The following is a 568,759-nucleotide window of genomic DNA, read 5'->3' on the forward strand; positions in this document are numbered from 1 at the left end:
GTCCGTCTTGGAGTGGCTCATTAGCATAGAAACAGCGGTAAACTCGTGGCTAGCTTACCGAGCTAACAGCGTGTAAAATAACCGCTAAGTTGTCAAGACAATGCTCCTACGCGTAGCACAGCGGCGAGAACAGGCCGAGTCTGAGCACCGCCACGGGCTAAGTCCTCCGCGAATTACTTCCTTCGTCGCTGCATTGTCCGTCGAGTAGGCGAAACGTCTCCGAACTTCCGCTTGCCTCGGCTCCCCGTCCTCCTCGTCTCGCCTTTCGGTGTTTCGGGCCTGCAGTTACAAACTGGTTAACAGAACTCAGGGAAAGGAACAGGAAAGTTTCAATAAACGAGGGACGCGTAGGCTAATTAAGTTTTACTGTTTTGTGGGTCGTAAGCCAACAGTTGTTTGTAGCTATGCTGCTGGAACACCCTTTGGTGAGATTCGAGAGATCGAGAGATAAGGAAACGGTGGTGTATGGGGAGTATAGATTTGTTCAGGTGTGTTTGGAACGTTAGTTTGATGGGAAATTGTGGTAAGGTATTTCTCTTCTTTTTTTTTTTCATTTGTTACGTTGCTCGATTTTATGTGTCCAGGTTTTAGTGCATTTCTGATGCATTTGGTGTTAGGTAGTTGGAGGAAACAAATGTTATTCACATCCTATAGATTTCTAATATTCTGATTCACCCTTAAGTATACCTATCAAGGTGTCATTGAAAGTACAAAGTTTGAAGTAGAGAGTTCCAGGAATTGGAATCTTAAAATTTAATTTAAGAACTTAAAAATTTGAAATTTTGAATATTTAAAAATTTGAAGATTTGAATATTTAAAAGTTTGAATATTTGAATATTTAAAGATTTGAATATTTAAAAATGTAAGACTTTGAATGTTTGTAGATTTCAAACGTTTTAAATTTGTAAATTCACAATTTCTCTAATTATCCTCATTCATTATGCTAATAGTTACTCAAATCATAAATGCAGCCGCACTTAACATCATTCAGTATATTTTTCTTCCTTGCGCAGTGTGCGCAACGGTAATTCGCGTAAAACAAATTGAGTCTCTTGAGAAGCCACAAAGCTAATTCTACGCACTATCCATTCCATCGCGTGCAGCTCAGTTTTTCGTATCCTGAAGTTGATGGCACAATCAAGAAAATTGGGAAGCGTTCCCGTCACTCGCGAGCCAGTTTTCTGGTGGTCTTCAGATACGGCGCAGCCTGACGTCGTTATCGAACGTTCGTGCGTTCATGGTTTGCTGACCGCGCGATAGCGAATTGAATCGCGGCGCAACAGCCTCGCCGGGCAATTTCATATAATATAAATCACCGTAATGGCGGCGAATTAGCGTGATGTCAGGAAGTAACTATACTTCATTATGTGCTACGGCGCTCGTGAAAAACATTTCGCATCGCCGCGATTTTGTTGCTAAATACAAGCGATCTTATCGCCCTGGCATATTTATATACGCACACTCTGCTCGCTGCTAATTCGTTGTTTCATTTTCTTGCTCGTTCCGCCGTTCCTCCGCGGCCCGCCCCATGAATATGGATCGCGGATGAGTTATGAAAAGAAGAGAGAAAAAAAAACACAATGCGTTCGCGAGCAAGCCCGTTACGCGCGCGGATTGTCGTGTTCTCAGTTTAACCAGGCCAAAGGATTTCTATACCGCGAATCGTGGCCAATTACAGCTTATTTTTTCCTGAAAAAAAAAAAAAAATTGAACACTCAGCCAATTACGATCGCTGAAACTTTCCATTGCAAGTGGCAAAGCAGCGATGCGCTCATCGCCTTGCCTTGCCTCAATGTTGCATCGCGTGATCGAGAGTCACGGGAACGATCTCGTCAACTAGTTCTTTCCCGATCGACAGTCGTCGACGCCTTCTTCCCGCTCTGTCAACCGTGACAATGGGAATATTTCGTCGAACAGCCACGCGACGATTCCTCGAAGCGATTACGTTTCTGGCGGATATACCTCGTCGCTGAGGTACGATCGGAACGATTGCCAGCGTGTTGCGAGGACAGAACATTCCTCCAAGGACTGGCTTAATGATAACCTAAAGCTCGGCGCGATAGGATCTAGCAGGAAGCGACCGCGAGCGCGTCTCGCCGACCACCGAAAGGAGTGAGAGTACTGAAACGCAACAAAGTTTTCTGCCAGGTAGAAATCGCGTGATACCGAAAGGAAGGAGGTCGACGAATCGCGATCAAACGTGGGCTCTTAATTGCTAAGGGTGTACATTCTCAGCGATTTCGTTCCTTCCTTCGACAGCGTTCCTCGAAAGGAAACTCTTTACAAGGAATCGAAAACTTCGGGTCCCCTTTTCTTCGAAGAGAAACCAGATCCAGGAGGAGAGAAAGTTTCGCACTGTAACTTCGCTCGATTTACGCTCGATCGTGTTGAAAATAAATTTTCCCTAGAGCCTCTCAGTGGAAGCTCATCACCCAATTAAGTGTACAAGGCGTTCGATAACACGGCTGTCAGAAACTTCAAAAGGGAATTCTATGTGCTAAAATAAGACGAAAATGAAGATAGACAAAATTGTATTTGGATCTCCATTTCAAATTTGAAAGTAAAATATTTCAAATTCACTTAAAATGTGTCTGATTTGGGACTCATTCCACTTCCAGCGTGCATTAGTCAGACACGGCAAAGTCAGTAGAATAAGTCTCTAGTCAGACACATTTCACGCGTATTATGGACATTTCCTCAGCAATTTGTAACTTTAAAATGATGCCTGAAACACGAGTTTGTCTATCTTCATTTTCGTCTTATTCTAACATGTAGAGTCACAATTTAAAATTTCTGTCAGCTCTTGTCGAACACCTTGTATACGACGCTGCCTGGAAATCGCCTAAGGAAACTGTACTTACTTAGAGACGTACACTTTTTCCCTCGTCCCCGAAGATGGAAGCGTGTCTTCAGACACCTCACAATAAGGTCCCCTTCTTCAGCTTGTTCCGCCAGCTCTTTCTAATCTCCGGCCGGTTTCCTTTTTTCTCGTTTGCGAAACGCAATTAAACCAATTACCGCGACCAGAGCGGAGAAATGAACGCGGCGCGGGAGTTACGTAAAGTAATTGGACGCCTGCACGGTGCGCTCGTGCTCGTGTGTGCGCGCGCGCTCGCGGATTTCCTAAAACGATAATTAACGAGTTATTAAGCGTCGGCTATCCCGCTGGCTTCGACGCTGCTCGTCATTATCCGCGTTTCACACGACCGGCGAGTGAAATCGACGATGATTCGGAGATAGAGGGAAGAGAGTCTGGGGCTGCTTACACGCGCGAACACGCGTCCTCCGCGATCCCATCCGCCTGTAAAAATGCACGTTTTAGGAGCGAGGAGTCAGGAGTCAGGACGATGCACAGTGTTCTGAAATTTTCACCATTTTTATCAGCTTATTTTGTATGTCTTTCAGTTGAGAAATTTTTGAAGATCCTTATTTTGAAATATTACATATCTGTGGACATTTTTAAAATTGAAGTGCTTGTATAATTTTTGTAGAGAAATATGTAATCTATACCATCTTCAAAAATGCCATTTAGACACCCACGTTTTCTTTGCGGTACTTAAATGATAATATTAACACTGAATTATTTTTCCTGAATGATTTGTATACTTTCAAGCTAAAATACCTACAGATTTTTTGTTGCCAGACAGGCATTCAAGAACACTGTGCGAATCCTGTGGACAGGCATTAAGTATACAGGATGCAATTACACAGGGCTTTAAGTGTTATCGTTAAGAGAAAAATGCGCTGCCGCAAATTGCTAGGTTGTTGGTCGGTGCACCGTGCTTGCTTCGATGTATCATGCAAATACAAGAGTTTCATGCTTGTACGTTTAGAATTCATTAGGCTTAATTGTTCCCGATTGAGACGCTGCCACGTTTCCATCGTGTCGAATTAATCACCGGACGTGTCGCGCTCTGTTTTATTTCGGAATTCAATCTACGGTCAGGCAGCTGCTCGTGAATATGCATTCTATGGTATTACGAAATGCGTTGGTATTGTAATATATTAATGAATATTATAGAATTCATTTCGTAGCTCACGGCTGCTGGCAACGTTTAACGCAAACAGTTTAGGATTGTTTTCAACGCCGCGAACAGAGCTAATTACCGACGCAACGTTGAATGGGTTTTCCACTGAATACCGTTGCCTGTTAGTGCCTCTAAAAGACGAGTTGAGAACCGTGAAAATAATTAACGTTACAGGGCTCACTGCTCATCAATGATGACTGTCGGATAAGACGTACTTGTTAAATTACATACGTTCGCCGAACCACCGTGTGAGGCTACGGTACGTGAAAGCGGCCATTATCTAGTTTTACTTTTGCGCAACCGCGTTACACCTTGCCAAAACGTCGTCTCGCGTTTTGAAATCTCGGTTAGTCTTGCATTGTTGCCTCTTCCTGCGTGAAAAAAATTTATTGGCGAGATTTCGCAACGAAATTAACGATATAGGAGTCAATTATTTTTGAGAATTACTGTTAAGGGAAGTGGATCGTTTGGAGGACTTGTAAGTACCTCGTTAACAGGTCCACGGTTCCATAACCCACATGCTGGTCAGGTATATTTTGACCAATTATTTTTGACGACTTTTCCAATTACTTTAGACAAAGATAACCAAATGTCTATTAGACAAAGAGTACCAAATTTGGATTTCATGGACTCCAAAGATCCCTCTGCCATTTTTCCAACATTATTGAGAATACTCGTTCTCCAGATACTTGCTTCAATTTTCTGAAATTTCTGCAATTACCATATCTTAAAAATCTGTACCTACACATTTGCATCACGAGTGGCCCTTCCCTGGCAGTTAATCAAGGACCTATTACACTAAAATTCAGTACCGCGATTTCCTGACCCAGCAGCGATTCCTATCGTCGAATAGGGGCCCCGTAGTTCGCGAAGGAAACTCGAAGGAGGTTCACGGGTGCCTGTAGGAGACGAGACCATCCCGTTCGCGAGGAGGATGCTGGAGAACCGCGTGATTGCACGTCTTCCCTGGACCATGATGGCCGCTCTGAGCACGGCTATTGGTCGATGGGTAATCACACGGTCTCCCTTCCCTCCGTCTGCTGCTCAAAGATACCCGGAGCCACCGGAGAGGGCCCCGATGCTGTCATTACACGATCATTTTTTGTTTCAACGGCATTTAATTTGAATCGTTCCCCCCTCCCCTGGCCTCCCTACCCTCGGTGATCGCCGTTCCCTCGCGCAGAAAGCTCGGTTACTTTATCTCTCCTCGGAGCGTTCCTCGTATCGCTCTCCCTCGATCCTCTCATTCTGCCCCTCGAAGATCGCCGTTGCTTTATCCGACTGACCACGATCCATCCTCCCTGGACGACATGTTATTACGGATGGACCCAGTAATGGATGTTCCACCGATCCACAGACGCGTGGATAATAATTTCGCTCGTTTTATGAGCGAGTAATTAGAAACATCGGCTCATCGGGGACCCTCGTGCCTGGGGACAGAGTTTCGCTCCAAGTCGCGACTTAATCGGTCCCCTTGTCGCACCGAGGTCCCAGTTGTTCTACACGGGGCAGCTTCGACGGCCAAGTGCCATTCTCGTCTGGTACTACACTCGAGAACTCGATCGACCATTCTGTTTCGGTTGTTGCGTCGCGTCAATTAAGCCATGGAAACCGTGTGATTCCCTCGGCTGGCCCGATCTCTGGACAGAGTCGCTTGGCGCCAGGTAGAGTCCTGGAATCGTCCCACGCAAGGGACACGGACCGTCTGGACGAGAACAGGTACACGAGGAGCTAATTTCGTGGTGCAACGGTGGCCACGGTTCCACTTCTAGCCACCACCCTTCTCGCCCCTCGACTGGGACCCTGGGACCCTGGCTCTACGCGTCTACTCGAGTGAATGAAAGACTTCCCGGGGGCACGAGCTTCGATCGACGGTGGAGAAGGACGGGAACATGGCCAACAAACTATGGCCCATTCAGGGAAGAAGGAAAAAAAGACGGAGGACTGAAAGGACCGGTCGAAATCTCTGAATGAATGTAATCTCGTGGCTCCAGGCGAAGGAAGAGGGAAACGAGACTCCTAGAGCAGAGTCTCTCAAACCTTTTGTCCTCTTGGCACCAGAAACTACGAAACTATGGATCTTACGATTAGAGAATGCTATCGTTGTCTGAGTTCAGTTCAGACGATATTTGAATGCAGTCCTGACGCTGTTGCAATTTTCTGTGACTCGAATTGGAATTGGAGGTTAGTTTTCTGAGTTTAGGCGAATGGTATAGGACTTTGAGAAACCCTGAACCAAAAGGAGAAACGATAGGAATAGAAAAGATCGCGCGGATATGTTTCTTCCGATACACCCCGATGCAAGGGGTCGAGGATGTTCATCTACGCGGCATTCCACTGCGAAATTACAAGAAATGAAATGACACACCAGGGATTATCTCTCGAAAACGACTTATTAAGGCCTCGAAGCTGGACGATCGCACACGACCAGGCAGTATCGGTGTGGAGTCGCTTACAATTATGATCGAGCCTCATCGCATCTCCACTCCCTCTTTCTGTTGCCTCGCTGTCGTCGAGGAGCGTTCCCCAGGAAATCTGCGAGCCGAGGAGCCCCGATGATATGTAATTTCGATAATCAATCGCATGAACGTCGTTTAATTTTTATAATAACCTACGCCGCCTCTATATCTCGCATGAGAACCGAACAGCGCCCAGCCTGGACGCTATAAAACGAAACAAAGTGCTTAGGAGTCTTGGAGGGCGAGAGGGGACTTCGAAATTGGTATCAATTGAGTTTCTTCATTTCTGCGAAGTGTTCTTGGGAGATACGAAGAAGGGAATGGATAATAACGCAGTGGAAGTGCACTGTAGATTAAATAGTAAAACTTAGTTTATTATCTGAGTGAATATCTTATCCACTGTCCCTGATCTCCAGAGCATAGCTAGAGAAAATGGTCCATTGACTCCGAAAACGACTGTCAGTTACGTCACCCTCATGATATATAATTTGTCTGAGAAATTAGTGTTTAGGGCTCCTTTTAACGACAGACGTGCCCTGTGTCTTAAGAACAGGCACATGGATCCCACGAGCAGCGCCCATCCTGTCGGCTATCTAAACACGGAAATAATGACCATGGCTTATCGCAACCATGAAGAAGGTACAACTTCTAATTATGTCCGTAGCCCTTCTGCCAGTCGCTCACAGTCTTCCCTCCTTCCTCTGCCATTTATCCTGGGTGGAAATCACGCAATGCGTCGTACGCGCGAATCGATGTTTCCCTGTGCAATTCCAATGATTGCTCTGAACTTCACACCGCGCTGCTTGTTCTTATTACATCGCCATTAGTTTCCTCGAAGAGGAGCAACCGTAACGCACCTTGATTAATAACGTCCGATTTAGCGTAATTAACCTGACGATCCTCTGTCTTGTATCTATCCGGCGGTTTGCAACAGAAACGTCCCCCTTATCGCCGCGATCAACGTCGAACCGCCTCGGGAAACGTTTTGCCTTTGAATCCGCATACGTAACGCAGCCAGCACACCGACCAACCGCTCTGATCTGATATCGCATGCAATCTATATATGTACATAAATATACCGAGTGTCGGCGAACTGGTGGCACAACTAACTGTAGGCAATTTTATGTAACAATATCGTGGTCGAATTGTGGAAGAGTTGTTTCTAACTTTGGACTCGCGTTCTGGGGAAACTAGGTGGCCGAATGTAGTCACGCTTTCGGGTTTTGAAAGCTTTCATTTTTCAGGCTTTTGAAATTTCAAACATTTGGATATTCAAATATTCGAATTTTTGAATATTCAAATTTTCAAATATTTGAATTTTTGAATATTCAAATTTTCAAATATTTGAATTTTTGAACATTCAAATTTTCAAATATTTGAATTTTCAAACTTTCAAGTTTCCATATTTTTTGTAACAGAGCTCTAATGAAAAATCCTCATAGAAGATATTAAGTATTCATAAAAGAATCCAGCAACAGCGATACTACATAATAATACCTAATTCTAGTAGGATTCTGATTACATATCGCATCAAAAGTATTTCTCAGAACTGCAGGCCTAGGCGACATCACCCTACTCTCCACTTTAATTTATAATTGCCCACTTTCTACACTCCATCCATAACGTTTGCGCACGGAATCGCGGGATAATCATCGCGGAGTAATGTTCATTAAGGGTGCTCGCGTTTTGTAACTGGTGGCACTGCGTTACCGTGAAAAGGGGCTTACCTGGCGTTACATAGTTGTGGTAATTGCGATACATATTACGGTCCACGGAGCGAGCTAATTCGATCCGCGAACGAAGGAACGCCGCGGCGCGGAAGCCGACGATTTCTCGCGAATCCTCTCGCCTGGTGAACTTATATTTTCATTTTCCCGTCGGTCGCGCGATTGCCCAGCGCGTGACACCGCGGTACGATTCTTTTGTTGTCGAACAGGGGCAGAGAGGAGTCGGCGGGAAAAATGGAAAAGAGAGCGGAGAGAAAAATACGTTGTACCGTGCCGCACGAAACGACGCTGCGTGAGCGACCACGCGCGTGTTGGACATTCACATACGCTTAGCGAAACAATTAGACGATTTTATCGCGGCGAACCACCGGTGCACTATGTCCCCTTGGCCAGAGCCCCCAAGCGAACCGGAAGCTGCGAACCGCCGGCAGGAGGAGCAGGAGGCGCTGCTGCCTCTCCCCCTCGCAACCCTTCCTTCCCCTACTGCCCGTGTACGCGCACGCTTCCGGTGACGCTCATTAACGCCCGCCACGGATTTGTTATTCGTAATTGCGTGCGGTTAATTCGATTTTCGCCGATTTATCTGCTCCCTTTTGTTTTCTAATTCCTGCGCTGCTCCTTTTTCCCCTCGTTTTTTAATCACCCTGTATCTACGCGATCTGGGTCGATTCCTGTTTGTTTTATTCGCTCAGGGAGCGTAGAAGGAACGTAGTGTGTCGGATAGACCTTCCATTTTTTTTTGTTTTTTTTTTATCGTCCACTACCAAATCAGAGAAAGTGATTGTGACAAAGGGATCCCATTAGAAGGTCCCTTTCACAGGCAACCTGCACCTGTTAGGAACGATCGAGCTGGTGAAACTCGGTCGTAAAAGTGCTCGTAGGTGTTTCGTCACCGAAATTGCTGTTGTTTCCGAGACATCTCGAGGCGAGGAAAATCGAGGACGATCGGATAATTCTGTAAGAGTCCCGGGACGGGGCCATCCGGTTAGTCCGATGGGCGGTCACTTAAGGGGCTTTTCATGCCGGTAATCGAGAAAATTGGTAAAGTGCTGCGCGCACTGAAATCCGCGGTAATCACCGACCGAGCCTGACAGCGGCCCCGTTAATTTATCGACGAAAATCACAGGCTCGCCAGACCGCAAATGGTTTTTTAAGAGCGCCATTTCGTCACCGAGAGTTTTCCATTCGACACGTGCGTTTTGCTCAATAATCATCTGCTAATGGATTTCCTCGTTTTTCGTTCACTCTGCTCGTTGAAATTCAGGGGATTTGATCGGTCATGAATTCCAGTTTCCACTAAAACCATTCATTTTTTGATGCTAACTAGGAATTACAAGGCGGGTCAAAATTTGGGCTCATTTAAATCCTTCGAATGACCGAGGTTGTTAGAGTTATCATTTCTATGTTAAATCGTAAATCGTCTCTTGCGTAAGATCTTTTAATTTCTCTGTAAATTGAGCCGGATATGACGTCGTCGCTGCAAAAAGAAAACGTGGACTCGATCCGAATCCATTAAAAAGAGATTTCGAGAGAGAGCCTGCCCAGAGGGCAAACTGGAAGGATCCACGTGAATGGAGCCGCTTGTAATTGGATCTAGTCCCAGGCAGCTTCTATATAACTACAAAGATTTTCACTAATTCCATCCAATTTTCGGGGACATTGTTTTTTTTTCTTCACCCTCTATGAGCAGCACCGCCCGCGGCTCCTTTCACGGTCGCTTGAACAGTAAATTTCGAGATGCCGCGGAGTCACCCACACACGGACGAGCAGTTGGACTTTTTTCGATCGCCACGCTATCCGCAGGAAAGGACGCTTTTCGGTAGCGCCAATTTGTTCACGATCCCCACTCGACTTGGGGAGAGGTAGAAGGAACCTGGCGCCCCTGTGGTGCTCGACCAGTGTGTAAACGAAGCCGCTGAATGGCTGCTCCCACCTTATAAATTCCACGAAGAAGATTCGGGAAACCTAGGAGGACCAGATGGTCGAATAACTTCAGCAAAAGAGTCTCCTCGTTACCGTGGATCGCTGGTTTCCCAGAAAATTTTGATTAGCGCGCTCTAATTGGACCCTCGCTGTTTTTACCTCGCTAATTCTACTGGTGAACTTAGGATCAGGAAAAAGTGGTCACAGTAAACGATTTCGGTGATGGTACATACAAGGAAAGCACCTCAACTTGTCGAGTCTAATTTTAATATGCTTGCTGATGCTATGTGTAAAACACTAGACGTAGTTATTAAATAGTTAGAAGATATGGGCAATGAAGGCTAATTAAAAATAGTACCTACAGGTTTACTACCCCCTGCTCCACAATCACTAAGAGTTTTAAAATCAGTCAGACTTTAGTCATCACTTGTGTCCATAATTACCCCTTCCCAAGTCCACCGCCCATCCAAAGCCTCGTCGCCCCGCGGAAGCTGATTTAAATGTCAGTGAAGGAACTCTGTCGATTAGTCGAAAGTAGAATCGACCTTTGCAGTATGCGGTTTCGCAGTTCCATCAGCGGGCTCGTTCATCCGCGTGACCAGGGTCGGCCATGTTCATCGGGCTGCGTTAATCGACGCTCGGAAAATTAGATTAACGCATTTGGCCGGCATGGCGCGCATACCGACGCGGAATATAACACTGACTAACGACTTTCGCCGGTGCGTTAAGCGCTCCCATTGTTCTGCCGCGGAAGTTCGCCGGTGAGCCGGAAACACTCCACTCGGCCGCAGTCATTTTCGCTGTCGTGAATGACAGAGCGTGTTCGTTAACACCAATTACCATGCGCGCGCGCGGCCGCGCTTCTATTATATTGAATTATCGGAAAAGCTCCGTCGGAAAGTGAATCTGCGAAATTTCAATCGAACGCTTTACACGATTCCACACGCTCCTACGAATCTATTCATGAAAATTCAAGCGAGCCTTGGGAGCTCGTGAACTCTATGCCTGAGAGCCAACGTGAACCAAGTCCTTTTTTCTTATTTTTTAGGAGAGCAGACAAAGAAATAGGATTATATATTTCTTAATATAGTGTTTGAAGTAGATTTCTATTATTATATTTAGATACAATGAGGAGAAAGTAGTGTTGGATTGCCAAGGGTAGTGTTTGAATTTATATGTAGACTTTGTAATTTTATAAGTATTTATTGAATTATATAAATATATACGTATGTACATAAAAGTGTCGATTTACACTGACTGGAGACAGTGTCTAACACTCCCAGGGGAAAAGCCTACGCTTTCCACCCTTTAGTCCCCAAGAGGGTTGATAGTGACAGAGTCCCAAACATAAAATTAATTTCACAGTTTCTTAAACCTAGCCAAGTCTCCAACAGCAATAAGATTCTATAAAAATCTCAATTTTGAAAAAAGTGGAGTTGGATTAGTCTGGCTCTGAGGTACAGAACCATTTCCACTTCCTGATTCCTGAGCTTTCATCGATTCCCCTCGAGTAATCCCGAGACGCTGTGGACAGCGATTCTTTAATATCGATCGGCTCCCAGAGTTCATTAGCGTTTCCGAGAGTCGCCGGGGAATCCTTTTAACTTTTACCGTCGTTAGTGCGCAGCGATCACGCATCGTTGGAACACCAATGAAAGGCATTAGACCGATGGAAAGGCAGCAGGATCGAGGAAGTTGCGGTTACGGGCTGTGGTGCCGTGTTTTCGCGGCCGAACGGCCACGCGAGCAACGAATAATGAAAAAAATATGGGGGAGACTGGCCGACCTGACGGCGATGACAGACAACGGGGGAAGAGGGAGCGAGACAGAGCCGGATGGAAGGAGACAGTCGGGGCGAGCGGTCGGCATGACAGAAGTCAAGCATCCCGAATGAATCGTCAGTTTCGAGCGGGCCTTTTCGACGGCGCGGGTTCGCGCGCACGAACGCAATCGCGAACTTTGGAAATATTGAATAAGGCCACCATATGCCACTCGCTCACGGTTTTATCCTCTTTCCTGCAGGAGCCCACCTGAAGCCTAATTGTTGGCTAATTATCCGGCGGCAGCCATCTTGCGGTTTGTACGCGTTGCCCAGTCAATTATTACGGGGCAAGCGAGCGTGGCTATTCCCTCAGCCTTTTCATTCAATGCCCACTCGAAAGTTTAGGTGCCGCTCGCCTAAGCGCCTGTTAGTGGTCACTCGCTCATCCTTGATTACGATTACTCGAGCTGGTCTTTGCTTTCAGTCGGTGACTCGTGCAGCATGCTCTTTTTATGAACAGCTTGCTGTAATAAGGTAAATGTCCTGGTACCTAAGTGCTTCAGATATCAAATGTCGCAGTGAGCAGCTTAAAAGTGCAAGAACTGATACTTGAATTGTGACGTCTCGCTGTCAGTAGTTTAATATTCTTTCTAATTTACGATATCCACTATTTTTAATTATGTTCCAGTCCAAATTTAAATAAAATAAAATTAACGTTACTGTTCGAGTAGCAGCAGGTGGATGACATTTATCTTTCCTTGATGGAGTGGGAAACTGATCAGTTTAACTGGAAATCCTCTAATTGGTGTTGGCAGCACTTACGATGCTAACAGCATTTCAAATAAATGGTACCAACACTCAAAGAGTGTATTTAAAGTAGAGTATCCCCCAGTAATCAGTACTACAGTTTATTCATTTCACTTTTGACGAGTGTCAAGTGCAATTCTCTTCCACTAAGAGAGAGAGCGAACATATAATAACCCTTGAACACAAGGAGAATTTACTGTATCTTCCTGACTCCGCTAAACAGCTCATCCACCGTAGCTCTCGGTTCCACGAAAAGTCTTAAAAGTACGTCGAACGACGCGACCCAATGGAGGATAATCGTCCAGGTCTCGATTCCGCAACGACCATCCTTCCCCGGAGGTAAATGTTGCGAGCGTTGCGATCGAACACGACTAATATTTCATCGAACGTTTTCCAAGGGGGGATTTTATCGTCGTGGTCGGCGAAAACGTACGAGCGGTGTTTAATAAAAATGACGATAATATGAGCATCTCGTGTCGCGGTAATGAGACCCATGGATCGGCTATCTTCCCTGGCCCGTGTCCCCGATAACCGGGCTGCATCAATCATCCCCCACTCTGTGCGCCTCTTCGTCCTCCACGCTGCCCTCAGCCTGGCGAGCATCCGCCCTCGCCATCACCCGGTAATAAAGACGAAACTTTACGGTGTCCCGGCGCAGAGTTGTCCCGCTTGCTGTCCAGCCTGGCCCGAAAAGAAGCCCAACTGAACACGCTCGACTGGCTGACGGATCGTCCTCGACAGGATTTTACGAATGCAGACGCGAACACGAGCCGCGGTGGGTCGGTAGCGCCGCGGCAGGTTGATAGGATCGAGTTTTATTGGCGACAGTGAAAGGGCTGAATGGCTATGGCTGGCGTGCTCGCTAGGGGGATTGTCGAGAAATTTGGAGCACCTCTAGGCCAGGGTTTCTCAATGAGGGGCTATAGTGCAATATTATGGAGAAAGGCTGTACATGTGGAAAAATGTGAAATTGAGTTTTCTGCATTTTTGGATAGCTTTGAGCATATGGCGACTTGTTTTACATAGCGCAAAATAGGAGTAGAATATTTTTTAATAGAGACTGCTTTTCTTTATAGTTGAGCAGTATGTGGGCTTTTGGGAGTCCTGAATTTTTGGAGCCATGTAGAGTTACCACATAAATTCTCTTCTTGGATATAGTGGGGGAAATTGAGAGATGGGGGAAGAAACAACCTGTTCTATTGGCATAGGTCTAGGTCTTAGATTCGAGCGAGATCTCAGCAATACAATATAATAGAACACCTGTTATTTCTTCCTCTACCTCCCAGTTTCCTCCAGGATACCCAAGGAGAGAATTTTTGCCACAACTTTGGGGGCCATGTGACGGAAAGGAAGATAGGAAAAGAGAAAGGAAAGAGGGGAGGGAGCCACAGAGGTGGCCATAAGCTAAAAAAGTGGTTGAGAAGCTCTGGTCTATCGGATGAATATTTGTCTGCTGTCTCTGATCCAATGCAGCGTGCAGAAAGTAGCGACGAAACAATATTGCGAGACAGGTTCGATTGTGTAAAGGTAATTGCTTCGTCAAGTATGGAGCTTAAACGTGGAGCGTATGGAATTTCCTATCGTCCTCGAGGCGATCGTCGCGCATCGACAAGGCTTCGATGAAAATGAGTAAAGCGAACGAAGGTAAATCGCCAATGATTACGTTGTCAACGATAACGACACGACTCGGCGACACATAATAACGGTAATGAGAGAAAGAGACAGGACAGTTATATTCGATTACTGAGAGGTTCGAGAGACGAGAAGACGTGTTTTCTCGCGATACGTTTACTTATGTAACGCGATGGAAGAGCGATTCATTGCGAGTAGTTGAATCCACTCAGCGTGCTCAACTTTGACCACAATGATATTGGCAGTTTCAGATGAAATCTGGCTTCAAGTTTTCAGACATCCAAATATCTTAATTTTTCAATTTTTAAATATTTGAATATTCGAACGTTCACAAATTCAAATATTTAAATCTTTAAATATTCAAATTTTCGAATTTTTAAGTATTTGAATGTTCCAAACGTACAAAATTGCAATTCTTTAAATTTTTAAGCTTTCAAATTTTTCAAATTTTGGGTCTCCTAAACATCTTCCGCGCTTTCTGAGACCCGCGCAACTGAACAAGTGCTCTTATTTCCACCGTCTCGCGTCACGCATTTGCCTCGCGATTTTTTGTAACATTAGACCCGACATAGCTCAGATCTAGCATAGCATAGCCTCAACATAACTCAGATCTACCGTAGCATAGACTTCTCGCAACCTGGATCTGTTGTAGCCTCAGGCTAGGCATCGGTTTAGAGTACCATGAATCTATCCTGATTGAAACCGTCCCAGGCTCGTGATAGATTTCCATTAATACATAAACTTAAGCTGCAGTGGTATCAGCCATTACCACTCAGACCAACAGGATTGGTCAGACTAGATTGATCGCATCTGATCAGTTCTACGTGACTACAAATTAACGATACATCTCTAACGCCGAGAAGGAACGCTGACTATTCAAGTATAAACCATAACTCAGGGCTTGCATAACCCTCGCCGAATATAGCACAGCCTAACAGTGTCCAGGATCTAGAGCAAGCAGCATAGTTTAGATCCAAGATAGTCCCTGTCCAGCTGTACCGCCGACACGTGCTCTCGCCTCCCACTAATCCGTGTTTACCACAGCGTCGGTAAATTATAAGGCAATTTATGGAGTGTCTCGTCGTTTTTATTCGCCCGGGGCTGACGAAATCCACGGGCGCGCGAGACGGAGCGAATTTGTAAGACGCTCGAAGGCGGTGACATAAATCGCCGCTGAGGCCTCCGAGAGCAGCCTCTGATATAAATGGGAATGATTTAGTCTAGCAGCCTCGCCAGCGGATATCTTAATTTCGTGTACATTTACCTGGCCGAAGAAAGGGCGATTTGAGGTGGAAAGCACGCGTATACTACTTTATCTGGTCGCTTGGTCTTGTAGCTAATTTATAAGGCGAGTTAACGGGCCGATAGGAGGACCTGTCCACAAATTAAACGTCTCCATCCACCGATATCCCTGGGAGTCCCTGGTCACAGAAAATTCTTAAACGACTTCGTATTCTCTCCCTTCTTTCTCTGTCCTCTGTCTTTCCTCCCTTTCCCTATTTTCGAGGCAGGTAGAACCGAAGGGAAAATCTCTGTTTCGCTTTCACTTTTCACGTTAAAGGGCTTTCGAGAGCTACTCCCACTTGTTCTGTGTTCCTCGGAGTGGGGCAGAGGATAAAGAAACAACTCGGAACGTAGGAATCTGATAATAAGTTTCTGTACTCGGCGGCTATCTGAGCGGACACTCCTCCAGCCGTTTCTCTGGCGCGCGTGTCGCGCGAAACGCATTATCACCGCGACAGACTTTCGTAATCTCCGCGCGCAGCGTTTATACTTTATAACGGCTCGTCCATCGCATCGTTTACTGGCATGACAAATGGTAATCGCGCTTTGTTCGTTCCTCGTCGCTTTATCTGTACCTCCCTCCCCCCCACGACCAGGGCTCACTTATCGTCCCGCTGTAATATTATTCCTCTGCCTCCTACGATTGTCTTTTGCACGTCGCGACGCCATCAGGGTCTTTTCGGACAAATTATTTCTCCTGGACTGTCGAGGTCGTTGCTGAAACGCGGTAAATCGGTTTCAAGTGTAGCAAGAGTGTTCTGTAGAAAATTATACGAGTGAGCTTTGGGTACAATAGAATGTTACTGTTCGATTATTGCTGATAGAATTAATGCCTCTGCCCTCTTTCTCTAGGCTACGTCCTTTCTAATCCCCTGGGTCTATAGTTTTGCAACTCACAGTACATACATTAATTTTATTCAATTTTAGGTGTGCCTCATTAAAAATACAAACTCAGTTTCTGGGTCTCCATAATTAGAATATAGTCTTAGATTGCTAGCTTACTGGGACATTTATCTTGCTGTAACCACGAATCATCATGGATCAAAGACAGGAAGGATTGAATATTGTTACCATTTGCCTTCAGAAGCGTTTCCGACGCTTCTGTCTTTTAACTCGAGTCTAGAATGGAATTCGAAAAATAAGAAGCTAGGGAGGATCAATGGACCCGATCTTCTCGAGTGGTTCTCTCTGATCCAATGTCCACTGCTAGAAGAATCGAATATTTACGCGTGGCTTATCACCACGTATCTCACCCGTCGCCATCTCGCCGCGTTGTTATTGCGAAATCCTGTTGCACGGGAGCGGTCGAGTGGCCTTTCGGAATCAGAAAATCACGTAAGTGACGACTGGTTCGTTTTCAGTGGAAACTGTGGGGCTCGGGGTAGGGGGCTGGTAATTCGTGTCGACGGGGCCGTAAATCGACCAATAAGAAGATAAGAGCGACTCTCGGTAAATCAGTAGATGAAACGGAGTTACAGTCCCCACGAGTTTTCAGACGGGACATAATAATCCACGACGTGAGTGTGCGCGCGAGGGGCTTCGAAAGTGGAATCGTGAAATTCAGATTTTCTATCGATGCGTTCTGTCTGCTCGAAAATTCCTTTATCGATTCACGGATAATTGCCGTGAAACAAGGCTTGAAAGCGTGCCGTGTAAATCGATCCTTTCGCACTCTGGAACGGTCCTCCTCTTCTTATTCCTCGCTGTTTTGTTTCCGAGGGACCAACGAGCACGAGCTCCGAGGTTAAAACGTTCTATCTTCGGGAGGAAGGGACACGATTAGTATGAGGCGGTCGCCTTATCTTAACAGGGGACGGGTATTCGCCCGCGCCTGGCCCTCCTCGCCTTAATCTCGCCTAATCATGGCTCTATTTAGATCCATGGAGAACCAAAGGACTCCTTTAAGAGGATATCCGTGTTTAACTTGCCCGCGCTCGCTTTACGACTCTTTAATCGTTCGAAATTTGTTGCTGACCACTAAAAACGTCTTCCTGTGTCACCTTCCTTGGCCACTTCCTCAAACCTCACAGCATCCCTGGAATAGCCTCAGAGAGAACGTTTATCCTCCCCTTATCGATAGGCTAAGAAAAGAGCAGGCGAAATATTTATGATAACGGAGAACCTTGATTGTCAAATTTCGACTTAAAGTGACATTTTTGTGTCTTATACTCTAAAATCCATTTAGGATTCTAAGGTAGAGGCAAGTATTTTTTTGTATTCTAGTTTCCTTTTGTTCTGAAAATTTTATTTTCCCGGGTATGTTAAAATCGAGCTTGTTTTTTATTTTCAAGTGAGGAGGATCGATGGAGAATAATTTTGCAAAATAAGGCAATTTGGTATTCGAGGAATCAATTCCTCTTCCATAGGTTCCTATTCTAATATAACGCCTTGGAGTCGATTAATAAACGTCCACGGGATCTTCCGTTAAATTGGACTGTAATTATTCCCAATAACTCGCGCGTTTATTGGTTGATCGCGAATCCAATTACGGCACCGTTCCGCAACGCTCCCAATGAAGTTTTGTCAATTTTCAACGGGCGATCACCCCTATAAAATTAATGGTATTCGCGAGTGCAGCACGGGTTTCCGATGGCTGTTTCACCCTCGTTGGCTCGCGGCCTGATTGCCCCGTCATTTCGTTTCGATCCGTCGATCGGATTCCAAGCGAACCTATCCACGGACCCATTGAACGACTGATTACGATCGTTTCGCAGTTACCGCGGGGTAATAAAAATCATGCTCTTCTTGACTATCAATTCAACAGAAATTGCTGCGCTCCCGCCGCCGCCGCCGCCGTCGCCGCTCTGTCCAGCGGATAATGTACTTGCATCATTAACGTCACTACCGATACTTCATGATCGTTACGAACAGACCAATTACTCATACCATTCGCTGGTGGCTCCGTGCATCCTTGACAATCATCTCGATCAGGCTCTGTTCGCAACTTCGTCGAGGCCTCGATGGAATTCTCCTTCCTGCGCGTTGATTACTTTTATCGGTGGACTCTGATAGCGTGGCGATGGCCTTGCAAGGTGGATATAGTTGGATACAAATGTACAGGGTGGTTATTAACCCTTTACACTCGGTTGTCCCGTCTGAGGGGACAAAGTGAATGGAAAATGTGGAAATGTGGAAAGTAGTTATACTCCACTTTTGTTCAAAATTATTTATTTCTACTTTGAACACTCTGAAGTAAATTTTACTTAGGATTTTCATCTTGATATAATCTTGTTTCCGAATTACAGTTTATTTTTGTGGTCTGAAAGGTATGCCTCACCCCACGAATTGACCATCAGCGTATAGTCTTACATCTACTTCGAGTTGCGCTAAGGAACATCTGTATCTCGATTCAGGCAGCAATTGAATTTTCCCCGAACAGATTAGATCTACCGCAAGCTTTTGATTCTCATTAACGTCGAAGGGTACACATCTCGAAATTGGCAGGATCGCAAGGTGATCCAAGGGGCGAGCATTTGGCTAAGCGAACAGCAGAGAAACGAGCGATCGCGTCGAAGGCCCCAAGTCTCCGTTATCTCCGTGAAAAATTAATACCGACGTTGATCCTGCGGCGCAGATATCGCACGATCCAACCCTTAACCACAGCCACTGATCGCCCTATCATTTCGATCGAAGGGAGAGAAGCCTGTTCGCGGTCGCTGCGCGAAATCGTAATTGCGACGATTGCACCATCATTAGCACGACCGCCAAAGAACCGAGCCTAGGGACTAACAGAGAGGGAATCGGAGAACGAAACGAGTGGAGGAACAGTAAAGGGAAGGCTGGAAGAATTAATAATGATAATAGAGGAGGGAATGGGGCAGGGTGGAAGAGGTGAGAAATAGTAAATAAGTTGAAATAGCTGCAAAATATTTCAAGCGGTTTATTAACCTTTATTATAACTAAGATGAAATCACTCAAAGCTTAAATACAGAGTTTCAGGAACTGGGAATTGGAAACAGGTGTATTTCAAATGTTTGGAAATTAAAATCTGGCGTGTTTGAAAATCTAGAAATTTCAAATATTCAAATTTTCAAAATTTCAAATTTTCAAATTTTCAAATTTTCAAATTTTCAAAATGATCTTATATTCTAAATAACAAAAAATACACATGATATATCTATATACACTGTGTGCTACACCATATCGTAAGAATATTTAGCCATTAAAGGGGGCAAGTAGGAAATGGGAAGTCCGTAAGGGATGACTCGGTGACTCGGTCAGCATTAAAATTAATAACATTCAGCCATTGGTTATCGTTGTTATTACCGGGACAGGTGGCGTGGCGAGGTACCGTGTGCTTTCGTAGTTACGGTGGTTTGATTTCGCGTGACTGGCCGATATTGAACTGGACACTCGTACAAATACGACGTACATCGGGCACCAGGCTCTGGCGCAGTTTCTATGCATGGTCTAGAGCCGAGATTGTCTGGATATCCGAATACTAATTCGATTGGATGCTCGTCGAATCGGTTGCCCGGAGATTGCCCGACGGATATTGGAATCTGCGTGCATCTACGTTATCTGAATCGCGGGCCATCGCCTCACACTGGCACGGGAACGATCGTGATGCAACAGAGACCTCCCTGATTCGAAAAATTTCGCGAGATCTAGGATCAGGGTAGTTCGAATGGATTTTTCGCGATTTTCGCTGACCTTATTTCGCTCACAGCTAATTATCTACCACTGAATCGTGGGACCTTAAATTGCACATATTCTCTATAATATTCACATACAGAGAATTCCAGATTGAGTTTACGTGTTTAAATTATACGTGATATTTTTTAATTTGAATTTAAATTAGGGAAATTGAATATAACGAAGTTGAAATAAGGCAGAAAGAAATAGTTTTCATGATTAAGTAGGGCTCTGAATGCATGTGAATGAATCAGTGAGTCACTGCAGGTATGGTTTCTTTGCAGGTTGAGAATGGTCAAGTGATTTCACAGAATTTCATGGTCGAAGATTTAACGTCGTGGAATTGCCTGATCGAGCAGGTGAACCACATCTGGTGTACATTGCGACAATGGTAAGGCATTTTCTGATAATATCGCTTGATTGTATTTAAATTGCTCGATCGCTTTGGCTATTAGACGAAAGTTCAGTAGAATCGACCTGCACTGGTAAAATTGCTGGCTTATTTTTAGAATACAATTTCCAGCAACTTTGCTCGAACGAATTTACTGAAGTTACACTTCCCAGAGTCTCTGTTCAAATTTTGCAAAGTCTAAGTAATCGATCCAAGATATCCACAAAATAATTCAACGTATCAGAGAGAATCCTTCCGCGTTCTCCGGAATAATTTTATCGAGGATAGAATAACGGCGAAATGAAGTACAATAGGAAGAATTCAAGGTGAAAATCTCGAGACAGTCAGGCAGTAATTTTCCTCACTTAATTCGTTTCTTCGAAGCAGTTCTCATCCTCACGGAATTATTCCCTGTAATACTTCCTATTACAGGTATTAAAATCCCCATCGATCGTTTCACGTCTGTGAGGACAAATAGCACAGAACTTCCTCTGAAACAGTACTCCAGGCTCCCCTCAAGGAACACAGATAATAGCTTAGAAAGTAGCGAAGCTCTGACGGAAAGTTGGCGTCATTCGCGAGTCTCTCGCGGCGTTTGAATACAAAACAGCTGTCGCGAAAAAGCCGAATTGGCTGTCGCCGAAAGCGCGTCGCTTTGAATCGTAATTCCTCTTCTGAGGCTGGGGCGATATTAAAATCGCGGCTACAAGCAATCAAGCCCGCTTCGCCGTCTTTGAAGATTGCGAGACAGCTAATATTGAACCGCTTTGAACGAGGGAAGCTTCGCCACATGAATTTCAATTGCAGAAACTAGGCATCTCTGTATCGCTAATCTGCTCTCCAAATTCGTGGTACTCTTAAGCATTGTCTACAATGATGCAACGAGCAATATTTTCTCTCTTCTTGTTACTTACACCGTATAACTAAACAAACTGTGAGTTTTTGAACAGAAGGTGATAAAATGTTACTCTCTGTTGCCTCAGTACAGACGTAGCTCTAGAGCTAAAGTTTCCAAGCTGAAAAGTTCCGAGTCCCACTTGAACAAAAGACATTTTCGTGCACAAATCCAATCTCCCAACCAATTTGCCGCCACAAACACCTCTAATTCGAGATATCGCTTCGAGATCCTTTCTGGCGCTTAAATTTACATTAGTCCCGAATATCGCGTGCTGTCTGACCAATAATCGAGTCATTACCGATCCTGGACACCCGTACTCTCATCTACGAAGCATGGTGGCAGCGAGACGCACGATCATTTCGCAGGTTGTAACAATGGAGTTAGCGTGCCCAGTAGCTCCAGACGACAGATACAGTCTGCAGAAAACTAACAAGAACCGTAGCCTATCATAACAGCCTTTCATCGATGCCCTCGGGATCCATCGCGAGTCTTCGTGACCGTGAAATTCGAGTCGCCAGAATTTGCCGAGTGTGAAACTATTTGCTTTCGAGAAGAAAGGGCAGACGAAATCTTCGAACAATTTCGTCCGCGCGAGGTCGCGTGACGCTTTAGGAGAACGCGTGAACGATAGGCGAAGAAAATTGCTGAAGATCGATCCGTGAAATGCTTTCAACTTTGTAACTTTTTTCTGCCCTTCTGCAAACAATGAACACTTGAAATTTCGGAGATCTAAAAGAAACCATCACAGTTCCTCTATTTTGGCCCCTCTCATCGAAGCAGCCCAGGTTTGTTTTCAAACCTAGACTCCACTTGTGCCATCTAATATTTTTCGTTTCCTTTCAGCAGAAAGGCAGCAGTCCACTATTTTTAGCAAATTACCGCGACTTGGCCTAGCCACGAAGAATCCTTTGAAAGCGGCAAGATGCTCGCGATTGCGTGAGGCATTCAAGCAGTTGCACTGAAAATCGGTCTGTGGTTTCGTCCCGTCATGTGCCTCGGAAGTCGCTTTTGTTTCTTCTTTCTGTCGGGCCTGCGATTGTTTCCCTTTTCCTATTCAATCTTCTGATCAAGGAAATCACAGGACCCGGCGACGCTGACGCCTGAAGCGGGACAGGAGCGTCGGGCAGGACAGCAGCTGGCTGAGGGAACGAGATCACGAAATCCTGCGGCCGTGCAGTGCACGCGCGTGCAGGCCCACTATAATACGTATAATGTGTTAGGAAACATATGGAGAAGCGGAGCATGCGGTTCCTTCGCTCCTCGCGCAACGCAACCTCGCGGTTTCTCGATTTTACAGCGAGATTAGCGCAGCTCGTCCTTCCGCTCGTAATTTGGCTCAATTCTTTATTAAGCTGAGTTTGTGGGCACGGAGGAAGGAACAGGTACCAGGCTTCTGAGTGTCTGACAAAATGTATTCATTGTATGCTTTTGAAGATCGTGTATTGACAGTAATCTCCCCGAAGCAGGTGAATAGTATTCATTCTCTGGACCATGTGGGGTTATTTTTACTTTCAATACTATAGAGGTATAAATATAATCACCACTTGGAGCGGCTAGGTCTTAACTTAACTGATTCAAAGAAACACCTCTTTTTCGTGCCTATAATTTGAAAGGAATACTGCAACTTTTGGAACTGCTGGGGGCAATTTAACTCCACGTGGTTCTTGAAGAGTTAGGAAGGGAGTACTTAGGATATATAGATCTGTGAATCAGTATACAGGAGAGCATTCGAGTACACAGTGCTTCCTCATCATAATTAGGCTTCATATCCAGTATCTAAAAATTTCTAAAGTCGAGGTCCTTGGTAACCCACTGTTTTCTTCCAAAGACACTGTCCTCTGAAGTGGCCCTGCATTCACACTACATTTTCCTATCCCAAATAAATTTCGATTTACTCTCCACACTCTCCGTCCCAGTGGTAATTCTTGCCCGACCCAGAGGAATGATCGACGAATTCGGTGGGTTCCCCAGCGATCTGGCAGCGACGTGCCTCAAAAAGCACGCTCGCCGATGATCCGTTTGAAGCTCTCGGCGCGGTCCAGGACACGCGCGCGGCCGTCAGAGGTGGGCCAGCCTCGTCTTCTTCGACAAACGAGAATAAAATATACATGAATCTCTTTTTCCGAAATATTCAAATCTCCCGTCCTCAGATCAAATAACTGGCAGGGTATCGGGTCGCTGTGTTGGCCCCGAGGTGGTCTCAGGCCATGAATATCATGACTGACCAAACTCTGTTCCCATACTAGTCACGTTCTGACGATTCCCGTAAGGTGTGGTCCGCAGAGTCGGTTTCCGGAAATCAGGCTATCGGGTTTCGCGCCTGCGATCAGCTCTTCGACTAGATAGCCTGGTTTCCGTTTGGGAACCGCACGTCGTGATACATTTGAAGCAGTCTTCGCGACGCTGTGACATGCCTCGATTAGGATTAATTGACGCTCTGCTGGCTTTTACGCTTAGGGTAGTTTAGTTTCGCTCTGGGTTAAGCTTGGATTGCTTCACTGTTTATATCGATCTATCGGAGGTGTCTCTAGCTCTGTGTTATAAGGCAAAAGAATCTTTCTGTTCGTTCATTCAAGAAAGAAGATTTTTCTTAATTTATTCAATTGTCTGCACTATTTGCATTGCAGAGTTAAGAAACGAGGGTGTTATAGATCTCAAGTCCATAATGCAGAATTAAGATTCAAAACTTGGCGCATCAATATCTCTAAAAACAGAAATATACGAGCCAAGTCGTTTTGTCTTATAATCGCAGAACTATTCGTGCTTGATACAGGAGTCTTTACAGGACTCGGATGAAAAATAAAAGGAAGCGAGGGAAGGGGAAACTAAAACATAACTGTGCCTCTGAGTGTTCGTTTATTGCCCCCTCAAAAAAGCCTCTATCATTCTGGAAGAATAATCTGGCAATAACTGTCACAATCGAAGTTTTCTGCAAAGTCGTTAACTTCCTTCGAGTTAATGCTGGGTGACCTCCGACCTACAGCAGACAGATTACATAAATGCACCTTAAGAATTACCACTTTCAGGAGAGAATTACCCCCTCTGGAGAAGAATTCCAGGTTTAGAAATGGCACAAAATCACAGACACGAATCTATCGATTATTTAAGGGTAACTACCCCTTTTGGAGGAAACCACGATCGACTGCAGCTCGTTTGCCTCGCGCCCCACTTCCGGCGTGGCGAGTCAGGCTGACTGACGTTGATTGTCCCTGTTCCTTATTTCGCTAATGGGTACTTGTTGCCACGTATTGTCGTCGAATTCATTTTCTGTCGTTTATCGTCGACAATGGCAAAAGGCGATCGAGTGGAAGGTCATTTTTCACGGCCGCGAGGAGCGGGCCGATCGGCGACCGACGCAAAACGCCTTTCATCGGTATCGTTCTGTCCGCCGCGGAAAATGATTGATTTCCTTCGCGCGACACGAGATAACGCAACTTATGCAAAACGCTGGCGGTCGAGCGATCGACTGGGCGGAAGTTGTTCGGTCGCCATTATCTTCGCTCCCTTTCTTGTCTCTCGCCGACAGAGGAACGATTAGTCACGAGTTCAACGCATTCGCGTCACCGTCACATGGAAATTTCTGATAAACTCGCGGGAAACGGCGTAAAAACTGCCTTCGCTCGCGACGTCTTATTTTTCTAGAATAAAACGAGAGGATAGCTACGCGAAAAGTTCCAATTCATGACCAGCGTGAAAAATTCAAGGCAAAAAATTTAGGACGTTTGTAAAACCAACCCCCAGTCGAGCTGCTTTGTGCCCTGCTCCTCCTCGTCTCATCGTGTTCGCACTTAACGGATAAGAGCTTCGAATCGCCTCGTAAACCATCCGGCAGTTAACACTCGACGCTCGAATGGTAACGTTGCTACTTGACTACTGTGCACCCTTTCGTCCTCGTTCTCCCCGTCTCTTCTGTTCCTCCGACTACCCCTTGGTCTACCCCCGATTGCTTCACGCATTTCATCCCCTTGGATACGCAGAATACTGCGTCGTATCAACGAACTCAGTATTAGAAACATTTCTGCTGCAAATGTACTCCCTTTAGAATTGTCTCCTCAGAACCTGGCTCTTCCTCATTTATAATAAATAACTATAATTATAACATCTAACTCTGTAGCTACTTCTTCGGCTCCAGAAGACTCTTCTGGACAGAGTAGAAGAAAGACAATTGTGACGCCACTTTTACACACGTAATACGAGGGTGCAGTTCGTAACCTCGAAGGTAATTCCCTTGCAGCTAGTTTTTTGCACGGGAAACCCTTTCCCCGAGGAACTCGCGGGACAATATCCTTCGGACGATAAAAGACGCGTACATTCGCCTCGCATAAACAGTGAGCATCGTCGCCGTAGGACAAGTAAAAGAGTCTGTTCTAACGACACGAGGTGCCACAGGGCACAATAGTCACGGCCGACGACAAATCCGAATTATTCGCTCCTCGACGCGCGATGAAACCGGATGATACAGATCCAACGACCTGGCTGCCAGACCGACTCCGTTGTTCCTCCCTCTCTGGAGCACTGTAATTTCCCCGCGAGACCTCCGACACTGCGCAACCCCTGTAATATCGGTGGGACAGGTTAATGATAGCCGCGGCAAAATCGCTAATAAGCAATGCGCGGAGACTTTCGTTGGTTTACCGTTTTCTGACTAGCTCTAACATTTTGACATTTTTATCGCTGCGGTGATTTGCACCTTACACGTTCGTTATGCAAATGATAGGGATCCTGCTGATTCGGTGTGTGAGAAATTGCCAATTGCTGGTATCGTTACCTTCCCTTAGATTCGTCGAGTGATTCTAGGTATCAAATACCAAGACTAGGAGTACTACAGTAGTTACATCTAAAGAGTAGTTCATACTTCCGTCCTCGCCATTTTGTATGTGATCGAAATTTCTGTAAGTACTTAAAATCGCGGTATCTATATTTGTATTTTATATATTTTGGGAGATACACATTTCGTGGACTCTTAGATTCTTCCAATTATTATTATGATATAATGTTAGTTACAAACCTCGTCTCAGACAAGTATATAAGGCTCACAAGTAAATATTTCTTTTCTAATTATTATTTTCGTCCAGTTTCTAATGATTCCTAAAGAAGCAATATTTATTCTATTGTACTTTTCTCGTACACTTGCCGTCACTTTTTTGAAGTTTCTTATTCAAATATAAGGTTTATAAACACTGATGAGGGTAACATTTAACAACAGTTAGCATAAATAAAAAAGTGTAGACATTTCATGAACTTCCATTAACACGAAAGTGTTCAAATACAGTAGTGTACGTACATATTTAGTAAAACACTGTAATAATACCAAACGCGAACAATTTCTTCCCAACACACAATTTACGTTCCGCAGATAAATACGTTTCGATCAGTATGTACTTTCCAATTTAATGACTCGGCGTCAGAGTATCGATGGCAACGTGATCGCGACCGCGGCCGATCCTATTCAACCGCGCATCCAATATTCGACAGCGAGCGGTGAGGTGTTGCGGTAATACACGATCGAGGAATGCCATTTGCCAGTCCCTGATTTATGCATTACAGAATACACAGACACACCGCGTCGTCCCGTGGGGATTCGACGACGAGCGGTGGAGCGCGCAACGTGAGTGTTATTCAAAGTGTTGCTCATTTGGACACGTGGACAGGGCCCGCAGTAAATCGAGGTTTGACCGTACCCAACGACACGTGACGACACGTGCGTTCGCGCTGCGCATTTCGTGGCCCACGCGATCGGTGATCCTGCTTCGTTAAGAGTCCAGGATGTTGGAGGGTGTCGGGTGTGTACGAAGAAACAGGAGTCATTAGCTTCGAAATAGACAGAGGAAATATGTTGGAAATTTGGGGAATTGGTGACTTCTAGGATGGGTCTACTGTGGGATTAAATTAATATAGATACAGATTCAATCTCTTTATTCATTCAAGCACACGATCCAACAAGTTCACAATCAGTCGATCACTAATTAGCGAATTATGTAGTAACTCGGTAGATCATTTAGTATCTCAGTGGATCGTTTCTGCGCAGATTCTATCCCCAGGCAGTGTTAATGGGAATGCCTGCAGGCGAACTCGATCCACGCACGAATCGGTGCGGAATAGGAAATGATCGAGTTTACTGTGGAACGCGGAAGCGAGGGCCGTGGACGTTCCATGGATTTTCTCGTGGCAATGCAACTCGATTCCTCCTCGTCGCTTGGCCGAATCGTCGGCAGGAATCACGTCCATGGTTGTCCGTTACTAAAACTGTTATTCCATCGTCTCGCGTTTCCGCGGGGGCAATCGCTCATAGGAAAATCAAGTAGAAACGTTGCAAAATGTAGAAAGTTATAGGATTCTCTCAGCCGCAACACTGTGCTCAATCCCAGGCCTCAGAGAATGGTAGAACCTTGATTAACTGGCTGAGAGTGCTGAAACTTGAAGTGGACTGTCGATGACTAATTTTAACCCTTTGAGTGCCCCCTAACCACAGTTATAGTGAAAATTCTCAAGTCAATGTTTACCTAGTTTTCATGCATCAAGAGAAAATTCTGTACTCGCTAAACAAGGTTGCTATTGGCGAATTAAACTTTTTCTATACGTCGACAGTTAATGCAAATAGTTTAAAAAAAGTTAATAGCTAGAATTGTGTCCGATAGATTAGTATCTTGACGCCAAAACCCAAAATATACGATTATTAATTACGTGACACAAGAGTCAGAGGTCTTTAATCAAGGTTCCACAGTATTTAATCACAGAGAACCAGCTCCATTTCTCCTCGACTTCTACCGCCCCTCTAATGGAGTCGAACGATCCCTCGAAGTTTCGATATCGCCTCCCGTTTAATCGAATTTGACGTAGCCGCGTTCTCATAGCCACAATGCGGCTCGCCCCGCAGAAGTTCCAATCGGCGGTCTCATTGTCGCTGCCTCGCTGCAAGTTCCCTCCGACAAAAGGCGCACTCGAGTTGCGCCACCAAATCGCTCGCTACCAGTTGCATGTTCGAGGGCCGTCGAGCTGGCCAGGGGGCCACTCGAGCTACGCGGAATGAAAATCTTTCTCGATAGTGTATTTAACGGTCGAGCACAGGCTCGGGACCTATGCGTGGCCACATACTGGGTGGCTGAGAAGTGTCGAGGAACGAGCAGCGAGTGTCGACTCGGGGCAACGATCTAGCTAGGGAAGCCTGTTATCGAAATGACTGCAGCAGTCCGCAGAAAATCAGGCGCTTAGGTTACGAGAGTTCCTCGAAGTCGCATGAGGAATGGGAATAAGGGTCGCGGAAGGAAACAATCGTACGCAATGAAACGTCCCCGTCGCATGTGCCTAATGATTACGTAGGATGCGATACGCTATGCTAATCCCTCGACAGTTAATTTTTTATTCCTCCTTTTCGCCATCGTATCTTCGGACGCACGTAGATGCACCCCGTTCGATCGAGAGCACAACCCCCCCGTGCACCCTGCGACGCCCTGCGACGCCCAGCACAGGGTGTAGATTTTTTCCACGTTGACCATTTATGGGTGGCGTGCCACTTGACAGGACGCACGGCGTCACGGGGTAATCAAAGTGCCATTATCCATGGGAAATTGTAACCCCCCAATCTCTCCAGCCCTCTCCACTTCCTTGCTACGTATTCATACGAGCTATCGCGACGCGTCTTCTCTTTCTGTTCAGCCCCCAGTCGGTCCTCGTCCCACCACAGGCTCGATACGCGGCGCATCGGCGGGGTGGTCGTTACGTAAACCCCTGCCACCCTCCCTCTTGTAACGCGCGTTACAAGGGAAGGGTCGACGAGTGGCGCGGTGTCAAAGCGGAGTCAACCGCTGAAAAATGGCCGCGACTTGTCACCAAGGATTCGACGCGATCGTAATTCTTATCGCGCGGCTTCCCGACGTAATTGTTTTCGCGACTGACACGTTGACGACTAGCGCGCTTCATGCTGGAGAATAGGATCTTTTCAAATCGGTCGCCGGTGTCCGAAAGGGTGACTATTCCAGCTGATATTTACGGGTTTTACCAGGGGGTCTCGTGTGGTGTGCGACGCGAGAGGTAGGAAATTTACATATTTTTGCATTTTTAAACTCTTACACTTTCAAGCAATCGAATTTTTAAATATTTAAATATGCAAAGTTTGAAGCAACTGAAGTTTTCAGTATTTCAATTTTCAAGTATTCAAGCTTCTAGATACTCAAATTATAAAATTTATATATGTATATTTCTCGATACTATAATAAAACATTCTTATCCAAAGGGGATTAGGACATTCATAGACAGACACTAAGAATAGCCCAAGAGAAGCAGTCATAGAATGATTCATTTTATTCCACGTTCTTCAGCAAGAAAATTTTCTATTATTTATATATCTATAGATCTATAATTTATAGATTATATGAATAATTTCCATTATTTATATAAACCAGTAAACAATATTAAGTATCCAAATCTTACAATCCCGCTAGCAGAACCATCGTCAAACTCAACATCTCCCCGCTACATTTAACAACAAAATAGCCCTCAGTCATAAATGGAAAAAAGCACAGAGTCAGGTGTCGAAAAAATGTTCGCCAGTCTAGGAAGAATCCCCGAGCGAAGCGGATGGTGTAGCCAGTCGGTGACGTAGGAGAGAGAGGTTATAGTCGGGTTCAGGGGCTGTACCGTGGGCACGAATCCCAGCCCATGCATAGCAATCGAGCGGCAACCTAACAACGGTTAACCGCAGCCAGTCGACCCGCTGCTAATCAGAAAATCACGGTACTGCGGAAACCCCCAGCGGAGGGGTTGCTGGAGAGAGCCTGCGAACCGGTTCGGCCTCTCATAACGCGCCTCCACCCCCTCAGCTCTCTCTTTCTGGTCCAATCCAGCCTGCCTGTATACCTTCGCGCGCGTAAAAGAGAAAATCGCGCTACGACTCGCCTGGGGATTGCTGTCACCGCGCTAATTACGGGGTTAAATATCAGGGGGTTAAAAGCGAGCCAATGAAGCGGGCATCGATTATCGGAGTCTCATTCTGCGGGCAGGTTTGTGACGTAATCGGCTGGACAGATAAACTTAAGGGTAGATTGCCTCGCAGAGCTGGAGAAGATGAAAAGGGTTCCAGGGAAAATTGCGTATCAAGGAGATGTTGGTATAATTGGGCAGACAGTGAGGTAGAAGTAGGCTTGATTATTATCTTGGGTAGGTATTCGCACGACAGTTTGGATACTGGTTACATGGGTGTTGAAAAATGATTTGTAGTAGTGTATAGAAAGTTTATAGCTTCCCAATAGTTCGTTATTTTTATAAACTATATTTCAAGTTTGAAAATTTGAATATTTGAAAATATAGATGTTTTGAAATTTAGATATTTGAAAATTTGAATATTTGAAAGTTTATATATTTGAATATTTTAACATTTGTATATTTCAAAGCCTCTAAATCTTAAAATTAAAGGTTTCTCAATTCAAAATTAAAACTCTAGGGTTCTTCTGAAAGTCTAAAGAAGACTGAGAAAAGGTTCCACATCCCTTCAACTCTAAACCTTCAGAGTGCCCTATCGATGATTCCTCGTCGCAACACTTGGACGAGCAAATGAACGAGTCCCATTTGCGCTACACTTGCGCGTTTCCACTGCGGTTAGGTGGCACTTATTTCCATCTCGCTTGACATCGACGTCAACCTAGACGAGAAAAGGCTACGGTAACTCTGGGGTCTCGGGTCGCACGTTCACAGTTTCGCTTCAGAAATCCTTTTCCCCTGGGTCACAATAGCGCGGCCAGTGTTTCGGAAGTCAAGTCCTTAAAATTTTCTTGGCGAGCGCACCCTTTCTTCGCGCTGGCTGCCAAGTGAACGGCTGAAACGCGGTCCCACGAAGCGACGAGAAATCGACACTCGCATCGGCTACGTTTCGAGGGTGCGATCCCCTCGACTTCTCGAGAGGAGCAGCTTTCGAGTCGAGTGCTACCTTCGAGAGGCCCTCCACGGAGTTATACGCCTGCGAGAAAGGTCACTCGATACTATGACCGATATTGTTGGTCGAGAAGAGGTCGGTATCGATCATCGACCATTCGAGCTTCCATATATGTCTACTATTTTAAGTATTTTATTCAACTGTATTTTTTTATTTAGGTATTTAAGCTACAGAATGTCTGAGTTTTATTTTATTTAACAATTGAGAGGATCTAGTCCTCTTCTGCATTCCTACTTACTCATCATTTGCCCACCCAGAAGTGGATACAAAAAATCAGGTACGTAGTAGAAGTATTTGAACTTCAATCAAGAATTCAACGCGATGCAAATGGGTCCATCGCAGTAGAAAAAGTTAAGGGCAAGCTCGAAAGAGCTTTCCACCGCAGTGGAACGGTTAGACGAGCATCGAGGACAGAAGAGAAGCAGAAATATCGAACCGCTCGGCAAAGGAGGACGTTTGTCCGCGCTTACCTCCTCTTTTAAGGTTCTTGTAGCGTCCTGGAAGTACGAAATCTAATTTAACCGCCCGTCCGATTGCGCCGCTTTTCCCTGCCTTGAAATTCCCTTCCGTGGGTCGTCCCATGAAAACCGGACGCCGCTAAGAACTTGCACGATCCGGGAAATCCGCCGAATCGCCTGGGAGAGCCGAGCAGAGTGCCTCATTATTTCCACAAAAGCGGAAAGCAGCGACGATTTGAACCGCGTTAGAAAAGTTGCTTCACGAGAAATAAGGTCTCTTGATCTTTGCTTCGAATCAGTCTTTTCCTTCACTTACTCATTTCCAAACAATGTAATCTTCATCAAACTATAGTCTGTCTTCTGAATCGAGAGAGTAAATGACAGCTCAGAAACCGCGAGGCTGATTAATATGGCTGTAGCTACTTGCTGCGAATCGATTGTTAGTTATTGATTTCATTTTGCAGCAAATAGCTGCAGCTGTATTAATCAGAGGTTTTCTGAACTGTGATCTACTCTTTGGACTCAGTGGGCAGTCTGTATTTGTATCTTTTAATTAGAGAAATTATGTAAGGATTAGAGATTATTGTCGATGGAAGATCCGTGTCGTTTGTCTGTTTTTGCTGATCTGAATGAAAATTCAGGCGACGGGGTAAAAATGTGGTCGGTGTGCATGAGGGAGGAAAAAAGGGAAAGCAGCAGGCGTATACCAAGGAAAGTTTTCGCCAAACCGGATACAAGGAAGTTCCACCGTATTTGCGCATCCGGTGCCATAAATCTCGGACTCTTCCCGCCTTCTCGTGTCCGCTGGCCAAGTCACCGAGCCCTCACTCTGCTCCGAGGAATAAATTTGCGATTTCGCTTTTTCCACCTCGCCGTCCGCATCGATTGGTCGATCTTCCCTGTGTCGAGCGCGAGAAACTCGGGGAAGAGAGTGAACCTCGAAAATCTGTTCATAAATCTATTCTGCTTTATTATGGGGTCGGTGGTTCATTTCTGGTATCTTGACTAGTGTCCCTTGTGTGATTAGTTTAATTACCTACAGTGTGAAATATTAGCATGAATTAGTTCAATGAGAGAGACTTTAGGAAGATTTTTGATTTTTCAGTATTTTAGATTCTTTTCATGGATCCCTGTGTTTTGAAAAAAATTGTGTTTCTTTACTCAGGATCTTTTGCTAACAAAGACTCTTTTCTTTTCAGATTCCTCACAAAAGCCAGCAGTCAAGGAGAAGTATTTATGGATTATTGATGACAGGACCGCTTCCAGGATGTAAGAGGATCGCATAATAACATAATTAACGGCGCGTTGACAAATTGAATCGGTTCCGAGTGCAGTCCTTTCAGCGCGCCCTGTGTCCCGACACTCCCCATAAATATTGCATGCCCTGACGTCCCCGTATCCGTGGAAAATCAGCGAACGTTCTACGATCATCCCCCTCCTGTACGCGACACATCCCCGAAAAATTTTCGCGCGGAAAGCATGGAAAACCGATAATCTTCCATCGATCAGTATCAAGCTGGAAAGAAAGGTTTCTCAAAAATGGAAATCCCAAAGGGGGGATGTGAATTATCGGCGACTTAACATGCTTCTAATGGCGGTATGATACGCGTAAAGGGGTGCGTCTAAAGTCGATGAATAGATCCACAGTATTTATTAAAATAAAGTCACAAAGCCGATTTGACTGTTCGATACGCGTGAGCCATTGCCTGTTCAAAATTCCTACTTTCCCCCATAGATCTATTTGGTGGGTAAAATAATTAATATCAATTAAATCAACCCCTGACTGATTGGTAAAAATTATCCCTTCAAGGGATAATTCCAGAGACTGTATACAGTAGTGGTAATTGAAAATTGCTCCGCCTTACAGATATGATTCTAATAATTTGATTCCCTTTTTTATTTGAAATTTGGTTAGTATTTGTACAACTTAAATGCAGTAATCCTCAAGGGAGTTATCATCTAAAACAAAAGTGGATAGAGAAAAGAAAGTAAAAAAGAGAATATAGTGTTCCTCTGCATCTGAAGTTTTCTGCTGTGTTACGCCCACTACTGTATCTCGAAATAATTACATATTTGAAAATAATCGAGTGCTCATTGGCGTCCGTAAAATTCAAAGAGGTCGAGGATCGACGGCGACGAGCAGCGAGCGTGAGGCTAGGTAAGCGCCCCTAGGAGAAGCCATTAACCGTGGAACGACGCGAAAGCAAGGAGGATATTAGAGAGGCGATCGCGGCGCGATCCGGCGATTGGCTCCGATGCAATTTCACACGGTACGCTGGCGGCACGTCGGGCGAAGGTGTTAAATTCACTGGATGTACGTCGGACGAGCCATTCTGGGGTAGCCGACAAATCCGATCGTATTTTCATCGACGCCAAATTGGCAATATCCTCGCCGGTGACGATTCCTGAATTATGCATCAGCCTCGGGGACAGTCGCTTCGAAGTTTATCCATCCCGCTCGTTTCCATCCGCAGCCTCGACCCGTTCGACTCTCTTCCACGCGGGGAGTTTTCTGCCCTCGCAGCTTCCACCCCCGCGGCCCACCCCCTGCAGCCCCGACGCCACCCTCTCGCTCGTTCGCTCCTCTCGTCCTCCGTCGCCGCTCGCGCTCCCTTCCTTCGGACCCTTTCTCCAATGGAAACGTCACTTATTGGTCGAACGAAAGGGAGGAAAAAGAGAGGATACCCTCGGATCCGACCAATCACGGTGAACGTCCGTGATAATACTCGCGATATCTCCCGCGGTACAGACTGCAGCAAAAGCAGCGCGACGAGACTCGCGAGCAATCGAGAGGATCCCTGTTTCGATCGACAGGTGAATTAGTTTTTCTCAAGATTTCTGTATTTTTAGTTTCTTTAATTTCGATTATTGGCCAATGGCCTGTGATTTCGGGGGATGTTTGAGTCTTGGTTGGAAGCAGAATAATGTGATTTTGGCTAGTAACTGAAATGATTAGCAAGAAGAGGGTGGTTTTATGTTGGAAGGAGGGGTAATAAGACTGGTAGTCGATTAGACGTAGCCGCAGCCAATGCGAGTCGGGTAACGAAGCGTCGCGAATGAAGGAAAAAGAGAAATCCGTGGAGGCTAATCGAATCGAGCGTTTGGAAACGGCCCTTAAGCCTTTAAGAGAGGGGACAGACAATGGAAGGTAAAAGTAAAGCGTCGTTCTTGGAACGGAGGGCTGCTCACCCCAATAATAAAATGATAAGAACCCTCGTCCTTTCCCCTATCCCACTTGTCCCCCGTCCAAGCGGCGTTTCCTCCAGCCGGAGCTCGCTCGTATATAAATGTCGATATTATTGTAACGAAGCGCCTTTGATAGCGATTTCTCCTTCCGCGCGCTCTATTACTCAGGGCAGGGCCCACGCGGTCGGGACAGTCGCAAATTCGTTGAATCAACTTCCGAATTTATAGTTTCCGGGCGAGCAACGCGTGCCAAAAACAGATCTGACGCGACGCTTTTAGACTCCTCTCGTTTCCCCGAGCGAGCTGGCTCAAAGTACGCGAAGGACTTTCTAATTTATTCGCGAGCTCGATCCCATCGCTAGATGGGAGATGCTCGAGCGCGAAACTAGGAGGACGAAGCAGCCATTAGGTGAACGCGAGATCCAGAAACGGCGGAACCGATCTCCGGCAGAGGAGATCGATTTCCTGTTTACGACCTGCCTTCCCTTCCGCTTCTGGAACTCTGTAGAGATTGTCCTGTGCTTTCTAGCGATGGACGCGAGCCTTCGTTGAATCGATCGAACGTACAAATTATTACATTATATGAATTAAATTATAAGCATTAACGTTTTTAATATTCTTAGATAAAATTTCAAGTTTTAATTTTAAGATTTAGAGACTTTGAAATATTCAAATTTTCAATTATTCAAATATTCAAATTTTCAAATATTCAAATTTTCAAATATTCAAATATTCAAATTTTCAAATATTTAAATATTCAAATTCTCAAATATTTAAATTAGGACTATTCTCATGTCCTTATGGGTCTTAGGTTCTACCAAGGTTCGAAGAAAAAATCATGAACACAGTGCATCCAAAAAGTTCGTAGCTGGCAATCTCCAAATATCATTACCAAGCGAATATTTCTTCCAAAATTTCTATTTCAAAAAGTGCAACGAACTTTCCTTCTGCCCATCGAAAGAGTTTCTAAGCACAATGATGTTTATTCACGTGATACTTTGACACATTTCCAACACTGCTATATCATTTTGTCAGCGGAATGTTCGCCTTGCGATTGAAACACGATGAATTTTGAAACTGTAACAAATTTGTCGATCTGCTGTGTTCTCCTCGTGGCACCGTCGTCCCTGCGTACCCCTAGCTTCGAGAGCAATGGCAGTTCTCGTGCCTCGACCTTTGCGAAGTCTATTAGAATTTAGACTTGGACCTTACTTAGAAAAATGAATCAAATGTGCATCGAGTGTCGCGTGGCCGACGAGCGAGCTTCGTCGTCTCGAAAACGGCGCTGGTTTCTCCTGGCTTCGTTCAAGTCGGGAGCAACGAAGAATTTTGAGATCGCTGCCACATCCTGCTACGGTTTTTCACCTTCCTCACGATTGTCGACTGTACGTGACCAGACTCGACGCGAATTTAAGACGAAAGCGCGACGTCAGCCACGCGACAAAGAACACACACGAGCAGTCGACTCGTTCATCCTACGCCTCATCTTTTGATGGAACGAGCTGTCGAAGGTGAGGATAAAAGCATTCGTTTGTAAAAGTTGCTCGGATGATCGTCGATCTGAGAGCAGACGAACGAGTCGGCCGGAAATCGTTGACGATCATCGATCTGGGAGACCGAATATCATTATAGACTCCGCAAGACACTGCTACCCTCTCTGCTTCTTGTGATCCAGTTGCTGACCCTTTTTCCTCGCTTGTCCTAAAAGATTGGAGTAGCTGTAGACTAAACTACCCTCTGTCTTGATCACGTATGAGTCGCTCATTTGCCAAATCGATTAACCCTACGAAAGAAACATATTTGTGCCAGTAATTATGAAAGTATCAATTAAATGTCTTGATGTTAAAATTTTGAAAAATTAGTTATTAGTAGGGTTAGTCACTTTGGCCCGTGAGTGACTCGTATAGACTCAGCAAAAGAAAGAAATTTCAGGAGAACTCACCTTCACGGTTTCTTCTTCCTCTTTTCCTTCCTCATCTTCTTAATCTCGCACTTCTTCTCCTTCTTGCAAATTAACTTCTCTGGTGGACAGTATAGTGTCTCCTTACAGCAGACATATTTCTCCTTCACAGGACACGGAGGCAGCGTGCTCTTCTGCACCTCCTCCTTCTTAATTTCGTAACAAGGACAAGGACCAGGGTGTAGTTTCGGAGGTGGAGGACAAGGACACAGTATAACAGGGTCAGTCGGTGGTTTCGGCAAAGGTGGAGGAATGCAGATATCTTTCTTAGGCTTGATCCGAATTTCCACGCAATCATCTTCGTGCCTAGGCACCTCTGGACAAGGTGTAGGAGACACAAACTTCGGCGGAGGACACGTGCCCGACCCATAGACCATCTTCGGCGGAGGAACAGTGACATGCTGCTCGCACTTGCCCCTGGGTATGCAACTCTCAAGACAGTCCTTCTTCTTCTTCTTCTTCTTCTTCCTCTTATCCACCTTGGGCTCGCTGCACACTCGCTTCTTGTCACCACAGTCGCGTTCCCTCGTGCAGGACTTCACGACACACTTGTCGTCCTTCTTCTGACAGATCTCGGTCATCTTCTTACAATTATTACTCTTCTTAGAAGACCTACCCATGGCCAAAGCCGACACATGCAACATTCTGAACCGATCGTTCCTCAGAGACAGGAATCTAGGACGAGCATGATACGTGGACATCCTTCTCTTCTTGTTCCCACAGTTCTTAGGGCAAGAAGGTACATCGTCTGGACACTTAGCTTGCTGTGGAGGCTGGGTCGGGCAAGGCTTGGGACACGGGCAGGGTGGAGGTGGCGTTGGACAGGGACAAGGGCAGCAAGGAGGAGGCGGGGGACAGGGTGGTGGCTGGGGGCACTCTGGACAGGGTGGACAGGGTGGGCACACCCTCGGTGGAGGTGGCGGAGGGCAAGGCAGAGGCTTGGGGCACGGGATCGGCGGCGGACAAGGTGGACAGGGTGGCGGGGGTGGACAGCAGGGTGGTGGGCACGGGAGTGGACAGGGACAGGGCTCGCAAGGTGGCGGTGGCGGGCACTCCTTTTGCGGAGGACACTCTGGACATTTGGGGGCTCTTGGACACTGGGGCAGAGGCGGTGGCGGTGGCGGTGGGCAGGGCGGAGGGCACCTGGGCCGTCTGGGCAACTTGGGCAGCGGAGGAGGAGGCGGTGGCGCTGGTATCTTGGGACACTTGGGCAGTTTCGGTAGCTTGGGAGGCGGAGGACACTTGCGGTAGCAGATCTTGGGTGGCGGAGGCTTCTCTGGCGGCTTGGGGCAGGGAGTAGGGCAGGGTGGGGGGCACGGTGGCTGAGGCTGGTTGGGGCACTTAGGGTTCGCTGGTCGTCGACGGCAGCAGGGTGGACTAGGTGGGATGCACTTCTCGAGAGGCGGACAGGGCTTCTTCCTCTCGTAAGGCTGTCTACAGGACTTCCTCGGAGGCAGACGCTTATCGCAAGGTTCTGGCGCGAGTTTTGAGCCAGGATCGCTGAACGGTGGCCTCTTCGTCCTCTTGTCCCCCATCAATATCGAGTCTCTGCGGAAGAACCTCCTCTGCTCTTGCCATAGGTATCCAGTGAAATCCTTCGGTAGGTCTATGTTCCCTCGGCGAGGAAGCCCCGTGCTAAAGTTCCTCGCGCAGACGAGCCCCCCGTTAGGTGTCCTCGAGATAGACGTCCATAGGATGGCCGAGCTGTTTCCCAAAGAGTATTGGCTCCTCGCTCGAAGGCTGTTCCTCAGTGTCGCGGTGGAGAGTTTTAGAAGGTGACCCAAAGGCACTGTTCTGACGTCCCAGACTGTCCGATCGTACTTGGCCTACGACGCAGACAACAGAGAGGATTTGATCGATAGAAGAGTCTGACCGTTTTTGTCGACTGCTGACTGCGTGTCCGCCGCTATCTCCACGTACCCTCTGTCTCTCAGTGACCTGACACACCTAACATTTTTTGATTTTGCACGGTTTCTTGGGTGGACACTTTACGCAGAACGGCTTCTTCTCTGGCTTCGGTTTCGAGGGGTAGCCCGGTGGACCCAAGGGCGTACAGGGGCCCTTTGGCGGATGACAGGGGCTCTTCTCTGGCCAGCCAGGCGGATCCTCGCCGCAGTCGGGATCGCCCAGACGTACCTCCCCTCTTCTCACCGCCTGGACATCAGATCGCGCTGCTTTATTGTTCGTTCTCATTCTCTCGACATCTCCGTCCTCCGTTTGCCTTGCCTCTGGCCCCCACCTCCCTCCTGCACCGACACTACCACGAAAAATGGATCGTCCTCTTTCGACAGCGCTATCCAGAGGGCGACCATCTCTACCCGACGGGTGGACGCGATCGCAAGGCGAACAGTTCGCGACGAAAACGACGTCGTGAGAGCTTTTCGGAGCAAAGTACAACGGAACACTAGGACACCTGGCTGACATCAGCTGGACGTTCCTTCAATGATTTCCCACTGGCTAGCAGGCCCTCCAGGCGCGTGCTGCTCGACCAGGTGGGACTGGGGTCGACTTGGGTCAGCGGGTCGGGGACATTCGAGAATAACGCGGTCGGGACGAAGTTGTCCAGGTCCTCTTCGCGAGCGGTTCTCGTCGGCTGTCCGTCTCTCTGCATCTGGCCGTAGTCCAGCCCGATCTCGTCCTCGAAGTCCTCGCCTTGGGGAAAGTAGTCGTCGTTGCGCTGTCTGTCGTGTTCGAGTAGGACCGAGTCCCGACGCGACTCGGGATGGCTCTTCGGCACGAAGCTGGAGGTCGGATCGACCGAGGCGATCGTGGGTCCATCCGAGATCATCGACAAAGGGCCCCTGTTCCTGCGGTCCTTAGCGCGCGCGACCCGTCCCCTGATATCGTGCGCAGCTGTGTTCGTCCTCTGCGGGGAGAGAGGATGATCCGACATTTTCGATTGATTTTGCTTTTTTATATTTGTTTTTTTTTTTTTAATATTTTTGGTTGTTCGATTCGATCGTATTTCATGGATTTTAATTTGAGGTGATGAGGAAGAGGCAGAAGGGAGGTGGAGCCATAGCGACGAGTCTCGTGATTACGAATCATTAAAGCTCTATCGTGGCCGCCAGTTAAATGCGTCCTCGTGGGTTTTTTTTGGTCATCGTTTAGAGTACGCGGGTTTCGATAGAGGGATCGGTTTTGTGGGAGACTGAAATCTAAGGACGGTTTTTGGAACTTACTTCGACCATGGCGCTGCTGTGCTGGTGCTGGTGCCCCGGCGTAGCCTGCAGCTGCAATTCAAATTAAAAGACACGAAGTTTTACTGGCAGCAAGGATCTTAAGTAACAATGCATTATGACGCTCATGGGTTCGACCGAGTACGGTAAACTTATGTATAACATTTTTATTTCACACCACAGATGTCTGTCACGCTACACAGAATTTTCAGCGGGGTACTTTGCCATCGATCGATACAGGTTTACAGAAAAGTGAGCAAAAGACGACGACATGGAATTAGTCTAAGCATTGCATCGAGGGTATTCTGACTGACAAGCTCTGGAAAAATATTTCAGAATATTTCAAACGAATCCTGGCGATAGAGACACAGTATCTCAAGTCTCTTTCCCCTTTTCTTTGCTCTTGTCTTTTCCAGACATATCCGAGCAGTCGGGTGCCCGAAACACAGGAGGGCATGACTTCTTATTTTTGTCCCCCTTTTTCTTCTTCTCAGGCTCCTTCATCTTCTCTTTCTTCACTTCACCATCCTTCTTCTCGCTATCACAGCTCTTCTTCTCGCAACCCTTTTGCTTCTCACAACTCTTGGTCTGCTTCTCGCAGCTCTTCTTCTCGCCACCGCAGGAGTCAGGCTTCTTCTTCTTCTTTTTCTTTTTATCCTTCTTGCACCTCACCCCATAGACATCGTCTCGCCACAGTTTGTCGCAGGGATCGTGTTTCGAGTCCTCGAAGACACACTGCTTGCACGGTTTCCCATAAATGTCTGGCCTTCGAAGCTTCTTGCAAGGATCCTCAGCTTGCTTGCAGGACTTTCCATAAATGGCCTCACAGCGTAGTTTTTTACAAGGGTCCTCCTTGCAAGCGAACTTTTCATCTGGTTCGTACTTCTTGCAAGGAGCACCATAGTACTTCTCTGATCTGATGTGTCTGCAGGGATCCTTGTCACCGTCACAAGTGGGTGTACAGGAATCCTCATTCGAGCAGCTTCTGCTCTTCTTGCAAGTGTCCTCGCTGGTCTGGGCGCAGCTTTTCTGGCAAGGATCCTTCGGTGGAGAACAGCTTCTCTGTTTGCAGGTGTCCTTTGGTGGAGTACAACTTTTAGTAGGTTTGCAAGTGTCTTTAGGTGGAGTGCAGCTTCTGGTGCGCTTACAGGGGTCTTTCTTCGGAGAGCAGCTTCTAGCAGGTTTGCAGGAGTCCTCTGACTTACAAGGATCTGGACTCTTTTTCTGACAGCCTCCAAAAAGGTTGCAAGGATCTTTATGCTTGGAGGCTCTGTTGCTACACCCGTCAGAACCGCAACTGGTGCTCCGTTTGCACTTGTCCTCGTTTGCATTGCAGCTCGTGCTTCTTTTGCATGGGTCCTTTTTGCATACCTCCTTCTTGCACGTGTCCTCCTTTCGCGTGCAGCTCGTGCTTCTCTGGCACGTGTCTTTTCTCTGTGAAGTAGAGCTCGCGGTTTTTTTGCACGCGTCTTTCTTTTGTGAAGTGCAGCTCGTGCTTCTTTTGCATATGTCTTCCTTCTTCGGTGAGGTGCAGCTGGTGCTTTTTTTGCACGGGTCTTGCTTCTGTGCGGTGCAGCTCCTGGTCTGCTTGCATGGATTCTTCGGAGGCTGTTTGCAAGGATCGGCCTTCTGGGAAGTGCAGCTTCTGCTTGGTTTACAGGTGTCCCTCTTCTTGCACATGTCCTCTCTCTTCTGCGAGCAAGTTCTCTTGGCTTTGCAAGTGTCCCTCTTCGGAGGCTCCTTGCAAGTGTCCCTCTTTGGAGGCTCCTTGCAAGTATCCCTCTTTGGAGGCTCTTTGCAAGGCTTCTGCGGAGGCTCCTTGCAAGTATCTCTTTTTGGAGGTTCCTTGCAAGTATCCCTCTTCGGAGGCTCCTTGCAAGTATCTCTCTTTGGAGGCTCCTTGCAAGTATCCCTCTTTGGAGGCTCCTTGCAAGTATCCCTCTTTGGAGGCTCCTTGCAAGTATCCCTCTTTGGAGGCTCCTTGCAAGGCTTCTGCGGAGGCTCTTTGCAAGTACCCCTTCTCGGAGGTTCCTTGCAAGAATCCCTCTTTGGAGGCTCCTTACAAGGCTTCTGCGGTGGCTCTTTGCACGGCTCCCTCTTCTTCTGCGAGCAGCTTCTAGTCTCCTTGCACGCAGCCTTCTTCGAGCAAGTCTTACTGTCCGCGCTTCTCCTGCACTCAGGGCTCTTCTTCTTGCAGCTCTGCCTCTTCTTACACATCTCCTCCTTATCCTTATCCTTCTTTCCTCCAAACGTCTTCACGAGCTTGTCCTTAAAACTCGACTTAGAGTCCCCAGATTTGCAGGAGAAGAGCACAGTATTTGCTGCGAGGCAATCCATCGCTGGAACAACTTCCTCAGCAAACAGCCAGTCAAGATTATAAGAAGTCACACTGGACACAGAGTGCACCTTCTTCCTATTGACCATCAGGTTCTCCAAGAACAGCGCAATCCTAGAGGACATCCTACGCACTGGCTGTTGAGGTTCGTCAATAATACTGAGTGCATCGTAGTCTGAGTCCTCATTGCTCGATGTCAGTGTCTTCTCTTCTGTATGTCGAGTTTCAATCACTTCACTTAATTTGTTTCGCTCTTGCGCCGCTGCCTCGAGGGAAGTTGACGTTAAATCGCTCATGGAAGTGGAGACGTGTAGTCGATCTCCTTGAGAAACACTGATAGAATTTTGATTATCGATCCCTTTTAACATCCTCGGACTGTTTAGTCCAAGTTTATAATTCCTGTATTTGCATCCATCGTCGCTGTTCTGATTATCGAACAGCTTCGAGAAGAACCACGTGACGGAGGTCCTCTTCTGTTGAACCAGCCCATACAGTGTCTTCGGCTTCTTATCCGACAGAGCAGCAGGGATCGTCCAGTTCTTCGCCTTCCTCAGGGCAGTCTTCTCAATCTTCATACGCAGTTCTTCAACAATCTTCGATTCCTTTATCTTCTTCCCGCGTAGCTTTCTCCTCTCGATCGTCTGTAGATCGCTAGCCTCGCTAGAGAATCTTTTCTCAGCATCGAGGGACGAGTTGCAGACTGTAACTGTCTTCTCAGAGTCTTTCTTTCTCCAGTGACCTTTTTTGTACGATTGTTCTACGATCTCGCTTGCGTTCTTCAGGGCCTTAGACGCCTGGATTTCGCAGGGGTCTCTGCCGATAGCTAGCTCGCCATAGGGCGTCGCGAGGCTCGAGAAGCGTCGTCGCGACGCGTCGCTGACGCCCCTGCAGGTGACGTCGTTGACGAGGAGCGTCGCGAAATTCGGCAACTGCCTATAGATTTCGGAAACGATCCGACCGCTGTGCTGGAACTTATCGGGCCCCATTTCACCGAGAACTCGAGGACCTCTAGGCTCGTTGTCCCCCTGAGGACAGACGGAGAGACGATTTCAAGGTGAGCGATACTTTGCCCCTTTGCTTTTTCCCTTTCAGATTCCTCGGCACGGAGGAGGGGATAGAAGATGGTAATTGTACTGTTGTAATAATGTGTGCTATGAGAAATAATTTGTCAAAAAAAATTAATTAAACAAGACTGAGTCTACATTTTCCCTCTTTTAGAAAAAGACAAAAATCTGATGGGTTATTCCTATCATAAGCTCTTTAATTGAATTCTAGCATGGGCCCTTCATACACCCAACAGTACAACTGAAGAAAGAAAGCTGCTTTAATGAATCGTTCGTTAATCGAACCTCGACATTCGTCGTATTATCTTAGCGTGTTGCCCACCACCCATCCATCGTCTCTCGTCTACCATTCTCGAGGGGGAACGAAGGATATTACGAAAGGACAAGCGCGACACGATCGCACGTGATCGGAATAGGCCGCGACCTCGAGTCAAGCCACGACCCAAGGGCCAACCTATTCCCTCAAGCCCTGGGCTTCCTTCGACGAGTTAGAGTCGTGCAGAGGAATCGTGTTTCGTCGGCGGTTCGTCTAGCCACCGAGACGCTTTGGCGAGGCTTGCGTCCTCTTTTTAGGACGAATTCGAGTATCCATGGTGAGAGTCTGAGGAACTCTCAGCAACTGTCTTTTGTTCTTAACTCTTTGCCTATCCCGACGCTTTGGAGAACTCAGAATTAAAATTCTTCGTTAAATTCTATCGCCTTGAGAATCATGGTTTCTTTCAAGTGGATTGCGGTTAAGGTAGGAATAGCAAAGGACTGAATTTTGCAGCAGGGAGTTATGTATTTCTCTGAGCTTTGAAAGAAGGTGAAACGCTGTTTCTTAGTATTGGTCACGCAGAGTTCCCTCGATACGATAATTGTAAAAGCTTCGTTGCAATGTCAGATCGATCGAATCGATGATAAAGTAATTCTAAAGGAACCAAGACATCCTCTTTACCGTCGAAGCGACGCTGAGAATTTGCTATTGCACAAATTCTCAGCGACGAGTCGCCAACTTCCGATAACTCATCCCTATCCTCCTCCTCATCCTACCATCGCCTGAGGTAAGTCAACGAAACGCGACACGATGACTTTAGACCGCTCCGACTCGCGTAAGATCGATATTTGGACGCTCAAATTCTTTCTACTTTACGCGGTGATATTTTAAAAAAGCATTGACATCACGGTTCAGCGGTGTTAAAAATTTGAGCCTCTTACCTGTGACATTTTGTTTGAGTTTGATGACTGGTCCCAGATGGACTCTTCGGCGATCGGCAGACGCTGTATATTGTCGACGATCTCTTCGTTTTTGTACTGCGAAATAAAAAATATATTAGTCGAAATTAGAAACTTTTTATCATTTATTATTGTTAGTTTCCCTAGTTTGATTCTTGGCTTAAGAACTTTTAGAAGGTAAGTGAAAATATAAATGTTCTATTATGCACTCCGCGTGAAGGGCTGATGTATCATTAAATCCACGAGGATTTAACGCGCTAGATGAAAGAAGACAAGGTAAATTAATCGAGAATCGAGACAAATGTAATTAATATTCGAGGTACAAAAAATATAGAAGAATTTAGTGTACTAGATTAATTGTAAATTAAAGACAGAAATTAAGAGATATTTAGAATGTTAACATACCTGCTCAAGATTTGTTCCACGAGCAGAAAAGTCACCGACAGACTCCTGCAAAGCTTCGCCCTGCTTGTCCAATCGCGATTTCTCCAACATCGTCAGCATTCGCGAGTTCTAGTCGCACGAATAATCATTAATAACCAAATCTAGGACCTATTTCTATCGACTATCTATCAACATTCACCACAAGAGTCTCACCCAGAAAATTCTCAAATCTCAAAGCCCTATAATGGAAGCAAGAATTAAATATCTTACGAGAGGGTTGAGTGGTTCCCCGTTACAGAAGCTGTGGTATCTCACAGGGGTTGAAAAGAGTCGCTTATTGGACGCAGCCACGTCGTACAAGGCGAGGACGTCGAGTTTGGAGCTTTGCTTCAGCATCTGAGACAACGATCGACCAATTTCCCCCGCGCCTCCGACCATCGCCGCCTGCAGGGGCAATCAGTTCAAATAGGAGATTACTACAAGTCGCCATTGCACGGAAGTCAAAGGTCGACGCATATTCGGTGGAATCGGGGAAACCTTGATGTTCTCTTCGCCAGCGTGGTATCTCCGCTGACCGATGCTTTTCACAAATGATTTTGCGGCCCGGGAAAACATTGTTAGTCCTGTTGGTGTATTACTGGGAATTTTTGTAACGCCTTCATTGGGCGTCCGACATGTCCAAACTGCGACGACCAACGAGCTTGGTTACCAGGTGACACGATCGGATGGGATGCGATTGTTTTGTGAAAAAGACATCGAGGCGTGCCATGAAAGGGGGAAAAAGAAGATCGGGGATGGGTTCGTTGCTCTGATCTCTATACGTTCAGGTATATCTAGGTATAGAGATCAGTGGTTTATTGTGATAGGTTTGCAAGTATGTGAGAAATCGATTTTTATGTTTTTATGTATTGGATATAAGGTCTGATTATCCTCAAGAAGATTTGAGTTAGATGATTCATCATTTGAATGCTACGCGGGCTTTAGGAAGTCATGACGATGTGGCCATCTCTCAGAGAAGTAGAAGCACCGATTCGAATGGCGTAGGTCGGTAAATGAGTACGTGTAGCAGAGAAGAAGATTAAATAATACTTTAGAGAATAAATCGCTCTTGTCGGAGGTGGTAATATTGAGTAATTAGTTCTTTTTGTAATGTACTTCTACCTTACAGTAAAGCCTAGCAATGTCCCTTTTGAAATATACAGGATCAGGGAAAATCGTTCATTTATTCATTTATGTGCGAATTGAGGGTACGGGACTATTTTAGGGGACTCTAGAATATGTTTTGTAACAATATTGAGGCTCTGATTACATTTATTTATTGTAAAAAAGGCATTTAAAAATTTTGATCAATTTATGGACACTGAAACACTATCACCGCCTAGCGGCGATGCTCGAACTAACGTTTTTCATTCGAACTACATAGGGATTGAAAAACTCGTTTATTTATTAATTTATTTGCAATTCAAGAGTATGGAGGTATGAGAGGGGTTCTATAACATATTATGCAGCAATACTGTGTACCAAATTTGTTTATTTATTGTTGAAAAACCCTTTAAATACACGTTTCACAAATACCAATGAATGTGGTTTATTTATTAGTTTATTGGCAATTCAAGCATCTAGAACATTTATTTAGGCCTAATAGTTTCTCATATAACAATTTTGAACGGAATTGTTACGTTATTATTGCAAAAAAACGATTTTTAAAGTCGCCCTGCTTCTACATTTTTGACCGTGGAGCACCACGCTAGTGGCGCCATCTAGAATCGACCAAAAAATTGAGTTTACCCCCGCGCGTCCCTCGCCCTACTTCTGAAACATCAAACCGGGGGGACTTTAAAAAATCGCGTTTTTTGCAATAATAACGCAATAATTCCGTTCAAAATCATTGTATAATTAATTATTGGACTCTTATAAATGTTTTGTAAGCGTTTTGAGTGCCTACGTTGTCAATAAAGGCATAAAAAAGCAGTTTTTCGGGACCCCCTACCAATGTGTCAATGTTGTCTGAGTGTTTGCTTGCCTTTATAACAATAAATAATTGATTCTACTGTTAAATAACGTCACAAGGGTAATTGAGGAGCATTTTTAATAGTTCTAAAATGCAGAAATTGCATAAAATAAGTGATTTTTAGCACTGAAGGGAAAACTAACCTGTAAGATACGTTTATTACATATTTCTCGATTATTCGCTTTTTTATTTATATATTTAGCAAGATTTTGACTGTCTGTAAACAATTCTGAACAATTTTGTGCAGGAATATAGCTATTTTATTGTTTTTTAATCATTTAAAAAATTTTCTTCTTTTGGGGCGCCAGCACCTCTATATACGGGCCTCAGTGTAATAATGTGGTGGCGCCATCTAGATTCGGCCAAAAAATTGAGTTTACCCCCGCGCGTCCCTCGCCCTACTTCTGAAACGTCAAACCGGGGGGACTTTAAAAAATCGCGTTTTTTGCAATAATAACGCAATAATTCAATTCAAAATCATTGCATAATTAATTGTTAGACTCTTATAAATGTTTTATAAGCGTTTTGAGTGCCTAAGTTGCAAATAAAGGTATAAAAAAACAGTTTTTCAAGCTCCCGTACATATGTCAGTAGGTTATATAAGTGTTTACGTGCTATTATATTAATAAATAAACTCACAATGCACACAGAAGACTCATAGGAGTCTAATAATTAATTGTACAATGATTTTGAGTGCAATCGTTGCGTTATTATTGCAAAAAAAGCAATTTTGTACAGTCGTCCCGGTTTGACGTTTCGTACCGTCGGCGAGGGACGCGCGGGGCAAATTGAATTTTTTGGCCGATTCTAGATGGCGCCACCACATTATTACACTGAGGCCCGTATCAAGAGGTGCTGGCGCCCCACAAAAAATAAATATTTTAAAACGATTAAAAAACAATAAATTAACTGTATTCCTACACAAAATTGTTCAGAATTGTTTACAGACAGACAAAATCTTGCTAAATATATAAATAAATAAGCGAATAGTGGAGAAATCTGTAATAAACATATCTTACAGGTTATTTTTTACTTGAGTGTTAAAGTTCACTTCATTTATGCAATTTCTGCACTTTAGAACTATTAAAAATGCTCCTCAATTACCCTTAAGACGTTATTTAACAGTAGAATCAATTATTTATTGTTATAAAGGCAAGCAAACACTCAGATAACATTGACACATTGGTAAGGGGTCTTGAAAAACTGCTTTTTTATGCCTTTATTGACAACGTAGGCACTCAAAACGCTTAGAAAACATTTATAAGAGTCCAATAATTAATTATACAATGATTTTAAACGGAATTATTGCGTTATAATTGCAAAAAACGCGATTTTTTAAAGTCCCCCCGGTTTGATGTTTCAGAAGTATGGCGAGGGACGCGCGGGGGTAAACTCAATTTTTTGGCCCATTCTAGATGGCGCCACTTGCACCTCCATAAAGACACAACTTTAGTTCTAGGTTTCATCGCTAGATGTCTATAGCAGTTCCATGTGCGCTTCCAGGTGCTTATTTAAAATTGTAATTTTTAAAACAATGGACATAGCTTTCTAAAAAAGGGTATATATTGACATTTCTACTAAATCTCTAAAGAATCAAGGGCCAAAGAACTTATGAAAACAATATTCCTCTTAAAAAGCGTTTATTAAAGTTATTTTATACACTTAAAAGTATTATCATCGCACACTTTATTAAAACAGAACACAAAAACTTCTCCCTTTCTTTCAGTATCCTTCATCCGACCAGGTGATAGTGTAATCAGGATATTTCTTCTTCAGCAAGTTCACAGACACCTCGTGGTCCGCTTTCCCGAACCCCTGAAACCAAAAAATCCAACAATAAAACAAAAACCTCTTGCACAAATCGCAAACGCGTGCGTTATAAATTTTTTAATTGCATCCTTTGTTCTCGTTCATATAACACGCCAGAGAACGATCGGTTTTTAAATTAATCTCGTAATCCTGGCGCGTGGGCGGGGACGAAAAAGAAACCACCGCGAGCTATGTTAAAATTGCCTCAGTGAGCGCGCGTGCGAGTCGTAAAAAAAGCAGTTTTTAAATTTTATTCACGACCCATCCCGCTAGTGATATCGTACTTAAAAAACGTCTATTTTCGTGATTAAACCCACTAAGCTCTCTCGACGACCAGACCACGCCTAGACCTATCCCGAGAATTTAATTATTAATCGAACACATCTCGAAACGCTTCGCAATTCCATCAAGAGGGAATTATGATCAATGAACAGATTAAATTAGCTTAAAATGCTAATTGTTCGAAGCTCGAGCCCCGCCAGCGATCGTAGGCCGAGTTTACCCTTATAAATTTCATTCCACCCCATCTGACCTCTCACACTTCGCCCTCCCCAATTTTCATTTAATTCCAGCCCAACTTTTACTCTCGACTTAATGGCGAGTCAATGTTTAAGCAACGTCTCCAGGCAATTATCGCCACTGTGCAGCTGGCCGAAATTCGCTGACTAAACTTTAATCCCTCAGCGCCGCAGAAGTTAACGAACGCCCGACGGGGTGGCTTTCAATCAGTCGATTGCTCTTCCAGGGAGACCTTGAACCAGAGATCTAAGCCTTCTGCGATAACCGAGCGCCACGAAATTACTTTCTTCGGGACGTAAAAACAGAATAACATAGTTACATGGCCTCGATTCCCTCGGACGTTTTACACGGCTCCAGTTTCCATCGCGATTGATTCGCGTCGGTCGCTTCGCAGTGATCGACTCGTAAATACGGAGACCAGGGCGAAACGAAATCTACGCTGCATTTCCGCTGCGGGGAAGCTCGAGAGGAGCGGATTTACGACGTTTACGACGCGTCCTCTCCAATCGTTTCCAGTATCCCACGATCTGCTCGAGGATCCCTGGGACGTGGGACTTGTGAAAAGAGGAGCGATAAATTTTCAAATTCGTCGAACGAATTGCGTGCGGTCAGTCGAGCAGAAAGGACTCAGCGGTGTTCCTCGATGGTTTCGATCGTCGAGCTGGCGTAAATGAATCGCGAGAGGAGATCGTTAATCGGTTAGATGGTAGATTGAGGGACGGACGATTGCTAGGAAGTTTGTTGGATCGTATTAATTCGGTAACTTGCCTGAGAGTATCCGTACACTTTGATGGTCTTCTCGTCGGGATCGTGCTCGATTCGCCCTCCGCCTAGGCACTCTGCTCGCAGGCCGCTCAGCGATTTCAATTCTGATTCGGCCTCGTTGAATATGTCCGCTGAAACAGGTGAGGATTTGCTTTTAACGCATACGTAAATATGTAAATTCACAGGAAAAAATACAGTGAACGAAGTGTTGCACTTTCAAACGAAAAATACTTAATTTTATTAAAAAAATAAGACACATTTTCGCTGTAATAGTGCTAGAACTCGTTATACATGAATATAAAAAGTTGAGAGAATAATTAGCAGCCTTACTCTATCTTTGCGAAATTTTCAGTTATCTTCAAGTAGCACTAACCTGACAGTGTCTACAGGGAACCTCTAACTAACATGGTCGCCTCTTACGCCAAGATTAAAATAAGGTTGCATAGTACTCAGTGTACACCGGTTAGGTTCACAGGCGATTCTCTGTAAACATGTAGTGTGTACAGGTTCTGATGGCCCATGAGGGGACGGGTTGCTAGTTGGAAATTACCAGAAATCGATGAGAAAGGGGCATCTCTCTCAGTGGGTACTAAAAGCACGGTCGGGTAAATCGCTAAGTGCAAAACACGGTAGAGGTACAAGGCCGAGTGGCTTCCGGTTGCTAGGTGAAAGAGCTCGACCCTGCACGAGCTAGCTTCCTGTACCGGAAGCTCTGACTCGAATCACGTATCTTTAGACAGAAAAGCTAATCTACATATTTGCATATGCTATTTACGAAAATTCTATCTAAAAATGATAAACCTCCTATTCTCTTCAACACACTCATACGAAAATCCTCTTAAAATTCCAAGAAGACCATTTCGTTGACCCTAAGCTCTATCAGAAGATCCCAAACAAAGGAGTCAACTTGAATGAAAGTCCATTTTACAATACTTCCACTCGACACAATTGCAAATGGTGAAAAAGTACTGATACATTTAGAAGAGACGTTCGCCAGACAACGAAACCATTTGAGACCAATTTGACGATGGGATCCCCGCAGGAAGAGCCACAACCACCGCAACGTGTTGGCCACCATCGCAGATCTGATTTATGTGCGCGAGTCGCGGTCGATTTTATTGGCAAGATTTCCCAGATTCGTTCCGCGAGATTTACGACGTTGATGCACGCTACTGACCGCGACACGAGAATACACTGCTCTCTCGCCGGTTGTTAAACAGTTTAAACGGATCGACGAAAGCCAGAAGAAGATCGAAGAGCTGTGGAATCACAGATCCTCCGAGTCCCAGCGAGCAGAGACCCTCCCACCAACTGGAACGTCGAATAAAGCGTAAAATCGAATCACCTGATTGCATTTCGTCGAAGCTAAGGTAATTGCGAGCAACTTTCGCGCAACTCTGCGATTGGGAAACTTTTCCCCAGCCACTGACATCGACTATTTCCAAGGGTTGTTAAAACAGATCGACACCTCGGTGTTTTGCAAGGGATCGTGGCGAGGACCGAGATGCTCCTGAAGTTTGTCAGAAACGTTCTCTGCTGCAAATCGGCCAGAGTTTTAGAGGATCGACGAACGCGACGAAAACATGCTTCAATTATCGAAGCCACGCGGGAATGGTCGAGGGAAGTTAATTAGGGCGATATAATCATTGTCCTCAAGTTCATTATCCCAAATGGGCGATTGCAGATTATGAAGAGAAGGGTATCCTCGAACCTAGCCTCTACTGAGCATTGTCAGCCAGAAATGTGAGAATTAAGGTGCACTGATCCTCGATGATGATTTAATGAGAGCCACTAATTAACCACTGCTGTGAGTCTTTGGGTATTTCTTTGCCTGAAGCAGCTCGAGTGATGAAAGTTTTAGTTCACGTAGAACTGCATCAAAATTCATAATCTCTATAAATTTTCCAATGAGGATTACCTTCCTAGAACTACAGAGTTAGAGTCTACAAGTGCTCTATTCAGGACTGTTAAGTGGGGAGTGAAAGTTAAGAGTTTAAAGTCTGAACCCAGGAGGACTCTAGTTACAGTACTTGGAAAGAACTTTGCTTAAGTATGACACTCAGTATTTTTCATGAAGAGACTTAAACATGTGAATATTTAAATCTTTGAGAAACTTGTAAATCTCTGCAAAAGAAGCCAATCTAAGCATCAGCTCACACAAAATAATATGTTCCTCTCGTGTTCATCTCATTACACCCTGCCAAACTTCTTCCCCCACATCCCTAACTTTCTTCAATACATTTCTCTTAAGTATGATCTTCGTACAGCCTTACGGCTGCTGGTTGATCGTCGAAAGGAACGAGATTAAAAAGTTCGCGCAAGCAGACCCGAGGAAAATAAGCTAGGAGCAAGCTCCCTTGGCAAAAGTTGTACTCCCAGCACCGCCAACCAGGCGACAGCGTGGGAGTAGCGAGCAGGGTGGTTTCACGGTCCCTGGATCCATCGTTCCCTGGTTACCCACCGTGATCTCTCACGATCGAGATCGACAGTGTGACATTAAATCCAGCTGTTTCGATAAACCTTAAGCAGGCGCCATAAAACATAATCTCGTCGATGGAAAAATCCCCAGAATACCTTGAACTATTTTCGATCGGAAGAAAGCCCTCCGCCTTAAGAAACGTTGAATGCACTGCGACCTAGCGTGCAGCGAGTATGTGATTTTAAAGGCATTTAGAGAAGTGAGCACGTGAAAGGATTGCCTTCGATGGGTTCTTAGAAAAGAACCTGCCATAGAAGGGCAAGGTCGATTAACGTCCACGCGATCTACCCTTTCTGAAGGAGCTCGAACGACAGAGGGGCTGTAAGTAAGATATAGAAGACTCAATGGGGCGTGGAAGCGCGGGAAATTTGTAATTTAATTCCGAATGGTATTTGCTGGTATTAAGTAACAGCTAGATTCTTCCTCGTCGAGGAGTTTCCACGAAGCTATCCAATTGGCACCGCGTTATCTCTTGAAAGGATTCCTCCGAAACTCTCTCAGCTGCGAAAATTCGGTCGTTAGCTTCAATCGGACCACATTTCTGCTTTGTCCGAAATTCGAGGAGTCAAACAGTTTAAAGGGTATTCTGGTCCGAATACACATTTTTACAGGTCTTTTTAGGAATTTTTTTTAGGAAATCAGAAGACTGTTTTGCACTAAGCTTTTGTCGATCTACTTACTGGTATATAGTGTATATAAATTATTTTTTTCACGCGAAAATTATACAAATTGTACGAGCTGTGTCTTTGTACAGCATCTCTGTCAATGTCCTTGGTGGAGCAGAATATCCCCTTAAGTTCAAGAGTGAAACCACTGGAAAACACTTTAGACGGTCGCTGGCATTGATGGCTCCGCGATAAAGTCAGAAGATGCAGTTCCTAACAAATTAAAAGGGGATTGACTATAAGTCGATCCCCAGGAACTGCTTCGGCTTACAGAAGGAAATTGGAGGATTATCCAGTTGATGGCAAGGCAAACAGCTGTAAGAAGCTACTGGAGATCAGGATTTGTGCGCAGGGCGTGTGTCAATCTCTGTTAATTCGTCACCAGTCGGATGCTGTGAGGATTAAATAAATTGCCTAAAATTGATAAGACTCGAACAAACTATTTGTGTCTTCTAAAAATTACTAGGCTCCTAGAGTAAGGTTCTTAGGACACCAAAGATCATCAAAGTTTCAAGGAAAACTCGAATACTACCCAAGGTCCTCCAGAACCCATCATCCCTACAGCCAAATAAGAAATTACCCCATATCACACGAGCTTCATAAAAAATACGAAACACCTTCCCCAAGCACTAAAGCACAGGAACTTTGAAATAATTTTAAATTAAGCGTCGCTGCTTGGATGGAGATCTCCTCCAACGTCAAGTTAGGCGGTGAATTTATGCAGGAAAATCTGGTTACACGCAAGCACAGCTAGAAGACGCATTACAGCGACATTTACAAAGCCAGAGACGACGCTTGGCACAGGTTCGTCTTTCATCACGAGGAGCAAAATTCTTTTAGGATAGAACGTAAATAACAGGTATCTCGTAACCAAAAGAATGTGCGTCACGATTGGACGTGGTTCCCCCGTGCGGAAACGTATTTTCAGCGGGGACGGGGACAAAAATGGAATAAGAATCGTGTTTGCCTTGGGTAGGGTGAGTTATGAATGCTGGGAGACAACGAGGAGATGGAGTCGTCGTTCAGCTGGAGCTTGCGAGATGGAACGCCTGCAATCGACCCTCGAACCAGGGAGGCTTCGTAATGATTGGCGAAATCTCCTGCCGCAATATTTTACAACAAAATCGAACACCTGTCCTCCGCCACCCACAGCCGAAAAAAAGGATGAAAAAGGACCAGGCCGACATCGATCGCCATAGTCGCTATTGTACCCTGGCATCCCAGATAATTCCTCGTTCCTTGAGTTTCCTCTGGGTAAAGGTGAAACAAAGGTCCCTCTGCGTGTTCCTTGCTAGTCACGATAATTCAAGAGGGTGGTCAGAGTGAAATGAATTACGTGGGAGAAGGGAATCGAATTCTTCTGAGGATCTCTGCAAACGATTTGCAAAGTGAAAGGGAAATGTTAGGAGTTGGGCTAAGTAGATCGTGCCTATGTTTGCATCATTTTTCACTCCGAAGTACTCGAGCCCTGAGTGCAACGAATACGAGAAAAATTGCGCTGCATTTTCTTCTTCATTATTTTTGGTGAAATAAAAAGGAGTCAGCTTGCGAAGTACTGCGGCAACTCTGTGTGGTTGGGTTTAATCCATTTATTAAAAAACGTGAATGTATACATTCTATACATTATACACTTTGTACTTCGTGCATTCTTTTGTCAAAAGAAAAAACAGCATTTTAAAATAGTAGACGCTGTATAGGGGCCTGCTAAATAAAGAAGGTTCACGGAAAAAACGTAGAACTTAAAAAAACAGAATTCAATAATGAGAATTCACTAGAAAAAAATACTGAACGAACATACAAATGAAGTACCCCTCAAATCACAATATAGTATTAGCTACAAGTTCCATTTTCCATTTTCATATACAAACACACTTCAGAGCTGCTCCACTGTCATGCAGATGCTCAAGCTCGTTCCTCGCTTATTTTGCAATCATGAAAAGTCAATCATCTCCCTCGATGTCGAGCTCTGGCAAACTGGACCCCTGGGTCCTTGACACTTCAGCAGAAAATGCAAACCTGGGGGCGGTGTGGCAACTGGCTCAAACGATTTACGTTCTTTTATTGTCAGCCTCCTCACCAGCGACACTTTGGAGCGTCATTTGGCAAGCGAACAAATTTTCAGTGAAATTAATCTCGGAGCGCGGTTTGCTCGGAAAGTTTGACAATCACAAACAGCAGGCGTGGTGACAGCGGATTTCGAGGTCCGCGATCTTCGACCACGAGCAGTCGATAATGAAATATCAGTGGGAAACTCGCCGCGAGAAATCAATATGCCTCGAAGTTCGCCCTTCGACAAGTCTCTCTTGCCGTGGCCGAAAGTTGACGCGAAAAATTACACTGCTGACGGAAATTTTCCGCAATTCTTCTTCCTGAGGCGATTACTTATCAATAAGGTCCTCCTTCTTTCTTGGCGAGCCAATGAAAGGAAGTTTGTTAAGAAGTTCACGATATACTTACATGAAAAAGTACGTACCAATATTTAAAAAAAATTACATATCAGGTCTTGCCATCTGAGTACAGAAGCAAAAATAAAATAAAGGAAAATGAAATCAAATTAAATTTCTCCGAATCCTGCCATAGCTTCCATTTCAGTAAAAAAGTCTCTTAATTGGCAATTCGTATTCCCTCTCCTCATCGTATCATTGAAACGTGTAATCCCGCCACTATTACCATTAAGTCGAAAATGTTTTCAATTCACTTAAGCAAACGCGTGGAGGAATGATCCTGGCTCGACACGGGCAACAACAAAAGCTGACTTCGAATCGCGTCAAAGCCCCGACCTCGATAATAAATTAACATGTCCCCGTGATTGGCGCTGAACTAACATCGAATTCACGTAGGATCTTATTGATTCCGCGCGTTGAGTCTCTCGATAAACGCGCGTCAATCAAAACGTCTCCAGTGGAACAAATACGCGGTAGTGAAACGTCTGAAACGGTGGCACGTCATCCTCGACAATGTCGTTAACATAATCCCTGAATTAGTGGGTCTCCTCGAGACGTATAAAGTTACTTCCAGAATCCTGGTAACTTTCCTATCTAATTTTGAGATCGATTTGCGCAGCTAATCTTCCGCCCATCGGCACACCAACCTGCTTAGCACTTGTATGCTATCTTCCACTCCCATTATGCCGCGACCTTTGATCGCGGGGGCTCGTCTACGCTCCTTGAGCGATGAATTATGCATATTGCAGGTTGATCGAGCTTTTCACTGTCCCACGTTGGACGTTCTAAGCTCGTCTTGTAAAATCGAAAAGGGAGTGTCTATTGTTAGCTCGATACTAGAAATTAATTTGGGGAATTAGGGCTAATTCCTTTGATCTGAACTCTGGGATTCAGGGCATTTGGATATGATATTTTTCTAGAGAGAGAAAGAGATTTTGGATTAAGCACTTTTGAGATCTAGAGGAGACCTGATTAGGCGAATCTCTGAGCAAGCTTGTACTCTAAAATTTTATTCAGTAGTTAACTCATAAACCCTCGAATACTTGCTTATATCATCTCCCATTCGCTGAAACTCGCGTCAACCCTGTATTACAGGTCTCAGGTGTTCCAGGCAGCGGCAGCTTAATACGAGCCGAGCGACAAAGAAAATTCTGCGTCATCGAATTACATAGCAGCGTTGTTTTTACCTGGGAGACCATTTTTACAGTCCCTTCCGTGTGTCCAGCAGCCCTTTGACGAAGACAAAGGCAAATGAACGAAGCAGCAGCCGTACTACTATGGCATTAATTACCATCCCGACGCACTGTTTGCCTGTGCTGTCCTCCTCGCCAGAGGATTTGATAGATTACCCTTTGGAGAAGGAGCGAGGCCCTCGTCTGAACACAGATCCCCCTGGCATTTCAGCTTATCTAGAGAATCAATAATTATCTGCGACGGAGGCACCGCTGAGGAGGGCGAAATAAGGAGATTCGAGGGTCCTGGTAACCAAGAGTGTTCGCAGATCCTCGCAGACGTTCTAAATAGACCGAGATACACGACCTCGACCTCTACGAATGTTACGGGAGAGTGAAAGCAGAGATATGGTTGTGACAGAGACTGGAGGACGTGACACAGCGTCGCAATACTCGAGATTAATGAGAATCTAGATAAATTAATCCTTGCAACCGATTTTCAACGCTTAAACAATCCCCAAGTGGAGTTCTCCATAAATTACACATCCTACGAGAACAATCTGCAATGAACCATTATTTAACCAGGAACTCTGAGAGTAACAGAGTAACGTTAGCCGTAACAAGTGTCTGCAATAGAATTTGATACCCACGAACAGAGCCACCGAGCAAAAATCTCGGGGGAGAAGTCAGGGAAGTTCGTTCAGGGGTTTGGCAACAAGTCATACAGCTACTAATCATTCATTGAAAGCTTTTCAAGGGTTCTAAGGTAAATGTTCAAATAGTTAGGTGTCTCCTAGTACCTAAACACTAGCGTTCATTTTATTCCATTTTAGGCGAAAAGATTCTTTTCCTGCCTCTTCTTCTTTCTGAAAATATAAATTCTATATTCTAGATGTACAATCAAGACATTAACTCAAATTTTCTGAAGACATGGCATGTGTCGTTTCGTCTTAGAATCACAGATATGACCTCATAAACGTTCTGGCTGTTAGGGTATTTTTTTTACCCGACGAACTCGCTAACAATACGCTTGGAATCGGCCTCGCGAGCGGAAGAGTCGAGCAGCCGCCCAGACGCTTGCGTGGCGGGCTCAGTAGTCGGCGAGCCGTGGTGGACGACGGACCGTCGGGCACAGCGCCGAGCCTAACCACTTGTTCGCGACTTCAACCGCGCTCCAGACGAGACGAGACACCGTGTCGTCGCGAACGTCAACCTTTTACTTTACGAGGACTCATTTCGAGTCGTTTCGAGTCCTTTTGGACATTCTGAAGAAGTGCGCGATTTCGAATCTCCTTTTTCAAGTCACTTTCCTCAGAAATTACTTCGAATGTTCTGAAGGAAACGGTGGAGGAATCGGTAAAGAGGGAGTCGAGTCAAGGTCAGGGTCCCAGAGTTGGTCCTAGATGGGCAGACTTGTTCAGAGGGATCGAGAAGTTTGAAAGCAGTGCGCCATTGGGGACAGTGATCCAAGAGAAGTTCTCGCGAAAGGGTGACACAGGGAGGGTTGATCTAGTGTTCAGAATCGGTCCTGGGTTGTTTGTTTACGCGACAGTGTGGTGTCAGTGATCTGGCGACTCGTGGCACGGCTGGCAGAGCTTGTAAGTAAGCTGAACTGGGAGAGGTGATTTTTCATTGACATCGAGGAATGTAGGGTAGGTAATTAATTCAAGATGTGCAGCGATGCCGGGTTAACTGTCCGTCGCTGTTTTCACTATCCGTGGCTAAAAGTTTTTGGTCAAATGCAACAATATAAGGTTATTTAATAATATTGTAGCTTTTTAAAACGTAGTTTTTTAAATTAATTGTGGTTTTTGAAATGTAAAATGTTTTCGTATGAATAAAAAACATATGGGGAAATTAGAGGGATTTGGTACTATACAATTTTACATTTTTAAATAACTTCGTACCCTTGTGTTTGACCGAAAACTTTCTCCCAGATGCAATATATTTTTTAATTAACACTCTCAAGTTATTGATCAAAGTTAGGTGATAAAATATACAAGAATTCTTAAAACTAAAACCGCGTTTCGACTGGGATACAATCGCTGGAGTCAGGCAACAGTAACAACGTTTTTTATTTCTTTATCTAATAGTATAGAAAAAGACCACCAAACTATCCAAAAAGGCAGGAAACATTTTGTGTCTTGTTTTAGTGCACAATAGTAGTCAGACATTTTTAGCAAATACTGCTTTTGTCAATAGCTGGGTAGTAATCCAGATACCACTGCAATCCCCAAGACGAGATCTGACAGGTGGGCAAATTCCGAGATCGATATAAGTCGCCTACAACATTCTCTCAGGTTGCATATGCACCATATTTCGCGTGCATCGAGGGGAGATAACACCCGCCATGACTCATTATCTAATACCTTGCTCGAGGCAAGTAGTTTCCAATCTCGCGTGTGATCAGCCACTCTCGGTTTGTCCATTTGGTTACCTACTCGCAACAATACCATAACGTTTATACAAAGACTCATATTCAAAAGAAATTTCACTTCTCTTATAGTCACGAAAAAGAAAATATGAATTTTCCCCTAAATTTCTCGATCCACGACACGCTAATTCTAATGAAAAGCAAACGCTGGGGGCAAGCTTCTCATCAGTTTATTTACCGATAGTTAGTCACGTTTCCGATCGCTTAGTCCGTATAAACTGGACAGAGCATGTATGCAAAACGCTCAGGGCGAGCGGATTGGTAACAGTGGTTCAGCGACATGGCCGCCGCGGCAGGAAGCGTCTCGTACCCAGAGGAGGACTCATGAAAAATGTATGACGAGGGTGGAACGCCGTGACTTTGGGACTTTAAGACGGGCCGAAAAAAGGCGCAAAGCTACAACGTCCATTAGCGGAGAAATTCATACTTCTAGAAGCAACTTGGTGGGAGTAATTAATCCAGGGGCGATAAAGTGGGTTTGCATTGCAACAATTTGGAAGGGACGTGGCTGGGAATTAATTCGCAATTAACACTCGTTGCCTGGAATACTAAACATACTTTCGTTCTCTGAACCAAGGGTAAAAAGCAGCGATAAGAGGTTGCAGAGGAAATTCAAAGCGATAGCGCTTGGCTCCCAGTTTCTTTGAGAACAATAAGAAACTCAGATTGTCTTAATCCTTGGAGATACAGCTAGTTGCTTTAACACACGCAAAAGCCTCGCGACAGAAGGAATTTGTTTCCTTGGTAGAATGCGGGTAGGATTCATTTGTGAATTTTGCACGACTTTGTGGCTAAGGAAGCTACATCGCTACAGCTTCTCTTGCTCGTTAGCAAAGAGCAGCTCAAGTAAGGCGAAGTAAACGAAGAAAAAGCGTCGTCGATTTTATTGAAGGCTGACAATGCGGCCAGACATGTTCGAGACGAGGTTTGAAGGCTCAATGGTATTTCGTAGTAATGAATCTTTGGAAGGTATCACAATTTCTCAGACAACTGGGAATCCTAAAAGAAAGGGGATCCTGTCGAAGGTTGATATGAAAGAATTTATTTGTCTCTGAGGCCACCCTTTCGTCCATGGAAAAGACGAGAGAGTTATGAAAGGTAGTTAAATAGAGTCACTCAGAAAATGAATTTTCTCCATCTACCATGGGCCTGAGTTTTCTTTAGTCACGAATTACTGCGCCACAGTAAAAGTACGCCATGAAATGCTCTTCTTGCGGAACGAGGAGCTCGTTAAGCGGGAGCACCAATGGTCTCGAGTAAACCAGCCAGTCGTGCGAAATATGGAAACTTTTCTGTGAAGAAAAGTGAGCAGTCTTCGAAAACCTAAAGCAAGGAGGGTATCAAGAAGTTCAATATTGATGGTCGATCGTGTGAGATATCGATTCGCGGTGGACATCGAAAAATTCATCGCTTCATAACTGTGAATTAATTACTCAGGCCGAGCCACGTTCTGACGGATGTCAGTGCGTAATTAACGGATCGCGTGTGTGCGAGAACGTGTTTACCTGACAATCGGTTAATCAAGATGAGCTTTACATCGGATTACACTCGGCGGTATTACCTGTTCTTACGCAAAGGACAATGCAATAATGGCTTATAAATAGTGGCTTGTCGACGAGCTTACGCAATGATCAGCTGCATGTGACTGAGCAACAAATTGCACATATGTAGATATTTTGTCTGAAAGGTACGGGAACTCGTCCATCGAAAAGGGGAAACTCCTTGAAGAGACTTTCTTCGAGAGAAGAATTCCAGGTATGAGAGAAAACTCTCGCGGGAAACAGAATAGTTTTCACTGCAAGCAGCGTTTGATTTATCATTGAATATTCCACGCGGCGAAGTGGATTTTCTCTCCCCCATACTTCGAATACTTGTCAACTCTCTGGAAGAAAATATTTAAAAATCCCATACATCTGATGGGACTTCTAGTAACACGGTGACAGAACTGAAATAGATTTCGCGACGTAATTGCTGGCTGAGTACAGGCTTCTTGTCTCCTAGCTAATTCCTCGAGGCTGATTGATGACCTCCAGTAATGACCAAGGTTCGTCACTCCCTTAATGTCGATCTACCGTCCTCTCTTCGTTAGCGAGCAAAAATCGACGACAAAGAAACTGAATAGGGGAGATTCGAGGATTTCGTGAGAAGTGAATTAAACCTAAACTGACCACACAATCTTAATGCTCTTCTTAATAACATTTATATTTCTATCCTCTTTAGAAAAGACAATTTTTCTTTTTAAGGGAGGTCAAGGTTCAGATTTGACAATGACAAAGTTTAGACTCGAAGAAATTTTCAATGTCTCTATAAAGTAAAAAATATTTCTACAAAAATTAGGTTCTCTAAAGTCCTAGTAATAATTTTTTCATCGACCTCAGACTGCAAACCACCCACGCGACGGCTTATATCGCACTATATCGGAACGAGCAGAAGCGAACAGGTGCCAGCGACAATTAAATCGGTGAAACCCAGACGGTCGATTTTCGCGGTCGCGTGCACAGCCTGCCATCTCTCTCTCGGACGCGAAAATTCATTGCGGCGACTGTGTCTCGACAGTTTGTTTCCAATTCGTACTTCTCCTGATTGAAACGGTTGGCTCCACGACTCTGTCTTTCCATTTCTAACGCTACAATTGTTCGAGCAGCGTGTCAGCGTTCTGTTTCGACAAATTTTCGCAGCACAGCTACACCCCTTTCTCTGTTTCCACCAATTCCCATTCATGTCATTCACTCCGGTCGCGTCCAGTAATTGCTTTTCATTTTTATCGCTCCTCGCAATACTGTGACACAGGAAAACTCTGCTGTAATTGGGATTTCATAATTAGCGCGATTTTCAAAAATTCATGCCCCTTGTCGCCTAGGGTTGCTCAACCGTGCTCCACCGCTGACGCGAATTTTCCGCTGCATCCAGTAAGCACAATGCATTTCCCTCGAGCTTGCATCTTGCTATCTATAATGTATCTCAAGTGGGAGTTAGGAACGTTTCTGAAGAAGGGTGACTGATGGCAGGAAGAACGAAGTCATTGTAAATCTTACGAGCTTCCTTGAAATTTACAGGATGGGGAATCAGAAATTATCAGTAAGAAAATTAATAAATCTTCTTTTCTTGCCATCTATTCTATAATTTGCACTGTGAGAAAAAGCAGACAGACATACCTCAAAAAAGAGGTCACAAGGGGGTTAAACCCAACACCAGAAAAACATGAACGATCATGGGAACATGTAGAATCAACATCCACGAAAAACCTGGACATCTCAGGCGCGAGGATTACTCGATACGTCCAGACACGTAAAAAAGCGAGCCTCTGGGGAGACATTCAATTTCACGGGCCTTCTAGTCTGTCGGGGCGTGAGGAAATTCACAATGGATCAACCAGCGAAACTCTCTCCGAATACCACCAGTCACATGTTCTTCCCAAACTCAACGAGACGGCTAGCAAGAACCGAGTTAACAAACTGAAACGTCCCAACGCCACCACAGCCCTACGTGGAACCGATTCGCACGTTTTTCACGCTCGTCTCGTTAACATTTCGCTTCTGTTATCGCGAGAAACTTTCCTAGTCGTTCTCGATACGATTTGACTTCGCTGAACCCAGTAAATTCGAGCTTCGATCCTGTCGCAGATAAACGAGAGCTGGGTCGAGACTATCTCGAAAAATGTCTCTCTAACGTCGTGGACAGTAAAGATAGGTCATATCCAAGGAAGGATCGTCGCAGATGGAACGATTTTTTACTTTCGGTTTTTCGTCCTCTCTTAAACGAGGACACGCATAAATGCTCCTTCAATAGCTCCGAATACCCTCTCTAAAGTTTCCCTCGAAGTCTCTCGAGTGGAATTTCCAGCAGCTTGGACAGGACACGAGCGTCGGCTACACGATCTCTGAAAGATCGATATTTAAACACCAGCTCGCTGCAGCCGTGCGACAAATGCATGTCGGGATACCATCCGCGGCTTTGCTTTGTTGTAAACCGAGACGAGGTAACCGAGAGGCCTTCCTGTCCTCGCCTTTGAACGTCCCGAATAAAGGATAACGATGACGTGAGCAGCAGCGCAGCCAAAGGGTCCTCGAACATTTTTTCCTCGAACAGGATCTCGCGACTAGTTCCTAAAAGGAGAATTGGATAACTGGCGAAGCGCAAACGCGGTTCTTCGGTCTTTTGGAAAACTGATAACCTGGTTTGGAGCCAGGGGATCGTTACTTTTTCTATTTACACGGTCCACATTAGCAGAAACGGAATTCGAGATGTATCAAATAGTATCAATTTCCAATAACTTGTTCCACGGTTGGTTAAATTGATTTCGGAACTCAGCGAATTTAAAGCCTGCATCGGGCAGACGCGCTCTTGCTTCGATCAAGTGGCACAAGGGTCAATAGAGTGGTCACGTTGGAGGGCAAAGAAGAAAATGGAATGACCATCCTGAATCGAATCTCTGTTTCAGAGGGCACAAAAAGAGTTCCAAGTGTGGTAGGATATTAGACGCTTGTAAGTGGTTTGCTCAAGCTTTTCCCTGACTAAGGAGAATTTCTTACGAAAGTCCAGACCGAGGTATTGTCGAGTTATACTACTGAAATTCCAAAATCTGAGCACAAAAAAGAGATGACAGCGTTCTTGAGACTCCGATGCGCGTCCTGGGGATTCTTAAGGGCTGAGAAGGAAAGTTTGAACGAGAGACAATTTATTGGAAGAGGTTGGACTCTCGTGGGATCGAGATTATCGGACGAACCGAGAGGGATCTTATTAGCCGATGACAGGGCCACGGTAATGAGGCTTCGCTGACTTCTGGCCTTTTGTGGGTAATAAAATGTCTAGGTGAATCAGACGTTTGCGACATGCGAAGAGAACTGTGTTCTGGAGGGCAGGAGGAGAGTTTGATTTCAATCCCTTGGTGTCGAATGAAATCTAAGAACTAATAGCTTTTTTACCATTCTCTCTGTGGAGATTCAAGTACATTACTATTCATATGAAAAGCTTCCAATTGAAGTGATCATCAAGGGATTAAAAATCAATTTCATAATACTTCTCGCCCTCCGCAGTTTGAACATCGTTTGTTCTCTCTAAATAAGGTGTGTTTGCCCTTCTTAGATTACTTTCGATTCAATCGAGCCGTTCAAACAATCGATCCCTCTACAAGCCTGGCTCGTTTCTCTCCTCTGACCACTTCCCCAGGTATTTGTTTTCTGTGAAAGTAAATCACGTGGTGCACTAGTGAATCTCGGAGAAACTTATGAATGAGATCTCGTTGGGATCGCGATGGGACAAACGACTCGTGTAAAAGTGCAGTGAAACGGCGGCAGTAAGTTCGGTTCAGGACGCTTGCGTCTCGTGTCGAGTGTCGAGGGACACGTGGCAGTTTTGTGCGTTGTTCTGTACTGTTTACTGAGCCTTTGTGGCCGCGGGGGGAACCTCGACGAGGAGATGACTGAGGAAGAGAGACACGCGGATCCGGAAGTCCCGGAGGTGTCGTCGGACTCTGTGGAGCGACAGGTTCCTCTGTATCCTGTCACGGTAAGAAGTGAAGAATTTATTGAAATTGACGCACAGTACCAGTCCATTTTCAAGTAATCTCAAAGTATAATCAAATGCATAGAACCGTAGATTGAAATCAAATATCTTAGAATGTAGTTTCTAGACTTGTACTGCTCTTCAACTTACCAATTCAATTATTTCTATTCTATATTTTAAGAAGATCTGACTCTTTACCTAATTCTATTCATCGGAATACCAAATCTAAAAAATAATATTCACTTGATTTATGTGTAAACAGTTTGGGATCCTTTTAGACCCCAGAAACAAAATGTTCGCATACAATTTATGTTATAGATCTTAATAATCTGTAACACAGAACGCTTAAAAGTAGAAAAAGAACAGAAAAAAATTATACATTTGCTGTTTGATCCATATCTATCGATTAAAGCGTTATCTAGTACCACCCACTCATAGCGAACTAGCAATCTATTGTACAGAAACACCAGTCACGACGAAATTGAAGAGCATTCCACTTCTGCTCTTCAAGTGGCCAGTACAACGCGTTCCAATTTATGTGTCCTACACGCCACTCTGTCACAGGTGGAGAGCAAGAAGCACAACGACGAGTCGACGCCCGAGGAGTCAGTAAACACGACGGGGAAAAACCAGGATAGTCAAGCTCAGAGATTAAAACAAACTCAGTCGCTGCCGCAACTGCAGCCTACCGACACGCAAGCCGACAGGTGAGCACGCGATCCTCTTGCTATCCACGCCGTCTAATATTACTGACGAAGGGTCCCGTGGCTTTCGCGTAACGATTTACGATCCTGGCCGCGCCCAGTCGAATCGCGTGCGTCGTTGGAACGGCGGAATATGAGATAGCGATGTGGTAGCCGATGAAATCACGGGGAGACACGTAGACGGGGCATTCGAAACGAAAAGAAATTCTAGTCGCGTTATTAGTTGAGGGACTAACCGGAAGCTCGAGGAGCTTTATCGACGAATTACTTTTTCTCGCTGCTACTCATCACCCTTTTATTTATTGTTATTGGTAGCTGTCGAGGGAGGAAGTTTCTGGGACAGCGATAAGGTAAATGGAGGGCGAGAGTGATAAACCAAGGTGATAAGGGTTACATATACGTGGGCGAACCACGTGTCTGGGTTGGGTTTAAAGAAATACGAAAGAGGGGGATCGAGTTTTTTCACGGTTATCAAGATTCACAAGCTCGGTACATATCAAATTAATTTCTCTCTGCTACTGATAAGGAACTGCTGTTTACGTATTCATCTAGATCGCCGTTGTTCGTATGGCTATCACAGAGATATCTCTTCTAATCGAGTCAGGACTTGATATCATTGTTAGCATGCAAAGGATTACCTTCCATATCTTAGGTCAATTTTTTCCTGTACCTATTTTACAGATATTAGATTTCACACTAATTCTACGTATCGCGACACTAAATCAATTAGGTCTCCCTCGTAAGAAATACGTTCCCATTACATCCAACGTTCATGGATCCTCCCAGAGACAAAAAGCTTAGCAATTAAAGCACCGTCGAATTTTTCATTGCGCTGCGATATAAAGGTACGGTCCCGTGGAGCAGAATAAAAATGACGAGATTCAGGAAGAAATATTCCAGGGTTAAAGCCAGCGGCGACGAATCGCGTGTCGGAAGTGTTATGGGGACGGTTTCTTCAAGATTTACGGCCACGGCTGCCCACTCGATCTATCATCTCGGAGGAGGGAACAAGAGAGGGCAGAAATCACGGCGACGCTTCTGCGAGATAACGATCGCCCAGTGAGTCGGAGATCTCAGCGAAATGGACGGATGTCTTGGTAAAATTGAACGCTTGACATCGCGAATCACCTATCGCTGCATCGAAAGAGGAAACCATTGAGCTGGAACTGGAAATCAATTAACCACAGACTCACGGTTCCATTAACGCAGAGTTTCTACCGTACCTTCGCCTTTCATTGTATTCTTATTTCACCTGAAGCTCTATCTAAGGGCTCCCCCACAGACTCTTCGACGAAAAGAAACCCTGGACCATCCAAGAGAAAAAAGGAAGCTGCAGGAGTTTCAGAAATCATTCATCGTGTTCCTCAGCTCGTAGTTCCTCTGATCGTCGCAAGCTCCATGTCCCGAGCCAAGAACAAGTTCGAGGTAAAATTGGCGAGAGCGTGGAATACTCGGTAGTCGGAAAACTACCCCTTTCCTCTGCGGTCTGGGGCTCGATTACACGAACCGGAACCCTATTGCGCTGATGGGACACATCCGCCAGCTCGACGACTCTCGGAGGATCGCTGTATGAAGAAGACCCATAAAATGGCCAGCCCAAAGCAAAGGAATGGTGTGATCGATACTCTGCTACCGCGCTGGCTGTGGAATTACCTTTGCACGTCGTCAGAAGAATTTATGGGATTTAAATAGCCTCCATCGCAATATTTGCTCGGTGGTAATGAGTGGGGTAGGCCAGTGTTGGTAATACCGCGGGAAATTAAGGTACACGAGCGAGGGAAGATAGGTGAAGCGTTGCAGCATGCAAGTTATTGGACAGCAAGCTCAACGCTGGGGAGAAATCAGAGACGATTTTGTTTACCGCCCACGGATACAATCGTGGATAAATCTTCGGTCTCGTGACCATCTACCAGGCGGCTCGCTGTCTAATTACACTTGGCTAATTGATTTGCAATGCCGGCGTGCACGCCAACGCGTGCTGTTGACTACATGCCCGTAAATGCAGATCGAACGGAAGACGTCACGCTGGTGAGGGTCGATGAAACGCCCCCACGTGTGAAATTATTTGGTAGTGAAAAAGAGATCCCTTATTTATTGATTTTTCTTATGGAGTTGATTTAATTGAGAGGAGAATAAGATTCTTCAAATTGCTTAGTGATGGTATAATTACTCATATAGTTCTTCTTTAATATATAATCCAGTAGTGTGATTTATTGTTACGACGCAAGGAGGGTGAGGGCTCTGATAATCTGTTTCCATAATTGACAACAGTCTGAAATGGATGATTAAGTATTAATATAATAGTGGAGAAAAGCCACTGGGACAAACTTCGCCTTAAAGAAGCCAAATTAATTGGCTTTATTAATCACTTATCGCAAGCTCGATTAGGAAACTGGATCCATCGGTTCTGCGACGAATAAATTTCAATTGGATATAACGTGGATTTGACGAGGAAAACGATCGCCAATCAACTGGAAAAGCGCAGATAACGCGATATCAATTCGCGCGTTGAATTTATACGCTGTTATTGAAATACTTTGCTTGCAATTCGTTTATTTTTACAACAGGTGATCCATGTAATACTGACGACGAGCTTCATGTGTCAATATCCCTTTCTGAGGGCAAAAAACCAATTTTAGTAACCAAGTCTATGAAACGTTAATAATATTTAAAATTTTAAATATTCAAAATTAATATTTATAATATTTAAAATTTTGAATATTTGAAAATTTAAAAATTTTAAATATTTGAAAATTTGAAAATTTTGAATATTTGAAAATTTGAAAATTTTGAATATTTGAAAATTTACTTGCTTTGAAAAAATCAAATACTACAGTATGTTTCCTTACACACCAGACAATTTATTTTCTGCAGTACATTTGTTAACAATTCACAGTAGAAGACAGTTCCCAGCAGATGTTCGCTGTTCCCACTAGAAACCCGGGTTTTCGACGAGTACAAGACTGATTAATTACTGCGGACTAATTAATTCACGCCCAAGTAACCAGACGACGAAGAACTAGCCCCCAGCAGACAATTACGACGATAGGTAAATTGAAAGTTGGCATATACCAGCAGGAAATTGAAGCCGTGGTAGTTCGATCGAAAACGAGAGAAAGGTCGACGCGTCATCCTGACGAGATAGTGAGACCCATGGGTACACTGGCTTGATAAATATGGATGATGGAGTTTCTTCAGTGTACATCAATGCAACGACTTCGACGAGCGGAAATTATCTAGTCTACTGTGACACTGCTTCCAAAGTTGTGTCAAGGCGAGCCAGTCATTTTATATCGAGCTCTCGATCACGATCTTTTACTTGTTATCGAACAATAGAAGCAATCAAAGGCGTGAGTCTACGAACCACGATTGGGGAACGCTAAAATGAAATAGGAGGGATCTCGAGGCCAACGTGATGGGAAAATTAAAAACCTTCATAAATTCCACAGCTAGCTTGTTCGTGTAAAATTTACATTATCCTAGTCGTGAAATTCAGAATTTGAACAGGGGAAAGCAGAGGCTCGCGGTGGCTTAACACAATGCAAATTTAACGTCAATGTCACAGTGACATTTTTCACGGGGAGAAGCAAGTTCCATGAAACGCCAGCGATTCATCAACGACGAAACATTTTTGCGAGCAATCCCCTGCAGATATTTCACAAACACCACGAATTTAGTTGCATGGATCGCAATGGAGGGTGTTGCTTTTCCGCCCCGGATATCTGGCCATTTAATTTCCCTACGCGCAGGATCTCTTTTTTCGTAAATATTAATAGTGCACTAGTAATACCATATTCGTGGGAAAGCATCCCACCGCGAATCATGAGTGCAACAATTATACCCCGTAATTAATTAAAACTTGGCACTAATTGCGTGATGCATATTACATATTTCGTGGAAATATCAGCACTTGTTAACGCTGTGTCTGTTCAACGATGCGAGCACGAATAACGAGCGGTCGTGTTTCCCTGTATCGTTTCTATAATGATTAAGTGTAAATCGGCAGAGCAACAATTCCAGCACGTTTGAATATCGTCGCGTCGTTGCAATATCGTTTATACGATTCGTGTGATGGGAGTTGAGGACAAAGGGGAAACCGCGTGCAATTACAAGCGCGTTCGCGGATTTGCGCGACCATGTGTGATTCGTTGCCGTGTTCCAGAAGCCCGCCGAAAGCCCGCAACGATAACACGAGTGACATTTTCCAAACGGCGAATTTGCAGCTAGGGCATTGTGCGAGAGAAGGTGGATTTAGTTCGAGAGTGAGGCGAGCCGACGTTTCGATGGAAATGGAATCGAGGCTGTATGTATATGGCAACGTTATAAAGGATTCCTTTTGGTGGAGGGACGTCGAGACGCTGGAACGATCAGTGTCAAAACGACAGAAGGGGAAATAAAGGGCAGAGACTCGGGATTTTAATAAAATTTAATAGCAGCTCAGTCTGGTTTGATAGAAGATACAGATAAGATGAGAAAAGGTCAAGCTACTACAGTGGATCTGAATCTATGAGGGCAAAGGTAAAGCGGGAAGAGAATTGATTGGTCATGGCCGTGAACCTTAGTAGGAGTCTTATTTTAGAAATTAAATGGCTTTCAGGGAGAGACTGCTGTACCCATTATCAAATCTCAGTGAACTTTCGAACCTCGTTCGTGGTGAAGGATCTAAAGGATAGCTTTCATGAGTGGCAGGATACTTCAAAATCCGAGCTGACCTTTAGAACTGTCGGTAGACCTTTCACTCAGGCTTACGGAAGAATCGATAGCAGTTAGCCAAAGTCGAATTTGCCAGGCCAAAATGTCCACTGTTACGTTTGAGGTTTCAGAAGGCTCACTCTTTGCAGATTACACTGTGCATATCCTTGATAAAAAAAACAGGATAAAAACTCGAGTGCAAACCTCGAGTGTTACTGGCATATCTCGACCTGTCTTTTTACCATGGGGATATCTGTATATACTAAATATATACGTCCCTATGCACATTGGCTTGGCAAAGCGAGAATATTTATGGTTGTATACCCTGCACGCCCACGCTGTTCTGTGTCCTAGGAGCCTGCAACCGACACCATTTTTTAACCCCGCAACAGATGATAGCAAGTTGAGGGCTCCATTATCCTGGGACATCTCTTCCGCTATTTCCTCGGTCTCCGTTCGATGGGGAAAACCTTGTAGAAGGACAAAGCGACTTGCAGCGCTTACAATCACTTTCAGAGAGTAGTTTTACGAGTTTCCAAGGGATAGCAACAGGGTTTTTAATACAGGGTGATATGAATTGTCTATTCTTTAATATATTCTCCATAGGCAACCGCTTCAATTTCTATTTTACATTTACAATTAGATACTATTTTACATATTCACAGCGATATTGTTACCTCGAAGCTTTACTCGCTACAAGAGAATTCTAAAAACATATCAGTGCATAACACCTACGCGCTAAAGCTAATGCTAAGAGACTATACACCTGGGTCCCCTAAAAAACACCCACATCTCTCTCATACAAACATACACAGCGCTAATTTTGCAAAACACATCGCCACGCAAGTCTCCTACGAAAGCTGCAGTAAATACAACTACCAGTATCTAGCTTCACGTATCACACAGCCACAGAGCCAGAGAATGAAGTATCCACGTCGTATTTACGACATGGTATCTCAAACCCGCCAGTTCAATTTTGTTTGAGAGTGGTGCAGCACAGGAGGAACAGCAACACGATACAACAACGAGAAAGTAGGCTCATTGCTCGTCGCGAGCACCAGCAGAACCCTACCAGATCTCCCCTTCGTCGAACTGCATCTCAACTTTGAAATAGTGGAATATATTTAGCCGCGGCACTGTTCTGTAACCAAAGGGAGGCGTCGACACATTATTCTCGTAGTTGGAAGTTCGCGAGCACGAGGACTCACGTGCACAGTAAAAATTGCAGGCAACGCTGGCTCGCGAATTTCGACGCGCAATTGGCTGCATAACGCATTCGAGTGCTTACTGAACCAACAAGTTGCAAGGTTGCAAAGAGTCACCTGCATGGCGCGAATTCGCGCTTAAGTGAATTGGAACAGGCTCGAATCAAGCGAAGTCGCGAGATGGAAAGTCACCTGGTTGTCCTTGACCCAGTGGCACGTACGCTTTATGATGCCATGGGATTTAATATCGAACCCTTCTGAAAGGGCTCTCTTTCTCCTGGGGCTTCTGGTTATTGCTTTCTTGAGCCTCTCCCGAGGCTTCCTCTCCGAATTTTCCTTCAAGCAAATTACCACGCTCGCCTCGCGCGTTTATTTCCCCTATAAATTCCAGATGCTATTCGCCACGATATTTATCCGGTCGTTCTGCTCGCTCGAACGAGTGATACACGATAAACGCGTCAACCTGCTGATTCTCAATCTCGCGGCGATCCGAGTGAAACGGCTGTTTTAAGACCTGTTGAAGACGTCCGGGATGTTTTACGCTGCTCGTAAAGAATTACGCGTTTCTTAAAGCCCCGAGCAGCTAATCGCCTCCAGGGAGAAAAAGATGAGGAATCACGTGGATTCTATTTGTGGAATCTTGTGGAACTTTATGGAATGTCGTGGACACAGTATAATTTTAATACGAGTTTAATGACGCCAGGAAACATTCGAGGAATCTAATGTATTCCCCTCGCGAACCATTACGTCCCTAATGTTCTTACTTGTTGAATAAATCATGGATAGGGGAAGGAGTACCATCGGGAAATGTGGTTGACGATGAAAGGGACGTTAAAAGTTAGCAAGAGGATCTCATTTCCGGTCTCTAGGTGAACAAGTGGAGGAATGCTCTTGTGGAGGGACGAAGGGCGCTGGGGTCAAACCGACTGAGAAATCTAGGTCGACCATAGACTCTTTCCCTTCGAGCTTCTCTTGTTTGCACTGTGTTTGTATTCAGATGAATCGCCGATCATGGAATGTGTTGTAGTTTGCTCCAACATGTCTGAATAGCACCTTCTCTGCGACGTCCAGCAAGTGAGATCCAGTAGGACATTAAATGAGTCGACAGGACAAGAGAAAAAAGCGATCCATGTTTTTTTCCTCTGTCATCCACAGCCGTATATTTCTTCCTGCAAATCCAAGGCGAAATGGCCCACGAAGGCGAGATTTTATTAAAAAAGTACGCGCATTATTCGGCGCAGCACCTCTCGCTACTTTGACGCGGCGAAGGGAAGAGAATTAAAGTTTTCTTTCTTCACAAAACCTAGCTAGCAATCGGGTTGCAGGGGTGAAATCGACAGAGGCTGCTCCTCTTTACACGCTGTACCAGTTACAGCGGGATTTTATTTAAAATGTCCACCCGCTCGGCTTATATCCTTAGCCAAGCAGCTTCTGCACATTTCCTCCGTATTTTTTATTCAGTATCTGCATTTGAAAGGCTTTCACGGTTAAGCTGCCGCGAAACGAGAGTCGTGCACGCGAGCAGCGTGCACACAGGTCGAGGGAAAGCGCCATGGGGGCTGTTAATGCATAAATTATTTCGAAAAACAATATACATAGTTGGTCAATTATGAGTCCAGCGAACCGTGAAACACATTCGCGACATGGTCTATCGTTTCCATCCCCGCTGGCTTAATGGCGCTCGCGAGGGACAAGAGGGTGCATAGGGGATGAGAGTTCCTTTCCTGGTAAGAGTGAATCGAGCGTGGAGAGATTTACATTTGTGAACTTTGTGTTTGTTCCAGGAAAATTGAGGGCTCCTCTGACTATACTTCAGATTCCATCACTAATCAAAGGTAATTGAAGTTGTTATTATGAAATTGAAATGTGTAATGCGGTATTAAAATATTGAAATTTTAATACAATTCAATTTCACGAATGATTAAGTGAGAAAAAGTTCGATTTCTCCAAGACAATTGATCGTATAATTCTAAAGGCGCAGGAAGTAGAATAACTTTGTTAAGGTCAGCCACTGTTCTCACGAAGGTTACGAATCCATTTTCAGAGGAACTTTATTCCTCGATTAGCATGGTATTCGTATCGGTACTAAAATAAAAAAGTTGTAATCGAAATGTTATGAACGAAGAAATCCTTCCAGCCGGAAAGTTATACGTTTTCTTTTCGAGGGGAGATACAGGTGTCGTGACGTCCGAGGGAAGTTCCCCGAGCGATGTAGCGCGATAACGAACGTGGATACATCCATCCTCCAGAACACAAACACGCAAGGCTATTACACAAGCAAACAATCCTCGTTGCGATACTGTGTGTCGCGTCGTAAAACTTCGGTAACCCCGAGGAACGAATCCCCTTAAAAGCTCGAAGAAAACGGTTCCTAAGAAACTTCTTGAAGAAACTAATTGCGAGCTAAGCTCTGGAAAATGAGGAACACTGATGAGAATTCGCAGAGAACAGACTGGGAGAGCACCAATAGCAGATAGGGGAACAGGGAATTTACAATCGAACGAAAACTCGAGCTTTCGCTAATATTTATTTAAACTCGTATGCTCCGTCACGTGACTCTCCATAATTATGCGAAAGATAATGAGTTTTAACCTTGCCCGAGTAAATACTGTTCATCCCACACGTGTGTTCACGTCCAGGAACACGTACACGAAAACTAATGTGTTGCATCTCTTACTTTTAATTAAAAGAGACACGCTCGAAGGCAAGTCTCGAATTTAACTGATGCAATTAAAACTTGTCGAGAGGTTGAATACCTCGAATATCTTAAAACACCAGATGCCACGTGGTCCACGACATTTAATCACAACTAAAGCTGAGTAACTACTCTTCCAAAAACTAGTCTAATTTTTGCACACACGTGGCTCATTATTAACTTCTTTTAAAAGATATCGACTTTCAGTTTCTCTTCTTCCCACACCTTTTCTTTCCTCTCAACAAATTTCCTATTCCCAATTACCTATGAACATCTCCTATATCCTTCTCCCTGCATCTTCCTCCGAAGATAACTCCCACAGCTCCCCTAATTATTATGCAGCGAACAGTAGGCGTATTTTAGTGTTAATAATTCATCGGGGGCTGAGAACTCAGAGAATGCTGCGGCTTCGTCCCCATCCCCTGGGGAAGTGCATTCACGGGTACACCACTGTGCGGTTTCGGATTAGACCGTTGAATAAATATCCGGTGCCACATCAATCAGCAACGACGTGATTGTTCGCGCGGTGATCGATAGAATCGTCAACGCAACAGCCGTTGCATTCAATCGTCCAGTTACTTCGAAGCGTGGAAAAAGCCGCCTTTATCCGCGCAAATATACAGAATGAAAACATTTTCTCGAATATTAGCCGCGGCGAATCCCCTTGTAACCCAATGTTTATATTTTCACGGTGAATAACAACGAGCTGAGATAGCAGGTCATCAGAGAAGTTTATTATCGCGCCACATATTCGTTGCGTAATTGCCTCGCGTCGTCAGTAAGTGTTTGCGTCGGTGAAGAAGAATTTTCAGTGAAAGATACGCCATTGGTAGCGAAGGCAATCGGTGATGTTTGGCGAGAGCCAGCGAAAATGTTATTTCAAGAGGAGAATTTAAAGGGCAGGCAGAAGCGCCGCTGTAAAAATATTTGCGAGTGGACAGAAGGAATGAGATGTCGCCCCGTGGCGGCTGCGCAATTACACAGCCGCGAAATTTATCGATGCGCGGAGCTGGTCGTTACGATCGATCGGCATTAATAACGCGCGTGACACCGGATAAACGCGTCTGTGACCATTTGAACGCGAAATCCCGATGGAATTATTGAGTTGCATGACCTGCCGACGCGAATGAAAATTGCGAACAAATACGGTCGATCGGTAAAAATTAACATCGTAACGGGACACTTCACTTGAACGTGAAACAAACACTCGATTAATTACGATGCACGTTAAAAGAATGATGAACAGGGGGCTCGGGTGAACAGAGCGGTTAACTGTTTTGCGATTCTGATGGATGTAAAACACTGGCTTTCAAACTAACGAGAGTGGTCTCCCTGTAAGGCTGACGTAATTCTATTGAAAACATAAACCTTTTAAATTCCATTATCTAGAGAATTGAATTTGCGACGTAGCCGTGATAAAAACGCGCTCTTTCGGCCCTAGAATATACACGGAGTTCTGAAAGAAGGGGTGCTAGTCTCTCAGAAGCTATAAAGGGGAAAAGTTTGAGAACCAGTGGTACGAAATAACGAGACAAGTTTTACCAGTCGATAAACAGCGAGGCTTTTTCTTTGCGTAGCAGGGTATTCAAGAAGTCCTCCCCTAACAGCAAACTCACACTCTATTTGGCGAGCAGAGACCTCATCGTCAGCGAGTCGAAGATCGACAAGTTGCAGGGCGTGCTACTGGTTGACCCTGACTACTTGCAGGACAAGAGGGTGAGTCTCCCCCGATATCGGTCAACGTTCCAACGTCCTTACTCCATTCTCCCTCTTCTACTAACAAACTAACCCCTGTTCACGAATTAATCACTTCTCCAACAAAGTAAACTGGACTGCAGGGGTATTCGGTGCGTTCAAAACCGCTTAATTCAATTACATCAGCACAGTATGAACTCCACCTCGCCCTCGCCATCGACATATTTCCAGCGTATCTAATTAAACGAACTTTTCCAGTTATATGTTCGAATTTATAGACACAGGGGTAGGCAACTCACAGCATCAAAAACTCTTTATTTCCTCGTTTCCACAGACCATACAACGAATTTCATTATCGAATCGTAGGCTAATCGCTCGGGAGATTTAATGGGCGTGACCTTGCGAGGAGGGGGTTGTATTAACGAATGCCAGTAATTATTTGCCTCTGTGTTTACTAATTAGCCGACGGTGCGTTCCAGGTGTACGGCCAAATTACGTTGACTTTCCGCTACGGACGGGAGGATGAGGAGGTAATGGGATTGAAATTCTGCAACGAGGCGGTTATGTGTCTCGCGCAGTTATATCCGCCATTCGCTGGATCCGATCAACAGGAAACGACGCTGCTACAGGTCTGTGACTACGATTAACCACTGTATCTATCTTAATACTCGCTGTTCCGCTGGAAAACGAGCTTCGAGTTAGGAGTCCTGTGATAAAGGAAGCATCCTAACTTGTTGATTCCAGTTTTAATGTCTTTTTGGAGGGAAGTAGTATTCAGATTGCTAGATGCAGTTTTTAAATGATTCTGAAGGTATGAGGAATTAAAGTTTCGTACCTTCATGCAGTAGAACGTATCCTGGAAACTGTTTAATGACTACAGGTAGTACTTCTACAAATAGTATTAGCAGTCTGCATACTATCGCTCTGCAAAAGCAGATTAGGATTGGAGTCGACAATTTGGGATGCTTCTCCTATGGTTGGATTCTGGCTCGAGGACACGAAGGCGTGAATTCCCGAAATTTCGCGCGAAATGACGCGTGCTGGAGCGGGACGATCAATGAAAATTTAATAAAAACATCGGAACTGCAGGGGGCAGCGCTCCCATCCGATAACAGCCGGAATTGTTTTCACAACGAGACGTTAATTTCTGGAAAATTGAAAATACCATGCGTACTTCGCTGCGAGACTTCATTTCCGTGATGGCGCTCGATTGTTTGGTTATACAATAGCCCAAGTGCCGACAGAGCACAGTAGCTACAGTGAATTTCGAAATCTCTTTCGCTCTCTATTGATTCAAGCTATTCCCTTCGCCATTCCTCTGCGGTAAAGAACGAAACCATGTTTCGCGAGTTTCACGATCAATTAAAGGTTTACGCCATAGGAGGAAAATAAGAATCAGAGAAAGCGTCGGACCTTGGGATTGAAAGGTAATAATTGACGCAACTGTAAAAGCGTGCCAGCTCAGAGATTTCTCAGTCAATTAATTTAGCTGTACTCGGGGCCAGGTATTATTCGGCGTAACGACGTAGAAGCGTAAGTTCGTAATCAATTAATGGAATAAGCCACTCGGCTTAGCAATCAATTTCGTGCTCTGGTAATTAGAAACTTACGTACGCAGCGCCGATTGCAAATTGCATTAGCTGGAGCGTCCGCTTCCTCAAGCGTGTAATTCGTGGTGAAAACCCACGGTGGAGCAGCGGTCAAATTTATATAGAATATATTTTCTACAAACGATTATGAAAAAACATAGTACTGATCTATGAATATTTAAAGGTAGACACTGGATCAGATTTTATCTAGAGATTCGACAACGTTCGTCGCATATCTTCAATCTCTTCTGTATAAGAACGCAATAATAATCGAAGTGTGAACGAGACACGTGTATTTGGAAGAAAAATCATAGCGAACAAAGTGCAACGTTAATTAAATGGTACAGCTACAGTTCTTTCGTACTCGTAACCAGAGTCATCGTCACGGGACAAAAATAAGTCACTTTAGATTTGATGAATTATCGCCAGCAGTGAACAGCCTTCGTTTTTTACGACCAGTCGACTTTGTGAAGGTGTTATTGCAGAGACTAAATAAATTACCCATGGTACCTTATCAGCCCACTCGCGTTCACCCATCGCTGCGTCGATCCATTACCACCGAGGCCACAGATCAGTGGATAACTCGGGATCTATACTCTTGAATACTTGTAAAGGACGAGGCAAACGCAAGGAAATGAAAAAAGCAACAGAAGGATCTTCCCACAGTTGAAGGTAAATTTCGTCTCATTGAGCAAGAAGGAGAGAAACGATTCTCCTGGAAAACTCACGACGGCAGCTAAAAATACTGAAGCTGCCACGTGGTACGAATACAGAAGCATCCTGGAGACTCTGAAAAATATGACGTGGGAATATTTGCCAACTAAAATAAAGAACGAATTGTTCGCCCACACCTTGGATTCCATAGGGATGAATCAACGTCAACAATTTGGATATAAATTTGAAGATTCGGCAGAATTGATAACACATTTCAGTAGTGATCGGGCCTGCTGATTCGATACGATAATATTGGCAGAGGAGCTCTGGATTAACGGCGCGCGTATCAATTTCGTTTCCATACGGAACCAATAAGCTCTGCTTGTTACACTGGTCAGATAACCATGCAAGGTTTAAACGAACAAGGCGTTAAGGGCTTCGATAGATCGTTGATCCGCTCGGAAATGAACCGTTAAGCTTATGGAGTACGGGATGCAGGGTATATAGGTCGTATGCCTTGTAACTGATACGCGCGACGAACAACGTGCATTGAACCGTTCGCGAACAACCCTCTGCCTCTACAGCCTGCACTCTGTGCGATGTTTCCGAAAGATTAACTTCACGGAACTTTGAGCGGGAGACTTCGCTAAAGAAGAAGACCTTCGCGCAAAGTATTCATTTAATTTGCTAAATTTCGAAAAGTCCAATTTTAAGAGGAACTTCTTCAAAAGAAATAAGAGGCGCGGTATTGTACGATTTTCTAGAGCATATTCTAGGGTCGTTTTAATTAATAATAGTGCGTAATAATTGAGATATTCAAGCTGCCTCTGGAACCCACCCGTCTTCATTACAGAGCTCCGTAACTGAATTTACCAGAGTTTGATAACGATGGAAGAAAACACTTTGCAAATGCAAATTAAGCAACTTTTGCTCAAGCGGCAACCCTTGTCAGCCACCGAGAACTTCGTCTCGAAATTTTGAGCGGTCTTTCAGGAACACTCTGTGCGTGACACGACCCTGACGCGTTGAACAGCTCTCAGAAGCAGGGAACGAGGCTAAGAGCGGTGAACTGGAGATCAGAAGAGAGTTCATGGTTTGCTCAGCGAGCAATTAGAATTAGAATCATCGCAACTTTTCTCTCAATTCTCCGATCACGTACACCGATAATCGTGCCACGATGGACCAGCTAAGAAAACGCACTCCAGCCCATTGGTGATCAGCCAACACGTCTTTGGGACCCGAGAGAATTCGTGGCTCGTGATCGGTGTTAAACAAAACGACGGAGACTCGTAAAACGCAACCTCGACCTGGTTCCGCGGTAATTGCGAACTGGCGAACTTTATCGCCTGTATTTCCTTTACCCATGTAGCGTTCGCTCGCACAGACCAGAGGAAAGAAGATTAGACCGCCATCGTGGCCGTGCACCCATAAACAATCGAACTTCTTCCGGAGTTACTTTAATTCACAATCGTTTCAACTCCCACGGAAGCTAGTAAACAGGGAAGGATCCGTGAATGTTCCTCGTTTGGTTAGTTAACTCTTGTATACACAGTATAAATTTGTGTTCTTGTGAAATATTGCAAAACCTTTTTAAATACCAATTTTTTACATTTTTACATCGATTCATGTTAGGCTACAAAATGTATGCTTCAAATTTTAAAGAAAGCTTTGAAAAAACCTGGGAATCCAGTTGCCCCAAGCAAGAGTTAAACTATGGCTTGCCATGGAACGTAAACTGCCAGGACAGCCTTGGCTGTAACACATTCATCGCGTGGACGATCTTGGCGCGTCGCGATGGGAATTTAATAAACGCTTGCGGAGCCGAGCGTACAAAGAGGCTGCGCGGGTAATTGAAACGGATGAAGAAGTTCTGGCGAAAGTACTTTCCTTAAATCTCCCTTTGCTGGGATACGGAGGGTTGCACGCGAAAGGCACGCCCCGAGGCGGAACGTATCGGAGGCTGCGATAAGAAGGAACTCGGTGTCCGAGTGACTTAAATAAGAAGGGAAATAGAAGGGAAGGGGAGCGGTCTTATAAACTCTTTTACGTCGGTGCAGCCTCCTCGCTGGAACGCGACGCGAATGAGATCTAGGCAAAGGGAAAAACTTAATCTTTGCTTGCGTCGAATTGAGAAAAATTCGATTGGGGATAAAAAAAAAGTTGGATGTAATTCGACGAAGGGAGCGGCGTAATAAGTTCGCTGAAATCGTTCATACAGAATATAATGGAAATATAAAAGTTACGCAACGGTGGGGCTTACATAAAGATCGCGATTTAAATCAGCTTACTGCGTTTCCTCTTACAAGTTGGGATCTTCCTGGATGATAAGAGAATTTAGTCTTCTAGTTCAATAAAATGAAGCCTTCAAGGTAGAAAGGAACTGTCATGAAATGGAGCAAAGTAATAAAAATGAAGAACAAGATAATAATCTACAATTCTACCAGTAACGAGTTACACAACATTAATACAAACTGAGTTACCCGTTCCTCGAATCAAACTTCAACGAGAAACTTCCAATATCATTACAGCCATCAGAAGTTACCCTAGATATCTCACAATTTCACCAATCACGCGCAGTCTCCTAAGAGCAATCGTATAGGTTTCATCCATTCGTATCGCTCCGACTAGTAATACGTTCACAGTAACAACCCTCTGGGACCTTCAAGATTGGTTCTACATATTTCTTCCCTGTGTACTATCGGTTCGATTGATAATACATTTATAGAATCGTTCGAAAGGCCAAGAACGATTTATTCTACTAGCACGCCAAAGGGTGACGCAAACAGCCTCCCTCTGGCAAGAATCGTAAAGTCAAGGCACAGGTGGTAGTGGGTACTCCAAATTTTATACGAAACACGTTTCCCACGGACTGAACGAGATCCCAAGGCGGCAAGATCGGCCCCTGGAGACTGACGATAGGGTGGAGGTTCAACCTCGACACTGACCCTGACCTGCGAGCAGGTCGCACCACGCGAAAATTATTTATCAATCTCCTCCCTTTTCCTGGATATTCGGCAAGATTACACTCCTGGCGGGATGCATTACTTATTCCATCGATGAATTAAGCATGAACGAGAGGGGAAGGTCGGGAATCGAAGGCCGACCAAACTCGATACTCCAAATGCATCCTCTGACGACGCGTGCTGCATACCCTTTCCTTAAAAAGGGAACCCTGTTTAAACGATCAAGGAACATCAGACAATCAATAGACACAGAGACATGTCTATTCGACAGGCCTCTCAGGACTGTCCTGAAATAACATCAAACAACCCACAGCTCTTTAGGTGTTCCAATCCAAACCGATCTTACTCGAAGGTATCAAGAAAAGCGCTGCACTTGGGAAGGATCAGTTCTCTCTCAGAGTGGATGTCACAGAAGGTCGCCTTTCGTCCTCCTAGGACCCCGCAGGCGACGCGTCCTTCCATTGCAAGTCAGCCAGTGAAACAAAGTTTTCTTTGACGACACGTTTCCATCCCACGAAAATAATGCCGATGAAACCTCGTCGTCCCTCGATGCAAGGGTGTCGCGCGGATTCCTCCACGCGCCAGACACCCGATATCCACGCGGATGGATACGCGATTCCGCAGATGAAGGAGAGTGCTCATCGCGAGAAATGCGATCTCGCTGGCTGGAGTCAGAAAAAAAGCAATTTCATCCGCAATATAACTCAGCCCTGTTGTTGCTCAGAGTCGATCGATACGCGACAGGTTGACGAACCGAGGATTTCTGTTTCTGGGCGTCGATCGACTCCTCCTGGATAACGATGCTCATGCTGACGCAGGACGGTTCGATCCTGTGCAGGAGCTGACCCTGGCCTGCATCGCGGGACCGCCCAAGTGGCCTCTAGCGCTACTGCGGAATATAGTTCACCGAGAGAGGTCTTGAGGTAACGTGTCCTTCGCTCCTCCTCGACCAGAGTCCTGGATTATCTTGACGAGTAGGATAAAAGCTGACGTCTCCTTTCGAGGATGCTTCAGGAGATGAAACGGTTTGGGAGGAATAGGATTCAATGTGGGAATTTAATGCAGATGGAGCTTCTTGGAGAGACTGTGACTTCCTCTGCTGCGGCGGTGCAGTGAAATGAGACTGTGACCACCTGATGCTTCAGAGGACATTAAGGCTTAACGGCTGGGTATAATGTCTGAGTGTTCAAGTGAATTTCTTGCTTGATGGGGAGTGAATAGAGGCTTTTAGGGGATTGGTGTTCTCGTGGTGCTCGAAAGCTGAGAGCTGATTGTAGATCAAAATGAAGAATCAGAAGATTGCCTTAGTGAGATGCTTCAAGTTCATGAGAAACTGTGTCTGACTTGTCTTATTCTACTGATATCGATACGCTTGGCCTGGCTAGTGGCGGCAGTAGAATAAGTCAATTCTCAGGTCAGACACGCTTCAAGCTAAGTTTAAGTGGACCTTTAGTAACTAATAACTCCGTCATTTTTCACTTTAATCTCATTTTACTACGTAAAATCACCTCTTCAAATTTGTGACACCTGTTGCCAATCTCTCCATATAATTTTATTTAAGAACATATGGTAACTGTGGAAAACAAGATCATCGAATCTGTCTTCATATAATGAACGATATTTTCTATGTCAACACGAGTTCCAAGCACACTAACTCAGGATAAGAGAATGAGAGCACATGCTACATAAATATATATTAGAATTTCTCTTACCACAGTTACAATACATGAGTGTTCAATAATCGTGGCCAAGGACAGCGGCAACAATTTAAATAAAGAGTCACGTAACTGCGACAATGAGCAAAGAACTGATGTGGAATATACGATTAAGAGAAGCATGCACCTTTCTCTCGAGGGATCGGATGAAATGATACCAGACTGGGTATGTAAACGAGGAAAAGTTGTAGACGATGCAAATATACTCTCGCGAAAGGCTGAGGTCTCTCCCCAAGGATCCAGCCAACATATGCAGTACTTTCTTCAGTATCTCGTGAGGAAAAAGAGGCGAATGTAAAACAATTCGATCGCGCATGATTGGAATAATGAATTTACGGTTTCGCCAAGGGCGCTCGAGGAGCATATTCGCTCGCGTTGCTAATTTGATAAAGACTGCATTAAATTTTATGCTCGTGGAAGTAACTTCAATTTGCGAATCCTTTTTTCCACTATATCCCACCGAAAGCAATATTCATTTAGGAAAATAGCTTCCTAGTATACACACCTGGTCGACTTGAACCAAAAAAAGTGTATTTTAATGCTTTTTGCCACCTACGCTTGTGGAGAATATTACCTGTTTCAAGTTCAATTTTCTTCCAAATTAATTTGCGCACTTAATATCGCTTAAACAGTGTACTCAAAACCACGTTATGTCTACAGTGAAAGGTTTAAAAGTCAAATGAGGGAATGTGGTTTCCCATTGCCATGAAACATATCTCAACACCCAGGCGTTCCAACTTCAAGCCACAACTTTTCCCAATACTTCTCGCGCTTTCAGCATCGATCACAGTTTTTGCTAAGCTACTGTAAACGTTCTGCCTCGCGCAGGAGCTCGCAGGAGTTAATATTAACAATCTCCGCTACTGTGTTTGGCAATCTCTACTTTAAACAGCTACCTTTCCCTCGGATAATCGTAAATTCACAGAGAAAATTCCCCTCAACAACCCTGCCATTATTTCTACTCGACCTAGCTGATCTTCTCGAAGTCGAAGTCAAACGAAGGCTCCTTAAGGATTCGTAATATGTATGAAAGCCGATTTGCGAAGACGCACACGATTCTCTCTATAAAGGCAGATCCTTTGAAGATAGCCGCAACCAGTGACAACAATGATCCTGAATCGTCGAATGTCTTTGAAGGAGAAAATCCACAAGGGTTCGCGGAAGGGGAAATTGTCCTTCGTCCTTACTGGATTTCTCGCATCGCAGGACCACAGCTGGATGACTCATACTAGAAGAGAAGGTCGTCAGTAATTGTCGTCGCGAGGAAAATGTTTGTCTTCGATCCTGTGAAGAGAAGAACGGAAGTAAATTGGCACAGTACGAGGACTCGAGTGAAATTTCAATTACGTCGAAAGGAAATCGTCGTCTTTTCTCGATCCTTCTCTCGATTAACGTACCTCGAACATCTCCACGTCGCGTGTAAGAAGGAAATGAAAAGAAGGACGAGTTGCGGGAGCTTTCGGATTTCGGAATTATCCACTCCACGACGTAAATTGCTTCTTTGGAACGCTCTTAATGACCATTGACACGAGATACAGGGAATGTAAAGTAATTTCTTTCCCTTCATTTGAGAAGGATTAATTTCTAAGGAGAAGATGGGATGAATATCTTGAAGCAGTGAAGAGATAGTAGATGAATAGGAAGGTGGCATAACAGTATGGATTCTGAATTAAGTATGCATAAGTCAGGGTCAAAAGGTTGAACCAAGGTCAGGCTGCGATCGAGTCAAGGTTGACACGAGGTCACCCTAAGGTCAAGTCACCAGGGAGCGCCAGTTGCGAAGACAGTACTAGTTCCCTTGACGCCAATGGCTTCGCCCTGCTCAGAATTGCTCTTCATCCCCTTTCTACCCACCACTTGACCACATTTAATCCAGGCTCCACGTTTACACGATACCAGCTAATCGGATTTGGTTCTCTGATACCATGGAAATACTTAATCAAGCCATGAAAGATTAAGGTAACATCGATACAATTTGTAATCTGTGAAAACAATGACTTTCTATAAATCCTCTACTTGTAATGAAAGAATTCTCTCCTTTAATTCATTCACGAAACTATATAGGACTCCAAACAGAGCTCTGCAGCGTGTTGCCTGCACCAAAAATTCCCTGGCGAACACAAGAAGAAATCAATAACAGAGTTAATTACTCTGAAACACGTTCGAGGTTTTCACTCCAAAATAGGAAACATTTAGTATTCGATTGCTCCCCTGCAACAGAAACGACAAAAAAACTCATATCAGGGGTGGACACAAATGGAGAGTCATTATGACTAGACACCCTTTAGGTCATCCATCATCATTCGGTTCCGCCCAGGTCTCCAGATCGCCTCTCGAGCGTGACATAAAAGGCAAGGGGATTTGGATCACCCAACACTGCGTCGAAAATCCATAAATGTCAAATCTCTCTATCGGTGCTTCCTGAAATCGTAAACCCCGCGTTCGAAGTCCTCCTTCACGCGCCAAGGACCTCGTTCGCGAAGCATAACCAGCCGGAAGCAGCCCTGAACGCCTTTACAGCTTGATCGTCGGATTTTCAAGCGAGCCCAAAAGGGGAGCCGACTCAAGGGTGCGTTTACGCGATTCTCGTCGGATAGCAGGAAAATTGTGGCAGGAGAAGGGAGACGCGAGGATCGATGAGCAACGAGGCCCGAAATCTCGCGAGGCAGAAAATTGCTGTTGGGACGAGCTCGTAGTTCTCAAGGATGACGATTAATCATCCGTGGCGCGGACGACTAATCACCTAGGTCGCTAGACGCTGGAACTTAGGAGTCCCAAAATTAGAAGCTTCAGGGAACGAAAATAATACGATTCACTGTGGCTTGGGGATGGAACAGACGCGGAGAGGCGAAAGGGAAAGTGACGAATACGCGCGTCCGCGTTCATTCGCGAAAATGAAGACAGAGAAGTGGCGGAGACCAGCGAAACGAGGAATTATGAACCCAGGCGACCTCGTCGAGGCTTTGCTGTATTAAAGTCACCGAGACCTTATAAAAATCTTCTGAAGAGACAAACGCCCCCTGCCTCGACGTCTGCGCGATATTTGCCAGCGTCTTTTGTCTTCTGTGTAGAGGGTGAAGATTCTCGTAAAGACTTCTCAAATGGTGGACCATGGCGGTATCACTGCGAGGGGATCGTTGGTTTACCACAGCAATAACGTCATTCGTAACGTTTTACATTGGCTTGCAAATGTTACGATTCCACTGGTGGCTCGTTTCAAAGGAGCGATAGGGCTGAAAGGTGCTGGCTGTCTCATCAATCATGCATACGACGTTGCTGGTTTAAGGCAGACCAGGGAAAAAGAGATAGACGCGTGCTTTCTGAGGGAAAATGGATAAGCTTAGTTGAAGGGAACCTGATTTTAAAAGACGCGAGTAGGCTACCGTGAGCGAGAGCAAACTGGGAATCAATGTACGAGTAGAATTTCACCTACCAACGACAGTCAAGATCTAAGTTCACAGGAGTCCACAGAAAATAAAAATATTAGTCATTAACTAAGTGTTTTAATTTAGAGTCTACTTTTATATCCATAAAAGTTAAGTTACACAATTCTCTCGATACTTGCACACGCTTTCAAATTCACTCTCAGCGACCATCGAGGTTTCCCCAGACCGAAAATCTGTCACCACGAATTTCTAATAGAATCTATTTAGAATTCAACCTAAACGCTGAACATGAAATCGATTAACCCACTCCTGAACGCAAGGAATAAATGAACGTCCAGAAGAATACTTCGACGTGGAAGTACAAAGGCAAGACGAATAAAGCTCCTTGCCCGAGAACATCTATTGAAAGTTTTTCCACTGCGTTACGATGAAATGACGGACGTGTGTAACAATGCAACACGTCGACAATGGTCCACGCTTGCCAGCGATAAACCCTGACAACCTTTTCCCGTTGCAACCTGCGACGCGTGACACATGGAATTATTCATAACGCGTATTGCGCTCGAGGAAGTCTAACGCTTTAACGAACGTTCTACGATAGAAACGTGCTTTCGTCTGGACGAATCGATCGATCGAAGAGGAGCAGTACATTCGAGGGCGAGGGACTCGTAAGATCGAAAGGGAAACGGAAAAACAAGAGAAAGTACATCAAGTACTTACTTCCTCTGTTGAAAGGTAGTCAGACATCGTTTTCTACTGGGGAAGTAGAAGTGGAAAGTTCTTATGAGATCAACGCCAGAAACTAGAAAAGTTGACGCTAATTCTCCTGGGAAAGAATTGTAGAAAGCGAAGAATTTTAATGGAGCAAAGTTCGCAGCAATTTATCTGCAAATTCTTCGCCCACTAATTGACGCAATTTCTGAAATTAATTCGATATTTGCTAATGAAGAGATTATCCAGTGGAATCGCGATAAACTGGGACAGTAATTTAGAATCGAAAATCTTTCGACGTTATTAAATATGTGCATCTATTTTACTATTATTTGATTCTATCTTGCGCTTCTCGTTGACACCCACTAGCAAGATAATCAAGAGCAGTTTGACGTCACGGAGGACACCGATTCGCTGAAGTTAACCGTTTCGATATTCCGTTCCACAGGAGGCATTGGTGAAGAGACTGGGTCCCAATGCTCACGCATTTACAATGGAGATCACGCCACTGGCACCACCCTCGGTACAATTGGTGCCCGCAAAGGAGTACAATGGAGCGCCGATAGGCACCAGCTACGATGTCAGAGCTTACGTCGGTGAGTAAAATGAACTAAAGTCGACTCTGACGCAAAAGAGCATAGATATGCATGAAAATCGTGCCTGGGAATCGCGAGAGATCCTCAAGTAGATACAAAAGTTCGAAAATTTTTAGAAGAACTTTTAGCAAATATTCAAACCTTCAGATCCATATTCTACTTATGATTTGCCTAGACTAGGAAATGTAAGTTTCTAAAACAGTAAAGAATAGTTGTATTCATGAAAATGTGAATTTGCATAAAAATCCGCAATCCAGTTATGACTGTATCAATTGTTCCACAAATTTGCAAAGCCCTGTCAAAAAGCACTTTGGGATCTCCCTTTCTAAACTTCAGAACCAGAGTTTATCTTACACCTATCTCGACATCCCAACCACGCTACAATATGCAGTCCAAACCGCGGGGCTTTTCACTCGTGAGCAAAACTCAATTCGATTCGCGAGCAACTCAGCCGAGAGAAACTATCGCAGAGAAAATAGAGTGGACACGCGTTCCCGAGGCGACAAACGTGAAAAATCAACGCCAGGGTGTGGCTGATGGGTTTCCCGCGTTGTTTGCCTGATATATTTCGGCGTCGACTCTCGAGATTGACTTAGAGGATCGCGAGCGAAAATCGATCTCACGCTTCATTGCCTCTTCGACGTTTCCCTATAACGCGAGATCCCCAATGCCTGCGCCAGGGACGTATTACGTTACGCCGACAAATGATACGCGAATTGTATTCCACAAAAAGTCCGCGGATCGCGCGCCTAGTCGCCTCGAATTTCACATTCAAAGAGCCTTCGAGCGATATTTCTCTGGCGAGGGTGTTTTATAAATAACTGAACTGGGGCTCGATGTTGCACGCTCGTGAAATTCAGCTGAACGAGCGGACGAGAAGCTGCAGCGGAAAACGACCGTGAGAATGGGCATCCGCGTGATACAGCGGACTACAAAGCCACCCCTGCCAGCGACCACAGTCTTCAGCGTGCCAGTGTCTGCCAGTTCGTCTGTCGGCGTCAGAAGCCAGGCCTGCAGAGCAAGAGTCACGTTCGCCGAGAACGAGAGCACAGAGGAGGAGGGTAAGCTTTCCGTCAGACGTAATGCAATAGTCTCAGGGGTTGTTGAACGCCCCCCGTGCTTATTTTGCCAATCTCTTTGCCTGCTAATTGGTTCGAGTTCGGCGAAAAACACGTCAAAGTAATTGATTCATTCACGTTTTTATTATTCCCCTTTTCGCGCAGCGGGAAAAGATCGCAAGGGGTTAATCAAGTTATCGAGTTTCAAAAGCGTGTCGGTTGTTTTATGGAAGTAATTTTTTAGTGGAATAGCTTGGGACGCGATTTTTGCAAAGGCGTGTTAACGTCAGCTGCTCTGAGGGCTAAATTTTACATTGTTGATCGGCTCGATTATTCGCTGCAGGGTTGTGGAATATGTCGAATAGAGATGTCTGTTTACAGAAAACGCAGGACCACACGCTGCAGTGGAGAAGCCTTTTCTATTGAGCGACGGACGTGTGGGTTTAGAAGCACGGTTGGATCGCGCGATTTATGCTCATGGAGATACGATCACGGTCCACGTGAACGTGAACAACAATAGTAGTAAATCTGTGAGAAGGATCAAGGTAAGAAGCTCGCTTCGTCGCTTCTGCAATTTCGATTCTTCACTCCGTCGTTTAATCGATATTCCTCCTGCTTCCATTATCCTAAACGACTTCACTCAAATTGGCAATTAATAAATTAATCGGTCGCATCCAGCGTGCTCGACTCGTCAAGGTATAGAGCCTGCAGGCTTTAATACGGTCATGGTAACGAACTGCCTCCTGGGTTAATATTTAATGGAAGAAAGCCGTGAAATCGACAATCATAAATTCATCCCGCAGTTCCCAGACGCGAAGAGAATATTCTGCAATGGTTTAACCATGGAACTTATACATAAATCCTGCATCTCAGCCCTATAATAATCCTGGAATAATCAGCATGAGATTTACTACTATAGTCAAAGAATGAACTCATGTACTTAAAAAAGTTAAACGAAGTTCCTCTATACCTTTTTAGAAGCTTGCAGAATACATAAAAAGTACTGACATATTTTATCATAATTTTATTGTACAAAGAGTAATGAATGGCAAGAATTACGAAGGCTCCTATTTTCAAGAGAACCAAAAATCTTTCCAGAATTTTATCTCCCTATGAATTTCTATCATTGCAGAATTAATCGTTGCGGGAGACTTAAACGTCACGGAACAATAGACAAAGAAGCATTCGAAACGAAATGTGCAGAACGTGGAGGCTATGTCGAGGCATATCGAGCACAGACACAGACAAAGGTGTTCCTCTTTCTGAATACGTATCGTGAAATAAACATGAGCAGAATATCTCACTGATTTGGGATCCCTATCAGGGAAACTTGAAGCTTAGCGTATCAATGAGCTCGAAGGATCGTAAATAACGACGCGAATAACGTGGATACTTCGAGCGTCTGACTATGCGCCTACCTCTACTACTGCGCGCTATTTCATCGCGACAGATATTTGCAACCTAATGCCAGAAGTTTTTAACAAACGTATGTACGTCAGTTTTTCTTGAAAACTTTTTCACTCTTTTATGCGCTCTGCGGCCGAAAGTTTGAAATCACTTTGCGAGGAGAGGTAAAAACGTTCTCGTTAAATGAACGAACTTATTCAATCACGTGCAATATTCATTTCTTTAATGGAATTGAATCAAAGAATATTACGTGTATTAATTTGAAGTTGAAAGAAATGTTGCTCCTTACATGGTCAATAATTTTAGAAACAGAGGATTCAGGTTTCATCATAGGTTCCACAATTTCCAAAAACTTCGTGCTCATAAAATTTAGATATTTTAAGAACTTGGTTCTCGACACAGGTTCCCGAATAATGCATCCGAAATTTCAAATAGTCCCAGCGGCTGTTGTGTCGAATATAAAACGTGTCTGATCATGCACCCTCTGTTTTCCCTTTCCACTTACATACGCCGTCGCGAGGATCTCATTTCCAAGGGTTTAAAATTTAAAATTCCATGGAAATGAGTGGAAAACGTACTGCAATAACTGCAACGAGTCTAAGTATTCCTTCAAAGGAAAGTAATCAGATGAAACGTGAGGAATGCGAATTAGCAGAGCAACAAGAACATGTTAATTTGAAACTTTGAGTGAAGTGGTGTCTTTTAGAGACAAGATAATCACTTTCATTAGCGAGCACAGGGGAGGCAGCTCGGAGGGCATTAAGTTGGACAAAATTTCATTCTCGGAGCATGGGAGAGCGTAACTCGCGTAATCTGACTGCGAATCATGGACGACGGGCTGGAACTGTTGCTGGCTTAACTCTTGCCATCGCAAACTGTGCTTAATGGGAAGCTCGTGTGCAGCGTTTCGTAAAGAAAGTTCTGCCGACCGAGTGTATTCAGAAACGAGCGAAGGTGTCTTAAGGAGACGTAACTCCCTTAATTCGGGACGATCCACCGTGAAGAACCGTAAAACCTTGACGACTTTAGGCAGGGTCCTTGAAGCACCCTTTTGATTTTAATCCCCTTGCAGTCGTGTGAAATTTTAATGACAGCTGAAATGTTTAATTGAAACAACTTGGTAGTCGAATGGTGACGATAGCATTTCAATGAAAAAAGAGTAGAATTTTTTTCTGTTTGTGGCGCTTGAAGATTTGTAAAAAATTCAGTCCCTGCTCCAGGGAAAAAGTATTCGAAGAAGTTTATAAGACTGCTGTTGTAATATTGCCCTAGGGTGGAAGATAATAAGGGAAAGAGCGTAGGAAGTAAGTAGCCTGCTTTTCTCGACCAGCTTCAGACAATGCAACAATCGACTCTAATAGAGGAACTCTCCTCGCTTTTTCAACTGCTGCACACGATTAGTTTCAAGCGCCATTCGTGATGACAATCTCTTAGGGACAGAGAACAAACTTTATGCTTGACAGTAGTGTACCTAGAAGCATGTGGAATATTCAAGACCCTGCTGATTCAGCAACGAATTTATTCAACAGGACCTCGTGGAAGGGAGTGGCGCTAAATAAATTAATTCTCGGGGCAACAAAGTGTTACGAGCTCCTCAGAAGTAAATTATTCATTGACCATGTTGGCCAATTTTGATTAGAATCATTTTCGTGATCCTGATAACAAATTGGATAGAAATCACGTTTGAGAGACCCAAACGAAATACCTCTGCGCTCAGCAAAAAAGGAACTCAACAAAAAGAACTGGGAGTCCCGTAATTTCAGCCAAAGAGATTCTTTGAGCCAGAGAAGGGGATTGGAAAAGGGGTGGCTGGGTTTCCCAGGCGACAGAAAGATTCAAATGTACATATAAAGGGATCAGCTCGTGTCGATCGCCTTTGCGCCACACTTCATTATACAATAGTAACCATGGCAAACGTTGTTCGAAAACGTGAATGGACAGTCTAGGTAGCCTTACTGACAGCCGTACAAGTTCCAAACCCGTTTGCGCTAACTTTGCCCGCCAGTTTGGCAAACAGACTGACGGGCTAGTCAACCTCAAACGAGTTCGCGTTTGTTTCTGAAGCAAGGAACTCTGGACATCGTACATACTAAACAGCAACTGACACTCGTCTTGCCTTGATAATTACGAAACGAGTAACTCTAAAATCCCTTAGCTGCACCGAGGACTGATTTTCATGTCTATTTTGCATTGCAGGTTTTCATTGTGCAACACGTGGACGTGTGCATGTTTAGTAATGGGAAGTTCAAAAACGTGGTGGCTCTGATGTCCTCTCGAGAGGGTTGCCCCGTGGGGCCAGGAGCATCCCTGAAGAAGACCTATACTCTAAAACCTACAAAAGGCTCGACGAAGAACTGGATCGCTCTGGAGGATAGCTACACGAAAGCAGGGGCCACACTGGCCTCTACTGTTGTTTGTCCAGGCCATGGTCCGGAAGACAGAAACGTTTTCGCGATATATGTTTCATACTACGTGAAGGTAGCAACTTTGAGGAATACAGATTCGATAAGATAAATATTAGATCAATTAATGAACAGATCTATTAAAAATTACACTGCTAAAAAAAGTTATGATGCAGAAAAGTTTGGGGCAAAAATTGACCAAGTTTGACTAACGATAACTCTGCAAAAAGTCATCGTAGGATCATGATCTTTTTTTTAAATTAAAGCCTGAAATTTCTACTTTCAGGCACTGTGTCTCGATTTTAAGCTCCACTCATTCCTACTACTGGAACTCCTTAAATCTAAGGGCATATTTTTCATATTGAGAATTGCAAAGTTTGGCGAGTTGTACGGACTTCCTAGAATTTTTTTCAGAGATGCCACTTACAGTAGAAAAAAGAACGAACCTTCCCCTTTAATTTAAAAAAAAATTCAAGTCGATCCGATTTTTTTTCGCAAAGTTACAGAACTTTAAAGGAACACTTGCATTTTTGTCATACACGGCAATTATCTGCTGTACTGCAAAAATGCAAGGTCTACTTTAAAGTGCTGTAACTTTGCGAAAAAAAATCGTTGCGACTTGATCTTTTTTTTAAGTTAAAGGGGAAGGTTTAATCTATATGCTACTGTAACCGGCATCCCCGAAAAAAATTCTAGGAAGTCCGTGCACTTCGTCAAACTTTATACTTCGTCATATTGACAATGGCTAACTTTGACGGGATGCACAAACTTCACAAAATTTTTTTCGGGGATGCCGTTCATAGCAGCGTATAATACGAACCTTCCCCTTTAATTTAAAAAAAGATTCGAGTCGCTGCGATTTTTTGTCGCAAAGTTACAGGACTTGAAAGCAGACCTTGCATTTTTGCAGTACAGCAGGTAGTGGCGGTACATGACAAAAATGCAAGGGTTCCTTTAAAGTGCTGTAACTCTGCGAAAAAAAATCGCACTGACTTGATCTTTTTTTTAATTTAATTGGGAAGGTTCAATCTATATGCTACTGCAAACGGCATTCCCGAAAAAAATTTCGGCAAGTCTGTACATCCCGTCAAACTTCACAGTTTGTCATATTGAAAATTTGCCGAATTTGACGGGATGCACAGACGTGACAAAATTTTTTTCGGGAATGCCGTTTGCAGTAGCGTATAATATGAACCTTCTCCTTCAACTTAAAAAAAAGATCAAGTCAATACGATTTTTTTTCGCAAAGCTACAGCACTTTGAAATAACCCTTGCATTTTGGTCATATACCGCCACTACCTGCTGTACTGCAAAAATGCAAGGTCTACTTTAAAGTGCTGTAACTCTGCGAAAAAAAATCGTAGCGACTTGATCTTTTTTTTAACTTAAAGAGGAAGGTTGAATCTATATGTTACTGCAAATGACATCCCCGAAAAAAATTTGTGCAAGTCTGTGCATTCCGTCAAATTTTCCAATTTCTGATAGGACAAAGATGCCCTCAGATTTATGGGGTTTACAGTAGTAGGGGTGCATTAAGTTTGAAATTGAAACATGGTATCTTAAAGTAGAAATTTCAGGCTTTCTATTAAAAAAAAAATTATAATCCTACGATGATTTTTCACGGAATTATCGTCAATCAAATTTGACCAACTTTTGCCTAAAATTGTTCTATACCATAATTTTCTTGAGGAGTATATTTCATTCTTATATTATTATATTATATAACTTTGCAACCCCTTTTCGAAAACACTTCCATTTTGATTAGAATATTACGTATGGGATGACTTAATAATAGAGTTTCCTAATAGTTCAATCTCTGCTCTCCACATACTTAGGTGAAGTTACTTGTCTCCGCGATGGGTGGCGAGGTGTCCCTGAAGCTGCCGTTCACGTTAATGCACAGCAACACGGATCCAGATCTGGTGGGATTCCCCTCCCCGATCAGAGAGTCCACGAAGCATTCGGTCAAATCGAGCGAAGAAATAGCGGAGAAGCAAGAGAAACAAGAGGACAACGGGACCAGATACAAGAGTAGCAAACTGGAGCCCATTAAGGAGAAGTTAAAAGAGGCGAAGGATGTCGACGTGGATCTAATAGAACACTACGAAGAGAGTGATAGCACCTGAGGGCAGGGGCAAACGACCGAGACAACGTCGCGATCGTCAATGAGGAACAATGGGCCGAGGAACGTGAAGAACTCGAATCATAAAAACTGCAAACTGGGTTTCAATATTCAGAGAGCTTGGTGTTGTTTCAGAAGAGCCTCTTAGTAACGCGAGAGGAAAGGAAACTTGGGAAGGGAGAATACTAATGATGAAGCATTCTTTCTACTCTGGAAAGAGCTTCCTGATCACTGTGAAAAAACGAAGATGATACTGTTCGAGGCTTCCAGGTGCAAACTGTATTTTGGCAAAGTGTTCGTGGACTGCAACTTGGTTACTCTGCTTGAAAAGGACGTTGTTTGCACGTGAAAGCCTTGGACGATATCAAACTGTATTTGGGGCGTGAAAAACTTCATCAACCCTGATCAGAGGAAGGGTTCAAGCATGGGGAGCTAGCATGGGGTTTGCTATCAAAGGAACTGAAACTTTGGCTAACTTGTGTCCCTTGGACGCGACGAGTTTTTATCAAATTTTGGAAACGATGTTTTCTAGTATCGCTTTCTTTTCTCCGCGAATACTATGTTTCTATGTACTATAAGACAAAAGACGAAAGTTTGTTGAACTTTTATTCTTGCTAAGATATAATATAAGAAACGTATTAAGAAAGTGATATCACTGATAGCGTTTGGAGTCGGTTACATTTACTAAAACACGTTATTGCTCGTGCAGTTCCTATTCACGATTCTCCTAAAATGAAAGTTATACTGCCCTCCCAATTATTCGCAATCCCAACATTACATGGCACATTGTAAAGAGTACATTCATCAGAGGTAACATTTACGAGTCAATTGTAAACACTTCATTGAGAAAACTGAAGATGTTGAGTCTATTTTTTTAGGTGATAAATGTCTTGTATCATTGGGCTTGACTTTTGTTTATTTAAAGATGAATGTAACTGATGGAACATTACACAAGTCACTGTACCTTGTAGGATAAGCTAGCATCTTTTAAGACAATGAATACCTGAACTATATATCCAATTATTATTGTGTACATACATGGACATGTAAAGCTGTACAGACTGTATCTTTGCAATTGTAAATAGTAAATTATTCTAATATAACTATATGAGAATATATGTGGAACTCCTGCCTAATGTTGTAAAGCTTCTAAATGATTTACAATTGAATTAAACAGAACTTTTACTGAAGAAAGTCACATAGGTAGTAAACTTTATTTTATAACTGGAGGAAGGGTTACTCGAGTAAATGTGCACCTAGTCAAGTGATTCTACACAAAAGTGGAATGAATATTTAAAGATTTTTATTCTTGAAAGCTACTCATTTATCCTGTACATGTACATTTATCCTGTACATGAACTTGTATTTAATTTATACTGAATTAAGGAAACTTTGAATACTATGTGGGCCAAATAAATATAATGCTATGTGTATAAAATACAGAATATATTATAGTGTTAAATAGTGTCGATTGTGTCAAAGATAAATCGGAGCAAATGGTTAAGTTGCAGAAAAGTCTAAGCAAGATACAGTAAGTACAATAAAAATATATATATATTTAGAAACAGAAGGGAACATGTTCTCCTCATTGAAATATTTTATTAACATAACTTACCATGCCACTGCGATCTGGCGTAGCCTCTGACAATAGACTTCTTTTCTTTGCTAGCTTGGTCCTGGACGTTGATCAAAATGTACTTGAACCTTCCATAACCATCGATATCCACATCAGGTACTTTATCCAATAATGGTGACATTGTAACAAATCGCTTATTATTTGAGAGCACCGCTAAAAATAAATTACGAGATTAATTCAGTAACACAGTTCATTCATCATAAATCATAACCTGTTATCATTAATAGAGTAGCTTACATTGACCAAATTACATTTTAAAAAACTCGCTCAAAGAGTACTCGATAGTGGTGAATGAGTTTCCATTGAAATATTACAAGAAAGTATATAAAATAGATTGTTATTACGTAATTTTCAAGAAATACCTTTAAATATGACGTGCCGGCCACTCAGTGCTCCGATTCCAAGATTCTCGAAAAGCACAGCCATGTGTTGCAGTAAACACCAGATGTCCTTATAAAAGATGGAAAATGAAAATTTACCAAACAGGTTCAGATGCACTTAGTGTGCAATGATGCACTCAGATTTTCTGTATGAAACCTTGACAAAAACGGAGAATAGAGGTATCGAAAATTTAACTATTGCAGTATTAGATAACTGAATAATATTTGTATAACAACTTATTAATATATAAGATATATTATTCTAGGGAGGTTAATATAGAAAACCTGTGCATACAAGTGGGTACCCCTAAGTGACTTCTGCATTGTACAAAATGCAAAAATACGTGAATGATGCACGAATTGTGTTTAGCGCACTGAATGGTATATTTATTGTTTATAAACCTGCAGATCTAGCCTTTATTCAAGCAAGGTCAACTGTACTCTCCAACTTATGTGCTGGTATCAATGTGTTTCTCTCATTTATTTTAAAATACTAAAGCAATAATGTTTAATCATATATTTCATTCCTTTTAGATCTTAACAACTTACGTGTACGTCCTCCAAAGAAGCACATAAGTATAGTAGGCCCAACAAACAAACCAATGAAAGTTCTTATTCATAATAGTTATGCAGATCATACCTTGGTAGTAGGACCTCGTTATCAAATACAAGATTTTAAACTTGCTACCACAAATCTGATAGAAAGAGAAGCTTGTGGTGTAATGGTTTTTGGAATTAATGCTGGTATTAAAATAATACATAAAATGAGGATAAACAAATGTACAAGATTTTATAGAGTAAAGGGACTGTTGGGCCAGGCAACAAACAATTATTTTCATACTGGGAAAATAGTAGAAAAGTCTACATATAAACATGTAAAAAGAGGTCACATAGACAAACTATGCAGTGCAATGCAATCTTCTCATCAAAAAAAGATGTTTGAGTATGTAAGAAGTTAGCATGCAGATAAAAATGATGCGAGTGATATATGTACCTTTATATATTTGCAGATTGTGTGGAGTAGATATACAGAGTCAAGCAGCATATGAGTTAGCAGTTCAAGGTTTACTTAGACCTGTAAATTCTAAAATTCCCATGATATATACAATCAAATGTGTAGATTTTACCCCTCCAGAGTTTACATTAGGTAAATGAATTCAACTAAAATGTTCAAATTAATGTTAAACTGCAGCTTACAACTTTACTTCATGGTCTTGCAGAGATAGTCTCCATAAATGAAGATGCAATGTATTTAAAAACCATAATTCATGACCTGGGCATGCAACTCCATAGCACTGCTACTTGTACCCAAATTCAGTGTATTCAAGATGGTTTATTTAATATAACACACGCATTGTTGAAAAAGCACTGGACGTTAAAACATATTATGGAGAATATGCAGATGTGTCAAAATATTCTTAACGAAAATCCAGATATATTGTATCAGAAAAGCCCTGCATTAGTAGAACGTGATAATGATACTTTCAATGAACCTTCTAATAAAATATCAACATTTATATAATACTTTATATCATTTTTTATTAAAAAAATAAACAGTTAATTACATTAGTATTATTCTATTTAAATTGAATTTATTTATTAAATTTACTACTAATAATATTCGACATTATACGACTCATACAAAGCTTACCTAAAATTAATTACAATGAATTAATTTATTATTGTTCGTTACGCTTCACTGCGACTTCTTTTAGAACGTTGACTGCATTCTGAATCGTCGTGTCTATCTGTGGGTTTCATAGATCTACCCCTAGATTTATGTTTATTTGGCCATTGTTGCATTTTCATGCTCTTTGCTATTACGCGCTTCTGATGATCCAATTGGGGGAATAAGTCTATCAAAAAATTTTTATAAAATACAAGTTACGCTATTCGATTTAAAAAATAATCTATAATTTTATACCTTGAGATTTTTCTAAAGCTTCTTTGGCTGAGTTCATTTCCGCTTCTTGAATACTGTGGCCTGATGCCTTTGCTAGACGTTTTCCTTGGAAATACACAGCGACAGTGTACACCCTAGTATTTGTTGGTCCTTTACACTCGATTACTCTGGAAAAAATATGAGTTAATGGGAGCTTAAAAACAATACACTCAAGTTTTGAACACTTTTCAATGCTTACTTATACACAGGAATATCTGGTTCTCCACCGTCCATAGTTCTCAATGTTAAACAACATTGCTGTAGTTTGCTTTTCGGATCATTCCAATCTTGATTCATGATGAAATCTTGTAAACGAGGGAAAAAGCACACATCACAAAAGACGTGACAATATTCTAAACCTTTATCGACGTAAAGAGCTCCTAGGAAGGCTTCCAATAAATCTGCTCTGTCTTTTGTTTTTAACTCTGCTTTCGGATTTCCGTAAAGCGCGTATTGAGTCATACCCAGATCATCGCATACCACAGCTTGCGTTTTATTATTCACAAGAGAACTTCGTAGAAGCTGTAAAGTATAATAATTAATTTTTTTCCGATTTAAGGAAAAAAACACTTTTAGCAATACGTACAGATAAATGTCCTTCGTGATGTTCTGGAAAATATTTATATAAATATTCAGAAACAATGAGCTGCAGTACAGTATCACCTAGAAATTCTAAACGTTGATTAGAACCCAGTGTTAAATTTGTATATCCAATGCTACGATCGGTGAACGCTCTTGCTAGAAGACGAATGTGAGTGAACTCTATGCCAATTGATTCTTCAAACTTAGTCAATTTCTGCATAAACAACGTCAGGGTTATATTCTAGGGTATATGTAATAGAAAGTGTATATTTTATGTACACATACCTGCAATAGTTCGAAACTTGGTATCCACTGCCTATCACCTGTGGGTTCTTGCTCTTGCAAAGGGTGTTTAGGATAGTTAACCCAAACTTTTCCAAGATCTTCTTCATCTTTAAAGAGAGTTTCTCCAAAAACTCTGTCAGCAACCTCTATACCTCCATCAAGGAATAACGAACCCATTAGTGCTTCAAAACAGTTCGCCATTGCGTGTCTCAATTCTAGATCATGACAGAGATCACTTCCATGCGCGTAAAGCATGTATTCTTCTAAATTCAGTTTCTTAGCTAATACAGCTAAATGTTGATTCTGAACAATTGCAGCTCTGTAAGTAGCTAAGCCACCTTCTTCTAGATCAGGAAACATGTGAAACAGATGAATCGATGTAAGAAATTCGACTACAGCATCTCCCAAAAACTCCAATCTTTCATTATGCGCTATCGACGATTCTGTTTCAGTTCTTGCGCCAAATCTTGACATTATATTGATTAGTGTATTGATACCACGTTTGCGCGTGTTCATGTAATGAATTCGACGATCGCCATACTCGGGCTGTCTTATTCCACAATTAGTCAATGAGTTCCGTGCGTGATCTGGATTTGTGCCGAAATTTTCGCGGTAACTAGGATGCGTCAATGCTAATTGAAGAAGATACCTATTTTTGAATTCATAACCTAATGTACGTTCTAAGTTGTCTAAGGATTTGTGAAATCTCAAATGGCAAACAAGTACAGGAATTAGCATCGCGTGTTGCACTATATCGCACATTATTCCAGTTCTGTAAAATCCCTCAGAGCTAACATCCACAGTGACGTCGCGTTTCATTTTACTTTGAGTTCTCAACTCTTGCAGCTTGTTCTCTTTAGCTTCTAACTTCCTCTTATCTTCGAACGATGGTTTTGGCATGTTAGCTAAGAGATGTCGGAATTTTACATAATCTCTCCATGCTTTTTGATAACTGAAAGAACCAATAGAAAAGTAAATATTATGTTGCATTAATTATTTTATAATGAAATGAGGAATACTTACTCTGCGTTTCCTGCATAGCTTAACTGCGGCGGTCTAATTCCAAAATGTACTATTTCTGGATAAGTAATTAATCCTGGTGGTTGATCAGACTGATTCCTGTCTAGTTGATCAACGCGAACGCTGCATGGCTTTTTCGCAGGATATGTAACTATCATACCCTTTACCTCGTCGGCAAAATTTTGCCATTTATATTGTGGCATCTCCACTAACCTAGGTAGATCAGCTGGATCTATTAACAATTTACTACTTTTTATTAAATAATTTAAAACCTCGTTCATAGATAGAATCTCTTGTCCGTTGTCGGCTAAGTCACGCACGAATCTTGGCATAAAATGAAACTGTCCGCAACCAGATTTATCTTGCGCTGCATATAAATCGAAGTCTACAAGCTCCAATATTTCCCTGAATAGATAAGCTTCTGCAAAGACAAAGAGTTTGTAACAAATGTGTGACAACTGGAACAGTACAATAAGGCAAAACTTACGAAAGTAATCTAATTCTCGGATGGTAAAATTTTCCGGCAACTTTTCATCTATGTAAAGTATCGTATACTCTATATTAAATCGTATTACTTTGCATGTAGGCAATTTTACTAGTGGAAAATGAGAAAGCATAGAAAAGCCTTCAAATATAAATTCATGTTCGTCGTGTTTAATAATCGTCGGCGTTTTCGTAAGAAAATTTGTTGGTGGACTAATCGTTATTCGATAATGGTACAATTTATCTGCATTATTCGAGTTTAGGTCACATTTGTTTATTGCACCTTCGCCAGCATAAATTCCATGTCTAATACCAGATCTTCTCGACTTTGCGCTACACCTGCATAAAGGTCCATCATTCATCTAAAAGAACCAAAAATTATAAAGGATATCTATGCAGGTGTACACAGCTCAGTGCTGGTAGAACAAAATAATTACTTCTCCAGGATCATTGAACCACATTTCGGGATGCAGTCGTTGTGGATGTTGTTTCTTTGCCATTAATTCTTCCATTGTTCTATCATCCTCATCCATTGAACTATCACTATCAGAAGAAGAGCTGCTGCAAACTTCCGATTTGTGTTTGCATAAACGAGCTCTAGTTTTTCTTGGAGGTGGTTCATAAGGAGACTATACGAAAATAATATTTTTTTAGACTCACTTGAATTCACAAAAACTTTCAACTTCACTGGTTAAGACAATTATTGCATAGATAAATTTTGGGCAAAAGTGGGCTAACATTGACTAACGATAACTCCGCGAAAAATCATCGTAGGATCATGATCTTTTTTTTAAATTACAGCTTGAAGTCTTGACTAGCAGATACTATGCCCTAATTTTAACTTTACTACACCTCTACTACTGTACCGCTTTAAATCTGAAGGCATGTTTATCGTTTTGAAAATTCCAAAGTTTGACGAAATGCTGGTACTTCCTAGAATTTTTTTCGGGAATGCCGTTTGCAGTAGCATATAGATTGAACCTTCCCAATTAAGTTAAAAAAAAGATCAAGTCGCTACGATTTTTTTTCGCAGAGTTACAGCACTTTAAAGTAGACCTTGCATTTTTGCAGTACAGCAGGTAGTGGCGGTATATGACCAAAATGCAAGGGTTATTTCAAAGTGCTGTAGCTTTGCGAAAAAAAATCGCACTGACTTGATCTTTTTTTTAAGTTGAAGGAGAAGGTTCATATTATACGCTACTGCAAACGGCATTCCCGAAAAAAATTTTGTCACGTCTGTGCATCTCGTCAAATTCGGCAAATTTTCAATATGACAAACTGTGAAGTTTGACGGGATGACAGACTTGCCGAAATTTTTTTCGGGAATGCCGTTTGCAGTAGCATATAGATTGAACCTTCCCAATTAAATTAAAAAAAAAAGATCAAGTCAGTGCGATTTTTTTTCGCAGAGTTACAGCACTTTAAAGGAACCCTTGCATTTTTGTCATGTACCGCCACTACCTGCTGTACTGCAAAAATGCAAGGTCTACTTTAAAGTGCTGTAACTCTGCGAAAAAAAATCGTAGCAACCTAATTTTTTTTTTATCTTAAAGGGGAAGGTTTGGGCTTTATGTCACTGCGAGCGACACCTCTGAAAAAAATTTTAGGAAGTTCGTGCATTTCGTCAAACTTTGGAATTTTCAATTTGATAAACATGCTATAATCTTTTTAACCTGGGTACATTGCATTTGATGTAATCATACCTGCAAAGATCTTGCTGCTGCAGCTCTATCTATTAACACTTTCTTGAATAATTCACACAATTCATGCAACTTAGGTGTGCCTCTCATTAACTTTGGATTAGTATCATCTCTAGTGTAGTACAGATCTGCTGGTGCAGTACGTGTCCATACTTTTCTTGCATTTTCCATGATACCTTCAGGTCCCATTGCAGATAATTCATCCATTTTTCTTTCCATATCTTTGCTTGTTGCACAATAATCTTGCCTGAAAAAATATTAGTAGATATATGTGACAATTCTTATACTTGTACGACTTAATATTTCTTACCTATATTTTTCCAGGAGTAGTTCCCTCTCTGTTGGATCCCTCTTATTGGAGGAGCTATTACTTGGGCTAGTAGCTCTAGATGAATAAGATTCTTGAGATCTTGACCTTTTCCTACTTCTATAACCTGTATATGATCTTTGTGAATGTGAACCATATGAATTGGTTCTTCTGTGAGATGATCTTCTCCCAGAACTACTTTCAGTATGTGATCGTTCTCTAGAACTAGATCTATTTCTATGGTGTTTAGAGTATCTGTCTCTGTGAGAATCATATCTTGATCTGTGTGGTGATCTGTTGGATCTTGATCTACTTTCAGGACTTCTAGATCGTTTTCTGCTAACTGTATGACTACTAGAAGACTCCTTGTCTTTGTATCTCCATTCTGACCTTCTGCTTTTTGAAGCATCATTATACTTTTCACAAACTGATTTCTTCTCATCTTCCTGTGCTTTATTAGATTCGTACCAAGAATCTTTACTGTTTGACTTGTCCCAATCAGTTGAATAACTACTAGAATTCCATTCTGTACTAACATCAGTTTGATATATATTTCTGCCATCCCAATTTGCATTGAAATTTTCCGTTACTGGTTGAGAATAGCCAGTAAGTCCAAAATTCTGATTAGAACATTGCATCTCTGTTTGATTCTGACATGAAACATCAGAATAAGAACTTGGAATATCATTCTGATAACAGGTTTGCATAGAATGATATGGAGGTACAAAATTAGAAGCTTTGTTTTCAGGCAAATTAGAAACAGACATATTATACGATGGTGGTGGTTGTCGAAAATTTGGTGGTGGATAATTTGGAGGTGGCACATTATAGTACCCCACATTTTGTGGCTGAGAAACTCCTGAACTCCAAAAATAGGGTTGACCAATATTTGGAGGGGTGTTGTCCATTTTTTATAAAAGTCTTATCTATAACATTTATAACATTAAATAAAAAGATAGTAAATTTCTTCTCTTTATTTATTTCATGAAATCAACAACAAAACTTTGCAAAGCATATAAGGACTCTTACAATTTTTAATCTTCTGTAAGGAAATATAATTTCATTGCGATACTGAAATTAATTATACAAGTAAAACATATATAAATCTTCTGTAACATGATACTATCCAATTGTTCTTAATATTTAAATGATAATAAAAATTTACGTTTTACACCCAACACCATTCCCACCAGTGGTGTTCGTCAAGGTCTGTGACAGCCTTTGATAAGGCATTGACAAAGTATTTAATAGATTTACGATAGTGTGCTAATTTTTAAGAATATACCATGCGCGCCACTATACGCAACACGTGCATACTAAAGTTTATTTGTACAACAGAGGGCGTAAAAAAACCAATTGCGCTTTGCTTAGTCGATATTGCAAATCATATAGTACAATATCCCATAAAACATCGAGGTCTATTTAGTATGTCATCAATGATATTACATACTTCAAATTTTCGGACGCATGCGCATCTAACTATGAGAACTGCAACACCACCTTTCGGTACAAAGGAAATGCAATTCAAATTATATGACAATAGACGAATTATTACAAACGATTATAATTTATACGGTCATAAACTATTCTTACCTCATTAAATCATCAGAATTTATGAGCTTTATTATGGCATTACATAACTAATTTATATAATACTATGATATTGTATCATGAATACGTATACAATTCATTCTTCTTTTTATATATATATATATAATTTGCTTCTTAGGATCCTAGAACATTACTTTTATACGAGAAGTCAAAATATATATTTTGCAATATTCGTATGCATTCCAAACTATTTATTCCTAATGAAAATAATGCGCGTTTTTTAATAATTTTCGATTTACATCATACTGTTTGTATCATAAGAATTTCGCAGCACATGCTGGACTATTATTATAAACGTTATTATTAGTTGATAGTCACATGTTATACCGTATTGTCTCGCGCTAAACGAGACAAATATTATTTATAATTTCGGGTAGCCATGTTCGTTTCGTGTGTTCGCATTCAACATGGGCGTTTCTTTCGTCGTCTGCAAAGTGTCAAATACTTTGCCCACAACCAAAATGTCCAGGGACAGTGATACCTTCTAGCTATCCGAAAACATCGAAAGATCGTCCATGTTACGTGCCATCACCGAATGCTTTCGAGTATATGTGCAATATATCTGACCGAAAGAATTAGAATTTTAGTCGGTGATGGCTGTGACTCAGTACCAAAGGGCATCTGTTACGGGTATCTGACTCCGTTCGAGCAGTTCAATCGAAATTCAAGAAGACCAGACGCATGACCGCCGCAAAATTGTAAATAATTATCTCACTAATTGTAATCACTCGAAACTTACTGAAATCGAAAAATTTCGAACAGAAGATGAAAAGGTTATACCTCACCGCGAAACGAAAATCACGATATTAAAATATTCTAAATGATCTAGCTGTTTGACACAGCGAAGAATACGGAGCATATGAGCAATCAGTGGGTGTGCATCGTTAATGTGAAATGTATATAGTATAGTAAAAGTGTATTGACTTATTTAATATCAGAATCAGCTGATTCCTGCATTGACAGGAAGTCATCGAATACGACCGACGTTCGAGAGAAGTCTTCTTAATTCTTATCAAAAATATTGATATGTGAGAAATTTCTGTTATATCCTCGACCAAGTAATTTCGTTATTATTCGGAAGAGTGAAGCATTGAAACATGTCAGGGAATAATTCGTCTGCAGTGACTACACCAAGAGGTGGCAATTTACAAAATCGTAATTCTCAAAGATCGACGCTTTTAAAAGTAGTGATTTTGGGTGATGGTGGTGTTGGAAAGTCTTGTCTCATGAACAGATTTGTATCGAATCACTTTGATGAACACAGTTTTCACACAATTGGCGTGGAGTTCTTGAACAAAGATATTGAAATCAATGGAGAAGCATACACGCTTCAGATATGGGACACGGCTGGACAAGAGAGATTCAAGACCCTCAGAACACCATTTTATAGAGGTTCTGATATTTGTCTTTTAACATATGCAGTGGATGATAGAACAAGCTTCAAGAATTTAGCACTTTGGAGGTCTGAATTCCTTTATTATGCAGATGTTCAGGAGGGATCAACATTTCCATTTATTGTTGTTGGAAATAAAGTAAGAGGAAAGTGTGGTATATGAAAGGCATTGAAAAGCTTTGATACTGATCAAAGAGTCTGTTTATTTCAGGTGGATGTACCAGAGTCTGAGAAACAAGTCTCTACAGAAGAAGCTCAAGCTTGGTGTGCAGAGAATGGAGACCCTCCACTGGTAGAAACGTCTGCAAAAGATGCAACCAATGTTGAAGCAGCGTTTGGTGCAGCTGTAGCTGCTTGGGCACAACTCGAAGCTAGACTAGAACGTCCTTTAGTAGAAGATACAGTTGATCTTTCTAAGCAACAGTCTCCTCATCGTTCAAGTTGTTGTATGCCAGTGTCTGGTGCTGAGTAGGTTACAGATACAAGATTTCAAATATTTTTTATGTTTTCATAACATAATGCATGAAACATATTTCTCAAGATCCACGATTATGATCAGGTAATTAAAATAAGTGGTAAGAAGATAAATATAACAATACTTGTGATGCAAATTGACATTCTTTGAAATGAACAAATGAAATTTGTTTATGCTTACAAATAGTATGCTGTGTTAAAAATTGGACCTTTTCTTACAAGTGACTATTACTGTATTTAGGATATATAAGAATATTATATTATATAAGTATTTTATTCTTCTTTCTTTTGACCTACACAATAATTCTCTCTGCAAAAAAATGTGTCTAATTCTTCAAAATTAATTCACAACTATTGGTAACAAAATTACATAATGTTTGATACTTTCAAATAGTTAATTTCACGTTAATTTTACGTGAGGGTAGTAATCTCTTAGTTGTATAATTGCAATAACAACTTTGCACGTAACATGCTTTTTCTTCTAGGTCTAACAAAATAATTTGAAGAGATTTTTTGCCTGACTACAATACATTCTTCACAATGAGGTGAATTTCAATGCTAATAGTTTTTTATAGGAGTATCGGTATATTTTTATACTTGTTGCTTTTGTTTCCACTAGCTAGTATATATTTTTTATGTTGCCAATGAACATAACGTCCATGTGATACTTTTATGAATTAGGTTCATCTAATTTTATTACTTCAACGAAATTTTTTTCAGTTCCATCGAAATATTTTAAACTAATACGATAATATTGCTTATAAAAGATAATATTTTACCGTTGATATTTCCAGAATACGACTGTAAAGTATAAGGTCAAATTGAACGTCCTATTCGTATCACGCTTTGTGCAGCTCATGAGCTACAAACAGTATTTTGAGTGTTTCGTACACCATTGGCTTGTGATAAAATAATAGTAATAATCATTACCATCAACTGCTTTATAAATAAGAAATAGATATAAATTGTAATTTAGCTTTGTAATCTAAATTTGCCTTATTCCTTGCAGCACAAACTAAGGGCAGTGGTGTAATATGTATATTTATCAGAAAATTCTTTAAATTATCATGTTCATATAATACATATATGTATGTACGATTTTTGAGACGCGTGTGCAACAAAACATACTCTGCTGCTCTTGGAATGCTCTGCAGTCGATGTTTAAAGATTTTCTTACAAAACTAATAATGTTATAAACACATCAAATAAAGCTTTTTGTACAACCCTGTACGTACGTATGAAACGCATTTCTAAAGCAATGTAATTTATCTAAATGCTACTTAACACTTTAGTAATGCTTTACATACTGAAAAAACAGAGTATGTGACGTCATTGTAATTTAAAGATCTTTTCAATGGCAGGGTGCGCATTAATTATATACGTGACGTACATGTTGGTGCTTTTTGTATAGCAACATATGTGGGATATATAAATTTCTAGTATTATACTGAATAATGTGTTGGTTCAGGTGCGAATTGCATATAAAATTTAATCATATCAAGGTGATGTCTCACCAACAGCTACAATATGTATGATCAGTTTTATATTAACTAATGTTTTGTATCATTAGTTGTACATGAGTCTCATTCATGATTTTATAAAAATCACTTTTGTACAGTATACGTTGCATTTATTATAGAATATTTTATTTATTATTATCTTATATTTGTCATAATGGCAGTCGAGATTTTCATAACATATTTTAAATATTCACGTATAATTACACCTTATGAATTTTATATTATTGAAAATCAATTTTGCAATAAAAAATAAAGATATTCTGTGCTTGTTTGAAATTAGTCAAATATATTGATAAAGTGTTTTTGGTACCTCACTTTGATGTTTTATTGTATAAATGAATTTATATTTATATTACCATATATTTTATAAAAAGCAGTAGGTTCTCAATTAATTTCTACTAGTACAATTATATATAACATTACATTGTAACAGTGCACCGTAATGTATGCAATACTTGAAGCACTACTGCACACTTTTTTTTTTAAACGTTAAAAGATTGACCAAAGGATAAACATGTACAAAATATGTTTGAGAAAGATACAAAGTATATGTGTATAAGTTTGAAAAAAAAAAGTGTGCGCGTATCTTACGATGCTCTTTTCATTTGAATTTTTTAACAATATTTACAAATTAAGTACGCTATATAATCGTTTACGTGAAAGATTAATCTTCCAGTATTTTTGTATACAACTTTGTCTTTTATAGCTATTTTTTTATCCAATGATAATTAAACCATACTGTTTAAAATCAATAACTGAAAGTTGCATTCTGCATGCATAAAATAACTATATATAAGAAGAAACAAACTAGAAACGTTTCCTCCATATATTTCTGTAGATATTATAAATCTGAGAGAACTGTTCTCCCTGCTCATATCTACTGCACACAATTAATACCTGCAGAATTCCTCTTAACAGTACAAAGTTTTCGGTAATGTACATAAATGTACATTTTCATCGCAAAAAATACAATATGTTAAATACATAACAACTAATGACAATGTTCTGTGACGTCTACAATAACAGATTTTTTCCATCCAAATAAAAAGTAACCAACCGCTGCGCCAAACACTACAGCAAAACACAACCAGACATTGTAAGTCATGAAGATCAGCATGAGGAAGTATGACAGCACAATTTGCACAATGTGTAAAAACGTCTGAAACGTGTGCATCCATGACAACATCGTGGGCCTGTACAAATGTATACAAAATAGATTAATTTCATATCAAATTTAGATACCATCAATATAAAATGTCCAAAGATATCAAAATTATCAAGCCAAGCAATATCTGATGTAACTAAAGAGGAAGAGAGTTGCCGAGTAAAAAGAAATACGAAATCCCAATAAATAAGAAAGAAATATCGCACGTAGGCTAATGAATGTGCAACTAATTAAAAAAGAGGTACAATTGTCAAACATGCAATTCAAAAGAAAGCTGCAAAGAAACACAATATTAAAGATTGTTCCTCTTTTACTTACGGCTGTTTGTGAATTACTTCTCCAACCATACTAAAAAAATAAAATCGAATTGAACAACGTCTAGCAACTCTTTAGATGAATAAATCTATCGAAAATGAAATTTCAAATGATGAGTCACACATCAAGAAAAAAAGAAAGAAAACTTAGGAAACTTACTGTACAACACGATTATCCTCAGCCACAACATTCTTTTCTGCAGGCATTGTCACGCTTCTGTACTGGAGAGCATTGTACGTTTTCCAAAACAAATACTCTCGATAATACTTCAATCCTTCGTAAAGCGCAGCCATGATCATGATACCGATCATCGATCCTATCAGACTTCCCACCGACGAAATCTTCCACGATTCGAACAATACATTTTCACAGTATCCCCCGTGGAATGTCATCTGCAAACACCGTATCTTCCAGTACGTAACATCTACGACATACTACGAATGATACGTACCGACATACCGTGCATCCCCATGTCGGCGCAAACTTCTGCGCTGGCAGCCTGAACAATATGATGCATGCTGCTGTGGTCCATACTATCATGATTCATACTTCCGTGATCCATGCTACCGTGATCCATCGAACCGTGCATATTCGAGTGATCCATAGCTGCATGGGCTGCATGGGCTGCATGGGGATCGTGCATCGAGTGCATCCCAGATGCGTTCATCATGTGTGCCATATGATCGTTGGACATCTACAAAGGAGGGTTCCCTTCTTTCAAATTCATCAGGTGCTCCCGTTAGCGACTCAAAATTCGTTAAATATTGCCAAACAAAAATGCATCCATTTCATTTAGTATGTATCGCACATGACACTGCTCGACGAAACTTATTATGTAGTACTAGAAGGTACACGCGTTTTCCTATATTGTTAATTGACGGTGACATCGCGTCAGAGGTCGAACCAATACTTATCATCGAGGACAGAAGCCAAATGCTTCTCAAATTTACTCGCGCGACATTTGCATACATGTATACGGCAATACCACTACACCAAGTCTCCATCCAATCTTTACTGTTAACAGAGTAGGAAGCTAGTTATCGAGTAGGGGAGCAATCGTGTCCTAGGCGTTGAAAAATCGCGTGACGAATCTGCTCTAACGGTGAACAGGTTTTCATCATAAATTGTCCGATCGAGGAATCATGTTCTGCGTACAAAGGACACCTGTTGCTCCAACACTTGTTCGTTTTACAGTAACAACGTTTGTCTCGTACGATGCGATTGATAAACATGGAACGTTGGATCCGACGTTAAACTATAATTACACGACAATGAGGAATCATAATGTGAATTTCTGCGCTGCCAAATTCGCTTGGCGACAGGATGTAATTACGTAATTTTGCGAAGGGGTTTCGTGAAACTTCTTAGGCGAAATTTTTACCGCGATGGAAGTTTCTCTGCGAGCTGGAAATCTTGCGACGGACGATGCTCTTGCCTCTCTTAATTAACACCTTGATTTTTGTAAATCTATTCGTTCCCCTTCGGCAGTCTGCCAGGCTAGCCGTGAACGAGTTTGGAACAGTAGCAGCAGAAGAAACGAGTTCATGACTGGCGGTCAGGTGACTCGAGAACAAAGAGACAGAGCGAAAAAACGCGAGTCAGCGTACTTTCTAAAGCGGAATTTCTTTAGGATAGATCCAGCGGGCCCACTGTGCGGCTAGCATTCTTCTCTAGTGTTCATACACTACGAGACGCCTTCTGCGCGGCCAACCGAGAAGCACGCCGTGAGATCGAACTCTGTTTGCTCTTTTTCGAGCCTTCGTCACGACCAAATGAGTCTCAAAATAAGGTCTCTTCTATAGAAAGATTTTTCGATTGATACGCTGGCTTGAAAAACTATTGAAACACAGTGCCAAGTGGTCCATGTGTTTCTGTCTGAAAAACAGCATAAATGAGATTTCTTTTTCTGTTGGAGTTTCAAGCCTAGAGTTTCGATTCTTCATTACAGAACTTTTCAAGGGGACTGAGTTTTTTAAATTCAATTTCGTTCTGCTAAAAATACGAATCTTATCTTGCAAATTCCGATTCGAGTATAAATTCAAATTGTTTGGCTACATGATTTATATCGTTTTGTCTTGGAGCAAATGTTATCATTTGTGAAATCATTGTCAAATGGAGGAGGATATTCTGCAATTTTAAATTAAGCTAGAACGATTATCTGATTTCCTAAATTTCGGAGTTTCATCGAACAGCTGATCACCGTGTTCGATTTCCGTAATTACAATTCCAATGAACGTGAAAAGCAACGTCACAACGTTCTACTAAATTGCATACAAAACGGTTGAGAGCACGTGCATCGTCGATTCCATATAACGAAAGGTGATAAAACGCCGATGCGCAACGGAAACGTGACACTTTTGGAAAAGTAAACTTGCAAGGAAACGCGATATCTGTTTGCTTGAATAACAATAGTCCGTGAAAACGAACTACAATTCGTTACTCAGGGGGGGTGTTACGCTAAATGTAAAAGATAAATACTTTATCTCTTGGTAAAAGCATTTAGCGGGGTTTCGTTGCAGCGATAATAGTATTTTTTTTTTCTGAGATGCGACTTATATATCACACGACATGCATATTTCTTATTTATCACGCCATAGACGTGGGAAAATTGCCACGGATAGAGGCGATTAATAAAATTGTTCCAATCGACGTTGACAAATAAATTAAGGCGCTGGCGTCACGGAGTGGGTTCATCATTATCTATTGCTAGTCATCTTGCAGCATTATCAAGCGATTAACTTGACCCTTATCATTATGTAATAATTTCGCAGAAGTAACGCAACGAAGTGTTTATAAACAAGCTCGTCTAATCGTAATATCGTGAATCATTTTTTTTCTTTTTAGCAGCTTTCTAGTAGCAAAAACATTGTTCTTCGCTTACTTAACGTTTACCACATATCAGTTAATTACACTTGTACCTCGATAACCTTGGACACATTCAACAAACATCATTGTCACGTTTCCTCGGCCGATGACAAGAGAAGGCAAGGAAATCGTGCTCAGAGTAGACAGTAATTCTATCGATCAATCCTATGGAACGTAGGCTACATATTAAAAAATCAGGACATGTTAAATACGATGTAATGGATTATAAATAGCAACATCGATAGCTATGGAGTGATAAGAATTAGGAAGCTCATAAACAACAGGATTCCCGTGATGAAGCCCTCTCACAGTGGTTAACAAACTCACCGCATAAACCACTGGCGATTAAAATTGACACAGAGGGAGAGCGACGCTGCATAACAACAGGAAGTCTGTCTTTCGATACTGAAGGAGGAAGTGTACGAAAATATTTTGAACAATTCAGCTTTGTACGAGGAGGAAAAGAGGTAATAGTTGAAAGAAGAAGAGGTGAAAAAGAAGATTAATCGCGTGGGCGCGAGAAATGATTCAATAAGTCCCACGCCAATGCATTGCCTTCGCAGGAATCCCTATATTGGAATACCACGATTCACCTTCCGGAGAATGCGCGATATAATTCTCCCGGAAGAGGATGTTCCGATTAGCGATTTAATTCCTGCTTGTGGAAAGAAAACCATCGAAGGAGCGAAACAAAAGCTGCGCGATTAAGAACTCTTTTGTATCTTTAATCGCAGGAAATGCATCTTTTGTTACCTTATAAACGCTCTCTGGGCATCGATATATCGCTCGATGAATCGATAATCGATATCAGGTCGCTGGCTTATGCAAAATCGAATGGATCGAGAGCGGACCAATATTGGATTCAATTGAACCGATGACAGTTAATTGCGCTTAATTAGCGTGCGATACATCGACGCCAAGATTTCTGTTATACAAATTTCGAACGATAAAGAGCTCGCGATATAACGTATTTTATTACAAGAGGAAACTGTTTAAGTTTCGATTACCATTTGCTTGCAAAGAACGTTGCACGAATTCGATTGGAAACGCTCTAGTAGAGGCTTAAGGATCTCGCGAGATTGTATGTACATTCACTTTTTATCGGCTCGAATTATCTCTCCGTTATATCCGTAACATATGTCATTCCCCGTACATTTCTAATGGAAAGTAATCAAGATGATTTTATTTTGCGTCAGCCTTCTGCTTTTTATAGAAATTATTAAAATTGGCGTAAAACGTGAAAGGATCAGCGAAGGCATTAAGATAACATTCGCGTCGAAGTATGTGAAAGTTCTGTCGCGCGTAACTTTCTTGCTGCATTCTTAAATACTCCTGAATGCAGCTGTCAATGTAGGTCGATCATTCGATTTCGTGTTTGACTTACACAACGACAATGCAGCCGAATGTGCAGTACGCGAATTGTAAATGTTAGGAGCGGGATTGCAAAATGAGATGTGCCGTTGTATAATACGCGCGCGACAGCTTATACTAATTTGACGCGGTAAAAGATCATTAATTCTTTGACTTACATTCGCTGGAAGGTCGAGGTTATGTCACACGCCAAATGCTCTAATCTTGCGAGAATGCGAGAATAGGACCACGAGGAGGGAAGTTTCGCAGATTTCCCTGCACGGACAGCCGGACAACCTCTCACAGATCCATTAATATACTGCACGCAACTTTCACAGTTTCCTCCATCGCCGTGGACATAAAATAACGAAGACTCGGCGTGATATCTTTCCGCGGTTAAACACGTGACACTAGAGGAGTAATGGGATAATTTTCATTTCTGAACATCAGATGGCGTAACCTGTATGCGCAGTGCGTCGAGTATGTTGTTTCGTTTAAAATGCCTCGGAGCTGGCGAGAAAATATTTCTGAATTACATTCACATTAAGGTTAATTAATATGTAAGCCTTCTAAAGAAAGACACCAAAGACAAATGTATCAAAATCTTCCATTTATTCACACTTTCAATTATACAAATACGCGTATTACCTTTGTAAGGTCGTAATAACATTTGAATTCAGAAGGCTAAGCGCCAATTTCAAGCGCATGGTCTCTGCGTATGCGCAGTAGTTTGTGTATCTTTCGTACGCTGGTAGAGGCATTGATTCTTGCTCTTTTGTCAAATTTTGCATACAAACAATTATTTCGTGATGTCGATTATGCCATTGTGGCCAAATTTACAACCAAGGGCAACAGATCCTCTGTGGTTCAACGCTGATAGGCCTTGTGACGATGAAAGCGAGGTAGCTGCACTTGAAGCCGAGCATCAGGCATGGGTAAGTGTCGTAAACATTTTATTGACACGGTCTAACTATTGACACTAAGTGTTTTTTTGTATGATAATGAGTGTATATTGGCTTTTGCAGAGGGAACATGTTCGAGTCCAAGGATACGATCACATTCCGATTGGGAAAACAGTCAGTGATGTAAGTTAACCTCACTTTTGTTTCTGTTACGCGTACTGTATTCTGTTTATATATTTGGCAAGAGTTTACGTTCGATTCAGAAATGTTACGATATTACATCACAGTGACATGTCAACAAAAAGAATGTCGAATTGTTTTGTAAAGTGTTTCACCATTTACCATGCGTGGTGTTTATTTTCCGTGCGACTATTTTACCGACAGTCGGATTGGTCGAAGAGCGATTAAAAAAAAATGTGCTTCGTATTGCTAGCGTAGGTGAATACGATAAATTAGTTTTCTATATTATTCTGCTTTTATTCTTTTTTTGGAATAATACTGAGATGAATGTGCACAATTATTTGTAAATGTGTTTAGTTCAGAGGATCAGAAGAAGAGGAGGAGGAAGAGGAGGAAGAGGAAGGAGAAGGAGAAGAAGAGGAGGAATCAGATACCCATGAAGAGGAGGAAGAAGAATTGGACGAAATTGATATGGAAGTGAGCTATTCGCACCAACAACAGAGATCCAGTCCAACGGACACTGTGACAGATCCAGTATCCATCAGAATGGTCAGCGCTCACACTGGTCGTTACCCTTAATCTAAACTTGTAGCTCTTATTCATCTCCAGCCTCTTGTATATATTATTTCTCATGACCAAAACACTATGTGATGTACGTTTACTTATTAAGAACCAACGATGAAGTAGCATAGCAACGAATTTATATAACACTAAAGACATAAGGCACTATAGAAATAAATAAAGAAACCTAGACTTTTTTCTACATAAAGTGCTACGGTTTTACGATCCTCGAACAGCCGTCGTCTCGTGAAAACACGACGAGTTCAGCTATTCGAGCAATCCTCTCATAAGTAAGCGTCATTATTATGAATAGTCAGCGTTTTGGAATAACCGCTTGCTCGGTCAAGGACCCCTTCAAAGCGCGATCGCGTCGAACGCGCCGAGCAATGCAAATTCTGCATCGTCGAAAAATCACGTACGCGAAAAAAAAAAACCGCGCACGATCTTTCGGCAAAAATGCTCGTGACCCCACGCAAGGTCTGCTCCCATTTCAGAGCGCGACAGTTTAATAAGAAAATAAATTTCACTGTTGAACCAGCATCGTCCCCAGCACGGTCGATATCATGACGTGTCCGTATCGGGGTATAAAATTTCCTTCAAAGTACGATCCGCGGCCGGTCGAAAGCGATCGAACACAAGGGCTTGGCCCCTGTCCCTTTCTCTCCCATTGCCTCGATCTTTCTCTTTGGAGAACGGGGCAAGTCGGTACCCCGCCTCGCTCGTAAAGGGCCGTGGAACCGCATCATGCTCGACCGGGACACTCTCTGTACACTCCGTATACCTACCTATACTAGGTGTAAGTACACGCGAGAATGTATTATATACCTATATACAGCGCCGGCTCTCTCGGCGTGTAACTGAAGTAAAGCCAGGTTGGTGCCCCCGCTAGGGTGAACGAACGGGTACGCTCAGGCAAAAGCGAACCCGTGTGCCTCCTCCACCTCCTCTTTCTCTTTCTCCACCACCTCCTCCTCTAGCGACGACCTCCATCTCCTCCTCGGCTAAAGATCCTCGCCTCTGATGTCACACCGTGGAATTGCAAATTTTTTTTTCTCCCCTTTTCGAAATACGCGTTCGTCCGTTAGAGAAAGGGAGGAAAGGAGAGAGAAGAGAAAAACAGAGAGAGAGAGAGAGAGAGCGATGGGAGAAGACTCGAGTCGCGGTCGAAATTTCCATCGAACGCACGCGTTCGAGCTGGACATCCTCAGCCGCGTTTTCCGCGCGATTTTACGCGCGTCGAGCAAGCCCGAGAACCACACGGGAGTATTTAACAGCGGGCAACGGGTTAAGAGCGACTAGCAAAGATTTGCAATTTTTATTCGAGCAATTGAATCGCTTCAAGGTTAATTTAACCCGCGCTCGCGCGCAGTGCCTCGACCGAGCGTTTTCCATCTGCAGCCGCGCAGTGTTGCGAGCATAAATCTCGGGATTTATGAATCGCGTAGTTTCGTAGATGGTAATACTCGGCGGATTTATGAATTAATACCGGTCATATTAGACGCATAAATCTCGACGTTCGGGTAGATGGAATCGTCTGCTGGGATTATCCTGCCTGGTCCCCGACGCTACTGTGCGCTGCTGGATCTCGGTGATCAGTCTTTATCACCTGCGGAGAAAAGAAGAAGCGACCAGTTCTCGGCTACGTCGAGTGTTTGCGCGACATTTGACTGCGCGGTTTGATCCACCATTCCCGAGGCAGCCGAAAAGCAGCCGAGCCTTTCATTGCCAAGCACGATAACGATAAACCGACGTCTGTGGTCGTCCCCTTATCGACGCGTATCGAGCCGCGGAATCCCGCGAATCTTATCGGATTTTAATTGCTATCGAGAACAATTTCGACACGCACGATCCACTTTGCGTCCACTCCAACGCCGCGCGGACCCATTAGCCCACATGTGGCTCGAGGCACGCTCCGTCGAACCTTGAAGCGACGTCCACCTTTCCCAATTGTCACTGACATCGGCGTCCGCCTGTTGAAACCGTTCGAAATCCTCGCCGAGCTCGATTAGCGATTCGAACGGTGATTCTGCGCGTCAACCGATTTCCTGGGTAAGAACAGCGACGCTCGGCGCCCTAGGAGGCACGACGACCAGCGTCGAGTTGAGCGCACTAACCTGCCTCAAAAGACGTTCACCGACGTAACAGATAATAATTCCTCTGTTTCAGTGCGCGCTGGAGATGGCCAGCTGGAGGAAAATGAGAGTGCAGGAGGCAAAGATCGACGAGAGACTTTTCTCGCCGCTGGCGCTCGAGGGCTTCGTAATGGTGACGATGCAGAGGTCAGCGAAGAGGAATTAGGAAAACGAGGATCGGTGGCCCAATCGAAGGCTGCCAAGTGGGACTGTGTGGTGTAATACGCGCGTCGCGGAGAAAGAAAGCAGGGAAAGTATTCAAATGAAGCGTGGATGGAGGAGGGGCAGAATCGAAGGGAGCATACAGTGCGACGATGCGAGTCGCCATAAATGACGTTGTAAGTTCACTTCTCTGGGAACCTGACGATAAGACTACGAAATTAAATTTACACCTGCGCTATCGTGGATACTTTAGTAAACACTTGTTTGGTATCAGGGTGCAAATCGAGTGTCGATTGGACACCTATTCCTGGAGAAAAGAAACAAAAAAACAAAGTCTAACGTTCCAGTCTCTGGAAGAAAATTCATAAAAAGGAAATCAAAGAAGGAAGCCAACAACCTCGGCACAGGGGAACTTAATTACTGTCTCTCAAGCATGGCTCATAGGGTAAGGGTATTAATTACTGTGTGGGGGCCAAATACTGTGCTCCCCTTTATTTACACATGCAGCAAAATATAGCGCTATTAAATTGAAAATATTTATTCCACTAATTGATGCATGAACTTCTTTTTGTTTTAGTTACCAAAAAATTCCTATAAGTAGGAAAAATATTGAATCGAATGTAAATGCGTCGGGGGGGTACGAAAAACTGAAGTAATACCATTTAATTTAGCCAAAACTGGGGCAGGTAACCTTAACGGGCACAGTAATTGGTACATACACTCGAGAGTGCCCCTATATAAACTCAGAGAGCACAATATTTGCGAAAAGCGACGATGCGACGGAGCGTATTTATTGCGAGCAGACGGAGAAAGGCTGTTGCGGTAAGGGAGGAGCGAGAGAGGTGGTGATAACGGAGAAGGAATATCGAGAAAGCTTGAGGAAGGGATGGTCGAAAAGGAACGCACGGGAGAGGTGTTTGGAGCGAGCGAGAAGGAGCGGGGAGCCGAGTCGAGAGAGAGAGAGGCGGGCCGCGCAAGGGAGGGAGAAGGAGCGAGCGCGGATTCGAGCAGGAAGAGCGGCGCGCGAGAGCCAGGGGCTTCGGGTGTACTCGGCCGCTCAGTCGAACGCGCGATTACAAGCACACGAGACGCGTGGGCTCTCTCGACCGCCTGAAAGTGTTCCGTTCGTACCCGACCACGTGCCGGCGAAGCCGCCGGGAGCCTGCAGATACGCGAGGGATCGAGCACGCGCGCGCAACGGGGGTGACACCGTCCTACTCCGCTGCCCGACCTGTGGAGAAGACCCTGCCTTTTTTACAAAATCGAACTCCTCGATCACCACCCCTTGGAGTGCACCGCGGCTAGAGGAGATCGCGGGGACAAGGTGCAGTGTGTGGGTGGTTTGTCAATTGGTGACTTGAAGTGAACCGAGGATCACGGCCGAGGATCGACGATCCTGCCGACCGTCGTTGCCGAGGAGGAAGCGAGGCCGAGTCTGCTGGATCCAGATGTCACGGGCGCGTCCTCGATCGGTGAGTCAAGATCTTTCTGTTTTGGAATGAGTATCGTGAAGCTTCGCTCTTTGAGTGCCAGTGGAGTTTGAGTGTGTGGCTTCCTTTGGAGTTTTGAATTTTCTATTGGTTTTAATAGCGAATTTGAGGGTGCGTGAAATACGATATATTCTAAAGTCGACTGGCACTTGAGGGGTGTGAGCATTTGAGAGCGTTTGTCATTTTATTGACTTCCTCTGAGAGGGTTAAGATTGAGTTGCATAAACACCTAAGGGTGACTTAATGGCGTAGCTATCTTTCTTCCTGAATGAGTATCGATATTCTCTATCATTTGAAATATTCAATACACCCTTGTTCTCTCTTCTTTTTTTATTGCTCCTGGGTTTTTGCCGCGAGGTTTCGCAGTTGAGATTACTAGCGCTCGCAGGACTCTTTTTTTGAGCGAAATTGGTGAAATCGGGGCAGGGAGGGATCATTGACCGTGCAGATTAAGACTGACTAGGACAGCGTCGAAAGTTTCGGCCGAGTTTTGCAAAAAGTGTTGGTTCCTCGACAATGGCCAGCAATGACCTAGTTCCCCTTGAACTTTTCCACTATTCCTCGGCGAGGTCATCGAAACGAATTACAAGACGATTCTGCGCGTCAGTATTCTCGGGTACATTGTTTACGTTCCTAGCGAAACAGGCGTTGGGACGGACACAGTAACTCCTTTGCTGGGTAGCCAGAATAGATTCGTAGCATTGTGCGCTTGGCTTACTCGCTACCATGTCAATATTTAGCTTTCCCTCGGGATGTCTTTCAAACCGACGCTATTTACTCGAATGTAGAGGATATCCACCCTAGCGAATATTTATTATTGCTGAGCCAGTGTACCTTTGGTATCAATGAACTCTGACGTAACTTTTGTTTTCTTCTTTTGATTCCTGAATGCGAAGGGGTTCAGTAACGACGATGCTTTTAGTTGTCAATTAGGGGAGCGAAGTTTCCAGGGACCTCATACAATTTTTAAAGACCTGATCAATCATTTACGGAGGCTGGTATCTCTGTGAGAGTATAGTCACCGTGTCTTGGAATTATTTAGAATATGCGAGTCCTGCTTTCATACATTTAATGAGATAAAAACGAGCTGTCTAGTGTATACTTCTGCTTCAAAAACCTGACCCTGTGATACAAGTTCTCGTCATTTAATTGTGAACCTCTAGAACCCCTTTTCCATTCTGCGATTCGACTCTATAATTTAGAAAAATAGTGCTTTTAGTATTTCTCGGACTTTATAGATTAATAGTTAATTTTACTGATAACTCGCCACGCAATCTTCTTCCGGTGTCCATTAAAAATTTTAATGGTCGAGAGGCTCGCGTTCGTTAATTACGCTAGAGCGGGAAAGAGAGCGAGGAGGGAGGGAGAAAGTGAGGATGAAATTAAGAACGACTGGTTACAGAAAGTCAGCGTAAACGAGTCAGCGTTATGACTAGGTAGCGTCACGTTGAACGATATTTATAACGAATCGCGGAAACGATCATTCCGCGGAGAGGAGACGCGTGGACGATACGCCGCGCGAATTACGGAGAAAGTCGCGGCATACGCACGCTCACGAGTTCCTCCTCGCTCTAGGGAAAGGTGTAGCCAACGATGGAGAACGTTTAATGTTAGTAATCAAACGATACAGTAAACAGAAGCAAGTTTCGATTGATTGACTCCGAGAAAATATAACACAAAAATGGGGATTTGTAGACTAAAATTAGAATTAGTTGCTACCACCTTTCAAACTGACTTATTAAAATTCACCAAATTAGGATCACAGTCTCATTATCTCAGAGAGGTGTTTTCCCCCTGGAGGGTCCAAAAAGCAAAAAACAAGGTTCCTCATTATACCTTTCATGTCCCTACGAATCTATAGTTCCCAAAAAATCAGAATTCCCTGTACACGAAAGTCCCTTTATTAGTCAAGTAAATCCTCTGTTCCACGCGATCCTCAGTTCCAAGCACCACCACGCCGACGTCTGAAGCTTTTCTCGTTGTTCTCTCCTCTCCCGAGTAGATTCAGTTTTCCAGTGGAACGGCACGAAGCGACGAAGCAACGTGCCTTCCCTCGGACGTATTTTTGCAGGCTGTAGAATGGGGCTTGGCCAGTGGGGGTAGAAAAGAGCGGAGGATTTTTCCAGGTTGTCGGTTAAAAGGTGGCGCGATCACAGGGACGATTATTGAGCATTGTTGGGTCCAGGTTGCGATAGAAGGAGCGAGTGGGTAATGCTGTACTGTTTGCGCCGGCCCTGCGGGGTCTCTGACCGCCCGTCCGCGCCTCTCAACTCGACTTGCTTGTCCATGCTCTGCGCGGCCTACCTACGGTTCATGGCTCAAGTCACGTCTCTCTTTTCGTTTCTCCTCCGAGCCTCTCTTGGACGAATTTCGCGAAAAGCCCACTTCTCGGCTCGACAAAGGGGAGGGAACGAGACGCAGTCGTTCTCCGAGTCGACCCTCTTTCCCGACCTCTGCCTATGGTTTCTCTGGATCACGTTCTCTCACCTCTGCTAGTCGCCGACGAAGCCTCCGCTCGAACCAACAACTCGGAACCTATGCAGATATTGCAAATCGAGTGCTCTGTTATTGGTTCTCATGTTCTAAGATTTGATCGTAAAAGATAGCGATTTGGTCACTCGTGAGCAATTGCTCGGTGGATTATGGAGTTGTTAATTAGGTGTGAGGTGAGAATGTACAGTTTTAGAAAGTACCGAAAATGTGCCTTCTGTCGAAGACGCCGTCGATTCGCTCGGCGGCCTGTTTCTTTTCTAACGAGGGACTTTAATACTGGCCGACGATAATTGTCGGCGATTAATGCTCCACGATGCTTTTTCGCTGGTGTTATGCAACGCGGTTGCACCTCCTTTCGCCTACATGCTTTCTAGACACCGTTACATGAGTTTTCGAAGACAAGTAATCGAGCAAAGGCATCGTTCTTGCACGAAATTCCATGAATCTTGATAAGATACGGTCGAAACGAGAGAGAACCATTGTGGACGGTGGCCCATTCGAAGACAAGAGTTAACAGCAAAACCGTTCCGCGGGTTTACGTAACAGATTTGTTCTGCTGGCCCTCTCTTTCCTCGATCTATATCTCACGCAATCGGAAATCCGTCGAATTTTCGTGCCTCGAAGCGTGGCCTGCGATGGCTTTCGTTTCTCGATTTCGGCGGAGGATCGCGAAGGCATTGCTGACGCAACGAAGCACGTGCGCACGAGGCTTCTTTTCGCGCTTTGTTCGAGTATCACGATTTTCCTTCGCCTTCTCCTCGCTTCGTAAACAATTCCCTGTCGGCCACACGCGTCCATGATCATCGATTATCGGGACATGCCCGACCATATGGCGGACCATTCTACTTGCCCGATAACTCGCCTCACCTACTACTGACCGCGACCTGTGCACTGTGCCTTCGCCCGTGGGCGTCGACGTAGGCGCGATTTTTTGACAACTGCCCTCGACGATTATACGCCAATGGGGGCGAAAAAAGCAATTGTAATTGGGCCATCGCATGCTGGGCTGTGGCTCAGCGCTCAGAGTTGGTACAGCCTTCAACTTTGAAGCGATCAACCTTCGATATGCGCTGAGAGAATTTTTGTAAAGAATTCTCTAGGGTACAGAACTTAATATTCGATACTCCACTAATTTAAATCCTATTATATCAAGGTAGGATCACTCAGACTCTAAATTGCAAGTTTCCAAATATCAGAATTCTGAAAATTAAAGAAATATCTATATAAAAAAAACTGTGAAACTTTGGAAACTTGAGTTCAACTCGAGTTCTCGAGTGTCCCTGCCTTGAGTACAAGAAATATTTATTTCTATCAATTTACCTAGTATCCGCGTTCATTAAAACCTCGCGAATCCTATCGCCACTTAACTCGGTATTTATAGTCCCAAGGCACTCGTCTGATACAGGTGTCACGAAACAAGACTAAATAGCTACGGCCATTAAACAGGGCTATGGGGTAGCAGCGTCAACCTAACATCATATCAATATTCCTTGCAGAAATTCAAACTGTTGCTCGACGACGTCTCATATAAATATTCAACCAAACCCCCTAATTTTCGGCTCACCGATATCTCGCAGATCGTCAGAATAGTGCGAGGTTGAAATGCAAGGGTAGGAACACGAGCATAATGACTTAATCCACGAGCGGTTTCGCGCGAGGGGACGGAGAAAGGAGTAGATTTCACGAACACCCGGTATTTTGCGGTGTAACGCGCGTACATGCACCGCGGTGCAGCTCTGTGTACGTGAACGAACGCACACGCGGACGGTGCCAGTGAACCGAGCATTATAGTGCCCTGCAAGAAACGTCGGCCTGGTGCATTGACCGCGGTTGACCACACGTCATCGAATGAGTGACGTCACAGGGCTCGCTGCATGAAAGCTACGTCACGGTTGGTTGCATCCTCAAAGATGCATCCTCGAAAATGCTCCTTTTCTCTTGCAACCCCTCGCTCCCCTCGTCGCCTGCAATCCGAGTGCATTCAGCGCCGTCTAATGACTCTAGCTTCTCCACTCGCGCGGCTGACCATTTCTCTTTTGCCTGGAGTACAGTGTTACCTCTATAGGCTCCTTATTGTATCGACTGTATCTCGAAATTACTTCGAGCGTACGCGTTCCCTTTGGTTCCATGAGCTGTCAGGGTTCGATAAGGTCACGGCGAAGCACTCGTATTTGAGTAGCAATTTCTGTGTGACGCCAAGAAACTGAACATCCCTAGAACCAGAGTCAGCTTAGGATCGAATTTGCGTGTTTCGAGAAAAATTGGATCAGAGTGGATGGGGGTGGATAGTCGCCACACCTGGCTGGCCATCGTTCGCTCATTATCATGCGTTAACCGACTCCCGGAGCGGTTCATCTCGAACGGAACGCTCGAAACGGATGACTTATCGCGCGGCTCAGCCTGACTAAATCATTTTTTCCCGGGTCCCGTGTAACCTCCAATTCATCACGGTCGACCGCGGGCTATACGGTGTACGCGCATGAATAGTTAACGAACGGGCGTAGGAGGACCACGATTTTCCTCCGACGACTATGCGCCGCGATGTACCTGCGAGTATAATAGCCTCGGTTATACATAGAAAGATAGAGGAGGAGAGAGGAGCGAGAGAGAAAGGGAGGCAAGGCTCTATACCTTTCTGAAGTATATGCAAGCGCGGGCGAGTTCGTTCCCTCGAACGAGTAAATCAAGTCGCTGGTCCGCGAAGCGCCTGAATGCCTTGAGCTCGTAAGACTGGCCAAGAATGGTTCGACATTTTTGCGAGTACCCTGATCCATTCTTGCCGCGCGCATCCGCGCAATTCATCGTGATATTACCGTGCCTGCGCCGACCCGAGGAGCGTGCTTGATTCGTGCCACGCTGAAGTATCTGTAATTTATATCGCTCGGGAACACTCGATTATCGAAACTTGGGACTAGAGACGTCTCGAGAGTACAGATTTCTTTCCTCGACGTTCTACTCGCGAGAGTCTTCGCTAGAAATGTCTGGACCTGGATTTATGATTCTGTAGAGTAGGTCTACGTTCGAAATAGTATTAAATAGGAATACGTGGGGAAATGTAATGTGGACTTTTTATGATGTTGTAGAGCGAAATGTCACTCTATCTACCAAAGTCAAATGTTTAAATTACCAAAGGATAGTTTGAAAATTTGAAGCTGGGGAATATTTGAGAATTTCGAGGTTTTGAAATTAGAGAATGGTACGCCTGGACCTATTTCGCTCGACACATCATTTTATCCTCATCAAATCTACTGTTTCTTCGACCACAGGGTCACTTCGTCACTTTCCTTTGGAAAACTCTCGGATAATAAGTTCGAACCATCCGTGGCGCGATATGAAAATTTCTAATAGGTTTCTCGAGTCCTTAAACGTCACGGATTCGAAGCGATGGTCGAGTGTTTACGAGCGATACCGGGGACCATTTAAGTGACTGCATCGACCGGTGTGCAAAGAGGCAGCGGAGCTACGAGAAAGTATCCAGCAACTTTCTCCGGTGGGTTTAGTTTGCACCACGGGTCACCAGGCACGGACATTAAGAGCGAGCGAGCGAGCGAACGCGGGCCGCTGTTGTCCGCGAGCGTATTCACGAGAGAGTCTGCCGTGTTCGCCTTTTCAGCCCGTGCACGCGCGACAAAGCTTCGGCCTCCGCGATCCCCTCGAGCACGACTTTCCTGGCCGATCGATCGGGACTTGGTTCCGAGTGCACGAAAAGCGGCTATTATTAGGGAGAAAGATATACATCTAACTTGATACATGTGAATCGAATCTGGCCCCGTGAAAGCACAAAGGCAACTCGTGAATTTCAAGGACCACGGTTACAAGCCATTGAACAGGTAGCTCGTCTGCCAAGAGCGAGATTTTCAGAGTCCCTCGGCGACGATCCACGATCAAGTTAGATAATGGCTTCCGAATGCCAGCGTTTGTCTTCCGCCAGTGAAACGCTCGTCTCGAATTAAATCGACTGCGAGTTCTCCTCGTTGAGCGCTAATACGCTGCCATATCGACTCGATTAATTTAAACAGCGATCGTGGAGGGAACTCCGCGTATATGACTCAAGGCATACAAAATGATCAGAATATTGTAGAACATTGAATATTATCTCCCTACGAACTCGCTACTTTGAGTCACTTATTGGTAGAAGCTTAGAAGCTTTAAGAAAGATAAATTGAATTCGCTTTCTCAAAGACGAGGACCAACCAAAGTGGGACAGTTCAAAGGAAGTATAAGCGTACTACTCTAGAAGCTTCCCTTTTTTGTCTCTTTTCACGTAACGCGCTCGAAATTCTATTGTAACCGGTTCTGGGCGTATCGTCACGTGGACGTATCGATTCGTCTAAGGTCGCGTGCGACGGGGATCGTTACGTGGAAGGTTGAGTAACGAAAGTTCCTTTTCGTCACTCTCATTATCGGGCGCGCTGAGCTGGTATTAGGCAATCGGTATAGAGGCCAACGTTAACATTGGCCCAAATATTGGCCAGTGGCCCCGCGTGTTCACCGCGCGCCATTCGAACAGAGACCGACCACCGCGATAGTCAGCCTCCTTTCCTGACTTCAGATCTGCCAGCCAGCGCCGAAACGATGTCGTTGACTGACACTGGCCCACTATACGTGCGTTAACACTGGTCCTGGTGGATCGTGCGCTTCAGGAAGAGCTCCGAGAAGGTGAAAAGTGAGAGTACCTCCTCGTCGCACGGTGAACTACTTGATTTATTTCAGAGCCACTTAATCGTGCATTTGACGAGTCCTGATAAGATAAGATGCCCGCAAAATTGTCATGATTCTTTGTACTATCGACTTTCTCCGAGCTGGATTAAAGCGCTAATTGAGTTGCTGCTGGGGGATTCACAGAGTGCCTTGGAAGTGTAAGCATAAGGTTAATTGACGCGTTGCTGTGGTGGTGAATCGCTTTTGTAGCGATGGACATGCAACCTGTATGCGATTAAATTTTCTATTAAATGAAGGTAATATTAAAATAGTAGGTTGGGAGCTCCTTTTTTATCGTCCCTGTTTGAAATTAGGGTTATTCAATTTATCGTTCCATAGGGCCTTAATTAACCGAGCAATCTGTAAAAAGTCTTTAAGGTTATTCTCTGTAATTAGTACCTATCTATTATAACAATAATACAAATACTGAAACTACTGCGTGTAGGGAGCGATTTCCAATAATCGTACTACAAATCACCCTAAAAAAGCTTCTAACGAACTAATCATCTCGAGAGCCTATTACTATTTCATCTTCATTAGGCTCTACGCTACCTTTTTACGATTATCACTCTCCAATTAAGTCCAAAGACACTCTGCGCGCCGACTCGCAACTTCCAAGCCTCTCGGATCATCTCGCCGCCGAGACACGACGATTTCTCGTGCGCGATTAATTCATCCTACGATTTTCATCGCTCCGTCTCCCATCGGAGGAGCATTTGTCAAGCCGCCAGGTGAAAAGCGAGAGTGGTCGGCAGAGTTTCGCGCGCGAAAGCGTGCATCGGCGTCGTTCGGGAAGCCGTACGCGTACGCTGGCGTCAGGACGCCATGGCGGAGAGGATTTTTTTTTAACCTCGTTAAATTGACTACGTTCTCGCGAGCACTTATATCTGCCCTGCTAATGGGGCAACGTCCCACGCGCCAGAGTGGCGGAAGCGAGGGGCTGCACCGATGCTTTGAGGTGCATTTATTTATACCGAATCCGTAGCCTCTTTCCCGATGCACGCGCTACAGAGTCGTCGGGACCGACGACGAAGGACGGTGCCAGGAGGAGGCGTAGGCCTCTGGAGGCTACCGAATTTATGGCTCGCGTAGAGGACAAGGTAGTGGAGAAAGAGTGCCAAGCAGGCTGTGAAAGTTTATTAACGAGACACTGTAGGACCACGACTAATTGCGATTAATAAGACGACTTGTTAACGGTTAATAAGAATTTCGAGTAACTGAGCTTCTGGTTAATGAGAGGGTAGTTTGGTCTGATACTAGAAAGCTCCGCTTGTTACTCTGCGAACTGTTCCAGATAGATAAAGATCTTTCTTCAAATTTGCATGTCAAGTCCGTGGAGAACAGAAATTACATCCTTCTGCTGTCTATGGGAAGACACTGCTCTATATAATATTGGCATTTTGAATATAAAACCAACTTCTAAAGATAGATTTCTATTCCACAAACACCGTAAATCCCTCCTCGAAAATTTCCTTCACCTGCAGCTTTCCTAGACACTTTCAAAGCTCTCTAGGAAGACCAGTTTCTCTGATCTCTCGCCGAGCCAGCAATAGTTGAAGCTTTGTCCAATTTGCATTATCGTCGCGGCGGTTACGTCACCGAATAGAGTCGAAGATTGTTGGCGTTTCAAAAATAGACGGGGAGAGCGTTTCTGTTTGACGATGATGGCTTAATCTTTGAGTTCCCGCTCAGGGTCGTCCGTTCCCGGTGGACGATTACAGGCAAGGCTCCTACAGTCTCTCTTTCTCTGCCCTTCTCTCTCGCCATCGTCCAGCGAGCAGCTCTCGCGCGGGCAACGTGGGCCCAGAAAGGCCCCCGAATATTTATGTCACGGCAAAGTCGAGGTGGGCCTTGACTGCCTGCCGCGGGCGGACTTCGCTCGCGCGCTCGGATGTTAGAAATTTTTCCCTCGGATTCGTGAATCGTCGCGAAGGTCGATCCTCGACTTCCTAAATCGGATTCTGGTTCTCCTTTAACTCTGAAAAATCGAAAGGACCTTTCAAGCTCAACCTTCTCTTTCCTTTGTTTCAATTAACCGATTGTGTGAGCGTGCACGCGTCATAGGAGAAAGAATGCACGTCGATCAGACGTCCCTTTTCAATCAGAATATTTGTAACGAGAGTCTCTGCTGACTCAGCCCGGAAGCGCAAGGCGTTTTCGTCCTCGACGGGAAACCGCGGAAAACGCGCGAAAGTCGAGGACGGTTACGCGGCAGCCGGTTGGAAGAAAAGACTTGCACTTTCGTTAGAAAGTCCCTGGAATCGAGTCCGCCATCCGTGGCAACCGGTGAACGTGGATCAACGCTGCCTGTCTGACCAAACTCGGAGTCCCACTACTTGCTGGCACCCTTAGCCCTACGGGCTCGATTCCGCGTTCCCCTCTACAGGATTCCACTTCATTGACGAAAAACTGCGGCAAGCTGCCGATTAGAGGCGACAAGGAAGACTCGTGTGACCGTAGTTGTCGGAGATAACGCAGACGATCGTTCCAAAGGCTCATCGCGCGCACCTTCTAACGCTAATTACCGTAAATTACGCGGCGAAATGATAAACGCGGTGAATGCGATCCAACGCTTCGCCGCGTATCGTCGCGAGCGGTCATTAATGACCTTTTAATCTAGCACTTGCAGTCGCGTCGTGTGCGCCGCGATAACGAGGCGATCGTGTCCTTTGCATCGCGGTTCCGTCGGTCATAAATTCATAGAGGAACTTCTAGTGGGTGTTTGCGCGCGAACCTGTTTAAACGGTGGAGAAACACTAAGAGGAAGTGTGCACTGTGAAATTAACTGTACTATGAAATCATCGATAGTTTGAATTACTATGGGTGGTTGAAGCTTTTTCAGAGATTTACGTAGAAATTTTCTAAGTAAGAAAATCTTTTATCTATTCTGTACCTAAGAACCAGACTAACCCAAGTGCATTTTTTTCAAACTTAAGTTTAGAGATAATTGCATTTTTCTAGTCTCCTGGAAAATAATAAAAACGTATTTGGGTCAGTTATGTGTTTCCAGCGATATTGCATCTCAATCTGTACTATAATCCTTTAAGAGTAATCATTGTGTCTCTCCCATAAACAGTGCGCTACATTTTTTAATAGAGCTTGCAAGCCCAACGTCGTTTTTTAAATGAACTCCAACGGGGTCAGGCAATTCCACTGGCAGCAGTAACAAGGCCCGTAAACAGTAATTCGAATGCCAGCGCGTTCTTACGGAACAAACGTCGTTGGTAGAGAAGACATTGTCCCTTATTGCGCCGAGTCGCACGGTGGTTACATTCTTGTACACCCTCGCGTTCATGAAGACATACATATATTCCCGTACATATGTGCAATAGACGGAGCACTGGAGTGCCCCTTGAATATAGAACAAATTACATACGGAGCGTATATTCTCTCTGCTATGGCTCGGCTAAAGTTCTTGCGCATATACGCGCGGATGTATGTATATTCGTAGCACAGGGTACTTCGGCGTTTACAGTCGGCCGTACTATGCGGAGCCTCGTCAGAATGGAGTGTCCCGGCTGTTCGTAATTCGAACAAGGTATTCCATTCTAATTTGACCGAGGAGGCTTTCTTGAAAAGAGCTGTACCCAGAGACAGCGACATAGGAGGAAGAATTTTTGCTGTGTCACGCTTTGAGCTTGGAGCTATTTAGATAGTAGGAAGTGAAGAGAACTTATGAATCATAGAGTGAGGGAAAATTTAATTCATAACACAGACAAATCTAGGGTCTCTAGAGTCTCTCGAATCTCTAGGGTCTCTAGGGTCTCTAAGGTCTCTAAGGTCTCTAGAATCTCTGGAGTCTCTAGAACCTTTGGAGTTTCTAGAATATTTAAGGTCTCTAGAATCTGTGGGGTCTCTAGGATTTACCAAGATTTCTCTCAGTACTTTTTCCCTAGAATACCACAAATCACAGAGATCTGAAAAGTCTCCGAAGCAACAATCTCGGACAGTTGATCTCAGAAACATCGGCAGATTTTCCCATCGCGAACGACTCCTCGCTCACGGAGAGCCCCGACGCTTAGATCCAAACGAAATGGGTTTATAATCGTCTATTTCGGTCCACCCTGTAAGACGGTCCCGCGAAAAGCTTCCGCGCGTATATAATACGGACGTTACGCGAGATCTCTCCGCGAGGTGTTCTAGAGCTAGGATCGCGCGCGCGAGCACCAACACTCTCGCACACTCGAGCGACAAACTTCGAGCGTGTTACCGGCGTCGTGTGTGCGTGCGTGTGCGCGCTTGCTCTTCGACGCGAGTGTGTGCGACTCGGTGGCCGTGGCTATGGCCTTACGAGCCCCCACCACGGTTCGCTCCGAATCCGCGCAGCGTGTGTACCCCCCGTACTCTATGTACATAGATCGCTAGAGCCCGAGAGAGAGAGACGCGAGACGTCGAGGCGCGAGAGGGACGGGGACGCTGTGAGCGAAGAAGACACGGTCCGAGAGTAGGAGAGAGAGAAAACTACTCGCCAGTGTGTAGAAGTAGGGAGAGACAGGGGGTGGGACGGTGGGAGGGAAGGGGGCTGACGAGGGGGAGAAGGGAGGAGAGTGTCGCGAGCGTGTCTAACCTAGGATAGTGGCGTTTAGTGGCGGCTAGGCTAGGCAAACCGAGGCTCGCCGCTCGCGCGTTACGTTCAGTGTTCCTTCGCGCTTCGGCCACAGACTTTTGTGTTCCCTGCACGCCCCGTGTCGTTTCGTTCTCCTAACCCCCCCTTTTCTCTCGAAGGAACCCTTCCTCAAGAGACGCAGAGAAAGCACAAGGAATTCAGAATCCCAAGGGTCACGCTGTGCGTCGTAGTGCTCACTGAATTTCCCGCGGAGGGACCCACGACTGCGCGCGCATCCTGCACCGGCTCGAATTTGACTCTAGCGGTACCGCCGCGCCACCGTGTGCCGATCGGACGCTGAAAAATCTGTGCGCGGCTCCGAGGGCTTCCTCGATCGAGCTTAGAACGTACCCAGTTGTGCGCCACTGCTGTTCGAGGAACGAAAACGCGAAACTGTCTCGTCGAGGACGACACGCGAGTGAGTCGGTTTCATTGTGCACGCGTTGCGTGAATCGGGAACGAGGAGCGGGTATAGATCGCGCGCTAGAGACGGTGGACGTTACAGTTTCGTTTTTCCTCGCGGTGCATCGAAGGTGGCTGGCGATCGCGCGCGCGTGCCGAGTCGAGGAGTTTGTTTACGTTTTCGGTGACACGCCGAGGAGCACGCCGAGCTGCGAGGACGGAAACGACGGGAATTGTACACGGAACTGGCGGTGTTAGAGAGTGGAGGAAACTTTTCTGGGGAGTCTGGGAAGTGCGTGCCGAGCGCGCAGTCTGCGTTTACGTGCGTTGGACGTCTTGAGCCGGCTCAGAAAGGTAAGGGATTTATATCGGTCGAAGTTCTGGCCGATTTTCTTTGGTTACGAGGGTTGGAGGTGTTGGGAATGAGGAGGGCACGCGTCACGGGTAACCTCTGCGACGAGTGACAATTGAGAGGTTAAACGTGTCCACCTGAGAGCTTTTTTAACAACAGCTAAATATGCTTGAGAATATTTTTCAAGTCTGTGTACAGTAGCGAATCTGATTCTCAATATTTCTTCGCTATTTTCTTAAGTTGACGCGTACTCTTAAACCTGGCGGGAAAGTGTAATGTATTTGAATGTGATTGTGGACGTGGACGAGTTCATTTTGGGGGATTGGAAAATGGAGTGGTCCGTGGTCGCAAAAGTTCAATTAGGTGATCGATTAATCGTAAGATATTTTGAGTCGGATTGGAAAAGTAAAGGGGGAAGTTATCCATTGTTTGAAAGGATTCCAGACAATTCATCTTATATAATCGAAGGGAAACGCAGTGATTAGAAGGGTATGTTTGTCATCCTTGTGAGTGACAGTTCGGGCGGGCGGGAAAATTGAGCGCGTTTGAATGTGACCTGCGCGGAGGAGTTCATTTTTGAGATACAATTGAAATAATAGAGTCACTAGTATTATTCAAATATTTTAAAAGAGAATTCATAGGAAAATCGAATACAAATAAAAAATCATAGAAAAATCAGAATTTCAAGATATAGGGAATACAGTATAACGAGAGTATAATGAGAAAACACTGTAGACCATTTCCCAAAAATTGGAGGAGCAAGTGTTCAGCTAATCGCAAGCATATTGGTTAGATTAAAAATAGCGGTCGACTTGACGAGTTCGCGGATTAATAACAGGGACTCGATGAAAGCGTCCCGATCGAATGGATAGGCGGGGATTACCTAACTCAGACACTTTTCTCCGAGTAAAAGCGAATCTCAGCGACGGTGGTGGTGGCACACGCTCGTCTGGGGTGAAAATGAGCAACCGGACGGTAATCGCATACGATCTAGGAAGTGATCACGCATTATGGTTCGGTACACCGCCAGATAGATCGGTTTACATAAAAACGATTAAATTCTATGGTGCACGCCTCGGTTTTCCTACAGCCACTTTATGGACGCAATAGTAAATAGCGTTTTACGAATCGATACCTTTCTCTCTGCACCCTTCCTGTCTCTCTTTCCCGAGCCGAGTCTGGCTCGCGTTACTATTGTATCGATTATATAAAATTATCGTGACCGTCTCTGCGACGGTTCCAACGAAGACATTGCGCCGAGATACTTATCCCCGCACCACTCCAATTGTGAATTTTCGATAGAGATACAGGGTATCCTGAAATTTGATATAGCAGGCAGATTTGTTCTGTATTTTTTATTTTCAAAAATGTATACATTCTGTTTTTACTTTTTCGGTAAATTCCCGGATTTATGTTGATTGCCTCCGTGAAAGTCTCGAGTATTATTTTTTTATATCTCCCAGATTAGCCGCGATTAAAAAAGCATAGGAGCGATAGCTTCCATAAAATTGTCCGGACTTTCGAACGAGTTACCAGTAGGATCGTTCATCTCGCGACGATTTCTCTGAACAGCAATAAATGGTCGATTAGACTCGTGAACGGAAGCACGGGGACGTCTTGGCGAATCCGAGGTGATTCGCGTGTGCACGAGCGGGCCATGTAAACACAGAGGCAACCACGGAGCACGCAGATGCACTCGTGCACGATATCCACGCGCAGAAATAAGACGCAACTATATTTCGTCCAAGTATTTTCAGCCTAGGCCAACCTTCGGCCCTCGAGTAGCCATCTCCGTCTTTCTTTTTTCCCCGTCCCTCCCTCCACTGCCTCCCTCCCCCCTCGGTTGGCTTCAACTCAGAACCGACTTCCACGAGACACTCTCTCTCCCTCTAATATAGTTAAGAGGTTTATAGTAGCGTCAGCGCGCTAGCGTTTCGCGTTCCCTCTCTCCTCCGCTCTTTGATTCTGTAGCGCGCGACCGGTTACGTGGCGACCTTCGTGGCACCCAGGGCCGAGGGCCAAAACCGTCTGATCTGTGTGCGTGCGTGCGTGTGTGTGTTTAGCGTAGCGCCGCTATACGTTCAATAAATATTGAGATGCCGCCACGCTATAAGGGCCCCGTAGCCTCGCGCCCCATATAAACCAGCGTCCCTGAAGCTTGCTACCACGTGGAGCTTCGCAACACCGTTTTACCTTCTCATTCGACACTCTATTCGATCTCCCTTCATATTTCATTGTCGAAATGTTCGACTCCTGCTTATTTTTGGAAAGTTTGGCGCTAGTATACGTAGTACGTACAGTGTTTTCTGAACGTTCATGTATAAATAAATAGTGCTCCTTTTATGGTTACTTTTGAATCATTAAAGCTCCTCTAATATTCAAATTTTCAAGAATTCAATTTTTCAAGTATTCAAATACTAAAATTTCTAAGCACTTGCCGCATTTCTGACTTTTGACCTCATGCTTATCCCTAGACCTGCACTCACCAAAAGCCCTGCATTACACTTGGCGGAATCTCTTGTCACCAGAAAAGTATTTCCTCCTCAGTATTCGCCATTCTCTACTCTCACCGCGTTCAGTTTAATCTAAAGTACATTTCAGTGTACCTTGCTCCCATACACACTTGCAGTATCCTCAATTTGCCAATTCTGAAGTAAGTACCCGAGAAAGATCTTTCCCGCAGCATATCTCGCAGCGAACCTCAGAAGTACCGTTTCCTAGCTCTTCCTCCTCGGCGAGCGCTCCTCCCTGCGCCTATCGATCCCCGCTCATCGCCTTGACTTTTTGTTTTCGTGCGACATCGATTACGCGAGGTTCGATAAGATCAGGGAGGCACACGTAACGCGTCTGGCTTTCGTAGAGCAAGGCCTGCATCTGTGTTTACGTTTTCCCGCGTCCCGCGTGCGCCTGTTGCGCATATACTATCCAAAAATAATGGTCGCGTATAGCAGACCACGCTGTGTATATCGTATAGCAGAGTATCGCGTATAGGAAAGCGAAATCAGTGGTCCACTGGGCCCAGAATCTACAATTATTGCGGCACTGGTTCGTTTCACAAGCTTCTCGAAGGGCAAACTATCGAAATATAGGTCAGATTTTGTACACCTGACTCCCTGCGAAGGAACCATGATGTTCACGTACTCTGTAGCAGCGAACGTTGCGGTGGCTCTTTTTTGCCTGAAACTTAAGGACAAGGAGAAGCAATCCTTGAAGGTGGCCCGGTAAAAGTAAATGACCTTAGGCCGAGAGGCGAAGTCGACAGAAAAAAGGTGATCGTACGTGTGCGACCTATCCATCCACCTAGGTCTACGAACCCAAATTGGGCCAGAGCCTTGACTCTCTCGAGTATTGGCAAGCTGGCAGGAGGGGCCTCACCTGGATCTCTCCTTCCACGCGTCCTCCTGCCCCTCCTCTGGATTTTCGAGTATCTCTGACCGTGCTCTCGCGCTCGTTCATACGTAGCAACGACCTTCGGCCACTGCGGAGTAGACTGGACCTAACCTTTCTCGAGCAGGGCACCAGAGGCCCTGCTCGGCTGACGTAACACAGAGAACGATCGCCCTGCGTAGGTAGGTCGCCCCTAAGACCATGAAAAACGCGGTCATGGTCAAGGGTATCGAAAAGTTCCGAGGAAACGAAAATTCTTCGCGCGCTTTTGCCTGACTCATGTCCTGAGTCGCATGAGACAGGTTGGAGTAATTAACTGACTCGAGGAAGTTTAATTTATTGGAAGGGTTCCTTCATTCTGCTTTAGAGAACTGATCGTGAGAGAGATCAGTTGAAATCAGTTTCAGGTTGGAATTTTTCTAACCAGTTCAAGATTGAGATATTTTCTCAATATATTTGTATTTGATTGTGATCTTAGAAGAGGCAGGTGATTCTACATGTCACTATAGGAAGAAAACGAAGAATAATAGAATGGACTAACATTCGTCTAAAATGTGTCTGACTCGGGACTCATTCTACTGCCAGTATCCACTAGTCTGATCAGACACAGCGGAGTCAGTAGAATAAGTCCCCAGTGGGACTGACTTCACGCATATCTTAAACATTTTCTCAACAATTAACTCTAAAACAAAACCCTAAATCCACATTCGCTTATCTTCTTTCTTGTCTTATTCTTTTATGCAAAATCACCCCTCATAATTTCTGACACCTGTCGTCGAACACCCTGTACACCCATAAAACAAAGCAGGCTCATTCTTTCCCTTCCTCAAACCGACCAATTAACATCGTAGCCTCAGGCAAGTAATTAAGCGTGCCAGCAACATCTTTCGCCAGCGAGTTCGATCGCGGGCGAGCAATACGAAGCAAGAATAATGCTGAATCAAATGTTATTGTTGCGCCGATTAAACAATTATTCCCCTGCCGAGTTTAGCTCACCTTGAAACGGTTTACCTTCAAAACAGCAGCACGTACGATTAAGCGTACGCCCGTTAAACCGAGTGGCTCGCGGCACGTTATTGCAACGCGTGTGTCGCGCGAGGGGGCGTGGGATTTCGCGCACGCGGAGGGAATAAAAGTTCCTCGACGCCAGCGAACTGGGTCCGCGTGAATGGATAACGAGCGAGCGACGATAACGCGTGGCTGTGCTCACGAAAACCGCGGGAACCGTCGACCCCGGTTTTCTCGTTAGTGGAAAATCTCGATTCGGAGTCGGGCTGAGTCGTCGCGTGGCACGTGGACGACGGTCGCGACACGTGGCGTCGTTTATCTGGCAGTTTTCTATGCAACCAGCGCGACTGTGTTTGCACGGATTCGCGATAGCGCGACGACACGGCTTTATTTCCCGCCTTTCGTTATGCAACTTGTCGGTCAAAATTATCCTCGCCGCGGAGAATCTTGCCAAAAGGGTTCGGAAAACGGCGCGCGTGCCTCGCGCGGAAACATAAACACTCCATTCAATCGTCGAATCGCGATACGGACATCCGTCCCGGTTAATGGGTTCATTCATGGCCCCATAGAGCTGGCAACCGCCTGTTCTTTACTCTTTCACTGCGGATACATGTGTGTGTTTCGGTGATAGGTGAATACTGCTTTCAGGGGAAACATGTGCTTCTGAGTTATGGTTCGTAGATTAGATCTGAGAAATTTTTTATCGATGGTATATTGAATTTTAAGGTGTTTAAGCATTTCAATATTGCAGTTGAGAAATTTTCAAATATTCAAATTTTCAAAATTCAAATATTCAAATTTTCGAATATTTAAATATTCAGTACATTTGATCTTCTAGTAAAATTCACCTATAGAACCATCCTAAATTAATCACAGCACTCCGTGACCCATTGAAGCAGCTCGACAAGGAGCAGATTCTGAATAGATTCCTCCGAAACCAATGTCATCAATCTAGTAATTCAGTTCACTACTATAAAGAAAACCGCATACAGCCAAAATAATCGATCAAATCAATCCTTTTTCTTACACGTAACACCTTCCCTCCCAATCGCATTCTCCACCTCCACGAAGGTCGACCACTCGAAATCGGAGTACAAAATAAAAGCTCGCGACGAAATCATTCCAGATGATCTTCCATAAGCGTAACCGGTTTGACGGTGCAGGAAACGGACACCGCGGAAAGGCAACAAAGTTGCACGCTCGTAACGAAAAAGTAATATCACATAAGAAGCGAGCAGAGCTATTTTTACCCTCAACCGGGGCCAGGATCGTTTCATTTACGATTCCTGTTTATTTCCATTGCGAATACGCGCGACGACGTCTCTTTCGAGGTGCAGATCCTCTCGCCTCTCTCGCTACCACTTCGTCCTCGCGGATATAGCGAGAGGAAGCCGATACTCGCGCTTTAATCGACCTCTTGCAACCTACGACTTTGCAAAACGCTCCCACGATACGTTCCAGCAAAAAGAATCTTTACTGGTCTCGGCCAGGTAATTGAAATTCTTGGTCGATTCCTCTGTCCACGACGGTAACTTTGCATACACGCCTATTGGCTTTTATCGATGAAGTAAAAAGCGCTCGTTACGTTCGACTTGCAACAAAGTATCAATCTCTGCTTTCCTGTCAGAATCTGTCAAGTAATCCACTTTGCATCAGTATCCACGGCTCTGAATAATTAAAATCTTTTTCTTCTTAATGTCCTCTCGTGTACCACACATAATTGAGCGAAAAATGTAACGTCGCTGGCAATCACGATCTCGCGAAGCGACACGTAAACAGGGTAATTAGCGCGCAGAGCATCGTTCCGCGCAAGACAGAGCGCGGATAATCGTGCGGCGTTTTTTCGTCGACTGCTCAGTCGTCCCGCGGCGAGGAAGAAAAACCAGACGCGTTCGTTATTCCTACACGAGCCGTGATTTAATCGCGAGGATGGTGGCTGACGTGAACGACCTTCGCGGACGAATCGTTTCCCGAAAACTGGACAGAAGGAAGTCACGGCTGGGACTCGAGGCTGCAGGCTGCAGTCGGTCGAGAGGATCGCTCGAGAGGCGACGAGGGTGTCTCGCGTGCGTGCGATTGTCAGGTCCTCGTTCGAATGGACACGTATTTAAAACACGTGTCTTTATAGGCTGTCTGGCCGCTGAAAAGTGTCGCTCGCCTTCGAGAAGGAAGCTGTCCGACTTGCCAATAACCATTAAACGCGGTGAGACTTAATGACGTCCACGCGGCCATAAACGATATACCGACGAAAGTTACGAAGCTTTTTGCGCGACCGTTTACCGTGAGAAAGTTGCATGTGTCTTGCCGCGCTGCGATCGGAGTCGCTGCCGATGGAACGAATCGGCTATGATGTTGGGAAAAGATGAGAAAAAGCGAAGGCAGTGGGTTGGGAGCTGATTGGTATTGGGTGGTGGTGAGTCTGGGTGAGGCAAGCGGAAATTCTGAAATAGGAATTTTTGTTTATTTATTTATTTGTTGAAATTTAGCGTGATTATATCGCGAAAAAGAATTTCTGTGTTCTTAATACTTATTTCTTGGTATAGAATCAACTCTTCGAAAGAATATATCCATGACTCGCTTATTTACCCAATCGATTAACTGCACAGAAGAAAAATATTGATATAAAAAGTGAAGCACCAATCAACTGCTTTGGCACTAGAATTTCAAAAATTCAAAAAATGGAGTTAATCATTTTGACCTGTAAACGGTACATACTTTAACTCACTGGCTTTTTAACTTCGCAAACATTTTTACTACAAATGTGTATCTAACGGACCTACATGATTGCTCGAGGGAAACCTATACGATTCCTGTCTCGTGTTTCCAATCTCTCGCAATTCGTCATAAATCGTCAAAATATCCGTGGTAGTAACAGTTACCACCTCGGGCTCCCATCTCTGTGTTTTCCCCCACGAATTGAAATGTCGTGAGCCCAGCTAAGAAAGGCGATTTCGCGAAAGCGTGATTAATAAAAGGCGAGGTCTCGATCTACGTGCGTCGATTCGCGGGAATCCACGTCGGTTTAAGTACGCGTTTCACGATCCGCCTGCCCTCGAGTTCGTTTCCACGTGACGTAGAGCTGACCGGCTCCAAAAAAGCACGTCGAATCGAGGAAGGAGAGAAACGATCGGCCGACAGAGCGACAGAGATCTTTGCCTTGCCCGGGGCACAAATCAAGGCCCTTCTTCGCTCTCGAAGGCTCCACATGACTCAACCTTATTATTATTGTTAGTTTTGCACCGACACACCGAAGCGAGATCGCCTCGTGTGCGACGACGTCGCTGTGTGGCGCGCGCGAGCACGCTCGTCCACAGGCGAGCGTTGCGCGACGAGCAACGATGTGTTGGCGCGTACGAGCCTCGACTAGGAAGTGCAAATCACGAGTTAACATAGTATTCGCGGCAAACTCAACATTCCCACCTCGTCAGGGACGTTTAAGAGGTTATTTTCAACGCTTCGGCCCGCGATGAGACGCGTGCGCGCGGTTTTGCGCGCCTCCGAGTACTCGAGAGCCCACGCGGGACCGAGAGGTCTCAGCGGGAGTAATTTCGCGAGTTTCGCGAGGAAAAAGTCCACGCGATCGAAGCGTCGTTGATGTTGGCTCGCTCCACAGTCGAATCACTTTGGCGCCAAAGTTTTTCTCTTTGCGTCATCCCACGCCGACTGTCGTAATTTACCCGCTATGATCTCGGTATTTGCCGATGCGGTTTGGCAAAAGTTTGCTCAAGTATCGCAACGATGCATCTTATATTTCTTTATTATTTATTTCTCAGCGAAGGTACAATTTAGCGAGTTTCTTGAATTTTATGAAAATATCATTCAAACTCGAGGCATTTTCCCGCCTCGACTCAGGCAGTGGTAAATTGATAAAAAAAATGTATATTTCCTAAGCTGTAGTAGTAAAATATAGTCATGATCCAATCACGACAATGGTTAATCGTTTTGCCTTGTCTCGCTTCCAAGAGAGGAATCCTCCATCTGAGGAATTTGCGTAGAACATTTCCCAGAGACATCTTCACGAATCGCTAATCTCTCCAGCGAGCCTTGAAACGCACACGCTCGAATTAAAGCCGTTTAAGAACACCTTTCCACTCGAATTAACAAACTCGCCGCACCGCGATCGAGCTTTATCTCCCAGGCGGTGCATTGTTAGCTTCGAGCAGCGTAGATAAAGATCAACGGCTCGTTCGGGAGTGAAGTTTACCAGGCTGGTTCATAGTGCGCGGTGATCTCCTATTTCTCGCTCATTATCGTTTAAATTCGAGGACACCGCGATCTGGAATTTTCCGCCGCCGTCTCTCTCCTCGGTTTCGTTCGATTTCGCTCTGGCCTTGCTTTGTTTATGGACTGCAGTCGTTTTGCAACGCCAGTGGAACCCGGGAGCATCAGCGTCGCTTTTGGGTAAATATTTTGGATGCGACTGGCCAGTGAAAATATTGCAAAACGGATTGCCCCATCGTCGCTTTGACGTACTCGAAACGGAGGCGGTGTCGCATCGAAAGGAGCCGACGGTTTCGTCGTCGAAATCGAGAGTTCCCCTCGAGGAGAGCGCAGTAATCGCGACCGATTGTTCGATTCCGAAGTGGATTTATCTCGGATCAGCGTTATCATGACTCGGCTGGATTTTGCATCGGTGGCAACGTTAAACCCGATACCACACGAGCGATATCGATGTCCGCGTCTTTCTCCGCGTCTTCCATCGCGTTCGCTTATTCATAAAACTCTCGGCCCTCGTGGACCGGCCTCGAGAGTTTCTACGATCGTCATTACGCCTCCAAGGCGCTCGCCTGTCGGCCCTGGACCGTGGCGCGCGCGTACTCGCTTCGCCTATGCCTCGATCGTCTAGCCGAGCGAGACAGATTCATAGAGACAGGCAGATATAATACTATTCGCCAGGCGTGCGCGCGCGCCGCGTACACACACGCGACACTGTAGCCAAGTACATCCAATTATCGCTGGTAGACAATGAGACCCAAGGTTTCGCGTCCACGAATCCCTCGATGACCGTCGTCCGCGCGTTTTTCAGCCGCTTATCGCGATCCGAGCGTGGCTCGAGCGAGTTTCACTCGCAAGTTTCACTCTCTACGCGCGCGGAAAACCAGACATCATGGGGGGCCTGGAAATTCCATGGGCCCCTAGTATTCAGCTAATGGTACAGTTGTTTCTATGCTGTCTGTGCTTGTAAGGCAAAATTATAATTATAAAGCATAGATACTAGAGTGTCTTTCGAGACGCTCTAAAGACATACTGAATTATAACCTCTTGCATCTCCAAGATATCTCTTCGACATTTTTAAAATTATTACTACATATCTTTAAGACGTTCTCAAGATACACCTTCCACGCGCAACAAGCTCGTAACAAGTGTAGACAGCGGATCATAAACTCCCAACCCGTGTCGTCGCTGTCCAGGCGTCACGACGCCCCCGATCTCCCCTTCGAGCTGGTCGACGATGGTCCCCGTGTGATTATCGATCACGCGCGATCCCGTAAACACGCCTGTTGTTTCCTCGCCGCGTCCGGCGACGACGCGGAGAGGTTCCCGCGCTTCTCTCGGTGCCCCGGCTAAGGTTATGCCTTGCTCTAGGAGTGCATTAACCCCCGTCGGCTCGAGAGCACACCGTAGAAGAAGTGCACAAGTGGCGTGAAGGGGAGCGGAGAGGAGAGAAGCGAGCTCCCTCGTCCCCCTCCGCCGGTTGCATCGCGTCGGCTAGGTTTCTCTATCGTGCTCGAGAGAACCTAGGAGAAGCCCGATGCTCCTCGCCTTGGCGAGCACGGCTGTGAGCGCTTTTGCGAAGTCAGGGGCGGCTTGGAAGGGCCCGCGGGGGCGGAGGGGACCGAGGGGAGGCGGAAGGTGGCGGAAGGTGGCGGAAGGTGGCGGTCAGAGGGACGAGGGGTTGGGTGGGGAGTGGGAGGGGGCGGCCAGCGGGCAGACTTTCTCCGGAGAGCGAAAGTGAGAGGGCCCCCGAGAGTGATCGCCCCCTCTGCGGATCTGGGGGCCAGGGGGGACAGGGTTCTTGCTTTCACCGTGGCCCCAGCGAAGCTGATGCACTTTTCCGCGGCGTAGAAACGGTGCTGCTATCGGAGGTATCGTGCCTGGTCCGCGGAGAGAAAAATTCTGGCCTGGAGCAAGCATTTGGGGTTGGGGAGAGGGGCATCGCGTGGGACGTTGGTCGTGATCACCCCCTGAGGGATGCTGTTTCGTTGCCCTGGGCTGGGAGGAAAGTCGCTCGAAATTTAATGATTTGGTGGACTCTGGGGTCTGGGTGATTCGAGGCTGCGGCAGGTTGCGGCGATATGGCGCATTTGGTTATGGCTATGGTCACAGTGGGGACGATTTCTGATGGACTGATGTTCTGAGAATATGTATGAACTATTTGTCGTAGGAGCGAGAGAAGTTCAGATATATTTGTTGGAACGTCAGTTCGTCAGAAGGCGTATTTATTGTAACTGTAGTCTTATGCATTGGAGCCTTGGGAAAGTCCATGGTCACCGATGCTTCTTGATTGCGTGGTCATTGTTTTATTTATTGAAATAAATCATGAACATGTTTTGTGATTTACAATCATATCGTCACGAATGTCGCAACGCAGAAACGTCGGCAAATTGTATGATTATTGACACTTTAAGACAAGGAAGATTTTTGTGTATACAATATACCGATGAATTTTAATTGTTGTACAAACATCGTGGAATGCATCGATCTGGAAAGAAAACAGGTGTTGGCAAATGCAGGTCTATAGTGTAATCATTCTCAGCTCGAAAGAACACCTTGCAATCTTTTCAATCCCTTAGTCTTTTCTTCCCCTACGTAAACATATAGATAGCTAGCTGCCGACAGTGAAAAATAGAGGAAACAATTTTCTAGAATCATGTTACTTATTTGCTGCAAGAATGACGTAACTTTTAATTTTATCTTTCTTGAGGTATCAGTACGTATAGAAAGAGCGATTATTGTACCAAGTAAAGATATTTTTTATTACCACAAAAAATGGAAAATCATTACATAACATAGTACATAGCTAAATAATTTAAGAATCGAAGGGTCAGCAAATAATTTCAGCCCCAAAATCCTTAAAATCTGTGCACCTATATTCTTTCTTTGTCAATATTCTACGAAGTCTCTCCCGTCAATGGAACTATAAACTCGTATTTGCAGTCAGTGTCCTCGTGATGGTCGTTGCATCGACTATCGGGCTTCGTCTAATCCACCGAAACTTTCTTATTTCCCAGGATGCGCATTCCGCGCGAGAACGCGGAGGAAAGAGAGAGAGAGAGAGGCGATTCGCGTGCGACGAACTGCGCTGAGGAAAAAGCGCAGCCGTGTTCGTGGCAGCGACTTAGTTACAACAGCGACACCGTGCAGCTCGAACAATTACGAATTTACTTTCTTCTGTACAACTTCCTCGTCGATGGTCACGCCGCGGATTAGCCAGACCTATCAGCGCTGTGGCAACGTGCTTTTTCTCCCTGCCTCTCTTTTTCCGTCTCCCCTCTCGCTCTGTCTAGCCTCCGAATCCCCACTAGGCTCTAGCTCTGTTCGACTAGACGTCGCCGCGAAGGCCGAACGCCGATGTAGATTAACTTCTTTTTTCGAGGCAGTCCTTGCCGCTCGGCGCGAGAAAGTCATAGCCAGCGTTGCTTTTAGGAGCGCGATTCGAAAACGATTGGAAAACGATCGTGGATCAGGCAGGATGATTGTAATTAATTGTTCGAGGAGTGCACAGAAACAGTGTACGCAGAAAAATAAAAATAGCGTCTCGCCTGGAGTCCCTGCGTCGTCGTGTCGCTCGTTACGTCGCAAATGTCCATTCCTGTACGCCGCTACGACGTATTCACCGACTCAATTGATTTTGACGATTATAGCGACCTGTTCTCCCCTCAGCAGCATTTGCGGCACGTGTCTCTCCAAGGTCTCCCTCTTTCCCTCGATCTTCTTCACGACCACTTTGGCTGGGCTGGTTTCCTCCACTCTTATACTGCTCGTTGGATCACCTAATGGATCAGAAGCGTGATATATTTTTTAAAACTGAGCCTGTGGAGAGTTAATCGAATTTGAAACAAAATATCAGTGATATCTTTAAAGAACATACTCAAAAGCAAAAATTCTAAATTAGATGAAACAGAACGAGTCCAAAATTTACGCCATTTTTAAATAATCTCAAAATCTCTATCTTCAGGATAATAAAGAATTTTTAAATCAGAGTCCAAGTGTATTCAGTCACACAAAAATCAAGTGAACTAAATACATTTTGGCTATAGGGTCCAGATAGACACGTAAACTACACATTGGGATCAAATACCTCAAAATATGATTTTTGGACTTGTACTATTTTTCATCTCTTTTGCTATTGCTTCTCCTCGCGATTAACTATCATTTCTCCACGCTGAATTCGCCCCCCACATCGCTGCAAGTTCTGACGATAGGGAACCAGGGTGGGAAACATTTGACGTCACGTAGAAACCGCGAGCAAAGAGAGAAAGAGAATGGTGGATGGGTCACGAGGTAAGTCTCGAAAGGTTGTTTATGTGCTGGCACGTGTCCGGCGAGCTGTCGAGGGGAGGCAGAAGGGCGTAGGGCGATACGGTTAGGAGGGAGCAGGCAGAGCACGAGGAGTCGCCGAGGCACGTGTACTCGGGCAGACATCGATCCTGGAAGTTGCTCTTCAAGGTCGCTCGGCCTGCCACCCTCGCCGCTTCGTATCAACGACCTCTCGACCCCTCAGGATATCCTAAAGTACGTCAGTAGGCCAACTAACCCTGAACTCGGTGTACCGCGATTACTGGAGGGGGATACCCTTTTAGACTCCGAACAGCACGAACGCAGGCGCTCGAGCTAAAGATGTGACCCTCTTTCTCCTATTTTCTTCTGTCCCACGAATTAATTAATCTTCCCCCTCGGAAGGTAAAAACCGTCGAATCATTTCGCTGATTTACGAGCTCGTCAGAGTGTTGTCGAGATTGTTATCTCCTCGCGGAAGGACGCGATGGTATCGCGCTAGGCGGAGGCGATCCTCTTACAGATAAGAGAAAAAATCGATTCGACGCGGGGGGAGATCTCGAAATCGAAGGAAACGCCTCGCTTTCCTTCGCGTTCTGGACTCTCGGGGATACGAAACTGTGTCGACGCTTGTGCACACAGAGAAACGGTCCTCGAGAATTCGCTGGAAGACGGAGGTGTCGGGCGTGGCGGGAGACGTGTTCGACAAAAGATGCAGTGGACGCACGTGCGGGCGAGCGCACCACGTGAATGAATGAAAACGTGCGCGGAAGGTTGCGCGCGGGGTTGCAGCGAGCGGTGCAGAAACGAGAAGGAAGCGACGGGGAACGGAAGGAAGAGGCGCGAGAGCAGGAGGAAAACGGGAGTAGTGGGAAGAGGAGGGAGAGAGCGGTCGCGAGGGTCGGAGGAAGAGGGAAAAAAGGGAAACGAAGGAGGCGCGAGGCACGCGGGCCTTGTATCGAACGTAGCAACCACTACGTAGTCAAGGTCGGTCCTTGCCCCTAGCGTAAAGGGGCGTCCTCGGGATGTATCCCTCGCGATACAACGACCCTCGAGCCACTGTGTTTCTTCCGCCTTTCGGCGTAAACAAACGGGGATAGTGATAGGGGACCGAAGCTAGGATGGTCTAGCAACTCTGCATATTTAATATCCGGACTGCTGGCCAACTTTTTAGCCTTCCTGGACCTAGTAGCCTATGTCAACCCTTGGCAAGTGGTGTTTCATTTTTGGAGACTGATAAGTTAGGAGTATCCACTCATGATCGACACAGTAGTCAACGTGGCAGCTCATTAACAAATACACAGGTACTGTTGGAAGCTCAGAAGATGTCGGTGGACTCATTGGCTACTGTGTAGCAGTACTGACACCTTCTCAGCTCACAATTATATATACATATACATTTTAGTAAAAAGTTAATAATTAAAATTGAGATCCACCGATAGAGACACTTCATAAAATTCTTTTCCCTTCTCGAAGCGTTAGATCCTCTCCCGAGTAAATACCCCTGAGTGGGTGGAAGCGATGAATCGATAGAAACGAATCAATGGAACGTAGAGGAGTCTATTATTAGAGGCGTTGTTGAAAGATTGAGAAGTTCGATGGATGAACCGCGACGAGGCATTCCCAGGGGAACTATTCGACGATTTAACGGGGGACGATTCTGCGCGAGGTCTCGACGCGGAAAGTCATGTTACGTTGGCCGTGCGTCGATTAGCCTCGTAAACAGGGGGACGCGCGAACGCGTCCCATTGACACGGGCCAGTAGTAGGAGTCATTCATGGTCAGACGAGCGTAGGAAGGACTAAATTGGATTCGCATTGGATTCGACGGGTGCACGCGCGCGCTTACGCTTACTACGCCCATCGATACGCGCGTTGACATTCTGAACGCGCGACGCACCGCGTCCATTATGTATAATTTGAGAATTTGCATAGCGATTCGTATATCTCGCGATGGGAACGTTTCGAGGCCGCGCGAGTGCTTCTCTGTGCGTTTGTGTTTATATTCTCACTTTTCAGATATTACGACTAGTGTGTAGTTACTCAGAGTGATGAGGGAAGAAGTAATTGAAGGGGCTGCGGTAATGAGGAGGCAGCTTTAGATTTTATCATCGGCATATTTTTTTTTATGACGCGTAGCATAGTTTTTTACTGCTGCAGGAGCTTCAATTACTGCATAATTTATAGTGATAGGATTGCGTTGAGGTACTTGCACTGGCACTTTATTTCTATTTACTTACGTTCACTAGTAACATTGCATTCATTCAATGAGAAATTCTATCCCGTGAAAAAATGATTTTCAATTCATCCTCTTATTCGCGTTATAGTACTCTCCCTCTTCTAATAACGTCGTTATAATTTTTTACGAGTATTTAGGTATGTAAATTGTCATTCATACATGGTGATTGATAGTCCAATAGAAAATTTGCCATTTAAGTCGTCATTTTCAATTAAAGTAAATGAAGTACAAGTACCTCACGGCGATTAGTATTTCCAACGCAAAAACGTGCATTCATTTAGAAAGTAATTTTCACGCAAGTGGTCAATACTGTTCGAAATCCTCGAAAGTAATTAACCCTGGACGAATGAAGGATCGCTGTCGCTTCGTTCTCGGTAGAACCTACAAACATCGTATACTTGCGTAACAGAAAGAAAAAGGAAATGCTCGTCTGTTTTTCTCGGAAAAAAAGAGCGAAGAAAAACTGAGACTTTTTAGTCATTCGTCGATTTCCCATTGAACCCGCGACATTGTTTAGAATTCCCCGGCAAGACGACAGGCCTTGGATGCCTGTCAGAGGTTCAATTTTTTCAGGGCCGTATCGCGCGCGAGCGCGAGCTGTCTCGTTCGAATCATCGCGGGACGAGCCACGTTACAAATGTCGGAGGTTACAGCTTTCAGCCGCTTTTTATAGACCGTATTAACATCCCAATGATTTCTGATTCATCGCGCGTATTTCGAGCACGGCTTTAGTACGCCGCTCAAATCGACCAGAGAAAGACGTCAATGTTTCGCTTATCGCTGTTTGTCAAATATTAGCGCTAGTCACGAGTCGACAATTTAATAGTCGCGATGACTAGACATCGCTCGAATGGAAGATCGTTCACAAATCTGAGTGCTATTGACAATTAGACATTTCTTGAGATCTTTGGTACGTGTGGATCAGAATTCAATTTAGCGGGGATCGTATAGACTTTGGTTTTAGGTAAGAATGTTCTTGGAGGTAGGAGTGCAACTTTTTGGAAATTCTGTGGAGAATATGGAGATTATATATAGACTGAAATTTTCAAATATTTAAAATATATTCTATTCTAAATCCTGTCGACTTAAAGGTAGAGCAATCTGAGCATAAAAGAAACACAGAAGATACTGTACCAAGTGGCGGCGCTTTCCTCTTGACTTTACGCGTCCAAACCTCGAAGCAGTCCTCGAGCGCGAGGTTCCAGTGCTTGTCGAAGGCGGCCACGTATGCCTCCACGTGTCCCCTTATGCCGCGCGCGTTCCTGGTGTAGACCTTCGGCACAAAGGACGAGCGATTATTCCTTTTAAATCGCGGCGAGTCTCGTGTTACCCGCGTCGCGGCGTTTCAATCGTTCCAGGTAAAGCCACGTTCCCTCGAACGAGCCTCAGTGCTCTCTTTCTCTCGAAAATGAGCTCATCCCCGTCCAACCCTGTCCCGGGTCGTACGTGTCTGTACTAGCGATGAAGAGGACGCCGACGCGTACTGGTTCCTACGCGGCGTTGATCGATGACTTCGCTGGAACGGAGGCGAAGAGAAAAAGCGTGGCGAGCGGCGATTATTTGCGCGCACCGCGGCGACACATGCATAATCTGCTGGGACTAATTGCGCGGTTTTTGCCTGTAGGAAAAACGGGAGAAGGCGGCAATTACGAGAGATTACTCGTCGCCTCTGGGCTCCAGTGTTTTAGCGTGCTTTATTCAAATCCCCAGTTGCGCTGAGATATGTGCGGGTTATGGAGAGGACTCGTGGATCGTTAGGCTGATCCCCCTGGGCGAAAATTAATTCTAAATACGTCTGCGGAGCGTGGAGGAACTGAGACCGTGGAGGTCGCGAAGAAATCGCTTGGAAGAAAGTGGTAGAGGCGCGAGTCTTTCATTTTCCGGACGATAATTGCATTAATGACGGTGTCTACGAGAAAACGAGCGCTAGACCCGTTGTTTGTCGCGTAGATACGCCGCGAGACAAGATAGCTGGCTGATACGCGGAAGTGCAGGCCGTGGCAAGGCCCCCTTCAATGCCTTTCGCACTGATATATACCCGCCTTTGTCGCAATGAAAACTAATTGCGTGACTTCGACTCTGACTCGCTTCTCTCCACGGCCTCTCTCTCTCGCTCTCCTTCGAACGATCCCCACTTGCTCTCTGCCTACCATCGAACGCTCAATATCGTTGCTATGAGACTCTGCGATAGATCGATTCTACACGAAGGAATTTTGAGTACCAATTAATTCTATTTATTTCTACTCTGCTAAATATACCAGAATTCATTTCGTTTCTTTAATTAAGGTAAATGTTAAATGTCCCATAAGGAAATAATTTCAAACTGTATGTCTCGATACTTTAATCACGAGGTCCCAGAAGATGGGAACACTATTCTATGACACTAGTTTTTATTTTTAATTAGGTATACCTAATATATTTAGAAGTTGGAACATGTAGCTGTTGGGATATTTATCTTAATCAAGATCATTTATAAAGAAAAGACTAAACTTCGAATCTTCCCAAAATAGAAAAAGTTTCCAGTGTAAAGAATACTCAAAATTTTACTAAGAATTTAGAAGCTTCTCAATTGCCTTTTTCAATGGAGTCTGTGCGTCATTATTTCTGAAGACACGTGCCTCGCGCTGTGAAACGCCATTGAAAAGAGGAGGGACGTCAGAGGACTAGGCGGAATCGATTCTAGGAGTCCTTAAGATTCCTTGAAGGCATATCCTTGCTGGTCCAGCGGGACAGGATCCATCGATTAACCGCGAAGGACGACACGTCGTCGCGTTCACAGATTTGCTTAATCGTCGGTCCAAGGATCGCTGGCTTGTCACCGTGAACGAAATATCGAGCTATCGCGCCCACCAGCAGAATCGAAAATTGCTCCTTGGCCTAATCTTCAAGGCTTGCCTCGCGATTTCAAGCAGACCGGAAAATGTTGCAATCTATTCATCTACCTAATTATATTCAATCTTCAATCTATCGAAAACTCATCTTAGATAAAACCAACGTGCGCTATCGTGACCATAAGCTGATCTTTCTAATATATTTCTCGTTATAAACTCGCCAACGAAACGTGACCCTACGTCAAGGGAACAGAGCCTCGATTTTCCTATAAATGAAAGTGACGATACATCGTGACATCATTCGGTGCAAGTATGTAAAAGATGCATAAGTGATGCTGCTTTGGAAAGTTCCATAGTCGTTCGAATCTTAAACGATGAGTCATACCAGTCAGCTTTGACTGCTTCAGCATTTCTACCGACGAAGATATGAAAGCGCTACTGTCCTCGCCTAATCCTCGAACCGCAATTCTAGTCACCTCTAATCCTAGCAGATGCAAATTGAAAACCCTGCAAAGTGGCTGCATTCCATCGAGCAGCATCTCCCCTCGAGCACCGTACAAAATCGCACGAATGAAGCTCAAGGGAACCGATACGCTCTCTTCGAAGATCGTTCTGCAGAAATCCTCGGGGCACTAATGATCCTCGCAGCGTTGGTCATTGGTCATTTTTTTCGCGCGGCTAGTTACGCAAGCGTTCATTATCGAGACGTGTTACGTCGGAACGCGTCGAAATCGCGGCGATTCGCTGGACGACAGCGTCGCGGAGGAAAAGAACGGCACTTTCTTCGGGGACAATTTGAGAAGGTGGTCGAAGGCCGAGCGATCGATCGACGTCGATAGAATCTTCTTTCCGGATGCAGGAACATTCGAAGGTCGGAGATTAGGATCTCCCAGCCAAGGACAAGCTGGTGTGGTTTTCAAGAAGCACACGGAAGGTTAGGCATGTGGCTGGTCGCGTCACGCGAGTGACGACGCCGCGGATGAAAGTTAATGAAAGTAATTAATCGAGAAACACCCGTCTCTCGTTGGACGCCTTCGAAAGGAGAGGCTCAATTAGGAGCTCGATTCCGCTCGTTGAGAATGTATCGAATATAGCCTGCCACTTCCGCAGGAAGATCAATTGCATCAATTTAATGATTAGTCTTTTTTCTCTTGTTGCACGGATGCTCTCGGGAACGCGAGAAAGAGAGAGAGAGAGAGAGAAAGCTAATTAATCGAGCGGAATCGAGAGCGAAGAATGGGCTCAGCTATAGTTTCCTGTCTCGATTAGATGGATTTAGGAAGACCTGCGATTATTTTAGTTCCGATTTCTGGGACTCTCCTCGCCTCTCGTGGAAAAATCAATCGACTTCCTGCTTCCGATCGTGGAGAGATATATCCTGTTCCCTCGCGATCTCCTAATTATGGAAGTAGGAAGCGACAAGAGTCTCGATCGCGGGAAGCGGATTTTTCCTCCTTTCTCTTCGAGGGAAACGAGCCTGCACAAAGACCTTGCTCGTTGATTTATTTCCCGACTGGAAAAAATGGCTCGCGATCTTTGTCGGCCGACTGATACGATCCAGAAACGTCTTCGCGTGATTTCATCGGATCGTTCGACTGACTCACGCGCGCGATACTCTACGTTTTCCCTTGGAGGAGTGCCGTCGGATTGAAAACTCTTGATACGAGCGAACGTCCTCGCTTTCTCATTACGCAACACGGATAGATAACGACGAAGCTTTCGTTTGCGATGCAGCTGGCCGGAGTATTCGGTGAATCGAGAGCAGAAGTAAATAGGAAGCTCGGGACGCGAGCGAAATTGGAATATTAATTGATATATTAATGATACATTGAAATATTAATTAAAAAATACTCTATATAGGGCGTAACAGGTATAGGTTGAATTATTCTAAGGGTAGCTCGAATGAAACACAAGAGTCCTGTGGCATAGTGTTCAATCTGCCTCCATTTTGCAATAATAATTCTTTAGAATTAATATCTATATATATGCTAGACTAATAATCAAAGAATTTTGTAACTTTAGGACATTTTGTATTTCATTTGAGCTCCTCTGCATCCCCTTAGAATATTCCAACCCATATTTGTTACACGCTATAACAAGGGTAGTTAAAGTAGTCAGTATTTTAAATCTGTGAGATGCGTATCTAAAATATTATTTAACCGATCAGAGTTGAAGTGATTGCAAAAGTCTGTCACTGCCACTTCCAGATCCAACCTACAATACGATACTATTATAGGATACCCCTCAGCTGAGACTAATTACGCGCAATAGAAATCGAGAAGCTCCATGCGCATAGGTTTTGTCAGTTCCTGTTACTGCGATGACGCATTTGAGCCAGTGGTATAGAATACTGTTCACTGATATTTAGAAAGAGGGTGGCCCTTCCCGAAATGGACTTCTGGAAGCGCGACCTTGTCTTCTCGGACCGACCTTTAAGAGAAGGGTGAAGATCCAGGGGTGTAAGCGTCGTCAGAAGGGCCCGGCTGTCTCCATGGAGACGAGTGTTGACCCGAACAGTTAGTCGCCTTCCTTCTCCCTGCTGGCCGTACCTTTCGAGCTTTTTCAGCCCTCCACCTTCGAAGGGCTCGCGGCGCACGTGTCTCCCAGTCGCGAAAGTGTGTCAGCCGCGTGTGCGTGCGCGCACAATGCCAGGGGTCAGGCGGAAATGGGAGGCGTGGGTGTTTACGGTGCCGCTTTCGGCGCAACCCTCCAATTTCCATCCTTCTTCTGCCCAAGGTGCCTCTCTTCTTAAACCCGTGTCCTGCTTGCTGTGAAACTCTTGCTTTGCTTTCTTTTCAGTCGAGAGGGAATAGTCTGGAGTTTTTGCTGGGAAGAGACTGGGCTTTGGGATCTCTGTATCCGTGTCGAACATTCTTTTCTCTTTTGGCACAGATAGGTAGAGATACACATGTAATATGGTGTCAAGGGAATGTGGTAACACACAAATTTTTATTGGGTACAGAAATTAATTCGATGCTCCTAAAACGATCTCTATCATAAGTATAATTTGTCTCCTGTCTTTTCCCAATTTTCAAGCGTCGAGTTATAGAATATTGTTTCAGGTAGAAGTAAATACTTCTGTATATACATAAATATTAAATTCTCGAAACAAGGGAGCATCGAATTAGCCTGCCAGAATCTCGAGAAATGAAAATAGCAAAAATCGAGTCCCACCTTGACGCGAATCCTGTTCTCCATGTACCCATAGAGGACTCCAAGTGGTCCGAGGGTCTGTCGCATTTTGGTGAGGATGTTCCTTCCGTCGTTCCAGTTTCGTCGTCCATAGCTTCTCCCAGGCACGGGCTCTGCACACCATAAAAACACCGCTGACTCGAAAGTCTCTCGCTCTGCGGTATTGTCCGCTGAAGTTACAGTAAAACCGAGTCAAGGACCTGAATAGTCAAGAGCAGTGGAACGATGACTCTCATGGAGCTTTCAGACGGCGATCGTGATTCCGTGTGCGTGTTGCGTCAAAATAGAAAGTCGTCGAGCAGGGAAACTGAGGAAAAACTCTCGGACGTGTATCGATCTGGGGAATATGAGCATCGTCGATGGAGGGTTGCACTCGCCACGAGGCGAGATAGTTATCAGCGTAACGAGCGGGGACGCGTTCGGCATTATCCTGACGGATTTTTACAGGCGGTCGTAATGCCGTGCTAATAAGAATTTATGTGGCTCTCGCGGCTCGTCGTTCCGCCGACAAATCATCGTTCATCCTTGCACGGAGAGCGCGTAGGGAAGTCGATAGCATCGTGCTTCTAGCTCGCTTTTTGCTCGTTCTTGCCGCGGCCGAGCCATTACGCATACGACGACGACGACAACGGGGACGGTTGGTCTTCGTTAAGAAAAATCGAACTCGCCACGCGGTCGGGTCTGTCGAGAGTGGGATTTCGAAGGAAATCAGGGAGACTCGCTTAACGGAAATGTATAAATATATTTCCTCGATCGGGCGATCTTGGCGCTCTCGGGTGAACGATCTAGCAAGCGAGTGTTCTCTGTATCCAGACTTTAACTTACCTGCTGGGTTAAGGCTAGATCGCATCTTGTTTGTTAGTACCTTGAGTGCCATAAGATGAACTGTGAGTGATTGTGAATGGTGCTAATAAGAAATTATGGCGGTAGTTATTAGAAGAGAAGCTCTATAAAATTAATTATGAGGATGATTTTATTTGTGATTGATTTGGAGTTAGAAGCAAATTAAAATCATTTGTTATTAAAGGGAATCGATGTTCTGGTAATAGAAGTTTCAGTGAATATTGTGTGCCACTCGAAGTATTAAATAGAGTTAATTTTAAGATTGAACAAGTCTGGAGATAATTGCATCTTAGGGGCATCCTTGATTGTTCCATAGTACTAATGGTACCACATGGGTTTTGATATCATCAAATTACAGTTATGACCGTGTAATCGAAGGTAGAAACCCGTTATTGTCAGAATTTCTGTTGTCACTGAACTGCGGTTTCGATTCCCCGTGACAGAGTAACCACGCTAAGCTACACCGCCTCCCCCGCCGACGACAGTTATCGACGGCAATAAATATTTGATTACGATAAATTACGTACCGCCCCGAAGGCACGCAAACGTCCACCGGTAATTTCCTGCCTGTATACGTTTCGTTAACTATTCGTAACGGCGAAAGTATTCACCGTGCATGACTGAATCGTCTCTGTTCAAGACTACCGTCCTGTTTTCGTGTGTACAAACGTTAGGAGCAGACAAGTTTCATACGATGATATCTTTTTATACCACTAGAGTACAATAAAAGTCTTTAGTATCTACGACCATTATATGTAGAGGCAACTCTCTCATTCTAGGCACAGTGGTATACTTATTGGTAGAAATGTTTTAGACTGACTCTACGTATTTCTATAGATTCAATGATTCAAATTTACAAATTTTAAAATATTCAAAAATTCATTTTAAGTATTCAAAAATTCAAAAATTCAAAAATTCAAAAATTCAAAAATTCAAATATTCAAAAATTCAAAAATTCAAATATTCAAAAATTCAAATATTCAGGTATTCAAAATTTCAAGTATTTAAAGTTTTAAATTCCCAGTTATCCAAAGCCTTAAAATTCGTAGGTAATCTAAATAGCAGCAAATAATTACTCTGTATTCTGGTATTCCCATATATTTCAATTCTCTCCAAAGATGTGTCATTTCCATTCCCTCTCGCTTACAAAAATTCACCAAAAAAACTACTGTACAAATTCTCCCACCCAAACGTAAGTTTCACCAATGGATACATAAACAGAGTGGGGAACCAAGGCAGGTTGGTTCGTCCCTGTGCCGGCGCGGAAAGAGGAACGCCGCGGAGTTACGTAAAGGCTGGCCGGTATACGCTGCACACGAGTGCACTTATTTCGCTGGTGTGAGCGCGCACGAGCTCGCGACCCACACGTGCGCCCGTGCACGCGTGGTCGCGCGAGCGCAGGAGCGCGTAGCTCGCGCGATAGATGGGTGCCTCGCGGCTCGATCGAGCGCTCGCGAGATTCGACGCTGCCAATTGGCTTTCTCCGATAACTTTCATCCACCTTAAGCTAGGCTCTGCTCCCCTGCCGCCCGAGCGCGCGCCGCTCCGCTCGCTTCTTTTCCACCTTTCTTTATTCCTTTCCGCGTGCACCGCGCGCACTCGCTCGCGCCACTTTCACTATCGTCGCGATCCAATTCCACTCGGCGAGGCGACTAGACTCTAACTCTAACCGCGCCGCGACCATTTTTCGTCCCCGACTCGCCGAGCAGAGCGCGTTGGCCGGCGATTTCTAAAAATAAAAAGTCGAGAGGAGTCTGACGAGCGGGAGAGCCTCGAAACAAGCCCCGAGGAACGTAGCTCGTGACATCGTCGATGGATTTTCGAAGGGTACCCTGGCTTTTCCCGCCCACTAGCTCGCGCAAAGATAACCGCGGTGAAATTAGAAATTGCCTCGTTTACGGTACACGCGTGGCTAATCGTAAAGATTAGAGCCCGCTCGGTTTCTCGACGCTAACCCGCCACGGTCAAGCGAAATGCCCGAGCAATGTGCTGTTGAAGTGAGTTATTGAAATTCAGAGAAAGGTGCCTTGAATTTTTCTGAGATTCGAGGTGTTTCTTAATCCTCTGATACTTAGTGGGTCACTGAATTTATGTGTATTCAGGTTTTAATGCGGGAGGGCCTTGGCTATTCAAAGTATTGAATTTAGAGATTTAAATCTGAGGCATCCTTTTAATCCATTCGAGACGGTCCCTGTCAGATTCAGTTTTCTTGTCTTAGACACAGAACTAGCTGAGAAGCAGTGTTTCTCTGATTCTGTCTATTGAATCCTATTAAAATGCGTCAACTTTGATTAATAATGTCTCGATAATTGTGCACTAAATCGACTTCATATTTTGCATAAGGATTTCTTGTAATCCAAATTAGAAGTCCCCAAAATTTGAACATAATCTTGGACATTCGCATGTAGCTAAAGATTACCTTAAGTACCTAATAGAAATTTCGAATAATCCAAGTTCGTTTAATCAAAGCTTAGCCCTCTATCAGCATAAGAAGTAATTATAATAAATCAGCAGTAGGGATTCTTAAATCGTACGAATCAGTCGACTGAAAGTAATCAAGGCACCCCCAACCCACGTCCCAAGGAGCACCCTACTCGACACCACGGCCTCAGAATATTCAGCAAGGGTCGGCCGTTCACGATAGTCGCTTTCCACTGTCGGTTCTCGTTCTCCACGCGAGGATACAATCGCGCCGAGCAATCTCGCGCTCGAGAAAGGCCCGAGAGAAAGAGGAAGAGAAGCGACGTCCACCTCCACCGCGTGCCATCATTTTTTCCGCCTCTACAGCAGAAGCTTTTTCCGACGTTCTACGTACACCGCGGGGCTCGGCGTGATAACGCGCCGCCTCGGGAGCGCGTTCACGTGCCGCGGAGGGAACCGTTAGGCCTGCAACCGCGTCGGGAAGTCAATAGCTTAGACAACACGAGAGGCCGCCGATCCTGCCTCCTCCTCACTCCGAAAGCTCTCGAAGGCCCTGGTCCTCGAAGAATCCTCAAACTTGAAGCTTCAGGTCCCCGCGAAATCGCAAGCTCCATATCTTTCCACAGCCTCCGCAGTCTCTACACCCGAAATTCTATGAAGGTATCTCTACGTCTATTATTCGCCATGTAAATCTAGCAACTCCCAAACCTCTCTCCCAGGAATCGCGATAAAGTCTGGCCCTCGACCAGGGAGTCGAAAGCGGCGCGGCAATTATCGTATCCCCTCGCCTGCGGAGCCTCGCGGGGCCACGGAGACTCGTTCTCTCGGTGGCTCCGCGTCCGTGCAGCGTATCTCACGTGGTTCACCTGCAAAAATGTTTACCGTGCGTGCGAAGGAGCACTTGGTCCCGAGCAGGAGAGGATCCTCCTGTGCAGGTGGGTACGACGGCCCCTGGAGAATGTTCGCGGTGGCGAGCGCGCGCGCGCGAGCTCACGCTCCGCGCGGGGCAGGTGGGGCGTCGCGGTACCCCCGTCGCGGCGGAGAACGAAATATCGCGGAGTAGAAGAGGGTGGAGCGAAGGGAGCCGAGATGGGGAGTGAGCGAGAAGGGAGACGGTAGTGGAGGCAAGGAAGAGGGGGAGGAAGAGCTGAGGGAGGAGGAGAGAAGAGGGGGGAGCAGTTGAGGAGAGGAGGAGTAGGCCTGGTTGTACCCGCGGATGATCCCCAGGTTGAGTCGCGCTGGGTTCAACGTCCTGGCGGGCAGCGCACCCGAGAGCCGAGGCAGGCAGGCGAGCAGGCGGCCGAGCAGCCACCAGACCTCTCCACACACACACACAGACGCGTACACATACACAAGCTCGCGTCACACCGACGCCCGCGAACCTCTCCAACACTGGCGCACGCGACGCGTACCTACGCTCCACCGAGTTGCACGTGCGCGCACGCGCTCCCCCACACAGCCGCGGGGTTTTTTCGTTGGTGTGCACGGGATCACGCGTGCCCACCACACGCACACGCGGGCGGGAGCGAGCGAGCGCGAGGAAACGACGGGCTTGCTCGAGGTTTGCTTTACGCGAACTATCCGTAGGTACTGTTACTTTTGCGACCGGGCCCTTGCGTCCCTTCCCGCCCCCGCGCGTAGCTTTGTTCCCTAACCAGCGGCGGAGCACGCGAGAATTTCGAGCCACGATCGCCGCGGCGTTCGACGAGGAGAGCGCGGATTTTCCCCCTCGTCCCCGTGGGAAATCGCGAGCGCGTGAACCAGCCGGAGGAAAGTCCGATGAAAGAGGCTCGGTGAGATTCCTGAAAGAAAGGAGAAATCACTCTTACCCTGGAACGCGCGCGAAAAAGTAGATCGGGCGGCGAGCACCGCGGAATCACTCTCCGCGTACTGTCAATGCACCTACGTTATACGCGATTTTCTTGGTATAGGTTTGGGAGTCGGTATTTTATCGAGACGATGAGCTTATAGCGGGAGACTGTGTCTGAGATTTCGATGGGAATCTGTCTTCGATGGTACTGACACTTCGAGGAGTCAGGTATCCCAAAAACTGGATTTGTGACTCAGGTGAAGTCTGGGAGACTGAGTTCGTATCTCCGACAGAACTAGACTGTATTCTTTTACTGCAGAATGAAATTCCAATACTATAGAAAACCATAATAGAGTATCACGGATATCTCCATCAACTCTACTCAAAAAGGGATCAACTTATATAATTGACAATCCTCTCCAATGAAACTTCATGTCTCCAACTCAACTCCAAACCCAGTAAATCCACTAACGAGCCCATAACAAGGAAGTACTGTACTCTTCAAAAATTACCCTTTTCAAGTCCTCGAAGACATTCTTCCGCATTTTCAAGTAGAACACCAGATAATTTTGCAGCGACTCAAGTCGTCTGAGACACAGGGAGAGGAACACTCATCGATCTGGGCGGGTCGAAGGGATTCCCTCGTCGAAGGGCGGAAAAATAGAGCGAGCGTGAAAGAAACGGACTCTGATACGCTTTAGATTCCGGGAGGGTGAGATACGCTACCGTTTCGGCGTGCTCGATAGTCATCTGTTACGTTGGGATAGGTCGTGGCGGCGGTGTACGTGCACACGACGAACGGCCGAGGAATTGGATCGTCCAGTCTACCGGGTGTCGCGAGCAGAAGCCGCTCGAAACCGCGGCGCAACCTTTCGGCGCCTTTGAGACCGTCGCTGCGCTTCCGCGTGCGATATTGCTTGGGGGGAAAAACGTTTGGTAGGAAGGGACCTCTCAAGTGTCCACTTTGAAAGCCAGGATCGTAAGAAACTGATAATGGTAATGATGAGTATCGTGTGATGATGGGTGTTGAGGAATAGGGAAGAGAGGGGAAATTAATGAGAAGGAGAATCGCGACTATATCACGCCCACGCAAGAGAACTAGTTAGGAGCATGAAATTTCTGCTAGGAACATAGAGACATATGTTAGATAGAATTTCCCTAGAAATTTATTATTTAAAATTGGGAATAATAGTGAATAGGTACTAATAAAAGAGAGTCTATATATCTAGTAGAATTAAAATAGTGGCAATTTTCTCGCGAGGGGTGTGATACTGTGATATCACACTAGATTCCTTACACTAGCTACCAGTCGTATTAGAAAAAGTGCCTACTGTACACCTAAGAGGCTCTTGATCGCAGCGCGTGCCGCTCGAAATTGTATCGAAGCTACAGGGAGGGGACTCGAGCGAAATGGAGGGAAATTGAAAAGGAAAGCAGCTCTTCTAGAGGAGGATACGTGGCGTGTATAAATATTGCGCGACAGCGGGAGGATCGAAGGGAAAACATAGGCAAACTTGCGACATGTATTCCGTTACTCGGGTCGAACGACTGGCGACTGCTTTGCATCGCAGCAGCGAGCGAAATTGCTCGCGCCTTCTGGTCCCTCGGTGCTCAGAATCGTCCACGACGGTAGAATGCACCGCAGACGCCCAGGAGGCGCAGCGACGCCGCGAGATCGACCTAGCTGGACCGTCTCTGCTATTGCGTCGTTCTGGCGTCTCAGGGAGCGTCGTTATCAGAGGAGCTGCGCGCACGTTGGCCTAGGTCGGGGAAAACTCGCTGTCGAGCAATCGTCCAGCCCTCTTTTCCCCGCGGTGCGATAAACAGCAGAGTCGATCCGATGAATCATTTCGATCGCGCAGAAATTCACTTGAGCGTTACATCAGCGGGGCAAGATGTAACGACAATCGAGCCGCGAAAATCGCGGATCCGACCGAACGTGTTCGGCGGTCGAAGCTCTGAGAGGCTCGAGCCTCGAGTCCCGAGGTCGACGTCCGGACGCAACAAGTGCTGCTGCGACTCTCGCTGCGCCCGCGATCCTCTTATCCCGATATCGTGCCCTCGCAACAATGCCTTTTTCGCGAGCAAATCGCGACCTCGCGTCAACCTTCCCCTGAAGCCCTGGATCACCTCTGACACAGCTTTCGTGGGTGCACTGAACCAAGTCACCGACGAGACGAAAGATCTCGCGGGTCTGGGAGCCTCCAGGGTGCAACCGGAAGCCGAAGGACCTCGAGTCGAGGTTACGCGTCGCGGCGTGCAAAATTTTCGGTCTAGAAGACCGTCAGTCCGGCGCGGAGCCTCGGGTTGAGTCGAGGTCGACGCCCGGGCGCAACAAGTGCTGCATTACGTACGTATACGCCGCTACACCCCACCCCACTCACCCATACAGTCCCACGGCCAGCTCCTCTCCACCCCCTTTGCCAGAGAAGCTCTCTTTCTCTCCCTCTCCACCTCTTCCTCTTTCACTCCCTCGACCTGTCTCTCTCCCTCGACCTGTCTCTCTCCCTCTGCCGCGGCTTTCCACACGATGTCGCGAGAGAGAGAGCATCGCCGCGCGAGAGTACACGCCGCGCACGCTCGCGTGTGTGCAGCACGGTGCCGCGCGTGCACACACACGGGGCGAACGAGGGAAAGAGCGAAAGAGAGGCGACGAATGCCGACGAGAAGCTAGCCTGCGCCTCCGCTCCTCGCCGTCCCTCGACGTTTCGCGCGCGCACCAGCGTCGCCTGTAAATATAAAACTGCACTGGGTCAGGGATCCGTGATTTATCGGCTGCCTCGTGTAATTGGCTGCCGGCCAATAGATACATACCCCCAGGGTATCCGGTGGAACACGAAGGGAACTAGCTCTGTCTACCGACCTCAGCCACCGACCAACCCCCTGTCTGCCTTTTACCCCTAACTCGGGGACGCTCCCCTTGTCGCGGAGGATTGTTTTCTGCGGGATTTACAGATGCAGGGGAGGTAGTGGGGCAGTGGGGTGGAAATGGAGATCTGGGGCTGAGGGTGAGGAGAGGGTGGGAGTCTCGGGGGAAACACCTGTACAGGTTAGTGTGGTAGGTTACTTGGAGGGAGTGGATTGTGCTTTTGGGTATACTGCCCAACTATGGAGAGGAGCAGTATCTGCTTAAAATATTTTACTGCTACTTTGTACTAATGTTCAAAATTATTCGGAAATACCAAACACTCAGTTTCACATTTTTTGTAGTCACTGACTTTCGTCATAATTGAACAGTGTAATGGAGCTTTATTATGGGATTACTGAGAAATTGAGTTGGAGATTGGAGAGATCTTCTTTTAGTAAAGTAGTTCAGTTTGAAATAATCGTAAAGTACAGTGAATATAGTAAGGATGGCTCATGACAAGAAATACAATTTTGCTTTGAAGTCTCTGGGATTTTTAGTAGCCACTGAATCGCGCCAGTTTCGCTTAGAATAGGTTCCCTCTGAGTAATATCAGAGTATCTATGCAGCAAGTATCGTCCATCCAGTCGATAACGGCCGCGCCACTTTCACTGAAAATCTAAGCCGACCTCGCTTGGCACCGTGTCAGAATCACGGTTAAGCGATGCAGGCTTCGGTCAAGTTTCGACGAGGGCTAGAGCAAGCCGCACGATGAGCCATGGGGACTCTATTAACGCTCCATCGGCCGTGCCTTTTAGAGGGAAGTTAACTCTCTTTTAGAGTACCAAACCACCCATGATTTTTGTGGCCGCGTAGGACTCTGTTCAACTCTGTTCGATCTTTCAGGGACAGTCGGTCAAATTAACCCCTTAACGCTCGAGTTTTTTTTACGCTTTACTGGTGAAAGATTATGGTAGACTTCCGTGTAACGTGGTGGAGATATTTCAGAGTGCATCGACCTCGCTTATACAAGTTGTTTAACTATACTTTTTTACACGATTTTCTCTGTTCATATGAGGCATTGATACTGCTCTCATTACTTGGACAAATTGGGGAAATAGGCGATCTAAAATATAGAGTTCCTTTGTAAGAAACTGATGCTTACTAACTCAGTTTCCATTTTTCATGCAGTGTCTCACATTTAAGTAATCTTTGAATTATCTATGGATCTCCAGATACTTAGATATCCCAAAATCTCAATTATTCAAATTTCCTTGACGTTCACCTTAATCATTACCTCTCCTCCAACACTCTGCAGCGATTTATATTCAGGGATAAATTCTCAACTAAAAAACTACTGCTCCAACCTAAGATACATAAAATGAGTCAGACTGGCATCCGATGACCCTGCATAGATCCATAGCCCGTAGGCTTCCGCGGTTGCGAAAGATTTTGGTAGATCTTCCGCGAATTCCACGGCGTTTGCGCAAGTCCCGCAATAGAGGGAAGGTCTCTAAGCGTGCACACGTTAGATATCGTTCCGCGAGTGTGCAGGCACGCGATAAAAGGACGCCCGTCGCAGAAGAAGGAAACAATGAGAAGACGCCCGCCCCCTGGGGGCCTTCCACCAGTTGACGCACTTTCGCGGAGGTCAAATTCCACGCGACCACGCGCGCGAGTAAGCCGCGCGGCTGCTCGCGAAGGCACACCGACGACCTTCGTGGTATTTGTTGGAGATCGTAAATAAAGTGTGCCAATATCTAGGATATAGAGTCCAACGCCGGCGTCGTTTGTTCGCGCCTATTAGCGCGAACTGCGCGAGCAGGGGCAGGGGGAAAAAATACGGCTGAATGATTCATGCTGGAGAGAATCTCGCGAATATGGAGCGGTCTACCTCGACGGCGTTGTTCGACGTAGACTGAGCTCCTTGGAAATCGGAGAGATGAGTCTGGATTCGTTATAGGGTCACTGAGCTTGAGCTTACAGCGGAGGGCAGACTTAAGCATTAGTTTCTGTACTGAGGGATCAATTATAGAAGAAAATCTGAGTCGCAAAACCTGCAAAGTATGGTGAAAGGTGGAGCGAGCTTATAACGAGGGAACACTGTACTCCTTTTATTTAGAATTAGTATGTGTTCTAGACGGAACTTGAAGTAGAATAGAGTCACTGAATTGCATCTAATTTCGTAACACATTCAGAGAGATGGTGAAGAATTTTTGTCTTAGTTTTAGAAATTTTTCAATACTCTCTTATTTGAGATAAAAAATTCTCTAAAATGTTTAGTTCAGTCTTCCAGTGAATTCTCACGGAACTTGTCCATTCTGCTTCCGCGTACGCACACTGGCTCACGTTAGCTAACCGTAAGCGCATTGAAATTTGATACCACGTACAAGTTATCATGAATGAAACTGCGACCTCCCAATGGCGCAGGGGTTGCACTGGGTCGCCATCTCTCGTCGGCCATCGGGACCAACCGACATAACCTAACTTTTCGGCGAGCGTCCGGCCGTGACACGTGACGCGGATGAGTCAAGAGCGTCTTACCTTGGTGAGGCAAGAATCGCCTAGAACACTCCCCTTCCTTCTTGCTGGATGGCTTATTAACATTCTGAAACGACGAAAGAAACGGGAGCAGAAGATCTCGACCGCGACAACTGAAGGGTGCGCGCACGCGCTAATGAAATACGCACTTTCGATTGTCCTGACAAACCCGACATTACGGCCTCGAACTTGGAGATATTATCGTAAATCGGCGCTTTGACCAACGAGAGCTGCATTTTCGATGAGTACAACGCTTTCATCGGGTTAAACTTCTCACTCTTCGCGTCCAGACTATCCTCAGAAGTTGTGCTACTCTCGTCGTCTGCCATATCGAAACTATCTGTCCCTACTCGAGAGGCGCGACAATTCGAATTCGTTAGACCCTCCGTCATGGGCAATCGAAAAGTATCTAACCTAAGAAGACCCTCTCCAGGAAGTAGAAAAAGGTATCTAAGTACATCTGACTAAAGAATTGGTATTGTTTCGTTGTGATTGAAGTTCGCGTGCAACTTTCACTCCTATCCCAAAAGCAATTACTATACGGGATTGTGAGAAGCGCCCTCTGGATTGTTCCTTCGGTTAGTTTGTATTTGTAAAGTGGTTCGACGCAGCGCGTTGCTCTCGATCGCTCGCGATATTTGAATAGTGGAGGCTAGAGGATGTTAACCTCCTCGGAACGATAGAAACTTTCTTTCGCGGCTGAGGATTACGTAAAGACAGCGGCGCGTAGAAGCTGCATAGAAATGCAGCGGCGGCAGGAGAGCGAGGTTACGCGCACAGGAAGTGAAACAACCTACGAGCCAGAAAGAAAGTTTTCACTCGGTGTTTTCACTTTCATGGAAATGCCAGCGTTACCCGCTCCCCCGTCACATACCAGGTACAGGCTGCGCCAAATTGGTTCGTTGATTACTGGAATCGATCGTTTCGCATCGTCGACTCGAACGATTCTTTGTAAAATCATAATTAAGTCGTTTCGATTCGTTTCCCGAGCCATCGATCTATAGATGGCGCCATCGTTCGCGGAATTGTTTCGCGCAACGGGAGAAAGTAATTCTCGAACGCTATCCGCTTGGGAATCTTGCGCTGGAGTTAATATATTGTTGTTTTGTTTCAGGGAAATCGAAGTGACGCGTAACGCCGAGGAGGGAATTCTGCGTTGCAGAAAAAGAAGGAGGCGAAAAGTGGGGACGTTCCAGAGGTGGTTTTGGATGTTAGAAAGCGCGGGGGTGGCTAGAGAGGCCCCGCCGCAGGGTACGGGTCCCGATGCCGGTCCCCGTATCGCAAACCCTCACGCTAACCTCCACCCTAGTACCCAAGGAGGAGTCAAACATGCCCTTCATAGACGACGAGCTACTTTGGTGCCCTGACAATGACGGCAAGATGGTCGATTTAACACAATGTCTTCAGGTTAGTAATTACATATCCTTCTTTCCTAAAAGAAAAGATTAAATTTCACTAGGATAGTTTCTATAACGAGCTCCTTTTTATTAACAAATTCGGGAACTATGGCAGAATTTAATTTCTAATTTTTCTATTTCATTAGGAGAGCAGCACAGGGCAGTCAGTCGAATTTTCTCCAATGGAATTAAGCGCCCTAGTGGGGACACCAGCCGCGCCGAACATACCTGCGGAAGAGGGCGAGGGAATGGCCGGTGTCACAGGGGAGGAACCCTTTGACACGCTCGACACGTTCCTCCGAGAACTACAAGCCGATTTGGCTGAGGCCAGTCAGCCCACGTCCACCACCACTTCCGTGACCTCCTACAGACGGCAAAGGTACAATATCGCGGCCGCCAATCCTTTGTTAGCAGGTAAATACGCGCTGACACTCATTAGGATTTACGATGCGTGAGTAGAGATCATTTATTACCCTGCTCTGTCGACAGAAAAGTTAGCAGCTCCTTCGTCACAAACGTCGCCGACTTCCATCCCGTACGCAACGAGGGCGGAAATCAAGACGGAGAGTATTCAACCGGAAACCAGCAAAGGTAGGATGCACAGAAATATTCCAATACCAAGATACACTTATCGTACCTTGGAAAAATTAGTCTAATCTGCATTACCGACAGTATTCTTCTCCTACAATTCCTACTTTATCGATAACGGTGTAATCAATCACCTAATTTACCGACGTAACTGTTGTACCATTCGATCTCATTCAGCTTCTGTCGGTATAGTAGAAATTTCTCTCTCTGTTATCGCGAGTTCTGCGTAACCTTGCTTCGATAAGCCACAAGATGTCTCCACTCGCCCGCGAATCTCTCACGGCATTCGAGCTATGCCGATTCGCTACTCCGAAAGGGAAACCGGCCAAGGCCCCGCGAATCGCGACCAGACATCCGCGTTAGCAATAATTGCGCCTGCGTTCTTGTGCCGACGCGAAAAAAAGGCAGCGAGCGCTCGCCGACGCTTGTATGCGCGGCGTACGTGCAGGGGAGACTTGTATGTGTGCAAGCGGTGGCCCAATTCTTACAATTTACAGCCGTGTCGTAACACAGCCGTACTACGCGCGTACGCGATTTCGCGATCGCCTCGGGTTCGCCTCGAGACGCAGGAACGTGCAACGACCGTCGAGGAAGAACGTATTTACGCGACCTTAAGGCTTACGCGACGCAAATATTATGCCACCTCGCGCGCTTTATAGGTGTCGTGTTCTATAACACGAACCCCGCGCATATACCTGCTGAAGCGACGACGAAGCTCGCGTCCTCGTTCGCCTCGGCGCTCCACCACATCGCGCGACTTCCATATACGCGGGTATCGTGTGTCGAGTGGTAACGACCTTTTGTAGGCCGCCTGAGACGCTTAGCCTTTAACCCGAGCGTTTCAAACGATCTGAGGGGCGGACGAGTCTCTGTGCGTCGGTGCGCGACGATAGCCAGTAAAAATCGCGGTTAAGAAAGAGGAAACGGTCTTTAGGAAATGGCCTCGATAACGATGCTCCAGCGTAATTGTTTTTAATAACGCGGAGTCATTCGATCCGCTTCTCGCGATTTCGATATCGGAAAGAGGTCCGAGGGTACAGTCGAGACATCAACTCGAGCCACTTTTTTGCGGAGTCACATTAAGCGCGAATATTCTCGGTACGTGATTTTCGTTAAGAGTTTCGACGCGACTTCGACCGCAGAGCTCGCGATGGCCAATTACGTGCCGTTAGAACGCGAATCGGAATGGGTGCTCGCCGTTGTTCTTTTCACATTTTTAGAAAGCGGTTGGAAAGTGAGAAACCGAACTTTCTAGCATAACTATTATATACACAGATTAGAATGGTCTTCAAGGGAAATATTGGCCGAAATATGGCAATCGAGATTAGAATAGTTGAATATTAGCTGTTATTAGGGTTTCCGTTTGGCTTTGTCTACGCGATGATCGATTTATTCCACCAAAAGGTATTCGAATTTTCTCGTCGCCAGTTGTTCTGGCTTCGCGTTTAATGGCAAAGGCGATTGTAAACGAATTCTGGGTTCGCGTCCGTGAACTACTGCGTTACCCAGTGAACTCCTTAGTCACAGAAGAGAAAAGAATTCGTGCTCGCCACTCTCGCGTGCGTTTTTGCTCGCTCTGTCGAGCCTACTGTCTTGTCTCTTCGACAAGCGTCACTTTCGCCTTGCGCAGGCTGCGTGAACGACATAAAGTAGATTTCCACGTGGCGCCGAATATTTCCATGCACGATTTATTTATAGGTAATTTCGTTCCCTGGAAATATTTGGTAAAATTCGATTTTGCCTTTGGCTCGCGAAATGCAGCGTCACGTCTGTTGATTCAGGGAACGATTTTCGGTAGCGCGAAAAAAGTTGCTCGGGATAATGCACGCGCGACACGGGAACGCGTTCTTTACCCCCTGTTGCATCCAGCTGCACGACTCCGCTGCACTTGTCGCTACCCTCGTTCCCTTGACCCTCTCCAAACACATAAATTCTCTCCCCCTCTTTCTCCGTCTCTCTCCGCCCCTCGGTCTGTTTCCGTCTCTCGACACTCGGGTTAGGGCCCCACGGAAATAGATTCGAGACTCGGCGTCGACTCTGGTTCCCTCTTTCTCTCTGCTCCCCTTCTCCAGCGTGGCTGCACTGTTCCGAGGAGGAAAAACAGGTGCAGGGAATCGATACACTAGTGTGAAGCATAGCTGCGAGGCGAGGCGATACAATTCATATTTTCAGAAATTTTTAACCCTTCAAGGGTGGGGTATTTTTAGTTGCAGAGGCTCTGCGCAAGGGGAAGTGAATAATGCTGAGGAATTATTTGAGGAAGTTCTGCTAATTCTGTTTGCGATTTTTCAGGCAATCTTTGCGATATATTATTAATTCGCGTACAGTGTCTCGTCCCTAATTCTTCTTTTATCTGTCTCTGGCGTTCCATTTTTCACCCCTTCACAATTACTCGAGTCACCAACGAGTCCTGCATCTCAGTAGCTCAAGAAGGCGAGACCATTGCGCCTGCCACATAGAACGTGAAATCTATTGACCGTGTACTCGTTGATCAAAGATTACGCCCGTAATTGGCGCGTTTGATCTCGAACGCTCTCTTCGAACGGCTCGTCGAAAGGGATATCTCGTGAGTCACTATGCACGCTTTCCTAGCTTCGTCCAAGCTACATTTAACCCTCCCACAAAGAGTCCAATTCCCTCAGCAACTTTGTGACTTCATCTACCATCGACATCGTCTGCTCCAAAACATTATGCCATCATCTTAGAGCCTCGTTATCGTTCTGGAAATTTCCCACTGTCGAACTGAAAGCGTTAAACCATCTCTCCTAGTATCTAGAGAACTCGTGGGTGGAAAAGGAAGGATTTAGGAAATGGCATCGGATCAGCACGCGAGCCGACAAATTACGCGCAATCGCGTGTAACCGGTGGTCGGGTTCGAGGGATCCTCGGGTCGTTGGGTAATCGGCTTCCTCGTATTGCCACACGGTGCCACACCGAGCACCGTCTTCCGTCTCCGTTTCACCTACGTGCCCCTCTCCCTTCAGCGCGCCTTCCAGAGGCCGATAGCAGCGTTTGAAAGTGAAGTCAAGATGGCCACTTTAAAGACACCGATGCGTACGTGTACACGCGTGTCACGCACCCATACACCCACGGCTGCGCCCCCCGTATCGCGCGTTCTACCGAGCGAGTCGTGCTCGCGCGTTTTCGTTCGCGCGCGACTCGCTTCGCCCGGTGATAGTGCAGCTACGTAACGAGAGTGTTGACATTTTCTGCAATCGGGTCAGGGCCCCCTGTCGAGCACTCCAGCATTACCTATAACCCCTCCCGAGGCGATGCCAGCGCCGCCTTCGATCGTCGAGCGGGAAGAACAGGTTTCAACTGTTTTCGCGGAAATTGGTAACACTGCTCGCTGGAGGATCGAGGTGAAAAGGCGGAAAACTTGGGGGCTAGTTAACTGTGAAATGGCACACGATTTTCTGGGACTGTTACAGGACACAATGGACCTTTCAGGTTTAGTGTAATCTTCATGCATTTTGAATACGTAAAAAATTGTGGAACAATTTACTGAAATACTTTCAAGTGTGTAGTTTCACCCCTCAACCACGATATATAACATAGTTATATAGGTTCTCACTTTTTTTTACTCTTCATTTTCATTTTCAAATACGTTTTATCTCTGATGTCTGGTAGTATGGAATATACTTGAGGGTTTTTGTTTCTTGAAGGTATTCATAGTGCGAGTAGGTTGACTTTTCACACTGTAAAGGTTGAACTCGCCTTTCGATCGATTACCAAATCGATTTTAGGAGTCTCGTGAAGTCCTAGAGCGGCGACTCCGCGGTGAACGTCTGCGGGATGAGTCATGCTGGCTTTTCCTTGCGAAAGGATTAAATTGTCGCGTAAACAACAGCCAGCAACAGTGGCGAAACGAGAAGTTACTTTCATAGCATCCTTAACTGCGATTTTTCTACTTTCACGAGCGCTTCTCTCCTGGAGGCTTAGTTTCGCCCATGTAGATCAGTGTTCCACGCGAGGAAAGTAAACGTCGCTTTTCTGGAGAAGGAGGCGCGACTAGGACGCTCCCTCGATCGAATTTTCTTCTCGAAAGCGGAGGATACGGAAGCCCTTGGAGAAACTCGCGACTTCCTCTTCCGATTTCTCTGTCATAAACCTTGGAATAATATTTACTCGAGCGCTCCTCTTTTTTCTTTGCGATCTGCCCACGGTTCGTGAAACGTTCTCGCTAATTCTTTGCGCTCACGTTGAAAATTTGAACCTTCGCCGACTTCCGGGTCCCGCTGAGATACTTGGGAAACGGGTACCCAGAACCACCTGTTGGAAATCTACTGCTGCCTCTGCAAACATGTTTTCGTCAGCGGTGAACACAGTGTTCGCGGGACTAACTCGACAAACTTTGTAATTATTTATTCAGTACCTGTTGCTGCCACACTGTGCCCGAAACAGGGTCCACGTTTCAGAGCGGAGAGTTCAGAATTCAGTGAACTCTCGACGATCAGTGGAACTCCGAGCAATTATCAAACACTCCAATTTGTATATACACAAATAGAAATAACGAAATTAGAAGCTTTCAGGAGTCTAGGGAGAAATTAAATCAGCATTTTTTCTCAATTTTTTTTAATAATAGATATCTCTGAAAACAGCTGATGGAATCTTCCAATCTCCTATTTAATCCCCCCTCAGTAGAAACAGAAAATAAGGAAACTGTCTGTACGAGGTCACAGCTTGAGTTATGGGAATTTGAGAGTTAAACCCCCTTGTCAGAGATCTTCGATATCTTCTTCCCATGTGTGGCGACAAACATTCCCTCCTTCAAAGTCAAGACGAAGGGTCGCGACAGGTGTGAGGTTCCAGGATCGGTCCAGAAGGGTTGACAAAAAAATCCGAAAGAATAACACAGGGAAATAGGCGTGCGTGGACCTGCGAGGGTAGTTAAGCGCATTAACTGGAAACACGTGCATCGCTGGCCCCCCATTGCAGCGGCTCCGGTTTTTAGAAGCCGATACACGCGGTCTGTTTACACTAGGGACTTCCTCGACAGCCTCTTTGAGGGAGATATCTTTCCGGCTAAGAATCTCCCGTCGTTTAAGTCGAGATTCTTGAAATGTCTGTAGCTGGAATCCTCTTGGTGTTGATGATGAGATAGATTCACAGTATCGACGAAATTACTGGTGGAATTTTTTTCATAACGATACTTAGACTCCAATTAGATAAGTAGGAAGAATTCTTAAAAAATCTCAAAAAATAAATTTATCATTTAATGTACTTATACACAGTAGTGTATAAAAATCGTGCAACCCTTAGGAATCACCTCTAGAATAAAATTCCCCGCCCAGGGAAAACGGAGCGCAGTTATCAAGAATCAAAGAGTACCTTGTCCAAATTGCAAACAACCGCGGTTCATTGTTTGATATCGTGTTCCAGGAAGGCTTTAATCTCACCGCGGAAACCTCCAAGGTTCATTCATTGTGTCGATACAATACTTCCTTCCCCTTTTTGTTTAACAATAAAACGCGCCGCGACCGACAATGCAAGTGCCAGCGCGCTCGGTATAATTAAGCGCGAAGGACACGCGGGTCGGTAACTTAATTCCCACGGGCGGCGTGCGCGGCTTCGTGACTTCTCTCGTATACGTTTCCATGCAATTTCCCTGACAGCGTTCTCCGCCGTTTTTCGCAATGGAAATTAGTCTCGCACGGCCAAGGGACGGGGCGAAGGAAAACAGCGAGGCTCTGGCGAACTGGCCACAAATTGCATGGTAATTGTATTACTGGGAACAATCGGGGAACACCTAGGTCGGACGATTTTATGAAAATCAAAGAATTTGCAATTTTTCTACGCCTCCTTCATTCTTTCCTGCTGCCTGAATATTATCTGGTTCTCAAAGTTAATAGAGGTGGCTTAGTGATATGGGAAAAAGGTGTCTTAAGTATGACTACAGTTTAGTATTTTAATGTTGAAAGTACTGGGGTGCTATTGTTCATCCCTCAACAATCGCTTCCCTGTTTTGTTATGGACTCCCTTCTTTTCCCACATCATTTTCAAATACCATTCAGATTCACCTAAGAAAATTTTTCTAAATAATTCAGGTGTATATAAAATCGTTTAATCTAGAGTACATGAGATTTCTGATGCTGTAATTTTCATTTTCGTTTGCACAATGCTTTTCCAAAGCTAAACGCCTCGCCGCTGAGGGGTTACTATTATAAATAGAATCGATCCATTCACAGAGACCAAAGTAACTACCTCCATTTCCTAAATTTTAGTGTACTCAAAATTCGAGTGCCAAAGGATCCCATTGAAACGCTTTATTTTGTATGGAGTTGATTGCTTTGGCAAATGAGCTCAGTTGGAGTACGCTTGTCCAGTTGGTCAAGAAATCTGCTCCTCTGAAACCTGCCTATGGATCAGAACACGCGACAGAGACGCAGCATTGTTAATTATCGCGAGCGAATCGATGATCGAAAGCGTTTACGGGCAAAGAAAGACGCGTCGAGGAGATAATCCGCGTACGCGAGTAGAATAGCCGCGAAAGTAGGCCGATCGAATTCAGTAGCGGCGGAAAATATATAAACAAAAAAGGAGGGAGGCGAGCGCGTTTAAGAGGCAACGCCACGGAGGCTCGTGTAATCTTTTATCCTTGGACCTATCCCATATGCCGGCAGGTAAACAGTTTCGCAAGAGAATCACGGCCCGCGAGACCGGGAATTTCCTTATACTACGCGCCGCTGTCTCTCGACGTGTAGGAAACATGTACGCACTCGCGCACACCAGCACGCGATCGCCGCTTGAAATTGGGTTACGGTTACCCAGCATAAACGATCGATCGATCGTTCGGCTTGTCTGTCTGTCGAGACTCGGCTCCTCTATCGATCGCTATCTAGCAGTGGCAGGTGCACTCGCAAATAGCTGCGCTTCCGGTGTCATAATTGCACCCTCTACCCCCTCTGCACTTTTGCAGACCGCGGCCGAATGAAATGGCCTTATTAATGGCGAACAGTGGCTGGGCCACCAACGAAATTCAAACTTTGAAGCACGACGGGGGAAACCGCTTTATTGTGTAACCACTGCCGAGAGTTGATGGTGGAAATTTTCAGGGATCGAGGTTCTTGGTACGAGGCAACTTTTTCTTGGTGATTCGTCGTTTCAGCGAATTTGTGGGAAGGGAAAATTGGGAATTGTTGTTGGAAGATATGTAAAGTTAAGTTTGAATACTGTCTTTGAGTTCTTAGTTTTTATTTAGTATAGAAAATTTGTTACTGTATACAATATTCAGAATAAGTTACTCCATTTGGTATAATTCACAAAAATTTGGTACTTCGTTCTGTCTTCTGTCTTTGTATTTCACGTTTTTGATGATCTCAAAAGATGACGCAATTTCTTTCTATCAATCATTAATACCAGGAAATTCTTGGCACTGCCAATTTATCGAATTTTTTGTGCAAATTTCTTATGTCATGTTTTAAGACATTTTTCCCGTCTGCTTTTTTCTCGTCTGCTGCTTATGTAGAATAGTTCCACCTCTTATCACCAGTGAATCAGGTTTCCGTTGATTTGCCTATCTGTCGCGGAAGATTCGACCGCGGAGGCGATCTCGAAACGATCGTTTCGATCGAATCGACTGCGTCGAATGTAAATGTCAAAACGATTGCGACGGCGGCGGCTAGAGCGAACATATATTATCGTTGTATTTAACGTTCCGTTGCACATTTAGATTTACAGTCCCATTGGAAGAGGTATTGCGGCAAAAAATCGAGAGTTCCGTTTCCGACTGAAAAACCATCGACACTGTTGCACAGTTCTACAGGAAACAAGATCAAAAGGTCTTTGCAATCTTGCAAATTGCAGTCTTGTCGAGGCAGAATCAATAAAGGACTTTATCTCATTTAGATATAATTTCGATTTGCCTTCTATAATAAAAGCTCGTCACATTTCGGGAGACACTAGCTTAATGCAGGACTATAAGTAATAACCCATGCCCGAAATGAATAATTAAACGTATTCACTCAAAATAAAGTGAAGGAGTAGAACAAATCTACTTGTCCCTAAAATATTCTCTGCTTTTAGTTTCCATCAAATATGAATACTTTCTGTGGATGAGTGTCTTGTTAATTTACTTGGGTAGCTTCTAACAGAGCTTCGAAAATTTCTTATTAATTAGATTCCAACATAGACTTTCGTAACGTTGACCCTATCCTCCCACACGGTTGACCCCTTAATGGTCGTTCTCCCGAGGATCCTCCAAATGTCATTTGCTGCTCTACCCTACTCACTACAATTTTCTGAAAAGTCGTGTCGATAGGCCAGTACGAGGGCATCATTCCCATCGGCGAGTATCGCCGCTGAGAGGCGAGGGGGAGGGAGGGATACGTGTATGGCAACGCAACAGTTTAGAGTGAAGTGTTACGTCAGTGAAAGTGTTATGCCAATGTGGGCCGAGGCTAACCTGTGAGCCCTGTCTCCGCGTGTAAATACACGCACACGTGTGCGCAGATACGCTCGTGCTCGCGGAGAGGAGAAGCGAGCGAGCGAGCGACGAACACCGTGCTTTCTGCGTCGCGGGACGAAATTCCGTGTCGCTTAATGGTACACCCTCCTTCGTCCCCCCTTCGTCCCCCCTTCGTCCCCCCTTCGTCAAACGATCAAGAATAAATAAGAGACAGGAGAGGTGTGGATGCGTGCAGGAAGTACGCTCGCGGAAATTCTCCAGCTGAATGATCGCAGAGCTCCGTTTATCTAGCGATTCGTCCGGCGTTCGCGTACCAGATAGCCGAGGAGAGTCTTTATTGTTAGGTCGCCGCGGATGACATCTTCCTCAAAGAATGCGCCGTTCAGGATATTACGCGCGGAGAACGCAATCGACCTCCCTAAGTGGGACGCAGAGCTGGATGATCCTACGAACTTCTTTTATTATGCTAGGAGGTGCTTGAGAGCTGAGCTTTTTCGAGATGCTTGAGGTTTCAGTAATTTGGAGGGAAATAGTGAGAATTGGCTCCGAATGAAGAGTTGACGTTTCTTGGTTCTTAGTATTTCATTTTTTGAAGATATTCAAATTTTTAAATAGCAAAATATTCGATTTCTCAAATATTCAGTGTCTCAAATATTATAAGCCTCAGTTATTGCAAGTCTCAGATACTCCTATTCGATCATACGTAAGACTTTTCAGAACGACTGTTCCAATTAGCTCAAAGGGCCAACGAAAAATGTAAAGGGATGAGAAAAGTAAAAATGTTGAAAATTCCTCTCACCCAAAAGCTCAGCGTGTCTCCCTTCGTGTTAAATCGCATTGAACCTGCCTAAAATTCCGGAAGGGAAGCTTTCCTCCGTCCCATTCCAACGTCGTAATTCATGCATGCCACGGGGACACGGGTCACCGATGGATTCGAGTGTCACGCCCACGGCGAAGCGGGGCTTTCCATAAGAAGGCACGCGACCCTGAGGACCGTTTCTCGATTGCCAAACACGCTCGTCGGTCGTTCGTTCCCGGAAAAGGCGCGATCGGTCTCGTTCCGGGATGCTTTCTAATCGGGTCGAGACACGAAAGCCTCTGAATTCTTTATTGGTGTCGCGGTGCCGATAGCTGCTCGACGGACGGCCATTCATTTACGAAAGCCGAGAAAAAGGTTACGCTCCTTCGTTTCTATCTCTCTCACTCGCTCCTTTCCACCGTGATAACGTCGAGCTTGCGTAATGTCTCGTCTATAAATCAACGTCGTGACGGGCTCGCAATTCTCTGCAGATAAAAGAATCCGCTCGGCAGCCTGCGGACCAGGCATTAGAATTACAATAAAAGTGTCAGCGGCCGATTCCCGTGGCAACGAATTCGACCAACCCCTGGCCATTCCGAATTCTCGTGCCGCGAATCTTCCTCCCTTATCTCCTCTGCGTGACTTCGAGAGCTCGTTCCTCGTTTCATCGGTCTTTCCCTTGCCGATAGAACTCTGGGAATCTCGTCGCGAATAGTTCTTGTCGGCTACGAGGCTACAAAGGTCGAGGAAGGAACGAAATTGCGCCGACGATAATCGACGCGGATATTTCACATTTGGAAATAGTCTCGATTGAATCGTGTCTCCGTTCTAGGCGATTCGGCTCGTCGATTAATATTGCAGTAAAAGCATCGGAGACGAGTCCTGTGAGTATTTTGGTCCCTGTAAACTGCCGATGATTCGGGCAGAAATTATTTAACGCGTTCTTAGAATACCAGACGTCGGGGATTAGGCGACTGATCGTCATGAATAAATCACGATCGCCGACTTGCCTCGTTGGTGGCTGTGACAGGACGCAGAATTACTGTAATACTTTCGTCTGGAGAATCTTTGGCCTTCTTCGCATATTTCACTTTTAATTCAATTCTCGAACGCGGAGGGCGACACGGGATGATTCTAGTTATGGTGGCTGCTAGCTTGGATCCACATGAGAGCTTCGAAATGGGAAGTGACGATATTCAGAAGCAGTGGCTCGGTTATCTGATCGACGACTTGGATCAGAACGTGACTGATACTGAGATAGATGATTGTGACCAAGGTACTAAAGATCCAGAAGACTGAACCCTCACGGAGTTCACACAGAAATTTAAATTTTTCAAGGTGATCCAAAAGTATCCCACCATGCATATTTACATACTAAAAAAGTGGGACACTTTAAACTCCACCATGCTTCAAAGAGTGAAACACCAGTGATCGATACTTCAAAAACATCAAAATTCAGAGTTCTACCACAGCAGCAGTTGAGCAGTACGAAGACTCAGTATTCAGCCAAACCAGCAGCAGACTAATTAAATGCACAGCCTCGTCCAGATGGGTATCGCGAGTAGAAGGAAAAGCCAGTGGGATACGAGAGCAAAGGAAACCGAGGCCTAGTATCAGAGGAAGAGAGACACGGACCGGAAGTCTGCATCGTGTCACGATCGCGCGTTAACGCGCACCGTGGCGTCCCTCGTCCAGGAAGGACCTCTGCCCTCGTCATGGGACTTACACGCGCCCTTGAAGGGCCGCCACCATCGCGGCTCGCCGCGATCTAGATTCTACGCACCTTGAAATTCCACGCTGTTGCCCGTCGATAAAAGAAATTGGACTCTTCCGTTATTCGCCTGCCGCCTTCTTCCTTCGAACGATTCTTCTCTCGATGGCTTTTTCAACGCGGGAATTACCGCCGTTGCATATTCAACAGGCCCAACTCATCGGAAGATGGGATTTTAAACGGTCCTAGGAGCCTAGCCGAAGGTTCAGCAGCTTAAAACGCGAGCGCGGATTTACGTTGTGAAGCAACTTGGCCCGCAGATGCAAATTCGGAATCGAGGCGGATTGCAGGGCGATTTATTGCCTTTTGGCTGAGAGAAAATGAGGCGTTTAAGGCTTTCGTCGCGGGGATTGCTAATACCTCAGGCTTCCGGGTGTAAATGGAGCAGTTTTAGAAGCGTATACCTGGATTATGATTGCTATGGTGGAATGAGGGATTTGGGGCTGTGGTTATCTATTGGCTGACACCTTCTTTCTTATTAATCCTAGATATGTTAGAAGTAAAAAAGCTGGGCATTCTCCAGTTCACACTCGAAAAGTGTTCAATTCCAGCTGTTCTCTTTTTACAAAGGATTCTCAAAAAATTATTTATTGCTGTTTAGACCTCCAAACTTTGTGATTTTAAAAATGCCACCTTTAATCTTCCACTGTATCATGCAAAAGTGGACCTGCATTTTGTCAATTCGTAGCATCCTTTAACTCTTCAACTTTTCTACTCCCTCCTGCTAGACACACAGTCTTGAAACTCCTAACAGAGTTCCTTGCAATCTTTCTAAAACATAACACCCCCAAAGGAACAGATTCGCATTCAAGAGCCTCAAGCAATAACGAAACGCTTTGTTTTCCCTAGAAAGTCGAGTCAACTTCATCTCGAGGCTTTTCCTCGAAGCTCGACGAAGACATTGCCTCTGGATCGATCCCAGGTTCTCTTTGACTTTGATCTAACAGGCGACTTCTTTCGACAACCTTCCAGGTGCGTTTTGAGGCGGAACAGCTCCTCGAGCTTTGAAAGGCGACCAGAGCAAACATGTTGCACGAAGCAAACACGGTGTCGAGCGCGTTGAAAAGTAGGTTGAACTCGTGCAGCGTATTCGGGTTAATCAATTTTTTGCGCCGCTGGCGAGGATCGAAGTCTACGAGTAATGACTCTGCGTTATTAGTCGAGGCGAACGGAAAAAAGTGATTTATGGGGGAGAATTGTGCGACCTTATCGGTCAACGTCCCGCTATTAATTCTAAATGATAATTTATTCCCACGAATCGACCCACATTCCTCCTCGGCCCGCTCGCTCGTAAGATGACGCTACGGATCTTCGAGGCTCTGGCGAACCGGAAATCGCCCGTCACTTCGGCTCCTTGGTAGATTCTCGCTTGGAGCTCGCACCCCTTGGCCATCTGTGCTTGAACCTCCCAACGCTGACAGAAGTCTCAGAAAAAATTATCTGGAGAACTGTGTCTCTCATCCCTCTGAGAAAAGACACGAAGCTGAGTTGCGATATGGGAATAACCAATTAACACTCTTCACGCGTCGTTAGGCTTGCTTCCAAGAGTGCATCATACGAGCACTGTCTTCTACCGACAGAAATTGGGTTCAGAATGCCTTCACAGTTACTCTTCTTCTCCGATAACCGTTCCCACAGAGACAGCAGACTTTCATTTATTTTCTAAAATTCTTCAAAGTGGATGTCGACAGAGGAATAAATTTATCCCGAAGGAGTCGTGCCTCGAGACGCTACCAATTGGAGGTTCCTCTGTTTCTATGCTATATAAGAAGATATAGATAGGAAACTTCATCCTCTTCCACGATCGATCGCACCGCGACGATGTAGTACAACGTTGGAATTATTTTCAACGTCCACGTGGGATAGTCCTGCAAATTGGGTCATCAGACGTCGCTCGAATAATTGGCTCGAAGAGCTGGAGAAGAGCTCGCGTCTGACGCGAGCGATTATTTCGGGATCGTCAATAATTTTTCGTTTTCTATGTCTGCTTCGCGATTACGATCGAAGGAAGGAGTCTAGCCAGCGTATTTGCCCTGATAAGTAGTACACAAATAGCTAACACTGATGGAGCTCGTGTGATTAGGTAGGTGGGATTTCGTCGAGGCAATATCGCACAGGAGAAGGTTGAGAGAGTAAAAAAGTTGCATGTAACAGTCGTGTTGGAAAATTGGCTTGTCGCATGCGATGTGGTGCCTTGAGTCGTTTTACAAGGAGAGAACGTTACTGGTCTTCCTTCACTGCACAGTTTTTTTAGCAAAGAGAGCTATCTAGACGTGAACTACCACTGCTAAAAAACGGTCTCTTAAAATTTCCAATGTTTGAAGAGTTGAAAATTTAAACTTTAAATTCAAATATTCGAATAATTGGATATTTGAAAATTTGAAAATTCGAGATACACCATCATCTTCTGAGACCAATAAATTCTAGAAGGAGACAAATAAATCGCATGCCTCGTCAGTGAAATCGCACTTCTAAAGTCCTCCCTCACGAAGCACCTGATGACCCAAGACTCCCTCATCTCGACAGAAAGATCAGCCGCTTCTCGTTCTTATTTGGATCGCGGCAAGAACCTCATAGAAGGAGAATCGTTTCGAGGACATCGCGAAAATGGCCACCGTGCGCAGTTCGCCGTGTTTGGCGACCACTAGAGAGCCGTTGGCTCATGAAAACTGCAACAGTTTCTCCTATTCGCAAACAGGACAACATTCAGCATCGCGACACTTTGCATTCCTAAAGACTCTCGCTTTAACACATTGACAACTGTCGTAATTTGTCAAAACGGTCCCCAGAGACTGCAACATTCCCCTAGCTACAAAAATACCTCAAATAGTATCTTCTCAACTGAGAGGAAACTGCAAGTGTCTCACGATCCACCAGTTGGATCGTGGATCTCAAGGATGGAAAGCTACGGGCTGTAGAATAAAGAAGCTACAAGGAAGCTGAAATAAAAGCATAGACTACGATTTCCTCTCGGCAGACAGGGAAGGTAGTACCGCTGATAAAGGAAAGGAAAAGGGAAGGCTACGAAAGAAAGGAGGCACTTCCGGTCCGCAGGGATATCGGTTCGTGGAAAAACCGTCGCGATACGATCCAGCGTGTAGGAAGAAGTTGGCAAATTGGGTCGCGGCGGGCGCGCGTCACTGATTACACAGTTCGCCGTGGTTGCTGGTGTTGCTTCGTCTCCCTCTGTCTCGCCTCTCCTCTCGCTATGTTCATCCTTTCCTCGTAAACAGTCCGCGGTATCTTGGACTCAGTCGCTCGCGCGATCACCGAGCTCGCCTAGACCCAGATGCAGGGCCGTGACCAGGCACGAACCAGCACGCAAATACTCGGCTCACTCTAGATACGTTTATTTGATCGATCGCCCCGCCGAGAGCGTTTCGGTAGCTACCCTGGGCCACCTGCGAAATTTGATGTATCGACGCTGGCTGAGCTATCGCCTCGCATTTAGACCTCCGCGCACGCTCGAGTGTCTGCCTTGGAACCACCGCTGGGATGCTGGCTGTATCCCCATTTTCTTCTACTGAAAACTAGGGGCTTTTATTGGGAACCTTTTCGTGGATTTTTTGGGATGCTTCATTCGAGAGATATGTTCAGGGATCTGGAGATTGAGGAAGGGATTAGGTATAGCTGGTCTTCGATCCCATATCTATAAACATTCTTTATTCGAGCTGCTTTCTTTCTTGTAAAGAATTGCAAAAAGATTATTGTTAGTCATTTCCTTGTTCAAGGCTTCTAGTATCTCTAGAGTCAGATCGAAGAGTCAAGTTCTAGCATTTAATTCTAAAGTCAAATCATATCCTAGAATCAAGTCAAGTCCTAACTCAAGGACAAGACTCTAAATAATGAAATCTCTTCTGTTCCAACTTTCTTTTCTCCACAAATAGTGTATCACAATGCGTGGAATGATCACACGTGGCTCCAATAATACACCAGCGATCGTTTCTCGTGTTTGACCGCTGAGTCCATCGTCCATCCTCACACCTCTCGTTTTTCACTTTCGAGCGAGCCAGAGGTCCGAAGATGACTCACTGTGTTCGATCGGTACAGCCCTGGCTAGACGTAGCTACTAGAGAGTGAAACGGTAGTGTGAGCAGCGGGTCTCGAGCTAGGAGAGCCAGCCTCTGTTCCTCTCCCTCTCTCTGTTGCTCGGTCAGCCTCTCTCTCGCTCTCTAGGAGTCTATTAGCATCGGCCGCGCACGCCTAGAGAGGCCTTGACACAGTGCGTGTCAGGCATTGCATGCCGATAGCGGAAAGCGCAATCTGTTTATCGAGGTTTATCGGCGATTTCGCGTACGCGAGCGCCTACACGCGTATCTATGCATCCACGGCTATTAATATCGCTTCGATTGCCGATAGAACGTCGCCTGACCCAACTATTGTTCGTTCCTTGACACTCTCTCGCGTAGCCGGAAGTTTCTTTCGCTGAGCTACGGGGAAACGTGGAGGTACAAAGTTCGATTGTCTGGACGCTGACTCTGCACTGTGCTGTGAGGGTATTATCCGAATTATTGTATTATCCTAAATAGTAGATACCCTATGTGGCTAGGGTTCATTCTTTTTTATGGAGGTTTTTGAAGACAATTTTTTTTATTATAAAATGAGACAAAGTTAATAACAAATAATTCAAGATTACTAAAATTACCAGTTATAATTAGCAATAATTTAGTATTAGATTTCTTGTGAAATTTGTTCAATCTTGAATTATGTTTTTAATGGTCAAGACTTTTATATGTCCTTCTAGAGTCAGCCACAGTAGTTCAACTCAATTATATCGACGTTGCTTCAAAGCTGACTAAGATATCAAATTTTCTATTTAGACCAAAAAGTGTTGAGATATTCTAGATCAAATAAATGAACAGGTGCTGCGTATCTATGAGAGTAAATAGTCCTCTCAGTCTGTGTTCGCTTTCGAATAGATGATCAGTGCTCGTGTTCGAGTTGTCGACTAGTATCGTTCTCGTTCTCGTTTCCACCGCGGTTAGGCCGGCTGTCGCCGTGGGATCGTTGCTCTCCTAGGAAATCTGATAACGTAATGCTCGAAGGTGGCGCAACGTTTCGATACCCTGATTTTGGGTTAGGCTTCCTAGCAACTACGCTCGAACCCCGCCTTTCTATCGTTATTCCTACTCGCTACGTTGCTCAGTAGTAAGCGTGGGAGGTGTTTTCAAAGGATTTCATCTCGTAACGACACTTCAAGGCTTTCTGGACAACTTTGTTTCCATTAAACCTTCTATCAGTACCTTCGAATCCTTCGAGATTCTTCTTCACGATGTCTATGAAATATTAATTACGAATCTCATAGCGAGGTACACGAGGAGAAGAAAGTCTCAAATACTTGCTCAAAAATTCAAGCCTCCTCCCAAAAATAACGCATTCCCTAGAACGTCTCAGGAGAGTGAAAGCTCAGCTTCAGACCTCCAGCTCGTCAGAAGAGGAAACCAAAGAGCGAAGAAAATCAAGTCACAAGTGGAATTCAATATTAACGCAACTGCCACCATCAATAGAATCCCTAGTCGCTGGAAAACCCCTCCCCTTTTTCGACAGACGACTCGCTGCGTCGGCCCAGTTACCGTTAATCGGCTTTCCAATAATTAGTCCAGTAGCCATAGGAAAAAAGTTGGAACGCGAATTGGAGCAGCCACTGGTATCGCGGCTTAAGAGATTAATCTTTGACAAGGGGTATCGGTTTCCTGGATTCGTTGCAACCCTGTTAATCCATTTCGAGGTCCCACCGGAAACGAAGAAGAAAGAAGAGTCGAGAGGACGACGCTCAGGACAGTCGACGTTTAGACGTAAATGGCAAGGGGAACGAGACACGCGCGGCATTCGACGCGTTCGAGGTTTCCAAAGATCCGATTGCGTCCGTGCTCGAGGAAACGGAATTGGGGATCGGAGGGGCGCGGAGGGGACGATCCACCGACGACGATAACGACGCAGAAGTTTCTTTCGCAAAATCCCCTGGCCAGGCACTCGCGGGCTGTTACTTCATTCTGCGCATTCCGACTTGCGAAACGACGTTGCGAACTTGGGCGCCATACCACTCGAGCGTCTGAACGCGAGCCTCTGCTTCTTGCTGCCGCCAAACCTCCACCTTCCTTGCGCAGTTTTCCTCATCCTTTCCTCTTTGGACGACGCATCTACTTGGGCCTCTGCTTGCTTAAGGAGGCGACGGGAGACGTAAGCATATTCTGTGTATCTGTGCTTGGATAAAAGAGTGTTGGTCAGAGGTCAAATAAGGTCCAATTTTTATCTACTATTAGAAGTCATGAAGAGATAAAAAGAAAACTGTGTTCTTTACTGGAATATACTTTATTTGAAGAGAAACTGAGAACTCGGTTCTCCTACTGAGAATGGAAACAAAAGTTACAATCTGTCTCCTTTATACACCCTAAGCTCATCAATACCTCAGTTTCCCAAACTTACTGTCAGTATCTTTCAGTTCCACTTCTCATGCAAAAACACGAATTATACAGTCGAATAATTCTCCTCAGCGTGGTTCTACGCTATAAGCTCGTGTCTTTCACTGACTACAGTGAGTCAATACCTGCGTACCTAGGGTAAAGAAGTAACATTGATTCCCATCCAAAAAGGGGGCACAATTGGTGTAGGTATATACATCGAGGAATGCCCACGAGTGGCCTTTACCAATTAGAATTCATTGTGTAACAAATAACATAATCCCACGTCACAGGCTCCCCTCTTGTGCTCGTGAAAGCATGACGTTACGTCAGTAGCCTCCACCTTTACATTTTCAAGAAACGAACTTTGAAGGTTCCTGCCTCTGGTACTACGTCAAGATTCTGAATTGTCGTTCGATAAAAGCCTAGAACACGTCGTCGATGACGTAAAGAATCTTGAAGATTCGAGCAGACGTAACGACAATCGTGAAACAAAATGTTCATCTATTGCGTTCGTAATAGAGCCGCTGTAATAATAACTCCCGACTCGTTCAGACATGCTAATTCGCCTCGAACATCGTAACAACCACTTGCTACACCATTATCGCCCTGCATAGTGGCCGACAAAGCTCATGCAAGTTTCACCGCGTCGCGGAAGTTGTTGAAATTATTCCCATTCGTTGGAGTTCTCGCGTCCCCTATAAGTATCGCTAGTTATCCATTCAGGAGACACAAAAAAATGTACTCGAAGCAAGACAGGGGCGCAGTGAAAAGTTTCCAGCCGCCGACGCGTCTGCGATGACGAATCGTGTCGAAATTAATAACGAAAATTGCGTGTCCATCGTCCAAACGCTCAATAATGCAAGGATTCAAAGAAGAGGGTGCATGCGATCGAATCGATTTCTTTCATTAGGCTTTACTGCAAGTTTGAGTGACACGAACGTCCCTTGCTGAGAAATCACCTGTTAAGAGATCTCTGATCGCCTTCGTTCGCAACCTCTTTGAGGCATCCTCGCTAATTTCAGGCGCGAAGTAGCTGTAACCTTAACCTTATTCTCGGAATTTAATCTGTATGCAAATGCAGCTGGTTCGCTTGGAATCCCATGTGCTCTGGTAGGCCCTTGGACTACTAGAGTCGATTGAATTCAGGAGCAAAAATCCTCTAGTTGACCTAGGACCTAGATCTTATGAAGTGAATCTAAATTTACTTTTCATCTTTTCCAGATTATTGTACTTAAATAAATATAGTTTTCTCCGACTGTATAAAAATCCTGAAAGCAATAAGCGAGAAGGGGTCGAATAATCTCGTAAAAAGTTTCGATTACGCTACATGTGTCACCATGAGAAGTGGATATAGTTTCAGGGAGACATTTTCCATGGACCAACGATAGTGTCCTCGTTTCTCGAACAAGGGACAGCTTTTATCCTGCACCGATTCGTCTCGAAGCAAACGAGTCAAGCTAATGTCGCTTCGAAGACCGACCGGATGCGTGGAAGGTTTTGCAGCGTCTTTAAATACACACGTCGCTGGTTCACCTCTGGGAGAGAAACGAGAAGCGGGAACAGGAACCTGTTCGAAAGCTCCTCTCGTTTTGTTCGTTTGCTCTCATCTGTCGGCGATACTCCGATCCGCGGAATTGGAGGATTGTCCATTGAGGTAGGACAAGGTGGTAAGAGACACTCGCTCTATTGAATAGCGTTTCCACGAAATTTTCTCGTTTTTGTGCCACGAGCGAGACCTTGGCTGTGTCATTGGTGAGACATGAAAGGGCGAATCGGTTATGTGTAAGGTAGATTGGGTATCATAACTCGCTGTTTTCGTAACAATGCTTGCATTAGTGATCAGTCATGAGTTCCTCGTATTTTGATGAATAGGTGCAAAGGTGACCAGGTATCGTTACTGTTGACGCTCACCTTAAGTTACAGTCATGGGTGATATTTTTATTATGAGATTTTGTGATGTTATGAGAATCCAATTTTCAAGTTTAGCGATGAACTAAAATAGTAACTATACAAATCTTCTAATTTTTTAATCTTTAAGTTTTCAAATTTTCAAATATTCAAACATTCAAATATTCAAATATTTAAATTTTCAAACATTCTTGCTTCAGCAATTTTGCTTCAGAGTTATCAGTATTAATACTTCAGATACCATGAAAATTTCCAACTCATATCTCAGCAATAAAGCTCCCTAATATCCAACCCTATCCTCTCAAACTAACAAATTCGCTGCTTTCCTTATAAAAGCTACTACCCAAGAACCAACCGCGTATCAACCTGTCACTATTTATCAAAAGAATTCCTCGCGAAAAGGATACGTAGATTTTGAAAAATTTCGCAGTATTGTGCCCCGAATCTCTACGGCAATGGAGACTGTTCCATTGGAGAGGGCTCATATTTTGACTGTCAGCCAGTTCCATAGGTCGTTAGAGGAGAGATCGATGGACAGGACGCAGTGGGCGAGAGAACGCCAAGGGGGTTGCGTTGTGGGGTAGGGCAGGACGTGAAGCAGGGGCGGCTGGGTCGAGAGAGGTAATGGCGTAGAAAAAATTCGTGACCTACTTTCGTGGACGAAAGAAAACGTGATAGACGAGCGTGTGTACTTTCGCCACGGTAATGCGATCGAGATGCGTCGATAATGGCTACTTTCTCGTTATTTTCCTCAGAAGCGAGTCTTTCCGATGCCCATCGTAGGATCGACTGAAATTCGAAATCGATCTGTTCACGGAATTAGAGTTTATGATGGATTCAAATTCAAACATGAACTGGCTCCTTCCCTCAGACGATTCTTTGATAAGAGGGAAAGAAGACGTCGCGACGCGACGCGTTCCATGTTTTATCACGACTGGGTTTCAGAGGTTATACACCCCCCGGGCTAGCCTGATCCTCGAAGGTCGTCTGGAGCGACCTTATCGATTCACCCTCAGCGTTTCGTCTACCTTACATGCCACTGTGTCTCGGTGTACCTCGCAACACGTCGACGTCGATAAAAATTGGGAAACCTCGGGGATAATTACTTGAAACTGTGTATTAAGTTTAGCCTCCTATTTGGAACTAACTTTCTTCTATCCTCTCATCTCGATACAGGGGAAATAGAGAAAATGGGGCAAAGTGAGAGACAAAAATAACGAAATCAGGTCTATTTTTTTTATTTCAGTCTTTGCTTAAGCGAAACTTATGCAATATTCACTTTGTCCTTATTCGTTTATTTCTTCTATTTGATTTGATGAATCACTGATAGTGTGCCCTAAATTCTATTATAAAATTCCCAAAATTTCACTGCGTTCTTCCAAGCAATAGCGGTTTCTTCTTCGCTCAATTCTCCCGCGCATCGCATAATCTTTCTGCGCCTCGAAATCATCTATAAATTACCGTTGCTCGTCGAGGCATGTCCCATCAACACGCATTTGTCTATCGTTGATATCACCGTCGCAGAACAATCGCAGCGTCTTCCCTCTCCGCCCGTTCCTTAGCTTCACCCTCGGCGCTTTCAACCCCTGTGCCAACTAGCGGTGCGTCATAATCGATTACGCGAGCCTAAATAAATTTTCGAGGGAAGACACAGGGACGAGCGTGTTTTTAGGGTCAGCTTTTAACCGCGAGCCTCCCTTTTTTCGTATCGTTTTTCAATCGATCGATACATCCGTTATGAGCAGGGATCCTGAGGAGGGTGGAAGCACGAACGCGACACGCCATCCCTCAACCTCGATGTTTTCGCCAGTTTGCACGCAGTCTTTCGAAGGTCGGCGATCCAAACAAAAGGTTCACAGTCGAACCCAGGATTTTGAACTTTGAACGAGCGTCGCTGGCACGCCAGGGGGCGGGGGTGAATCGATCGCGAAGGCAGACGACCTTCGCCGATTTGCAAACACCCCTGTTGTCGTTCTTTTTCTCCCCTACTGGCAGATTATGCCGAGCCAAAATCGAGATTATCGGTGTAACGAGGATGGGAACCAATCATCCGTCGGGATTATCCTCCGACCGTGCGAAGATTGGAAAAGACACGGGAGCTATATTCTTCAGAGGGGGAAATATGCCCTCGAGGGTGGTAAAGCATAAACGTCAGGCAGAATTAAAACGAGCAGTGGCAGGCGTTTATGGATAGGTCTTGCCTCGTCTACTGGGAGTGGGAGAAATGTGCGAAAGGAGTAATAGATCTCTCGAGGACACTTGTCCTGAACAGAGGTGGCATCGATGGATTTGGACAAGGCTATCGTAGATCGAATCTGCGGTCAGCCTGTGACCTCTCTAAAAGGGAAAGGTCGACGGTTTGTCGTACCTCCATCTAATGAATTATTTTTTTCCCTTCGGTACTCTTATCATAGAGTATACTCTTATCGCTATTAAAATACTTCCTAGTGTCTAGGACTTGGCAAACTCTAACTCCCTTTCCTCAGATTATACCACAGGGTTGCACAGCCCCCCACTATTACTGCAGTTACAATGTACCCATCTCGAGTATGAGTCCCAGAAGCAAATATTTATTCCAGCATCGTTCCTCGAAGATCCAATCTTCGTCATCGCTGGACTTCCAGCGAGATCTCACGGGAGATGACCTCGTTGAAGGCTGAGAAAGAGCTCGAAGCGGTCCAGACGGCGTAACATCATTTCAGGGCGGCTCTACTTTCGCGACGGCACGAAACGCCGAGGGCGGTCGAAGAAGGGGTGCGAGAGGAAGCCGTCTAGACTTCGACCCTTCTCGTTCGCCCCCGTGGCTGTAGCTCCTTCCCCCCCGTCGGGGGAGAATTTTATCAGGGAACCGGTTCCACGCACGCGTTCTCCGCGGAGCGTCATTACGCATTAATGGACGGAAAAATTGCGCGTAATCGGCCAGCGCGAATCGTAACGGCCTTCTGCTCGTTCGAGCCTGATCGATTTTCTCCTAGAGATTTCCGTTTCCCTCCGTAAACCGTGTAACGATCGTCGCTTTTTGCCACCCCGCTGTCCTGCTACTCGTGATGAGTATTCCGTGCAGTGTATGTTTATCCTGATGTTGGACGATTGGCAGTACAGACGGATATGTACTTGGTAAGATTTACGATTTCCACCCTGCTGTTACGCGGGATTTTTCTTATATCAAGGCGAGGGATTTCAAATTTTCCCACGTACCGATCGTTGAATCTTCAAATTTTAGAATATTCCGATTTTTAAATATTCAAATTTCAAAATGTCCAGGTTCTCAAATATTTAAATTTCAAAATGTTCAAATTTTCAAATATTCAAATTTGAAAATATTCAAATTCTAAAGTATCCACATTTTCAAATATTCAAATTTTCAACTTCTCACAGTTGGCAACGCATTACTTCTCATAATCCGCAGCCACCCCTCGCTCACACGAACCCCTTCATCTATCCCTCTCAGTTTCTCAAAGCCGAACGCACGTTTTCCCCCGAAGAAAGCAAACTCCTTCGCCTTGGCGAAGGTAGAGCACATTCCCAGAACGAAGGAATTCTTCCGCGGAACCCCTCCGCCCTCAGGATTCCCGGGTCCGCGTCTGCGAAGAAATTGTGTCGGTCATTCAATAACAAAAGGACGACTCGCTCCGTCTCGCAACCCTCGAATCGTTGCGCGCTCGAGGGTGTAAAGGGGGGCGGTAGGAGGAAATGGTTGCAAGGAAACTGTCTAGACTCAGCCTGGCAGGGGGATGGCCGCCTGGATGGGGTGGTTGTGCCGTCGAAGTTACGGCTCGACGGAGAAAGTTGCGTGAATGGGTCGCGGGTGGGGAAAGTGGCGGGCGTCGGTGGTGGTGGCGACGTGAAAGCGGGCAGACGGGCAAGAGGGAGAGGGCAGGAGAAAGGGGGTGGCCCGGGAACACCAGTGAAAGTCTTGACGTTCGATAAACCGCCCCCCGAGCCGCGCCAAGGTCACGGCCGCGGCCTCCAACAGCCAGCAACCCCCGCGACGCTGTCTCCTTCCTCTCCGCCCTCTCGCCTCTACCATTACCTACCCCTTTCGCGTCCCGCCTCGACAGGGGCTCGTTCAGACGATTATTAGGACGATACGGAATCGTCGACGTCTACTGTCGCGCGAGATTGTTCGCTTTCGCGTTCGACCTCTACTCACGGGGTCAAAGGTCACGCCGAGGTGACGGATCACGAGCTGACTGTCGTTCGAGAGTATACTTTTTTTTAGGCTCGGTAATTTTGAATATTTGTGGCTTGTATTATTCTTGAGGAGAGATTTGTTAGTAGAAAATTAGAGCTATTTGATAATTTTTAGTGGAATTCTAAAAATCGTGGGGAGACTTTTGACCTCGACATTATATGTTGTATGAACTAACCAACGATTTCCTCTGTATAATTATTTTCTTGCTACCATGTTTTAAATTCTTGTTTCGTGTTTCTTCGTCGTTCAAAAGAACATTCGTTCCTCAATCGTTTGAAACCAAAAGCTTCTTTATAGCCTCGTCAGTAAGGAAGGAACGAATCTTAAGCGTGGTCTGAATGACTCAGTAAACGAAGAAATAAACTCTCGCCTGTTATCTAATTGCTGGCGTTTATCGTTAGACGAACGAATATTTAAATAGAACGGTCCGTCGCGAAAAGAGTCTCAGTTAGCAGCGAGCTCCGACTTATCTTGGGGCTGGTTGGTCCGCCTCGAGCATCCGCCGGCCCCGCTGCGCTTTCGCGTAATCTAATCGTGCAACCTTAGCCTTACTAGCCACGGGACCCGATATCCGTGGCAATTTCCCTTTGTTTTGTCGTCGAACGAGGTAATTAAGGAACTTTCCGACCGAAACGTGAATCGACGTGGATCACAGTCGCTGGGCTCACGCGATCCACTTGACCCCTCTCAATCTTTCCCATTTATAGATGACTCTAATCCCCTAGAGGGAAAGTGTCTTCAGGTTTCTTCCTTCGATCCTGCTTCCGTTTTCACAAGGCGGAACTCTGTGACACAGGAGATAGTACGAGGCGAGAAGAAATATGTGATGACGCAGCGAGATAAACACTGGAATTTACCGCGATGAAACGAGCGAGTGACAGAAAATTCTCAAAACAGTGAGGAAAATTTGAAGATAATTCTGAAAAATAATTAAAATTTACAGTAATCATACTTTTACCTGTAGAGACACTCTGCAAAGAGATGCTTATTTTCATGAAAGTATTTATTTCAATCAGACGAAGTTCCAGGGAAAAGAGAGACTAATTTACTGAGTCTGTGTATTGATTAATTATTTTAGATTATTTTCCAAGTTCTCGAGTCTCTTCGGCTGGACCCTCTAAGGGGCTCTAATGTATCACAGAAAATCTCAACGTTCAAGGTGAATTCTTCCGAGAACACCTCAGAAGAACTCTCCCCTCGGTTTCCCAATTCCACAAAGACAATTAATACTCGACGGACATGCCGCGCCTTTGTTTGCCAGGCGGTCGACGGGAAAGTCTTTTCGCAGAATCTCAACGCGTTTGCAATTGTTTGCACGGAGCGAAGAGGACAGGGTTGTTTACGCAATTAGTCGTAATCGAGCCGAATCTAGACGTAGCGTCTGGGTCGGGGTGTGTCGTAAGGGGTGACAGAGGGGTTGACGGGTGTGTGGTGCTTTGTGGTTTTGGTGGATAACCTTGACCGTGGTGGATCGATCAGTCGTTGGAACCCGGCAGTCGCCATGGCTACGGAGGGTCCTCTACCTTCGTCTCGACACGAAAATTCCAGGCGAATTCCGCCCCTCGCGAGCCTCTTTTTTTCGCCCTGAGCCACCTTGAAGAAGGCTGCTCGTCTCCCTCTCTAACCGAACTAAATCGCTAAACACTAATCGACTCGCCACTTTTGAACCCTGAACTGCGTTGTTCTTCGTGCTGGCACTCTGTTCAAAGGCGAGCCTAATTAGTGCAGTAGTCGTTCCTTCGAGACAACAGAACGAGCTTGACTCAGGGAGAGTGTTCTATAGGGTGTATCAGAAAATGTGGGACATTTTTGTGAGGTAGGTTCTACATACATACATAATAAAAAATGTTCATATAACTCCTAGTTTTTTATTTGTACACTATTTTGTGTTGCATAATATAAAGTATCGAGTACTGTACATAACACAAACTAGTTTATGACTATGACTAAAAAACCAAGTATTTTTAGATATGAGTGCACACGAAATTTTTTCACTGTCTTCGTCTCTAGAGTCTGTCTTGAAAAAATGTCCCACAGTTTCTGCCACACCGTGTATAGGCGAGTGGTTGATTAATGGATCGAAGATCGATCTCCAGCGTCGTGTAGCTGGAGAGCCATCGATCGATCAATTAAATCGCGTCGCTGTTACCGACACAGAAGATGTCGGGGACAGGTTGTTTCATGGAAAATTCAAGCATCGTGTCGCCTTTGGGAGCGATTTTCATGAACCCTCGACGCAGGAGGCGACTGGCGGATCGATGGTAGTACAGCGGCCACCGGAAGCATGGAAACGTGACGGCTGCGACCGTCGAGCAGCGTCGACGATTTCTTGCCTAACCTACCTTAACAACGCAGTAGGGTGGCGACGTGGACGAGAAAATAAGAGAGGACGGCGGGACGGCCAGCCCTCGGATAAATCATTTATTAGCGTTTAATGGCCACCGCCGGACGGCCCGATACGTATTTCAATTTAATAAGACCGCTCGACTGGCGGGGCTCGAACCGATAATTCCGTGTAATACTGCGACGTCGGCCTCGTCGTGGAGAGAATTGCTTATTACGCCGCGAATTCTTTCCCCTCTGCTCGCCCCTCGCGGGAACGTAACGAGATTGCACTATCGGCCGATCCAAGCGATAATTTCCACGGACGATGCCGCGGGTTTCTCGATTCTAATGAAAAGATTGGGGCAAAGTGGGGATCGTTAATGTTTCGCCGACTATGCTGCGGTAGATCTACTGTTTTAACACTTTGATTGCGATAGGCCATTGGGGAGATTGGTAAAACAAGTAGGTAGAGTGGGGCTTGAGTGTTTCTATCTTAGAGAGTCATTTTTGAGTCATTTTTAGAAGTGAGACTTTGTGTCTGGGGTGATTTAAGTATTATGGAAAGTGGAATGCGTGGATAGGTCCTCGGTCTGTGATAACGTCGATTTATACGGATAAATGGGTGCCATAATATATTACACTATGAACAGAATCAATATTTCGACCTCTCCAAACAGGGACACCCTTTCAGACTGTTTATAGCTTTAATTTGTTCAGTCTATTGCAACTACGTTCCACCTGTCAGACTCTTCACACCCGAAGTCCGTAGGTGGTTCCACTTGTTTGAACCAAGTCCACACGTGATACAGGATCACATGGTTGCAGCATCGCTGCATTCTCGTGTTCGTGAATTTTACACCGTACAGTGACTACCAATGTTTTATTATAAATTTCCATTCTACACATAAATAAATATTAGACAATATCCAGGGCTCACGAACCGATTTATTTCAGGCAGTCCGAAAAGTGTCTTATTATTAAGGCATTTAAAATTACTTGAATACGATATTCTCGATAAGATTGATCCCTACACCCCCACAGTTATTTTCATGACATCTTCATAATATACACAAATCTTCGCCTCTGAAAGGCATCCTCTAGGGCAGCTCACGCAATTTTCATAACAATTTTCCCATGAATGGCGAGAGTAGCTATGAAAAGAACATCCAGAGGTAAACGTTCGTTTCTGCAGCTCGCGTCGCAAACGCAGGGGTAGAGACAGGGGTGGAGGGCTAACGAAGGAGTGAAAGTGGGAGAGAAAGTGAGGGGTGGTTCGAAACGGGACGAAGAGTGAAAGCACGGGAAGGGATGGCCGTCGGAGAGGGTCGTATCCGGTTGAGAGGGGGAGGGAAAGGGTCGGTCGGAGGGTTGTATAGATAGGTTCAAGGACGACCACGCCCTGTCTGCCGTACACCACCCTCTCGGTCAGGCTCCCTCCCAGTGGGCGCTACGCAGTTCGCAAATCGCCTGGAAACAACCCCTAAATTTCAGGGACGCGTCCCCTAGCTCGGGCTCTCCTCGTTTGTTGGTTAATTCGTGCGTAAAAGTTGATCCGTCCGAGGACCGTCACGCTGCGTCCGACGATTCACCCCTCGCGACCTCTCCCATACTCTCGAAAACAGAACTATCAGGGGGATCGTGACTTTCACCCTGGACTCTTTCTCCGCGCTCCTTCGACGAGCCGCGCCTCGGCGCTACGCCGATCGACCCCGCTGGGAGCTAGGCTCTCCCTCGGCTCTCCCTCGGCTCTCCCTCGGCTCGATCGACGCAAAAATGGTCGGAAGAGCGAGCTATCGCGAAACTGGCGGCAATCGGTGTCCAAGCGCAAATGGGTCGTCGCGCCTCTTGGCAGCCGCATCAGACTTCCGCGAATCTCTCCGCACGTGCGCAGATATGCGAGTGCATCGGTGCACGTGCGACGCTCGCGACCGCGCTGCAGCGCGAATTTATTTCGAGCACGCGGATGTGATAGCTGCTGGGGAAATAATGACTCTCTGTGTGGCATAGAAATATTATTTTTGGGAGATCTGTCAGTTTTAGGCAGGACGATGTCAGATGTGGATCTCTGATTTGGGGAGATTGGTTTTCGAGGCTCTGAATATAGACTTCAGTTTTATTATTATAAAAAGAAGAGAGGGATTTGAATCTTTCATGAAAGATCTGAATTCTTGGAGATGGATTTAATCCCTCTGTCACACATCTATCGAATGTAAGGTTGTGTAGAATATTATCTGGGGTATTTAGTCCCTAATATTTCAATACTGATTTCCTTGAAATTGATTTATTATTCCCCTGTTCGTTTTACACGACTATCAGTACATATACACGCAACGCCAATTTTCGTTATGAGCTAAACTTGCGCAGAGCAGGCAAGGGATCAAAGGTCATCCACATTCCCCAGCCTCCGTCTACTTCGTGATCGGTCGAAAAAGAGTTTCCTCGTTTTAACAGCTTCCTTGCTCGCCTCCGCGACTCTGGTATCTCCGCGAATATGTAAAGTGCATCGGCGAGGGCTGACCCTCGACCTCAGATAGGTAGCAGGCCATTATCGACACTTTGAGCACTCGAAAGCTCGACGAGGGGGGCGTGGGGCGTGAGAGGGCTAGTGGAACGATTAAAAAAAAGAGTGGCGGTCCAAATAACCCAGAGAAAACACGAGCTGATAGCGACTGGATAAAGAAGCCGTTCTGCTGCCAATGGGAGCTGGATCGACTAAATAATTTCGCGCATTACTTTTAATCCCTCGTCTCTTAATAATTCCCCTGGCAACGTCTTAAATCTGTATGGCGTTCGATTTACTAGACGACGGCTAATTATGACGTTGGCAATAATTTATTGAACTGAAATTACGAGCAGCTCCTTTTATTTCTCGGTTCTATAGACTCTTCCTCCAGATTAATTATGCAGGTGCATTTAAAAGACTTGTTTATCGTGCAGACGGTTATATATTAAGGTAAATGTCCCAATACTTAAACGCTTAAGATGCGAAATGTCCCAGTAAGTAAACAACCTAAAACTGTGTGTCTCAATATTTTAATTGTGAGGTCTCAGAAATTGAGGATATTATTTTACGACGCTAATTTTGATTTTTCTCTAGGTATACTAGGTATACTGGAGAATTAATCTCCCCATTTTTCTATTATTTTCCAAGCTCCCACGAAAATTCCAGATCTCCGAAGCCCATGGCAAAGTACTCTGCGCAGCGATTCTAGAATCTCTCCAGCCTCTGCTCGTCCATCACGCTGCAAGGCGAGCGCTCGTAGCGAGCAGAGAGATCGATCCGGATCTTCGTGAATCTTTCAGCGAAATTGCCCCAGTCGGTCGTAAAGTCCGTCAGCGAGCCACGCGAGCACACGCGTGAGAGCGTTCGCGAACGCTGGGCCCGCGGAGCGCAAGATGAACGTACGTGCAGGCTGAAAGTAAGGGCCCCGATCGTCCGCGCGGAACGAGAGAAACGACTGCACGGGGCGGGACCATGACCCTCGACAATCCGCCCCTGCGCCCTCTTTACCGCCTCGCGCCTGGCCCCTTCCATGGAATTGCGTCAGATGTTGGCTGCAATTAACCAGTACCTGAGAGAGCCTCTCGTTTTTCGAGGGTTGCGTGGCTCGCGTCGATTCCGAAAACATTCACCTTGCGAGCCATTACGCAACCGCCAGATCCAGTTACCGAAGGGGGACTCTCGATTTCGTGGATCGATGGTCGTGACGGAGAGCTGAATAGCGTTTGATGCTCAACGGAGTTGACATTGTTTCAGGTCGATGGGGAATCTACCCCTAATTTCTCAGCCACGTTACAGGGCAATTAGGGGAAGCATAAAGGACGTCGGAGCAGGCTTTTGGTACGTCTTTGAGGACGTAACTATGTTAGCGGCTGTGTGTTCATACAATCTGATGCTGTACTTTAACCCTTTGAGGATGAGGCATCTTCTGTTAGGGGAAACACTCGGCAAAGGGAAATGAGAACTGTGGCACTGGGAGGCTGAGCTCTATAATGAGGGAACATTACCGGGGAAAATTATTTAGCAAAATTCTAAACAGAACCACAGTGCTTGGGATGCACAGATCATTGTTCAAGGGTTAATCACAAGCTGCCACATACTTCGATTATTATACCACTAGTATTTGACCATCGATGGAGTGAAAATTCTCCTGACCCTTCCCATGGGTCAGCTCGTTAATCATCCCCTCTGCGAATCTCAGAGCGATAGGGTCGCTCCTAAGAAAGCTGACGAACCATTTCTTTTCTTCCTCTCGATAGTCCTCATCTATTAGCAGGGGTGTGCCTCGATGAGGGCGAATAAGGACAGAGACAAAGTTCCCGCCAGGTGTCATCCAGTCGGAGCTTCGACTCTCCTCTCGGAGTTAGAGCCGTCGAAGTGGCGCTAACCGAGGTAGGAGAGGGTTGACGAGGCAGAGCGAGGGGAGGCAGAAGTGTCGACCCTGGATTAGTTTTTGTGAGGGTGGCCTCGATAGGACGTTCCTGACGAGGGTTGGCGTGCTCCCGCCAAAGGATATAGAGGGCAAACCGCGCGAGAAGGGGCTGGCGAGGGTTCGTGATGGTAAAGAGGCTGTTTGCTGGCGAAACGGATGTCTGGGTTGGGGTAGGACGCGCCCAGAAGGTCGTCCGGAGGACGAGTATGGGGGTAGGGGTAGGTCAGCACCCACCTACGCATCTCGAATCGATATCCCTTCGATCTACAGTTTAACCCCAGGCAAACACCTACGTCTTTCGTGGGTAACCGAGCCTTGGGAAAAAATCGCACCCTTCCATCCCTTCTTCACTCACTCCTTCTCTCGGCGGAGCACTTCTTGTCGTTCGATAGAGCCCCTATGGAGCGTCTTACGCTGGACTGGGGTGGGACGACCTTGGGAAAATAGGTCCCGAAAAGAAGGACTTTTTTGAGGGTGGATAGACGTCTCGCTGAAATCTTATGCAAAGAGACTCTATTTTCTGTATATAATAATTAAGGAACAGGGGGTGGTTGTATCGAGATTTGAATTTTTATTCAATGGGATATTAAAATACAGGAAAATTTCAAAAATTCAGCACTAGTGTACACTAGGAATCCACTAGTTTACTCTCTTCTCTGTTGGCTCACATTCATAAATTAATACTCCAAATTACAGCCCCTGGATTACGATATCTCTAGCAAGAAACAGTACTCAGTAAATACCAGTAATCTCCGAGTACTATCTAGTAGAATGTAGAAACTGAGCCTCAGAATAGCTATTCGAAGATCGATGAACCACCAGCATCGCCAGATTTAGCTTCCGTTTACTGGAAAAATTATACGACTGCGTGCGCCCCAAGGATAAAAGGTCTGTCCAAGCGACCCCCCCTGTTTCTGACCATGAAGTTCTCACATAACACCGTTTCATGATTTATACACGAGCAGTATCGATGCGCCGCGAGGGCCTCCAGATAACCACAATCTGTCTCGCTCTCGAGTTGTCGAAATCCATCGAAGGCTCGTCGAGGCTCGCCATTCGATCGGCTTCTAATCGTTCGTTGCACTAGCCGCGCGGTCGTAAAAGCGTCACGCGGTCATAAAAGCGTCAGCCGATCGTCTATACGCAAAACAAGCACTCTTGCGCGTCTGCATCTTGTCCCAGGTGTTCTCTGTGTGCGTGCACGTTCGTATTTTCCTTTATCTCTCAGCACCATTGCTGTTCGCTGTCCTCTCGGTTGCTTCCTCGTTCCTCCTCTCGCTGTTTCCCCGCCCGCTGCGTTTATTCTACTCTTGGCTCTTGTCCCCTGCTTCTTCCGACGAGGAGAATATTGATAAAACAAAAGGGGCGGTGAAAGTTTAAAACAATTCGAGACTTATTAATGATCCAGAGGCGTTGCTTGTGGAGATTAATTTCAGATTCGTAGTTAACCTTTAACTGCACCGTGGGGCTCGATGACCCCACTTTTTCATCGGGACATTTATTATTCACACCCTGTTAGAAGAGTCTACGTAGATTCTGGAAATTTATTCTGCCTTTAGATACACAGAAGGAAATCTAATAATTTAGTAAGGGAACTTAGCAAGAATCTATTGGAAGCATTGAAAGCATATAAAAAAAATTGATATCATCCTGAAAACTTCTCTTCGCAATCACTATATCTGGTTCGCGAATTTTTCTCGTGTCCCATCCTGAAACTAAAATCTCTATAAATACTGTGCCCCTTCCAAACCAGCTGAAGGTTAAATGTTCGATAACAGAGTCACGAGTGGTCTCACCACACGTTCAATATTTTCGTTTTCATTCTCTCTTGGGAGGGGTGGGCATCGGCAAACAGGTTACAGCGTTAATCGCGCGGTTCGAGAGCGTCGAAACGCACAGGCGCCGCGAAATGCTCGAGGAATTCTGATTGCGTAACGCCGGTGGCGGCGGATACGTTTTCGATCGCGCGCACACACGTGCGTGGTGCGCACGCGTCCAAGGGGAACCAGAGCAAGACGCACGTTCGCGAAATTCACGCTGTGTCCTGGAAATCGGGACGCCCGCGATCGAGGGCAGCAGAAGTCGACGCTGGGCCGATCAGGTCGCGCTGGGACCATAAACAGCGGCTATCAGGGAGGATAAGGACAAGGCGAATCCACAGGTGGCTGTTCGAGTCGCGAGAAAACGGATAATCGAAGAGGCGAAGCGCTTCGTCGCTCGAGAGCCGAATTTGCAACGCGATTTTGAGTTCGAAGGAAAATCGAGTCCCGCGATCGCCATGGGAAACGGATAAGTCCGCTGGATTCGCGGGAGACTGGCTTTCTAGGGGCCCCTCGCTCTGGCGACATCGAGCGATCGATCGATTGGTAGATATACCGTAACGCTTTCCTTTTCCGTAACAAATTGACGAGGAAAACTCGGGGCTCGCCTTTGGCCGAGAATAGGAACGAGATCTCTAAGGGGAGATCTGCTGTCAGCGATGGCCAGTAGAATAAGATTTTAGTCAGACACAGGAAAGTCAGGAGAATAAGCCTTAAAACAAACACAAAAAACTGTAGAAGGAACTTATACCTATACTGCGTTCACTGAGAGAACGCAGTCATTTCTCGCAGATGGCTTCCATTGCCCCGACTGACTTTTCCACTGAGATTGGTGAAGGATTCAAGAGCCTAAAAGGACACGCCTTGCTTCTTTCTACTCTGTATACCTAGTGTCCAAATGAAACAAATGTTTCTATCTATTAAGAAACAATATTTATTGAGATATCAATGTATAAGAATCCACAGCTTATTTGATTATAAAGAAACAGGAACGGTAGAACTGTTTCCTGGATTTCCTACAAAATGTTCGATGCGACCAGGTAGTTTATGACACGGGAAATCTAGGGTCGTTTATGGTATTGCAACGCAGTAAGAATTCTGACTAGTAGCAGTACGTTTTCGGTCGACAGAGACGATATTCAAGAAGATTTTTATTTGCTAACAGAGCCGCATTAATACTTTCGGAGAAAACTAAAATCTAAAAGAATATCGTTTGCTTGCTCAAAATTTCTTTCACACCGTTTATGCGCTAACACTTGAAGAAGTGACTTTCTTTAGAAATGGTAGGACCTCCAAGGGCCCAACAAGGGGTTCATGGGTAGGGATGTGCTCGGGAGTGACAGAGCCAATAACTAATGAGCATAGGCGTGAACTGCGCAAAGGGTACGAAAACTCGTCAACCGACAACTGCGTTCTCCCAGTGAACGAAGTATAGACACATGTCTGTCAGTAGAATGAGGCCTGAGCAAGACACAGACAAGTCAGTAGAATAAGCCTCGTGTCAGATACAGAAAGTTGGTGAAATAAGCTTCTAGTCAGACACATTTCCCGTGTATTTTAGGTAATTAATCACTCTGAAACGAAGCTTCAAACACAATTTTATTATTCTTAATTTCCGACCAATTTCAAGATGCCCCTTGTCGAATCCCCTGTACAAGCTTCCTTCTACCTTCCTCATAAAAAAAATCATTTTTCAGTCCCCAGTCTAAAAAATCAACTCTTCCAGAAAATCAAAATCCCATTAACCAGGTTCCCACCTGTCCCAGAAATATCCTCCACCATCAGGACAAAATCCTCAGACACCATTGTCCCCCCTAGTTACCTGCACATTAACGTCCACTATCGGTGTCCTCTTAACGAGAGCGAGATCACCGAGCGGAAGAGTCGATCGCGGATAAGGAATCGCTTTGAACGACCGTGTCTTTTCGCCTCGCTATTTTTGCGTTCCCAGAGGCGGCGCGCAGAGCCAGGGCCCCGGATGCATTCGTGAAAAGTCATGTGCCGTCGCGCGTGCACACGAGCGCTCGCCTGTCTTCGGGCCACGCACGTGCGTGTTGGTGTTCACAGGCGTGCATTCTCGGCCGCGCGCAGGTAGACGCAGCCGCGGTGCACCGTGGCGCGCGCGCGACCACGGGGCCGAGGAGCGCGCGCGCGCTCGCGGGCACGAGGGAGAGGTGCAGTTGCATCGAGTAAGCGTGGAGCAACGGTGGTGGTCGCGAGCCTGGGGTTCGGGGAGCGGGGGCAGAGTGTACGGTAGGGGGCACTAAGAGTAGGAAAATTCAGGTCGCGCCTTGACATACTTGTACTTACCACGTGCATCGGCCGACCGGCGCATGCGCCGTAAGCCTCCTGCTCGATGCACCGCGGACGCGCGCACGCCCGTTGCATCCCGCCAAAACGCTCGGCGTCACCTACCCTCGATCTCTACTCGCATCGATCTTGGCTACATTCTTGGACTTTCTCTTTTCTCTGGCTAATTTTTCACATTTTAAGGAACTTCTTTCAACAGGTGTTTAAGTATCTTTGAGCAATTTTTAGTGGTTCAGTGATTTGTATTGTCTAACGAAAGAAAATTTAGTTAGAAGTAGCTTCTTCTTAAGAAATGAGAATATAATAAATTGGAAACCATAATACTGAGACTCAGATTTAACCACATGGTCCCTTCTCAAAGTGCCTTGGTCCACTGCCTAAGTGGACCTCGCATTTATTCTCCTCTCTGCATCAGCGTTGCAAAACAAACAACCGGTCGCGTCTAAAGTGCACAATGTTGACACACTCAAGATTCGTTGCAACAATTTCGCCCGACGTCTGCACACGCTAGATAAAACGTGTGGTGTCTTATCTTCTAAAAATGTAGATGAATGAGCCAGGGCTAACGACGGTCGTGAGTACATAGGAATGAATAACAGTTTCGCGAAGGTGCATGGATTATGCAAATGAATCGTATTTCGTCACGACTCGAATCGAGATCGACAACGAACGCGGTTCGACCAGCTGTCAGCGATATTAGACGCAAAACGACACGCGTTTCGCAACCCATTTTCCCTCGAATTCGCTCGAGCGCGAGCAGCGTCGTAGCCGCTAACAATTAAATAACAATCGGGGCTGCGCGTGACATAGTTGTTGGAACAGGTAACCATATTAATTCCTTCGCTATCGGTTACGAAGCCTCGCGATTTCGGAGTCGCTTCGACCCAATTTTCCCTGACGATGCAAAAGCCTTTTAAAAAAGTCCCCGCGAGCTGGGATTCGAAAACAAACGCGATTCGCGCTGGCATTTTCTTTCGAACTTTATTTCCCTTTTTCCTCGCTGGCTTTCGCGAAAACCTCGCGCTACAAAGTGCAGCCACTTTTATCGCGCACGGTCTGTAGCATCGCCGAGGGAAAAAAAAGAGGCAGGGCGAAGCGAGCTCGAATCGGCCACCGCTTCGGATTCCGTGGAAATGGATCGCATTTCACTGACAAGGAAAATGGCGTAACACCGTTTTCATTGAAATCGAGGTTACGGTATTATACATCTGGGATGACGACTGGGTAGATCGAGCGTGCGTCCATCGATTCAGACTTCAGCCTTGATCCGTCCAGCTCTCTGTTGGATATCGTCACTGCCGAAAATTGATTTCTCTCGCTCGTTTCATTTGTTTGTTACGCGGCTCACGATATGATCGAATTGATTCAAGCACTACAGACAGTCCAGCCTGGGTTAAAACGTAGGCAACGAGTTCACTTAGGTTCGTTGTGACTTCATGCTGAGTGTAATCTACTAACGACTCACGATTATCTGGTGGCTAATGATAATCTTACCATGGAATTAAATGACTGCTAGTGTACTGGTTGGAGATAGGGAAGGAGTGCAAAGTCTTTGAAAAAATATTTCAATGGCTATTTCTAAATTTGAAAATGCAATTACTTGAAGATTTGAAAATTAGATTTCTTCAAAATTTTAATTAAATCTAAATTACGTTCTGTTTGAAACTATGTACATTAAAAGAGATGTTGAAAGTGCTATCAGATTATGCTATTAATTACAAATTAGCGGAGAAAGTAACTCAGTCTCCCTCGTTTTACTCCAAAAAGTGTCGATTTCGGTGTTACACACGCAGGTAGGAAAAGTGGCGTTCCACCAGCGACAGGATCCACTGCGCTGAGGGAAAGGCGAATCAGTTCTCTCCCGTCGGTGGAAGAAAAGGAAAGAGCCGTAAAAAAACGGCATAGTTTCACTGTCCGCTGTTGCGGTGCGCGGATTCACGCGACCTTATGCCGAGTTCTCACCGTGGAATCCCCTATTTGCGACCGAGATTTCTTTTTCTTTTCTCGCTACTCATAATCTCTTCGTCCAGCTCCCACAGCCTACACAGTTCCTCTTCCCCTGTAACAGAAACCCTCTGAAAACTGATCCTCTATAACATCGAAAAGAAAAACATCCCTCTCTACTGAAAAATCTAAAACATAAGATAAAGGCTCCGATAACTAAACACTAACGCTATTTTTGAGTTTGAGATTACGATAGTTTGAGACTATATATTTGGAATTATTTCGAATGTCTCTGCTTCTTCAAAGATGCAATGAGAGTCAAAATGATTCGAAGTGATCTGGTCCCTTCACTTGTCGCGAGACATGTCTCGAAGCAAGTCTCATAGTAAGACTCTCATTGTGTAGAGCTTGTGTAAGTGTTGGAATATACATGTTTCGGTTGTCCATCTACTGAAGCATTTGATATCTTAAGCCTCTGGATATTGGGACACTTACCTTACTCACTTTCTTCAACAAAAACTCGTCAAAGTCAGACTTCCACCGTCGCGACTATGAGGACACGAAGATAGAGGAAAAAAAGGAGCAACATTATAATTTCCAGCGTATCGACTTCTTTCGTAACCATACGAACGGCGACGATAACGCTCGGGGAAATGGTGTCACGAGAACGAGTCACGGAAATTAGCGAGCGAGCGGCTGACTCGCCGCGACGTGCTATCCAGCGAGCCTGTCGCAGCGACACGCGTGGCAAAATTAGGCGAGCACGGGACGTATTAGGGATACAGGGACGAGTGTATCGACCGGGCCGAAGGAGGAAAAGGACGACCATAGATCGAGGCTTAAAGCGAGCCGGGGCTTAAAGCGATGCAACGATGCAAAGCCGAGTAGCTGGCTTATCTAGGCCAGGGCTAGCTCGCTTCGTTCGCTCGCTCGCTCGCTCGCTCGTTCGCCACGTACATGCAGTTGCTGCACGTGCATGCATACGTGTGCCCCGAACAGACGAGGGATCACGCATATCGCCGCCCCGAAATGTCGCCAAGAGTCTCGTGCGAGCCTCTGCGACACCTACTTGCGACTATCGCCTTAACTAGACGCCCCACGACGCACCGACAGCCCCTGATCTCGATCTCACTTTCGATTCCACCTAGATCCCCGACGCATCGGGGATCACCTGCGCGCTCTTGTGCCACTTCCAGAACCCGCAAGACCATCTGATCTACTGATCGATCGATCTCGCGGTTGCCAATCGATTTTCCAATGAACACGAGGCACATTTTCTCTCTCTGGAAGCTTCTGTCTTTGTACTGTGAGGAGTATGGGAGAGAGTGTTTCGAGCTCTAGAGATATAATTACTTAGGTACTTGTCTGGAATTTGATAGAAATTAGAATTTTAGAAATTACAAAATCCTGATCATAGGATTCTTCAAACGATCTACTGTGGATGAGATCAGAAAATAAGAATATGAGTAAAGGAAAAATGAAGGGCTCTGGAGAGGTTTTTGATGAGATCCTAGGACTTGGATTACCTATAGTATTTTCATAAAATGTACGTTTCCCATAAATGTCATAAACGTCATCAGTCTATCAATATCCACTGCTTAATCACCAATTCATAGCTACCTTGTATCGCCTCCACGATTTTCCAAGGTAACTCGTTGTACTCCAATCTCTCCGATCTCTCGTAAAGCCTTTATCTCTGGTACAGCCGGTCGTTGAACGTTGTTTTATTAAATTGTTGCTCGTTGACGTGTTCGAGGACGGTGAAAAAACACGTAACGATTTATGAGCGACGATCGATGAGGACCAGTTGGAATTCGATGTCGATCGTCGCGCGAGCTTTCCTCCATGCATACATCGTTACGTAAGCTCGACTCCGCTTGTCGCAGTATTTATCTGCGAATTACCGTGCAACTTTATTGCCAGAGTTTTCCGTGGAATCGTGAATAAACATTGCTGTGGATCTGGGGGCGATAACGCCTCGTCGCGGGACGATTATACTAGGTTGACATCAACAACTCGGATGCCTCTCGATCTCCCTTCGTCCACCAGGATTAAACTATGTTACAAGGCTCTGCGAACGCGGCCTTTACGATTTCAGAACGCTCTGCGTTCCATTTGCATTTATTTGCTAATCTTTCGTTCGTCGTATACCTATACCTTATGAATTTTATTAGTTACTATTCTAGGTAAATTAGAGCTAGACTCGTTTAACAGGCAAAATCAAAGGAAGTGAAATTAGTTGTTCTATTTGAAATATATTCATCTTTCAAAAACTGAGATATATTAAATATGTTGAGGAGATAAAGATCCCAGTAATTAGCAAGTTGAAGTATTTAGTATTTCAGAGCCACTCGCGAAACGGAGGCAAATAAAAGAGATTAAAAGGACCGCTTGAACCTCCTCCTAATTCTCATTAATTCGTCGAGCGAACATTCCGCGACAGGTTACGCCAGCGAGCAAATTTAACGAGCCGGAGCCGCTCGGACGTGGAAAAAAGGAGCAGCCCGAGGAGAAGGACGAGTCTCTGTCTCGACTCCCGAGTGGGCTCGCGCGATCGACGATCGATGCATAAAGCCCAACAACAGATAGCGAGAGAGTCGGTTATCGACGCTCGCCTCGGCTCTTTAGCTACGTTTTTCCTATCGATTCTCGGCGTCGAACGCCGCTGCCCGCGGTAACTAGAACTCGAAGCAGGAAATAAAACCTGAGTCACTTTTAACCGCGTCGCATGACGCAGCGTGCATGACAGCCGCTGCGCACCGTGACACAAATGAGGCGTATTTTTGCGCGAACCAGAGGGGAACTCGGTCTCGCGCCTTTTGCCCTCCCCCCCCCACGTTCGTGCTTTTCGCGGTTCCTCCCCTTGTCACAAAGCCGCGCCGTTTCGAAATGCACGACGCGCTCGAAATCGTTCCGGGGAGATTGAAATTCGTCGGACGTCGCGCTCGCGCCGTCGGTGCACTCTGTGACGTCAGTGTTTGAGCAGGCATGCACGCGGGGGATAGTAGATGCGATTTCAAGGATGCGTCTTCGAGAGCCGCGAGAAGGCATCGACTCTCGTAGGGAGACTGGAGAGGGGAGGCCTGTGGAAAGGTTTCGAAAATTGGAAAGTCTGGTATCTCGATGGAAGCTCGTACCTATATTGCTTAAGGTTGCTCTTAATTGAGACAGTGAGTGCAAAAGTGGACTAAGAAGCTTCTTCCCGAAATGAATTAGTAGCATTAATTTATGACTAGGGAACTCGATATTTTAGATTGCCCATTTTCTCGATTTTCCCTAGTAGAGGGAGTTAGTTGGTACTCTCAATGCCTCAATTGTTTTTAACATTGTTAGGTACTCATTCTATAGAAGAATAATTCAGATGGATGGTAGATTGATCTTAGAAACAAGTTTTATCCTTTCTCTGAGCTTCTGTATTTACAATATCTGCTTCACGTAACCCCACGATTTGAATGTAAAATAACTCCTTAGCCTACTGTCTCGAAATCCGAATGGCCACGATGCTCCATCTCGAGCTCCCGAACTCAACATAATCCCCATTGTCCAAGACAAGAGGCCTCTCAGGCCTGGTTCCTCCCGAACCAGAGACCACTCCTATCGAAATCGAGAACACGTTCCCCGCGTCTCGGCCAATCCGCGTGTCCTATTCCACAGGCCTCTGGAATGCAACCGGTCTAATTGGTTCCCCTAAATCCCATCGCGTCCAACAGACGATATTCGTTACAGTTGGCCCAGTCGGGTTCAGCGTTCTTCCTGTCCAGTCGGTCTTCCTGGCCCGCGCCCTTTTTCTCGTCGGGCAGGGCATCGCCTTAAAAATAGGTCGTCCAGCGGCAGCAGGATGTGAAAAATAAGACTCGCGGAAGGTGTCGGTCTTCTTGGTAGCACCTTCTCAGAGTCCCTCGATCCCCGATTACCTCCGCCTCTCTCTCTCTCACTCCCCCCCTCCCTCCCTCTCTCTCTCTGCCCAACAGACTTCGGCCTCTCTGTCAAGCGTGTGTCGTTTGTGTGCGTGGCTCGGCTCCTTCGACTCGGCCCGCGAGAGTTGCAGTTGCAGTTGCAGCTCGGTGGGGGTACGCAGGCCTTGGGAGAGTTCGCTGCACCTCTCGAGTCCGTCCGTCTGTCCGTCCACCCTCCCTCCCCTCATCTAGCCCTCCTTTTCTTCTTCCTCCTCCTCCTCCTCCTCCTCCTCCTCCTCCTCCTCCTCCTCCTCCTCCCCCCCCCTCCCCCTCCTCCGCTGCCTCGTTCCTCGAGCTCGTTCTCTCCGATCCTCGGCCGTCGACGACTTCCCCTTTCCAAGTCGCCGGTCGAGACGTGCACATGCAACCGGCCGCTAGCTTCGCACATGCACGCACGCGACGACGACTCTACGCGAGCGTTCTCTCTCCTAGCGGACACGGTTGCGCGTGTACGTGCGACGGTCCGTTCCTCGCGCCAGCCTCACTCCCCCCCCGCCTCTACGCCCCTAACGTCCTCCCCCTGTTCCCTCCCCCTGATCCTACACCCCTCTTGGTCCCCTGCACGGCCCCGAGCTCCGAGAAAGAGATACGACACGATCTTTGGGCAAGTCGACGCGACGTGTGCCTCCGACGCGTCGGATTCCTCCGTCCAGGCTCCCAAGCACTTTTGATTATTTACGCCGCGAGAGTCCTCCCTGCCCCCTCCGCGGCCACGATCGTTTCCACGATCCTCTCGCGCACGATTTATCGCTCGCCACGGGGCGCGCGCTGCGGCTGGTCCGTCAGGTGATTCGTCCGGTTTCGAGCTGCTCGGGAGATCCGTCTTTCTTGGGCGTCGATGAGGGATAAAGGGAGGATAAAGAGAATCGCGAGATCGGGACGTCTTGAGGGTCCTTTTGTTTCTTCGGGGGGGTTTCAGAGTGGGGAATGAGGGGAGATAGGAGAAGTATGGACGTGGGTGCCTTGGACTTGGGACAAAGGGGGAGAGAGGTTGCGGAGGCCCTCGGGATTTGGGATATTCTGTAATATTCTGTAAGTACAGGGGGTCAGTTTATCTGGAAACTCTTCGAGTGTTGTCAGCGTTTATTCTAAATGCTGGTAGCATTGTAAGTCCTGCCAAAGGGTCGGCCTCAAAGGGACTGTTCCCAGTTCTCAAGCTCGCAGGTGTGGACCCGGCATTAGAATATCTAGAACTCCCGTGGCAAGTCCTTGCCTCGAACTCCTCTGAAGTCGCGAGCCCTCGGCTAATGATAGCCAGCGCCGAGGAACAATCGAAGGAAAAGCTGTCCGCGCCAGAAAACCGAGGGAAATCCGACGACGAGCACCTAGCGTGCTTTTCGTGGCACTAGGAAGAGCCTTAGCGTTGCCAGCTGGCAAACTTCGCCTTCCCTCTCTCGTCGAGCCTCCTCTTTCCTCCAGCCCGCCGATTCTCGCGATCTTCGAGCATCGATCGATAAGGCACCTCACCTCGGGCGGGCAACTCGCAGCCGTAACGCGTCTATCGCGCTAAATATAGCCGCGAATTTATAAATAGCCTCGAGGAATTCGTGGGCAGCGGCGACCGTATGGTAAATTAAACGCGATTCAACTTCCTGCCAAGAAGCAGCGGCTCTCCGCGCGAGAGCGAGAGGCTGCCGAGGCTGAACACGTTCGACCGCGTACGTGGAATCGTGCCAAGCACCGTGCGCCCCGCGATCGACATTGTAGACACAATAACGCAGCGTTTCAGCAATAATCGTCGACCTGTCGCGATGCTCCGCTGAAAACCGCGCGAAAATGCCAGTCGAACGCGCGCAGGTGCCTGTGCGCGATGCGCAGAAGAGCGTTTATTGCCGTGCAGCCAGCCGACGATCCCCGCCAAATTATTCCGCGCGTAAACGCCGCGAGAGGATGAGTTATGTTCCACTCTAGACGCGTTCTTGCTGATCGCGAAGATCCGTGAAATGGGGAAGAAGAGTTTAGAGGTGGAAGTGGTTGCCTGGGAGAGAGGTCTGAGGAGATTTGAAAAGGGTGAGAAAGCTATGAGGAAGTTTGAAGAAGTTTGAGGAAGTTTAAAGAAGTTTGAAGACGTTTGAGTAAGTTTCCAGACATTAAACGTTGAGATAATACAGTGGTTCGGGACCAGATCTGGCCAACTATCTCGGGAGGTCTGCTTCTAGGAATTCCCGAGTGTTTTCTTTCTCCGACTCGTTCGTCACAGAATGGGTAAATAGGTAGAATACTAAAGAATGAGTGCAACGAAGATATCAATATACGACACAGTGAGTAAAGAGTCTCGTTCAGGGAGGTCACGTTTATTTGCTTCTCGAGAAACTGGTGGGAATAGCGACGGCCAATTATCCCGGGAAAATTTCGGTCAACTAACCCGGTGCCACTCTATAAACCCTGAGCCTCATACTACATTAAGGAGGGAATTAAAACGAGTCTGTAATAAAAAGACACTGCAGATGTCTCTGTAGAGGCCCACGCGAGTAATTAAGACGACGTCCGCTAAAAAGTCCGCGCGGGCAACGCCCAGAGCGGTCGTCGGCGCGAGGTGCAGCCACCGACCGGCACAATAAACTAAAAAGAGCGATCGTTTAGCGAGGAGGAGGCGGACCGCGGTGTTCCGGCCGCGTGTGACCGAGCACATTGTAGACACAATAAAGGGGAACGCTTTAAACAATAACCTCGCGGCTCGTTTGGCCGGACGTGCGTCTGAAGCACGCGTGTGAGAGGGCGCGAGCGCGTAGCGCGTCAACGCTGTCCTGGTGTGTGTAGGGGTCGTTCGAATACGGGCCTTGGAAGCCGTTCGTAGCGGATCGAGGGAATCTTTCCGGTTCTCGCGGACGTGAGCCAAAGGGGGATTCTTCTTCTTCTTCGTCCTCGCCCCTTCGCGTCTCCTTTCCCTCTAAACGTTCACCAGACCCTCTGTTCACGATCCGCGCTGCTTTGCATGCTGCTCGCGGTCGGATGAAAAAATGCTTTCATCGACGGGGGAAATTGGGCCACGAGCACCGATCGTCATTTGCATCGTACATAGTAAAAGCATCGGTTATCTCGACCTCTCGATCGAGCCTCTAATTGGATTATTAGCGGGCGAGCGTTCGGTACGCGATAAAGAGAGCGCGGTGGGAGTGGGAGGTCGGCCGTGGCGCGAGAGAAAAATCCTCACGATAGGGAAATTGCCGTAATAGTCGGTGTGTTATGTGGAACGTGGCGGCGATTTCGCTCGCGAGCGGCTCCACCGACTTTTCCCTCTCTCTCTCCTCGTCTGTCTGTCGAGCGCCGCCGCGGCTTATGATTTTGCGCCCGCGAAAAGGAAAACGAGCCGACACGCACGCCACGGATCCACGCACCCTCGTGTCCTTGGAAAGTCCCGATCACGAGAGGCTCCTTCACGGTTTCTGGCACTTGGAATCAGCCTCGGCTCCCCTCGCCTCCCTCTTTACCAGCGTTCGGCATGGCAACCGCGGAACTGGCGTCTCCGCCGGTTTCCTCTCGATTCTAATCGACTCTGTGGACTCGTCGAATGGCATCGAGGATCCTGAATGACCAACGAGCCTCAGACTATTATAGGGGGACGGAGAAAGACACATCGCCGAGGGAAGAAATCATCCGCGTCGATGGGAGAAACGTCGAGGAAAAGTGCGCGTTAGTCTCGGCCTGAATCGCCCGCTAATACCTCTTCCTCGTCCCTCTCGCCGCCACGCCGCTGGCGACGGATAACAAGAAATTAAAATCACCGACTCGCGAGACTCGCCGCGACGCTTTAACGAAAGTTGCTCTGCAGTTTAGAGCCTCCTCGTTTCATTTCGCTTTCTGCGGTCTTTCGGCCGTGGGAGAGTGGAGAAGAAGCGCGCGGATGATTATCTGGGTTGAGATTGATGTTTCACCCTTTTGTTGCTGAAGGTGTCTAGCGAAGAATTCAGGAAAATTTACAGACTACTAGTTCCACTTTTATTTAATAGATAGAGGTACACGATTTTTTCACAGAGAAGCTGAAAGATAGTTAATCTGAAGAGTGTCTGAGAGACTCGAAATTTGCATTAATAACCCATACCTAGCTGCTTTTTTTCAATTTTCCATTCTCTCGACCCACCCTCTACTCACCCTCTATTACTCCATCATCACCCTCACCCTTCTAAATCTCTCAAAAAGGGACTTTAGTAGAAAGCTCTATATTTTAATCGAGAGATTCTCAAGTAGAGAGCGTTTGTACTAACAACTGACCCTCCAGTAGCAAGTGCGTTTGCCAAGAGACACGACTGAAATACGTGTCAGTAGAAACGATTCTCGATCGTCAACGAGCCGGTTAATCGAAGCGCCACACTAGATATTGTAATTGCAGGGAAACACGCTGCTGGAAAAAAGACCTAGATACACTTTCTTCGCTGTCGCTCGGACAGGAAATGTCGCGTATCTCGACTATGTAAAAACAGCATTTCTCTTTCGACGTCCTCGATGGAACTTTTCTCCGCGGTCCTCCCTCCCGCTCCACTTTTTTCTCCGTTTTCGTGTCGCTCGAAAATTTAACGGAACAGTGAGAAACGCGAGTTGTGTGATCGATGCTCCCGCGAGAACCGACAGATTTCGCTTGTAGAAAGTGGAGGAAAGAGAACGCGACACTTGCTTATGGAAAATCGCGTGGACAGACACAAAACGAGGGACGGGGACTGCTAAAATGAAAGCGAAGATATGAATTCATGTTTGCGATACATTTATGCGATGCATTTGCTGTATTAATTAGAAACTATGGGCTGGTTTGGTATGTTTCAGTGTCACGTTTCGAGAGTTCGTAAATTTAACTCTTTTTCGCCTTCACTTTACTTGAAACTTCGGGTGATGGCCTGTTTACTTGTGCCAGGGATATTGTGTCTCAGCTGATAAGTATTATCAATATTGGCAGTTATCACCCAAATACAAGTGCCTCTACATGAAAACAGTTGCATCTCCTTCGTTTACCCATCAGGAACTTTTCGACTTTAATATTATTTCGAGAAAGAAAGTGGGTGGTTTATAAATCGTAAGCATAGGCAACGTGACTCACTGACTCCATCGAAGAAAGGCGTTCAGTGATAGATTAGAAATCGCTGCTTTTCCTGGATTGGGCGTCGTCCCGTTCCGAGATCGGCGAGAGTTACAAGAGAGGTTTTCTCTGCCGAGACCAGCAGCGTCGGCCGTTTTTGCGCGAAAATAACTCGGCCCCGAGTAGAGCTTCGTTGGAACGACAAATCGAGGATCGCGACATCGGTTTCTGCGCCGCGAAACCTTTAATGCAGATGTTCCCTTGGCAGCGGGGGTAGCAGCAAACCCAAGTCAGCTAAATCACGATCCAAACCACTTTTAAACCTACTCAGCGTCAAACCCAAATTCTTCACCTTCCTCCAGGCTATAATCAAACTTCAAACTTCAGTGCCCATAAAGCAGAACTTCGAAAAATAAATTTGCATGTGGCTGGGGGCAATCGCTGAACAAACGACGATAAGAGTTCCACAGTTATCGAAGCTTTACAGCGTCGATACCAGCTGGATCGATGACTCCTGGCCCACCTGAGGTATCAAAGCCCACTAAAGAGCGACCAAGAAGCTCCCACAAGAAGAGGCTCGCGAGAGCGCACCGACGCGGAGCGGACTTGGAAATAGCCTTCTTCCTCTCGCTGATCGCGACAGGGCCCGCGGAAAGCAATGTTTTCGACCGCTTTTCGGCAACAATGGAATCGCATCCTCCAACCGCAGGAAATGCAATTAAGGCCAGGCTGTTTCCTCGTTATCGGGGAAACGCATCAGTCAAAACCTTCGCATCGCGGCCCTTGCGCGCCCTCTTCGTGGCTCGTTACGTTTCCAGGATGGAATCTCGAAATCGTCGGCTGGCCAATGCACGGGTGCACTCAGCGTGGAAAAAAAAGAAGTAGAGAGAGGGATGGAGAAGAATCGCGATTTATCGAACACCGCCCCGTAGACGAGGCGATATCGTCGTCCCGCGGTGTTTTCTTCCGAGCCGCGCATTGTGCGTGCGCGTCCTGCGCAGATAGCCGACCGATAAGCGCTCGCTGATAATCGGCCACGATTTATGTACGATTCGTATCGTTGTCGCCCGTGCTGCTACGATCGGCCACGTTACCGTCTCACGTGAGAGATTCTGTAGCCTGGTCTCGCCTAACGAGAACAAAAACGCGCTGAACGACTCGTCCGAAGTCGCGTAAAAAGTCTGCGAGCAGGGAAAGGAGAGAGGAATAGAGTTTTTCATTTATTCGTGTTAATAGGCCATTACTTTTGATACATAGAAAGGTAGACGACACTGTGATAGTAGGACAGTGGAAGAGTTGCAGATTAGCACAGATCACCGAATCTAGTGAAGCAACTATACGTCTCTCAGGTTCGTGATCGCGTCAGACGGTTACGGTACACTGGAAGTGACGCGTAGGATCCCCGAGGGGTTACGAAATCGGTCACATTCAAGGTTCGCTTTGTGTACAGCCGCTTGCAAAAACACACTTCCGACGTGTCTGGTTGCACCTGTGTTTACCGGCTGCAACAAGAGCCCCGTCGAATTGGAAGTTCCTCTCCGCCGCGACCTCGTACGCACGTTCACCTATTGTGTACCGTGCATACGCAATCGTTCCAGTCTCGTTTCGCTCGTCTTCCTACACGACCGCCCAGTCTCGCATCATTGAATTTATCCTCCCAGAAATGACAATGTCAGGGACCACTGTACAGTACTCTTAAAAAACTTGACAAGTTTTATTTAGCTTTCATTATCCTAATAATAGGTGCTCTACGTCTCCAGTGAGAAGTTCCTTGAAATGCCTCTGATGCTACCCATACCTTCAATGGCTTTGCTCTTTCAATCTGGTTAACGATTTATAATAATTATTTCTTTTGTAAAACAGACTCTTGCATTAATGATTGTAATACGATTTTATTTGCTTGCGCTACTTGCGCGACTGTCACCGTCTAAAATAAAATTGGGCAAGTCTTGCACGTAGTATGAAATAAATCAATAGAGAAACTACTGCGTTCCAGGTGACTTCTTATAGGACACGAATCTACTTATTCTATTCTACCTTTCGAAGTAAAATTGACTAATACCATAAGCATAAGTCTGTCTCCGAAATAATCGTCATCAGTAAGACCATAACTCTCCATGAAAACAATCCCACACGAACGATTTCGTCCGACCGATCGGTCGAGGCCAGCCAATCTAGGCCCCTCGCCTTAGAAAAAAGCTCGCTCTCGACAACTCGTATTTCACCGTCGACGCGCGCCAGCGACGATCGAAGGTTAATGTCACGACGGCCACGTCGGCGCCGCGTTCGTGTGTCCTATCCCAATAAACGTGGCAAAAAAAAATGCCGCGATTCAAAGCGATCCGCGAGCAAGAATAAAGAAAGCGAAAGGATCTCGGCTTCCCAGGGAACGAAGAAGGACGAACCAAGATAGTGGCGAAGAGACGGGTGAAAAAAGAAAGGGGGAGAAAAGAGAGACGAGAAGAGGGGGGAGATAGAGAGGGTAAGAGGGAAAAAGAGAGAAGATCCGAAAGCGCGTAGGAGAAAGGGAAGGCATGAGAGCGCGAGGCTCGTCGAACATTGCGGTAGGCTACGCATCCGCGCATCTCTCGCGACGGCTCGCGACTGTGTGTGGGTGCCGCGGCGCGTGTACGTGAACTGCCGGCGACTCTGATCCGAGGCGCGGCGTACGGGCCGAAAAGAACCGAAGTCGTCCGACGGCGAGGGCCGAACGCGATCGGCCGTCGGCGCACGGAGGAGAGCAGTGCGCGGTGCACGAGCGCGAGCGAGACCGAGTCGAGAGTCCGCCGCTCGGAGTCGGAGTGTGAGTCTGGAGTAGTGAGTGAACGAGTCTGGACTAGCGGGCTAGCCCGGTTCCGAGTCAGTCAGTGTGCCACCGGCGACCGTAGCCTCGCCGCGGAGAACGTGGATACGCTTCGACACTTTCTGCTCTCGCGCTTTTTCTTCTCTCCGTTCTTTCTCCCGCGTACACGCGCGACGCAGCCATCGAACGCAGCCATCGAACGCAGTGATCGTCCGCGGGATTTTGTTGCTCGGTGTCGTTCGACGCCAGCCGTCGAAACGTCCTCTCGTTAACTTGCACGCATGTACTCTTGCCCGCTGGGGGATTCGTAGATCTCGCGACAAGTGTGACCTAGGGAATCTCAGTGTTCGACTGTTTGAAAGACGACGATCGAGCCGCGTGAACGTCGCTAGTATCGAGAACTGTCCGCGAGAGAAGCTGTCCGTTTCTGCCGGCAGAGTATCCGGCCGTGCGTCACGCGTGCCACACGGGACGAAGACACCGCTGGAAGAGTTTCTACCTCCCACGAAGATAACCTCTCTTCTCTGCGTTCGTTTCTCTCTGGAGTAGATTCCCCTTTGGATCTATCGATCTGTCGGATCTGGAATTTATCGATCTTCGGAGCTGAGCTTGGAGATCGATAGGGACAAGCACGGACTCGATACATCTCGGTCGGTGACATTTATCGCGATCATCCGCGAGCACGGTCGTTCTTAGTTTGTTTTGATCGCGAACACGCGACTGTGCGGCTGTCGAGTGACGGTGAAACGGCTCGAATAGCCGAGAACAAGCCAGCGTACCTCTGAGCATACAGGATCGGCTCGACAGTGTTATGTTACATTGTTTCGACGGAGTGTTGGATCGTTGAATGATCAAGATGGCAACTGTGCTGTGGTGGTAGCCGTGGATCTGCGCGCGGGACAGTCTGCTGGCCGACGAGGAAACGCGGTGGTGGAAAACGTAGGAAACGATGCTCGAGGATCAACCGTTGGACCTGAGCGTACGGGTGGGAGATTACGCGGAATTCGGCCGCGAGGAGAATGACCAGGATCAGGAGAGGAAGGAGCCGATCGACGATTATGGGAACGCCGCGGCGGCGTTGAGGTTAAGGGGATGCTTCGTTTCGGCGACGTCCACCGAGTACTCCCACGACAGGGAGGATCGTACCTGTTCGGAGGACTCGGACGACTCGTGCTCCGACAACAATCAAAAGGATGCCACGACGAGGTCAAGGTCCAGACCACCGGGCACCAAACCCTACAAGAAGAACCTCATGCGACGATACCGTGAGTCCCATCGATACCTCAGTTTACGTGTCCACTTGAGAGTTTTCTGTATCTCTGCTGTCGAGAGTAGCCTCGAGTTCTGTGGCGACTTATAGTTTCATGTGATGGGTAGTTCTATACCCGTGGTAGCCTCTGTGAATATTTTCTCTACTGTGTAGCTTGCTAAATTTCTCACTCGAAAGTTGAACTTTCAGGTGGACACGTATCTTTAGTTTTCTTTATTTTCGCGCCGTTTCGGACGCCATTGTGCACAGAGGTGCGCGCGATGTACGGTTTTCGAGGATTAGAGTTTTATTAAGGTGTTTGCTGTGCAAAATGTGACGCGAGATAATGAATGGTTGTGCGAGATAGAAACTTTTTTGTTTGGAAGAGAAGGTGGATCGGAGTTAGGAACGATATTAGTCGGTTTATGTTTATGGTTTACTCTGAAATGCATGGCAGAATGTGTCTACATTTCCTGGTTATTATTCTGAGATCTCAGGCAAGCAAATTAGTAGGTTCAAAATAGCTAATTATGCGTGAAGAAGTCATGCATTTGAGGGTTATACAAGCTAAGGCAGAGGGCACTGAATAATTCATACTATTTAGGATCAAAACCAATTTAATTCTTCATCGTCCTACTTTTACAAACAACACAGTCTAGTTAAATAAATATTAACAGGTTCACAGTCCTATGACCCACGTACGGGTCAGGAGAATTAAAACAATGATTCCACACAATTTTTTTACATTGAACTCTTACTGAATTTCTGATCAAAAAGCGTGTAAATTTTATCCATATCACACTCTTTACTTTCTTTTAGCGTAACTCATACTAACTTCCTAAACACAAAACTAAAGCAGTACTCTTTTAATCACCTCTGAACATGTTAGCCATATAACCAAAGAGACCTAAAAAATCAGGCTTTATTACCACAAAGAATCTTTATTACATCAAACGATAAATCGTTCTTCCGTTTCGCCGAATGATAAAGCGCTCATCCTTTCGCATTCTGCGCCGTTTCCATGGCCTCCCATTTTCAATGCGCAGTTGGAGCGCCCATTTTGCGCAGGAGTTAACCAACTCCGTTCGTACACCACAGAATTGCCTCTCTAACGATCTTAATATTCCTAACGTCGATATACCCATTCCGTGGCGTTCAAACGCTTTCGTGACCCACTGTGGGCGAGTACGCGTGAACTGCGCGCAGGCAGGCACGCATACGTGAAAGAAAAAGGGAGAAGGGAAAGAGAAAAAAAGAAGAGGGAGAGTGGTACAGCGAGAGTGCGTGGCGTACATACTCGCCCAACCGAAATACGTGCCCCTGGCTCCTCCTTGATTCGGTAGCTCGCGAGACAGACAGATAAACAGACAGAGAGAGGGAGAGAGAGGTCGTACGTGCGTGAACGTATGCCACTGGGTGTGTACGCATGTGTAATTTCGGCCGATAAAAATATTACGCAAGCCAGCCCGCGAAGGTCGTTCGACGACGGGGACCTGTCGGTCGATGGTGAGCGCAGAGATATTCGGCTGTTCAAATAATTTTGCAATTTCTCCCGTTATCGGCCTCTCCTCTTCGCCACTTCCCCTGTGGTTCGCGGTGCTTCTCGAGACACGGCAGGGAGATAATACCTTGTGACCTGCCCCAACCCCAGCGAAATTAGTCTCTCGTATCGCGGCTCACGGCCATCGTCTTCCTTCAACATCTTCGCTCTTCAGCTCGCTGGAGCAGTTATTTTTTGCTACTTCTGACGGATCTTTTGAACTCTTTCTGTGAGATATTTTACATGCTCATTTGCTGACCACTTGAGTCTACTGTCTTATAATAGGTATCTCTGGTTAGATTTTTATTATATTTTTTCTTTTCTGTGGGATCTACTGAATTTTGTCATATTTTGAGTAATTTATACTTTACCCGAAGGAATCTTAGATAATTCATTGTTTTGTGGATTTTTTTACTTTGTTTCTTTTCTTTGTACTTAAATTATCCTTTTGCTCTCTTTATCTTTCATGTGCTCATATTTTATGTAATCTGCCTGTGCTAGGAATTACATTTTTCTTCTTAGTTCCCAGTGGCATCAATTTTTTAGCGAAGTCCAAAGGTCAACTCATAATCGTGTTTACCTAAACAGGAAGTCCCGATGTTTAGGAAAACATTTTTAACCCCTTCGAGGACGCGTCAGTCCGACCCCAGGGGTCCATCCCTAAGATTCTAATAGCAGAAAGAGCATAGGCGTGGCCGTGGAGGGCTAGGAGAAAGCGACCGTAGGATTTTCGCCCGAAATTTCTCTCATTTTTCATTTTAGTCACAGTGCTCGCGCGACGAATGCCAGCGACCCTCCACGCGTCCCCATAGGGCTTTTCCCAAACAATTTTTCAACTTTCACCCAGCGATTTTCCGCCACCCAAATTAACCAAGATTCGCAGAAGTCCCTCCCGTAGAAAGTAGGGAAACTCGTGGCTGGAAAGAGGCAGAATTCGAGGAGAAAACGTGGGATGCAGAACGAAAACACACAAACGCTTCCAAAGAAACAACCGATCATCGAACGACCCTTTCGTTGCACGTGTTACCTCGCAGTTAAAAAAGGAGCCTTTCCCTCGAATCCTCGGTCGTAAAAAAGCAAACGCGACCGACAGCCTCGGAACGTCAACATTTTTTGCTTCCTTTTTCTCTCTTTTTTTTTATATCGAACACCACCGACCCGAGAAGGGCTGGGCTCGTTTATTGGGGAAAAAACAAGAGTACCCATTTGGGATCGAACCCTTTCCTCGAACAGAGACGACAGTAGCCTTAGTTAAAGTGAAACGCCTACTTCTTTAATCTGCACAGAATTTTCCATCCTCTTCTCGAAGGGTGAACAGGGAGGAGAGAAGGAGGGAGAGGGGTTCATCCAAAGTTTACTTTCGGTGCTACCGTGGCCGACTCGTTGGCTTTTGCGGTCTTTCCTCTCTTTCTTTCATCACTCGAACCCGGAAAAACTTTCGAAACCTTTCTCGGAGCAGGTAGCCACCGAGCGCGATTATAAATTCACCTCTGGTGACAGCCTGTGGATTCTCAGTTGCGCTTTAAACTTAGAACCCTGAGGATTCTTTTTCTCTCGAATCTAGAGTGAGTAATTCTTCGTCTTTGAATCCAATTTCAATTGTGAATTATATTTTGGATATTGGAGCAGACAGTGAGATTTGAAACAGAGATTGACTGGAAGAAGGGAAACTAAAACTATGGTAAATAAAACACAATTGTTACTTTTCTTATTATTCATTCTTAGATGATCGTATTAGTGCTGTAACTATTATTACATTGACTAGAAATACTGCGATTTTACATTCCAACTCTCATAAAATAACAAATTCCACGATGGTACCAACCGACTGAAAGTTATTTCGAGTATCTAACTCCAACTCACACTTTTATTTTTAACTAACGTCAACTTCGACGCGTGCTAAGAAAGATCGCGAGACAAGTAGTTAATATTCACTCCGATAACAGCCCAGTCCGCGATTAGGCAGTATCGACAACGAGATCGATCGGTTCGACTCGTGCGTCTCGCAGTCCCTAGCAGATAACATTAAAGAGACGGCGATAACGGTAATAACAGCATAATAAATTAACGCGATTAGTAGTTGGCGACCGCACAGATAACTCTTACGCAACTTCTCGCGCGTTTCGCCGAAGTTCGAAGCTCGGTGTCATCGTGGGGTCGCCGAAGCGAGGATCAGAGAGCAACGGGGCCACAGGGCGTATCAATAATTCGTCAGTAGCTCCTACGGAACGGGTAGAAACGATGATGTAGGCTAGTCGGTCAGGAGGAAGATGAAGCTGATACGGTGCGTATCAGATTGCGGAAAGGTGGCCCGATAGATCGTTGGAAGATAAAAAAGAGTCCCATTGGCGTGATTGAGTCTCGTGGAAAGGTGATAAAGAGAGTCCTCCTCTTGTAAGGAGGAGGAGGAGGAGGAGGAGGAAGGAGAGGAGGATCAGCGCGTTACGATATAAAAGAGTCGAGGGAGGCACGCAACAGAAGACGCGTAATGGGCAGCGAGGTGGGTCGAGGGGAGGCTTCCCTCGGAGGGGCAGGGAGGGAGAAGGATAATTCCAGCCTTTAAATCACTCCAAGTGAATTCGAGCGGACGTTCCTCCCCGTCCTTCTATCCTTCCCTCCCCCGACCGACCTCTCCTTTCGCGAGAGTGCCTCGCCACGAGCGGAGGAAGACAGATTACTTCCGGCTGCGCTCTCTTCTCTTCTCCTCTCCTTCTTCTTCTTCGACTCCTTCCTCCAAGGAGGCAGAGGGACGAGGCTGGTCGGTCGGGTTAATCAGGAAATGAAGACCGTTCGATCGGGCCGAGGGGAAGAAAACACTGTCTGTCGATTGAGCAGCCAGCGGGCAGGGTTAATCAGGGGGTTGCGAGATCGTTCTCGGATCAACGCCGCTCGAACGGGGCAGAAGGGAAACGGACACGCCCTGTCGATCAACGAAACGCGTCTCCAGCGACTACGACAGCAGGTACCCTCTTCGGTTACTCCGTTTCACCTGTTAACTGGGTCATTTCCCCGACAGGAACGCCCCTTGAGTCTTTAACGCCGATTACGGGGAAATTAGCTCGCGTTTCCCATGGCAAGCGGGGCTGGCTTGATTGTGACCCATTTTGGAAGAAGAGACTAGTGTATCTCAGTGAGACGTGGCCCTGAAACTAAATTTAAGTCTTAGGTATTGGTAATAAGGTATTCGAGAACTCTGTGGGTCTGAGAATTAGAATTATTGGGTCTCTAGAGTTTAGATATTCGTTCCATGAGAAGTCTCTTGAAAAGCACTGCCTGGAATGCTTTCCAGGAACCTTCTCATGAGGCATGTCTTACACAGGGTGCTCCCATGTATGGAATTCTTATAAGTGCCTAGGAACATATTCAATAATTATTTCCCCATGATCTCTATATACACACTGCAGTGTGTAAAAGGTTCGACCCTCCCCAAGCATTTTTCCAAGCATTCTGTCCAACCTTTCTTCTTCTACTATCTATCACCAGCCTCATTTAACTATCAAATTCCAGCTTCAGTGACTTTGCACGAGACCCAAAGAATCTCTTGCATCATTCTACACAACTTCTCCCTAGTGATCCCCCTTAATCATTTAACGTTATAGCCCATTCGTGATGATTCCTCTCCCCCGAATAGGCTCGTTGTTTGAACGATGATAAGACGCTGATCGCAGAGTCGTCCCGCATGCTTCCGTCAGTGCAATACTGTTGCTGGGGGACTATTATTGAAACGATATATGGAAAGCGTCGGCGGGTGGCTGTATTTAAATAGACGCTTCGAGGAAGCGCCAGCTCATTGTGATTCAGGATATTGGCCCGGCGAGGAAGGAAGGACTAACTTCCTGTCTGCTTTACCCTCCTTCGTGTCTTCCACCGACACCTTTCCCTCCTTTTCTCTGGAACGTGAATCCTAGACGTTTTTTCGTACCTACGAGCTTTGTCCCTTGCTCGAACGTCTTTGACAGAGTCTCTTCTTAGGAGACTTCCTTGAAGAAAATACTCTTTTTAGTGGGAGTTTGAGGTAGATCGATCAAACGATCCTCTTGCGACTGATAAGATTCTGTTCTGCTCGAGTTCGAGAAGTTCGTCTCGAAGCTAATTGCTCCAGCTTTCACGAACTTGCAAGGAGAATTTTCTCCCTTGAGTCGCTGGTAGAAAGTTGAATCTGTGAAATGACTCTCGACTCTCGCTGTTTAGATTCAGTTTTTGTGGAGGAACACTGTAAATCCTTAGGAACATAGAATCATAGAAACAGATTGTTATCGCGATACGCGCAAGCAGCGAGGAAATAAAGCGATAAAAAACCAGCATTTGGCCGCGAGCCAGCTCGAGTCCAGCTGATCTCGAGCGATATTAGATACTCGTTGATATCGATAAAGCGAACGCTCACGTGCTCCCAGATTTCGAATCGTTTTCCATCGCGTCCTCGATACTGACCTATATTCCAGGCTTTTCGGGTAATCGTCCCAAGTTCAAGCTTCAGAAAACGGTATATTACGCTCACACAGCCGTCATTTATCAGTTAGCCTCCTCATCCCTCTATGTACTGTGTCACCCAGAGCCACCCACTTGCAAAGCGAGCACAACAATCCTAAGTATCATTACATTGCATCAGATCGTAAAAACCTCGCAATCAGAAAACAAACAAATTCGGTAATCAAGCCAGCTTAGTACCACCCACGCTGCAGCCTCGAGACACACCTCAAAATGTTCCAAAACTTCGAAACCACAAAATCTTCCAGATCTCAATTCTCGCCTATAACCATACCCTCGTCGAAATCAATTTCACTCCATTTCCCCCGCGCGGAGATCTCGATATTCGCTTTCCCCGACCTCTGTCAACCTTCGACGCCATCGAGCGGCTTTTTTATAGCCGCTGGAGGAAAGGAAGCGATCTCGTCGCGGGGTTTCCTCCTCGCCGCGACTCGCCCCTGCTCGTTCCTCCTTGGCGAGGCGTTTCTTCGTTCGTCTTTGACCAAGGGGATGATCACCCTCGGTTCAGCTCTGCTCGCCCTTTCCGCGCGCCGAGGTCCACCCTTTTATCCGTGGTCTCACGCCTCACGAATTTCCTCTCGTCCAGGCTTGCATCGATTTTCCGCGGCATTTTCCGCGCCGATCGGCCCGGAAGAGAGAGAGAGCCCCCTACGAGAATAAGAGGGGTTGGAAAGGGGGGCGAGAGGAGGGCACGGAGGGGGTGAAGGACGTGTGCCGTAGGCGGTCGCAATAGGAAAACTGGGGTAGACTGTCCTTGTGCTCTTGGGTGGTTATTGGAACGTTGGCACGGAGACGCTTACCTTCGTCTACCGGGTGTCCCAATTGCACGAACGCCTGACACTTGGCACGCGCCGCGGTTAATGAAAGTGGAGCGTGATCCTTCGTAAAAATAGACGGATGGATTTATTGGCGCGAACTGCACGCTCTTGGGGACGTTTATGATAGCGCGTGCATTGACACTTTGGAGGTCCAGGGCTCGGGAGTCGGGGATCTTTGGAGGACGGTGATTCGGCGATTTCTTCGCAGATATTCTAAACATTAATTGTTTGTAATCATTTTTGTCATGTGTGAGCTTGTTTCTGCGTGATTTATTAATGGCCTTCATGGGCGATTTTGTCTCGAGTAAATCCTCTGGAGAATTTGAACATCAGAATTTTATCAGGCTCTGTGGAGACACTCGCGAATCGCTGTGTTTGTGGAATGAAAGTGAATCTTTGAGAAAAGATAAAATTAATCAAATACTCGTACGAAAGAATGTACAGAGAATTTATATTCCGTATCCTATTAGAAATATACATAGAAGCCACCTCGACTTCGGCCGGAGTATAGGTCAGTTCGAAGGAGACGTTAACATTAGGACAGACGTCTTTGGCAAGCGTACAGATCCCCTTGATGGGGTCAGAATTAATCAAATTCCTTTCCCGCGCGAGCCAATACGGAAAAGGGACAGCTCGCGCTCGGATCTGGGGCAAAGACTCATCGGCGCGTGGTAGGAGGGGGCACTTGATGGAAGAGCCCACCGGTTCGGAATAGGTGAAGCCTCGGACCTCCCCTTTGAGCTGGTCTCGCGTTTAAACGATTCCTTCTCGAGAAGCAATTGACCTCACCTTGACACGTTACGTCTGCGGGTTTTGCCGCGAGTCCGAATTAACCTCCGCGGAGTACGTGCACTTCTACGCGTACTCTACGGTCATTTGCATCACGGGCTATCAGAGCCACGATTGCCACCTTTATCAGGTTCCTGCTGTGGGGCCTGCACGGAGGAAGATGATCGATACAGGTCTTGCGAGAGTTTCTTAAGTAGATTTAAGCAGGGTAGATTTATATAGGATCTCTTATAGACCTCTGTAAAATTAACGAAGGTAGCTCGACTACAGTAACGTTGCGACACATTGCTGTCACGTCACGTGAACTCACGTTACACACTATAGTAAATCCATAGTGTGAGCTGAGGTTTCAACCTCTTTTGCTATATGTAACGTGAGTTCGTGTGACGTGACAGTAATGTGTTCACACCCTAAGCTTTATTGAATCTACAAAGTTGACTCTTACTGATTCTATTAACTCAGACCTCTGTTAGTATGTACTCTATTATGCACTTTCATAAATTGTATGAGAGACTTCAATACTTTGAGCTTAACATTTTTCTCCATGCGACTCGGTGCGACGAACCTGCTCATGGCAACGCGACGACTCTCTCGATATCTAGAATAAATATTGTAGACGATCGATAAGGATCACGTTGTTTCTGTGGATATTGTTTCACGGTCGATCTCGAAAGATCCAGGCTGACAATTCACGGAATCGGGCCAATTAACGACGAGAAGGGACACCCTGTAGAGGGATCGATAAGCTCGCAAGGGGGGCGCGTTAATTACCACCGGCCCTGAAAGAATCGCTCGGAAGCTGAGCGATTAATTAGCCGACGTAACCGCGTTATTAACCCCACCCCTGGTTGCGGGAAATCCGAGAAACGCAATCGAACGGACAGAGAGCCAATTTAACTGTGGAAATGCCTTGAGCTTCGGGAAACCTCGATTCGTGGAACGATACAGTACTTGGTATAAGATCGGTGCTATCTTGAAACTAGGTATTTTAGTATTTTTAACGAAACAGTTCCACTTATATCCAGGAGCACTAACTCTGATAAAGTTAAGATTAAAGAACCAGTACTATAAGTATAATTTGAAGTTAGAAACTTGTCTCTCGCGATATAAACTCATCTGTAAGACTATGTATCATCTCATTCGAAGTGTTTCCTTTCTATCTCGAAACATCACTGTGCAGCAGGTATCATACCATCCCTGTCCACATATCTAATTCTTCGAGAATCTCGAATCGACTCAAATTTCCACAATTTTCAATCCCATCACAATTGAAAAGCAGAATACCTCAACACTTCCTTTCACCTTTCATCTATTCCCCCTTTAATCTTGAGGACTCCCTTATCAACCCTCTCTCGGACCTCCCATTCGAATCACCTTACACAGAAATATATTTAGGGAATATTTAGCAACCAGCGATTGAAAAGTGTAGCCATTTGAAAGGGGGCAGAATAGGCGGAATGAAACAGAACACCCGCTAGATGCTCGGCGAAGCGAAGGAAAGGAACGCTGGTCGTCGCGGCGAGGGTGGGAGGCGAGGGGCCTGGCTCGATCGCTCGCTGTAGGTACGCGCGAACGGTGCATAGAGGAAGAGCAGCGCGCTCGTTGAATGCACCAGCCCTGACCTACATAGTAAAGCGTGTTGTAGGCTAGGCGAGCCTACGCTAGAGCTACCTAGACTATTATAGCAACGAGGTGTACTCGCCCCTCCGCTCGCGTTCATCTCGCCGGCAGAAGCGGCGTGGGCAAACGCAGCCGAGGATCCTGTGCAATCGGGTTCACGGCTCTTTTTCCCTTCGAGGAAAAACTGGGGAACGTTATCGCGCATTGGTTGCCTCGATCCTCGGTACCTTTTACTGATCCCGCTGGTGGGATGGTCGTTTCATTCGCGATGATGTGTTTAATGTTATTTGCGACGAAGGTGAATGATATTGTTAATGTCGAGTGGGCGCGATGAGAAAATTTATTGGAGATTGTAGGTAATTTTACTCGTGTACAAATCTTTTTCTAGCTTTCATACTTGAGTAGGAGCTTTTTGTAATAGTTGGAGCTAAAGGGAGAATTTTTTTAATTCAGCTCTGAGGGTGAGAGGAACTTGAATTCTTAGAATTCAAGATTCGTGGTCTAAATAATAATTAATGACTAGGTAGTACCTGTTTTATTAAATAATTTAGCCACCCCTTTGTGACTCACATCTATCAATCTAGAAATTTTCTCAGAAACCTACTCTCCAGGAAACTATCACTCACAGATTTCTGTTACACAATTATATCTCTCGAAAAAACCACACGAAAAACAGTATTCCGTGAATGTGAAAAAGTAAAGTGAACGGAGTCGCGAAGCTTTCGCGGGTAAATTGAAAAAAGCCGTGCGGCGAGTGTCGAACCTCGTTCGCGTCGCGTCACGTTGCGATAAGCGTCCGCGTCGATTAGAAAAAATTGAAGCTAAGTATAATGACCGATAATTTGCGAGTTAACTGTTGGTTACGCGATCGAGGCGGCTGGTCTCGCGAGCCCGAGGCACGTACACAGGCGTAAACGCGAGCGTGTCGCCCGTCGCGGCGTTATTATATCATCTCGCGGACAACGGTGCGGCATTTAGCATTATGTAATACGGGGAACGCGAGCTTGTGTACGTGCATCGTTACCAGCCGCGGTCGATCTCGTTATACAATATAGTAGACCAGCCGCGAGGGTAATCACTATTTTCTAATCAAACGCGAGCGCGATACGCCGCTACTCGCCTCGATTCCACGTCGACGCGTTCTTCTCCGCGTTCCTGACCAGCCACGTCCTTGACACCTTTTTCCTGTTCCCTCGTTGCGTCGAGGCCGTCGACGCGAATTAACGGGCCACCCGACGACGACTGATGGACCTCGACCCGCAGCCGATTCGCCGACTGGACACTGACCTTTAATGGGAATCTGACGGGACCTCCTTTTTTTATCTCCCTCGGCGATGAATTCTCTGAGAGGCTCTTGCGACAGATGGCTCGGTTAGGAGTCTTACATTGGGGGTCTACACTGGGGACAATTTTGAAAATTTTCTGGAGAGGACCAAGGTAACTCTGTGGTACTACTTTGAGGACTCTGTGTACTCTGAGGATTGTAAAGTCTATGAGAACTCTGAGGACTGTGTTCACTTAAATTTCAAATTCAATTGAATCTCAGATTTTTATTTCACTCTGTAGTTTCCCATAATAGTTGCTCTGTATGAGCACTGATGAGACTCCTCATACTATTCCAACTGTATCCACCGTTGAATTAAAATCCTAGGAGCAAGTTTTAGCTAGCGAGATACCTTAAGGTTCCAGGAGGCCAAAGAAAAGAAAGTCCGCGAAATTCCAGCGCGACACGGGCATGTTCCTTTGAACCGCGTGTCTGTTACGCAATTAAGAAATTAGATTCTCTCGTCGTTGCGCAACTCGCCTTTAACGGTGGCCCAGCGAACGAGAGCCAACCGGATTGTTAATGGCGGCAGATATAACCAGACGGTCCTTCGTTTAAATTCTTTCGCCAGCCGGAAGAGTTTTCCCGAATAGAATTGAGCCAGGTGAAACGAGCCGCTTTCTCCGCCCGAGACTCGATTTCTAGAGAGATCTCGTGTCCGATCGCGACACAGGGGTAGATCGGCACGTCGCGTCAACCCTGTCTCAGGGTCCCGTTAGGATGAGAAGATAACGCCTAAAAGCCTGCTCGCAGCATCTGGCCCAGCATCCGAGGAAAAGTTACACGTCTCTTTTCTACCTGGATTCTGGATACGTACCGTTAGAAACGCCGCAGACCCTGCTAGGATAACCCAGTTTCATTCGTGGCCTTTTAACGGGACAGCCTTGAGCCCCATGTGCCGATCACCCCCGTGAGAAAGGAATTTTTTAGACTGAGGTAGGAGAAGCAGGGAGAGAGTTGAGGGAGTTGCTGAAGCTTGGGGATTGTGGAAAATTGAGTAAGCTGTAGCTTCTGTTTAATTACTTGAGTGAGTATTAAGAATATATAATGGAGGGAATTTGTTTTATTAATATCTTAGTAGATAGAAGTTTTGTATTTAGTTTAACAAGAAATTTTGTGTTTATTAGGTATCGTAAAAAAGGTTGATCTTTTGAGAAAAGAAGGAATAATTTAAAACTGAATGTTACAGCTCTGAAACCACCCACAATTCTCCAACAGAACTCCCCCCGTATCCCCTTCCCTCAAGGCTGAATCTAGATCCTCTATTCCACGAACCTGACACGATTACCTCCCCACCCTCGAACCCGATACACCGTCGTTACACTTTTACCGTTTTCGCCCCGACAATTCCTCCTTTTTCTTCGGAGCGGGTCAAAGGGAAGTGGGCGTGCAAGTTGAAGCACCCGCGCGTTCTCTGAGCCGATTCTCTGCGCGGGACAATGGGTGGATGAAGCGTGGCTGGTCGTCGACGACCATTCAGTCGGTCGGGGAAATGGGTCAGGGACGCTGGCGGCGCAGTCGTTTCCTCTTTCTCGAAGGAGAAATGTCACGGTGAAAACGCTTGGGAAAGAAGGTGGGCGCGCGACCAGGTCGCGAATATCCCTTGCTTCTCAAGGCTGCGCAGGGGTGGCTCTCCTAGAGTTTCTCGGTTGAATGGAACCCCTCCGACGACGGTTTCGATACGCGCGATCGTCCCTGCCTCTGTGACCCACTTTTTCCTGTTTCGACACACCGGCCTTTCGAATCGAGTAACTGGGATCGCTGAGCGATAGAGCGTTCTACCCACGCGCACCTGGACAAACTCGATTCGAAGTTCATCTCCGCGAGGAATGGGGAGCACGGTTTCGCTTTCGTTCGGCCTTTGCCCTCTACGCTTCGCCTTCTCTCGAATCTCGCGTCATTTGGGTCTCCCGATACCGCGAGTAGATAAAGAATCACTGATTCTCCTCTCTCTTTTTTTATTTTTGCTGCTGACCCTCGGCGATAGGGAGCAGTTCCGTTTGCCAGTGTAAACAGCGCTTTTTGCATCGATTACTGCCGCTATACCATCTTCGTATTTTTTTCGACGAACATTCCTTTGCTTTTAGTACGGCTGCTGTTATCTCTTGCGCCCTGTTATTAGACCGATAGCCGATTCCTGCGTTCAGTAATCTGAATACGTACTTTCGCGGTTAGTATTTTTCATATCTTGTTTCACCGTGACTTAGATTCGTTCACGTGGATCGGAGATAGGAGTCGTGGAAACTACTGTTCTGTGTATTTTTATATTCTTCACTTTATTTTTCAGTTTTTCTCTTGTAGACAGTTCTCTTAATAGGAAGTACTAGGTGCTTCAGCGTTCAAAAATTACTCCAGCGTTCTGAAACTAAACTAGTTATATCTTCAGATATTTTAAATTCAAATCTTCTCCCGCTCTTTCGTAATTCTCAGGTATTGGCTACCCAAAGAAAAATCACATATTAATTTTCTTCTAACATAAATACAGAATTTTCTAAAAAAAACAGGGCACCTCACTAATTTATATATCCAGTATCTCCAAAATTTTAGTTTGCAAATTCTTGACCAGTCTTCCCCAAACAAAATTCACCAGCCCAAATTCGCCACGCCCAGATATTCCATTTCGCAGCACTCATAAACAAAGCCCACTCGCTCGGTCATAAACGAATAAAAAAAGCCCGACGAATAAAGGCCCTGCGCAGAAGCCCGTGTCCCGCCAATTGACATCAATCTGGCCCTCAACGGGGCGGCTTTAAAGGCCAATAACGCGATCCCGCCGCCGAAAAGAAAGAAGAGGAGGGCAGGGGGGCCAAGGGGGAGGGCGTAACGAGACTTCCGTGGAATCGAACATTTCCTGTTTGGCCCGAGCCCGACGCTCCCGATCGTTTCTCCGCGCGATAACGGCCACAGGGCTCTTTACGCGAAACACCCACTCGCCACGCACACTGGCGCGCGCGCACACGGAGAAACGAGCACACGAAGCGGCAGAAGCACTCTCGGTTTCGACGGAGGAAGTGGGTCGCGCACAGACACAGCGAGGCGCGCCGCGCGGCCGTCGAGTCGTTTCCGGTATCGAAATTTCCGGCTTTGGCAATTCGCGATGCCGAGGAGGCCTTGGTTAACTGTGTCTTCGGTGCCTCGTCAGCGTTGGAACTCTGATGGTCTATTAATACCAGATGAAGCGATCGATTTTGTGGAAATAATGAAAAGCAGAAGAAATGATGGGCTATTCTTGTCGCGCGAGAAGTCACTCGAAAAGTATTGACTCTAGGGGTTTCCAAAGGACTTCTTATGAGTTACGAATAGTAGTTATGTGTAATAGTTCAATGGGTTTAGTGCCCTGGTCAAATTTTAGCTTGTCTATGAAGGGCTAGAAAATACAAGTAGTAATAGTCAGTGATATATCAGTAGTTCTTTTATATTCTTTGTAGTTTCAGCTTTCTGTTCTTGAAATGAACAAAGTGTTCCTATGTATTTAGCGTATTATTTCATAGGTGATCAGTTTTGTTTCTGAGATATAGAATTCCTGTCGCCAGGAAATCGCTGACCCTCTTATCGATCTTCGTGGGCGTTTTAAAGTCAACGATCGCGTGCCCAGTCTCCTGTCGAGCCTTGGAATCGAGACGCCGCGGAACGATAATTCCTCGACTGGCTTCGAAAAAAGGAAACGTTTAAATTCCAGTCGCGGAGACGGCGCTCACCTGCCGCTCATGAATTAAACACGATCGTCTAGGACATGAAACATTCAGAGGCGAGCGGGGCGCTTAATTACCACCAATTTGCCTCGTCCGCCATCGACACTGTCTCGAGCAGCGAAGTTTTTGATCAGCTTCGATCGAGACTCGACGATCGCGGGCGAGAAAGCGTGCTGGCACCATTCTGTGCGCACGGTATTACATAACTCGGCCAATAACGAACCGCGACGAGTCAAAGGCTGCTCGACATGGCGAAATGAGTTCGCAGGTCTGCCGAAATCGGGGACCACGGGGCCCATTAACTTTGTGCGGGAGACTTGCATTTGCACAATGCCTTCACAATTGAAAACTATCCGTCTTTGCAGGCCTAGAGCATCGGGGAAAAATATTTTAGTTTCACTTTAATATCTGAAATAAGGATAATTTTTCCTCGAATTTTCACAGTAGGTGACATATCTGTGTCATGTTTCGAAAGCTTCTATTATATGTGTAGGAAGTGTTCCAAGAGTTTCACGACTCTGCAACCGAGGGACACTTTCTCGAGCGAAGACAAGAGCAGTGATTTCCACGCCTACCATTCTCTCGTGCACGTAACCACAGGTGCGTGCAGCTGCACCTGCAACGGCCGCGAAAATGCTTCAGTCATTTCACGGCCGTAATTCCCTTCTGTCGTTCGTCGGGGAACCTTGACTCGTCCCTCTTCCACGAATTCCTCTGACAAAATTCTCTCTCGTCACGAGACATCGGACTCCAAAACTTGCAGGTGTTTTTACTTTCGCGATTCTGACGTGTCTGCTTGTTAAGTGCTCGTTCTTGGAAAAGTAAAAGAGTAGGCATGAATTGACAGGGCCTCTCTGTCGACTTCCATTCAAGCTTGGATTCAGTTATTCAGATAAACTTGAAAAAAAAAAATATTGTCTACAGTATATGGGACACATACTCTAAAAAAATTTTAATCTCAAAAATCTTATTAAACCCAAATTCTCTAGCTGATCAGCATAAATCACTAAAGCCCAAACACTTGCAAACTTCGCAACATTCTAGATTCCAAAAACTTTGAACCTTCTGTAGGGCCCTAGGAACACTGACCCAAGCTCTCAGGAGTGATGAAAATTCCCCCGCGAATCGAGAGCGTCAAATTCAGGACAGTGCCACGGTAATAACTTTCAATTTCATTCGAGCGCACGCACGCTCGATGGCGCGCAGGCGCGTGGCGAGCGGGCCCAGTGGGCCAGTCAGTCGATTCACGAAATCGCTCGCGCCGTTGCTTTCATCGGAGGACTGACACGCACACACGCTCAGATATCCGAGGCAGCCGCGTGATGTCACATAGAAAGAGAGAGTCGTTACCGTTACGCAATGCCCGCTCGGCCGGAAGGTCTGTGTGCGTGCGAGCTTGTACACGCGCGACGAGAAAGTGCGTGGCCCGGGCAAACGCTGACCTTACGTACTGCGCGTGTACGTGCGCGCCCGCGCGCACGCTGGAACCGAACGGACTCAGTGATGGGGCCTGATTCGTGAACGAACGCGGAGGGACGACGATTGCGCGCTGAGCGATGCGCTCGCTCTTTCGACAGAGCCCGAGGAAGTGAGGAAAGAGGAATATGGTACAAATGCAATCGCTCGTTTGCATATCCTGCCTTTTGGCGCCGTTTGTGCTGGGGGATTGAGTATTTGCATTTCCTTTTTATCTGTATGGGTTTGAAGCTTCAATATAGTGGTAATTATGGAGACGAAATTGCTGGCTTTCGTAGAGGAATATGGAACCCTTTTCTCTGAGCACTCGTCAGGCCCAATTTCTCAGGTTTTGTGAAAGAATGACTTCCCTCTTTTCTGAGCACTCGTTAGGCCCAATTTCTCGGACTTGGTCCCAATTTGTGACACTTGGGTAATACTCCATTTTTTTTCTTTTACTCACATATTTAGTAGTGAATTTTTGAATATTCTCTCCCCATTTATCATACCAAGAGCTCCAAGTCCATTTACTTAATAGCCGAGGCTTTGGAATACAAGTCAGTTATCCCCACCCCACTTCCTCAAGTTTCTTCCATCATTGCATCCACCTTCAGTGGTTCATTAAAGCCACAATTATCTTCCCATCGACTCCATAGGTGATTGAAGAGCCGTGGCGCGCAAAGTAAGATAAAAAAAAATATTTGATTATTGAAACTCGCGACAGGGGGGTCGTTCGGTCGATGCGGCTAGACAAGCCACCCTCCCCGCGGGCGTGGAGGGCGAGTCAAGGTCAAGCAAGGTCGAACCGCTGCGGAACCTCCGGTCGGAGACTCGATCCGCGGCTAACGAGGCGGCACGGTCGGCTACTCGCAATTAAGATGGCCGAAGATCGTGAAAAGCGATCCTCGAGACCGGCTGCGAGGCGATCGTTCGCCTCGGGGCTCGAGGGGAGGCGATTAATCGTTCGCGGCCGCGCGTCGAGGCCGCCGCGACGCCGTTTATTTCGTATTTTGCCGCGCGCTCACCTCTGGTTTAATCGTTAGCCGCGGAGCAGAGGTGTTCGTTAACGAATTAATTAAACGTCTGCATCGAACTGGCATGGATCGTTAGAGGCCAAAGCCGGGGAACTAAATTGGAGTTTCCTCCGATACTTTGTTCAGTGTTTCTAACCAAAGGATTCGCAGGGTTGCTAGAAACGCGTGCTCGTAATGGCACCGACTATATTGAGTATTTTTTTGTAGGTTCAGAGAGGTAGAGGGTGGTCCACAAAGTGTAATACAATTGAGCAACAAGACCTTTTTAAATTGGAGGCTTCATGAAAAAGGGAATCGAAAATGAAAATTAAATTTTGTAAAATAGAGCCTCCCTTTTCGGAAAATCGATATTAAAAATAGAGGTACTCTTAAATAACAATTATGTTCTTCATTTCCAGTTGACTTTTCTCACGAAAAATCACCCCTTGTTGTTATGTAGAATCTATATTTTGCAAAGCACCCTCTCTAATAAAAATTGCAGTAAAATATTGGGGTTGAAATTCTGTGCATGAATCTCGTCCGTGGTAACACGAATTTGCCCATAATTTCGCCAGAACTTCGATCCAGAGCTTCTTCTTCCCCTAAATGATTAATTTCGTCGCGATAGGGTTTCATGAAAGTTTGAGGGAAACATTTTCGCGTCGCGATCGGAGACATCCTCCCCACTGCCTCTTAAAAAGGAAACCCTCGTCGGCAAAGTAGCGGTTTCGACGTCGAAATTGTCGGCGATTCGAGTCGAATCAATGTTATTACGGTCGAGACAACGACAAGGAGAAAACGGCGGTGCATTGGTAGGCGTAACAAGCGGTTTATTTAAAAGTTCGATTCGTCGAGAGAGGAAGCGTGCAGGAATAATTCAGTCGCGCGGACCACGTCGTCCGACGAGGAACGCTGATCTGAAATGCACCCTCGTTAAGGGTGTGCTTCAGGGTTAACGGAGGTCAAACGGGATCCTTAAACTCCCTGCCAGTATGATACCATCTACGCTGACTTCCGCTCCAAGGCGCCGTTTCCGCTTCAAAGATGTGCCTCTAGATTCCAAATTCTTTGATGGGGTTGAGGAATAGAAAAGGTTCAGAAATTGTTTATTACAGACTTATTAGAAGCTTAAATTCAATGTGAGTGTAATAGGCAACGAAATGATAAAAGTAGATAAAATAATTGCAGTTATGTTGCACCGCTAGATTAAAGATGATTTCCTTGAACCACATAGGTATTACATTTTCTTTAATCTATCACTCAGTCTACTAGGAATAGAAATAGCCGAAGCGTTAATTAGTCTCGCGGAGCAGGTTAATTTTTTTGCCCGTCAACTTTCATAGAACATCAATCGAGGCGTCGTAGGAGCAGGTTCGACCGCGATCCTCTCGATCTAGTGAAAACGATCGACGCCAGAGCTCTCTCCGCATTAGAGATCGGTAAAAGCTCGTCTATCCAATTTTGCGCGTGGCTCCGCGGCCAGGGAGGGAAAAATCGAGAACGCGAGATTATAGCTGCATCGAATATCGCGTAGAACCGGATATTCGAGCTTACGTCAGAGCGAACGCCGGCGTTCCAGAAAATTACGAGCAGCAGCAGGCTCGTTTCGCTCGCCGTCCGTGACTTCTCTCATTATTCTTCCCTCCCCGACTTTTTCGCCTCTCCAGTTTTTCCCTTTGTTCCCCCTTCTTCCTTCTACCTCGTCCTTCTCCTCGGCGATGCTCGCATCTGTTCCTCCCCGAGAAGAAACCGATCGTTTGCCAGCCCCCCGCGCGTCCAGCTAAACACAGCCGTGGGCTCGATCTACGTGATCATAATTGCCGATTCAATTCACGGATCCGTCCCGTGACGTCGGATCCAGAGATATTTATCGCGGATCGGCCTCTCAAACTCGCTTGCTCTTCTTCACCCCCTGATGATCGACTTCCTTGAGAATTTTGACCTCCACTTCCTGCCAGCGAACTCTGCTCAGTCCTGAATTATAGTGCCTGCGATCATGATCTCGGCTACTTCGAGTGCGAATACTTGTATATAAAAAGGGAATTAAAAACACTCTTTTCTTACATTAGAGTCACTGTAAACTTTTGTAAATTCTACAAAAGACTTCAATGGCTTAATGTTAACACATTTTTATGTGTGGTATGTGATACAATTTCTAAGGAATTTTCCTCGACTCTTAAAGTGCTGCCATAAATACCGCAACCCCATCATATTAAGTAACAGTTAACAACCTCATACACGAATCTCTTCAACATTGTGCGGTGGCACCCGAGACTCGAGCCACATCTCGTCGTCATAAATCGAGAGAAGGAAATCGAACGTAACTCCCTCTTTCTCCCGGGTCCCATGGCACAGTTTCGTCATCGGCTTTCTCACGAGACACCAGACTCGTCTGGAGCGCAAATATCGCGGACCTCACGCGATTGCGCAACGATCGTCTCCAGTGGATCGTTTAATCGTGTGGACGCCGAAAAGTAAACGCTGGTAAAAAGCGGTCGGCACAGTTCTGGCCGAGGAGAAAGGAGCGAGAGGTACGGAGAGGAAGAGGGTTTCCATCGGAAGAAAGCGCGACTCGGCGCGGATTCGCAGCATCCGGCGGCAGCCGCGAGTCGACGATTTTCCACGGCGAGTCGATTTTTCCCCGCCGTCGCCGCGAGAAATTGCTTAATGAAGCCGCGAGGTTGGCACTGCCTGAAAGGAAGGTAGAAACGTTGCAGTGGGTCAAGGAGAGACACCGGCTTTCACTTCCTCTCCGCAGCGCCGCGCTGTGCCCCTCGAGAACACCTCCCGTGCCTACTTTTTTCCCCTTTTCTTTCGTGCTTCCTCAGCCTCCGCTACCGTTAGGAAGCCGGCCAACCGAGAGCCAAAGCGTTTTCACGACCCCTGGATGATCCAGATTCGATCTCGTTATGTGTGCCTTGAGGTGGGACTGAAATACACTGGAGAAGGTTGATACATAGGTACTGAAGGCGGTACGGAGCTTGTGGAGCGATTAGAGGAAATTGGAACTCTGTTACCGTAGATTTTTACTTGAGAATCTTTCGCGTTATCGCTGATCGAAATCTGTTTTACACTGTACCAAAATGGCATCCCGAATTTAACTAGTAACAGACTTAGGAGTGATGCTAAAATCAATCCTACTTGCTCTGCAATCCTCAAATTTAGACCACAGTAACAATATAAAAATAACTGCAGCTGTTACTTCATTAAAAATTCCTAAATACTGATTCAGCAGTTAAAGACTCTTTAAGGCTCCAGTTTCCGAATCCATCAATTCTGAAGGTATATGCGGAATAAATCAGAAGGTTTCTTTTTATTTATCATACCACTAACATCTCAATCTTTCTGTTTCAGTGGACACGAGGGAGGTGCAGCCTCACGACGCGAGCGAAAAGGAGCAACTAGGCCTCGCGAGCGTTAAGGCAGAACCAGGATCGACCGGTACGACGACGACCACCACGGGAACTCGGCTGTTGCATGGTATTCTGTCCCAGCATCCCCAGCAACATGGTTTAGGGGTGCAGAATGGATATGGCCGCCACTTGGCTGGCCACGCTCAGATGGGCCAACCGCCCTACACCACTGCCACTATCGCCACTACCAGTACGCCAGGTCAGTCATACGTTTCAGTCCTTTCCCTTGCAAACTTCCCTCTAACCCTAGAATGACCAACCTTCGACCAGAGTAAGAGGCTGACTGTGGGTCTTTTTAGGCTTATATTAATATATACTTTAAAGATTTCTCTGCCAAAATTATGTATTATGTATCTAAAGGATGGTGAGAGAATAACACGAATGCAAAATGTAGGAAAATTATTCTTTATTCGTTATCTGTACAATGTATACACAAAATACTCAGATTAGATCTGTCCCAGGGTCAGTCGTCCAAGGGTTAAACTCCTCGACACTCATAAGACTGTACACACAAAAGGTATCCTAAACGAAGCAATCTCTACCTTGCTCCAGTTATCAGTCATTCCTCTTGCAACCATAAAACTCATTATTTGCATACTGTGCAGTCATCAAAGACAATATGCACAATTGGGAAACCTGTAATTAGTAGAGGGGAGAAGCGAAGTGTCAGTACGAATTACGAAACGATCTTTCAGCGAGCAAGTCCGTATCATTTCCCCTGAAATCGGCAGCAGTAGCATTAGCAAAAGCTATATCGCCGACCGGTTGGTAAATGGTCGACAGGAAATCACTTCCGGTGTGGCTTGGCCGATCGCGCGCTGGCGAACTTTCCTCTCAGCGCGTTTTCATGGGCACGCTGTTCAGAGCGATTCAGCCGCGCTCCCATTGGACGTTTCTCGGTTGTTCGACCAGCGATTCCCCCGCCGCTGACATTAATCGCTAGAGACGACGAGGTGGCAATAAAAAGGCGAAAATTCCTGTTTAGCTGTCGCGCCGACCAGCAGTATCGATTTCTAGGCTCCCCCGTGCCGCCTCGATGAGAGATTTCACTCGACGCTGGCTCCTTTTTTTCTGGGTCGCGTAGGGAGAATCCCTGAAGCAAGATACGGGATATTCGGATGCTTCCAATCTTGAACTCCCAACAGCTCACATAGATTCGATTTTAATTGCAGATTAGACCTTTAGTTCTAGAAAATTTCTTAAGCCCAAACTCTGTGATTAAACTACGTATGAATTATAGTATAACCTCAATAATTGCAGCATTATAAATGCAGAGCTAGTAGTAACTTAGAAAGGAGATCGTATGAATCTAGAAGTGATTTCCACATTAACCAGTGCTCTACTGTACCACTTAATCCTCTATCTCAAACCAAAGTCTGCTCTATTCTTCATCAGAAAATCCCTATCCAAGTCTCCCCCAGAGTGTTCCTCCCAGACACCACAGCCCAGTATCCGCAGGAGTCGTAATACCCAAAGTGTTCGCAAACTGTCGTTGCGTAAGAGTAACACAGGGAACGAGAGAGCGATCCGGTTCAGTTCCCGAGCAAACCAGGCCCAGTCTCGTCTCGTGGTCGATTATCGAAATAATCGTTGCATAAAGCTGGCGTGCAGGATTCACGAATATCGGTAGTCTTGCACGATCTTTGCATAACGCGACGCCGAGGCACGTCAGGAACGGAGGCGTCGGTGGTGGGCCAGACCGACGTCTGAACCGCCAGGACCTTTTAGGACTGGTTCCAGACTCTGGCTTTCTCTCTGTCGCTCTTCCTCTTGGTCCACAGGATCTGCGACGAGCTGAGAGAGAGAGGGACCGTGGGAAGCACGAGCGATATGCATACCCAATGACCGGATGACCTTCGCCCGTTGCATAAAGATGCCTTTAATTGACGGCGCACGCGAAAACACGTTCGGCGGTCGGGGCTCGATAAAGCGAGGCTGGATCGCGGCTTGCTCTGGACCACCTCGGAGCTGCCTCTAATTCGATCGAGGGGCACAAAGAGCCGAGAAACCGAGCGGAAGAATCCCTATCGCGTCCTCGTGTTCCGTGAAATTCGACCGTCTTCTTGCTGCCTCGTGGGACTCCTCTCTCTCTCTTTCTCTGGGTGCTTTAAAGTTTCGCTTTTTAAAGGGGTTGTCTCGTGGATTTTAATTGGAACACGTTTCCTTTCTATGATTCGGTAGAGATTGTAAGTTGTGATTCTAGGAGTTCCTTATTCTTCAAAAATTGGAGATATGGAGTTCTCTGAACCCTTAAACTCTCCTTAAAAAGACACCAATTCCATATAGGTATGTGTATCTACGAAGCAGAGTAACATAGATAAAAAAACAAGACTACAAAAGTACAGAGAAAACACCCAAAAATACCCCCGAAGTGTCTAATTACCCCTACCCAAGGCTCGAAACTCTCCAGAGTTTATTATAGGGCAATAAAGTCATAAACACTAATCCATTAGTCGACCCCTCCTTAACGAGCCTCAAATAACAATACAGAATGACACAGAGGGTCAGTCCAAAGACAGCTATCGTCCCGAAAGTGTCAGGCTCGCTGAATCCAGACACTGCAGACGCAATTACCCAAACGAGGCTTCTCTCTTTTGTTGCACGCGACAACAGGAAGCGGATCACTGCCAGCGAGTCCCGCGGACAGCGGAGTCAGCGACGTCGAGTCCAGCACGTCCTCGGGCGGTAACGAGGACGCGAATCTCCTGCTGAAGGCCAGGCTCAACCCTAACTCGTCCCTTCAGCCGAGTCTGACGTCCCATCACTCTCATCTGTCGTCAGGTAAGCTCATTTCAACATTGTATATTCGTCGATAGTCGAGATCGTTCTCCTCTCGATTATCGCAGCTTCGATCGGCCCCAGACGATGTGCCCTAGACGGCACGCAGACGGTCTAAATGCGGAGCGTATGTAATTCGCGAGTAATCGACAGACCAATCGTCCCAATTCCGTTCCCGTTTCGACTTGGGCGAGTTTGAAATTGCGCTGGTGAATTATTGACGACGCGTCGATTCGATCGGTCGCCGACGAAGGGTGAAAATTGAAAGAGACACGCGAGCCTTGCGACGTGGATGACAACGTGGGAATGGAGAGGTGTGTGGCTCTGTGCAATTTTCAAGAAGATACCGGGAGACATGGAATAGAGTAGAGGTGTATTTTAAAAATATCAAGAAAGATTAGATTCTTTTTTTTATTTAATTCCAATTATTTTTTTTTAATTCCAACGAAGTAGTCACTGGATCAATCTTGCCCGTGCAAATCTATAATACTCGTAATTAGCTTTAGTTTAAATTTCCCTCTCTTGGGCTTACACAGAACCCCAAGCCTCGGTCTCGCGACTCCTGAAGGGGAGTACACCCCTTCAAAGGGTGTCTTATTATCTCTTAACTATTTCTCATCAGACCATTTGATGGATTGTTCGACAGCAGCGCTGGGCAGGTCGACCTGCCACAGTCCTGGCGTTTACCCATCGACGGCGGGCTTCCTGCCGCCCTCCTATCACCCTCACCAGCATCATCCCTCCCAGTACCATCCGCACAGAGGGAGCTCGCCCCACCATCAGCACGGCAACCACGCGATGGGCCCGACGATGGGACCGCCTCACCACCATCACCACCATCAAACGCAGAGTCTGCAGCACTTGCACTACCGTCAGCCTCCTACACGTAAGTCGAACGTTTCTCTTTCTGTAATCTCTTTTTCTCTCGCGACTGTCCTCGCTTTTATGGAAAATATTTCGCCCGCGGGGTGACTTTCGCCACACGCTGTCGGAATTACAAATGTGCCTGCAGCGTGCTAACTGCAGCTCGCAGTTGCGACATAGTTGCAAGGTCGAGGAACATTGAAATTTTATGTCCTGTTTGATATTCTGGAAAGTGACCAACGCCGACAACTATCGGTTAGGATCGTTTCCTCGTTGGAATATTAGGATTCAGAAGATTAAGGAAACAGCAGTTCTTGCGAGCTGTCTTTGGTCTTTAGCGGTGATCTTAGGCAGATTGGTCAAAGGCGAATGATAAATCGGTCGTGTCAGCATCTCGCGGCAACGTGTCGGGTGATTCGATAGTCGTGACGCAACGAATGGCTCGGGTTTATTTCGGCTCGGTGAGTATCGATTCATTCGACGGGAGGAAAAAAGCGTCTGGGCCTCTTAAGTAATTACGAGCCGTGAGTAATTTCTCTTGATCGTCTGAATCGGCTACCATATTTAGCGATACGAGTTGTCTCAGTTATTGGGGCTCAGGGGAGAGCTGAGATTTTGGGAGACACCTTCAGACTAGAACATGCAAGTTTCTTTATCGCTTTTAAGACTTTAGTAATTCTCTGTGCCCGTGAAGCACACTTTCTGACTACCTTTAATCGTGTCCAAGTGTTCTTGAGCAGGCTGGAATGGATTATGGATGAATCGCGAGGATAGAAGTTACACTGAAGGCTTGTTGAAAGAGGGGTACGCGGAATAGAACATAATTCATCGTTTCAATTTGAAACGCGACTGTTTCTTGTTGACGATACGACCGTCTTCCGCTATTGTTCGATATCGATCGACGACAACACCGATAAAGAGGCTTACACACGTGAAATGCATAAATCATAAGGCGTGTACGCGCATAGGCAGCTCTCTTGGCTCGTGTCGCGAGCCGGTCGCGAAGGAAAACAGCTTGTAACGCTTTGTGTCGTCCATTCTGTTCGACACCGCCGACGACCGCATTACGAATCCCATTAAATACCCCTAATCCGCGTGTTGCGACTCTGTCGTTGCCTCGAGCCGTGCCTCTTCACCCTTCAAAAGCTATTCGAGGAAACTTTCGTGGGGTGAAAAACGAGACATTTATTTTTAGGGTTTTTTAAAAAATCTTTGGAACATTTAAGAAGCTGGAATATTAATTCAGTTTATTTACTACATAAATTAATTTATTATTCTTGGATTAATTGTAAATTAATTATCTGTTTTTAAATTTGAGTTATTTTTCGCCCTTTTCTGAGTCTCGAAGGTTTATATCATGAATTAAATAATGGAGATTGTTTTTGGTTTACTTTGGATTAGTATTGGATTTCAAGAGGAAGACACTGAATTATTTTGTGTATCTAATATTAGGTGGTTTGAGATTTGATTAAACGTTTTGTTTTTCGGTTCATTTTTCCTATAAAGTAACTGTATTAAATACCTTTAAGATTAATCCGCGTGGAAACCTTGTTTTATTGATTTGAAACTAAATCGGAGTAGGTCATTCGGTGTAATAATACATTCTTCACATACTCTGTCGAGTTAATCCGCCATATAATGCAAATGAGTTAAACTACTTTGCTCCTCGATCTCCTACGCATGATCTGATACCATCGTGTCACTCGTTCTACTATCCAAATAACAAAGTAGAATTAAAAACCCTACAATATCTCTCAACAAATCCCCTACTTAAACAAGCAGTTACAATTCTGTCATTCCTAGAATATTTAAAAAAAATTCATTACTAAAATCACATTTTCTTAGCAACTATAATCAGCTCCTCACAGATAAAGACAAAGATAACAAAATAATTTCATATAAAGTACAGAATATAGAACTTCTATCAAAACCCATAACTTCATCTCGTCTCTCAATCCCCTTCCAACAACCAATTAAAACTACAAAAACCCACACGACTCCCTTCGACAACTGGCCGCAGGCTGAATCATCCCCCCAATAGAGTGGCAAAAGGTTCGCAGAACGGGCATCCCCGATCGCGAAGTAAACTACCGAGTCTCGTAGCGCGAGAATTTAATTGCGTTCGCGGGGGAAGCAGCGCGGTAACGGTCCAATTAAAACGGCCCTCGGCTGGTTGGCCCGCTAGAAATATCGGTCAAGCCAAGCTCGTGCTCAATTTCCACGTAACCGTCGACGAACGCCAGCAGGAAGCGTCGTCTAGCTCTGTTCGAGGCGAAACGTTCCCGAGGCAGAACGCGAAGGGTGGAGAGGGAGGGGATCGCGACTTCCTCGTGGCAGATGCAAAGTGAAAGGACTGCAGTTCGTGCAGCGCGGAACGTGGAAAAGGCGAAAGAGAAGTCCAACGCGCGATGTTTTGGTGTACCTGTGCATCGAGCGTGTCGTCATCCTCGTCGTCGGCAGAAGTCGCAACGACGCCGACATCAGCCGAGCATTCGTTCTCTTGACCCACTTACTTTTCCCTGATTCAACGGCCCAGATTCGCTTCCTGCCGTCGCGCGCGTCGATAGGATCGACTCGATCCGCCGAACGATCCTCTGCTTCCTCTCGTCTTCGCCCTCCTCGGCGTCCTATTTATGGTGCCGACCTGGCCTATTCGACTCTTCGTACCTTTTGTCTCTGTTACGCAACCGCGGGAAAACGGGGGCCAGGAAGATGAAGATTGCTCGGGGATAAATCTCTTTGATGGAGGGTGGGCGATAAGAGCAGTGTGCCAGGTGAATCGGGGGCCAGGATTTTTGGCAGGGGGTTAGGCTGAGGTAGCTTGAGATGCGATGGAATGAACCTTTTATTTTGCAAATTTTTCTGCTGAGAGTACAGTGATCCAGTCTTGGACACTTTTTATGAACTTAACTATATCTACTTTCAAATAGCTCTAGATCGCTCTGTCACTGACCCAAGCTTAGAAATCCTATAAATTTCTCTTCTTCAAATACACGTCTGACAATTCTGTTGGTTTAACTAAACGATTACAGACTGAACAGGCCTTTTCCTATCGAATGGATAAAAAGACAGACCATAAATAAGCTGTTCGACAACAGGTGTCAGAAATTTGAAGGTAATTCTCCGTGTCGAAGTACCATGAAAATTAAGGAAAACAACATTGCATTTGAGGCTTCGTTTTAGAGTCAGTTGCAGTGAAAGCGTCTAAAATTCGCATGAAACGTGTCTGACTCGGCACTTATTCTACTGTCTACGTATATCAGCTCAGGATTCAATATCCCAGGAATTACAAACTCCTCACAAAAGTCGCCAAAACGAAGCGCAACGCTCTTCACCAGGGTCTCGCGATCCGTCCCATTCTCGCAATCTCCTTGTCTTTCCGATCGCGTTCGATGGAGCGACAGCTGATTTCGCCGGGGACACACCTGGCCCCGTGATTTCAAGCAGCCGTGCTCGAATTGGACCGACGCCAAGGTTGCCAGCGGCGCGAAGCGTTCCCTGGCGGAGAGGCGTGGTGGAAAGCGTCGATTCCGCGGGTGAAATTCGTCCGGTGAAGCGTGCCGTTATCAATTAGCCGTAGATGCAAGCGGAAACGGAAATTCGAAGGCATTCTGCGCGTTCGTCACGGATCGATCGGCCGCGTCTCTCTCGTCGGTGAACCGACAGTAAGACGCGGCACTGGTGACTTTCCCTGATTGAAAGTGTTCCCGAAGCGTGGCATCGCGCTTAACCTCGTTCCAGCCGTCTTCTCGCGGAAAACGAAAGAAAGTCGGACGTGGAAGACGACACGCGATCTCTAGCTTCCGATCAAGCGCGGGGGACAAAATCGTCGGGGAAAATAAAAAGTAGTGATAGATCTCGAGTGACGAAACCCTGTTACTTAATTACGCCGAGCAGCTGGGAGGGAAAAATCCGTGCAGATCGGAAAGACCTGTTCGAGCTGCTCGGTCTCGAGTCGACTGCAGTCGGAGGGACTCCGTAATTATTTAATTGGGACGAACAGCTGGGCGAGTGTCTCCAGGTCAGTGTGGTTCCCCAATCGAAAGGGAAAAATCCGTGCTTGGACAGCCGCGGACAGGAGGGGGAGCTGTACTCGGCAGACCGCTCGAGGAGTAAAAGTGTGCCGGATTGTATAATCGAACGTGAATAAGCAAAATGTTACGCCATAGCGATTTGGTAACTTTGCGGGGCGCCCCACCAGCGACCGTGTTCCCATTGCGGTGGACGACGTGGAGGAGGCGAACTCGGCCGAAGGAAAACTCGACCTGTTGCAAGGGCCGCAGGACCGCGAATGCAGTTTCTGTCGCTGCGATCGGTTACCAGATTGCGTTACAACCGAGATACCTGCGTGTACAGGGAGACTCAATTCTGGAGACCCACGTGGAGAGTAGGTAATGCATACTGAGAAAGCTTGGGTCCAGTTATTTTGGGGATTTTAACAGAAGTATGTTAGGAGTAGTCCTCAGAAGGAGTAGTCAGTATAATTATCTATAGTCATTTTGAATGTTGAAATAAGTAAATCTTTAGCAAAGAATTCTAAAATAATTCTGCCTTGAAAATGAAGAAAATATTTGTTAATATTTCTTTAACTTAGAGACACTTACTACTCTTGAATTACTAACTACTCTCATTGAAAATTCTCGCCCAGAGTATAGCTATTTGAAATGTATCGTCCTCAGAAATTGCAACACCCTGTATGCAATTTTGCAGAAGGTATAAATTTCTTCTCGAAACTCAGTGGCTCTGAGTGCACAAGTGCTCCAGAAATGGATTTTTCCATGGCATTTCGGTAGGGGGAAGCATAATCACGGTGAGCGATCAGACATGTCAGTTTTGAACGACAAGAGGTTGGTGTAGCGATTTCTTTTCGGTCCCTCAGCTCTTTCACCGTCTGTTTTCCTCGAATTAGCGACACTTTAGAATCCGGATCCGGGCCGCTGCACCGAGAATGCGCTCCGCGTGCGCGAACTTTCGCACGTTGCCAAGTGGCCCCGGAGTTTTTCCGCGATTTTGCCAAACCAGATCCGCCATCCTCTATCTAGAACGGCGTACCAAATAAACATCGGAAATAGCATAGAGACACTGCCGTCCGCTGTGGACATCTCAATATGCTCTACACATTGACAAAATTTTGGGAATATAAACGTCCAAACTTTTCAATCTTAATCTCGTATTATAGACTTGGATAAGGGAATATAAAGTCTCACTTTTGATGGGGAAAAGTTCCTTTGACACAGCTTCTACATAGAAAAAAATGTTAGGCGGAAGATGTTAAAAGCTTTTGTAGAATTTACAATAGTACTCTAACAGACCTGAGTTTCATACTAGATCCTACCGAAGTCTACTCTGCTTAAATCTGTGTGTATTTTCTACATCTTAAATTTTTCGATAATCTAATTTGTGATCATCTTCCCATATAGCTTGAAATATAGTTCTATAATAAATTTGATTAGATCTTAAGGAGAAACCTACTCAGTTACTATGGCGTCAAAAATGATAGCAATTTCCCTAGTTTCTAAACTATCAGAAATTGCCTAGTTCCCACGATCAGACTCGCCTCGAAGAAACGAATCCCCAAGAATCATTTCATCGACAGCTTCCGTTGAAAAGACTCATCGGATATCCCAATCACTTCCGAAGCTCGTAAACCAGGTGAAAGTGGCAAGGAACCGATTAAACTATTAACGAGGCGTGTCGTGGGCAAACTGGATAGTAGGCGCCACCGTCCGACCGGAATAGAAACGCGGCAAAGAATAGGCATCGTCGGTCTATTTTCGCCTGGATCATCATCGAACTGCGATTCGAGCTGTCCGAGGCTCGAGAACGTGTGAAAGACCGTTGAGGCTTGTCGGGAACGAAAGTTTCGCGAGTACCGCGCTGCCAACCGACCTGGCACACATTTTAATGTTGAGGACGAGCCTGAAAGCGTTACAAGGCTCCTCGAACCGATTAAATCCCGATTAACCCTTCGCACGCTCGTTTGCCAATATTTCGCTCTTCGAGCCACCGAATTGGCCTCCCCGTTGACCCATCGCGTCCACTTTAATTATACGTCGATCGAAAGAGGGAAACGAGGCGCATTCGACGGATTTAATGGCTCCCAGAGACAAAGACTCCGAAAAAGAACAATATTTAACCATGAATCGCGAAACTTTCGAGGCGTCGTAAAGAATCATACGTATAATGCTCGTCAAGAAAGGCGTCCATCGTTTTCGAAACGCGACGACTCCGCGTCCTGTTGCGTGTCAAGGTGAGGAGCAATTTTTTTTTTTCATTAGAATTTGTGAATATTAATTAGCGCGCTCGAAACGCCCGCCCCCGGAATCGATTAGCATTTTAATGCCATCGACGAGACTCGGCCTCGACCGATTCCGTTTTCCTCCTCTTCTCCTAAGTTTCTTCTTTCTCCTCGCTCTTTTTGCTGCCTCTCGGATTTTGAAAACACCCAGCGCGCGCTTCTATTTAAAACTCGCGGCGCTCCCGCGCAACAACACGCTCGGCCTCGGTTTCCCGGAAACCAATCACGTGACGCGGCCAGAGCGAATTTTTCGCCAGCGACGGGAGTTCCTTCTGCCAGCCCGTCGGCCAGAAAAAATGCGCGAAAACGCGCGTGTTTTGGGAACCGAGCCACCGCGGATCGAGGATGTCCTGGTTGCCCTAGATCAAGTACTCGTCGGGGTATTTTTAAAAGATCGCCAGACGCGAGCCACCGCCGACGTAATTCGAACGCCGAGAGCAAGAGGAACGGGGAATCGAATCGTGGGAGAGGATGGTAAAAAGGTGGTATCGGGGAAATCGAAAGAAAAAATAGACCGCGCCGTGGGTTGGGAGCCACGTCGAATAATAAGCGCCTTAGGAGCTCGAGCGAAGAAAAATAACGACGGAAAGTCGCTGCATGGCTGAGTTTTCACGGTTTGCTTGGTGTTCTTAGGATGATTCTAGGTAATCTCGGGTCGAATATGTGATATTTCATGGAACTGGGAATTAGAGAGCGATTCTATGCTTTGGAGCAATAGTGTATGCTAAAGATTTCATTTGGTAGGTAAAGTGTAGGATTAATAGGTCAAAGTGGGCTATAACTTAGGAAGATAAATCAAGGAAATTTTTAAAGAATTCTATTCTAAGAAATAAGGTAGTTGAAAAACAGTACAATCCAAAAGCCACATTTTGAGGTTCCAGAGTATATTAAATCCATTTATTTCCTGTGTGACTTAATACACTTTCACTCTGGGGACCAGATATACTCTTGAGATTATTTGAAAACAGTTAATTTTAGACTTGTTCTATTCTTCATTCACCAATTCTATTCTTTACTACTTCTCATCCATACAAAACTCCCCAAGATCACCCCAGACACTTCCCTATCAGTTTCTCCTCTCAGTTCATCCACCACAACTGGAAGTGAATTTCCACAATCTAAGCTCACCAGTAGAATCTTATTCCGCGTGTGGCAGCTCGATGTAAATGAAGCAACTTATACAGCTGCTCGTTATCAGTCGGTAGAAACCGGTCCCTGCATTGAGACGTTCCTCAGGACTGCAAGATCTCGGCTGCTCGACATCGGCAGATCTATCATCCTCCGCGATCGTAGACCAGCGGAGGATTCCTCCTTTGGATCAGGCGCGCTGAAGAATCTCGCGTTACGGTATTTCGGTCGGCATAAATTATTCGTCGAGATATGTCGGGCAGCGGCACTCGATGGTGGACAGAGGGAAAGAGGAACGAAGGATGGATGGCACCGCGGCGAGAGAAAAATTATTGCGGCGGCGAATCGAGAGTGGAGGCGCTCTCGAAGAAGGGGGTCGTGGCGTGCTGTTACGTAACGGTTCGCGTAGCAGCGGCGAGCAAAAATAAAGGAACGAAACGCGATGCAGAGCGGATTCTGAGCATAGACTGGGTCTAGGTCTAGGTCGACTAGGCGGGGCGTATGGTTATGTGCGTGCGCTGTCGTCTGCTCGGCCAGTTCATTTCCTCGCGCGGGTCGATCCTCCTCCTCGCCTCGGAGTCCTTCCACGCTGCTCTGTCACGCTAGACCTAGCGACGCAGCGGGAGAATTAATTCGCTGTGAATCACTCTGGACGCGATCAGGAAGCCACTTATCTAGCACTCGTTCTTCAGACACTTTTCAATGTGCAGAGCCAGCGAGATAGGAAAAGACTTTCTCGTGTGGGGCTTCTGAAATATGGGTAATCTCTGATCAATAGATAAGAAATTCTGTGAGATTTTTTTATATTTTTGGTCAGAGTCGTGGGCAATTAACTTTCCAAAAATTAGGAAATTGGGAATAATTCTACTGAACTATTCTACTATATTTAAATTTCCACTGTACTCTATAAGCAATGTCTCTCAAGTCCAGTTCTAAAGAAAATTTATCTCATAGATATGTTAGCACCCATAGCAAGTACTGTTATTCGTGTCTCTTGTAACTCATTAGGAGGAATACTATCCATTTTTCTAATAAAAACCGAGTAATTGAAGCAAATTTCCTACCTCAATATCAAGAATACCAACACTCCTCAACTCTATAATTCCCCACCCATCAATATTTATATCCAACATGACCGATTTATGACCACCCAAGACACTCATCGCGTGATTCCTCGCATCGTCAGTCCCCAGGAGATCGTTGCCATCGCGCGACCTGTGTGTTCAGCTTGCGTGTCTCCAGAGGTGGTTGCAAAATACGATAACTGAACAAATTCCAGACGGTCGTATTAGCATAAAGCCAGCCGCGGGGCGCAGTGTCGCTAGTCGGGTTTCAGCCGTGGAGCGAGTGGAACGTGCGAAAGTGCGGCCTCTGTGCCATTTCCTCAGCTGTGGCCGCTCACCTCGTTTCTCCGCGAAGAGAGGAAAAGTCTAGGCAGCGCTAGCAGGTGGCACAAAGGCGGCCGAGCAAAAACAAAAGGAGCCGCGAGAGCGCCGACTCGGGCTAGCCGAGCTAGGTCTAGGTCTGGGTCGACTAGGAAGGGGTGCGCCGGTCTACTTCCTGGCCTAGTGGCAGGGAATCGCCTTTTCCGCTCGCCTCGCTCCACCTCTGCACGCTCATCCTTCGAAACTCGATATTTCCGTGAAAGATAACGCGAGTCGCGAGCCTCTAGCTTTCAAATAACATGGGCATTCCTCTCGCGATGCATTCAGAACATTTTCCTAATATTTTCGCTGATATTATGGCGGTCACTGCTGACCATTAGATACTTGCTTCGAATTGGTAGGGTTTTTTGGAGACTTCAGTACTTGAAGGACTTTTGAGAAAAAAGGGGAATCGAGTTATTAGCATTTCTCAGGAAATGAAAATTTATTTTTTAATATAATATCACAGAGTTTCATATTTTATATATCTATCTACAAAAATGTTAAATCTTTGTTCAAATTTGATGAAATTGATATTTACTCTTTTTTCGTGGATCCTTCACTCCTCAAGAAGCAGATCACTATGCATTTATGGCAATTTTAAATGTAAAAGAAGTCGTAGAATGTACATAAAAGTAACACATTAACAGTTCCATGTTCCATGTAGAGGTCAGGTCAGCTCGAACAGATTTCTCACGAATTAATTAGTGTTTTGCATAATGTTTTCTTGAAAAATATTTGAAGCTGTCTTGAAGAAGTATATTGACAACTGAGTATTGAAATAATGCAGAAAGCGAGAGTGTCCAGTCGTAAAGTACATTCACACCGATCGCACGTGACAGTTACACCGTCGTCGTTGCTGATTAATGTTCTCTCGTCCGGAAGCGCAGACAGTGTCGGATTTTATTCTAGGCCAAGACGCACGGTGGGCTTTGTAAGCTGCAGTCGAAGCAGGAAATAACGTTTCGTTGTGAATTCAATACGATTTTCAAACTCGTGAAATCGACTCCACGTGCTCGTGTAATTCTTTCTTTTCCTCTGTCGTCTTCATTCAAAAGGGACGCCATAATCGAGATACGCTATTTTTTCTCTTCTGACCCACTATCACGAGTATACTCGAAAACGTAAGTGGAAGCAACAGTGAGAAGGTTCGTTACGAATTCCGCAATCCAATAATAAGTGCACAGTTGCTTTAAATAGCGTGCCGCATTGAATATTCATGAACGAGTTAAACCACGGCGTGGAATTCCTCGCGGTGCCGCGAGGAAGGTTATGGAGTTGAATTGTTCCGCTGAAACTTCGCATTATGAAGTCCCAGAACAGATCAGACCAGGAAAAGTGAATTCTTGAATCGATCCTTTCATATCAAAATGACGTATGTATTTATTAAACTGAACTTCTACTGATTGCACCATAATGAGGAAAATTGTACATCATATTTTACTTGTGGGAATATTGGAATAGAAATTCTTTGAACTGTCAGTGAAATCAGTCAATCAGCACAACCATACGTACGAAATTAACATCTACGTATCTAAAAATCAGAACATCAGTAGCTCTTCTCTGACTTCCATTTCTTTCATCTCACAATCGTACGAACTTTGTCCCCTCATCGAACTCCACATTCATTTCCCTTTCAACCATCGACCGAAAACCGTTACCATAACTCTGCCCCTAAAAAGTGAGAACGTATCTCGAGCTCTCGCCCAGTCAGGGTTGCCAAAGAATTCCTAATATCAAGGGGAAACCGAATCGCAGGACCAATCCCCCAAATTTGCCCAGCATAAGGTATTTAAAGCTATAAGGCATAGGTGTAGTCTTCGCTGTCCCCTCGACCAGGAATTCTCCAGCAACCCTTCGCCAAGTCTCGATCTTACGAATTCTCCCAAACGGTCCGGAAGTGGCGCGATATTTTTCACCGAGCGAATCTCGATCCGCCCTCCAGCGCGCGTAGGTAAGCGAGCGTCAGGAGGAAGAGGAGGCCCTGTCGAGAAAAAGAGGCAGGGGTCCGGGCGAGACGGAAAGCAATAAAGCAAGAAGGAAAGAAAGAGGAGGAAACGAGACACGGGTTTACAGATAGGCAGAGGCTGGCAGGCTGGCGAACAAGCAGGCAAGTAGGCAGGCAGGCAGGCAGGCGGCCAGCCTCGCAGCGAGCGTCCTTCCTGGGTCTCTGCCCCTACCGACGTATGTGTATTGTAGTATTGTATATTTGCTGTGTACATATTATCAGAGCGCGTGCCTCTGTGTGCGTGGCACGTCCGTGTCCCCTACGAGCGCTCGTTCGCGCGCTCGTTCGCGCACACGTACAAAGGAGCGCAGAGCTCGGGTCTCGGTGTGTTGCGTGTGTGCAGCGTGTGTGCAGCGCCGCCGCCGCCGCGGCCGCCGGCAAAAATGCATAGCGCTGTTGCACCAGACGGTTCTCAACCGGACAGACCTCTCCCTCTCTCTCGCTCGCGCGGCAGAGGCCTCGCGCAAAAGTCATCGCTGGCTGATCCGGCTTATCGGCGAGACGGTGAGCCGAATCGATTACCCGAAGGGGAACCGTTCGCCGCCGCGTTCTTCTCCTCGAGCCCGGCGAATCCGCGGGGAAAATATTTGCGATGCGCCGATGATGGTTACGACGATAAAATTAATCGGAGCAGAGGATGAGACGAAGCGTCAGGGGGCACGAGGGAGGGGGACAAGGGGACCCGTGTAAGCGGCGAATAAACGATGCCTCTTCAAGGCCTACTCCCCCTCCTTCGAGGAGTACTATCATCAGGCCACGTCTGATTTGCTCTCGTCTTCTTAACCTTTTGCCCGGTTCACCGTGTCTCGCGGATATTTTCAACCTCTTCCGACAATCGTCACGAGGAATTCTTGTTTCGGGGCCTGGACGGGGTGCCAGAGTTGTTAGAGGCTGTGGATGCTGACTTCCGTTGGGAGCTGCTTGTCTTAGGATTCGCGAGAAAGGAGGGAGCTCGTTTATTACTAATTTGTACTGTTAAATAATTCTTCAAGTCTCTGGATAACAAAAAGAAATCACTAGGTTCAAAGGTCCTCACCTCAAAATTGAGTCTAAAATTTCAAGATCCAAGTTTCGTGTTGATCAGCTCCCAGCGAGAAAACCTGGCATTCACACTGAAGCCTCGTCCGCCATGATTTCAATCTCATTGAGATTCCAGTTACGTTCGCGTTACGTTCTTGCGAACGGAATTTCTCGATCGCTTCGCAGCTCTGATAAGCAGTGTTTCCTTATCGTCCGCTTACCGGCGAACAATTATCTGCCTCAGATGCTCAGATAGTTCGCCGTTAGTCGTTATCTCTCCACTATCCTATGATCGACTCGAGTCAACGTTCGATCCGACCTTCTCATCCAGCGATCAATTAATCAGTTTCCACGAACCGAGTGCTAATTGCCGCGAAAAATATTGCTCCACCGTGCAAATATTTTTCTCCTCGAGCTTCGTCGGAACTCGACAATCACAGACTCATTCCAAATGAATTTAATATCAAAGACCATGTCTCTTATTTAATTCGTATATTTCCCACTCGCTGCCATACACAACCCAAAATCCTATTATTTTCGTTCAATTATAAATCCAGAAATGTATCTTCTAGAAGCTCAGGATTTTTGAGATACCCTGTCCAATATTACCACTATCTTCCTTTTGTCTCCTCGATCCAAGGAAGAGCGCATAAAAATCGAAACAGGTTTGCCCTAAATGAGCCCAGTATCCGAGGAACACAGGAACAAGCTTATATCGAGGGAATTCTGTAGAGACAACGACTGGGCGTCGAGGATCGCTTTCCTTATTCCTATTATACTAGCTCATGCACGCCCTCACATGCGCCGCTCGTACACGTGCACCAGGAAAGTCCGGCTATGCACATGCACGCATGCAGTCGTCGTTGGCGAGAGCAGGAGAGCCGAGACTAGGGAAGACAGAGACGCTGGGAGAGGGGCTGGCCAGGGGGGGCAGAGAGGGCGAGGGGGAGAGGGAAAAGAGCTGCAGCTAGAGTACCACGCGAGTATAACGCCAAAGGCACGTATCGGCGGTTTTAGCGAGGTATAGACGGTGACCTTGTCGCCGGCAATTCACCCCGTCTGTCTCTCCTTTCTCTCTCTCTCCGTGTCTCTCTTCCCCTCTCTTTCTCCGTCTCTCTCCGTCGCCCTCCTCTTTCCTTCCCTCCATTGACCCTCTCCAGCCAGCGTCGCTCCTCGACGTCGCTGCCCACCCCTCTTCTCTCGGCCTCTTCTTCCGCCTCCCCTCGCGCGCGACGCCGCGAGCCCTCTGCATCCCCCCTTCTCTCCTCTCATTCTCTCTCTCTCTCTCTCTCTCTCTCTCTCTCTCTCTCTCTCTCTCGCTCGCCTCTCTTTTTCTGCCCTCCTCCCTCTCTGATGCACCGTGGACGCTCGTTATCCTCGTCGCGCCCGACGCCCGTCGACGTCACCGTGTCCCTCGGTCTCCTTCCTTCCCAACGTACGAGATCTTTTATGTGTGACAATGTCCTTCCTTCTTCGCTCCAGAGCTCGATCTTCGCCCGCGTAACGCAAAAGTCGCTGCCTTTTCCTCTTCCTCCTCCAGCTTGAATTCTGAGCAATCGGTGTGCATATCGTGTACTGTTTTAGAAGGGAGGATGGTAGGTTTGGGGTGGAGGAAAGGGGATGAGGGGTTTTGGAAATTAGAATTGTAGGAATTTTTTACGGGACTTGGTTTTGTGAGATATTGAGAGTTGAGGGGTTTTAGAAAGAAGGGTAGGTTTTTGAATCGGTGAGTTGGTGAGTAGTACAAGTAAGAAAACTATGTTTCGAGGTATTTGTATTTCTGTGTGTATTTTGTGTGACTGGACTTCAGAGCTAGTGTATTAAGTCCACTTGTTTTCTGTGTGACTTAATACACTTCGGCTCTGAAGTCCAGATTTAGAGTAGTTTCGAGATTATTTGAAAAGGCCTAATTTTGGACTTGCACTGTACTCCGACCCATCGATTTATTTATATTACGAACACCAGTGTTTCAACATCATCTCATATTTATTATCTCTCAATCTCCATCACAACAGTTAACATTAATCCGCGAAAAAGAATAAATCAGTGATCCATCCAGTTTCAGCGTCCGGTCTGTGTAGCGTCATCCCATTCTCCTTGCGTCTGACCGCAGAGCCTCTGCAGAGTTAAAGGCCTCCCTATAGGTGACTCGCAGAAGTATTTGCATACCACTCGATATAAAATCCCTGTACACTCACTTTCGTTCGAGCACTCTTCCGCGTGACCTTTCCACTCACCTTTTTCTTCTCTCTGAGACCATCGATCTTCTCTATTCCTTTTCCGCTTTCAATTTCGTCACCAACTCCAGCGACACTTCATAGAAGCTATACATCAGCGTATTTCCCAGACAGTAACAAATAGAGTGTCGAATATTCCTGCTATTCACCATGATGGTTGAAAGTCCCGATGACCACGCGTTCCAGAAGATTCCTCGGACGTTTATGAAAGACGCAGATAGCATAAAACGTGGGAGACCCGAACGAGACGTTCGTCACGTAATCCTCGACTTCTCAAGCATTCGTCTCTCGTATTCAGGACGTCATCGCCAGCGGGCGCTAATCGATTCGCGGTCTCGACGAAATCGACAGCTCGCTGTACTCCCCCCTCGTGTCATCATGAAATTCTGACACCTACTTCGAGCCCACCCCGTAGACGGACGATTCGCGCACCTAGCAGGAAAACGCTGACCGTCTTGACGCAACTTGCGCGCGCGTCATCGTTTTATTTATGCAACTCTCCGCAGCGAAAATTCCGCGGCGGCTCGGTAATCGAGAACTCGGCTCGGATTTCATAATTGACTCAGGAGGAATCGGCGATACGATTGAGCGTGCGAGCACGCGACGAGCAAAAAAATACAGCTCGCCCCTCCCAGGCGGTTTAATCAACAGATTTCGCGCCCTCGTGGTCGGCTTATCGAAACAGGGACTCGGAGAAAGCTGTTGGAAACACCGTTATCATCCGACGAGATTAGTCAGAGGAAAGGGGGTTACGCAACAAAGGCAAATCGAAAAAGTCGATTCACGCGGTGGCCCTGTGACGCAACGCTTTATCTCCACCATCTTTTCCCTCTCAGCCGACTTCCTCGTCTCTGATCTCGCCGCGAATTGACAATCGCTTTCTCCGATAGAGGCCCCTCGGCGTGGGCACGTGTTCTTCCCTCTGTTTCGTGCGTGAGCTCGGCTCGAAAATTGACAATTTCAAATGATTCATTTCCGCCGCTGCCTCGGTGGGGACCTTCCCCGTTGTCTCGTCGTTTGAACGCAGCGCGCGAGAGAGAAAGAGGAACAAGACTAAGCTCGAGAGAGAGAGAGAGAGAGAGAGAGAGAGAGAGAGAGAGAGAGAGAGAGAGAGAGAGAGAGAGAGAGAGAGAGAGAGAGAGAGAGAGAGAGAGACAGTGTCGAGGGGCGAGAAGGAGAGAAAGAGGAAAAGGGACGACACAGAGCAGCAGAGGGTCCAATCGAGCCTCGAACGCGAATTCACGCTGACGAACACACGCGCAGGGGGAGCCCCGTCTAAATATAATGCGCGAGCGTGCTCTTTCCCTCCGCTCGTCGCAGCCGCTCGAGAGTGCACGCAGCCGCGGTCGCGTCGGTGCATACTGCACGCACACGCGACGCTGCAGCCAGCCTAGACCTAGACCCACTGAGCTAGCCTAGACCCGCGGATATATATGGTCTGGTGGGGAGGAACAGGAAGATGAGGGAACGGGGTGGGGAGGAGGGGGCTGACTCTAGTACTATCGGAGAAAGTGAACGGGCATCGAGTACTACGACGGCCCGGCTAGTTCCGCGCGCACGAAACTTTTCGAGTCACGCGATCTCCTCCTCTTCTACTCCTCCCTCGATTTTTTTATTTTCCCCCCCGTTACACCCCCATTCGTCGTTCCTTCTCTACCGCCTTCGCGCTCCGCTTCGCTGGGAGATCGTGCTGGGACAGAGTTACGTCGCGATAAAGTGTCTTCAGAGCGATAGTGTGGTTTAAAGAGAGTTTAAAAGCCAGGACCTGCGGAGTGAGATTTTGGGATTTTGGAATTTTGGGATTCTGTAACTTCGAGACTTGTGACTATGGGATCATAGGACTCTTAGTTTTCTTAAGGGTTTTTTTAAGACTGAGAATCGTATAAGGTGAATGTGCTAGTAGTTGACCATGTTTCGAAAAAGCTGTACCTACTTATCTCTCAAAAATTAATCAATCCATTCTTGATTCTCTCTTATTTTCACAATTCCTTCTTCCCCCTTTGCTTGATACCTCTCTCTCGATAAGCGAATTTCGAAACCTCGAAGAACAGCCTGCAGAGCACCCTTGCAGTGACCTTGCGCGTCGGGTGGCCGAGATACGTCGTTCCATGCCATCGAACGCGACCCTCTTGCTCTCGTCACCCCATTCGCAGCTTCGAGGAATTTCGATAACGCGTTTTCCATCGTCTGCGCGCCATTCTTGCCTGAAAATCGCATCAGGAATGCGATCCTCTCTCCACCTTAATCTTCTCTCACCCCTCTCTCCCCGTGTCACGAAATTCGCCTTTTCCTCAATTACATAATATCGCGAAACAGTCGACAGCGTCGCCTCGGCACAGCAGGAACGTTAACTTATTTACATTCTCGCTGCAATCCTTATCTTATTATTGTAATTATTATACCCGGGAGAGATAAGACACTCCTTCCACGCGATATATCCATGTCAATGCCGCTGACCCAAATCATCTGGCCCGATGGCGTTTATCGGAAGCGCGCGAACCAGGGAGAAGGGGAGGATCGCGAGGTTTTTGGCAACTCCGGGTTATCAGTCGATAACGAAAGCCCTCAGAATTTCGAGAGTGCACTACTCTGCCGTCTACAACGTTATCAGATAATTGCTTGCGTAAGATCCTCGAGAAGACTCGCTCGAGTTTCGCGTTCCTCGCGTTTCGTAATCCCTTTCCTCCCCCTGCGCCGCTTGTGCCACTGCTACGTGGGGGCACCGAGGGGCCACCAAAGGGGGAGGACTTCCTGGAAAAGGAACAGTCCCTCGCCGTTTCTTCCCGAGTCTCTTCTCGAAGGACCCCACGCTAGAGATATATGTACGCGCCGAAAATAAATCAACCGGGAGCAAAGTTCTTCGCGTTGGCTCAATTAAGAGCCCCGGAATCAAAGGGTCGATGCTTGCGTCCTCCCTACGCCACTGTCTCCAGCCAGAATTTATACAGTTCCGTCGGCGTTAACCTTCTCCTCTCTGCCGCCTCTAAATTCGGTATCAGCCGACCATTAAACATCCCTCGGTCGCGGAAAGCTCCCCCCAAGAGCCTGTTACCGTTCCTCCTCGTCCTCGTCGAGGAGCCGCGCACATTCTCTCCCCGCCGCGCAAGAGGTTGCGCCCACCGAGACCGCGCACGATGGTCACTGACCTCGCACACGTCGTGTCCGCGACGACGGAAGAGGAGTCACGCATTCTTCCCATTCGCCCGTCGTCGTCTTGACCCCTGTCCGCCTGCCGAGCGAAAAGAACGCACGCGACGCGGCCAGAGAGCGTTGGATTGGTCCGGGAACAGGGGCAAGCTGGTTCACTGGGTGTCCCGAAACTTCTGGCCCCCTTCTACTGGGAGAGGGGACTGGTTCGAGGGACCTGGAGGGCCTGGAGGGCCTGGAGGGGTCTCAGACACTTTGCGCCAGCCGACTCGTACGTAGAGGCGAGATGTTCGGTTCGTGTTCGTATATTAAGTCTGATGTACTGGTTTCTTATTCCCCTTGGGTTCCGTCGGGAGACGTCGAGCGACGACGAGGCTAACGACTATCAAGTAGCCGGCAGCGCTAGACCAGTCTGGAGATGCAAACGCGCGACTGCACGCATCCTGCATTTGTAATGCAGCCTAGATGCGAGCGGTGGTGCTTTGAGCTTTGAGGAGTCTCTGGGGAAAGTCCCTTCGAGGGAAACAGGTTTTTTTTTCATGAATATGGAGACTAAGTAGATCAGATTTTTGTAGAGGTATTATGGGTCTTAAGCGGTCTTTCAGTTGAAGAGGATTCTACGATTCTTGTTTATTAATCAAATTGATTAATTCTGCTCGTGGTGTGGTATGTACTTTGGGATTCGAGGAGTCTTTCAAATGAGGAAAATTCTAAGATTTTTGTTTATTAATTGAACGAATTAAATACTCAGTCGTATTCCTAGTGGTACTTCAAGGTTCTAGGGGCCTCTGAATTTAACAAATTCTACGAGGTTTCCCTTTACTGATTCGAGTAGCGCTCCGCTGTAGATGACGTTAGTGTTACTCCTGCTTTTGAAGGATTATGTACAGCCGTGCGCGTCGATCTGTGAAGAGAGTAATGGACTGCGAGGGAACGCAGGATCGAGACTTCCGGATACCAACCGGCTACAAAGAGCACACTGCGATACGTGCAGCAGGAAACTATAGCAAACTTTACGAGTTTCGCTGGTGAAGGGTGACCCCTACTCTTCCCACCCCTCAGTCACGCAATTCTACGCCGCAAGTGCTGGAGCACCCTGAGTTTAGAGGGGGATCGATTTCTCCTTGATCTCCACGAAGTGGCTTCGACGAAACCCATGAGCTCCGCTATAAGTATCCCATCGAAGGGATCCTGGTAAATAATCCTCTGCAAATTTTCTGATACTGCGATCCAGAGTACCATACACGACAGTACCTCCATAAATTAACCTTAGAGAGCTGTGAACCCAAGGTGCTATTGCCCAAACTTCTGGTCTTGAGAAATAGGGACTTTAACATATCCTTTAAAATAGGAATATTTTTACAGAAGGGAAATAGTAAAAATTTATCGCGTCTCTAGTTGCAAGTTGGAGGATCTCTGTAGTGTGCCTAGGATTAAATACCCCCGTCAAATTGAGACTTTCTGAGACTCGTCAGGCTTTCTGTTTCTCCTGGACACTCGGCGTCGAACGTAACTCCTTCGTCGCCATTTTTCCCAAGCATTTCCGTTTCGAGGAGAGAAGGCAGAGGTGGAGAGCAGCTTGACACAGTGGAGGGGATAGAATCGGCGAAGCCCACACGTTTGACGTACGTTTTATAGGCAGCCAAGGTGGACGCGTAGAAAAAGCCCGCTCGAGCTCCTCTCCGGACGTAAATCTCGTTCTTTTCGTTAGCTTCGAACAGGCCAGTGAAGCGCGGCTCGCTTCCCCTACCTCGACCTCCTCCGTCGCTTCGTGGAACACAGAAACGACCGAGAAATAATGCGTTCCGCCCACGGTGGTGTGTCTATTGCAATCGCGAGAACATTTTTTCCGCGCCTCCTCGCCTCTCCGCTGGCCAGATCAAAGAGCAGACTTTTACCTCGACGGCCTTCGACTGGATCCCCCGACGAAAGCGAACTTTCGGGACCAGACGAGTTCCTGATATCGATTCGTGTCTCTACTACGTTTCCACGTTATTCACGCTGCTGGAGGAGCCAGAATACACCTTGCTAGGGAAGGGCTCTCCCTGAGCAGCACGCGAGAAACGCGAAACCCTTTGTTGCATTCCGCTAAATAATGAGCGAAGATAGTTATTCCCAGAACAACTTTATTAACTGTTGCGGTTTGGGAACTCACGAACAGAGGCGTTGGCCGAGTATATCCAAAGGCTTTAGGTATAATTTTTGTCTATTCGTATAGGAAGAAAGATCCTTTGCCCCTGAGAAGAAAAGTAGAATCCTATATTTGACAAGCTTCTCTTGTGCTACTTATTTGATTTTGTCACCAGAATCTCCCTAAAATTCTCTACAACCTCCACTTTGAAAACGGAGCTCAACCTCGCCCCAACGCAGAGGGCGCGAAAATTCAAAATCGAATCAACCCCCTCGCTTTTCTCAAACCTCGCTCTCCCGTGGTGATCTCGGTTCGATTTCCCATGCAAAGAGCGCATCGTTTCCCTGTCCTCCTCCAGCATTACTTATTCCTTTATCCCTTTCCGGGTGACAGGGGGCGAGGAGGAGAGGGGACGTAGACGGTGATACACGTGCGGCTGCAAAGCGGTTCGCAATTTGAACGGGTTTCGGGGTTAAAGATAGTATCCCGAGGCAGTAGGGTAACATAATAGGCCGGGATGGGGGTCTGGGTCTAACGAGAGAAAGAGAAAAAGGGGAACGAGAGCAGAGAAGAGCGACTTGGCGTCGAGACACGCGGTAGTAGGGAGATGCAGAAGGAACGCGAGAAAAAGAGAGATGGAGGGAGGTGGTCGAGGGGGATGACGAGCGAGATAGAGAGCGAGAGGAGACGTCGGAGTATGTGCACGCGTACGGTCTGTGTGTAGATGCCCCTGTGTATGTGTGCAGCGGCACGGTGCATCGGACTAGCCAGTCGCGAATGGAGGTGGAGAAGAGAGAAGGAGGAGAAGGATAGAGTAGTTAAGTTAGTCTGTCGGTCAGTGACTGCCTGACTTTCCCGGCGCAGCTGAAGGTCAACTCTCCCCTTCTCTCGACCTCATCCTCATCCTCACCCTCCTCCGCCTCTTCTTCCTCCTACCCACTCCACCACCCGCTGAACCGCTGCCGTTGCCTCTCTGGCCGCTACCACACGCTCCTCGCCACCAACACAGACGCTCCTCACACCCACCGATCGGCACCATCTTTGTCCCACCCTCTTTCTCTCTCCTTCCTTCCTCCTCTCGCCGAGCGTATTCTTCGCGATACCCTCCTGCATGCACTCGGACCGCTATACACGCCGCTCCTAAACCTATATCACCGTCGTATGGACACTGTCGGCCGTGTGTGCGTGCACCATACGTGCACACGGTCACGACCGTATCCGCGACCGCTTTGTTTATGCCGTACGAACACTTTCGGTGCCTTTTCTCTTCGCACCGTGTCACTCCATCCTTCTTCCGCCCCGCCCCTCGCTCCTCGTCGCCCCCTCTCCGCTGCCGCCCCTCTGCACCCTGCCCACCGCTCTGAGCCGTGCTCTCTCGACGGGTTGAGGGTCATTCGTGCACTTAGGTGCACGCGGAATTCCGCCTCGAAGTCCTGGTACGTGAGAACTGGTCTTACACGGCTGTATATACCCACCGCCGTGTTTCCTTTCGTCCCTACGTCGCCTGAGCGCCGAGGCTCATAGAGCAGCTTCCAAAATGCTCTAGAGAAGCTGCTGTAATGGTTCTGAGATGAAGGTGCGTGGGCTATCTACGGGAAGCTGGGGAATATTTTAGAGACTGTGTGGGAGGAGTTCTTGATCCTAGGTGAGTGTCTTTTAGCTTCTCTAAAGGATCTCTTGTTCTAATTTTTCTTTGCGAATTGAGGTTTCAAGTGCAGTAGCTGCGAGGAAAGGAAAATTGCAGTGGGACTTGTTCCGCTGATACCACAGATCAGAATATATGCTCTTAGCTAGACTTGCTCACCTGATCTATTGAAACTTCGAAATTAGTTTATATTAAACATAGGTGAGTTCTTCGTTCCAGACATTGTTCCATTGACGTCACAGAACTATTCTGGAGAATCCCCGATCTTACGTGACACAGATAGAGATTCTCCTCGAATTTTAATCTCTCGATTAACGGGCTCGCTCTTCGAACTTTCTTTCGACTGTGATCTTCGCGGCGGGAGTGGGAGGAGCGGAAACTTCAACTCTGATCAATGTCATCCGGCACGAGGATCGCTATCGGCGTCGTCGATCGTTCTTTTTTCCCTTTCGTCCGAGAACAATATCGCGGGCGCGATAGCCACGTATCTCGGGAAGAAATAACGGTGCCGTTTATTGGTACAGTAACTCGTCCCAAGGAAATCGCGCGATAACTCTCGTCCCTGTGTCTGAGGCTCCAATTGGACAGCGAGCACGAGCTGCCGCGATAATGGCACGCTCGCGTTCGCAGGCGTCTCGCTAAATGACGGGTTCACGGCTATTAACGTCATCCACCAAGCGGTATATCTATCGCTTTTCTCCGCTCTTCTTTTTGCTGGCGAGCACGTATCGCCTTGGGTATTTTTGCCGCCGCGGAAAAGATAAAATTAGTCCGATCCGCTGTCACTTTGACTCCTCGCGATTGATAAACGACGATACGTCTACCAAAATATGCAGCCAGACCCTAGAATTCGCCAAATCGATCGCCCACTCTGGGACACCCTGTTGAAAACGTCTCACTCGATCTGAGAGCTCTGCTTCAGTAGAGTCAGACCTATAGTCAGACCATTTCTATTATAGAAGTCTTCGCTACCTCGAATATTTTATTCAGACCAGAGTCATTACATTGTATACAGGGTGACAAAGCTACCTCCTCTGTCTTTAATAACACGAAATTTTAAAAAACATGAAAAGCGATCCTACTCCATGATTATTCTCCTTAGAAACCATTCAAATTATAACACGAACGATTTTCGTGTCATTAAAAACAGAAGATATTTAGGTAGCCTGCTTCATTGTGGACACCCTGTATACCCATACGAAGCTCGTTCAGGCTTCCATTATTAACAGCTGATAAAGGTATAATTTTTCTCACAGCTGAGAGAAAGAATTCACCCTCCATAGAGTTAGCAGTTCCACGTTTCTCGAATTTGAATTCGAAACAATCGAGCGTACGCGAGAATCCGTTCCCTCGGCGCAGATTCTTCCGCCGTCTTCACTTTCAGTATGCGTTTTTTTATCCCGTCCCTCCCACCGTCGATTCGTACGTTCCTGGATGCCCCCACCGCTCGCGAATAGCCCCCTCTCCCCCGCTTCCCCCCTTTTTTCTTTCTCTCCCGCCGTCTATCCCTCCCCTTTCGCTATACTTGTACTTCCGGCCGCGAGGCTAGCGCGAAATTCTCGCAAAATAAACGGGGAGGCACGGCTACGTGGATAAGCCTTCCCTCTCCCTTCTACCCCTACCATCACCTCGGCCTCTCTCGCACGTATTTTTAACTATCGACTCGTTACCCGTCGCTTCGCCTAAACTTCCTGCCACCGCTGTCAGGAAGAACTATGTCGACGACGAAAACATCAGCGGAGCCCACTTGTTCGGTTCCCCTCTCGTTTCCGAAAGCGAATTTCCCGCTTCCGGTCGTCGATGAGCCTCCTGCGCGCGAGTGACGGAAACGACGGTGAGAAGATGCGCGAAACTGTGGCGCGAGATTGAAACGGATGGAAAGGTTGTCTGGAGTTGTCGCTGGGAATTTGAGTTTAGTTTCTGTGGTGGGGCTAGGGAAAGGAAAAATAGTTCCAAGGAGAATCGATAGGGCTGCTGAGCTTATAGCGAGAAGGGGTACCGTATTGCTGCGTTCGCTTGCGAGAGCGCTGCAGCGTCAATAGAGAATCGTCATAGTACCGCGCCGTCTCTGTCTGAGTCTATTCCTCTCTATCTGTCTATGCAACAGAGCGGGTCTATGCGTCACGAAACAGTCATGCGTACGCGATGCATCGTCTCTAGCGGTCTCCCTTCGCTATATACGACGTCCGTGGTATAGGTCAGTGAAGTAGTGGCCCCCCACCACGCGGCTCCTAGACAACGGGTCTACGATTGACTCATCTAGCCAGTCATACGGCGCGTAAACACGATCCGCTCCAGCTGTTTCTCTCCGCGCTCTTTTACTCTCGATCCTCGCCGACGATATCTCTCTCTCTCTGTCCTCTTCCCTTTTCCTCGTCTTCCTCTGTACCCTCCCCTCGGGATCTCTCTTTCTCTCCTGCATCCCAGGCCTATGTACACGGATCTGAAGAGAACAACGGAGCGTTCTCTTTATTTTTAGAGGCACCCCGAGAATTCGGATCCCTGCATCCCTCCTAGCCTCTCCCGCCTTTTTGCATCCGCCTTTCGCCTCGTATTTCCTCTTTTCTTCCTTTTTCCATTCGCTTTCCCTCCTCGGAAGCAGGGAAGCCTCTCGGTTAGAGGGAAGAGAGGAATCGTTCAACCGCGCGCGCCTCCACGGAACTACGGCCTGCAGAAAGAGGCGAGGAGGGCGGGCAGGGAGGCGAAGGGGGGAGAACGAGTTCCGATTTTAGCGCAGTCGCGGCGGCCTCCGAACGAGCGGCGCTATTATGCACTAGTAGCTTGATGGCGTCACCCGTGCAACCTTGGCTCGGGTCAGTCCTCTATCATATTGCAGCCAGAGTTCCCCTACCCCTTTGTTTCCCCTCTCCTTCTTCGTCACTTTTTCCGTTCTCTCTTCTGCTCGCCGAACGCGCCATCCCTCGCCCCTCTACTCGCCTACTCCTCCTCCTCCCTTCATTTGGCTCCGCTTAACCCTCTCCTCGTCTCCTTCACCCCGGTCGCCTCCTCTGCCTCTCCTCGCGCGCACACACGGCACTGGCCACACGACCAGTGGCGTACGAATACTTTCTATTTCGAGGCATCCTCCCAGGGAGAGTCGCTTCTTTTCGCAGAAGTCGAAGAACGATTCCGTGACAAAATTTTGATCGGTCTGAGCTTTCGGGAGAGAAGGATCCATGAGAAGCATCCTGGGGAAAGAGCGATCCTAATCTTCTTTGTGGACGTAGAGCAGCATTGGACTTTAATCCTGAAAAAGTTAAGGGACTATCAGTAGTGGAACTATCCTTGCTCCTATTCTTGTTAATAGATATTTGAATTATTCTGCCACAGCTCAGCTGGGCGTTCCCTCCTTTGCGAGAAGTCGTAGGGATCGAAATCGATCGGGTAGGGAAAGAAACGTCACCGAGACAAAGCCGAAGGGTCGTCCCGAGGCATCAATCATCTTGCGACAGAAATGGCAAAGCATCGGCAACGATGCTTCGTGGACAGCTATTAATAGTTCATTGCACGGTTAAGTACGATGTGTACTTGAGGGTGCTGCGTGAAAATCTCGATGGTCGCTGACTCGATGCCGAGCGGTGAATTGACGAATAACAGGAGTCTGTTCCATGATTTATTTCGGTCGGAAGTGGCTTTGAGACGTGAAGTGATTTTGGTCGGCCAGGGTCTTCGCGCTAGTGAAAGGAGAATGAGACACCCTTTGATCCGACAGTCCAAGTAATAGCTGAGTAATGAAATAGTATTATAACTGTCGTACACTTTTTTCCTGAAAAATAAGACAAATAAAAATTCTCAGCGTAACATGTGCATTTTCCTCGATACGCAATATCTCGTTAATCGAAGCGTCCCTCGTTCAAAAAGTGAATCAAGCGTGATATGAATCCAATTAATAGAGAATGTCCACAAGGTAAATTAATTTCGATAAACGCACACTAATTGAAAGGACTGCTGCTTCGCGCAAAATTCCTTTTTCATCATGGATAACGAGTACGCTTTGATTTCAGTGAAAAAGGAATGTAATGAACAGACCTATTCCTTAATTTAATGGAGATCTGCTTTATCCCTTCACGATAATATGTATACTACGCCCTCTGATGGTAGTCTGAAATACTAGTCGCTGGTATATCTTCGCCAATAACTCAAGAGCGTATACTACCTTACCGATTTTAAAGAATCACCAATTTTTTCTTAGAACAAAAATCTGAAACTAATGAAATTTCGTGTACCTACAATATCTCCATAATTAATTCTCCACTAATCAATCTCTCTCTTTCTGCTTACAGTGTCCGAGAGCTACAGCAGTTACGTAAACTCTATGTACGCCAACGGGGGACAGTTCGCGACCCCCTGCACACCCAGCCCGCCTCGAGGACCAGGTGGAGTCCCTACGAGCGTGATCCAAGCAGCCACCAGCTCAGTATCCGACGATCTGTACCTCCTGGAATTAGGCTTCCCACCGCGGTCCAAGAAGAATAAACTGAAGAAACCGCGTCAAGGCGACGGCGCAGCGGTGAAGAGGAAATCCCGCGAGGGCTCGACGACGTACCTGTGGGAATTCCTGTTAAAATTATTACAGGACCGAGAGTACTGTCCCCGGTACATCAAGTGGACGAACCGCGAGCGAGGCGTTTTCAAGCTGGTCGACAGCAAAGCAGTGTCTCGTCTGTGGGGTCTGCACAAGAACAAACCCGACATGAACTATGAGACGATGGGTCGAGCCCTGCGTTATTATTACCAACGCGGCATCCTGGCGAAGGTCGACGGCCAGAGGCTGGTTTATCAGTTCGTGGACGTGCCGAAGGATATCATAGAGATCGACTGTACCGGCGCGTGAGACAGGGCTCGACCCCTAAGGGAGCAGCACGAGAGAGTTGCGCGGGATAGGAGCCGCTGGCAAGGGCCGAGCTCGATGGCTCGTCGGACGACGTCGTCGAGCAGCTCTTCCTGCCGCGACGTGCCCGCTTGGCACACCCCTCAGACGATCTAAACTATTATTGCCCTCTCTCTGACTTCGTTTGTTCCTTGTATTATATATGTATACCTATAGAGATGTATATTAAGGGATGCGCGCGAGAGTCGCGTGCCTACGGGACGCTGCTGCGAAAGAGGATGAACGTTCTTGTTTTTTGTCGACGGGAAAGTCGCGCCCACGGGGTAGATACCATATGGGTACGCCCGTACAATTTCGTCCTCCTTTGGTCTTTCTTTTTTGTTACTCTTTGACGGTGCGCGTCAATGGTAATCGTACTAAGCTTTACAACGTTTATATGTATAAAAGAAAAGTATATATATATATTAAGTAAAAATATATATATATATATCTATATGCGTTGAGCTCGTTCAAATTTGTACAAAATTTAGTTCTTAAAAGAGGAGGAAGACGCTACGGCGGAAGTGTTATTAAATGTATTTTAATCAAGAGAGATGAAAAAAAGATGAATCTAGTATGGACAAATTACTTAAACGTAAAGTATAGTCGGAATATAAGCGAACAATTGTACATTCGAGAGCGTGATAAATTATTTATTGTATATTAGACGGTTATATATGTTACCTAGAAAAAAGAAAAATGAAAATTGTTATATACGTGTCGACGACGGGAAAGAGGAACGGGAAACACAAACACACGTACACACACCCGAGGAGGAATGTTTTTTAACATTATTTCAAACGAAAACAAACGAGAGACTAAAAAAACGACATGAGGGCTGTGAAAAGATTCGGAAACAGAGGGAAAAGGATAGAACGGATATGATAACACGATGTCCAACCGAGTTTCATTGGAGCGAGCTCAGGGAGGGGTTTTACACACGTACACAGGTACAGACAGATAACACAGACACACAGGCACACGCTACATATACACTATATTTTTTTAAATATAAGCGAAAAGGGCGACTCTTCTATTCGAGCTGAGGGTTCAACAACGTAAGGTGCTGGCTATACACACGAGGTCCAAGAATGTTATTTAGCAAGCTAGTGTTACTAATTCATAAAAAAAAAGATTATTGAAACAGACATATATCTCTGTATATATAAAAATACACCTTTAGTATATATTATTGAATATTATATATATATATATTATATGAATATATATTGTATGTTATGTAGTAAATGGAGCGAGTTAATGTGTCTCTATGAGATTTTACCGTCACGTCCGCCCACGAGGAACTTGCGCGAGCTGTCTCTCCGTACGATGTCTCTGTTCTCATACAAGGAAAGGAACACCATCAAAAATCATAATTTACTCTTCTTTTTATATCTTGATATGGAGAACGTAAGTTCTGTAACGCACACTATCTCCTACCGATGACAATTCAGAGACATCGTACCTCTCCGACCCATTTACGTCTAACAGCATATATAAACGTAAAAACATTAGAAAATCATTTGCATGTATTACGAGTCATTGTTCGTCCATTGCGTGAACCTTTCATTAGGCAATAGTCACTACCTGTTGTTACTTTGGATAAGAATGGACACGTTCTGCGCGAACGCAATGCTGGACATAAATGGGTCCTCTTAGTCCTGTCCACAGGCTGAGCCTCTTATTGCGTAGTTTCGTCTCTGACACACTGTATTCTGTTTGTATTTCGTTTACGTGGGTCACGTATATGTGGGTGTGATAATTCCAGAGACGAAACGAACTTCAGACAGGACTATTTTAGCCGTAATGTGACCAGATTTATAAAAAATTCCGACACGGGATATCACGAGCTGAAATCTATTCTCCATTAACGTAGGATCGAAGCAGCGATAGAGTAAACGACAAATAATTGCGAGCGTTCAGAACAACGTGTGCCCAACTGCCAAATATTTCAATACCCGCGCCGTCTGGTCACATTACCAAAGGTAGCCTTCTCAGGCGTATTCGGGGCGTTTCGACATAAGTTATAGTGAAACTTAATTTATTTAACGCCCCGGTCATCCCCTTCAGAGAGGACGTGACGTGCGAGTGCAAGCGTATCCTATAGGTGATAAGTTTTTGTACATAAAGATTCGTTGAAAGCATACTTAGGGAGAACATTATGTTGGTTAAACTTCGTAACTGTGAGAGAAGAGAGGAGAAAACATAGATAAAGAACGGGAAGAGAGAGAGCAGTAATACACTTTGAGAGTATATTACGGTTTGCTCTCTGAATGTTGGTTCTTTGACGATCACCTCCGAACATTTTTCATAGAAAGGAAAGGAAACACAGTGAAGTAAAGAAAAATACGAAATGATCAAGTGCTGCCAATAATGCCTGTAATATGGTCCCTTGCATTTTCTGTCGGTCGAAGGGAGAGAGAAGCGCGCGTGTGGCACGCGACGTTGTTCGAGACGAGCGAGAAATTGTCTTGGGACACCAGACATACCGATGATACAAAGCGAATTGCCTTCTCGTAATTAACAAAGACGTGTTGCCTTTTAACAAAGAAAAACATATTAAAAAAAAAACGTTCTAGCAATTTGTATAATACCATCGACTTTGTCCAGGTACTTAAAGTGAACCTCACACGTCCCCCCGTCCCCCTGTACAATCCCCTTTTGTAATTTTGTCAAGAAAAGGAAAGATATTCAGAAACATTTTTGGTACACGAAGACTTTTTCATATCGCACTCTTTGCATACGCGTATCGGACGATTAAAAAAAATAAAGAAGTATATTTAAAGCTATAAGATAGAAAAAAATGTAAAAAAAGAAGAGAGTTTAGGAAAGGAACGCATCAGAGTACAATGGACAAAAAAGCAAGTACCTATTGAATAGTACCACTTCTATACACGATAACATCCACTTATAAACAATGAACGACGACAACCGCAACAAGAGGAAAATCCTATTTTTAGGTGAATTAAATTTACATTATACATAAACGATCGACTACGCTACAAGATATTTTAACGAATAAGACTTTACTGTAATAGGGATAAATTTACGATTATTTACCTGTAAAATAATACGAAGACACGATGGATTGACGTAAGGAACTCTAATGTAACGTTCTGTGATTCGTTGTTTGTAGGTGAAATTTAATAAAAGATTACTGTATCATAATTCCGCCGTCTTTTTCAACCCTTTAGCAATATAAATCTAAAAGAAAATTTCAAATAAATACACTTTCTATTAGCTTAATAATATATGCTTGAAAAAGTTGAATCTTCGTAAATATCAGCAATCTCGTCACAAATATTTTAAGAAAGTACCATATTAAGATAAAAGTCTCAGATAGCATCTAATTCCTGAACAGTGAGTTATTATTTACTTTTGATTGTAACTCATAAAAAGCGATTATGTAGCAATGACGTAACGCTTATATATAACCCAATTGATAATTTGCCCCTTTTAAGGAGGCCTCTGATTGGTCTACCTCACGATGACTCGACCAATGGCTGACGCGAGTCTAGTGGAAAGTATTCCACTGACAGGTTATACACGTATTTAGTTCCGCAGTCGGTATCGAACCTCGAAGGACGAAGGTTGTTATTCTCCATACCAGAACCCGGATAATAGCGCGAGGTATGCATCAGTTTTTTCTCTTTTAAGATAATCGATTAAATAATCATGTAAATTAGTAGCTTTCAGTGAATAATTTAGAGCAGCTGTATTATTCTGATCGCAGTTATCGATTTTAGAACAACAATCTACTTTGCCACACCCCGTGGCCATTTTGGACACTAGACTCTTCCATAAACACCGAACGACAGGAAGCAGTCAAAATGGATCAGATTACACCGAAAGAGGTGAAGATCCTGGAAAATCCTGAAGACATTCAGGAGAGGCGAGAGCAGGTGTTGGGTCGTTATGCGAATTTCAAAGCGGAAGCTCGTAACAAGAGAGACAAACTTGAGGACTCCCGTCGCTTTCAAGTAAGTCTTGTGATATTTATTTTTCTAGCGGTTTTCTCTGTGCATCTTCTAATATTTTTGTCGACTTGCAGTATTTTAAGCGAGATGCGGACGAACTCGAAGGATGGATCTACGAAAAGCTGCAGGCTGCTTCAGATGAAAGCTACAAAGATCCCACAAATCTTCAGGCAAAGATTCAGAAACACCAAGCTTTTGAAGCAGAAGTTGCAGCTCACTCCAATGCCATTGTATCACTGGATAACACTGGCTCAGAAATGATAGCACAGCATCACTTTGCAAGCGATGTCATTCGTAAAAGATTAGGTGAGTTGATGTACCCTAGGGTATACTTTGTAGCATAGAATTTGTGTCAATAAACTTTATTATATCTTTTTAGAGGATCTCCACCGTTTGTGGGAGCTACTGCTCTCCAGATTAGCAGACAAGGGCCTCAAATTGCAACAAGCATTAGTTCTTGTACAATTTATCAGACACTGCGATGAGGTCATGTTCTGGATCCATGATAAAGAGGCATTCGTAACGACCGACGAATTTGGACACGATTTGGAACACGTTGAGGTGCTTCAAAGGAAATTTGACGAATTCCAGAAGGATATGGCTAGCCAGGAATACAGAGTAACAGAAGTAAACGAGTTAGCAGACAAGCTTCTGCTCGATGGACATCCCGAACGCGACACTATTTTGCGCAGAAAGGAGGAACTGAACGAATCTTGGCAGAGATTGAAGCAGCTCGCTGTCTTGCGGCAAGAGAAACTTTTTGGCGCTCACGAGATTCAAAGATTCAATCGAGACGCGGACGAAACGATGGCGTGGATCGCGGAAAAGGACGTCGTCTTATCCTCAGACGACTTTGGACGCGATCTCGCCAGCGTACAGACTTTGCAGAGGAAACACGAGGGAATAGAGCGAGACCTGGCTGCTCTCGAGGACAAGGTTTACACTTTGGGTGCAGAGGCAGACCGCCTGGCAGCCATTCACGAGGCAGATCACTCCAAGCAGATTCAAGCTAAGCGCGCGGAGATTCTACAGTCCTGGGAAAGCCTCACGGCGAAAGCAAAGGAGCGGCGCCTGAAGCTTGATGAGTCCTACTATTTACACAGATTCCTGGCTGACTACAGAGACTTGGTTTCATGGATGAACGACATGCGCGCGATCATATCCGCGGATGAATTAGCAAAGGACGTAGCTGGTGCAGAAGCTCTCGTTGAGAGGCACCAGGAGCATAAGGGAGAGATCGACGCCAGAGCCGACAGCTTCGACGCGACCACATTGGCTGGAAATAAACTTCTGGAGAAGAACCACTACGCTGCTGAAGAAGTGGCGAGGAAATTGAATTCTCTTGCTGAGGACAAGCAGTCCCTCCTCAGTCTTTGGGAGAAGAGGAGAATTTTATACGAACAATGTATGGACTTGCAATTGTTCTATCGAGATACTGAGCAGGCGGACGCGTGGATGGCGAAGCAAGAGGCATTCTTGGCGAACGCAGACTTGGGAGATTCTCTGGACAGCGTGGAAGCTCTCATCAAGAAACACGAAGACTTTGACAAGTCTCTAGCAGCGCAAGAAGAGAAGATCAACGTATTGGACGACTTTGCGGGTAAATTAATTAAAGGAGGACACTACGCGGCAGACGACGTTGCACAGAGACGTCAGCTTCTGCTGGAAAGACGCGCAGTTCTTCTGGACAAGTCAGCTCAAAGAAGACGCTGTTTAGAAGATGCTTATAAACTACAGCAGTTCGAACGTGACTGCGATGAAACGAAAGGATGGGTGAATGAAAAATTGAAGTTCGCTACCGATGACAGCTATCTGGACCCTACTAATCTGAATGGAAAGGTGCAGAAGCATCAGAACTTCGAGCAGGAGTTGAATGCAAACAAAACTCGCATTGAAGAGATGGTAGCTACCGGACAGGACCTAATTGAGAGCGGCCATTACGCAAAAGACCGCATCCGCACTCGCACTGATGAAATTATGACCCTGTGGAACAGTCTCACTTATGCGACTGAAAAGAAGGGCGCTAAATTGCAAGAAGCTTCTCAGCAGCAACAATTCAATCGCACTGTTGAGGATATTGAATTATGGCTATCAGAAGTCGAAGGACAACTCATGTCAGAAGATTATGGAAAGGATTTAACCAGCGTACAAAATCTCCAAAAGAAGCACGCTCTTCTCGAGGCTGACGTAGCCTCCCATTCAGACAGGATCGAGAGCATCGCTCAGGCAGCAGAACAATTTGTAAAATCAGGCCACTTCGACGCGGACAACATCAAGGCCAAGCAAGAACAGCTGCAGGCGAGATACGCTGCTCTGCAGCGACCAATGAGCGTCCGTAAGCAGCGACTGCTTACCTCTCTCCAGGTTCAGCAACTGTTCAGAGATATAGAAGACGAAGAGGCGTGGATCCGCGAGAAGGAACCTGTAGCCGCCTCCACCAACCGTGGTCGCGACCTGATTGGTGTCCAGAACTTGCAGAAGAAGCACCAGGCTGTTCTGGCAGAGATAAACAACCACGAGCCGCGTGTGGTCGCTGTTTGCCAAGCAGGTGCTGCGATGCTGCAAGACAGCCACTTCGCTGCTCAAGAAATTAGTCAACGTGTGGTCGCTTTGGATGAACACTGGGGACAGCTGAAAGAGAAAGCTCGACAGCGGAAGAACGATCTGGATGACTCCCTGCAAGCTCATCAATACTTTGCAGATGCAAACGAAGCGGAATCTTGGATGAAGGAGAAGAGGCCGATTGTTATGAACGCTGACTATGGAAAGGATGAAGACAGCTCTGAAGCTTTGTTGAAGAAGCACGAGGCGTTGGTCAGTGACTTGGAAGCTTTCGCCAGCACCATTGCAGCGCTCAGGGACCAGGCTGCGTCTTGTCGTCAACAAGAAACGCCTACTGTTGACATCACTGGCAAGGAATGCGTCGTTGCACTTTATGACTACACTGAGAAGTCTCCTCGAGAAGTGTCCATGAAGAAGGGTGATACTCTGACCCTCTTGAATTCTAATAATAAGGATTGGTGGAAGGTTGAAGTAAACGATCGTCAAGGCTTTGTACCAGCTGCCTACGTGAAACGAGTGGAGCCTGAAGCAGGTCTGAGTGCGTCCCAGCAGAACTTGGCTAGAGAGCAGAGTTCCATTGCTGCTAGACAAGCCCAAATTGAGGCTCAGTACGATGACCTCCTGAGACTTGCTCGTGAGCGACAGAATAAGTTGAACGAGACTGCAAAGGCTTACGTGCTGGTGAGAGAGGCTGCAGAGTTGGCTACTTGGATCAAGGATAAGGAGAACCATGCCCAGGTCCAGGATGTTGGCGAAGATTTGGAGCAAGTAGAAGTCATGCAGAAGAAGTTCGACGATTTCCAAGCTGATCTGAAGGCTAACGAGGTACGATTGGCAGAGATGAATGAGATTGCTGTTCAATTGATGAGTCTGGGCCAGACAGAAGCAGCCTTGAAGATTCAGACACAGATAAAGGACTTGAATGAGAAGTGGAGCAGCCTGCAGACTCTCACCGCAGAGCGTGCTAATCAGCTGGGATCTGCTCACGAAGTTCAACGCTTCCACCGTGATGTTGACGAAACCAAGGACTGGATTAGAGAGAAAGATGCAGCGTTGAATAACGATGATCTTGGAAAGGATCTGCGCAGTGTTCAGGCTCTGCAACGAAAGCACGAGGGTCTTGAGAGAGACTTGGCTGCTTTGGGAGACAAGATCAAACAGTTGGATGAGACAGCCAATCGTCTCATGCAGTCCCATCCTGAGACTGCTGAGCAGACCTACGCCAAACAGAAAGAAATTAATGAGGAATGGACTCAGCTGACTGCAAAGGCTAACAGCAGGAAAGAGAAGCTGCTCGATTCGTATGACTTGCAACGTTTCCTCAGTGACTACCGAGACTTGATGGCTTGGATAAACTCGATGATGGGTCTAGTCGCGTCTGAGGAACTGGCTTCTGATGTCACCGGCGCGGAAGCTTTACTTGAACGCCATCAGGTGGGTTGGTTTACTTCAATTATCACTCATGTTTTATCGAAATCATCCAGTGATGACGCAGTCATTCACCGATCATTTGAATTATAGAATCACAGAGCAGAGATAGACGCGCGATACGGCATACTTCCAGAGGTATCAAAGTGTTTGAGCATGTATCAGAAGATGTGCGACATTGCCTCTGAATATATTATTAATCATTTGTTGATAGACTTTTGTCGTTGGTAAACGTTTCCATAAAAGAGAACAGATTAGCAGATCGATGTTTTGTAATGAAGATACCGCCTATTAACACTTGAAGTATTTTCAATGCTTTTCATTATGCAATTGCTGCCTTTTCTGCTTATCGTAGTATCTACTGTCGAGTGGGTTGAACCATATGCAAAACCATTGGTGTGAGTTTACACTGAGGCTCTCAGAATCATACACAGGGGTCTGTATTAATTTTTATTTTATTATTGTGTTATAGGAACATCGAATGGAGATTGACGCAAGGGCAGGCACCTTCCAGGCGTTCGAGCTTTTTGGTCAGCAGCTTCTTCAGTCCAGTCACTATGCCAGCGTAGAGATTCAGGAGAAACTCGAGTCCATGGCCGAGGCTCGACAGGAGTTAGAGAAGGCTTGGATCCAACGACGCATGCAGCTTGACCAAAACCTTGAGCTGCAATTATTCTGCAGGGACTGTGAACAAGCTGAGAATTGGATGAGCGCTCGAGAGGCTTTCTTGAGCAGCGCAGACACTGTCGACAGTAGTGACAACGTTGAGGCTCTCATCAAGAAACACGAAGACTTCGACAAAGCCATTAACGCTCACGAGGAGAAGATCGCCACTTTGCAAACCCTGGCAGATCAGCTAATTGCAGCGGAACACTATGCTGCAAAACCGATTGACGAGAGACGGTGTCAAGTTTTGGTCCGCTGGAAGCATCTGAAAGACGCCTTGATCGAGAAGCGATCCAAATTAGGAGAGTCCCAGACTCTGCAGCAATTCTCAAGAGACGCTGATGAAATGGAGAACTGGATCGCCGAGAAACTGCAGCTGGCCACAGAAGAAAACTACAAGGACCCAGCGAATATACAATCGAAACACCAGAAACATCAGGCCTTTGAGGCTGAGCTGGCAGCCAATGCTGACAGAATTCAGTCGGTGCTTGCGATGGGAGGAAACTTGATCGAGAAACACCAGTGTGCTGGCTCTGAGGATGCTGTTCAGAAGAGGCTAGCCTCGATCGCCGATCAGTGGGAGTATCTCACCCAGAAGACGACGGAGAAGTCGATGAAACTCAAGGAAGCTAACAAGCAGCGCACTTATATAGCTGCTGTTAAAGATCTCGACTTCTGGCTGGGTGAAGTAGAAAGTCTACTGACATCAGAAGACGCGGGTAAGGACCTAGCTTCTGTGCAAAACCTAATGAAGAAGCATCAGTTGGTCGAGGCTGATATCCACGCGCACGAAGAAAGAATCAAAGACATGAACGCTCAGGCAGATTCCCTGATCGAAAGTGGACAGTTCGATGCAGCTGGCATTCAAGAGAAACGACAGAGCATAAACGAACGTTACGAAAGAATTCGTAACTTGGCTGCTCACAGGCAGGCCAGACTGAACGAAGCGAACACCTTGCATCAGTTCTTCAGGGACATCGCTGATGAAGAATCTTGGATCAAGGAAAAGAAACTATTAGTCGGCTCAGATGACTATGGTCGCGACTTGACTGGAGTCCAGAACCTGAAGAAAAAGCACAAGAGGTTGGAAGCTGAATTAGGCAGCCACGAGCCTGCTATACAAGCTGTCCAAGAAGCAGGAGAGAAGCTGATGGATGTCTCCAACTTGGGCGTCCCTGAAATCGAGCAACGTCTGAAGCTGCTAAATCAAGCCTGGGCTGAATTGAAACAGCTGGCTGCTAATAGAGGACAGAAGCTAGACGAGTCTTTGACTTATCAGCAGTTCCTGGCGAAGGTGGAGGAAGAAGAAGCTTGGATCACTGAGAAACAGCAACTGCTCTCAGTAGAAGACTATGGAGACACCATGGCTGCTGTTCAAGGCTTGCTGAAGAAGCATGATGCATTCGAGACTGATTTTGCTGCACATGGAGAGCGCTGCAAGGATATTTGTGAAGCTGGAGAGGCTTTAATTAAAGCTGGCAACCACCGTGCCGATGCTATAGGCCAGAGATGCGCTCAGCTTCGCAACAAACTAGAGCAGCTCGGCGCCCTTGCTGCCAGAAGGAAGACTCGACTGAACGACAACTCAGCGTACTTGCAATTCATGTGGAAGGCAGACGTGGTCGAGTCTTGGATCGCGGATAAGGAAACCCATGTGCGTTCAGAGGAATTCGGACGAGATCTGTCCACCGTTCAGACATTGCTCACCAAACAAGAAACCTTCGACGCAGGCTTGCACGCCTTTGAACACGAGGGAATCCAGAACATCACCACACTGAAGGAGATGTTAGTGGATTCTGGACACGACCAGACGCCCAGCATTCAGAAGCGCCACGCTGATGTGATCACTCGTTGGCAGAAGTTGTTAGCAGACTCTGACGCAAGGAAGCAACGACTATTAAGAATGCAGGATCAGTTCAGGCAGATCGAGGAACTGTACCTGACCTTTGCCAAGAAGGCGTCCGCTTTCAACTCATGGTTCGAAAACGCAGAGGAAGATCTGACGGACCCAGTGCGCTGCAACAGCATCGAGGAGATTCGAGCGCTGAGAGAGGCCCACGCGCAGTTCCAAGCGAGCTTATCTTCGGCGGAGGCAGACTTTGAGGCTCTGGCTGCTCTGGACAGACAGATCAAGAGCTTCAACGTTGGACCCAACCCGTACACGTGGTTCACCATGGAAGCTTTAGAAGATACCTGGCGCAATCTACAGAAGATCATTAAGGAACGCGACGTAGAGCTGGCAAAGGAAGCTCAGCGTCAAGAGGAGAACGATAAATCGCGTAAGGAGTTCGCTAAGTATGCAAACGCTTTCCATCAGTGGCTAGCGGAGACAAGAACGTCTATGATGGAGGGATCAGGGTCTTTAGAGCAACAGCTTGAGGCGACTAAGAGGAAGACGCAGGAAGTGCGCGCTCGTCGTCAGGATCTGAAGAAGATTGAGGATTTGGGTGCGATTTTGGAGGAGCATTTGATTCTAGACAATCGCTACACGGAACACAGCACTGTGGGACTGGCTCAGCAGTGGGACCAGTTGGATCAGTTAGGAATGCGCATGCAGCATAACTTGGAGCAGCAGATACAGGCACGCAATCAATCAGGTGTCTCGGAGGATGCTCTGAAAGAATTCTCCATGATGTTCAAGCACTTCGACAAGGACAAGAGTGGACGTCTGAATCATCAGGAATTCAAGTCTTGCTTGAGAGCCCTTGGCTATGATCTACCGATGGTGGAGGAAGGTCAACCTGATCCAGAATTCGAGAATATTCTTGGTTCGTTTTTTATTAAAAAATTGTATAATTTTACGAAGTGTCTCGTTAATATATATTAATATTTTATCTTTCTTTAGATATCGTGGATCCTAATAGAGACGGGTATGTATCGCTGCAAGAATACATGGCATTCATGATTAGCAAAGAAACTGAGAACGTACAGAGTTCAGAAGAGATAGAAAATGCCTTCCGCGCTATTACCGCCGGGGATCGGCCATATGTTACAAAGGAGGAATTGTATGCTGTGAGTATAGTCTCAAAGTACAAGAATTATTGATTTCAATATAGTTTACTGATGTTGTATCGTTAATTTGTAGAACCTCACGAAAGAGATGGCCGACTATTGCGTTGCTCGCATGAAACCGTACGTCGATCCAAAGACCGAGCGCCCGATCACAGGAGCGTTGGATTACATTGAATTCACTCGCACTCTTTTCCAGAATTAAAGTTGCAGTTACATGAGTTATCCTTTTTTTTTAATACACAGCAGTTATTAAATTATCGCAGCAGAAATGTGAGATGCTTATTTCAATACCTTGCTACTTTAACAGATGTGTAGTTTATTCTCAATATTTATACATCGCTGACTTAGATTTTATTTATGGAAAATAAATTATACTATTAATTTAGAATACTCTGAAGACGTTATATGTGTAACAGATGTAGATTTCATGTTCTTTACATTGCTTAATTACTAGATTACTGGAGGAATATATTGTATACACACTTTTTTTTTCGAAAAGATTTAATTTCAATTAAAAATCATAATTTACAGGCCAGTATATACAGAAAACAATATGCTTTACATATGGAAAATATAAAATTCTTTAGTTCTTTTTACCAGCTTTTGGTAGAAATCTGTTCAATACTCCATAATCCTTAGAGGGTCCTTCTTTTGGCTTCGTATTTGGTCGTATATCCGACTGACGAAGAATGTCAATAGTTTCCTGAAACAAAATTAACTTATTACATTGTCGTGCTACAAATATACTTATAGTGAAATATAACTTAAATGTATACTTACCCTTCGACTTAGTTCGTTCAGAATCTTCTTAGACTTAATTACTTTAGCCGTTCCTCCTTTTCCTTTAGCTTTTGTTCTGCGAGGTTTGAAATCTATGTCTTTCGGTTTAAGGTACTGTAAATTAATTACGTGATTAATATCTTACACGATTCAACGCGAGAACTATACAAAAAATAATATCTATCTTTGATTAATACTTACTAATATTTTCTTCTTTTCCTCTATCTTATCTTTCAAAGTAGGAACATCAACTTCAACTATTTCAATTGGATCCAGAGTTATTAATTCTGGTTGAATCTTATCCAAAAGAGCCTTCACTTCAGCCTCGCGTCTTTGGCTCTTAGTCTGGAACGGATTACTTTCGAGAGCGTCGAAGTTTGCTTCTCCACTTCCAGGGACAAGAAGAGAAGAAACCTCTCTAGTTGTGCCGATACCTAATACGTCCTCGAACGGACAAAACTGCATACTTGTCACTGTCCCATCTGCTTTATGCCTCAAATATGGCTTCATTTCATTCGCTAATGGTCTAAGAGGAATTGAAGTATATATAAATTATTTATACCCATTATTACAGTCATACAAATAGTATATGTACCGGTAGACTTCTACTATATTTCCCATTGACATTGCCAGTTGCCCACACTGACTGTATGATAAATTCTGAACAGGAGAACGTGTAACAAAATCATGCACTGGTCCTGCTAATTGTCTAATATCCCAAATCTTCACTGATCTAGCTGGGCAGCTTGTGGCCATGTAGGTTCCATAGGGATGGACTGCACAGGTACTTATTGACTGATTATGGCAGAGCATTTTTGCTAATGGTTCATTAGAGTTAGGTGACCACATAGAAACCACTCCTTTTGTGTCACCCACACATAACACTGCATTGCTTGGATTTTGTGTCATTACCTGCAAAGAATCACTGATTATTTTGCTTCCACATAAAGTATCAAGTATTCATTTACACTTACTCTTATATTGCCTAATTTAGAGTTGTAGGAGCATATAGACTTCCCTATAGAAACATCCAGCCAAGTTAGGAACCCATCTCTAGATCCACTAGCAAGTAGAAAGTGATAAGGTAAAAACTCTAACTTATTCACTCCATTCATCCCTTTCAAGCAATGAATCTCTGTGCCTTCATTATCATATATGTATACCCAGTCTTTCTGTGCCACAGCAAACATTGTTTCTATATGCAACCATGACACATCATGGACAGATTCCATAACATTCATTTCACAAGCTAACTTCTTTGTCACCCAATCTAAGGCAGCCACATGGCCTTTCCTTCCACCCAAAACCAAGTGCCTACCATTTCTCGTGTACTTTATGGAGTAGGGACCAAACTGTAGTTGTAAATTAAAGTGTTTAGATGCACTAGTTAGATCTACATTGTCTGCAATCTGTTTTTGCTTGTACTGTATGGTCACTTCTCCTGGATCAGCTTCCAAGCAGCCATAATCTTCTGTCAAAAGCAGCTCTGCGCGAGCTGCGTCTTTCACGGTACCATGTATAACCTTCTCTTTCGTTATCAATTTCTTCTTTAGAACTTTATTCTTTATCCTGGACTCTTTCAATTTGAGATTAATTCCTTCGCCCCTACTATGCTTTTCTAATTTTTCTCTAGGGATTGGCGGTCGCCCGCTGAATTTGTTTTCTGAAAAATACATCAATTTCGAGGAATGTATTCAAAAGTGAATTGACACGATACTCAAATAAAAAATTTATGTAATTTGTACTGTACTTCTTTGCTTCATTCTGTCCAAAGACTCGTAACTTTACTAATCATACAATTCTTTTACAGAAAATCAAATGCTTCATCTTCTGATACCACATCTAACAAAAACACACGTGTAAGTCAGCATGGCGCCATTTTAACATGAACCTGAACTACCTAAAAACGAAATTGAATCCCAGAAATAGCCACATGGAGGCAAGTTTACCAAGTATTATTTAAATAAATTCATAAACAATAGAGGAATAAATATTTTCCACTTATTTTCTAAAAACTTACATAAGAATCTTTTCCAATTTAAAACGTTCAATTCATCTTTTTCCACTCTCTATACGTATTCATACAATATAATACATCCTTTCCAAGAACTATCTTCACTAAAAATGCAACAAAATTCTAAACCCAAATTTAAATAAAAACCCTATTCCAATTATTCTGCGCGTCTCACGTGCGTGTTCCACAACCTTAGCAGAGTATCTCCAGCGATATGAACGCACCTTAAGCAATTCTCTCTGACGACAATGGCCCAGACGAGCGGTTTTACGAACGCCACGATTCTGTCGCTCGGTACGCGTTGAGATCTCTGATCGGGCACCGATTGACGTCACCGATAGGCGGCCAAGATGGTTGTCAATGTTGATAAGTGGTTTGGTTACACGGAGAGCCAGTGATAAAGCTCCTGCGCGAGCGAAATTATGCCTGTGAAATAGGGGCCGTACTGGCGGTACAACGAAACAAGGGGGCCCGTCATCGCGGCGCGGGATGGCGGACGGCGAGGATGCGGAGCAGGAGATCCGCCGAGCCTTGGACGTCGTTCAATCCATGATTGACATCTCCGCCGATCGACTCGAGGGCTTGAGGACCCAATGTTCCACCAGCGCGGAGCTCACCCAGCAGGAGATCCGGACGCTCGAGGTACCGCTGGCCCCTCCGATGTCCCTTCGTCTCCTCCCCGTTCCACCCTTCGTTATCGTCGAATCGCGGTCGCCTTGACCTCGTGACGAAGGGCTCGTGCGGTTTATCCACGAGTTGCAAATGAAACCTCGTCGACACGCACCTTGGATTTGCATGCGCGTGGAATATTTATGAGAGGGAACTTTTCGATGCTTTCTACGGCGGGGGAATATTGCATTCTGTGGGCGACACGAAGTGGGAATTGTGAGGGAGGGAGAGTTTGTTTATTTTAAATGATATTAAAAGTATTGTATTGGTGGAGGAGTTGTTTAGTTCGTTGTAGGATTGTTGTTTGATGGGACTATATGGAGTTTCTGTGTGTTCCAGGGGAAGCTCATCAAGCTATACTCGAAACAACTAGTAACCAAAGCCAAGCTGGCTGTAGAATCGTTACCTGCAGAGATGAGACAGTATCCCTCTTTGCAACAATGGTTACGCGTTGTGGGACTTACGCAAGAGTCTATACAAGTGTGGAAAATATTGAGTTTTATTTAGAGTTTGAGATTGGGACAGGTATTATATGAGTAAATGATTTCAGATGGTCTGCACGAAAGCTAATTCACTGGAAGCTCTCAAAGAGAAGTCAGAGCATGAGTTGCGTAGCATGTTGGGGGAGAATAATGTTAGACATGAGGAAGAACTTCGTAGACTTTGTAGGGCATTGCACAATCTTCGGCGGTATATGGGTGAGAATTTGCTTGATTTCTTAGTTTTGTTCTAAAGTTGCTATTGTATGTGTGCCTCATTTGTCACTGTGTTTTGTTTAGATGTTCTTTTAAAGGGGGATATGGATAACAGTGATATGAATTTGTACTGGGATTCCTGGGATAGACACCATTTACGTACTGGAGCATCTCCTAGACCAGCTAGATCCCGTACAACAAGATGCTCTGTTCCTTCAGAAGAAAGCATTCCATATCATAACAACAATAATCTTAACAGTGATATATTAGCACAAGCTTCTTCTGTCACGTCTCTATCGTCGGCTAGTCCTCCTTCTACCCCTCTTTTACAAAGGCCAGGACGCGGTAAATACTAATTCCGAAATTTTTTCTTTGTTATAATATTTGTTTTGCGATACGTAATCCATGTGTATATCCTCTTTTAACAGGAATTAAGTTTCCAACAACTCCTCCTCCTTGTAAAAAGCAAATAGGTTTACAGAATACAATATCACAACCAGAAGTATTTCCATTAACTAAGTCAAAATCTCATGAGTCACAATTAGCCAATCGTCTTGAAAATGGAGATACAGCTTCAAGGTATTCATTCTAACTTTTGTTAATACTTTTGTAAACTTCGTGGACAAATGCTTAATATACTTCGGCCTTTTCTGTAGTTGTGGAAACGATCCTGTTGGCACTGTAGGAAGAAGGAATCGTTTACCCACAGAGTCTGGATCTTGCAGTAGTAATGCAGATATTACAGGGGAAAATCTGTTACTGAACAGTAACAGTCCTGTTAAGTCACCACCTTATTCTAGTGCAGAAAGCGATGATAACAGTTTTAAGGGAACAGGTAATTATCTCTTTGGTGTTTTGCTAAAAAAAACATTAAATAAGATGCGTTAAGTTTTTGTTTTTTCGTAGTAACAAGTCTCCAAGTGCCAAAGTCACCACGTACTCCGACTGTAACCCGGGGAATGGGCCATATAATTACTCACCGCTTTACCAAAACATTTAAAATGATGACGACTTGCGATTACTGCGACAAACAAATGTTTATAGGCACTGGTTTAAAATGCAAGGAGTGTAAATATAAATGTCATCGCGATTGTGAATCCAAAGTACCGCCGTCTTGTGGCCTACCTCAAGAACTCTTCGATGAATTTAAAAGAACTGTACAAGGTGACGGTACGTAAAGCATCGTCGAACAATTCATTTAGTCTTTTCAAATGCCTTAAGAAAAATTCTACTTTTCAGGTATGGTAAATGTTTCTCCAATATTGAATAAACCTGGTATAACATCTCCCAACCATCACAATTCAAATTTATTGAGCTCTTTGAATCGAAGGGATCGAAAACGATCGCACCCACACTCTTCTATGAATATTCCTTTTCAGGTATGTCGCGCATGAGTTAACTTTTCTTTTTATTATCGACTATTTTCATACTAACAAGGATATATCTGTTAGGCCGCAGATTCTAGTTCAAATACCTCGAGCTGTAACAGCTCAACGCCTTCTAGTCCAGCTTTACTACCTGCCAATACTAGCCAAACTCCACAGGCACCTGCCAAACAACAGTTCCATTTTCCAGGTACACTTTCATCGTATTTCGTCGCGATAAAAACATAACATTGCGGGATTTACTTTTAGATGTTGTGCTCAATGACAAAGGTGTTACATTAGAGACTCATCGACTCGAGGGTACAACTATGTCGAGTGATAGTGAAAGGACAGTAAGCGTTTCTGGATCTGGTAGTGTTAGCACGGATTCCGAACGAACACCCGTTCGAGTAGATTCTCAAGATTCTCAAGTCTCTGATGGAGAACCAGGAGATAGTCGTTGGCCACGACAGAATAGTGTATGTATATTAAATTTGCGTTAAAAGTTGATGTACTATTGTACTATGCCGATCAATCGATTGTTGCAGTTATCGATGCGAGAATGGGACATTCCATATGATGAATTGAAAATTGGGGAGCCCATAGGTACTGGAAGATTTGGTACAGTGTATAGAGGCTATTGGCATGGTAATGTTGCGATTAAAGTCTTAAACATGGACTATTATTTAGACGACGATAAAACATTGGAAGCATTCAAATTGGAGGTACAATATACGCCTACATACATCTCTTAAAATTAATATGCTTTTACTAATTTATTTTGGCTGTATTATTAAAGAAACGTTCTACTGCTGGGAATAGCTTGTTCTAATGCTTCTATTTTTTGATTATAAATTACAATATTTGTGAAATAAGGAATTGATTAATCTCGTAAAATAATTGGGAATATAAGCATAACGTAATACTCATTATTGAAATTTATAGGTGGCTACATTCCGAAAAACTAGACATGAAAATCTAGTGTTATTTATGGGAGCTTGCATGAAGCCTCCTTGCTTGGCGATAGTGACTAGTATGAGCAAAGGCATGACTCTTTACACTCACATTCATCTGCGTAAAGATAAATTTAATATGAATAAAACCACTATCATCGCTCAACAGATTTCTCAGGTATATATTCTCGAAAGAGTAGACGAATTTCGTAGTATAATTGCCATTTTGTATAGAATGAATCAACTCCAAATCAATTCTGAAGGATAAAAAATGGTAAAAATAATTGTTTTTATTATCTAGGGAATGGGATATCTTCATGCTCGTGGAATAATTCATAAAGATCTCAAGAGCAAAAACATATTTTTAGAAAATGGAAAAGTTGTAATAACAGATTTCGGCTTGTTTAGTGTTACAAAGCTTTGTTATGGGAACAGGTACTTTCTTATATTTAATAGTTGTACTTTGTATAAATTGCGATTTTAATTATACGTTTATTACTCATGAACAGACAGGGAAATGCATTAAGTATTCCACCCGGTTGGTTATGCTATTTAGCACCTGAAATTGTTCGACGACTGAGACCGCAACAAAATCGGGATCAGGAGGAATTACCTTTCTCAACAGCTTCCGACGTTTATGCATTTGGGTTAGTAAAAACAGATTTATTCTAAGTATGACGTTTTGTTACAAGGATAGTACATTGCATCCAGCAAATATAATATAAAATATTCTAAAACAATAAGATGTTCCTCTTATAGAACTGTTTGGTATGAGCTTTTATGTGGAGAGTGGCCATTTAAAGGACAACCCCCAGAAGCAATCATTTGGCAAGTTGGTAAAGGAATGAAACAAACGTTAGCTAATTTGCAAGCCTCACGTGATGTAAAGGTATAAATTAAAATACATAAAAATATCTGGTGAAATTTTATAACTTATACGATGTATTAATTTTTTCAACATACTTATAGGATATCCTAATGCTTTGCTGGTCATACCATGCAGAAAATCGACCGGACTTCGCAAAATTGTTAACTACTTTGCAAAAGCTGCCTCGCAAAAGGTTAGCACGTAGTCCTTCTCATCCTATACATCTTTCTCGTTCTGCAGAATCCGTGTTTTGAATACATTTAAGTCTATTTAAATACATTGTTGTTCTTCGTAGTGTAAATATAGAACTGTGCAATTATTGCCAGATCTTTGTTCGTGAAAGGTAAAATAAAAATAATCACTGAAAGATTCAATTTGTCTGTTTTTATTTACTTAAAAAAAAGATGAGTTTAAGGCGGTCACAGCCTGAATTACTAGTGGTTGAGGCTTCCAAAACGTAAGTCATATTCTTTTGGAATATTATTTTGACTTTTTCTTACATTAATAAAATAGTCACTCTTGCCTTGTAGAATAAAGATAAATACTGAACTTATACTTATTGGTTCGTAACATACTATGAAAAAAAAATTTTTGATGCAGATTAATTCTTTCATCCATTGCATGCTTTCTGTAATTCTTGCAGTTGCCGTCGAAGATGCATAGCGCGTAATTTGTTTAATGCTATCCTTTCTTCAAATGTCAATACCAAAGGTTTGGTGATTATATCTGTTATATGAGTCAACGTTCGTGTTCTCACTATAAATAATAATTAAATTAATTTTCCGTTTATGACAATGCAATCCACTGTATGTACATATCAGTAACTAAAAAACTAACCAGCACTATTATGTATATTCGCAAGAATATCTCCTTGATCTTTGCATGTTTTTGCCATCTCTTCCTCTTCCTGCACCAATATTTTTGGCAAATCTGTCATTGTCTGGAAATACATAGAAATTAAATGTCTATTGATTATAAATGTATTATTTAAGAACCTACCTTCAGGCATCTACTAGATATCACTGGTGTATGGACAATTTCTAATGGAATTTCTGTTGCTTCTCCATTGTGTGATTGGAAACAAGTTAATAAAATTTCCTGTTCCTATAAAACCATTATTAAAGCTAATATAATTTAAAAGCACAGTGAAAATATGTATCTTCAACTTAATATATACCTTAGACTCCTTGCTTTCTGAAAATACTGAGAATATTAGACCTACAAAACCTGGATCCATTGTTTGATAAGTTGTTTGTGTTCTAACATCTAAAAAATGGTTTGAAATTAGTCTATACTCGTAAAATAATAAATGTGAGTTTAATATTTACCAAGATGTGATGGACAAACTGTGATATGTGGATGTGAGTGGTACCATCCAAGAACGCATACTGAATAGTTTAATTCTGCTGACAATCTATCTGCTTCAGCAACAGCTTTGCATAATTGTTCAGATGAAATTTCTACTCTATCTTTCTTCTTGTCCAAACGTCGCAAAATAATAACAGCCACAATTTTTGCTACACCATGTACCCACTAATACAAATGATTTATTACAAGTAAAACATATGTAAATAAATTTAGTTAAAATTAATTTTCAAACATACATTTCCAATTAACAAACCCATCACTTCAAAACTTTCTGTGGACAAAGCATGCTGTAAGCATACCATGTATACATCTGTTCTTAATTCTACCTTCTCTAGTGGAAATCCAGCCATAGTGTCAATGTTTTTAGGTATAGCTCAATTTTTAATAATTCTGAAATCATTTATAACATTCAATGTTAAATGTGCATTTAAGAAATAGAGTAATTCTGTAGAAAACAAGCACTGTAAACAATATGTTTTATTAACAGTATAGGTCTAAGAATTAAATTTAATTCATTACTCCCATCTCCAATTACCTACTTTATAACAGGCAATTAATAAAGATATTTACACAATTAAAAGAATAACATGTCGCCATCATCTACAAAGACAGTCAGTTGTCATCCATCAATCCACAGTTTGAGGTTCGAGCTACAGAGGCGCACATAGGGTACAGCCATTGACAAGGTAAGAGATAGATTCATCATCTAATGGATTTTTCTTGCTTATTAAACACTGCTCAGCGTTACTCAGAGCTACGCAGCGTTACATAACGTTACTCAACGTTACTTAGCGCTACTCCACGCCACACCATACCAAGATACGCTAGTCCAAACCACATTACTCCACACTATTCCTAACACTACTCCACACTACTCCACACTACTCCATACTACTCCTAAAACTACTCCACTCCACTCCACAGTACTCCTCAAAGTACTCCACTCTACTTCACAACACTTCTAACAGTACTCCACACTATCCGAAACAACTCCACATCACTCCATACCTCTCAACACTTCTCCACATCATATACAAAATACGAAAAATGCTTCTCGCAAAAACGAGAATTAGTAAGTGGCGCCATCTAGCGGTGAGTGTCGGAACTAAAAGAAGAAATTTTATTTTTAGTTCGGCCCTGAGCCGTTAGATGGCGCCACTTGTCAATTCCGAAAAAGCTCCTCGCGAAAATGGGAATTGACAAGTGGCGCCATCTAGCGGACAAAGTTGGAACTAAACTAAGAAATGATATTTTTAGTTCGGCCCTGAGCCGTTAGATGGCGCCACTTGTCAATTCCGAAAATGCTCCCCACGAAAATGGGAACTGACAAGTGTCGCCATCTAGCGGCTCAGGGCCGAACTAAAAATAAAATTTCTACTTTTAGTTCCAAACTTCCACCGCTAGATGGCGCCACTTGGCAATTCCGAAAATGCTCCTCGCGAAAATGGGAATTGACAAGTCGCGCCATCTAGCGGACAAAGTTCGAAATAAAATAAGAAATGATATTTTTAGTTCGGCCCTGAGCCGCTAGATGGCGCCACTTGTCAATTCCGAAAATGCTCCCCACGAAAATGGGAACTGACAAGTGGCGCCATCTAGCGGACAAAGTTGGAACTAAAATAAGAAATGATATTTTTGGTTCGGCCCTGAGCCGCTAGATGGCGCCACTTGTCAATTCCGAAAATGCTCCCCACGAAAATGGGAATTGACAAGTGGCGCCATCTAGCGGACAAAGTTGGAACTAAAATAAGAAATGATATTTTTGGTTCGGCCCTGAGCCGCTAGATGGCGCCACTTGTCAATTCCGAAAATGCTCCCCACGAAAATGGGAACTGACAAGTGTCGCCATCTAGCGGCTCAGGGCCGAACTAAAAATAAAATTTCTTCTTTTAGTTCCAAACTTTCACCGCTAGATGGCGCCACTTACTAATTCTCGTTTTTGCGAGAAGCATTTTTCGTATTTTGTATATGATGTGAAGAAGTGTTGAGAGGTATGGAGTGATGTGGAGTTGTTTCGGATAGTGTGGAGTACTGTTAGAAGTGTTGTGGAGTAGAGTGGAGTAGTTTGAGAAGTACTGTGGAGTGGAGTGCAGTCGTTTTAGGAGTAATATGGAGTAGTGTGGAGTAGTATGGAGTAGTATGGAGTAGTATGGAGTAGTGTGGAGTAGTGTGGAGTAGTATGGAGTAGTGTGGAGTAGTATGGAGTAGTATGGAGTAGTACGGAGTAGTATGGAGTAGTATGGAGTAGTATGGAGTAGTATGGAGTAGTACGGAGTAGTATGGAGTAGTATGGAGTAGTATGGAGTAGTATGGAGTAATATGGAGTAGTATGGAGTAGTATGGAGTAGTATGGAGTAGTTTGGTGTAGTTTTGAATAGTGCGGGGTAGTGTGGGGTAGTGTGGGGTAGTGTGGGGTAGTGTGAAGTACCTTTAGGAGTGCTGTGCAGTGCTGTAGAGTGCTGTAGAGTGCTGTAGAGTGCTGTGGAGTGTTGTAGAGTGCTGTGGAGTCGTGTCGCGTGATGTGCAGTGCTGTGGAATGTTTTAAAGAAGTGTGCAGTACCGTTAGGAGTAGTATAGAGAGCTGAATTAATAAAGGGAAAAAGGAAATAGAATTTGAAAATGTTGCCAGCGACTGCTTCGCCATCTAGTAGATCCTCTGAACTAGGAATGAGTTGTTCGGAGACCGTCGCCAGGCGGTTATAGTGTTGCATTCGTCCATGTTTCTCAAGTATTTGTTGTCCGAATAAATAAAATTAGACGACTGTGTATTTTAAGTAAAATAAATGTAATTATTGTAGGTTCTGTGCACGTGTTCCTTTGAGTATATCTAGAATTATTGTTAAACATTTAAAAAATGGCTCAGGGAAAATTAAAGGTGAAAACGAAATTACCCACAACAGCAAAAGGAAAGGTTAAGGATAAGAATAAGAATAAAAAAGGTCTTGGTATTCAACGACGAAGTAGTAAGTAATTGTTGTATTCTGTATCGTTATATTTACCTAATTTGTAATTATTACATTGAAATTATGTGATTTACAGATGCACCAATTCAACCAAAAAAGAAAAAGTTGGAGGAAGTATACAAATTAAAACAAATGATTACAAAAACTGTTAACAAATCAATGGAAGATGAATTACGAGAGAGAGCTTTAGAAGGAAAGAAATCCCTGACAAAGAAAAAGGATTCTACTTCACAGAAGTAACCAAACTATCAAGTGTGAATGTTAATTTAAAATGATTGTACATACAATTTTGTATCATACAGTAAAATAAACCATTTTATAAGTAAATGTTTTTTTATTTGAAACAAATACTTGCTTTAAATAAAAATAATAATGTTAAATACTTTCGTACAGTTTCTGACTATGTATTCTTGCATTTTCAATTGAAAGAAAATGGGTAAAATGTGTAGGGTTATTAATTTAATTTAATATTACATGATCAATATCTTAAAATTCTGAACATAAAACATCAATGGCACAGTATATTATATAAATATAGAAATAGGAAATATTTTAGTGCACCTGTAAGACAATTGGTAATAAATTATATTCTTGTGCGATTGTTCAGTAACTTCATAAAAGTTAAACACTTTCCATTGTTATGCTGTTCACAAAAATTCCTTGCTTTGCTGGCGAACTCACTAATTACAAAAATAAACATTATTTCACAAGGTATTTTTATACAATTGATATATAACAAGGTACAAAACTGAGAGTTGTCATTCAACAAAAGTACTAAATTTTAATATATTATCTCTTCTTAATAGTCTTTCATTCTAGATCACATTATTTAAGGCTGTTGTATGTTATACTTTTCATGTTGAACATTTCCTTCTAAGTACACAGTTATTCACGTCCAAATTTCTGTGAAATATTATGGAGAAGCCACCTATAATATAATAGACAAATATGAAACAAAAAGTATAATTTATATTGAATGCATTATACGTAATAAACTTGTATTTACCACTAGCAAATGTCCACTTTGTCTGTTTTTGCTAATGGCTGGTGTAGTACCAGTTCTGAATTCAATTATACCTTCCTTACCACTGACTAGTTTATGTGAAACCCTGGAACAGAATATTCAGCAAAATATTACCAATATAGTCTTGTTACAAATGATCTAATTAAATTCCTACTTACAACTCATTGTGAATAATCTTAAGAATATTTCGATTATTTGTGATATCAATTGCTTTTGTTAGTGCTTCAATTATATGAGGTACTTCCAATATTAAATCTCCCTGAAAAAAATACGAATACAAAAGAGTAATAAATATACAATGTTTGAATCTTCAACAGTGATACAATACTGAACAAACCTTGTCCTTTTTTAACTCTGGCGGTATCCTGACAATCAATAGATTATCTGATTCTCCTGTAACGACTAATTCTTCGATCGATTTGTATGGTAATCGATGTTTAAGCTTAAAAGTTTTTAAAGTGTCTAAGATGTATACTGCATTTTCAGTTAAAATTAGTACTCTTTCACGGGGTTTGTATCCATGTCGATCATACTTAATAACAGGCGTGGCGTACTAGAAAAAAAGAACAAATTATGTTATCACTATCTCTGGTCAGCCGAACTTGAAGCTGAGAAGGATATTTTACCTTTATAGTTTCATCCTTGGACAGAATATTATTAACGAAACTTTGTCTTAAAGCTTTATGCTCTGCTCCAAGCCGATCGCTTTGGAATCTTGGCGCCAAACTTTTAGCATACGATTTTTTCTTTCCTTTAAATAGAGATTCGGCTAAAATCTTTAACTCAAATTGTTCCTTGTCCTCTTTCGATAAAGCTAATCTATAATTACGTGCTTTCCATCTTTTGTGCATGCCGCGTAAATGTTCAGAGGCCTGTAATTAATCATTAACAGGTGTTACGCTAGAGAATCTATACAAATTGTTTTAAACTCTGTAATAAATCGTGCAACTTACTTCACGACATGAGTACGGACAAGGAGGCCAATAATTATTTAATACGCCAGGAGGAAGAGTTTTAGAGAGCTTGATTAACCATTGGGACTTTGCTAACTCAATAAAAGCCATGTTAATCTCAGTTGGCGGACCATTTCGTGTGATGAATCCTTCGATGAATCTACAAAAAATTATTTTAATGTATAATGGGGATTAAATAATTCTTTTCAGTTACGGAAACGATGGAATTAATTCGCGGTACCTTCGAATAGTGATAGCCGCTTTTCGCCTCCTCTTAGCTTCGCGCTTCGCAAGCCATCTCCGTATATTCTTTTGGAAAACGATTGCTGCCTTTTTCATGTTTAAGAACCTTCGTCGTACTAATATACATTTCCATTTGCTTTGAATAATAGCAGCTATTTCATGTTTCTTCATTTGGAAGGCGTCCTCTGTGTCAAATAGTGTCTTTGGCAGTCGAATAAACAATTTTGTACTGTATAAAATATTACTCCGTATTAGAAATGTCTATAACCATATACAATTTAGCGGTATTTATATCAATATGGCTCTTACTTGCCCATCCTGTACTCGTCGTGTTCAAATCCAAGATAGCAGACAAGAATTTGAACACCATCTTTAGCAGAACCATGATAATTGGGCCAGGTTTGTGGACACAATGATTTATAGCGCTGCAAAAATTGTTCATATGGTCTTCTATAGGCAAAACCAGCTCGTCTTACACGTAGATTTTCCATGAGACCTAAATACTTAACTTGATGCAACACGATCTTATCATTGAACTGATCTGAAATGGCAAAAAAGAGATGTGAGATGTCTGTCGATTGTGATCTGTAATAAAATACACGTTAGTATGTCTTACGAGGCATTTTGTAGTCATTTGGCTTGATACAGCGAATATAAGAAGGCGCCTTGTTCATCAGAATTTCGACAAGATTATTTAAACTGTTTTTAAATTGCGTGATGGCTGTATCCGGTCTTTTCTTGCTGGTTAAATCTTTCACATCAAACACACTCTACAAACAGAATACTCTATAACAAAAACTTGAATACTAATATTCGAAACGTGAATCTGAGGCAATACCTTAGTGATCGAATTCGTTGTATGAGACATTACTTCACGCAAATCTCTGAACAATAAATCATTATTCTTTTCTAGAAATCCACGTACATTGTATGTTACATCTCCTGCATAATGTATTAATCTAAATTCCTAAAATATACACAGGTAATAATTAAAACCAGAAACCACACGTTACATATAAATTATTAACATTCGAGCCTCACATCTCTTCCCATAAGTTTCTGCGTTTGTAAATCTGCTTTCATGTGGCTTATATAATGAGGATGATTGTTCAAATTCACATTCAACTTTTCTAAAAAACTCAAATCTGTTGGATCTCCGGGACGAAGGCACTCCTCATCCATCAAAGATATTATTCCTACAAATGCACCACAAGTAATATAATCGCATCATAACGTATGCATTAAAGAAATCGGTAGACATACCTTTATACTTTTCTTCAATCAAGTCACATATGACTTTGTTATTAAAATACTGAATGTTCTCCCAGGCGATTCCCTCTCTTAGATACTCCTCTTGCTCTGATTTCAGCGTCAATTGAATAAATAACTGTTGCAACTTTTCATTACAATAATTTATGCAGAATTGCTCGAAGCTGTTAAAACAATATTTACAATTAATCCTTGTACACAATGACATCATTCGATTTTTAGGATCTCGTACCTATTCTTTTGGAAGATCTCGAACCCATAAATGTCTAGAATTCCCATCACTGTTTTTCGCAATGGGTTGTGAACTGGTTGCAGTGATTGATTCAACCTGGTTACGAGCCACGTGAACAGTCTGTCGTACACTGCCTTCGCCAGTGCATCACGTGCATAAATCGCTAATTCCCTGTTTAAAGGAGACACGACCACATCCCCGTGGGCGTCTATCGTGCGATGCGTGAAAGCGTTGGCTAATTCTTTCACGTCGCAGCCCAGCAACTGGAAATTAGTTTAGTTCATCTAACTTTTCATCCAATTACTAACTTCCCTAAAACCTTGCAAAAGGACTTACAGAAGCAACAGCATCAACTGATGCTGGTTTCAAAATTTGCGCCACGCCATCTTCCTCGGTGAAGCCGACGTTTCCCATGTGCAGCACAGATGCAACTATCGCAAACAAATCATCCTGCTCCTTTTGAGTCATCTCCATAGTCTTCATAGCCTTTACTACTTCTTTAAATTGAGTGGCGTCGTCGATAGAGTCCACCATACCTTTCGTCTGCAAAAATAACGAAACATATGTAATATCTGTTCTGATAATTGTTTCACTAGAAGATTCAGTAACTTACTCCGTTAGTCAGGTAGTAATAGGTATCCAAGTTTCTTTTAAGGAACAATTTTCTGAGAGTCTCATCGCTCGCTCCAGCCAAGAGTTGATAGAAAATATGGAAGTTTCGCTCTCCTGAGAACTGATGCACGACTCTCGACTTCTCGAGTAGATAATTCAAGATGTTCCCGCCGATTGGATCTCCCTGGAAAGATGGAATTGCATCTCATAAATTTAGAGAAAAAGTTCTATGCATCATGCGAAGGGATATATAAAATAGTGTAATAAAGACAACGAAATTGTTCTTTCGTGTGTACCTGGAAATTAAATTGGATATCCATGTACTTGCCGAAACGGGACGAGTTATCATTGCGATTGGTTTTTGCGTTCCCGAAAGCTTCGAGCACAGGATTGCTACCGATCAGTTTATCGTTTACTTCTTCTACTTGTTTCTTATGGCCTGTGGCGGCTGCAATAAATTCCAGGACCTTCTTCGAGGCTTCGGTCTTCCCTGAACCGGATTCACCTAGGCAATGATGTGAAGGTAATATTAAACTTATCTTTAGCACCGTTTATTATAATTAAACTGTGGTCTTCTGCGCATTTATGGGAAATTTCAATATGCAAAGAAGTAGAAAATTCATATAAAATATTGAAAATTAAATACACTTTTTATATTTTAATATTTGAGGAGGTGAGATAAATCCCAAATTAAGTTCTATTCGTCTAATTCATAATAATAAGTACCTGAGATGAGAATGCACTGATCCAAATTTTCCTTAGCAAGAGATTGGTACGCGGTATCAGCGAGAGCGAAGCTGAAACAGAATTAATAAGAAATAGAATATGCACTGAACAGACTATAAAACATTCATTTAACTCACTATGAATAATCTTACATATGTGGTGGAGCTTCGAAAAAGTTCCTGCCATGATAGTACTGGATGGTTTCCGGGTTATAAATCGGTAATTTCTTGTACGGGTTTACAGACACGAGCACCTGGCCAATGTATGTCTGTAAAAAGAGATTTAAAAGACTTTTAAATTGTCGTAATGAGACCGATGCACGAGTGTTACGACCGAGCGAGGTGAATTTCTTAGTGCCTTAAGTACAGGTTGCTCAACTTGTTAATAGAATTATCGAGGTATAAATGCCGGAACACTTGTTTGAAGTGTGAATAATTGAATTAGCGAAGTTGTGGCATATGTAAGTGCAAAGTAGCAGGCACATCAACCGTGGAACCTCGAAGTGTTCTTTTTCACTGAAAATATTTCAATTTTGTAAATGCTTTCATAGAAATATACTTCAAGGAGAGTAGTATATTTCTTCTGAATATTAGAGTCAGTGGAGGAGCCTCTAATTAATGAGACTTACATAAATGAGATCTTCATAGAACCGTTTTCTCAAATTATCAATGAAGGCAGCCTCGCTCCGGAAGTCCTCAAGAAGAACGAAGTCCTGGACACCGACACGGTCACGCTCGTGTAGACCTCGTTCCATCTTCTTGTGTAATTCCTGGTCGGTGCTAGGGACTTCCGGTGCTCTACGTTTCACGCCACCTCCAGTGTCGGACACCCCTCGTTCCTCGCTGCAGAAGTCCCAATTATTATTATATTATTATATGCTGCTCGTCCCTATTCCTGTGTCTTCAGATTAAAATCATTTACATAAAAAAGAATGTTTTCGTGCACATAAGTTAAGGAACTTTTTTTTCTCATTTTACTTACTAAAATTAAAAAAGAATATTACACTGTTAATAAAATTTCTCTTCTTCATAAATACTTCTAATCCAAAGGCACTGAAATAGAAACAAGTACCTATTTCATGCATCTTATTTTCATACAAGATCCCTAAGAATCTCGCTAACGATTTGTCCGCAGAATTAGAAACATCTCGCTCCTGTATTCGAGAAACCCGAAACCCTTCGCGAATTGAAACTCGCTGGTGGGAAAAATGGACGAAGAATTCTCGCGAGCTGAACACGATTTCGGTGGGCAGAAATCGAAATAAAGGAGCGATCGTCCATGTTCCAGGGGGATTTTTGCGTCACGTGTATCCCGTGTCGAAGCCGCGACCGCGGAAAATCGATACCGATCGCGTGAAGCGCGCCAGAGAAGTTCAGGGTGTTGATTACGTTTCCGGCGGTCGGAACAATGCTGCAAGTCTGCACTTTCTCGCGCTTGGTGTCAAGTGACGACCAGGGTCTCCTTTAGAGCTGATATCGATAATGATGCTGCACCGATAAGGCGACTTTTCCTTGCGAAACATGGCTCTCCATAGAACCCGTGAAACGAGGGAAAACACGTCAATTGGGTCTTCATTTATTTTCAGGAGAGAATACACGATTAGGTTATTTGTTGCTCTGATATCTAATAAGTTAACACTGCTGCTGATAAGTCGCTTAGTTATTTTTTTTGCGTCTCACGACTTGTAGATTTCGATGGAAGAGATAAAACAATTTCGTATTGATAGTTTTAGATAGCTGTACTTAGCTTGGAGCGGAAGACAAATTTAACTTTGTATTTGGACTGAGGCTCAATGAACCTTGATCGGAGGAGATAAATATAAGACACACTTTACACACTAGAGTACGTGATTTGCACTAATCTTTTCTGCTGTGTGCACTATAGAGATTGCTAGCATATAATAGATATTTATTTGACCTATACACTTTGTATCTTGTCAACCTCTCCAAGGTACAAAGGAGACTAAGGTCTGGGTTAGGTTTGAATTTTGTTACTCTGCAGGATATCGCGAGCACTACTTCGAATAATGTGAAAGAAAAATCATCGTCAGACTCACCCCATTTTTCGACGGCGCTCTAGTTCCCTGCACAAGGCCCAGAAGAGATTAATGAATTAAGTAATCGCGCGTTATTGTTATCGCGAGCACGAAACCGGCACTGGTGCTCTCGCAACTGATGCTCGTTTTGCTTCCCAGCGAAATCTAGCGTTAGATGGTGAGATAAGATAGCCTAGCTACGTGGAAAACCGATCTCTACTTTGTACATACAATAATCCATTGATCGATCGTCTATGATGCTTTCCTAGCAGGCTCTAGAAAGTTCGCTGAATTTTTCACACAAATTTTCCAATCTTCAACTTTAGAATTTCTTATAAATCTATTGCTCATAAATGAAATCTCACTTTAATGACGATTAATCATGTCGACACTTCGTCACCAGCAATTATGGTCTCCTGCTTTTACTGACTTCATCACCAAAACTATCGACTCGATAAACTTTTTATCATATTCTACTAAACATTTTATATCTACAGGCCAGGGTATCTCGGGAGCGTCCGATAAAGCGTCAATATTTTATAATAAATTTCGCGCCTAATGAAGCTCGGTCAATTAGGCCAGATGCAAAGTAGGATTCCTATTGAGCTCCACTGCAAGAAACAATTGCACAGCGACTGATAAAGCGACGCCAGCCGGTTATCACTATACGAATCCTTCCACAGAGAATTTTATATCTCCCCGATTAGATCGTCGATTGTTTGCACGAGTATTCTTTCCAAATCAAGACGTATCGCCCAGCGAAATGGAAGAGCATTACGCAAGCGCCTCGATTCGCCTTCCCAATTAACCCTCCCTATTTTCCCGACGATCCAAACCAATTAAAGCGCATCGTTAGAGGCGACTGATCGGTGCAAACTCCCTTGCGACACGTTTCAGCGATTTTTTCGCAATTTCTTTCGCTCTTCGACGAAATCGTCTAAATGGTCGGCGTTCATTTCAGAGCCTCCGAGATTCGAGCGAAAACTGCACTGATTAATCGGCTCGTTGTTATTCCATAAAGGCGAACAGCGAATCGCGGTCATTGCCGCCGCAGAGATCTCTGGGAATGCTGACGTTTCCATCAAAGAGGGCCCTTTTCTACCAAATTACTGTTTTATGAAAAGGAGATGGCATTTGGGGATGGAAAATGAGGGAAAATTTCAGATAAATTAATTATGCAATTATGGAATACTTAAAATATGGAATACTGAATTGAAGAATTATCTCATAATTGTAATCTTAAAGTCTACCACAGGCCTCTCTTATCATCGTAAGATTGACTGTTATCGAAATATCATGGAGTTTCATTAGAGAGGAAGATATTCACACGATTTATTTCTTATAATTTCGCCAGTCGGTTAACTTCGCGATTACGCGTTTATCGTAGAATTATTAAGCAATAAGGGGCTCCATTTTTTGGCTTCATTACGTCTGCGTCAGTGCACGAAAACCGCCGTGAAACCGAGGGAAAGCAGCAAATTTTCACACGCGAATCGACCGGCACGAAACGCTGGAATTTCGCGGCGCAGAGTCACTCGAGATTCGCTTTTCCTTTCGCGATTATTTTTAGTTTCGACACTTTCCTCGTGAAGGATATTCGCGATGATGAGTCGTCGAGCGGGAACTTTTGCAATTTCAATTCTGAAACGTGTCACACTTTTTCTCGGCCTCTTATCGGGTCATGAATTGTTAATTGCCCGCACTGTTCGTCGTGCAACGTTTTAACGACGCTTTAAAAATCGTACAGTCCCTGTGGGCAAGCGTCTCGAGCACGCTCAAAATGCAGAGCAGGAAATTGCAACAATGCACCGATCGATCACAAATCTTTCGAGTACTGCACAGAATTCACATTGAGCTATTATTGGATTTGCATTAGCTTCGTATTTAAAGCCTCCTGCGACATATCGATCAACGTCAAGAGCGATCTCTGAAGATTAACGAGCCACCAGGTGCGAAAACAGCTCAGCGACACTTTCGATTCATTCGTTCGGAGATCGTACGTTTGACTGGCACTTTCGATCTCTTCGATCGATGATTTGTCGAGGTTTCCACGTTTCACTGGGTATCCAGAATGCGAATTGTGGCGCCGGGACCACCCGAGGATCGATTCACCTACGGCCGCTACTCAAGAATGACTTAACACTGACCACCTTCGATTTATCGCAGACTCTACACGACTTCTCCTACCTCCTCGCCACCGCTCCTTTATCCGTCGCTGATACCAGAACGAATCCAGGTGAGGGTTCAGTGGAAATGATGCTAATCGAATGTCGAGAGGGATTACAGAATTTTGGCAGTGAAGGCGACATTTGAATTGCTCGTTTGCCAAATTGATTAATTTCGCGAAACAGAAATATTTACATTTATTTTAAATATACAATACTTCAATTACAATAAATTACAATATTACAGTGTTTATTAATTAAGTGTCTTGGGACTGAAATTTTAGAAGACTCATAAGGTGGAGTTAATCACTGTCAGCTTATTTAGAAAAATATTAATTAAGGTGAGAGATTCTAAAGTGTAATCTTTGGTCACCTATGGCAGGTATGCATCTTGAACTGTTTTTTAGTGTAGGCAAAGCTTGTAAATGGTGGAAAATATGAGTAGCTTAGGACAGCATTAGCTTAGACGAATGTTGATCCTTTGGATCTTTAAAAATGGTGAGAACAATTCTAGGCGTTGGAACGTCAGAAAATTCCAATCGAAAGCTAGAAATCCCTTGGCAAGTAGAATTGATCACGCACAATCTAATCTAATCTATTTAGATTTTTCGCAGACGATGCGTGCAATCGTAATACACGTAACACTATTTGCACCGATACAATTATTACATTGCATTGTATTTTATCGCTCTCCAGTTTTTTCTATCTACAACTGCTTTAATTTAGAGGAACACGTAGCTCTACTGACGATAAGAATTTTCTAGATAACAATCGATCGTAATTATCTACAAAAGGGAAATACACTTAATGCAATGGATTCATTTTAATTGAACTGTACCTGAACTTCATGATCCTCGTACTTCTCTTATCGAGTATAGAAAATCGACTTCACTGAAATAATAATGGCTCTTTAAATGTAATCGCGATGAATGTCGCACGAATACTGGGACAAACAAGGGAAGAGGCGAATACAAATGCAGCAGAGCTCTCATGAGTGCGTTTCATGACCTCGTTGTTATCGATACGGGGAGTCAATCGATGACCGCTCTGGCTACTCGAATCGCTACTCTTTTTCAAAGTAAACAAACACTCAATTCGATGGACATCGCTGCATCTCGCGAGGTCTCGAGGCCGAGACACTGGACATAAAATATTGATTCTATATCGCCTGGCAAGGTCCATCGAGTGTGCTTCATCCACCGATCTCTCATTTAAAACACGACTATCGTCGAACGAAGGATGAAATATTTTTACAGAGAATCTGAGGCAACCAAAGGGGTGATCGTCTAATCAGTCCTTTCGATAGGGTCAACGACACCGATCAAGGCTCTCTCTCACAATGGCTCTATGAATCTCGGAACACTTTCCGCGAATCGGAAGTCATAATGTTTCCACTTGAGGTTCTCAGTGGAACGTCGGATGTTTTTTCCAGAGCCGCGGAAACGAGCTAATCTGCCTCGCATGGAAATGGATCTAAGGCCTTTAGATGGCCAGCTCCACTCCATTTCCGAAAGCATTCTTCTCGATGGGACTGCGCTCTTTCAAACAGGAGAAAGGAAGCTTCTTATTATGCTGCATCGATCTACTTCTCGCAAAGATGGCTCGTCCCTTTTTGCTGTGACCAGAAAGCACGATCTCCGACGTGGGTAAACTTGTCGCGGGGCATCGAAAGAAACTCGGTTTGTCCCAAGGTTCGCTGGCAGAGAGAATGATATAAATACACCGAGGGGAAACGAGACGAGTCGTTAAAATCACCGTTCGACGTCCGAGAGCAAGGCTTGATTAACGCGATACCTATTTTCGAAGGCTGTCGGCATGATTTATAGCGACATTCTTTTCAATCTACTCCGCGAGATCTTGCTACATTTCCGTCGAGTCTGGAACGCGAGCTGACTTGTAAATCAAAAAACGGGGAGGATAGAAAAAGAAGGAACGGCGACGATAAAACGCCAGAGTTTTCTACGTATTTCACGGTGACAAATTAAATGGCTAATAAAGGGGTATTAACGCTGACGGGTACAAGGTCGAAAATTAATTTCGTCCAAGGTTGCTGGTCGAAATACTTGGATGTGCTTGATGAACTCTGGACCTGAATAGAGTATAATTGAATTTACGAGTTCAAGAGCAGTAAGTACCAAGGTACTACATATCCACCAACCACCTTTTAAGATACAGCGGTGGCTAATAAAATTCTAAGAGCAACTAAAAATACCATTATAAGTATATCTGAATTGCTATGGAAATCAAAATTTCAAGTAAAAAAGCGAATTTCAATCTGGACTCCAGAACCAAATATGTGTATTAAATCTACTTTTGTTTCTTGTGATTTAGTACACTTTGATTCCGTGGTCCAGAAATCCTAGATTTGAGATTCTCTGAAAATGATTAACTTCGTGCTTGCACTGTTCTGTAACTATCGTGATCCTCTGAATCTAGAATTCTCGAATGCATACCTTTTCTTATTACCTCTCAATAAAAAGCTACTCTTCCTCACCCAACAATTTGCAATTTCCCGTGACAAATCGCTGGAAGGCTCGCCGCCGAGCGAAAAGAGCCGAGGTCCCTTTTTCCTTTGAGTCATCGAACGATGACGCGACGCTGTGAACGAACGCGACCCGGTTTCAGCTAGGTAAAACCTCCGCGACAATAACTGGGCTCGTTTACACGTCAAAGCTGCGTTAGAAAGTGCAGCCGATCCGATTGCGTGTCGAAGACGCGTCTGGAGAGAAAATTGCCTGGGGATCCGCGGCCTGGTTCTGCGATGAAAAGCGAAACACCGATCGATATCGATCCCGAACTGCCTCTGTCGATCTCGGGAAAGACGAGGGAGATTTTTAGCGCCAAATTGGGAGATTTCAGAATAGAAACTGGAAACTCTCTCCTCGATTTATGTTTCTCACGAGTCCAGTAGAAAAACTGGCAGCACGCACTTTATTAATTGGAGAACTTGTTTCCTCTCGCAGCTGCTGCTTCTCTTTTTCTCTTTTCCTTTTATCAGTGTCACCGTTTGCGTAACGAAGCCGTAATTGAGTCGCTCATTTGCCAAATGCAGTCACTCCATAATACAAGAATATGTACTGACATTTATTTGAAATATAATAAGTTAAGCATCGACAAAGTGCTTTGATAATCGAATTGGAAAGGATTCAAAAAGCGGAGGCATGTGAACGGCTCAATTAAGCGACCACATCGCTAGAAAGTTAACTCTCAACATTGTTCCCTTAAGTAGAAATTCATTAACTGACAGAAAATGAAGCGAGAAAGCCAGGTGTTCAATTAATTTCTCTGTCGAGCAAAAGGTGAATATTTATTCGAGAGACGAGAGTATAATCAGCGGTCCTCGCGTCTCGACGTCTCCACCAAGCATGACAGCATCGTGCATGACTAGACGGAACAATGAAAACCGCCTTCACACCGATTGTTCTTCCCCGCGCTGCGCGAATCCATCAGCGGTGCTTTTAGCATAAGATCTACCGAGAAATTAGTCATCGAGCGAAAGGTCACGACCGAGACAGTGACTCAGATCGATTCTCCCTTCTCTGCAAAGATGGAATACCTATCTTACCAGGGAAAATATTGGCCATTGGACAGCCCTTGCACAACCCCCATTAGCAGCCTTTTTTCACAATCCACGGGACGCTCTTATCCAGAGGATCAACAAGTGGCTTCGAAAATGAGTTCCCGCTGGTTTCGTGCTGGACGTGGGTAACAGAATACTAAGCAGTAACTGTATGTTTTGAAAGACCGTGAAGGGAGTATGCAAATGGTCGACCTCGGATGCTTTGTTCCAAAGTCGTAGACTCGGTGCGTGGGTCACACGCGGGCGTGCGCACGCACGAAAAAAGATCACGCGTACGGATGAGTGTAATAATGAAATTACCCATTTCCGGAAACCGGTTAGCCTTTTGTCGGCTCCTTCGACAGAGAAAGACGGCATTTCGCTGCATCGCGTGAAATCATCTGACTCTTTTTATTTTCTACGGCAAGCCTTCGTCCTATTATAGTGCTTGCTCGTAAATTTATCTCCGCGATGATAATTTTACCACTTTCCTTCACGAATCATGGTGAGCCTCACGACCTATCAACCTCTAGTTTTCACCGGAAATAAAATGCCTGACTGGTGGTCCGTAAATGGAGCCAGCAAGGCTATTCGTCTTGAAAGTTGACTTTATTCCTTTTTGGGCATTCTTCAAGCACGTCTTTCAATCAAAATTAATTACTTCCTTCATTAAACTCTAAAGTACTAGATAGAATCTTCAAACATTTCGCATAGAAATATTTTTCATCCTTTAGCCTAGTGAGACCTATGTCATGTTTCTAAAAACTTCAAGTTAAAGCCTTAAGATCTAGAATATAAAATTTATTCTTTAATTTTCGAATAAAGAAAGAACATTAACAGAATCTTTTACTTCAATATAAGGGGTCAAAGAGATACAAGTCCACAAGACAGTACTGAAGACCTTAAACTCTACTCATTTTTTTCTATTATTCCACCTAGGACTACACACAAAACCCAGACAAGAAAATAATAATAAAAGATGTCTACTCAAAGAAGATCATTCAGCCAGCAAGAAATTGTTCAATCACTCCACTGACTGCTTTCGATACAGAATAAATCCCCACTCTTGGCTAAACGTCATTTCGAATTCGCGATGGTTCGTGGCACGTACTCGATGGTCGTTGATGGACTTCCGGTTGCGTGCATTATCGTACTTGCAGCGAATGGTAAGCGTTGTTCCCTTATCTCGCGATAAACCGAAGGAAGGGGCACGGGTCCCGCATTGCGGCTCGCGTGACACTTCCGGTCGCTGTTCCTTTTCCTTTCTGCGGGTACCGTTCGTCTGAGAGAGGAGTTTCGCGCGGCTGCACAGGCGCAAGCGCGGAGCTCGGGCGCAGGCATGCGCGGTTGCAGGCTCGCGCGCACGCATGTGCAACGAGACGGGATCGTTTACCGACTTTCACGCTCGAGAAACAATCGGCGGGATCGGAAACGGTAAAAGCTGGTGTCGTGGCCACACGGGGAGCCTAATTGCGTCTGAATTAATTAACGAGCCTCCTTTGTACTCTGCACTCATGAGAGGGACTATAAAGTCGTAAATCAGAATATGACATGCTAGTATGCTAGTAAAATGGTTCTTTGTAACTATGGTTGTTCGACGAAAGTACATGAGCCATATATTTTTATTTTTGAGACACCCTATACTAACAGTTAATAAAAAATACTTGGTTAATTTTTGAGTTATGTCATTGAGCTCCAACAAACATGGAACCTTGCCCAGACGTCCTCGTCCTCTGATCTTCCTGTCAATCTTCTTCAATCCTGAATGCTTCAGAGTCTCAAATGACCGATTCAAATGTCGCCAGAGCCCTCCCCAAGTGTTTTTCCTCCGCGAGCGCATCGCGCGAAAGACGCCTCGGAAATAGATCGTCGCTTATTTCGGTGGATCTGCCCTCCCTGTTCGCCCCTCGATTCCTCCTTTCGCCCTTCTTTTTATTGTCCTCGAGCCGTCCACCGTTTCGCTCGGCGGTTCCGGAGAGCGTCATGCACCGATGTTCGGTTTATTATTACACAGAGTATTCTCGCCATCCCTCCAGACGTCATACGACGCGTTTTCTTATTCCCCTTTCTCCCCTGTCCACTCTGTCCTCGGTGAAGCTTATTAAGACCAGCGACAGAGCACCTCGGGAGCCCTGAACTTCAGCCACGATGCTGACTGACTCAAGGTCGGCCTGAATCAGAACCGACCAACCGGTTTTTCGGAGAAGATTCGGAGAAGAAACGTAAGGTTACGCCTCCGCGGGCTCGCTGAAACGCTTTAAATCTGCCTCCTGGCTCTCCTCTGGACGTTCATTGTCGGTTAAATCGCCCCTTTAACACTATACTCGGGGCGAAATTGGCTACCGAGCAGGAAGTCCCTCTGCGTGATCTAGATACGTGTTATCACTCACTGAGATAGTTTACTTTGTTAAAGAAGTTTTAATGAGTTATTATTTTCATAATTTTTGGCAAATAATCAGACCCATGGAAAAGGCTCATAAATTTCTCATCTAAATTTCTACACGTGTTTACGAACAATAGGCTTTAGTGGACAATTACGCAACACGGTCGAAAGAGAAGAATGAAAAATGCTTTACGATCCAGCCACAGTATTTGCATACGCGATAGGCCTGCACGGGGAAGTTAGAAAGTGCAGCGGAAACGTGACCTCGGTGGACTCTAATTAATTTCCATATCTTCAGATACGCAGGTAAACGCTGCTCGTTTTGAATACAAAGCGTTTAAGATTACAAGACAAGACTTCTGAGGCGTTTCAAGACGTTCCAGTTTATTCCCCATAAATCCAATACTTCCTTAAATATTTTATTTAAATAGATCCTAGGCTTGATTTACGTTTAACGTCACGCCATTCTGGAAGCAATTCGCGCCGCTGACGTCAACTATTTCACCGAAGAATGCCACTAAGTGAGTGACAATTAGCAGGAACTGGTCGAATGATAGGAAAAATACGAGGCGATTGATAGGAGGTGAAAAGCTGTTGGAAAAAATGGTAAATCGATCGGTTGCACCAGTTTAGCGGGGTGTTCGCGATAGAGATCGTTTTAAGGAACTACGATGTTATGTAACTTCACTATCGCGAATGGTTCCCGAACTTGCAAGGCAAGACCGGATATTCGCGAGTCGTAAAATATCACTGCGCACGACCTGACTGGCGGAAACTTTGTTGCTCGAGCATACAAACCGCTCAAGATTGTTTCTGCTTACACAAATGACAAATTTTCGCTATTTCTGGACTGAACGACGCTGCTGGGTCAACACATTGCGAATTTAAGGTCCCTAAAAGTTTTAGTACCTCAATGAGGACTAAAATTATACTGTTTTAGTAGGGAGTAATATTCAGGAATTTATAGATCGAAAAATAGTGATGGTAGAATCGATTGGAACCTACTGAGAATTTTAATGTGGAGATCGATGAATTTTTGTAATCGCTAATGGAAGACACAGAAATCTGTGGAACTATGCAGGTGTGGCCAATCTGCGATGAAATCAGAAGTGTAAGCTATTTCTTGAGGCTACCTATATGCAAAATATCCGATGGCTTCTGAGTCAGCTGAATGTAGACCGATTGGCGGACGGTGGAATCGTGGTTTCTAGTCACTGTGCAATCAGAAAGATAAAACATGTATAAAGTCGAAATATAAAGGCTACTGTATTTATTTTTACTATTAGGTCATGTCGAGTATCTCTATTTGCTCGATAGCTCATGGTCTGTTCCTCTAAGAATACACGATATAGTCTCGAGCTTCTCATTTCTTCATCGATCTCGTCGTCAGCTAAAGTGTATCAAAATTCTAACTCTAGATCTCAGGAAGTTATTCAGCTGACTGCAGAACAAATGACATTCTAAGTGAATAAACGAGGACTAAACGAAGGCATGTCATTGAAATGACGCAATAACTTTTCTAATAAACATGTCACCTCAGGAGTCAGCCAATCAAATCGGCTGACCAATGGGTTCCATTCAAATACCAGAAGCTCGAATCTCCTTGGCGAGATCCTCAATCGACGCTTCGATAAACACAGGTCGAAGCAAATTTTATTACAACACTTCCATTAAGGAGATTAAAATAGCCTTCGAAAAAGCTTGAAAAGCGTCTCGAAGGCTTCAGCATCTCCAGCAGCGACTAGACGCGTTGCATGCTAGGAACAAGTTGGCCGAGGGAAAAAGTCGCGGGCAGACATGACTAATCGACCTGGTCGAGTGTGCTGCCCCGTGAAAAGAGCAGCGCAGCCTCTATCGTGACTCATCGCATTTAATTGTCTTATCTTGCCTCCGCCGACCGCTGACCTGGCTGCAGCCGCACATTTTGAAGAGGTAGGTCGACTGACCGAAGGTGAAACGTTCCTTCGTTTACTGCTCCCTCAAGGATCTGCTCGTCTCAGCCTTCGGCGGGTCAAGATGACCCACTCTGTTCTCTCGAAGGAACGCATGTAATTAGTCACAGCAGTCGTCCAGCCGAAGCTTCGCCATTAATCTTCGAGTCGAGGAGGCTACTTCTTAGCTGGCAGAGGTTTTCGTACCCATTTTGGTCATACCGTCGATATTTAATGAGATGCCTAGAATCGACTGCTCGTCGAAAACAGAGGCGCAACAAAGCAGAGGCGCTCCTTTCAGCTCGCTATTTATACCTGTTTCGAGCAGTTGCACGCGTTTCGAGGTCAAGAATCTTTGGCTAAACAATGACCCATAATCTTCCTCTGCTCCTTTGGGGCTGGAGACCTGGAAGACAGGTTCCACGTTTGTAGGTAAATCCGACAGAGGAACAATGCGTTGTTTTTTCTCTCCTGCTTCTTTTCTTGCGGGTTCTTGGAAAGACAGTTGGAGCAGTCGAGCAATCGCGAGGGTATCTTAAGATCTTTCACCGAGTCGTGAAATTTCTCTTGTGGCTGAGGAAATATAGAACAGGGCCTAGAAAAATCCTTGTGAGAACAGATGTTTTGTCCTTTCAAAAAGAAATTTTCTATGAACCTTCAGAGACGAAGGAAAAAGATCGATGCTATGGGAGGTTGGGAAACACTGTCGTCACGAGTCATCGAGGATCAATCGAGCCCATCGATAACAATCGTTCGCCGAAGAAATTCGACTTGACGATGTTGGATAAGTATTATCGCGACGGATACAATAGTTTGACGTCACGGTCGGCTGTAACGAGCAAGTGCGAGTAAGTGCGTGGCGATATTCGATCGTACCGACTGATCTAAAGTCGGTAGATCATGCGCCGATACGTCTAGATCGTTCTTGTTCAACCCTTCAATGACTGACTGAATAAATGATATTTTCAGCCGCAAAAGCACTTTGCAAATGAAAGTGAAGGCAATACTTTCTATTAGTAAACTCATGCTTTCTGAGTCGAATAATATTCACACACTCTAGAATTACTGAAAGAATAAAAACTGCAATCGACTGACTCGTATTTTATAGTCGGAGATTATTCACGGCGCCTTGCAAGCAAAAGGAATATTTGGATAAGAGATAAGCCAGTGATACGAAGAAACTGTTTTCCTGAAGATAAACAACTGCAATAAAATATTTTGTAAGACCCACAATAAGTCTTCGTGGTTCGAAGGCGATTCGAAGAACGCTGTATGTATAAAAGTATGACAATTATAGCTATTCGAAACCGACCTTGGTTAACCAATGACATCTTTATCGAAGCACTTAAACCGCTAAGCAAACGTCGATCCAGGCGATTCAGTTCCCTGAACCACCGCCTTAATAAACCCGCTTGACCCTTTTACCGAATCCACTTGCACGTGGTCAATTATAGTTCCCTACTAATCTAAGTCTAAATATAATATCGATACGCAGTCGCTTCCAAAAGCATCATGGAGATTTGTAGACTATAACTAATCGATTTCGAAATCCCATAGCTGGGACTAGAAGCATGTTTCGTAAAAGTCGAAGTTATAACAGCGATCGTGGCAAAAATACCCAGAAACGATTCGTTCTTTAAATACGCCGCGTGAAGAATGGCGCTCTTAAACGTCAGATGTATTTTACGGTCGAAATTGTTTCGCGTTGCAACACGAGTGTCGCAAAACCGGGGTCGCTCGATGAATTACACGCCGTCCAGCTGATTTACGAGAAGAAAAAAAAAAGTGTCGCAGGCCACCTCGTGCGGCGCATCTGTTGCAATCCGTGCATCGCCTAATAAAAGCTCGAGATGTTCGTTTCAGTGACTCACGTACCAGATGTCAATGGCATAAAGCTTGGCTGTTCAACCCTTATACTTTTTTGCAGACATCGAGCGAAAACTCTATTACCTATGACGTTCATGGTACTTTACTGTATCTGAATCTTTACTAAAATTCATTTGGAGAATGATGAGGACTGGAGGATGGGATTTCAATACTATATAGAAGATTATATAGTCCTTGAATAGTTCTAAGCTGAGGGTCCTAGGTCTTAAGTGCATCAGATTTTAAATAAAACTTTGATCTATTGAAGAGCTCATAAGAGAAACAACTCTTGTCAATCTTTTATTTCTTCCAGGAGAGCAACAGAAGTATTGCAGCATTTTTAATACTTGCTCATTTGATCTGTAGATTTTTAACAAAATATTTATCACAGTAGCTAGAAACAGGTATTATGTTTTTAATAGCATAGTTGCCTTTATATTGCGAATCTTTCACCACCTTGACTAAAAAAATTGTACAATTTATCTAAGACTGTTTTCTCACGAGCTCTTCAACTCCTCTCACAGAACTTTAACAGTTCGGTCCTCTACGTGCGAAGAACAGAGCGCAAGTGTTGTCAAACCCCCTCGCCGATGGTCGTTGCACCTGTTCAGAGGCACGTGACCATCTACTTTTCTATCCACTTCTATTTCCAGCGTGAAAAAGCGAATAAGACAATGCAGAGGACTTACGTGATCCCCGATCACCCTCTGACGTGACACAGCGCACCCACGAAACGGACCCGTCACATCACAGCCGCGCGATCACACAACCGGCCAATAATACTCGGACAAAGACGCGTGCACAGGGATTCAATGTTCTGTCCGCCTCGTTAAAACGGTTCCAGGGAGCTTTTACTTTCGCTGATCCTTCGACAGTCACCCTGCGCGACGTTCTAGCCGGCGTACACACCTGGATGACACCTGGAGAACTCGTTCCCTTGGCCGACCCTTTTGTGTGCACCTCGCGAGCGCAACTACCGTGGTGTCTTGTGTGCATACGCTACGGTGTAACACACGAAACTGCCGGCTTAAAGGAACTCTCTGTGCCGTAGAAAGAAGGTGGTGGAAGAGAAGAGGAAGGCGACCGAAGGCACAACAGAGAAGGAGAAACGGCCCATTCCCTCCGTGTGCTCCTCCCCCCGTCCCTGTGTGCGTGCCTGCGCGTGTGTGCGCTCCCGTGCATGTGGCCCGCTCGCGAGCTCAGGGAACGTCCCCTTTCCGTCTCTTTTTCGGGGAATTTCAAAATCAGGAGGAAACAACAGGTACTCTGTTCCCGCGCGGAACCAGATGGCGCTGGCGAAACAGTTTTTTTTCGGGCTTTCGAAACCGCGTGGCGAAATTCGAGGCGTTTTGAAAGAGGAATCGTTTGTACGATGGCCACGTTCGAGGCTGCCGCGTGGGCGATTGTAGCTATCGGTTCCCCGATGGGGGGCCATTTTTTGAGGAAGTTTCGACACCTTTCACAGCCTGGCTGTCGCAATGATGATTTGTCTGTAAGAGCTAGTTGCCGAGGAGATAATTGTTGAGGTTTGCAATTGGTCCTAGGTGGAGGTTCTTGTAGAGTCAGAGGTGTGAGGCTTACTGAACAGTTCTATTGGGGCTTTTCGGATTCCAAAACGACAGGTCTCACAAAAGCCACAAGACACTGAAACCCAGAAGCTTCTTGTAATCCAGTCGAGTCGACGTCGTTTAAATCACTGATCGATATCAGCTACTGAAGCGAACGTCATATTGCACACGAGGCAAGCGTTTCACGGGAGCAATTTGGATGAATGGAAAGGCGCGCGCACTTCCTTTCGTCGAATAAAACGTTTCTCCCTAACGATCTAAGTGCACTTCCTGCATAATCGAGACCTGTTCGCGCTTCCGTGAACCCGTTCGTCCTTCCTCGAGACTTATTACAAGAATTAGTGTCGAAACTGGAACTAATTCTACGTGTATCAATGAAAAGAACCGAGGAAGTGGATTTCTTTTTATTCCTGTAGAACGCTAATAGTAAGTAAGCGCTAGATGTGATCACTGTGCGTGTCTAAAGTAATTAAGACGCGTTATTTAAAGAGCGGTAAGTGATTAATTAAAAGGAGATCAAACGCGACGATTAAGGTGCGAGAACTAGCAGGAGTCTCGTAAATAATTGATCGGAAAACCGAGGCTTTACACCGAGAAGCCCAACAGTGCATCACTACTTTGCATTATAATTCACTTATAGTCTATTCTTCCGCGTGGGGTATATATATAGGGTGCTCCGTTTCATATAGCCACCCGAAATATCTCTATTGTCTCTCAGGCTATAGATCTACGGTCACGCTATCGTTGCGCACTCCTTGCGATATTCATGTATGGCGGCATGAATATTGCAGCGTGGATTATTTTGAGACGCGTGCAACGTATAAATAGATGGGAATAATAAATAATCATACAATTTTGATGGGATCGTAATCGAAAGCTAGCTCTAATCTGAAATCTAGCCGAGAGATCGGTGGTTAAAATTTAGGGGCAGAAACGTGATCAACAAGGAACTGATACAAATTTACATTATGTCACGATTACCTCCTTCGACGATTATTTATTTATGAGAAGTACCAGACTTGCAACACGAGCCCCCGCCGTTAAACCGGTATTAAGTCTGCATGCAGGCTGCATCGTCTGCACTCGGCTTAATGTCAGCCAGGCAAGTTGGCACGAAATACGATAAATGCCACTTTCGCCCTGAAATAATCTATAGTATAACTATACTATAACCTATAGTATAACCTATAAAGATGATAATTTGTACGAATGATGGCCCCGACGATTTTTCATTTCCGAGTAATCTGCACGTATCATCCTCAGAGCTGTTAGGGAAGCTACTAGAGCACTGTAGAAAGTCTACAGTATATACGCCATGATCGGCAAATTAATTGCAAGATACTGGAGGGGATCTGTACGATTAACTAAATGAAGCAATTTCATTACTCTTACAATTAGGTAACTAAGCAGTGAGTCAAAGGAGGTGATTCCTTTCAAAGCAAGCACAGTTTCCTGCTTTCGCGAAATAGCCAGAGGCTCCCAAAGGTTGCAGGCAAAAAGAACTCCAGCTTTCCATCGTTAATCTCGCACCAGTAGTCACGTAGAAATCTCCTAGCGAGATGAAAGAACTCTATATTTCTGTTCCCTTTTGGGCTGATCCTCCTTTGGATTCTCGAAACTGCACCCTGCGTCGATCACTCGATCTTCGAAACACAGACGATTATTATTCCGTGTGTACACTATGTACTCTTTACGACAAACACCACTACAGTACTCCTGTAACCGTTACTCAGACGACGCTCAGCACGCGACTGTTAATGATGACAGTACTCACTCATCGTGCTTTCCATCTGTTATCAACAAACCACCTCTGAATCGAAGCTCAGTCAAGGGCGAAGGGTGAAGATAAAAGTGCACTGCACCGCGACCGAGTCATCGGGCAAAATTGTACTCGGCCGAAAATAAACCCCCACTGCGAAAATACCGCCAAGGAATATAACTCGCTGGAGAAGGGGTTGCGGAATTTTTTGAGTGGCGCACATTTTCTGAGGAAAACGAGCCGCAATAAAGTTTACAACGCTGACTCCCGCGTATTTATAGCTGACCATTTCCGCAGGGATCCTCTCGTAATTTTCGAGCAGAACGACTCTGCGAGGATTCTTTGGCTTCTTTGTGCCCCTAGCGCGGGAATCTCAAGAATTTTTTGAGTTCCACTGGGATACTTGCTCATATTTCTGCGACTTTGGATCAAAAATGCAATGTACCTTTTTTTAATAAAAGTAATCTTTTTCTGTTGAAATTAAAAAGATAATTCCTCAATTTGTGTGTAAAAGTTTCTTCTTTTTTCATAGGAATATGAACGAGCATCCTATTAAAAATTGTAGGAATTTAAAAAACACAGAATTCTGATTTGTGTTAGAAATTCTTCATATTCCCCTCCACTTTTAACATGTCGTGAGCCCTCATAAAAGCTCGCCAAGGTCGTGGGCAAATATGAATCTCTCAGCGATCGAATTCCCGCTGTGTATATAATTAATGGACTCCCCGTATTCTGTGGCGATAGGGGATGTTTATTTTAGAGTCCGAAATTTCAGTGGAAGACGAAGTTGTTACGCGATCGTATACCTCGACAACGCAACATGTCAAGTTCGTTCTGACGTAACATTCCACGTGGACGATGACCGCGCGGGACGAAGAGGAAGTCGTTCACGTCTGAATATACGACGTTGGACAGGCTGTTTCGATCGGTGGCTGACGCCGACTATAGGAAAAACCGCCACCCTCGCTCGAAACCACCCCTTTCAAGTGTCAGTAGCTTGCTGTCTGTTGCTCTTATTGCACGAGTTTCCGCTCATCGAGCAGAGGTCACCATTAATCGAGGAAATTTCTCTGCGTCCACCGACGGTCTTACCACATTCCTGCAACTTTCAGAGAAGGATCTTAGGGGGGTCTTTAGTGGAAGAAATAAAGGCACTCGGGTGATGGGACATCTTTCAATGATCCATGAAATTTCGAATGTAAGTTCCTTCGATTTGCGAACCTCCTTACACCTTGGAACTTAGTTTCAAGGAAATCTATAACACTTTCTCGATACCAGAATACATAAAAATACTCCGTACGAACTCTGTTATCCCTTGCTCGCAGTTTATCAATGTTCCAAAGAAAATCATGTTTCGCTCGTTAATCCTTTAACCCTTCGTTTTATAATCACAAGTGAAACAGCGAGTTCTGTGTGGAACGATTTCATTGCTCAGTCTGATTGGCTTTCACTTTTTAAATCGCGACAAACCGCAGCGTTTACGTTAATTGTTGCAAAAAGGAAAGGCGCAGAATGAAAGGTGCATGGTGAACTGACCGGAACGAAATCGCGATCCCATTTTTTTTCTTGATCTATCTCGATCGCCACGCGAGAGGAGAGTCGAAAGACATGTCCTTTCTTTTAGATTACGATCGAATTTGTTCCCTCGGGTCCCGAGAGACTGAATTCACCTTTGTTCACAACGCACTTATCGATGACGGATCGGAGTTTCTATGGAATCGCAATTAGTCAGAACTTTCGCTTCAATTACGGTAACGCTTAATTATTATCTCGGTTGGGGACTTGATCTCCGTAAACAGACGCGGGATAATTAACTGGCCCGTATTGTATAAATTTTCGTCGTGGATCGTATAGAGCTTTCACTATTGTGAGCCCTGGAAGATGAAACATTTCGCGTCGATCTCGTCTCCTCATGAGAATCAACACGAATCGCGCGAAATCGCGTATCATGGGAAGGGAAACTAAATTCGATTGCAGGCTCCTTTTAAACAATTGCTTTCGTGGTTGAAAGGTTGACGAATGGTGCTCGTGAAAAATCCGTCGCCTTCTCGAGGCGAGAGCCCTCAAAAGGAACATGCGAAGAATGATAAGAGAAAGGGCCGTGCATCGCGCGGCAATAGCCCTGATCAGCCTGCTTCCAGGGGAAACAGCCCAGGAAAGGGTAACTCCAGCGTCAAGAGGGTTGTTAAGAGCAGTTTGCTGCAGTCCAGAGGAACTGAGTAAGTATCAGTGGTACTGTGGGAGCTCTGACTTGAATCGCTTTTAACTTGTGCTTTCGAAGATTGTGGAGCATGAATGATTTATTCAACGAAAACAGAAATGAAACTGAGCAGGGTGGAAGTAGAAAGCTAGTATTAAATGTGAAACCTGAGATCAGACGAGATGGCTAAATTATGTTACGAATTATCTCATTCATGGTTTCTAATTCCTATCATCTTTAATATTTAATTTCAAGTTTAAATCGTTATCTTCTTTCAAAATTATGAATTCTATGTGTGCACCTATGTAAGTATCTCTGTAATCAGTCCTATAACTTTTATTAACACTTACATGTCCATACTTTCCATGACTTGGACATTACGAACCACTAAAAAAGATGCAAATGCAAATAAAAAACTACCCCTAATGAAAATCTCTCTCTCATATCACAAATTATCGATTCCCCGAACCAAATGATAAAAACTTCCTATAAAAAACAAATTGCCATGATTCTGAAGAACAAATTAAAGGAAATGGTTCCCTGAAAGTCATTTCCGAGGACCCAGGATGGGGACAGGCTCGATACAGCGCGTCGAGAAGGACACCAACTCATTGGATTCAGTTTTCCGAGGGGCTGCCTGTGCAAACTCACCCCCACGACTCATATGGACATTGATAGACACGTATGTCGTGGTTGCGACACATTTCGATGCCGTGTATCGATTGCGGGACCTTGCTAGGTGTCTCTTTCTGTCGGTCAATATCGTGACGATCGCCAGCGTGTGCCTATGTAAAGAGATCTCAACGTTTAGACACGTGAAACATGTATTTCCCCCAGACGATTAATGCGCATGACAATGTTTATTCTTCAAGTTGCTCGTATCGAGGCTGGACGATATTACATGAGAAATAAAATGAAACAGAATTATGAAGAAATTGTTTCCTGCATTAGCTTGACTACTTAGAAAATTCAGGGGATGAAAGACGTAGATCTTTCACAGTCGATTTATTATCAAGTAATAATGTCCTACGATGTTATCAGTTTCCGATGCAGGTCAGATATCGTACGCAAATCGAATTACGAACATGCAAAGCGCGCTGCTTCGATGTGTTAGCAAGACAATCGCTGGGAAACGCAACCACAGGATTTACTGGGGCAAGTGACTCACTTGAAGAGTCAATAAAAGAAATTCGCGTTCCGAGTATCGGTCTCAGTTCCCTGGAAAAAATACCGATCGATTTCTTATCGGATCTAACAAGAAATTCGCAGAAATTTCTGCTCTCCAAAATTTTCTAGATTCTTCGCGAATCGAGTGAGCCATAATTTGCATAGACGTATTGCTTCGAAGCGTGGACTTTGCTCTTTTTATCAGGCTTTTAGCATAATTGCAATTTCCTTCGTGCGTTAGCACCCCGATACGCGATAAGAATTGGAGGCAACACTCGAGGTGACACAACTATTCGCAACGACCATGCGCTGGCGAGTATGTAACATGTTCACGTCATGTAGTACTATAAGGGAATGATTGAATGCGTTGCCTCTGCTATAAGCTTCTCCAAGAGCAATAACCGACCCTAGACTCCACCCTTTTCAGAAAATGCAGGATTTTGCATACGAAATTCCCTATAAAAAGCAACGAATAAGTGAACCACTGGTTTAGCAATCAAAACTTCATGAATCATTAACAGGGGTCGCAATGATTTTTCAATCGCGCAGTACCGAAGAATAAGGGGGTGAAATCATAAACGAAGCTGGTCAATCACGCGATTTTTCCCCGAGTTGGCCCGATTGATTGAACCTCCTCAATTATTGAGCCGTCCCGATAGGAGGTCAATCATGGAATGGACAGACAGTTACTCCACTTAAAACGGTCATGAGAGACGAGTAAGCCACGCGAAGCGTTTCAGCGAAAAGATGACAATCATTTCTTCGATTCTACTTCCAGGACTGGCAGCATCGAGAGGCTGGTAGATGGTGACAAGAGGGTGATCGCCACGAAACATTTACTTCCAGAAAACAACATCAATGTTGTCGTCAGGTACCCAGAACGTTTTTATTTTTCCATAGAAATTGTGGTAGTAACTCTATGACTACAAGAGTAAGACAAAACGACATGAGTCACATTAAAAAGAAGCTTAAAAAGCCTAAAAACAATATAATAAACTACAAGTTCAACTGATTAGAGATTCAGAACTTTGGGATATGTGACACATGCTGTTCTGTCTCACAATCATAGAATTATCCTTCGATCTAACTTGGAGGTTGACTCTGAGAAATCCTCTTGCAGAGTTCGTCCACTTAGCGGTAAGGAAATTAAGACCGGCGAGGATATGGCTGTGCAGTTCCCTGGCGATGGTCAGATATACGTAAGCAGCCCATCTTATCTCGATTTTCTGGAGCAACATCTCGACAAACGTCTCTAATTAATGTACCACAATCTCGATTATTCGTCACAGTGCGAGGGATCTCCGAGCAATGGGGACAAGAAGGGGAAATTATTTTCGTACAATGTCGTCTTCGAGCCTACGGCCACTCAGGAGGACATACTACAGTTTTCCGGTATCAAGAAGCTCATCGAAATGGCGGTGGAAGGGTTCAGCTGTACAGCGTTCTGCTATGGGCAGACAGGAAGCGGGAAAACTCACACCCTCACGGGTCCTCCGGGAATGGTGAGTGAAAAACTGTGGAAAACACCTTTCTTGGTGCTCCCTCGCTAGAGTAAAGACTTCTGAAGAATATCGATGGCTTTCGAGCTCCTCGATTAAGAACGCTTCCATAGTCTTTACCCAGGAAGTGCGCCTCAGAATATGCGGCATATAATGTATTAAAGCACTTGGTCGCGTTGAAGGCCGATGTAAACGTAACGGAAAGGTTAATGCTGATCGACATGCGTAGATAAGATAATAACAGAGCAGTCAATGCTCGTCTTGTTTGTCGGTTATACAATGCTCCAGGCGAAAAGAGATGAAATTGGTAGTGGATGGAGACAGGTTGTTGTCTCTTGTATTGTCTGATGTGTGGCGATTTTTTAGGTAGCTAGAGTCTGCTGGGATTTAAATAGATTACTAGATATCTAGGATTTAACTAGACCGTGTTTAGAGACCTTGTCTCCTGGGAATTAGAGAAATTCCTTCAAGAGACAATTCTTCAGTTTTTAAAATTGTACTTAAATAAGATCAATGATCGATGCACCATTGATCCAGATCGAAAGGATGGATCCTTACTCAGAGGACAACGGCTTGGTCTTCCGGTCTTTCGTCTACCTGTTCAAGCTCCTGCAGGAACGGCAGGAGTGTAACTTTGTTCTGAAGGCCTCCTTTTTGGAGATCTACAACGAGAAGGTTAGTGGATCGACTGATCTAACTAGAAGCCCTAGGAGAGCAGGTCACAGAACGTTCTCGATCACAGGTAATAGATCTACTGAATCCTGGGACGTCGAGGAAACCGCTGATGGTACGGTGGAGCAAGAAGACGCGAGGCTTCTTTGTCGAGAATCTTTTCACTGTCGAGTGCGAGGAGCTTGATGACCTTCTGGCGGTTCTCGAAGAAGGTAGTTATCGATCCTCACCTTTCCATCTCGACAGATGGACTTTAACCCTTCTTAATCGATCCTCTGCACGCAACAAGGTGCTTCACTGGAGAAGCAGTGATCACCATTACGAATAAGCTTCAATCAATTAGATTCGTCTTTTCATAAGACACTTCTATTCAACTAGAATCTAAGAACATGTGAAAGATTCAAAAGACCTAAGAAAACCTAAGTGTTCAAATTCGAAGTTCTCTGAAGTCATGGACCCCATTTTCAGGGATGAGAAACAGATCTGTCGGCGCGCACAACATGAACGACCACTCCAGCAGAAGTCACAGTATCCTCACAGTCAGCATCACCTCGGAGCAACAAGTGAGTAACCCAATTAGTCAGCCTCTATGGGCAGGCCAGGGAAATAAAGTTGTATGGCCCCTGTCGATAGATGGACAACAGTGTGTTCATCTCGAAGCAAGGGAAAATCAATTTCGTCGATCTGGCTGGCAGCGAGATGACGAAGAAGACTCAGAGCGAAGGCAAAACGTTGGAGGAAGCCAACAACATCAATAAAAGCCTCATGGTTCTAGGTAGGATTCTTTTTGTGCTTGTTCTACAAGGTTCTAGGAAAGTCCAGAGATTCTTTTTCAACCTAGACACTCGTGTTACTACACATAAAGTCGAATTGCGCCGGATATTAGGACTAGGAAACTTTACGATGTGAATTATTCAGAAGCATCGCTGGAATCGATCGTCTCAGACGTTCACTGACAAGTGAAAGGGCACGAGTCTTTGAAATAATCGATAAGCTTGCGAGATAGCGCGAATTACGTGTAAGCGCACCCCTTAAAATCTACACGGAGAAATAGACTGACTCCCCTTACGAGTAACGTTCGATTTGCATACGCTTACAAAGTTGTTTTTTTCCTTGAAGGCTACTGTATATCCTCTCTGAGCGATGGAAAAAAGAAGGGAGTACATATTCCTTATCGAGACAGCAAGCTGACTAAGCTCTTGGCTGACAGTTTAGCAGGAAACGGCGTCACGTTGATGGTAACATTATATAATAGTTTAACGCTGTTGATTATTTATAATTGGGCAAGTTTAAGGAAATTTCACGGCACTTTTAGATCGCCTGCGTTTCCCCAGCACGGTCGAACGCGAGCGAGACGCTGAACACGTTGAGATACGCGGCGAGGGTGAAGAAAATTCGAACGAAGCCCATCGTGGTGATGGTGAGTGTATAAATAAAACATCAGCGAAGGATATAAATAAAATTCTTTGTCTTAGGACCCACGAGAGGCTCTGATACTCAGTCTGAAACGGGAAGTGGGAGCCCTTCAGACAGAGAACGAACACCTGAGGGCGGCCCTTCATCTCAGTGGCGATGCTCAAAATGTGATTCGCAGCGAATCCAAAGGTACACAGTTATTTCAGGGTAGAGAGTACAGCTCTTAGGTGATCACGTGATTCTAAAGATGAATAAATAAGTAAATGATGGTATAATTACCACAGCTGAGAGAAAGATACCGCTGACACCACCAATAGTGGACCTGGATAAGCTATCCGAAATGGAGCGACCAGAGCTGAGTCAACTGATCCACGCGTATATCACCGAGAACGAGGCTCTGCGTCGCGAGAACGCGGAACTGTATGCTACTAGGGAGCAAGTGATACGGGACCAGGAACTCGTTTGCAGAGAGAACGAGAGACTGCTGAAGAAACTCGAGGACGTTAACTCGTAAGCGCAATAGACGATTGCGGTACGGTCGATATTTCATTAATCTCGTAGGTTTTATTATTGCAGAGTGTGCTGTCGCTCACCAATTATACCTGCCAGGCCTACCTACTCGGCGGAAGTGCTCAACGACACTAGCAATGAAGATGCACCTGGCGCGACCAACGTCTGGACTAATCCTAATGTCGAGCCTACCCCACTATCCAGCGTGCGTAACAATATTTTAAGAGTAAAGTAAAACAAGTGGGGTACTTAAATCAGGAGAATTTGGTGAAGGTTCTATTAACTATTGTGAAATGGCGATTCTAAATGTCCAGGACATGATCAGGCGTGGGCTCTACAGATCCGCGAGCAGCATGCCGGAGAAGATACAGAAGGAGCTGGACAAGCGAAGAATCGTGGGAAGCTACAACAATATAGCCGAGGCCTACAAGGATAAGAGTCATCATCGCCGACACAATTCGTGGGACAATGGAAATGGCACAACGAGAATGAGTCCTGATCAAACAGTGTCGCCGATACACAACCAGTAAGTATAACCTGGAGTCTTTCAGGGTTCTAGGTCCTCTAAAAGAAAAATGTGGATCCTCTGTACACATTGTGGACTCGAAGTTCACAGACTTGAACTTCTGTCTGCAATGTGTTACCCCAACTAGTGCAATCGTTGCTATTCTCTGAAATAATTCGAGGACCGCCTGGTAACAGGTTTAAGAAGGTGAACATGCGTCGCACTTCGACGGTCCCCGAAGAGAGGAGACCCTCGGAAACTAGCGAGCTCCTAGGGGAACCGGTTCAACCGACAGACCACTCGTACAACGAATCGCCAGACTCGATTTTCAGTGGTCCTTTGGATATAGCGAATTCTGCTCCTAATACGGCGGAATCGGAAGCTCCCACAGCGCCATTTCCAGCGATTTCGCATTCTTCGACGCCGTTTGGGACTCCAGAACTGGAGGACGTGATCCCTGTGAGGTACTCGCCGAGGAAATCGAAGGAGAAGGAGGACGAAACGACGCAGAGGGCTTTTGGGAGTCCAGTGCCCATCGACGAAGACAAACCGCTTTAAAGACTCAGGCTATATAATCGATACGATGGCTGTACTTGACCCTGGGTCAGGTTTTCGAAGATTCTTATTTATGTAACCGTGAAATATAGTACAGAGGAAAAGTAAACTTATTTTGATGACGTATTACCGAACACAGTAGGGGGTGAGATAAGTTATGGTTCAGGGGTGAATTTCCCTGGAAGCAATAACACAGTAATGTTTCTGAGAAAGAGAAAAATGAGCAGCGTAGTCGAGGAATTATTTCCATGTAGATAGTATAATCGTGTGTGAGAATCTAGCGTGTATACCAATGATCATCAAATCATTGTAATCTACCTCTGCGGTGTGGACCAACTTATGTGTAATAAAGTACTTGATTCTTTTACCGAGTGTAATTTCTTTGTACCAAAACGAATCGTCATTTCTCGAGTAGGTTATTGCAGACTGCTAAAAATAATGCATTCGATAAAAAGGAAATCGGCTCAGACAAATGAGAGTGGACAAAATATCGTTTCCCGTATGCTCCGATAAGGGAGCTCTATAAAAAGACAACGTGACCCATTGTGCTCGTTATCGGCTCTCGCCGAGCAATTCTGCAATTGCGTGCCAATAATTTCCTCCACGACGCGTGCATAATTCATTAGATAAGCATCTCGCCACGTCAGATAACCAGGCATACAAATACTGATGGATTAGACGTGATCGTAGCCGATGATAATCACGTAGAGGGCGCCCTTTTAAGCTCATCCGTTGGAACAACTGAAGCTTAATTACTTATTGGTCTGAGTCATTTCAACCGTGATCGGTGCACAGATCCGCCAACCAATCGTTATCACCTAATTCACCCAGTTTATCGTTCCATTCGTTTGTTTCGCGAGCCAATCGACGGGCAGCATTCAAACCTGAAATTCATGATGTAACGTTAACCAAGGATGTCGCAACGAGAAAACAAAGAAACGATACAGAACAAAATTTTCCCGTGGAAATGGTCGATTCTTGTGATTATCCCGACACCCTGTTATCCGTCTCATCGAGAGCACCCAAAGGTAGCACTGGTTTCATCGTAAATTCCTCTTCGGTGAGAGAAGGCCTCACTGTTTTACCGATCGCGCGAACTTTCATCCCCACTTTATCGAGGAGGCATCGACGACACTGCGATTACTGGTGCGACTGCGAGGAAGCAGTAACTGAGCGGATGAAAGAACGAGAATCATCATTCTTGGATGGACAGTGGTATCGCGGTGCAGCACGGTCTTGGTCTAGAAAGAGTAGACTGGAATCAGCGAAGAAGAGGTGGAGAGAGGTGCGGTGAGGAGAGCGAGAGAGCGAGAGAGAGAGAGAGAGAGAGCGGGCGCGTGTGGCAAGGTCGGTGTGGCGTGCGGTGAAGTTTCACGGGCTTTATTAAAGTGCAGTCGGCCGGGTTGAAAAAAACAATCGACGGACATAATACGGCGCCCCGTGAAGTCCGATGTCTAGTGCTGAGGTGGTGGAGAGCTCCGTTGACCCCCCAGCCAAGAAGCGACGCGTTGCTGCCACCACGGGAGGAGCCGACGACTCGACGACGATCGCAGACATGGCGAAAAATGGCTCGACGTCCCAGGCTCCCGCCGAAATCGACGAGGGCTTGTACTCCAGGCAGCTTTATGTCCTTGGTCACGAAGCGATGCGACGTATGGCGACCTCCGATGTTCTGATATCCGGTCTCGGTGGTCTTGGCGTTGAGATAGCTAAGAACGTCATCCTCGGCGGCGTCAAGTCCGTTACCTTGCACGATACCGCGCTGTGCCAGATCTCGGACCTCGGCTCGCAGTTCTATCTCACCGAGGCGGACATAGGTAAGTGGATGCAGAATCGTGTTGATGTGATATGAGACACGTGAGTGATTTAGGAATGGGCACTACGAGATTCTCATCTTCTACAGTTTCTTATGGTGTTTGTAGTCTTCTGTAATGTTCAGTATTGATTTGTAACGTTTTCAATTATTTGTGTCTTTCCGATTGCAGGTAAAAACAGAGCTGTCGCCTGTTGCCAACGCCTGTCCGAGCTGAACAATTATGTCCCCACGCGTTATCACACTGGGCCCTTAACAGATTCTTATATCAAGAAATTTAAAGTCGTCGTGCTGACAGAGACTTCGCTGCAGGAACAGTTGCGTATCTCTGATATTACTCATGCGAATGACATAGCACTTATTATAGCGGATACCAGAGGCCTATTCTCGCAAGTATTTTGTGACTTTGGGGAATCATTCACAGTGGTCGATACGAATGGTGAACCACCTGTAAGTGCAATGGTCGCTAGTATTTCTCAGGATACAGAAGGTGTTGTTACGTGCTTGGATGATACTCGTCATGGCATGGAGGATGGTGATCACGTCACATTCTCTGAGGTACAAGGAATGACTGAGTTAAATGGTTGTGAGCCAATAAAGATAAAAGTTCTTGGCCCATACACTTTTAGCATTGGGGACACATCTAAATATTCTGAATACATACGTGGTGGTATAGTAACTCAAGTGAAGATGCCAAAGACTATACACTTTTCTTCTTTGAAAGATTCTTTGATGAAACCAGAGTTCCAGATTACAGACTATGGAAAGTGTGATTTCCCAGAGCAGTTGCATTTAGCATTCATGGTATTGCATCGTTATGTGCAAACTAAAGGAGCATTTCCAAGACCATGGAACCAGGAAGATGCTGATGAATTTTTAGCTCTAGCTAAGACTAATATGATAGAAATTAACACAATTCTGTTTGAAACATTTGCTAAAGTATCCTCTGGTAATCTGAATCCAATGAATGCTACCATTGGAGGAATTGTAGCTCAAGAAGTTATGAAGGCTTGTTCAGAAAAGTTCCATCCCATATACCAATGGTTGTACTTTGATGCTATTGAATGTTTACCTGAAGATCTCTCTGAATTGACAGAAGAAGATTGCAGCCCAATAGGATCACGTTACGATGCACAGATTGCCGTTTTCGGCCGCCGATTCCAATCAAAGATTGGAAACTTAAAATATTTCGTTGTAGGAGCAGGAGCCATTGGCTGTGAATTGCTCAAAAATTTTGCAATGTTAGGTGTAGGTGCTGAAAATGGTAGCGTAACAATCACTGATATGGATTTGATAGAGAAATCTAATTTAAACAGACAATTTCTATTCAGACCATCCGACGTACAACAGTCTAAATCAGTCACTGCAGCTAGAGTCATAAAAGGCATGAACCCCGACATGAAAGTAATCGCTCACGAAAACAGAGTTTGCCCAGAAACAGAAAAGATATATAACGATGACTTCTTTGAAGTGTTAGATGGAGTTGCAAACGCTTTAGATAACGTTAATGCTCGTATTTATATGGATCGTCGTTGTGTATATTATAGAAAGCCACTCTTAGAATCTGGTACCCTAGGTACAAAAGGAAATACACAAGTTGTTGTACCATTCTTGACTGAATCTTACAGCTCGTCTCAAGATCCCCCAGAGAAAAGTATACCAATCTGTACTCTAAAGAATTTCCCCAATGCTATTGAACACACTTTACAATGGGCTAGGGATAATTTCGAAGGTTTGTTCCGCCAGGCTGCGGAGAATGCAGCTCAGTATATTTCTGATCCACAGTTCGTGGACAGAACTCTAAAACTGCCTGGTGTTCAACCATTAGAAGTATTAGAATCAGTTAAGACGGCATTAGTTGACGAGAGGCCCAAGACTTTCGCTGACTGTGTTGCATGGGCTCGTTGCCATTGGCAAGAACAGTACAGCAACCAGATTAGACAACTTCTGTTTAATTTCCCTCCTGATCAGGTGACATCGAGTGGCCAACCATTTTGGTCTGGTCCGAAAAGATGTCCCGAGCCACTGGAATTTAATGTCAACGATCCATTGCATTTAGATTACATTGTAGCTGCTGCTAATTTAAAGGCAAAAGTCTATGGAATTCCTATAAACAGAAATCGCGATGAAATCTCTAGGATCGTAAGTACTGTGCAGGTACCAGAGTTCACGCCAAAATCTGGAGTGAAGATAGCTGAGACGGATTCACAAGTTCAAGTATCCAATGGTAGCGGGAACATCGATCATGAAAGGCTCACCCAATTACAGGAAGAACTGCCGAAAATTGAAGATCTTAATGGTCTAGCGATTTATCCTCAAGAATTCGAGAAGGACGACGATACGAATTTCCATATAGATTTCATCGTGGCTGCTTCGAATCTCCGCGCCACTAACTATAAAATTCCTCCCGCTGATAGGCATAAGAGTAAACTTATCGCTGGTAAAATCATACCAGCTATCGCCACCACAACTTCTGTCGTGGCTGGCTTAGTATGTTTCGAATTAATCAAGCTTACTCGCGGTGTTAGAGATTTGTCACTCTACAAAAATGGTTTCGTCAACCTGGCTTTGCCATTCTTTGGTTTCTCCGAACCTATTGCTGCACCAAAACTAAAGTACTATGACACAGAATGGACTCTTTGGGATCGGTTTGAAGTGAAGGGAGAACTGACGCTCAAAGAATTCTTGAACTACTTCAAGGAACATCACAACTTGGAAGTTACTATGCTATCTCAGGGTGTTTGCATGCTTTACTCGTTCTTCATGGCGAAGCCTAAATGCCAGGAACGTATGAGCCTCCTAATGTCAGAGGTGGTAAAGAAAGTATCGAAGAAGAAACTCGAACCCCATGTACGTGCACTGGTATTTGAACTCTGCTGTAACGATGCTGACGGTGATGATGTGGAGGTACCATACGTTCGCTACACCTTGCCCTGAAGCTCACTGGTATCGTCGGATAAATGAGAGTTGTCTACTTAACTGACTTAGCCGTAGTAATTTCTACAAATTTCTATTTTACAATACGGTAACAGGAGAATATTAATCTTTGTCTATGTAAGGCTCTCAAAGTAAAGGTTCATTTTTATCGCCCAATGCTTTGTAGCATTTATAGAAAGTGATCGCCTGAATTCACTGAGTTTATCTTACTATGATCTCCCTTTCGCTAAAATTCAATCACCTTTGTTTATCACTCCTGTGATCCTCTTAATCGTTTCATGACTCTAAATTTTTTTGCGTGTATCTCTTTTGCTTTTTAATCAGCGATGTTTGTCCAAAAAGAAAAAACAAAAAAAATGCTAGATCTAATTCGAACTGTTGATAGAAAGCTAAGTGGGTAAAAGTTTGTACAAGAGAATCTGCGTAATGCTGTTTGTATGATGATAAAGAGAAAAAGAAAAAAAAATAAGATTAAAAAACTGGAAAAGAATTTAGTCCATATTGGATCGTAAAGGGAATTGTCATGGTAAGAGATTTTCTTAGGGCTCACACTTTGCAATTTTATGTATAGAATCGAATGTAAATTACTGAATGATAACTCAATGACTCTTAGACGAATAATGCTAGCACAGTTATATATAGGCAATAGATGAACGTGAGAATTACGAGCGCAATATGTATCTTGCCTCTGTCGATATTTCTTTTTTTTTTTCTATTTACGATTAATCTATCGATCAGAAACGCGTGAGGAAACCAGAGGAAAGATCACAAATTTATTTTTCCCGCCATTTTTGCCGTAGAACACTCTCTCTACTGTCATATCTGATACTTTAAGACTTTATGTAATCGAATAATTTTGATTTGTCCGCTTTAATTTGTTAATTTTTTTTTCTTTTTGAACACCGAATAAACTATTGGCTAAGGCTGTTTGTTGTTAACGAGGATGCTGCATTTAAATTTATAAGGACACGATTTTTGGAAGAAGCTTCGAAAAAGAATTGCACACTTTAGACCAAGGAATACAAAAGAATAAAAAAAGGAAGATATTTTGTTAATTTTAGGATAATGCGGATATTTATTGTATTATTTTAACAATAGATAATAAATAGATGTGTTTGGATTTCAAGAGACATTGAGAAATATAGTAAAGGAAAATAAATCTGCTCATTCTGTTTCTTTATCCATAATCCTTCCTTCCTTTTTACATTTTAACTATCCAAACGCACTCGAAATATCGCAAGAGACGCGATACACATTTTAAGAGAATACAATTATGCGTAAAAATTATTTAAGTCACTCACCACATTTGTAGACCGTAGAAAGCGGCTAAAACCTCTGGCTATTTTCTCGTACAGTTCATGCATCATGAAACTGCACTCACTCGATTGAAATGAAGAACTCTAAAACACGCCAAGCGTTCGAATCGTTTCACTTCGCGCTCTAACGAAGTTTCACGTACGTTGCGATTTTGAACTTCGATGTATCGATCGAGTTGACAAGCATCCGCGGGAAAGTTCGTTGTGTAACGATGCGTTGAGGTTAGAAACGGCGCGAAAATGGCACAACGGAGTATAACGTAAGTATTGCACAGAAAAATTGTAATTTAGAAGCTTGTTAGTCATGCTGGATGAAATTTACATTGGGTGAACATTAATAATGATCTTTCGTCATCTTTTTCATTCATCTCAGATCATTTTTCGCAAAAGCAGCACCGAAAACAGACACCTCTGACTCGAATTCAAGGTATGTTGTGGTTTAATTTTTCATCAAACGATGCAATCATGTTAAGAGTTGTTGCAATATGCACGAGAGTGAATATATTTAATAACTATCCTTGGCGTTTTATGCTAAAAAATAATGTATTTCGACCAAACAATGCTCCTACTACAATTGTAAACAATGTTTTTAATTCGATACGTACTAACAGCAAAGTGGTTAACAATGGAAAACAAGATAGTCCGAATAACGTTAAACGAAAGAGAGAGGATAATACAGATAGCAGTGAATCTTTCAGGTAAGTGGAATTTTGCAATGAATGTTTTCTAACACAGTGGGTAATAATTTGTAAATGTACAATTTTGTACCTTTTTGTAGCCCCCCACCTGTAAAGAAGACAGAAAATGGTGTTACGAAACCTAAATCAAAGACTCCTTCATCCTCAAAGAAGCAAAATGGTAAAATTGACATATACACGTATTATTCGAGCCTAATTTACTTAATTTCCAGGTGTGTAATGCTTTATTATGTTTAAGGAAAACCATCTAAGATGCTTTCCCCTGGAACTCCCAAGGAGACAGAAAAAAGAAAAGCAAAAACACCGCTCACTGATACTAAAAAGAAAATGAAAACTGAAAGTGTAAAGAATAGTAGTAAAAAGAAGTCAACACAAAAGAAAGAGAAAGAAAAATCAAGTAAAGATGAAGAGAAAGCACAAGAGAAAAGCATAGTAAAAAAGAAAAAGAGAGAGGAAGAATCAAGTAAAGATCAGGAGAAAGATTCAGGTTCAGAAGATAAGGAAGAATCAAAATCTAAATCTGAATCTCCTAAATCTTTATCAGATGATTCTGCTAAAAAAACAAGTGTGAAAGAGGCTATTAAAAAAGGTGAGAAAAAGAGAAGGAGAATAGTAGCACCTGTTGATGATTCTAGCGATGAAGAGCAACCTTTACCACTACCAGATAGTCCTGAAAAAGATGCCACTAAAGAGGAAGATAGTGTAGTTAGTGACGAAAAAAATTCTGATACAGAAAATCAAGAAAGTGCTGAAGATGATAAAAAGGAAGAAGATCAAAAACAGCAGGAAGAAAAGACAGAAAAGACAGAAAAGACAGAAAAGACAGAAAAGACAGAAAAGACAGAAAAGACAGAAAAACCAGAAAAACCAGAAAAACCAGCTAAAAAGGTACATAGTTTCTTTGCTCCGAAACAGAAAGAAAATTCCAAAGACAGCAGTGTGGACAAGAAAAAGTCCCAGAGTCATTCCTATAATCCTAGTGCCTCGAATTATCATCCAATAAATGATGCTTGTTGGAAACAAGGTGAAAAAGTGCCTTACATCGCACTAACCCGTACATTAGAACTAATCGAAAATACAAGCGCTAGATTGAAAATAATTGAAATATTATCTAATTATTTTCGTTCCGTCATAGCTCTAAGTCCAGATGATTTACTTCCAAGTCTATACTTATGTCTCAACCAATTAGCACCTGCTTACGAGGGCATTGAATTAGGTGTAGCAGATACAAATCTTATGAAAGCAATAGCACAGTGTACAGGTAGAACACTAGCTCAGATAAAAGCAGACGTGCAAGAAGTTGGGGACTTAGGTATTGTAGCAGAAGGAAGTCGCTCAAATCAGAGAACAATGTTTCAACCAGCTCCATTAACAATAACAAATGTGTATACTAAACTGAAAGAAATCGCGCAAATGACTGGATCTGCATCTTTGGCTAAGAAGTTGGACAAAATTCAATCGCTCTTCGTAGCGTGTCGCTTCACTGAAGCCAGATATTTAATTAGGTCCCTAGCTGGCAAGCTTCGCATTGGTCTAGCAGAGCAATCTGTGTTACAGGCTTTGGCATTAGCTTGTACAATGACTCCGCCAGAGCAAGGCCTCCCGCCTGAAGTTTTAGACGCAAGTAAAAAGATGTCGAGCGATACCTTCAAGCAAAAGTATGACGAAAATGCCCTTATTCTTAAAACAACTTATTGCGAGTGCCCAAATTATGACAAGATAATCCCTGTCTTGTTGAAAGAGGGATTTAAGGAGTTACCTAATAAATGTAAAATTACTCCAGGAGTGCCAATGAAACCTATGTTAGCACATCCTACTAAAGGTGTTCAAGAAGTATTAACACGATTCGAAGGATTGAAATTTACTTGCGAATGGAAGTACGACGGAGAGAGAGCTCAAATACACTTTGCTGAAAATGGCGAAGTTAGTATCTACAGCAGAAATCAAGAAAATAATACTAGCAAATATCCTGACATTATAGGACGATTCAAAAGTACGCGAGGAGAAAATGTTAAGAGCTGTATTCTTGACTGCGAAGCTGTTGCTTGGGATAGGGAAAAAGAACAGATACTTCCATTCCAGATTCTCAGTACGAGAAAACGGAAGGATGCGACAGAGGCAGATATTAAAGTACAAGTATGTGTATTTATGTTCGATCTATTGTACTTAAATGGAGAACCACTGGTTAAACAACCATTTATCAAGCGTCGCGAGCTGCTAAAAGAAAACTTTAAAGAAGTAACTGGAGAATGGAGATTCGCAACTAATTTAGACACTTCGACTATGGAAGAAGTACAAGATTTCCTAGACGAATCAGTTAAAGGTAATTGTGAGGGTCTTATGGTTAAGACTTTGGAACAAGACGCAACGTACGAGATAGCCAAGCGTTCTCGAAATTGGTTGAAATTGAAGAAAGATTACTTGGACGGTGTGGGCGATACACTAGATGTAGTTGTAATTGGCGGATACATAGGCAAAGGAAAAAGAACAGGAACTTATGGAGGATTCTTACTGGCTTGCTATGATCAAGAGAACGAAGAATATCAAAGTATCTGTAAGATCGGTACAGGATTCAGTGAAGAGGATCTTCAGAAGCACACAGAATTTTTCAAGAATCATATCATACCGCAGTCTAAATCATATTATCGTTACGATACATCTCATGAACCCGATCACTGGTTCGAACCTGTCCAAGTATGGGAAATTAAATGTGCAGATCTGTCACTGTCACCTGTTCACAGGGCAGCTATGGGTATAGTTGACCCCGAGAAAGGCATATCATTGCGGTTTCCACGATTCGTTCGTATTCGAGAAGATAAAAATAGCGAAGAAGCTACATCCGCGCAACAAGTTGCATCCATGTATAGCAGCCAAGAACAGATAAAGAATCAAACGACAGGAACGAAAGCTACTGAAGAAGACTTCTATTAAATGAAATATTACATTTTTTATGTTTTTAATGAGTAGACTGTTATAACTAAAATGTCTCAACCTCGATCTGAAATCATAACGCGCGTAAAAATCCAAGATGGAATACTACTTATAAAAAAAGAATTCAATGATATTAATTAAATATTCATATTTATGTAAATAATTATATTCGCTTCTTTCACTATGAAGAAGCGTAATGTTTATGTATGTATTATATCTTGTGTGCCTATTCAGTATCTCTATTTGAATTTATATTTTTTACTGCAAAAGACCATTTTTATATGTATTGTGAAACATTTTTTAAATAATTAAAAATAATATTAATCCGATCCGAGTAATCATATAGATCAATTTTCCATTTTTTTAATTTTAATTGTTTTTCTGCGTTTGTTAGATAAAAAAAGTTTAAACTAAAAAGAAAGTCAAACAATGGTGGGGGAGTTTGTTTTGTTGCACCGGTATCCTAACCTAAATCAACGACGCGGTACAGTGGAATCTACTGAGAAAAATGATGTCAGAAACGTTTAATCAAAAGTCATTTTATAACACAGTGCTATCACAAACATTTTCCCCGGATGGAAATTATTTAGTCGCTGGAAATATCTATGGAGATGTATCAGTTTTTGAGTAAGTAAACATTTTTTAGTGATACATTTACTTATAGGTTAGTTTGAGCGTAATTTTGAAGTAGATAAAAACTAATTCTAGTTCACTGTTTTCCACAATGTACATTTTAAAAAATCTGTATTAATAAGTATTTGCGAAATTTAAACAAATCGCGAAATTGTATTCTAGTTATTACTTTTTAATACTTACAGGTTGTCCAAAGCACTGGGGCCTCATAAAATAGAAGAAAACGAACTACAGGGTCCTAGCTATCATTTCACTGCTCATCCTAATCAACAAGTGGAGAGCATGGCTTCAACTGACCATTTTCTTATAACAGGAACATCTGGCGAAATATGTGGATGGGATTGGAAGATAATTACTTCAAGTAAAGCACCAAAGAGCAAAGTTTCATGGACGATACAAATTCCAGTTAATAAGTAAGACTACAGTCCATAGTATAATTATGAATGGACAATGTTTAGAAATTGCAGAATGCTTGACAATATTGATAGTAGTTGACTTTCAGGGACAGTTATGAAAAACCAGATGTAAACTATTTGGTGTACTCCAAAACAAATAATTTTTTATATGCAGGCTGTGGTGATAATAATATTTATATTATTAGTCTGGAGGATGGTAAAATTCTCAGGAGTCTACAAGGGCATACAGATTATATCCATGGTCTTTCACTAATGTATGTATCATGGATCCATTAATGGCTAACAGCATCTCATTATTATCTCTAATGCCCTCTTTCAGGGGTACCCAACTAGCTTCCTGTAGCGAGGATGGAACAGTAAGATTATGGGATTTACGTAAAAAAGAAAACACTAACATATTAACACCTCACTTGGTAGAAAAAGTTGCACGCCCATGGCTAGGAAAATGGATAGGCGCTATAGATTTTACTGACGACTGGTTGGTAAGTACCTCGTATTTCCTTTCCTATAAATACTTATTTCTATTCTAAGGTAATCATTAAAAAACAAAATACGTAATTGATGTATTCTACTTTTTTTTAGTTATGTGGTGGCGGTCCCTGTTTATCCCTATGGCACATGCGTACCATGGAAGCAGCTACAGTATTCGATCTCCCTGACGAAGGAATCCACGTCGCGAGCATTTACGAAGAGCGCGTCATAGCTGCAGGAACAGCGCCTCATATTTACCATCTAACATACCAGGGAGAAACGTTAGCTAAAGTGCCTACATCCAGCAACGCAGTGTACAGTATTATTTATCAGGAGACACCTCAAAAAGTCCTCAGTATAGCCGGTTCCTCGAACAACCTCGACATCTGCACGAACTTCAATTACCGCGAGCTACTATTAAAATTTGCGTGAATAAAGAACACTCATTATAAACAACCAGAAAAGAAATCGAACACACCCTGCAAGAGAGAACGAACCCGTCACGTACACATATATTCTTTAATAAATATATTAATACAATATGCATTTTATAAAACATAATATAAAGACTTTTTACAAATATACAAGACTTATGATTTCGCCTAACACCCTCTGCATCCATTAGAAATACTCAATAGAGCTAGGGATCTGTAAGGAATGAAATGGAATTAGCAGGACAGGATAAGTCACAGGAAACCGTGACCCGCGATCACGGCGGGTATGAAGCCCTCTCTGCCGTCCCGCGAGCGAACCCAGAACCAATCACTGACATGGTCGCTGAGCAGAGCGACGACGTCCCCCTTGGAGACGCTCAGAGCATTCCCACCACGACCCTCGTAATCGCTGCGAATCACCAGCAAAGTGTGGCGCGATCCTTTGGTTCTAGCATTCGCCGCGGCTCTAAGGTACAGCCTGTCCACGCTGCGCTCACCACACGCAGAAACGGCATCCCTAGAGCCCCGTCTAACCCGAGGGTTCCTGCCACGGGCCCCACACTCTGATCGCGTGTCCCTCAACTTCTCCGTGTCGGTCATGTTCCCTGAAAAAAGCCTCGAATTAATAGAGTAACACCCCCCTGCACACTACATCTCTTTCACTCTCTCCAATCTACAGTTTCTTGACACGATATCAGGATCGGAACTGTGGAATAAAGCTTTTCGCTCTATTCTACTCTTTTGGTAATACAGAGTGGACCAGCTAAGTGGGTCTTTTCTACAAGATTTCCGAGATCCTATTTAGGTGATCCACCGTGTATATCCTAGAGTTTCGTTTACCTAGAGGACGAGGGAATACGTCTGTAGAGTCTTCCCAGCATGGACCCCGAGTCGGTTGTGGGAGTATACCCAGGGGAAGGCAAGCTGCGTAACCGACGTAGCCCTCTTGGCCGTGTGGAGTTTGGACGTACAACCAGGCTTGGTTCTTGAAGACAGCGTTCACTACCGTGCCAAGCGGGAGAGCCATCTCGTCTTGAGTGCCTCCCTGAGTTTGATACAAGACCGATGGGAAGGAGAGGACTACAGGAATGTTTGCTGGCTTCTCTATGGAGGCCTAGAAGCATTCATTTCCTTGACAATAATGCTTCTCGTGAAGACAAGTTTATTGAAGTACGTCAGTACCTTCGTGAGGAATGCATCGAGGTCAGCGATCTCGTAGCCAAATCGGCTGGGTGGTCTGGGCTTATGAGATCTTTTGGTTCGTCGATGCCTATGCTTCTCTCGACCACTTGGCGTGGACGTTGACTCACGGGACACGAGAGACGGTTCTGACACTGCCCTTTTAACTTTCTCCTTCTCCTTCGAGTCCTTAAGCCCTGGGAACTCCTTCTCAGACTGCTTCTCTAGAGGATTGTCCGAGGTCCTTTCATTAACAAGTATCTCTTTGCTGATTGCCTACAAACACGATAAAATACATAAGTATAAACACTTAAGTTCCATTCATACAAGCATCTAAGAACCTTTTCTCGAACCTATACCTTTTCCGTCCTCTCAATTTTTTCAACCCTGTGCAGGATCTTCTTCTCTCTCTTCTCCACGTCCAGGTTCTCCTTACCGCCATCTTTATCCTTCACACTTTTCACGCTCCTCTTCGAGGACCTCTCTTTACCATCCCTCGACAGGTTGTCTCGCTCAGCATTCGAACCTTCACAAATTTCACGACTGACAATGAATCCTGCCACATCCAAGTCACTCTTTCATTTAATCAGTTTCTCCACAAACCTGCGTTCCCATTGGCCGCAGAATGCGCGTTGTTAGAGGCAGGTTGTTGCTGCCCACGGAGGACCCAGGTCAAAGAAATCTTGGGGCGCAGAAGGGTGCTTGGCCGTTGCCCCATGCTCCTCGTCGGCGCGAGGGGCGTCGGGGGCGTCGCGGGGGTCGGCGATCTGGGCGGTGACGGCGACCTCGAGGATGATGTCACCACCTGCAGCGGACAGTCCGCCACCAGGTCCACCGTCTGCACCGAACAGCCATGTTCCTGCAATCGACACAGAACCTTCATCTTTCCCTCGTTGAAATCTTCTAATGACTTCTCAAATTTCGAGACCCCCATCGATCATCGCACAATGAGCAGGCCTAACAAAAGTGACGGTATTACTGCACCGAAGAGCGGCTATTTAACCGACCCATTCAGTGGTTAAAATCGAAAGCGGCCGGGTGAAACGTCTTCATTTTTCATGGCCACGAAGAGTCCCAGGGTTGCTGGGTTTTTCTATGGAGCTGGCCCAGCTTCATTACCCCGGCCAAAAGAAGAATAAAATCCCGGACGTATTCGATCAGCCTTGAACAAATTACTATATAATTTTCCCGCCGGCGCAATTACTCACGTTAATGGTGCAATAATTCATAGGGACGCGTTTGCGCCCCGGACCACGCGTAATGTCTTTGGGAATCGGTCCCTGAGAGATGTTGAAACACTGTTGAAAGATGCCTCGGTTCAGCATTCGTCAGAGTTTTATCCCTAATATAGCCAAAATCGTTTTCTGGAAATTTGGATCTCGTCGAACTTAGCCCGAGTTATTGCAAAAAATCCTTTGACACTTGATTTTTAAGATAATAGTAGCTTAAGAATATGTTACAGGTGTCTATTACTTGTAGGTATTTCCCTCGACGAAGGTAGAAAGTAGAAAATAGTATAGAGTACAAAGTTACCTAAACGAGCCCAGTAATTAGGAAGTCACGAATGAATTAATCGAGCAGGCTGGCGTTTAAAGGGGAAATGAGTCCCGAGGGCACAGTAAGGGGACGTGGGCCCTAAGTGACAGAAAGGCTGGTCCGTGGCGCGAAGGAACACGCGAGGTAGCCCCAGGTGACAAGTTAAACAGGGAGGGAGGTGGCGGCGCGAGCCGAGCCTCTCAGATCATGCTAATGAAATTCTCAAGATATCTATCTCGCGCGCCACCGTGCACCAGGTATTAGTTTAGCTTCTCGCTCGCGGCCAACCTCGATCTTATCTGTCCGGGCTTCGAACGCGTGGTATCAATTTCCGTGGAACGTGAAACGTGGGCCGAGTGTCCATCGAGTTTGTCACCGATTTCACCTAACGACCTGGCTACTGGTTTCCCGTTGACCCCGTTCAGAACGTCCCTCTTCTCGAAGAATTCTCTCTCTATCGCCGATAGGTACTCAAAATCGGGGACAGTGGAGCTCTAAACAAGTTTCGCTTTTATGTGTCTGCCACAGTAGAGCGTACTCGAAAGTAGAGTCCAGAATATTTAGAAAGCCAGAGAAGACAATATGCTCATTCATCGCGGCGTCTGGGTCAACGATCCTCGACCCAGCGCGGTGTTCCCACAGCAACGACCCTGAAAACGCAGAAAATGGAATCGGCCAGTCACGGCACTGAGAGGCGTATGAAGACGTTGCCACTGACTTATGAACTTCCCATGCCCCCTAGGATCCTTTGATGCAGCCGAAGGAATCGTTCCTAGGAATCCCGCCGCCAAGACACAGAGATCGTTAACGAATTTTTCAGTTTGCTAGTGTTCCCTCCATTAGGCGCCACGATTCCACGCGTTCAGCCCACGTCGATTCACGGTTCTGGAATCCCTCTGGAATCTCGATCGAGGTCTCAGAGGTCAGTGGTTGATCGAACAAATTACAAGTTACGGGCGGTCCAACAGACGAAGAAAGGAGTAGGAGCCTCCCCGAGGATCTCCATGAAACACTCAAGCGCAAACTTCGTGGCTAAACGTCTGGGAGAACCTCGATCGTTCTCTACTCGGGATGGATCCTTATATAGATCCCAGTCGTTATCGAAATCGCTGCCAAAGTGCTTCGACTAGTTCACGCTAGCATAATCTCCGCGAGTCCTAGACCCAGGCTCGAATCGAATCTAACTAACGGTAACAGATAACGCCACCATAAGAACGAGTGTTTTTCTTATTCGATATACCAGAGTCGTTTAACGAATACGTTCTCAACAGTCGCCCGGAAGAGGCTGGCTGGGTACCCTCGTAAAGCGTAATTACACGGCGTCTAGTTTACTCCAGGAACAAGTATTCTCTGTGCTGTCCACCGCAGCGAAACGCTGGGATCCACGACATCATCACGCGCTCTGAGCCCATGAAAATAATCGCGAATGTAAGATTCCCGGGGTCAATGCTTCGACGCAGTTCCCTGCAATTTGCGCTCGCGATTGCGCCATGCAATTAGCAGTAATAATATCGTAATCCGTTTACAGTAACCACCGTGGGACGAGGCTGCCTCGAGGGGAAGGAGGCGGTGATTAACAGCCTTAATTTCCTAGTCGAGCCGACTCCTCCGCGATTTCGATTTCAAGTGGTCGTAACTGAGGTGGTGGCCTGCACAGCTCTGAGTTCCACACGACAATTATTAAACGCTTTGGAAGACGTGCCTGATGAGCGGCTATTGATCATGAGTCTCTGCTCGGGTGGGGACTAGATTGCCATTTGTTGGGGAATTTTAGTGGATCTCTGGGACTCTGGTAGCGAAGTTACAAGTATTTAGGAATTAGGATACGCATCCACCTGAGAGTACGCGAACCATTGAGTACAAAAATGCACTAAGTCACAATTTTTCTGAAGTTCAATTAGTTAAAAAGAAACTCTATATTTTAGCTTGCCTATTTTTCCAACTTTTCAGAGTAGTGGCGTTAGTTCGTTGCTCTCAATGCCTCATATGTAACTGTGATTGTGTCTAGGGTCTTCTATTCTACACCTGTCTTCCAGGTTTATGATTAGATAAATTGATGATATGTTTGTAATAATATATTCTCAAGGGAAATTATCTTGGAAAATCTCTCAGTTGAATCAACGTCCACAAACACTAGGGATCCAGAGGTTAAATTATCACAGACTCACAGAACTCGTTAGACAGAGGATACTGGTTCCTTCTCCATTCCTTCGCCCCATCCCCGATCTTATTTATATCGAAGGTGACGAGAGGGAAGCTCGTTGGTGGTGTCGTAAAACTCGCGCTCGCGCGACTATCCCGCGCCTTGGAACGCGCTGCCCCGTTCCCCGTAGGATCCCTACCCCTCCATCAGGATTATTATCAGCCATTTACACGTTTATGCTCTTTGCCGGTGCACGCAGATGGCCATCGCGCATATGCAAGTAACGGTACTGGCGTCTGATTTTCCGGTGCAATAAAGTCCCTTTTAGAGGACGCGCCGCGTAGTCTAGCAATTAACGATCGTAAGCGCGCGAGGCCTCCACCTCTCAGCTTGATTTAGAGCCCGCCACGCAATTCGTCCTGCAGAGTTCCAGGGCTAACTGGGAACGAGCGGTGAATCGCGACCGAGTGTATTTATTACGTCATATTTCTGCCCGACCAGTCGTGCCTCGTTCCCAACTCACGCGATTTTTCCTCCCCCGTGACTGCGCGTCATCTGACGATGAAAAGAAACGAGAGACGGGGTTACAGCGCGGATTAGATTTAAGGCGCCAGGAATGGATGCAGATACTTCACCGAGGGACATTAAACGTTACAGTCTTACTAAATCCTTGCCTGCGCCGCTGCAAAAGGCGCTCGTTTGTTACCCTTGTTAGGCATCGAAGTCACTGAAGTTCCCTCGCGCTTTGAAACGACCTAGGCAAAAACCATTCGGAAGCACTCACGCTCTTTAAGAAGAATCGCACGGTTAGATGAAGCGTACCGATTCTCTGCTCGCTGCAAAAACGATTGGACAGCACTGGAAGAGAGTAGCAGAGGCTTGACCCTTTGATAGACTAACCCGAGTGAGACTTGAGCACGATTATCATATAATTTTCTTCGTTTCTTCGATCTAAGGTCCCTTTGTCAGTCATCTAAAGTCTGAAAAAGGGGAGATTTTGCTTTGAGATTTTCTCATAGGATCCAAAGTGAATCCACTGAGCAACGATTGACTAGCAATCTACATAAACCTTCGTGCCGCGTTTCGTGCAAGAAATCTGCTGGTTTTCTCGGAAGCCGAAAGAAGAGGCGGCAGGGTAGAAAATCGCGCGCAGGAACGCGAGAGGATGCTCGGTCCGTCGATATTTCTAGACGGTGTAACGAGCGAGAACGTTCGCCCGTTTATGCCTGACCGTTTTTCTTCCCCTGGCTCCTTGCGCCTACCCAGAAGCCGCGCAAGTGCGCGACGATGTTCCTCGTGGAACGTAATGGCGAGGATTCTGGCGAAGAGCACGCGATGGGAGGCGAAAACCGATAAACTGCGCCACCCCGTGAGAATCGACTAACTCTTTATTCCTCGCCGCCTGAGTGGCTTCTCCGCGATTCGAGATTCCAAGACTTCCCTTTTTTCACAGCTGATTCGAATTAAGAGACCATAGATCTCGAGTTATGGTAGGAATAAGTAAGAGACGAGGGAAAGATTTGGCTCTCGGGAGGCACGATGGTGATTTTTAGTGGGTAGAAATCGTAATGGTTTCGTGCAAAAACCGGCTGCAGGCACATTTCCCATGGAAACGATGGGAACGCGAGCGGCTGAGGCAAGGAGCAGGGCGTTTAACCAAAATTACGTTTTATATGTGCCAGGGGATCATTGCATGGGACGGCCAATGCGTAACGGCCGCGGTGCAACGGTGCATCTTCTTTTACTACTGCGGCCAGACAGCCGTAGACCGTAAAACTCGAGCTTTAACAACTGGAACTGCAGAAACTGTGGCGTTGCACTCGGCTCTGCTCCAGGGACAATGCATCCTGGTCCTTTTCGACCACTTTCTTTTCTACTGGCGGCTAAAAAAGGTGCCTTTCAACGAGGGGAGTTTCTACGAAGTCGAGAAAATAAATTTCGACCTCTGGAGGCTGCTGGGAGAATTTCAAGCGTTCCTTGCCTCTTGGACAAGATTTGAATACAGTAGGAACGAGGCACGTCGAGAAGAAAAGAACTGACCAGAAGAAAATTACTAGATCACAATAAGCTTCATAATCAACTAAGGGAGGGAAGTTCATGAGTCGCTGTACCCAGCATATCTTATTTTTATCCGAGCGTACGCGCGAGGGTACCTAAGTTAATTTATTATCTCCGCGTGCAGGCGTATCAATTACGCGGAGCCCCGCTCGAGTGTACAATAATTAAATCCGGCTCTCGAAAGATCGCTAATTCGATCCACGTTTCGATCCATATAAATGCTAATTACCGGTGTTCCCGTTTCAATCGACTGATTCCCGTGCACTCGTCGTGCTTCGAAAGGCATTACAAGGGTAATTCCATTTGAAGCAAGTACACGCCCGCGGGAGCCACTTAATTACTCCGCCGAACGGGATCGTCGAGTCGTGATTTCGTCGAACAAAAGGGACATTGTTCCCTGCGCGAGTTTCTGTATTGAGGCGTTCTGCCGCGGAACGGTTGCACGTGTCCCGATGGCTCGCGAGTAGATTTTAAGATTCGCGAATAGGTGAACCTCGCGTGGATACCTTGAACGAGCTTCTGTCCTCTTCTTCAGGGGACGGGACAGCGGGGTCTCCTCCAGCTGTCGCTACAGCTTCCGTTTCCGCTGGCTGATAGTCGACCTCGCTGCTCCAGGAGTGTCGCCTCTTCAGGTCCCCTGCAAAAGTGAAGAGCTTGATGAATCAGCTGTTCCACTGAGGCAAACATAGGCTTTACACTTTGGATATGCATTGTAGATAGACATGAAAATAATCTGAGCGAAAAATCTAAAAAACTGAATTTATCATTCATTTAGTATTGTTTCGATTTTGATTCCAAAATGGGTGATAAATTCGATTCCTTCAGTTTGTTCTATTTAAGCCACTTTTGTCGATTTTCCTCAAAACTGAAACAAGCTGTATATACCTCTGATGTTATGGGATACTATAATGTGTGTAAGTGTTAAGAATATCGGAACTTGGAGAGTTTTTGCAACTGTACTTCAGTATTTAATTACTGTTACATAATGAAAGACAAGATAAGGTGGCAGTTCATGGACCATCAAAAGTCCTCAGAGGGATAAATCAAAGGAGACACGTATGGCGCGTGCCAGGAGATCGCCGATAATTAATACGAACCGACTCGATCGGGCCGCGCTTAATTAGAATTGTCACTATCGTTCATCTCGCCGGCAGCTGTTTAACGTCAACTTGCCAATCGAAGCGTGGCTGACAAAACTTGCCGCTACCACTTTTTGCCCTTGCGAACGGACGCGTATAATCCAACAGCGTGTCGTTCCAACCGCGACACGTCTCCTCTTACGGCCTGCGGATTTCCCGACTAGGACGAGTTCGATCGCAGCACGGAATCTGAGCCCGATTATTAATTCCCAGGCTGCCCTAGAATCGAATCAAACCGACCGATTACCGTGACAACTTGCCTCCGAAAAAAGAGGAAGAACGATTTGATGACGGTACGCTCTCATTAAAACTCGCTCTATCAAGTGACTAGAAAATCGCTCCCAGGTAGTATACCGATAATTCGGTACCGTTTGGAATGCTCCTCGCTTCCTGAAACAGCTGGTATTTAAATATCGTCACGCTACGAGGTCCTCCAGGAATTCAGCTCTCAGCTACCTTCGAGTTCATTTAGATTTTCCAACTTAATCGAATTTCTGCGAGTTTACCATGTACGCGCTCCAAGAATAGCAATAATCCTGTTACTGCTTTTTAATCCAGCTTCGAGAATTGCTCGAGAAAAATTGCAAATCGAGGGAGAACGAAGAAGATCCCACGAAGAAGATCGAGAAGCTTTCACGGATTTCCATCGGCCGCGAAACGTTTAAGGACGACGCACACCGGTTGGAATGAGGATAATGATCGAAGATAAGCTTGCAGGTTAAACACTGTATTCGAGACGTGACTTATGGGATTCGTTCGGGCAGGGGAGGGCGCGGGTTCTACCTACAAATTTACTCGTTTACTCGCATCGTGGAATGCCACGGGGTCCCACGACGTGCTGGAGAGGACGCACACAGAGTCTGGGCAACGTCTGCGTGTCTGTGTGCTCGAGACCGCGTACTTGCTACGAGCACGAAGAGGAAATTTATCGGTTCGACCGGTCAAAGTGTGAATTACGTCGATTCTCGCGTGAGCAGCAATAAAATATTCCCTCAAGCTTCATCGCATTGTACCCGCGGCGTACCCGCTTATTTGCATCGGCCGTATCTCATGCGTTTCGCGCGCGATTCGAACGCGCGTGCTCCCTCCACGACCCTATTCATTAAGAGCCCTGGACCTTCGCATTTCAAGGCCCACGAGAATTTTTTGCGATCGCCAAGGAGAACTTTCAACCCATTTCCATAAATTCTTTCCCAGCACGATTCTGATTTAAGTACAAAAGGCTGCGATATTTCTTTTTTTTTTATATATATTAATTTTTCAAAGAACTAGAGGATTTCCAGATATCTCCCTTCAATTTTCCCTTAACAAAAAGGTTTCTCACGTGCTTCTTAACGGGATGTAAAAACGATAGACGCCTCCATAAAACACAAAGCATAATGAATGGCAATTTGACGCGAACTCCACGAGAATTACGAGAGCGAAGAACTCAAAGTTCCCGTCGTGTCGCTGCTACTCCAGATACACACGTGCAACGAGAAGATACACGTCTGGACGCACTGTCGTAGATTTACAAGCACGTGCATGCGTGCACGTGGCTTCCGGGCTCTCTTTACCGAGACGCGTGTAATCTCATTCTTTCGCTGTCATTCGTAGCAATTTGCGATTCCTGTACTGCCAGACGTCTTGTTCTCATTCCTTTCGCGGATTTCGTGGGAACCTAGGAAGGCGGAAGCAACATGAATCGATTATCGAGGGGAAGCTAGTGAAAAGGTAAGTCAAATTCAAAACCTGGGTAAGCGAAATTTCAAAATTTGAATATTTGAATATTTAAATATTTGAATATTTGAATATATGAAAATTTGAATTCGATTGTGACGAGGAAATAGTACAGTGTTCCGCTGACAAGATGAGCCCTGGCAAGAATACAGATGAATCGATGTCGAGGCTCATCTTGTCAGCAGAGCATAGTACATACTGAGGACACCAAGTAACCTCATTTGATACCAAGTCTTATCAGGAGACTCGTAGATGAAATCTACACTTCCAACGTAAAAAGACTAGATTAAAAAAAAAAGTGTCTCAGGTTTCTTCCCACAACCCCATATAGAAATAAAACCAGGTTACGCAGTTCCAAAAAGAGCGATCAAAGAGTAAGCCAGCGACTCGCGGATGATCGATGCATCCGGAATTCGCGGGGCGGTGCAAAGAATTCTAATCGCAAAGAAGGATATCGAGCTGGTCGGATGATAAATATCCGCCGCGGCACCCGATGGGAAACCGTTTCTTGCGGAGGCTGGTCGAGCCGCGCGCATCACCAAGGGAATATCTCATCAGGCTCAGGTCCCGAGCGAAATAGCTAATGCGACTGTTACTCATCTCCCTCGATTTCTTACGCGGCCCGCGAGACGTACGACGTCTCAATCGGCGAGGGTTGCACGAAAAGAACGTTACCTGTTCTAGTTCTTTCGATCGATGATCGACGACGATCCCGCGGCGGTGCTCCCGCGGAAACTCATTAACATTTAACGGGTAATCAGCGTGCGCGATTAACGAGAGGCTGGCTGCCAGTCCGCGTCTCGATACCAGCCCTAAATCTGCTCTTATCATCGGGATCTCGCGATCGAACGTCGCTAACGGTCGCCAGGGGATCGGTGAACGCCGATCGTCACGATCCACTGACGGTGATCCATGCCGCGGCTCGTGTCATCGTTTCTTCTGGAGTACTTGCCCGAGCTCGAGCATCCGGCTCCTTTACATCTCCGACTTATTTATGGTTATCGAGCATAACCAGCTACAGATGATCTCCTTCCAGCTCGACGATGGAAGCTAAGTAGACTCTGAGATTTCACTGTGCGTATATTCTGGATTCGATACTAGAAGCACGGTTCACTGTTTTCAAAGCCTCGAGGTGAGTCACAGACTCTCAGAGAGATTTCTTTACTATTGTTCACGAAAACTACTGTTGTTGTATTCGCACTGGATCACTCCCACGAGTAGACACTGTCAAGAGCACGTTGCTCTTCGTGACGTTCACTGACACGTGCCAGAACTAAGGAATCACAAACCTGAGACGTTCACAGAGACTTTGAGAACTGTTTTTAGGGAGGGCACAGGCTTTCCTGGATGGTGGTAACGATTGTAGAGGATTTGCACGGTGGATCACGGTTGTTTTGTGTCGTTGGAGGAGCATCGAGCCGATTTCGATCGCAGGTGCACTCTATACAGGTTCACTCACAGGTGCAGCTCCGACTAGACTAAAGGCGGGAGCGTGCTCGTTGCCGGCAAGTACTGCTCTAGGAGAAGAGAGAAAGAGAGAGAAAGAGGAGGCATGCCAGGGCTTCGATTGGTCCATGCTTCCCGCGAAAACGACCCAGCCAATCACCGTGACTGCGCCAGGTAATTGCCGGGTATCACGATTCACAAAAACGGGGGAGGGATGCCCTTTCGAAATTCCTTGAGACTCTGCCCCCTCCCTCACCTTTTTATTGCATCTCAACCAGTCACTCTGGCCCTACAGAAATTCCTCAATTTCCCACTATGCAAAATTCTGCTCGTTTTCCATTTATCAACCTCCAATTCTAAGAACAAATTCAAGTCGAAAGTTTCTCAAACTTACGATCACAATTTTTCATCACAGTTCAGATATTTCTAGTTTCCTCTGCTCTTAGGCGACTAAAAAGTCCCCAATGAATTGCCCAAAAATTTCGCTTCCAATTTCTCCCCCTCTCCCGCCAAAAGCCGAAGTCGTGAACAAATAAATAACATTTCGAGAGAAAGGAAAGACTCTGGCGCACGATTGGGCGGACGTTCGTAAAGTGGTGGAGAGTCGAAGCCGAAGACGGGGGGTGGAAGGGCGGCGGAATAAGGCGGAGGAGGGCCCCGCGACCTCTGACCCGCCTGGGAACCACGAGGGGCTCGTGGGCCTCTCGGAGAAAGAAGCTCGGGAATCCAGCGAACCCACCCGGGCCGAAATACTTCCACGAGAGCTGGCTGGCCCGACTGGCGACCTCGATCGTCTCGAACCGTGTGCTGGGTAATACGGCATCGATCGCGAATTAATTTGTCCTCGAGAGGGGCCCGAATATCAACCGAATGGGGCACGTTCGAACGATACAAATTGCCCAATAAGGAATCACCGTTCCGCTTTGATTAAATGTTCCGTGACCAGGTGGAATAACTTTCTGGGACCCATGCTATACGAGCTGAGGCTGTATTCCCTCGCTGGGACTTATCGTCTAGTTCAGGGTTTCTCAATGGAGGTCATATTACCTCCTGAGGGTTCTGACAGCGAATACTCAGGGCCACGCGAAGAAAAGGAAGATGGGGATAAAAGAAAAATAAAGAGGAAGGGTCTAAAAAAGGTTGACAGACCTTGGTCTAGTTCTTTCATCCCTCTGAATAAAATCTTAACGAAATGAATAGTATCGAGTCTCCAAGATATAAGATGGTCCTGGAAAAATCTGAAGCCCTCATCTTCCAGTACTCCTCTCCCTTCACTTGCCTAGTGCCCCAAACGTACTCATTCTACCGCTCAATTAACTTCACGACCACGCTACGTTTCTAGATCAACTGTAAGCCGAATCCTCGAAGTTCCTTGGTCCTCCAGATAAGGGATCAGACCAGACAGGTGATCCCAGGTCCCCTGCACGCGCGAGAAGGTTCACACGACGAAAGCATTGTCGTTAACGATCGCGAACGGCATTCGAGCCGCTCCCCGCGGTCCTCTCTGCTTTGCATCATTACGGAAGATTGATGTAGTAACGGTATACGGTTGTTCATCTCTTAAAGTGTCTCGTCTTTTTTCGCGGCCGATATTCCTCGAAAGCCCAGCCAGCCGGGCGAGGGGCCTAATGGGCCCAGCAGAGGACTACAAAGAGAAATTTTTCGATAATGCCACGGCGGGGCTGGCCGGGGCTGAAATTTGTATCGGGCACGGCGAGGGCTCGCGACGCTATTTCCACGCCGATGTATGGGGCTTCTTAGGCCGGCGACAACGCGTAAACCTCCCAGCCGGGGGATAAATCCTCCTTACCGTGAAACTTTCCACCCAACCATCATTTAGGCGGGATCACGCGGCCCTCTCTTCCGCGTCGTAATTTCTTTGCGCCGAACCACGCGTGTAAATGCGCCGCCGCTGGATTCCGTCGTGCTTTAACATCGACCCCGAGCACCGTGGCCGCTTCGAACCTCTAGCAAGCGGGACTCTTTTTATCCCTTGTTGCATGGATACGCCTCGAGCGCGATTGTCTCGAAGCGATCGTTCGTAAATTAACGGAGTAAATTAATGGAAGAGGATTTCCAAAATTCTTGCGCAATTCTGGCTGAAGATCAATTTAAAATTTTTATAAATTTGGGATCGTGTTAAGAACACGGAAATTGAACGAATTCTGAATTCTTTGGTTGTTGAGAATACCTTCCACAATTTTTTCTTTTTTCTTTTTTCTTTCGTTCGCGACTATTTCAGGGCCCGATGACTCATGGTTTCCGAGGCCCAGTATAGAACCTCGAGGTTGTCGAACGACGCCTCCGTCGACGTCGTCGTCCTCGGCGATATTTTTGCCGACGCAGACCGAGATTTAAGGGGCGAACAGGCGCAGAAAGCGCGCGAGCGTGTAATGGTGATTGAATGCGGCTAATGGTCGTCCCGTACGGGACTCACGGCCCTCCAAGATATACGTTATGACTCGAGCATAACGTTTACCGGGTGGTAAACAGGCGCGCATAAAGTCTGAGGACCCACGAACCAGCCCTTTTCCGCCTTCCAAGGAAATTGAGAATTCTACTATGTTGAGATACGAAGTCCCAAAATATGGGCCCAATCTAGTACAAACTCCTCTCTATGGACTACCTTTTCTTGAATCGAACACCTCCTTCATCTTCCAAGAAATCTGAGTATTCTACTCTTTATACTGAGATAAGAAGTCCCAAAATATGGGTCCAATCTAGTACAAATTCCCCCTATGAACCACTTATTCTAGACTCGAATACATCAGCACATTCTTTCATCAATAAAAGATCCTTATATCTCTACCCAACGCATAGGCGGACTTTTGGGTCATGAGGCCCCTTCAGCTGACCATCACAGTGCCGTTGCACGGGCGAGAGCTTCCCATTAAAGTGTCATTACGAGCCAGTGGGACCGCAATTGGTTGCTCCAAATAGTCCCCATATATCATGGGGCACAAAGAAGACGTCAGAGTCCCGCAACTTGCCATCGGTCCCCGTTTCACGCCCTGGAACACATTGAACACACTGACCTCTGAATCCCGAGCCCTGGCCACGAACTCTCAACGCCCTTGCCATAACAAATCGTTCTAAGCGGCGTGACATCGTAAATCAAAGCTCGCCGCTGGAGGACGCTCCTCGTCCTCGCGCAACCCCCTTGAAAAAGGGGTGAACCTCTTTCGCGGGTGGAGAGAGGGTTGAGAGGGTCGGTCTATGGATGGCTTGCGATTAAATCGTAGCCGATAATGCGCTGGTGGGGCATTAATAATAATTATACGCGGTCCGCCTTGGAATTGGCGGTCGCCGGTGCTGTTGTAGATAATAAACTTGCCAATGAGAGCGGGTAGTAAATAAAGAATAGCGGAGGGGCGCGTGAAAATTTAGAAATTATCGCCGGATTAATTGGGGGGCGTCGTAAATTCGGTCGCGATGAAACGAACGGTAATTGAATGTGGCTCTCGCCCGGGAAAAGAACGTTTTACGAGGCGATTAAGGCCCGCCGCGAGGAGCCTTCGTGCTTCGCGGCTCTTCATCGCGTTCCGTGTAATTAGCTGGGGGTGAAAACGAGGGGGTTAGCTCTTTGGAAAGTAAACTATCTTATACACTTTAGCATACGTTCGCCGCTGAGGAATTCTTGTGAACGCTGCTCTTTCGAGAGAGATTCGTATAAAATCTCAGGTGGAAGGTGCCCCTAAAACTTCTACAATACAGAGTCTAGACTAAAGGGTTTCTCAACCTTCGACTCGTGCCTCCATATCCACCTTCCTCCATTTTCTCTCCTCCTAACCCCATGTATTATTCCTCATCTTCCTTTCCTCCTCGTGGTCCCGAAAATTAAATACTGGGACGCCTAGAGGACAACATAGCCCCCTAGAAACCCTTATCCTCAGAAAGCTCCTATAAAAAAAACTAAGCACAGATTACTATTACTAAATCCCTATATAAATTCATTTGCATCGTGTTTCCCAGCGAGATGTGCCTTTCAAAGGCCGCGCAGTGAATGGAAAATAATTACATCTCCCGTAATCGTATGCGGTCGCGTGGGTGGATTCGCTAAATTTCAATCTGCATGCCTGGGCCTGGACTCGCGTCAACCGAATCGTCACGGTGTGACGGGCCCGTGACGTCACGACGCGTGTGGTCCCTTTTCGGTTTATTAAGTCCACCCTCGGCAGAGAACCCCCAGGCGCCAGGGTCCCTCACCCCTCGCCTTATAAAGAACGTTAAGAGGCTCGGTGAAACGGGATTAATATATTAATAAAATTACCCGTGCAACATCCCCGGCGGTTTCGCTGTTGCGGTTTTGCATCGTCGCGCGTCGCCGTAAATCACGGCAGCCTTTTGTTGCTCCTGCTGGCGGGACGCTTCTGCGGCCTGCGTTCGTCTGCAACGTGGGAAGTGCAGAAACGCAATCTCTCCTTGTACGGTTGTACGTCGGGAGAAAATGAAGGGGAAAGGTGAGGAAAGCTGTCTGTCGCGGAGGTAGCGATTGGCGATGGTAGCCTACAACACTGTTGACGGGTGTAAAGCGATCGATTAAGCACAGAGGAAAAGAAGGTGAAATGGAACGGCTGGTAGTCGCGTCGATCGTTAAGTTAATAAGCGAAACTAAACACCGCGAATCCTGCTAACTCATCGCTGCTCCCTCTTTCTATAGAAGCGATCTTAGAGCTATTGCATAGGAGGTCTAGCGAATTATAGGGGAGAAGAATAAAGTGCATTTACCAATAGCTGAACCTGAAATTGCATGTTCTGCTACCTCGTAGAGCGAATTAAAGGATCACCAATTTAGTCCGAAAATGGTCGATGTTTGAGCCGCTGTAACTTTGTGAAAAAAAATCGCAAAGCAGTGAGCCTGGTCTCATTTCAAAGAGCGAAGCCTCTATTTTTCACACTCTGAATTAAATTTTTACGGAGGTCCTTGTACATGTGACTGTACGACGAAAAAGAGAGGGTGGTTTTTCCCTGAATATTTTTCAACTTCAGACGACTCTCATGATCTTTATAAATTTTTTCCGCGAATGGTTCTGCAGGAGATATCAAGTCTGAAGCCTCCTTTTTCCAACGAGACCTTAAAAATTGATCTGCGATTTTTTTTCGCCGAGTTATCGAGGTCTGAATGGAAAGTGTGACTTTGGTATTAGAATAATGGAATGACTTAGGGATCGAAAAAATGGCCGATCTTTGAGCTACTGTAACTTTGCGAAAAAAAATCGTACGGTAGTGAGCCTGGTCTCATTTCAAAGGGCAAAGCCTCTACTTTGATACTCCTGAATTGAATTTGTTCGAAAAAAATTCTCCATCCCACGACGCGCCGAGAGGGAGAGAGTAGATTTTCTTCAAATGTTCTCCAACTTCAGACGACTGTCAGGAACTTGATAAATTTTCTTCCCAGTTTTTTCCGAGGGAGAATTAAAGCTGGAACCCTTCCCTGTCGAATGAGACCTTGGCGAGCGATCTACGATTTTTTTTCGCCGAGTTATGGAGTTCTGAATGAGAAGTGAGCCACTGGACTTAGCACCACATGCTAAGACAGATCCTGAAAAAGTAGCTAATGTTTGAGCTGCTGTAACTCCGTCAAAAAAAATCGCAGAGAGATGAGCCTGGACTCATTTGAAAGGGCAAAGACTCTAGTTTTACACACCTGTGTTGAATTTGTTGGAAAAAATTTTCGGACTCCATTGCTCGCCGAGAAAGAGAGGGTGGTGTTTCCTCAAATGTTCTCCAACTTCAGACGACTGTCAGGAACTTGATAAATTTTTTTCGCGATTTATTTTGGGGGAAAATTGAAGATGGAACCCTTCCCTATCGAACGAGACCTTGGCGAGTGATCTGCGATTTTTTTTCGCTGAGTTATCGCAGTCTGAATGAAAAGTGAGCCGCTGGCTCCAAAATCGCACAGTGATCCAGCGCTCGAAAAAGTACTCAATCTTTGAGCTACTGTAACTCAGTCAAAAAAAATCGCAGGGAAGTGAGCTTAGTCTCATTCTAAAGGGCAAAGCCTCTACTTTGACGCTCCTGAGTTGAACTTGTTCGAAAAAATTTCTTGACTTCACGTTCTGTCGAGGAAGAGAGGGTGGTTTTTCGCCGAAAGTTTTCCAAATTCAATCGCCTGTGAGGAACTTGATAAATTTTTTTCGTGATTTCTTCTGGTGGTACATTGAAGATGGAACCCTTCCCTGTTGAACGAGACCTTGGCGAGTGATCTGCGATTTTTTTTCGCTGAGTTATCGCAGTCTGAATGAAAAGTGAGCCGCGGGGCTCAGAATCACGCAGTGATCCAGAGCCCGAAAAAGTAGGCAATCTTTGAGCTACTGTAACTCAGTCACAAAAAATCGCACGGTGGTGAGCCTGGTCTCATTCTAAAGAGCAAAGCCTCTATTTTAACGTCACTGGAGTGAATTTGTCCGAAAAAATTTCTTGACACTCTGACCCGCTGAGAAAGAGAGGATAGTATTTCCTCGAATATTCTCCAACTTCAGACGACTGTCAGGAACTTAATAAATTTTTATCGCGACTTTTTCTTCAGGGAGATTGAAGTCTGAACCCTTCCCTTTCGAATGAGATGTCAGCCAGCTCTCTGCGATTTTTTTTTGCTGAGATATCGCGTTCTGAATAAAAAGTGAGCCTCCAGTTTCGGAATCATGCAGTAATCCAGAACACAAAAAAGTAGGCAATCTTTGAGCTCCTGTAACTCTGTCAAAAAAAATCGCAGGGAAGTGATCCTGGTCTCATTCTAAAGGGCAAAGCCTCTACTTTTTTGTCCCCTAATTGATTTTTTCTAGAAAAATTTTTTTACTCAGCTGCAGGTCGAAAAAGAGAGGGTGGTTTTCCCTAAGTCTTTGGCAAGTTCAAACTACTCTCCGAGTCTGAATAAATTTTTTTCGACACTTTTTTCACAGTACATCTCAAGTTTGAACCCTTCTCTTTCAAACGAGACCTTAGCGAGCCATCTGCGATTTTTTTTCGCTGAGTTATCGAAGTCTGAATGAAAAGTATGACTCTAGGATCAGAATAACGCAATGGTCCAGGGATCGAAAAAATTGTCGATCTTTGAGCTACCCTAACTTTGCGAAAAAAAATCATAAGGAACTGAGCCTGGGCTCATTTTAAACGGCAAAGCCTCTACTTTTTGGTCCCTGGATCGATTTTCTCCAGAAAAATTTGTCTATTCAGCTACGGAGAGAAAAATGTGACTGTGGTTCTTTTATCCCCTAAAACTCTTCCCAAGACGTTCCCCGAAACCTAAGAGCCACAAAAGGTATCTAGAAGAGCCACACGCGTTCTACAGAAAGAAAACATCGAAATTGCAAAGTTCCGAGGTCAGCCTCAACGGCGCAGCGAATGGCAAAAGGAGTAAGGAGAAGGAATCACCGGGGGATCGATTCGTCGGTAGATTTTCGAAGATAGCGCGCGAGGGGGACGTCCGTAGAGGGGATGGGGGCAAAGATTGACCCATGACCCGAGAGTTATGACGCGAGTCTGATTCCTGAAATGCTCGCACACACCCTGTAATCACGTGGCGAGTCTCAGGCCCCCGCCCGTGCACGCCACGCTGGATATCTATAATTTAAATCTCGCTCGGCCGTAAGTGGCAGGAAATCATTGTAATTAATATGGCGTACGTATCGAGGCGCGGTCGTGTAGGTGAGCGCGCGCGATTCGCGACCCCATCGTGCTCCTCTTGATTCTGTTGCATTAAGAGGATGTAAGCCGAGCAGACGCGGATACGGAAGCTTAACACCGCGGACTCGGTTTACCACCGCTGGTTACAGTTACTGCAGCCTCATTCTTTGTCATTCGTCGGCTGGGATATTTAAGAAGCCGATCCTAAACCGGTCAGAGCAATCCAGATTAATGGGCTCAGAGTGGGTCCAGAGTTTTCCGAGGTGATATTTATGGCTTCGGTGCGATACCCTCTCTGGACTATGAGGCTCCTTCCATACTTGATATGGCTGCAGAGGAGGCTTTCAGATCTGAAGCTGATCAAGATTCAAAAATTTGTAAACTGGAATTGATGAAAAAGATTGAGATCTGAGAAATATTCTAATTCAAGGTATTACACTGTCCTGTGACACTAGGAATTTTAAAACTCCATCTTCTCTCAAAAAAGCTTCACAAATATAAGCAGCTTACAGACCAAAATGATTGGACTACACTTACTGAATTTTTTACAATCTGAATTCCAAAGCACTCGACTGGTACTTAACTCTTTAGGTGTATTTACAAATAAATATAAATATGTTACTAGTATAGAGTAAATCGATTTATCAAACAGTCGACTCATATTTTATCCCTACTTTTTCGAGTTACCTCTGTACAAGCAATCACTTCTCGCTTGTACCACAACTTAGGAAACACGCTACACACTTCGCCGTGAATTCACCGTCCTCCTAGGCGATCGACGCGGTGGCCATAGGATCTTACACGCGTGTTATACGTCTTCGATAAATCAGCAACTGCACCGTCGATAACAACGCGAGCTATATCACGAGCATGGAGGATCGGAAATGCGTTTAAGAGAGTCGTATGTCAGAGGCGCGTGGGGAAATTCGCGTCGGGGAAAAGGCGAATTCTGCGAGCTGGCGGAGGTAAATCGTGGCTATCCAGGCAGGGATGTTCGAGTATCGTCCACAGTTTTAAGAGAAGCATTACTGCGGTTTATGCACGGAGGAAACGGCACGAATTCGAGCCGTTCTTTCGCGCTGATTAATTTTACGACGGCCCGCGCGTACACGCGAGCCGCACGCCTCGACCTCCCTTTCGCGGCGCGAAGAAACGCGCGAGTACTTGGCCTTTGGGTATGAAACGCGTCTGCAACAATGTGCACTCGCTTGGCACTTCGAAACCCTCACGCTTCAGCGTGAACATTATGAAGCATAAACAGCTGTCCTTTATTTTGCAACATCAACGTTTAATATTTCGCTATAATAACTTTGTACCTCAGAAACAGAGTAGTTCAAGTTCATTTCTTTTTCAAGATTAATATTGTTCCAGGATCCTACTGCTTTTTCTTCGTTTTATTAGAATAATGAGAGCTTAGTTAAGTTGTAAGTGATGGAAATTTAATAGTATAAGCTACTTTGAATACTATATTACTAAATGAGTAATCGTATGTGTTTTTCGAGTCTTTTGAAAAATAATAAAAAAGGATTTATGTTACTCTGTCTCTGAGGGACAGAATTATCTCTAAAATAAATGGACCGAATTGTATTTGAGATCCAGGAAAAAGCGATGCTGTTCATGTATGAGGTTTGCCCTTTCGATACTGGTACAGTCTTTCCAGGCGAACAGTCTTCCCGCCAAATTGCGGGAACGTATCGTAAAATGTCAGCAGTCCCCGCTTGTAATTACAATTTCTCTCTCGTCGAGCATGCGTATGCGCTTCGCGGTTGCGTAAAACCCGTTTTTCTTTCGTCGAGCGAGAGAGCGGTATCGAAATTCTTGGTAAATTGTGACCCTCTGTGTTCCAGCGTTTAATCGTTTAATGTACGTGAAACGTGAGCCGCATTTTCGACGTTTAAATTAGTCGCAGAATCGCTATCCCGTAAGGGACGGGTGTTGGCATCAAAGTTGAACATCGACCGACCAACCCTGCAACTCGCCATCCTTCTCAATGCAATTTGCTGCAATGTACGCGGATCTCGCTGGATGAAATGTTTCCGAGGAAAGAAATATTTCCCAGGCCACTCTGTTGCGCCAAATACTGCTTTCTGCCTTTTTAGTGGACTAACGATAAGCCTTGGCTTGCTTTTGTTTGCCTCTCTGCTCTAAGGGTCTATCAATTATGAGTCTCCTTAGAAAGGAGACTGCCAGTGACTAGGAAATTAATTAGGAAACATTGTAGAAGAATTACGAGCAACTGTCCATTGACGAATTGGTCTACCATGGCAAACCGCGGCTAGAGACGACAGTAAATCATGCTTCGACGTTAAGAGGCTGGCTCGTCGTCGCTGGACGGCGGTGGTTGCGTGAGACCGTTGCCTCGGGCTGCACTCTCTCGAAACGAAAATGCGTTTCGCCATGGGAGTTCCGCGGAGTTCTCATAACGAACCTTCGAGGGCTTTGGAGTTCGATCCAGACCACCGATCATTTGGGAACTCCATGCAAACACTGTTGGCGTGGCGAAACATTTCGACCCTCTCAGACTCAGAGTATAGAATCCAAGAAACATCAAAGATCTGAGCAAACTATAATCTAGTAGAAAAAGTAGATTTTCTAGAATACTAGAGCAAATTTGGATACAGGTTGTGTGGTATCCAGAGGAGGATACTAAAGCTCTCGATACCTAACTCAGATCTATACATTCAAGTCCCAGATATTCAAATGCAAAGTAGAGTCAATGGACCCAGACTTCCTATGTCTTCTTAAAGAAGAAATGTAGTCACTTTTGAAGGCTAATTGTTACTTAAAGGGTCCCAAGGTGTCAATTTTCACAGGCCAAGGAGCAAAGGGGCGAAAAAATTGGGTCATCGCGGGCACGTCATCAGACGGGGATATCGTGCGTGCGTGCAGCGCGAGGTGCATTTCGCATCGTGGAAATACGAAACAATTTTTCTGCGGGGCTCGCTGCCTCGAGAGGCTGCTTTACGAGCGGCATAAATCACCAGCGTGCACGTGAGTGTGAGTGGGCGGAACTGCACGGTACTACAACCGTACACCATAAATTTGATACATGTTCATTGTGGTGGCTGGGTCGGTGAACAGCCCGGGTGTATCCTCGCGATCGGTGCCCCACCAAAGCCTTTCTAACTCTCGACGAATGCCGCGGAAATTTCAGGTCGATTCTACTTTCCTCCTGTCCGTTCGATTCCTGTGATATTTCCTGGAAAGGAATTCCACGACGGCACCTGTTAGTAGGACATCTTCATTTACACGTGAAAGTTCGTTCGTGACTATGCAGATATCCTAGACTCGATACTCTAGGGAGAGACTGATACTCGAAATTGGAATCCATGAAGAGTGACTCGGTACAGATTCTCGAGGTAAATTGAGATTCGGTGAATCTTACGATCAAGAAGTAATCCACTCCAAGCGTCTATCGAGATTAAATTACAGCGAGCCTTCTCGTTCCCTCATTCTTAAAACCAGCGATACGAGGGGCCCGATATCTCTGGACTGAATGAAGGCCCGAGGTTCTCTGCTCTCTGACTCTCCAGGAAAGAAGTTAACACAGGTCCAGAGTGGATCAAGGTTTCTCGAATGAGAATGCAAGGGGTTCGAAAAACCCTCTACCTTGTAGTATCGCATATTTTCGAGGGAATGGGTCAGATTGGGTCCGCGGCTAAGAAGTAATTGCAAGATCCGAGATACCAGCGGACGCCACGCAATTTCGCCCTACACCTGGCCATGGGTCCGCGCTCCGTGGCTCGAGTCGCGAGCTCCGTGATCCATTTCCAGCGACGCCGCCTCGAAAAAAATTAAATTGTTTACATCGTTGTCAAGATTACACGTGCACCGTAAATTATACAGACGAGCTGCAGGGTCCTGGGTCCAGACGGCGTTCTCATGCCAATTAAATCGTATAAACAAAATTACTCGACAATTATTGGTCCTGGCGGGGCATTAAATGAAAATCGAAAACGGAAATTACCGCCGGAAATTGGACGATTCGAGGAACGTCGCTCGACCTTTTCAGAGTTTGATCAGCAATTATTACTTGGGTCTATTGAAGACTCTTCAATGAAAATAGTAAAGGGTATAATCCAGGAATGATCTGAGCTTCGATTTGCAAGAAAAAGGTAGAGTATTTAGATACAGGAGCAGTTTAACTCGAGAGATTCTCAAGTACAGAACTACGGTCAAGTGTCTTAGATTTCTCCTCTGTGTAACAGCAACAGCGGATTTCCAAGGCAATATTTAACAACTCTTGACGATTATTTCTCATCGATCTACTATTAGAAATATCTTACAAGTCCAAGAAGCCCGCTCTACTCCCTTTTCTCCACCAAAAACAGATGCAAACTCTTGAAGTCACTCGAGGCCAATTCCTCAGAAGACATAGGAATGCGTCAACGTCAACGCCGCATAAAAGCAGGTATTATCGATTGGGAGCAACGATTAAAATTTATGTTCCCGACAGAGAAGGGGAGAGGAAGCATCAGGGAAGATTGTTGCAGCGTTTGCTGGGTATGCAGGATCGCGATAGCCAGAACTTTCCCCGTAATCTTCGTCTCGGAGCCACGGGTGATCCAACCGGTGTCCAATTATGCAATAGATCACGGACGGGGCGTTCTCTGCTTGCAAATCGTTCCCTACCATGATCGGTGACCGTTCGCTCGCTCGCGCCATGGAATTCGCGGGGCAAATCCCCATAGAAGCGACCTTGCCTCGCGAGACCAGCTCCGCGCTCGTAAATTTCAACCGCGGCTCGCCGAGGCGGCGAGTGTGTTGCTGCGCGAGCGTAAATTAATCGATCGCAGATAACTCGGGACAAGCCTGTTGCTCTACATTCAGAAATTTTCGACGCGCGGCTAATTTATCAATCGCGAGGCACGCCGATCCCCCTCCCTTTCGTATCTGCTCGAGAGAAAGAGTAGGATAGAGGGGAGGCCTGAGGAAAGGGGAGAAAAAAAGAGGCAGAGGGTTGTGTGCAAGAGAGAGAGAAAGAGAGAGAGGGGGAACTGTAATCCATACTTCACGTGCGCGCACGATATTTCACCGTCAGGATACAAGTAACACGGTTCCTTTGATCGCAAACACAAATACCACGGGTGTAGTTATTACGATACAAATCGAGCGTTGTTATACAAACGAGCCACGGACGATTTATTTATCATGGTTCGCGCGTTCAGTCGCATCGCGCGTGTTTTCATCCCCTCGCCGCGCCGTTTGTTTCGGGCGCACGTCGAAAATGGACATACGTCAAATTACGAGTTTAATGGCCGCGGTATCGTGGGTCTTGGTGGGTGGCGAGGACAGAGACAGAGGCGGAGAGGGAGCCGAGCCAGGGCCATATACAGAAATCCAACGGGGCGATGTACCGATGCGTGATGCGGCTCGTTCACGGTCACGGGAGGGACCGTGGTCTCTGTGTGCTCGATCGCTAATCACCATCAACCGTGAGCCTCGTTACAGAAACACTGATCCAACGACCGGGGTCGACGCTGATCCTTTAATGATCATAATTTCGTGCGAGTTGCTAATGCCGCGTTCTCCCCGCGGAACAAGGTCAATCAGCCAGCGCCAAGTTACAGAAACATAACAACCGGCATTTTTAATGCGCAGGTGAACTCGATCAGAGTATCTTCGACAATCGAAATATAGTACTTCCTGGAAATAGGCTCCTCTGGTCCATTGTTAAGTATACTGGGGGATCAATAATAAGTTTCAAAAACATGGGGCGATCCTACACGAGAAAATAGAACGAAAATCAGGAATTACAAACCTGCGTATGGGGCTTACTTTCAGAGTTATTAATTGTAGAGAAAATGACTAAAGTACACCTAAAATGTGTCTGACTTGAGACTGATTCTACTTAGTCTGGTTAGACACGGTAGAGTCAGTAGAATAAACCTCAAGTCAAGCATAGCGAAATCAGTAGAATAAGCCCCTAGTCAGACACAGCAATCTCTTAATAATAATAAAGCCCCTTCACTCTAAATAATTCCATCTGTAGCAAATGTTCCAACGAGGCTATATCGAGGAAATCTTATAATCTACAATAATTGTGATAGACTAGAAGCTCTGTATCTCGCTATCTCCATATTATGCAAACGAAGGAAAAGTCGTCTCTCAACCGCTGCGTTAACTTTCGCGAGATACTCATCCGGTACAAATGTCAGCGCGTTCAAAGGAATGCACAGTCGGATCTAGAATCTGTTAGAGCTGCTCCACGCACTTGTCGCGATCCGAGATAAAATGTACAGGCTAGACAGCGTTGCACGTCGGGGCTCATTGAACGACGATCGCCTCAACGAGGCGGTTCAATTATAGTGGGATAAGGCGTGCGCACAGATTACGCGGGCATGTGTGCGCGGCGATACGCAACCGTGCGCGCACGGTACCGACATGAGAAATTGTTTCATCGGTCATTGTTTATGTATCCAATTATTGTACCATTCGTTCACCGAGGGTGGCGTATCACTTACAACAAATCAATTTGAAGCACACCTTACCCCGAGCTTCCCATCTCCCTCGAACATCGTGTCCCGCTGGGCGGACAATGTTTTGTCTCGCCCGGTGCAAGGCGACCCGCCGAGACTCGAACCCGACACGACCGACGGGCATTTCCTTTTCCCCGTTGGCGTAACCGAGAGTTCGTGACCCCAGCCCTTTGTCGAGAAGCCACGCGACAACGTGGCTGCATCGTCGACCTTTCGTTTTCGCCTGGATCGTGAGCACGAACTTGGAAACGGTTGGATACTTGATCAGCAAGTGTCGCTCTGATCTGTTGAATGTTCTTCAAGGGAAATAAGAACTGTGATGCAACATTCTAAGCTTTGGATTTGGAGAAACAGTTGAACTTTTTAGATGTAGGGGCAGTTTGATTCGAGAGATTCTCAAGTAAAGAACTACGGACTACAGTACTAGTCTTCTGCTTTAAAATAACAAATGATGGAGACTTTGAAGGTACGAATTACCAATCTCCACCAATTGTATCCACTATTGGATACTAAATTAGAGAAATTTGACACGTTAATAACTGAAGAAATCTCCACTCGAAAGGGCCAACTAGCGATGAGAGACGAAATCGTGGGACACTCGAGAAAGATGTAGACGTCGCTTTTCATTACGATAACATCTACCGGTAATCGAGCGTGCGTACATTTGAATGCAATTAAACGCCCTCGGGATTCCTGAACCGACTGGAAAGTTTTCGGCCCGGCTTAGTAGAAGAGAGGAGGGGTACGGCACGGCGTTTAATCGTCGGCAATTAAATTTCATTAGCCAGGAACATTCCTACGGCCAATCAACGCCACTTTCCACGCTGGAATAATCACGGGGGACAGATAGGGGACGGTAGAGTAACCAGACGCTATTCCAGCGTCGATCGTAAAGCAACTCCTTATCCGAAGTGACCTGTTCCGTCGACTGAACATACCACGACGCGTCGACGCGCGTAAGAATCCTAACTCAACCGCGCAACGGTATCCAGAGAGCGACGCAGGGATCATTAATGAGCTCGCGACCCTGTTAATGAGGCAGCGCGTGTGCTGGGTCCCTTGGGCTCGGGCCATCTCGCGAACCCTCGAGACTTCGGCGGAATTCCTTACGAGATCGGAGGCGGAGAGTTCAGGAGGCTCGGAGGTCGAGAGTTCAGCTTGGAGTTCAGGAACGGTTGCCAGATCCGAGAGCCAGATTTCAAGGGTAGCAAGTTGTTCCTGTGTCGTACACCCAATTCTCGTAAAGATCCTGGATACCAGCGTCCAAGGAGGCTCGGATTAGAAGTCTGCCAGCGGTCTGACGTATCTCTGTGATCGGGTAACGGTGAAGCGACGCGATTAAATGTCATCGAGCGGCGAACCGTCCCCCAGATTCTCTGTAAACACGTGCACGGGCGAGACGGTTCGCGGAAACCGCAGGAATTCCTTGCTCGTTACTTTTCTGCCCACAAACTTGCGAGCCGAGTTGGCGCAATTAACAGGAACGTTAGGAGGAATTTAGTATCTCCGATCGGGGGGGATTTTTCCCACACAGGTCGTCCCGTTTCGCTGGGTGGACGTTATAGTTCTTGCCTTCGGTCCGAGCGGCCGAGAAAGGCCGCGTTTCCGCTTGCTTCGCGCCACGCGGCGTTAAAGCCTGTATTTAAATGGCGTCTCCCTCGCCGAGATAAGGCTTAATGGCCTTAATGATCGTGCGTGCCCAAGGACACGTCGTGACTTTCCTTCTTTACGAGGAGCTCGCCGTTCCTCCAGGATCCTCGTGCCTTTTTGCTGGCGACAATGTAACCCCTTTGACCAGCCGAAAAAATATGCAATCCACCCTCTTCGAGAGAGATTTTACGTATACCATTTTGCATACACGTATACGTGAAACTGTTAAGAGGCTTCTTCGAGGTTCAAGTCTCTAAAGGACTCTCATAGTCCTCGAATCTTCTTGCTGAGAGACAATATTAATCATGTCACTGCTGCTGCACAGGGAAGACTGTTTATTACACCACGACCCGGGGCACCGACAATAAAATAATTAACGAGAATCACGCTGCGAGGTTTCGCGAATCGATCACGAAACCTTCGCTCGAAGGTGACCCGTGTTTTTCGTCGTTCACGCCGTGGGGCTCGCTACGACTAATTAGCATGATAATTAAGCGGCGCCGACCTCTTTAGGGGTCAACGGGCCCTTGGGCTAGCCTCGCCGAGATCAACTTCCCATTGACTTCGAATTGTTCATACATAGTATACAATGTTCCCACTAAGAATTGTACAATTCTTTTAAATAAAATTAACATTGATTCAGAAAATTAGGAAAACTTTATTTCTAACCTGAACTTCAATTTATCTACCCAGTGATCCAGACCCTTGTGAAATGGCAAGAATTTTAATTTTTAATTAGCCTGAATATGTACGTAAATTATTGTTACTAGTCTTTCAAGAGATCATGAATTTTTCCCCACGCCATAAAGAGTACAGTAAAAATCCCATGCAACGTTGTACTCCCTCTCACCACGAACGTTCTCCACGGTGCTCCTCACGATATTAACCCGCCAAGCGATTCTCCTGAAAGCTAAATCGTGGGTTTACCCCTGAACACGGCTCGCAGCCGTATATTACGCGATTAATTTATTTTCCTCGCGACTACTCCTGCGGACAGGCTCGATTGTGCTTCTTTGTCCGTAAACGTCCAGCCTCGTCGCTTCCACCTTCGTAACACCTTGGCAGAAACTCCGGGGAACAACGTCATAATTTCCGGTTGCCCGCTGCCCACACGATGAAGCCATTAATTGGTACATTAATTCCGAATTGCGGAACGCCGTTCAGCGACGATGAAATTACGCGTTGCCCACTTCGCCTCTATCCCACGACGGCCCCTCGACACAGTAATTAATTAAGGGAAGATAATTCCTTCCGCGAATCAAAAGTCACGGAACGAGCTTATCCGAGAGACAGACCCGCGGAGAGTGAAAATCGTGAATAATTTCTGGAGTCTCGGAGACCTGCATAACGGGTGACCAGAAAGGTCCCCTTACGTGGAGCCCTAAGCAAAGAGCTCTCAGGATTCGAAGGGTCAGCAATTTGTGCGTCGAACTTCTCTCCGCCACGGGAAACAAAAAGGAGTTAATTCGAGGCTTTAAAACCTCGGGGACGTTCCTGTTCCCACGCCTCTTCGCTGGACCACGACCTCGGCACGCGAACCCAGACCCTTCGAAATTCGTAATCGCTTCCTCATATCGACGGGTCCATCGGAAACTCGAAGGTGGCTGGGGTCTGCAATCCGTCGTAATTTGCAGAGTGCCGCAACAAATTCATCAGCCGTCGATTTTAGTTTAAACCTTCAACTCTTCAACTTTTGGTTCACACGTGGAATCTCCAGAGACTACCAAAATTCAAGGGTGCTTAGCGTGGGCGTACTTTTAACATTAGACGACTCTTGAAGTTCTGATTCTATGTTGAAACTCTGTTAATCATCCCACGAGGATCTTTATTATAACCAGTTGGTGTCTTGAAGACATGCATGTTCTGTGCAGGATGAATGCAGGTTATATATCGCGATAATTTGCAGTGTTACACTATTTTTCCCTCTGTTTAATGTACACCTACGTTTGAAAGAAGCTGGAGATCAGTTGCTCACTGGATTCAACGTATAAATTAGCAAGATCGACGCGAAGACAATCGCGGGACGCGCTGATGCCAAGGAGATGATGAAGAACCCGAGAGCACGCGCAAGAAGCACACGTTTATCCTTTCACTTCTTTATATTCCACCGCGATCTACGGTAGAACGTCTAGTTATGAAATAAAACAGCAAGGGTACCCGTATATACATTGGTTACACGTGGCGCAATAACTCCCGGGGACTTTTACGCTGAGACCCTTGATTTACAGCACCTCCGCGACCTGCCTTAATAGAAGAACTGCCAACCTACAAGAAGGCGCGACCACCGTCTCTTAACAGCCCGTGAATCTCTTCTTGCGACGACAGGATTCTCCGCGAGTGCTTTCCTCGAACGATTACGACTCGAGACCCTATTTCTAGTTCTATCAGTTACCGAATGCTCTGCTACAGTTCCTGCTTCTGAGGACTGCTAATTAATGTGTATAACTGACGAAGGAAATGCCCACAAATGTCAAGATAAAGAACCACTGAATTATCCAATCTCAGAAAAGATGGCTTTAGGGAGAAGATTAGATGCTATTTTACTATGTAATCAATTAGGTACTTTTTCTGAGGGATACCTCATCTTCGATGCTTGGAAGATTTCTGAGACCTCGGAGACGTTGGAGATTGTAGAGACACACTGACTAATCGTGAGAGCCTCGAATCCTTATCTCATGGAAGGCAGAAGGAGGTTCGTTCGAACAGGCTATGTCCCTCGTAAAACTTAATTCCCTTCAGACTGGTCTAATGAATCCCAAAGGGTCTGGGAGGCGCGGAAACGGGCCAGGTTACTATGTATAGGAATTACAGCAGGTAGTACCGTTTCTAATACGAATTCAGAAGCGAGCGTACTCGAACTCGTCGCGATGGGCAGCGACGGTATCCTTCACCGTCGGTACTAATAGTCGAGGCAACGACCTGGCCTCCTAGCCGATCCTGGATCCATTAACGGAGTCATTTCACTTGGTATACTCCAGCCAACTATTAATGTTCATGGTTCTGACTATCGAGGCTTCGGCGTTTCGTAGGAATGCCACTTTTCTTCTTCTCCCCCCGCCTCGTCTCTTCATCCCATCTCGCTGCCTCCTGGCTCCTCGCCTCGTCTATCGTTGTAATAACTCCATTACAGGCCGTCGAGACCTGTGGTTTTAATGTCTCATTTCCATCTTCGCACTGTCTTCGAGCGAGGGCTACTGGCTCCTCGTGAGGCCCACTTTTCTGAGACGTTGGCGTCCACGAAAGTGTCATCGCTTATCGCCACTTGCTGTAATCGCTTCAAGGAACCTCTGGTATTACGGGACCCCGCGGGACCCTCTTTAAGTCCAGAGCACGATACGCCCTCGAATCTTTGCATTTGCTTCGGCTATCTGGGCCTGAGTGTCGCGAGCCACTCGATGGGGGCCAAGGGAGGCGCTGAAGAGACTTGAGAACGACGAGGTGACGCGATTAGTAGAAGGCAGGACTTGGCAAAGGTGATGTCAGCCCCTTCCAATTGAGGACAATGGTCCTTGACAAACAAAATCTCTTGAATAGGGATTTTGTTGATCTTCGAGAAATAAAATGCTGTGAAGCCTAATCTTGCTGATCTTGTCGAATTTTTGGTTGAAGGATTCTGAAGAAAGGACAGAGGTCCTGAAGATTCCTACTAGAACCAAATAGCGTTATTTCTCGAAGAAGGAAGCAATCGAGGGACGTGGAATTGGTTAAGAGTGGAGTTCCATTCGTCGCTGAGATTCATAGGGATGGCCACAAGTATACCTCATGCAGATTCCTCTTCATTCGTATTAATAACCGAGCCTGGTCAGTCCTAGACCGCAAAGCCAAGGTCGCTGAGGTTAAGGCGTGTTCAACAAGCTGTTCATGGCTACTACCTAAAGGGCCAGTCTCTGCGCACCAGGAAGTGCAGTCGCTTGCAATGTAACTCAAGATCTCCACTGTGTTGCCTCTATGAACGCTCTGCCTACAAAATTCTTCATTTCTTCTGTTTGATGTACGAAGAAATGAAGAAATATTTACACGTGTATAAGTGAAGAAATGAAGACACGATCCAATAAAAAATGAAGAAACAGCATAAGCTTTGAGGTCGATGAACTCGATCAGCTGATCAGAAGAGAGCCAATGCACAACTCTGCTTTTTGAAGACACTAAGAGACATCATTTCAGAGGGTAACGTCATCGACCCAGCCTCTCCCATAAAGGGCTATACCCCATACACGTTTCCTATTTATTATAAGTTGGAATAGTCAACAATCGGGAGTCCGAAAGCGACCGTAAATCACGAAGGATCGTCTCCTAGCACGCCTTAACGCTAAGAACTGGTATATGTAACCTATAAGAGGGATGCACAAGCGGCAGTGATATATCGTACGAGTCCCTCCATTGTCTCTGACTAAGTTCACGGCGACAGGCCACCGAGCGACAAGTTTCTTCCTCGTATTAATTACAATGTCCAAGCGAAAGCTACGGTTCGGGGACTTGGCACGAGCGCAAAAGGCTGACGCGATTTTTCAACTGTGGGTATGGCTTTAGAGACATACAGAGACCCTTAAACTCGTTCACAGATATATGACTTCTATCCAATCTTCTTAAAACTTAAATATGAAAAATAAATTTTTTCAAAATTTGAACTGAAGAATTTAGAATTGCCTCTTCGTAGTAGAAGTCTTACTGTAATAATTCTCTGTGAAATTCTCGAATACTTTACTTCCTTTCCCTGTACGATGTGTTTATATTTAATAAATGTTCTTATTATAAATTCCTGAATCTCTGTATATAGACTATAGTATCTCATAAACTCGTCAATGACTTATTAATCAATCAAATATCCCAGAGGCTTTTTCTGTCTCCTCAATGATCTCTTCTAATAAACTCGAAAGCTTTCACTCACCGTTCGGAGCCTGCCTACAGAGTCTGGCGAACATCCTCTAGTTCGTCGATGCCCGTCTGCCTGCAAACAAGAGTACAAGTTAATGCCATCGAGTTTTTCGAGGCAGGAGTTAATTGAAATCCGATAAAAGGTAAAAAGTGGAAAACCCAGGAACTTGTTAACACGATCGCTTATACGGTAACACGCCATCAGGATACGGTAAATCTCGCGACGTTACTCGCTATAAATTACGAATCCTAATGCCCTGTATTTATAACGTGGTGAGCAGTTATCCGGACTCGCCGATAATTACGGAGTGGATATCAAAATTCATAGCGGGGCCGAGGGGCGACTGAACCGCGCGGAGCGCAACCCATAACGCTCGAGGCGTAACGCGCGGCGAGTGTCAGGCCGAGGATATTTCCTGAACGCTAATGGCTACCAGTCGTCCGCTAATAATTACGAGCTCCTCTTGACTAATAGGTAACGACAGGTGATCTTCCTCCCCGCGAGCATCGCGTCCAAGCATCGCTGACAGTGATTTTACAAGCGTCCCCGCCCCCGAAGCATGTCAGCTTCAATCACCTCTCTAAATTGGTTCGCGAACCGCGGGAAAATCGTAAATGACTCTCTTTACGAGCATCGAGAGAGAAAACTGGTGTCACTGCCACGAGGTATGCAGTCGAAAATAGATGAAAATAGAGGACGCTAAAGGGGACACCACTTTGCTCGCGAAGAGAAACTCTCAGAAAAAACTGTAAGTAGATAAGGACTGTGTTACACTGACAAGAAGAGTGCCAGGATCAATAGATCTGCAGTGCTGTCAAGGCCCTTGTCAAAGAGCACTGTTTGTACAAACTTTGAGAGTATTCTCAAGTAAAAAGTGCCTATAAGTAAAAGTCTCTCAGGTGGAATTCTGAGAGGGTAGTCATCGTAGACAGTCGTGAAAGGCACGAACCGATGGCTGAGGAATTTGTCTAGTCTGGTGAAGATAAATTTTCATCAGCCTCGACATCTGAAATTCTGATGGACCGAGCCTGTTGGGAGGTATCCATCAGGTTCCACTCATACGAATCGTCGAGCCCTCCCAACGCGTTCCGACGTCGCGCGGGGATCAAAAACACGAGAGGAATGCTTTCTACGCGACGCGTGTCGCGTCCATTTCGCCTTAAACAGAATCTGTCTTCACAAGAATCTCGGACTTCGCCGCTTTGATTCTCCTTTACATGAAATTTCAAAGTCGCCGAAGTACTAGCGATAGAATTCTAAACTTTTTAACGGTGCACAGATTTTTCTCGTCCCCAGTGATCCCTAAGGGCGAGTTTCCCCACCAAGAGATGAGTTTCCCCTTCTCCTCCCAGAAGAATTTCACGCCCCATTACTCGAGACGCAGAGGAAACCTGGGGTTGTACTCCAACCCACACATCCGGACCAACCGTGTTTTGTTCAGCATAATTACCTGGGATACAGCCATTAATTAGTATCGCTAATTATGTGGAACAACGACTGCGAATACGGCAGTGGTTCGAGCTGCTCCGCCTCGCTTTTATCCTATTTGTCGCGCATAAATAACAGATTAATGCCGCGATACGGTAGCTCATGCAAATGTGAGTTCAAAGTTAACTGCATCTAATTAACCATATTAGCGTCTCTTCAGCTTAATAAGCTCACGATCGATAAGTTCCCGCGCGATCATCGGTCCTGAAACGCGCTGTTTTCCCTTCCTTCGATACCTCAGCTCGCTTTTCATCCATTCATCTCGCATCACGCCAATTACGCGGCGCTTTTCCACGCCGCATGCCATAATAACGTATCGCAATGCATTGCTCACACGACACAGTCAAGCTGTAATAAATTATTCAGCCTGCTCGAGCAATAAGCCGCGTTTCACTATTCACTGATTCACGGCGTTGTCGAGGCGATTGTGTGGTGGCCCGTAGAGGAAGCTATGCAACATTTACTTTGTATTTTGGGAGTACAGTATTTTCTCGATATGGGCTCAGGGCTTACTGGCGAGTTTATAACGTGGAAAACTATTATTAAGTTAATTATTTAGCTCACTAAAATACTGCAAACCGATCCTGAATGTCAGATATCTATTAATATAACTCTTATGTTCTTAAAACTCGAGAAATTCTCAAGTAAAAATCTACGGTCACACTACTAAAACTGGAGCAAAAGCATATACAGTGTTTCCACGATACAGACTCACTACCAACTGACAAGTTTATAGCGTGTAACACTTTTCAAGATCAACTCATGCTCCTGACCCTGATCCCACCCCTAACTTGATATCCCTATCCTTCTGTCTGGTCGTTCAACAGACACTCTACAATGTACTTAATCGAGTCTGCTCCACTGGACGCGTCATCCTCTTATGATCAGCAGAAGCGCGATAAATCCATGTCGCGCTAAGGAAATACTAATGCGAAGATCAAGGGGACACCGATTTCTCGATGAGACTCTCGGCAGGCAAAAAGGGAATAGCTGGAACGGCGAGGGACAGCGGAGACGTAATGCGACGCCTTGATGGACGGCTCGATCGCGAAGCCGGAAGTGGCCGACTGAAAAACTGGCAATGGAGGCGAGCAGAGCACCCTGCCAAGTTCCACCATGGATGGGAGGGCTGAAGAAAGCAGGTTAGGCCAACACACCCGGCCGGCTGTTTGACATAACCAGTTCAGAGCTGCGGGCAAGGACGCCGCGCGCCTCTCTTTCCTTCCTGTCCCATCTCGCCGCTCTCCTTTTCCTTTGCTCGCCCTCCTGGGACACAATCGGCCGTGCCTGACCACCGCAATGCATCACGATCGATCGCTGACACTCTGATATCGATGCTCCGTTTGCTGACCCCGCGAACTCCTGCTGAACCTTTCAGAATTGACGCTTGAAAGGGCTCGAGGAACGTAATGTGGAAATTAGCTGGAGTTTAGGACTCTGGTCAATCGTTGAAGAGATTTTCGATCATGAGATTTCAATACTTCTGGCTCCCTAAGTATGGGATTATGGTAGAACTGTTGAAATTTTCAAATTTTCAAACTTTCAAACTTTCAAATTTTCAAACTTTCAAACTTTCAAATTTTCAAATTTTCAAAGTTCCAAAGTTTCAAACTTTCAAATCTTCAAATTTTCAAATCTCTCGATATTCAAATTCTAAAGATTTGAATCTCTAAATTTTCAAATTTTCTACTTTAAATATGTACTCTTCAGCTTAAACCTCACCCCTTTCTAGTCATTTTGCCCACAGAACAACGAATCGTTCACCTTTGCTACGAGCAAAAGAAACGAGCAAAAGAAACGAGCAATAAGTTCCTAGTAACACGAATAGCTCGTTATTTGGAAAGCGCCAACAAAGGTCTCAGGAGAGCAAAGAAACTCCAGCTGGCCTACCACGTCCATGGTAGTCCAAAGCGCGCAAGAAGTATCAGATTTTTACAGACATGTATCGGATCTCGGTAGTGATTATTCCAAACGAAATTGAAACAAAGCCAATGAGAAACGTCCATGGAAACCTTTTACAGTCAGGACTTTTTGCAGCACGTCAGATCTACTCGAGCGGAGGCTGAGTCCCGCTGAGCCGCCGCTCGCGAGCGGAAAGGAAAACGCGCTCGTTTTTCCTTTCGCATATACACACCCGTGGAAGATCCAGCGAGGATGCGCTTGCTCGATCGTTAAACCGCGATCGAGAGAGGCAACTTCCACGAAAAACTGGATCCGTGGCGTAACAGGGTCCCCGCGGTTGATTGTTGTTCGAGTAGAAACGCACTCTCGGTCCCTTTCGACGCGAAAACAACCGTTTACGATACGTGCAAGGAACCTTCCCCTCTGCCAGCTTCGACTTTTTGCCGTGAAATCGTTCGACGAACTTTCTCGAGCCTCGGAGAGATTGTAACTGTTAGCCTCGAAGCGTCTGCGAAGATGAGACTCGATGGATCTGTTGCGTGACGAGCAATGAATCGAGGAAAAAAGGTAGTACGCGTAGATTTATGAGCAGATACTATACAGCGCGCACTAATTACTGCACGATTCACCGTTTACATGCGATCACCGTTCAGGGCAACGAGATTAACAGCGATAATTAAATTACACGATCTAACGATCGATAATACCCAGCCGCGATACTCGCGTACACGAAACGCTCGTCATAAACCTGTTATCCGCGTTTAAAGAGCCTTCCCCAGTGCACTTCGAGTTGTAACCGCGATCCGATTGTCAAATAAACGAAGCCCTTGACTGGTAAAAGCAATGTGCTTCGGGGATTACTGGTAACGACCCAAGTAATGGCTTGTAAATAGGTTCGAGTTAATGTACGTAGATAATTAAACGTGATAATTGTTTAATAAAGGGAGAGTCAACGTGAATCACGATTATTTTCTGCGTCTACATTTCTGGGGGCAAAAGTGCGCAGTGGTGTGAACTGCAAAAACGATTTCATGTTTCGTTCTCATGGAACTGGTGCACTTGAATGCAGCAGTGCTTGAAACACCTTTGCTCAACTGCACTTCTTCCTATAGTATAGAGTATATTATAGAGTATACTATAAAGTATAGTTCTTCGTAATTTCTAAGGCTCCTACCACTACGCAGCAATAGCTCTCGCCTACTTCCCCTGACATGATCCTCTGCACAGCATCGCGAATGGGTCGGTCATGCATCTCAACGCTTGATGTCCATCAGACTCAGCGGAAACAATTTTAACGCGGATAAATCGTTTTAATTAAGCAACATCGAAGTCGCACGCCCACCTTGCCCCGACGCAGCACTTGTAATGGAGTTTTTGCGGCGACAAGTTACCTGTTACATGCTTGTAACTTCCCTGAGATGAGTAGTGAAAATCCAAAGAAAATTAGCTACGAAGATATCGGTGGCTGTTCAGTGTCAGACTTACTCTACTCTACACTCACAAATAAAATTCTAAAAGCAAACCACTTCGTATTCCTCCACCCACATATTTTTCTCTACAGGCTCTCTCATTTACCTCCCAAATGTCCCCTGAAGCTACCAGCGAACCTGGAGATTCAATTGTTCAGACAGGACTCTTGGCTAGAAGACAGCCATAATGAGAGGCGAGGATTTATTAAGAGACATTAAAACTGTTCCTCCAACGGTACCTCGGGGACTAAATGTAGTTGAAACGTTATAGCGTAACATTGAGGTCCGAATGTCCTCGAGAAAATAGCAACTGAAGTGAAAGACAGAATAACTATTCTTCAGGAGTATAACTATACTTCGATCCAGTCCCTGTGGGAAAAGGTAGACGTAGAGAGATACTCGTAACCTTCGAACGAGGGAACACTCGTAGCGTGTCAAGCGGGTACACTTAAAAAGGAGCAACAAGGTTGCGTGACGAGAAGAAACACGACACAGCTTGCCGTATCCGTCGCAACTAAACCCCTTCGATTGAGCAGCGCTCGGTAGCAGTGCCGCGAGGCTTTCGATCAAATTGTGTTTCCCCTGAAAAATCAAATCCAACTCGACCACGCGCGCGATACTTCCGCCTTGGTAATGATAATTAATAGGCTGATGTTACAATTTATTGGTCGACGTCATCTTCGTTCATTATGCCACGGTGCTAGCTGCCCGAGCCGCTTATGACTCAATGGCAGAATTTATTGCGTCATTAAGATAATGCATGCGATACAACGCGATGTAGATAACATAATCATTTCGTGCGTAGACACCGTTTCACGGGACGATGCTCCCGATGCATCTAATACTCTTCGAAAACTCTAGGCATATTTCACTGTACAGATAGAGAAGGCTTGGAGGCTTCAAGGTGGAAAATGATTTTAGGTAGACCCCTTGGATTTGAGGGGCCACCTGAAACACTCATTAAGAGATGATTTTTAAAACACTGACCTAAGACTAGACTGAATAGAGACCAACCTGAACCCTCAAATATACAGAAACCAAGTGACTAAGACCTCATCACCTCAATGTTTAACATTAAAACCTGTCCCTTTTCATTTCAGACACATTAGAGCACATTTTTTTATTTTGGTCCTCACATTTTTCTAGAGGTTCTACTATAACAATTCTATTCTAATATTCTTATAGAATTGACTAAGGTTTGTTGAAACAGAGTAATTCTTTAGGACCTAGTTTAGTAAATCTATCATTGGAAATAAATGTTACATTATCTATTGTACAGACAAGAGCGTGCTGTGATCGTTTCCTGGACCAAGCCCAAAGGGAATGGTCCTACCAGAAAACGATACCTCGGTACAAGCTGGATCGAGGCAGCGAGCATGTTTCAGGGCCGCAACAACTGACCACCCTCCGTGTTCGAACCGGTAAACGGATACGGGCATGTCTGGACACCGGATATCGCGGTTCGTTAGCTCCGCGCCTCGTCGGACCGGAAATCATTCTTTGCTCCCGAGGTAGGTAAACGCTGGCGAACTTTCCACCAGCCGAGACCGTTAATGATCGTTCGAGCGAGCTATCTTAACTGACTAATTTATTTCTCTTTACTTGGACGATCCTCCAGGGATCTATGTATTTATGGACGTGCTAGAGGAAAAACTAGTTAGGAGTGGTCCATTTCTTACCGACCACTTCTGCTCAACTTCTGGAATCTCAGTTCTTCATCCTCGACAGGGATTTATGCGCCATCGAGCTACGTGTAATCAATCTATAATCAATTTAGATGGTCGGAGGATGTGGGAAATCGTTGTAATTGTGCCTCGAATGATCTATTGAGCTGAGCTTAAAGGGGCAATGAATGAGTACTTTATCATTGAGAAGCTTAAGTTACCTACAAAGCGTATGCTATTTTAATGAAGATTTTATCGGAGAGTCGTGTCACTATTTATCCCCCCGCTTCTCTTTTTATCTTTTAAAACTCTATCTACAAGAATTCTCAGCTTTTCATATCCCCACCCCTTTTCCTGCTAACAAGGAACCGCCCCATACGTAAACATCGGTTTATTTAATTAAAAGAGACTCTCCGGGAGTTGCAGTGCTCCTTTAAAAAAGACAAATGGACGAAAGGAATACGCGTGTCCGAGGGAAACGTTAATTAAGCGCGATAGCCCGATCGCTATCTCTGCATCGATATTAGATGTCCTAATTAAGGGGGTGAGTGCGATATGCGGGGCTCAAAGAACATCGACCGACCGTGCCGTCCGATTCCCCTTTCGCGCGGATCTGATTCGTCGACGTCCTACGAGAAGAGCAAAAAGTGTCAGGCTGTCGCGCCAAAATCGGGACAGTCGGTGGACGCCGTAAATCTCGGCGTTGACGCGTTTCGGGAGGGAAACGAAGCTGGCCAATTTACGATCGGTCGGAAGGGACGTGGGCAGAGCGGAGGTGTTCTGGGGGAAACGTTGTTAGGGAAACTTTCACGAACAAGTCGGATCGTCCTGTTACTCGGGGACACCTTGCCCTTCTACGGTGGGTGGAAGTACAAGAAAAGGAAGACCAGTGGTTGGACTCGCTTCAAGATAGGCTATTGGGTCTCATAAACTGAGACAAGTCTAGAAATCGAATCCAGTTCACGCTGGAATGAGAAGTCTGCTTTGCTGTTGGGTTTCATAAATCCCTAGGATTCTGACAAACCTTAGGAACACGAAGAAGAGTTATCTAAGGTCTACTGAGAGTCTATCAACAAATTCGAGAGCAAAATCGCTTGTTAACTATTACCTAGTATTTTTTATGTCCTTCAGGAAGGTGGAAATGCAAAAGAATTTTTGGATTTTATATTTGAAACTACTTGCTCCACCAGTTCCTTTATCCGCTCAATAAATGCTCATATACACCCACTAAATGAAGGGACGAAGAACATTCTCATCGAAGTACTCTATTACCAGGGAATCCTTAATCAACGTCGATAAGTTTCATTGCTCCTGCTAAAAGTTTTTTAAGGGACCTGTCCAGAGGCTGGTTGAACGTTTTCTCCCGTTTGTCGGCGATCCCAATTCGCGATCGAGGCGAAAAGCATCACGATACGATGTAGTGGTCGCGTATATTGCTGTATCGAAAGGTAATGATAGGTTGGTAGCCTACAATGTAGCCTGGGATTGGTTAGTGCCTTCTGGTGCCTATGTTATCGTTTATGGCGATACACTCGACAACTCCATCGTGGAATGAGCGAAATCTTCAGATGGTAGATCAAACAGACTTCATATGGGAGTCCCATGACTTGGAAGAAGGAACGTGTGTAGTGGTAGGAGTCACTTAACACCTTGAGTGCACGTCACTCTGTCATATAACGAACAGTTCTTGCATGAATATTAATCTGTATGATTGCGAAAAGAGGAGTCACCACAAAATGAGTTAAAAATTTCACTTCAAGCTAGAACCACTGTGCATACGGCAAAGCGTTTGGGGAACATACCACGACACTCAGAGGAGTTAATTGTGACGTCGCAGACCCGCAGTGTATTCCGATAATAGGAAGCAAAGCGTCGATGTCTCTCGATAAATCACCATTAGTCGTTCAAGAGCGCCCAGCGATTCGCGTTCGCCTTCTCTTCCGCGTCTATAGTCCCCAGCTGACAGCCATTTAATTCTGATGGGTCTGCGATGATATGTAATTCCCCGCGCGAGCCATTCAGATCTCTCTAATCAAACACGACCAACCAACCATCCAACAACGGAGATATCGTTATCGCCGACATCGAGGACATCGAATAAATTTCCAGCTGCGTGCAGTCGCTCCTGCGCGATCATGTCCCATCATTAATAATCGCCTAACGGCTTCGCGTCTTCGGATTTTTCGCCACGCGAGACCATGACTGATTACGAAATCGCCTCCTCGTCTTTCCTTCCCTCTTCACCCGACTTCGATCTCGTTCTCGTCGAATCGAAGCTTCCACAGGCCTCTCTCCTATTGCATTCCGCCAAGTGTCTCGTCCCAGCGCTAACTTATACCGCGCTTACGTGGCCCGATTTACGAGCATGCGAGGGTATTCACGCGACGCGAAAACGTGGGTACCATACGCTGCCTCGGGACACGCGTTACGAGGTTTAACGATCGACCTTTATATGTTCAACGCGATGTCGCATGCGCGCGTAAATCAAGGCTGAAGACGGTGCCACGGGTTGCCACTTGGACACTCGGTTTTTCGACTGGTCTTGACCCTTGTCTTCCCAGGAATAGATGTCCCGTGAGACTTTGGAGGATGGAGCTTGGATTTTTGGAAATGATACTTTGGTCCACGTGTACTATCAAGATAAATTTTTTCTGTGGCTTACTTTACGGTGGGATCGAAGGAGGAAGCCTCCCCTTTCTAACGAGCCCTTAAAAATTGATCTTCGATTTTTTTTCCCTGATTTATCGCAATTTGAATGAAAAGTGTCTTGTCAATTATTCTTTACTGGATTCGAGTGTACAATGGCTTTCGGGAAAATTCATTTCAGGCATGTGAAAGTAGAGGCTTTCCTCTCTAAAATGAGTCCAAACACTACTCTACGATTTCTTTTCATCGTGCTCATATTTAGGTCAGAGCAAATTAAACGATAGTATCTGACGATTTTTTGTTGAAGTAGATTCTTGTATAATTTCCTATAAAAGAATACGTAAACTTGGTTGCATGATAGAATGTTCTCTTCTCTATTTTTCATCACTTTATCTGTTCACTGTTTTAATAGAAGGGTTGCAGAAGAAGGCAGGATGACCTCCCCGTCCGCGGGATCGCAATTACCGTACGTGCGTCTGATTAACGCCCTTGACGAAGGCCAGGTGGAATCCCTCGCGTGCGTGTCCATTGAATATCACCGGCAATAGCGTTATTGCGGCGGGTCAGTACACGCTGTAAACACGGAACGCGGCCAGCGAGGGCCCCCTCTAAGCTAGCAAGAAGTGAGTGGCAGGATGAATGCGGCTGATTACATTCAAGAAGGTTTTTCAGCTCGGGCGTGCAGCAAGCCGGTATAATAATGCAGCGAGCCATGGTCCAGCGGATCGTATGCGTATCCCCGCCATTGTCCAACCTTTATTCCATCGCGTTTTCATGGAGCCCGACGCGTGGACGGGATCTAAGTACCGATGTTATATGATCGGTCCTTTGCCTCGAGGATATGGGGATCGTAAACCACTGCACCATGCGCGTCGCGTTCCATTGCCGCATTATGAATCGCGCACGGAGTCTAATTGTATCTCCTATCTCGCGTACCTGTCTCCCCATTGTTCTTAATCCCCGATTGATAGCCTCCCCTCCCCGATGACAGCGATACCTGCTACCGATAACAGGTTTCAGCATCGGGGAAAAGAGTTCTAAAGAACGGTGAAACTTTGATGATTCATAAAATCGACGTAAAGGAGACAGTGAAGGTAATATTTAATATTTGTTGTGACTAAGAATATTGTAAGTGGAATCGAATATGAGTGGGTAGTGACTTAGGTAAGTGGATATAAGTTGCTATAGTCTTGCACATTGAATTCCTATACTAGATATCTTAGAAGTCGAGAGATTCTCAAGTAAAAATCTACGGTCACGGTACTTTTCTCAGATTAATGCGAAATATTCATATCGACAGTAACAACGAAATATTTCTCACTGCTTTTGGATCTTCTTAAGACAGAGGATGCTCACATAGGAATTGATAAGGTTGTATCTGGACAAAATACAGATCTATATGATTACTGCAGACAGAATCGCCAAATTTCTAATTGAATCGACGTATCTCCTATACACAGAAAATTACTCCTACTTCTACACGTGTCTCAGGTGCAACCTCACCACTTCAGCACAGTACTTAGGGCCAAAAAACTGATTACTGTTCCTCCCTAAACAGGCAGCGTCTTATCAGCGATCAGTGCATTACAATTCCACAGGTCTATACGTATCGAAGGGTGTACAGCAAGAGCAGGTATCGTTACGTTCATTACTCAACGCCTAAGTCCCATTGTCGACGGCGTCGATCAACGTCGCCATCAATCACCGCATCAGCGATAGGAAGATCGTCATTACAGATTAACAGTGCTGATGAGTATACAGTCCGAGGGGGCTGTAACAGAATACGGGCTACCATTTTCTCCCCGTCGTTAATTGGCTTTTAGTTGTGGCGAAATTTGAAAGCAGCAGCGGGGTAAAGCGTCTTATTAAGCGTCGAGGATCGTTAAAAATGAAATGGCCCGGTCGAGATTTCTGCTCGGTCATCCTGACATTAGGCTCCCGCGGCTCTTTCATATCGAGAGAACGGTCGGAGGAGTCTTGTCATCGCGGTTAATGGCAACTTTGTAGCGACGACGAGCCCCAGGGACGACTGTTTGCGTAACGACGCGACGCCGCGGCGCGAAACGCGACTCGAAACGGAATCGACGCCCATTAATCCTGCGCCACCCTTCGCGTCGGTCGCTTCCGTTCCTGGTACGAGCAACGCACGCAACCGATCCTACAAAACGTCTAATAACAGGGAGAGTGGAGCTGTGAATTTTCCGTGTCGCGTACCTCTGCAATTACGTCGAGATTACCTCGCAAAGGTGGATCGTCTTTATCGAGGGAAGAGGCAGCAAGAGAAGACTGTTTACACCCTATGTAGGAGCCGTTAGAAAATCCTCATTTAATTTGCAGTTTGGAAAAGCGACGATCGAAGAAGCGCGTGATTACGAGTATTGTGGCGGGACGAAGGAAAACCAGGAGAGTTGTAATCAAGCTAGTCTACTTATCACTGGTCAACGAACGGTGTATCGTTATCTCATCAGCCGGTTGATATTACAGGAAATCGTTACGATTTTTCAAGCCCCCGTAGACTGCATCTACCTAAAGGTTATTATTAAGATAGCAGAAAACATATCCGCCGTTGTAATTAACCTCGGTATCAGTGGAGCGCAATTACCTTCTCTTCCACTTCCACCTTTGGGTGCTCCGCGGCTTAATAAGTCATTATTTAAAGCAAACATCGAGCCCCGGTTACCATTTAGCTTTAATACGAACGAAAATTAATTTCAATCGGGTCACGTTTCCTCGTCTAGACCGTCTGGGAAGATATGTTCGAATGGATATCGGAAAGGATTCAGTTTAACGAGCAAACGGAGTTGGTTAGAGATTGATGGTGACGACGCTCTGAAGGTAATGACCTTTCTAATGTGCGAACACGCCCTTAATAGCTGCCATTGGGGCTTTAAAGTGTCGCAATAACGAGCGGATTGAGATACTGCGCGGGGACTCAAAAATGGACACTTGAAAATTATGAAGTGTGGCTGAGGAAGTTGGTGATTTAAAAGAGAACTTTAAATGGACTAGAGCTTAAACTTGACGAAGACTTGAACTTGAATTCAAGGACTATATCTTGATCCTGAACTAGAGGACTTGATCATGAACTTGAACTTGGACTTGAATAATTTAACTTGATCTTGATGGCTTGAACTTGATCTTGACGATTTAAACTTGAACTTGAACAAAGCTAATTTCTTGAGCCAAAGAGGGAGACACTGTCAGAGTGGCCACAGTATCAGAATCGGTGAAATTTGATCGGCGTCATATCGGCCAATGATCGTCAATGATTACACAGGTCGAACCACTTTAGAATGGAGCGCATCGGTGCAGGAACGCGGGGGGAAATGTATGCATGAAAAGAACGGCTTTTACGCGCGGTACAGCAATCTACGATCATGATATTTCCATAAAAATGCGTCCTCTCGCGGGTGGGAAGGAGGGGGAGAGGCAGGAAGCTTAGCCCAGAGAAAACTCGCTACTGTAATCGAGCGAAGGAATCTTCGAGATTACCGCCGGCGTTGCTTCGTTTCTTCGTCCCTGCGATCTCGTAATTCGGTTCAATGAGCTGATTTTAGAGCGTTTCAAAGCTATTAGAAGATCTACTAGCTAAGAAACGAAATAAACTTTGTCGGGGAGTAAAGAGAGAATGGAGGACAAAAAATAGAGGCAGAGCAAACGAGAAGATAACGCTTCTCCTAGGACTTCTGTGCTTCGTGTTTCATTGATTCCACTCCAGTACACGGTCGATCAATTTATCTGCGTCGAAAGCAGCAGCGATTTCATACGTGGACGTATCCTAGCGTTACAGGTCGTTAATCAGCGATTTATGCAAGAATAACAGCGTCGTATCAGGGATCGAAGTGGAAAAGCATGGCGAGAAATAAATCATTCCTCGTGAAAGCTAACGAGAAGACACTCTTTCTACCTGTGTACACCTACTTAGCTACCTGATCCTACGAGCGCGGAATACTGTAACCTTAATGTCGACGATTCGAAGAATGTTCTTATGGATGAGCAATTAGTTTGCGGGAGATAAGAGAACGTGTCTATTAGTCTGGCTTTCGTCATTGATAACGACCAGTTATCTGCAATTTCACGACTCAATTACAGAGAGTAGACGATCGAAGACACGGTAATAAAACAAAATTAGCGAGATTCGAGAGGGACGCGCGGAGGTACCTCTCCTTGGGAATCCTTTTCCTAAACTCAGCAATCGTTTCCTGGTTGAGGCAAAAACGTCGTCGAGTAATCGATAACAGTGATTAAGTGCTACATCGAGCCTCTCATCGTTGCTAAGAATAGAAACACGTCGAACATGTCGGTCAGGTGTGAGTGTCGTAACGGTGTCGTGCGACTTCACTGATTGCCTGCTGACGGAAGATTGACGATGGATACCTCTGCATCCGTCCCTGCCAAAAATGTTCACACTTTTCACAGGGGGCACCTATCACTGTTCACATACTCCTTCCTACTGAAGACATCCATCAGACAACTTTCTACAGCCTCAAAGTAGCAAAGAAATATGAGTGTATTAATCAAATTTCTGTTATTGATTCTACTGTGAAAGGACATCAGTTCTTAGAGAATAAAATAAACGATCCTATTATCTGAACTTTAACATTAGGTATAGCTGCCTATTTTCTAGGAAAAGACTTAAATATTTGAGAAATTGAATATTTTCAAGTTTGGAACCTGAGAAACTGAGCAACCTTACATGAAGCCAATGCAAGTATCTTTAATTAAAGAGTTTCGTAATCGTCAAATGGTCCCACGAACCAGAGACTCCACTGATGTTCCTAGGCCCAGAATGTCCATTTGGGAAGAGAGAACAAATTCGAAACTCAAGTTGAACAGTGAAGATTCTATCGCGTCGGTTCTCCGTGATCGTGATACGTGCCTCCTTCGAAACATGTCCGAGAAGGGAGGGCGGAGGCGAGAGGGCCGAGGTGTATTATATTCTAGAATCGGAAAGCGTTTCGGAGTCAATGCACGGTCGCGTGGCACGTGTGTGCATACGGTATTAAGGCGAGTGCACAGTTCGTCGGAGCGTGTTCTGCCACATCCGGTCGCCGCGGACAACAATCCCGCTAATTGTCCGCGGGATTTTCATGCAGCAGCGTAGCATCTCATTAGGACCACCAGGGCCGAGGACATGAGTCAATCAATTCGTGCTCCAGAGGCCTCATCTCCTAACAAAGAACCGGATTCACGCGTCGAAGGAAACGAAGAGAGACTCCCTCGTGGTCAGCGAGCATTTGCATACGAAAAAATTATAGATTTTTGGCGATCTCAGCAAGTGCTGAGATGTCAGATATCCATATAAGTGGACAACCTAGAATTCCATCTTCTAATATTTTAATTACGTCCCAGTAACTAAATATACTATTTTATACTACTATATTTTTTGTTCTTTATTAGGTATATTAGAATTTAAGCTTAAAATTGAATAAAATTAACATTAGTGTTCAGATATCAGGATATAGTCAACTACTGAGACAGTTACTTTAGTTTGCATACTGTGAAATAAGGACTCACAGTTTGAGCGGAGCCAAACCGTGAGCAGAGGTGAAGGATCTGTGGAACGACGTGAAAATGGACCGAGGCGCGGTGCGTACCTTCGAGAGCTTTCTTGTTTCGAAAAGAAGGGAGAAAGAGAGAAAGAGGAAGCGAGTCACGCTCACGTCATCACGAATGCTGCCTGCATTCACGACCCCGTCTCGCCTCACCCTCCTCCACCCTCGTCTAACCCACGACGCTGTTACTTCCAGTCACCTTTCTCCTTTTCTGTCCGTCCAGGCACAGTCTGACTGTACATGTGCTAAACGTGGACCAACCGCGACGCATCATCGATGCTATAGGATACAGAAAGACAGGGATTACTTCTCTGTTAAGTGAGATCTATTTTAAGGTAGCTCCGAACTGGTTCCTCTTCATAAGAGGAACATTGTTGCAAGAAGAAGTTGCAAGAAGATGAAGAAGGGCAACTGGGGCCAAGATACGAACGAGTCCAAAAGAGGATACGGAAGAGTAGGCGCCAGTAAAGATCTGGCAACGGCGGGCTCGAACGAAGCGGATCCCCGCGGATGATTCCTCGTAGGTTACTCCAGCCGCAGCCTCTTCGGTCGATCTCCCTCATTAACATTCGACTCTTTGTCTCTGTCGTTGTCGCGGTCGTCCTACTCCCTAAGGTCGTCCCGGTCGTACCCGAGATCCCCGCGAGTTCCTCTCCACGCTTCCTCCGTCTTCTTCTTATTTCCTCAACCGGTCGACTTTTAGTAGCCCTCTGCTCCTCTCTCCCTTGCCCCCTCCTGTCCCCCCTCGCAGTTAGGCCAGACCTTTTTCCACGCTCGATGGAAGGAAGAAACGAGGATCCCGCGAGCGAAGAGGTGCAAGCGTTCCCCTACGATTTTCTCTCGAAATCCTCTGTCCCCTGGGCTCAGAACTTTCGACGCTCCGCGGGGTCAAGGCTTCAAGGTCGTTCAGGGACCGCGACGCTACCACACGACTCGAACCGTGTGATCCACGCGAGATCGAATTTTTATGGTTTCATTCAACCGCCTCGCGACTCGTCCACTCTCTCCCTCGTTATTTCGCCTTTTCTCCGAAGGTCGATTTACATACGCGGCGTTCGTGGCCGCGGCGCAGGGGAGCAGAGGTGGGGGATTGAAAGGGCAGCAGGAACGGGAGCAAAAAGAGCGACGGCGGGAGGCATCGTGCCGGAGTGCGAGCTTTTTAATTTTACGACGGACGTTTATCTTACGATTATGTTGATAACTTCGCGGTAAGCGCTCGTAACGTAAATTGACCCCCTGACAAGAATCCCCTGAGTGAGTCATGGGAGGGGGGCGAGGGCGCGCGAAGGTGAAATCGTCCCGAAAAAAGAACCTATAACATTAACTGTAAACGCCCGAAAATCGAGGACATTAAAGCGATGGGTAGCCAGCGGTGGCCTCCGTCTAAATCGATCCCGGCTGAAGGAGCCTCGGCCAGGGCTCGAAGCACCACTATTCGAGATTCGACCATAGGCGAGACGATATGCATTCGAAGAAACCGCGAGAAAGGGAAACCAGCATCGAGGAATTGTCTTTGCCTGGTTGCACGCTCGAGGATTCGCCTTCGGCACGGCAGCCGCTGTGTATAACTTGATAAACAAGTTTACTTGGAGAAGCCAGTATCTTATATACACGCTTCCACTGGGTGTCCCGAGCGGACTGAATACTAATTGCCGAGCGTGTCGCGCGAAACAAAGCGTCTAAAACCCGAGTCCGTCGAGATCGTGTCGATCCTCGAGCGGGGAAACCGACGGAACACTCTGCTCAAGCATAATTTAATCCTACCGTGCCCGACTGGCCTTTCAGCATCCAATTCGATAAATTTCACGACTGCCGTGCCTTTTAATTTAAGGGAAAACATTTTTCTTTTAGTATATCTTGTGGAGATATTTTATACAGACACTGTACTATGAAATGGATTCAATATATAGTGGATGTTTGATTACAGGTGTCAGAAATTTTAAGATGTAGTTGTATTTATTAAAATAAAGTAAAAATGTAGATAAATGAAATTTAATTCGAAGCTTTGTGTCAGAGTTATGAGTTTTCGAAGAATGTCTGTGTCTGACTGGACTTACTCTACTTCCATATTCACTGATTGTAGGATGAAATGAAATTGCTGATTTTTGAATAGCTGTAACTTTGCGAAAAAAAATCTTACAGTAGTGAGCCTGCGCTCATTTGAAAGGACAAACCCTCTACTTTTTTGCCCCTGAATTGATTTTTCCTGAAAAAATTTTTCTACTCAGCAGTAGGTCAAGAAAGAGAGGGTAGTTTCTCCCGAAATCTTAGGCAAATTCAACCTACTCTCTGGGTCTCGATAAATTTTTTTGAAGACTTGTTTTGCAGTACATTACAAGTCTAAAGCCTTCTCTTTCGAACAAGACCTTAAAAATTGTTATACGATTTTTTTTCGCCAAGTTATCAAAGTCTGAATGAAAAGTGAGCCACCGACCGCAGAATCACGCTATGCTCCAAAGATCGAAAAAATTGTCAATCTTTGAACTGCTGTAACTTTGCGAAAAAAAATCGCACGGTAGTGAGCCTGGAATCATTTTAAAGGGCAAAGTTTCTACTTCTTCGCTCTTGCATTGATTTTTCTTGAAAAAATTTTTCTACTTAGCGACAGGTCGAAAAAGAGAGGGTGGTTTTACCCTAAATTTTTGCGAAATTCAGATTACTCTCCGGGTCTCGATAAATTTTTTTGAAGACTTGTTTTGCAGTACATTACAAGTCTAAAGCCTCCTCTTTCGAACAAGACCTTAAAAATTGTCATACGATTTTTTTTCGCCGAGTTATCGAAGTCTGAATGAAAAGTGAGCCGCCAGCTACAGAATCACGCGGTGGTTCAAAGACCGAAAAAATTGTCAATCTTTGAACTGCTATAACTTTGCGAAAAAAAATCGCACGGTAGTGAGCCTGGAATCATTTTAAAGGGCAAAGTTTCTACTTCTTCGCTCTTGCATTGATTTTTCTTGAAAAAATTTTTCTACTTAGCGACAGGTCGAAAAAGAGAGGGTGGTTTTACCCTAAATTTTTGCGAAATTCAGATTACTCTCCGGGTCTCGATAAATTTTTTTGAAGACTTGTTTTGCAGTACATTACAAGTCTAAAGCCTCCTCTTTCGAACAAGACCTTAAAAATTGTCATACGATTTTTTTTCGCCGAGTTATCGAAGTCTGAATGAAAAGTGAGCCGCCAGCTACAGAATCACGCGGTGGTTCAAAGACCGAAAAAATTGTCAATCTTTGAACTGCTGTAACTTTGCGAAAAAAAATCGCACGGTAGTGAGCCTGGACTCATTTTAAAGGGCAAAGCTTCTACTTCTTTACTCCTAAATTAACTTTTCGTGAAAAAATTTTTCTACTCGGCGGCAAGTCGAGAAAGAGAGAGTGGTTTTACCCTAAATTTTTGCTAAATTCAGATTACTCTCCGGGTCTCAATAAATTTTTTTAGAGACTTGTTTTGCAGTAAATTTAAAGTCTGAAGTCTTCCCTTTCCAACGAGAGCTTAAAAATTGTCATACGATTTTTTTTCGCAGAGTTATCGAAGTCTGAATGAGAAGTGTGGCTCCAGCATTAGAGTAGCCCAAGGATTCAGAGACCGAAAAAATTGTCAATCTTTGAACAGCTGTAACTTCACGAAAAAAATCGTAGGGAAGTGAGCCTAGTCTCATTTTAAAGTACAAAGCCTCTACTTTCTCATCCCTGAATTCAATTTTTTCGGAGACCCTTTATTTTATTTTATTTCCTGCATCGAGCACTGGACTCCCTTAGAATATGTGTTTCTCAGCCTCTCCTAAATTTTACTCACATCCTTCTACAGAAACCTGTTCCTTCAATGCTTTCCTATACCCTTCCTTCAAAACTTCCCCCTGTGCGTCACGGATAGCCCTCGAATTGACATACCGACTGCTAAATCGATACAAACTCCTCGTTTCGTTCACTCATTTTTCCCCATCCCCAGGAATGACCGATCCTGCAACTGTAAATAACCCAAGACACAGGGGATTAAGTAGCCGAGATCGTTCCAAGGCGGTTTCCCTCGGCAGGAAATACTATCTAGATAGCAGTAGAATCGAACCGGCGAGGCACAGTAATTTCGCTAATGTCTTGGTCACGACTCGCTTCTGAATCCTTAAAACGGGTTTCCAATCTGATCCCTCTGGATCCTCGACGGTGCGCGCCGTCCCAGATTCGCGGGCCGAACCCTCGGCATAGCATTAACAACGTCTTACTCGGCCGCGATGAAAAATCAGATATGATCTTGTCCTAGGCCGAAGAGGGTCCGCGGGGAATTACGACACGAGACCGCGTCCCCCGTGAACTTTGAACCCGTCGCGGTCGTACACGGTGAAAGTTCGCGGCGGGTATCGCGCGATCTCGCGAACACCGGCGAAACAGCTCGGCCATAAATCCTGTTACAGCTGATGACTTACTGCCTTTATCTGCCGGCCATCCACCCACGCCGACCAGCCGAGTTTTAAACAATATCTCACTCGGTGCACCTTGTCCGACTAGGTCGCGTAAAATGTTCGCTTGTAAGCAAACGCGGCCCCCCGGGGGGAATTTAAGGGTATGTAAAGCAACCGTGGCCACCTCTTAAAAATGTCTTACTCCGTGTTTGGCTCTGACTACCAACGGTCGAGGAGTTCCGGCTCGGGCGACGATTTCGTGCTGAAGGTAGCCTCGCGGATTTTGCCTCGCTATATATGTGTCTTTGCTCAGCTTGAGATTCGCGGATTCAATTGAATCGATGGGTTAAACACTGCAAAGTCCGAGAATCGTATTTTGGCGTGATAGAATTGCTGCAGGAATTCTGTTCTTGGGACAGTGGAGAAAATTGAGGTGATATATTTGTCCCCACAATCCATAACTAGTTCTAGATATCTGATTCTGCATATCTGAACCGCAGAGCCAGAGTACATTAAGGCTAGAGATTTTCTGTGTGACTCAATCTTAATACACTTTGTCTCTGAGGCCCAGATACCTATCGATATCTCTGCAATTACTTGCAAATGACTAATTTTGGACTAGCACTGTTTTTCACTCCAAAGATTTCTCAGAAATACCCAAATCCCTACGTTCGATTCAACCATGCTCTCCTTGCTCTCCTTAATCTCCTCGAAGCAGTCTTCCAAAGAGATTCATGCGATTCAATGGTAAAAATCTGATCGAATAAGTGGCAAACTCCCAGTCGCTGGCCTATCTTTAATCGTGCAGTTCATCTCGTCCTGACACGACGCAGAGATGTATGTAACGTTATCGCGTGGCTTCTTCGTCGCGGTGGCCGACTTCTTGCCGCTCCTCTGGCTCTTCTCGCGTTTTCTCGTGTTATTGCTCCCGTCGTGCCACCTACGTCGCTCGGATACATCCTCACCGAGCCATCTTGCCGTTATACTTCGCCACCTTCTTCCTACACCTTCGCCTATTCGTTGATTTTTCCTCGACGCTCCTACCATGCGCTATTAATAACCTCGACGCCAGGCAAAGAATGATTTTTCTATTAAAATTCCTCGAAAACGACTTCCGCGTACGTTGTTAGCGCGGAGACTATCTGGCCGAGGGATTTAGCTTCGTTTTCTTCGTTTCCCCGAAATGGACACTCCTAGATCTCCCAAGGAACAATGGCTGACTTCTATCTAACGTTATCAAGCTCGTTACAACGCCTACGGTTGTTCGCGGCTCGTCGATCTAGTACATCTTTACCGAGCAGAGTCTAGAGGTCTTATCGTCTTATTTATATACCCTCGTTGCACAGCTTTCTCGTAACGCGACCGCATAGCTTCCTTTTTTCCCCTCCTTTTCTCGCCTTAATCTCGCCTATTAACGGTACAAGCAGACTCGAACACGTACCTTTATTATCGGTCCTGGTTAAAGACTCTTTGATTTCGCTGCCAACTGATTTCGATATTAGCCTGTAACTAGATAATGAAAGAATCTCGCGAAGCTCCACTCGCGTTGAAATACCTCCTTGGTTTTAAATCTAAGAGATTTAGAAGCCTGGGTACGGGAAATAATCAGAGTTTCTGCAGTTTCTGCGATTAAATTCCTCGTAATTGTCCATCGCCGCTTCTTACGAGCGAGCTGTGGATATTTATATGTTTATGGGAAAATTAAGAGTGTTATATACGCAATATTTAGTAATATTTGAAGGCTAAACCTAATCTGCATTTCGATTCTTTTTCTTTAGTTTTATTTGCAAGGGAATAATGAGTCTGCATGAACATCCGCAGTCTCCTTATGAGATTCAGAATACTACTGCTCTAATGCACCTCCAATATGTATCGCAAGGTGGTGATTGCGGGACCTAAGCCTTCTGGCGATCTTTCGCGCGTTATACCTCTCGTTACACCCACGCAGATCAGTGATTCCTTTCGCGCGTCTCTAAAGCGGGACATGACTGCACATTATCACTTCCACCATTCCTTTCTCGAAGCCTGAGTTGCATTCTACCCCCTTTGTGTCTTTATCTTCGTAACACAAGCACATTGCCAGTAAATAATTAACTCGCTACAGCCTACTAGGAAGCTATACCTACATCTGGGTCTCGTTTTATATCGTGAATCTACACTGTGAAAAAAAACAATTGTGTAAACAGAAATCCTATAAAAATTAATTTCCAAGTTGTAAACAACTTGCAACTAGTAAATTAATTTTTCCAGAGAGTTCAGAGACCCAGATGTATTTGTATCGCCTTTAAGAAGAGAAAAAAATCTCAGACGATTCTAATGTGAGAGTATACAGAGCCTTTCGAGACAATAGTCCCGAGGGTGAAAATGACTAATGTGAAATTTATGCAAGGCCTCTACTGATGGAGCAATCAGCTATTCCTTTTATTAATTGATTATTCAATGCCGATCGCGAACTCGATGATATATGACTGTGTACACTGCCCCGTTACGAACAGGAATCTACTACTCGCGCGTGCATAAATTACCGAGCTGATAACGAAACCCACGCATTTTCTCTGGATCTTGTTTTTCCTTCTCTGCTCAATGACTCGCGTTCGACAGACAAACGAGCAAGTAAAGACGGAGGGAAATGTCTCTTAACACTCACGGCCAGACGAAAAGGACGTCGCGTCGAGATAGGCCTGATAACGTGTTGAACCGTACTCATGAATAATTCCTGCCGCGTATCCGTTTCGTGAAATCAGGAAGATCAAGGCTAATCAATATCGAAACGGTAAATATATACGTACGAAAAGTGTACGAGTGATATTGTGGATGCAAGGTGTCGAGTAGAAGATTAGAAATAAGGAAATAAATCAATCAATGTCGCAGGGTTCAAGAGAATAATGTCCTACGCAAGTCTCCGCCCACATTCAACACTGACTACCAAGTTACTCATGTAAATATTATACTAAAGCAAGTGTTACATACATAATTGCGAATAGTATTAATTTGAACGATCAGAAATGGTAAAGAGAATTCTTAAAACACGTAAGATGCAAAAATATTACCAAAAATAAAAAGAAAAGAATAAAAACACTTGAGCTTCAACAAGTGTCCCAAATATACAGACCTAAACTTCTCCAATTCCTCTGCACCAGAGGAACAACGTAAAGAACGGTAGTTTCATAAAATGTGTGACCCGAAGAGGGATAAGCCGAAAAGGTCAGATTATTCAGAAACAGAGGATGAAAGAATGCAGCTGCACTGGCGGATGCAGGTCGCGCCGTTGCACCGAGGGCCGAGGAATTAGATGAAGATAGAGGAACGTGATGCATGGGTCGCGATTAGGCCAATAGGCGGGAGCCATTACAGATAAAACCTCGTGGAAGGGTGCATCGAGAAGAAAACAAGTGCATTATGTGCATTCGCGAATTCTCCCCACCCTCGATCAATCTCTCGATCGCAATTAGGCGCACGAAAGCGTTTCGCGGCTCGAGTATCGGCCCGAACAGGCTTCCTTACACTTCCAGGCTCGTTAATCTTCCCTAAAACGTATAATTGGAAACGTTAATTGGGTTACACGGCCGCGTGGCTCAGATAAGCCCTTTGTTGCGTGTATAGGGGCGACAATGACCCGTTAGGCGGGAGAAAAATGTTAATTAGAAGGTAGACGTCGTGGGGTCGGCGAACAATGTCACTTATGAGACTAGAGGTCACAAATGGGATGAAATTTTCTAAAGTTCATTATTTATGACGATTATAATACGATATATAGGTGTACAAAAAATAGATACAATGTAAATGATAAAAAATAGAGTACTTGTTCATATTTCTGTGCTTTAAAAAACGAATTTTTAATCAAAGTGTAATACTTTTTTCTAATTTTACGTGATAATAAGTAAACTCGAATCACAAGCATGACAGAAACCTGTAAAACCAATCACACACTTAGTTAAGTATAGTTATAGAATACTAGATTTTTATTGATTCTCACGTATCTGACAGATCTTGAGAACTTCACGTCACAAGCAGATTGGAACCTCTATTTAAAGTGACTAACCCAAAGCAATATCACACATTTCGTATTACAATTCTCTGAATTCAAAACAGTAGCTACACTCGCGCCACCCACCCCGATTTATCCCGCCATTTTCCCACCCAACACTGTGCAGCAAAGATTCACTCGCAATTCCTAATCGACAAGTGTCACCGAAATAACCTCTCTCCTACTACACCTAGCAAAAAGTTTTCAACCAAACGCAACAATACAAAGTCACCTAAAAATACTGTATTTCACGAAATGTAAAATGTTATCGTATGGATATAAAACATATGGGAAACTCAAACAAGTGTCTCACAGTAGTATTTCATGTTTTCAAAAACTATAACATTTTTAAATTTAGTATTCTTGCGTTCGATCGAAAACTTTTCGCCAGGGGTAGTAAGTATACGTGTATAAAGTAAAATAAAGGTACTTACTTGAGAAGCACCCGTTGCATCCAGGAACGTTGATGTTCATAGCGTACCGAATGTACGTGGAAATGTGTAATTTCGCGGGCAACACACCGGTTCGCGAGGCGACTCGGCTCTATACACCGTACGCGTTAACTCGGAACGACACTTTTACCGATCCCCTACCGCGATCAACGACCGTGCACGATTTTCGGAAGAACGCGTCCACCTCACGGCCCCCGTCTCCTCTTTCGTCCCAGTGTCGGCGGTCAGGTGAAGCGAAACGAGCGTGGAATCGGTCAGGGTTCGTCGGGAACAGAGTGGTCACAGTGTAGCCCGTGCCCCAGCAACCGAGGCTTCGCCACTATTCCCTGGTTGCACATGTTCCCCTCGCTATTAAGCAGTCTTCACACTAGCCACGTCCAGATGCAATGATAGTCGTTCACTCGTCACGGTGACCTTCGACAAATGGCGGCGAATCACCCTCGCGAATCACGTATAAGCAGCGATTAGCGCCGATTGGCCACCGGTGACCGCAACCGGCACTAATCCTACACGGAGGAAACAGCCATTAGACTTGTTTGGATATTTGCGCGAAATTTTTTGGCAGGACCAAAAATACCTGGCGATCTGATGATTTTTGAGTCACCATTTCTTTCTTTTTCTTTTTAATATTCTGATTTTCGTGGGCTAGATATTCGACGCTCGAAGTATTGAAAGAGAAGTTTGTGTTCTCAATATTTGGCATGTTCCAGTTCATGACTAGAGAAGTAATGTATGATTGGTTCTAGGAGGTTTTTCGAGGCCTCCTATTGGGCGAAGTGGTAATACGTCTTGTGAGAGCGCGAGGTATTTTTTGGTCGAGTGTGACAACCTGAGCTTTGAACTTTTTATGTCTCTGATTTTTTCACGTTGTTTATGTTCGAACACTGAAGGGACAATTATTCGAAATTTTCACTACCTTCTTTATACACTTCTTTAATTCTTGAACACTTTAACCGTTTGATTTTAGAGAGATACGATTTTATTTTACACTGTAGTCCTCGTTACGATTATGCGACGTGAATCAAGTCGAGGGCACGATTCGAGGCGATCGAAAACACACGACGAATTCCCGACACGCAATAATCGTGACAAGTAGATATGTGTGAAGGCGAATTCTTGGCGTGCAACAAACAGCGTAATGACCGTGAATGTTTACGCGAACGTGCTTCTACTGACAAGAAAACGAAACTAATCGTCCTCGCGACCGATAGGACGCCCTTCCCCTTGTATTTTCCATGCCGAACTCACGCGGTCGCGTACCTGCTCCCACCCCACGAGAGAAACTGGCATTCCAGGTCAAGTGACCCTGTCGAATTTTGATTCGTCATATTGACACGCGGGGGAGACAATGGTTCGAAAATTCAAAGCTCTGGCTAGCTCTAGCTTCCTTCAGGTAACATATCTGTGGTTGTAAGTCGAAACAGCAGTCGAAATTTTTGAACCTCGATTCTGTATTATGAATTGTACGACTTTAAGACTTTTTTTTTGTTCAAGAAAGAAGTTCTAAGCTTCTTTAGGGACGTAACTTATGTCGTTTCGTCACATAACCACAAATATATTACAAACACATCTAAGTTACAGAGGTTTGAAGCTACACAAGTATATTAATATCAAATATTCTCGTATGCAATCAAGTTCTAGGAAAAAGAGATACAGTGGAACCTCGATTAACTTATTTACCACAGGATGTAATCATAAGTACACTTCAACAATAGCTTGAAAAATTCTAAACAAAACCATAACACAGCGCCTACTGTATAACATCAAATACTGCTCTACGAAGAACTGAAAGTCCATTGAACTGGTTTAAGAGATTACTTAAACCTTAATGCAACCCTCTTACTGTACCCTAATTCTCTTTCCGCCATCAGTACACAAGAATAACCCCGAATGAAAGAGACAGCGACTAATCGGAACTAGGTTAATCGGGGTTCTACCGTACACACAAAGAACAGTATCTAGTACAAAGGCACGCTCGCCTCTGCATGAAATAGAAAAGAAAAAAGAGAGAAATCTTCTAAAGTTACCTCTGACCCGACAGCAGGTCCTCGTCTAACTTATCCCAAAACCGATCTCCTCGGCTCGAAAGTCGAGAGCCGTAGCAGGATCGAAGGAGCACGCGTGTCCATGCAGAGGCTCGTATCCCCGGGACGTTGTAGAACGAGCGAGGTCCGAGCTGGGGCCCGATTCGCGCAGGTTAGCTCGCGATCGTGATTCGCGGATGCTCCGCCGGCCTAAGAAGAGTACTTAGTTCGCGTAGTTGAGTGCGGGCGTAATAAGACTGGCTGCTGACGGCGGTAGCGCGGTTCGTGCCCGCGAGCGGCAGCAGCCATGGAAGCCCCTCTACCATGGCTTTATGCTCTCCTGCAACTCCTCCAAGCGAGCAAGCCAGCCATCCGTGCCGACTCGCCTGCCTACCAGGCTCCAGAGTGGGCCCCGGCACCCGGACTTCCATCCACGATCGAAATGCTCGCTTTGCTTTCCGTCGCTTTGCACGAATCACGCGAGCCCTCGGGGCCTAGCCTCGCTTCGGGGGACCACACGTAAGGGGTCCCCACGTGCTGGATTTTGCCAGCGGCTAACGCGGTCGATAAAGAAGATTATGATGTTGTGTTTATTCGTTATTTCGTTACGTAGCTAGCGCGGATGAGGTTTAAAATAGATTGAGCAGGGAATGTTCTTAATTGTTCTATGGTTTTGAGGTTCGCGAGACTTGGATGAGGTTTATTCTGATTTGTTTATACTGGGTATGGCATGGGACTACACTGTTGTGAATGTTTGAACTGAGCCATCTTTGAGAACTGAGCAGACGCGCCATCTGAGTGAAGTTGGTTATACTAAGGTTTTCGAATGTATTCATAGATGAGATATTGAATTATTTTATGGGCTAAGAGAGAGACTAAGGACTTCAGCAACAGTTAATTAAAGGGTTATACCATGAGAGTTACTTCGGTCTGGGACCACCGGCGATCCCTCGAGGGATACCCTGGACTACATTCCTGACTAATCTCTCGTCCTGAGTGCTAGACCAGTCCAGGTAGTCCTCCCTAGAGGGTCGCCAGGGTCATCCAGGGCCATCCGCACCTGCCGGAGGCTCCGACGCGAGTGAGATGCTCGTGGTCCTGCAGGGGTATGTGTACCCTCTGACTAGAAGTGGGGCGCCCAATGAAGTTAGTTCTTTGGTGGTGGAAATTATGAGATTAATTGAACGAAGAATTACTTTGCGAAAAAAAATCATAGAGAAATGATTCTGTACTCATTTGAAAGGGCAAGGCCTTTACTTTTTTGCCCCTGAATTGATCTTCTCCGAAAAAATTTTTCTAATCAACAGCAGGTCAAGAAAGAGAGGGTGGTTTCTTCCGAAATCTTAGGCAAATTCAACTTATTCTCCGGGTCTCGATAAATTTTTTTGAGGACTCGTTTTGCGATAGATTACAAGTCTAAAGCCTCCTCTTTCGAATGAGACCTTAAAAATTGTCGTACGATTTTTTTTCGCCGAGTTATCGAAGTCTGAATGAAAAGTGAGCCGCCAATCATGAAATCACTCAGTGATCCAAAGATCGAAAAAATTGTCAATCTTTGAACTGCTGTAACTTTGCGAAAAAAAATCGCACGGTAGTCAGCCTGTACCCATTTGAAAGGGTAAATCCTCTACTTTTTTTCTCCTGAATTGATTTTTCTCGAAAAAATTTTTCTACTTAGCGCCAAGTCGAGAAAGAGAGGGTGGTTTTACCCTAAATTTTTGCGAAATTCAGATTACTCTCTGGGTCTCGATAAATTTTTTTAGGGACTTCTTTTGCAATAAATTTGAAGCCTGAAGTCTCCCCTTTCCAACGAGACCTTAAAAATTGTCGAACGATTTTTTTTCGACGAGTTATCATACTTTGAATTAACAGTGTATTGCTTTATGTGCAATTTAATAATCTAGACGTAATATTTTTACAGAAAGTGGAACTATGACTATTATAGGATGCAATTATGATTATTTCTCTCTCATTCGGTAAACGGTGGCCCAAGTTTCTGCAGCTTTTGTAAAAGATTCGGTTCGATGACCAAAGCTTTCTTAATCGACTGGACTAACACCGTCTCCTGGTTATACGGAGGGAATGGCATACCCTCTAAATTATAGATATACACAGCACCCTCTACATCCGCAGCTACGAGCTGATTCCCATCCGACGTGAAATCAATCATCACGAACCTCGCGTTACTAGGCGAAACAGTGACAGACGTAGACGTGTACGTCTTTCTCCTGATATCCCAAATGGAAATCTCATTGCTAGTAACAGTAGCGATAATCGTCGAATGAACAGGACTCCACGCCGCGTATCGAACACAAGCCATTGTCGTCGATAACGTAATCAGTGGCTCTGTGATTCCCTCCGCCCAGATTCTCGTACACCAATCGGCGCCACAGGTGAGAAAAATCTTCGGGCAAAATGGGGAGAATATCATCGAATAAACTGGTCCATCGTGCGCTAGAAAACTGTCTATATGCTGATACAAATAATTCGTGGAACACTTGTAGATGCAACCCTCGTTTGAGCCCACAAAGTAGATGGTGCTTAAATTGGGATGCCTGCGGAGTACCAGTGCCCCAGGACTTCGATTGATCGATATATTGTACAAATTACAGTGCACAGTTCTCTTCACCCCTGGAAGAGTACCCTCTATCCTAAACACTCTCATGAGACTGGTCGACTGAAAATCCTCGACGTATCGATAGCAGTAAATATGGCCATCTTGGTCGCAAGTATAGATCTGCTCCTGATAATCGAATTGTTCATCGCCAGCCCACCACTGAACCTGCCATTGCGGGGAGCACGAGGGGGACGTGATCCTGTCGCTTCGTCGCACCACGTTCAGATCATACCTGCTTACGTCGATCACTTTGATCTGACCACTGTAGAAACCAACAGCCAGCAGATTCGGTCGATCGTGGCTCCAACCAACGTCTGACACTGGGCTATCAAACCAGTACAATCGACCTGGCACGCGAGGATTCTTCGCGCTCCAGATCAAGACCAATCCATCCTTCGTCCCAGAACCAGCTTTCGCTCCATATCCCACCGCTAAAATATTCGTATTCGCATAATTCCATTCAAAGCTGGCTACAGGTCTCCCATTGCTTTCCTCATAAGTATGTGTCCAAAGCAGATCCAAGGTATATGTGAACTCTAGGTCAAGACTGCAAGGGTCCTGCTTGATCAACCCTGTGAAACGCTTCTGTGCGTGGAGGAAAATATTCGTCGATATGATACGTTCCATTACTTGCACTGCGTACGCGAAACTTGGATGCTGGAATATGTAAATTAACTCTTCTTCAGGGGTTTTCGATTTTTTTTGAATCTCCGTCTTTGGCAGCTTAGATCTCGCCTCCTGGAATTTGGAAAGTGGATCTTTAAGAAAGTTGGAGAGTAATTGATTTACTTAGACCTGAATAATCTCTTAGACCTGTGTCTGCATAAATTGCTGCATAGATTCCTCCGTGTGTACCACAAGCACACCATTCTCCTCTGTCATCAACTCTGGTGCAGCGAAGACATCATGCATGACCCAATTATTAACGAAAACTCCCGCGTTCCTCCGCGTGATTTTGTTAATATGCGTCCCTCGCGATTTCACGAGGACTTGCAGCGTCTGCGTTTCTGCATCCACCAGCTTCCTATTCGACCCTGGTCCAACAGTCTTGTACTCATAGCTCTCGTTCTCCTCTTTAATCATCTGACCCTCTGACGTGCGCAAGTCTCCGGTTCGAGGCTGCATCTCGAATATGAAAAAGGTTTCCGTCTCCCTCAGAGTGATCGTAACAGTCTCCGGCCGAGTTGTAAAAATATTTGGATCGATACTGAATAAACAGAAGAGGATTAGATGTACACTGATGAACGTAACTCTTTGCGGACGCAGTATTTTTCTCCAATAAACGTAACGAGCAAGGCATATTTGTTGATCTTTTATTAATATTGCTTTTAATCACAGCCCGCGTCCTCAAAGGGTCAATATATTACAATTAAGTATTAACAAACGTAAATTAAGGGTATATATTAAACGTTAATTTCTTGGCCACTCGTGGTATTCAACTTCCGGTTCAGAGACTCGTGTGGAAATTACCTAGGGAGATAGAAAGCGGAAGGAGCCCTATCTGTGTCCTCGATAGGCACTTCCTCTGATTGAGTGGATAATAAACTTTGGAACTGCGCATCGTCTGCTGCTATAGACCCAGAAGGAAGCGAAGAAGTTCTTATGAGCAAGGATGAGCTCGTTTTTACGCTGCTCATAGCGGAACCAGTGGGAAGCAATTGACTTCCGCTGCCAGTTTGAGAGAGTTCGATCGCCTCAAGTGCGGTCATTTGTCGCATGTCGATCGAGCTGAATGCTGGATGAGTCAATAACTTGGGCGTGACATCGACGTTATCCTCTATCACGTGAATCCCTTGTCGTTGCTGCAGCAGCATTGAGGTTATGTTCTTTCCAGCCGCCTTACGCGACTTCTCTATTCCGCTCAATTTAAATCTGGATGAAGAAGGGCTGTCGAATTTGCCGCTGTAGACTTTCGAGAGCATTCTCTGAGGCGAGTCTGCTTCTGGTGCTTTCATCCTAAAATTAAGAGATTTACCGCAGGGTTATGAGCTGCTTATTGTGATACGTTTCATGAGAATGATGATACCTGGTGTCAAATGCCTTTCACAGATCTGAAACGTTTGTTTCGAAGGGAATGAAGCATTCATACGAATTTCTGGAAACAGTAGAGTCCTACTGTAATAAGTAAAACGTTTCTCTGGTCAATTCTGATGAATACTTTGACTTTATTTTGAGTAGTACCATGGTGATGGAGAGAAATCAATTTGAAAGTAAATGTAGCTCTATGGGTATATTTGAAACTCTTTTTTATTACTGGAAGAGAACAGCTATCAACTTTGTAAAGCTCATAAATCTATAATATTTTCGTAGTACAAAACTTCTTAGTTCCTGAATACTAAAGAAGACTTTATAAGACAGATATACTGAAGATAAAGAATAGAGTGTTCTCCAACTTGCTTTTAATATTTCCTCCTAATATTATTTCGCTGCTATCCTTATCAAATAATCATCAATACTATAATACAGGTCCTTAATCCTCATTGTCAGAATCTCTTTCCATTTCTCGAACACAGCTCTTTGAAATTAGAAAAAGCTACAAGTAGCGACCTCTGTCAGCAGAATTTCCAACTAATTACCGTTATCTCACAAGGACGGTCGATAAAGTTTAATATAGTGCGCTGTTAGCAGTACAGCGTTAATCAAGTGATAGTTTTAAGTGGTCACATTAAAATACAGGACAGCAATCGTGACGATAACGAAAGAAGTTTCATAAAAAGAAGAGGTTGAACCGTATAATTTCATACAATCAAGCGTCACCGATACCATTTACGTGCGTCAGCTCTAACGCTCCAATGTGAAAACTCTTACGTGTTATTCGGAACATCCGTTTCGCGAAAAATCATGAAAATCATCTGATGGCACTTGCGCAATTGCGACAGTGGTGTACGTGATACGTCAGGATTATTTTTTGGGACGGGCGTTAAGTTCGCGGCTGTGATAGGACGATAAGGGGGCCCCGCAGGCGAAAGGCCAAAGTAAGTGACACGAATTATGTCAGCAATGGCAGACATAGCTCGATTCGTATTTTGACGGGACTCGCAACTTTCGTCTGCCAAATATTGCCCGATGAATTTCGATCCAGTTTCGATTTTTGACTGTTAATTAAGGAGGCTGCTTTTTACCCAAGGGGCCACCTTCGGTGATATCTTTCTTTCGGGAGATACGAATGTACGAAATGTATCGAACGTTGTTTCTGTTTCCATCCAGTTGCTTCTACGCTTCTTATCGCGAACACATGACTTCCGATTATAATCGTGAATGATTAATGTATTCGAAGAAAAAAAAAAAAAAAACGATTTTCGAACAATTGTAAATACGAATTTCATGTTTATTTTAAATATATGAGATCTTAACCTTTATTCGTTTCCTGTCGTTTACGTTTAATGACTGTCGTTTCCAACAGATACTTTACGAGGATTCTCATATTGGTTCCCTAAATTTTTTTCTTGTTTTTTTTCCCAGTCAGATTAATGTCGTCAAAGTTTAGTAATAAGGCATTCGTGCATCGTTAAAATTTCTTGTCCGTTGTCGTCGATAAATTCAAAAGTAAAAAACTCATCGTCGACAAATAGTAAAAGTAAAAAACAAGTAGCTCTGTCGTTCTTGTACTTCGGGAGTTTTTGCATCGTATTTAAATGAAATGACTACGGAATTTTCATAATCGATGTCCTGTATGTTATTCGACGAAAGTAACGATAGTTAATCCATTTTTTAAGCAAGTTGTTTAAGATGAGCACTACGAGGGAACAAGCAGGACCTTCCAAAACATGGGATTCTACGACAGAAGAAAAAGAAAAGGATAATCGTAATTTTGAATGCAACATTTGCCTTGATACTGCAAAAGATGCAGTTATTAGTATGTGTGGGCATTTATTTTGGTAAGATTAATACTGATACCTTGTGAACATATGTTGTTGCATCTATGATGTAATATCACGTAATTTTAATTGTATATATAGTTGGCCATGCTTGCACCAGTGGTTAGAGACTCGTCCAACAAGGCAAGTTTGTCCTGTTTGTAAAGCAGCAATCAGCCAAGACAAAGTCATTCCTTTATACGGACGTGGAGCCACCAGGCATGAAGATCCAAGGTATACTTTTTTACATATTAATTAATTACACTTTTATGATTTAATAATACACTACACATGACATTCTATAATATTTTAGAAATAACGTTCCACCACGTCCGACTGGACAAAGGACAGAACCTGAAAACAATATTGGATTTTCTAGTTTTGGATTTGGAGATGGTTCTTACATGTCATTTGGCATTGGAACATTTCCATTTGCATTTTTCACATCTACTTTCAATTTTGGAGATACTCGAGCAAGTGCAGGTACTACTCTATAATATTCTATGGTAATGGTTCCTGTTTCTATAACAGTGTGATTCAATATATGGTTTTTGCACAGATGCTAGAGGAACACCTGAAGAAGAGCAGTTTCTTTCAAAGGTTTTTCTATGGGTGGCACTGGTATTTATTTGTTGGCTTCTAATGGCGTAACATTTCTGTTAAACCACACTTTTTGCTCCATATCTTGTAATCCTATCCACTTGTTGGATTGGTTCATTACATTTTTATTAATACATCAGCCTTTTCCCGTTTGTGTAATCGTTGTTACTCGCCGTAGTAACTACTATGCCTGCTTGAATAAACAAACGGGTTTGCAATTGTCATAAATCTGCTAATATTTTTACATGTACATACACGTTTATTTTTGTTCTTTTGTGATTATATCAGAGAAATAAATTTTTTATCCAAACAGAATGATATTGATGTCATTATTGGTACAGCAAGGAAGGCACAGATTGCTTCTTTATCTTTTAAACATATTCAAGCAGGTTATTTTTATGGCTTCAAAAATTCTGGAAGCAGTTCTTATGATATTTGTGTATATACATATAAATATAGCACTTCAGATATGTAAGATAATACCTACTCTACGTAAAGCATATATAGTTGGGTTTTATGAACAACCCAAGCAATGTAGTTTTATTACATTAACACGACCTATGCAGTGTTTACCAACTGCTATATAAAACAGTGTATATAATCTAGTTGTTAAGTCAAAGTAATGCGATACGTAAGTGAAAGGTTACACATGTAAACATAGCTTATTTATTTTTGCTTTTATTTGCATCGCAGTAATAAAAATGGAAATGGTAATTACGAAGCGATAAATTGTCACATAGCTACGAGAAAAAAAGTAAAGCTGAGTCGTTTACACTTTGATTCAATGTTCTGTCAGTAATAGAGCTGATTGGAAGTTGACATTCCATGTATAGTATACTATCAATTATATGAAAGTTATCGAATCTTGCAAATGGAATATTTGTAATTGAATGTATTTATAAAAATACATTACCAATGTTATTCATTAAACACAGTTTGTAAATCCTCTAAAAGTTCCACACTGTAAATTGCTTTACACGTTTCTTTCATATATTGCCGCTAGAATAAATTTCAAATAAAAATATAAATACAGTTTTTTTTTAATACGATTACTACCCTCTCGTATTTACTGAAAAAATCTAATATCAAATAATCACAGTAGTACCAATTATAAACTAAATTTATTATTAAGGATCATAAATATACACATTCAATAACATGAATAATTTCATTTAAGTGCACTGTAACATTTCAAAGCGCAGATGAATACATTATAAAAACTCAAATCGCAAATTATTCTACTTAAATTTAATATGCATTAAGTATCTTTGATATAATAGCTTTATATTTGATATAATTTGGTGCCTTTGTTTTACGAGATTCACGATTTTTATTGCTTACACATTTTTTATGTTTTGTATCGAATGTGCTTACATAAATGAATTTTTTGTCATAACAACAAAAAATAACGCAGTGCAAAAGATGAATAGAATGAATAGGCAAAGGGTACCCTACTACATAAGTTTCAGTTGTACCAGAAGCCATTGTAAAGATAAATTATTTTACTTATATGTATAATTAAATAAAAGCCACAATCAAGATGATTCAACATGAATCTTCAATTAATTTCAATTGCTCCTGATACTTTTAAAGGTAATAAAATTAAATTTGAATCATGTAGAATTTTCTCAATTCATTTTTTCATTGTATTTGAAATGTTTGAAATTATTGAAGCATTAATAACTAAAACTTTTGAGTAAGGGAGCCCAAGCACTCCATAATAATGATTTTGATCACATTATGGATCTAGTAGTTGTATCACAGATTGCAGCTCCACAGGGAGGTAATATATAATGCTCCCTCATCTATGTGAAAATGAGGTATTCAAAGACAGCAACTTGTGCATCAAAAGATTCCTACATTATTCACTATCTTGTGCTTTAATTATACTTCAACTATTAAGTATCTAATACAGTGCAATATATGCAATTCTCCCATTTTTATTACTTTACAGGTATGTATCAACTGCTCATTCAAAATATGTCTATCATACTTACTGCAATTAATATTCATGAATGGACATTCACTTTGCTTTAGGATAGCTGATAATACGAGTAAACTACACCTATTTTCATCTACAGAAAAAGGACCATAAAAAGACAGTACTATTGAAAAGAACAAATCAGCATACAAATTAAAATAATACATTTCTTAATAAACATTATAGACTTATTTCTCCAATTTATAGATATTTATTCATTTTGATACTGAATGCATTATTGATTTTATGTTTTATATCTCATCTTTTGCTACCTTTTTGGTAAAACCTTTAGAAACTAACAAATCATTACATTCCTCCCTGGTCAATCTTGACAAGGTCAATCTTTCCACTTCCTGAAAAAATTAGAAACATGAGATGTCCTTTAATATACAATATTTATTAAGTAATTGTACTTTACCTCATCATTTTGATTAAAAAGAACAAGTTCTGGAACTGCACCTTGAATGTGCTTAAATTCAACATTATTACTATGATATCTGGTAAGGATTTATACAAATTAAATGATGAAAAATAAAAAACTACATGCCACTGCAACATTTAAATGATACTAGTGCTTAATATTTCATTGTAATCCATATAATAATATAGGTTTCTGGCTGTGATCATGAAGTCCAAAGCTTCAAAATCAGTCAGTCCATAATTACAAATCTTATGTAAGAATGCAATTATTCATCCTTGATTATGCTTAAAAAGTATGTTTAAATCCAGAAGAGTAGTAAATACTTCTTCAAAGATATCCAATTCTCAATGACAATGTAAATTGCACATGTAATATTTTAATGAATCTTAAAAAAGGATACTAATGAGGAAGATCCTCGAAGATAAACTGCTTTACGTCAGGCAGCCGGTTCAAGCTGCAACCACCGCAGCTCTGGAAAGATTTTTTAATGCCATAATCCACCCCGATTTAACAGAAAAATGTAACAAATAGCTGTCAAAGCATTTGCCCTTATAATAACGCGAGCATTTAATTACCTCGACCCTTGCAGATGCATAAGCACTGGTTCCCGAATCGACGTGGGAGACTGTAAAGGCAAACGCAAGAAAATAGATGACAGCTACCGTAGGAGCCATGTTTAATGCACTAAACGCACTGATCTCTCTATACAGTGGATACGGAATGCGGCTTTTGAGAATAGGGAAGCTCTGCGACTGGAATCGCGTCACTAATAATTCAGCAAAATGCGTTTATTTATTAATCTAATAGGAATGTGATAATACAGAATCATTGTAGAGTCCTTGTACAGCATTATGCAACGATAAAAGTTCATGGAATTTGTTTATTTATTAGAAAACTGCATTTGAAAAAATTAGCAAAGGCAATGGTGGCGCCATCCAGCGGTGGCGCCTTGGAACTAAACAGCAAGTTTCTAAAAATTAGTTCTAGGGTGCTACTGCTAGATGGCGCTAGTGTCGCGTGAAATCGGTCATGAAGGATCGTATCATCAGGGGCTGGTGCCCCTTTATAAAAAAAATTGTTAAATGTTTCAAAAGCAGTAAATTAACAATGTTACAATGCAAAACGATAATAGGTGATCTTAGTTAATTATAATCTATGCGTATTTGCTGATAGAGTAACAAATAACGGTACAAATAATCAAACAAATGTCAATTTACTGTTTCTATTTAAATAATCGATTGTTTATGCAGTTATTAATATATTTGCAATCTATTCTTTTCAGTCTACGTGATTATGTGCAATTTTGAATAATAAAGTAAGCGTTTAATGGTTTTTTAACATTTAAAGTTTATTCTTTGGGGGCCCTGTCTTCAGTATTACGAACCTGAACGAAAAATATTAGTTCGCGGGCTGCCGCTAGATGTCGAAGCTGTCGCCAGTAACTTTTCTTAAGGGCCGTATCTTTAGGGTCCGGTGCCCCTAACAATTTTTTAAATTCTATTTTTGCAATAAATAAACAATTTTCATGAACTTCTATCGTTGCACAATGATGCATAGAGTCTGTACAATGATTCTGCATCATCATATTGCCCCTAAATGAATAAATAATTAATTTTCTCCAAATCGATTACTATTCATCGTCCTCTGGTGGCGAGTTTGATAAAGATTCTGATCTAAATTAGGTAGCAAGAGCAGCGATTGACAGTGGCTGCATCGAACTCGAAATGGCGAATGTGAAGAAGTTGGGCCAATTTGGCCATAGCTTTGTGCGGCGTATGGCTATTGTGAAAACGGTAGAACAACGTTCACATGACAATCCAGGTAATCGATACAGGTTTAATAAATCGTATGATGTTGAAACAATTGCACTTTGATCTTAATCGTAGTCAATACGTTTAAGTACGTTGCCTATTATTTTCTCAAATTTAATTTTACGATATCATATGATCATGTATAACATTTGAAATAATAAGAAAGACTATGTAGTTAAACAATTTCTAGTTGTCATGATTTTAAAGCAAGAGTTTCGTTTAGGTTTACTATTGAACATTACATAAGTGCAATTTTGATTCCAGAGAGTACAAAGTTATGGAAGAGACTCACTCTCTTCGTAGCTTTTCCTACAATAGTTCTAGGAATGGTTAACTCTTACATTAGGCACGAAAAGTCACATGGCCAACGACCAGAATACAAAGAATATCCACATCTAAAGATTATGAACAAGGTAATGAATGGAATTTGAAGATGCAGTTAGGAAATTATATTGTTTAATTGTTTTAATTTTTTTTATAGCCTTTTCCTTGGGGAGATGGTAAACATTCATTCTTCCACAATCCTAAAACGAATTATGTACCTGGCGTTGGTTACGAAGAGTAATTATTGAAACAGAAGCAGTAGTCTTTACTTGTACATACTCCGATCATGTATTGTTTTGCAAACAGTAAAACTAATAAAAGTAATGAAATGAATTGATATTTCTTATGATTTTATTTGAAAGTATTTTATATGGATAATTCATATGCAGTGGAAGATGAATAAAACTGTGAACAAGACAAGTGTTTTATATACAATCGTTTACCTTATGAATCCTGCATTATAGATATATTTAAATAAGAAACAAGAACAATTTATTTTCCATATTTAACTCTGTACTTTTTTTTGTGTTTATTGTATTTATACAAAAGATAATAATTTATAAAAGTTTTGTAGAAACACTAACTCTTAAATTTTAGCACAAAGCAGCAACAACAAATACTGTTTAACATAACAGAGTCACAATGAATGCATATTGCACTTAAACAAATGAATATGAATTAATACGTTCATAATCTAAACTCCTAGTAATTTCTATATCCAAGATAATAAGGTTCCTATAATAATAAACATATTGCCTCTTTTTTTCATTTAACACTACATCACAATAAAGTCATTAAGTTTATCATATATTATTTAACAGAACTCATTATGTATTATTATACATAGGTGTGTATATGTATTGCACATGATAATACATAATAAATTCTATCTAAATGAAAAAAATAACAATACTGGAATTTTAGGAAAATATGAAAAAGTTTTGTATTTATAGTCTAAGAAAGGAAAAAATATTCCATCAACTGTCTTATGTAAATATTTTTTTAACTAAAAATAAAAGATTATCTAATTAGAAAACAGAGAGCATTTTCAGTAATATTATAAATATTAAAGTGACTTGATTAAAGCAGATACAAATACGAAGATAAGTGAACATCACAAGTATTAAGTATGCACTAAACTGCTTTGTATAAAATAGTTAATAAACTGCTATTCTTAAACATAAATATTTTTTCCAATGAGAAATGACTACCTGTATGAATTATAGGACTGTGAACATGTTAAGATAATAATGATACTTTGGTCAGAAATATAGGCTTTTGTCTACTGGTTTACAGTTCATATAGTGCTCTTCCCAATGTAACTCCGAACATCCCTTAGAACAGTATTTAGCTTCCAAACAACGTGAACATGCTACAGTACTTGGTCTGCTGCAATACAAACATATCTTAATTTCTTCTTCCTCAACATTGCCTTCTGTAATGCTTTCAAATAATTTATTACCATCTCCCATTTTCTCAAACGCTTCCAATGATATAGTCCTAACATCTGCAATAAATGATTCAAAATCCTTTTCTATCAATACATCATCTGTCTCTGTATAATTAGAATAACTAATATCATCATCAGGACTTTCAGGAACAGTTTCTGTACAAGGTTCACAGCCACTAATTTCTTCAATAGATATTGAACTAGAAGGAGAATGAAGTTCTTGTGGCATTTGTTCATTCCCTTTAAGCTTATCAGGTGCTACTTTTATCACAGAACCTTCATCTTCAGAAGTCGTATTAACATTAATAACTTTAACTTTCTCAGTGGTAGGAGAAATTTCTACAGTAACTAAATGTGTAGTCTGTAACTGTACTGTATCTTTACTAGACTCTTTTAAATCAGACGCTACTGCTTTTTTTGGAGTAGCTTGATCAGTATCCTCAATTGTTTTTTTCAGTTCATTCACATCTTGTTCTTCTCTGTTGCATACTTCTGTGGTATTTTTTGGATTCTTTTCAATTTTATTCTCCTGAGTGTCACTGTCATTCGATAGTGGTGTCTCAAAAATTAATACAGGCATATGACGAGATTTTCCATGAAGAGCGGATTCTTTGTCTGGTTTGTCCTTTTGTAAATTTTTCTCCTTTTTTCCGTTTTCCTGTATTCCTTCCTTGTTTATTGGTTTAGATTCCTGAGTACTATCTGACAGTGGTGTAGCTTGTAAATCATTAGTTGCTTCTTTCTTCTCAGGTTGTTTTTGTACAGCAGTTATATCTTCTTGACAAGTGTTATTGCATTGACTTAATTTAATTGTTTCAGATTGAGTAGATTCGGCTGAGGATACCTTAACTTGACAATGTACTCCATCGTTTTCCTCTACAATGATACAGAGCTTTTTGGGAGTACCAATCTTAATATCCATACATAAATTTTTTTCAGTTGTACTTTCTTGGCATTTGGTTTGTAAATCTTTTACTGTTTTGTCCACGATATGCTTTAAGAGAGTTTGAAAACTAAGTAGTATCGATCTTTCCGAATTAATCTTATTCCACGTTTCCATTGTGAATTCTTGCTCTAACCATGTGGTACAATTGAAGTAAAACTTGATGTGTTCTGTTAACATAAGCTTCTGAATATCAGAAAGATATTTCAATATGTCAAATTGCTTCATCGTTGCCTCTAGAGAAATCGGCGTACTAGTTTCTTGCTTATTTTCTAAGGACTTTGGTTGTTTAATCTTAGAGTGACCTGCTGTGTTAGTTTGTGAAGGTATTTTCAGTCTTGGCGGACGCAATATTTTACGATGTGCTTTTTCACTCGTTAGCATATTTTTTGGTGCAGCTTGAGGTTTTGCAAACACGTTCTGTACAGGTTGCTGTCTATAATTTAAAGTTGAGATATTCTGTTGCGTATTTTGTGGTGAATTTTGTACACCTTGGGGTTGAACAATCCCTTGCGTCATGCTGTAAGTAAACGTTCCAAAAACTGTCTTTTGAAATTCTGGACCCATAGGATTAATATTTTGTTGTTGGATACCTTGTGTAGGATCAATAGTTTGTTGCTGGATTCCTTGTACAGGATTAATGGCGTGTTGCTGGACTCCTTGTATAGGATTAATGGTGCGTTGCTGGATTCCTTGTGCAGGATTAATGCTTTGTTGCTGAGGAACAAATGTAACATTAAAAGTCTGTTGTTGAACTCTTTGAGCAGCATTAACATTTTGTTGTTGAATTCTTTGAGCAACATTAACATTCTGTTGTTGAACTCTTTGAGCAGGATTAACATTCTGTTGTTGAACTCTTTGAGCAGGATTAACATTCTGCTGTTGTTGAACTCTTTGAGCAGGATTAAAATTCTGTTGTTGAATTCTTTGAGCAGAATTAACATTCTGTTGTTGAACTCTCTGAGCAAGATTAACATTCTGTTGTTGAATTCTTTGAGCAGAATTAACATTCTGTTGTTGAACTCTCTGAGCAGGATTAACATTCTGTTGTTGAACTCTTTGAGCAGGATTAACATTCTGTTGTTGAATTCTCTGAGCGGGATTAACATTTTGTTGTTGAACTCTTTGAGCAGGATTAACATTCTGTTGTTGAACTCTCTGAGCAGGATTAACATTCTGTTGTTGAACTCTTTGAGCAGGATTAACATTCTGTTGTTGAACTCTCTGAACAGAATTAACATTCTGTTGTTGAACTCTCTGAGCGGGATTAACATTCTGTTGTTGAACTCTTTGAGCAGGATTAACATTCTGTTGTTGAATTCTCTGGGCAGGGTTGCCAATTTGTTGCTGAAGTCTTTTAGAAGGATTTTGTTGCGTTTGTTGCTTCTTAGGACGAACATTTTGTTGCTGAACCGCGTGTGCAGAGTTAACACATGGATGCTGAATCTTTTGTGGATGCTGCACATTTTGTTGCTGGGTTGCAAATACAGGATTAACGTGTTGCTGCTGAAGTCCCTGTGCAAGGTGTATATTCTGTTGTTGACTTGTATGCGCAGAATTAATACTTGGTTGCTGTAGCAGGTGTGCCAAAGTAATATTTTGCTGTTGATTTGCTGGCATTGAGTTACCATTTTGTTGAATGAAGGTGCTTGTCACAAATGCATTTCCTTGATTAACTAAAATATTTTGCTGATTCATGAGTGGTGCAGCTTGTAACCTTGATTGATCAATACCAACAAATGAGAGAAGGGCGGGTTCAACAGGTACTCCTTGTACTGTATACATATTTGCTGATCTAGGCTCAGGAATATAAGTACTCTGCTGTGGTGGTGGTGATGGTTTTTGTATTTCGACTCTATAAGTCAAATTCTGCATATTCAACAGTGGATTAATCGTAGAATTTGTTGATATACTGTTTTGAGCAAGATTATTTTGAGGTTGTAAGATAATTGTTTCCTGAAAATTCTGTTGCGGCTGTGTAGAGCTCATACCAGTATGTGTTTGATGTAAATTCAGAGAACTTTGTGTGGTAGATCCAGAAGTATTTTGAGAATTCTGGTTTGCGTTTTGATTTGTTGTCATTCTACTTGAAATCTTACTTATTTCCCTCAAACACATGTACTTCAGATACGGCGAATACTGAAATAGTTCATCAAAAGTTAATGGCTGGGCTACAAAAAACGTCGTATTAAATTTATTTACGACTTTGTGGATTACAGCCGTGTAAGTGGAATTAAGCATTCTGCATAAGTTCGTGAATTCCGTGGTTAGTAACGTGTCAAAGTTCAAATCAGAAGCTAGATTAGAATTTCGTATACCTTTAATTATACTGCGTACCTTTCCTAAAACACTAAAAATCTCATTAGATTGGGAAGATACTGTTGTCTTGGCGGGAGTCGAACTAGTTGCAAATGTAGGATTAATTGGCGTTGCTGCAGATGTAGAATTAATTGGTGCTGCTGCAGATGTAGAATTAATTGGTGTTGCTGCAGATGTAGAATTAACTGATGTTGCTGCAGATGTAGAATTAACTGATGTTGCTGCAGATGTAGGATTAATTGGTGTTGCTGCAGATGTAGGATTAATTGGTGTTGCTACAGATGTAGGATTAATTGGTGTTGCCGTAGGTGTAGAATTGACCGCCGTTGTTGTAAGTACTGTTTGTGTAAAAAAAGTCGGTAATATTGACGTATCAACAATAGTAGTAGTTCTCAAAGCACTATCAGACTGTGTTACTGCATTGTATGATGCTTGAGAAACACTACATGTTGATGGATGCACAGGTGTAGGACACCATCTAGCACCTAATTCCTCTCCAGAAAGTACTCGTAGTTTAGGATGAGAAACTGCATTTGGCTGAGTATTCTCCTTCTCCGCGGTACTACTCTCCTCAGGTCCTTCTACTAATCCCCTTACGTCATTAGACGTATTACATATGCGTTCTGCAGGTTTCCCATTTTGATTATTAATGGATTGCTTTTCTGTCGCTATTTTCAAATTCGAGTTTTCATCAATATCTTCTTTACCGATGCTCTGATTCGAATTTTTTTCGCTATTTTCTTGGATACTAATAACATTCCCATTGGACGTAATCTGGCAAGTCTCAGTAAAAGCCATTTTCAGAAGTTCACCCAAATCTGTTGAGTCTACATTATTCCCTAGAGATTTTGATGGCTTTTCAGTTGTAGTCCCTTGAACACTACATTCCGTATTGCTCTTGTCTGGATATTTATAAGATGCATCATTTCTTCCCACCTCTGCTTCCAATAGAAGAACATCAACTTCTGGCCTCGTAGTTGCCTCAGGTATTTGCGTAGTAGTAGTTACAGTTTCCACATGACTTTCATTACAAGTATCGCCTACTTCTTTTTGAACTATATTTTCTGGAACTATTTGGTCATTCTCTGCCTTACCCGAAGTATTCTGTGCTGCTTCATTTGTCTCAGCATTTTCCGTGCTTCGAACATTAGTAACATTTTGTGTATTTCCTACGATGTCACCGTTCGTAGTATTTTCTACACTTTTTACGTTTCCGTCGTCTGTATTATCTGTATTTTCAGCAGCATCTTCCTTCTCCTCTGCTTTGAGTACAATTTCTGTATCTTGAACTTGATCGGTAATACTTTGATTCGTTTTTTCCTTATTACTTACTTCACTTCTCGAAGAAACCTTTCTAACGTCTTCACTGAATTCTTCTTGCATTGTTGAGTCAGGTACAGCCTTTTGGTAATCTTTTAGAATTTCTATGCAATTGTTTATGTTTTTTTCATTAGTGCATACTCCAGAATCACAAGAGTCTACAGAATCCTTCTTCCTCCTCCGCTTGAACCTTTTGTTTAAGATCTGTTCTTCCTCTTCGGTTTCGCTCACGCTCGGAGAATCTCCGAAAAGTGTGCGGAATCTGTTTTTTATTCTTTTCCTCTTCCTAGCATCAGTTATTTTAATCTCATCAAACAACGTAGAAATCTTCTTCTTCTTCAGCATATTATCTGGAACTGTTCCTTCATGTAGCCTCTTCTTTTTTGCAGTCTCTTCTTTTTCTGCTACCCTGGAGTCAACAAGTACAGTTGGACGTTCTTCTAAAACATTCTCCGACGTTATTTTGCTTCTGTAACTCTCTTGACAAGAGACTGTGATTTTAGTAGTCCCAGAATCCGCTTCATTACTCGTAATAAACTTTTCATTGTCACTCACTTGTTTAGTACCATTTGACTTAGGAATACCAGCCTTTTTATTCAAGAGTGTCTTATAGCAAGAATCTAAGTCTATATGTATTTTATTTTTCTTATCTTTATGATCTACATTCGTGCTCACTTTGTGCGATACTGAATCAGAAACTTTCCTCAGTGTATCGTAAGTCCTATCTTCAACTTCTGGGCGTCGATTTTCATTTTCATTGCAAGGTTTGTTATTTAAAAGCGAGCTTTTATTATTAGGTTTAGACGTAGTATCCGCCGACACAATGATGGAGCTCCTCTTGCTTACCGATTTTTCAACCGTACTCATTTTGGACGAGACAATTTTGTCTAATTGTTTTAAAGCTTTATCAAAGGAATGTAGCGAAGCTGCTGTATTGTTACTCCTCAGGTGACAATTTTCGCTGGATATAGCAGAGTCTTGAATGCCTGCAGTTATTTTTTCATTATGTTTCGACTCTCTGAGAACGCCAATTTCCTGCGAACCGTATTTTCGTACATCCTCGTTTGTATGTTGTACGTCATATTCGAAAATTGGGACACTGGCAGTACAATTGCTCGAAATATTGCTGGGCTCCTCCTCATCTTCTAGGGATAGCCTTTTCCGCCTGAAACACAATGAGGAAACACTTTTCATAGTTAAGTAAAATGGCTTTTCTCTATAAAATTTTCCTATACTTCAACTATTTCAATCGACTACCACCGCGCACTGATCACTGAGTAATGACTAGTCAGCAATTTAGCTCTATGTTTTATCTATATTTTTTTATGATTCATTACATTACGCTGTATGTGTAGATACGAATATCTATGTATGGAAATGATGCGACACTACTGTAACTAGAAAATGGAGCACTACTTAATACAATCACTGAAAGATTTCATGAAAGCCATCGCAAGTTATAATATATCACTAATTTCTGAAGGAAATTCATTTATAAATTTTATCTATTATTATTATTACTCAGAATTAGAATATCAAATTTTTGTCAGTATTTTAAAATTAAACTTTATGCAACCCCTTTCACTATGCATTTTACTGAGCACTGTTTATTTCTTCATATTTATCTGATAAGAACTCGGTAAGGGAAGATATACTTATCAGCTACTCAAGTTCTGATATGTTACAGACATTCTTATCGCTTTCTTTGCATTATTAAAAACATTCAACATAATCAATACTGATAAGAAATCAAGTGATTAAATTTTTTTTCTAATTAATGGCGTCAGACGATCCGTATAATTTGGAAATTCTGTTCACCGAAATTATAGAATTCTATAATTCTATTATTGTTTCTAAAATTTTCAATTTTACAATTTTTATTTACAATTGTTTTGTAGTTACGAGCCACGTGGTGAACACCTGGAGAAGTTGAAATATTCTCCCAGCGTGTGCACACGTGCAAGAGGGTGTCCTAAAAGCCCACATGCACTGCTAACACTTGTTGCGCGAGAGTTTAGTAGTTTAAAGGAAAGGAATAATTTTGTTGTAGAGAACACACACAGCATCGCGGTAATTATAAAATCTTGCATTCGTTTTGTTGACCAGTAGATAAAAACAGAGGTAATAATTTAAAAAAAAAAGGAAACTACAGAGAATTAAAAATACAAAAAAAAAAAAAAAGAATACAACAGATCCTCATCTACTAAATTTTGTATATAAAATACTACAATTTTGCTAGAATTGTACAATGACTCCTCGAAACCACACTCGCAGTTTCCCACCCAACAAATTGAACAACGTCTCCTGCCAACTCAAAACAACCGCGGACATTCAAATTTTTCGAACGAACCTCCAACCAGCAACCTCTACAAAATTCATCCGAAGAAACCAAACCCCATACCTTAGTCAGCGTAAGAAAACCCCAAGTATCATCTACCGTAGAACTCGACACCACCCTTATCAACAGGCCGCCTTATCACTCCTCGCAAGAACTCACCGGCCATATTTCCTGCTGGTCGGTTGTCGCGTGAGAACCACTCGCGGCTTGGTCGCCAGCTGTAACAGTCCCCGACGTACCTGCCTCCGCGAGAGCCCAAGATTCTCCAGGTCCGTCTTCAGCTGAAACAATCGCCACCGATTTAATCTACGATTAGAGCCGAACGCCATGGTCGACGGCGATCTGCAGTCGCGCGACCAATCTCGGCCCGAGGGAAACAAGAAAGGCACGGGAGCCGCCTCGTGTTTACGCGGCTCCTTTGTTTCGTCCTCGAGCCAACCCTCCCCCTCGTGGCGAACCTAACCAGCGAGTAATAGCCAAGAAATTCACGCGTCGCAATAAGAGATGAATTCCAATGGAAGCGCACCTTCTGCAGCAGTTTGCAACGCCGAACAGGTCCGACGCGGTGGAGCCATTGTTTCAACACTAGATTGTCGAAGCTCACCGCCGATCCTGTTTGCGCGCCCTCCATCGTGGCGCAGCGCTGAAGAGTGACACGCTGGACGCCGAAGAGTAACACGCTCGACGCTCAAGAGCCCCAGACGCTCGGAGGGGATAAGAAGAGTGTTTTGATAAACACGGCTCCCGTGCATGCGCGTGATCGTGCCGATCCACCTTTCACGCGGTGAACAATCGGTCTTGGGTCGCTGATAGGAGCGAGCTTCGAGGGACTGATACGCTTTTGTCAGGGTATTTCAGGGTTCAGTTGCTTCGTGACGGAGTACCTTTCCACGTTCCCACCCCTTCGACTTCGACAGGCGTTTGTTCTTCTCAGGACGCGCCGCGTGGGATACGAATCGAAGCTGCTAAAGGCTTGTGGGAGCGCGGTGACGATGGGTAAGTTTCGACGAGCGAATCGTGGCCAGCTGGAAAATAGGTTTTTTGTTCTTTTTTGCAGATGCCAGCGTCAAGGAGTGTACAGCTGTTAAGGTTATCGGGGGACTGTACGGGGTGGGACATCTGACTTGCACACCTGAGTTCAATTTTTCATTTACTTCGCAAGCAGATGGCTATCGCGATATGACTCGAGTATCGAGTTGAGCGAGATACTTGTGCGATATGGACAGCGTGTAAACGCAGTCACTGGCGACTGAAGTATTCAGTGTATCTCTCGAGAATGGTCTGGATAGTTCTGTGATAACCGTAGAATCCATTGGATTTATTTAGAGGTCTTCATCCGTATATGGATTTTTGGTACAGTTTTTTGAGGGTAAGAGTCTGAAAAAATTTCAAAGAATTCATATGACTTCTGTATTTTAACGTTATGTATTGGAAAGTTATTTGAGTTAAAAATTATTATAATAATAAGCTTCAAATGTTTTTCAAAATATATATATTTTTTTAAGTTAATAATATTCGCCTTGTGTGTAATAGTATCTCACCCCGTATGAGGAAAAGGGTATGAACATTTCAGAATGTTAATTTCTTGATGAGGACTTGCGCAACAATATGATGCAATTAGGTAATGAACTTTGTCATCGTAGAGTATCGATATTGAAGAAATATTTACGGTTATTGCAAAATGTGCAAAAGCAGTGAAGATTTTTTAAAAAATATCTGTGATTTCATAGCATTTTGCATTTCTGGATTTCTCATATTTTATTTCGATAATTCAGAAGTACACGTCACTGATTATTTATCACTATTGATCCGCTTATTCCTTCTTTCTTTCAGTTGTAAACTTACAACTCCTTAGTTATTATAGTAATTAACGAAATTAATCCTCTCAGGTTGTAAGTAGATTAATCGGTTCTTGTAATTATTCGAGGGACTGTACCTTCCCCATGACTTCCGGTTTTCGTAAGTTCTGATAATTTTCATGTTCCAATGATTTAATATATGTTTCACTGATTATCAAGACATTCTCTCTGCGTATATGTTGCAAAAATATTCTCATGCGCAGTGCACGTACAAAGGTCAAAACAACGTCAGTCTGCAGGCTTCAGACGTTGAAAGCTATTGCACTTTTGTCTCGAAACTTATCACTCCTACTGGGGACGAAGAAAGACTGGAACTGCGACGGTTCCTCCAGCTATTTATATAGGGACCACTGCGTCATCGTCATGGATGAAGTTTACTGGCCGAACTGAGAGATTTTATCTGTCTTACACCAATAGCCACGCTGCTATTGGCGGGAACTTTGTTCTCAAGAGAGATACTTTGACCATAGTGCGTAATTATGTAGCGCGATAATCCGTTCGAAGACTGTTCCTATTCATTAACGATTATGATTGTGGAAGAATGATATCTTCCTTTTGAAAAACGATCTGTGAGTATCCAGTGGACCGACAGATAAGAGAAGTAATCAATGAGAAACTTTTTTGGAAGAGGCTAAAGGGCAAAGTTATCCCTGCGACATTATCGTGAATGTCACAAAATGCGAATACAATTTTTCAAAATTCAGCTAAAGTCATGGCTGGATGATAAATATTTTTAATGTTTTTGGTAGACTCTTAATAAAGGATGAATCAGTGCTGATTAGAATTTTGCGTAAGAGCCACATATCTATTAAAGATAGATGGAAAGAAACAAATCACGAACTCGACAGCTTCACAAGTGAAGTGTCTACTACCACCATTTTTAAATTACTTAACATTATCTACTAGAAAATTTTTATAACAACTTGCAATTATCCAAATATGAAGAATAAAATAATTTGTACTCTAAACGCTCGATATTACGCAATTTCAGCACAATGACGTCAATCAAGTAATTATAACTGTAATAGTGTGCAAATGCAGAACCCCTAAAGCACTATTATAATACGAATAAAGTGCTGTGAAGGTCAGATATGATGAATCATACAAAAGAAAATAAGAGGCACAATGGTATCATAGTGCTGAAATCAATGCGAAAAGTCGCTCGAGCGTTAAATCACTCAATATGCATTGCGTGAACAAGTGAACCCCTTGGTATAGCGCTGTTTTGTTCTAAAGTAACACCTTATTGTGAGAAAAATTCGATTGATCGAACCTGTTACTTCTTCGCAAAGAAAGAAAAAAGTAGGAAAATACCACTACAATTTTTTTTCGACGGAATAATGTTGCTTTAAGTTCTTATTTTATTTTGCTGACTGAAAAATCAGGAAATTTGACGCACTGTGGTAAAAATATTTTTGGCATCAGCAAACAGCTATAATGGTCGTAATGCGAAGCCAATCGAGTGTCTTCAAAAGAAAAAGAATGCTTATACAACAGAGTACGCATTTTTATATAATTTATAAAATAAGAAAAAATGTATCTAACCTGATTTTATAAAAACTATGAATTTTTACCGCGGTATACAATACAAACTCACGGCACGGGATCGGACGTAAACAAGTTATTTATTCAGAAATGTCTCAAAGTCAAGGTCTGATTACAAATATACAAACTTTGGAGGTCAAGAGGTGAAATCATTGGCAAAAAAGGTTTAAAGTATATTTACGAAAGAGTAAAATTATTGTATTAAGGGATAAAAAATCGAATGTCTTTTGACAAGAGGCTCTTGCGAAACACCAGATGTCCTTTAGAGGTACAATGTTCCTCAAGAACTTTCTCTTTGAAATAAAGTACTAGCTATGGGAAAGCATATGTCGACCAGTTGAACGAACCCAAACTGTAGGCGCCATAAAGTGTCTGTTTCAAACCTTAGGGGGCAAGTGCAGTTGTATCTGCTATTTTTCTGTATTGAATTTCACTACAGAAATGTCTCGCCGACTAACGAAACTGCAATATTGTAGTGCTAGAAAACTATAAGTGGAAAGTTCCTGGACACTTGACCCCCTGTGTTAAGTAATTTTCTTAGACTCCTTATCTCTTGGAGCCAGACTCTACTTCTTGAAGAACTGAAGAGCATCCTTGAATTTTTGAGAAAACCCAATCAAAAGCGTCTACTTAAACTACACAACATTCTTGTTTCATTCATAATTTTAAGGACAATATTCTATATCTTCTATTGCTGTTAGATTTCTGCATCCCCGTCTCCCTTCCAATAAACTCGAGAGTAAGAAACGAAAGTCACTAAGATAAGATAAAGATACAATGGAAGCTATTGGAGTATCTTACATAATTTAAAACAAGGAAAAGTGGAAAAAATCAATCTGAGAAAAAGTAATAAATTTTAGAAAAACAGCAATTTTTAGCAGGTGTTATTTCGTAGAAACTTTTCAACTCCGAAATGCAATTTTAATTACAGATTCGCTGACGGAAGGCAGCGCGTTATTGTGTTTTATAAATCGTTAAAATTTAGAAAATATCTATTAAACAAAATTGTAATAAAAAACATTCATTTTTGCAATAATGAATAAAAATTTCAGTGCTGCGTGTAGGGTGATGAGTGATCATTCTTTAGATACAATATTTAAGGTTCGACTGCAAACGATACTTATATGTGCACAAAAGTTTACGAATCGTGACTAAAAATAAAATAACTAAAAATGTGAATTTGTACTATTAAAAAAAGTTGTGTGTATTTTTAATTCTACTGCTATACTTAAATAAAAACATGATTACTATAAAAAAATATCTTACTACGGTCAAACACATTCCATAATAATTTGTTTGTACCCCAAATTGAAAAATAGGGCATTTTGACTAAATATTCTACACGTTTGAAAAAACCTGCTACACTCTTCCAATCACAACGCACGCGCATGCACGTATTTTTTCTACACAAAAATTCGATAAAACGAACGCAACAGAATATATCAAACCGATCAACGCTGTATTACTATGGAACGCGATTAGTTTACAAATAACACGCGAATAAAAACAGTTCCCTCGTGAAGTATTTATACATTCCCATAATACTATCGTAAACTCTGCCTATTCCAAGAAGGAGAACGAATTCACACTTGACCGACAAGGTATCATAACATTCGGCTGGCTTGGCGACGTATGTTCTGTGTATACCTATCACGGTTTACCTCTAACAAAATAAGCACTTCTATCAACTTATACCAACGTCGATAACGCAAAATATCGCACGATTTTAATTATTATTTCTACGTCTATTGAACAGTAAAAATATATTTTACTTCTGTCTTTTAATCAAACGAAGCACGACTATCGAAATAATGTTTAGATACAGTTTCAAAAATATTTTAGAATAAGAAATTAGAAAATATAATAGCTAAAACGATTTCGGACATTTTTAAATACAAATCTACACTATCTATGCGGTAATCTAACATACTTTCGCTAATTGTAAGACCTTCAAATAAAAGATACGCAACTGAAAGTATAGAATTTGAATTGATCCCCAAGTCAAGAACTACTTTACGTTAATATTAAAAAAATTTCTCGCCATTTCTTTTCACGCTCCACGTGAAACTGCCATTGGCTCAAAAAGTCACCTCGTAATCTTTCGCAATTCATTATCGTTCAAAAAGCTAGAGATTTCTCAATTAAAATGAATACCTTGCGTACTACACGTCTGCATCTCGCACAAATGCCTAACGTTTGCAGCGGGACCTTTTTCTGTATCCACAGGAATGAACGCTTCAAACACCTTACGATCCTGTGCCCCGATTTATTCGAGCTGCCCCCGCAGCAGCACCTCGACGTCGCGTCCTGGCGCGCGCTCTCATACACGTCACTATCAACTATCTTCGGCATTTCTAACGCTACCTGTTGCTTGGCGTCTCCTCCTGTAGACTGACTGCACTAGCCGATGGCTAAGAAACCCCTCATACCTTGGTGGGGATGCGTCGCCCTCGCGGGGTGACTCTGGCCCCTAATTGGTCGCATTTTTGCCGACGTCGGCTACTAGCGGCAAACAAAGATGCTAGATACGCCGTCAGCGACGATTCAAATGCTGCTCGAAGATGTTTTCATCCCACAATCCCACGAAATTCATTAGCGCCGGAGAGGGGCTATGTATCGTGTTACCGTTTCCGTTTCGCGAAGGGTACTAGATTACGCTGAGGCTCGCAGCGCATTCCACCGATCCTTGATGAATCTTGCTAGTGTGAAACTCGAATGGAATTATAATATGGATGGAAATAATTCTTGGATCGAGGCTGGAAGAATAGAGAGTGATGTTTTAGCTTTGAAATTGAATTTCGAAGGGAGGGTTTGATGATAAGTTTAAGAGGATATTTTTGCGATATCTAACCTTTTCCTTTTCTTCTTTTTTTTGTAAAGAAATGTGGGTAATGAAGATGTTGAAGAGAGAACGCTGAGGAAAGTGGAAGTCTATTTTTCGTGATGTTGTTCTTTTAGAAATTTTGTAAAGTAATTGAAATAAAGTATACGATCAAAGTTGCAAACCTGTCGCGCTTTCTTATCACACGCACTGGTGTCGATAGGCGTAGCATCAGCCATCTAGTGGTAGTACTCATAAAATCAATTGCTCCCCCGATTTATATTAATATATTACTTTTTTATGACACGATTTGTTAAATGAACTATATTTGTAAATATTATGGAGGCGTATCTTGCTCATGGTAAATGAATGACATAAACGTGTAATTATTCTACAGAAAGACGAGAGATTAGTTTCTACATTGATCTAAAATACAATCAATTATTATCGGCATTCAATACTTAATGATCCGATTCTTCCTTCTGGTATTATAGTGGGAACAATCATGAGCACTAAGTGGTTTTGGCAGTGTATTTCCCCCCTAGTCACAAGTGACCTGGTTTCAAGGATAAATTTGGTTACAGATGGTGTGTTTATAGGAGTCAACCTGACCAGGTGGTCCTGATTGGGCTGGTGACCCTTGGCATACCTGATTGCAGCAATAAACCAATAAATCCTGTCTTTAGGGGGGGATGCAGTCATAATACCATAAAACTGTTGATGAACTTAATAATTACACTGGCACATGTTTCACTGCCATTAACCGAATCTAACGGAGTGTCCCATTTTTATTTTCCTTCCTAGCGAGATGAATAACAGATAAAATAATGATAATCAGAACGGTTAAAAAGACAGCCAAAGATAATATCCATTGCGTTCTTCCAAACGTCATCGCGTATATTTTTTATTCTCCACTTGGTTTCTACGTTTTTTTCGATTTTTTGTATCGCGCACGACATTATGTTTATTTAAAACGAGTGAAGTTGACTATGTTTGGGAGTTAATTGTTTGTTTATGGTATCGTATCATGCATGATATTGAATTTGTGTCGATACACATTTAATTTGATAGGTAGCGACATCTATCATATCGAATTAAGAAACTCTAACGTCGAGTAACCATGTCGGAAAGGTCAACGCACCTTGTGTATCATTCCACACACATTCGGTAACGAAACTGCAATAAATTTTTAATTAACGAAACCTCGGCCTGTCCTATCGGATGTGTGACTGATTGACAAAAAATTTCACATTGCAGTCATTAAGTTATTTACGCGCAAAAATCGGTAAGCGCTTCTCGAAATGTGCGATTGTCAGAAGGACAACATAACCTCTCTCCCTTTCCTTTTCCTATTATCCTTTATCTGTTTCTATTGGATTAATCATAATCTGATAGATTATTATATTTTATGACGCATTGCATTTTCAATCGCATACAGAGTTATCAAGAAAATGAATGAAGAACTTTTTGTTATTAGTCGTGTTACGATCATGCGCTGGGATACAAACCAGGAATTTAATGCTGATTAAAATCAGGAAAGCAAATCGTGAAAAGTGGAAGGATGCCGAGTTGTGGCAGTCTGTTTAGAATTATTAGACGACGCCTTGTACTTGGTCTAATTTTTGCTTTGTCTCTTACTTACTGCACTTTCTCACTCTTCCGCAATGAGGTAAATTAAGAAACACTGATACTCAATCATAACAGTAACTATAGCAAACTCTTTTACCCGCAGCAAAAGAAAATAGCTTTGGATAATGATCTTGATACTATGATGATGAATGACAACAATGATGACCTAATCTCTGATGATGAAACATTGTCAGAACAATTAAAAGTATCTGGTAAACCACTATGGCAGACAGGTGACCAAGATGCAAATGATAATGCATTAAATATAGATGCAATGTTGAATTTAAATGACACTGACACAACAACTCCTTGTCGTAACTCTGTACAGGTACATCAAGCATGCTTAAACTGTATCGGACTTTAGTACTATATCTAGAACTGACTTATTAATATCCTGCTACTTCATTAGGGCAAAGTTTTGATAGTAGATGAGCGAGGTATTGTGTGTGCCAGACACGATATACTGCCAAATGGTTGCTGTAGTCTAGAGCAAAAGGATTCAGGAAAAAATGATGAAGCAACTACAATCAAGAGAGAGAGGTATAGTTGCAAAACGTGCAATACCCAGGGATGCTGTGCAATTTACGAGTACTGTGTCTCCTGTTGTCTTCAACCTGGCAAGGTAATATTCAATTTTTCCTCAATCTGACTTTTAGAATAACAATATATTAATTCCCATGTTTTATTAACAGCAAGTAAAAGGAAGAAAGGACATACTATTAGGCCTCCTCAGGGATAACCATAAGGTATATAGGAATCAAGATGCAGTGAAGAAGCGTCTTCGCAATCTGGACCGCTTTCAAGTCTGCTTGGCTGCGTGTCGTACCTCCAGTGCGAGCGTCCGCCACGAGAATACCTACAAAGATCCACATTCTAAGCACTGTTATACCCTCCAGTCGCCATACACGCATAAAAAAACTCGTCGTGATGTTAATTCACCCAATAATAATGGCGACAACTCTGTTGTCGTTGCATCTTTTTCTGTCATGCCGTTACTTACCCCTCTCTCTTCCTCCTACCCACTCATCCATTCAAATAACAATAGATTTCTAATACCATGTAAATATCAGGCCCTAATGTCACTAAACTACTACTCCCACGTACGACCACCATGAAATACAAATCAACTTTACCTTGTACAGCCTTTTTCACAGAGCCGATTGAATACCGCGTACCAAACGAAATTTGAATTTCCATATGTCGTTGTAGGAGATCTCAGCACCAGGGTATCGTTTGCGTGCTACCTCTATGACTTCATCATGGATTTTAGCTTGCACACCTTTGCTCGCCTAGTCGTTTTGATAACACATATTGCGATGAAAGTCTTGCAATCGTAGGGTCAAATAATTGATTACTTACGTCGACGTAGGTGCAGTCAGTCGACCCGTAGTGGCAAGAAATAGCTCGTCTCGTTCTGGTTGATGTGTTCACGCCAGATCCATGGATCAATAGTGGATGGAAAAACACCGTGTCTCCTGGTTGCATCTCCAGGTGCACCCATTTTGTCGACTCGGGTACATTCTACACAATGATAAGGGAAAAGATCGAATATCGTGGTCTAAAGTCAGTGGAGAATACTCAAATCCTTACCAGGATGCCATGATAGAATTTGTTGACGGTACCAGGTTTTGATCCAGGAGGATAGTCGTGTTCAAACAAGTAATCGAGCCTGTGCGAGCCAGGGGACACGTAGAGGCAACCATTCTCGCGAGTACAGGGTTCTATGGCAGTCCACGCTGCTACTATTAAGTCAGCTGGTCGGTATGGGAAATAGTATAAATCCTGGTGGGGTGGGTGCCTGAAAAAGTATTCTACTTTGAAGGTCGTTTTCAAGGTGTTTATAATACGAGTAGAATTATATTCTACATCTAATTATTTCTATCAATTAAAAATAAAATGAGATCTTCGTTACTTGGTGGAGCCAGAGCCTATGTCAGGTGGTTTGGCAATCAGCATATTGTGTATAGCCATTATGTTGGGACCAGTAAATACCTCCACTATGTCGAGAAGCTGCTTGTTTTCGATGTATTCGAGAAAGACCTCATCGTGACTTAAATCTTGTATTTTATTAACTGACTGTTTGTCCTGTACGTCGTACATCACAATCATTCCAGTGCGTGGAACTTTACCTGCGACGATGTCGTCGAATCTGAAAGGATGGTTGACCATGAAGACCGTCTTGCAAGTAGAATCGTGTAAATTATTGATCATGAATGAACTATTAGTTAGAGTTAGATACAGGACAATTTGGATTGGTACTGCTTGACAGTATGATTAATAATTTAAATTCTGGGTTTATGTTACCGCTGAATTATTAATGCAATGATATGTAACTTGTTTATGCATGCACTGACTGCAGATGATAAATTGTACCAATAATGTTGGATATGAATATTATTTATTATTCGTATACATTTAATATGCAATTGGTTCTTTAATAGTAAATTTTTTTTTTCAATACCTCTTGTTACACTTATCGAGCACACTTTGGGGTACTACACGAGGGATCACTATAAAGCCATTCTTTTCATAGAATACTCGCTGAATCATCGTCAAGCTCTTTACGTTCTTTGTGTAACGAAGATTAGGTATCATCTTGGCTGCTTGTCTTTTTCTGCTCACTGATGTAATCTGGAACAATCGAAATTTAAAGTATTAGTTAGCAAATCTAATATAACTTACAAAGTGCTTCGCCTGTCTGAACTCTTTGCCACTCACATAAAACTGGATACAAAATATATTGGTTTCCCCTAAAGATTTTACAGACTTTGTTACTTTTATTGTTAAGAGGTGCAGGGATTGCATTCATTGCACCCTTGGCTGGCAAAGATTTCTTCCAATGAGCCTTCGCCAGCACTTTCGAGTCAGACGTGGTAAACATGTTTGCCTGCGGTCGTACTATCTTTTTGTGGTAACTACATCCTAGATCAGGCTGAAACTACTTCGTTCGACTATGTGTAACTTCCTCTTCAGTTCGAATTCAGCCATCCTTGAGGCGTTATTTGACAAGTGAATACATTAATTCCGCCGATTTCACCACGACAAGTTTAGAATAGAGGCAAGTATTTAATTTATGTAAAGTGTGAACACAATTCTCTTATGGCCAATGATTGTCACATTTTCTCTCGTTTATATGATAATTTATGGTATAGACTATCATCTTCATACGCTTTTAAACAGTATATGAGATAGACAAGAGGAGATCTTTATCGTTTATGAATGCTATATATTCGAAATCGATTGAGAAATAGTATAACAGTGTCTATCAGACACTATCATCAATAACAGAAGCACTATGTACCCCAATCTCGATAACTTTAGAATTCCATTTATTATTTTGAACTTCTTTCCGAAATCAATCTTCCTACCAATCTATTACTAAATTTTTCCTCAAAAAGGAAACTCCACGAAATGGGTAATCCGATCAGCTTACAAAACAACTTACAATTCCGAAAATGTCATCTGTAGTGTATTGGCAAACGAGAAGGAAACTCCTTTATGGTTGCCCGAGTTGGAGCTCTCGACAGACCCAGAAAATCGAAGCACTAGGGGTAGGATATTCGATGCAACGGCTAGTCTCATTTCGATAACTTTTCCAAACCCTCCTTCCTTCGTCCATGCCGCAGGAAACCATAATGTCGCGAAAACAATTAGTTAATGGGAGATGCACCAAGTTTACGCTGCGATCGAGTTACTCTGAATAATGTCGGAGCATTTTAAACTTCCGTCGATTGAGCTAGATCAAGCTATTGTGTTGGGGCTTCCTCGAATTATTTGGTACTCGTTAAGAGTTGGAAAAGACTCTTTATCACCGTGGCTCAAATTCAATTAGTTGGATAAATAGGGATTCAGAGAATCTTGCATTGGCTTTTCTACGGAACGATATTAACTCTTATTTTATACCTAATATATTGGTGCAATTTATGGCAAAGCATAAGATTTTGCATGGTGGAAGGATTGAAAAATTTGGGAAAATTTGAAAATTTGAATATTTAAAAATTTGAATATTTGAAAATTTAAAAATTTGAATATTTGAAAATTTAAAAATTTGAATATTTGAATATTTTTACTAGTGCTTATCGCAACGAACTTGACAGACATAACATAAAACGAGAAACACAGCATGAAACTGGTATTGCAATTAAAAAATATGAAATTGATTTCGATATAACTTCGATATAACTCCTATTTGAAAGAAGATTATCTTCTTCGTACGATTCCCCTTAGAGAGCAAGCAATCCATAAAAGCAGAGGTAATTTCATACCTACTTCTTATCAGCAGAAAGAAGGAAATAAAAATTTCTCAATATTTCTAATTTCACAAATAATCTACTTTCCCAATATAACAAATTTCAACTACCCCTTCACCATAAAATACAAATCCCTTTCGAATCAAACCCTCACCTGAAGCTCCAATAAAAAGCTCAACAGGGATCCCAGAATTCATCTACAGCATCTCAAATCGCAACACTCATTTTTCATCTCTCTTCACAAACACTCTGAAAAAGTCCGCACACGTTCTATCTGCGATGCCCTGAGCAAGGGTTAATCGAGGATCGATCTCCCTCGCGATCCAAGGGATCGAGGGACAGCTGCTCCGTTGCGCGCGTCGCCGCCGTCGCGACGCTTCGCGCCGACGTCGTTCTCGTATTCGCTCCCTCTCTCTCTCTCCCTCGTTTTCCCTCCGTTCGTCCTCGTCTTTCTTTCCCCGGCGCTCGTTGGATCCAGCACGTGGCATCAAAGGGAAGATATACAGCGGGGTGGTCGCTCTTCCCAGCCAAACGGCGACGACCCTCGCCCGTTATCGCTCGCTCTCGCGCGCGCGATTTCGAGAAATCCGACGGAGGCGTCGTTGATCACCGCTACTTGCTCGCTACTTCTTCGCCTCGCTTCTTTCCTCGTGTCGGCCAAAATCCGCGCGGAGAATCTCTGAACTTGCCGAAGCCTCGTCGTGATAATCGTCGTAATTAAGTACTGTGAGTCATCGTGAACTCGTTATGTCATCGTGAAAAAGAAGCACAAAGAAGGAAGATTCAAGGAAGGTGGACAATCTTCTGGAGGAGAGCCGCGGGCATGGGAACTGGGGAGATCTGAGCGATGCTATGGAGTCTCGGGGTGAGAATGATCATTCTTGATCCCTTTTCTGTGTTCATGCTTGTCTGATGAAGAAAGATTCTTATGTTGTATGGAATCGAGCGTTCAAGTGTCTTTATTTTTTATTAGAGCTGTAGAATTCTCGAGAGGAATTGGATGGTTCCTCGGTTTGTAGCGTGAGTTTCTTTTTTTATTTCGCCCCTGATTATTTGAAGAAAGAAGCTCCGCTGTTCGAATTTGTGTGGTTTGTTTGGAGTGTCTCGATGTATGTTACTCGAAAGAATTCAACGCGATGATTTCTCTTCCCACTGTTCTTTTTTTATTTTTGGATGTGCTTCTGGAACGAAGTAGACGTGGCGAACGCCAGTGTTGTTTTTACACTGGTGGAAGGGAAGATCGACTTGCGTGGCTATTTTTTTTTACATAATTGATGCGTTTCCTTGCATTCGTGTAATTTTTTGATGCTAGAAGTTTGCGGCGGGAAGTTTGTTCTTCCAAAGTATTGATAATCAAGTTGGTATTGTGAGTCTGGAGCTATACTATATACACCTTTGTGGCGGTAGATTTATTGTAACAGGGTTGTAAATTGATGGTCTATTTTGTAACTCGGATGTCGTTACGTGAACTTGTAGTTTTGCTAAGAACTTTCGCGTTTAAATCCTTTTTCTCTCTAGAGGCTACCACGAAGAGTAATAAATAAGATGTTCCAAACGTATACTGTGTTTCCTTTTGTTCCTGGGTGTACCTCTTTTAATCTTTTTAATTCTTTATTTTTTTTTGTAGTTAAAGTTTCTTTTTCTTTTATTTAAATACCCCTGGTTTTCCATCTTTTCTTCTTTTTTAAATAATTTCAATTCTTTGCTTTTTATTTTCTTTACATGCACTTTTTTTTCAACTGTCGTTGTTTGTAGAATTGCAGTTGCTCCGGGTGCGGGTTCTTGTTATCACTATATTGTTTTTGCAAACAATACACGCAATTCTGCCCTCTTCCCTCTCGTTTTTAATACTTTCACACCTACTTTCTTCCTCTCTCTGTTACACTTTACAACACCACTACTAGTTTTGCTATCACTGTCATTCCTGACGCCTACCGCTACTGTGACTGTATCATATTTCTACAAACAATAGTAGTACCTTTCTCTTCTCTATGTTTCCCACGTTGCATATCTTTTACAGAAACAATTCCTAATTACAGTTCCAACTAAATAAACCAAGATTAACTGACTGCAAGTAGGAAACACTATCACAGAATTATCTCAAGAATTAAGAACAACACTAATTCATCAACACAGTATCTTCGTTATAGCCTCACACCCTATGCTAATAAGTTCCCAAGAACCACCTTTTCAAATCCAACTTCGTTCACTTCTATTTTACTCAAGGCATAATCCAGAGCGTAGCCAAGCTAATCTGCTTCAAGTGTCTCCAAATTATGACAAACCTAATAACCAGCTCGCAGCACAGGTCTCTCTTATCCAAACGTATTTCCTTTCATCAGCGAAAGGAACTCGAACTCCATCAAGAAATCCGCCTCGAGGCCAGTTGAACGGTTTCCACGACGACCTTTTTCCCTTTGTGGTTTCCCGCGAGATCGATCTCGCGGTATTGAAGAAGGTGTCGGGAAAAACGTCCGCGGACGCTGGATCGATTCGTTTCGACGAGTGCCCGTTTGTGTTTCCGCGCTCGCGGGAATGGAAATGAGTTTACGGAGCCGTGGCAGACAAAATCGATGTACATCGCGTTAATAATACACGGGCAAGGTCTACAACCTTTCGCGAATAAGCGCCGATGTAAAGACGCTCCTCTCCTTCTTTCAATTCCCATTCCCCCCTTATGTCCCTCGCGCTTATCAACCACAAGAACGTCGACGAGGGAGCGCGGTTGGACTCGAATCCTCTGCTTTGCATTTAAATTCCTCACGATCTACACTTCTTCTCAGTGATGAAACGTGTGGGGAAGATTGTTAGTGGGGGATCTCGCGAAAATGAATTGCGTTCGATGTTTCGACGACGGTGGATCAATTGCTGGCACAGTTGACTTCGACTGAATGGAGCTTCGGATCAATTTGCTTCGCTTTGGAGCCCCGTCTGTGACGACTGCGAGTTTCTTTTTTTATCTTGGCTATGATATTCTCTGGTAACGTGATCGTCTAGTAGTCTAGTTTATTGAGGGTTCGCAGGAAGAGGATGATTCAGCTGTGCTTGGCTGGCTTTGAGTGTGGATGTTTATTAAGTTATGAAGAAAGATAACTTATATTAGAAAAATGTAGTTATATTATTTTAGGAAAAGGTTCATTTGTAAGAAAACCATGAGCTATACATTTTTGATTAAAAATTACCTGTCTTGTTATCCTCTAAAATCATTCACTGTTTTCTTTACCAACTCAATTGCTGCTTTACATTTTAGATTAAACCGAAGCAGTTGCGTGGTTCAGCTGACTACATTAAACATTCCATCTGATAACCATAATTTAGTCGACATGAGAATATACTTACCCCTCGACAGAAAACACAGAGTATTTCATATTTCAGATCAGTTTTAGCTAATTAATTTCGCTCTAAAATTCTAATCAGTATTTCTTCCACTTAATTTATCTATAAATTTCACATCTCAAGTTTAATATTCATCTCATCCACTGCAAAAATATTTGAACTAAACCTGAGCCAGTACCTATCCCCGAAATAATTAATACAAGTCCTGCTATAGACAAATATCCTTTTTCATTCTACGTCGCGTGTGATGAGGTCACTTGATGAACGATGGACAGTCGTCAGTCTCTTCTCCCGTCGTGGAAGGAATAAATTACAGAGTGGTAGCGGTTCGTTGTCGCGGGCGCGACGCAGCGGCTCGATAAAATAGAAAAATGTGGGAATACCACGCGTGCAAATCGCGTTGGTCGATGCACCGCAACGATGCCAATGCGGGATTATCGCTGTCGCTTCTTGTGTCCACGTTTTATGGCGTTACCTTTATTTTAAGTGCGACCTTTACGATACTATAGGCAGAACACCTATGCATCCAGTATTTTGCAAATACAAAGGCGAGATCTTGCTCTTGATAAAGATTTTCACGCTGGTCGCTAGAGTAACACTGCTAACGTGCTACGTTAGTCGAGCAATTGAAAAAATACGCGGATTTTTAAATGAACGCTTTTCCACCAGGGGGAAAACTTTTCCAAGGCTCACGAACTTTCCGAATTTAACTCGGCAAACATCGAACTTTCAGGCTTCTCTTTCTGCGTGCCGCAAATTAAATTTTAAAAAGCAATTATTCGCATCGCAAGATTCCATATTTATCGCTCCTTCGAGGCTGTTCAGGCAAATGGAGCCACTCTTTAAAACGAGTTTTCGCTCCATTAAGTATATGTATTTACGTGGAAGTCTTCCAAAAATCGACCTACCATTTCACAACTTTTTTTTGCAACATATCCGTGTACTATCCATTAAGCGAACTTTGTAGCTGAAAGATCCTACAGAGGACACATACTCATCTGCCATAAGAGACAATTTTTTTAAAAAATATATTGCTGACCTTAATAATCTCCATATCAATTTAAGTAATCCATGCGTAACACATTTCTGAAAAGCTGCAAATGGCTACTGCAAATTTCCCCAAATGCAAGGGGACAATTATTCCATCTAAATGCATCGGGATTATTACTCTTTTTCAAATAAATAAAAAAAAATTCTTCTTGATCTATTTCCTTTTTTTAAAGAATTTTCTTTTTACCTCGAATTTATCACTTTTCATCACTGTCAAATTATAATTCTCGCAAAGGGCCCGCTCTGAAAGCCACCACTAACAGGTGAAATTGCGCCGAGGTTTGTGGACAGTCGCCTCGTTACCAAACACTCGCGAGCTTGTTTGCTCCAGGGGTGGAAAAGCTCGCGTGTCCCGTGAACGAACCACGACGCGTATCCGCTCGTCGTAAGAGCTTCCTGACGCGAGGAGACAGAAGAACGCGGGTGGCAAAGAGGCGACAGCGTGCAAGTGTGTGTCCATGTGTGTGCACGGGGACTCCAGTTGGCTCGGATACAGAACAAACTACTTGGCCAGACACTCGGGCACCTTACTCCCGATAAGGGACGACGTCTGCTGAGACCCGCAGTCGCGCCAGATCCGCTTGGAAAAATTTTCAATCTTTTTTGCCGCGGATTCTGTCGTTTTCGATTTCACCATGATAATGTATCAAACTGGAATGTTGACTTCTGTAGAGTCGATGGGATTTACAGCTTCCGATTTGTAGATCTTTCTAACTCGATTAAGGAGGGACGAAGATCCTTGGGTGAACGTAGAATTAATCTCTGTTTGCAGTTCACTACTGTGCGCTTTTCCAGGCGCTGCGTGCTACCATAGAAACATGACAGTCTTTGATCCTGCAACTTTGGGCTGTTTGAGTTCGGTCAGTACGCTGTAGCTTTGAGTGGCTTTTCGTTCCATTGTAACTCTGTGAAAGTTTGCAGGTTGGGTTCACTACAGTTTAATCTTTCTATATCAGCGCGGGTTTTGGAACCTATCACTTCACCGCTGGACCTTGCGTTCTTTGATCATCTGTTTTTCCTGATTTTCTGTAGCATTGTATTCTAACTATCTGTGGAGGGATTTGTTTGTTTTGTCTCTGCAACTTCCAGAGCAGTTTGTGTCTGCGATGGTCTCTCTGTGTCTCTACTTTCTCCACATTTCTCCCTGAAAAATCAGAATCCCAATTCCAAACATCTCATCCCCTAATTCCGACAATTATCACTGGCAAACAGGTGAGCAAGCAGTCGTATCGATTCAGCTAATTCACACAAACGATTCGCAAATGGGCTAGCCAAATATCAATCAACGCGCGAATCGCGGGAATCAATGCGCTCCCTCGATATGCGATCCAGTCACGTTCCTATCGCGCCGACGTTCCTGGGCTCCTCTGGTTAGAGATCGTCGATGTGGATCGATTCCTCGGCTACTTATCTCCTTCCCCGCCCTCGATTCATCGAAGGAGTAGGGTTAAGGGTCGAATTGGAGAAACGAATGAGTTGAAGTATAGGTGTAACGTGGTCTGCACTCAATCTCTCTGGACTGAGGACGAACCCAAGGTGGACAGGGGCTTGTAACGTCTCCAACCTACCCCAGAAATTTATCTCAGCTAGTGGACGTAAAATTCCGAATGGTCAGGCTGGATGTGCTCGCCTGAATCGGAGGAACAGGATTTCCATTTGACTCGTGTTTCTCGGGAAAACAGAGATTGATGTAAGATTGAGGGTGTGTCAGTAGTTTTTGGGAGATTTATTTGAGAACGTTTTGGGGATTTTGTGATTTCGATGAAACTCTGTTTGAAGCGATAGAAGAGATATTTGGTGAAAATGTATCTCAGATTTTATTGGCAGTATCTTGTAGTCTTAATTCTGGAGACCCAAAAGATTCTTCTTAACTCTTTAATTCTCACTTAATATGCTTCTTTTATAGTGGTGTTAATAATTATAAGGTTAACTGAAAGTCAAGAGTAAGTTATTTGTAATATTTCACTTTCAGAGCTTGAAATACACCATTATAATGCTCACGATTTTACAGGAACGCAGCTTTATTTTTCTTACGCGTCGCGCCATTCTTATTCTACTCTACTGAATTCCACGTCTGAGCAGAGAAAACAAATCAGAGAGAGTTATGTACCAACTTAAACTAGTGTGGTTTATAAAAACTGAAGATATAATCGTTTCTATCGCCAATACTAGGTCTTTGATACAGTTATCTGAACATTTTCAAGACTATGCAGTTCTGAATTGTTTTGAAACGATCGTAAAATTAAAATAGACTCGAATATCATGGAAGTGTTGAGGTCTCCGGAAGCTTTGAAAGCTTTTGCTATTCTCTCTGTAACTGTCACAACTTGTTAAAAACTTCCTACACGAAACAGTAACTTCTGTTTCATTCGGAACAGTACATACCGCTAGCACTAGAAACTATTTCCATTTTCATAGCACCTACTTTAAGCAAAAGTTTGCATTCCTTATGAATATTTTAATACTATAATTATACATTCCCCAAAATCAAATGATTCATAAGTTTCTGGATCACTATCCAAGAGGTCTAAAAATTCAACCAAAACAACTGGACATCTCACAGCTTCAAATATAAAAATAGAACTCGAAGTGGGCGTAGAATTAATCAAAGAAGAGGATCATCGACGCGACGCTAAATTTCTCTCGTGGGAAATTCACGACCACCATTTCTTCGAGTCGAAGCACGAGTTGTTCGAGCCATGAAGAAAGGACTCATTCAGCGAGTTGTCATTAGGATCCCCGACGAATTTGACCAAGGGAGAGTTCAATAAACGCGTCTGGCAGCGCGTAAAGAGTAATTTACTCGTCTGGCCGCGTCAGTCAATCGATGTCGCCCCGATTAAACAGAATTTCGCTGTTGCCTGTTAGGAGTGTGCATTCACGAGTGTTGAAAGGGAACACCGCTACCACGTAGACCGCAGCAACCGTGCCAAGGTCAGTCCAGAGAATCCAAGAAGAGTTCTTGCGTCGATTCGTTCGATTTCTTCGGCCAGGTGCATCGATCTCTGCTTTTCTCTTTAAACCTTTTGACAGAGGACAACTGTAGCAACGTTGTGTCATTTTATACTGCAGTTTCCTTCATTTGGTATCGCTTGAGAATTGTATAGATAGTTGGTGGTCGTGTAGAATATGCAAAGTTTTGGTAAAGGGTGTGGATAGCTTTAAAAATAATTTTCTTAATATTAGTAAAAGAAAATTAGAGTTAACGTTTTATTCTACTATTCTCCTGATCTTTTCTTTAATTTGAAGCATTTTTTAAAAATACTTAGGATGTCTGATTGTTGAACCTTATTTTTTAGCAGACTCTAGCAAACTCAGGGTCATAGAAGTACTAAAGTTCGATCTGGTAGTAGCTAGAAGTCTCAGAAGTGTACTCGAGTAGTCTTCAATCACACGCCATATTTCACTGACTGTATGAGGCACAGGATGACTATTTCTCATTTTATGAGTCAGTTATGACTCACCAAAGTGTTTGACTGGTAATTATTCTAGTCGTTATACAATTTAGAAGTATTACTCATCAGTTAGCTAAGGGTTTACAGAAAGTTAATTATGGAGCTAAGGAGATTATCTTCATCTTTAAACTAAATACTGGAATATTCTCTATTTTGTGATACCACAAGGAATACAAAGCTTGTATCTTTTGCACGGCTAGCTTAACGAAACTGGGACACTATGGAATCGATACGTCAGTCGTTGACCAGTTTCGATTCGCTATTCCAATCAATAACTATGGTCTTGAAGAATCAAAAATTGTAGTTTAGAATCGAGATACAGATCAGTGGTTTCAGAAAATGAGATTGCTTGAGAGCGTGTGCTTTTTGTGTAATTTGATGTCGAACAGTTTTCATGGCTAGACGGATATGTCACGCCAGGCGACGATGGTTATCGACTGCTGCGATGACATTTATGTTCCCCCTTGTCTCCACGCTTCCTTCATTTCTGTAGGTTTCGAAGAACTTTCTATTTTCATCCATCCAAATTATAGGTCTTTTATCTTCAATCAAATTTCTGATCCTCGTAATACCTATTTTACTTAGATTGAAGCCTTTAATAATTAAGATCTCTAACTTTTTAATTCTTGAATTTGGACGAGAAGGAGTATAAGCTGTAAGAATTATGGAAATGGATTTTGGACTGTTAGCTGTTCAACTTCTAAATTATTAAAGATTTTCTAACAGACTGCTCCAGAAAGCGTCAAGTGTTCTTCACCATTCAGTGAACAGTTGCGAAGAGTTAACCCCGTTTGAGGGGCTGAATAAAGAGCGCCTCTTAAAGTGCAATACACTTGTTGAAGCTAGCGTTCGTGACAGGAAAACTCAGTTACCAATTATTTCCCTCTTTAGACTTCGTGAGCAAGATGACATTTCGAAAATTTTGGGAAGCTGTTATCAATAAATGTCTTTCTTAATTTCATTGTGAGAGTTCTACGAGAACATGGAAGAATTCATTTTTTTCAGAAAGAATTTTATTTTTTGTTCGAAGTATAAGTAGAGAAACAAAGAGTCTTAATTTTTTCATTGGCTCTAAGGACCCAGCAAAATGTCAAGGAATGGCTTAAATGACTTTATATGGTAAGAGCATGGTGTGGAATAAATTTCTCTTCGACGTCATTCTTTTCATCGATGCTTTTCCCCGGTGAAGTGCGTCTTTTCATTTCTTACTCGATGGCTCTTAAAAAATGACCTTCAAAGATAACTTTTTTCCATGTTACTTACATTTGAAAAATGTTTAAATCATATAGCCTATTCTTTTATGTACAATATTTTTGTATAGAAACAAAAAACGATTTCGATCAAATCGGAGAACAAAAGATCAAAAAATGTCAGTTTAGATTTTATACGTATTCAGATCGTGTTTGTAGCAGCACTGTCAACGTAATATTCACTGGCAGCACTCTGATGCATTAAAATATCAATCAATCATCAGAACTTATGGAAGAATAAACAGAAACCTTTTTAGAAATGCATTAAAAAAAATTAATAATCAACTGTGAAAGTCCTGCACGATCGATTTACTGTACTACAAAAGAATTACTTAAAGTACAATTACATACAGACGTTACTAGGAAACTAAAATCGTTTCTACTAAATCTCTACTTGTAACTCATTCTAACTAAAACAAGAAATAATAAATTCGTTCTCAGTCCATTATCTGACTATTTAAAAAGCCCTTTCCACCTCTTCATTAACATTCTATTTCCATCATTATTCTACCGCAGATCTCAATTGCTCTCTTTCATAAAATTACACTTCAAATTAATTGAAAATGTCATCACCGCTTCCTGTTTAATTGACAGTTCAATCGCGAGTCAAATTCTTCGAAAACAAATTTCATTGAAGTTTCCCTGGAAGCTATTCCACTTTGGGTCTCATTTTCTCACTGGTACGTATTCAAGAAATATCCAGTCAAGATAGTTGCAAGCACGATCAACGCGCAAGCAATGTACGCAACGAAGTGAATACAGAAGTTGCGAACGAGTTGCCTCAGGTTCAAATTTGCACACCCCGCGTTATTTTCTCGGTCGCACGCTCCCCTTCCCTGCACCTTCATTCCATCGACGTTGGTGCCTACGATGAGGTAGCTTTAAACAAGCTTTCTAGTAGTTTACTAGAAGTCTTTCATTTTTTTTAGGAGCAAAATCCGCGATGGATCGCTCCAAGTTTTCGCGTTTCGCTCGACAACCTCTTTTTCCTGGATCAACGATGACGACAGTAGTTGAGTCTTCGAACGTCAACTTCCGGTTTTCGCCTCGCGTATCATCTTGCACCGCAGAATCCCCCTGTTTCGCCACTTTTTTTCTCTGATCCTCCCCTGATTTCTTTTCTGCTCCATCGATAAAGAAACATTACCTAACATGTAGATACAGGAGGGCGTAAATTTATCGCGCCACCGAAACTTCGTTCAGGAAGCACGACGAAGAAATTTGATAAAAGTTATAGCAACGACCTGGAGCTGGATGCAAGCCAAACGATACTCTTCGCTTCTTTTCAGCGACGTCAGTTTTGTCGCTCGACGCCGTTCGTCCGCTTCTTTCAGCGTTTCCTTCACCGTCCTCCGCTGTAACGGAGTTACGGCAATTTTATTAATTTGTCGGTCGTGCTTTTCATTACGTAAGGAATCGTTGACGCGGAAAAATAAAATGCTCTTCTTCTTGCTTACTCCCCCCATCCTTCCTGTCGACCCCTTTTCGACTTGTATCGTTGCTGAGATTGCTTATCGAAGAAGCGAATGAGCTATGTCCTCGTTTTTATCAAGCAAATGACGGCTTGCCTTTACGCGTGAACACCTTTTATGCAATACTCTGTTTGATCAATTCTTATAAAAATGGAAGGTTTTCAGTACAAAAAGGGTTCAGGGGGATGTGACAGAGATTTGGTGATGTGAGATTGGTGATAACGTAGAATAGTGAAATTTTGTGAAAGATAAGATGTTTACAAATTCTCAAATATTCAAATATTCAAATATTCAAATATTCAAATTTTTGAATATTCAAATTTTTGAATTTTCGAATTTTCGAATTTTCGAATTTTTGAATTTTTGAATTTTTGAATTTTTGAATTTTCAGTTAATTAAATACTTCCCACCCTTTTGTAAACCGTATGCACTCCTAAATCTCGATTCCTTCCCCTCCACACTCCACAACTTATCAAACCACTTTTATTCAACCAATTCAGTGACTCCAAATCGGCCCCCAATAAATCTGAAATTAACCACCAGTTTCTCGATGGAAAAAAAATAATCCCCTGTTACACAATTTTCTAGGGACACTGATTTTTACCTTCAACGCCTCTCCCCTTCTCTCCCTCTTCATTGCTTCCAGTTTTCTCCCCGGTCTCTCCCTCGTTCCTCCGGGCTGTGGCAAAGTAACAAGTTACAGGGGGCTACTATTCGATTACGAGTCACTTAATCGCCGTGAAATATCGAAAATCGTTACATCCCTCTCGCAACACTCATCCCGATTCGGGGATTACATTTCCCACGGCGTTATTCGATATATCATCTCGCCTCGTGATGCTGGTTAATAAGGGCTTCGATCCCGTTATCAAACAACTGTGATGTTGAAGCTTATCGTGGTCGTGAGACGCAGAAGGAAACACGTGTGACGCGGTGCAATCGAGGAATCGTGATTAGAGACGTGGGGGATGAAGAACGAGCCCTTAACGAAGGAATTAGCGTTCGTACCCTGGCAATCCACCACACTCTGAAGTCTGAGTTCCCTTCTGACACAAATGCTGTTTTAATCTCCGCACGTGGCGCACAGAAACTTAGCTCGAAACTTTTAGTTTAAGACTTTTAACCAATGGAACTTGTATGGATGGAAAATTATAAGAGGGGAAATTCGAAGAAGATTATTGAAGAAGTATTTCGTTATTCATACACAGTAATGTTATACTTTGACACTGACAATGAAAGGACTAGCACTCCAAGAGCAGATATCCCAGTTTACCTGCACCTATTAGCGGTCCCTTGGTTTACGACTACTTCCCCCTCTTCATTAGCATTAACGAGATCGTCCCTAAGGGTCGCGGTCATAAAGGGATAAAGTAATTGCAAGGGTATTAGGGTACGGCTTAAAGGAATTATAGGTAGTCTGTTGTCGAAAATAAAAATAAGAACGATTATATTCTTTTTCTTCACTTTGAGGGCTATTCAATGAGAAGGTGCTTCCTTGTTGAAACATGTGTTTCGCACGTGGCAGACAAATACTGTGTCTTGAGTACTGTTCCATGAAAAAACGCGTGACTGGGTCAGGGGACAAGTCAACCTCTGAAGGGTGAGGCTACCTGATTGACTTCTGACCTGCATTCATGTTAGAAACTATTTCCATGTTTTCCACAAGGTCTTAAAAACACCCTAAAAAGCCATATGAACAATATGCTCTTTTTACACCCCCAAAGCGCTTCGGTTCATCTACCCAAACGAGAGAAACATTTTACAAGGGACCAGGTGTTCACCACACTCAGTAATCACACTCAAGAGTTTCCAAGAAGCACCGAACACCATCGTCGCTACCAATTCTCGCAAAATAACGAACCACTGTCTTTACCCTCTTCCGTGGGGTCCCCCTGTGAAAAGACAAGGAAGGAAGGCTTCAGGGGGAGTCGATCATAAAGGGGTTGAATTTAGGGGAAGAACTGCTTACGGCGATTGACGGTGTCTGGTCGTGAGACGGTCGATCCGTCATATCTCGATCGACTCGACTGCGTCTGGGTGATCGTCGAGGGCAGAAGCTACGAAGGGGGGTCTCGCCAAGAAGAAGGTTAAAAAGAAGGCCGCCGAACGTGATTTGTCGCGAGGTTACTGTCGTGACAGGACCTCACGGTTCGATTTTGTTCGCTATCGCGTGTCGATTTGGTCTACGATCGATATGGAATGGCGCGAAGGCTGGGTCTAACGTTAGGTATATAACGTCGGACGATGATAACCTTGAGCCCGTTTTTCTGGCGACACTGCCCTGTCGAATGACATCCTTTTCATTCATCGCGTCGAGGAGGAATGATTCTGTCATGGAATTTTCTTCCACGCTGATTTATGGGCCGCCCGATGAAACCCGACGGAACACCTGATCCTCGGACGAGGTTGTAGTCGTACCCTCGTTTCTTGTTTGAGGTCGTGCGATGGGATCAGCATTACTGTCGTTCTTGTTCGAAGAAAGCGTTCAACCCTTCTGCTGGTTCCAGGGGTTTTATCCACCCTAGGGTTATATTTACCCGAAAAAAGATATATGTACAAAATGAGAATTTTTAGAATTCAATAGAATTTTTTATAAGTAGTTTTGCCATTTTTCATTGACAGTGATGTGTTTGTTAATTATTAACATATTTTGGTACACAATTGGAATAGTTTAATAAATTTGGATTTATTTTTATCTACGTCTCATTTAAAAAAAAATTCTAGAAGTCATATCTTACTTCAGGCGCCTTGATAGATGCAACCGCTCTGTTTCTCGAGGAAAAGTTGTTCAAGTGCAAATCCCAGAACACTGATTCATCTTATTTCAAGTTCAAAACTCAATTTTCAAACCTCGATCGCATCTTGCACGATACTCACTTTCATGTCACAATATTTCACAGGGGGGAAAGGGAGGTAGTATGTACAGCATGATAGTGAAAATTCTGAGAGGAGGTAGAAGGGAGAGAAGCTTCTAAGCTGTCCAATAGGTATTACATATTTCGAGGCTTGAAAGGGGTGATCAAATGTCTACCTTAGGATCCACATTAGATTAACCAGCTTGAATGAAACCTTGAAGACATGTCGAACAATGGAATGAAACGAGAATAGAAGTTCGTGAAGAAGGTGGGATCAGCTCCACCCACTTTCTTAGTTTATATTTGTGCATTAGAAACCTCAGAATACCACTCCTCATGTACTTCTATTAATTAGCTTCTTTTTAACTCTTCAGATTTTAGACCTAACACAATTATTTAAAATATCCTATGACCAATGAATAAAATTTCCTTTAAAAAGGTAGATATTGAATTAATAAAATTCCTCCAATCTCTTCCTTCGATTCTATTCAAAGTCCCAGGTATCTATTCTACAATGTCTGCTATTTGCCGATCCAGATTCTTCGATTTTCAAGATTCCTCAATTTTCTGGGCTATTACCGACCATGAAGGCAGCGGGGTCGATGTTTCCCTTCGGTGCATCGTGAAGAATCGAACAGCGACTAGAAATGAATTATCAGACCACTCTGCTGCCAGGGGTATTCCAATATCCTGTCCTCCCTCGTGAAATGTTCGTTGGATTTCGATTGCATAATGTTCAGAAGGATTCGCTGCAGGCCGCGCATGAAACTGTTTTGGACCCTGCGATCGGATATACTTTTTAACGTTTCAACTATTTGGACCGAGATCTTGGCGCCATATTTCATTCGACGACTCGATCTCTACATTTTGAAATTACTGTTCCACTTAGATTCTGAACATATTCTTTCACGAGTCCCCTTCCACTCTATGAGAACGTTTCGTGGAAACTGCGTTTAATAAGTTAATGAGGCGTCCGTTCTTTCTCTCTACAGAATCTTTCAGCGAAATGTTAGAGCTCTCTGGCTGCAGTGTTTTAATCCCCTCTGTTTCTCCTGATCCTCCCATTTAAATCGAGGAAGATAAACTAGCTCGTTATTCGCGCAAGCAAATAATACGTAGTTTTTCCCTAGAATTTATTTCTGAAAGTAGACTGTATCTTCAAGGCAGGAGGACTCAATTAGCAGGATCATGGAGCTACCCTTTCAACTTTCGCTCAACTATCACTCGACGACTGTCAACGTATCGAACGTCGAACGTCCCTGTCGCCTTCTGCGATATCCCGAAGCGTGTCGCGATCCTCTCCCCTGGAACGACCGAGGATACGTGTACGTAGGTACAAGCCAGGGACTCGCGCAAGAGTTTGCAGAAAGGAGCTCAAGGAAAGATCTCAACAACCGTAAAACAGTTATCTTTGCGTCGGTTCGGTAACGGCGCTCAGAGATCTCCACCGACTATATTTCCACTTTTAATGGGGCGAAAAGCGTTCCGGCTAGGTACGTGCACAAACTGCTGCTAGTTTCTGCCTTTCTTGGGAGTTTTACATTTACGCGAACCAATGCCCCCGCATTCGGGTCGACGCGAGAAATGTAACGAGCGAGTGGTAGAGTTTCGAATTTCTGGGAACGAATCGACCTTACAGCTTCTTTCTTATTGGTGCACTGCTTTCTCTCTACACTTAGTCATTATTTGGATTAATACTGAATTGTTTCTGAGAATTTTCTGAGATAGGAATTTCATTATTACAATATTTCCTCTTTGTAAACTCGTTACTACTGGCCTTACAATATTGCTCTCCTAGTTTCTCTTATTTTACTGTTCACTGATAAGACACAAAGAGAACGCTATTGATGAAAAACTTGTATAATAAATCTTCTGCGTTTCAATTTCATTTTTTATTAATATATTACCCTTGGCTTGTATTCGTCATAATTAATTAATCATATAATACAGGCTTTTTCTTCATTTAATAAGTAAATACCCACGCACCCTTGTGGGTTCTTCTAATTCGACCTCCTGAAACGGTCATTATTACTCGTTACAATTGGACGTTAGCAGCGCGAAGGGAGAGAGTCTTAACGACAGCGATCGATGTCCGCGATAACGATTTTCTTTTTTCGTTTCGACGAACCGCCCTCCACACGTATCGAAACGTCCGCGCCCTATCAATACTGTGCACGATGCTTCCCATTGCCTTTGTGGCGTGCCCGCAATGGAGCGACATTCAATTACGTTTCTGGATCTTTATATCGCATGAGAAATTACTCGATACGTCATCATCCCGACATTTCTCCTCCACGGGGCCGATGTTGGCGATTACTACCAAGATATCACTTCAAAGTATCAATAATGGACTCGCTATTACCTGTTTCATCAAATGAAGATTATACGTCTTGCGCCTTGAGCCCTCGGGTCCAGCCCCTCGAGGGTGGGCTCAACCTTTCGGGATATCGGCTTATATCTTCGGACGCGCTGCAAGTACATAGCATCGTCTTTATCGAGAATTGCTTCCTGTGAGTCGATTCCTGAGCGATAATTGCATTTTGGAATGGAAGGCTGCTTAAGTACGATGCTGGACCAACGTCGTGTTTTCAGAAAATACTGTTTATGGCTGGTATCGTAATAGGAAGCTAGATTTGATGGTAAAATTGAAGAGGAAATATTCGAGGGGTACTGAAGGGAATAAATAGTCAATCTTATAATTACTGACTCGCTTCGTTCATCTTTTTCTAAACACGTAGTCCATTTTCGCCAGGGTCAAGCTACTTCCTCCAAGATTCTCCATAAGTATTCTCCCGCGCTTCCTCGAGAAGTGGACCGTAATTTCGCGGAACCTGTTTAATATAGGGGACGAAGAACGCCAGTTCCAAAGCTTTTCGTCGGTTCCTTGATGATGTAAGTTCGGGACACGCGCGTCCGTGGAGCGATTGCAATTTGACACGTACGTCCTTCAAGGGATGTAAATCAGAATCTCGTCTACCCAATCTCAACCCCGCCCCATTGTTCAATCGATAAATTCCGAAGATTATTTTCCCCCGCCGCCACGAACGTCCCCCAGTGAATTTTTCAAGGTCCGCCCGACCTGCGCCAGACACCTCAGGGCCAACGATGACATAAGTCGTCCAGGCACGATGACTTGACGAATTCCTTCCGAAGATATACACAATTTCCCTTTCAGACTGGACTAGATTAATTTTGATAACATGGAAATTATTAACAACAAGTTCTCCCCTCGGGAAACGAAGAGTTTCTTTAATTCTTCGACCCTCAATTCAAATCTGGATTATCATTTCTCGTGATAAATATTTGTAGACCAGAGTCTTTACTTTTGCAAGTGGTACAGATTCAAAGAATCATATCTTTTTCAAGTTCACTGCCGCTGGCGAGACTCTCGGTCGAAGAAAAACTAATGCTAGGATCCTTACTCTTCAGGGACAGTCGAATATTGTATTTTCTTCTAGAAGTATCGCGTTTAAAACGACAACGGAGCTCGATCAGGTGCTTTCTTTCGAGCCAGCGACACAGTTCGACGAATATTTATAGAATCCACATATACGATGAGAGCTGAATAATTTGTCGCGGTTTGAGGCAGCAAGAGCAAGTTTTTCCTGTCGGAAGGTTGGTCTATTATTTACGAAGAACCAGTGCGCGGCTCTGGCCCGAGGGTATCCTGTAATTAAGCGTCCAGGCAACGCGTGGCTGGCCCAGGAACGACATTAATTAAAATCCATTAACGACACTCCATGGATGGTAGCTGGCTGGTTTAACTATTTAACATAGTCAGCGAAGATTCACTGCCGAAACTCAAAGCTGATCGATGTTGCTGGTTTATGCTGAAGGTACATGGTGAAAAGATTAATTTTGAGTTATCTTTTCATGTTTCTGTTCCAACTGTTCGTTCTGAGTCGCGTCTTAATCGTGAGAAAAGTAACAGCGTCTCCATATAGTGTACTGGCTGCAGACCAGGGATGATTTATGTCGTACGCGTTGTGAAAGAAGAGCTCTGGGGATTTCTCTGTTTGTAAGGATCGATGTCCTTTAGTGTCTCCAGGGCGTGTGTGTTACGAATTCTTCTGTGGAACAAGAAGTGGTGGCTAATCTTTTTGTTTCTTGAAATGTATGGGTGCTTACATTGTGTCCTCTTGGACTTTCGTGAGCTTTAGTTTAAAAGTCCTGAGATGTTCTGTCGGTGTTGCAGTTGAGATGAAAACTTGACAAGTTCCAAATCTGCGCTCGCTTCTTTTCATTTTCTTCCTTGAGTTAGAAATATTAAGTAGATATTTAATTATTCGAACAGATTTATAGAACCGAAGTGATTTCGTTATTGTTCAGAAGTTGCGAAAGCTGTAGTTAGAGACGTTAAAAGCAAATATCTACGAGAGTGGTTTAGAGTGGTTTTGGTCGAGCTATTGTTCTGGATTGTACAGGTTCCGGTCCTGAAGAGTCTATATCCGTTATCCAGAAATGTCGGCTGTGTTTTCGAAAGTTGTTTGCAGGACTAGTGCTCCAACAACAAATTTGTTCTACCTTTCGGTACAGTATTCCACGAAACATGAACTTGTAATACCAACAACACTCATCGAATTTGATCGAGCAGTTACAGGTGAATAAAAAAAGGTAGCAATACTTTTTAGAGAGTATAAAAAATTAGTATAACATTAGCGAGTATTCCAACAAATTTTTAAATAAATTAAGTAGAAGATGTTACTTTGGTCGTTTCAAGAATCTTATCAAAGACAGATTATAGCTGATGACCTCTAAGAACGTTTCAGAGTTCAGTACCCTAATGTTTCTCTTCCCAGAATCTTTCCCAATGATTCTCCAGTAGTAAAAGCGTTCATATCCGCTCCGTCAACGCAAGGGAATCAAGTCAGCCATACCTCCGACTCTGAACATTTTCCTTATCAGCAGGAACTCGTAAAACATCAAGGACCCACGAGTTAAAATCCTGCGATCAAACAAATCTACGGTCTAATCTACGAATAATTTTAGATATACTTTCTTTCCCCTTTTCCTTCCATTTCAACGAAATCCTTCAATCTTAACCCGCCCTTCTTATTCAAATTACTGGAACCGAGAGTTAATCTTACTGGGGGTGTTCTAGATCCTCTCTTTGAATCGCCCCCATTTTAATACGCGAAAGGTTTGTCAATGGATCGAGAAGGTCTCACTAATGGAATATTTTTTTGAGGATCACGCGACATCAACGTTCCCTTTTGCTATTTTCTTCCTTCCCTTTTAAAAAAGATGAAATGGACACATAAATGGAGGTACGAATCGATCCACCTGAATGAGGTAAAATCTTTATGGATCGATCAGCGAGGGGGTGAGATCAGATGAGCGAATAAGAGTAACAGAGTTGAGGGGTGATTCAAGGAAATCTCTGGGGACGTTTATTCGCGCAGTGGATCGACTGTTTCGCTAACTTTACTTATTCTCGTCTGATCAAACAACTCTAGAGACTTGTAATGTGATAAAACGCTCGTTTTTATTCGTGACAGTGCTGAAGAGAGTATCGATCGATCCTACTGCTCCTTATATTGTGTCGACCCTCGAAACTCAATTGAATTTGAATCTTTGATTGAATTTCACGGCGTTCACTTTGGTGTAGAGTCTAGGTTGATATAAATTTATCTATGTGGCTATGTTTGAGGCTATAATTTCGAATTTTAAGAATATTCAAATATTTAAATTTTCGAAATTTCAAAAATTCAAATATTTAAATTTCTGAAATTTCAAAAATTCGAATATTTAAATTTCTATAATTTTGAATATTTAGATATTAAAAAAATCGGTATTTTTTCAATTACCCGAAATCAGTCGTAATGAGTTTAGCTTTCAGCAAAATGATACCATCGGTCACCACTCTCTTGCCTGGCAATTTGCCTTTCTCACTTGATAACTTTCGGTCATTTGTTACTCCAAGAACACGCCACGGAATTGGTGGAAAGGTTATCCGGCCCCTAGTGGTTTGCCAAAGGTTACTTCTTTAATTTAGCAAGGGTGGAATCGGTCCTTGGATTTTTAAGGGGGATTACAAAGCTCTTATATATACTTCTCACCTATTTTTGTGGATAATTGTTCCAACATCTATGTAAATTAATCTGGTGCCACTAAATTATTTGAAAAAACTTTGCGAACACCAAACATAAAATCTGAAAGTACTTGACGCGCAGCCTACCCTTTGCTATCCATGAGTAACCATGAAAAGACGTGGAACGAGCGCAGAAACTACACGAACGCCCTTCTCTTTCGTGAACATTGAATATTCAACGATATTTTACGTCTCGATGCATACAACGATTCAATTCCTTGGCCAGCGAAGGACGACACGTGGGCCGCGCAGCGCGGCTGATAAAATGGGACGAGTAGCTTTTCGTGAGGAATCGATAGCGATGAAATTCACGATAAAAACCTCATTGTACACTGCATGAAAAACTGATTTATCCGCTGGGCCCTGTCACCCTTGATAAATAACCACAATTTATCTCGGCGCCGTACCAACTGAGAGGACACGCAAGATTTACTATGTTACCCCGATTTCTCGATCCTTCTTGCATAATCTTGAGGTATGCTAAGTGATAACAATGGGATCCGCGTTTGGAGAAATAAATCGTTGCATCCACGAGTAGAGAGTCCATTTATCAACAGGACACCTTCGTTACGCTGATCCTTGATTATTTCACGTCGGATTAATTAAAATTCCTGGATTCTCCAATAATGCTGTCTCATGTTGTTCCAAGGGATTCTTCTTCCTCCTCTTTCTCGTTAAAATCTTTGTTTTTAATTGCATTGTGCATCGGGGGCTCCTTTTATTACTACGCAGCGATTCTTCTCGCTCGAGTATCTTTTCTTTACGTCTCGGAGCTAGATTTATTTTCTGATGCAGGATTTAAGATTCATGCGCAGGTTATCTTTTCCTTGATGGAGAGTAATAGCGATCCTTAGTTACTTCGAGGTACAGGGTAGCTCACGCAACGTGGGATGAAAGGTATGCAAACATTGTAATTAGGTTGCATTCAGAATCGGGTGGGTGGGTCTGTTACAATACCCTCCCTTCGTTTACCATTTCTGCTTCGTGGAGGGACGTTCATTTTTAATGAAAATCGATACATATTTTGAATGTTTAAGTGCCTATCTTTGAAGCAGCTCGAAGGCACAATTGAACAGCTCGAAGCACTTATTAGCACTTATTACCACTTTAGAATCCCTCGTTTTTCATCTCTCATTAAGCACAAACTTGCATGACTCGTACAATCGCGCGAACAGCGATGAAGCTTGCTCATTCTCAAGGTGGAATCGCTTACTCGGCCCTCGAAGGACACGTCGTTGAAAGGACATTCCAGCACGTGAGGAGTTCCTCTCTTGCTCCATGGAATCCACAGGAGCTGTGTAATCGGTCCATCGAGATTGTAAGACGAGCAATCATCAACCCTGTTTTTCAGTTGGAAATGAATCGCCCTCGTCGAGTGTAAAAACGAATCGTTACAGAGGATGTTAAAATGCGCGACCACGCAGGGAGGGCAGTTTCCATCGCTGAGTAAATGGGAAAGCACGAGTCGAGAATAGCAATGTTGGATTAATTGGTTCGTGAGGATTTTTGAGGCATCTGTGGTTTAAGGGTAGCATTCTGAAACGATTTTGTAGAAGGATGAATCATGATGGAGGATAAGTGAGTGTTAAGCGAGGTAGCCATTTGGTGATTCGTGGTATAACATGTAGATATTAAAATCGTGGATATGTAATGGAAGATTCCTGAACGATTCCAAAGTGGAGACCTTAGAGTATATTTCCACATATTTAATAGTCTGCCTTCAACAATTTTAGTCACGTGGGTACACGGTTTTATATGATTTAATTTTCTGTCTGAGATTCCTCAACATCTACACGCAAACTTACTAATTCATCGACCCATCTCTGTCCACCAAAACTACTCAACTTTTTCAATTTCAAACTTTCATAATCATAATTACGCAGCAGTCTTTGCCAGTCTCCAGCTCCACGTTAATAATTTCGAGTTAGCGATGCCCTTTGATCCCCACTTTTAAATTAATTTCTAACCCAAAATTTCTCCACTAATCAATATTGTTGTACGTCCAGCATTTTTGGAGCGAGGCAATATCGTTGGTGCAAGGGTTTCCTCTTCCCAATGAAATTTTTCCACAATAAGGCCATCGTGTTAACAGAATTTCCGAAAACTTTATCAACGTCGGTCACGTATGGAACTCGATCATTACGCTCTCTGTGCGTGGCATCGATGGCCAATGAGGAACTTCTCTAATAGTTCCGCGCTCGAGGACGCGGCGAAATGCATTTTGTGGAATCTGCGAGTGGCCGTGTGCCGCGCTGATTTTCGACCCCTTTCGAACTTTTGAAAGCACTGCTTTGGGCGAGTTAATATCGTAGAGGCTGATGAGGGCCCATTTCCCGCGACGATGCACGCACTGGATGCATTTTCGTTTGGTCTCTGACCTTTTTCCACGTCGCTTCACCCGATACATTCTTCGAATTCCGATAGTTTCCTTAAAAATTCTGCGAATGGCCTCGCGGACTTCATCCTCTCGAATACGCTTTATGCTTTGAGAACTCGGCTGTGGCTTTCAGGAGAATGCAATCGCGAATGCATGGCGCAGTAAAGGACAGGAAAGTTTTATTCCAAAGTCGCCACAGAATTTCTGGTTCATGCCAAAGTGGCTTAGTCCGTTTCCGTACTCTGTTTAACCCGAAATGATTTTCATTCGGTTATGGATGGGGAAATATTCAGGCAAGTCTTTTCGGAACGAAAATGGAAACTCAGAGGGGGGATGATGTCACAGAATAGCGGAGTGGTTCTTTCATTTTCCTTCTCGCATTCATAGCAGAATGAAAATCGTTTTAACGCGATGCGGATTTGAATAAGATGAGGCAGTTGTGGGTTATGAATGTTGCTTCGGTCCAAGATACGAAAAATGGTAAAGTGAAAAGATAGAAGATTTTAGTCTACAGTACTTCTGATCCAAAGATCGCAACCAGTTTCAATTCAATCTCAAGAGTACCTAATTCTCCTCGGAAGAAAACCCTGAATAAGACAAATTACTAATTGCATTCGATTCAGCATCGAAGGGGATCGAAATCCGAATTGGAAAATGAAAGCTAGCTGTCGAATGAAAATTACATTAGCACTTCGGCCTTTCATCGAGCAGAAGACTCGTAAAAAGCGTTCGTCTGTTGTTGCTAGCCTTGCTGCGAATTAAATCTGCGTTTCTCCTTGAATTCGCCCGAAAACGACATGGGGTGATTAATAGCTACCGAAGAATCACGACCCTGAAAAAAAAGGTGGCGAAGGGAAGACGACCCATCGCGTGTTTGAACGATGGGATTCTTATACGGAGTTAGCGAACTAAAAAGGAAAAAAGGCAGCAACCTCGATGAGGGTTGAGACTGTGTTATCGAAGAACGTACAGACGGCTCGCGTGATTGGATCTAAGGGGGTGAGATAGCAAGGAATCTTGGCTAATGTGAGGAAACGGGCATTTGTTGGACAATTTAAATCGATCCTGGGGAACCAATGCTACAACGAATAAGAAATTCCTAATGCGTCGTTTGTGACCTAGAAATAGGTATCGAGTATGTATCGACACGCAATTCCATCCATTCTTTGTCTTCGAGACAGTCAACTGATCGTGACACGTCACATTATCCTTTGCTTGTGTTTGTAGAAAGTAGAACGACTTCAATTCTAGGAACGATGGACTAGGAAAAAAGGTGCCTGGGACATCTGTGACCTATATTCTAGTCTGATAACTGTTTTTTCCATTATTTTCTATTCTGTATTGGAAATCTATCTCTGCGCCTGGAGTCAATTCCATACAATTTTCTTTAATCGACTTTAACAATCATTTCGATGCTATTCGCCTTTTCCAAGTCTACTCAGTTTGAGATATTTCTCCGCTAAAAATAATCGAGGCTCATGATTCACCCGAAACAATAAATCCAAGCGTAGAGTGACGCACACAGACTTTATTCCTCTAATTATGCAAATCAGACCGACTTCCAACCTTCTCAAAATACTTCAGCTTGTATCAAAAGGGATTTCCTAATTGTCTGATTCTAAGAATAATACTAATTTATTCCAGAGAAATGAACGAAGGACACGTAAACTGTTATTTGTATCTATGACGAAGAACAACCTGTCAGTCACAAATAGAATTCGGCCCACCCTTTTGAAGTCTGAAGTGCAAAGGGTCGAGATGGTATTTTCGGCAGTGATACGCTTTAAAACAGTGCAGCCTCCGCGGTAACCTTTGCCGCTAGTTTACGATTTGAATAATTAGTGGTAGAAAGGATGCCTTCGGAAAATTGCCGTCACTGCAGCTCTCACGCGAATCTCTGACGCGTGCAGAACGACACTTTTAAGTAGCATCGACCGAGTCCAGAAATACGCAGCCATATCGCTGGAATGGAGGAACCTTGTTAATATAGGCATGCATATTTGAATACCGAGCAATTCAGACTGCTCGAATGGAGTCCAGTTCAGGGTTTTAGCGAACGTCCGCGATAACAAAGCACTCTGATTTTCTATTCTGTTTTCGCGACGAATGTCATGGAAGTTGATATAAAGCGAAACTAAGTGGCTCTGAAGTTACATGACGAGAAGTCGCGAGTCATGATTATCAGGCACTTCTTTCTACAGATAAAATCTATTTGTCGTATAAACTTTTTGCATCTTGCGCTATTTTTAATTTTTAATTAAGAGTTTAGAATCCTCTTAAGTAAGGCTACGTGAAAATTGATTTTCGTTCGTAATTTTTCAAAGCTTCTCACACTTGAAAACGAATGAATGTCGCCCGCTTTGTTAGTCGAGGGGAAAGTGTTATCGTGTATGAATCGGGAGTCTCCCTGAGGGTCTTATTGGAATACTCGAAAGCCTCGAGTCGAGTGTCATTTATCGTTAGATACTTGTTGCGTGAAACACTTTGCGCGAGCCGAAAGGCTGCAATCACGAAGAAACAGCAACTGGGGATCGATAGGGAAAGCATTCGAGCGTAGGGGCAGCTATTTTCACTGGGACGAATATCTGCCTATTGTCGAGAATGCTGATGGGACGGGGGGAATCCCGATTGGCTGGACTCGATCAGGAATTTGGTGGAACTTCGCGTGGTTAATGGAAATCTTCGAGGAATCTCGAAGTTCCTCGCTTGTCTAGTTATTCTTGCTTCGAACAGCGAAGAGTGGAGTTTAAAAGAGATTCATTTTCTGACGGAGATTCGCTTGATATGAAATATTCTTGGTATTTAATCTCGATTAAATAATGGTCCAATATTGCAAAATTACTTGGATAATTGTTAGTTTAACTCATTTTCAAGTTTGCACTGTTGGGAATAATAACCTGCGCGTATTTGATCTCAAAACATTGATCCAGTTACCATTTAATACTGCGTTTCTTGATATTGCATTTTTGAAGGATTCTCCGTGTTTCGTAAATTGGATGATATGACTTTTTCCATGGCAATGTTATAACCGTGACGCTTCTGTAAATCAGATTCTGAAGGCAAAAATATTTTATGACGAAGTTAATAAAATTTTATAGCGTTTTTCCTCTTTGAAGTTATCCCTCAGATAGGCCACGTGAGCGTCGTATCTCTCTGGTGCTTCTTTCGATATTGATACAATCAAATATTTATCTATGATTTATTTCATGTATTTTGTGTGTATCCCAAAGGTCGGAATTTTTCAATAAAATTGGTCTTAAAAGGGACCTTTTTTTCTCTATATACACCTCGTAAAACACTTATATATGAATTGAGAGTTTCTCTGTCTTCTATTAGAAGTTCAACGAAGTCTCCTCACGTTTCGACCTTTCCCTCGGTTGTTTCCAAATCCTCATTTTACAGTATGACAAACAGACCGAAGCCTAACATGGTGAAATTCGTGGCGAGGAAGCATCACAGCTTCGAAATGGTTTCCTTCACCCACCCTCGCGTTACCATACGAAGTAAGTTCGCTTTCAGTTCCCTCATTCCGCGTTGTATTTGACGGCCTTCCACAGAGGAGAAGAAGCATCAATGAGAAAACTTTCAACGACTCTCCGCGCGGCACACGCTTTTATTTGTCTTCGCCCGTTTAAAACTGCGCCTTTTGACAAATTGAAATTGGTTCAGCACACGCGAGACCTAACTCCTTCCAGATAATTTGATATGGAACTTTTGATAGCAAGACAATACTGCTTGAGGACTGGGTAGAGGGTGAGACCCCGTGTTCTAGTTAGTCATAAACGCTGTTCTGATAGTCGTAAACAATCACTCTGATTTGGAGTGTCAGGAACACTGCCATATTGTATCAATGCTAAATAGAGGTTTCATGAGTGCTGTGATAGTTTTACTTGTGTCAGATATGATTTAGATGAATTATATTACAGTATATATTTTTTGAAAAATTAACCAATAAAATAAAATACAAATAGAAGTAATAGGATGAATAATGAGAAATTACTAGATGATTCGTGCCTTTCGCTCTGCTATAGTGTCGTACTTTGAAAGTCGAAAAGACACTTCCACCTTGGGGAAACATTAATGGGTGCTCATCAATAGAATCGAGTAGGGCGCATCGCTTCAACCCTCTAAAGCACTTTGCATACTGTACACAAAGTTAATTTTATGGAAATCTCATTCCTTTAATTTACCTCGCTCATGGAAATTTGCAAAGAGAACAGGGTGTATGCGCGCGTACACGAGTGTGCGTGGAATCTCGTGAAACGGTGAATCCTATCGTTTAATTCTTGAAGTGCTCAGTCGAAAGAGCTTAATTGAAAAACCATGCCGCGATATCGAAGATCCCTAATTGATTCTTCGTGATAAAGGACTTCGACAGATCTTCGCCACCTTCCCAAGGGTATTGAGAAAGAGGACAAAAAGCGAGATATTAAAAGACGTCGTGGATATCTTTTTACGTTATCATTTGCACGATATCGATTTTTGAATATTCACGATTAGTAACGTCAAATGCTTCTGGCAGGAGCGCTATCGCGAAAATGAAGACTGGCTAATGGCCCTTGGCTCGTCTTTAGCAGATTTTCAGGTAATCCAATATTTAGAATTTCGTTAATCTTCGTCTCCTCATTCAGCCTCAATTTCATGGATTTTAACGACAGTGTATATTTTCTCAAACACTGATTATGATGAAAATTGTCTGTTAAGATTGTGTACTTAGAAAACAGTAGTATTCTAATAGACATTTTTTTATCACCCAGTGCGCAATTGGAAGCTACTGAAACGAGTAATCCAATGACTGAAGTAGATAGTACAAGTTGTCCCAGCGGTAGACGTTGAAACAAGCTTAATGGTCGATAATGGAGCAGCTTGAATGGCAATATAACCAAATTATGCTGTCGTCTGGCTGCTCAGAATCCGGAAAACAATGTACATATATAAAGGATGAGCGTATTACACATATAGCTTTACAAAATTTACTCTTATTGTGACTCGCTGTTCCAGGTTCTTGTCAATCGACTGTCCATTCCAAAAATTGATTCTTCCTTCAATCGTTATATAAGCAATAATCCATCAATACCCTCCTCAGACCAGTGAGCATCAGTATCTTCAATTTTCATAAATGAAGGAAATGAAACACACTGGAGACTCATACTTCTTTGAGACTCTATGGTTCTATGGATCTTAAACTATCATTAAATTACTACTGCATATGACATACAGAATGCAGAAATATAACAAGGATGTTCATTAGAGAGATATGTGATATCGCGCTGCCGTCGGAATTGCCTTGAGCTATCAGTCGTAATTTCTATTCGCAGCAGTTATCGTAACATCGGGTGTGCTTGTACTATGCTCTTTAGAAACCCTGTGTTTTTGTCTTGACAGGTCTTGTTATACTGCTGGCAATGGTAATTTTAGTAATTTCAGCCGGAGAAATGGTGAGAATACAGGAAACTGAGCAGCTTGCTCTACTTGCGGAGTGGCTGACCACGCATTGGGTAATTCTACTTGCTGGTCGATTTGCGGCTATGCCTGTTCTACTTATGAGCTTCTGACCACGCACTAGGACATTCTACTTGCTGAGCGTCAAATGAGGCATAGTGCTTTCTAAGGAACACTTTTCTTCTAAAATCCATTATGTAATAGTAATGTAATATTTCCAGAGACAAAATAATAATTTTTGAATTCTGAGAAGTAGTTCTTCTTAGAAAAATATATGCTCTACATTTTTATGTTCTGCAGTATACTTCATGGGATACGATTAACAGTTTGTACCATCCCCTGTTAATTTCACAGAATCCAAACTTGAAAATTTGAAATGTTCTGAGATGGATTTCGATGTTGCAACTTTAAAGTATGTTAGTCTCTGTGGACTTAAAGTAATAACCACGACGAAATAGGTGGAAAGTAATAACGTCCTCGGTCTTCGATCGCCAGGGACGAAAGATGACAATTTTCAATTAAACTCCTGCCGATTGTAGGAAAAGAAATTTACCGAAATATTGTATTTACTTTTGATACTGTTTCATTTTCATCGCGAAAATAATGACACGAACCAACGTGCTGATCGATGCTCGTGTTAATCGGAAGCGGAATATTGCTGCATATGCTCCTCTGATGTATTATTCAATATATTCTTTCGGTAACGGACATCGCTAATTGACACATTTGGCGTTGGATCGAGGACTTCGCCTCAGAACAGGTGACCTTTCGTGTCCTGATGTAACGGCCTTGACCAAACCGATGCCTCGCTTGTGAATCGATATCGCCAAGTGGCAGGGTGGCACAAGTTAAAAACACACTGACTTCTATATAAGATCCCCTTTATATGTCCTGCTTCCTCGGACAGCATTCACTCGCGTAGCTAATTGCAATATATAAAATATATGTTTCCCTCGCAGCTGGTAAAGGAGTATCCACCTTGATGAGTTAAGTTTATGAAGGATTTCCTGATTACTAAAAGCTTCCAGGAACATCTAGATCTTATGAACTTCAAGCTGGCGCATTTCTACAACTCCAATTTTATATCATTTGACTTCACTTCTCCTTAGGAAGGAAAACTGTTTTCTGAGGTCACTGTGAATCATCCATACCAGAATCCAAATGAAGAAAAATATTTCAATTTGAATGTGATATCTTAGCTGCTGCAAATATCCTCCCTTCCACTCGTGTCCAAAAATTAATTATGAAAATCCCGTAGGGTAACAGTGTTACCCAGTAACCTAATAATCGGTAGTTCAAGTTCGATGGTTCACATAGGTCGCGGGTGATGTTAACGCGATTTAGTTTGGTTATTCCAAAGAGCTGATCGATACGTAGCCTCATGCGATATAGATGTTTCAGATGAATCTGCCATCATGAGGTCGTGGATCACGAGCCAGAGGATCGACAGGGCTGACAGGCTGACTTGAACTCAGTGAAGACCAGGTTTCCCTTACTCAGAGCCAAACATCTTCAGAGGACAACAAAAACCACGCCGTCGGAAGAGGAATGGTCCCTTGGGCCTTTGGCGTGCCTCTCGTCCTCGTTTCTGCTCTGGGTCTTCTTCTCAACGGTTACGTTCTCCTCGTGGTCCTAGGATTGGGCAAACAGGTGATGCAGATACTTCCATTTCAAGTATAAATTTGTCCTATTGGTCCCAGAGCATTTGAAATATTCTGTAGAATTTTTAAAGGGTTGTCTGAAGTTGTCTCACTAGTTATGAGTAATATAAAAATTCAAACAATTTTTAAATTTGTGAAGAATTCATACTGATTGAATTTAAGTTCAGAAGAAAAATTAAGTTTCAATTCTATTTTCAAGAAGAATTATCCTTATCATGGATTCTATAAAGAGGAACATTTTCCCAAGAGGACAATCGACTGGAGACAATGGATTACCGACACTGCAGGAATTACTGAATAGGCTATCGCTCTTCCTCGATGGACGTGTTACCGAGCGACAGACAGTACACAATGATGTTTGATAGCCTGTGAAAGCTCCTAGCGATAAATCTGTGTTGAAAACTTGTTCGTCGAGCATAGGGAGAAGTTAATCGAGGTTTCACTCCTGATAAGTTACTAAATCAAATGGCTCCTTAGCGGATTGCAACGCTTCTAAATTGAACCGAGACAATTAGAGCTGCAATCCAGATTTACTTGGACCGAACTGATTGTGCACTATCGGTGTCCGAATGCATCTTGGCTTGATCAGGAATTACTGGTATAGTTAGGCAGCAAATGCTGAGGATAGGCAATTCTGTGATGCAATGTCGACCACTGAGCTATTGTTAGAGGACGAAAACGCGACAATCCTATTTTTTACCATGTAGAATTCTTTTATTATAGATTTCGAAATATTTGCAGTACGGTAGGTAGTTTAAATTCTGAAGAAAGATAAATCTGATGAAATATTAAAAATTAACCTCGATAACAGTATTAAAAAATGTGATAAAATTGTTACCACATAATTTAATTTTTGCAAATATGAAAGGAAGTAAAAAGTGACATTACTTAATCCTTTTAAGATGTAAATTTCCTGAGGACCTTCTTCAAGCTCATCAAAGACAATAGAGGGGTTAAGGGTGTTCGAGACATAGATTCGCGGATTTCAAGCAGCACGATTTTTCCGATCGCGGATAATCTCGCTTTTTAAAGCGGTTTCTCTTACAAAGAGAGCCACTCCTTTCGCAAGCATGACACATTTCTCGGCCAAGAAATGAAACCAGCGAAAGGAAAGTGATCACCCTGGAAATAACCATGCGCTTTTACGCGAATCATTCCGGCGGGCGTCGCTTGCTGACCACCGCAGTTTGAACAACGTGAACCTGTGGTGGTTAGGAAAGATCACGAGCTTTTCGATGCGATATCGAGCGCTGGACGTTGAATGACAATCGCCAAAGTGGGTCGCGTGAAATGCGACTTGAAGCCTCGTGAGACCCCGCCTCGGATTTCCTGCACTCTTTTTCTTTCATATTGCAATTGCATCAAATCGTTTTTGCAAAATTTCTGGTCGACAAGAAATGGGACACGAGAGACTTGAAATTTGAGAGAAATGAAATAGCACCAGTAGTAAAATGGAGATTATTGTTAATTGTAAAATTGAATATTAGCAAAGTGTGATATTTGTACTAGAGACAGATTGCGTAAGAAGGCGATAAAAAGTTACTGTAAATTACCAGAGCTTTTAAGACCGAAAATGGAGGAACTTTTGATCGTGGGTGGGGAAGCAGAGATAACAGGCTAACCCTTGTGTCCACAGACGCAGCAGCAACAAACCGCCAATACTTTGTTGTTGACACATTTGGGCGCAGTGGAGGCGGCTGTGTGTCTGATATTGCTGATCTTTACCACTGGTTCCTGGCCCATCGCCGGCACCTGGTGCGTCCTACACGGTTTCCTTTTAACTCTTCTACATCCGGTTGCCCTCTGGACCGTGACTGGATTAAACTGTGATAGGTAAGTCGCGTGTATTTTCTTTTGCTTTAGACAACAATAACTCCCTCTCGCCCTTTAACGTCTAAAATCCTCTAAGATCCTTCGAAAAGCTTATCTCCCTCAATCTTCAAGTGCCTCAGAGAAGGTGATTACCCAAGTATTCGGCAAACATTATCGAACAAGCACGAAGCTCTGCCAGATTCTGTCCCAGAATCGCGCGATCCCTATTCAAGGGGGCGAGGATTTTTCCGCAGAAGTCGATAAGCCATAGGATCGAAGGTTCTTTATCTCGGCGGGGCACGGTGATAGAAAAAGAGTTCAATCTGGCTGGCATCGGGTGACGTTCAACGAGACGTGGCCTTACGCCGCACAAAGCCCGTCGAGCTTTTCAATGTAAGATGTCAATAGCGGCTCCCCGGTATTCAGCCGCGATATCTCTTTGGTCGTCAACCGACGCGAGATCTTCGATTCAATCAGAAGCCCTCTGTCGACAGGTCGCGCCGTCACGGTTGCTCGTGTCCGACCCGACGCTGAGGGAAAAAGAACAGGAGCAACGTTCCTTTAAATTGCGCCAGAAGGAAACACGTGAGCGTGTTCGTCGATAATGAATGCGATATACGAGTCGGTTTATCGGCGCTCGCTGTCAATAGAAGGAAGCCGAGGCGAGATAAAATTGCTCGAAGCTCGTATTTACGGACACGCAATAACAACATCGCGAGAATATAACAAATATTTGAGTTTCGAGGAGGGGAGCCGCAGCGTCGAATAAAAATACGTTTACGAGAGTGACCCGATCGTCTCGAAATACCAAACTTTTGATTTTGGTCCGATCGAAGAGATATTTTATTCAAGGGGTCCGTCGATTTAGAACGTCGCATTTCTCGACAGCGTCGCGACCTTCCACCCTTCTCGCCGCTTGTTTCATTATTCACGCGTGCATGGTATATCGCGACGATCCCAGGACGATCGTTCAAGAGTAATCAGTCGAGACGACCTCTATAAAAAGATCCATCCGTCGTGTTTTCTTTGAATTTATATCTTATCAACTCGATACGATGCATACGATGCGCAGGTATTACGCGATCGCTGCACCTCTGCACTACGCTGCGCTGGTCTCGCCCCGAAGAGTTGCAGTGGGGCTGGCTGCATCCTGGACTGGGGCCCTGCTACTGTGTGTGCTGCCATTTTGGGGCCTGGTCCCACCCTACAGGTTCGTACCTCTTTTTAAGTAGATTCAGATTCTTTCGAAGGAAATCAGACTGTTTAGTACAACAGGAGAACAGCTTTTAATTGAGACTGGTCTTCTAGACCAGGCTTTGTCAACGACCATGTGTCCCTATAAGAGTCTCGATATCAAAAGAAAAGAAAGCAGGGGACAAGAAAAAGAAATAGAATAAAGTAGGAGGCCCATAGAGTACTTACAAGTTAAAAAAGATTAAGAAACCCTGCTCTAGATTCTAGGGAAAGGTCTAATTGATTGATTGTCATCTAGATACAGTCCAGGCCTAGGCTGCTGCGCCCCAGATTTTGGCAACGACTCCTGGGGCCTGGCAGCAGCGCTGTACGGGGCAGTATACGCGATCCTGGGCTTAGCGCTGCCCGCCGTCCTCGTAACTGTCTGCAATTTGCGTGTTCTCGGCATAGCGCGTTATCACCGCCACCGTATCGCCAGCGCGATTTACGAAGTGACTCTGAGCGCACAGGTGACCATCACTCATCAGCGGAATCCGTTTTTCGTGCCGACAGTCACGGCGCCATCCGCCGTCAGTCCGCCTCGCTTTCGCAGCGCTGCCAGCACGGTTTGTACATTCACAGTATTTCTACATTACTTTTACTTGGCCAATCAAGTAAAATGTGCATGCAAATACATCTGTTATATGAAGGAATTTCTTTCCTTTCTGTCCACCTGTTCAGTGTTGTCCACCAGTTTCATGACCCATATGTGGGTCAGGAGAATTTGTGATATATGCAAAGGTTTCGACGAGTATTCAAGAAAGATTGTATTAAATTTTTAGGTAATGCAATTGATCGGTTCCCTGTACTTGCTTTATTTCCCGTATTGCGGCCTGATCCTTTGGGAAGTCTGTGGCGTGGGCAATCAGCCTCAGCTCTACCATCATCCGAAATTGGCTTCACTAGCCTCTCTTCTGCTCGCTTGTTCTCCACCTATCAACGGCCTCCTTTACGGGTTGAAATCGCAGACTCTCAGACGATCTGTACAGAACTACTGGCGGAAGAAGGCGACGAAGTCTGAGCTTCAACAAGTAATGACTCTGATCTTCAGGCAATTTTATCTCTTCTTATTTTAATGTTTCTCCTCTTGTAATCCTCTTCAAGATCACTTTACATTATCTTAAAAAATTGTAGGCTAAAGAAATTTCCTTCTCCCAATTCTTGTTATTTCAATCTCTATCTGCAAGAGCCGCTTAAATAATCGGCAGAGTCTAAACACACGAGTCTGCCATCCAAAAATGGTTACCCTCTACAGTGGCTCTAATTTAGGAGATCCAAGCAAGGACGCCAAGTGCAGCAGGGTCAAGAAGGCCGTCTGGAAGCGGGACAGGTTCCTTCTTCCCATTCCCGCCACTGCAACGAAGACTCAGCGAAGCCTTGCTAGCGTTAGGTTCCTGCAGAACTGGCAACAGTTTCGAGGGTAACAGCTTCGGCTTTCATCGGAACAGGTTGCAGCCTGCTGCCTCCTGCAACACGCTTCGAGTCCCCACGTCCGAGTCAGGTCGGTAGTGAACCTGGATCTTCTGTATAACAGCCTATTTTCTCGCTAACGAAGGGATGCAATTGGTATTCTGAACAGGTGAAAGTAGCAAGCTGGTGAGGTCGAGCGCCAGTGCTGCCAGCCTGATGGGTCCCCATTATCGAAGTGATTTTATAGGAACGGATGTGAGCACAGGGTGCTCTATAGCGATGAACGAGACGCCGAGGAGAAGTCCTAGGATCCTCATCACGCGAGCGTGCAGCGAGGAGAGCCAGGAAGGAGGAAGTCCACTGCTGAGGAAGCCTTTCCTCTCGAATGCTCTGGCTTGCGACAGTAGGTTTGACTTTCTCGACTTTTTTGCCACTCTGGGCGATTAACAGAAGGCACTTTTCGGTGATTCGTTTGGTTGATAGAGGACAGAATACGTAATTTGTTAGTTGATTGGAAATTTAATCGGTTTCGAAGCGCGAACTTTGCAAGCTTTAACGTTTGACAGTGAGAGTCCTTCGTGTCTCCAATTCTGATGAGTTTGGCATAGTTAGTTTTACTCTGACCAGTAAAAATTTTCAATCCCTCTGAGAGAAGTTGTGCCTATCAATCGAGAGTCAAATTCAAGATTAACACGTTCGCAGTCACTATAGAATTTCAGCTTTTTAGGAGAATCCTAGAAACCACTTAGAAAATGAGAATGATTTCAACATTCTTGTCCCCAACTTCTTCCAAATTTAAGTTCCAGTAGATTTATTCTGTAGCCTTTAATGGATGTCGTGGTCCGCTGACGACTCACAAAGACTGGAATGTGTTAAATTTGTCCAAGTCACCCTTCTTTCACCCATTATATGCGAGCTCACTAAAAGCTCGGAAATGGGGACAGAAGTGAGTGAATATCACTGTAACAACGCAAGTGATTTGTACACGAAACTCAAAGGCTTCTGTTGGCTTATTTCCGCCTTCATACGTTTCAAAAGAGAGGAGATGGCGGCATTGCAGCACCGGAAGCGACAGCAGCACAGGAAGTAGCGAGGCCAGCGTGTGGACGACAGGCGTCGCGCAGAAATTCGCCAAGGCCAGTGTAAAAAATTCCTCAGACATTTGGCCGTCTTCGCGGAGGTTCGGTCGCGGAAAGAATTTCGAGGAAGGGGCGCTCCTGGTCGGCGTCAGGCCGAGCAATAACAGCGAGAGCAGTGATACCACGGATACCACGGCTACCACTACCACTACCACGATGCCTACGAAAGCAGCTACGATGGTAAGAACATGTATCGCGTATGCGACTCGATAAGAACGCCATTTCAGATTCTTGGGATACGACCGAAAAAGATTTTGCATTATTCAGCATCCTTCTCTTCTTGATCTAAACCCTGGGGGCATAATAGAGCGATAAAATGTATGTTTTGCGTTCTTTTTTTGGACTTAGTTATTTTATTATTTAGCACGCTGTTTTTAGTGACTCGAGGTCACCTTTCGATTAAAAATTCAACACTTTTCATCCACGAAGTTCAACTCACACAACATTCCTATCTGAACGCCAGCGAACTTATTACTTTAATACACAAGCAGACGTATCAATCAAGTTGAACGAAAAGCAAAATGCGATTCAGGATTATAGCGCCAGAGATTAATCGTTTGCTCGGTGCGCTGGCAATGTACACAGGAAAACGGATGCTATCGCGAGAAGAAAGAGGGACTAGACTCGAGGAAGGATCGCGAGCGCAGCGAGAGCGACAATAGCTGGAGCAGTGTGGACGACATCGAGGCGAAGGAAATGGCGGAGAAAAGTATGGAGGAGGACGATAATCTCGAGAAGATCGAGGAGGAGACAGAAGAACAAAGGTGCAAGCAATTAAGGCGGAAATCGAAAACGATTCGCAAGCCGGACGTTCCTCAGGATTGCAAGGAGGCCGCGCAACGCAGGCCTCTTCTCGCCTCGTCCTCTTAAGTTCGATCGATGGACCTGTCCTTGTTATCGTTTATCACAACCCCTTGTTTTTGTATAGGCTACCGAAGGAACAGCGCGATCAGAATTCGTTCGAATCACTCGGAGCAATTTCTAGGCTCAGGCCTTGAGAAACATCGAATTTGTTCCCTTTGGATTTTTGTGTACCTTTGGAGAGTGATAGAATGACTCTAATGACAGTAAGTCTCTGGTTTTATCTGTTGGATATTCACTGTGTCCAAGTGGGATATATATTGAAAATTTAAAAATTTGAAAATTTGAATATTTGAATATTTGAAAATTTGAATACTTGAAAATTAGAGATTTCGAAAATTTGAAAATTTGAATATTTGAAACTTAGAGATTTTGAAAATTTGAAAATTTGAAATTATACAGATAGTGGCAATAGTTATTATTTCGCAAAAGTACATCAAAATTAGAGGAAGGACTTCTCTTCGGTTACTTCTCTTCTGAGGAATTTTTAGGTTCCCAAGAAGCCAACGATTAAATTGTTGATCATGCGAGGAATGCACGAGGAGAGTCTCAGCATAGCCCTTTTCGCTCGGTATCGCACTCACAATATGTATCGACATATCCTGAAATTATATTTTTATACTTCCACTGACCGAGAAAGCATGAGACGGTTGCGCGTTCTCTGCCGTGTGCCAGGGAGTTGATTAATGCGCCACGGCCAGGCTAATCTCGGCAAAAAAGTTGTTCCCCCAGTCCGTGATGTACTCTTTGGAAAGTTGATCGCCCAATCATCCTTGGACAAGCAAGTCTCGAGGAAAGTTCATGCCGTGAACGAGCTCGTTGTAATAATTTTCTTCGTTACCTCGCTGGCAATACTCGCGACGGAAGTTTCCTACGAATCTCCGCGGGATCGCACCACGGGAATTTGCGGGAAGGCTGTGCGACAAATAACGAACACCCGAGAAAGTTCTTTCGATAGGAGAAGCGGTCGCGAATCAGTGGAAGACCAGATCTGTTCGTTCAGACCTTGAGAATGGGATTCCATAGATTTTTAGATATATTTTTTACGTCGATTCTGCGAGTCGACGTTTCCTATGATTTTTGTAATATAAATCGTTCCTACAATTTTGCAGGGCAATCAGTTTGTTCATCGTTCTTTCAAAGTTCCTATTTAATGAATTCGTGGAAGGGATGCTTGGGGATTCTTTTTGTTTGCCTGCATAATATAAAATATCATAAGTAAATGATGAATGAAATTACACAAATTTCAATGTTTTCTAAGTATTCAATTACCTTCGTGTTAGAAATTTCAATCAGTGATTCTACAGTTGAGAAAATACCTACATGTGTCTGACTTGGGACTTATTCTACTGACTTCGCCGCGCCTGAACTGGCAGTAGTAAGTCCTAAGTCAGAAAATTTCAAGCGAATTTCTGGATTTAAAACCTAAATCTTTCAGTTATACCTCAGTCTCACAAATGAAAAGAATCCCCAAATATCTATCAACAAAACCAGAAGGACTTGTTTATTGAGTTCGCTGAAAACTTACTGAAAATGTCACGAATGCCTTTTCATCGGAGACAAATTGACCTGATAGCGAATATGTCGACAGGAACGAGAAATTACGAAGGTCTTGCACTCGTCGAGATACTTTCAAAATCGACATTGCGGATCGACCAACAGACGGTCATTGGTCGGTGTAATAAATAATAAAACTATGCGAAACCGATCACGTGAGCGCATAACGAAGGTTAATTAGAAGCGACGAAGCATCGCCAAGACTTTTTACTGGCATGTTTGTACAGTTGTTTGTGAACCGTGGCCAACTACTGTGTTTGCACTGACACGGTAATAACTAACAATCTAGGTGTAGCAAAACTCACCAGAATCTATCCAATGTTAAAATTTGATGGTTATTGGAATTGATGTTTCGAATTTTGTAGAACGTGAGCGTGTACGTGAGCGAATGCGTGCGTGTGCCTGTATATATGTATAGAGAGCATTTCCGAGCCCAAATGTTCCCAATCGACGTAGCAAAAATGTTTATCCTTTCCTGAATGGAAAATAGAAATGAATAAATCCCTCTGCTTCGAATCAGCAGGGCAATTATATTTTCAAAGGGGATTAGGAAAACGTTCGACAGATCCCTGCCAATTAGAAACATCAATTTCGACGCGAAAGTACAAATTCCATTCTACAAATATTTACCACGAACGAAATTCACTCGACCTCCGATGAAGATTAAACCGCACACACTGTCGCGTTAGAGATCGCTGAGGATGTGTTTACCTTTAATTCGCGTGCTCAGACTATCGGTTTTTAAATTTCTCGATTATAGCAGAGAAGTACGGTCCCACTTGTCGATCACGCTGACAGGGCACGTTATTTCATCATTCCGCCGCGAAGAACTTTGTCGGGTATGGGTGTTGCGTTAATGTTAATATTATAGTAAGATATCACACCACCTAAATGATGTCTGAGTGTATGTCGTTAGTGCAAATAAAGAAATTATATGAAAATCATTGGCTATATTTTTCCCATTCTCCCTTATCTTTATTACATAAATCGATGATAATGAAAATGAAAAATTTTATCGATGGTTTCATGTTTTATCTGCTGTTTTTTATTTTGATAATCTACGATATAGATTTCTGTTAACATAATATAATTAAAATGTTCGAGTAACTCTGTCATAATGTGCTACCGCAATTACGCAACTGTAATAACCTTCTCAATTAACAAACTAATCACAGGGTGCCTTTAAGTAAACCCGACATTTCGCGAATCACTATTACGCTCGCAAACTTGCCAATTAGCCTCTAATAGATTTCATTTGAGCAACCAAGTATGGCCCCCAGATCGTTCCTTGTTGATGGCCGCAACCTCTAACTCCGTAAACGCACTTATCCCACATAACTATGCTCCAAACTTAATTTAACCTCAAGATATTTCTCACTAAGACCCTACGAACTTACCGAACCACTGAATAAACAATTCCCAACAGTAATTCTTCCACAACCCAAAAAACGAACTCGGATCACACGCTCCGACACCCATCGTCTTCCCACGCGCGAGGCCAAAATTACTGTGGCCTCAGTTCGAATTCTATGGAGCGAAAGACTCTTACTGACAAGGAAGACAATGGCAAAAATCAAGGAACATGTTGCGCGAGACGGCCTCTTTTCAAGAGCACAACCCTGTCCTCTATCGTCTGGAATTCTAGTAAGAAGGCATGAAATTTGGCGGCGCGGGCAAGAAACGATCCCTTCTACCTCGATCGAGACCTTGCAAACACGTTTCCAAATGTCTTCGATGGGAGTCCAGACCAGCGGCCTACAGACCAGCCAGAGCATTGCGTGATTAAACCGCGTGTTGGGGCAATACATGCTCGATGCCAGAGAGTGGCAAGAAGACTCTTCGCGATCGCTGCTCGCTTTTCGATCGATAAATCGCGCGCAAAGTAGTTTATGTGCTCGTGTAGCTTCAGTGCTGGGTGAAAAATTGGAATTTCTAGAGCGTCTGGGTGATGAAGACTTCGACCAAGAGAGAGTTTTAAGGTATTAGTTGGTAGCGATTATTGCAAGAAAATCGGTTGTTAAATTGGATAAATATATCGTCTGTAGTTTGAGGTTTAGTGCAACTATATATAGTATTTACTTGAAGAATGCTCGCAACTGGGGACTGCTGATAAATCTCATGGTGACGTGCGTATTATTTTGAAGCCCATTCATTCGGCAATAACTGCTCATTTATTTGACGACACTTGCTCCGTGTGGCTTCGAGAAATAATGGCGATAGCGTGAGCGTTCATGGTGACTCTGAGACCGAGCGTTCAACGACGGAATACTGTGTTACTATTATTTAGTGGAATATGTTAATTGACTAGTGGCATAAGTCTACAATTTTGGAATATAAATTTATTTTAAGGACAGTCTTCACTCAATAAGTATAGTTTCAGTGTTTGAATAGTTTTCAGAAACTCATTTAGAATCTGACATTTTACCTAGCCACAGAAAGTGTTAATGTGCATAATTATCTACCAAGAGTCTCATTCAATACTTGATTTATTTTTGCGTGCGAAGCTTCAACGCGTAATTGAAACGCGCAGGTCATCATTCTAGGAAACTTCAGCAATTAGTTTAATTTAAATTCTTGCAAGTAGCAGAGTCACTTCTCCCGCTACTTTTATGCACAGGCTTGCACGTACACGTGCGAGGTAATCTTTACGCTGCTAGTTACTTCTATCATAACGACGGCCGAATATTCATAAGGCTAGACATGGGTTTTTTCTCCTTTTTTATTCATTTGGTTCCTTTGATATCTTCAGACCGCGACATTTGACCATATGTTCCATTGTGGATTATAACTATAGTGTTGGACCATTTAAAAATTTGTGGAGTTTGGAGAAGTGTATGGGAAGATCAAAAAAATGCCTAGAGAAAGTAGCTTAATAGAGATGGAGGATGTAGAAGAGCGGAGGAAGCAGAGGTGAGATAAAAAATCGAATGCTGGATTTCTAATTAACGAAATACTTTCACGTGCTTTTTGCATTGCGATTCATTAGAAAATACTGCTCATGATTATTTGTGTCATTCGTCTGTAACTGTCAGAGATCTCATTTCCTCCTACATCATTAATGAAGGGTAATTATTTTCACCGACAACAAGTTGATTCTCTCTCAGAAACCAGTATTTTCCCATCGATCTCATGTTTTCGATTTGCACATCTAATTAAAAACATCGCTATCACGTATTTTATTTTATCGACAAGCCTGACAACGTAATGCCACGAATTTCACCGTGAAATGTAATCGTACGGATCACCCGTCTAAATTACGTGGTTTCACGCGTTTGCGTTTTGCTGAATCATATAACGCGGTGCTTAGCGGTTCCTATAATTGTCGAATATCCGCTGCAAATTGTCGCAATTGCGTGCCACTTCCCGATAGTCCAACCGACGCGTTCTACGACCCAGATATATAACTCCTCTTAATTGCACGTTTCATTGTTTCGCTCTAATATCATCGCACTATGAACCGGGATGTTCAATTTAGTTAATTAAGCATCTCCCTCTGCCAAGAATTCTATATCTTTAATATTCGCTTAGCTTTCAAAATTATTAATCACACGCGTTAAAACTGCGAAACTTGCTGCGAAAATTCTCTGTGAAAAATTGCAAACCTAGCTTTTGGTTAATTAATTTCACTATTTTTTAAAAGAAGACACTGGGCAAGATACGTACACTACTGTATGTGACTTTTAATTAAAATTTAACATAATATATTTGTTGATATAAGAGCGTCAAGGATCAGAATCGATTCCAAAATTAATCCATTGATTTTTCAGTTCCTCTATATCAAAGTTCACAAGTGAAAATCGAAGAATACTAACAAATTACACGTTTAAAAAAGAGTACTAATTCAATACAAATCTCAAATCGAGACATGCACACGTGACAAGAACCCTGCGGAAAGTAACGCGCAAGCTCAAATTGATTTTCTCTGGTCGGCCGAGTGTTGCACATCCCACGGACGATGCAGTTAATTTCCTTCACGATTTTCCACGGCTGGTTTCTGCTGGTTACGCGAACATGGTCGAGGGATCACCGATGAAACAGTACTAGAAAAGTCGTAGGAGAGTTCGTCAGTGAATGGTGATCAAGAATAGTCTGGCTTTCAGAGTGAGTGATTGTGGCGAGAAGGGGACAGCCTTCGAGCGTTTAGTCAAGTTACCGTGAGATGGCGATAGGCGTTCGACTTGCTACCTCTGATAACAGTTATAGTAGACATGGATCGTCTAATAACGAGATCGTTAACTTCCCTCGTTTTCTGATACTTTTTGTAGCAGAGAAAAATCATGACCTCCTCGCCATCGTCCAGCACCAGCTCCGCGTATGCGAGCACTGACGACGTTCGTCAATGCTATAACAACGACAAAAGAAATTTCCTTGACTCGGACGATGTCGGAGCCGCTCGACTTTTACGCTCCTACTCGCCGCGACGACGTGGCGACAGAGCGCGCGGATTTTTTAGGAGAATCTTTGTCGAGAAGTAAGTTGCGTTTAGAACAGACTTAGATTCGTGTTTTTAGATACGATGAAGATAGTAGATGAGTTTGAGGTAATGGGTGAAAAGTCATAGTTCACACTGTTATAAAAACCGATCCAAACTATAATTACTTTTAATATGTATGCATGCTAGAAACTTGAAATAATTTTTTCAAACAATAATTATTTCCATATTAAGGATATCGTGATGCAAATGTACTTGTTATTCATAAATTTATCAGCATTGAAATATCGCGTTAATAGATAAGACTGGTAACTTCAGTCACGTACATTCTGATATAATGTGACACGAAGAAACATTAAAAAATGGAAAATTTAACAGACTAAAGCGTATCCAAATACATAAAACTGTAAGATTAGATTAAAAAATTTAAATTCCTTTTAAATTCAAGATAAAAATTCAAAGCATTCTTAATGCATGGTCACTCATGCGCACTCTGCTTTATCAGGCACGTTTGCGCGGTCTAAATTCTTCAAACACGATACAAGCACGTTTCGATGAGGTTTGCAATTATTCGTAGAGAATATTCTCGTTGAATGCTACAGATTTCTAAATTAACGACTGAGAAGACTCACCAAAAGCAGCTGGATATGGTCTGCGTGATGATGATGTCACTTTTTCCTCTCGCTTACTGCTTTACTTTCAGATTTCCTGCATAAAAATTAATATTACGTTAGATAACAGCATGTACGAGATCAATTGTGCTATTAGGATAGGGAAACTACTCACTGGAAGATCAACGCGTATTAAAAGTATGCGAATATTGGAATATCCGAATACTTTTTACGAGAGACAGACACAAATCAGTGCGTCGACAACGTTGCTCTCGCACTCACTGACTGAGGCTATAATACGTAAATGATAATGTAAATAATTATTGGATATGCAATTATTTTGCGAAAATATATTTTGTATTCGATAACGAAATTTTGTTTTATCATGCAAGTCAGATATGATAAAATGCGCAATTAATGGAACAAAGTAGATATATACAGAAATAATAATTAATGGAACATCAAAATAAATTTTAATTTTCATTTACTTATCACATGAAAATTGGCTATGACTATTTGCAAAAGTCTACATCTCATCGTTTTCAGAGAATTAATTTTTTTCTAGGTCATATATCACCCCGAAGAATATTCTAATGGCTGGTATAGAATTAACTACGCTGATTCTAATAATAATAGGGATTTGCAGTATTTATGGTGCTCCTAGGAAGCTAGATATTCACGAAAACGAAGAAGTACCACCAGACCCAGAATCACCAGTACCTCCATCCTGGAGCAAATTGAGAGTTTTTAAACGTGGTGCTGTTTGCGCAGACGGCGCACCATGCGCGGTCATTGGCAAGTACGTGAAACATAAAAAAGTAGCGATTCTTTGGAATGAAGATCCAAACTCTATCATATTCTAAATATTATCTAAAGAATAATATTCTTTTTTCCACAGTTCCATCTTAGAGAAAAATGGTTCAGCAGTAGATGCAACCATAGCAGCAATGATTTGCAATGGCCTGGTGAATATGCAAAGCATGGGCATCGGGGGTGGATTTTTTATGACGATTTACGATAAAGCGACGAAGCGAGCTTACACGTTGACCGCGAGGGATCGTGCACCATTGGCAGCCAATGCTACCATGTACAATGGCAAACCAGAAGAAGCATCATTCATTGGTAAATTTTCCTGCTACTCTATCTCGAAGTATAAAAATAATTAAACAATCATAATGTTAATACCTTCATGGATTCCATTGTAGGTCCACTGTCGATTGCTGTTCCTGGAGAACTAGCAGGCTTCTGGGAAGCTCACCAACGTTTCGGGAAATTACCATGGGTCGATCTCTTCAGGCCCACGATTGAACTCTGCGAAGAAGGATACAATTTAACGAAGATCCAATACGATGGGTTCAAATATAATTCAAAGAATATTTACAACGATCGCGTTTTAAAGTAAATCCAGTTTGGTGATTAATACAGTCCTCTACTTGCCCATAGTACACTTAATAAGAGTTCTCCCTTTTCAGAGAATTGTTTGTAGATCCAGAAACGAATGATTTCTATAAACCTGGTTCAATTATCAGGCCAAAAGTACTTTGCAAAACTCTGCGAATTATCGCACAAAAAGGTGCGCCAGAGCTTTATAATGGGACTCTGGGCAAGCTCCTCGTGCAGGACTTGCAGAAAAAGGGAGCAATACTAACGATGAAGGACTTGAATAAATACAGGTGAGTCGATAAAGAAAGTAAATGTCAAGAATAATTAGATATTAAATATGGACTGTCTTTAGAGCTACTTGGGACGACCCTCTCGAGGCGAACATCTCGGATGGAATAAAGCTTTTCACAGTTGGTGCACCCGCTAGTGGAGCACTTTTTACTTACATTTTAAATATATTAGACGGTTATCATTTTACACCTGACAGCTTGGCTGACTATAATCAAACGATTCTTACGTATCATCGAATAATAGAGACCTTTAAGTATGCGTATGGGTTGAGGAACGATTTAGGCGATAAGGAGTTCGTGGACATAGAAGAAGTTAGTATGAAAATATTGATGCTGTGTCGCTAAGATTTTCTCTGAAGCCTCTATTACCTTGCTTCATAAATTTGCACATTTCTGTTTCAGCTAACTAGAAACTTGACCTCAAGAAGCTACGCAGACCAGACAAGATTGAAGATAGATGATCATAGAACGTGGGATGATCCAGCACACTATGGAGCATCCAAGCTGAGCATGGCAAAGGACCAAGGAACTGCTCATGTTTCAGTATTAGCACCAAACGGGGACGCAGTTTCAGCCACTAGTACTATCAATTTCTAGTATGTTAGCAGAATACAGAATCCTCAAATTTCTCTATTTTTCCTAGAGACATTCAGATGTTTCTACTACGTCTCTTCCTTTATCAGTTTCGGGAGCGGAGTAGCCAGTGAAAGTACAGGAATATTAATGAACAATGCAATGAACGATTTTGGAATACCGTCGATAATGAGCTACTTTGGCGTTCCCCCTAGTCCAAATAATTATATCGCGCCTGGGAAGAGGCCCCTATCATCAATGGTACCTTCGATTCTAGTGGATTCGAATGGTGACGTGAAGATGATCGTCGGTGCTTCTGGTGGCACGAAGATCACCACGACTGTTCCCCAAGTTAGTATTTACTCAGTGATTACGCTTATCAGCCACTTCCAAAATAAAACACATTTGTTAGAAAGCTACTAAACCATTCAAGATCTCCCAAAATTTTGGAGTATCTTGTAAAATCAATTTTCTCAAGGATTCAGTGACCAGAAATTTTAGTATTATTCTTCGCCTGTAGATACGTGGTAATTTTGACAATACACAATTTCAGATAGTAGCCAAGATCCTTTGGATGGGGCAAACGGTGAAGGAAGCAGTGGACGCAGCGAGAATTCATCATCAACTGATTCCAGCAGAGGTGGCCTACGAATATGGTGTGCCCAAGCAAGTGATAGATGGTTTGAAGAAGATTGGCCACAAAACTGCGCGGTACAGAGTTAGGGGCAGTGTCGCGTGTATTATTTACGTCAATAATCATACAATTTACGCGAATGCGGACTTTCGAAAAGGTGGGGACGTTTATGGACTTGATTGAGCATTTAGTGAGAGATTATGAATAACACACGAACAGTATCTTCCAATGCAAAGTATTATGTAGTCTCTGAAGTGTAAAGCCACATTCCTGTGACGCGGAATACACTTAATGGGCTTTGAATGGATTACGTATATTTCAGAAGTGGTTTTAGTGGATTGTATAAGTATTCCTTATACAAAATTAACATTGAGATTACTAGACTTTTAAGGTGGTACTTAGTACGTTACTTAAAAGAAGTATTAATTGAATATTTCTCTTGATAAGCATGTAAAGTGGTAACAGTAAAAGAGATAGAAATGGAAAAGTATTTTCAATGGTTCAAATTTCTGGAACTTGTAATTTGTTAAGTGTGATCTAAGGAATAAGTATGCACGAGTGGGAATGTGACTTAACGTTCAGAGGAAGACTACAAGTATTATTCAATTTTTCGATGACCTTTCAGACTCTTCGCTTGAAAGCATAAAAATTTTAAAAATTGTGTCTAAGAAGAATGTTTCATGTTATTTTACTCTATTGTGCTGTTCTTCCACAATAAAAATTTTGCACATGTTACCTACTTGCCTTCTTAATCTAATACAGTTTGCGAAATTCATTCAACAGATGATGAAAACATTCCTTTCTTAAGAACGTAATGTTAACGTAACTGTGTTATTGATCGTGTTCGCAATCGCTGTATGAGAATATTCTAGAAAGCTTTTATTCGAACAAGCAACATTACGTCCACCTGTCTATCGATCCATGCAAAAACTCTAGAAATTCTAGAATTAATCTAACGTTTTTATAACGTATTTATAACGTATTTATAACGTATTTTTAACGTATTTTTAACGTATTTCTAACGTTCTACGTAGTTTGAAAAAAATTTGAATACTTGAAATTGTGAGATACATAAACGTAAAAAGATTGAAAAATATTTATAATAATTATGCGGTGGAAACAGGTATTTCACGCGGGAAAATTTAAAACAGTAGATCGCAAATGGCGCTATGTTCAACAAATGGCGTTTCAATATATCCATGAAATATACACTCTCTATTAGTCACCTAGGCTCTAGGCGATATAACACTTTCCTTTGTTATTCTCAACACAATAGGCTGACAAGACTAAATCGATTAATAGGATTCCATTACAACGTTCTTTCGATGAACTTCAATTTCGCGAACTCGACAGTTTCCAGCAATTTCCACTGACCTTTCACTTCATTAGCTACTTCGCTACGTTCGCGCCGTCAGGGAAAAAATTAAATATGACACGTTTGATACGATATAAAAATATTAGATCAGACGCATGTAATTTATGCAACTGCAGCGAAAAATGAGTCGCAGTAGTCATATCTTTTATGCTACAATCGAATGTAAGTGCTCAATGCAACTGTGTACCAAAGTCGCAATTAATGTTTCATTGTTAACCTTGGAAAATATACCGTACCACAAGCTACCGTATTTTTAACGCATCTCTGAGTCATGACAACCTTCGATAAGCGACAAGAAGAATTTAAGGCCGCTATCGACACACAAATTCATCAATGTCTGTCCGTAAAATTTCCTACCTTTATTTTACACCTATAGCAATCTACATCCAGCTAGTGAAAATCTACACTATATTTCACTTATAAGTAACAGAAGTTAGGAATCAAACTAACCAATTACAAAATTCTAAATTTCATGAAACCTAATTTCTAAACATTATCATATTTTTCGTAAATTATACCTCGATAAATTGGAGTAATAAAATTCTACGTTAAAAGCTACTTAAAAACTACATCCTATCATTCGATCTTATCGGATGTACACACTCGAGCATAATGCAATTAGCAAACACGAGTGTTATATCGTACTAGAATACACATAACTTAAAAACACAGGTACGTAAATAAACATTCATAACAAGTTCATGCGAACGTGCGCGGTGTCACATTCTATTTCTTCGCAGTGGGTTTAATTAGCATACGATAATAGAATTATCGATAATTAGATCGCTTCGATAATCGAACTCGTGGCGCGATTACTCAGAAATTTCGTCACACTCTTTGTGCGTTACATACTCGTCATTTAACTTTCTTATCAGTCATGTAGTATTATCAATATTTTTCCACCACGCCTCACGAGTATTTACGTTCTGTTTGTATCGCGAGGCGATAAACAAATGTACACAAACAGGAATCCTTCACCGTTTTAATTTCAATGTGGTAGGGAGGCTTCTAGAAGTAAATGTGACGAGCCACTGACCGCGTCTGCGCGATAGATCAACGCCTTTCGTTTGTTGTTAAACCATACGGAAGCTATCACGTGATAGAAATTCGATACGCCTAATTTTTAGAACAAATTAATGTCATGCTAGACCACGCGTACAAACCTGATGCCATTTGCTTTTACAATCGAATATGTCGAATACAGACGAAGGAAAATGCTCAGAGATTACAGCTAAATTTATACGCGCAGTTTCCAAGCCGTGGGGTCACGCTATCAGGGCTGTCTACATTCAACGATGCGAACGACACGTTTCAGACGTTTCTATAGATTCCCAGCAAATAATATTAGACGAGTTTACTTAATGCTCCTTGTTTACATAGTATTACGCAATATTGCACATGGATGAGAGGCAGGCGTGTACAGAGGCGCATTCAAATTAGGTAGCGCAAGATATGAAGTAACACGTACGACTTTTTGTAAAATAAAAAAGTAACAAACCTTTTCGCGGCCATGATAGACGCGTTCGGTAATCTTTGCAACCGGTTGCGCGAAGAACGCCAACTGTCTTCCAGAAAATGTGATTTCGAGTACATTCGTTGTCGACCATTTTCCTCGAAAATATGCTTCTTCAACGCGCCTGGACGTTCCACGATGGCTGACACTAATTTTTTCACTCATGGCGAACAAAATTATAGTAGATTTATGTTATAAAACAGATTAATAAACGAATATCGCAGAACGAACGTGTCGCGTCAGGCATTCGAAATGCTAGTGGCACCACTGTGCACTGCGTCTGCGCAGTAACATTGGCGCAGCCTATAAAAGTAGTGCGAGGAGTACTTTGCCCAGAGTATTAAACGAGACGTGAAAGCAAGAAATTTGGACGGCGTCGAGGCTGTTATTTTCTGAGAGCACTTTTCAAAGATCTACAAGAGCTATGTCTGACTACTACGTTGACGAATACGAGCACTTTAACTACGATTACGACAAGCACATCTTCACTGGGCACAGCGGCAAGCAGAGAAGCAAACGAGAGGCCCTGACACACACGAACCACTTCGATCCGTGCGGCCATTCTAGAAAGATCCTGACCAAGTTGATGAATTCGGAGCACAACAAACGGCATGTTGGAAAGACTAAAGCATAAGCTGTAGGTAACTATTATTTAATGTTTTACGATACTAATTTTCCTTTGGTTTTTGTGGATGATCGCATAACGCGTTATTGATTCTAGTACAGCCGGGAGGTTTGCAACCTTGGCCGGATTTGCGTCGTGTTTACATACAACCTCGGTGCTTTACTGTTTTCGTGCGATCTAAGTCGCATTTAATATTTATGTTCGTCGCCTCGAGGAGAAATTTGCAAATTTCTAGTTTTTGATACGCGTAATTAACTTGTTCTGTGGGAGCTTACTATCACTGTTCTTTGTTTTTTTTCCTTGCTGCGCAACCATCGTAAAGGTGACTCATTTCTTACGCGAGGTTGCACACTTGTCCTTTTTTATTTCCAACGCGATAGCTGCTGGAAATAGAGTAAATATAGTTCGATATTTTTCCGAGCATTTGACGTTTTTAGCTTACCTGTGTGCGTGGTAGTAATTAATAAATTTCATGTTACTGTAGGGTGGACAAAATGGAGTAGGCTTCATGTTTTTGTTTTTTTTTCTGTTCCAGGATCCTTGAAGTTTGATGCCCCGTTCCTGGGAAAAGTATTTGTTTGTCGATTTTGACAGACTGAAGATATATCAAACAAAAAAAAAAGATTTTTCCATTTCGTTTATTATTCTCAGTAATGCATTTAGTCGCTGAATATAGATCCTTTAGGATAAGATAATCACTAGTACTTAGTACAAATAGGCCGCGTCTTAAATAATCATTGCTATTTGTCATAGTTACATGGTGGTTTATAGGGTAAATAATCAACTTCCTAAGTAAGACTACTCTTGATACCAGGACTGTCCTGAGTCTGGAGTTCTCATGATGTGATAAGGAATGAACTAACGTTTATATATCAGATTCACGCACATTGTAAAAATTGATAGGTATTGAGCATCTAGTTGATATTTTATTTAAATTCGTATCAAATTGCTCAATTTCTCTAGTACCTAGTGGTTCACTTGACTATGATAACATGCCCTTTCACTAAGAGTGAATATTAGAAAGACGCATTTATTTTTTAACACTTATTGTAAAGCTATTTTTTTTTTTTTTGGGGTTAACTTCACGAGGTTTATTCTCCCGATTTCAAATACATTGGAAAGTTGGAAGTATTACGTACAGATGATTGTATATGTAAGTTTGAAGAATAATAAAAAACATTTATAATTAGTAAAAAAAATAAGAAAAAATCTTTAATTCCTTTATTAAATTACCTTTGAGTATTAGTAGCAGAATGTAAAATTGTAAAACTCTATCAATTTTGTGGTGCATATACCTAGTAATATAAAAATTTTATAAATACATGCAATACCCGCAAAAATTCAGAATTCGCGATTAATAATTGATTTAAACTTCGAGATATTCCTAAAAATTTTTTAAATAAATATTGCATCTCTATATTTTAAAACTTTTTTTATCCTCAAAATATACTCCTCAAAGTATAATACTATATTGAATAGAACAATACAATCTATATTATATAAATCCATCTGTGTACCAGTTAAAAAAATAAAATTATGTATATATTCCGTCCCAATGGCACCTAATTGAGATAAAGAATTCTTAGCTTAGAATAGATCATGTTAATTTATATTTCACAAAATCCAGTTCTTGTCTCAAAATGCCTGTTAACAAAAATTCTGTCGACTGAATGGTAACAGTTTTCGGAGCTTTCGCAAGAAATTTCTTTGCATTTGCCAAATCTTCCTCTCGAGAAATAATTACGGCTTTTTGAGGCCATGATGTAGGTGGTCGAATTAAAGGTGCGCCACCACAGGAACTGATTATGCCTACGAAAATATATTATTATCAATAAACCTGTAATAAACAAAATCATTAAGAACTGAAAGCAATCCTATACTTTTGAATTCTGGCAAAGGTGGTGGTGCCACATTTGGCGTTAATACAATAGTGTATCCTTCCAAAAGTTTCTGTTCTTTCGCTTTCTCTAAGCTCCTTCGCAACTTAAATCCAAATTTAGCTTCGGCAGCTGGGTCTTTTAGTATATAATTTTCCCATTCTACAAAATGTCCAGCCTTCTCACTCTCAGCTAACCAATCAATTGAAACAATCGGTATAGACTGTGCTAATGCACATAGAAATTTAAAAGTCCTCCGAACTTTGTCCGTAACTAACATGCTGCACTTTGTTGGGTCTTCAACCTGAGTCGCGCCTGTAAAAAAAGCAAGATTATGTCTGACTAGAAAATAATTTTCTTTTTTAGAGATATCATACTGACCTAATCTTGTTAGTAACTTATTGTATTCATTGCTCGTAATACCAGTGAATAAAATTTTATGCCTCACTTTAAATGGCGATGATGCTGAGAACGAGGATGACATGGTTCGACGTGTTCTAGGCGTTGAAGGAACTGATACACTGTCGAAACTAGAATTGATCTCCGAAGAAGTGGTTTCTTCTATGAAATCTTCACTTTGCTTTTTCGCAGCTCCTTTAACCGCTTTTGGTTTTCTTCCTCCCTTTTTGGTGGTACTCGCTTGACTCGCATTATTTGTAGAAGTTCGAGTAGTACTAACTTCTTTAGACTCTTCCATTGATGAATCTGTAGTCGATTGTTGACTACGTGTTGATCTGGATTGGCTGACTGCTTGTTTGCTGTTTCTCTTTCCTCTAGTACTAGTAGCTTCGTTTACTGTAGTATCGGCAGTGCTCAAATTACTTTTGGAACTTTTTGCTCGCTTAGCTTTCGAGGTTGGCATCTCAAAATGTGCGTTATCAGATTCGCATACATCAGAAGAAATACTGCTACTTTCTGTGTCTGTAAGTGCACTTGCATTCGCTCGTGTCCTAGTATTTCTTGTCTTTGCAACTTTTTTACTTTCGTTTGTATTCTTTTTCTTCTCTATTTTTAAGCTAGACATTTGTACTTTAGGCATCTGCTGGTTCATAATCATCTCCACTTCTTGTGACTCTTCTCCAACTTGGGAACTGATATCTTCAACCTGCCCTTTACGCCTGCTCACTCTTTGACTCGTGTTTTTTCGGATCCCTACATTCTGAACAACTTTTTCATTCTCTGCTTTAGCCAAAGTCTTTAAAGTATTTTGACTGTTAACGCTGGTACGCCTAGTTTTCTTGGCTTCATTGTTAATAGTATTTTCAGTGACAGAACTTATTGAAGTACTTGAAAGTGACTCCGTTGGAGTACATGGAGACATTCTGGCTACTTTTATCATCAACTGTTTAGAACATAAGCTCGACTGACTAAGCGATGAATTTGTATCATCCGTTTCTGTGATCGCAGGAGAATTTCTCTTAACCATGTAGTCCAGAATGTTAATAGAATTGCTTCTATTGACAGTAGCGTTCTTGGTGTTTCTTTTTTTACCCTTAGTAGGTTCTGGTGCATCTTCGTTAATATCTTCTTTACGTTTTTTCACGCTAATACTGTCACTTACATCCGTCGTACTTAAGGATCTTTTCCCAGCACGTGAAACATTTAAAGTAGCTCTTTTCGCAGGTTCTGTCTTCACAAACGGTGCTTCTTTTCCTACCTGAAAAACAGATGAAAAATCAACATTTTCTTTCCTGGAATTACGAGTCCTTCCTTTACTCTGAATGGAAGGGCTGCATGTAATTTGTTCTTGCGCATCAGCAGGGGGAACTGAGTTTTGTGGTTTTCTAGATTGGTTTTCTATTGTTTTTTGCGAATTTTTAGAGAATATTTTTTTCGTTAATTGCTTAAACGTTGTAGATACTTCTTCATCGATTTTATACAGTTGCAAAGACACTACATCGACACTAATATTGCGAAAATTGTTTAAAACTGTTGAAGAATTTGGTTTACTGACAACATGATCAGGTTCGGCGTTTTCCGTCGTTTTGCTCGTAACTGATTTCTGCAACTTCTTAGGTCTTCCTGGTTTCCTTTTAGGCACATCTTCTTTCGGATCTTGCTTCTTTTTATTCTTGAGTCTAAATTCAGTTGACGTCGATGATGTCGGACTTGCTGGATTCGACAACGTGCCTGATATTCGAACTTCAGGTAAACCAGCCATGATGTCCTCTTCAACATCATCCTCTAGTATTGTAGAGATCCGATTCGGCGTCCTAGGTTTTACTTCAGCCACTTTCTCTGCAGACTCTTTTAACGTATCTTTATTACTTTCAGACAGATATATTTTGTTCACAATTGGTTCATGTACACTTAATTCTTCAATCTTATGTCTTCTCGATAATCTTGGCGTTGACGAACTTTTAGGGGTAAATTTTAAGGATGCATCAGAAGTGGTATTATGTGTATCGTTTATGGTATCAGTTGGGAGTTTTTCTGTTTTTTTACTTTCAGACATATTTTCTACGGGAGCAACAGAATCTTGGGAATCTACAAGAATGTTGCGCTTTCGCGTTGATGTAAGAGTAGAGAAATATGTTTCCGAATTTTGTGAATCGGTATCAGCGGTGGTAGTTTTCAAATTGGGTTTACGAGTCTTCTTACTTGGTGTTAACTCTGCAACTAAATCCATCTGTATTTTACTTCTTCTTCCTCTGGTAAATTTTCTTACTGCACCAATGCTTGGTGATACACTACCTTCGTTAGGTTTATCAATGACCTTATCATCGCATTGCGATGTTTGCAACATGTTTGTTAGAACCTGAGTCGATATTTGTGGTTGTTCTTCTAGCTGCTCTTCATTTACATCATCAAACATTTCATTTAAGTTCCTCTCTAAGGTATCGTCCAAATTGGCTTTCTTCGGTTTCTTCTTTTCAGTCTCAGTGATCAATTGAGTAGGCGCCATTTCATAATCAATATCTTCCACGCTAGCTTCTTCTAAAAGATGAGATTTAGACGATTCTTTATCATTAGTATCAGAAACTTTTTCTGAGAAGCTAAGTATCTGGGTAGCTATATCATCCTCCATCTCAGTGATGTCTTCCTTTTCGTCAATTGTTGGTTTCTCTGTAGTTAAACAAACGGAAGATTCATTTACCTTTGCACAGGGTTCTTCTGTTGGAAGGATTTGTGTTGGTGCTAGATCGTCTACACCATCCAGTTCTGCCTTTTCCACTACTGTAGCGCTAGTTTCAGATTTCTTCGTGTTAATTACTTGGGTAGGTGCATCGAAATCTACAGAAATCCTATCGACTTTGACTACTTTGGCTGGCGATTTCTTATTGTTTAGGTTTATTCGCTGCGTAGGCATGTCAAATAGATCATCCGATTCTCTACTTACCCCACCATCGTTCTTAGCTTCCTTACTCTCATTTTTCCGAGTTTCAAAGGAACAAGATGCTCGTTTCTCCTGCAAAGCTATTTCCACAAAACGTCCCTCTTCGTCTGTGTCAGAGTCACTATCATCGAGCTGACTTTTTGAAGGTTGCGTACTATCTTGACTACTAATACGCGAATATCTTTGAAATACTCCTTCTTGGTCAGTGTCATCAGAATCATCGTTCATTAACGAAGCTTTCAAAGGTAAATTGATACGTTGGGTCACGGCTTCATACATGTTCTCGTCGGCATTCTTCACCTGTGTCGCTGCGTCAAATATATTCTCTTCATCGGTACTTCTTTCAGTTGTTTCATCATTACAGGATCGTGAAGGCTTGACAGGGGATCCCGACTTTGTTTCATCTGCTAGTTCATCATCCTCGACAAAGTCCTCCAACAAGTTCTGCGAACCGAGTAGATTGCGACTTCTATCGAGCTCGGAGCACTCATCTTCGAAATTTGTCGCAAGAGATAATTGCAGATATTCTTGAGAACTCTTGTGAGCATTTCCTGCTTCTTCAGTATTTATTGTGACTTCGCCAGGTGTAGCTTTCCTAGATATTTCTGCGTCCTCATTTTTATGACTAACATCAGTAGAAGGGAGCGTACTCTTTTTAGCTTCAATCTTTTGCGTTTCCATACTGGAGATGTCTTCATTTACTGTGGTTAATTCTGTTTTTTCTATTTTACTCATCTCATTATCTCGTATGGTATCATGCTGATCTTCCATCGAAACATTTTGAACGCCAGCTCTTCTCGGGGTCTTCATATTATAAATATCTTCATCGTGTTGCGTCTCGAGATCATGTATATTGGTAGGGGGCGCTTGCACTTTTATATCTTTATCCTGCTGTGTTTCAAGATCATGTATATTGATAGGACGGGTTTCTACATTCATATCTTCATCCTGTTGGGTTTCGAGATCATGTATATCAGTAAGACGAGCTTGCATCTCTATATTTTCATCGTGCTGAGTTTCTACGTCATGAATATTTTGCTGATTCGGTAAGGCATTTTTGACAGTTTTAATGCTGCTCAGACAAATCTTTTGGGTTTCAACATCATGAATATCAACATCCGTTTCGTTCTGTGATTCGAATGATTTCTGGGTCTCCATATCGTGAATACTGACTCTCGATTCACCTACATTGTCTTTTTTGCTCGATGTGGAACTTCGAGAATCATTCATGCTGTCTTCCATGGAAGAATCCTGAACGAAACTCTTCTTACTGCTGGCAGAGGTCCGCTGAGGCAGAGATGGACGTCGAAATACGGATTCCTCATCGCCAGCTTGAGTAGCGGGTATCATGGAAACGTTTTCCCCCAAAGTGGACGAATTGTTCTACGCAAAACATACACGATAATGTAGAAAGATAATTTTGTCGAGAGGATTGGTTATAATTACCAAAGATGAATCAGGTGTTCCTGGTATAACTGCTTGGTTTTTCTGTTGACGATTTAGCGCTGGAGTTTCTGGGATCAAGGACAGGTTCGAGGACTCGGTCAAGGACACGTTGAAGGATCGACAGGATTTGTAAACTGCGCGAACCATTCCAAAGTCGATTATGCTTCCGTCTTTTAGCTCGTAGCATCGACCAGGTCTCAAGATCGTCTAAGTACAAAAAATACTCCTTTTAAATGGACAAGTTTGGATGAAGATATATTAATGGTGAAGGTATATTATTACATTGTTTAGCTTTGTTTTGTTGGAAGAATTCAGGTCGCATAGCCATGCTGACGACTCGTTGCTATTCGCTTCGATTTCTGCGTGCTGTTTAGACACCGTCTGCAAAACAAATTAATTCATTCGTGATATAACTATCAATTGAAACAAGTTAGTTGTCGAAGCTTCGTTCAAGGCATAATCTGTGTTTCGTGATTAAAGTTGTATAAAAAATGTTCTTTTATTAGAAGCCTGTTTACCACATGCGATAGATTTAGATACACATATGATTATCTACAATGACGCACGACCATTTCTTTTATCACAATAATGATGGTACTTGAATTCAATTCAAATTCTACAATATTTTTTCTTGTACAATTTCGCAATCTCAGTAACTTACCTTTTTATAATTCAATTCTCCTATCTCCTATTTCTATGAAAAACACAGCAAGAATGGCTTCTTCGATCAACTATAATTAGTCATTCAAATACTTAAAGTCAATTACTCTAATCGCTTTAGATCAAACTCTCATAATCTATATATCTTTAAAACTACACTTAATAGATCACACTGGCTGATAAGAACTCATTGAAATCCTTCAGTGTTCTTATTCCATCGCAAACACGTTCAAATGAAATCAAACTCTTTCTGTAGAGAAGTGACCGAGGATTTTATCTTATCTCTCTTGGCGACTAATGAGAATAAAAGTATGTATCAACACAGATACAAGATTTGCTTACATGTGCATTGAACCCTGTGTTATTATATAAATACGACCCGTTCATAACTTTCCACAGATAATTGTTGAAGAAATGAAATCCATAGCCAGTGTAATCACCTAATTCATGTGCACGACCGTACATCCAATCGCTAGAGGCACGAAGCTGGTTCGTTAGTCATTGTACTTATCTAATTCAACGTACGCAGCTTGAGTCGATCAAAAGGTGCGCAATAAATAAACGAGACCAGTCGCGGGAAGATCATTAGGTCGAAGATGACGAGACTAGCGTGGTTGATTCTCGGTTTCGTGGCATTGGCGACAGGCCTGGAGGATGCACCAAGGGTCAGGACTCCTCTGGGTGGTATCAAGGGATACTACAAGCTTTCTGCAAACGGGAGACAATATGAAGCCTACGAAGGAATTCCTTATGCGTTGCCTCCGACTGGAAAGCTTCGGTTCAAGGTAAGGAATGGAGTCTTGTTGAATTCCAAGAGCTACAGATGTAGTTAGCAATTGCTCGATTCATAAAATATTAATCGAACGCTGTACATATGATTTCCTCAGCCTCCTCACAGGATGGTACCATGGATGGGCGAGATCTCTGCGACGAAGTTCGGTTCTCCCTGTTTGCAATATACTCAGATGTCCACGACTGAGAAGGTCATTGGTGCCGAAGATTGCCTCTACCTGAACGTCTACGTGCCAGTGCATAATAAAATGTCCTCGCAGCCGATGCCAGTCATCTTCTGGATTCATGGAGGAGCCTTCCAGTTTGGCAGTGGGATGCAAATGGGTGCCAAATTTCTTATGGACCACGATGTTGTGTTTGTTACGATCAATTATCGTCTGGGAATATTAGGTACTTGGAAGAACTATGAATTATATGGATTCTGAAATTTCAATGGTATTTTCAAGCTAAATTATTTGGTTTGAAGGCTTCCTCAGCACAGAGGATGAGATAGTACCTGGTAACATGGGATTGAAAGATCAGAGCATGGCTCTGAGATGGGTTTCAGAGAATATCGAATGGTTTGGTGGTGATCCGAACAGAGTGACTTTAATTGGTCTGAGCGCGGGTGGTGCTAGTGTTCATTACCACTACTTATCTCCGATGAGCGCTGGTCTTTTCCACGGTATCGAATATCTTGTTTCAAATTCAGACGAATAGATCTTTACTAATTTATCTTTTATTTTTGCGATGTAGCCGGTATGTCGATCAGTGGTACAGCACTGAATTGTTGGACACAAACGGAGAATTCGTTGGAAAAAGCGAAACATGTAGCAGCTCTAATGGGTTGTCCTACGATAAATAGGAAGGAAATGGTGCGTTGTTTGAGATATCGACCGGCTATGCCTCTGGTTGAATCTACCAGCGAATTTATGGTAAGTATTCTTTGCATATCTTAAGTATTGTATTTTTTATTTCCGAGAACTATTTGTTCTAGAAATTCTATTTCAATCCATTCACACCTTTTGGACCTGTTCCTGAGAAAATGGGAGAAGCACCATTTATTGATCGTACTCCTGCTGAAATTGTGAGCAGTGGTAGTGTTCAAGATGTTCCTTGGGTCACCGGAGTAACTAGTGAAGAAGGATTGTATCCAGTTGCAGGTATAAAATGAGAAGTTTCATAAAACTGTGATCGTGAACACTTTTCTAAGTAGTGCAATGCATTTTTTAGAATTCATTGCTATACCAGAAGCTTTAAAAACATTGGATGAGAACTGGGACCTTCTTGCACCCCATTTTCTTGACTACAATTATACTTTGCCTAAAGAGAAACATGTTGAAGTTGCTAGGCTGATTAAAACTCATTATTTTGGATCAAAAAAAATTGATGACACAACAATACAACCTTTGATACAAATGGCTGGTGATAGATTCTTTGTTGTTGACAGTGAAAAGGCAGCTAGAATGCAAGCTGAAGTTAATCAGCAACCTGTTTGGTATTACTATTACACTTACAAAGGAGCTGATAGTTTGAGCAATGCTATGAGTGGAACTAAAAATAGCTATGGTATATTATTTGAATATATAACAGTGTAACCATCATAAAAATGGATAGAAATACATGAACTAAATATTTTTGTAGGTGTGAGCCACGGAGATGATGCCTATACTGTTGTGGATACTCCTTATATGGATTCTACAACAACACCAGAGGACCGTAAAATCCAACAACTATTGGTTGAATTCTGGGTATCGCTTGCAACTAATGGGTAAATGAAAGTTAACTGTATATACCACAGTAGCTTGAGAAAATCATTTTATTATATTTTAATGCATTTTTTCTTTAACGATTTAGAGCTCCAAGCATTGGAGGTGTTCAATGGCCAAGAATGAATCCAAAAGAAAAAGCACTTCAGTATTTGCACATTGCTGGACCAAATAAAATTTCTATGGAGAGTACTATAAATTTGGGTCAAAAAGACTTCTGGAATTCTATTAATTTTAATGAAAACAAATTAAGTAGTACACCTGGGGGGAATATAATGAAAGAAGAATTATAAAAATACTTGTTAACATGTTTGAAATATTGTAACTATGTTATAAAATTCCACATATAACTCTGTGTTCATTTTATGAGGCACTGATGAAACACAGGATATTTCATAATACAACAAATATATTTAACACTAAACATCTATATTTCATGGCAATCTTATAAACATATTTAGATAAAAAATATACATATTTATTTCACAATATTCCTAGAATCCAGTTACATTTACATTTCATTCTTAATATTTAATCTTCTACACACTATTCTAAATATTTGTTAATTACATATAATGCACAAACATTGCACTCATATTTATAACTATACATGCAATTCATATATCTTATTCAAAAATATTGATTTGTCAGGGCAAAAAGAATTAAAAAACTTACTTGATGGTTCAGTATGATACTGCACTCTGGATCCCTTCCGATCTTTCTAATTCCCCTTTTTATTGGATAAATATTTGTTTGAGTTATTAATACTCCAACCTAAAATTTTTGAGACATAAAATGTATAATAACTGTTTTATGATTGTCATTCTAAAAGCATAAAGAACGTAGTACGAAAATGTACCGCAACTTGACAGAAGTCATTCGCATAATTAAACAAATATTAGCTCTAGCTCCGAAAATAAATTTTACACGTACGAATACGACTTTACAGTACAGAAAGCAAGTGTAGAATGTTAAACATAATAGGTATATAATTCTTTTTACTTGTATTTGTTCTTCATTTGCTTCGTGTTGCAGTAAATGAGACAGCTTCTGCGTCGAAATAAAATCATTATCTTCGCAAATCTGTGTCGCCGGAATATTCATTTTAAGAATAGTTTTAAATAAATCTTTTTAGTTTCCTCAATCTATTTTTAATTATATATAAGTTCTATTCAAAATTATAAACTTTTCATGAGATAACCTCATTTGATACGCAATATTTTACAACTCTATAAGAAACTGCTATAGACGTATGAATAATAAAATAAACAATGAATAGAGATGGACATTAACAAAATAACTACACTCATTCTTTACGGTACTATTATAAATAAGTAACGCACAACACGTAATACAAAACACCGGAAAAAACATACACAACACACTAACCACACATTGGCAGTTATTCCCGCCATGCATAGTTCCTTCCTACGTTTTTTAGTGGCGCCACATATGCAGATGGAGACTGACCTCTATGAAATTAAACATTCGTAATATTTATTACTAATTTACTTAATTATAATATGCTTCTTCCATTGCTTGTGATAGCAATGCTTAAATAACTGTATTTTGAAATGTTTTATCCCAATATATTCACAAATAACACTGTAGAGAAATCTTTACCTTAAAATCTGAATTATCGACACGCATGGAAATTAAACAGCGATGCGAAATCGAAAGTTATTCCAAAAAATGATTTTTTCTTGTATTTGTAATCTGACAATTCTAATCCCTCTCATTCTACGGATAAATTGATAATGTACATATATACGAAAGCTGTTCAACAATACTATATAATCGTCTGCGATGATAGCTTTGGGAATCATACATAACTAAATACGCTAAAATTAGAAAATTCTTACTCGACTTTTAACCAAGGAAGAAAATATATACATGCTTTTTGTTATCTTATATCTATTAACAATTGGCAGCCATTAGCTCGGACAGAACCGATTGCCCGGGTCTCACCACGTGGAGGTTGCTGCGAGAGGAGACCCACAGGGAGATAGATGGAACCAAAGTTCCATCGATCTCTCTTTACAAAAATCTTAAACTAACAAGCCAAAGGCATAAATGGAAGTCAAGTTCCATTCACACCTTCAGCTTAGTTCTTATAGTAGAGATGTGCCAAGTAATCATGGAGTAGAGATTGGGAATATTTAGAATCTACCGCGTAAGGCAACCATGAAATAGACAATCGGTGGTGCGAGTCTTTCCACCTTGAAGACGGGTACTAGGAGAAGGCGACTGGCACCTCACAGCCCAATCAGTTGTCTGATTGAACTGTGGGGTTTCCACCTGCAAGTGTGTCATACCACACACCATTCGGTGTCCACATCGTCTCTCGCTAGTACAAACCCCCAAGGGAAGAAGAACAAGCTCCATCGACCGCCGATTCCACGGCTGCGAGTTGCTTCTACTAAGAGAAGCAGAGAGTACCTCCTCACAGAAAGTGAGGAGCTAATGATCGGGCAAAAATGGCTAAGTAGTGACTACTCGGCAGTGTTACAAATATTTTACAATACAGTCTTAAAAGTATAGGGTCTTAAAAATATCTTAATTGATTGAGACTTAGAAACTAAAAACGATGAATCCCTCGGCGGATGAGACGTCTTCGTTCTTCAATCTTCAACTAAAGATTAAAGAGAGAACCAGGGAAAGAAGAATATGAAGAGAAATATAGTAATGAATGGGGGAGCCTCCCCAAGAATACCCCAACGTTGGCACAGCCATTGGCCCGGACAGAACCGGCCTGGGTCTCACCACGTTTGCTGTGCTGGAGACTCATATAGAAATCACAGAAACAAGAAAGGATGGTCAACGCAATTCAAACCCTGAATCAAGAGGGGACATTTTTCAAAAGAGAACAGAACTAAACAAGGTTGGCATTTCTGTTTAGAAATATTAATTGTAATTACCTACTTTTAATATCTTCATTCGATGTTTACCTAAAACCTGTAAAGTGAGAAATTAGAATCAGCTATGGAATTTGAAGAGCTTTCTACAAAATATAGAGGATCAACAGAATGATCTGCAACCTCCGAAGAGTATAAAGAATTCCGTATTAACATATTAAAGTAAAAAAAAAAAAAAAAAAGAATATAAAAATGTGTTCAACTAACTATCTGTTCCAAAATCTTCATTCAATAGTTATCTAAACCCCAGATAAACTCTAAATATTTATCTAAACTAATTAAAGATGTTAATGCCATCCCTCAGGGGATACAATATCAAATCAAAGACAAGAATAGAAAACAAACGTAAAAGTTTTAAATATTACTTACATTTATCTTCTTCTGATATCTCCAGTTGATTAATAAAGAGCACAAAAAAACACGAAAAAGCACAAAATGGTGTATAAGGGCGCACGAGGGTGCAATAGCACAAAAGCGCTTAAAAAAGCGCAAAAGTGCGCGAAAAGGGCGAGTTATATACAAAATAGGGCCAACAGAAAAAAAAATTTTTAATTTGTGCAAAGGTGTGCACATTGTGTGCACAAGGTGTGCACGAGGGTGCACATAGCACAAAAGCGCGTAAAAAAACGTAAAAGAGCGCAAAAGAGCGCAATAAAGGGGGGTATATGCAAAATAGGGTCAACAGAAAAAAAAAGTTTTAAATTTGTGCAAAGGTGTGCGTAAGGTATGCACAAGGTGTGCACGAGGTGTGCACGAGGTGTGCACGAGGTGTGCACGAGGTGTGCACAAGGGTGCAAATAGCACAAAAGCGCGTAAAAAAGCGCAAAAAGGGGGGATATATGCAAAATAGGGCCAACAGAAAAGAAAAATTTAGATTTGCACAAAAACTCACCGGGCAGCCAAGATGACCACTGGTCATCGTCCAGCTGACCACTGCTCAGTAGTGTCCAGGGGTCCATGGTGACTCGAGGTCCAGGGCCCAGGAGTCCCTCCAGGTCCCCAGGGAGGTCCCCAGGGAGGTCCCCAGGGAGGTCCGCACCCGCCGGAGGACCCGCGGCGACTGAGACACTCGCGCTCCTGCAGCGGTATTTATACTTTCTCGAGAAAGGTGAGAAACCAATTAGAGAAGTTGTTCGGTTGATTAAAATTTCGAGACTGATCTAACGAACAATATTTTTCATAAAGTAATCATCTCAGCAACAATTTCTGGTTCACATATTGTTAATAACAATCACACACAGTGTGAACTTGTGTAAATTATTGGTATTTTAAATTGTTAGTCAATGAACATGCAAATTATTAACTTTTCGTACATTATTCTTTGTTCGATTAATCTCACAATTTTTGAAAATTTCTTGATATTTCTTGAACTAATAATTATAAATGTTTATACACTTATAATTATTAATTATTAATAACAAGTTTATATACTTGTATCAGTCGCTGCTTGTGATGGTTATTGCCAATATATACAGCAACAATTGTTGCAACAATGATTATTTAATGAGAAGTACGTACAGAATGTGCGTATATCCTGTACACTCGTCTGTGTCCAATGGAATTTTATTTGAAATGCGCGCGCTTTGCATTCTTAGCAGAGCGATCATGGATTTCGACGAGGAAACATGTAACGAACGCAGATGACATAAAATACGTTATTTTAAGTTTTTACATATTTTTGGTGCTAAAAGTTTACTCTACAAGATTCAGTGCATTTAAAGATGTATTATTGGTATGTATGCAAATAAATGATAGCTCTTTTTGAGTAATATAACCAAATTTATATATGGCTAACGATATCATGTAGTCGAATATCGATATTTAGGTTAGGCATTGAAATAACATTTATCTTTAATATTTTTCGCTCTTTTGCTAGTTTATGTTTTCAATCCCTTTTATAACCAAATATGTCTCTCATAAATGAAAGAAATATTTGCTTGAAAAATTTGCATATATTTCATCCGTAGTCACGTGATTGTTTTCACTTATCGCGCATGTCCAATCCTGTGCGTACACTGTTCTGCGCATATGCTTTCATGCGCATGCACGCAGTTTCTTCGTGCCCATTCTGACGTCAAGACTGTTTCCTACTTTTTATTCATTTTCCGAGAGAAAAAGTATTTATTTCTCTATAACTCAAGTCAAATTTGATTCTTGTGGCATCAGTGCTCCTGTTTTTCGTGTTCGTGTATAAAAATTCTGTAAGTGGATCATTATATTTGCGTTACATATATATGGGATGTGACCGTAGTTTTCTTGCTTTTAGAATTTCTCAGTTGTCTTTTGATTTTGTACTATTTATGTGTATCAGAGTCAATTATTATTGATAAATTTTATGCATTAATGAATAAAAATATCAATATATACTGTAATATGTGAGTTCAGTGTCTTGATATTTTAATTTTGTGCGTACAGTCGGTGTGGTTAGTGACAGCAGTTTTCTCGTTTTGATAATTTCTCGCTTTTACCATTATTTAGGTAGATATTAAGTGAAAAAAGTATATAAAGGTAACATGAACGTTGTCTGCTTAGGCTCAAACAGTGGATCGAGAAAGGAAAGACTGATGTGTCCCCAGAAATTCATTTTAAGGGGAATTTCGAAGGAGTTTTGACGGTGCGGTGGTTGCGGTGGAAGTTAAAGTGAGTATACCATATTATATATTTTAACAAACATCTTCCATTAATATCATTTTTTAATTTTTTGTATTGAAAATAAAATCTACTAATATCTTTTACAGTTTTTCAGTTTTAATAAAACAACATGATTTCCTAGTTTTTCAGATTTCCAATAAAAATGGATGGAAGTTGATCATCATTAAATGAATTTTTATTGGTTCATTTACACTTTACAATTATATGAAGAGAAGGAGTAATGACGGTCTAAGGAACTGAAAATTTCTTCGAACGGTGAGTCCTTTTTAGTTCCTCCAGTTTCTCAATCATGTCGTATGACACGTAGTTCGAAGCGACACGAGTGACTGGTTGTAATTTTTATTGTTGTGACGAACATAGTAACAAAAAATATGTAATACTTGCAATATTTTTACGTTTTATTTAGTTTAGGGACTTGTACTTTAGATTCGCCTGAATAATTATAAATGTCTATAACAATTTAGTTGGTTCTTAAAAAGTTTGAATAAATTTTATATGCAAAAATATTAGAAAAATAACATACAGGAGTTTCTATTTTCATATTAAATGTTTTTCTTATATTAACTGCATTAATATGCTAGGATTTATAGTAAGTATCAATGAATCAGTAGTGAGAATGCTACACAAGTGTTGCAGAGTGTAACAGTGTTACTTTCGAATAGTTGATAGTTAAATTGCTAGGATTAAATCGTGATTATGGTAATAGACTCTGCCGCAAAATGAAGTACAATTAGTTTGCTCAAAGATTTGTGTAATCATGCACGTGTGTACGAGCAGCGATTCCAAGAATCGTTGGTCGTCTACGTGTTAAATTACTGATTAAGATGTCAGTATATTCTACGAATAATAAGAGAAGATGAAATGCTAAATGACTAGCTTTCGTTCAATATAGAAAGGGAAGAGATTGGTGATATTTGTTCAATCTATTTACACATGTTTGCTTATGACGATCTGAATTAATAAATTCAGCTTATTTAAATAGATTATACAAACAGCACCATTTGTTCTTATGTTATATTAAACGAAAACCAATCCCTTATTATTGATTATCTTTTATCTAATTTTGTTACTATGCTCGTCAAATGTATTTTTTATTTATGTATGAATTTGTTAATGGTCCGCACAATAAAGCGCCCTATGTGGCTGCTCGTGATTCTGTTTATTGTTCTTGATATTTATGTGTATGATGTTCTATCAAATGTTGCTTATTTTTCTTAATATATAAATATGTAAAGTGGTCTAAGTGGTCTTAACTGTTTGTTAAATATCATTTACTGATAGTGAGTCAGTGACTTATTAAATTTATTTCAAATTTTACGAAATAAATTAGTTATGCAAATAATAAGATAGCTGAAAGTATTGTGGATAAAAGTTGCGTATTGTAGCTTGCAAGGAATATTGCTACGAAATGTCTACTTACTTTTTTTATATTTAATATAATTATAAGCTTATACGTATCAATTTAATATTTGAAATTTATTATTAATTTTAAAAATAACAAATTATAATCAGTACAATTAATTATAGAAAATGGAATATTCTAAAATGATATCTAGCCAAATAATTTCAGCTACACTTGCAAGTTTCTTGCATAAAATTTTATCACCTTGAAATAGCTTATCTATGTACATCATGGCAGGTAATTGTAATTAGTTTTCATTATACTTATCTGTCTTCTCCTTTTCCAATTGCATAAATTTTCAGTAACAAGAACAGTACTATACTACGAATTACTTTGCTAAAGATATTAAACAAGTGTTATTTTCCTTGAGCCAACAAATTTATTAACTTATTTCGCTTATAAGAGTACACTCTTGCATATACATAAATCTTTTATTCTGATTTAACGTAATCAACAAGTGCATAATGTAATGAATGCAGGCACCCAGTTATACAATACAATTAACTGCGTTCATACAGCTTGCGTGTGTATATTTATATTTATACAAGTATATTTATTTAATTTTAAATGGTGATAATAAGGAGTTGATTTCATTAAAAAGCTCTTATTATAAGTCAATACTGAGGCACTCTTATCTTTATGTACTTCATTAATAACACTCGTGAAATCTCAGGAACAGAATATGTCATAGTACCAACAAACGTCAACTTTTCTTTCTTCTTTACTCAATGATAATTCAGAAGATAAAATTCCTCGTTGTTGTACGATTCCTTAAGGAAGAAATACGATTCAACACGACAAGCGGTGTTTTCGCTTCCACCGTCCTTGCTTCTATTTTAGCAATTGATTTAGGTGTGTCATTAGCTAGGCAAACTTTTACACACACGTACCGAAAATTGACGCCAAAAGTAGGATAAAAGGCTAGCCGCTAAAGACACGCGCTCAGTCGAAACAAGCGAAACAGTCGCGATGAGGGTGTCACTTCTTCTATTCTTGTTGGGAATTGCCAATTCCTGTATGCTGCCAGACTATCCTCCCAAGGTGGATACACGTCTGGGTTCTATCGTTGGTTCTTATAAGGCGTCTGTGGGTGGCAGGTGGTATGCAGCGTACGAGGGTATCCCTTATGCGGAAGCACCCATTGGGAAACTTCGTTTTGACGTACGTTCAGCAGTTGTGTTATCGTTCATCGAGAAAAGAGGAACGCAGTATCTAAATTGTTTTTGTGAACTCGTAGCCACCCAAGGAAGTGAACAAGTGGGACGGGGATCTCGTCGCCACCAAGAAGGGTGCCATTTGCACTCAGTATCTTATGAGCGAGGATGCAAATGGAGACAGGGTCGCTGGTTGCGAGGATTGTCTCTATTTGAATATTTACGTGCCAGCTAGGAATCTAAAGGAAACCTTGTTGCCAGTGATGTTTTTCATCCATGGTGGAGCTTTCCAGTTCGGTAGTGGTAACGAGGTGGATGAGTCGTTCTTGATGGATCGTGATGTAGTACTTGTTACTTTTAATTATCGAGTGGGGCCTTTTGGTGAGGATGTTATTGAAAACTTGACTTTTACAGGATGTGAAAATAGATGGTTCAAAAATAAGTGAAAAATTCAGAACATAAGAGGTAGAAAAATAAAATTAAAATTGAAATTTTGTTTTTTAATTATTCATGTTTGAATATCTGAATGAAGAACTCTTAGAAATTGAAATCCTGTTGATCATCTATGGTTGATTAGCTTTTTTTGTCTTTTGGGCCATCTTTTTTTAACACTGTACATCACAGTCAGGCATCTTAGACTTGGATTATTCAGTGTTGTACTGACAATGAGTGAAAAATTCATTGAAGGTTTCCTCAGCACGGGAAGTCGATTGGTTCCTGGAAATATGGGCTTAAAAGATCAGAGTATGGCTCTGAAGTGGGTTTCTAACTACATTAAGAATTTTGGTGGCAATCCTAAGAACATAACTCTTTTTGGTATGAGCGCGGGTGCTGCTAGTGTTCATTATCATTATCTGTCGCCTTTAAGTGCTGGGCTTTTCCACCGTAAGTCAGTAGAATCAATTCATCATGAAATATTTCAGTGATTCAAGTCTCTACTTTCGAGTCCTTTTTTTGTATCACTCTACACATAAAAGCGATTGATGATGATAACAATTTTTCGTATAATCTCTTAGGGGGTATATCGATTAGCGGGGTTGCATTAGATCCTTGGTCACAGACAGAGCGTGCCCCTGAAAAGGCTATGCAATTGGGCGCCCTTTTAGGATGTTCCACAAAGACATTGTCAAAAATGATCCATTGCTTGCAAGAGCGTCCAGCGCGACAAATAGCGCAAGCTGTTGGCGATTTCATGGTAAGAAGGCTAGATCAAAATTCCACTATACTAACGCTGGTATCAAAAGTTTTTCTTCACCATCAAACTTCAAATTATAGTATTGGTTGTATAATCCATACGTACCATTCGGTCCAGTCGTAGAGAAACAATTGCTTCCTCGTCCCTTCCTACATAAATCCCCAATGGAGATTATTAGTAAGGGTAATGCAATGGATGTTCCATGGATAACGGGGGTAGTTAGCGAGGAAGGATTGTATGCTGCAGCAGGTGCGATATTTCTTCGCGAGCCCTTCAATCTTATCTCTATTTTGCTATTTGTGTCCTGTTTATCTTCACAGAATTTGTGGCAAACGATACACGTCTGAAGCAATTGAACGATGAATGGGACGAAATTGTTCCATACTTGCTAGACTTTAACGATACCATTCCGCTCAGCAAGCATACTCAAGTGTCTCAGAAAATTCGAAAGTATTACTTGGGTGACAAAAAAGTTAATGATCAGACTGTGAAGCCTGTGATAGAAATGATTGGTGATCGAATGTTAGCTGTTAACTATGAGAAGGCTGTTAGGTTGCAAGCACATGTGAACAAAAGTCCTGTATGGACTTATTATTATACTTATAGATCTCAGCACAGTCTTAGCGAGGCTCTGAGTGGTTCAACTAAAAACTTTGGTAATTGAGATCTCTATTTTTGAAGTTCCCCAAGAGTTGAATATTTAAGGTGTTAATCAATTTATTGTATCAGGTGTTAGCCATGGTGATGATATATACCTCATACTCAACCCTGCTCAGTCAAACACTGACAGACCGCAGGATAAACAGATGCAGGAGCTCTTGCTTGACTTTTACACTTCTTTCGCTATCAATGGGTAAATAATTCTGAATAGAGTATTGTGGTTATGTATTCTTTAAACATTTTTGTAATGTACGCTTTATGAATATTTTAGAAAACCAAGTATCGGTACAGCTACATGGGAAACGATAGATTCTTCTAAGATACAGTTTCGTTATTTGCATATAGCCGATCCGCAACATATATCTATGGACGGCGACAACAATTTTGCGAGTAAGGCCTTCTGGAACACTATTCCTTTTGAGGAGAATTCATTATCCTAAATGTTTCTTGGATATATGAGTGTATATGTATGTTACAATAAATAATTGCAAGTTGTTTGAATTTCTTTTTTAAGTGTAAGAGACTTTTCTGCTGTTTCTGGGAGGGGTTAGGAAACATCGAACTAAATCTCAGTCTTTGATATACAAAATCGTTTATTCATATAAAAGGACACTTTATACTAGCACGTACTGTCAAAAACTATCCTACTTCCGTGTACAGTCGGGACCGCCGAGTTAATTCCCGGCGCGCTCGTTTCATCTTCGTGTTATCACATATTATCATACGCCGCAAACGATAACGGATTATGCTGAGAATGGAAAAAGGGAGGGCGGAATGGGGTGTAATTGTCATTGCTTGGTCTCCTAGTCAAACGTAAAAAAGAAACGAGAATGAAAAGGGAAAGGAGTTGTCCGAGAAATACATCACGAGCATTGAGTATATTTGCGTACTGAGCGCTATATTCGATTCGCTATAGTCACAGCATGATCAATTTTAATCCGCTCGCTCAGCTCCCCTGAAATTGGACGATTAGTCGAAGGATGCTGCTGCAATCGAAGACTGTGTTGGCACCAGATGAAAATTGGTCATTCTGTGCATAAATATATCCATATGCGTTTATGTATACATATATAAAGTCGCGTGAATGACCATGTCGGCGAGGGCATCCTGCAAATAGGATGGACCACACCAGCACCGTCATTGTCATTAATTACATGCATCCTATGTATTCACCATAATATATCTTACGAGTTAGAGTTACATGTATATCAATATAAACGTACCATCGTAACGCTCGTTACTTTCAAGTACACTATCGCTATGAGTGAAATGGATATTCAAGATAAATACTAGGCTCGACTAATCGCTAGAATCGTTAGATCGTGATCGATCAGCCAGCAGAGTGCAAACGGGAACCGTTCGTGAGTGATCTCGACATGCTTCGCGAGTTAGCAAAGAGGGAATGGTAACTTGAATCGTGGGGGAGTGTTTTTAGCATCTTCGTGAAGAAATAAACTTTGAAAAAAAAAAAAAGAAAATTGTGTTCCTTAGAATTCGAGTTGGATTAGGAATCGTGTTACTTTTTCCGTTTGATTGACGATGAGGTGGCCACCCGACTTCACGAGAAACAGTATCTGCGTTAGTGTAAAAAGTTAGTAAAAAATGGAGGGATCTCTATCATTCGAACAACCTGGATATCCTAAAATCGATAGCTTCGTTCGAGAGAGAATACCCTAGTAAATCTTCTAGGCCTAAGGTGGTAAAATCGAAAATAAAAAGTTCCTCCTCGAAGCAACTAGAAACTCAGGAGAGACACATGAGACGTGGGTCTCCACACTGCCAAAGAAATGTTTTATCAATCAGCTTTATTATCGACGTGTTAGGCACGTAAAAAGGAAACATTGATTTTTTCGAAACGGTGACAATAACAATATGGCCACTTGTATCACGATCGAGTTGCCTTGTATGGAAGCACTAGGTGGTCACTTGCTGATCTCTCTTTAATTAACAAAGTCCCTCTGTTACACCCGCGCGCAGAGAACGCACAGTGTACGACGAACACTTCCGCTACTACAGTTTCCTTTCGCAGGGACGAGCTAAATCAACGGACGCGTACAAAAGAAAAGTTTTCACGGGTCACACTGATAGCAGGAAGACAGCAATTGAACTCGTCGTCGTCTTCGATTCCATAAATACAGACAGTATGCGCAGTATTTTGTGCGACGATATTAGCGTTCATTCTATTACAGCTAAACAGCCCCAAGTTCCGGAGTCTCAAAGCGTGACGACGCTCTTTCTGACGTTCGATTCCCCTGTATCGTGAAACGAGCACCGACGAGCGCTCCAGTAGTATCAAATTAATTGACTGTCGAGTGATATCGCGGCAGGGGACGAGGGGTGGTTTTTGGGGGGCGGACACATCCCCCGTGACACTTTGAGACTAGAGAACGAAGAACGATCGTAGATTATACTTTCGTACAAACGTATAGAACATCGTTTAAGTATTATCATTAGGAGGGTACAGTGCATATAAAGAATCGTATAAATGTATATATTTATATTTATATATATATATTTCTATATATATATGTATAATGCCAGCTCGCCGGAGAAGCAAATTCGCGATCGGTCCTCCGCGCGAGCCGCTGTTTGAGCTTTGAGATACGCGTACCTTTCGTCTTGTCTTTCTTCCTTTCATCATCTCTAAACATATAAATGTACCATGCACACACGCACGCACACACGCACGCGCTCGAGCACCATCCCCTTAGTGAGTTAGCAATGCAGGAAGACGACTATAAAAAGTTTGGCGAATTGGGAAGTAGGAAGAGGTCTCGGATGGAAGATTCGCTGTGGGATCGTGCTCGAGCGCGCGTGAACGTCAGCAGACGTGAGTAAATGTGGACTGATCGTTGGCGCACGACACGTGCCAGCCAGGGAACGATCTGGATCTACTTCGATCGTGCAGCGGATTCCCGTGGATCATCGTTGTTCGAGCTTCCACCAGTGATATTACAAGAGCAACGAAAAAGAGCCGCCCTGGCAGCGATCATACGAGGGACAGTAGCGTGAGGGTTGCGCAGTTGTCCCTCGAACGATCTGGGTCTCTGTTGTAATGCCACTGTATCGAGAAATCGTTCGCGTATCATTTTCTATTCTTCTTTTATCGCTTTTTTTTGTCGCGTCTGCGTGAACGCGTTTATCGTTTTCCCCGTCACCGTGTTTTTTAGTCCTAATGACGATCTCTCGGGGCTCGAGCCACTGATGCCGATGATCGCGGGTTATGTCGCCGATTGGCTGCCACGAAACGAAAGTAGTGCCGCTGGTGTCGGCATTGACGAAGGCACAGTCATAAGTCTCGTACGTTCGGCAACATGCTTCATCGCTTTCCATCTTCCGTATTAACTCGTAGAAAAAAATGGCGTGAGACGTGGAACTATCACGAAAAGTTCCACTTTCCATCAGGTCGCTCCGTTCCGTCACGTTTGGCACCAGAAACGAGCCTCGCGCTACGCGGCTAAATCCCATTTCCTCTTCATTAATGTCCCTTTCACTCGTCGGTCTCTCGTGCTCTTTATCCTTATCGCTATCCCCCTTTTTTCCTTTTTTTTGCTTTTATATAACATAATATAATATTATAATATAAACGTTTACGTTTTGGCCACTCAGTTCGTGATCGCCGAAGCACATTATTGTCTGTGGTTCTGCGACATTTCGATAGTTTAGAATATTCTTAATTCACTTTTATACAACACTGATTCGCCTCCTGGACTTCTTCGTGTGCACGCGTTTCTTTAGTAGATCCCTGGGATCGGGTTGGTCGGCTCATCTCCTCCTTCTGGCCGTGGCCGCCGCGATCATTTGCCTCAGCATCGGCTCGGGGCTGCACACTCGTGGATCGCACTTCATGTTACCGTCGCCTCCGCAACTGAAATTACAAAATATTCAATTTTATTCTCTCTGGAAAGCAGTGGGAGATGTACCATATTCTGTGAGCCACATTGGGTGAGGAATTAAAGTAGGTATTGTTACTACGATCAGACACTTGTACACGTCTAAATATCCTTGAAGGATATTTAGATCCTTCCATCCTTCACCCTATGCGCAGTTATTTAAACGACCCCAACTACTTACGTGCATTGAAGGCAAGGTCCAGACGCGGACCTGATGACTTCTCCAACGCGGTACGCCTGTCCACGTATCTGGCAGCCGCTTCGTTTGGCGGCTCCCTTATACGCGTGGGCGTGGAAATGTGGGGGCAACGTGGTTGTAGTTGTAGTGGTGGTCGTGGTTATATTAAGTGACGTGGCCATCGACACAGGACACTCGTATCTGGGGCAGCAGAAGCCGCTGATCGGTTCCTCGTGACAGCCTGGAATCGGCGGTGGACAGCTCTGTTGCAAACAAATGATGTCGCTTCTGAAGCAGAAGCAGAAGTCGCATGGGTCGTCCCTTGGTATCTGTTGGGCTGATACGTAGACCTTGCCACCGTATCGACAGGTGCCTGGTCCATAAATAGTTTGGTCATCTTCGTCGTAGTCCTCCTCTGCGGGCAGCTCACCACCATCGTGTGTTGGGAAGTGGGGTTGGTCAGGGTATTCAGATATATGAGGAGATGCAGTACTTGGGAACAGTTCCTGACCAGGTTGTTCAGTGGCTTGATATGTATCGTTCACGGGTTGTTGCTCCTCGAAGCCCACTGTGACTTGACCCTCGACAGGTTCCTCTTTCTCGACGGTTGGAATGATCTCTGGCAGTGGAGCTTCACTATGAGAAACATCCTCTCCTTCTGGTTCTGTTTCTGGTTCCACATACGATGGTTCCGTTGGGACTGCCTCAGACTTTATAGTATGCTCTTCCACTGATGGCTCGGTGGGCTGTGGACCTTCTTCAGGCTTCATCGAAGCTGCCTCTTCAGGTACTGCTTCCACAGTAGCATTCTCCTGTGGCAGTTCCGTCGATGGTCTGACTGTCTGCTCTTCTTCGATGGGCTTCTCGGTCTCTGGCAGCTTCTCTAGCTCAGCTTCGGTTGATGCCTCGACAGCAGGTTCCGTGGAAGGTTCAGCTTCTGCCAAGCTTGGTTCCTCTGATGGTTGGCTAGGTATAGTCTCCTTCGTTGTGAGCTCTTCTGGCGCAGCTGAGGCTTCCGTGGATTCTGCTGGTGAAGGCTGCTCTCCGCGAGGAGTAGTTGCTGCAGCCTCAAGTGCTGGGGTGCCTGGTTGTGTTAATCCTTCTTCACCAGCAGCTGGAGCTTCGGTTACTTTTTCTTCAGCTTGAGGAGCCTCGGTTTCACTTGGCGTTTCTTCAGGCAATTGTTCTTTGAGCGCGCTTTCTGTGGTTGCTGGAGCTTCTTTGGGTGCCTGAGTCTGTTCACCTTCTGCTGGTTGCTCTGTCTCTGGAGCCTTCTCTGGTGCCTCAGTAGGAAGCTTCTCTTCCTCAGGAAGAGCTGCTTCGGTTACTTCAGCTGGTTTCTCTTCTTCGGGAAGAACCTTTTCTGGTGCCTCGGTAGCTTCCACTTCCTCAGGTCCTTGGGTTGGGAGAACCTTCTCAGGGGCTTCGCTTGGAAGTTCCTTTTCTGGTGTTTCTGTGGTAGCCGCTTGTTCTGGTGTCTCAGGTGAGGCCTCTTTTTCTGGAACTTCTTCAGCAGGAGTTACCTTTTCAGGTGCTTCAGTTGGCAGTTCCTTCTTAGGAGCCTCAGTCGATGGTTCTTCCTCAGTCACTTCAGTTGGAGCTTCCTTTTCAGGTACTTCAACTGGGATTTTCTCTTCTGGAGCTTCTGTGGGTTCAGCTGCCTTCGTAGGAACGGCAGTAGTTTCAACTGATGCCTCAGTGGAAACTCCTTGTGGTGGTATTTCTGCAAGCTCTGGAGTTTCACTGGGAGCTGCCTTCTCTGGCACTTCCGTTGGAGTCACTTCAGGAGATTCTTTAGGACCAGTTTCAGTGACTTCTTCAGGTTTCTCAGCTGGAGTGGTTTGCACTTCTGGTTCTTTCTTTTCTTCTTCCGTCGAAGGTTTTTCTGGTTCCCCTTCCACAGGTGCCTCAGTTTGTGCTCCTGCTTCAGGTGTGCCTTCCTCTGATGGTTTCTCTGCCATCATAGATGTTTCTTCTGTTGCAGCTGCTTCAGTGGGTATAGCCTGACTTGCTTCAGTTGTTACAGCTGGAGCTGCTTCAGTTGGCATAGCTGAAGCTGCTTCAGTTGGTATAGCTGGAGCTGCTTCAGTTGACACAGCTGGAACCTTCTCCTCAGTCACACCTTCACCTTCAGTGACAGGTTTCTGTTCTTCCGCTCCTTCCTCAGGCAAAGCTGATGAGCTCTCAGGCATCGACGTTGAAGCTGCTTCAGCCGCTGGCGAAGTAGATTCACTAGGTTGCACTTCACCCGCTACAGTGGTTCCTTCTTGAGGAGGCTGCGCCTTGGCTGGTTCCTCGGTCGTAACTCCCTCTTCCACGCTTGGTTTCTGAGTCTCCTCTTCAGGCTTTTGTTCCCCTGAAATTTGAACTGGCACAGTAGTTCCTTCTCCAGTCGACACTGCTGGTTCCTCAGTTCCTTCCTTCTGAGAAAGTCCAGGCTTCTCTGTCATTTGCTCTTCCTTCTCTGTTGCCTGTTCTGGAACACCTGTTGGTTGAGGAGCTTCCTCACCTGCTACTGTGGTCACAGGTACTTCACCTTCGGCTGGTAATTTTTCTGTTACTGGTTGTTCTTCTGGCTGAGGAGGTTGTGTCTTGATAATAACAGCTTCCTCAGTAACAGGTGCTGATGTCTCTCCCTCAACCGCAGGTTGTTCCGTTCCTTCTTCCGCTGGTTGAGATACCGCCTTCAGAGTTGTCGCTTCAGGTGTTGCCGCTGTCGTTCCTTCTTGAGGAACTCCAGACGGCGTAGCTTCCTCAGCAGGCGACACAGCAGCAGTAGTTTGCTCCTCTAAAGCTGGAGTTACCTCAGGCTGTTGTTCTTCGAGTCCAGGCTGTGAAACACCTTGTTCAGGCTTCATTTCTTCACTTGGTTGTTCCTCGGTAACTCCTTCTTTTTCTGTCGTTGCCTTGGGTTCAGTAGGTATCGACGGCTCAGTGCTAATTTCGCCAGCTTCAGTGGAGCTTGGTAATTCTGCTGGTAATTTCTCAGTTCCTTCTGTAGATACTTCACTGGGTTCCTGTACGCTTACCGTGGTCGGTTTAACTTCACCCTCAGCTGCTGGTGTTTCTTTGGTTTGTCCCTCTGCCTCAGAAGTAGGCACAGATGTTTGCTCAGTTTCAACTGGCACCGTCTGGCCCTCTTCAGGGATAAGAGGTTTCTTTGTTGTCTCTGCTTCTTCAGCTGAAGGTGTCGCTGTTCCTTCTACAGCTGCCTCAGTTACAGATGGTTCTTGCTTAGGTTTAGTAGGAACAGCTGTCTCCTCCGAAACAGGAGCTTCCGTGGAGACTCCCGTTTCTACTGGCCCAGATGTTTCACCTTCAACTGGTCCAGGGGTCTCAGCTTCCACAGGTTTAGCAGTTTCTTGTTCTATTGGTGGCTGTTCTGAAGTGGACACTTCTATAGCAGGAATTGGTCCTTCAGTTCCTACCTCAGTCGGTTGGAGAGTTTGGGAAGTAGACAGTTCAGGCTGAGCTGGTTCCTCAGAAGGTTTAGGTGTTCCTTCCTCTTCTACCACTGGTTCTATGGCAAATGTTGTTCCTTCAATCAATGGTTTCTGACTCTCTGTAACTGGCGCTTCACCCTCTGGGGTTTCGGGTATTACAGATGAGCTAGGCACCTCAGCTTCCTTAGTCACAGCTTCTTCAGGAACCGCTGGTGAAACGGTTGTTCCCTGCTCACTCTCCACTGGTTTCTCTTCTTCAGATGGAATTCCCGTCAGTGGCTTCTCAGTACTAGGAACAACAGTTTCCTTTTCAGTTCCAGGAGCAACTGTTTCCTTTTCAACTCCAGGAGCAACAGTTTCCTTTTCAATTCCAGGAGAAGTTTGTTCTTGCGCTGCCTCTGTTGTTTGCTCTTCAGGGGCAGCTGGACTAGAAGGTTCTTGTTCAGGAGCCTGTGTTTCAGCTGGTTGCTCAGTGGATGGTATCTTCGTCACAGGTTCCTGTTCTGGGGTAGCTGGTGTCTCCGGTGATACTTTCGTTTCCTTTGAGGGAATCTGACTAGAAGACTCTACTTGGACTGGCGGCATTGTAGTCTGCTCTTCAGCTGGCTTGAGTGGCCCTCCGACAGTGGTAGGCTGTTCAGGTTCAACAGGTGTCAGGGTTGTCGGAACTTCCTTAACCACGCCAGGAAGCTCTTCGCCAGCTTCCTTACCAGGTGCGGGAACTGCAGGCGTTGTCTGTTTTTTGGTACCTTCGACTGGTTCCTGTGTAATTGCTTCAGCTGGTGTTTCGGAAACTGGCTGTGCAGGTTTCCCTTCACTTTCCTTGGCTCCTTGCTCGATCATATGGTTATCAGATTCTAACTCAGCTGTGGGTGTTGAATCGCAAGTGTACATCGGGCAGCAGGAGTCTTTGCCAGTGTGTAAAGGCATACAGTTCGACAAATGGCTCGGAGGTGGTGGGCACTGAACCAGATCACACTGAATAATGCTACTTATGCAGCGGCACTGGAGTTGACAAGGATTAACTGGAGGAACCGCGGAGTTATTGCTGTAAGACTGTCCTTCGACGAGACAGTTGCCTTCGCCTGGAATTGCTGCTGGCATGCGGATTGGAAGCTCTGTTGTCAGTTCTTGTTCAGGCGTTTCTGCAGCAATTGTAGATTGCTCAATCGCTGCTTCAGTAGTTACTTTAGGTATTTCTGGAACTACTTCTTCCTTGGTGGGCTCTGCAGTCGATAGTTCTAGACCCTTCTCTGTAACTGGAGCTTGCGTCTCTTTTTCCAGAGGCATTTGCGTTGTAACAGCTTCTTTCGAAGGAGTTACCTCAGTCGGAGCTTCTGCAGGAAGTGAGACTTTTTGTTCTTCCTGTGGTGGTGTTGTTTCGGCAGAAGGTGCTGTAGAGGCCTCAGAAACTGCAGGTTCTGTGGGAGATACTTTAGGCATCTCTGTGCTGATACCTGCTTCTGGCGTTTCAACTTCTGGTTCCTTCGCTCCTTCAGTTGGAACTGCGAGGGTTGAAGCTTCAGGTTGCGATTCTGGTTTCTGAGTTTCTCCTGGTTCCATCGTAGGCTGCTCTGGTGTTACTTTAGATGGTTCTGTAGAAGGTACTTCCTGGACAGAGGGAGCTTCTGTAGATTTTTCTTGAGGTACAGCAGCCTCTGTGCGGGATTCTTCTGTGGGTGCAGTTTCACTTTTCACGGTTGTGGGAGCCTCTGGAATTTCTTTCGAGATTTCGGTGGACGTTTCAGGTACTTCTTTAGCCCCAGTTGTGGTGACACCTTCTTCTACTCCAGGAGCCTCAGTAGGTTGACTCTCAGGACCTTCAGATGGTTTCCCTTCAACCAATGGACCTTCTGTAGAAACCTCTTCAACAGGTTGACTGACGCCTTCTTGAGGAGGAGCAACTTCGGTTGGTTTTGTCTCTACAATCGGACCTTCAGTTGGCTTCTGTTCTTCAATTGCTGTTTCAGTTGGTCTTTCTTCCTCAGCTGGTTTTTCAGTTGGTTTTTCTTCCTCTGCTGGTTTTCCTTCTTCAATGGGGGCAGCTTCAGTTGGTGTTTCTTCTGAGGGCTTTTCAGTTGAGCCTTCTTTTATAACAGGTTCTTCTGCCTTAGGGGGCTGTTCAGTTGGCTTTTCTTCTGCAACAGGTCCTTCAGTTGGTTTTTCACCTTCCGCAGGTTCTTCTGTTGGTTCTCCACCTTCAACAGGTGTTTCAGTTGATTTTCCTGCTTCCGTCGGGCCTTCGGTTGATTTTTCTACTTCCGTCGGTCCTACCGTTGGTTTCTCTACTTCCGTTGGGCCTTCGGTTGGTTTTTCTACTTCTGCCTGTCCTTCAGTAGGCCTCTCGGCTTCTGCAGGTCCTTCAGTAGGCTTCTCTGCCTCTGCAGGACCTACAGTAGACTTCTCCGCTTCTGCAGGTCCTTCGGTAGGCTTCTCTGCTTCTGCAGGTCCTTCAGTAGGCTTCTCTGCTTCCGTAGGTCCTTCGGTAGGCTTCTCCGCTTCTGCAGGTCCTTCGGCAGGCTTCTCCGCTTCTACAGGTCCTTCAGTAGGCTTTTCTGCCTCTGCAGAACCTATAGTAGGCGTCTTCGCTTCTGCAGGTCCTTCGGTAGGCTTCTCCACTTCTGCAGGTCCTTCAGTAGGCTTCTCCGCTTCTGCAGGTCCTTCAGTAGGCTTCTCTGCCTCTGCAGAACCTACAGTAGGCGTCTCTGCTTCTGCAGGTCCTTCAGTAGGTTTCTCCACTTCTGCAGGACCTTCAGTAGGCTTCTCTACTTCCGCAGGTCCTTCGGTAGGCTTCTCTACTTCCACAGGTCCTTCGGTAGGCTTCTCTGCTTCTGCAGGTCCTTCAGCAGGCTTCTCTCCTTCTGCAGGTCCTTCAGTAGCTGGTTTCTCCGTTTCTGCAGGTCCTTTAGTAGATGGTTTCTCCGGTTCTGTAGATTCTTCAACAGGCTTCTCTGCCTCTGCAGGTCCTTCAGTAGGCTTCTCTGCCTCTGCAGATCCTTCAGTAGGCTTCTCTGCCTCTGCAGGTCCTTCAGTAGGCTTCTCTGCCTCTGCAGCACCTTCGGTTGGTTTCTCTACTTCTGCAGGTCCTTCAGTAGGTTTTTCTGCCTGTGCAGGTCCTTCAGTAGGTTTTTCTGCCTCTGCAGGTCCTTCAGTAGGTTTTTCTGCCTCTGCAGGTCCTTCAGTAGGTTTTTCTGCTTCTGCAAGTCCTTCAGTAGGTTTTTCTGCCTCTGCAGGTCCTTCAGTAGGTTTCTCAGCCTCTGCAGCACCTTCGGTTGCTTTCTCTATTTCTGTAGGTCCTTCGGTAATGGGTTTCTCCGCCTCTGCAGGTCCTTCAGTAGGTTTCTCCGCTTCTGCAAGTCCTTCAGTAGGCTTCTCCATTTCTGCAGGTCCTTCGGTAGGCTTCTCCGCTTCTGCAGGTCCTTCAGCAGGCTTCTCTGCTTCTGCAGGTCCTTCAGTAGGCTTCTCTGCTTCTGCGGGTCCTTCAGTAGGCTTCTCTGCCTCTGCAGCACCTTCGGTTGGTTTCTCTACTTCTGCAGGTCTTTCAGTAGGTTTTTCTGCCTCTGCAGGTCCTTCAGTTGGTTTCTCTACCTCTGCAGGTCCTTCAGTTGGTTTCTCCACCTCTGCAGGTCCTTCTGTCGGTTTCTCCACCTCTGCAGGTCTTTCAGTCGGTTTCTCTACCTCTGCAGGCCCTTCAGTTGGTTTTTCTTCTTCACTAGGTTGTTCTTCCGTCACAGGTCCTTCACTTGGTTTCTCCTCTTCTGGAGGTCCTGCAGTTGGTTTTCCTTCTTCAACAATCATCTCTTCGACAGACTTTTCAGTCGGTCTTTCGGCTTCCGCAGGTTCTCCTTCCGCAGGCTTTTCAGTTGGCTTCTCTTCTTCAAGAGATGGCTTCTGAGTGCCTTCCTCTTTCGCTTCTCCCGGCTTCTGCTCTACACCCATCTCCTCATCCTCTTTACGCTCAGTGATAGGAGGTTTCTGTTCCACAACTGGAGCTTGAGTTCCTTCCTTCTCCAATCCCGCTTCAGTAACCGTCTCCTCAGTTGCTGGGGATTCGGCAACAGGACCCTGAGTCTGAGTTTCCTCCTTCTCTGGAACACTCGGCTCTTCTGTCTTCTGTTCCTCTTCAGGTCTCTCCGTGGATGGTTCTTTGGTTAACGGTGTTTCTGTTTGTTTAACAGCAGGTTGTTCCGTAGATACTGGCTCTTCATGTTCCTTCTTTTCTTCTGGGACTTCTTGTGGGTGAACTTCCACCATTAACGTGCCCTCAGTCGGTTTCTCAGCCTCCATCTCTTGAGTAACCGAAGAGGTCTCAACTTCTGGAGCCAGTGTTCCTTGCGAAGTTTCCTCCACTGCAGGTTGTTCACTTCCTTCACCTTCGGTGACAGAAACCTGCGATGTGCCTGGCTCTTCAACTTCAGGTGCTCGAGTAGTAGCTGGTTCCTCACTTGGAACTGGTTTCTCTGTCACTTGTCCTTCAGGTATTTCTGTACCAGCTTCTGGTTTCTCACTTGGTAGAGCCTCTTCTGGTGCAGGTGTTGCCTGTTCCTCCTTAGGCATTTCTTCCTTTCCTGGAGCAGGACTAATTTCCGTAGGTCCTTCTTCAACACCTGGAGTCTCAGTAGACTGAGCCAAGGTAGGTCCAGTTGTTACTTCCTTACCCTCGGTAGATGGTTCTCCAGTAGCAGGCTGTTCTTTTGGTATCTCAGCAGCAGGAGTTTCAGCTGACGCTGGTGCCTCAGAAACTTCCCCTGATTCTTCTGATTCCTCTCCTTCCTCTGATTCCTTACCATGCTCTTTCTTAGGAGGTACTTCACTCGTGGCTTCTTCAGAAGAGGTTTCACCTGATGTTTCAATAGTCAGTCCCTTCGCTGGCATTCCTTCCTCAACAGAAATTTCTGTTGACGGTGGAGCCTCAGAAGCTGGAGCCTCAGTGCCACGTTCTTCAGGAATTGGTTTCTCAGTTTGTTGGGTCTCTTGAGGTGCCTGTTGAGTTGAGAGCTCTAGGCCAGCTTCAGTAGACTGAGGAACAGCTGTTTCTTCCTTCTCCTCAGGAACAGCAGCTTCAGTAACCGGAGGAAGACTTTCAGTCTGTTCTTTCTCTGGGCTTATAGAAGCTTCTTCTGGTAACTCTACTGTAATTGTTGTTGCCTCTCCCATCATTCCCTCCTCCTTGGAAGATACTGTTGAGGGTGGAAGATACGTATGAGCCTTTTCAGGAGTTTCGGTCACAAGACTACTAGGTACGTGGAAGTCTGGAGGTTTCATGTCAACGTAGCCTTCTGTCACTTGAATCTCAGGCACCGATTCCTTGTCCTCTGCTTTCTTTTCAGGCACACGATCCGTGATAGAAATACCAGTTGGACCTTGCTCTGGAATTACAGGCTGTTCCTCTTCTAGATATGGTTCTGTCACAGCTTCCTCGCTAACTGATGGTTCCTCGCTTGGTATCGCATCCTCCTTCTTAGGAACTATGCCAGGTAATTGCACAGGAGCTTCGTGGTCGTACACTGGCTGTTCTGGTCTTGACTCAACACCTTCTGTCACTGCTGGCTCTTCAGGAGAGATGCTTGCTAAAGTAGGCTGTTCACTTGGACTAACCTCTGTTGGTTTTTCCTTTTCTTCTTTCTGGACTGACGGCTGTTCCGTGCTTGGAACTTCGTGAACAGGTTTCTCAGTAGGAATCTCTGCCTCAGGAGTCGCAGGCTTTTCTGGTTCTCTTTCTTCAGATCCCAACCTATTCAGTTCCTCTTCTGGTTCTGTAACCATGCCAGGTTCTGCTCCCTTTCCTGCTTCTGTCACCTGTTCTTCACCCTCACTCTTAACTGTAGTTACTTCTGCCTGAGGAGGAGTCTCTGTCATTTTTTCTTCACCTGGAAGTTCTGGCGCTGGTGTAGATCTCTCGGCACCTTCTGTTGGCAGCTCTTCTTTTGGAATTGCGGCTTCAGTAGCTGCTGGTTGCTGTTCCAAAGTAGTTACACTTTCTGTCGGTTTTCCTTCAGTCACACCTTCTGCCTTCTCAGTGCTGGGCTGCTCGGTTGATTGTCCACTTGGCAGTTCTGTAGGCTGTTCACTTGGCAGTTCACTTGGTTGTCCGCTTGAAAGCTGTGTTGGTTGTTCGCTCGACACTTCAGGTGGTTGACTTGGTAGTTCACTTGACTGACTGGGTTGTTCTGTCGGCTGCTCAGCTGGCTGCTCACTTGGCTGACCACTTGGCAGTTCACTTGGCAACTCAGTCGGCTGACTACTTGGCAGTTCAGTTGGCTGCTCCTTCTGTGGCATGCCTTCTGTCTGCTCTTTCTCTACCATCATTACTTCGGTAACTGCTTCTGGTCCAACTGTGGATCTTTCTTCAGGCTGCTCCTCCGATTTCGGCGAAGATTCTGGGATTCCTTGGGGAACAGGAGTTTCAGTGATACCTTGAGTAGTCTCTTCTGCAGGCTTGGTAGCCACCTCTTCACCCTTTTCTTCCTCCACTGGAGCCTTGGTGGCTTGACTTTCTGTTGGCTTAGTTTCCAAGCTAGGCTCTGTAGCAGAAACAGGTCCTTCAGTCGGTTCAGCTTCCTTCTGAGTTGTTCCAGGCTCTGGAACTACGGTTTCTTCTCCTGGAAGAGCCTCTTGTGGCGTTTCTTTCTTAGGTTCTTCAGTAGATGGTTCTGTAGCACTCTCTGTGCTACTTTCCGCTTTGTGAACCTCTGGAATAACGTTGTCGTAGCCTGGGAAGGACTCTTCTGTCGTTCCAGGGATTTCCTTTTCTACCTCTGAAGGTACTGTAGTTGTCAGAACCTGTTCCTCAGTGGATTGTTCCTCGCCTTTTGGTACTGTTACGAGTCCACCTTGTCCATCTTCATCTGCGTAGAATAATTATCAATAAAAAATTAGTTCTACTACTCTTCCCTTCCACCAACAAATAAATATTTAAATTAAAGGAAAAAGGTTTCTTACCGCACTGGTACGTAGTCGGACAACATTTTCCTTCCGGTGGTGGCAGAGCAGTGCAGTTCTTTCCATGCGTCTGCATCGGAGTTCCACAATTCTGAACAGCGCAAGCGATGTCACCTCGGAAGCAGTAACAATGCTGACAAGGTTGCGTCGAATAGATCAGGTCACCATCCTCGTACACTTTGCCTTCGTGGTAGCACTGTGGCGTCGCTCCAGGAGCTATCGTCGTGGTCATAATGAGGCCAGGCGTTGGTTCAACCGTCGTTGCAAGTTCCTCGTCGTATTCTATTTAGACATCGTTTTTACAATCACAGAAATACTCAATACCTCAGTCTACTAATCTACAAAAATTCCCGAATTTCCAAGTGGTCCAGACTAAAATGAATCCCCCAGATGCTTACCGCAATTGTATTTGACTGGACAACACACTCCAGGTTGATAGACTGGCCTGCATCCCGCCACTCGCAAAGTGCACTCCTGCATAACGCAGGTGGTCCTGTTCCTGATGCAATAGCAGAGCTCGCAGGGGTTCTGAGGATCGATGGGCAGTTGGGCGCCATCGGCGTAGAACCGATCGTTCACGTTGCAACCGTAGTTATCGTGGAAGCCGACTGCAGAGGAACCGGAAATCGCTGGCGCGCTGGTCGTCGACGTCAGCAGCTGCACTGGCACCTCTGGGCAAGTGATCACTGGGCAACATTGGTCTGGACGCTTCTCCACCGTGCAGTCTTGGCCGATCGCCTTGGTGAAGGGACAGACCCTGAGGTAGCACATCAGCATTCGGTTGTGACAGGTGCAGTTTAGGCAGGGCTCGTTTGTGATGATTCTGTCACCCTCGTCGTAATGTTGGAAGTTGTAGTAGCATCCTGCCGTGGCTGTGGGTAGCAGGATTTAATGCAGATGATTTCAATGATCATTGAGTTCATCATGGATTCAATACTGTTTTTTTGTTTATGAATTTTTTCTTGGCAGAGTGGGTAATGTATTATGTTTCTAAGGGGGTGTAGAGTTTCTGTTTCTTTTGGCGTTTAAGACCATTGAGTCGAATAGAATCTGTATCAGAGCTTTACAATTCTATGCTGCGTGCCACAGTTTACGATCGTGTCGCACGATAATCGGTTTGCGCCGGACAGCTTTAATATTCATCGACAGGATCGATTGGAAGCGGCGTGAGAGTCATTGAAACGGCACGTGTCTGTTCGACGGCGTTACAATTAACATCACATCGGTGTCGTTTATATTGATTACGAGTAATAAACGTCAGAAGTAATAAGCGTTCTGTACATACCTCCATCGTATTCTGCGACATGTGTGGTATCGTGGTCATATACTGGAGCTGTAACAAACAGAACGAAGTTTTTATTCTCACTATCCATGTGCAAGCAATGTAGATTAATTATTGAAACTTCTAGTGGTGGTAAAAAATCTTCAAAAAACACATTTCTACTTTTACATGCACAGATGCTTTCATGTTTCTCTCAATTAATTCCTGAACAAAAGTTGTAATTAAGAAGCATGGAATTCCACTTCGTGTCTGTGTCAAAAGGATTACATCTACTGCCAAAATTAATTATCCTCTTCAGGAGAATACCTCAGTTCTAAAAAGTTCTAAAACACCAACTCTATATTTGTCCCAGGTACTACGACGTGTCTCTTAAATTAGCGCTAAATAATTTTCCCAGGGGATAGAGTAGCAGAGCAAACTCTGTACTGAAATAATTCGAAGGCCTCCATTTCCCATGAAATTCGCAGGGAAACGAGTCGTGTCTCTGCCGTGCGCGCAGTTTATCATAGTAATTACCGGCGGGATGCGTTTGTCCGGAGGGTGAACCAGCCTTAACAACGGAGTGACTCAAAGCGTCATATGGCGCGAGCGTACGTGGGCGAATTCTCGTTAACACCCTCGCCCCCCGAGTCGAACGAATTGTATGGCGAGTGCACGTGGAATACAGAACTCTCTTTTTCACTCTCTCTTTCAACCGCCTTTCTTTTCTCGCCCGTTCCCTCTGTCTACGATCCGCGCAAAAACACGCGCGCGTGCAGACGCATCCAGCCCAATCGTAGCCGACTCCATTCTGAGCCACGTTCTCTCCTTGCTCGTGCCGTTTTCGCAATTTCTTTGGAACTGAAGTGCCCCCAAGAGTTCGATTGTTTCTCTGAAACGCGACACGCCACCCTCCGACGATTCTACGTGCTCGCCTAACGAGAATCTCTCCTCGTGGATACGCTCCCTTTTCTACTTTCCAAAGGACGAGTTAAATTGTTTCTGATGGTTCAAAATTTTTCTGAACTTTTAGCGAGGCTCATTTCGTGTCGTACGAGGTTCAAGATCGTCGTGCCCTTTTCGAAAGTTTGACGTGGCTTTTTTTCTTCGAAAACCGTCCAGGAACTTCTTGAGATGCAAAAAACGTCTCCGTACGCGGATACGTGCATTGCGAGGCGAAGGATTCGAATGTCCAGTATAATCCTTTCATTGAATGTACTGAGCTTGGCAGATTTATTACGAGCCAACGGATACGGTTTGCTAAATAATATTCTTCGCTTCATGACAAGTTAAGTCACTCAGCTAACTCTATAACTATTCAGTTGAAAATTCAATCTTCAGAGAGAATCCAATTACAAAATTCGAGAAGAAAATTGAAATTTGAATTACTCAAAAAAAAAAAATTAGGAACCACTGTGAAAATCACCCTGACCCACATACGGGTCATAGAACCAGCTGTTACAAATTTCTGAATTTATCCAACCCAAATTTCTTCTTCAAAACACTATCCAAATTAAAGTTATCTAGATGTATACCATATCTAAATCCAAATTATTTTCATAAAAAAAAAATTTCAGATACTTAGTCCAACATTGATCTACATAAAAAGCCCCCTGAAAGTCCCAGAGACTAAGCAGCAACACGTCCATAAATCGGAAGTCGAAGGCGCGAGGTTTGCAATGCAAGGCGCGTGCATTTCCGCGCGGTGCCCGCGGAGCACCGCGCGGACATTCGTTTCCGTGGGCGCATCGGTCGTCCGCGAATCAGCATTCCACGTCGCGGGGCATGCAGCGGGCGGCGGTGGTTTCCAGCGAATTGAATTGTACTGGGAAGCAGTGGCGAACTCCGTGAATGGAAGAGCCATCGCGTTGTTCCTCGCGGGTCCCACGAACGGGGCCCAGCCGCGTGCCTCCACGTTACACGGGCCCAGCACGTACGTGCGCGCGCATCGCCGGGCCGCGTCGCGCCGAGACGATTCTTGTCTCGCGCGGTGCCTGCGCTAAATTATTGCGCCCGTTCGGGGCCCGTTCCGCGTCGGCCCCCGACGCTTTTGCCGAGGTGTCGGCGGGCCGCGCGTGATTACAATCTCGTACGACTCTCGAGGAATAATGCCGCGGGCGGATTTATCGCGAGTCACGGAAGTTCCACGTCCCGACGACTGGGGATCGATCCGTTACGTCGTCTGCCGCGCAACAGGTGCGAAGAAATCGGTTTTTGCGCGGGCGAACAGCCGGAGAATCCTAGAGCACTTAGAGTGCTCTTTTTGCTCGCGGTATTTCCTGCGAGGCGAGCCTCGTTCTTGGACGATCGAAGAACTGCACTCGTTTCTCCACGGACACGATTCTAATCGAATCGGAGATCGATGAATTAAATGGTATAAATTGACGGGTAACGGGACTGGGAAGCGGTAAGAAGAGTGTAAAGCGTTTCTGCTGGTGGGGAGACGCGGGCCACTGTCGAAGAAAGCGAGTTCCGGTATTCCGTTCCGCATGGCGTCACCGATCACGGAATTCCAGGATAATTCCTGTAATTAAGCAAGGACAATCGAGGCTTTAAGGCCTCCAGCTGCTTATCGTACTCTGACAATAATCGCGATCTCGCCTCGAGGGACGAGTAAAAATTCTTACATTTGCATAGGCGGTAATCGAGGACAAATCTCGCGCGTCTTGGTGACTCGCGTGAGTCATTATTGTATAAGTCGGTATTCAATTATCTTTCTGCTTGGATTGTCTACTTTTTTCTGTATCTAAGGAGGTCGTGACCTATATGCATAAGCAATATTTTATGAATGTCAGCTTAAAGTGTGGGGTCGATGGACATGTTTAGAATACTGGGGACTAATAATTAGCTACTCTTTTATAAACGTAATGACCGATGCAATCTGCCTATAAAGCAAATCCAGCAGCTGCTCCAAAACTAATTGACTCTCCCCGATACCAATCACCTCAAAATTGAACTCGTCAATGAGACCGATTACCTTCATAAACGCCAATCTAACTGCTAGCCTTCTCTCAAAAGGATACTTCAGTCATTTCTCACTGTCCGAGTGATTAGACGACGTTGTAACGCCACGAGGTCGAGAATAGGAAAGAGAAACGATCGGGCAGCGCGCTGGGGGAAAAGAGGAGACAGGGAGCGAGGCGAGCGCGAGAGCAAAGTCATCGAGCACGCGTTATGAAATCATCCCTGGGCGGCCTTGCCTCTCGCGAAAGTTCATTACCATCAACCGCACACGCTCCGATGAGCAGCTGGCTCCCTGCTCCTCAGCGCGTATCGCGTGCACGAAATTCTGCACTACGTGTCTTCCAAGGTCGTGGTTTGCCTGAACCGCAACCACCGTCGCCGTGAAGGAATTCTCCTCCCGTGGCGGCGATGAAAAACACGATGGAACAATTTCGTTTCTCCTCTCCTTCCTCCCTTCGCCCTTCTCTCGCTGGCTCGGATGAAAAGGCTCGTTACGATGGAACGACGAATCTCCAGGGCTCGGCGAGAATGGATCTGCGGTTGTCTGAACAACGCTCTTTGTTAAACACTTCATCATCTGGATTTTGTGCTCTCTGGAGTTGCTCGAGGGGAAGAAAATGAGATGTAGGAGATTCTTGGTAGTGGAAGGTGTTAGTGAAACGAGGTCTTTGGTTCGCTGAGAGATTAAGTGAGGCTAGAGGTAGAGAAGTGGTCGGAGAAAAAATGTCGAAAAGGGAGTTTCTCAATAACTATTTTTTTGAGCTTAGGATGAGAGATGTGGTTCAACTGGAATTTCATGCCCAAGTTTCTTCAGGCTTCCTCTAGTATCTTCCAAGAGAAATTAAATCTATTAAAGATTTTCCTGTAAATAGTACCATTTAATTCCTAATAACCCCTAAGTCTTCTTGTCACAAATCCAACAAACTCCATGCTAATTTAACACTAAACCTGTCAGACATCTCTATATCATACTCCAATAATCCAACCTCCTGATTCGTCTCGTTCGTTTCTGCTGTGGGCTTCTGTACGAGGCTAGATTAACTCATCCACGGCTGCCATTTACAATTCAGTATGGTGTTTCCTACACGCTGTGCACACTAGCAGATCAACGACGGTAGTAACACTGGCGCAAACGATGATCCACGACACCTGTTCTCGCGTTTAGCGCGAGGGAAATTCAAGTCCCCGTAATGAGTCGGAAAGTATCGTCGTTCATGGTCTTCCGACAGTCAATGTCAATGTCAGCGGTATCGAGTGGGTTGCGTGGAGAGAACTTGGCCGACCGGTTCTGTCGTAATACGCTGGTGCTTGGCTGGAACTGGCTGCACTGTTTCGAGGACAATCATAAATTATCTTGTATTTTCAATCGAGTTCATTGCCACTCGCCGTGTTATTGGAAGGCAGCCAGGGTCGCTAGATCGATAAAGAGAAAATGGCGTGTGGACAGCTGAGCATGATTGTGATTCTTTATTGAGTAACTGAAAGGCTATGCCGTGAGACGGAAATTATATCACGCTCACTTCGTATAAGCTGATTTATGCTTTTCTTCGATAGAAGAGTTCAGACTTTCTAATATTCAAATATTCTAATTTTCTATTCAGTCATTGGTAATACTGCACAGTAGAAATTTCCTTGCACCCAAAGCACTGCCCATCCCACAGGAGATCCTGCAATCTCGATTCAGACAGATAGAAGCGGCTCGTAGGGAGCCTGTCCTAGAGTCTCCCAAGATCTCGGATGTCAGGCTGACAACATGCCTACGAGGAATTAACACGATTATTTAATCCATGTCACGGCGAAGTTGCACCCACCCGTTCCGTTATACCATCGTCGAATGACCGCTGCTGACCTTTGTAAGTAGTCAAGAAAGCGTAGAAGACCAGAGTAGGGAGGGAAGAACACAGGGAACGCGGGAGTGGAGTCCTCTCGCGAGGTACCAGTTACAACAGGTCCTTTCTATATCCTCTTGCCTCGCGAGGTCCTTTCTTTTCTCATCGCGAGACTCGTTTTACTGCTGACGACTGCTGATGTCATAAACGTATGATAAGGAACAAGATTCGCCGAGAGAATAGTGTACTATAAACGTCCTTTAACACTTCGACTATCATGTTATTTTCCCATGTTCTTCATGTATTTTTATCTATACAAGCTTGTGTCACTGAAAACAGGAACTTTCATGATTCAGTGACGCATTTATCGCTTTACATTACTAACAACTATTTATTGATATTACATTGCAGTTTACTTGCTGTAGGCATATTAAGAAGATACTTGAGAAGTCTACGATGACAGTCAACATGTCAATCGTTTTATTACCTCGCAGTTCAGGGGGTTTAGATTTCGCTATCAGACAAATGACTGAATTAAAACAAATCTGTAATATTGTAAAATGTTTCGCCGAAGTGAGATGAGAATTTGAACGCAGATCTTCATGGTAGCTCCACGTGGAATTCAGATTAACAGCCTCCGAGTTTTTGGCGGTCGTTTGCAGCCCACGCACGGTATGTCCAAGAGGGTTACGCAATCGACACGCAAGAAAAATAAGGCGTTAGGAAAACCAACTAATTATGCGGGAGTGTTTGTACAGGCACGGTCCCAGCGTGTACGTTTGCTAATGGGACTTGACCGCTACGTTTACCTTACCGCTCCTCTACACGTTCCGAATTTTAAGTACCAGCCGAATTCGTTGCTCCTCGAGCGTTCAAGGGGCCGCACTGGCGCGTGCAAAATTCAAAGACAACGTTAGACTATGATAATTAATTATTTCAATAACGAGGAGCGATGAGAGTGCTTAAACAAGGGGCTCTCTACGAAGCACACAAACCTGAAGGTGTTTGCTCGACTATAGCCGACATCCCAGCAGTATTTGCCTCACAAATGTACATAGAAGTTTGAAATGAACGAGAATCTCATTAAGTTACGGTATCGGTGGGTAACAGCTGGGAGAACCGTTTCGGTGACTGGCGATTTCGTCAGAACTCAGATTAGATAAATTGAGTGCGAGGTAATGGTCCTTGTCAGTGGTTTGCTGCCTGGACATTCTACAGTTTTAGTCTACCAACAATGGTTTCAGATCCTTCTATAAAAATACGAGAAAATTGGGGCTTCGTATGAACTTCGTGTAATTGTGAAATATTATTAATCTTGGATATACAATTCATCTAATACGATTTTGTTTTATAAACTGATTACACCCCGCCTACTTCAACATCTCACGGAAGTCAGCGATGCCAAGTTCCCAAAAAAGTTCCACGTAATTCCTCTGAAGAGGAATTCCAAGGATTCTCATCTCAGCCTCCCATCCGGCAATATTTTAAAGAAGCGTAACTGGCAGCGTGACACGTCGCCAGCCGAACGACTCTCGAAACATAACGACACTTCGGCTGGCATTAAGGCATAAATATGGAACGTCTCTCGGGGGTCAGGTGCGACGACGTGGACCGTAAGTGGGCAACGGTGAGGCACGCGGTCAGTGACATCCCAAGCGGTCTCTTCGGGGCTTACAGGTTTGACCAGAATTCACAGCATCACGTGGATGCAGGCAAGCACAGGAACCGCTATTCGTGCAGCTGTGTCGCCTCAGCGACGCGCATTTTTTCACCTCGACCCAGCCCCGTTCGATCGCCTTCGAGGATTTCGAAATCGCGACCAGTCGACAGAGGAATCGACTTTCCTTCGCGTTTTTGCTTTCAGTGGACGTGGATCGATTGGTCGGCGAGCCAGGATCGTCAAGGCTCGATGGATTCGGTTCATCGAATTCGACCCAGCTCTCGAGGTGGGAGCAATTACAGTTGAGTCAGGAGACAAGAATCACTGTGGCACGAAGCTAACGAAACTTCTTGCCCCTGGACGATATGTCGGGTGGATATCGATTCTTTCTTCGAATGCAAACATCTGTCAGAGTCGATCGGGGCTGGAAGAAAACCAGGGACAGATAGATCGATGGGATCGAGCACCTCGAGACGGTAGCTCGCTCGAAAGGGAAACTGCTCGCAAAAAGAAGGAAGACAGTGACGAGAGCGCCTCGTGGACAAGATCACCTAGCGAGTCGCTCGGAACAAGAAGGAAAGGGTCGCTCGAGGAATTCCAGATCGCTCCTCGTCCATTTATCCACACCTGCTGGTTCGTTGAATTAGCTGAGGCCAATTGTCGATCGCGGCGAGAGGGAGGGGGCAAAAACGACGCATCCCCAATGAACTCTCATTGAGGATGCAACGTTTTTGCACGTCTCTGCTTTCGCGGTAACACGCTGTTCCCAGAACGATCCTCGCCCTATGCGTCGGGGAACAGGATCGATTCTGGGTTGGCGTTGATGGATCGTGTCGGGGGATGACTAAGATCCAGGAAGCAATCAGCGGAGTTAATATTTGCCGCGCGGATTTTTCGTCGAAGCTGAACGATGCACCTGGTATGCGCTACGGGGTGCACATGACAATGAACACCCGTGAGAAGCTTCATAGAAATTCCGAATTAGACGCCTGGCTTGATTGGAATTCGGGCGGAGACGGTGCTCGACATTGTGGAACGGGAATGTGACTCGCATGCTAATACTCGACTATAATTAGAGGAGCTTAGGTATGGAAAATATGAAACTGCGTGTGGATATGAAAGTAGTGGGTGGAAAGATTGTAGAGGATGCTCTGTCCAAGACAGAAGCTATCAGAGGTACCTAAAATTGCAGCTGTAAAATAATTTCTTAGTGAAGAAGCCGAAGAGGTTGAGAGAAAATTTTGAACACTGGAACAAGGAAAAATGGTAGTATCTGTTGCTGAAAAATATTATGAAACTATATCAGAGTTAAGTACCTTATGGGAGTGGAAATATTATACTTCTGGAATTACGAGACTTCGAATACTCTAAGGGTACATCATTACAAAATAGTTTCACTGCCTCCTATCTTCATACTGCTCCAAAATCCTCAAACCTCGCCAGCTCAAGGCTCGAGCCCAAGCTAATTCTCATATGCTGCGACCCAGCACTCGTTTCCCATGAACTTGGCCTCGAGTTTCGCCTGACGCAATCGCGATGCAGGTGAAAGTCTTCCTGGCTTTTCGAAACAATTTCCAGTGGCATGCTCCTACAGGGGCACGAGCAGGGACAACTGATCGCTCTCGATCCGTTCATCGACTCTGATCGATCTTGGATCGTAAAAGCCGCAGACGGAGAGAGGAGGAGAAGAGAGAGAGAGAGAGAGAGAGAGAGAGAGAGAGAGAGAGAGAGAGAGAGAGAGAGAGAGAGAGAGAGTCGTACGTAATTCGAAACCGGCTGGACGTAAACGGAAGAGGCCTATGCGATACCTCGAAGAGCGTGGCTCGTGATGGAGAAGACGACCGCTTCGGGGCGACCTGTGAGCCGTCGAAGAACGAATATGGTCTGCCAAGTCCATGGGAAAGCATCTTGGGCCCGAGACGTGGCCGGTGCCAGAGGTGAGCATTATGAGGTAAGACTGTTCTCCTCGGATGGGAGGGGAAGGACAAAGATAGGTTCGATGTCCTGACGGGACCTGGCTCGGCCCATTCAGATATTGACCGACCGTGTTAGCCCTCCTGGCTGTTTCGAGAGGGAAGATGCGAGAAACTCGACGCGATGACTGATCGTCGTGACTTTTATATTCGCCTTTGGTGTCGATTTTTGGTAGTTCGTTTATGCGCGCTGGAGATATTAGGTACAGGATGATTGATTGGGCAGGCACCTTTTAAGCGAGGGCGGGACAACTTGGCGAAGGAAATGCTGTATAATTTGTTGGATTCTATTCTCTTTTTCTGATAATATCTCCCGGGGAATTTGATGAACTCTGACACTTGAAATGACCCTTGTGCACAGTTGTCTTGACATAGGGCTGTAAGCTTGAAAATTGCAGAAGAGGAGTTATCCTTTAACATCGACCCTCTCAACCTCCACTCGGAAGAAATTACCTACACTCTCTGTCTCCGATTACTGTCTTGTCATCCCCGAAACGACTATTATATCTCAGCTGTTCCTGAACTAGAAACTAAAACTGATCAGAGGCATTGCGATGCCACGACAATCCTGAGCTTTTTCACAGAGATAAATGGACGAAGAATAGGAAGTCCAGTCGAAAGGAAGGTTCCCGTCGGGACTACTTTTTCATGCTATCTCACGTACACCTGTTCGCTGCCAAATGAGTTACGTTTCGACGCGTCTGGCGTGTTAGAGGCGTCGAAGCAAGACGAAAGAGAAGATAAAAGCTCCGTCGAACGAACGAGTTCCTACATCTAAAGGAACTTCTGTCGACGTGTTCATCGAAGTACTCACCAGAATTGGATTGCGATGCCAGTAGAACAGCCAGACAAAATATAATCCCGGGTCGACAAGGCCCGGCACTCAAGGCCGACATGTCGGCGCTCTTCTTCCGTTTCCTGAAACCAACGAAAAATGCTGTTAGTCATCTTGCTTTCCTTAATTCCTTTCTCTCTTACCGAAGAAATATTTATTCTATAAGCAACGACGCAAGTACAGAGGCTCCAAATTTTCTTAAACTGTACAGTTAAGCATTTGCAACGTATTGGTACTAAATATCGCTGAGGAAGATGTCACTCAAATGTGTTCCGAAATAAGAAGCAATTCCCAAGCTCATGACACTCATCACGTCCAGCAAAAATAGCCTCGACAATCCCCCCATTCAACGAAGGCTAAGAATACTCGCAGGAAGATCTTCGATCGCGTTTTCTATTATTATCGCCGCGTTCCTGGACTCGCAAAGTGTAACAAACCATTGTGCGCTCTCCAATGAATGTTAAGGCCGCGTTTATCCTGTCACGTGGTATCCTAGCGTAACTGTCGACCTGACAGCTGAACGTGACGGTAACCATGGTCTGGAAGTGAGCCAAATCGCATGCCTTCGCACTTTGACCGACCATTTCTCGCGATATTCCTGCGCGGCGGTATGCAGATCGACGAGTATGCTCGTGTATTTCGGTGTCAGATGAGAGAACCCGCGGGCACGTGTCCGTGTTCACGACGTCCGCCCACACACGAGATCCTCGCTGAAGGGAATTGGGATTCTTCAGGATTACTCCTCCCTTGGGTAATGGAGGACAAGTGGAGTGACGAGGGTAGAGATTTCAATCTTTTATAAGACAGCACCTTGACCTGGAGCTGTGACCGAGTTGAGAATAATTCGTTAAAAAGGAGCTATGGTTGCTACAACCTGCAAACTTCATCTTTCAAGATAATTTCAGAGGAATGACTTCGCGATTTTTTCTAAAAAATCCACTAACATAATTTCGACATCTATTTCCTTAGAATTCTAGTATCAAAATAAGTATCCTTTTCTAAAGCTTCAGTCCGTCGAAAGGACCACGCACGCAAATTCCAACCACCTGTCGCTGCAGGTCCACGATCCATGCCTCCTAGAAGGCAAGGAACCGGCAGGTTGACAAGGGTCGCGTGTAGAACGAATTACGTATGTCGGGAACGAAGTTCATAGAACTGTCGATGAGGAGGGGAGGCCACGGAGAGGGGGTCAGCGAGCGAGAGGAAAAGGAGAAAGAAGAATCGACAGGAAGAGATGGTGGACTTTGGTGAAGCCGGCGCATACCAGTTGCGACAGCGGCTTAATACAAAGGGCCACCGAGATAAAGGAGCGTGGGCAGTTTCTCTTCCAGCCGTCGACTTCATCTTCTCCCCGTCCGTCGTTGCTTCCTCCGACGGCCGCGTCTCATTGTGATCAAGAGGAAGGAACGCGGCCCGTGACACCTAAGCTCGCGCGCCCGCTCGTTAACGACGCTGCTAAAGTACACGTCGGCGTATCGTAATGAATCTCGCCGATGCTCGGATGAATTTCTTGTAGTGTTTTCGCTGCCGCGAGCGCGGGCCGAGGAGTCGAGCCTGGTGGCTAGAGACCGCCGAGAATCTCCCTTTGGCACTCGACGCCCCGGCGAAATCCGCGCGTCATTGCGTATTCAGGATACGGCCCATTGAACCGAGGAATTCGGTGAATGGGTATGAACGCGCATTGACAAGTGTGCACGCCTCTGCGACTCGCTCAAGTATTCGCTCGTGAAGAGCACAAGGTACTTCATAGGCCTGTACCGAGGCGATAGAATTTGCGCGAACCGAAGGTCAAGCTTCTGGAATACCCCGAGCGTTTCGATCCTCCGCGATGCGGTGTCTGAGCAGTGAAAGGTATTTTCTGCTAGGATTTTCCTGCGAGCTTTCAATCTGATGATATTATTGGTATTCTTGTACCGACATAATTTTTCTGGTTTAGTATCTCTACGATTATTAATAGTAGAAGGTAGAGCTACTATCTATTCTAATTTCTCAAACAGCTGTTCTTCGTTCAGCCAACATACAAGCGTAATTCCGTGATTAAAAGGGCCACTGCTTTCTGTCCGCGCCTACTTCCTTCGAAATTCAATGACTCCACGTCCCATTGTCCTATTATCGCATCCCTGGCCAGTGTGTAGGTTCGTTAACACACAAGCAGCGTTACCGTTGACAAGCTAGAGAAACGGCGGGCACACCCACGCGCTGTGACACGTCGTGAATGAAAAAGCGAACGAGGTGGTTTTAGTCGCGCGGCGACAGTGTCCCCGTCACCTTTTTCTTTCTCGGTTTTCCCTTTCTTCGCGATCGCCGTTCGCGTCGTCGATTCACCCTGATTCGTCGCGAAGCCGCGTTACTTTCCTCGTTGCAGGGCAGCTCCGCGCTGGCCCGCACTCCTCGAACCGCGACTAATTTCACTTGCGCTCTCGACACGGCCGTGCCGCAACCTAAAGGCCGATTTCACCGAGCGATACGGATCGATTCAGACGGACGTCGACGCTAGGAGGTGCGTAACGACGCAGACAGAGAAGCGAAATGGCACCGAGAGCTATAAAACGGGGCTGCGCAAGCGATTTGCTCGATTGGAATCTCGAATGCTCAAGTTTATGGCGCGCGACAAGGTGCGAGGGTATAAAAGCCCCGGGGGAATGGTGATTGTAATTCGATGGCACAGGTTGCACCGACGATGGTATCCGAATTAAACTGTACTCGATCTTTCTGCTTTTCTATCTGTAATTGGGTTTTAGAGCGATGATTCTACATGTTTGCACAAAATGAAAATCGAGGCTTCGCAGCTTTGTTTTAGTGGCATTATATGGCTGCAAAAACGTCTAGAATGCGCGTGAAATTGTCTGACTTGAGACTCATTCCACTGCCAGCGGGCGTTAGCCTGATCAGACACAGCGCCGTCAGTAGAATAAGTTCAAAGTCAGACACACTTCAATATCTTCATTCCCGTCATTTTACCTCTGTACATAGATTATCCAGAGGTATACAAGTAACTTCAAAGAATATTCTCACATCTTTTAAAAAATGGTTTACACAAAAGAATATTTCTTTCTCGATATCGAATGCACAGTATTGCCCCACCAAAAATCACTGTCTAATCGCCGCAGATCAGCAGACCCTAAATTAGCCTCTAATGTCGTAATTTATTAGCAGATCGAGGGCTAAGGAGGCCAGTTAGAAACCACAGTTAGAAACAACAGGCTGATAACGATCAACGAGCCTCGGTATCCCGGGATAACAGCTGTTCGCGCGATAATTGCCGCAACATAGGAGTTTGGCCTGAGTATAAGGTGTATAGCTAGATGCACCCACGGGTCCAGGTGAAATGGGGTGCTGGTGGCAGAGGTTCCGTTAGAGAGGCCCGCAGGCTGCGTTCGTTTACCATTACCGTGGAACGCGGAATATGATTACCTTCACCTGGGAACAGACTCTCCTCGTATCCCCTCCGGCGCGGAGACCGTGGGCGAACTTTCCGCGGCGGATCCTGTGTCCCGGTTCGTCCTCTCGATGCTCGACGATGTTCCGCGATTAGCTAAAGACCGACCGTCCCTGGGCCCCCTCCCGCCGCGACCAGCCGCGCACGATTTCCGATGTTAGCAGGCCGTGAGATCGGGATCGGAGCCGGGGTAAGAGCGTGGACGACAAACGAGCCGATACGGCTGGAGCGGAACGAGGCGACGCGCGAGGGCCGTTTACGCGTGCAGCTAATTCGATTTCACGTTGCGTGTTATGCAAATCCGCCGGCCGATTCCAGCGACGAGCGTTCGATGCTCGCGTGCATGCACCACGAGGCGCGTCGGGACTGGTCCCGGGGCTGGGAAATGTTGCCGCGATAACGCTTCCTCGAGTGGTCGTATCTACTAATTGGAACATTTCCAATAATTCAAGGGGAGCTCGTCGCCCCGTGAGAGCCTTCCCTTTATCTCCTTCCGTCCTAGTTGTATGCAAATCGACGATCCCGAGAGCGCTCGATCGACCAGTCCCCGCGGACGTCGCTCAGATTTTTCCTCAGGCTGTTATCGTACAGGTATAACGGTGGTATTTCATATAAAGGAGCTTAAACAGGTCCGCGGGGACGGTGACAAGACGCGGATCGGTCACTTCCGACATGGTAATACGCCGAACGAGTATCGTACCGACCAATGACTAACGGACCCGTCCGCCTTTCTCCTAAAAGGCAGACTGACCCGTTGATGCTTCAGCCTCCCGAGGAGGACGCGAGATTCGACGACTGGAGAGTCGATAATTGACAGTCGGGGCTTCCAGCCTATCTTAAATCCTGCGCGGCGACCGGTCGCTGGCTTTGGTGGTGCCCCTAATGCGTCCTTGGGAACCTGCTCTGTCTACTCTTGCCTGATCAGCCTCTGTGGTAGTAATTATTCACCTCGATAAGTGGTAATTGCTCTCGGATAAGGTCATCGAGCCTTCACGCATAGTCCTCTGGATGCATTAGAATTCTAACAGCGCGCAACGGGATCGAGGGAAATGCTGGTGACACGAGTCCCTTCGATATGAACGCCCCCCTCGCGTCCCAGGCCTCGAAAAGTCACGGAACGAGCTGCACGCGATGCAAGAATCTTGGCCGAGGCGGCAAACGAGCCGCGCGGGAGCAACTGCGTCGTGATCTGCACGTTTCAGTTTATGGGTGCAAACGGGGTCAGGGATCACGGGATCAGCGCGGAGGTGGACACTTCTAGCCGAGGCAAATGACGTTATGCAAATTACAAAGCAAACTGTGAAGATCCCGTGACCCTGCTACCATTAGTCGAGCCTGCCACTGACGCCTAACCTTCTACTCATGGGAACCGTCCGCGTTATTAATTACTGCCATTCATTCCGTCCCCTTTGCATTCGTTTATCCCCCTTCCACGGTTCTAGCGGGGAGACTGGCCCAGAGGAAGGGCCCTGTCTGCCCTAACCCCTAGAGGTGACTTCCGCGTGCCGTGCTACGAACAGTTCCAGACTGGTCCCCGAGGCCTACCGACAGGTTGACGGCCAGCGGCTCGTTACGCGATCATCGGCGAGCAATCTCCACACGAAACGAGCCGTTGCTCCCTGGGGAACTGTACTTGGTCCTTCATTCGACGCAAACGAGCGATCCGAAGCTGGTTATGGTCAGCGCCTGGGCAAAGTGCTCGTTCAGATTGAAAGTGCTATCTGATCCTCGGGGTGATGGTACTTGTCCGCGGGACACGCTTCAGCGGGGAGAGTTCATTTGTTTTGAAGAATTGAAAGCTGGAGGAATTGATGTTCTAAATCATGTGTCAATCCTTCGGTTCCCATAGGTCACAGGCTACTTTTTATTTGCCCCACGATTTTAACTACGAGAACCGAAGGATTAATAAGGACTATTTGTGTCTGTCCAGAGAAGTCCTCTGGAAAGTTTGCTCTTAATGCGTTTCAGAGTACTTCTCGCGCACTACGGATAGCATCTACCTTTACCTCTAACTGTAAGAATAGGTACCGTTTTTAGGTAAGACTGTATGATGAATTTCTAAACAGCTCATGCCAATAGTGCAAATTCTGAGATCATAATTCTAAGATGGAAACTAAGTATACACACAGTGAAGCGTGCGATCACGTATCCCATTGAGTATCAAATGGCATAAAACGCTGTAGGAAGGAAAATGGTCGCGCGGCGATCCTCTGAAGCGTCGATGTAAGCGAGGATGCGGCAGATATTACCGGGTAGAAATCATTAGCACGGGCTAAAGCCGTGGAGGATCGAGCGCTCGACCGTGTTTAGAACTCTCCGCGAGGCGATTATATTGCAGGTTAAGGGGCTATCGGGTATTCATTACGCCTAATGACCTCTCGAAGCGGCGAGTGCTTTTGGGCACGATGGAACGATAGAACGTGAGGCGGCGGCACGGCAGAGAGAGGATACTCTCTCTCGGAACAACGGGGTTCGATTACTCAGGGCCTCGGCGTTCACACGAGGGTGCTCGAGCAACAGGTCGGGCATCATGTACAACGGCCTCTATTTATAGATCTACCTGAGCTAGAATTACGTGGGGTCGAGGATGAACCTCCCGACTGACTCCTCGTCTTCACCTGAATCCACGCAGCCGACGCCGATGCTACCCTCCTCGGCCATATTTGGTTCGTTCGCACCGACAAATCGCGTTTCACTCGCTGATTCTAAGGAATCCGCCCCGATCGACCGGTTCTGCCCTTTCTCCCCCCATACGCCTTTTTTCCTATCCACTGTGTCGAAGACTTATCGGTTTCGTGGAATTTTAGCTTCTTTCTGTTATGAACTTCAGCTGCTGGACTTCGTCAGTAAGGTAAATGCTCCAGTATCTAAACCTGTCAGATGTGGAATGTCCCAGTAAGTGAACAACCTAAACCTGCATGTCCCGATACTTGAATTATGAGGTCCCAGTAACTGGTTTTTATTTTTAATTAAGTATGCTAAAAAAGGAGCTCGAAGTGTCTTGTTTTTTCTGTAGCTCTTTGAGTTCGCCCAGGGCGATCCTCGGCTCAATCCTTGGCTCCAGATAATTATGTATCATTGACGGATGGATTTTATTGCCAGCGATGTTCTCCGTCTCTGGATGGATTAGTGATACCGTTATGGATAGAAAAAGTTGGAGATAGTATTTATACGCGGGTTATTAATAGCTAGGTGGCCTACATAGGCTCTATAAAAGCTTTCTCGTGCTAAAAGCACGTTATCAGTGATATGACAGATCACAGGAAATGAGGATCGAGTGATCCTGTCACGATCAGGCTAATCGGCCTTCTAGTGATCGCCCCTCGAACTACTACCATTCGATTTTTCGAAGATGAACCACTCTGAAGTGGATAAGAGGCTCGTGGAGTCTATCGTGGGCATTCAAAGTCCCCCTCCATTTATCTTGCCCATCCCCCGAGTTGTGCGTCGCGATTGAAACGTCCCCTCTGTCTCGATCGATCGCTCGATCGTTCAGCAGCACGTAATAACGAGTATTACCGCAAGATGCGGCGATTCCCCTGGTATTATAATATCTGCTCGGGAGATCGCATCGGGCCGGGTGCCCACAGCCTCCAGATACTCATCTCTTCTTCTTCTTTCTCTCTTTCGATACTTTGATGCTGCTCGCGTTCGACAGCGTTGCAGCGAAATACTTTTCCCTGCTGCAACGCAAGCGTGATGGTCGTGGATCGTTGTCTGTCATTATTAAGCTTGAGCAATTTCGAGCGGTTCGTGTCGTTCAGGAGGAGATTTTTCTAGAATCGGTTTTCAATATCGCATCGATGATAAATCACCGGAAATTGTACTGTCAATTTAGGTATTTGAGACTGCTTTTTACGTTGCCTACAATTTTGGAGCAAAATGAGTGTAAAGTAGAAGCTGTAAATTTTCATTTTCCTCGAATAAAATCGAACCAGAGTAAACAAGCTTAATAATTTGATTAATGATGGATATCAGATTTGGTATGATTTTGTTATTCACAACTGACTGTTAGAAAAACATAATTCTAGCGCTTCTCTCATTGAGCTCGAAGAATTCTCATTATATCGAACACAGTTCAGGAAGAGGATCCTCGAGAACCGCGAGGTTTTAACGTTCTAGCTGAAGCGAGCAACCTTTCGCTACAGTACAATTAACTCGATATTATTACCGAGCGCACATAACTCGGCCGTAAGTTACTCGCATTCTTCAGCATCCCACTTCCCTGTATCTCCCTTCTATATCTGGAAAAAGTAATAAAGCCGTAATTCCATCTTCCACCCCAGTTCAAGCTAGCGCCGTTTCCCGTTTCTTTCCACCTGTTCTCTTTTACTCCCTATTCTTTCTGACTTACTCCGGCGCCTCTTCCCTCGCTAGGAGTGTGGAAAAATTCATGGACGGCGACGAAACAATTTCCGTTCCCGCTCGCGATATTCTCACCCGTTCCTTTCCCCCCTCGGTTTTTATGGCGGAAGCCGCTTCTTATCTAATTTCACCTGCCGTCTCTTTCATCCGTAAAAACGGAGAGATGTGGAATAGGTCTACCAACAGATGGAATTTTTTATCGCTGATGAGGATGTTAGGAACTCGGAGCTGAGAAGTGTTAGAAAGGTAGCGGAGGTGGAAATTGGAGCAGAGTGGGGTGAGAGGAAATTTTAGTCACTGTTAACCCTCTGCGTACCCAGCGCTGGTACAATAGCTTAGCAATGAGGTATTAAAGTAGCTTTCTCCAAAAAAAAATATTTGGGGACCAAGGAGTAATAAAGGGGCTTCCTTCAAAACAAAGTTCACTGTAGAGGGTTTGGTTTTCTTCTGGGGGTCAAATATTTCAACAACGTCCTCTCAGTGTCAGTCTCGTCGCAGACTTTGCTACGTACACTTGGTGCTCCGAAATGTTTTGTGATAGTTCTGAATAAGTAGATACTTCTTCTCGATACAAGGTCAACAGACACGTATTGCTTTAAGAGTTGTCAAGGTACTGTTCTTAATTACTGTTTTAAATTAATTAAAAGGATAGCTCGTTGGTACGCAAAGGGTTAATTTACTTCTAGAGTCTCTCTATTTTGGAGTGCTTAAAGCACTCGAATTTTTATTTTTCTGGAAACGGTGATAGAAAAAGTGACGAATCCATGAGTGAATTCTGCACCTCGCCAGCGATACGAAGCTTTTCCCTTATCGTCCTCCCTTTTTTCCTGAAATTCGCGTTTGCACGACCCGTTAGCGTTTACCCTGCGCCCAGACTTCCACCCCTTTCGTTCCATCGACTATCGACGGTCCCTTTGACGCAGCGTCGCTCCTGCAGCACGCAAATGGAGGCAAAGCGGACGACAGAGAGGCAAAGGGAATTTAGTAGTCTCAATAAAAGCGAGGGTCCCCTTTTTTTGTTTGACGAGAGCCTTTTCCACCGCGTCTTTCGCGTTCCCAGGCGAGAGGAGCCTCTAGCCGTGGCTCGGCGGCGCAAACGCGCCGAGAGTTTCCGGTGAGAAGTGGCCGGCTCGAGTGTAAACACGGGCAGAGGGAACGCAACGACTCGTTCACGGATAATCTATAAGTGGCTGTTTTGTGTGGCCTCGGCTGTCGTGTCTATTCCCTGCTCGGTCGCGTTCCTCGCGCACGCATTGCCCAGTTCGCTCGCGCTGCATTTCAGTGTCGTAATTTCAGGACTTCTACCCGAGTCGGTCCCTCGATCGCGCCTCATTCTCTGTAATTTGTAGCCTGTGGCCATTCCCCGGATGACTGCGATCTGGCCCCGCGGTAATTGTGAAATTAATTTTGCCACAAAGTAGAGAACCGCGTAAAACTGGTTCCTCCGAGTCGGCTTAATGCGCCTGCCTCGCTTATATTACATCTGCTTGTCGACCAGTCCTAGATAACTGGTAATCCAATTACGCTCTCTCGTTCTCTTTGTTTATTTCTTGCCAACGAATGTCGTATGCGATACGTACTCCTTGTGGCGTTAGAGATATGAAGGGAGGCGTCGTCGAGGCAATTTGCACGAAATTAAAATGCCCAATGGCGGAGGGGGTCGAAGGGGCGGCGGAGGGTAATCGATGGGTGATTGCGACAGGTGTATGCCGCGTGTCGCGATGATCGTCGCGTTCCCTGGCCCTCTGGACGGGCAATCTAAAACAGTGGGGCGTTCTCGATCCGCTGCCTATCAGGATCGCGTAATAACAGGAAGGCGCGCTGTGATCGCGGTAATTAAAATACGGCACGTTGTAATCTGCAGTCCATTAAAGCCCATCAATTACGATCGTGAACCCCCTACCCTCGAACGCATCCCCGAGCGGACCTGGGATCGACCTGTGCATAATTCAGGACGTGTTCCGTGATAATATGCCCATGCAAGGCCCGACGAATCGATAGGTTCCTGGAAATGGACGTGATTTAGGGGCTCGCCCCTTACGCGGCTCTTCTGCGCTTCATGGTTCTCGATTAAAATTTTTTTGCCGCGGCAGCCTCAGCCTCCCCTAACGATCCCTTCGCGAGAGCTGAATCTTATTATGGTGGGACGATCTTGGGGGAAATTAATTGGCAGGAAATGTCAAAGGCTGTGGTCGGTGCGTTTTGACGCATAATTCAGGGGTTGGGGGGTGATTTTGGAGGTGTGCCGAGATGGAAAATTGGGGACCCCGTTGAGATTTCACGTCAGAAGTGCTATAAAAATTTGAGTCTCTTCTACAAGGTGATTGAAAAATTGCATTTATGACTTGAGCTAAGATATCACAGTCGCCCACCGAGAATAATAAAATTATCCATTAAAAATTATCGCATTCCTACTTCGTTTAATCAGTCACTCGATTTATCAGCTTGAAGGTTGCATTTAGGTCACTGCAATTCGAATCCTTTATAGTCCATAAAACATCAAATTAAAATTACCTCTAGCTCCACAGAAATAATGGTACAAGGCTATCAACTATTACCAGAACACGCACTTTTCCTGACTCAAACTTCTCAATCATGTTATCTTAAGAATTTTACTCAAGAATCTCTCCTCGATGTCACCGTTTATACAGGTCTGAATGTCACACTCGTCCCTAGCGAAGAAGGTATTCTTCAACTAACAAACACTCGACGCAACATTCTGTCCCCTAAGAATATCAGTCAGCGTTTCTTTCAACAGTCGCAGCACTGTTCTCTAAAGAGGTGCCATTAGGCTTTCTCGCGAGAGGAGCAGCGGCATCTTAAAGGACGAGGAACGCGGATACCGCTAGTTTGCATAATAATTAATCACCGGTGCTTCTCGTAACGGACGATTTCCGGCGCTCCCTGGATCGTAACTGACCGCTTCTGCCAATAATAATCCCGCGAGAATGCTTGATAACGGAAGCGTTCGATGCGCCTGAGAGACGCGTGGAAGATGGCGATAAACGTTCGCGGAAGGATCGCGCGTTGCTATTTTCAGGAACGAAACCGTGTGTGCTCAGACGACGCCGCCTCGGAATTCCACAATTTCCTTTTCGTTTGGGAAACTCGCGGCGGAAACGTGAAACATTACGCAATCTGGCGAGATTACGGCGGCCGCGTTACGCTCCCGAAGAGGAGCTTAAGTAGCGTTATAAATCCAAACGACTGCACCAGGGGAGTTGGTAATGGCGTCGGAAGGGGGAGGGATGGGCGTCGATTGCGAGCATGAATGTTTCCTGAGAATTTCGCGCTCGCTTTTCACAGACCGTGACAAGCTTCCATGAAACGGAGGCTTTGCCCTCCCCTTGGGCGTGGATCGAATTGATGGGAATATATATTTCCGCAGTGTCCATCGAGGAGCTTCCAATGAGTGTGATTCCTACCTCAGACAGGAAACACGGTGCATCTCAGAGCATCTGTTCTGCATGGAATATTCCAAAGAAACGAAACACAGCGCCAGGCGCCTGTAATGTTTCTCCTAAGCAACAGAGTCATCTTATAGAACAGTAATCTCAAGTAGAAAAATCGTTCCTCCTCAACCCTACGATTACCATTCACCATCAAGGTACCATGGGATCGTTTTGAAAAAAATTACACGGTGCAGCACCGACATTAGAGGTCCTCGATACTGTTTCCAAGTACCGTTTCGAACGAGGCTGATATATACTCGAAGCTCAGATGCTCTCTAATCAGAGTGATGCAAGTGTATCCAACAGCGGCGCGAGATTGGATGCAAATAGGAGCGCGGAGGCAGCCGACGTCTACAAACAGGGAATAATTAGAATGATAATGGAAGAGTGCGGTTCGAGGGGCTCCGCTGGACTTGAACTTCGTTCTTCGTGCGGTGTTTGCACATCGGGAAACCCTCGAAGTTGCTGCATCGCCGCTCTGTTTGCCCTACGTTTACGTGGAAAGCCTGAAATGCAGAGTTTGCTTTGGGTGCGCCGTCCCACGGACGAGTTTCGTGGCCAACGAACGCGGCCCTTTAAGTTCAAGGCACGGTGCCACTTAGCGAGACAATGTTGAGAGTAAACAGAACGTCCTGCCGAGTTTTATCGGACACCTCTCTTCGTCGTGGGAACCTTGGGTGCCGTCGAACGCCTCGGATTTTTGGATGGAAGCCTGACTTCTGAAGAGATCGCCTTGTTTGCTGGCCTAGGTCACTGCATTTAAGAAGACGAGGGTCGGAGCTATTGTATTTGAAAGCTTGTGGGTGTGTAGATATTTTCCTTCACTTTTCTTGGGAGGGTGCGTATGGTATGACTGAAGTAGAGTCGTAGGTAGAGGGAATTTTAAATGACAAATTTTCGAACCAGTAAATTCAATTCACGTTTGTGGTATTGAATTCCAAGGCAATGTGTACGCCTGCTGGAGTCCTGGACGAATCAGGAAATGACGCGAGAAGCTGATTCGAGTCGCGTGTTCGGACAAGCCGTCACCTTGGTTGTTGCGATTCCTCGTAAAGGTCGGGGTGAAGGAACCTTAATGACTGGACACTGGGAGGACAAGGGGGAGGCGAGTTAAAGAAACGGTGATCCTGTCCTCCCTGGAAAGAGGCATGCGCACCTGTGTCGAGCTTTACCGAAGTAACGTGCTCGATCCCTTAGCGAGTCACGATGGCCAGTCTTCTTGTACAAGGTTTTCAGATCGACGCGACATCCCGACTAGGAAACCAGTACAAGGAAGTACAGGACGATAGCTGGAAGAGGTTGGCGCTCCTGGGAAGTGGCTACGACGAATGTACATGAGATTTCGCGGAATCGAACGTGACTCGTCGAGTTTTGCCATCATCTCAAACGCCATTATTGTCTTTTCTGCACTAGAGCCCGCCATTTCGGAGCGAAATAATTTTGGGTTGCGCCGAGAGTTCGAACGAAGGATCTCGACTCGAAGGAATAATAATGCACAGTGGTTTCAGTACCCTCAGTTATTCTATGATTAATATTCAAACGTGAGGGAAGTCAAGTGGAGCATTCCAAATATAATACTTAATTTAGCTGAGTTGTACCCTGTTCGAAATTGTTTAGGAATCACATAAGACCGATTTCAGTATAAATTAAAATGGGCGACCATCACATCAGCGCAGGATTTCTTGAAAATTATAACAATTCTGGTGACTAGACCAAAGTTAGAAACCGTAATCTAGGAATTTTCGTGTGTACAGTTCGCAATGAGGCGTAAACAGTTAGAAAACAAGATCAGCACGGGGTCGTACAATCTGGCCACCGGGACACTGTTGTTCCGGTGACCCTCTATAAATAGGATGGCGGCGAGCGTGATGGTCAATATTCGTACATCCGGTTTGTGGAACGAAACGACGGATATCCCTACTTTAATTTCATAAGAAGCAAATATTTTTATGTGCTGCACTGGAACCAGCCACGGGCGAATTCGTTCAACGTGTCTCCCCACTGTACTAGCACGCTACCAATCACTTTATTCTGCAAACACGCGGACAGTTTAAACGGGCATACAGTGATTTATTGCAGCAGCTTGTCACAGAGTCCTAAGATTGATAGCGAGATTAGTGGAACTATTCAGATGCAAAATTTTCAAAAACTCAGACCCTTAATTCCAATTTTTACAAATTCCTATGTCAACCCTGGTACGATGAGGATAAACTTAAACTCCAATTTTCGAAAGACTCTAGAAGGTAGCTTTAAAGGCACACGAAGGCGTTATCAGTATCAGTTACGAAGAAAACGCTGCATAGCGTCGGAGATGGGGCTCACGATCCGAATAATGCCAGGCGGTGTGCTCGCACGAGGCAACCGGAGGTGTTAGTGGACTATAAAGAGAAGCAGAGGAACGGTCGGCTCGTGCACGAGCCACACAGCGGGACACTGTTGTCCCCGTGGCCCAGGTGCAGGGCCACCCTCGCGTATTCCCCCCTTCGTGCGAGGCAGAGCACACGGGAGGAAAGGCTGGAGGCTGGTGGACCAGTAAAGATCGACTCCTTGGCCCGAGGACAAGGCGCGCGGGAAATAATGTGACGGTGAACCGGATGCAAAGGTTCGCGAGCCCACGAACCCAGCCACCCAACCTAGGCCTCAGAGGAGTTGTCTTACCCCGTGTAGCGGCTAGATACGATCTCCGTGGGGCCCCTGCCGCCCATTGGGGCCCACCTTCGAGACAGGTTCACGCGAGACGACAAAACCTGTCGACGCCCCACACGTCAGCCTTGGAAGGATGATAATCGCCTGTGAGGACACTTGACGAGCCATCGTTAAACAATCGATCGAAAATTCTTCAGAGACTGAAGAAAGCTCGAAGAATTCCTCGTCGCTCCTATATCTCACTGGACCTCTCCGCAACGTTATTTCCAATTTCCACGATTTTCTTTCACCAGCCACTACCTGAAGAACCATTCTCATGGGTCCATGAAATGTTACGGCTTCACCGATACCCGAAGCCCTTATAAATTCCATTTCGATTCCCCCTGGAGACCATACGACGCATCCATATCGCCTCCCCAGGCTACATATCAGCTGCCCACTGTGCTCGTCGCGGGGAAAGCAAGAAAATCTATAATAGCAAAGGCGAAGCGGAACAGGGCAAAAGAAAAGGCGAGGTGGAAGCTCGCGCGAAGTGGAGTCTCTGTAAAAAGAAGAAGCTCCGAGGGGTGGAGGCTCTTCCGACTCGGTTCGGATAGAACGGCCGAGGTGGATACTCTGTTACTATCTTATTACAAGCCTCCGCAAATGGTCTTCATCAAGGCGAGACCATGTTCTACCAGCTCGATCTTACCTCCTCCTTCTTTTCTTCCTCTGCCCCCCCTCCCTCCTCCGCAATTTTTTCTCGGTTATTTCTACACCGTCAGCTTCGGCTCGCAGCGCCGAAGGTGGATGACTTTCGCCCGTGGTGGCGGGCAGTGAGACAGAGCAAAGGTAGAGAATAAGGACGACGGAGAGGTGGTTCGACGTTATTAATCTCGGAATGGCCGTCACGAGCGACGACGGTCGTGGTGGTTTCGTCTCGTGGCGCATCGGGATGGATAGATAGCGAGTACCACCGTGCGCCATGGCTTCCACAGTTCATTCTTCATGGTCGACTGACTTTTGCGTATATACGAACGCTGGACGATTAACGATCGTACCGTCGTTGCGCTCGTTAAGCGACAGTTCTTTCCCTCTCGGGATGACCGACCAGCGGATGGTAGGGAGGCCGAACAGAGGACGACGGTGGAGCAGCTGGACGAGGGGTCCAAGGGGGGAGGCGAAACTGGTACACCGAGATCATCCCCTTGGCCGAAGACGAATGATCCGGACTCTCAGCGCGCTGGATACATTATCGCTGTGGAAGAGAGGCTGCTGCACGAGAGCACGGGGGCGACACTTTCGTAGAATCGTGGATCGTGTATACGTGACGACGATGGCGATCTAGAAGAGGTCCTCGAGCCAAGGTCGTACGACTAATAATAACTCGGTGGGTAGGAATCGATTTCTACACGGATCACGACTGACTCTGAACCAGGACGAACATGTGGGCTGATGGTTCTTCAGGGGCACAGTCCTACGCGTCGATTTCGATCGATCGAATTTAATTACAAGAGATTGCTTAACCTGGACCATATGTATGGTATTGTCACGCGGGATAATCCTGTTTTAGCGACAGGGAAAGTTTCGATTGCCTCAGCGCGGCCGATACGGATCGTAGAACTTTGCCCTCGAGTGAAATTTGAGGATACGTAACCCGATTGTGATTGGATTTTATAGAGAGTTTAGATTCATTTTTATGCATTTATTTAGCTGCTGCTGGTTCGAGGATGATTTGTTGGAGAAAACACAAGCAGACGTTCATGGAATCGTTTTGAAATTACTTAACGATGCTTCACAAAAATGATCGATAAGTGGAGAAAATATGAGCTTACTGAAGAGCAACTTCTGATTGGATTTACAGAAAATAGAACGTGATCGGGCAACCGTGCACCGCAGTTACATAATTTCCAATTAAGCCATTGCCGTCGGGTTTTTCTCGTTTCTCCCGCGGAAATAATCGTGCGAAAATCCTGGCAACAATCGTAGGAAGTAATGGGTAGGGTACGAAGATCCACGCAGCATACATCGATCATGGGGATTTCCTATGTGCCACAGTTCCGCTCTATTTTCTGTTGCATAGAAAAATCACCAATCCACAATTCGAAGTTTAGCAAACTTCAGAAAAATCTGGAAATTAAAATCCATGCTCAATCTACCTACTATGGCAATACCAAATGAAGAAAGGAAACTAAAATTACGAATTACTCTTTTCAGAGGTATTTTACTGTTTCATCGAAAATGGGATGTTGAAAATTTCGTCGAATTTCAATTCCCTGCGTGAGAAATCGGAAGGTAGAAACTGTACTCAACTCGAGATCAGTGCCCAGTCTGTCTCTCGTTCTCCTAATGGCGTTAAAGCGGAAACACAGCACCGATTAGAGAATTTACCGTTAGAACCTGGCCGATTACCGTTCGAGATTACTTCTCACACGAGATCGCGTTCATATCTCTCTCTGTACGTTCGACACGTTCGTTTTTTGCCCTTGGTCCCGCGATGGATTAAATCGGTCGCGGTTCGCGTGCGTTTCATCAGCGGCTACAGTTCCATCAATTCCACGCGGAATTTGTATCTGCCGCAGGCCACGATATCGTATCACGAAACACAGGGCTCTTGTTCGACCAGTCCGTAAATCGTGGCCCCGCGTGCTTGCCGATCCTCCTCGAGCGTCGAATTAACCGTAAATCCTATAATCGAGTGGTATTCAAATTACACGGCCGTTAGCCGACTACTTTATTCGGTCAATTCGTTCGGGGGAGATAGCTGCGTACAGGCGCGTAATCGATGACTAGGGAACGAGTTACGGTTCGAAGCAATTTGAACTTAGTTCTGATCAGGGCACTGGAGAGTCCGAGAAGTAGTGCCTAGAATTGACAATGAGATTTGGTGTTAAGTTAATCTCAATTTTCCATCATCTTTGTTCTCTTATGTGAAGCTATATTGAGAAGATTTATAATAAATTCATAGCCATATCAAATAGGTCTGGGTATCTGCATTTCATAGCGTGAGGTTGACGTCAGAAAAAATCCCCAGCGAGAGATTTCTAGCAGAATCATCGTGCGTTGCGTCACGGCGCGTCGTGGAGGAAAGAAAAAGCTCACAGGTACGAAATCACGATTTCGTTTCTCATTAAACAAACACCATTCGACCTCGAGTCTCTAGCCCACGAATGAAACGGGGAACAGACGTACGAACCAATCGATCGGCTCGCCTTTAATTCGCTGTATAATGTTACGCGCTATTGTACTTAATCCCGACGCGCTCTTACGGTACCTAGTTCCCTAGAACCGCCTGCACCAGCTCTTTTATTGCTGACTACGATAAATAACCGAGCTCTCATACAGGCTCGCCCAGGATGCGACCGAATATGGAAGACACGGGGAGAATTGAATCGAGGCAAAACGATTCGATTCCCGATGCCGCGCATCTGGCCTCCGCTGTTTTGTCTGCGCCAGTTGGGGATCGGGGAATAACTGGACTGGACGAGGGGAGATGGAATTCATGAATTCGTTTCTGTGATTTGTCGAGATAGAGAGAAACTCGATATCGCGGGGAGACAGTTGTTTCAGAGTTGGTGGAGGTGACACAGAGGCTCCAAGAATGATCATAGCGTTGATAGTTATCATAGAAAACACTTAATTAATAGATAAGGGAGGTCATCGATTGATACAAGTCTTCTGGGCCACTTGGGTACCCATCTTCTTCAGAATTGAACTCAGAACGCAACTTGCTCCGAAACCTCAATGGGATTTGGCTCACTAGCATGGACACTGTATCTTATCTACGATCAGATCGCACGATGGGCGTCCTCAAAAACGGCGGCATTATAAAATGGAACGATCTATGGGGGCCATTACGCGACTTAGTGAAACAGCTCGAGCAACCTGTTACCGGTTACCGGATTATTTCGTGAATAAAACGACGAGCGTCGCGTGCATGCCCGCCGTGCCTTCTTTGTACGCCGCGCGGGGACAGAAAGAATACCCAGGAGGAGGGACAGAGAGAGAGAGGATGGAGAGAAAAAGAGACGGATAGGTCAGCAAACCGGTTGTCAGTGACAATACCCTGTGCAACGACTGGCAGGTATGCCTGCGTTATTAGAGGAACTAGGGCAATAGTGCAGGTTCACTAAACCACAGGTGGACTGGATTACACCTTTATTTTCGTAGATTCCGGAACAAGGACCTACACTCTTTTAGGTCACCTGTCAGCTGACCGAATTCTACCGAAACCCCTGGGCATTGCTCTCTTCTCGCACTTAGTCATCGAATATTCTTTCTGCGCACAAGTATTTCACTGTTTTCCTCCTCGAGACAAGTGAATGAATCATACAACCTGCTTGAAGAACCAGGAAAAATTCAGGGGAATTCTTTTGTACCCAACTGAGTTCTTGGAGAGCCCTTACTGATTACAAATCACACCAATGAACTGGAGGGCCCCTGAACGACTATTAATCCACTGTACTCTCATAAAAATGCGATGAACTTATATCGAGCCAATATTGAAATAAGCTACCACGTCAGATTTAACTTCTAAGATCAAGGTATCTACCGTATCGAGTTTCCTGACGAAATAAAAATTCTTGAATGTTACACCACCAATCGCCACTTATTTCCCGAAAAGTGGATAATGAAATATCTTCGAAGTGGACTCCTAAGTAGGAGGCGCTGGAATGTGAAGGAAATAGACTCGGTAGTTGATCGATTAACGTTCTAAAAACCGTTCGTGCGCTCGTGCAATACGTGCGACGAGTCCAAAGCTCGCGGAGCCGATTCGTGCGCGCATTGAAATTCTCCGGGATCTCGTCCGGCAGAGTAGCCGATTTTTATCGAGTACACGACTGGTTACCGGGCAGAGCTCATAAACCGCATTCGACATCGAGGCACGGGCAGCCACGTAAGGAATACGAAGTATCACAAGGTAAGCCCATTCGTGGTATTTCAATCGGCCGGGCAGAAACCGTTCGAAACCCGTTCAGACCGCGGAACGAACGCGACGCTGGTGTTGTGGAATCGTGCCGCATGTATTCCTCTACGACGGTCGCGTGTCCCCTACAAGCTTATCGTAATAATGCTGCTTTTGTTAGAAAATATTGCGGGCCCGCTGGGACGCAATTATAATCGCGGCTGAGGCTATTTCCTGCACGGTGACTGACGCAGGATGGCTCACAGAAGTCTGCTTAGCTTCTAAACACTGTGAAGCTGTTCTTCGTTTGAAGATAGATATGTCTATTTATCGATTTATTGAATTAAGTTCCATTAAGGAAGAAATGAGGGGATATGTCGAAAATGAAGTAACTAGGAATCGAGAATAACCAACGACCCTATTTTTTTTGGAGCCTCCTTCGAATGAACTGTCCCACCATCTGCCAGCCAGTGGAAGGAAAATTGGTAATTAAACTTCCCTACTCTCTACTAACAGTAGCGACTCGAAAGTTCCCGTATGCACGAAACATCGCGGGCAATCTGTGCTTGTGACAGAAATTCGATAGAGCCCATGCATCATAAAAGCATAGGGACCGATTCCCTTCGCAGGAAGGCTCCGCCGTCAAGAAAAAATTGATTAAGCTTCACAGTCTGCGTCCAATAGGAGTCAATGGCCGAAGGATGGAGCAAATGCCGAGGGATTCGTTCGCGTTCACGTGTTTGGGGCCTGAGCGTATCCGAATTCCATGATAATCGTAGGAAGAAACGAGAATCCATGTCCACGCGTGTCATGATTCTTCGAAAGATTCGGCTCCTGGGTACGGCGAGGCGTGACGTCGAATTAGCGCTTCGTGTACGAGGGACACGTGCGTGGAATACGAGAAATGCGTGGATACCGCAAAGTCCGTGTGAATAAGGTTTGGACTCGAACCACGTTCGCGGTCTTCAGAAGCTTCTACTATTCTGCTTTTGCTTTGCGAAGTACAGGGGGATTCTTGTTGAAGACAGCTCTGTAGGTTCCACACTCGCCTTAGCCTTGGAATCGTTGTAGGTATACTGAGATTTCATGTAGTGTTAGACAAATTTTTAACTTCAATTAATCATTCACTCATCTGAGATTTTGCTAACTTTTTTATTGAATTTTTTAAAGATAGTATTAAGATATCCAATTGGCGCCTAACGCCAATTTTCGAAGATTATTTGAATGTCAGTCCATCATCGAGCGTTTAGTGAGAATGAATAATTGATCGTCTCTTTTGAGCCTCCTCGACACGATGAATACAGAATTTTACGGGCTGATAGCTCGAACCACCCTGTTCGATATTTTTAATATCCCTTTTTCAATATCCGGCCGGGCCAATGTCCAATGAACCGTTCGTGGTGATCTTCTTTTTTCAAACGCTATAGAACACATCGTTCTATAGGACGCCTCTTTTCGATGCTTGGTCGCCTCTAAATAGCTGTGCGTTCAAAAGATGCCGCTCGGTTGGAGTATAACGCCACGTCAGTCACACTTTTCGTGAACCCGTGACCTGACGTGACTTAGTCTTCTGTGATCGAGAAAATTAAGATCTGAGAATCTTATATCAAAATATTCAAGAAATTTCTAAAAATATTTGGTAATTCCTTGTAATTCATATTAATTTCAGAGAAGAAGAGATGAAATATTGCAGAAGATTTGATTAACATCGATTTTAGCGTTCACATGTTTCTTCAGAATATTCGAGTCTGAAGATAACAGTCTTTTTCTACTTTTCTTAAGAACTCCAGAAAGCTCTAAATTTTAAAGCAAAAGGGGCTCAGTTTTCTAAAATCTTCTTCATGAAAAAAGAAGCGATTGAAGAATGAGACACTCAAGGAAGCTCGTTTTTCGTCCAAAAGCCTGAAAAGTGTCCCGTGGCTCGGATTCGAGGCCGATCTGCCTTATTTACCGTTCCGTGTGGGTCTACGTGCCCGAACCGCGCATAACAGCACGAATTCTTGCTCAACGATTCCCGACTGACGGATACTTTCACTGCGATAACGGCATCGACGCATTTCATCCATAAAATAAGCTTCTCGGATCGCAGCGTTAATCACTCAGCTCTGTGCTACACAGCTTGCTCGGAAGCTGGCGTTTCAGTGACCGCAGAAGCTCGCGCAGAGATGCATTCAGGCACTGAAATCGCGACGAATCGCGTGTCGTACCAAGAAATTGTGCGACATCGTTTTCACGGTTCGAGAGGATGCGTGCATTAAAGCTAACAGACAGCTTTGGAGCAAGAAAAGCGGGGTACGTCTGCCTCCGCTCGCAAAAACTAATATTCGCCCTGTGCGAGCCAAAGAGGAGAAAAGAACTGGCTCGACTAATGGCCGAGCCAGTTATTACTGGCAGTAATTAATTCGTGACGCGGTGGGCTCGAAACCTGCCACGGTTGACTCTTCCCCCTCAAAAACAAATCATTCCTCTTTTCTTATTCGAGCCAAAAAGGCAGCTGTGCTCATGTAACGTTCATTAATAGCCAGGTCATCTTACGCAAAGATCTGTCCACCTAGCTTCCGCGATCGATGAGCCTGGGTCGATTCTCCACGGCTACTGCTCGCGTTTCGCGTGCCTGGGATCGCTTCTTACTTACACTTCATTACTCGACTTCGGTTTGGTCGCCGCGCGTCTAACGAGACCCTGTCTAGTCGGAGCACGGTCTCGGTAATTAGCGTTTAGTAATTAGCAATTAGCCAGGTGAGCCAGCTAGCCAAGAAGCTGGTAATCAGCGTATTGTGCGAGGATGAAGATCCTTCTGGTGCATAGGAAATGCGCATGCAAATGGCACGCCGCTAACGGAGCATTTTCCCTGTCGGAGTCACGGCTTCGATGGGAGGCTAGTTAGTCGTCGCGGATGCCTTTCGAACTGACCCGAAAAATAGTTGGCAGGACTTGAAGCGTGAGAAAAACGTGCGATTGTGTTGGTTCGAAACGAAGGTTGCACTCGGTGCAGTGGGCTGCAAGCGGTTATCGAACTCCTCAGGCACTGTGCTCATGGAGATTCGTACCATGGCGTGAAATAGAAACGCCACGAGGTTCTATAACCATAATTAGCGAACGCAAGATCGCATAATTAATTGCTCGTTCCTATTATAGCCCCTTGCACGGGGGTAAAGCGAAGTGTTTATTAGAGACCCCGCGTTTCCTGGCAAGCGTTGATTCTACTTTGCTAGATTACAAGCACGCTGCTCTACGTGATCATAGATCGTAATGCAATCGCGACTTCTCTGGCGTACCTCGACCATGACAAATTCGTTCGCTTTAGACTCTTGCGAGTTGCTGCGGATACTAAGGAACGTAGTTTCCATCCGTTTCGCGAGGGATCGTCGAACGCGTTGCACGCTAAGAAAGAACCTTGTATCTTGAGTACCTTTCCTCCCCTGATAATATTATCAGGAAACAAGTGAAATTAGGCGATTTCTTGTGATTGAGTTTTGAGATATTTTTTAAGATACTCTGGTACCTGACACTCGATTAAAGTATACTTGACTTTATTCTAAGTAATAAGTATAAAAATAGCAGCAAATTTGAGTTAAACTATGTGTTCTTATTTCTATAAAGAAAATTGTTCTAATTTCTGAAGTTAAGCGAAGCTCACTGAGTCTCAAGACACAAAGTTTTCATAGTCCTCAGTCTCAAGCTTCCCGGAAAGCAGAGTCCTCTAAAAAAATCCATCATCCCAAAATTTCAATTTTCACTGGGAAATCACCTTATCTCCCGTACCATCTCTCCATCATTCTCGTCGTCGCAGATCCTCTCGATTCGATTCACCGCGGGAGTCGATCATTCACGCGCGTCACTTCGCGTAGCCGCAACGGAGCGGGCCAAGACTGCAGGATACAAAAGGGTCCGACTCGGACCCTATAGATTCTCATAGTTTACATTCCTCGTTCCTGTTAGCGTGTGGCCCACGGGAACGATCCATTATACCGGTCCCTGGAATTCCTTCTGACTCATTATGCCGGCGCGCGTTCTGCCGCGGACCCTGCTTTATATTCCGTCCGCTCGGACCCGCCACGGGAAAATCGATACAATTTCGGCTGCTCCCCTTTGTTCGAGACGAAACGATGGGCCCCTCGCGAATATTCCTCGAGGATTTTTGCTCGTCCCGTATAATACGCGATTCGAATCGAACGCGAGCAGGGGGCCAGGTATCCCTTTTTCTCCGACGAGCATAGAAGTCTCGCGGATGCTAGAGCCCCGAAGATTCGTCGGGATGCTCCTTGGTATTCACCCATCGACAGGCCCCTGCCTCGGTATTCAGACACTGTTTCCTAATTGTACGAAGTGTTCGTGCACGTCCGACTAGCCTTCGCCGGCTGCAAGTCGGCACGCATACCTATTGTATGCCGCGTTGAATTATTTAGGCCCGGGCCCTCTTTGACTCCGTTCTCTCCGCTCACGACCGGTCCATCCTCGCGTGACTCTCACGCGACGGAAACACGCAGACGATTGTTCGGCGCCTGTTTCGCGAACGAGTTTAATCTCGGGGCCTGACGGGGCCTGACGGGGCCTCGCGGGGCCTCACGGGGCAAGAGCGAACGTGGGCCACGGTTAACAGGTGCGTGCCGAGCGACGCTCGAGGTTCACCGAGTCCACAGCGATCGTGTACGAGATCGGAGCGGTTCCTTGCACATGGTACATACTTCCGATGAGAGAACACTTTTGGATCCCCCGTCGAGGCACATTTAGTCACAGTCCATATACATCCACGGGTCTTAGCGACGACGAGGAGAACTAGGAGATCGGTTCGTGCGTCCTTGGTCGGGCACAGTGGAACAGAATCACTGATCTTGATCACTTGGTATCACCAGGAGAAGCCGCAAGCATACGTATCGCGAGGCGTGCGCGTCACTTTGCCACCCTAAGCTCACCGAACGCACATACTCTTCGCCGAGTGATCGGGGACTTACCTATCCAGGACGGTCGTCGACGTAGGACGACCCTGACGATCCTGTCCGACGACGTGTTCTCCTGGGGTGGCGCGAACGGGTCGACGGCGAACCAGAGAACGTGTCCGTGTCGCGGAACGACGATTCAACTTTCCGCACTGATCAAACGTGGACCTTCGAGCGTGTTAAACTAGTCGAGAAATCGGGGGTGAGATCGAGGACCGGGGGGCACACCGAATTGCGTCTCTCGCTCCACTCTCGCACCCTCGAGCGAGCGTGTGCGAGTCGAAAGCTTGGATTCTTTCCCAGTTCCCAGTCTCTTTCGCTCTCTCTCTCTCTTTCTCTCTCTCTCTCTCTGTCTCTCTGTCTCTCTGTCTCTCTCTCTCTCTCTCTCTCTCTTTCTCTTCGGTCCCCTCAAAATCACCGCGACACCGCACCGAACAGAAGTGAACTACTCGTGCGCCGCCGGTTCACGGTACCTTAAATACCTTGGCAGCCGCGCCGCCGCCACCGCCGCCGCCGCCGCCGCAGCACGCCACCGCCACCACCGCTGTGCGTCGTGCGGCCCCCTACCTCAAACTCGCCCCACGCCGCGCGCGCCGATTGGCGAGGGAGAGGAGCCGATGTGTGCCCGTCGGCTACACCGGAGCATCCTCTCTTCCTCTCCCGTGCTCCTGCTCCTATGCTCTCCTCTCTTCTTTCTTCCTCCCGTTTCCCCCTCCGCCCTTCCTGCTCTTTTTTTCTCTTTCTCCCCGTCTCGCCATCTTTCTCCTTCCCCCCGCGTGTGTTCCTGCGTTTCTTCTCTTCTCTCTTTCTATCTTCTCCCTTCTCTCTCTTTCTCTCCCTCTCTCATTCTCTCTCTCTCTCTATCCCTCTGTCTCTCCTCGGTAATTCAACCACCGCGTAGGACTCCGCCGCGCACGTACGTGCCTTCGCTTCTTTCTGTACCCTCGCCAGAATGCCACATTGTGCTTCATTTTCGCCGGGGCGTTTCATTTTCTTTTCTTCTGCCCCGACGAAGGAGAGTTGAATTCGAGATGGAGCGATGTCCTGTTGCTGGACGTCGCCGCGTCGAGGGTCGCGCCGTGCCAGAGGACGAGGAAGAGCCGGTGCGAAGCGCGCTGCGCGGCCGTGGCTGCGCAAGCGCGCACCAGCTACGGACGCGCGGCGAGTGACGCGCATTCGCGCTCCGCACGCCGCTGCGAGCGCATCCGTCTTAGGACCGGCTCGCTGAGCCTCGTCAGGGATGTCTCGAGGAACTTCTGCGGCTGAGTATCGATTGCCTGACTTTGGTACGTTCGTGTCGGGGACCTGTGCTCCATGTGAGTGCATGTTTGTTCGAGGTGAGGGAGGGTTTGGGGCAGGGTGTCCCTGGAGGCTAGGGAGACGATTTTTCAGAGTGATTCCGCGGGTCATCTGTCAATATGTATGGGATTTAGGAGGACAGGAGCTGAAGGAGTACGGGATTTGGGTCTTGTATTGTTGGGGTAGAGACTGTTTAGTGACTTCGTGGCTTAGACAGTTTCTAGAGGGATTTTCGTGACAGGTTTGCTGATAGTATTTCTTTTTTATTTGTTTTCTGAGTAGGTGTAGGTATTGTGTTTCTTAGATATAGGATTTCGTCTCGGTGAGTCTGCGGAGGGGCATGTTTCTGAAAGCCACTCAAGGATTGCAAACTGTAGCGAATATAGTAACGAGATTATGATGAGAACTGACTGTATGATACATCGTTTCTCGTAGATTTTTTTCTGAACATTGATGCAGTGGGTCTGAAGTGGATGTAGGGTACCAATTTCAGTACATGAGCCTCATCAATCTACGTTGATAGGATCTCTGGACTGGAAAAAATTGAATACAGTGTTCACTCGTTATTGTCTCCCAGTTAAGCAGAAGCAAGCAGACTCCAAGCTTCTACCTATAACCAGCATCCGACGTGGAAAAACACTTTGCTATCTCGCGAAATTACATGAGATACGTAATACAAATATTTGAATACTTAATTGCAGCGAGATGTATGATTCACGGCGCTCATATCCGCCACCTAAGGTCGATGTTGAAATTATGTTAAGGTCTAAACAGCAATTCGTTTCGAGAGATTCGTCGGAGGGATTGGTGAATGCCGTTGGATAGTCAATTGGCTGACTCACTCTCGGTCAGCACGTCGGGCAGGACGTGCGGGATTCTCGAAACGAATCGCTCAGCTTCCCCAGCGTTCGCAGAAAACATTCTGGGGAAACTTTCCTCGAAACTCTGGCTTCTAATGAATCGATCCCTGACACTCCTATTTATTTACTCTATCGCCGAGCTTTTAGCACTTTGTACTTTGTACTTTCCCAAGGCTGGGGATTTCCTTAGGGTTCTCTGAAGTTGAGAGTTTATTTGTAGATGCTCTAACAAGTATTACGAAAGGATACCTAGAGATTCTACGAAGGCTGAAGGACACTTTCTTCGAAGAATAAAATTTCTAGCAGATTACATTAAAAGAGTTTCTCCTTAAAAAATCGAGAGTACAATAACAATAGATCCCACTAATTAGAATTCAATATCCTGAACATTAACACCCATCTGAAAAGCAGAAGATATTCGCATAAACTGGCAAGTAGATGAAGCCCACTTTAAGTGAGGAGGCCCAGTCGCGAGGCAGCCGAACGAGCGGGCCCCTCCAGAGCGCAGCAGAGATATTCGAGACGGTGTTTCCACCTGGGTTCACCTTGGTTCACTTAGCCGCGACAGTTGGTAGGGGAATTCGGTTCAGCGAACCGCGGGACGACGTAACTCTTACCTGGCCTGGTCGTCTCCGTCGCGCTGCCATTGACACTGACATAATAACGCGGCTGACGACGGCCGACAGTCGCAGCCTAGGCGGAGCAGTGAAATCGCGTGATGGCAGACGGAAACGGGGCCTGGTCGACGATCGTTTCGCGGGAAAAGGTCGAGGATGGGACGTCGGTTCGTCGCGGAGGCGAGGAAAACGAGACAGGAGGAAAGTGAAACGAGAAAGAGAGGAGAGGACAGTGGTCGGGCAGAGTCGGTGAACTTGACCTGAATTCACGAGCAGGGAGAAAGAATCGTTGCTCGTCGCGGGCGCTGGAACGGAGAAAGGAGAGAAAGAGCGGGATGGAGAGGAAATTACTTTCGATTTCGAGCTCTTGGGATCGGTTACACTTTCTCTCTCCCGTGTCTGCCTCGTCGAGGTCGTCGCCGCTTCCTTCCTCCTCTTTCTCGGCCAAGTCCATCGTTACGTGACTGTTCCGCGGGTCAAGGCCGGGCCTTCGATGACCCCGGCCTTGCGGGGAAGTTCACGATCGATCGGTTTCACGGGCGACTTTCAAACGGATCGAGGGGAATCCCTCGACTTCGCTCGTCCTGGGGAAAACGATCGATGGGATGGACGAAGGGACAGGGGACGCTTGATTTTCGCAGGGTGACACGTGGGAAGTTAGTGGTAACTGTGGCGAGCAGTAATTGTGTCAAACTATAGAGAAAGAATTGAGACATTGAATATTGTTTGGGTGGTGATACAGTTTTTATGCAAAAATTGTGTCACAGTGCAAACCTCTTTTCTTGAGGTGTGCTACTTTTGCTTTTAATATTTTATCCACTCTTCAATGTTAAAAATTTTATTTAAGTCAGTCTCTTTAAGTTAAGAACAGGACAGTGTTTCCTTTGCTCAAAGGCGAATTCTTAACGTGGAATACTTTTTCAGACAATGTATGCAAATGGAACTCTTCCACTTTAAATATCTTCAATCTATAGCGAAGGAAATATTGTACATACGCTAAAATTCAACAAAAATTGCATCATCCCTTTTTAGTACCACTAAAGTTCCTGAATCGTAAAAAATATAAACTTATTCAGGCTTCGTACCCCGTTCGACGAGAACCTCGTCAAAGTCTCGTGCATTGCTCTCACGGTGTACTTGAAAGTTGCACGCCCTCGTAAAGCAGTGACGTAACCGGAGCGGCGCAACGCTATCACCGAAACGCGTGGGTGGCGCATTAAGCAACCGTGAATGCGACTTAACAAGTGCAAGTGCAGGCTCTCGGGCACGGCAGTTTTCGCGCGAACCTCGCAGACGCAGCTCGCCACGATCCGACGTGTCGACGACCGACCTTGCGACGTTTCCTGTGCCTCTCGGCTGCATTCCACCACGACGAAACATCGTTTACTGTTATTCGATAAAATATCGATCCGAAACCGCCTCGACGCTGGTCGTGGCCGCTATCGCGGAAATACCTCGAAGCGTGGTCGAGCTACGTGTCGAGAGTATAATTATCGCGAATCGATTTGACTACGTTCGCTCGTTATTTTATTGCGCGACCTCAGTCAGGTCTCTGATAAAACGCCGAACGATCGAGACCACGACGAACAGCTTATGAACGTTCTTCCGTGAGATTACGGGGAAAATTATGGCAACATTGGCGTGTATCCTATCTTCAGCGCGTGTTTGGCGGTTGCATTGTTGCGTCGTGAGGTTAACATGCGATATGAGTCGTTCGTTTCGCGATATTTGAAACAGAACGCCGAGGGATTTGCTGAAAAAGGCGCGTTCTGTTTTCTGGTTTGAACATTATTACCACGCGGCCCGTGTAAACTTGAGGATATACGCCTCTTCGCGGGTAGATACGCACTCCTAACCGGAAACAAGCCGACGTTTACTCCGTGAATGAGAATTTAAGCATGTGCGCCGATGAGTTTGGCGCGATACAATCTCGTTAACTTGGAGAGATCTTTAAAGTACATGATGGGAGCGTAATAAGTTCTTGAATGTAGAGATGGTTCAGATTTCTGTCTTTACGATGTAATGAGATGATCGTTTCTGTAGGCTCCTTTGGAGCAGATATCTGTTCTTTTTTTGGTCACTAAGATTGAACATTTTTGGAGTCGTGTAAATTAAGTGGTATAGAAGGGATGATTTGGAAGGTTAGTTTAGGGTCTTACGATTTCGAATCACTTTGCATGATATTATGTTATCTTTTGTTCCATATGTAACGTTTATTCATATTCATCGTACCCCAATCTCTGTACTAATTAAATCAATAAGTTTGTTGAACACTGAGAACTTTCTCACTCGCGGACAAGCAATGAGATTTATAATCTATCTAGTAATTAAGTAACTGTATTCTACAATTACCGTAAACTATAATATTTAAACGAAGGAACGGTAGTAACAGTAAAGGCGATCATCTCAGACGCCAGACAGCGAATTGCCAGGCAATTTTCAGTCCCATTAGCATCAAGACAAATGGGATGCAATTATTATGCATGCGTCGGTAAATACCAAGCGATTCTTAACCGATAAAGTAACGAGTCTAGCTATACTTCATTCTATACATATCTTGGACTGCGATTTCACGCATGGTCTAATCATTATTAGGAAATGTACAAATACAAACTAATTCACGCTATTTCGATATTGGAATAATTTTTTATTTCGTACAAATTCATCCCCATCGTATCGCACAGGAGAAATCTATTTTCCCAGTGCACAATTCTCAAGCACGCTTTGAGTCTTCCTCCTTTTCATTTTTTATTTTTCAATCTCTGTCTGTTTCACGTCGACGTCGGGGGTCGAGTGACGCTGCGAATGTTTTGTCCCCTTGACGTGACGGAGTTTCACGGACTTCCAGGACGCTTTTCCACGAAAGAGGGTAAATTCTGCGAGATAGTTCTCGCAAAGGGGGACGAAGGAAATCAATAGCGTTGCTAGGGCTGGTCGGAGAGTATGGGACGATGATGCTTTTAAAGCCCAAGCATCCGGAGAGCTCTGTGTACAGAACGCTCTTAACACGCGCTCCCAGAATGTCTCCTTTCAAATATTCCATTTGGGATATGTAATTTCGTGCAATATCGCCATTAATCGGACGTGGTCTCACATTTTACCGGATTTCTGTGCTGCAGCTGGTTAGGCCTTGCTGAAATTTTAATTGCAAGTGGAAAGGTACCCATTTGAGGGAGGTAGTTCGCGATTCTGTTAGAGGATAAAGTATTTGGTCCCTTAAATGACTTTTACAAGGATTTTATATAGAATACTGAAAGCGTTCAATGGTTATATGTATAAAATGGTTCACATAATGTGGGCGTAGATCAGCAGTGAATTTTGTTAAGTCATGTTTTAAAGGCTAAAAAAAATCCTACGTGATTTAGCACAAGTAATGGAGGTAATGCTATCAAAGGTATCGAGAATGAATCCACCCTCTCTGAACGGAAGGATTAATGGTCACTGGCCAGGCTCCATTCCGCATTCTAATTGCCAGCCTAATTGGAAAATCGCCCTTCGACTTTTCCTACCTATTCTCCCCCGCCGCACTTAATGACGCCCCTCGTTTCTGAAGTGTCACCAGCCAAAACAACACCCTCGAAATGAAAAACGACTTTAATCTCAAGCAGAGCCGTCGATTCAAGGGGTGCCTCATGTGTCGTGTGCGCGAGGGTGAACGAGAGGGAACGAAGTCGAGACTCAAACGCTGGGTGGCTATAAAACTACGAAATTTTCGACAATTTACGAGGCGTCGGTGAGTAACTTGTGGTCGACCGTGTGCCTATTTTCTCCCTTCTTTTATAGACTTGGAAAATTGAAGTGGATACGTCTGTGGTTGCCCCCTTTTACATAGTTGATGCTTACGCCTACTGAGGTTCTTTTTATTCGAGGAAAAATTGGAGCATTAACTTCGAGTAGAAGTCAATTTTTGAGATTATTAAAAGGTGGGAGATTTAAGACTCATGCATAATAAAACAAGAAGATTACCATATAAAAGATAGTGTTTAAATGCCTAAAATTCACAGTGAAGTGTGTCTGACTTGGAACTTATTCTACTACCGCCGCGGATCAGTCAGCCTAGACACAGCGAAGTCAGTAGAATAAGACACATCACCGTCCTGAGTCAGACACATCTCAAGCGCTAGGAAACGAAGCCTAAAATTCAATTTCCTCTATCTCCATTATCCTCTTATTTCTCTTTGCATTGTCCATAGAACAATCTACTAAAACTCATCACTAAATCCAGAAAAAGCCAGTTCGATCCATCCACCACTGAAAGCCCGTAAGTCCCCAAAATCGATCGATCAGCCGTCAAACAGAAGTACCCGTCAGCAAACTCACCCCCGCGCAATTAGGTCTCCCGAGCCTCGTCCCACTGAAATCTCGTTTGGAACATCTGCCAGGCTCGCCAATTCCCAGGAAAATTTTCGTATTCGACCGATGTCCCGCGTACGCGAAAATCCACCAGGCGACGATTGATCTGCCGCGCGAGGCTCGATCCCATTTAGCTCGCAGCTGTCTCATCAGCTCATTGATCCCGATTAATCCACGAGCAGAGCGATTCGACAAAGGACGGGAGCACCCTCGCGGGGGTGGCAGGGCATGTGCGCGGAAGATGACGTCAGGTCGTCGTATTCAGTGGGAAATCCTGTAGAATCGAAGGGAGTCCCCGTGGAACAGGAGGAAAAGCGACCACGATTGAACTCGGCCGAGTTTTCCCAGTGATTCTATGCCTGTTCGATGCGTCAGATTTCGGGGAAAGCCCAGACGGTCGTCAGCCACGCGTTAATTGCACGGAGCACTCATTAATTCTATTGATCCGTGTCTGTCTATGCAACGAGTCCCCTTGGTCATCCAGCTGGAATTATTCGTATATCCGTTGACACGGAGATATGAATGCGCTTCGTGTTTTGATTGGGGGGGTGGATTTACTCGGTCTGATTCCCTCGATTTGTTTGTTAGAGGAGGGTCGTCGGGGTCAGAGCGAGAGATTTTTAGTTTTATTGAAGAGGAGATATTCTGTCCTCAGTAGACTCGTAAGCTATTGGTCAGCACGAGCGAAATTTATGAAGTACCTACTGTATAATTAACGTCTCGCTTTAATTTATGAAGTATATGTTGAATTATGCTCAGTAAAAGTGGAGTTATAATAGATTACGGGTAAGGTTTCTATATAAAATGCTGGAAAATCTTGGCACTTTGCTTTTCAACGCCATCAGAGTCGCAGGCATGAACTCAGCTCGTAAATTATTGCGAACGATCGGTCGTCCTGAACGGCGAACCTTTTGGAATTAGGTATGTTTATCCGCTCTCGAAGGTTGAGTTTGAGGTGCCCGACGGAGTGTAACTATTTCATTCCGACATTTACGAGGAAATTACTCCTGGTAACGTCAGACTCCTGGTAATTTCGTGTCATTTTACAATCTTGCCATAAAGGGAAGACTCTGTGGGAATCGTGCGGTGGTTGGAGGACGCCGATCATTGTCTGATTTATTTTACCATACGATCGTCCACCTTAGCTCGAACACGTTCCCTTTTCATAGGTATAAATTCCCTGTTCGTGGAATTAAAAACCTTGATATACGAATAGATTTACAATAATTATGAGCGAAAGTGACGACAGTGACTTTTCTCTAAAAAAGAAATGGACTCAATGTTAGGATTTAAATATAAAATAGACATAGCTTGCCCAAGAGAAATAAAATTTTTATTAACTATTATACACACCTACATAGCACATTACAACTTATAAATCCTGTAGAATCAGAAGAATTTAATGACAAGCTTGCTAAAGAAATATTACATAAATTTCAACAACCCTTATCCCCTCCTATCACAGCTCGTAAAAGCATCAAACATACCTTCCAATTACTTGGATCCAAGTTACCCATCGACCCACATTATCGAACAATACCTCCACCCCGCCTCTGCGCCTCCCCTTCCACGCGAGCATCGTATTCATCGTCGCAAATGAACCACGCGCCCCTTCGACTCACGTTTCACGTATTCTGAACGAAAGGAGACGTCAGGTTCAATCCGCAGCGGCGGCCCCCTCGGATTTCTTCCCGTGCTTTCGAGAAATTGATTCGTCTTTCAGGGGGCGAGTCTGTTTACAGGGGGAACTGGTAAGAATGGTAGGGCGAAGCTTGATTACTGTAGAGGGGGGAGACGAGGAGGGGGTTGGTAGAGCCTGTGACGTGAAGTGGATCCTCGAGGGTGGCTAGGTACGTCCGCGTGGTTTGTCCACGCGCCTCGCCTCGTTTCGCTGACTCCTTCCAACCCTCCTGGGGCAGGTCGCCGTTTGATTTCGACGCGTTTCCACCCTGTTACCGTTTAAGCTTTTGTGCATTCGCGTCAATCGTGATGGGTGAAAGGACTAGTCGTTTGAGAAACACATCTGGGGTATTAAGAAGATATACACCTTTCCAGTTTCCTGTGAAAGAAGACAGAAATTATTTATTTTTCATATTTTACTAAATATTGTTAATATTGTTAATCCATAAATTAATTTGTAATATTAGCACTTGCTTAATTAGCGATCCATTAGTTTACAGTGCCTACGTTCCTGTTATTCTAAATAGTTCGTAGAGTGTCAGGAAGATCATGAGATAAGGGGTTGATTTCTCGGTGGAAAGCTCATCCTCGAAAGTTTCAACGTCGCCGATGTTCGCGAGTGTTTGTTTACCATGGACAGAAACATTTCACGAGGATGGTTATTGACACGGCGAGAGGTATTAAAGTGCAAAGGAGGGAGCACGAGCTTTCCGCTCGAGTTAGGCGAATGAGCTTAAATATTATCCCCCATTCCGGTACCGTCCCTTCTTCGCGCGGAGTTTATTGTGCGCTGCAGGTCGCTGGGTGGGGAAACGTTGCCTTTATATTTTTCAAGTCATATTTCATTTAGTGCCTCGTCAAAATACTTCGTGGAAAGTAGTCTCCTGTTTGCTAGTGCTAAGTGAAAGTTATCAGTGATATTTTTTACGGTGAACGTGGAAGTGCGAGTAGTGTCCTGATACTAGATTTCATGGGGTAAGCTTTTTGATACAAAATTGAATAACAATCATTGCGCCTTCGTGTTTAGGAAAGTAATTGAATTTCCATCTTTGAAATAATTGAATTTAAATATCGAAGAAGGGTAATATTTCTTAGAACGTGAAACACATTTAGAAAGTTGAAAAATTAAAAAATTGAAAACCTTCTGATTCAAAAAATTTGACTAAAATTTTTCTAATTCTTTTTTTATGAAATTTCACGGTGTATCTAACGGTATGAGAGCTTTTGGAGCAATAAGTGATGCATTAATTCTAATGGCTGTCTGAAAATAGCGTGAAAACCATGATTATCTGTGATCCAGCACTATTCTCCGTTTCATTCTTCCAATTCCGGAAGTTCGATATCTCGATCGGCACGCAACTTGAACTGAGACTTCGATTCTTGGAAAGGGTCGATCTCCTGCTGTGTGTAAGTAATCGAGTCTCTCTGTTACACCATAGACCGTCGCCACGGTACATTACAAAGTAAACTGAGGGTTAATTTTAAAAATCGAAATTCTTGGCATTGAATGTGTCAGCTATTGAATCGACAACTTTCTGGGTGATCGTAGTCTCACGGAATTCCAGCAAAGTCTAACAGTATACGGACAATTTCCAATCAATTTGTCTTCAGAAACGTTCTCAAATTTCTATTAAAACAGGCATTACCCGTTAACCAATCTACATATTCCCATGGACTGTAAACCCAAATAATATAAATCATCCCTGTTATCAACGTAACAGGCAACAATAACCATCAGTTTGCCTTGTAAAGATAGTCTCACTATTTTGTCCATCGAAACGGCATTAAAATTTTCCATTCGATATAAAAAAATGACAAGAGCACTGATACGGTGCCTTCCCTATTAACCACTTACATCTTATCAGTCTCAATACCCGAGGCAACGGATATAGACAAACACGAGCTGAAAGTGCGAAGACAGCTGCGGCGCTAATGAATTGTAAAATACTGTTATTATTATTATTCACCGTAAGAGGGTCGGCGCGTTTCCATCGCGTTAAATAACTGACAGTTATTAATATAGGCAATTTCTTCGGGGCGGAAAAAAGGGAGCAAATAATCGGCGCGCGAGCCGGTTAACTGAAAACGTTTCGCGCTATCTCCTCGATCCCACCGCAAAAACTTGAAAGTGTAAAACACCATTATCAGCGTCTTTGGCAAAAAGCCCCCTCGAACGAGTCGTGCCCTGTAATTATCCATTTAATATCGGTGAACAGCGGAAGCGGAGCAACCTCCGCGCGTAAAAAGGCCATCGGCAAAAAGGCAGATAGATATCCGTGTGGTACCGTTGCTCGAACGAAACTGTATCACCTACAGAGGATTCATTCATTGCTACAGAGATTTACGTTGCGCTAGGACGTTCGATAGGATGCTAGATCCTCTCGTAATTAGCTACCGTTTCTTCCCTATATTATGCATCGACTTTTTGTCGGCCCGACTGATGCAACCGTTCTTGCGTCCGTTGCAGATTGCGTTTCGTGCATTCAGACGCGAACCCTGGCGACGGGCGACGCGACGTTTGTCGGACGTCCACCAGTACCGTTCGACGCCTTACGAATAGTTCTTCCTCGGGATTTTCTCTGTAGTTTTTGCTGGGCCGTTGATCTTCGGAAATACTGCTGTCTCATAAAATAAATCAACCGAAACGAGCAGTGATGAGACTTTAACGCGAGGTCCCGTTTGTCACCGCGGCATGAGGACAATGGGTCGCCAGATTGTCGCGAATATCGATCGTGGAACGATGCGCCTTGAACTTGGAGCAAATGGAGCAGTGGGTGCTGTCAACCGGATTATCGGGTACACCTGCGACTATTTCTCCTGTCGTTCAGGAAATTTGGTGCGGCTGAGACAGCACCTGGCTTCGAGACGAGGTGTGAGGGACGAAAAGTGTGGAGCCTTGGAAATTATTCCTGTGAAAATGATGGGAAATTGATTGGGAAACAGAGGAGAGTATTTCTTTAATCATTTGGAACCGTGTAAGTGTTCGTGTTTTATATAAAAAGCTAGAGCAATATAAGACTAGAATTTTCGTTCCAGGGGTGGTATATTTTCAATTATTTCTTTAGAATACGTCGACTCAAAACAAGGGGGTAATTAAGGCTTTGTTTCTTTACACGAATTCCTATTCAGCCAGGCGTACATAATAATGCAGAATTATGTTGTTGGGTATAATTGTCAGGTGAAGCCTGGCAGTTTAACGGTCATTAACCTTGTAAATTGTATTTATCGTGCGCTCGCAATTTGCACCTGTAAACTCCTCTATCTATTCCGCGCGGACTCCAGAGACGTCCTTATCGTTGACAATTAAATTGCTTCGACAATTTGCGATAATGAAGTTCGCACGACTGAGTTGGATCTATCGATTGCGGTAGCATTAAAAAATTAGTCATTAGTACGAGAAACTGATCGAGGCTATTACATTAATACAATCATAAACATAATAAAAGGGAAAATTGTGCTGAGTTTCTTTGGAGTCTGTAAAGAAGATCCAAAAGGAAAAGTTACTAGGTAGACGAGAAAGAAGTCTTAAATGGTTTTCATTCAATTTTATTGTAGTATTTGAATTGGATTTCACTTGATTAGAAAAAGATCGAGTTATAGGAAAAGAAAAATAGAATTTATTGATTGTAAAAACGGGTGTTAATTGCTGCTGAAGCAGTTAACGTTTGAAGTAGCAACATTCCTTTTTTTAATACCTCCCGCCTCGGGCGAAAAGGAGATTGAATGCTGTATATTCATTTTCGTGTCCGTTCGACATTAAAGATAACATCCTGTTTTATGCAATCGAAAAACAAGCATTTGTTGCATCGTAATTCTCAGTAGTAGCTATTGTTCAGTTCTCCGAAGCCGAGTGAGTAATCGGTGGTTTATTATTCTGCGAAATTGGCATAATCTTTTATCGTGTTCATGAATGATCGCTCATATATTATTGAGTCGTTGTCTTATTGAATGATTGATCGTAATTCAAGTGTCGATTATATTCGAACGTTTTCATTGATAGAATCTTATAATTACCGTGACGCTTCATGAATGGTACCAAGAATAATATTTCACTCTAAATCCTAGAAAAATACTATATTCTTGGTAATTTACAATTTTGAAACGAAAATATGTTACTTGGTTTATTCCCTGGTTTATATCTGAGGGGAATGATCTGTTTATAGTCTAAGAAATAGTTGATCCAATATTAAAGTAATTATTTTAATAACATTCATAATCAACTGTGTATTTGAATGCACACTAACAGGTCTACGTAATTGCTATCCATGTAATAGATCTACGCTTAGCGTATTACTACAGGTATTCATGAAGCGTAATGCATATCTTGGATATCAGGAACTTACCCTGATCTTGTATAAATTTCGAAGCAGACTCTTCAGATATACACAACGCAATAAAATAGAACTAGTAGTATTTTACTTGAGGATTTTTAGATGTGAAAAGTAATAAATATAATTGAAAAAATTATGTTGTGCTTCTCTTGCCAGAATTTTATGCTTGGCAAAGCAGTAAATTACACACAACGTAATTATAATTACGTTAACAATACACATTTTGAAATGATCGAGGAATTAAAAAAAAGACCTTGCCAGATTCTGTCGTAATATTTCAGCAGGAAATTCATCTCCAAATTTATTTCTCGAAAAGTCCTTCCAAGAAAAAAGAAATCACTTCGATTCGTCTCAAGCACTTTCACGGTATTTAAATTCCAAATGCTTTATTTCCTCTCCTAAAATCATCCTATCATAAAGAGGGACAAAAACCCCTGAAAGGATCTCTAACCGACACCCGAATCACCTTTACCAGCTCATAACAGTTTCAGTATCGACCCTCCCAAGTTCTCACCCCTCCCTTACCCAAAATTCAGGTCACCAAAGGTTCCCCAAAGAAAGAAGTCGCTCAGTTCGAAACCTTCCTTCGCAAGATTCGCATCAGCGATCCCTCCGCGAGTCGAGTACTTGAAACGCGACCGCAAACGTCCATAAATACGTGGCTGCAAGCGCGCGCAAAGAGATTCGCTCGCGAGCCCAGAGTACACTCGCGCGCGAGTGCTCCCTCACACAACGGTGCAAATCGGCGGGCAAGATCGTGTGTTTCAGGCTAGTTTCGTGCGTTTCGCCTGGAGCATGGGCTGGAAAAACTGCTGGCAATTTCGCTTGGGCCGGGATCGTGTTTCTCGTAATGACGTTACGGCCGCTCGCGTCTGGGGTCTCTGAACTCGTTCCCTGGATCGATACGACCGAGGAAAATCGGTCCCGGGAATTTCTCATTTATCAGAGCATCGTTCCAGAGGAAAGGACGGGGGGGCGATCGGCGATTCAAACCACAAGAGGATGCAATCGCGCGCGGGTCAACAAGAGAGAACTCCTTCCCTCTCCTTCTTTCTTCCTTTCTTCTTGGCCTCTGTTTAGCGAATTCTGGTGCAATAGATTGTCCACCATTCTTCAAAACGAATGGAGGAAGAATTAGTTCGAGTCGACCGTAGTAGATTATAAAAATATCAATTTTGAAGTAGGAGGAAGTGAAACAGGTCTCTGCTTAATCCTTTTTTAAATGTCGATTATCTGCAATCTATATAATCCTCTAGAGCAGATACTTCAACCTTCCTCAACTGCTGAGGAAGGCGAGGATTTAGAATCTCGATGTCCTAGGATTGAGGATCTCGATAGTGCTCGTTACTCGTTTTATCGTACGATTCACTGACTCGTAGATTCCATGTACGCGGGAAAATGAGTCATCGGTTCCGTCGGAGGAAATGAGGTTTGCGTATGGTAGTGAATTCTGACGTTGTGTAAGATAAAGTGGTCGTGGCACGTGGAATTTCTACGAGGATTGGAAGTAACGCAGAAACATCCAGTATTTCTATATTATTCAAATGCCATGTTTAGAGCTCGGATTAGGAGAAACGGTTGATTATTTGCGCGTCATTCTGCGTATTCTAAGTCTGTTGATGATGATCCTAGCCGATGTGGAAAGACGGCTAGGAAAAAATTTGCCTCTGATGGAATGCAGCTTCATCTATTCGATGAAATTAGAAGTCAGCTTTCTTTAAGGCCACTGAAACGTGATCATGCTCAGCTTTTTTTTTCATTAGTACTTTTAACGCTTACAACAATTACAATTTTATTGAGCATTTAAGAATCTTCGTAATATAAAGTTTATCTTTATGGAAGTTCTTGAAAATATACAATAACAGGATTCTAATCTTGGAATATTCATTGCCTATACAAACTACGGCGGCTCCACTGATTACTTCAGGCGATAAAGAAATTTAATTTTCATAGCTAAGCTTAACTCTCACGACAAAGATTATTCAGTTACTATAACGCTAATCTAATGTAGAAACAATACACGATAGATAGTAATCTTTTTCCAGACAGAAATTAAAGAAGTCATTTTTTCAAACTGATTTTATCTAGACAGTACTAAAAGAATGCTTAGCAAATAAATCATACGATAGTTTCAGATGGAACGATCCTAACGGTACTGTTTTGGCAAGGTTCTCCGCCTGACCTATTATTATCGATAATTCCCCTCTGTGTGAGTAGGTACTGGAGCGCTCCAATGTCCGCTGCATGAATTAAGTCATTATATTTCGTGCCCCATGGGGTCCTTGCCAATTATCAGTCCAATGACATGGCTCGTTCGTTTCGAGAAGTCCGTGGTACGGTTTCGCTCTGTCCTTGAGAGTTGAAGCAATTACATTCACATCGTCCAGCACAATTTCCACAGTAGCTCTAATAATAAATTTCGAAACGCTGTTATTTATCTCGCGAGGAGTGTTTACGAGAGAAGGAAGAAAATGTTAACACGTAGAGGAGATGTATGAATCGAGCCACTCGGTCATTATACTTTGTTGCACGAATTTACGAAGCTGCACGTTGCTAAAGTATGGTTATAGCGATCCGTAATGAGGCAAAAGGCGACTTAACAAGGCTGTTATTGTTGCGATTACGTTAATTTACCGCTATCGAGGGCGACCAGTCGTGATGGTAATGAATAACCAGAGCCGTGATTACACTTCGATGTCCCTCTAGGATACAGGGATACCTTTAGCCAGCTCTCTTCAACAATACATTTCCTGCTGTTCACTTCGCTACGTTTTACGCAATTAGCGTCATTATTGTCTCTTTGGCGACGAACCAGACTCGGTCGAGTTAATTAGGCTCCCTCGATGTAAATCCCATTCTAAAAGATTTAGTGCGCCACTAAATGGTAATACCGCTGAGCTACTAATACTGACCGATACTAAATTTAACAAAGTTGAGTAGAATATAGGGACAAGTCAATTTTAAGTTAGGTACGTGTGCAATTTTCATGATCGTTCTACGTGAAAGATGCGCGAGTGTGGCCGCGCACACTAGAATACATCAGAGATATGGAGATGTGACTCTATTAAATAAAGTTCGTAAATGGTTGTTTTTGAGAAATAAGTTTTCAAGAGATTGGAAGCACGAAGATACTGGTTAACACAGTGATAGATACTTATATTAGGATTAATGTCTTCTTTATTCATGAGTACAGCCATTTTCCAATGAAACATGATATACAATTTCATTTAGATAATCATTTTACAGCCCCTTTTATTTTCTGCTGGAACACAAATTAGCGAAGCTACAGTCAAACTAGTATCTCAGTCCTTCATCTGTACCATCATCTCCAGACATGTTCTTTAAATGCAAATCTTAGTAGACTATGAACTTCGTACGTAATGTCTACTCTTATCTTACTCATATAACTTCGATTCCAACATTGCTTCATTAAAGTGAGTTTAATCATTCATCAAATTGATAATCAATCAACAATAAACCAGTTTCTAGGTATCGGAGATTACTTCACCCTTTCCTATATTTTACGTCATATGTAAATTAAGACATCAATGTTAATAATCGAAAATTTTCAAATATTCAAATATGCAAATTCCTAAATTCTCACATTTTCAAATTTTGAAATTTCCACGTAGAGATATACTCTATTAGAGCTCTCCTCTAGTGACAAATTCTAGGCTCCACCCACCAATTTCTTCACTCACAAATCTACCTACTGAACCATCCACCCCCTACCCTTCTCTTACCCAATCTAACCCTAAAACCATTAACTCCCATCGAAAGCAGGAGTCCTGCCCAGTTCGGTTCGAACAGCATTCGATCGTCACCCGAACAGCTAATGAGGCAGGTCGACGAAAGGCACGAGTCGCGTGGGTAATTGATAAATCCGTGACGATAGCAAGCGGCGGCGTCCGCGGATTATTATTCATTGTGCAGCTTGTAGTACATTCATGGGACATAGATATGCGATAACGCCGCAAATAATTAGCGTTGAATTATTCGTTCCGCGTGGAATAATCATTCGCGCGCGAGCGTAACACGCGCGCCCGCTAATTTCAAGTGCAATGAATTCCGTGGAACCGCTTGCACGCTCGCTCACGAGCTCCGCGTGCTCCGTGTACGCGCGGCGCGCCGTGTGCTGAAACGGAACGAAGGACGTGGCCGCCAACCCGTGAAAATATGGATGGCGAAGCCGATGTATTGTTTTCCCCCGCTGATGCTGAACGCGGCGCGTAATTAAACTTAGGATACGCGCAGCGCGTTGCCTTCCTTTGCGCGGCCCTCGTCAGCCGACGTCTCGGTGAAATTAACGCAGGAAACGCCCGTCGTGTTTAGGAGATCCTTTCAACCGTGCTTGCCTGTTGTCTGTCAAAGCGCAGACGCGATGATCCCTGCCTCTCGCGCTCGCTGCCTTCATCTCGCGATGGAGATCTTCACTTTGTATGCACTTTGAGAAGAGACGTAGGAGTTCTTGGTTTCAAAGGGAGGCGCCGTGATTTTCGGGATGTTTGAGGAGAATCACGGGCGATTCGGTGAAGTTTGGAGTTTTGAGGGATTGTTAGACGAGAGACTGAGTTTCTTAGCTTTCTGTGCACGAGAGATCGTTTATTTGTTAGAGCATGAGTGAACTGAAGCGATTCAGTGAAGTTTCTTAATTTAGGTGGGGTTTGATGAACTTTCAGTATTTGTGCTTGCGTTCATTCACGTACGAATTATGCAAATCGAGTCGCAATGTTTGCTCAAAATGATGTTACAAGCACATGGGCGTTATGTATGTTTCACGCTGACCGCTCGAGTACCTACCTAATTAACATTGTGAATTCGGGAAAATAATTCAACTGGTTGCGGCTTGAACGTTTTACAATTTCAGATTCCGGATATCTCAAGTGTAATTACGGTTCTTTATTCTCACTTATTATTACATTGTATTTTTAAAATGATGAGAGATTCGGAATTATTAACACGCTCAGTGCGAGAGTGTTTCCAGATATCTAGGCACACTTTGATCAGAAAATCAATTACAAAGTTATAATTAACACAGTGGATTGCATTTTATGTTACACCTCGGATACGCAGCTAGTTAGCCTCATGTTCGACTGCCTAATAGCAATTCATTCTAACTGTTCTCGAACAGAAGATTGTTTTTCTATGTACCTCTGCGATATCAGAAATCCATGAACGTGCAATTATTCCTATTTCTGTAAATCCTTTTAATTGATAAAGGATAGAAGAAAACTGCGTCCAGAAAAATCGAATGGAGTCCCGAAAATCATTTAACGAACGCTAATTTGCCGCCTAACAAATGTTCGGTCTTCGCTTAATTCCTGGACAAAGGGTCCCCAGCTTCTGGCTCGTTATTTTCCCGTGGCACGTTAAATACCGAAATAAACGATAATCCTAGTCTGGACCTATGACAACGAGGGTGCGGGTGAACGAGTATTGATTTTAGGGGGTTGTATCGGCTCCGACTACTGCCGAATTTCTCTTCCCCTATGCTGGGACAGGGTTAGCGTCGATATTACACAAAAAGACATTCATCACGAGCATGAGAACCGTTTTAAGGTAAACGAAGCAACATCCGGAGGAAAGGGGAAGGGCGAGAGGAATGGTAATCGAGATCGAACCAAATGTTGCTGCGAATATTCGGTGTTTATGGGCGCCAGAACATTTCTAATGCAGACTCAATTTCGTTTGACTGGGCTAGATTTATTGAATTGCATATTTTTGGGAATATGCTCAGAGGATTCATGGGGGTGGACACCTTTGACTCGAATTTGTGGCAAATTTTATTAGAGCCTATTTTAATTTTGAGATTTCAAAATGTTTTGGATTTATTTTTGGTAGGAGTCTAGTCTGTCAAAAGTCCATTTGCTTATCAGATCTCTCGTGAGAAGTACTGTTCTAGAAAGAGTACGAAAGCCACTCACTGGTTCTTCAAAGTGAGTTCTACTTTATCTCCCACGCATTAATTCTAATCACGACTGTATTTTAAAATCCGTTCTACGCAGCCTATCCAGTTCTACGATTCTAGGAACGTGAAATTACCGTTTATCCGCCATTTAAGGCAACGACTCGACACGACTTAGGCTTAACCTTTGTGATAACCACTCTCCTCGAAGTGTAGAGTCTACCCTGTTTTCAGACATATTCGATCTACACTTCCCATGAAACCTTTAGTATCCAAAGATAGTAAGGTAGCAAGACGAAGTAGAATTGTCTAATATTTTTCACGATATTTTTAATTCAAAAACTGAATTGGTATAAATTCTATAGATCCCCACCACGTCAGTCAAGTATTAAGATAGTGTTGTAAATTAAATAGAAAGCAATCAGTTTGCTACTTCAAGCGTATGATGTTCAGCATCCTCTGACATTTAATCAGCTACTTCTTCATAGAGTCGTAAACATTGAATAGACTTCTCTTAGTACCACTCCGTCACGATATTAACTTCATTACTACGTTGACCTCAGGGACGTGTCTAACTTCTTAATGAATCGTGGATCTATAGCGAAGAAACACTGTGCATTTCTCAAACCCTTAGCTACTCTAAGCTGCGATCGCTTCAATCATCAATACATTCCTTTCTTCGTAATAATATTCATCCACTAGCCCAACAAAACTACGAAAAGCAGTATACACATTATTCATTGAAGACTGTTCGAACGAGCAGCGACCTATCGAACTAATATGTAGTATGAATTCTAGCTTCGTCGGTGGCGCCCACTGCTCAGTACGTTCCGCCTTGCCAGACGATCGCAGGAACAGGAGGCTCGATCGGCGATCATCGAGATCCTGGGACGACGTTGATCGACGTGCTCGCGGAGCCGTGCCAGGACATAGAGATCCTTAACATTCTTCTTCGCTTCTATTTTTATCGTTCACGCCACGGCCGCTATGCGTTAAACAATTCAGCCGCGTCGGGTCTCCGCGACTTGGCACGTACCGAAGAAAAATTGGCAAGCGATTCAGCAACGCGCCGTGTTTCGTTAGGTGGCTGCTCATCGGAATTTCGTACGATTGTCCAGAGGGGTTCCGTTGATCCTGACATTTGGCAAACACCAGCGAATTCTCCCGGGAGGAAGCGACATTCCTGACAGACGTCGCCTATCTCGCGAACACGCGTGCTCGTAACAAGGGAAAATCGTCCTGTGTCACGGGAACATCCTCGGGCCACTCACCTTTAGACTATCCTTTGTGTTTCAGGGAAACGGAACACTCTGAGTGTTCTCCTTGAGCTGATTAACGGTATACTCGCACATAGCACAGGGACGTCTTGAAAGACATTCATGGGACGTTTTAGAGACATCCAAATTACGTCTACGAGATGTTCAGGGAAAAAATTGACGCCCAAAAGGGTGAGTCTTTAAAACGTTCTTGTAGTATGTTTTCCAGACGACTTATGGATGTAACTTTTGGAAGTTTTTAAGGCGTGTAAAGTATATTGTAAGACGTTCAGTCATGAAATGGACATAAAAGAGAAGTCTTCAAGACATAGTGTGCTATCTGGCTCGTGTCCATAGGCTTCTTTTTATCGAAGATCTTATGTGATTCTGAAGGGTAGTTTCTGAGTGACAAAGAGTGCTTTGAATAATGAGCCCATATCACATAGGACTGTTTTCTGAGCCAATCCATTAACCCTTAAAATTCGAAAATTCCAAATCTCTAAAATCCAATCTTATTTCAATTCTTATTCCATATTTCTATCTTAATTGGGTAGAGAAAGTCATTCCCCTTTCGATCGTGGCAGAAATTATGTTCAGCCCTGTGGTTTCCCTTGGGTAACGCAGTTCCTTGGAGTTGAATCGAGTCGGCTCATTGGCATCGGTTCGCACAGTAGTCATAAAGTTGGTCCGAGACGGCGGATCGCTTTTGCATGGCCTCACACGTAGGTACCACAGGCAATCCCGATCGGATTAGACGCACCGTTGGCGAGCGCAATGTGTCTCGCGTATTTCCATCACGCTCGGCTGATCCTGTGCCTTCTTGGCGCCAGCCGCAGCCCCATCTTCCTATTCCTTTTCCCTGCGAATCGAACTGCCTTTCCAGTTCTCCTCCTTCATAACGTAGCAGGCTATTCTGTTGTTCGGAAAAGCGGAAAAATCGCCAGTGATAGAATGATAGAAATCTCTCTGATCGTGAACATATTTTTTAATTTAAATATGTAACATCTGACCATCTGACTTTTCCACAGGAACAGGGACGTCCACCACAAGAACCTCGATTTAGGATTATCTTCTGTCAGACAAAGGCAACTCCAGATCGGTCAGCTTTCAGGTCACCTCTGAAATCGTCCACGAATCAGAAGTGTCCGCTACATTGTATCGACATTCCATGCCACTAGGCAACAGGCAAAAAGCAAAGGTAGGCAGAGACTTGGTACCATACGTCTACGTGAGGCAATTTGATCCTACGTTTTTGTGAAAGCACGAGCGTTCCATGTAATGAGCGACGCTTTGCTTTTTTCGTTGACTCTTTTTTCTTCTCTCTTTTTAAAGAACACCGTTAATATTCTGCAGAGAGCTCTGGAACACCGGTATTCGTGAAGTAACTACATTCAATTTCATTCCTCGACACATCTGGGATCCATTGTTAGGTCTTTGTTATCAGACTATCTATTTTCACAAACAATTTAGAGTAGCCATTAATGTGGATCACGAAATTTAACAAATTCTATTAGACAACCTGTATAATATTCAAAGACAACAGATTCATAAAAACTTAAATTATTTCTTGAATTTCTATTTATGAGACAATTCATCTTTCTCAAATATTGTAAAATAATTTTCTCCATTTTTGGATCAACCTGTACATTACCAGAGATTAAAGAAACATTTGTCGTTTTTTCTGTCGAAGACCGAAAATCGTGTTAAAGAACCTCTGTAGTCAGTCTCGCTTCCCGAGATACTATTAAGAGCTCATTAATCTACACAGATTAGATTTCGATCGATCCCCAGCAAAAAATGGGCCCATGGGTATCCTAGATCACGTAGATCCCTCAGTGTCCTAGTGAAGGTCGAAGGCAGCGATCTCTGCTTGTCACGGTTGAGGAGTCCGTTCTCCCAATTCCGTTTTTGTTGAAAGGTGCCGTTCGTTCACGGGCGAACAGGTGTTGGATGAATGATAGCGACGCGTTACATGCACCGGATAACGTCACGGAAGATTTAGTTACAGCGGCTGGATCTGCCGGTGCTCGAACCCCAGTGGATCTGAGGAATGGCATTTATATCTCTCGAATGATTTCTGCTCCTCAAACATTGTTTCAGATTAAATCTAGCAATCGAAACGAGCGATAACCCTTTCTCCAAGCTTCCTCATGGAGCCACGGGATCTTTACCGTGCCATGTTTCTATCCCTTCTTCATTTCTTCGACAAACAGAATCTCGGTTCTGCATCGTCATCTGCAAATTACTCGCAGGCAGGAAAACACAATCAGTTCACCAGCCCCATCGCGTCAACGTCTTCGGGGAAGATCCCGATCGAAAATGTAGTTGATTCACCTTCCTCTTTTGCATATTCGCTGATTCACGAAACCACAAGCGTGCAACAGGTTCGTGAATAAGAATAAGGCCATGGACCAGGGAGACTTGGCAGGAAATGGAAAAAAAAATCGTGGGTCCTGCCCCTGATATGTTACGACATCGCAGTTTAAGATGCATTCGAGGGCAGTTCAGCCATTAAGCAGCCAAGAACCTCTCTCGCGATGGGGACAAAAAGAAAGGATGTAAGGACTGGCCTGGCGCGATTATAATAAAATAGCAGTTTGCTTCTGGACCCTCCTGGGTTCCCATAGGGCCCCTTGCCACTGTCCACATACCGTATCCGCCACGGTAACTCGTCCTACGTTTTGCATGGTGCTCGTTTCGGTCAATGGACTCGTGGAAGAGAATCTAGCGCGAAAGGTGGCCGATCTGAAATGGGTTAGGGTACAGTTTTCTTGCTCTTCGGTCCTTCGATTCTCTGCTTTGGAAGTAGGGTACTGAGGAATCTATGCAATGTGGGATCAGTGTTTGGGATCGATAGAAATCTAATTTCTTTAGATTAATAAGTTCTTAATAGCATTTTAGTGGCACCTGTATAGACATTGTGTTGACTCACATTCTTAACCTTTGGTTGGTAATTGGATTTTTGAGTTTCTTGACTCTAGAACCAATATAGAGATCCATCACAGCCTCAAATACATTTCTCCAAGTTCAGAATTACTCTGAAGCCTAGAATTTCATAAATCACGTATCTAGTCATATATATAGAATCAAATTTCAAATTTCTAATCCATTTCTTTTCTAGATTGATAATTTATAATTATTTTTTTCCTCCTCTATACAGACAGAACATTTCAGCCAGAGTTTCTTGCATTGTGAGAAACTGTAATTGTTATTCCAACCTGACGTTTACCATTATCGTAAAAAAAAAGTACCAGTCTCAATGTTCTCAGCGTATTCTCCGAACCAGTCTCATTCATCGTCGAAATATTCTCCCATTAACTTGTTTCTGCGTGCTTTTAGGCCAAATTACGTATCGTTCTCTTTCGTAAACAGTGAGCAGGAAATCACAAGTTGACACGTTGAAAAATATTACACATCGAGTGCGTGCAGAGGCATTTACGCACGCATTTTTTTGCGCTCACGTGGTAACGGTTCAGCTTCACGCAACGATAAATCTTGCTGGTATTCGTTATAACTGTCTGGCGATAAAATTTGACGGTGAGACTAATGGAAGTTCTCGCATCCGTTTGTATTACGACCTTTGCTTTTTCTGGAATCCCGGAGAATGACTACAGTTCAGCCTCTATTTCCGGTTGAGCAAAAACGCGGGAGTATGAATAAACGAATTTCCCTTTTTTGATTAGTCGGAAATTCTGTGTTCCAAGACTTCCCTGGAGCCATATCAAAGTATTTCATGTATTACTGGAAACCATCAGACTCCTTTCGATAACACGCTACCACAGATTAGATGTTCTTCGTCTGAAATTTATTTTTAAAGCATTATTTTTTGTCGTTCGTCATAAGTCATTGGAGTTCCCGAGCTTCGCAGACTTTTTGGTATAATCACATTTGCATGATAAACAGGTAGATACTTTGAAGTAGTTTGAGATAACGTTTTACTTGAAAAATTAACATATGTTGCAATGCAAGTTTTTAATATTGAGATTATCGATAGATTCATACTGACATGCTTCCTTGTCTGCGAGACTGCCTGCACCTGCTACTCAAAATTGAGTTCTTGCACCGCAAGAACTTGAAAGTAGCACTAGTAAGAAGAAGGGAAGGGAAAATTAATTACTAGAAACAAGACGCACAAGAATTCCAACTGCGTGAAGTACCACTCGTAGTTACTTCAGTCGAGGCAATAAAATTTCACACTCCGTTGTAACGTTACTTTGATCGCGGCTCGAAGATGTTTGCTCTCGATAAGTAATTAAGCAGCCGACGATCACGGACCGATAAATTGTTCATTACGACAGATTGGCCGGACGAGGGGTACCCGTACGCGTCAAAACTCAGTTAAACATTCATTAACACGTTTCCTCCGTGGTCTACAGTTATTTCGTGCGACGGTCTATCGGAGTGACTTGCTTGGAAATGGAATTTCCGCGGCCGAGATGACCGCCGCTGCAATCTCGGCTCGCCATTGATCCAATTGGACGGTCAGGGACGCTCGATCAAATCTAATTTAAATTTGTCCTTATCGATGCTGTGATAGGATCATCCGACGATATCGAATTTCGAGTGGGCGTATGGTCAAGGGGATTATCTAAAATGAAGTTGTTGGTCATTCGTGAAAACAGGGAAATTCGAATGGGTTCTATATAATCACAAAATGGAAGAATCTTGCAGGAAAATACTTTTTGAAAATACACAGTAGCTGAGATAATGTGCATTTGAACTTTTTTCATTGCTTATGTGTCTAGATTCTATTCAACAGTGTTCCTTATTTCTATGTTTTTTTATAAATTCTAGATCAGCGTTTGACGTAACATAAGATAATGTATAACTAAAAAACTAGGCATCCCCATGTGTATAGGGTACATATAATATAATTGAATAAACCCCTGCACCCCAAAACGCCAAATTTGGTAGCCCAAATAGCCACCGTCCTCAATATTAAAGAATCCCATGGTATTGAAGTGCAAGGGCCAACGGACGTCAAATTAGCACACTAATTACCATTTCCTTTGTAAACCGCAAATCAGCGAGCACCTTAACGCGCGAATTACCATTCCCATGACTGGTAGGAAACAATGAAGGCGGCGTATCAGCGAGGAGGAACTCGCCGCGGCGCGTCGAATCCGCGAGAGCGTGCGCGGCAGAGCCGCTTCCGGTCTGGCTAATCATTAGCCTTTTCTAATCGCGTGAACGTGACATTGGTATAGGCGTCGTGGCCCGTCGGTGCGTGGTTAACGAGTGCGCGCCGTTCGAAGTGTTAACACGTAGCACAGAGCGCCAACAATGGGCTAACTGTAACCACGAAGAAGGTTTCCACGGTTCCACGTAGCACTTCTCTTTCACGTACACGCTCGGCCCCACGACACGTCGCGTTTCCTCTCGTTTCTTCTCCGCGCCGCGTAGGACAGGCCTCGACCGTCTTGTTGCGAAGCGAAACGAGCGCCTTGGGGTGACTGTACTGCTGACGATTTATTTTCGCCCTGGTAATGGCCGAGGAACGCGACATGAAGATACACTTCACGCGCTGTGAGCCAGGGGAAGTCCCTGCGGAGCTTTCGTCACTTGGGACTGATGTTAGGTGGTCTCATATAAGACCCAGAGTGTTTCTGTCGTCTGTGCGGCGCCAGGAGCGATAAGAGCTGTCGGAGGAGTTAAGATGTCGGTCAGGTCACTTAGAGCTCGTCTCTTCGACGCCACGCAAGATAAAGATTTCCACCGAACTGAGATTTATCATTTTTTTGTTTTTTGAGCAGTCATGCTTTTTGTTCAAAGCGTGTAACGCGGCGGAAAAAAATCGTAGGGGACGCGCTAAGGTCTCATTGGGAAAAGGAGGCTTCAGACTTGATGTCTACTACAGAATCAATTGTGGAAAAAATTTATCAAGTTCCTGAGAATCGACTGTTTTTGGAAAACATTCCAGGAAAAACCACCCTCTACCTTTCGTCGCGTCATGGAGTGAAGAATTTTTTTCGAACAAGTTCAACTCAGGGAAGTCAAAGTAGAAGCTTTGCTCTTTAGAATGAGACCAGGCTCACTTCCCTGCGATTTTTTTTAGCGGAGTTACAGTATCTCAAAGATTGACTACTTTTTCTGGTTCTGGAACACTTCCTGATTTCGAGACTGGAGGCTCACTTTTCATTCACAGCGCCATATCTCGGCGAAAAAAAAATCGCAGAGAGCTCGCCAAGAACTCATTCGAAAGGGGATGGTCCAGATTTTATTCTCCCGTCAGAAAAAGTCGCAAAAAAAATTTATCAAGTTCCTGACACAGGACTGAAGTTGGGAAACTTTCGGGGAAAAACCACCCTCTCTTTCTCGGCAGGACGTGAAGTTAAGAAATTTTTTCGAACAAGTTCAACTCAGGAACGTCAAAGTAGAGGCTTTGCCCTTCAGAATGAGACCAGGCTCACTTCCCTGCGATTTTTTTTAGCGAACTTACAGGATGTCAAAGATTGACTACTTTTTCTAGTTCTGGAGCACTGGGTGATTCCAAAGCTAGAGGCTCACTTTTCATTCAGAGCGCAATATCTCAGCGAAAAAAAAACGCAGAGAGCTCGCCGAGGTCTCATTCGGAAGGGGATGGTTCATATTTTATTCCCATGCCAGAAAAAGTCGCGAAAAAAATTTATCAAGTTCCTGACACAGGACTGAAGTTGGGAAACTTTTGGCGAAAAACCACCCTCTCTTCCTCGGCAGGACGTGAAGTTAAGAAATTTTTTCGTATAAATTCAACTCAAGAACGTCAAAGTAGAGGCTTTGCCCTTCAGAATGAGACCAGGCTCACTTCCCTGCGATTTTTTTTAGCGGACTTACAGGATCTCAAAGATTGACTACTTTTTCTAGTTCTGGAGCACTGGGTGATTCCAAAGCTAGAGGCTCACTTTTCATTCAGAGCGCAATATCTCAGCGAAAAAAAAACGCAGAGAGCTCGCCGAGGTCTCATTCGGAAGGGGATAGTTCATATTTTATTCCCATGCCAGAAAAAGTCGCGAAAAAAATTTATCAAGTTCCTGACACAGGACTGAAGTTGGGAAACTTTTGGCGAAAAACCACCCTCTCTTCCTCGGCAGGACGTGAAGTTAAGAAATTTTTTCGTATAAATTCAACTCAAGAACGTCAAAATAGAGGCTTTGACCTTTAGAATGAGACCAGGCTCACTTCCCTGCGATTTTTTTTAGCGGACTTACAGCATCTCAAAGATTGACTACTTTTTCTGGTTCTGGAACACTTCCTGATTCCGAGGCTGGAGGCTCACTTTTCATTCAGAGCGCCATATCTCGGCGAAAAAAAATCGCAGAGAGTTCGCCAAGATCTCATTCGAAAGGGGATGGTTCAGACTTAAAATCTACCCCACAGTGAGTCCTGAAAAAAATTTATTCAGACCCTGACCGTGTATTTAATTGAACAAAGATTCAAGGAAATACAACCCTTTCTTTCTCGACCTGCCGATGAGTAGAAAAATTTTTCAGCAGAAAATCAATTTAGGGACAAAAAAGTAGAGGCTTTACCCTTTAAAATCAGTCCAGATTCAGCTCCCTACGATTTTTTTTCGCAATGTTACAGCAGCTCAAATATCACCAATTTTTCTGTCCATAATATTAGTGACCCTAACAGCAATCATAATAGAATATATGGCTTCCAAGTATGTCTGACAGGTGATTTGTGGTCCCTATCGCGTCAGAGTCTAGTCACCAGTGCTCTATAGTTCAGACGTCTTTCCTTTTCTCCTAGCCTCGAAAACAAAGGTGATAACTTGAAGGCGCTCAGCAATTCTCTTATCGTCTCCCCGCGAGTCAGGTTTGCCGATGGAAGCAGGCGCAATAAATCGAGGAAAGCGAAGTGAATACTCAGTCCACTGGACGAACGAGTGAGCTGACGCTACAGCGACGTCCCCTTTCGCGAATCTGATAATAGAAGCAGAAATCGGAAGGAAACTGTTAACGAGAGGCACGATCGGCCGCGCGAGCCGCTAGAAGCGCGGCCTCTCTGCGGCACGATCCAAAGAAACAAGTGGTTTGTCGTTATTTGCACACAATGACTGCGGGCAACCGTGGCAACCGCTCGTGAGTGAAAGACGAATGGCTCGGGCGCATCGAGCGCAGCTGCCGTGATTTTCAGAGACTTATTGCCGTGCAGTTTTGATGGGAGCGCGATGAGCGCTCAGCAGAGGTTCCTGCTCGATTGAGACACGGCAGCGGAGATGAATGGATCGAGATGGACGTCGGGGTCGATCTCGCTTCGACTTTGACCAGCTGCCTGGCGAAGTTACTTTGCTTTGGGGATCAGCAGGGATAAAAGAACTGAAGAAAATCGGACGATATGCTGTTGCTAGATACGAGAGATATCTGTTATTCGTACTTATGTTTAAGTTAACCTTTTCTAATATGGAGTTAATATTGCCACATTCCTCTTGAATCACCTTGTAGATTGACTATGACTGAACATCTTCCAGTAATTACTTTGAAGTTACATCCTGAAGTCTATCACACAATTTTTCTCTAAAGTCTGAAGTTAGTGGAAAATGACTGCAAGGAATGATGAATGTTTGCAGGAAGCGTTGTACGACGAAGTTTCATTGTCAGTGAAACAGGGACATCTTACTTGACACGTGCTGATTTAGCGTGTCATAAATGCAAACAAGTGCTCGAATACGTACGAAATACTAAAAATTCCTGCTCCTGAGACTGAAGCCTTGAGAAGGTTCTCCGAGTTCTTCAGTCATCAATTTTCGTCTGCTTCCTCCGCTCAGCGAGTCAAACTTCAAATTCTCCCACAGTCTGCCTGCAGAATCAGATTGCACAGACGTGAAGTTTATCATTGAATAGAATTCTCGAAGCGATAAAAACGCAGCGCTTGATGGAAGCATTGAAGCTCTCACAGGGCGAGAAGCGCCGCCGTACCTGCAGTCAGAGATTCATTCTGGATCTATTGTTCCGTGTTTTACGAGCAGCCCATTTCAGCAGCGAGCATCAGCTATGCATAGCCCTCAGAGAACTGTTTTTCTCAGAACCTAGAACCCGATTAGGCGTATGAAGGCCCAGTAAGATCATCGACGCATCCCCAAAGCCGCAGGTGAGGAATTTCCACTGGGTAGAACTTAATCGACTCCAATTTCTTTTTTATCACCAACGAACTCATTCCTCAGAAGAACATCAACGAGTCGCTTCCGGCTTCGCCCGACGACAGGATCAAAGCGCCGAAACCCGTTGCGCCATCAATTCTCCGCGTAATAAAAGAATGAAATTGCGAGGTGGGGAACATCCAGAGGGCCACGAAGAAAAAGACAGGCCAGCCTATCAGGAAGGGCCCCGATAATAAGGATCCCCGCGAAGGTCGTCCTGCGCGAGTAGACATCGTGGCAGGTCCAGAAGGAAGCCAAGGGTCCAAGGGGGACATTCGTGGAATGCCAACGAGCCATTTAACAATTTTCGTGGGGACAGAGCAGCACAGTGGCGAGAGAGAACTCGAGGGGGTCTGTTGAAGAAGAAAAGGGGCCGCTGGTGCAAGAGGCGGCTTCCTGACGCGGGCTTACGTACTCGCAGGATCTTTGATCCGCGGTGACGTGGTATAAATAGAAACCCGCTCCCTCTACAGGCTGAACCACTCTCCCTCCCCCTCCTTCGCCCTTTCTTTGCTCATCCATCCTCTCTTGTTTCTCTTCTTCGTCCTCCTCGCCAGTCTGTTTCATCTTCCCCTTCGTCTTCCACATTCTTCAGCTTTCTCTTCGTCTTCCTCCACGCGCTTCGTCTTCTCCCTTCGTCCCTCCACTCTGCCCCCCTTCGCCGTCATCGTCGTCCTCTTCAGGGTTCTTGCGCGGCCTCCCCCTCTCCCTGGCTCCCCGTCAGCTCGAGAGGCAACCTGTTATTTCAGGGCTGCGAATCGCCGCGAGTTTTTGCGGCCCTCCCGGCCCACGGCACTATAAATATCGAAGTTCCTTTTGCCCGTGGCTGCTGGCCGTCCGTCGAGACCAGGCGGAATCGAGGCGGAATCGAGGCTCCTCCTTCCCAGAAAACAGACCAGGCGCCTCTCTTCGTGGCATCTGTCGCGCGACGGGCCCTCGCAATTAGACAGGATCGCCAGCGCCTCGTACGTCTTCTTCCTCGGCCGAGAGCACGCGGGGAAAAAGACAAGGACCCAGACCCCTTTCTGTTTCTCGTATTCTCCTATTTTCTGTTTCCTCGGGATGGATATCGACCTGGGCCAGCGATGTTCCTGGAAGATTAGCTCAATTTCAGCTGGCGTGGTTTTGGGAGAAGGATCCCCTTTGTTGTTTCACACTTGTTGGGATGGGTTCTCCGAGCTGGCTGAGTTTGAAACAATGGCACACTGTCTTTGGGAGTGGGAGAGGGTACCAGTCGTTTAGTAGATGCGGTTAGGATTTTTTGAAGTGGAGGAAGGTATCCATGTGAGTCGATTATTGTTTCCCAGGGAATCGAGAGGAATTGGAATATTTTAATTCTGTTAATAGCTCCCCCATTTTTCTTAGTATGTCGTAGATATTCAGGCAAGGATTGTCTCTGTGATTCGTCTTCTCAGGAAAGGTATTTCTTCTCGAAACCCGATTACCGATAAGGAGCCGCGCAATTATTTCGACGAGGTACGATGGGCTCGCATAAATATTGGGAAAAAGGACAATTATTTTCTGAGGTTTTGCGTCGCGGGTAATGCAGCCAGTCTTGGTTAACGGTCACTGTGGTGCATGTGCGTGGCTGATTAATAAATCCAGTTAACAGGGACTTATTTAGTCGGATAAACATCGTGCCTCGTGTTCCCTTATCGTAATTAAATTTACACGGTAGCTAGTGTTCGCGAAATCGTTCCGTCTTGGAGTCTTAATTAAGGACTCTCCCTTTGGCTCACGATGGAAGCTTTTCCATCAATTGTCTTCACTCGATTTCCTTCAGAACATTCGTTTTCCATAATGGAACTCCTTCGATAATTGAATAATCGAGATCTCGATTTAATTTCCATATTTCGATTTGAAACAGAAAATTTAATACTCAGTTGAAATTGAATTTTAAAGAGGAATACATAATTCACAAAATCGTCCAGTTTAGCTTCCCTCTTTTTATATCCTCCTGCTGGACTAATTTCAGTTTTGCTTCCACTAACCTGTGAAAGGGTTAACACCCCTGTCGAAGGGCGAAACTGTGGTTGAACGATGGTGGATCCCAATGGAAGCCCCTTTTATCGGCCCAAGACAATGTAGTTGGCCGAGGCACGGGGAAAGCACGTCCCTCGTCATCGGTATTCCGCGCGCAGCCTTCTGAGTAGCTCTGATTCTAGACGTAATTCACGGAATTCTCGTTTCGGACAGACCAGGAATCCCTATATTTCGACACGCTTGGCGCATTCGCGATGAGCCTGGGCCGTCTCGACGAAAACTTCGAGGAACGCGCGGCCGTATTTTCCGAACTGCCGACTGAGGCCTGACCGAGCTCCATGACACTGGGACTTGGTGTCACGTACTCGTGTTGTGTTAGGTATTGAGTGGCGAGCCTATGGAAATGAAGTATGATGGTGGATATTTTTAGGATTCACGTGGATAGAGGCTGTTGCCTCGGTTGGACAGTCAGACTGACCTACATACTCTTTCTCCTTTAGCATTGTATCAAGTATATACTCGGTATACATTCTTAATTATTTCTTTTCAATTTTTTACAGCATTTTACAATTACAGAGGTTTCGCTTCTGTAAAAAAAATTCTGAGACCATCACTTTGATGTCCAATCATCCCCAGAGTCTTCCCCTGTCGCTCAAGTGACTTATCCTCGTCCGTAGTCAGACACTCTTGAAATCAAAGACTT

General features: G+C 44.2%; 35 protein-coding genes and 1 long non-coding RNA gene across 68 annotated transcripts; 22 read left to right on the forward strand and 14 right to left on the reverse strand.

Moving 5' to 3' along the window:
- Positions 1–48,889: 48,889 nt before the first annotated feature.
- On the reverse strand, positions 48,890–97,728 carry LOC143177853 (14 kDa phosphohistidine phosphatase). 2 transcript variants are annotated; one of them, XM_076376107.1, is made up of 5 exons: positions 97,663–97,728; positions 96,651–96,738; positions 96,268–96,441; positions 50,363–50,490; positions 48,890–49,081 (listed from the first exon to the last, which is right to left on the reverse strand). In XM_076376107.1, exons 1-5 carry the CDS (start codon positions 97,711–97,713, stop codon positions 48,989–48,991), a joined length of 534 nt encoding a protein of 177 aa, XP_076232222.1. In that variant the 5' UTR covers positions 97,714–97,728; the 3' UTR covers positions 48,890–48,988. The 2 variants fall into 2 exon arrangements, with proteins under 2 accessions (XP_076232222.1, XP_076232223.1); XM_076376108.1 differs by lacking the exon at positions 97,663–97,728 and adding an exon at positions 96,964–97,095.
- Positions 58,012–64,772, forward strand: LOC143178231 (uncharacterized). The gene is made up of 4 exons (XM_076376761.1): positions 58,012–58,052; positions 58,112–58,312; positions 58,391–58,771; positions 64,639–64,772. The coding sequence occupies exons 1-3, from the start codon at positions 58,012–58,014 to the stop codon at positions 58,683–58,685; spliced, it is 537 nt and encodes a 178-aa protein (XP_076232876.1). The 3' UTR covers positions 58,686–58,771; positions 64,639–64,772.
- LOC143177851 (arrestin homolog) lies at positions 58,620–95,302 on the forward strand. Of its 4 annotated transcripts, none has more exons than XM_076376102.1 (11): positions 58,620–58,717; positions 64,723–65,061; positions 65,623–65,765; positions 73,444–73,494; positions 75,932–76,070; positions 76,529–76,678; positions 87,516–87,663; positions 88,524–88,724; positions 89,103–89,266; positions 92,325–92,606; positions 94,366–95,302. In XM_076376102.1, the coding sequence occupies exons 2-11, from the start codon at positions 64,972–64,974 to the stop codon at positions 94,654–94,656; spliced, it is 1,659 nt and encodes a 552-aa protein (XP_076232217.1). In that variant the 5' UTR covers positions 58,620–58,717; positions 64,723–64,971; the 3' UTR covers positions 94,657–95,302. The 4 variants fall into 4 exon arrangements, with proteins under 4 accessions (XP_076232217.1, XP_076232218.1, XP_076232219.1 ...); XM_076376103.1 differs by having other exon boundaries at positions 75,935–76,070; XM_076376104.1 differs by lacking the exon at positions 73,444–73,494.
- On the forward strand, positions 96,699–98,238 carry LOC143177852 (pseudouridylate synthase TRUB2, mitochondrial). Its single transcript, XM_076376106.1, has 5 exons — positions 96,699–96,848; positions 96,935–97,127; positions 97,203–97,611; positions 97,679–97,815; positions 97,889–98,238. The coding sequence occupies exons 2-5, from the start codon at positions 97,001–97,003 to the stop codon at positions 98,188–98,190; spliced, it is 975 nt and encodes a 324-aa protein (XP_076232221.1). The 5' UTR covers positions 96,699–96,848; positions 96,935–97,000; the 3' UTR covers positions 98,191–98,238.
- On the reverse strand, positions 98,201–104,292 carry Drosha (ribonuclease 3 drosha). The gene is made up of 11 exons (XM_076376101.1): positions 104,017–104,292; positions 102,991–103,913; positions 102,684–102,927; positions 101,418–101,609; positions 100,985–101,342; positions 100,501–100,918; positions 99,478–100,429; positions 99,197–99,406; positions 98,810–99,132; positions 98,593–98,738; positions 98,201–98,524 (listed from the first exon to the last, which is right to left on the reverse strand). The coding sequence occupies exons 2-11, from the start codon at positions 103,893–103,895 to the stop codon at positions 98,358–98,360; spliced, it is 3,915 nt and encodes a 1,304-aa protein (XP_076232216.1). The 5' UTR covers positions 103,896–103,913; positions 104,017–104,292; the 3' UTR covers positions 98,201–98,357.
- Positions 104,293–104,967: 675 nt separating this feature from the next.
- Positions 104,968–106,701, forward strand: Rab9 (RAS oncogene family member Rab9). Its single transcript, XM_076376244.1, has 2 exons — positions 104,968–106,130; positions 106,203–106,701. Exons 1-2 carry the CDS (start codon positions 105,696–105,698, stop codon positions 106,461–106,463), a joined length of 696 nt encoding a protein of 231 aa, XP_076232359.1. The 5' UTR covers positions 104,968–105,695; the 3' UTR covers positions 106,464–106,701.
- A 1,450-nt stretch (positions 106,702–108,151) lies between these two features.
- On the reverse strand, positions 108,152–113,997 carry Ctr1a (Copper transporter 1A). 2 transcript variants are annotated; one of them, XM_076376241.1, is made up of 5 exons: positions 113,860–113,997; positions 109,917–110,159; positions 109,625–109,857; positions 109,469–109,498; positions 108,152–109,178 (listed from the first exon to the last, which is right to left on the reverse strand). In XM_076376241.1, exons 2-5 carry the CDS (start codon positions 110,157–110,159, stop codon positions 108,977–108,979), a joined length of 708 nt encoding a protein of 235 aa, XP_076232356.1. In that variant the 5' UTR covers positions 113,860–113,997; the 3' UTR covers positions 108,152–108,976. The 2 variants fall into 2 exon arrangements, with proteins under 2 accessions (XP_076232356.1, XP_076232358.1); XM_076376243.1 differs by lacking the exon at positions 109,469–109,498.
- Positions 113,998–114,424: 427 nt separating this feature from the next.
- On the forward strand, positions 114,425–117,723 carry LOC143178026 (uncharacterized). The gene is made up of 4 exons (XM_076376437.1): positions 114,425–114,615; positions 114,706–114,765; positions 115,120–115,311; positions 117,490–117,723. Exons 1-4 carry the CDS (start codon positions 114,490–114,492, stop codon positions 117,619–117,621), a joined length of 510 nt encoding a protein of 169 aa, XP_076232552.1. The 5' UTR covers positions 114,425–114,489; the 3' UTR covers positions 117,622–117,723.
- LOC143178025 (uncharacterized) lies at positions 117,634–119,023 on the forward strand. Of its 2 annotated transcripts, none has more exons than XM_076376434.1 (3): positions 117,634–117,793; positions 117,892–118,062; positions 118,289–119,023. In XM_076376434.1, exons 1-3 carry the CDS (start codon positions 117,770–117,772, stop codon positions 118,976–118,978), a joined length of 885 nt encoding a protein of 294 aa, XP_076232549.1. In that variant the 5' UTR covers positions 117,634–117,769; the 3' UTR covers positions 118,979–119,023. The 2 variants fall into 2 exon arrangements, with proteins under 2 accessions (XP_076232549.1, XP_076232551.1); XM_076376436.1 differs by having other exon boundaries at positions 118,421–119,023.
- Positions 119,024–131,560: 12,537 nt separating this feature from the next.
- On the forward strand, positions 131,561–264,268 carry Eip74ef (Ecdysone-induced protein E74). Of its 4 annotated transcripts, none has more exons than XM_076376535.1 (8): positions 131,561–131,663; positions 164,391–164,683; positions 164,820–165,087; positions 165,163–165,264; positions 234,687–234,944; positions 237,359–237,526; positions 238,170–238,409; positions 263,709–264,268. In XM_076376535.1, exons 2-8 carry the CDS (start codon positions 164,540–164,542, stop codon positions 264,257–264,259), a joined length of 1,731 nt encoding a protein of 576 aa, XP_076232650.1. In that variant the 5' UTR covers positions 131,561–131,663; positions 164,391–164,539; the 3' UTR covers positions 264,260–264,268. The 4 variants fall into 4 exon arrangements, with proteins under 4 accessions (XP_076232650.1, XP_076232651.1, XP_076232653.1 ...); XM_076376536.1 differs by having other exon boundaries at positions 238,173–238,409; XM_076376538.1 differs by lacking the exon at positions 238,170–238,409.
- Positions 143,877–163,605, reverse strand: Lsm11 (U6 snRNA-associated Sm-like protein LSm11). The gene is made up of 5 exons (XM_076376302.1): positions 163,426–163,605; positions 163,280–163,343; positions 152,799–152,929; positions 147,928–148,066; positions 143,877–144,050 (listed from the first exon to the last, which is right to left on the reverse strand). The coding sequence occupies exons 1-5, from the start codon at positions 163,603–163,605 to the stop codon at positions 143,899–143,901; spliced, it is 666 nt and encodes a 221-aa protein (XP_076232417.1). The 3' UTR covers positions 143,877–143,898.
- A 3,605-nt stretch (positions 264,269–267,873) lies between the features above and the next one.
- Positions 267,874–276,727, forward strand: Alpha-spec (alpha spectrin). 3 transcript variants are annotated; one of them, XM_076377187.1, is made up of 8 exons: positions 267,874–267,925; positions 268,029–268,275; positions 268,347–268,578; positions 268,652–272,268; positions 272,356–272,400; positions 272,735–275,696; positions 275,774–275,940; positions 276,014–276,727. In XM_076377187.1, the coding sequence occupies exons 2-8, from the start codon at positions 268,126–268,128 to the stop codon at positions 276,140–276,142; spliced, it is 7,302 nt and encodes a 2,433-aa protein (XP_076233302.1). In that variant the 5' UTR covers positions 267,874–267,925; positions 268,029–268,125; the 3' UTR covers positions 276,143–276,727. The 3 variants fall into 3 exon arrangements, with proteins under 3 accessions (XP_076233302.1, XP_076233304.1, XP_076233303.1); XM_076377188.1 differs by having other exon boundaries at positions 267,876–267,925; positions 268,042–268,275; XM_076377189.1 differs by lacking the exon at positions 272,356–272,400.
- LOC143178483 (WD repeat-containing protein 46) lies at positions 276,505–278,598 on the reverse strand. The gene is made up of 6 exons (XM_076377191.1): positions 278,471–278,598; positions 277,695–278,383; positions 277,316–277,632; positions 276,922–277,246; positions 276,721–276,834; positions 276,505–276,643 (listed from the first exon to the last, which is right to left on the reverse strand). Exons 1-6 carry the CDS (start codon positions 278,481–278,483, stop codon positions 276,524–276,526), a joined length of 1,578 nt encoding a protein of 525 aa, XP_076233306.1. The 5' UTR covers positions 278,484–278,598; the 3' UTR covers positions 276,505–276,523.
- Positions 278,599–279,037: 439 nt separating this feature from the next.
- On the forward strand, positions 279,038–283,657 carry Ksr (kinase suppressor of ras). Of its 3 annotated transcripts, none has more exons than XM_076376600.1 (16): positions 279,038–279,376; positions 279,743–279,883; positions 279,954–280,101; positions 280,183–280,443; positions 280,527–280,677; positions 280,755–280,933; positions 281,005–281,268; positions 281,338–281,477; positions 281,550–281,673; positions 281,754–281,941; positions 282,011–282,187; positions 282,408–282,593; positions 282,717–282,850; positions 282,925–283,062; positions 283,175–283,304; positions 283,385–283,657. In XM_076376600.1, the coding sequence occupies exons 1-16, from the start codon at positions 279,224–279,226 to the stop codon at positions 283,535–283,537; spliced, it is 2,667 nt and encodes an 888-aa protein (XP_076232715.1). In that variant the 5' UTR covers positions 279,038–279,223; the 3' UTR covers positions 283,538–283,657. The 3 variants fall into 3 exon arrangements, with proteins under 3 accessions (XP_076232715.1, XP_076232714.1, XP_076232716.1); XM_076376599.1 differs by having other exon boundaries at positions 279,039–279,376; positions 281,733–281,941; XM_076376601.1 differs by having other exon boundaries at positions 279,039–279,376; positions 281,766–281,941.
- Positions 283,653–285,595, reverse strand: LOC143178125 (lys-63-specific deubiquitinase BRCC36). Of its 4 annotated transcripts, none has more exons than XM_076376602.1 (7): positions 285,222–285,595; positions 284,888–285,041; positions 284,612–284,816; positions 284,461–284,549; positions 284,283–284,387; positions 284,121–284,223; positions 283,653–284,039 (listed from the first exon to the last, which is right to left on the reverse strand). In XM_076376602.1, the coding sequence occupies exons 2-7, from the start codon at positions 284,999–285,001 to the stop codon at positions 283,894–283,896; spliced, it is 762 nt and encodes a 253-aa protein (XP_076232717.1). In that variant the 5' UTR covers positions 285,002–285,041; positions 285,222–285,595; the 3' UTR covers positions 283,653–283,893. The 4 variants fall into 4 exon arrangements, with proteins under 4 accessions (XP_076232717.1, XP_076232720.1, XP_076232718.1 ...); XM_076376605.1 differs by having other exon boundaries at positions 285,191–285,595; XM_076376603.1 differs by having other exon boundaries at positions 284,888–285,112; positions 285,191–285,595.
- Positions 285,596–287,322: 1,727 nt separating this feature from the next.
- Positions 287,323–287,941, forward strand: LOC143178155 (uncharacterized). 2 transcript variants are annotated; one of them, XM_076376662.1, is made up of 3 exons: positions 287,323–287,379; positions 287,450–287,614; positions 287,691–287,941. In XM_076376662.1, the coding sequence occupies exons 2-3, from the start codon at positions 287,506–287,508 to the stop codon at positions 287,852–287,854; spliced, it is 273 nt and encodes a 90-aa protein (XP_076232777.1). In that variant the 5' UTR covers positions 287,323–287,379; positions 287,450–287,505; the 3' UTR covers positions 287,855–287,941. The 2 variants fall into 2 exon arrangements, with proteins under 2 accessions (XP_076232777.1, XP_076232776.1); XM_076376661.1 differs by lacking the exon at positions 287,323–287,379 and having other exon boundaries at positions 287,386–287,614.
- Positions 287,942–288,060: 119 nt separating this feature from the next.
- Myo61f (unconventional myosin 61F) lies at positions 288,061–307,580 on the reverse strand. 3 transcript variants are annotated; one of them, XM_076376658.1, is made up of 21 exons: positions 296,709–296,801; positions 294,730–294,756; positions 293,302–293,515; positions 292,826–292,941; positions 292,674–292,744; positions 292,244–292,452; positions 291,949–292,131; positions 291,672–291,878; positions 291,336–291,598; positions 291,098–291,267; positions 290,876–291,030; positions 290,673–290,801; positions 290,451–290,604; positions 290,144–290,375; positions 289,833–290,063; positions 289,592–289,751; positions 289,265–289,510; positions 288,976–289,191; positions 288,797–288,897; positions 288,621–288,723; positions 288,061–288,542 (listed from the first exon to the last, which is right to left on the reverse strand). In XM_076376658.1, the coding sequence occupies exons 2-21, from the start codon at positions 294,732–294,734 to the stop codon at positions 288,528–288,530; spliced, it is 3,180 nt and encodes a 1,059-aa protein (XP_076232773.1). In that variant the 5' UTR covers positions 294,735–294,756; positions 296,709–296,801; the 3' UTR covers positions 288,061–288,527. The 3 variants fall into 3 exon arrangements, with proteins under 3 accessions (XP_076232773.1, XP_076232774.1, XP_076232775.1); XM_076376659.1 differs by lacking the exons at positions 294,730–294,756; positions 296,709–296,801 and adding an exon at positions 307,302–307,580; XM_076376660.1 differs by lacking the exons at positions 294,730–294,756; positions 296,709–296,801 and adding an exon at positions 293,745–293,852.
- A 3,490-nt stretch (positions 307,581–311,070) lies between these two features.
- LOC143177955 (kinesin-like protein KIF12) lies at positions 311,071–318,830 on the forward strand. 2 transcript variants are annotated; one of them, XM_076376299.1, is made up of 15 exons: positions 311,071–311,137; positions 314,085–314,177; positions 314,427–314,505; positions 314,596–314,808; positions 315,343–315,480; positions 315,548–315,689; positions 315,946–316,040; positions 316,111–316,252; positions 316,597–316,715; positions 316,793–316,897; positions 316,953–317,082; positions 317,178–317,403; positions 317,455–317,608; positions 317,718–317,929; positions 318,106–318,830. In XM_076376299.1, exons 1-15 carry the CDS (start codon positions 311,124–311,126, stop codon positions 318,464–318,466), a joined length of 2,223 nt encoding a protein of 740 aa, XP_076232414.1. In that variant the 5' UTR covers positions 311,071–311,123; the 3' UTR covers positions 318,467–318,830. The 2 variants fall into 2 exon arrangements, with proteins under 2 accessions (XP_076232414.1, XP_076232415.1); XM_076376300.1 differs by having other exon boundaries at positions 317,470–317,608.
- Positions 318,831–319,639: 809 nt separating this feature from the next.
- Positions 319,640–324,376, forward strand: Uba1 (ubiquitin-like activating enzyme 1). Of its 2 annotated transcripts, XM_076376290.1 has the most exons (3): positions 319,640–319,748; positions 319,858–320,280; positions 320,449–324,376. In XM_076376290.1, exons 2-3 carry the CDS (start codon positions 319,914–319,916, stop codon positions 323,211–323,213), a joined length of 3,132 nt encoding a protein of 1,043 aa, XP_076232405.1. In that variant the 5' UTR covers positions 319,640–319,748; positions 319,858–319,913; the 3' UTR covers positions 323,214–324,376. The 2 variants fall into 2 exon arrangements, with proteins under 2 accessions (XP_076232405.1, XP_076232404.1); XM_076376289.1 differs by having other exon boundaries at positions 319,658–320,280.
- A 333-nt stretch (positions 324,377–324,709) lies between these two features.
- On the forward strand, positions 324,710–328,481 carry Dnalig1 (DNA ligase 1). 2 transcript variants are annotated; one of them, XM_076376596.1, is made up of 5 exons: positions 324,710–324,789; positions 324,903–324,956; positions 325,141–325,227; positions 325,308–325,387; positions 325,466–328,481. In XM_076376596.1, exons 1-5 carry the CDS (start codon positions 324,770–324,772, stop codon positions 328,156–328,158), a joined length of 2,934 nt encoding a protein of 977 aa, XP_076232711.1. In that variant the 5' UTR covers positions 324,710–324,769; the 3' UTR covers positions 328,159–328,481. The 2 variants fall into 2 exon arrangements, with proteins under 2 accessions (XP_076232711.1, XP_076232709.1); XM_076376594.1 differs by lacking the exon at positions 324,710–324,789 and having other exon boundaries at positions 324,853–325,227.
- Positions 328,482–328,594: 113 nt separating this feature from the next.
- Positions 328,595–330,254, forward strand: Thoc6 (THO complex subunit 6). Its single transcript, XM_076376598.1, has 5 exons — positions 328,595–328,785; positions 328,977–329,204; positions 329,294–329,461; positions 329,527–329,689; positions 329,790–330,254. The coding sequence occupies exons 1-5, from the start codon at positions 328,667–328,669 to the stop codon at positions 330,108–330,110; spliced, it is 999 nt and encodes a 332-aa protein (XP_076232713.1). The 5' UTR covers positions 328,595–328,666; the 3' UTR covers positions 330,111–330,254.
- Positions 330,196–385,678, reverse strand: LOC143178122 (uncharacterized). The gene is made up of 8 exons (XM_076376597.1): positions 385,545–385,678; positions 361,979–362,038; positions 337,535–337,665; positions 331,895–332,150; positions 331,651–331,817; positions 331,295–331,567; positions 330,953–331,226; positions 330,196–330,717 (listed from the first exon to the last, which is right to left on the reverse strand). The coding sequence occupies exons 2-8, from the start codon at positions 362,010–362,012 to the stop codon at positions 330,365–330,367; spliced, it is 1,488 nt and encodes a 495-aa protein (XP_076232712.1). The 5' UTR covers positions 362,013–362,038; positions 385,545–385,678; the 3' UTR covers positions 330,196–330,364.
- A 3,877-nt stretch (positions 385,679–389,555) lies between these two features.
- On the reverse strand, positions 389,556–392,158 carry LOC143178532 (dynein axonemal intermediate chain 4). Its single transcript, XM_076377257.1, has 3 exons — positions 391,674–392,158; positions 391,017–391,410; positions 389,556–390,941 (listed from the first exon to the last, which is right to left on the reverse strand). Exons 1-3 carry the CDS (start codon positions 392,156–392,158, stop codon positions 389,556–389,558), a joined length of 2,265 nt encoding a protein of 754 aa, XP_076233372.1.
- Positions 392,159–392,859: 701 nt separating this feature from the next.
- Positions 392,860–394,975, forward strand: LOC143178022 (E3 ubiquitin-protein ligase RNF185). 4 transcript variants are annotated; one of them, XM_076376430.1, is made up of 5 exons: positions 392,860–393,178; positions 393,920–394,081; positions 394,163–394,294; positions 394,374–394,543; positions 394,620–394,975. In XM_076376430.1, exons 2-5 carry the CDS (start codon positions 393,933–393,935, stop codon positions 394,709–394,711), a joined length of 543 nt encoding a protein of 180 aa, XP_076232545.1. In that variant the 5' UTR covers positions 392,860–393,178; positions 393,920–393,932; the 3' UTR covers positions 394,712–394,975. The 4 variants fall into 4 exon arrangements, with proteins under 4 accessions (XP_076232545.1, XP_076232546.1, XP_076232544.1 ...); XM_076376431.1 differs by having other exon boundaries at positions 393,924–394,081; XM_076376429.1 differs by lacking the exon at positions 392,860–393,178 and adding an exon at positions 393,189–393,512.
- A 1,854-nt stretch (positions 394,976–396,829) lies between these two features.
- LOC143178024 (selenoprotein M-like) lies at positions 396,830–397,869 on the reverse strand. The gene is made up of 4 exons (XM_076376433.1): positions 397,638–397,869; positions 397,463–397,533; positions 397,060–397,129; positions 396,830–396,994 (listed from the first exon to the last, which is right to left on the reverse strand). Exons 1-4 carry the CDS (start codon positions 397,734–397,736, stop codon positions 396,893–396,895), a joined length of 342 nt encoding a protein of 113 aa, XP_076232548.1. The 5' UTR covers positions 397,737–397,869; the 3' UTR covers positions 396,830–396,892.
- An 853-nt stretch (positions 397,870–398,722) lies between these two features.
- Positions 398,723–399,530, forward strand: LOC143177930 (cytochrome c oxidase subunit 6A1, mitochondrial). Its single transcript, XM_076376256.1, has 3 exons — positions 398,723–398,883; positions 399,138–399,286; positions 399,355–399,530. Exons 1-3 carry the CDS (start codon positions 398,787–398,789, stop codon positions 399,436–399,438), a joined length of 330 nt encoding a protein of 109 aa, XP_076232371.1. The 5' UTR covers positions 398,723–398,786; the 3' UTR covers positions 399,439–399,530.
- A 15,394-nt stretch (positions 399,531–414,924) lies between these two features.
- Positions 414,925–416,536, forward strand: LOC143178390 (SREBP regulating gene protein). The gene is made up of 5 exons (XM_076377020.1): positions 414,925–415,077; positions 415,270–415,461; positions 415,525–415,749; positions 415,831–416,043; positions 416,114–416,536. The coding sequence occupies exons 2-5, from the start codon at positions 415,354–415,356 to the stop codon at positions 416,534–416,536; spliced, it is 969 nt and encodes a 322-aa protein (XP_076233135.1). The 5' UTR covers positions 414,925–415,077; positions 415,270–415,353.
- On the reverse strand, positions 416,068–419,943 carry LOC143178389 (phytanoyl-CoA dioxygenase, peroxisomal-like). Of its 3 annotated transcripts, none has more exons than XM_076377019.1 (7): positions 419,826–419,943; positions 417,883–418,052; positions 417,334–417,570; positions 417,012–417,219; positions 416,781–416,942; positions 416,555–416,710; positions 416,068–416,277 (listed from the first exon to the last, which is right to left on the reverse strand). In XM_076377019.1, the coding sequence occupies exons 2-6, from the start codon at positions 418,014–418,016 to the stop codon at positions 416,570–416,572; spliced, it is 882 nt and encodes a 293-aa protein (XP_076233134.1). In that variant the 5' UTR covers positions 418,017–418,052; positions 419,826–419,943; the 3' UTR covers positions 416,068–416,277; positions 416,555–416,569. The 3 variants fall into 3 exon arrangements, with proteins under 3 accessions (XP_076233134.1, XP_076233133.1, XP_076233132.1); XM_076377018.1 differs by lacking the exon at positions 419,826–419,943 and adding an exon at positions 418,867–419,105; XM_076377017.1 differs by lacking the exon at positions 419,826–419,943 and adding an exon at positions 418,140–418,266.
- Positions 419,944–420,361: 418 nt separating this feature from the next.
- LOC143178387 (uncharacterized) lies at positions 420,362–455,133 on the forward strand. 2 transcript variants are annotated; one of them, XM_076377013.1, is made up of 10 exons: positions 420,362–420,536; positions 448,392–448,649; positions 450,297–450,493; positions 451,545–451,682; positions 451,965–452,271; positions 452,488–452,736; positions 452,975–453,206; positions 453,285–453,518; positions 454,154–454,434; positions 454,840–455,133. In XM_076377013.1, the coding sequence occupies exons 2-10, from the start codon at positions 448,548–448,550 to the stop codon at positions 455,122–455,124; spliced, it is 2,025 nt and encodes a 674-aa protein (XP_076233128.1). In that variant the 5' UTR covers positions 420,362–420,536; positions 448,392–448,547; the 3' UTR covers positions 455,125–455,133. The 2 variants fall into 2 exon arrangements, with proteins under 2 accessions (XP_076233128.1, XP_076233129.1); XM_076377014.1 differs by having other exon boundaries at positions 420,490–420,536; positions 448,401–448,649.
- A 3,403-nt stretch (positions 455,134–458,536) lies between these two features.
- LOC143178386 (scoloptoxin SSD14) lies at positions 458,537–465,436 on the forward strand. Of its 4 annotated transcripts, XM_076377009.1 has the most exons (10): positions 460,617–460,773; positions 460,938–461,143; positions 462,281–462,514; positions 462,614–462,837; positions 462,921–463,113; positions 463,188–463,388; positions 463,451–463,700; positions 463,791–463,984; positions 464,072–464,312; positions 464,515–465,436. In XM_076377009.1, the coding sequence occupies exons 1-10, from the start codon at positions 460,744–460,746 to the stop codon at positions 464,776–464,778; spliced, it is 2,037 nt and encodes a 678-aa protein (XP_076233124.1). In that variant the 5' UTR covers positions 460,617–460,743; the 3' UTR covers positions 464,779–465,436. The 4 variants fall into 4 exon arrangements, with proteins under 4 accessions (XP_076233127.1, XP_076233125.1, XP_076233124.1 ...); XM_076377012.1 differs by lacking the exons at positions 460,617–460,773; positions 460,938–461,143 and adding an exon at positions 458,537–458,651 and having other exon boundaries at positions 464,515–465,434; XM_076377010.1 differs by lacking the exons at positions 460,617–460,773; positions 460,938–461,143 and adding an exon at positions 459,164–459,582 and having other exon boundaries at positions 464,515–465,434.
- Positions 460,339–467,849, reverse strand: LOC143178395 (uncharacterized). The gene is made up of 3 exons (XR_013001780.1): positions 467,469–467,849; positions 461,737–461,812; positions 460,339–460,712 (listed from the first exon to the last, which is right to left on the reverse strand). It is a non-coding gene; the product is annotated as an uncharacterized LOC143178395 (long non-coding RNA).
- Positions 467,810–469,006, forward strand: LOC143178392 (nuclear protein 1). 2 transcript variants are annotated; one of them, XM_076377023.1, is made up of 2 exons: positions 467,810–468,124; positions 468,644–469,006. In XM_076377023.1, exon 1 carries the CDS (start codon positions 467,908–467,910, stop codon positions 468,115–468,117), a length of 210 nt encoding a protein of 69 aa, XP_076233138.1. In that variant the 5' UTR covers positions 467,810–467,907; the 3' UTR covers positions 468,118–468,124; positions 468,644–469,006. The 2 variants fall into 2 exon arrangements, with proteins under 2 accessions (XP_076233138.1, XP_076233137.1); XM_076377022.1 differs by having other exon boundaries at positions 467,812–468,120.
- A 523-nt stretch (positions 469,007–469,529) lies between these two features.
- Positions 469,530–479,340, reverse strand: Mu2 (mutator 2). Its single transcript, XM_076377258.1, has 7 exons — positions 478,971–479,340; positions 478,644–478,742; positions 475,051–475,149; positions 474,769–474,975; positions 470,367–474,705; positions 469,989–470,300; positions 469,530–469,917 (listed from the first exon to the last, which is right to left on the reverse strand). The coding sequence occupies exons 1-7, from the start codon at positions 479,070–479,072 to the stop codon at positions 469,706–469,708; spliced, it is 5,370 nt and encodes a 1,789-aa protein (XP_076233373.1). The 5' UTR covers positions 479,073–479,340; the 3' UTR covers positions 469,530–469,705.
- On the forward strand, positions 475,700–478,459 carry Jhe (juvenile hormone esterase). The gene is made up of 9 exons (XM_076377016.1): positions 475,700–475,737; positions 475,828–476,213; positions 476,316–476,610; positions 476,687–476,884; positions 476,956–477,134; positions 477,197–477,362; positions 477,433–477,768; positions 477,844–477,970; positions 478,057–478,459. Exons 2-9 carry the CDS (start codon positions 476,025–476,027, stop codon positions 478,259–478,261), a joined length of 1,695 nt encoding a protein of 564 aa, XP_076233131.1. The 5' UTR covers positions 475,700–475,737; positions 475,828–476,024; the 3' UTR covers positions 478,262–478,459.
- Positions 479,341–486,234: 6,894 nt separating the features above from the next.
- On the forward strand, positions 486,235–488,386 carry Est-6 (venom carboxylesterase-6). Its single transcript, XM_076377021.1, has 7 exons — positions 486,235–486,472; positions 486,779–486,976; positions 487,108–487,286; positions 487,367–487,535; positions 487,607–487,942; positions 488,016–488,139; positions 488,218–488,386. The coding sequence occupies exons 1-7, from the start codon at positions 486,250–486,252 to the stop codon at positions 488,384–488,386; spliced, it is 1,398 nt and encodes a 465-aa protein (XP_076233136.1). The 5' UTR covers positions 486,235–486,249.
- Positions 488,387–491,424: 3,038 nt separating this feature from the next.
- Positions 491,425–536,681, reverse strand: LOC143178232 (uncharacterized). Its single transcript, XM_076376762.1, has 9 exons — positions 536,667–536,681; positions 512,904–513,007; positions 503,688–503,735; positions 502,801–503,274; positions 502,403–502,684; positions 501,706–502,308; positions 495,815–501,465; positions 492,021–495,766; positions 491,425–491,814 (listed from the first exon to the last, which is right to left on the reverse strand). Exons 2-9 carry the CDS (start codon positions 512,983–512,985, stop codon positions 491,712–491,714), a joined length of 10,989 nt encoding a protein of 3,662 aa, XP_076232877.1. The 5' UTR covers positions 512,986–513,007; positions 536,667–536,681; the 3' UTR covers positions 491,425–491,711.
- Between the last annotated feature and the right edge of the window lie 32,078 nt (positions 536,682–568,759).

Source organism: Calliopsis andreniformis, chromosome 4 (genome assembly GCF_051401765.1).
Source record: "Calliopsis andreniformis isolate RMS-2024a chromosome 4, iyCalAndr_principal, whole genome shotgun sequence".
NCBI classification, from domain to species: domain Eukaryota; kingdom Metazoa; phylum Arthropoda; class Insecta; order Hymenoptera; family Andrenidae; genus Calliopsis; species Calliopsis andreniformis.

Bases quoted from the DNA above. Each gene is read 5' to 3' on its own strand.
- Alpha-spec (XM_076377187.1), top strand. From the start codon at position 268,126: ATGGATCAGATTACACCGAAAGAGGTGAAGATCCTGGAAAATCCTGAA. The intron at 268,276-268,346 runs GTAAGTCTTGTG...GTCGACTTGCAG, and splicing joins AGGACTCCCGTCGCTTTCAA to TATTTTAAGCGAGATGCGGA. The intron at 272,269-272,355 runs GTGGGTTGGTTT...TTTGAATTATAG, and splicing joins CTTTACTTGAACGCCATCAG to AATCACAGAGCAGAGATAGA.
- LOC143178155 (XM_076376662.1), top strand. From the start codon at position 287,506: ATGGCTCAGGGAAAATTAAAGGTGAAAACGAAATTACCCACAACAGCA. The intron at 287,615-287,690 runs GTAAGTAATTGT...TGTGATTTACAG, and splicing joins TGGTATTCAACGACGAAGTA to ATGCACCAATTCAACCAAAA.
- Est-6 (XM_076377021.1), top strand. From the start codon at position 486,250: ATGAGCGAGGATGCAAATGGAGACAGGGTCGCTGGTTGCGAGGATTGT. The intron at 486,977-487,107 runs GTAAGTCAGTAG...ATAATCTCTTAG, and splicing joins AAGTGCTGGGCTTTTCCACC to GGGGTATATCGATTAGCGGG. The intron at 487,287-487,366 runs GTAAGAAGGCTA...TTCAAATTATAG, and splicing joins AAGCTGTTGGCGATTTCATG to TATTGGTTGTATAATCCATA.
- Rab9 (XM_076376244.1), top strand. From the start codon at position 105,696: ATGTCAGGGAATAATTCGTCTGCAGTGACTACACCAAGAGGTGGCAAT. The intron at 106,131-106,202 runs GTAAGAGGAAAG...TGTTTATTTCAG, and splicing joins TTATTGTTGTTGGAAATAAA to GTGGATGTACCAGAGTCTGA.
- LOC143178390 (XM_076377020.1), top strand. From the start codon at position 415,354: ATGCCGAGTTGTGGCAGTCTGTTTAGAATTATTAGACGACGCCTTGTA. The intron at 415,462-415,524 runs GTAAATTAAGAA...TTTTACCCGCAG, and splicing joins TCTCACTCTTCCGCAATGAG to CAAAAGAAAATAGCTTTGGA. The intron at 415,750-415,830 runs GTACATCAAGCA...CTACTTCATTAG, and splicing joins CTTGTCGTAACTCTGTACAG to GGCAAAGTTTTGATAGTAGA.
- LOC143178231 (XM_076376761.1), top strand. From the start codon at position 58,012: ATGTACAATCAAGACATTAACTCAAATTTTCTGAAGACATG. The intron at 58,053-58,111 runs GCATGTGTCGTT...TCTGGCTGTTAG, and splicing joins TCAAATTTTCTGAAGACATG to GGTATTTTTTTTACCCGACG. The intron at 58,313-58,390 runs GTGTCGTCGCGA...GACATTCTGAAG, and splicing joins TCCAGACGAGACGAGACACC to AAGTGCGCGATTTCGAATCT.
- LOC143178026 (XM_076376437.1), top strand. From the start codon at position 114,490: ATGTCGATTATGCCATTGTGGCCAAATTTACAACCAAGGGCAACAGAT. The intron at 114,616-114,705 runs GTAAGTGTCGTA...TGGCTTTTGCAG, and splicing joins AAGCCGAGCATCAGGCATGG to AGGGAACATGTTCGAGTCCA. The intron at 114,766-115,119 runs GTAAGTTAACCT...AAATGTGTTTAG, and splicing joins TTGGGAAAACAGTCAGTGAT to TTCAGAGGATCAGAAGAAGA.
- LOC143177955 (XM_076376299.1), top strand. The intron at 316,253-316,596 runs GTAGGATTCTTT...TTTTCCTTGAAG, and splicing joins TAAAAGCCTCATGGTTCTAG to GCTACTGTATATCCTCTCTG. The intron at 317,930-318,105 runs GTAAGTATAACC...GCCTGGTAACAG, and splicing joins GTGTCGCCGATACACAACCA to GTTTAAGAAGGTGAACATGC.
- Ksr (XM_076376599.1), top strand. From the start codon at position 279,224: ATGGCGGACGGCGAGGATGCGGAGCAGGAGATCCGCCGAGCCTTGGAC. The intron at 281,478-281,549 runs GTATGTCGCGCA...TATATCTGTTAG, and splicing joins CTATGAATATTCCTTTTCAG to GCCGCAGATTCTAGTTCAAA. The intron at 281,674-281,732 runs GTACACTTTCAT...ATTTACTTTTAG, and splicing joins ACAACAGTTCCATTTTCCAG to ATGTTGTGCTCAATGACAAA.
- Thoc6 (XM_076376598.1), top strand. From the start codon at position 328,667: ATGATGTCAGAAACGTTTAATCAAAAGTCATTTTATAACACAGTGCTA. The intron at 329,205-329,293 runs GTAAGACTACAG...GTTGACTTTCAG, and splicing joins ATACAAATTCCAGTTAATAA to GGACAGTTATGAAAAACCAG. The intron at 329,462-329,526 runs GTATGTATCATG...GCCCTCTTTCAG, and splicing joins ATCCATGGTCTTTCACTAAT to GGGTACCCAACTAGCTTCCT.
- LOC143177853 (XM_076376107.1), bottom strand. From the start codon at position 97,713: ATGCTGCTTGACTCTGTATATCTACTCCACACAATCTGCAAATATATA. The intron at 96,739-97,662 runs GTACATATATCA...ATCTTTTATAAG, and splicing joins CAATCTGCAAATATATAAAG to GACATCTGGTGTTTACTGCA. The intron at 50,491-96,267 runs GTAAGTTATGTT...CACCTGTTTCAG, and splicing joins CGCCAGATCGCAGTGGCATG to CGGACATATTCAACGAGGCC.
- LOC143178025 (XM_076376434.1), top strand. From the start codon at position 117,770: ATGCGAGTCGCCATAAATGACGTT. The intron at 117,794-117,891 runs GTAAGTTCACTT...GTTTGGTATCAG, and splicing joins GAGTCGCCATAAATGACGTT to GGTGCAAATCGAGTGTCGAT. The intron at 118,063-118,288 runs GTAAGGGTATTA...CATTTAATTTAG, and splicing joins TCTCAAGCATGGCTCATAGG to CCAAAACTGGGGCAGGTAAC.
- LOC143178392 (XM_076377023.1), top strand. From the start codon at position 467,908: ATGTCTGACTACTACGTTGACGAATACGAGCACTTTAACTACGATTAC.
- LOC143178387 (XM_076377013.1), top strand. From the start codon at position 448,548: ATGGTCCCTTGGGCCTTTGGCGTGCCTCTCGTCCTCGTTTCTGCTCTG. The intron at 448,650-450,296 runs GTGATGCAGATA...TTGTGTCCACAG, and splicing joins TCCTAGGATTGGGCAAACAG to ACGCAGCAGCAACAAACCGC. The intron at 452,737-452,974 runs GTAATGACTCTG...GCTCTAATTTAG, and splicing joins CGAAGTCTGAGCTTCAACAA to GAGATCCAAGCAAGGACGCC.
- LOC143178532 (XM_076377257.1), bottom strand. From the start codon at position 392,158: ATGAAAGCACCAGAAGCAGACTCGCCTCAGAGAATGCTCTCGAAAGTC. The intron at 391,411-391,673 runs GTAATTTCCACA...CTGTTTATTCAG, and splicing joins TCCGCTTTCTATCTCCCTAG to TATCGATCCAAATATTTTTA. The intron at 390,942-391,016 runs GTCTAAGAGATT...TCCAAATTCCAG, and splicing joins AGCAATTTATGCAGACACAG to GAGGCGAGATCTAAGCTGCC.
- LOC143178389 (XM_076377017.1), bottom strand. From the start codon at position 418,226: ATGCAATCCCTGCACCTCTTAACAATAAAAGTAACAAAGTCTGTAAAA. The intron at 417,220-417,333 runs GTAACGAAGATC...ATACTTTTTCAG, and splicing joins ATAGGCTCTGGCTCCACCAA to GCACCCACCCCACCAGGATT. The intron at 416,711-416,780 runs GTAAGTAATCAA...CAAAACGACTAG, and splicing joins CTGACTGCACCTACGTCGAC to GCGAGCAAAGGTGTGCAAGC.
- Jhe (XM_076377016.1), top strand. From the start codon at position 476,025: ATGACGAGACTAGCGTGGTTGATTCTCGGTTTCGTGGCATTGGCGACA. The intron at 476,214-476,315 runs GTAAGGAATGGA...TGATTTCCTCAG, and splicing joins CTGGAAAGCTTCGGTTCAAG to CCTCCTCACAGGATGGTACC. The intron at 477,363-477,432 runs GTATAAAATGAG...TGCATTTTTTAG, and splicing joins AGGATTGTATCCAGTTGCAG to AATTCATTGCTATACCAGAA.
- Eip74ef (XM_076376535.1), top strand. From the start codon at position 164,540: ATGCCGGTCCCCGTATCGCAAACCCTCACGCTAACCTCCACCCTAGTA. The intron at 165,088-165,162 runs GTAAATACGCGC...CTCTGTCGACAG, and splicing joins CGCCAATCCTTTGTTAGCAG to AAAAGTTAGCAGCTCCTTCG. The intron at 165,265-234,686 runs GTAGGATGCACA...TTTCTGTTTCAG, and splicing joins TCAACCGGAAACCAGCAAAG to TGGACACGAGGGAGGTGCAG.
- Mu2 (XM_076377258.1), bottom strand. From the start codon at position 479,072: ATGAATATTCCGGCGACACAGATTTGCGAAGATAATGATTTTATTTCG. The intron at 478,743-478,970 runs GTAAAAAGAATT...CAAAAATTTTAG, and splicing joins CAAATGAAGAACAAATACAA to GTTGGAGTATTAATAACTCA. The intron at 470,301-470,366 runs GTCAGTATGATA...CTTTTTTTACAG, and splicing joins TAAGTTACTAACAAGATTAG to GCGCGACTCAGGTTGAAGAC.
- Lsm11 (XM_076376302.1), bottom strand. From the start codon at position 163,605: ATGGCAGACGACGAGAGTAGCACAACTTCTGAGGATAGTCTGGACGCG. The intron at 152,930-163,279 runs GTAAGACGCTCT...TATGGTGTGCAG, and splicing joins GCGATTCTTGCCTCACCAAG to AGCCCGTGCCTGGGAGAAGC. The intron at 144,051-147,927 runs GTACAGTATCTT...CTGATCCATTAG, and splicing joins GAGGAAAGCGCCGCCACTTG to GTGATCCAACGAGCAGTATA.
- Drosha (XM_076376101.1), bottom strand. From the start codon at position 103,895: ATGGACAACACCCCTCCAAATATTGGTCAACCCTATTTTTGGAGTTCA. The intron at 98,739-98,809 runs GTAAGCATTGAA...TATTTTTTCCAG, and splicing joins CCAGATATTCCTGTGTATAA to AGTAATCGAGTGTAAAGGAC. The intron at 98,525-98,592 runs GTATAAAATTAT...ATTTTTTGATAG, and splicing joins AGCTTTAGAAAAATCTCAAG to ACTTATTCCCCCAATTGGAT.
- Dnalig1 (XM_076376594.1), top strand. From the start codon at position 324,959: ATGTTGTGGTTTAATTTTTCATCAAACGATGCAATCATGTTAAGAGTT. The intron at 325,228-325,307 runs GTAAGTGGAATT...ACCTTTTTGTAG, and splicing joins GATAGCAGTGAATCTTTCAG to CCCCCCACCTGTAAAGAAGA. The intron at 325,388-325,465 runs GTAAAATTGACA...ATTATGTTTAAG, and splicing joins ATCCTCAAAGAAGCAAAATG to GAAAACCATCTAAGATGCTT.
- LOC143178122 (XM_076376597.1), bottom strand. From the start codon at position 362,012: ATGTTCGCCAGACTCTGTAGGCAGGCTCCGAACG. The intron at 337,666-361,978 runs GTGAGTGAAAGC...TCACTTTTGCAG, and splicing joins CTGTAGGCAGGCTCCGAACG to GGGACCTGAAGAGGCGACAC. The intron at 331,818-331,894 runs GTTTGTGGAGAA...AAATTTGTGAAG, and splicing joins TGCGGCCAATGGGAACGCAG to GTTCGAATGCTGAGCGAGAC.
- Myo61f (XM_076376658.1), bottom strand. The intron at 289,511-289,591 runs GTAAGTTGCACG...GATTAATTACAG, and splicing joins GTCCGTACTCATGTCGTGAA to GCCTCTGAACATTTACGCGG. The intron at 288,724-288,796 runs GTAAGTAGGAAT...ATTCTGTTCCAG, and splicing joins AAGATTATTCACAATGAGTT to GGTTTCACATAAACTAGTCA.
- LOC143178024 (XM_076376433.1), bottom strand. From the start codon at position 397,736: ATGGCTCCTACGGTAGCTGTCATCTATTTTCTTGCGTTTGCCTTTACA. The intron at 397,130-397,462 runs GTATCCTTTTTT...CAGATATCATAG, and splicing joins TTCGAGGATCTTCCTCATTA to TAATAATGTTGAATTTAAGC. The intron at 396,995-397,059 runs GTAAAGTACAAT...TAATTTTTTCAG, and splicing joins TTTTTAATCAAAATGATGAG to GAAGTGGAAAGATTGACCTT.
- LOC143178483 (XM_076377191.1), bottom strand. The intron at 277,247-277,315 runs GTACATATACTA...AATTCCTCTTAG, and splicing joins AATATAGTAGAAGTCTACCG to ACCATTAGCGAATGAAATGA. The intron at 276,835-276,921 runs GTAAGTATTAAT...ATTAATTTACAG, and splicing joins AGGAAAAGAAGAAAATATTA to TACCTTAAACCGAAAGACAT.
- LOC143178022 (XM_076376429.1), top strand. From the start codon at position 393,469: ATGTATTCGAAGAAAAAAAAAAAAAAAACGATTTTCGAACAATT. The intron at 393,513-393,919 runs GTAAATACGAAT...CCATTTTTTAAG, and splicing joins AAAACGATTTTCGAACAATT to CAAGTTGTTTAAGATGAGCA. The intron at 394,295-394,373 runs GTATACTTTTTT...ATAATATTTTAG, and splicing joins ACCAGGCATGAAGATCCAAG to AAATAACGTTCCACCACGTC.
- LOC143178232 (XM_076376762.1), bottom strand. From the start codon at position 512,985: ATGTCGGCCTTGAGTGCCGGGCCTTGTCGACCCGGGATTATATTTTGT. The intron at 502,309-502,402 runs GTAAGAAACCTT...TATTCTACGCAG, and splicing joins TCCGACTACGTACCAGTGCG to ATGAAGATGGACAAGGTGGA. The intron at 495,767-495,814 runs GTTGCTCCTGGA...GGAACTGAAAAG, and splicing joins CTGGAATTGAAAAGGAAACT to GAAACTGTTGTTCCTAGTAC.
- LOC143178125 (XM_076376602.1), bottom strand. From the start codon at position 285,001: ATGGCTGGATTTCCACTAGAGAAGGTAGAATTAAGAACAGATGTATAC. The intron at 284,817-284,887 runs GTATGTTTGAAA...CATTTGTATTAG, and splicing joins TGGGTTTGTTAATTGGAAAT to TGGGTACATGGTGTAGCAAA. The intron at 284,040-284,120 runs GTTAGTTTTTTA...TATTATTTATAG, and splicing joins GAATATACATAATAGTGCTG to TGAGAACACGAACGTTGACT.
- Ctr1a (XM_076376241.1), bottom strand. From the start codon at position 110,159: ATGTCCAACGATCATATGGCACACATGATGAACGCATCTGGGATGCAC. The intron at 109,858-109,916 runs GTACGTATCATT...CGGTGTTTGCAG, and splicing joins TGGGGATGCACGGTATGTCG to ATGACATTCCACGGGGGATA. The intron at 109,499-109,624 runs GTAAGTTTCCTA...TTATTTTTTTAG, and splicing joins GAGGATAATCGTGTTGTACA to TATGGTTGGAGAAGTAATTC.
- LOC143177930 (XM_076376256.1), top strand. From the start codon at position 398,787: ATGGCGAATGTGAAGAAGTTGGGCCAATTTGGCCATAGCTTTGTGCGG. The intron at 398,884-399,137 runs GTAATCGATACA...TTTTGATTCCAG, and splicing joins ACGTTCACATGACAATCCAG to AGAGTACAAAGTTATGGAAG. The intron at 399,287-399,354 runs GTAATGAATGGA...TTTTTTTTATAG, and splicing joins ATCTAAAGATTATGAACAAG to CCTTTTCCTTGGGGAGATGG.
- LOC143177852 (XM_076376106.1), top strand. From the start codon at position 97,001: ATGCAAAAATACGTGAATGATGCACGAATTGTGTTTAGCGCACTGAAT. The intron at 97,128-97,202 runs GTATCAATGTGT...CATTCCTTTTAG, and splicing joins ACTCTCCAACTTATGTGCTG to ATCTTAACAACTTACGTGTA. The intron at 97,612-97,678 runs GTATGTAAGAAG...ATATATTTGCAG, and splicing joins CATCAAAAAAAGATGTTTGA to ATTGTGTGGAGTAGATATAC.
- Uba1 (XM_076376290.1), top strand. From the start codon at position 319,914: ATGTCTAGTGCTGAGGTGGTGGAGAGCTCCGTTGACCCCCCAGCCAAG. The intron at 320,281-320,448 runs GTAAGTGGATGC...TTCCGATTGCAG, and splicing joins TCTCACCGAGGCGGACATAG to GTAAAAACAGAGCTGTCGCC.
- LOC143178386 (XM_076377009.1), top strand. From the start codon at position 460,744: ATGGTGATCAAGAATAGTCTGGCTTTCAGA. The intron at 462,515-462,613 runs GTACGTGAAACA...TTTTTTCCACAG, and splicing joins CCATGCGCGGTCATTGGCAA to TTCCATCTTAGAGAAAAATG. The intron at 463,389-463,450 runs GTGAGTCGATAA...GACTGTCTTTAG, and splicing joins AAGGACTTGAATAAATACAG to AGCTACTTGGGACGACCCTC.
- LOC143177851 (XM_076376102.1), top strand. From the start codon at position 64,972: ATGACTGAGGAAGAGAGACACGCGGATCCGGAAGTCCCGGAGGTGTCG. The intron at 73,495-75,931 runs GTAATTGAAGTT...TTCTTTGCGTAG, and splicing joins GATTCCATCACTAATCAAAG to CAGGGTATTCAAGAAGTCCT. The intron at 88,725-89,102 runs GTAAGCTTTCCG...GTCTGTTTACAG, and splicing joins CGAGAGCACAGAGGAGGAGG to AAAACGCAGGACCACACGCT.